At 39.9% G+C, this 576,716-nt stretch overlaps 1 protein-coding gene, 1 non-coding gene and 1 pseudogene across 11 annotated transcripts; all 3 read left to right on the top strand.

The window, feature by feature from the left end:
* Positions 1–79,039: 79,039 nt before the first annotated feature.
* BBX (BBX high mobility group box domain containing) lies at positions 79,040–361,502 on the top strand. 10 transcript variants are annotated; one of them, XM_089910519.1, is made up of 21 exons: positions 79,040–79,224; positions 79,628–79,759; positions 82,477–82,548; positions 163,191–163,333; positions 196,406–196,479; positions 218,715–218,832; positions 259,700–259,870; positions 265,379–265,621; positions 276,185–276,380; positions 280,456–280,523; positions 295,898–295,978; positions 299,248–299,322; positions 308,713–308,793; positions 324,261–325,269; positions 326,288–326,426; positions 330,167–330,315; positions 339,395–339,484; positions 340,848–340,907; positions 348,435–348,632; positions 350,647–350,833; positions 355,645–361,502. In XM_089910519.1, exons 7-21 carry the CDS (start codon positions 259,709–259,711, stop codon positions 355,730–355,732), a joined length of 2,826 nt encoding a protein of 941 aa, XP_089766645.1. In that variant the 5' UTR covers positions 79,040–79,224; positions 79,628–79,759; positions 82,477–82,548; positions 163,191–163,333; positions 196,406–196,479; positions 218,715–218,832; positions 259,700–259,708; the 3' UTR covers positions 355,733–361,502. The 10 variants fall into 10 exon arrangements, with proteins under 10 accessions (XP_089766645.1, XP_089766646.1, XP_022451453.1 ...); XM_089910518.1 differs by lacking the exon at positions 218,715–218,832 and adding an exon at positions 118,564–118,637 and having other exon boundaries at positions 79,041–79,224; XM_089910516.1 differs by lacking the exon at positions 218,715–218,832 and having other exon boundaries at positions 79,041–79,224.
* A 74,410-nt stretch (positions 361,503–435,912) lies between these two features.
* TRNAK-CUU (transfer RNA lysine (anticodon CUU)) lies at positions 435,913–435,985 on the top strand. The gene has a single exon. It is a non-coding gene; the product is annotated as a tRNA-Lys (tRNA).
* Positions 435,986–462,311: 26,326 nt separating this feature from the next.
* LOC111175316 (chromodomain Y-like protein pseudogene) lies at positions 462,312–464,629 on the top strand (annotated as a pseudogene).
* The last annotated feature ends 112,087 nt before the right edge of the window (positions 464,630–576,716 follow it).

The following is a 576,716-nucleotide window of genomic DNA, read 5'->3' on the forward strand; positions in this document are numbered from 1 at the left end:
TTAGGTATATTAGTAATGTTCATATTTTCACCTCAGGTAACTGATGAAGAAGAAAACCTGTGACATAGTAGGTACAGTTGAATGTATTTTTTTAATATCACTAAAATATACCTTGTACATCACTAAGGATGAGAATCTAGAACTTTAGATTCTTTAGTCCTGAGGAAAATAATGTGAAATGTAGCAAGATATGAAGAATTAATGAAGTCTCTATATCCGAGGAGTGATTATATTCTCTAACAAAAATCATTCTGGGAACTCTTGGCTCAAGAGTTTTTAGATCTCTTAGATTACAGATTTGAGAAGTAGGGGTGAGTGTCGGTACCCCCAACAAGGGGCATTTTTAGAAATGTAATTTTTGTTTTTTTTCCTCAGTAACACTCAGGTCATGTCTCAATTTGCAAGGCAACCAAAAACATCCAGTCAGTTATCTGAGTAATTTAGGCCCCCAGATAAACTATCTTTGTTTCAATTACCTCATCAGTATCACCATTGTAATCATATTAGTTTAAAGTAGGAGAAGCAACACAATTTATTGGACATATTTGGAGCCAAATGATTTGTATTCAAATCCTGATTCCCCCGTTTATCAGCTCTGTGACCTCGGCCTTGCTTAGCTTCTTTCCTCTTTTTGTTAACCCTTTTGTGAAACAGGTATAGCTCACTTGCCCTGTCTACCATTAGGGAGGTATTGTGAGAATCAAATAAGGTACTGGATATGAAAACTAAACTTTGAACTGCAGAACAATTCAAATATATGTTTCTGATGTGGGTCTTACAATTTTTAATTAAGAGAAATATTCCTTGACATGAATTAAGGAAATGTCCAGATTGATTCTTGAAATTACTCATAGAATAGAATTCTCTGAATTAGGTACCAAGAAACTACTTTCTCAAATATTTGTCCATTTTTTTGGTTTCATTTTGTATTTGATCAGTAAAACAAGTCCTGATACTACTGAATCTGCCAACCAATTTCTACTCTAAATCAATGAAGAAGCATCAATGCAGTGACGAAAAGTATCACTGATCCCTCTTGTCATTTTACATAATTTATTTTACTATGAGTTCATTGTGTTCATTATTAGCATCTATGCCAATAGCCTTAAACAAAATATTTATAAATTCTGTAGCCATTGATCAAGATATTTGTGAGTTTATATTCAAGGCAACTGAGAAAACTGAAGGACAAAAAAGTTGTTTTCTATTGTAGATCCTCACGTTTGATTATGAAACCATTTTTTTTCCTAAGCAAAATGATGCTATGAATTCATAATTCTAAACTAGTGCTGTTCAAACTGGAAGTGAGAGGAAAATGCACTAATAAAAATAGCTGTATAAGAAGCAACAAGGGGCATCATAACTCAAAACAACACCCATTTCTTCCAGTCAGGTTTTCTTAAATAAGACTTGTCTGCTTCACTTCCCTCCTCTATCTTCCCTAGAAGTTGGTGATTAGTGATCAAAATGTATATCCTTTTCATAATAATTGCATTAACATGCCCCCAGTTTCATCTTATCTCCCAACTACTAGAAAAAATAAAAAAAGAAGAAAAATTATTGCAAAATGAAAATACAAAACAAGCCTAACTCAAAACATTTTTTATTTTGGAGAAGGAAAGGGAAAATTTGAGCACCACTGCCTTTCATAGATTACATAAAAATTGTATGTAGAACTAAGTTCCTTACATCTGTCAAATCCTATAAGGTTATAACCATCCTGAGTGACTTACTGAATCGAGCTCCTTTCTAACAGGTAGAGAAGCCAGGTTTGAGATGATTCTGTATGTTTCTGCAGTGGGGAAGGCAGTGATTGGCAACTCCCATCTCTATGCAAATGAGAACTGATGTTCTCTGGAGGTTTCCCTGGAAAGGCCAAGTAGTGAGTAATGTTCATATTCAGGGTTACACAGTTGTCCAGGGGGTTATGCTATGAAAACGCCTACGAGAATTATTAAATACTCTTCAGTTTTATGATTGTATTTTCCTGATTAACTTGGTAAATGAAACTGTTCTTAAGCAGACAGAATAAAAGATAGGTCCATGTCTACATAACAGCATCATAGATGACAAAAGAAGGGGTTTCATGATACACTGTGCCAATAAGTGGATGTTATGAGGACAATTAGTCTAAGTATCCTGAGAAAAGAAAAGGATGAGTTGGAAAACCCTCACAGCATCTCCGTGGCTCCAATTCATTCTTAACTTTCTTCTGTTTTCCAGTCTTCCTTGAAGAACAGAGGGCCTGATTTCTTGCTTTTCCCTAGTTCAGTTTTCAGCATTATTTGAGAGAGCTGGGTTTGCCAGCAAGAGTTCCCTAGCCACTGTGTGATACTGAATCAGCAGTGTGACCAGAGACTGGTGTAGACGGACTTGACTGCGTGAGTGGCTTGGGACACTGAGTCCCTTGCCTCAGTGCTTTGGACTTCTCTCTGACTCTAGGTGTGTAAGTCTGCATGATGTATCTTTTAGTATATAAACTTCCAAAGAATATACAAAAATTTATATTTTACTACCTCTATATAAAAGTTGTAGAACAGGGCTGTGAAAAACAAGCTACTCCGTTTTTGGAGACTTTCCCTATAGCATATTAATTAATAGTGAGTAAAATTTAATAGTAGTAAAACTTTTTGAGGAATTAAAAAATTAGTAATATTCAACATTATTTTCTTTTTTCCAACATTATTTTCTCGTTATGAATTCATGTAACAATTAATTCCCGAGTACCCACTATGTACCAGGCACTCTTCTAGGCCCTGAAGTTGCATCAAGTGTTAATGACAGAATTCTGTCTCCGCAGAATTCACATGTTGAAGCCCTAACCCTAATGTGATAGTAGTTGGAGGTGGGGCCTTTGGAAAATAATTAGGGTTAGATAAGGTCATGAGGGGGACCCTCCGATGGGATCAGTGTCCTTATAAGAGAAGACACCAGAGAGCTTGTTCTCCTGCCCACCCACCTCCCCCCCACCTCGCCTTGGGCACCTGCACAAAGAACTCATGTGAGCACACAGAAAGATGTGGCCTCCTGCAAGTCAAGAGAAGAGGCTTCAGAATGAAAATTATTTGCCAACACCTTGATCTCAGACTTCCAGGCTCTGGAACAGTACGAAATAAACTTGTGTTGCTTAAACCATTCAGGCTATAGTATTTTGTTATGGCAGACCAAGTAGACTAAGACACAAGGAACAAAACTGACAAATAACATAGAAGTAAAATCTACAATGGGGCATGTGGTTATAAGTGCTATGGACAAAAATAAAGTAGGATAGGGCAATGGGTAAGGGGTTATAATTTGTTAAAAGAAGACTTCACTGAGAGAGTGACCTTTAATTAATGACCTGAAGGAGGTAAAAAGCCAGCTGTGTACAGCATGGGGAAAGAACAGGCCAGGCAGGAGGAGACAGCAAGTGCCAAGGCTCTGATGCAAGAATGTGCCTGGTGGGGAAGAGCAGGCAGGCGAGTGTGCCTGGCGTGGGTGGAGGATGGGGAGAGGAGTAGGAGATGGGGTCAGAAGTAATAAGTGGGTGGTGTGGAGCAGACACATAGGACCTTGAGGCCATTATAAGGGTTTGGCCTTTATATAAGTGAGGTGGGAGGATTCTGACATGAGCTGTCTTATGTTTTATAAGGAGCACTCTGTCTGCTGAGTTAACAATAACTAGAAATGGCATTGGTGGAAACAGAGAGACAGGAGCTACTGCAGCGGTCAAGGTGAGAGATAATGGTGGAAAGTATCAGCTGTGGAGGTAGTGAAAAGTGGGATATCTATTTGAAGGTGGAGCTGACAGCATTTGCCGATAGCTTACCTGGGGGGTGTGAAAGAGAGGAGTTAAACAAACAAACCAGGACTTGGGGCCAGAGTAACTGAAAGGATAAAGTTGCCATTACCTGAATTGGGGAAGACTGTATGAGCAGGTTTGGAGGAAAAAATCGGGATATTTTAAGTTCGAAATACCCCTTATGTATTCAAGTTGTGATATTGACTAGATGACTGGATATACAAGTCTTGGGGTTCAGGGGAAATGTTTCAGTCTGAGCTGGAGGTACAAATTTATGAGTTCATTTAAAGCCCTGTAAATGAGTGCAAGGATGATATTCAGAATATTTAAGAACTAGATGGTAATCATGCTAACCAATCAGAAGGTGCTGGAGCACAGTTCTGAAGGGTCAGGTGTTAACATTTTAGAAACTAGATCATGGGTAGGAGTGAGGCTCCCAGAGTGAGGCCAGAGTGGTGGGGCAGGAAAGTTTGAGAGCAGCTCTTTACTAATTTGAATGGAAATATTTCAACATTTTATCAAGCATTATAGTATACCAGTGTGCAGCAGTTGGAAAATAGCCCCGAAGGAGTGTAGAGAAGAAAGAGAAGGAAAAGAACAAGAGAAGAAGAACAAGAAAAGGTCCAAGGATTCTCTGGGCGGTCCAATATTTAGAGGTTGGAGAGAAGAGGAGGACAGCAAAGGAGACTGAGGAGGGAGAACCAGGCAGGTGTGGTGTCCTAGAAGAAAAGTGACTCTGTGGTCCAGTTTGTCTGAGATGGTCCCAGTTGGCATCTGTATCAATGTAATCAATAGTATGCCCAACTTTCCCTCTCAAAAATGTCCTTATTCTGATAGAAAACTGTGTGGTCTCCCTACAAAGAAGCCAAGTGGAGAAAATAGTTTAAGTGGAAGGAATGATCAACTCTTTAAGATGCTGCTTCCAAGTGAAGTGACAGGATGGCTGAGAACTGGCTACTGGATTTAGTCTCATGAAGGCCACTGGGACCTTGTCAGGAAAGCAGTTTCAGTGGTACAGTGGGCGTGAAAACTAGAAGTCAAAGGAGAATGGGAGGAGAGTGACAGATGACAGTAAATTCAGGCAAATCTCTTAAGAAGTTTTGCTGTTAAAAAAGAGGCAGAGAGTTGATGGAGAGGGAGGGGTTGGAAGGGAAGGTGAGTCAAGACAGGGTTTAGATAATGCTATGGACTGAATATTTGTGTCCCTCCAGATTCATATGTGAAAGCCTAATCCCCAGGGTGATGGTAGTAGGGGGTGGGGCCTTTTGTGAGGGTGGAGCCCTCATGAATGGGATTAGTGCCCTTATAAAGAGACCCCAGAGATCAAGACCTGCATTGTATGAGAATGAATATATTAACACTATACATTAAAACATTTTTGACCTAAAAGTTCATACTTTTCTTCTGATTTTAAAGGAAATTAAACATTTTCATGGGTGCCTAAAAGCAAGGTGGGCCCTACACACTGTGCCTACTGTACCTGTAGATCCGTGGCCCTGGATGTTGTTAAGTAGGTGAGAAAGGGATGGGGTTAGTGCACAATAGAGGGCTGACCTGAGATGAAAGCCCTGGTTTTTCATCCACTGGAACAGGAAAGAAGGCAGACAACAGGGGCTAGGTACAGTACTGGGAGTTTGTGCAGGGTAGGTATTTGGCATTTTTTTCCCTGATTGTTTTTTTCTCAATGAAATAGTAAGCATGGTCATGTTAAGAGTGAGGATGGTGGAGGCGGTATGAAGGTTTGAAGAGAGAAGAAACAAGGAGTGTGGGAGTGTGAATGGATCAGGGAAAATGTAGTAGGATTCCAGGGCAGCACTAAAAGCTCCCTTGAGGTTAGGTGAGGAATGGAAAATGAGACCAGGCAGCATGAGTTGTGTGGTTTTTCTCCAACCACATTCAGCTGCCAAGCTATAGGGGCAGGGTAGGCGAGCTGGATTCAAGCACGGATGGAGTTTACCTAGTAAGTATAACAAAGTGAGAGGTAGCAGGGCAGTAAAGGTGTATGCAAATGAGTGATTATAATAATGGACCATGAAATTTAAGCTGGGTAAGGATGGTAGTGGGGATATGAAGGAACTGAGGACACTGAATGATAGGAGGCTTGATTATAGATGCTGGTGGGTCAAAGATAGATAGAGACTCTAGAAGAAGTGAATTGGAAAAGTAGCCAATGATGGTGTGAGAATGGGATGCTTGAATAGAGATTATGGAGGCATGAGCAGTTATTATTAATAAGGAGGCCTACATGTAACACATGAATATCTGTTACACAAAATTTGAATAATACCCCACAACCCCATACACTCTCCAAAAGTAACCAGTGTTATGGATCTGATATGTAGCAAATGTATAGCACATATACATATATACATGCAACACACCCATTGCTTCAGTGGTTTATTTGTTGTTTTTTTTACATGAATGGAATCATGCTATATTATCCCATTCTTTATTTTTTCATTTAACCATATAGTCTGGAATCTTCATGATTGCTTACATAGATCTTTCTCATTTTTTTCAATGGCTTCATTTTTTTCTTTTCAGTTAAGTGAACTTCCAGAAGAACTATCTATTGGACCAGACTAGATATATTTCATGTTTACAATGGTTGATAATATATGAAACTAATAAAACCCAGGCTTCTGGATTCCTCACTCTCACAGACCCTTTCTAGGACCTGGGCAGGGGTTAGCAACATGTTCACATGGCCATAGGTTTTTTTGTTTGTTTGTTTTAATTTTGTCTTTTATTTTGGCTGCGTTGGGTCTTCGTTGCTGTGCGTACGCTTTCTCTAGTTGCGGGACTACTCTTCATTGTGTGGGCTTCTCATTGTGGTGGCTTCTCTTCCAGAGCACGGGCTCTAGGCATGTGGGCTGCAGTAGTTGTGGCACACAGACTCAGTAGTTGTGGCTCTCAGGCTCTAGAGCGCAGGCTTACTGTTGTGGCGCACGGGCTTAGTTGCTCCACGGCACGTGGGATCTTCCCAGACCAGGGCTGGAACCCGTGTCCCCTGCATTGGCAGGCGGATTCTTAACCACTGCGCCACCAGGGAAGCCCCGGCCATAGGTTTTTATAAAATTTGCAAGAGTAAGATATTTCAAACATGATTGGTTAAGACTTCAGTCTCTATCCATATTTCCTCCATGGTACTTTCCCTGTTTTGGATGGTATTGAAGAGGCTATGAGCATTCAAATAAATATTCACTTCCAAATGAATTCACTTCTGAATAAACATGCATTTTCCTACTTAATTCTGAATTCTTTCTCTTAAGGGGGGCCTTTAAGATTGAAGAAGCTGTAGGCTCTACAAAGCCTGGATCTGCTCCTACAGGTTTAGCAATTCTCCCTTAACAGTCTATTTCCTCAGTGATGTCTAGATTCCTGGTGACTTCCTGCTGCCCCAAACATGTGTTGCTGAACTGCAAAGCAAAATTTCTCTCCCCCTCCCTCTCCTTCTCCTTTTCCCTCTCCCTCTTCCATCTCCCTCTCAGAAAGTCAATACTGAGGTGGCCAGAGGTCTTTCGCTTTTCTGGATCAAATTATTGACCCTCAAACAGATTTTAGGAAATTATGAAAATATGCAAATAACTCAGATTGTCTCAAATGCTCTAATTTGGGGTATTTCTTTCTATCGTTGCTTTAAGCTCTGCATCAAAGCAGATAATCATTAACTGTGAATTTTAGATATACAAGATAATTTAGAGATCATCTAATCCTGTCCTCTCATTTTATAGCTTTGAGAGCTGAGGCACAGAATAGAAGGAATTATGACTGTTTATAATTCTACAATTATAAAAGACTAAACATTTCTTAAGTCAGGCCCTGGTCCTGTGTTAAGTGTGAGGTGAGAAGATCAAGTGAGTCAGGTCCCAGCTCGGAGACAGAAAACTGCTAACCACATACCCTTGTAAAATTCAAGCACAGTCTCCCTTGCTAACAGACACTAATGACTATAATAAATTAAGGAGGGTTTAGTTAGGCAATAAACAATTACTGTTGACAACAGGGTGTAAACTTGATATCTTAATTAATGTATTGACCAATAGCTCTTTCTAGGTTAAGAGCCCTGGTCCTAATTAAACCATAACGCCTATGTCTGTTCTTCTTTTTATGTACTAGAATTAAACCATATTCAAAATTCAAATAATAGTTGCACAGAGCAAAGTATTAGAAAAATACAGGGACTCAAAATAAACCCAAGTTTGGTCACACTTGCCTCTAAGAGGGATGATGCTTTGACTTACCTCCCAGTGTTATGAAGATTAAGGAGATTATGCCTATAAGTGTTCTAAGCTCTTTGGATTTAAAAACTGCAGTTGGCTGGCAGCAACCTTTTCTTTATGTCTAGTCTGTGTGGTTCATTTGGTAATGGGATACGACTTTAAAGTAGAGAGACTAATCTTGGACAAGCATACCCCATCAAGACTCATGCATCCAACCCTGCTCTGTCTTGCCATGTGGTCACCATAGGAAACTTGGTACTTATTTTGTTGAGGCTGCCATTGCTTAAAACATTTTCTGAAATGCTCTTTAGAAACTGCTTTGGAGCCGGCTTAGGAGACATAGGAGAAAAGCAGCCTCCTTATGGTTTAGGGAAATTGTGGGAATACAGAAAGATCTTTAAAAACAACAGGAACAATTCATTTAGCAGACAACTAGCATCTTGCAGAGACAAAGTTCTATATGTCTAGCAAAGAAGCAATTGCATAAGAAGATAAATGTCAGGTTAAAATTCCCATGGAGTTGTTATAAGGCTCATTAAAAGCATTTTTAAGTACATCTATGCATGTGACATTCTCCTGGAAGATAGGAAGAGGAGCTTTTTAATATGAAAAGTAAGACATCTAGCATTTGGTGATTTGACAGGCCATATGCTGGCCAGTGATTTTAGTAAGAGTGAACATCTGAGTAGTACATTATAATTATTTAAGCATTTTTATGTACACTGGTTCGTTTTATCTTCACAACAAACCTAAGATACTCAAAGATTAATAGTATTATCATCTTCATTTTACTTATGTAAAAATTCAAGCTCAAAAAGTTCAGAGAGGACTTCCCTGGTGGCGCAGTGGTTGAGAGTCTGCCTGCCGATGCAGGGGACACGGGTTCACGCCCCGGTCCGGGAGGATCCCACATGCCGCGGAGCGGCTGGGCCCGTGAGCCATGGCCGCTGTCCGGAGCCTGTGCTCCGCAACGGGAGAGGCCACAACAGTGAGAGGCCCACGTACCGAAAAAAAAAAAAAAAGTTCAGAGATAAGCCCAAGTTATCTCAATAACCAAGTTACTGGTTAATAAGACACAATTAACCAATGAGGTGGAGCTCAGACCCACCTCTTGTAACTTCTTACCCTGAATTCTTTCAACATTATAACTAATGTTTTCTAGAGTATGTTATGAAGAATTATGAACCCCCAAAATAGTCCTTCTAGTGATTTAAAAATATGCCCACACATTCTTTGACATTGCTCCCTTCAAAGATTGAAGCTAAAAAAAGGGTGGAACTTAATTCACCTTCTCTTGAATGTGGGGTGAATTTAGTGACTCATTGGTAGATATGATGGTGTGTGACTTCTGAGAGTAGGTCATAAAAGACATTATAGCTTTATCCTTGCTCTCTTTTAAATGTTCACTCTGGGGGAAGCCAGCTGCAGGGCATGAGGGTGTTCATGCAGCCCTATGAAGAGGTCTACATGGTGAGGAACTCAAGCCTCCTGCCAACAGCCATGTGGCTGAGCCACCTTAAAGCAGACCATTCAGGCCCAGTCAAGCCTTACCATGACTGGAGCCCCAGCCAACATCTTAACTACAACCTGAGCAGAGACTCTGACCCAGAACCACATAGCAAAGCCACTTCCTGATTCCTGATTCTCAGAAACTGTTTATGATAATAAATGCTTGTTGCTTTAAGTCTATAAGTTTGGGGTAATCTGTTACTCAGCAATGGATTACTAATACAGTCCTCAAACAAAGTGTTCTATGATCAATTAAGTTTGGGAAACTCTCTTAAAGATTCATAATGTCTATCAGTATATAAAGTTTCTAGAAACGTCCAGCAAAGAAACCTGTTTTTACTTTTTTTTTTTTATAATGCAGTTCCAAGTCCCCCTTAACAAAATGTCTTTTCACACCCCACAGAACTGGTTTGGGATACTTTGATCTGCAATAGCATAGGTTGCTAGCCATTTCAGTTCGTTTTAATTTCCAAATGAGCATTTACAGCAAATATCAAAAACTGCTACAAATCTAGTATATGTTTTGGTCTATTGGACATTCTACAAAGCAATGGCTTGGATTCATTAAAAATGTCAAGGCATAAAAGACAAAATAGTTTGGTGAACTATTCTAGATTAAAGGATACTAAAAAGACATGTCAACTAAACGTAACCTTTGATTCTTCATTAGATTTTGGATCAGAAAAAAAGAAAATAGTCATAAAAGACATTACTGAGACAATCTGAAGAATTTACATTATGGATTGTATATTAGATAATAGTATTGAACTAATGTTAAATTGTCCAATTATAGGAATTATACTAAGAAATATATCCTTTTTCTTAGCTGATACATGCTGAAATTTGTAGGGCTAAAGTGTCAAAATATCTGTAACTCTCAAATGATTCAGGAAAAAAAAAGTGGTGTGGCAGTTCTCTGAAAAGAAACTGTCTACTTCATGAAGTGTTAAGTATAGTTCTTATCACTTAAAAAGAGAGAGAGAATACAGAAAAGTGGTGTTTGTAGTTTGTATTTGTGTGTGTGTGTGTGTGTGTGTGTGTGTGTGTGTGTGTGTGTGTGTGTAGGGGCAGAGTGAGGAGGAGTATAGGGAAATGTGAGGAGAAAAATATCAAGATCTCTATCTGGAAGCACAACTAAATATTAAAATGTGGGTTAGGATATGGAGGCCCTCATCTTTTTTTTTTTGCAGTACGTGGGCCTCTCACCGTTGTGGCCTCTCCCGTTGCGGAGCACAGGCTCCGGACAGCGGCCATGGCTCATGGGCCCAGCCACTCCGCGGCATGTGGGATCCTCCCGGACTGGGGCGTGAACCCATGTCCCCTGCATCGGCAGGCGGACTCTCAACCACTGCGCCACCAGGGAAGCCCTGAAGGCCCTCATCTTGATGGCCGAGTTTCGGGGTCTCTGCTCAGAGGCAGCCCTAAAAAACTGATGAAGAAAGTGAAACACTCTTGAACCTCCTCAACTTTCCAGTTACAGCATAAATGTTTGTCCCTGACCTTACTATCTGAAAAGCTTCTTCTTGGTTATTTTCTATCACAAAGCACTTAGTAAATCTCATAATACTTCTTAGTTTTTAAATTTAAAATGTACTTATTCTATATGTCTCTATTGCTCATCTTGTCCTCCTAGACTGTATGTTCCCTGACGACATGAATAATGTCCTTCCATTTACCACTCTCCTTCCAGGGCCTTACCCAAAGCCTGGCCCATAATATGTACTCACAATATTTTTTAGAGTAACTTAACGTCCTTTTCTTTCTTTTCTACTGCATGGTAATCTCAGGTGACCTCTTACATTCAATAGGTACCAAGTGCCCTTTTACTTGGAAACAATGGAAACAAACACACACACACACACACACACACAGTGTCAGTGTCCCATATCATATAATTACTTGTCTCCACAACCAGATTTGCTCTAGAGGTTAGATGAGTGTCTAGACTTAATAGATAGTGTGCTGGTTGAATAGTGTCCCCCAGAAATTCATATCCACCCAGACCTCAAAATGCAACCTTATTTGAAAATAGGGTATTTGCAGATATAATTAGTTAAGTTAAAATGAAGTCCTACTGGGGTTTCCCGGGTGGCACAATGGTTAAGAATCTGCCTGCCAATGCAGGGGACATGGGTTCGAGCCCTGGTCTGGGAAGATCCCACATGCCATGGAGCAACTAAGCCCATGTGCCACAACTACTGAGCCTGCGTTCTAGAGCCCGCAAGCCACAACTACTGAGCTGGTGTGCCACACTACTGAGGCTGCGTGCCACAACTACTGAAACCCGCACGCCTAGAGCCCGTGTTCCACAACAAGAGAAGCCACCACAATGAGAAGCCTGCGCACCACAATGAAGAGTAGCCTCTGCTCGCCACAACAAGAGAAAGTCCATGCACAGCAACAAAGACCCAATGCAGCCAAAATTTAAAAACAATGTTTTAAAATGAAGTCATACTGGATTAGGGTGTGCCCTAATCCAATGACCAGTGTCCTTGTAAGAAGAGAAAACAGAGGCACACACACACATAGACACAGAGGGAAGAACGCCATGTGAAGATGAGGGTAGAGATTGGAGTGCTACATCTGCAAGGCAAGGAACACCAAGGATTCCTGACCACCGCCAGTGGCTAAGAAAGAGGCAAGGAAGGATTCTCCCCTAGAGTTTTCAGTGGCTGCATAGCCCTGGTTTCAGACTTCCAACCTCCAGAACTGTGAGACAGTAAATTTCTGTTATTCTAAGCCACCTGGTTTGTAGTATATAATTTGCTATGGCAGCCTAGGACATGAAAACAGATGGTTTGTATAGATGGTTGTAAAACTGAACTAATGTGCTCAGATATTCCCTTCCCAGGTAAGCCTCCACTCTAGGCCTGTAAACCAACCACAGTAACTGGCCCTGTGAGTCAACTGCACAGAGACTGACCACAGTGGGAAGAGTTTTGATAACAAATCTCCAGCCCACCAACTTGTTAAATAGGGGTTGACAATTTATTTGTCATCCCTCTCAGGGTATTTGCATTTTGCTAGGATACCTAGTCATTCACTATTACATATTGAACAAATGGATCCATTTACTCAAGAGGGTTTATGGAGTGCACACGATGTCAGGCACTGCTACGGGTCAGCCAGAGAACTATTTTAGGACACAGGAGCAGCTTTCCCTGAATGTTCCATATCACATCCTAGAGATCTCCACCTACCCATTCAATGAGCTCAAAGAACTTACTTGATACCCCACCTGGAGAAAACAACAACATGTATATCTTCTACTGAAGAAGAATCTATCTGGAAAAGTTATTCTCTCTGAGCACAGCTTGGGGAGATATAAACAAAGAGTGAAGAGGAGGAAAAGTCAGCAGTCATATAACCAGTCAAGCAGGGTCAGACTAATCAACGCTGGAGAATCTCACAACACGTTCTCTCCTGGCTTTGCTCCTAGGTCCCTGGCCTCTTATTTTCCACCTTCTTCAAATGCCCATCTTCCTCTGCCTATTCTGCAAGTGTTTATGTACTTGACCATTTCATCCTGGGCCCTCTTCTCTTCTCATTCTGCATACCCTCCCTGGATTTTTGCCTCCAGTTCCACTGGTCTCAATTACCACGCAATTACCATGCTGATGTCTCCCCAGTCTTTAACTCTAAACCAGACCTTCCTCCCAAGCCACACACCATCCAGTTCAGCAGCTTACTAGATAGCTTCCCTTGGATATTCTGCACATATCTCAGATTAAACATTAAAACCCAACCAATTGCTTTCACCACCAAATCTCCTCTTCTATCACTATCCACCAAGTTGCTTAAGTAGAGAAACCTCAGTGCGATGAGCTCAATAATGTTTAGCATTGTACTTCCTTTATTTGTCCTAAGTTTAGTTCTTTTGACCTTAAAGGGCAACCTAAATTCTAGTTCTCTATGATTCTGTGAATATATTTTTATTTACCCCTTCATTGATCCATCATTTCTCCATTCAGACAATAATCTTATTTTCCAAAGCCCACCTCCATTTTTTTATTGGAGGGCTTTAATGAGCACCTTGGTCTTCTCCAACTCTTCTGTAAAAGACTAACAAGCACCTAAATTTCTAACAATAGAGTCTGGGTACCTAAATTATGACACATCTATATGATGTATTAAAACGTATGCTCTAGATGAATATTTAATAATCTAAGAAGGGTTTGTGATTTAATATTATCAAAAGCAGGTTTTAAAACCACGCAGAGCGCGGTGATAATTTTTGTTCCCCAAAAATGTATGACTACAATAGCCAGGTAAATATTGCAGAATGAACAACATTTACCTTTACTCCTTCCTGAAACCACACTAAAATGACAGTTCCATGTAGGAAATAAAGAGAATAATAAAAGAATAACTGCAGGTGGCAACCTAAGAGATGAGGTCAGGGAAGACCTCTCCAAGATAGCAACATGAGATCTGTTATCAAAAGGATGAGAATGAGCTGTATGTGTGAAGAACTGGAGAGAAGCATGTCAGGACTAGGAAACAAGTACAAAGGCCCAGAGTTGGGAAAGGGCTTTTTGCTTTTGAAAAATAAAAAGTTGGGGAAGACTTTGATGGATTTTAAGTTAGGGAGTGACATGATCTGATTTCTGTTTTTATATCTTGCTGTGGCACGGAAGTCTATTGGGGTATGGCAAGAATGGCAACAGGTGAATGTAAGGAAGTCATTCATGTTGTCCAAGATGATATAGTTTGAACTAAGGGGTGACTATTGAGATGGAGAAATTTGTGATATATTTGGGTGGTATATTTTGATGATATATTACAATATTTGATGCTGTCTTTAGATATATTTTGGTGGTGGGGAGTTCCCTGGCAGTTCAGTGGTTAGGACTCAGTGCTTTCACTGCCGTGGACCCAGGTTCAACCCCTGCTCGGGGAACTAAGATCCCACAAGCCATGTGGTGTGCCCCCGCCACCCCCCCCCAAAAAAAGCTATATTTTGGTGATATATCCTATTTGGTCAACAGGAATTGGATTTGGATGTTTATGTAAGAAAATCAAGCATTCTTTAGCTTAAACCAGGCGGTAAAAACTGTACCATTTACTGGGATGATATTTGTATATTCAGGATATCTATTATGATTGAGCATAAATAGGGTGCCCCTTGGTGGGGACAAAGAAGTACTTAAAAATTACGTCACTCACTCTTATGTTTAGATGTACAGACTACAAATTACCTGCAAAAAATCTCAGAGAAGACTTATTCGAAAGGAAATTCTTAGTTATTTAAATAACTAAGTATCCATGGTTTCAAAAGGAGGGTGTAATAATATCCTTTTTTTATATATATATATAAAAAATTTTATTTATTTATTTATTTTTGGCTGCGTTGGGTCTCTGTTGCTGTGCGCGGGTTTTTCTCTAGTTGTGGCGAGCGGGGGCTACTCTTTTTTTTTCTTTTTTTTTTTTGCGGTACACGGGCCTCTCACTGTTGTGGCCTCTCCCGTTGCGGAGCACAGGCTCCGGACTCACAGGCTCAGCGGCCATGGCTCACGGGCCCAGCTGCTCCGCAGCATGTGGGATCTTCCTGGACTGGGGCACGAACCTGTGTCCCCTGCGTCGGCAGGCGGACTCTCAACCATTGTGCCACCAGGGAAGCCCTAGGGGGCTACTCTTTGTTGCGTTGCGTGGGCGTCTCATTGTGGTGGCTTCTCTTGTTGCGGAGCACAGGCTCTAGACACGCGGGCTTCAGTAGTTGTGGCACACAGGCTCAGTAGTTGTGGTACATGGGCTTAGTTGCTTCGTGGCATGTGGGATCTTCCCAGGCCAGGGATCGAACCCATGTACCCTGCATTGGCAGGCAGGTTCTTAACCACTGTGCCACCAGGGAAGTTCCTGTAATAATATCTTTTAAAAAGTGTTTTTTTTTTTAACACAATCTACCTCGTAACTTCATAAAGAGAACTTGTCCTTGGAAGGTGATGGATCATTTTGCAAAAGGAGCCCAGGCCTTCTGTGGCAAAGGGCCCAAATCACTGACCTCTTCTCCTTGAGACTCAAAGTAAAATAGACTTGGAAGGGTGAACAGGGTGGTCCTGCCCAAGGCTTAGGAGCTGGAACTGTTAAGGATGCACCTGAAATAACCTTGAGGGAAGGGCAAGTCTAGGGTGGTATCCCCAGTCTACACTTGTGGAGTGGTCTCCATGCTGTGTGACTAAGGCTACCCATAATGACATAGTGACACATGGAAGGTTTTGTTATGATGAATAATGGCAGGATACCTGAGTATGCACTAAGAGAGCTATAAGTTCAAAGCCCAAGTTCATAGGTCCACTGTGAGGCTAGCAGGAATCCAAACCAGCAAGGGCATCACACAGAGTAGATAGGCATCTGTTGGATTTTGGGCACAGACCTCACAGTGACAGTAGGAACCAGCCAGAAGCAATGACAATCCTGAGCTGATCAGTCATTCCAGAACTCTTTATACCCAGCCCTGGGAGCAGGAATGGCCTTGCCCACCAAACCATCTTCTGCACTGACTAGCTTTATCCCTGGATTTCTTGGGAAATTGGCCAGAAGAAAGTAGAAGGATGTTGGTCAGGTAGGTGGAGAAGGCTTCAAAAGGCTTAAATTCACTCTCAATGACAATAGGTTGTCTAGATATACTCATGTCAAACTGGTTCCAACCCTACCTAGACCATAGACGAGACTCTTTTCACTTGGGTAAGAGTCAGCATTTCTAGAAGAATCATTGGAAATCATCATAATACCAATGCTCATGTTCCACCAAAATAGAGGTCTTTGGTTTCTAGGATCTTAGTTGTATCTTAGTGACAAGCTTACTTTTAAAATGTTAATAACCTGGGCTCCCCTGGTGGCGCAGTGGTTGGGAGTCTGCCTGCCGATGCAGGGGACGTGGGTCCGCGCCCCTGTCCGGGAGGATCCCACATGCCGCGGAGAGGCTGGGCCCGTGAGCCATGGCCGCTGGGCCTGCGTGTCCGGAGCCTGTGCTCCGCAATGGGAGAGGCCACGGCAGTGAGAGGCCCGCGTACTGCAAAAAAAAAAAAAAAAAAAAAAAAAAATGTTAATAACCATTTATTATTATTAGCAAAATCTCTTTCTTAAAAGTTTCTAAATGTTTAACCTTTTTCATGAGAAAAACATGACTTTTTTTTCCAGGGGAGAGGGAAAAATTTACTTTGCCGTAATACATGGCATGAGTCATGAAAAGGGCTTGAATAATTTGTAGACACACGTTGCTATTGAGTCATCATGAACGAAACAAGACCACTTGAATACTGATGAAGTTAACCTCTTTACAACCTGTAAGAAACAAAAACACTATTACTTCTTTTCTTTTTTCCACAAAGCTCAATTTCAGTTTTACCCTAGAAGATACACTGGGGCTAGACAGCAACAATTCCCATTCACAGATGAGGCCACGTGTTCCCTAAGAAGCCAAGCAAGATCTTCAGCAAAGTGAAAGAATCAAAGGTATAACATCGGGTTTAATACAAGCATTAACTCTCCTTGTCCAAGAGATTCCTTTCCTTTACAACAATAGGTAAAATAATGTATTAAAAAGCAAACTGTTCCATTTGTGACTAGAACACTCAAGGATCTTGTGATTCTAAAGGTTTTAAGCAATGTGACAGACGAGGCTTGATGGGTACATTGGAATGCTGGTGATTTATTATATAATTTAAGGGTCCATCTGTGCAGCTGGGCAAAGACATAGCTGATGAAAATATCAGCTGTCCAGCTGTTTTCTCGGCTCAAGAGAGGTCATGCAGATTGCTTCTCTGGCTGCCATCACCACTCCAACAACCTCGTTTCTGTCAGAAGGACCCTTCTTTTCCATGCTCTCCTGAAAAAGCAAGGGCTGCAACAGTGGTCCTTCATCCTGAAGAAGATCCCATTTATTTTCTAGGCTAGTTGTAACTTACTGAGGCTTGACATTGATTAAAGAAGTCATTCTCTCAAGCTTTGTGTCATTTTGCCTCTCCTTCCAGCTAACTAGCCTGGGACATGGAGGGGCAATGATCTGGCCTAGTCTCCTGGGTTGAATCTCTGGCTCTTTACATTTACCTTTCAACCCCTAAAAGAAGATTAATTATGTAAAAACAGGCTATACAGCATCACCTCCCACCTTTCAGTGCTGCTTGGCAACTTTATCCATTCTCCATGGCTCTGGGACCATTGACAAGTTTGGTAACTAAGGAGTAGAGCAGCAAACTTAGAGATAGGCCCTAAGCAGACCTCCAATGTGTCCTGCTCTGTTTTAACATGATTCACTTGAACCATATGGGTTTTAGCAAACCTACTTACCCTCTTTTCCACTGAGATTGTTACTCACTAAGTGACAGGAATATTGTAGTAGGTACTCAGTATATAGGTATGAATAAGAGAGAAAGGTGAAGAAGATGGTGAGTTGTTGTTGACTAGTAGGTAGGACCAGAAGAAAGGATCAGATCTATTTACTATATTATAGACCCAGTGTGTATGCAAACTTCTCACTACATTTACTGCCTTTAACAATGACGAGCTATGATCAGGCAGGCATTGATTTCAAAGCTGTTGACCCTTTTACATGCCTTTAAGAGCCATAAGTAGCAATTTTGACCCAAGTGCGAAGAGTACCACAGTACCCTTAAGTCAGTAGTGTGGGGAAGAAAAGAGATAAGGGGGAGGGATCCTCCCCAGTCTTGATCTTTGGCTTCCTACTCCATCAACTTAGCTGGTGCCAAGGGAGCTGGCCCAGGGCCCAAGGCTAATTTGCCACCTTGACTAGAGATTCAGGGGATGCCAAGTAGGGAGTAGCTTAAAAATTTGTACAACCTTTAAAAAGCATTATTTAAAAATATAGGAGCCCTTTCAATGTCAGGGACTTGGGAAAAGGCCTTGTTACCCCACTCTAGTTTTGGGTTCTGCTTTTTTTTGTAGTAACAACAGATAACACGAGATCTACCTTTTTACCTAATTTGTTAAGTGTACGATAAAGTATTGCTAACTATAATCACAGTGCTGTACTGTAGATCTCTAGAACTGATGCATCATACATGACTGAAATTTTATACTCATTGAACAGCGACTCCACATTTCCCCCTCCCTTCAGCCCCTGGCAAACATCATTCTGCTCTCTGTTTCTTTGAGTTTGACTAAAGATACCTCATCTAAGTGGAATCACAAAGTATTTGTCCTTCTCTAACTGGCTTATTTCACTTAGCGCAATGTCTGGGCTTTGTCCATGTTGTCATACATGGTTGGTGGATTCTACAGGGGAGATTTTAGTAAAGAAAAGCAACGGAAGACAGTTAGCTTTTATCTGGAGCAGTTTACTCCCAGTTTCTCTGAGCTGCTGTTAACTATTTATTTGGTGGGGAATGATACCATTTTAGGGGCTTCTCTCTAAATTTCTTCCTGGCCCATCACAATATATTGAGTAATATTTGAATGGTGTTTCACAACTTGCAAAGGATTTTAATGTTCAGAAATAAAGCAGAGATAAAGCAGCTAACATCCCATTTCATAGATGAGACAAAGGCTCAGAAAAGTAGTGATTTACCCAAGGTCAACCTACAAATCCCAGCCTTTTTCAACAATACCTTAAAGCCTTCTATGTTCTTTAATTTTAACTTCAGTTATGTCTATTGCTTGAAAAGTAAACTCTTATGTGGGCAATTATGAATCAAGACTTTATAATATCAACAAAATTAATTCAGAGTCTTATGCATAGAATTGTCATTCAGTACAAAATTATTAGCATGATCATAAAACACAGATGTAGCTGTAACTAGGTATCTCTCTGCTTGTTTGTTTTCAGTATGCTAAGATTTATATACATCCTGACATATAGTGTGTGCCATTAATGTAGCAAGATAGCTGTTGTGGGCTGAATTATGTCCCACCAAATTTCACATGTTGTAGTCCTAACTCCCCAGCACCTCGGAATGTGACTATTTGGACATAGGGTCTTTAAAGAGGTAATTAAGATAAAGTCATTCGGGTGAGTCATAATCCAATATGACTGATGTCCTTATAAGAGGAGGAAATGTGGACACTGACACCTTCAGAAGGAAGACCATGTGAAGACAGAGAGAAGACAGCCATCTACCAGCCAAAGAGAGAGGCCTCAGAAGAAAGCAAACCTAAGGACGCCTTGATCTCAGACTTCCAGCCTCCAGAACTGTGAGAAAATAAATTCCTGTTGATAAGCCACCTAGTCTATTGTATTAGTTTGTTATGGCAGCCCTAACAAACTAACACAATAGCTAAGACTTAGTTGCTTGCACAGGTTAGTAACATAACTGACTATTAATACAACATATAGGTATTGAAATGCGATTGCCCTAAAGTTTTAAAAAATTCAGGTACGTATGTTAATCATGTAACATGTTATTATGTTTGAACAGAAACTACTCATCAGGCAATCATAATCGCCTGCAAGTTAAAGTGACGCCACAGTGATAATGTTGTAGACTGGATGGGCATTCAGATTTTCCAAGATCAATTCTAGCCGAGATGTAAGAGAAATTTTCACTAAAGTAGTATGATTTATGCTGAGTATTAAGAATGGATAAGGTCTTTTTAAAAATTATTTTAGAGAATGTGTTTTTTTTTAATAAATTTATTTATTTTTGGCTGTGTTGGGTCTTTGTTGCTGCACGGGGCTTTCTTTAGTTGTGGCGAATGGGTGCTACTCTTCATTGCAGTGCGTGGGCTTCTCATTGCGGTGGCTTCTTTTGTTACAGAGCACTGGGCTCTAGGTGCGAGGGCTTCAGTAGTTGTGGCATGCGGGCTCAGTAGTTGTGGTTTGCGGGCTCTAGAGCACAGGCTCAGCAGTTGTGGCGCACCGGCTTACTTGCTCCGCGGCATGTGGGATCTTCCTGGACCAGGGCTCGAACCCATGTCCCCTGCATTGGCAGGCAGATTCTTAACCACTGCGCCACCAGGGAAGTGCCCGGATAAGGTTTTGATGTAAGTAGCTAAGGAATGGGGTAACAAAGAAGCTGTGAATGTGAAAAATCATAAAGAACACCAGATAGGCCAATTTGGCTAGAGCAGAAGTGAGGAAACTAAGTCAATTTGGTTTCTGGAAAGAGAGAACTGATGGTGAGGGAGGGTGTGAGGATGAGCTGAGCATATCCACAGCAGGATTCAGAAACTGTTCTATTACCCTGTCTACAGAACAACCTGTTGTTGACCTAATGCTCCATCCTGTGGCTGCCTTATGCATTTATTGAATCCTTTTCCAGAAATACCCAGGGAAACAGATGTTTCTATCTATGCCAATGACTCCCAAAATCACGTGGGGGGCTTTATTCATTGTCCCCATCCTAGATACATATAGCCAAACAGAACCTCTAGGGCAGAACCTCAACCTTGGCTGCATACAATAATCACCCGGAGAGCTTTACAAAAAATTCTGATGCCAAGGCTGTAGTCCAGACCATTAAATCAGACATACGGATGGTGGGAGCCAGTCATCAGTAATTTTTTAAGCTCCCTGGGTGATTCCAATGTGTACTGAAGTTGGAGACCCAGTGCTGTAGGCAGTAGGGCCTGAGTATCTGTGCTTTCAGTAGGTGAGCCAAGTGATTCTTCCCAGCCAACCCATGAAACACATTTGATCCTCAGCACTAAGGCATCTATTTTCTATTCCTCAGTCAGTTCTCTAATCTCCTAAGAAAAAACAAACACATCACCTCTTTCCTTTCCTCTCTTTTTTTTACCAAGAATCTCGTCCTTATTTAGCTAACTTTACTTGCCAATTTGCAAAATAAAAAGGAGGTATTACACATAGAACATACAACACAGGGACGGGGTTCCACATCTGACTTGACATTAAGGCCCTTTAGTAGCTATATTGTGAAGCAGTGAGTTTAAGAAATAGAGTTTTGAAAAATAAGATAGATTTGGACCAGATTGAAGAGGGACCATTTTTTCAGCTACTAAGCCAATGGCCTTGAAAAAAATAATTCATCAGGAGATTGACAAGATCAATACTAGATTTTAAGGAAATTATAAAGGAGAGAGTAATGAAACAGAAAAATATGAAAAATTGTGTAAAGGAGAAACAATTGAACTTGACTGATAGATTAGGTGTGTGAGAAGTTGGGAATTGAAGCTATAATTCTGAGTTTGTAAGCCTGTAACAGAAAGAAATTACAGCGATGGGGAAATGAAGAGAAGAGGCTAAATTTTCTTGGGGGAAAAGTAGAGAAGGGAAGAGGATTGAATTGGGTTTTAGACTTCTCTGAGATAATGTGATGTTTAGAAAGTAAGGCCAGTCTAGAGACAGATTTGGAATCTTCTGCCAAGAAACCTTAGTTGCAGCCAAAAGAGAATATTGGGAAAGATGAGATGAGAACAAAAGACAGAAACTTGGAAAACACTGTTGTGGAGATAATAAAACTGTAAGGGTAGCATCTATTAGATAGGCAGGAGGAGAACCTGAATAGGGCCATGAAAGAAGAAGAAAGGGGAATTAAGAAGTCATCACTGGTATTAAATGGCCAAAGAGGAGGCCTGAGATAATAGATATGATACCTGCTCATTTGATGGTGGTGCCTAAAAGCCGTCATTGGCTTTCCATTGTCTATAGAATAATATTGGCCTGACCAAAAAAAACCCCTTTATAAATTGGCTGTAATATATGACCCATCCTGAACTAACCTACATACTATTCTCCATGAAAATACGCTCTTTTAAGCTTCTTTATGTTTACACATGCTACTTTCTTTGCCTGACAAAATTCTACTCAAAATTCCAGCTCATTATGTCAGTTCTTCTGTGAATCCTTGTATATCCCTAGTTCCTAGGCAAATACTACACAGTCAATGCTTCCTCAATGCACCACTCGTTTGCACACCTCAATGACAGTATTTACCACATGCATCGCAATTTTTTTTTTTTACCCATCTGTTTCAGTTATCTATTGCTATGCAATCATCTACTCCAAAACATAGTGGTTTAAACAAAAACGAATTTATTATCTCTATAAATTCTATGGATTGCTTAGGGTCAGCTGTGTGATTCTTTCGCTCCATGTGATAACAGCTGGGGTTACAGTCAACTGCAGGGCTCAACTAAGCTGAAACTTCCAAGATGGTTCACTTATCTATCTGGTGCCTTGGATGAGATAGCTGGAAGACTGGGCTCAAGCTGGCATGCTGGGAAAACTGGGCTTCTTTCTCTCCATGAGTTCTTTCCACATGGTCTTTCCACCAAGGTAGTCCAACTTCTTACATAGCAGTTCAGAGCTCCCAAAGAAGAGCATTCCAAAAGGAAGAATCAAAAGCTGCAGGTCCTCTTAAATGCTACTCCCACATTGTGTCACTCCCCCTGCTATTAACACAAGTCATGGGGCTCAGGGCTTGAGACTACTCAAAGGCATGAATACCAGCAGGCATGGTTCCCTGGGGACTATCTTTGGGGCTATCTTTCTCATTAGTCTGCCATTTACCTGAGGGGCAAAGATTATCTTTTTCATCTTTGTGATCCCAGTATCTAGCATGGAACTTAACACTTAGTGGACATTCATTAAGTGATGGTTGAATGAGAGAGCAGAAGTGGAACTGAAGGATTAAGAAACAGGCCAGGTTAAGAAAAGTGAGAGCCAGTGGAAAATTGGGGGTGGGAGTGAAGTGCCTCAGAGTTAACTCCTGATGTGATGTCAAAAGGAGGCCACACGCGCTGCCATCAATTTTGTATCTGAGTTAAAAGTGTTAACCTCTTAAGTGTAAACCTTTAAAATATATCATAATTTGTGCAATCCTGTTTAGTATTTCTGTATTTTTTTAGTATGGAAGTGGACTGAGCCTTTCTTGACATTTGAGAGTTCCCAAGAATAACCATTGTTAAGTGTAGGTGTTAGGAAGTAGCTTTTAAATTGTTTTGCTAAGAGATGCCCTAAGAGTTCAGCCTCCCTCTCTTAGGGCATCTCCCTAGATGCCCTAAGGCTCCCTCAGGGACCACTTTAGAAGGGATGGGAGAGAAGGGCCGAGCTGAGCCTATGGGCCTGTGGGCCCATAACCCCATTCCTGCTCCAATCAGAGAAGCTTTGATTGGTTTCATTTACTGGCACAAGTAAGGCTTTATTTGGAAAAATAAATAAAGGCAGAGTTTTTTTTCTTTTCCCCACTAAATAAATTGTGAAACTTACATACTAAGAAAAAAGAGAAAATGAGTAACAAGATTAACCACGAAGACTTAGCTGAACCCAGACAACCTGAATTGGCGGCAGGCCAGATAAGCATGGTCCTATTGGCAGAGCAAGTAGAAGAGGAGATTAAGGGGAGCACGGAGTCTGGAGAGAGTGTTTGGAGGAGGGAGAGTGATATGCTTTGAGTGTGGAGTCCAGATTTTTCTATCTTTGTCACTCACTGGCCCTATAGCTTGGGTAGGACACAACCTCTTTGGGCCTCAGTTCTCTTATTTGCAAAATAAGGTCACTGGTCTAAATGACTTTGGAAGTCTGGGGTTCCTGCTCTAGGACTCTGTGATTCCAGGGAGTTAATGAAGCACCATGGGTGACTGACAATGATTTCCAGACTACACATTCTATTCATAATGACCAGAGAAAGCTCATTATTTGCAGGGTATGGAGACCAGAAGGGGGAGGTGAAAGGTTTCGGAGTTTGATAGTGGAGTCTAGAGTACTTAGCTCGAATAATACTTGTTAAATTAAATAAAGAGGCTATTAGACTGAGGTAGCTGTAATGCAGTGGCGCCCACATAAGCAAACCGAGCTCTAGGCCTGTAAATGCCTCAGGGTCACAAAATTAAAACCTAAGGACAACCAATCATAGTCAACTAGGCTTTAAACTATAGCCAATCAATAATTTCCTTACTTTGTTTGTGTCTTTTCTCTATAAAAGTCTCTCCCTGAGCTCTTGTTACAGGAGTGCTCCTAAACACTTCTGGTTTAGTGCAGCTGGCTGGAATCAATTTTTGCTCAAATTCTTAAAATGTTTAACATGTCTCAGTTTCTCTTTTAACAAAAGCTAATATTGTCAGTGCATTAAGTACTGGTATTATACTAAGGACTTAACCCATAATACAGCATTTCATTCTCACATCTCTATCAGGTAGGTACAATTGTTTACCCTCATTTTAAAGATGAAGAAATTGAAGTTTAAGAGATTGTCCTTTGCCTAAAGTCACACAACTGGTAAGGGATATATCAGGGATTCAACTGGAGGCATTTAAGTGCATATCTTTATTTTTCCCTATTCATATAACGTCTGTCTGTATTACATTATAAAGCCCTAAAGAACTGGAATTTTTACCAGATTAACTCACTTTGTATAACCACATGCCTTCAGGCAGACGGGCACCTAGTGAGTGTCCTTTATAATGATGATGCTAGTGGTACTGACAATGTTAGTGCTGTTTAAAGAGCATTTATCTTTGAAATGCTAGTTAACAAACCAAACCTAGTATTTCAATATCAGTTCTACCACACTGTTCTTATATAACTCTATTGGAAGCTCTACAGTTAAAAAGAAACGATGAAAGAATCGTAGCATTTTCAGAGAAGCTCAAAAACTTCAAATTCTGCTCTATCAATTAAGTTGATATGTAGGTGGCAGAAATGTCCAAAATATTTCACATTTTCTCTTGATGACAACTTGTAAAATAGGTAAGTATCAAAAGTATAATAATAATACTATCTTTATAAAACATTTAACAGACTACAGAGTGCCTTCCTTCATAGATATTATATCAGTTATTTCTCACTACCCCATTTTAGAGATCTCAATACTGAGGTTTATAAAAGTTAAACTTTTTGCCCAGGGTGATATAACCAGCAAGTGGAACCAAATTTTAATCTTCAGACTCCAAGTCCAGTGCACTTTCCATTATACTACAATCTACTTTATTAAAATACATATTTTATATCATATAAAATATAATAGGTATTACCTGTTAAATAGAGTAGGGTTGGCTAGTTCTGCCCCCTAGAGGAAGAAATTATATCCTTTCCAAAGATCTGTTTGCTAGAGGCAATGACTTGCAATTACAATATTAATATTGTGATAGATATTGATTAAAATATGTAGCTATCACTTTAAAAGAAGCAAATAAAAATAAACCCAAATGTAAGATCTTTTTAAACTTAGGACTGTGAGTACAGTTAGATGCATTCCCTAGTGTACATAGGATTGGGTCATCTATTGATATTTTAATGTTTTGGGGATCATAAACTTACTCATAAATCAGCCCAAGAGAATCAATCGTTATATGTAAGCTGCTGGTAGTTAAGATATTTAAAGAGCTTAATTTTCTCGGCGTTTGGGATTAGCAGATATAAACTAGTATTTATAAAATAGATAAACAACAAGGTCCTCCTGTATAGCACAGGGAACAATATTCAATATCCTGTAATAAAACATAATGGAAAAGAATATGTATGTATATGTATAACTGAATCACTTTGCTGTACACCGGAAACTAACACAACATTGTAAAGCAACTATACTTCAGTTAAAAAAATAAAATAGGAGCTTAATTTTCTTGATCTCAGGGAGAGAGCCTACATACAGCACGTCCTTTAAACCCATACAAATCTGGGACTTCCTCTAGTTCTGCTAACTGCCTGTGTGACCTTGAGGAAATGCATTAACCTGTAAGTTTCTTCAATTATAAATGGGGTAATTATCCCTATATCGTTGAATTGGCTTGAAAATTAAATGTGAAAATGTAAACAAAGCATACAGCAAAGGATCTGGTACTCAAAAAATACTAGTTCTCTTCCTCAAGAGACTTGCAATCGTCGGTGTATTGGGCTTCACATGTCAAAAAACCCCAAAACCTCTTTATCTCCACTTATATCTGACCTTAAAGGGAGCACTATTTAGTAATCTCTCCTATACCTTGTACACAATTAGGAACTTGGTAGGTCCCCAATAAATGTTAGGAGGAGTACATTGAAATCAAATTACCACTCTTCCTGGGTCTCAAGAGTTTAATTAGAAGCCCACCATAGCCTGAATCTCAAGGGCCAGTATCTGGCCGATATATAAAAGGACGTTGTCCTTAAAGCACCCCTCCCCCATCTCCAGGCCCTGCTTTTTGTCATGGTTCATTCCAGCTGAACTAAAATTTCCCCAAACATGACTGGAGCGATGGGCCGAATCTAACAAGATTAAGTTTAATAGGGATAAATGTAAAGACTTATACTTCAGTCCAAAAAGAATCCTGTACAAGTACTAGATGGGGAATATGGGGATTAGCAGCAACATGTGTGAAAAAGACTTAGGGGTTTTACTTGATATTAAGCTCAATTAGTCAACAGTTTGCTTTTGCTAACAAGAAAGTCAGTGTGAACTGAGCCTGCATTAACTCCTGCCCAAGCCTGGTGATTACCCTACTGCTCTAGTTCTTTAGCTTTAGCGGAATCTCTGGGAAGTCTTGTTAAAACACCCACCCCCAAAGTTTCTGATTCAGTCAGTCTAGGATGGGGCTTGAGAATTTACACTTCTAACAAGTTTCCAGGTTGGTGTTAAAGTTGCTCTCCCTACATCATACTTTGGGAACCACTGCCTTCCTCTATTCTACCTGGTCAGGTAACACTGAGATTACTAGTAACTGAGATAGTGAAGAGACTGAAAACATAAGAGGGATGAGGAAAGAATGGGAATGAATAGTTGTTTGGTAATGTAGTAATTTTAATAAAATTACTAATAATAGCTAACATCTGTTGAGGGTTTATGGCAGGCTAGAAGTTCCACCAAACATGTCATATAGAATTAATAATAGTAATGACAACAATAGAAATAATAATAACCACCACCCAAATAGCACTTAATGTATGTCAAGTTTTGTTCTATGTGCTTTACATATATAACCCTTATGACAATCCTACATATTACTATGCTTGTTTTTCAGACGAGGTAACTACAACCCTGAAAAGAAACCCATGCAGGTCACGTTCACCCAGCTCACTAGAGACATGGCTGGGATTTGGATCTAGATGTGCTGACAGCAAAACTCCTGTAGTACTATGAGGCCTCTGCAGAGGCATGACTGAAGCAGAGCTTAGCCTAAAGAAGAGATTAAAGAAAGGAAGATAAAACATTTAATGGTAAATTAATAAATAGAATATGGTATATCTGTACAATAGAATACTTCTCAGCAATAAAAATGAACTGAACTATTGAAAACAACAGGCAACAACATGAATAACTTCAAGATAATTATGGTGACTAAAACAAGTCAAAGAAATAATAATAAAAAAAAATTAGAAGATGCTAACTAATCTATAGTAACAGCAGATCAGTGGTTGCCTAGGGATGCTGGAAAGGGGAACTTGAGAAGACTTGGGAGGGAAGGATTACAAATGGGCACAAGGGAACTGACATATTCACTATCTTGATAGTGGTGGTGCTTTCAAGGGTATCTAAATCGTTAAAATTTATCAAACTGTACACTTTAAATATGCTCAGTTTCTTGTATGTTGATTATAGTGCAATAAAGCTCTTAAAAACCCATTTGTGGGAATTCCCTGGCAGTCCAGTGGTTAGGACTCTGTGCTTCCACTGCAGGGGCCACTGGTACAATCCCTTGTCAGGGAACTAAGATTCCACATGCCTCGTGGCAAGGCCACAAAAAACCAAAAAAACCAAAACAACCAAAAAACAACTAAACAAAAAAACCACCACATTTGTGTTTAAATATATTAAGTAAAATCCACAAATCCTGTGAAGTAGCCAGTATCATTAGCCTACTAGTAACTGATTGAAAATTGTGTTTAGTATAGATTCAGACCTATAGAACAGGTAATTTTGATAAACCAGCCCTTTCAGCATGTCTAATCTATACTCAATATGTCTTACCAATTTCCAAGTAGAAATATCAATTAAACAATAACTTAGGTTCTATGAAAATCTAACTCAACAGAAAATTCTAGTTCATTAAAAAACAATGAGGTAGGGACTTCCCTGGTGGTCCAGTGGTTAAGACTCAGTGCTCCCAGTGCAGGGGGCCTGGGTTCCCTGGTCAGGGAACTGGATCCCGAATGCCGCAACTAAAGATCCTGCATGCTGCAACTAAGACCCGGCGCAGACAAATAAATAAAGAAACAAACAAATACATAAATAAATATTTATAAAATAATAATAAAAAACAATGAGGTATATGTGGAACCTAAAAAAAAATGATACAAATGAACTTATTTATAAAACAAATAGACCCACAGACATAGAAAAAAAACTTACGGTTACCAAAAAGGAAAGGTGAGGGGGATGAATTAGGAGCTTGGTATTAAAATATATGCCCTACCATTTATTAAAAAATAACCAACAAGGACCTACTGTATAGCACAGGGAACTACATTTAATATATTGTAATAACCTAAAATGGAAAAGAATATGAAAAAGAATATATATACATATATATAAAACCGAATCACTTTGCTGTACACCTGAAACAAACACAGCATTGTAAATCAACTGTATTTCAATAAAAATTTAAAAATAAGCAAAAACAATGGGGCCTTAAGAGGTCATGAATTCTAAAAACTAAAATAATATTTAAATAGAATTACAATAGTTATAATAATATTAGTTGAAGTAATACCATTTTCTTATTAAATTCCCCATTTTAAAAAAATTTTAAAATTCTCATTTTCCTTTTAAAATAAGTAAGAGGATACATAGGATTATTCCCATTTAATAGATAATAAAATTTAAGTTTACCCCAAAATGCCATTTTCATAACTTCTTCCTTATGTGCTTTTGATAACAAGGATCATAATATGTTTGGAAGTTTGCTTTGCTCAGAGTCAAAAATTGGTTTAAAATTCAGTTGAATGTTCTGGTTTGTCATAGGAGTTCACCAATAAGCATAATAGCCAATGCTTCTTAAAGACATTAATTAGAACAATTACAGTAAAGTTAATTCATACAGCACATGTGTTTTTAGGACTTGGAAGAAATATGATGTCAGTGAGCAAAGAATTCTAATCAAATTTGGAGACACTCCTGTAGAACTATTATTGGAATTTTTCAGGATTACTAATACATGTTGTTCTCAAATTATTTGTGGCTTAGTAGATACATGAAGCCCACTGGTTTAGGAATGCAAAACTGAATATACTAGAGTTGGGTCACGCACACACTACATCTTTATTCTAATTTCAAAAGAAAACATAAGTTCTATTCTATTACTCTGTTCCCAGGGAGAACAAAGGAATACAAGTCAAGGATAAACTCAAGGATACAAGTGGCCTCCAAGATAAGGAGAGGAGTGGAGTTTGGGGCTGGAGGAGTGAAGAATATCAAGTTCCCCAACTCACTGCCTAGAGAATGAGATAGGAAAGGGAGGGAAGGCCTAGAGGAGACTGCTCAGACCTGCCTGGTGGGTGGTCCTGAAATAAAGGGGTGCAAGGACTCAGTTACAGCAAGGGAGATCTGGGGGGGATTTTTTGGAAAGGCCTTAGTGAAATAATAACATGGGTGCATTTGCCGTTTCTCCCTTATTCCCAAACACTGTGGAGGTAGATGGTTGCATAAAATCTCAGGATTCCAAGATTGAGGTCTTGGCTTTTAACAGCTGACAATCCAATGAGAAGGAATGAGAGAATATCCTTCCAGGATTAATTCTTAAAGTTCTATTAAGAGCCAGCCCTACCCAACAAATCTCTGATGTTTCCCACTGTGGTGTGCATAGGTATTCTAGTATATTAAGAAATTACAGAACGATGTTTACATAGCCCTTATCTAGGCTCAATCATGCTTTAGATTTCTAAGTGTGCCCAGGGACACTTCATTTGGTCAAGAACCTTTAAGAACGAGGCCTTGTAGAATCTCAGTAAATGGAGGGGGACCAGGACCAGTTTCATGGGCATGGCACCTGTGCAGTCACACAGGCCCTCCTCCCCCAACTTGGTTTAAAGTTCTGCAGTCGGGCTTCCCTGGTGGCGCAGTGGTTGAGAGTCCGCCTGCCAATGCAGCGCACCCGGGTTCGTGCCCCAGTCCGGGAAGATCCCACATGCCGTGGAGCGGCTGGGTCCATGAGCCATGGTCGCTGAGCCTGCGCGTCCGGAGCCTGTGCTCCGCAACGGGAGAGGCCACAACAGTGAGAGGCCCGCGTACCGCAAAAAAAAAAAAAAAAAAAAAAAAAAGTTCTGTAGTCGCTGTCTTGAAATTTTTAATAAATTTTGAACAAAGTGTTCTGCATTTTCAGTTTGCATCAGGCTTCAGATTTTGTAGGCCATCTTGAGTGTAACAATGTAGTATGTGGATTACAGTTCCCTCCCTGGTGGCACATCTCTTCCGCCTGGGCACCCTACTCCTGCTTGCGATGTTTTTCAAAAGAGATGGTCATTCAAAGCAACTGCTACACCCTGACAAACTATGTGTTCTATTGTTCCTTAACAAGAATTTTCAAACCTTGCAGAGTGCAAATTTATTTAATCCAAAATTTATTTTACATTAAAAAAAGAATGCCAGGACAGTGATCTTATGAGTAGTTTCACGAAGAATGTTTTTCCTTTATATACATCTGCATTGTATCTGCATTCCTTTTCACGGAGTAACTGCTTCTGAACCACAGCTACATCCACAAGCCTTCGACCCACATCCATAAGAACGATCTATTCAAAAGTGTTTGACTTTTATCTCCATATGTAAAATCATGCAGATTTGTAGATAGTCCAAGGAAGTGAAATGCGTGCTGACTGATGCCTAATTTGCCCCTTCTTCGCTGCAAACGCCACTGGCAGAGAAATGTCTAACGCTATTTCCTAAGGGATGATGCCCAAGTGAAATCACGACCTACTCAGACTTGCTGATGATTAAAATAAAGCTGAAATGCCAAACACAGAGTCACTTTATAAGAAAGATACGACTGGGTCCAGGCCATACAACACTGAATATCCCCCTATAGTTTTGTGTTATTTTATTTTCTTTAACTAAGCTAACTTTTAAAGGGCTATGTCTATGTCAGCCTAGGGAACACACTCTGTTGTGTCTGTTATGGTGAATTAGATTTTCTGGCTGCAGGAAAAGTTACAAGATCTGTGTACTGACTTTTTGGAGTGAAGAGAGAGAGCTAAATGTGAATAAATGCTGCATTAGAGGTGAGGGCAAAAAGAGAAACTGATGGGTGAAGCCTACAGAATTAGGATCTTCAGACTATTTATTTATATCACACATTCTACCTGCAAGATTCTGATTTCAGTAATTGTCCAAGTAATTTCATGTACAGTAAGACCCCATTAATTTGGATGCTTTCAACTTAAAATTTGTTTAAGTAATATGATAGAACTCTGTTGGTTCCCCTTTTTATATAGTAGGCATAAACATAACTAGTATAAATGAAGCTGCACAACTCAGATGGGACTTGAACCCACGAGCTGGGACTCGAACCCAGCCAGAACCCAGGTGGGGACTTGAACCCACTGCCTTTTCATTGAGATCACAAACCTGGTCTCAGGACTTAATGAAGCTCAGGTTCTTGATGTCGCATCGCAGAAAGAATTCAGTGAGAGACAAAGTGATAGGTAAGAAGTGGATTTATTTAGAGAGATACACATTCCATAGACAGAATGTCTCAAAAGGCAAGAGCAGCCCCAGGGCATGGGATTGTCTAGGTAAGTGAGAGCAGCCATGGGAGAAACACACTCCACAGACAGAGTGAGAGGTGAGAGGCCCAGAAATATGGGGTGGTTAGTTTTCATGGGCTGAGTAATTTCCTAGGCTGATGAGTGGGAGGATAATTCCAACTATTTCGGGGTAGGGGTGGATATTTCCAGGAATTTGGCCACGGCCCACTTTTTGGTCTTTTATGGCTGCCCTCAGAACTGTCATGGTGCCTGTGGGTGTGTCATTTAGCATATACTAATGTATTACAATGATTGTATAATGTGGCTCAAGGTCTATTGGAAGTCGAATCTTCTGCCATCTTGGACCTAGTTGGTTCTAACCCAGTTTATGTCATATCCTCAAGGGTTATGTCATTCTTTTACAGGTCGTGCCCTGCCCCCTTCCCTCCTGTTTCATAAAGATGATTATTAAAAAGTAAACTATGTTAAACAATAAAGCATTTTAAAGCACCCTTAGGTGCTTTATAGCCTTATTTTAAAATATTTTTGGAGTTGAGTACGTACTGAAGACGTCAAGAGGGTACAGCTGGTACTGTAAAGAAGCATAAACCAAAGGCCTGTCTCAGCATAACTCTGGCCTGAGCTTAGAGGCCAGAGGGTGAAACAGGACAGATAAAAGGAAATATAATTCTCAATACCAGGTAAATTGAACAGTATGGAGTGAGGGCTACAAATAATTTGTTCTGTATGTTAGGACAAATCTCCGAAAGCATGAAGTGGTCATTGCTCTGGTATAAAGTTACTGTTAATTACTTGAAATTTTAATATTTTCTTTCTTTAAAGTTCTGTAATGCAGATTTAATGCTTTCACTCAACCTTTAGTTGTTTAGTGCCTACTTCATGGAAGAGATGGTGCCAGGTGTTAAAAGGAACACAGGAAGGAAACGCTATTCCTGACCTCAGGGATTGGGATGGATTTCCGAATGAATATTTCACAAGGTAAGTGAAGTTATAATAGGAGCAGCCTAAGCAGCCTGCTAGGAGATCATAGACACAGAGTATTACATTGGGTTCCACCAAAAGCCAGCCCTGAGACTAGAATGTACATGCAAATGGTTTATCTGGGAGGTCACAGAAAGTACCAGCAGGGCAGCAGGGAAGTCAGGCAAGGAAGCAAGGTAGCCAGTAATAAAAGGTGCATTACAGAGCAGATTCCTACTGTGAGCAACTGGGATTCAATCCTGATGGGGAACTCTGGTAAACGATACAGAAGATCCTTCAGTTATCCTAACTGAGGGGCAAAGATACCTGGGTTTTTATCCTCCAGCTTGCTTCAATTCATTGGTTGAGAACTACTCTTGGGAAATGAAAACTCCTGGCTCTTGCAGCCTGCCCTGGTTTCAGGTGCAAAAAGAAGGTCCTCAGGCAGCTGCTCACAGCTGGAAGCCCATTTGGTTGGAGTGTATGGGAGTGATGTTCCTGGGGGGAAAGGGCAGGGTACTTATAGTAGCTGCTCCACAAGGGGAAAATATGATTCCAGATATGGTTATGGAAGAAGACTGTTGGAAGTAATGGTATTTTAGTAAGGCTGCACAAGAGGAAAGTGGGGATGGAGGAAAAACCACAGCAGAGGCACGCAGTAGTCACTGAAGACAAGCAGCCCTGGGTAAACAGAGTTTAGGACTCACAAGGAAGTAGGGATGGAGGGAAATACGGCTAAAAGGAAAATAGTAATCAGAATGAGAAGGCCTCTTTATTTTATTTATTTTTTTTGGCCACGCCATGCAGCTTGTGGGATCTTTTTTGTTCTGTTTTTGTTTTATTTTACCTTATTTTATTTTTGGCTGCGTTGGGTCTTCATTGCTGCACGTGGGCTTTTCTCTGGTTGTGGCAAGCAGGGGCTACTCTTCGTTGTGGAGTGCAGGCTTCTCATTGTGGTGGCTTCTCTTGTTGGGAGCACAGGCTCTAGGCACGTGGGCTTCAGTAGTTGTGGCACACGGGCTCAGTAGTTGTGGCGCACGGGCTTAGTTGCTCCGCAGCATGTGGGATCTTCCCAGACCAGGGCTCCAACCCGTGTCTCCTGCATTGGCAGGCGAATTCTTAACCACTGCACCACCAGGGAAGCCCCAGCTTGTGGGATCTTAGTTCCTCGACCAGGGGTCAAACCCTGACCCAGGCAGTGAAAGTGCTGAGTCCTAACCACTGGACCACCAGGGAATTCACGAGAAGGCCTCTTACATGTCCCATCTAGCAACTTTAAACTCTCTCCTATAGGTCTTGAGGACACTGAATATGTTTGATTACTGGAGTGACATGATTCCCAGGGCTGGGTACCAGAGAGGAAGATGGAGGAGCAGATGAGCCTCCCACAGAATGAAGCCTGGTAACTCATGGGGCTGATTTTTTTTTTTTTGCAGTACGCGGGCCTCTCACTGTTATGGCCTCTCCCGTTGCAGAGCACAGGCTCTGGACGCTCAGGCTCAGCGGCCATGGCTCACAGGCCCAGCCACTCCGTGGCATGTGGGATCTTCCCGGACCGGGGCACGAACCCGTGTCCCCTGCATCAGCAGGCCGTCTTTCAACCACTGCGCCACCAGGGAAGCCCGGGACTGATGTTTTCAACTGAGGTAACAAATCGTAGCAGGAAGAGGAGGTTTTGTGGTTGGAATTTGGATCTGTTAAATTCAAGGTAGGCTGTTGATCTAGAGAGGTCCAGCAAGCAGTTAGAAGGATGTGTGTCCAGAGCCTCAAGAGAGAGTTGGAGCCAGAGGTATATATTTAAGATTCGTCCAAAAGCAGTTACCAAGGAAGAGGATAAAGTGAGACAATTCCAGGTTGGTCTCTATCCAAATACTCAGAATTAGTGATATTTTCCTATATATATAATTTGGAACAATCATTTCAGGATACTCACTAATTAGAATATATAATTTCCTTTTCTAATTTGTCTTTTAACTATGAGAGTAAAAGGCTTATGAGCTATAAAATATAAAACATTTCCTTCTCTTACTGAATACGGTTTATTCCTATGAATTAGAATACAGGAATTATAAGTGTAAATCGAGGATAAACTACAAATGCATTATTCAGATCTTTGGGTAATGGCTAAAAGTACCTGAACCACTATATCCTGACAGCAGTGATTGACTGATTCCAGAAATACTCCAACTGTGTTCCAGGAGGGGAGCTACTAATTTTAAAGTATAAAATAAAGCAGTCACTCAATTCACATTTGCTAAGCTCCTCTAGTATTCTAAACTGGCCACTTGATTTCCTTTTCCAAAGCCTGTGTACCTGGTAATCTGCACCTCCAAAGGCTCTGAAAAATATTTCTTGAGCAACTTTAGGCCACCTCTCTGTTCTTTTCCTTACTAAAGCTCATCCGACAGTTAGTGATGAAGACATGGGTTGAAGTTTGTGAAGGTCCAATAAATAACATATCATTTTCCTCATTTGAGTTTTGAACCAAAAGACATCAGGTCAATGAAGAACAACATATCACCTTTATTATTATCACGATCATCATCATCACAACCACCACCACCATAATCATTATCACTGTGGAGACTAGGTTAGGAGCTGTGGCCTACATGAGGAACAGCAATGGACACCCTAATGCTGAACCCCTGAATTAGACAGATTTATCCACCAAGTCATATGCAAAAGTGGAGAACCACAGCCCTCCCTATGTGGGAACCTACCTTGTAAAACAAACTTCAGGCATGGAAAAGCCAACAAAAAATGATGCTCCCAGCATCAAAAGTAAAAGAGAAGAAAAGGGGAGAGTCATGCATGCCCAGTTCCTTATCCCATATCACCAACAAGTGAAGTCATTTATTTTTCAGTCAGTTATTTACTTGGATGGCCCATATCCTGAAAACGTGAAGCCATCTGAAAAAGACTCTTCTCTTCTTTGTTCCTTATCTTCCTTCTTCACCACTCACAAACTCATAGTCTAAGGACTTAATAAGAGTTGGAAAACAGAATCTAGCGTTAGAAAAATCCTCTGAGATCACTTAGCCTGACCTGTCAGTGCAGGGAAGTGAAGTGACTTGCCCAAAGTCACACAGTTCATTAGTGGAAAATCTTAGGCTAGTACCCCTTAAGTTTAAAGAAGATATCTGAAAAAACACACTGTTACTTTATTGAACAATTTTTATACCACTCAAAGGTGCCTTTGAGCAGAAACATCAGCCAGATGGTGATAACTTTTTCAAAGAATCTCTAACCCAGAGCGGGAACTTAATGAAGCAGCAGACTTTCACATGGCCCTTATTTATCTTGATCTGAGCAATATTTTCTGAGGATATAGACTGTGTTCCTTCTACTCTGGAAAGACTCGGTCTTTTCTACCCAGGAAATGACAAAAGACTTATTCTGTCCATTTGTTTCTGTGGAATCACTTCTCAACTAGCAAAGAGCACAGCAGATAGTAAGCACTCGATAAATGGGAAATGATGAAAGAATGAATAAAGTTTCCCTCTCATTCAAAAAGAGTACAAGAGGAAAAAAAAATTGATGCTGTTCCAGTTAGGGCAATAAAAAACTCAATTTTTATTGAGAAATGCATCAATTTACTTTCCAGAGTTTTATGTGAAACATTAACAATTATTAACAATTATCATTCAAATTGACTTAAGTGGAGAGAGTGGAAAGGAAAACCAAGAGTAAAGAAACAGCAGCAGAAACATCCAACTGAGAAAAAGAGTAGTTAGGAGAGCCTCAATATTTATGAGGCATAGCCCTGACAACCCCAGTGATTCCCCAGATTGACAAGAAAACAGTAAGTACTAAGCCAACTTTATTCCTGAGCAAAATGCTTCCCTTCTGAATACCAGCCCTAGAGCATTTGAAGTTTATGTGTATGCCAGGAACTTTACATATGCTATTCTATTTCAGCCTTTACTACCACTCTGTGAGGTAGACATTATAAACTCTGTCATAAACCACACATATCATGGCCCTTCACAAATGTTAAATTGAAATATTAAGCTTATGCTGTATAAATCTATCTTTAACCTTACATCTTTCTCTCTCCTTTGGCTAAAAATTTTCCTCTTGCTCATTTACATGTCAATCTATTAATTTAAAAAGTATTTATTAAGCAATAGGTGGGATAATACATTTGTACATATGGGAAATTAAAAACTTAGTAACGAAATTAAGGATACAATTCTATTCAAAATAGCATCACAAGGAAAAAATACTTAGGAATAAATTTAACAAAAGAAATGTAAGACTTTTACACCAAAAATTTTAAAACTTTGCTAAAGAAAATCAAAATAAATGGAGAGATAGTCCATGCTCATGGAAAGAAAGACTCAAGACTGCTAAGATGATTATTCTCCTCAAATTGATCTATAGATTCAATGCAATTCTTATGAAAGTTCCAGCAGGCTTTTTTTTTTTTTTTTGCAGAAATTGACAAGCAGATCCAGAAATTTATATGGAAAATACAAAACATCTAGAATAACCAAAACAATTTTGAAAAAGAATAATCTGTAGGATTTTCACTTCCCAATTTAAAAACTTACCATAGGCTACAGTTATCAAGACAGTGTGGTACTGGCATAAAGATAGACATAGATCAGTGGAACAGAATTGAGAGTCCAGAAATAAATCCTTATATTTACAGTCAATTGAGTTTTGGCAAAAGCACCAAGGCAATTCATTGGGGAAAGGATTCTGTTCAACAAGTGGTGCTGGGACAACTGAATATCTACATGCAAAAAATTAACTTAGATCCTCACAACACACCATATACAAAAAGTGATTCAAAATGGGTCATAGATTTAAATGTGAGAGTGAAAACAATAATGCTTTTAGAAGAAAGTACAGGAGAAAATCTTCAAGATTTGGGGTTAGGCAAAGATTTTTTGGATATGACACCAAAAGCATAGTGCATACAAGAAAAAATAAATAAATTAGACCTCATCAAAATTCAAAACTTTTGTACTTCAAAGTACATCATTAAGAAAATGAAAAAACAAGCAACAGACTAGGAGAAAATATTTGCAAACCGCATATCAGATTAAGGACTTGACATATATAGAGAGCTCTTACATCTCAATAAGAAGACAAAAAACTCAATCAATAAATGAGCAAAGATGTGAACAGACAGTTCACCAAAGAATATATTGGGTTGGCCAAAAAGTTCCTTCGGTTTTTAAGTAAAAATAAAAGACACATTTTTCGGGCTTCCCTGGTGGTGCAGTGGTTGAGAGTCCGCCTGTCCCAATGCAGGGGACACGGGTTCATGCCCTGGTCCGGGAAGATCCCACATGCCACGAAACGGCTGGGCCAGTGAGCCATGGCCGCGGAGCCTGTGCGTCTGGAGCCTGTGCTCCGCAACGGGAGAGGCCACAACAGTGAGAGGTCCGTGTAAAAAAAAAAAAAAAAAAAAAAAAAAGACACATTTTTCATTTTCACCAAGAACTTTATTGAATAACATATTCACTCTTTTGTTCCACTACCTTCTGCCATTTTTCAGGCAACTTCATCTTCCCAAAACTCACCTTTTTGAGCAAAGAACTGTTCCAGGTGCCTTTTACAGTCTTCCAGGGAATTGAAATGTTTTCCATTAAGAGAGTTCTGTAAAGACAAAAATAAATGGAAATCCAAAGGTGCAATGTCTGGCGAATACTGTGGATGAATCAGAACTTCCCAGCCAAGCTGTAACAGTTTTTGCCTGGTCATCAAAGAAACATGCGGTCTTGCGTTATCCTGATGGAAGATTATGCATTTCCTGTTGACTAATTCCGGACGCTTTTCATTGAATGCTGCTTTCAGTTGGTCTAATCAGGCGCAGTACTTGTTGTAATTAATCGTTTGGTTTTCCGGAAGGAGCTCATAATAGAGGACTCCCTTCCAATCCCACCATATACACATCATCACCTTCTTTGGATGAAGACCAGCCTTTGGTGTGGTTGGTGGTGGTTCATTTTGCTTGCCCCACTATCTCTTCTGTTCCACATTATTGTGCGGTATCCACTTTTCATCGCCTGTTACAATTTGTTTTAAAAACGGAACGTTTTCATTACGTTTAAGTAGGGAATCGCATGCGGAAATACAGTCAAGAAGGCTTTTTTCTGCTTAACTTATGTGGAACCCAAACATCGAAGCGATTAACAAAATCAAGCTGGTGCAAATGATTTTCAATGCTTGATTTGGATATTTTGAGTATGTCAGCTCTCTCCCGCGTGGTATAACGTTGATAGTTCTCAATTAATGTCTCGATTTGATAGCTATCAACTTCAACTGGTCTACCTGACTGTGGAGCATCGTCCAGCGAGAAATCTCCAACACGAAACTTCGCAGACCACTTTTGACACGTTTGATCAGTCACAGCATTTTCTCCATACACTGCACAAATCTTTTTCAGTTTCAGCTGCATTTTTACCTTTCTTGAATTATATGCCGAAAATGTTGCTTTTTTCTTCCATCTTCAGTATTAAAATGGCAACTTTTGTGTTCACCAATTCACCAATTTTGATAAGTTTTTTTTTAATGCATGCTGATATGACAGCTGTCACAATACAATCTAACAAAGTTGTTTTGAATGAAGTTAAACACAACTAAATGTTATTAAAGCCATCTTACAGAAAAAACCAAATGAACTTTTTGGCCGACCCAATATACGAACAGCTAATAGGTACATGAAAAGATGCTCAACATCTTTATTCACCAGGGAAATGCAAATTAAAACCACAATGAGTACCATTTTACACCCACTGGAATGGCTAAAAGACAGACAATGAAAAATGTTGGCCAGAAGGTGGAGAAATGGGAACCCTCATCCAGTGTTGATAAGAATGTAAATGGTACAGCCACTTTGGAAAACAATTTGTTAGTTTCTTAAAAAGTTAAACATAAAATTCCCACACAACCCAACAATTCTACTCCTAGGTATCTACTCAAGAGAAATGAATACATGTTCCCATAAAGACTTGCACCAGAATGTGCATATCAACACATACTGGAAACAACCCAAATGTCCATCAACTGGTGAATGGATACACAAAACGTGGTCTATCCATACAATGGAATGCTATCCAGCAATAAAAAGGAAACGTGATTGATGAACTTCAAAAACATTATGTGAGGTGAAATAAGCCAGACACAGAGACCACATATTTTGAAATTCCATTGTTATAAAATTTCCAAAAAAGGGCAAATTTATAGAGAACGAAAGTAGAATAGGTGTTGCCTGTTGCTAGAGGTACTAGCTAGGATTAACTGTAAATGAGTATGAGGGATCTTATTGGGGGGGTGGAAATGTTCTAAAATTGATTTATGGTGATGGTTGCACCACTTGGTGAAGTTACTAAAAATTGCTGAACTGTATATTTGAAATAGGTAAATTTTATACGTAAATTATACTTCAATGAAGTTGTTAAGTAAAAAAAAAATTAAAAAATAAATTAGTAAAAGCCAATGTAACACTTGATTCTTGATGGAATATACATCATTTACTCAGACTCAAATCTTAAAAGTCATTTTTGAAACATTCCTCTTCTTCGTGGTTACACAGATCAGGTATCAAGGCCTTGCTTGTTCTTCTCGTGAACTTTACTGCATGAAGAATTTCTTTCTTTTTCTTTCTGAAGCCATTTTACTAATCCAGATCTTTCTTACTTCCTTACTTAATGTTGTTATATTTGTAGGTGTTTTCCCTAACTCTATTTACTCCCTGTAGGCTAAACTGCGCTAATTACTAGATTAATTCTGCAGTAACATTGGTTTTATCAGGTTGCGCTTTCTATCCCGGACCTGTAATTATTCTCATTGCAGTCAGTATACTATGCAAACAATGGCTTTCCTGTTTGGACCCACCCTATATTTCCAATTTTATTTTCCACTCTTATTACAATTCCTTTACTCCATCAGATTGGTTTCCTCATTGTCCCCTGTATTAGTTTCTTAGGGCTGCCGTGACAAATTGCTACAAACTAGGTGGCTGAAAACAACAGAAATTTGTTCTCTCGCAATTCTGGAGGCCAGAAGTCTCAAATCGAGGTTTCAGCAGGGCTGTGTTTCCTACTAAGAGTTTACTGGAGAATCCTTCATTGCTTCTTCCAGCTTTCGGCGTTGCCAGCAATCCCTCATGTTCCTTGCCTTATATACACATCCATTTCCAACTTCTGCCTCTGTCTTTACATGGCCTTCTCTGGGTGCTCTTCTCTTCTAAGGACACTTATCACTAGGCCCACCCTAATCCAGGATGATCTCATCTCGAGATCCTAAACTCAGTTACATCTGCAAAGATCCTTTATGCAAATAAGGTCACGTTCAAAGATTCCAGGTGAATATATCTTTTGGGACACCACACCCTATGTCCTTTTTATACCTTTGGCCATGTTATTTCCACATGTGAAATTTCTCTTCCATTCCTTTTTCCAGATCCTGCTCAGATTCTAAGTCTAGCTCACAAAGCTATTCCTAATCAGAACAACCTGTATTAGTTTCTCCTTTTCCTATAGCACTCATTGGTCCCTTCATTTCTGCATTGTTTATGTTCATGTTAGTAGCTCCTGTTTGCCAACCAGATTTTAATCTCCTGTAAGGAGATCTCAAACTCTAAAGCAGTGGGTCTCAGCTTTGGCTGCCTATTGGAATTATCTGGGGATTTTTAAAGACACTCTTATTTGTGTCCCACCCCAGGAGGTTCTAATTTAACTGGTCTGGGGGTGTGTCCTAGGCATAGGTATTTTTTTAAAAGCTTCCTTACTTTATTCTAACGTGCAGCCAAGATTGAGAAACCACAATTCTATAGCTCGTGTTCTCAACAGGGAGGGCTAAAATTGGTGCTTGGGGTGGGATTGGGGTAGAAAAATCTTAGATATTACAATGGCCTGTCATCCTTCAAAAGGCCCAAGTATATAAGCAGATATATAGTACACATATCTATAGTACTAAAATTTCATGGGGAGGGAGCAATTAGGGCAAAAGTGTCTAAAATGGTTACTTAGAGGGGCAATAATGAAAAATATGCTGAGAAACTCTGCTCTAAAGTATATCAAAATCACCTACGGAACTTGGTAAACTACATGTGGCCACGCCCCCAGAGATTCTGATTCAGAAGTTTGGGCCATGGCCCAAAATTCTGTGTATTGTATAAACCAACATTTGCATGGTTACTATATATGAAGTATTCTCCTGAGTGCACCCATTCATTATCTTCACTTGACAGATGAAGAAACAGAGGCACACAGAACAATTTGCCCAAAGTCACAGCTAGTAAAAGACGGAAAAGATTTGAACCCAGGCATTCGTACTCACATACTTAACCCCTAATTATATAGCCTCAAGTACCAGAGTTTGTGCTGGAGGGTAAGAAACATGCCTCCATTAGTTCTCTTCTATTCCTTCCACAAGGAGCAGAATGCTTCATACAGAACCGGCCAAAAAGTATTTGTTGAATTAATGACCATGGACAAAGAAAGAACCAAAGAACAGCCAGCCAGACAACAGTAGGACTACGGGCACCTTGTATCAAGATGTTCAGTCAGGACCACAAGGGGTTAGATTCTATTTTCTGACTGGGTTAGTTATGAAGCGGGTTAAATGGTCAAGGATAAGACTTCGTGCTTAGTCTGAGAGATGTAGGAGTACTTGGGTAATCTCCAGTGTATTACAACTATTAACACAAGGTTAAGCCAACAAAGATCTCAAAATGTTCGTTTTCATTGTTCCAAAGCCGTTTGATGGTTTGGGGTTCCTTGAGATCAGGGGTTCTTAAGTTCCACGGGCTCCTTTGGCAATCATATGTGAAATCACATAGCATGTATTTAGAAAATTACTCTGAGAAAGGTTGAAGCCTATAGACCACTTCTCAGAACAATGTTTCTAATGTGTAAAACAAAGGTATGAAATGACAAAGGCAGGCAACTATATTGAATTACATTTATCAAAATATTTTTTAATGTGTGATAGGGTAATATCTGTGTTTCCTTATTAACATCTTTAAAAAGATCTAGTGACAAGTCTAAAAACAACTGTAATTTGATGTTTAGATGAGTGTAAATAATATTTCAAGCTATCCATAACAACTAAAATGTGATACAGGAATATCTGTGATTTCTAACAGCGACAAGGAGTCACAGGTACTGCAAACACTAATGTGGTTTGTTGCCAAATTCATAGTAGAAAGAAATGCTCATTTTCAGTTAAAGTTAGTGAAAATAAAGATGTGAATGTTTTCTCATCCATGGACCCCTTGGGGGGACCTGTGGATCTGGGGTTAAAACCCCTTCTATTTAACTCCAATAGTCTGACCCTATCTGCTTCATCCTGCCCAGCTTGGCCTGTCTTGATTTAGAGACACTCCACAGACAAGTTCCATCACTGTCAAAATTTTTGGCCAGGAAAGTTTCTCTAGAAGGACAGGATACAGCCTCTTAACACAGCAGCAGCTTTGGACACAGTGACCCTTATAATGACAAGAATTGAGAAGTGCTGTGGGGAAGGATTAGTTAGAAAAGCATTTCTGCGGAGTTCCCTGGCGGCCCAGCGTGGTTAAGACTGCGCTTTCACTCCCGAGGGCCAGGGATTCAATCCCTGGTCGGGGAACTAAGATCCCACAAGCCGCGCCGCCGCCGCTGCTGCATGGCCAAAAAAAAAAAGGAAAAAAGAAAAGCATTTCTGAAGCCTTTATCTTCAGTTTGCTTAACAATCAACTGGGGAATCTAGAAAAAATGCATACTCTTGGAAACTCCCACAAGCCCCCCAACCCCAAACACACCTTTCTCTCTACACAAACACACACCTCAGAGTTTCTAATTCAGTGAGTCTGGGGTGGGGCCCAGGAATCTGCATTTAAACAATCCTACCAGGTAATTAAGCGGCTGCTGACCAGATGCATTAGCCTAGAGTCTAACTTAGCAGAGACCTCTTTTGAGAGCAATTTGTGTTTCCAAATGGAAGAGAAAGAAGCAAGCATCAAAGCCTTTCAGAGCATTTCCCAACAGCTGCCTGGCCAGCCCCTCAGGTGACTGGTTTCGGGCAGACAGCAGTCTAACTCTAAAGGTTCACCATCAGGGCAGAGCGGTTTACAGTTTCCATCAGAAATGAAATCTGTGACTAAATTTTCCTCTTTTGCGAAATGGAAATATTCTCCCTCTTTTTCTCTCTCATCTCCCCGGTTTTCCCCTCAGGATTCTGCAGAGACTAAAAGGAATACATGATTCACTGAGAGGCTTGAACTCTTAACAAAGGTGCCAAATAAATACACTGATGTTTTAAGAACCCCATAATTTCGGAGCACAAAGGGTAAGGATTTCTTAGATTCTGGAGGCTTGTTGTTCCACAGTGCCTGGGATAACTCCTTTATCTTATCTGCAATAACTTTATCTGTAATCTGGAAGATAACTTCAGTCTGTGTTAAGAGAACAATGATATAAGCCTCTCTCTGTCATTCGACCCTTGACCTTTATCTGCAAGAAACACGGGAGGGAGGCTTGTGGGCTTCCTGATCCTTTTATATCTTTAGTCTCACCAGTCAGGACTTTATTAGAAACTTAACTAAAGCCACCGAGACTCTGTCTAGCACAAAGGTGGTAAGATTCTTTATTCTGGACAGAATGAATCTAAATTGACAGGTTGGAATTGTAGTTTTTTATTTTAACAAGGAAGCAAAAAACATATTTTACTAACATATTAAACACATCTTTTATATATAATAAGATGCTAAATTGTATTTATTAGCAATTAGAGTGTGATTTATTTTTTTCTCCTCTTGTCATAGGGCTATTTACAGCTCCTGGCAGTTAAGTTAACTTATCAGTGTTTTAAATTTTTAAAAGCTTCCTATTTAATAGGACATTGGTCAGTGAAATGTATAGAGTTTATGAACTTCTCTCCCGTGTTCCATCCACCTCCCATAAATAATGATACTACTTATTACTACCTTCCCCCCCTTAAATCCATCCCTCCAGTGGTGAAGAAGCCGTGGCAATCTTGAGTCTATCATTATATAATTTCGTAAAAGAAAAAAAAAAAAAAGATTGTCAGTGATCCTGCTAAGGAAATGCAGCTTTGAGTCAGCACTGAGGGAGGTGTGTGTGTGCCCTACACTGTCCAGGGTTTGGGAAGCCCTTTCATTCTGGTACAAGAGTTGGGGGTATAACTTTTATACCTGAATCTACCTACCAAGTTTACATTTCTCGGTTCCTTTTTTTAAGGTGCTATTTCTGTATTTAAATAACTTCTTTTCCAATGTAAAGCTGCTTTCTGCTTTATCTTATTACACTGCTAGTTTTGTGTAGGTATTAATTTTATTGCTGCTTACTGCTTTTTTTGTATTACTTAGCTCTGCTCTTTCTTCTAATGGCTATATTAAAGTCTGACACAGACAATATTTGTTGAATAAATCCTGAGCCAGACACTTTATTTACTACTTTATTATAGTTAATCTCATTTGATCTGATTAATTAAATATTCTTCATTAAATTCTATGAGGCCAGTTAGAATTATTATCACAACCTCATTTTATAAACTAAAAAACATGAGTCTGAAAAACACTGAATGAATTTATAGACTTTAGAGAATCGCTGGAAAAACTAACACTAAATCTTGAAATTGGTTAGGCCCAGGGGTTTATAATTGTTTAGTCCAGGGGTCAGCAAATTATGGCCAGAGGTCAAATCTGGCCCACTGCCTGTTTTATTAAAGCACAACTCACTGATTTATGACTCTGAAAGATGATCTGACATAAGGAATATTACAAACTCCAAACCCTTATTTCCTAAACCTCAATAAAGAATAAACAGGCTGAAAATATTTCCCAATCTTGTTATGTTGACAGTATTTTAATAGATAAATTGTGTGTATACTTGTCAGATTAATCAGATTTTAAAACATTGAAGCATATGGACATTTACTAACCTATTTTTTAACTCTATGTCCTGATGTTCAAGGACCATTTGATTATAAGAAACAGGCACACTGGAGAAAGTTTAAGTGAAGACCGAATCCAAGGTAACTGCAGAATCCAAGGACAGGAGAAATCACTGAGTTTCATAGCTGGAATGGACTAAGAACTCGGAAGCTCTCAGAGCCCACGGCGGCTTATTTCTCCAGCTCTCCCCCTTTCCAAAACCACATGATCTCTCTCTCAGTGCCCCCTGCCTGTTTATCAAACACACATGGCCTACAATGAATGCCCCTAAGTGGTGGCATCAGTGGCTATATGACCTTATACATCTAGCTCCTGTAGCCATTAACAGTCTCTGGGTCAATTTCCTTGTCCAAGCATCGAATGCACAATTGCTGGGGGAATATGTGATATAAAGGTCTGTCCCTTCCCATGTTATGGAGGGTCAAATCTCCAAGAAGCCTGTATGGAGGAGAATAAATGACTGTCATCACTAACATGCCCTATGAAAATGATTCTCAGTGTGATGGGGGTGGTGTCTATTCCTCAGATTGCGCTATAACACTGTTATGAACCACTATTTCTCATAGGAGTATATCATGGCCTTTAATTTTGCTTGTCTGGATAAAAGGTAAACCATGCTCTAGTGTGATTTATAATAATGTGCTATGTTAAGGAGAAAAGGCTTTGTTATTTGCAGAAATATTATATCTGAAACTAATGCAAACACACGATAAATGCAGTTCTTTAAAATATTTAACTAGGTATATGTTCTTAAACAACTGATAATTAAATGGAGTCATTGAGATGATGATTTCATTTCTTTGATGTGCTGTAAATGTCACTTTTCTTTTGGCTTCTTAATCTAACCTACATATTTGCTTCCCTACTGTGTATTTCTTATAATATTTATGCTTAGCAAAATGGGAATACCAATAAGCACTACAATTTTATAGGCCTATCAAACAGCAGAATGTCTAGTCTATTGGTAGACTTTAATGATATTACCATGTCTCTGTCCCAGTACACCTTGTAGCAATTTTCCAACACATTCATAGGATTACATTTATAATGCTGTATTAATCCATTTGCAAACTCACATCTGAGGTCATAACGTTGACCTGCAAAATTAACAGTATACTCGTGTTGTTCATTCAGCAGCTAAGTATAACCTCCAATTACTTTATAATTGTTTTGATGAGTGTAGTTTCTTTTGTACATGAAAATGATAATACTTTCCCAGCTGAACTTACACTTGGATTTTTCTCCCTTGTGAAAAAAAGACTCACATTTGTAAATTAGTTGATCCAGACTGGTAGTGTTTTCCCAGACCAAAGTACAGTGTCTTCCTCTATAAAATTCTAGTTTGTTCTATGAGTGAGACTGTGATTTTGGACTATGGAATTATATGTGTCTGTGCATCATGTAACATTTCCTGAGTGCCTACAATACTCAAAGCATTGCTAGAAATTTGTAGAACAAAAACGAATAAGATAATCACTGTCCTCAAAGAGGTTCTATTTGTTAGGGAAAAGCCACTAAACCATCTAAACCTGACTAATTGTGACACATGTTATAATAGACTAGAGGGATGGACAAATGCCATGGGAGAACAGAAAAAGACTCTGTAAATTATTCTGGGAGTGAGACAAGAAAAAATGCATATGACATGACCTTTGACTTTGGCCTTGAAGGAAGAAAGAAAAATTCAGGTAAAAGAGAACAACATGTGTATGGTGGCCTGAGGCAAAATAATTAAATTAGTAAAAGGAATGTATCTAGGATGGATGCAACATATTGGAGAAAGAGGTAAGAAGTAGGCTGAATAAATAAGATGTGACCGTGGTATAAAAAGGCTTGCCTGCCACTCTATGGCATTCAGACGGATCATAAAGAAAATGGAAAACCACTGAAGTTTTTAATTTAGGAATTTACAAAAGCATATTTGTGTTTTAGAAAAATAATACATGTGGCAATATGGAGGACTGATCACATTGGAGTGAATTCCATGAACATTCATCTAGTATCAATCTAGTTTTCCTCATTCTATAATAAAGATATTTATCCATTTATTAATTTAACAACTACCATGGGCCAAAAATCCTATACTGAGTTATCATGACCAAGTATATATTACCACCATTGATTAACTAATGTTTAATTCCTTTCAACTTCAAGAAACCCCAATATTCTTAGATTTCCTTGGTACTAAAACTACAAGAGTGACTTTCAATAGTAGCTAAGCCTCATTACATCAAGTTTGCTTCTTGGCATTTATAATTATGCAATATGAAGGTGTATATCATTGTTCAAATTATTTTAAAAGTCTCAGAAAGAGAAAAAACACAAATTACCAATATCAAAAATGAAAGAGGAGGACTTCCCTGGTGGCGCAGTGGTTAAGAATCTGCATACCAGTGCAGGGGACATGGGTTTGGGCCTTGGTCCGGGAAGATCCCACATGCCGTAGAGCAACTAAGCCCATGCGCCACAACTTCTGAGCCCACGTGCCGCAACTACTGATGCCTATGAGCCCATGCTCTGCAACAAGAGAAGCCATTGCAATGAGAAGCCCACGCACCGCAATGAAGAGTAGCCCCTGCTCGCTGCAATGAAGACCCAACACGGCCAAAAATAAATAAATAAATAAATTGATTTTTTTTTTTTTAAAAAGTGAAAGAGGAAATATCACTACAGATCAATTAAGATATAAGGAAAAATGATCAACAACATTATGCTAACAATTCCAATAACTTATATAAAATGAACAAATTCCTTGAGAGGTACAAATGACCAAAACTAACAAAAGAAGAAACAGATAATCTGAATCATACTATGTCCATACAACTATTGTAGAATTCCATAATTTAAAAGTATCCTCACAGGGACTTCTCTGGTGGTCCAGTGGTTAAGTAAGACTCTATGCTTCCACTGCAGGGGGCACGGGTTTGATCCCTGGTCGGAGAACTAAGATTCCCACATGCCATGCACAGCGCAGCCAAAAAAAAAAAAACAAAAGTATTCTCACAAAGAAAACTCCAGGTCCAGATGGCTTCACTGATGAAATCTACTGAATATTTTAAAAAATAATGGCAAATTTACACAAACTCTTTAAGAAAATAAAGGAAGAGGAGGGGATACGTACCAACTCATTTTACGAGAATAGTATTTACTATGATACCAAAACCAGGCAGAAGCATTACAAGAAAACTACAAATCAATTTCCCTACAGATTCAAAACTTCTCAGCAAACTATTAGCAAGTTGAATCCAGCCATGAACAAAAAGGATATTACATCATGACAAAGTGGGACTTACCCAGAAACGTGAGTCTGGTTTAATATTAAAATTATTTTAAAAGTTTAAAACCTGAGACTTAGAACTAACATAAGCTTCAATAAGCATACATGGGGTAAATAATTGATAGAGGAATGTTAATCCTCAAAACTGTTGTCTTATTTTTTTAGCTTAATGGACTGGGACACGATCAGATGCATAGAGAGCACTGTGCAACTCAAGCCTAAGAGAGTCTGCGCATGACATCCCCCTGACACTGCCCCCCCCCACACCCGTCACAATGATTGCTTTATGTGTGGGTCCTGTCACAGTAAAGTTGAGCAAAGAGAATTTTTCTCTTAATCTGGAGTCTGACTCATACATACGTTATCTCTAGAACTGTTGCAACTGTTTTGTTATAAGAGTGAAGCTGACATACTAAAAAGGCCAGTGAGAGAATCATAAAAAGAAAATATAGAGATGAAGCCCATATCAAACCTTCACAAAGCCCTTTATACATCTGAACTTTTTCATAGAAGTCAATTAATTCTGATCTTGGATAGATTACTTTTTATTAACTAAGTAATAAATAACCATGGAAGAAAAATCTGAAAATACAGATAAGCCCACTCTATTTCCATTGCTTTTGCATTTACCATAGAAATTTGTCCATAATATTTAACTTAAAAAACATAAAATTAATCAATATTTGTATCATCCTCCTGAACAACACAAGGTCTCTAGGACACTTTAACTCTGATTATCCCTTATAATTTATAGCTGTATATTTTAGGTATATCTTTTTTTAAGCTCCTCAAAATTATTTTTTTACAATGTTTACTTAGATTTACCTATATTTTACGTTTTGTTTTATCACCTATTCTTGAATCACAGACCACTGATTTGGGGTCACTTTCTTCCATATGAAGCACATATTTTAGTGTTTCCTTAGGTTAGGGATTGTTAATTGCAAACTCTCAGTTTTTGTTTGTCTGAAATGTCTTCATTTTGCCCTCGTTTTGAAATATGTTTTTGACAGTCATATAATTCCAGGGTGAGAGTTATGTTCTTTTAGCACATTAAGATTATGCTACTTTCTTTTGCCTTCCATGGTAGTTCTCAGTCTAATTATCTTTTCATGGTAATTTACTTTTTTCTTTTAAGTTTCCTTGTCACTGGTGTTCTACATTTATCTACAGCGTGGCTGGGGGTATTTTTTTCTCTTACTTTATGCTGTTTGAGAATTGATATGCATTTTGAATATCTGGATATAGGTTTTTCATTTGTTCTGGAAAGTTCTCTATCACTAACTCTTCTAATGTTCTGCCTGCACCATTCTGTCTCTCATCTCTTTCTAGAATTCCAATTTGATGTATGTGAAATCTTCTCACTCTATCATTTGTGTCTCAATGTCTCTTCATATTTTCTGCCTCTTTATATCTCTGTACTACATTCTAATTTTCAGTACTATCTTCCAGTTCACTAATTCTGACTTCAGCAGTGTCTAATCTGCTTCTAAAGCAACGTATTGAATTTTTTTCAAGTACTACATTTTTCATCTCCAGAGGTTGTATGTGATTTATTTTCAAATTAGCTCGATCATCTTTTAGTCTACTATTTCTTTAAACATATTAAACATACCAATTGTGTTAATAATTCAAACAGTTAAGCTTTTGTGGGTTATTGATTCTGCTGGTTCTTTCTCATTGTGGCTATTCTTCCTTGGTTATTTTGTGATTTTTGATGGTGACCTAGTCATTCTTGGAATTTATCTGTAGGACTTTTTTGATGCCTGGATTGAAGGCACTATCCTTCTGAGAGGATTTGTGTTTACTTTTTCCAAACCCTAGGCACTACTAATTTGGCATCACTTCAAACTTAATATTTACCTTGAAGTTTTTCAGACCATGTGGGTAGTGTAAATCCAGGCTGTAATCCCTAGGGGTTGACTTGTATTTATGAATTATGAGGAAAGAATTGTCCTCCTTCAACCACTGCCAAAGTTTAAATACTACAATTTTCCTTGAAGTTCCCTTACAAAATGGGGAGTAGGGTGGGTTTCACCATCATACTGATTAAGTGTACAGATTCACCATCAGTTTTTTGTTTACTTTCACATTGAGGATTCTGCATCCTAGTGAAATGTAAGAGTCTCAAAATTAGACTCCCCAATTTGAGAGGAACTTGGAAATAATCTTTATCCCTTGTACTCCTCAAGACCTGAAAAGTAAAGTTCAAATTCAAAAGATTTGGCAATTGCCCCCAAAGTGAAAGACATTTTCAGTGTGTTCAAGTTCATGTCTTCTCTTAGTTTTGACATCTATGTATTCCATACTTTCTTGCCATCTCACCGATGTATTTAAACACAAATATCTTATTTTTTAAATCCAGGATATTAGGGGATTTTTTGGCTTGTTTTATAGTGAGAGCATCAGTCTGGGTATCTAGTCTATCATGCTGTCAGATATGGAAGTCCTCTTTACATGTCTTCTCTCATGTTATTCCATTAGCTGGAAAACTCTCCACACCATGCCAGTTACAAATTTATCACCTCAGTTCCCAACACACTTTTCATTGTCTGCTGTGCAAAAATGCAACTGTGCCTTTAAAATAGTTTTTATTTGCCAGCTGACATAATGTTAAACTTTGTCAATAGAGGGTGGTGGAGAGGCATTGCAGGATGAAGGGATTTTCCTTCCAGGTCCCAGTCTGCTCCTTTGGCAGGCATGTGAAGCTTCTCCAGTACCAGGCTCCAGCAGTGCTCACAATTTCCCAAGTGTCTGGCTCCTATAGTGCCCATGGCTTCCCAGTCACCCACCTCCTGCAGCATTGGTGACTTCAGCTTTGCCAATACCAGGGTCCTGCCGCTCAGGCAGCCTCTTCAGTGCAGGGCCGTCAGCAGCAGGGAGCAGCCAGCAGCTTTCCCCAGCACCCTCTTGGGCTGTTTCCTAGCAGAGTGCCTTCAGTGAAATACCTCCTTGGGAACAACTTCTCCTACACCCCAGAGACTTCTGTTGCAGCAACTTCTCTGCCATTTCTGGCTTTCAGACCTGGAATAGAAAGGAGGAGCTCTTCCTTGGGTATATTGCTAAGGTTGAGTAGTGGTTGGTCCTTTAGAGTTCTCTTTACTTCTATCTAGCCAACCCCACCTTAATAATATCCCCTGCTTCTTTTTAAAAATTAATTAATTAATTAATTTAATTTGGGTGCACTGGTTCTTTGTTGTGGCAGGCTTCTCTAGTCGCAGTGCGCAGGCCTAGAGCATGTGGGCTCAGTAGTTGCAGCACAAGGGCTTAGTTGCGGTATGTGGGATCTCTGCCAGCACTTATCCCACTAATTGAAAATATCATTTTTTTAATATAATGTCACCTACTATGAGAACACACACTCTTGGGAACAATTTTTAATCTTTTATTCTTAATGCCTAAATGCCTAATCCAATTCACAGTAATTACTATATGCTCAAAAAAAAAACAAAACTGCTGTTGAATTAACTGAATACTTGCAAATCATTTAGTCTCTCTAATCTTCAATTTCTTCCTCTCCTAACTGGTATCATTAACAACTGTTCTTAAGATGGACTAAATGAATATTTGTTTCTAGTTCTTTAACACAACTAAAGGCAGATCATGCTACTAAATGTGTTATTTCATGTGGGAAAATAACGAAGAATTACTCTTTTAGTAAGATTTTACTTTTCAAATAGTATGATTAATTATAGAAAGAATACAAAAATTATAAAGAAAATAAAAATTACTCAAAATGTTACTAACCAGAGATAAAACTGTTAACATTTTCATGCAGTCATTCCTAATACTTTTCCCATGAATATTTTAAAAACCAAAATTAAGAAAAACTATATGTATAGCTTTTTTACCCTGCTTTTTTCCATTCAATGTGAGAATATTGCTATGTCATTAAACACTCTTTTAAAAACATGTGTTTTTTGGGGGCTATTATTCCATCATATGAATAAACCATCAAACATTTATCAAGTTATTTGGACACATGATGTTTTAATTTTTTTGCAATTAAAATAGTATTAAGATAAACATTCTTAAAATACTTACACACATCTCTCATTGTTTCCTTAAAAGAAATTAGTGGTTGGATATACTGGATCAAAGCATACAAATATTTCTATGGTTTTTTGGAAACTATTGCCAAATTTCCTTCTAAAAACTATGCATTAATTTGCACTCCAGCATGAGAATAGCATTTCAGTGCATATTCAGCAAACAAAATGGTTTGAAAAAAATTGCCAATTTAGTTGTCGAAAATACTATTTACTTTCACTTGTATTTCTTTTATTTTTAGTAATGTGCATGTTTTCAAGTTTATTCCTTTTGATGTTAAGTATCTATTTATATGCACCCTGTTTTTAAAAATTGTGATCAGCATATTTTTACTTTTAATTTTTAAAAGTTCTTTATATATTATGGCTATTAACCAATTTTTCATATATTTTGAAATTTTTTTTTTTTTTGCTGTTCGCGGGCCTCTCGCTATTGTGGCCTCTCCCGTTGCGGAGCACAGGCTCCGGACGCGCAGGCTCAGCGGCCATGGCTCACGGTCCCAGCCGCTCCGCGGCATGTGGGATCTTCCCGGACCGGGGCATGAACCCGTGCCCCCTGCATCGGCAGTCAGACTCTCAACCACTGCACCAAGGAAGCCCTATATTTTGAAAACTTTTTTCATATAATTTTCATTTTAGTTATGATAGGTCTGTGAAATTAAAAATTTTTATAGTCAGTATCTTGATTATGTATTGAATATGTACTCAATCTCTTTCCTAGTGTTTCCTGCGTTGATTTATGCTAAAAGCATTCTTCCCTATCCTGACACCAGAGAGTCACCTCTATTCTACCCTTTCCTATCCAGTACTAGCTATTTTATTATTTCAGTTTTTAGTATCACATGAGGTAGAGTATGACACTTTTTTCTAAAAATATAACAATATAGTCATTACTTGATAATCTGAAAGTTAACCCTAATATATTTGCAAAATCTGTAGACAATACCAGGCATTTGGGGTGGGAGTGGCTGGGATTCGGAGGACTTGAGCTGCTATGTGCTTTAAAAAAACCTAATAATAAATATGGGTTTGCTTTATTTGTTTTAGGATTGCCTGATAAAGTGTACAGTGTCCATAATGGCCTAGCCTTTTATCATTTACAGGTCTTTTATTACTTATTATTTTCATTAAAGAGATCATGTTCTCGGGCTTCCCTGTGGTGCAGTGGTTGAGAGTCCGCCTGCTGATGCAGGGGACGTGGGTTCGTGCCCGGTCCGGGAGGATCCCACATGCTGCAGAGCGGCTGGGCCCATGGGCCATGGCCGCTGGGCCTGCGCGTCTGGAGCCTGTGCTCTGCGGCGGGAGAGGCCACAGCAGTGGCCGCAAAAAAACCCCACAAAAAACAGTGTTTATAATCTTAATGTAAAATAATGTAATGTAAGTCTTTTGAGAAATATTTTTTCATTCACCTTATCTTCGTTATTGCTGTCAATACAGTCTACTCAGAATAAATAAACTCCATTTCTCTTAAAATGTATATGATATAGACTTTATCTAAACCCGTCTTGCATACTCCCCAATGTGTTTTCAGACTTAACAAATAGTGGATTTACAAATGCCACTGGCGTATTTGGTTATCTCCTTCCTTCTCTTACACTTACTCACTGGCACTGAAGTGGGATTCCTTACTCCTCACTCCTCTTTTGCCCCCCGTGAACAACCTCTTTATGAACAACTGCTAACCTGACCTAAGTTGATGATACTATAGAAAGGCGTAGAAATATGTATAAGAATCCCATGCCCCCAAATCCTGTTTCTTCCCCTTTTCCCTCGGGTCAGTGATAGCCCCGTGTAATTGCTCTGTGCTCTTCCCACCTCTACCCCACCCCCCTTCCTCTTCCATCACCTCAGATGATGGTAATTCACCACCAAAGACATCTGCTTACACTTAGAAGTCCTTTAAAAATGTTCTTCTTTCCTTGGCTTCCCAAACTTTTGACAATTTCCTCAGGAAAATGCCTGTCTGTTTGCTCAATGAAATAAGAGTCTTGAATGCAATTTGTAAATTATAAAGCAATAAACGAAGGCAGTTTATTGTTATCATTTATAATCTCCCCAAATAACCCAAGTCAGGCCTGATGAGTAGTGCCCATGATATGTGTTTCAGAAAAAAAAAAAGATAATTCCAAAGTTTCATAAATAAAGTTTCCTTTCTCATTCCAAAAGTATACATACTAATTGAGGAATATAATAATCTATAAAAATGGAAAATAAAATATGTGCCCTAAATCTGACCACCCAAAATTAGCCCATTTTTTTGCTCCTGTCTTTTTTCTATGCATATTTTCCTTTAGGTATGGTCATATCTATGATTTTGTAGCCTGCCCTTTCAGTTAACATCATAGTATAAAAACTTTTTTTTTTTGCGGTACGTGGGCCTCTCACTGCTGTGGCCTGTCCCATTGCGGAGCACAGGCTACGGACACGCAGTCTCAGCGGCCATGGCTCACAGGCCCAGCCGCTCCGCGGCATGTGGGATCTTCCCGGACCGGGGCACGAACCCATGTCCCCTGCATTGGCAGTTGGACTCTCAACCACTGCGCCACCAGGGAAGCCCATAGTATAAAAACTTTTAATGTTATTATGTACCCCATTACATCCTATAGAAGTAATATTTTATTGAAATTTTACACAATAAAAATGCCAGCACAATTAACCTCTTAAATATTTTAAGGTATTCAGAAGTTCCCTTTAAAAACACCCATAAAATTTTCCAGCTATCCCTCTAATTAAATATGCCTTCATTCAAACTCACTATTAAAAATAAAGACATGCACATTAAATAGGTTAACTGTATGGTATATAATTATATCTCAATAAAGCAGTTACTAAAAAAATTACAATAAAAACAAATACAAATCCATTTCCCTGTAAATGTGATTACATTTTATCTACTTGATAGTGTGACAGGATCACTTATTGAAATATTAATTTGTGTTTTGGCCTGTGCATTTTTCTTTGCCCTCAATCCCAGATGTTAGTCTCAAGATTTTGAATTTCCTTTCTTCAGAGGTATTTATATGAGCAAGTTGAAGCCGCATGAACCATATCCTCCTTCCAACTTGGATAAAATTCTAAACTCACTGAAGAGCTTATGCAAGGTTTCCTAGAGATGGACAGGAGAGGGAGGGTCTTTTTAAAGTAACAAGAGGGAAAAAAGAGGGCTGTTCTCAACCCTGGGAGAAGTCAAGGGTAGAGGGGGAACAGGACTCTAGGGCAAGTGGCCCTTGGATTGGGGTACCTGGCAGGGCTGGGTCCCAGGCCCAGACATAACTTGTCTCATCCAAACTTGCCTTGCCTCGGCAGTGTCATCAAATTATCCATCCAAACCCCTGAGACAAAAGGTCCTCATGGGCTGGCACAGGTTCCAGTGGAAACCAGAGTTGACTGTAGGATCAACAGAATAGCTTCCCAGGAACTTTGTGATATCAAGAGAACCCGGCAATTTTGCATGAACCCTTGCAGGCATGGGGAGTCCCAGTAAGCACATACTACAGCTATCACCAGCCTGGAGGCCAATGAGGCAGGCGCAGGTTTAAACTGGTTTATCGGACAAAAAGAAATTCAATCTTTTTTATTAAGAATATTCATGTTGGGCTTCCCTGGTGGCGCAGTGGTTGAGAGTCTGCCTGCCGATGCAGGGGACACGGGTTCGTGCCCCGGTCCGGGAAGATCCCACATGCCTCAGAGCGGCTAGGCCCGTGAGCCATGGCCGCTGAGCCTGCGCGTCCGGAGCCTGTGCTCTGCAACGGGAGACGCCACAACAGTGAGAGGCCAGCGTACCTCAAAAAAAAAAAAAAAAAGAATATTCATGTTCACTACACTAGTACTGCAACCATATAGATTGCAATTATTTTCTAAGTGTCACCTCATATACAATATTACTAATCAATTTTTTAAGGAAGTCTGTTATCTCCCACAATGGAGTAGTATTGCTCTATTTTAAACCTGGAAGGGACCTTGTAGATCTAGCCTATCCCCATCATTTTACAGATTAAAAACTTGAACCTGCAGAAGGTGAGGTGAATCCCTCAGAGTCACAGGTTTGAACTTGAGCTAGAATCAAGTATCCTCACTCTTAGGCAGTGCTCCTGTACTTTCTCAGAGTAGGATTTGCAGTCACTACATTAAAGTGCTCATAGATTGATGAGTTATCAAGTCCTGCCAGGCAGCCTTGTAGTTGTCTACTCTATCCACAGAGATGTTGAGCTGGATAATCATCACAGGTTTACTTGTGATAAAGCTAGGCTTTAGTGCAACTCACTTGAGAACAGTGGGTTTTCAAGTTTGTACAGATCACCAAAAAAGTCATTGCAACCCAAGTCACACACTTACCATGGCCCTTCTCCCAAGAACAGCCGTGAGCAACTGTCATCATTATTGGATATTGTATAAGAAAAGCACATTCTTCCCTCATTTGTTTCTTTTAGTGTTCCTACAGTGATTTTTGAAAGACACACTTTGACCTACATTTCTACTACTTCTATAGCATAATGATGATGTAATTCAGAAGTGAAGGACCAGCAGAGATAACAACAAAAGATGCAAAATCAGAAATATTGTGAAATAAAATAAATGATATATTGTGCAAGGTTACTGGTACATAAGGATATGTAATAATGTGAAAGATTATAATGAAGTAGATGTTTTTGCTAGCCGTACATGGGTTAGAAATATCAGTATGGAGTGATGTAAGTGTGCATGTTTTATCTCGACACGTGCAGAACTGTGCTGCTTTTCATTGTCATCCTTTGCATGCTGGTTAAACATTTGTTACGCATTTTATCACCATTGAAGCACTTTTCGTACTCACTAACTTAAAAGCAATTTAAGCAATTTTAAATTCCCACTCTGGGAAAATAAAACTGCCATTAGAGGAAAACACGTTTATGTTGATTTATTCCTATCAATATATTTTAATTCAAAATATATTTTTCTGATTACACCTTTGTTCAATAATTGCAACTACACAGTATGGTTTTGTTGAAGGAATCAAATGTAATGTTTACCTTGTAACCTCAGTAGATTTTGTATCTGTTGTGAGAGTGTTTTTTCTCATTATAAAAATGTAAATATGTTAACAGTTCCCTCTGACAAACAGATTATTTTGTGATATTGCCAGGTCACAAATGTTGAAGTTAAAGTTCAGAAATAGGGATGTCAGGGACAAATTAGAGGTATGGTATTAACAGATGTAAAAATACTGAGGGAGATGCAAGAGGAAGGGGATATAGGGATATATGCATACATATAGCTGATTCACTTTGTTATACAGCAGAAACTAACACACCATTGTAAAGCAATTATACTCCAACAAAGATGTTAAAAAAAAATACTATATGTAAAATAGGTAAGCAACAAGGATTTACTGTATAGCACAAGGAACTACACCCATTATCTTATAATAGCTTATATGGAATATAATCTGCAAAAATATTGAATCACTATGCTGTACACCTGAAACTAACACAATATTGTAAATCAACTATACTTCAATTAAAATAATAAAATAAATGACTTTTTACCTTAAAAAAAGGAATAGAGGCCAGTGGCCAACCAGCAACCCTGGCAAGACCTCATAGGGTCGAAGACCTCTGAGGAGTTTTCTCAGCTCAGTATCAGGTCCTGAGTGTTGTGGGACCAGAAACTTGATATTGTCAATGTACCCAGACTTGATCAATTCAAGTAATCCATATTTCATAAATGATCAAGGGACTGATCTATAGACCCAGATGCAGATTTACTCCTTTATAACGGTAGGAAGCACTTGGGATAGGAAGTCAGCAGAACTGCATTCTGACCCAGGCTCACCACTACTACCTGTGAGGGTAAGTTACTGAATTTCTCTGAGACTCAGTGCATGCATCTGTAAAATGCAACTGTCATGAGGAACAGAAGAAATGTATAAAGTACCTAACACAATGCCCAGTACTCAGTGAATGGTGGTTATTATGAGGAGCACGATAGTGGTGATGACAAAAAGGAGGAAGAGGAGGAGAGGAGGCTGCAGGAACCACAAGGATTAGAAGACTTGTGCTGGTTGATCAAAGACAGTCAAGAGAGAATTAGAAGGCACTTGCTTAGTAGAGAATCAGAGCAGGGCTTCCCTGGTGACGCAGTGGTTGAGCAAGGGACACAGGTTCGTGCCCCGGTCCGGGAAGATCCCACATGCCGCAGAGCGGCTGGGCCCGTGAGCCATGGCCACTGAGCCTGCACGTCCGGAGCCTGTGCTCCGGGAGAGGCTACAACAGTGAGAGGCCCACATACTGCAAAAAAAAAAAAAAAGAGAGAGAATCAGAGCAAAGAGTATTGAGTTGAACATTATAAAAGCTTGGGCCTTCAAGCCATGAGGATCTGGTAGACCCACCTCGACTCTAGGGATACGCCTGTCTGTCAGGCAGTATAAGTTGTTTCTATTCCAGAACCTAGAACAGTGCCTAGCAAATGGTACTTAATAAATAGTTAATGGATAAACAGGTGGAGTGCCCCAACCCGGGAGACAGTGATAATTTCTTTTATCTTTGGTTCACCTATTTCTGGACTCAGTAGAGGTATTACTGCCTCCCATTTCTTCCCAATCCCCACACTATATGACCACAGAATTTCTTCAGTAATATAGTCAAGTGATTCACAGATTTCTCTGATTATATCATTACATTTAGACATTGATTAAACTCAAATCACTTTGTCATTCACTGCAATCATATTTCAAAATTCGGTGAGTTTTTCTTTATAACCTAACGAGTGCTTATGGTAGAGACTGGCTAAATGCCCCTAAAACTCATGTCTTCTTTTTCCTGGGCACACAGCTAGATTACATTCTCATGACCACGACTGAGCTCTAACCATTGGAACATGTGACAAGTAATGTACATTTCTTCCTTGCATGGACAATAGAATCTTCCTGTTTGCAATTCAGCTCTCTATCTTACTTTGTCCAGATGCTGTAGAGAACCCAGTAGCCCTAGGAGATGGCAGAATCAATGAAAGGAAAAGCCTGAGTCTCTAAATAATCACATGGGCCAGAGTCTGCCTCTCTTTCATTGGATTGAGATCTAAATGAGAAACATATCTTTACTGTGTCAAGTCACTGAGATGTGGGGGTTATTTTTATAGCAGTTAGCTTGTCCTGACTAATTTAGAACAGTAATCATGTCACTTAACTGATTTTTATTTTAAATATATATATTTCTTGAGAATATTAAAAAAGATATATATTGGTCTTATGGAAAAACCCAAACTAACATTTTGGCCAACCCAATATATATCTTGAGAACTTGGAACAATTCATTTTTTCCCTATATTTCATATTTACATGGTTACCCAAGCATGGCCTCTTAGTCCTTCCTTTCATGTCCTCTTAGTCACCCATATCACACCAAATCAATCAATCAGCAATCAATTCTGCCACTAAACATCCATTTCTCTTCATTCCCACTATCTATACCTTGCTTATTAGATCCCTGATTTTCCCACCTGGATCGCTGAAATAGCCTCCTATATTTTCTAATTGCCCTCAGTCTCTCATTCCTTTGATGTATCAGCCAGCCTTTGCCAGAGAGGTCTTTCTGACATGAAAATCTGATTTTGTCATTTCTTTGCTCAAAATTCAGTAACTCTGCATCACCTCCCGACTAATATCAAAAGAAATTAGCCATCTTTTAGAGCCTCTTTGCTGTCTTCCTTATCACACACCTTAAACTATTAAAGCTCAATGATTCCCAAGTGTGAGTCTAAAATACCTGGTTTCCTAGGCATTACTGAAAAGAGTTCTGGAATTCAGAAGAGGTCCAGGCATTATTTGCTGACTAAACAAATGATATAGCTTAAATATATATGCGTTACTACTGAGTTAACATATATAATGCATGCAACTTATGTGAGTTACTTTTATCACCATCATTTTCCAAATGTATTTATTTGCTATTGTGATTAATAAAATAAAATTCCTTTTGAATGAAACTATTTGTAATATATCTCTAAGTTGCAGGATATTAAATAAAACTACTGTCACATGCATCGGGGGCTCAATGTCTTGATGTTAAAAAGGGATCCACTCTTGACTATTTGGGAACTACTGCTGTAGCCAATCCAAACTATTTGCATTTCCTTGAATGGACAGTGACATTGATTCTGTACATGTGGTGGATTCTGTGGTTTGGCTTGATCAACCCCCATCCCACCGTACTTCTATGGTGCCTTCCTGTGCTGCAGAGACTAGAAAGCTAATGGCTTTCTTTCTCAAATTCTTTTGCAGCAAAAGTTCTGAATGCACAAAATAGATGCACTCCTGTGAGATTTAGAAATTAAAAAAACAGAGCTGAGGCCATCTTCCTGCTCTCCTGGCTTTTCTACTGGCAAGCAATTTTGCAGAGATCCTTTTCTCTAGCAGAGTCCAGTGGCACCAGGATCAGGGCTGCCTTCCTGATTCCTCATTAGAGGATGGTAACATGTGTTTTGTTTTGTTTTGTTTTTTGCGGTACGCGGGCCTCTCACTGCTGTGGCCTCTCCCGTTGCGGAGCACAGGCTCCGGACGCGCAGGCTCAGTGGCCATGGCTCACGGGCCCAGCCGCTCCGCGGCATGTGGGATCTTCCCGGACCAGGGCGCGAACCCGTGTCCCCTGCATCGGCAGGCAGACTCCCAACCACTGCGCCACCAGGGAAGCCCGGTAACATGTTTTTGGTCTGAATAATTCCAGTGATGGCCTCAGCGGGACAGTACTATAGTCTTTCAGGAATCATTCCTGGTAGGCCAGCCTACAGCCCATTCTTCTGGCCCTTCCATGATTTTATCCTAATCACCCATGGATTTTCACCTTCTTAAAATGACTATATTGGTTTCTGTTTCCTGCACTGAACTCTGACTAACACAAGTCTTGGAAAATATTGCTCTGTCTAACATGGAATGCATGTCCCCTCTCAGCTCCTCATCCTCTTGTTCTCAGTTCAAGTGTCTTCTTTTCTAGGAAGCATTCACCAACCCCTGCAGCTGAGTCAAATACCTTCTTTTCTGTCCCAGTCATAACCCTAGGATGGCACTTCTCACTATTGTATAATAATGGTCTATATTTGTTCATTACTTGTCTATAAAAATTGACCAACAGGACTTCCCTGGTGGCGCGGTGGTTAAGAATCCGCCTGCCAATGAAGGGGACACGGGTTCGATCCCTGGTCCGAGAAGATCCCACATGCCGCAGAGCAACTAAGCCCGTGCACCACAACTGCTGAGAGGCCGTGAGCCACAACTACTGAGCCCATGTGCCACAACTACTGAAGCCCACTCACCTAGAGCCTGTGCTCCACAACAAGAGAAGCCACCACAATGAGAAGCCCACGCACCGCAACGAGGAGTAGCCCCCGCTCGCCTCAACTAGAGAAAGCCTGCATGCAGCAATGAAGACGCATAGCAGCCAAAAATAAATAATATAAAAAAAAAATTGACCAGTAAAGCTACTTTTTATTAGTCGCTTATTCCCAGGTAGGTGCACTGTAAGGGCTCATGAAGTGAATGAATGAAGAAATAGGAATTTCCATGAATAACAATTAACAACCCATAAAGAAGGAAATGCAGTAGCATGGGAGAAGATGTGTAGTTTTTCTTGCAAAATGGTACCATGTGCAATTATATATAAAATCAGGCAGGCCTGAAATGCCATAAGTCTATGTATGTTCTCCTTAGACCCCTAACAAAGACAGCCATATGGGCTAGACCAGGGATTGGCCATTTTTCTCTGTAAAGGGTCAGACAATAAATATTTTAGGCTTTGTGGGCTATGTGTTCTTTGTCACAACTACTCAACTCTGCCATTTTCAAGAGAAAACAGCCTTGCTACTGGCTCGAAAACTGACCCCCGACACTGAGGGCACAGAGAGACTGAAGAAAGAAGTGAGCCACTCCAGACTGGTAGGTGGCAGGTTTAATAAGCAACGGAACTTACACACGTCTCCACACCCGCCCGCCAGAATCTTAAAAGTTTATACAGAGGCCTTACCGGGTTCAGTCACGTGTTCAGTGGCGATGGTCTAAACAACACCTTGCTCTCTCAAGGCTGCGTCCCTGGAACAGCTCCCACGGAGGGAACGGTGGGCAGAGGTGCCTTCCAAGACAGGGGAGCATGTGAGGCGTCTCTGAGTGCGCAGTTATGCCCTCTTGATGACCTCGTCCAACACACACACACACACACACACACACACACACACACGTATATATAAAACAGATAATATATAAATAATGGGAATGGTTGTGGTCCAGTAAATCTTTACTTATGAACACTGAAATGTGAATTTCATATAATTTTCATGTCACAAAATATTATTCTTCTGATTTTTTTCAACCATTAAAAAAATATACAAACCATACAAAAATAGGTCGGGAGGTGGCGAGTAGTAAGGGGAAGCATATTTGGCCTGTGGGGAGTAGTTTGCCAGTCCCTGGTTTAGGAGATTAAGGAAAGGTCTGGCTTTACAGTTTGGAGTGACTTCGGTTTTTTTTAGTGGACGTTTGTACGCATTTCAATTTATTCCCATGTAAAATGAAGATTATATCACTTATGTAATAACATATTACTAATATAATTAACTGTGATATTAAAATAATAATTGCTAAAATGTTTTGAGACCTTGAGGACAGGACTTTGTCACTCGTAGGTCTTCTTAAGTTCCTAAGTACTGGATTAATTTAAGTGTTTGATAGATAACATCGAATAGGAAGGCCTTGATGTTCTATATATTTGGCAAAACTGCTGGTGAGCAGTATGTGGTAAGAATATTCTCCCCTTCATTTATCGCATGAAAGGTAAAGAGGCACAAATAATATGTGGAAGATTACCACCCTGCTTTTGTTCCCATCCAGAAATGGACAAATCACCTTAATTACAGTTTTCAATAAAGCAGATGTCAAGAGTTTTTAAGCCCACACATTATACCTGCTTTAGTTTCTAGGAGAAAATTTTTCTTGGAGTTTTTCAAAGACTCATGTAACTAGAGAGGTGGGAAGGGACACCTCCCTCTACCCACAACTCACAGGTGAGGCTGTCTTGGACGTAGACTTTTAAATGGTAGCTGGTGGCAGGACTGGGGCAGACACTGGTCTCTGATTCCCACTGCAGTGCTCTTTCTACTTTACCAGGCTTTAGAAAAAAATTATCTGCTTTGTTCTAATAAAAATTGTCTAAGGTTAAGTCCAATCATGGGTTTATAACTAAATCACGTGTTTCCCTGAGTTGCAAAGGATTTCTTTTATATCAAACACAGAGATAGAGTATAAGAAGCCCTAATTTCTTATTTCTTATTGATGTCACTAACCATTCCGCAAGGTCCTGAGATGTGAAACCAAGGAGAGGGAGGGATGAAGATTCAATGGCCTTAGTAGAGACTAGAGGTGAGTGAGATCAGAAAGAGATAAGCAGAAAAACAGTTCTTGCCACCTAATGGACAAGCATCACTAAGCTGTCTTCTGCTGCTTTCCTGTTGCATTTGAGAAATTAAGGAATAACATCCTACTTCTTTTAGGCATTCCAGCCTCTCATTTTTGCCTAAAATTGCCCAAGTATAGTGAGCTCTGCACAACTTCACAAAAAAAGCCACCCCAAAACAACAACAAAAACCACGCAGTTCCCACACCCTCTGTGTTTAAACAACTCAGGGAGACCTATCTTGATCATCTTATTTAAGACTGGAACACCTCTACCTCTACACCCAGTCTCCATTCCCCTGATCTCTCTTTTTCCATAACACTCATCTCACTTAGTATACAACATAATTAACTCATTTATTATGTTTATCGGCTATTATATTTCTCCCCGCAACTAGAATGTAAGCTCCCTGATGGCAAGGATTTCTGTTTAGTTCTCTGATTGTTTACCTCGAATAGTACCTTGCACATAACAGGCGCTCAGGAAATATTTGTTGAATTAAAAAACGAAAATGAGAAAATGAAGAATAGGGAATTAAGGCACGTCTTGACATATTACACGGTTATATTTGAAAAAGACTTGGACAAGATGCAAAGAAAAGATGGGGACAATAGAATCATATGAAGACAAAGGAAAAGAACACTTATTGAACACTACGACATGCCAGGGACAACACAGAGCTTTATGTCCATTACCTTATTATAATAGCTATTATTCTGTTCCTTCAGTTGATGAAACTGAGGCTAGATAACTTGTTCAGGTTCATACGACTGGTAAGGGGTGGAGCCAGGGCTCAATACCCACACCTGACTGCAAAGCCCATGTGTGTCCCCACTGCTTTGTAGCAGACTATGTAATGTCACCCCTGTGAACCAGAGTGCTGGTGGAGCCAGCTCAGCATACAGGCCTGATTTTATTAAACTGGCTAAATGGACAGGTTTCTTTTGTGGGACACTAGCAGATTCATGCTGAACAGGTTTTGCTTTCCAAATTTACCACATAACAAATTTCCTAAAAACATTCTTAATCAAAAGTAAATTGGGGGGAAAAAAAAGTAAATTGGGATTGTTCATTCATGAATCAATCCCCCAAACCATGGAACTCAAATATCGGAACTTGTCATGTTGCCTGGGCAGTAGAAAATGGCTTAGTGAGTTAAGTACTCACAGATTCAACATATTGGGGCAGCCAGCATCAGACCCACTTCCATGGCTTACCTGCTTCTTTGCCTGCAATCACTTAGGCTATATAAAGGTAGAGATTTCTTCCCTGACTTCATAGGCATCTTTCCTTTTCTACTCTTCACCCCACAACTCGAGTTGATATTTTCACACATATATATTTCTCCTGTTTACAAATTGGGACACGGAAATATAAGTTTTACTGCCTTCATGGCTAACGAATTTCTAGAAGCAGAAGCAGACAGTAATCACAGGTATCTGGCTGATGTGATCAACATGGATCTGAAGTAGTGATCAAGATGGAAGGGTCAGGGTATACAGGTTGGGGATGTCATGGGGATATATGCCAGGGATATCTGAGACTTTAAGGACAGAGGAAAGTGGGGAGAGAAAGGCCAGCTTTAACCAGTTCAACCATGGAGAGGTTTGCATAAACCGGCGGGGGGGGGGGTGTCTCTCTGGATCCTAATCACACATTTATTCACATTTGCTCCATCCCCAGCCCTTCTCTCCAGAAACAGGGATAAGGTAACAGTTTAGCTGTAACCACAACAAGCAGGGAAAGACAATTGTTTCTGAAGACTAGAAGAGAAAATAAATAATCAAGTGATTTTGAATGGTTGTTAAGGCATAAAGAACAAATAGTTTCATGTCCTGTGAGGGTTTTAGGGTGTGCCCCATAAATGTTTCATACAAGCTACCATTTAAATAATAGGCACAACCAGATGGAGCTTGGGGAGTAGAGCTGATTTGTGAAGCATCATTACTTATGTGGTCTAGTCATTCTTCAGCTTAGGTGTTGATAAAAATAAGCTGGGTTGGGATATTTATTTAAAATTCAGAGACTTCTTCACACACCAGGGCCAGGAATCTGAATTTGTAACAAGTCACCCAAGTGATTCTGATGAACCACAGTTTGAAAGATGCTATCATAAGACTGCAGAGTACTACGGATGCAATGGTGATTTGGAGCTAAAAATGAGTTCATGTTTGACTACAGGACTACAGACATATTAAGAAAACTAAACGAGGGAATTCCCTGGTGGTCCAGTGGTTAGGACTTGGCACTTTCATGGCCAGGGCCCGGGTTCGATTCCTGGTCGGGGAACTAAGATCTCTCCAGCTGCGAGGAAAGCTAAACAAGTCAAATCAGAAGAGCATAAATACTCTTAAATTCTCCAGTGTTACCAAATAACTGTGAAGATCACTATATTTTATAAAGAAAGCAGAAGGAAATATTTAATTCATTCCATCCATTGTAATCTCTGTGCCACCATATTAAATTTTAGCAGTCTTCCAAGAATGGCCTTCCCAAATCTCTCAAGCATTTTAACTATCAACCTCAGAAGATAAAATTTCTATTTATCTTCCAGGCCTCCATATCACTGGACACAAAACATTACTCTACATGACAAGTCACACTTAAAATAAGAGCTACTATTTATTGAGTGTCAGAGACTGTTTTTATATGCAGCATCTTGTTTAATTCTCACAATAAGCCTGACAGGTAGGGACCATTATAATCTTCATCTTAGAGTTTATGAAACTGAGGACTAAGCCTTAGCAGGTTTAAGATGTTTGTCCAATGGATGGAAACCAAATTGTGGTGGTGAGCATGCTGTAGTGTATACAGAAGTATAAATATAATGTTGTACACATGAAATTTATGTAACGTTATGAACAAACGTCACCTTAAAAAAGAAAAAAGAGGGCTTCCCTGGTGGCGCAGTGGTTGAGAACCTGCCTGCTAATGCAGGGGACACGGGTTTGAGCCCTGGCCTGGGAGGATCCCACATGCCACGGAGCAAATAGGCCCGTGAGCCACAACTACTGAGCCTGCGCGTCTGGAGCCTGTGCTCCGCAACAAGAGAGGCCGCGATAGTGAGAGGCCCGTGCACCACAATGAAGAGTGGCCCCCACTTGCCACAACTAGAGAAAGCCCTCACACAGAAACGAAGACCCATACAGCAAAAATTAATTAATTAATTAATAAACTCCTACCCCCAACATCTTCTTTAAAAAAAAAAAAAGAAGCTTATCCAAAGTCACATGACTAGTAAATAGCAGAGCCAATGTTTGAATTCAGATCTTTCTGACTCCAGAAACACCAGCTCCTAAAGCTGTAAGCAATTCTGTCTCCACTGGAGTCTTCGTTCACACACACCCTATGGACATGCACAGATAAAGCAAATGTCAATACTAATTGCATAGCTTACCAAAGATACACAACCCCAGCAGAGTAACAGGTCTATTTCATAAAAAATGACATAAGATCAAAATGTAATTATGCCTCTCCAAAATATAAATAAAAGTCGACATCACTATCCAGGGCTTGCCATTCTTGCTAGACATGCTTTAACTATGGAAATGGTAATTCTTGTTGCTAGCAGGTAAACTTTTTTTGTTCAGTGTAGCTTCCACCTGGAACCTCCAATGCGTCATATTTTCTGACATATCTTCTTTTTTTTTTAATTTTTAAAAAAAATTTATTTTATTTATTTATTTTTGGCGGCATTGGGTCTTTGTTGCTGTGCACGGGCTTTCTCTAGTTGTGGCAAGCAGGGGCTACTCTTTGTTGCGGTGCTTCTCATTGCGGTGGCTTCTCTTGTTGCAGAGCATGGGCTCTAGAGCGCAGGCTCAGTAGTTGTGGCGCACAGGCTTAGTTGCTCCGCGGCATGTGGGATCTTCCCAGACCAGGGCTCAAACCCGTGTCCCCTGCATTGGCAGGTGGATTCTTAACCACTGAGCCACCAGGGAAGCCCTGACATATCTTCTTATAACCACCAATACTTAAAATTTTTTGTTGCTGTTGAATACTCCTAATACATTTAGCCTCCTACTGAAATTTCTGAAGCAAACAAAATAATCTCTCCCAGCCACTCACTAGTACACACAAACCCTAGAATTCTAAAAGAATACTGACCACAAAAATCATAAAAAGGACATGTCCCAAAATAGTATTTTCTTTTATGTAGAATACAAAGCCAATCTAAGAATCTAAAGATCTCATAATCCAGCCTTTTTCCTTAGCGAAGGAAAACCTCTTTACCCTTTAAAACAGCTAAAGTTTTAGCACCCTCAGATCCTGCATTTGCTCCTTTACTTTTAGGTTCCTTCAGCATTGTAAACTGGTTTGCTCTGCCTCCATCCATGATTCCAAGGAACATTTTGTATTATGTTGTGTATTATATCCATCTCTGCTGCTAGACCATAGGCTCCATTAGCACGGGACCACATCTATTTGGTATCTCTTACAATAACCATAGTATCTGACGCAAAGAAGGCACTTAATAAATGCTGTTGAATGAATTAAGGGATGCGTGACCCATGAAACTTAGTGGCTCCTAGAGCTTGGTTCTTTCTTCCAACCTCACCAGGAGAATAGTTTGAACTTTAGTGGATGCCTCTTTCTACTTTACTTCACTTAGGATTGAAAAGCCACTGGTTTTGCAGACCATCACCAAGAATTTGGACCAGCTCCTCTCTACTCATCACTTTGCAATACCTGTCAGATCACTGGCTCTTCCCCTTTTGGAGTGTTAGAGACAACTCCAGTAGGTGAAGGCAGATACAGCCTCCAAACTGGGAAGGGAAGACTGGATACAGTGGTGGGGGATGAAAAAGTGAGAGCTTTCTGCTGCCTGCTTTTCTCTTGTGAACAGAACAAGTAAGAATTGAGAGAAGCAATGGGACTCTACTGAGCAGCTAAGGTATAGCAGGAAGGTACCAATCATCTAAGGCAGGATGGCCAAAGGGGGCCTCGTCTGGCTGCAGCCATTGCAGACTTTGTTATGTCTGGAGCAGTTGGGGACTTAGAGGGCAGAGAGACCCTTATCCCCCTGTCTGATGCTGGGGACCCAGATGTTGCTGAAAAGCCTTTCTTCTTCTAATTCAGAATTATCTACTTAGGGAAAGGTTTCTTTTATATTTATTTCTTCCCCCTCTTCGGCTCCTACTCAGGTCACATCTAAATGTAAAGTCAGAGCCAAGGGTGGGTGAATTCTGAAATCATCCCAGCATAACTTCTCTTAGAATATACCTTTCTTCCTTCCCTTCCTATTTCTTTCATTCTTTCCTTTCTTCCCTTCCTCTCTCCTTCTATATTGTGACAAGCAAAATTACTCATTTCATTTTTTATTCTCTCAAATAGCACTGGCCAAAGGTCAGCACTTTAACAGACTTGTAACAGTCGATCTGATATTTGGAAAGAGGACTTTAGCAATCCAACAGACTAGAAATCTTGGTTTTTGAATGAAGAAGATGGTATTGTAAGAAAAATTGTCAAATGATGGAAAAGGAAAACATCTCTTTGCAAATAGCTAAATCGTCCTAAGACCTGGAGTCGATTCTTCCACTGTAAAGAGACTTCAGTCTGATTTCAGGTAACATTTAATGCTTCCTTTTTAAGCACTGTCACACTGTTCTTTTAAAGCTGTCCTTTCTTGTCAGCCATCCTCAATAGATTTTTTTTGTCAATAACTCCATATGGTGAGGGTGAGCCTAGAAGTGAATTCGTATAAAAACCATTATTTAACACAACGTTTCCCCCTTAGTTTTAGCTCCATTACATCAAAACATCACTGTTTTAGTTAACTTCTCAATTGTATGCCTCTCCTGTCTGTCCCATCCCACTCCAGGTTAAAGGAACCTTTCTCATGAGTTGTACTTCCCGCACTGCAAGTGCAGCTTCAGAAAATGTCCCTGGCCTATTGCCTATCTCTGAGCCCTGATAATCTCACTTCGTTTGGGGTTTAAATTATAGCTTTCTGTTGGTTGTTCCTTGCCGTAACTTTACCTGTGTGGTGATTCTAATAAATCCCCCTTTTATTTAGCTAGTTTGAGAAGATTGCTGTAGAATGTAATAGGAAGTAAAAATAAGTTTAAAAAAATTTAAGAGACCACCTAGGCACTCTAAATGTGTTCAGATTTCCGAGCTCTATTGAATAATACCCGAGAGTCTTGAGAAAATATGCAGTTAAGTTTGCACTGTTGAACACCAATGGAAATCCTTTCTGGAATGAGTCAAGGGATATAACAAATAAATAAACAAACATACAAGGAAATAATTTATTTCTAAATATATGTGAGTATAAAATCAGGCCATAAACACTCTAGTTATATTTCTTGGGATTAGGGGAAGAAAGGTGGATTCTGCAAATTATACGGTTGTAAATGAGATACCGAACCTAGATAATATTCTAGAAAGTGCTATGTAGTGGAATGCCCATTATATCCTCCCATCCCTGTCCTCACTTTAGAGGACAATTTCTGCCTACAAACCCCAAAAGAGCAGCCCTCCATTATAGGGGAGTCCTTGCCCCTCACCTGGTGGCATTGCCAGCGAAGGAGGCCATGTGCTTTTTGTTTCCATACCTGATTGTCCTTACTGCACTTGAGTTCTGTGAAAGACCCCAATATTTGTCCAGTTAAGTTCCCTTTTCTCTTCAGCTTATCTGAGTGGCTTTATGGTCCTTGGAACGAAATGAAATCTGACTAAGATAAGCAAGTGAAGGAAAGATCTGCGTGTACTCAAAAAAAGGACCAAGTAATCGCTAGAAGCCAGCATGGAGTTCCTAAGACTAGCCTAAATCTATTTTTCTTTTGTAACAAAGTTAATAAACTGATAGCTCAGTTGCACTGTGGCCTTTGGATGTGTTACAGATCTCTTGATTTTACCTGCCAAGTATCTATTTGCCTTCTTCCCTTAGTAGTACTCCAGTGTTACTTTGGAAAGCTAACAGCCTTTGTATGCAATCCTTTTTTCTATTGCTTTCTTAAATTATTTTCAAAATATATTTGATACATACAAAAGAATAATGTAGCATCTATGTAAGTTATAAAATGAGCACCTGTGAGTCCACCAAGAAGCAAAATGTTAGCAACACATTGCCTCCACCTAAATAATTCTGTACTAACTCATCTCCCTCCTGCCTCCAGTAATGCCCCCTTCTCCCCACAGCATGTAACCATGCAATCTTGGTGGGAGGGTCAAGCAAAGTGTCCTCTTCTACTTTGGCCGAAGAGTAAGCATAAAACTTGGATAAGGGCAAGTGGACTCTTCCATTCCACTCTTTTTAGTGGCACAAAGAAGGGAAGGAAAAGAGTTTGAGCAAATTCATCATAATGAAGATATTCTCACTAAAAGTGATCTCAATCCCTGGAGTTGACAATGCCCCTGCAGATCTGGCTCTGCAGCTTTTCTTTTATTTCTAAGAGCCTTCTCATATCATTCCATAATTTCCTCTTTTTGTTTTAATTAACCAGAATTAGTATAACCCACCCATCAAAGAACTCCTCTTTGGTAACATTAGTGAATGAAAATTTCATAAAGCCTTTTGACAAAGCCACATCAGATGTCTTCATGAGCAGGCTACAAAAAATATGGATAGGATGAGAGTGAAATTACAAAATAATGGTCACCTCTGGGGAGAACTGGAGAGGAACTGGGCCAGCGAATGGGGCCTCAATTGTATATTCAATGTTTTATTTCTTATAAAGAAATCTGAGGCAATATAATAATATGTTAAATTATAATAAAGCTCCTACATGATTGCTATTTTATATTATTCTTTATAAATTTCTTTAGGTTTAAATTTTTTTTTTTTTTTCTTTATGGGCCTCAAGGGATCTCAGTTCCCCAGCCAGGGATTGAACTCCGGGCCATGGCAGTGAAAGTGCCAAATCCTAACCACTAGACCACCAGGGAATTTCCAGCTCTAAATTTTTAAAATTTAGGTGAAATTAGGTGGCTCTATCACAGGTTCAATAACTGTGGTCATGGGAGTGCTGATTAATGATCAATGTCTACCTGTTGGGGGTAGGTGCTCTAGGTTCTGCCTTAGACAATGCTTTTAAAAATGACTTGGAAAAATGTAAAGAAGGCATCGAATTTGTGAATGAACCAAGGATAGTGAGATCAATAGCAAATATGTTGGATGAAATAATCAGCATACAAAAAGATGCTGGCAAAATGGAATTCTGGGCTGAGTTTCATCAGCTAAAGGAAAAAGAAAACTCTACCATCTATTGAATACTTATTATATGAAAGCACTGTTTTAATTATTTTATATACATTATTTTTATCAAATTCTTTCAATAACCTTATGAGTTACATATTACCCTCCCCTTTACACATGAAGAACTGAAGCAAAGACAGGTTGTAAAATTTGTCCACACAAATTAGTAACAAATTTGTCCACACAAATTAGTAACTGCTGCATCCAAGCTCTGAACTCATGTTGTTTTAACTCCAAAGCCTTGAATCTTAACCACTATACAACCACAGGGTTATAAAAGCTTATGCCTCAGTTTCCCCAAAATACATCGTACAATAGAATGGAGGAGACATGGCTTAACAGTCCACATTTCAAACAAAAAGTTTTTTGGAGAATAAGCACAATAACGGTCAGCAGAGTGATGTGACTGCCAAAAAAGCGAGTTCCATCTTAGATTGCAGTAATAGAAATTTTGTATCAGAGAGAAGGGAGTCATGGTCATGCTGTACTGCAAACTGCCTCCGCCCCCACCTGCTCTAGATATCCCATGTGAAGGACAATAGGCAGGGTTTGCGAGAAGACCAAGAATCAGGAATAGGAAGAATGATTTAAGGAACCGGGACTGTTCACCTGGAAAAGGTACAGCTCAAAGCAGGAGGCCGTCATGAGAGCTGTCTTCACATAATTCAAGTGGCACATGGAAAAGGGATTAGATTGTTCTATGTGGTAACCAGGGAATAGAAAAAGGAGCACTGAATAACACTTAGGAGGAGAGAAGGTATATTTTAGGAGGAGAGAAGGTATGTTAAAGATTTGGAAGAACTCTGTAGTGGTCAAAACCATCAGAAGATGAAATAGATTGTCTTGGGAAGAAAGGAGTTCCCAAGAGCTGGATGTATCACAGTATACCTTCCCTGTTCGGGATGTTGTTGAAGCTTCTAATGAGACGGCGGCTAGAAGGGCTGTCTAATGCTAATGCTAGTGCTAACTGACTTTATTATCAAAACCATTAGTGTAAAATCATCATCCACTTAGAGAACTATTTTTATGGTATGATCCTTAAGTGACGCCTTGGCAACTCCCCCTTCCCCTGCCTACTACCTAAGGCAGAAAGCTTGCAGAACTAGACGTCTAGAACCTTACTACTACCCCAGCACTGCTACTGGCTGTATAATATTGAGAGAATCATTTAACATTTCCCTGCTTCAATTTTTTTTAAATAAATTTATTTATTTTATTTATTTATTATTTTTGGCTGCGTTGGGTCTTTGTTACTGCACACGGGCTTTCTCTAGTTGCGGCGAGCGGGGGCTACTCTTCTGTGCGGTGCACAGGCTTCTCATTGTTTTGGCTTCTCTTGTTGCGGAGCACAGGCCCTAGGCGCGCGGGCTTCAGTAGTTGCAGCACGCGAGCTCAGCAGTTGTGGCTCAAGGGCTCTAGAGCACAGGCTTAGTACTTGTGGTGCACGGGCTTAGTTGCTCCACGGCATGTGGGATCTTCCCGGACCAGGGATCGAACCCTTGTCCCCTGCACTGGCAGGTGGATTCTTAACCACTGTGCCACCAGGGAAATCGCCCTGCTTCAGTTTTTCATCTTTAAAGAGAAGTTCCCTCTATCTGTCTCACCTACCTCACGTGGATTTTAGTGAATATGACAGGCTATCTCAAATGTAAAGGTGCTTTAGAAAATTTAAACAATATGTGGGTATAACCTATGATGACTATAATGTAAGTTCTGTTCGCCATATACCTGGGACGCCCAACGTTCTCTGGCACCTGTCTCATCCCTAGATTCTCTCTGATTCTTTTTAAAATTTATAGTCTTTTTATTTGTTTGTTTTTGCTTGTTTTGTTCATTTGTTTTACAAATCTTTGTTGAGTTACTGTTACGTGTTAGGCAATGTACAGGCTATTGTGCTAGCAACTGCTGGAAAACAAAACGACGGATGAAACATCATCATTTTCTTCAAGGTGTTTGCCATCAAATAGAGATCTCTATCAACATACAAATAATGTAATACAAGGTAAGGCATTTGAATGCCTTAAGGGTAATATAGATAAAATGCTACAGAAGATCACAGGGGAGAGGGAATTCCAAGATGATTTGGCTAGCACTGCTCTAGGAAAGCAGGGTGTTTTCCTCTTTCTTTCTACCCCCAACTCTGTTGGGATCCAGTAGAAGCTGGTTCTCTTCAAGATTATGAATTTTTGCATTGGTGCTGAGAAGTGGTCCAGCTGTCCAAGTTCTAATTTCTAGTCCCTTTGCGTTGGCCTTGGGGAAAGAGGTGTGATTTTCTCTATTTTTCTCTTATATGAGAAAAGAAAGTGAAGCTCAGCAAGGTCAAGTACAAGTCAAAAATTGTTATGTAAGGCAGACCCTCCTCTCTGCAACTATCTAGAGTTTCAATGCACAAAGCAAGGCTTGTTTCAAGAAATGATTTATTACAAGTTTGCCTTTTCAGGTGCTTAATAATGGCCACCCAATAGGATGTTTGCTTTATGCTGGGATCAGGCTGACATCCCTTTTATGTGCAGAGATGCTGGAGTTAGTAGAATGCAGGCTAAAAGGAAATTGCAAACACTGGGCAAGTAAGTTGCAACAAGTTCTATAAGCTCCATTTGATGTGAAGGTTAAGTCTTAGAAGACATCCTGTAAAGCAGTTGTATTGGCTTGTATGTGTGAAAGGTAAAAATAATATGTTTTGAATGTTCAGTATGTTCCAGGTTTAAGCATTTTATATGGATTGTTTCATTTTTGGTTTCTCTTGTTATCCTACAAACTAGGAAACTGAGTCTTGGCGCGATCAAGGAATTTGTCCAAGGTTACACAGTTAGGAAGTGGTGAAATCAGGATTTGAAATAGGACTGAATAAAGAAATAATGTAAAATAAGGAAGTAAAAAGTTGTTTATAGATATATACACATGTACACATAAACACTTGTATGTGCACATTTACACATATATTTAAATTTATGCTTCCCAAATTATTTTGAAATTATTTTATTCAAAATGAAATTAAGAAAATGGACAGTGAAGGCCATGAAAAAGAGGAATATGCTAACCATGAGTTCAACCTGTGATTGACCATCAAATGTGAAAACAAGAAAGGAAAAACCCTTTCTTGGAGACCCTTTTGAATGCCATTTTACTCAGGAAACCAACAGTTATTTTTCTTTTCATAACCCTACATTATAAAAATTAAATAAACTCCCTGAAAGCTATGATTTTTCATATTTTTAATTTTGGGGCACTACTGGCATTTAAAATTTCTTGATATTTATTTTTAAATAAGGTAATTAAAATTCTAAAAAATATTTCCTAAGTGATAAATGGTAAAGTGCTACATTACATTTAGTTCTAAGCCTCTTCTCCTTACTTCCTGGCAAGGCTTTACCTATCACACAAGAGACTGGAATTGTATTCCATCACTTCTAGGAGCAGGCAATTTTCCTTTTCCAAAATTCTGGTATGCACAGTGCCTACCTAGCACATAGATCCTTCTCAATAAATGATCTGCAAAAGAGTGCTGAATGATGGCTTATACTGCCACATAATGCCCAAAACACCACCAATATATAATTTGTGTTAAAAAAAATGTGCCGTTATCCGAATCTAAAGGCTCTGTGGACCCACCAGTTTTCCAGTAGCAGTAATGACTTGCAACTAATCATTTCTATGCACTTCTTCATGCTCCCTTGCATCAGTCCTGGTCAGTTAGTACCTTGTACTGTCAGAGGTATCCAAACTTGAATACAAAAACCCTGGGGCACGTGATAAGACTATATCATAGGAGCGTGGGGAGAAAATATTAAAACCCTTATTTAACTTCTATTTTATTATATTTTTGGCTGCACCGCGTGGCTTGCCGATCTTAGTTCCCCAACCAGGGATCAAACGTGGCCCGGTGAGCCCTAACCACTAGACCGCTGGGGATTTCCCTTAACTTTTATTTTTATTTCACGCTTTTTCATTTAGTTTCTGTGATTGCACACTTTGTAATAATAAATAATATATCCATGTAGTGGTACATTTAAAAAACATATACAGAAATATACATCTATTGAGGATACTCACTCAAACGTTTTACTGATAGCAATGGGTGATCTAAAAGTTTGAAAATGTAACTCTAAATAATCCTGCTAAGCTAAGTATACTTCAACCAAAAAAAAAAAAAATCTTTGAGACCATAAAGAAATAAAGAATGTTTTCCTATGGCTGGGGTTGGGGGTAGGAGGTGGGGAATGGGCAGGTCTTTCATATTTTTCATAACACGAATATACTAGCAAATAATTCACAGCACTTCACTCAGCAATTAAATATAGCAACTTGTGCTGATTTTTTTTTTTCCTCTTCAAAAAAGAGAACAGTGAAATCCTGAGAAAGTTTTTCTGGCTTTTCCTCTATCTGCCTCTTGTCCCTGAAGTTTGTCATTTGGAAGGAAGGACTGTCAAGTTATTTAAAACCTATGTTGGGTATTAAAGAGTCCTGGGTTTAAGTTCCTTCTTCACTGGTATTCTGTGTAATCTTGAGCAGTCCCATTTCTCTGATGGATAAAATAGAGATAACAATACTTAGCACCAATCTCAAAGCAGTGTGTAATGTGGATAAAGAACACTTTGTTCCTTCCGTCAACTAAATGCAGAGCATCATTAATATAATCTTTAATATTATCAGTTTAAAATGCTGTGGTTTTATATACTTTTCCCTTTTAAAATTTATTTTCCTTTAAAAAATAAACAAAACATCACATTTCTAAATACCACTGTTTGTTGTCTAAACTTCATAAACTTAAATTTTCTCTGTATCTGTTTCTGGTTCCCAGTCTTTCACACACATGCACATACACACTCATTCGATAACTTTATGGATGTGAGAGAAAAATCTCAAGATAACATCAAGGAAATAAAGCGGGATTTGAAATAAGTTCTCTTATCCAGCTTCCCTTTAAGTTTTAAAGCTACGCATCTAGGCCATAAAATCATGATGTTTATTTAATCTTCAAAATGTTTGTGTTTAAGAATAATTCACAGACTCTTAAATCAGAAAGAACCATAAGAAAACATCTAGGGCCTATGATAATGCCTGGTACACAGTAGATGCTGAATAAACATTTAGTGAAGTAAAACTGGGAGAAGCTTCTTATTTTAACCTTAAAACAAAAAATGAAAACAAAACCCCAAACCAAATCTGGGCATTAAAGAGGCTGAAGTAGTTGCTCAAGATTGTTTAGCAAGTTTAAGAGTTGGGTCTAGAATTTATTCCTCTTAGTTTCCAGCGATGTTTTTTTCCCAGCAACCTGTTGACTTGTTTATATAGGACTGTCAAATATAATCTGTCAAAGACGCATCACAGAAAAAAAATTAGAAAGAAGAGCCCTTGGGTTCTCCATCTCCCAAAGTCAACCAACATGTGATGTTCACATATGATGGGAAATATGGAAAGTAAATATATATATAAAATGCAAAATATATATCTTGCATATATTGATTCAAAAGGCCTATTTTTAAGGAAAAGGGGCAATAGCCGATCTTCCATGACTTATTCTACTTTACAGCACTGTTTGTATGCCAACACAGGTGATCTGCAGTCCTCTGACCAGCTAAAAGTAGAGTGGCTATTTCAGCAAAATGTTTATCTTTGTTTCTGTGTATTGTTGTGTTGATTTTTCTCAATTTACCTACGAATGAAGCACTAACAACCTCAGTGCTTACAGTCCTAATAAACTTATCTTGCACTGTTTTGGCCTATGTGATAGTTAACCCATTGACAAAAGAAATCCAAGCTGATAAAAGCCTTTCCTGGCCACTTGTTAGCCAGGTCAGGCTGTAAGATCATAACACAATGCACGCCTCTTCCATGGGGCACCACAAGGCAACGATTAAAAAAAAAAAAAGAAAAAAAAAACCCCTCACTTCCATATCCAGTGGAGTTGTAGTTTATTACTATAACCCTCCCAAGTCAAAAGGACACCAGTTTCAAGCCTTGCAACTTGGTGCAGACAGGGTTTTTCGCTCGCAACCCACTCTGCTGGGCCTCTCTACCTGTCCTCTCCTACTGTCTACAGGTCCCGAACATTAGAAAATAGAAAATGTGATGATCTTTGTGTGTCTCTGTAAAATGTGTGTATGTGTGCGTGTGTTTGGGTGTAACGGGCCTTCTGTTTGGCCGCGCGGCCTGTCCATCACGGAGCGGGCCAATGGCAGGCTGCCTTATATAAAATGAGTGTTTTCAGTCTCTCCTGGCTGCATGTACTGTATGTGGAGCAGTGTACAGTGAAGCGGAGGCAGAGCGGCTCCGCGAGCTCCTCTCTCTCCACTTTCCCATAGAGAACCCCTGACTGGCCGCTGAGGGCGAGCCACACACACGCCCTCGCGCCCGGCGAGCCCGCGAGGTAAGCGCCCCCCCATCCCCAGCCCTTCCCGGGCGCTCTCCCCGCACTTTCTGTTTTCCTACTCACTTGAGAGCCGCCGGGCTGCAGCCCCAAGGACTCCGCGGCAGGAGCAGCGGCGGCGGCGGCGGCTGTGGCGGCAGCCGGTAGGCTGGACTTGAGGAAGACGGAGGGAACCCCGCGCGTCCGGAGCCGCCGCCAGCCGGCCCGCTCCCCGGGCACTTTACCCCTCCGCCAAAACTTTGGGTCGTGAGAGGTCGGGGGCGAGGGTCGCCGCGGCCGCGCCGGCGGCGAGCGGGGGGCGCGAAGGCAGTGCCCTGCGGGCGGGAGGCTGGGGGCCGGGCTGGGGAGTAGTAGGCCAGCCGGTGCCAGGCTGCGTTTGCAACCAGCACCTCTCGGCACACAGGCAGCGCCGCCCGAGAGGGGCACGGGAGCCGCGGCGCGGGCAGGAGCAGCCTGAGGAAAACAACAACAGAGCCCTCACGCCGGCGGGCGCCTCTTGGCCGCCTGGGGAGCCCCAAACTTCATCTCGGCGAAAGTACGTGGAGCCCAGCCTGGGCTCGGCTGCCGGGGAGGTGGGGCCTGGGGAGTCGGGGCAGGGGAGGAAGGTACAAGGAGCCAGCCCTCAGTGGATTTATCGAACGTTTCGTCTGCGTCGGTGACCGGGAACAGCAGCCCAGTTGCTCGTTCATCTGGAGAGTTGGGATTTGGGTGTTCCGGCCCCGGAGATTGGTGCCCTCTCACCCCCCCACCCCTAACCAAATGCGCGGCGAGTAGAGAAAGTGCTGTTTTAGTGCCAGAGTGGCTAGGAGGAAGAATAGGGGGAGAGGGGGAAGAGGGCGAGGGAGAAGGGGAGAGAGAAGAGGGAGGGAAAGCCGGCGGGGGCGGGGGGTGAGGGCAAGAGAGAGAGCGAGAGAAAACCGGAGAGGACGAGAGGGAGAGCGAACGAGAGAACGGGAGGGAAGAGAGGAGGGGGAAGAGGAGGAGGGAGGCTGTGTCAGGATTTTGCTTGAATGTGGGATTATGTTGTGTCAATAAGTTTAAGGTGGAGAGAGCGAAGCTGGCGGGGGGGGGGGGCGGTGGTGGAGGGGAGGAGGAAGGCCTTGGCTGTTTAAAGTCTTATTTCTGAAGGTAAGTGATGGCATTGCATGGTCGCGATGACAGAAAACTTGCAGATCCTTTATCCGGGGATGGGGTCGATGCCTCTAGAAAGAGCTCCCCAGCCCTCTTAAGCCACACTCGTGTTACCCTGTTATTTGCTGCGATCCGGGTCGCTAGTAAATTACAGAAATCAGACTCGAGGTTTCTTTTCCTCCTCCACCTCGTCTCGCTCGCTCACCCTCAGCAATTTATTATTATTATTTTTTTAATTTTTTGGTATTGTATGAAACTTAACGTAACTGAGACCAAACCCGAGTCCTGTAATTTACAAGGACCCTGAATCCAGGAATCTGGAACACGTTTATGTGTGAAATAATCCGCGATCATTTCAGCTAAATGAGGAAGGTAAAACGAAACGATGCAAAAAGCTAAGACACAACATGTACGACAGGGGTGGGGGGGAGAGGGAGAGACGGAGAGAGAAGCTATTTTTTGCTTTCCTTTCGGTAGAAAGGAAAATAAAGCGTGCATTCCCCTTCCCTCCTGGTGTGTAGGGTCCAGTCAATATTTTAACTGTTTGAGGACAAATTAGTCCAGGTGGATCTCGCCGAAAAGTTTCGCGAGGTGGGGTGGAGGTGGGGGGGTACGAAGGGGAAGGTGGGTGGAGGTGATGGGGGATGGGGACGGAGCGAGCTCTGCCTCTGCTGATGGTCATTGGCCTGGGGCTTTGAAACCATTGCCTGTCCTGCTAATGACACGTCCAGTTCTCCTCTCCCGGCCGCGGACGCCGGGCTGCCGGGACCGGGGTACTTTCCCCGCGCGGGGAGGGGCGTTCTTCGCCATCTCCTGGGGTTGCCCACTCGCGACGTGGGGCCCCCACGCGCGCCTCTTCTGCGCGCCGCCGCCACCTCGGCTCGCGCGACTTTTGTAGCTAGCCCGCGGCGAGGGGGCGCAGGGGGTCCCCGGCGCGGACGTCTCCGCGCGGCCACCCCTCTCCCGGCCCCACGCGCGCCGCGCGGTCCAAGCCCGGAATGGCAGCGCCGGGCGGAGCGGCTGTGCCCCCCCGGGGGGCAGCGGAGGCAGCGGCGGTGGCGGCGGGATCTTCGCCGGGGCCCGCGGGAGGAGGAGGAGAGGGAGGAGAGGGAGGGAGGAGGAGGAGGAGGAGGAGGAGGGGAAGGAGGAGGAAGAGGAGGAGAGGGAGGAGGTGTTTTCTGTCCAGACCGCCGCCAGTTCGATCGGGCACGGGGACGGGGACACCCCACTCGTTGCTCCTCCGTTATGGAACGGTGTTTAGCAGACTTTTACGCCCGGAGTGTGGGCTTTGCACTTCATTTTTTTTTCTCCCCCCTCTTCCCCAAAGCAAGATGGACTCTATTCCCTTTCTCTTTCTCCCTCTGCCTCTGTCTTGTCAGCCTTAAAGATCGACATTTTGTACTAAGATGCAAACTTGATGGTGACCAGCAACAAAGCCGGGGTGGGATCCCTCGCTCCCTTCCTCCCTCTCCGTTTTCCAGCTTCCCCCACCCCGACCTCGAAGACCTGGTGGCCCTGCACTTGACGCCGGGGGCTCTGGTGAATGTGTTTCCCCTCTCGGCTCCGATCTCCAATCTCGGGATTGTGACCGGGGCCCGGCGTTGGGGCGACGTTTGTGGCCGCCCAGGTCTGCAGGGCTGAGGGCTGCGCTACCTGGATCTGCTGGATTTGCTGCCGTCGCCCTGCTACCTCCTGCCGGCTCCTGGGCACGGGGAGGCTCGGACTGCCTATCGATTGCCATGATTTGGTTCCTGGTGCATTTGTCCTGGGGGCGGCGATCACTTGTGCAAGTTGATGAATGATCACGATGTGGGTTTTGGGTTTGCAGGATGGATCAGCTGCCTTGTACATACCGGGAGTGGGGGGCAAGTGTGCTGGAGACACCCTAGAATGCCAGCTGGGCTACCCTCCGCTCAGCCTCTGCCCTTTGAATACAGGGAGCTTCTTTGCCTTTATTGCCCCACAGTTCGAGCGTAGAGGTGGGGATGGTGAGAAGGAGGGGTTGGTGGGGAGCTGGACTCCTGGGTTTCGGGGTCCTTCCTTCACAGATGTTGCAGGAGTTGGGACTCAGTTGTAAAGCTCTACCACACTGATGATGTACCTTTATTTGATGCTTTATAGGTCACTATCATATGACAAAGGCTTTGCTGCAGTTCATCTTCCTCCCTGTGTACTTTCCATTTGCCTTCCTGGGTAAGTATGCAATAAGTATGCAAACTCTTCATACAGGGAAGCTGGATGGTATTAGTAATGACATAAGGGTTCTTACTGTACACATAAGAAGATGCCTTATTGGGTTTGCAGCATCCCAGAAACTTGAGTTTCCCATAGCAGAAGTCAATTTATGATTTCTAGTATTTACAATTCAGCTATGGTTATTATTATTTTAAGATAGTTGAAATGTGCATTTCGCATTTTCCTGCAAGTAAGTGTCATTTGAAAACTTACCTTTTTTAATTGATAATAAAATTTTACGTAGAGTTGAAGGCCTAGGAAATTTAATGCTAGATAATATTGTAGAAAGATTGTAGCTTGTGAGTAGAGAGAATTATTAAAAACCCAAGGAATCATTGCTCAGAAGACCTCTCTAAATTACAGTGACTGACATTTGCTTACTCTTTCCTGGGTTCTCTTTTCTTAGGGAACTTGTGCTGTTTGTGACAGTTACCTTTTTAGTGGGGGGAGGGTGGACTGGGCAATATAGTAAATCTAGCATTTAGTGTACCAGCTTGATTCAAAAGGCAAATAACTGTCCTAATTGATAGTAATTTTTGTCAAAATTTATATATTTGGAGAAATTGAGTGCATTTTAACAGTCTATATATATAATAAATAGCAACTTTGAAATCTGACACTAAGTGCCTTTTTCAGATATATGCCTCCCAAATGGAAAAGTTGGTGAAATAACATGTGGGACAGTAAGTGCCTTAAAAGTGTGGTTGTGAGAAGTAACCCTCTGGGTGAAAACTGAGGGTTTAACATTTGAAAGCCGCATGGTGAGCCCAAACTTGCAGAAAACCAATGTGTAATTTTGCCCCTCCATTGTCAGAAACACCTCAGGTACTCTAAGTTGCTGATACGTTAAGAAAACTGGTTGTACGAAATTGTGTAAATCAGCTTTAGTGCTTTGTAATATTACCATAATGAAGACAGACTGTATTTTGTGAATGAAAATGGACTTGAATTCAGTTTTCCATAAAAGAAAAAGAAAAGGGACCTTATTTTGTTTCCTGGCTTGCTGGCATATTGTGTATGTTACTAAAAGATTGTCTTAGTATTGAGAGGAATTGAGTTTTGAAGACCAGGCCTTTCTGGTAGTTTCTGTATGGTAGCAAAATGTACTTTGACATTGTTGAGAACCTTAGATGATATATAATAGAAGTTCTGTGTCCAGCATTTTTTAATGGAATGTAAAATATCGTGTTATTTCAGATAGAAGAGCCTCCTAATATGTCACATGCATAACAGGCCAATTGGAGTGGTCAGAATGAGATGGGTCTGTAAGATGAATTTAATACACACCAAAATATGTGGATTTCAGGGTCTTTTTTTTTTTTTAAAAAGCTTCTTTGCAAGAGAAGTTTTTCATTTTTGAACATATGGCAAGAGTATTCAAAATGCATTCCTGATTACTGAAGAACACCACATTTATACATGTGAGGCACGTTATTTTGTTCACTGGAGCAAACTTTTAATGCTAGTTCTTTTGCCGTCGAAATATATTTGACCAATTCAAAATTTAAAATGGGAATAGGTAATTTCCAGAATAAAAGCGATCTGATGAGCTCTTGCATTTCTTTGAGATATCAAATAACTGCTTCATTAAAACAACGTTTTCAAGAAAAGCCTTGGTCTTTGAAATCAGAGTAGTTTTTATAGTATAAAATTTGAAGTAGTGATTTTAAAAGTCACGCCGACAATGAATTACAAGTTATTTGCATCTGAGGCTTAATTTTAAAATAAGATTTTAGATAAAGGTTTTGCTTCTACATTGCCAGGAGTTTTCAAACTTCTCATTTTATTATTCTGCATATCTCTATTAAGTTCTGAAGCTGAAGTCTTAATTTGCATTTCACATTTAAAGCTAGCTATTGAAAAGGGGGTTCATCTATGTTGTTTCTTGGTGGTACGTCTTTGGAGGTACTGTGGCGGTTTTAGGTAGAATCTTCCCCTAGGGACTAAGATACTAACAAATTTTTAAATTTTGACACCTTTTTTTAATATCCACCTTGATCTTTATATCCAAATTTTTAAAAAAAAGTTCCGGGTTTAGGAGTTTGTTAGGTAGCTCTGCTTTTAACGTATATATAGCTCTGCTATACAACTTGAAAAGTGTATACTATCTTTGACCTTACAGACCTGATCTTTATACTTCATCCATTGGAACAGATTTGTTTAGACATTGAATTTATAACATAGCTTTGAGTGAAAGCTAGGATGAACGTATAATTATAGTTTGCTTGTGCTGTAAGTAACTATGTAATTGATAATGTTTTTTGTATATAGTTAAAGAAGGAACAACAGCCTTAAAATGTGGCACAACTCATGAAAATCTAATTCATCAGCTAAAGTATTTATACAGCCATATTTTTCAGTAAAATTACAAACATAATTTTTAATTATTAATCATCAGCCAGTATACTTAATGTTTACGTTTTCCTACATTTCATAAAGAGCATGGGTAAAGCAAGGGCCATAGTTTTAATGGGATCTTACCATGAATATCAATTACTTTAATATTAGAAATCTTTAATAGAAGTAATAAAGACTTCACAGTTCCACCCTATTAAAAGAACTTTTTGAAAATAGCCTCATTATAGATGTGCCTGTTTTTGCTGTACTAACAGAAATCCCTGAAATTATTAGTCTTTTGCAAGAGTGCAGAAATGTTTAAATTGTGTTTTTAAATGTTCTGAATTACTAAATATAGGCAGTTGATTTGGCATATTGCATCACCACCAGTGTGGCATACCTATATTTTAAAATTTAAACTTAAGCAAGTATTTATCTTAAGAAGAAGACACTTTTCTTGAACTCGTAGTTTGAAATCCACCTTGTTTTTCAACATTTCACCACCAAGGGCACCTTTTAAAATAGGTCTGAGTGGTATCTCTCCTGTATTTTTAGTCAGCTTCCTTCCTCTCACTATGAAATGAAAACAAACCCAAATTATAAAAACATTGTAATTTCACTGCCTCACTTTTTAAAAAATTAATTATTTTATTTATTTTTGGCTGTGGTGGGTCTTCGCATGCGGGCTTTCTCTAGTTGCGGCGAGTGGGGGCTGCTCTTTGTTGCGATGCACGGGCTTCTCATTGCCATGTCTTCTCTTGTTGCGGAGCGGGGGCTGTAGGTGTGTGGGCTTCAGTAGTTGTGGCTCTCGAGCTCTAGAGCACAGGCTCAAGTAGTTGTGGTGTGCGGGCTTAGTTGCTCTGCAGCATGTGGGATCTTCCCGGACCAGGGCTCGAACCCATGTCCCCTGCATTGGCAGGCGGATTCTTAACCACTGCACCACCAGGGAAGTCCCACTGCTTCATTTTTATCATGTGCCCCAAGTAAATTGGATGCAGGAGGTCCTCAGCTACCCTTTGAGAGACACTGCTCCAAAGGTGGTAAGGACTAAGGCTAATGACTGAATGGACATTCTTCCAGCTTGAAGATTCTGTGACTGTAATTCCATCAGTGGGTTTGTACTACCTCAGGGGCATTCATCACATACTGTGTCAAATTGTAGAGATTTCTGTATTTTAAGTCATACCTGAGGAAAGCACTTTTTGAGTTCAGCTTCACTCAACATTCATATGTGTTCATATTATCCCTTAGAAGGCAATTATAGTTTCTTAAAATGCCAGGACATCATTTTATAACTGTAAAGATATACCCAGAAAATCCTCATGTCTTAATGGGGATTGTTTTCTTTCCTTTTTTTTTTCTTTCAAAGAAAAAGATAAAGTGAAAATTGAAATAAGTACCAGTTACACAACGGAAATTCAAAAGAAGACAAGCCAGTAAAGAATTCTATCTAATAGTATATATAAATAGAAAATGAAAGACTAAGGGAATGAAAGACTTAAAGGATTAAATATAGACCATGAAGCATTGACACACCTTCCAAACTATAAACTTAGTAAGTTAATATATGTGAGTCAGATCCAGGATCTAGATAGTAAAATAACTTCAGATAGTGAGGAGGTTGTGTAAAATACAAAATAAAAATGATTAAGAATGAATTGGATTTTATGAAACCTTAGAAAAGTGAAAAATATTGTAAAATATTGATTAAATAATTAAACCAATAGTTAAATATAGCCCTTGGGTGAAAAGATCAGGGAATAAAACAGAAAATCCTGGATTGGAATAACTGAGATCCTGAAAAGGACATAGAAGTTTGGATATTTTGTAAAGGGAATAATTTTAAAAAAGGTTGATAACTTATTTCAAAGGACAAATAAGAATGAGGATAAAAGTTGTTTAAAGCAGCTGTATTTCTCAAATGTTTTTGAGATCTATGGTAAGAAATACCTTTTATATTCCAATCCACATAAAAAAACCTGGAACGAAAGTTTCCTGAAACAGTACTAAGAGCAGTGCTCTAATGTTTTCTGTTCCTATCTAATCTTTATAAATCTAATCTGTTCCAAACAATTTTATTAAAAAAAAATACAGGGTGTCATTCACTAAATTTGTTTTATGACTTACAATTTAAAAAACACCAGTTTTGCTTGCAAAATATGGAATTTCCCAGGCCCCATCCTCATATTCTGATTCAGTGTGTCTGGGATAGGGCCCAGGAATATGCATTTTAACAGTACTGCAGTGATTGTGAAGCAGGTGTGAGTCCTCTGACATATTTTGAGGAACTCTGGTATTAGGGACTGATGGCTAAAGATTGAAAAAGATTGAATGGAGTCACATACTTGAATGTGGGCTTAGAGTTCATTTACTGCTGAGGTCCCTTCCAGAGCCTCAAGATTCTATGGCTGTATTTCAGTCAGCATGTTTACAATACTCAGAGGGCCCTCATCGCACTCTGTAGATGTCCCATAGTAGCAGGTATAGTACAGAGAGCAGAGGCTTTGCAGCCAAAGAGCCCTGGGTTTCACTCTTGCTGCCTCTCTAGCTTATAAGCTGAGGGACTTTGGGCATGTCACTTCAGAATGAACTTCCATTATCATATGTGCAAAAGGGCATCTTAATATTTACCATGCAGCAGAATGAGAATTACATAAGACAATAATGTCTGTAATGACCCTTATCCACAGTCAGCGCTCAATAATACATGATTTATAGTTATTCAGTACATCTCATCTCACCCCAACTCCCACTAAGTTTGAAATTTCACAAGGCTGTGCCTTTTAATTTTTGTTTCCTCCAAAGTAATTTTCAACTCTGATATCATGAAACACTGGTGCATTTTTAACTGGATGTGAGGTGCTGGACAAACAAGTTGTTACTGAAGGAAATAATAAGAATAACCAGGAGGAAAAAAAGAAAAAAACAACTGAGGCATGCCACATTTAAGTACAGTGCTCCTTCAAGTTGGGGCAATGATTCTCCCACCTCTTTAAAAAGACATAGCACAGGACAGTACACAGTTCAGAGGGGTTAGTTGACAGCACTGGACATTCCCTCTGGTGACTTTGATACATCTTGGAATGTCTTAGAGCATCAATTCTCTTTTCTACCAAGACACATGCGACTAATGTTTATGCATGGGACACTATGATTTCCCTGGTTATAGACATAGGTAAATTATGCAGTTTTTTTTTTTTAAGATTTATTATTTATTTATTTATTTAATTTTATTTTTGGCTGCCTCGGGTCTTAGTTGTGGTAGTCGGGATCTTCGCTGAGGCATGAGGGATCTTTTGTTGAGGTGCGCGGGCTTCTCTCTAGTTGTGGCTTGGAGGTTTTCTCTTCTCTAGTTGTGGCTTGCAGGCTCCAGGGCGTGTGGGCTCTGTAATTTGCGGCATGCAGGCTCCCTAGTTGAGGCGCGGTAGTTCAGTAGTTGCGGCACTTGGGCTTAATTGCTCTGCGTCATGTGGGATCTTAGTTCCCTGACCAGGGATTGAACCTGCATCCCCTGCCTTGGAAGGCGCATTCTTTACCACTGGACCACCAGGGAAGTCCCATGCAGTCGGTTTTATAGGTAGTTCACAGTGTGATAAAGCCACTTCTTTCCCTATCAAGAAAGTATATCAGTACAAGCAAGAGTGATGTTATTATGATGAAAACCTTAAATACACCCATATATACACATGTAAAATCCTTTATAAACTGTGGTACCTTAACTTTTCATAACTAAATACTTGGGGGCACTCCTCACAACCAATTAAAACTTACCTTTGTGTCAAGGCATGAAGATTGAGAAGCGTTATATCCCAAGTGCATAACAAATTACATCGTGCAAAATGGCACTTAAATAAAAAAGTGGGACATACTAAGGAGAAGATGAATGGGAAATACTCCAAATCCCTGAAATCTTGAACAATGTGAAAATCAAAAGCCAGGGGAAATGCAACCTGTGGTTAAGTGCAAAGGAAGTGCAAAAGACTGCAGATACCAGGGTTCTCAAACTTGAATACTCATTGCTTCTAACATAGACATTTTTAAGTAGTCTCAATGTTCATTTACTTTATTTGAATAAATTAAAATTAAATAACTTTGTTTTTTATAACTTTCTTTAAAAAATTAATTAAGTAGTTAATTAATTTTTTTGGCCACACTGTGCGGTTTGCAGGATCTTAGTTCCTCAGCCAGGGATTGAACCCAGGCCCTTGGCAATGAGAGCATGGAGTCCTAACCACTGGACCACCAGGGAATTCCCTGTATTTACTAACTTGTAAGGATAGATTTGCCAGGAACATCTTCCTACTTGGCTAAATTTTAATTTGCCATACTTTTTCATCTCAAATAAATAAATAAACAGTCTTTGTATCTTGATCTGTAGTGGTATTGGATATACATTCACAATCCTCTATCTAAAAAAATCTCTGAAAAACTAAAAAGTTTTTGTTCCTCCAAAAGTTTGACATCAAAACTCACTTGGTGGCAAAACCTGACCCAGAGTGTCATGGACCTGTTTAAAATAGTTTTTAAAGCCCACTTAGAATATTCACATATTTTGCTGTAGAAGTAGTAAGTAGTATGGTTGATTATGAGGCCCTATCCTAGATTGGACTAGCAATGTTACATAAAATATACTATATGCTCCATCTGACCTTTTTAAAGCCTACAAAAATCTGAAGCATTGGACCTAAGGGTTTCCTATAAGGGATTGTGATCCTATTGTATTAACTTCCTTAGTCCACAGCGTGAAATTATCTGGTATTCCTACCCATTTAACTCAATGAAAATCCTTTTGCTAATTTTGATAAGGAGAGCTTAAACACACATACACACACTAGTTGAACCTCGTCTATCCATTTTGACATTGTGATTCTTTTTTGGTTGTTGTAATTTTTAGTTTTCTTAAGCAAACACAAACACACTGATAGCAGTAACGTTTGAAATTTCTACCATGTTGAACATTTCTCATAAAGGTGAACAAAATTTAGGTTACTTTCATTATGTTTTACTCTTAGGAGAAGTTTCATGAAGGGGTTATATTTCCTTTATTACTTTGCTACTTGCATGTTCCTTTATTACTTTGCTACTTGCATGTTTCTTTCCTTCTATCAGAAAAGTAAAAATAGAAAATGTTTTCTGCAAATTTGGTCTCCTCTCAGGTGAGAATGTTTCTGGGTTTTATTGTTTTGTAGAGGTTCTAGGTATCTTTATTTTCAATAAATAACTGAAATGCTGAGTCAAGATCTTTCATCTGTACTTCTAATTTCCTATAAAAAACCACTATAAAAATTGAAAAGTATGATGTGAGGAAGAGTCTATATGACACCCTAGGAATAAAGTAATAGCTGTATCTGATCTATTGTTATGGTAAGACTTAAATCAGTCTTCATTTGGTAGATTAAAACTGTTAATGGCTAAAGAAAGTTTTCTGTCTTTTATTGTTTGTTGATTTGACTACATCCTTTGGTGTAAGAAAGCTACAGATTGAGTAATTCAGAGGGAGTCTTATTAGCAGTGCTGATTCTTTTAATAATAAAGAATGCTGACTTGTTTTCCAGCTTTTGGTGCACCTCTCAAAACTCACCCAAGGGTAGAGTTCTCATTGACTGCAAAGGGAATGTGGTGGAGCATGTAACAAAATGAGAAAATAATTCTCTACACCCAGCTGTCAAACTCTGATTATATTTTGAGTTACTGAAGTTACCATTTTCTTCATTCTCTCCCATTCTTCCTTCCCTCTCCTCCCTCCCCTCCCCCTTTATCTCTCTGTCCTGTTTCTCTCAGCTGATTATTATATTCACTAATGTGCATCTGGGATACTGCCTAGAAATGTCTGAGAATGGGATGTGGGGTTGAACTTTTTTTTAATTTACCATTATTTGATTTTAAAGATTTGTTTGTAGTTTTTGAGTCCTTTTAGTATTCATCCCTACGTATTATCATCAAGTTGTTGATATATGAATTGGAGACTTACACAGTCTCTATGTATGTGTCAGTTAGGAAGGGATCATGTGGAGCCTTTCGCAGGGCTCTGTGAAGTAAAGGCACCTGTTGTTTTTATGAAGTAAGTTCCTTATCCAATCATTTTTGTTTTTTAAGGTGATAGTGTGATTACATGGTTTCAATTATATTTAAGGGAAAACTGAAAGCAGTTTTTAGAAGAGTTGCCCAAATAGTATTTCTCTTTGGGAGGAAGGGAGAAAGATAATTTGCAGTCAGATGCTCTGCCACTGAGCTGTACCCCTCGGGAGAAAGATATTTGGACTGAGGGCTGCCTTGTGAAGTATCAATACAAGTTTTATTTTTACTACTTTGTTTATTTTTCACAACAACTTTCTGATGAGAGGTGACCCTGTTTTAACGAGGAGGAAACTAAGTCTTAGGTTAAGTAGTTTGTCTGAGGTCACACAGCTAGCAAGTGGCTGTGCCAGGCTTAGAATGCCTGTCTGCAGTGCCACTGTCTCCTGGGCTTATTTTGTATTTACCTGCCTTGAGGACCACATTCCAAAAGGTTAGAAATGAAAGTTTTGAGGCAACTTTTAGCCAAGAATTCCCTCCAATTTTTCTTTGTCCCAAAAGAGAAATCATCTTCATTTTGAAGTGATAGGGCTTGGAACACTGTTCTCTATCAGTCTTAAGAGAGGTAGATGAGAAAGTCTCTGAGCTGGGGCCAGCTGTCAGTTTTCATCTGTGAGGTCACAGTCAAAGACAAAACCGACTTCAAACTTAGTTTATAAATTGATATTTAGTGAACTTTCTTTCTGTTTGGTATATCTAGTACAGAAGTGTCTCATAACAGTCACTGGTTTCACTACTTATTAATTCCTCTGGTATGTCAGTAGCAATCATCATTCATCATGAGGAGTTTTTCTCACTGAATATTCTATACGTTTTTACTCTGGTACTTTTAAGTACTTAATCTGAATATATTTTACAAAAGGAATTTAACAGTTTAACATGGATAGTGTTATAAAATAGTTTTCTGGCATTTGCTTTGAAAAGAAATTCAGTATTTGTGGAAAAAATTAATAAGCAGGTTCATAGACTTCATTTCAGAGTGTCTTAATGAGCAAACATGGATTAGAGGGTTACTCAGAAGTTACCAGTTTTCAAAATGGTCTATGGGTACTTTTGATTTATTTTACCTAAGAAACTTATTTCTGCTATGATACGTAGAAAAGATTTTATAAATTACACTTTTCTATACAAGTAGCAAATCATTTAAAAAAATACAGAGTAACCCATTGCTTTTTTTTGTACTGAGCCCTATTCATGTGAAATTAAGTTCTCTTTTCTTTGCAAATTCAGCAAAGTCAGAGCCTAATTCAGATATAGAAGATAAAAAGTTTGTTCTTTTTAAATGGCTTTTCTTTTTCCCTGATCCATGGAACATAGAAATAGGGTATTTTTCTATTTTGGCAAAGTAGCTTTTGTGCATGATAATCTTACGAAGAGTGCTCTTGCATGGTTCTAGCTGCATGATGCTTTGCCCGGGGTGTGTCAGGCTCTCCATTTCTTGTCTTTCATCCCCCCACAATAAACCACTTCCATACTGTTCTCATTCAGGTAGGCTGGTAAACTGAGTACATTTTATGACATCTGACACTTTTCTTTTGACTTGCTTTCTTGGGTCATGTTCAAAGACCATTTTGCATGTTAAATAATTTGGTCAAGTGTAGGTGAGATTCAGGTAGCAAAAACTACTACTCATTTAATTCACTGGTCATGGGTTAGGTACTTACGGTGTATTGATGCTGATTTAAACTTTGAGGATATAAAAGATGAGTATAGAACAACCCTTATCCTCAAAGTAAGTGTCTTCTACTGGCTGGAATAGTCCAGTAGATGTAAATATACATAATATAAATTATTCTGTGCTAATTGTTCTAACAGATATGGCCTAAAATAATACTGAGTAAAAACCACTGAAACACTGGCTAATTCCAACGTAGGAGCTGACATTGAAATACAGCAGGGGTTTCTTCCTGTGGCACTGTATTTGTCCTGATTTTCATTAGGGTTGTAAACTAGTTTGGCCCAAGCACTGGAGTGGATTTTAAAAATTAGACTTTTAACCCTGATTTGGCTTTTATTTACTTATTAGTACATTCTTTTTGCTTTTAGTCTATTTCAAAAGCCAGTGAATTTTTTTTTTTTTGGATGAAGTTTTCAATTTATGTTGTTATGTTTCATTCAAGAGTTTTGGACTTTGTTTTTATTTATTTTTACTTTTTTGTTTATTGCTATTAATGTCACAATCTGTAATGACAACACTTTTGAAGTAAAGGGTAGGGTTTGAGGATTCCACGTACAGTATACCAAGTCATGTTAAAAGTATAGTAAACAGAATAAGTTTGAACTGTGTTCACATTCCAATAAAAATATTATAAACTACTATAGCTAACACTTATTCTTACTTAGATAAATTATGCTAGTTAGAAATATATATATTAATAAGATCTCAAGCCCAGTTATTAAACACACGTGAGATTCTAAAGAGGTAAAAATGTACTTTTCTATCCATGAGAGATTATAGATTAAAAATTATGCCCAATGCTTCCATCAAGCAATTTTCAGGTTTTCCAAGATGTTTTCAACCTGTATTTACAGCTGTGGTTTCTCTCATGGCTTAGTAAGCCATGACCTGGAGGGCACACATGAGTTTGGTCTTCTTTCTCTTTTATGTTTAGTAATCTGGGTTCTGGTCTTTGGATTTCCCTTTGACTTGATCAGACCTTCAGTATCGCGTTTTAAAATCATGACTTTTATGTTTATTACACCTCAGAATGTATGCATTTTCACCCAGTTTTATTTATGGCTCCCTTTTGACTGGTCATTTCTGGACATCAACACAGTTTAGATTAAAACTTTGTTTCTAAACTGCTCAGTGTTCCAGATGCCAACCCTGGGTGCTTTAATAACAAGCAAATACATTCGTAAGTGAAATCATAAGGAAGAAACTGATCTGGGAAAATATTTCTTCATAAGCTCACAACATTGATAATGACCCTAATATTTACATTAAAGAAGCAAAGAGGAACGGAGACACACAGAAGAGTGGTTTGTTAGTCTTTCTTCCGTTCTCTGTCATGGGGCTGTTTGGCATCATGGAAGTACAGTTATTCGGATCTTATTTACTAGTCCTCATGGTAATAATGAATTTTTAAAATAAATTTTGTATATGGATATGCATTCTTATCTCATTTGGTGCTATACATTCTTTGTTGTCCCAGACAACATGTTCAGATTTGTTGTAAGGCCCAGGGTTTTAAAAAGTTTTAATGATTTTCTACATACAGCCTCTGCATAAATTTAAATCCATACAAAAGCCTTCTGTAGCTTGAACGGTCTTGGGAGTGGGTCTTGAGGAATGGGCGTAGAGTTATACATCTGAGGATCTGGTCTCACACACATAGTGGTGAGTTTACTACATAAGGAACTGTGATCATGAATCAGTGGTGGATTTCATTTCTTTAATATTTTTTAAGATAACCATATATATCATTCCTGACATATATTTCAAATACAGCTAGATGATCATGAAGTCTAATATATAGGTCTTAAGTATTAGGGTGATTGGTACTTTTCATCGTTAAAGATGTTTTCCTGAAAAGTTTTGACTTATTTAGTTTTTCAAAATTAACTATGTATTCTTATTGACAAACTATAATTTCAGAACATTTCATATGTATTTATAATTGATCTTCAATTAGCAGTGGTTACTTGAAGCTTTACCATTGCCAGGTCCTAATAGTAATCAGTGATCTGTAAAGTTACACAGAGGAGAGTTGCTTAAAGGGATACAGTACTGATCATCATAAAGGAGAGCAATCTTTGGTAAAGCAAATGACTGGCCTCTATCATATCTGTTTGGTAATTCTGGGTTCCATATATTCAGTTGCCTTTATTTTATATAGCATGTGTTTATTGACTACCCATTATGTGTAAAGCTGGATTAGGAATTCTGGGGCTTGCAGAATAAAATGGTAATAGCTTTGGCTTCAGGTTGTTTCTAGTATCGTAATGACATACACATACCAAATGTGGAATAGAAAATAAAGATGCTATAATATCCATGGGACACAGGGATGATGAGGATATTGTTGTTAGGAGATAATTAGGGAGGGAAATTGGGATGGACGTGAACTTTGGTTGTTTAGCTTAATGTTTAGGCATCCTTGCCAGAATGCTTACTTGGGTCTATCAGAGAAAAATGAACCAGGCTATTGGAAAGCCCAGGCTAACCCCGTCTTGGCCAAACAGTTCCCTGCAGTTGTGTCATCATCCAAGCCAATGGTCTCCAGACTTTTTAAGTGCTATTCCCTTCAGTAAAAGAATTGGAGCATATATCTTCAATATCTGTACATTTATTTATAACTTACGTATACTGGGCTATTAAGATATTATTTAATGTAATAAAATATAAATGCTTAGAAATAAAAAATAAATTGAATGTAAAGAAAAATTATATTATTTCCTTCTTACCTACTCCAGTGGGCTAAGTCTTATTCATGTTTTGGGGCTCAGGAACCCCATTTTGGAGACCATAGGTCAAAATTGGGCAGTGTCACACCAAATTTCCATAAATTCCATGAGCTCAAAGACTTTGTTTTGCTTACTGCCGTATCCTCAGCACCTAGATCGTGGTAGGAGTGCAGTGGATACTGTTGAATGAATAGGCAGAATTAGGCTAATTTGTAGGGATGAGGACAGAGTCTAGCTCAGCATGAGGGATCTGATAAGAATAGAGATAATTTTTGTTTGTTGCTGTATCTCCCATACCTATAAAAGTGTAGGGACTCAAAAAATATTAGTTGACTGAGTTAAGGGGGTAGACAGTGTGTAGCTCAGCATGAGGTATCTGCTAGAGGCCGTAGATGGGCATGAAAAGGTAAATTCCAGGAGGTCCCCTAGAGCAGGACAGTATATGGAGATAGACTGGCTATCAGTAGGCAGAAAAATACAGCCAATGCGGGGAGGGGGTCACAGTGTTAGTAAGAACATCTCAGAGGAATGGCTTTGGTAGCCTCAGATCTTAAAAACTGTGACCCTCTTAAGCAGTAAGATCTGGATTTTACTTATCTTTGTACCCACAGTTCGTAGAACAGTACAGTAGGTGTCTGATTCATTTATGTTGAATTGCTCTGTTTTATACTATGTACTAGATATAGGAGATTCTGCAAGGTACAGGAATGGATTAGTGTAAAGATCAGAGGCCTGTAAATGAATCCTGCCCTGATTGAAGCAAAGCCACCGATTCTGGGATTACCTCATACACAGACATGGTTTTAAGCCTTGGCAGTATTGCCTGCACAGAGGTGCTCTGGTGACCACAACTGCCAAATCATATTTAGCTGTTTATTTAAATGTCATTATTAACATACTTCTATCGACACATTATCAATGAAGAAAATGGGGTTTGTGATAGAATTATTTTTTATAAGCTATCATCCTATACCTTCTTCCCTCATCACTAATGCTGGCATATGTCATGGATCACCCTCATGTATACTATTTCAATTAGGACTGAATTTATTTACAAATAAATAAAACAAGGTAGTTTGTATTTTTCCTCCTATTTTTGGAATTTTCTTATTCAGACTTCCTCTTTAAAAGGTGCTAAAAATTCTAGTTTTGTGATCATAAAATAAACCTGTCATGCATTTTATTGAGTGTTGTCAGAGTTGGGGGGAACAAACATTTCCCCTGAGAAGCAGCTATGGCATTAGCTCTCTCCTTTAGAAGCTGGCCAGACGAAGGCATCCTTCTTTGGTTCTGACACACCAGTCAAGACAGGTACCCCCTTACCCCCTCTGCAGTTCAATCTCATTTAGGGCATGTTTATTTAAAGCAGTTTCACATCTGCACAATTAATAAATTACTGTGCTCTAATTTGCATTTCTGATGTCTTGTAGTAAGCACAGCGAGTTCCCCTTTGCCCTTACAAAAACAGTTTAGTCTGCCCAAGCTTCCTAGAGCTGAATAAAAATTTTCTCTGAGAGCCCTCCAGCATCTTTAGCATAGTCTCCAAATAAAGACTTAAACTGTTAAAACTTCTTTGCTCTCATCCTTTTGGTCATTAGTCATCAAGTCTTTCTTTATTGTAAGTTTGTCACCCTTAAAGGCACAAGAGTAATATATGTTAACACTTGTTATTGCAATCTAGAGTTTACACTGTGACTTCACTGACATCTTATTTGCTCTTTATGCTGTGAAGTAGATAGGAGGGTATCATTAGTCCCATTTTTGCAGATGAGGAAACAGGTTCAATGTTGTCAAGTGGCTGGACCCGAGTTACTGAGTTTGCAGTAGCTCCCCTGAGACAGAAAACCCTGTATTCTGACCATTCCTCTAGAGAACTGCCCACGGTGAAGAGCAGAATTTATCTTATTTAAACTATGATTTTTTTTTCTTTTTTTACTTTCAACCTGATAACTTATTGTAAATACCTGGAACGGCAGTGGCATAGACAATATGGTTGTTTAATTGTCAATGTCCTGTGGGCTATAAGATATCAGTGGAATGGGCCGTAAATTTCTGGTGTATTTAAATCTATTTGTATATTTAAATAAGTGTTCTCAGATCATGTGGAACGATTGTCCATTTGACTTAACTTTTTTACAGCTTGTGGTGGAAAATTAAATGCATAGCAACCACACACGGACAAAGAATGTGCTTTGAAGTGTATATTAGGATTCTTAAGTGAGATTTGGATTATGTGTTGGGGCCATTTTTTTTTCCTGTGAGACATATTTCTGAAACCGTAATGAAAATTAATTGGAAAATATGAATTGATATCTGAATATCTAAGCTACACCCATTTCTAGGACATATATTATAATGTGATATCAACTGGTGTTTTCAAAGAAGTGATGGGAAGTGCTAAAGTTTTTTTCTTTTTAAATTTAAAAGGCATTTTAACTTGGCACTCTGTAGAAAAGGAACGTTTCACAGGCCAGTTAGAGAATTCAATATGGCACTGCTGCCAACTTTACAAGAGAAGATATTTCTATCCAAAAATAACGAGAGGATCAATTATTCAACTCATATTTTACATAGTAGAAAAGTTTTATTTGTTAGGATCTTATCTCAAAGTTCCCTAAGAGTAAAGAGGCCTACTTAATTATTGTACTGTGGGAGAATGATAAAAGGTTGATTGCATTAGATCTCCCAAACCTTTTTTTTTATTTAATAGATTTAAGGTCTGACACAGAAGAAATTTATTTAAAATATTTATTTCTACAGATTCCTTTTGTTTCAATTTAATTTTCATAATTTGATTTTGCATATTTATACCAACTCTGGGACACGGTGTAGTATTAATGGATAAAGAAGTTTGTTGAAGAATCACAGTTTGAAGAAAAGCCAGAGCCTGTGTTTATTGAAGAAAGCGTATAAAGATGGAAGGGGTTAGAAACTGTGAACGTTACTTTGGCGTTTCATTTGAAATGAGGTATGAAAATAAAAATCATGAGGATAATTAGGTAGAGTTCCTCCCCACCCTCAGTTTTTAAGCAGTTGAATCCAGTGGTTCCTCTCTTTCCACCTTGAAACAGCCTGTGAGGGAGGAATTATCATCTCCATGTTAGATGAGGGAATTGAGTCTCAGAGGCTCGGCAACTTGCCCAAGGTCATTCTTCCGGTAAGTGGTGGAGCTGGCATTCCATTCCAGCTCACTCTAAGGAGGCCACGCTCCTACTCACTCTCTCCCTTACACTGCCTCTTGTGCTGCCAGCATGGCCTTTGTACCACTGCGTAGTGCCCTGTACCCGTCTTGGCTCCTGTTGAATCGTAATGTTGAGGTTCCGGCCCAGGATAAAAGTACCTCTTCTTTGTCGAACACGTTGCCATATTCACATTTGCTTGTTAATTATTTCTTAAATCATCCCAAGCATATGGTAAACTTCTAAAGTTAAAAAAGGTAGTATTATATAGTATTCTAAGAGGTGAAATATCTGTGTTTTTGTTTTGTTTTTTTTTAAAATAAGATTGTGCTGCAAATATAAAAAAGAAAACAGTTTTGGAATTCAGATAATTTTTTTTTTTTAATGTTATAATCTTTTTTTCTTGGCCTCACTGCACGGCATGTGGGATCTTAGTTCCTCTACCAGGGATTGAACCGTGCCCCCTGCAGTGGGAGTGTGGATTCTTATACCACTGGACTGCCAGGGAAGTCCTAGGATTCAGATAATTTACATTCAAAGAGAATAGTAGAATTTGAGCTCTAGAAGGGACATTGCAGATGATCTTGGAGGCCTGTAATCCATCATTTTAAATTTGAAGAAAGAAAGGCCCAGATTAAGGAACTGGGACCCAGGCCATGTGAGTGGCAGTGCTGGAACCAAGACGTAAGACTTCTGATTTGGTGTTTTGCTAGAGAAATCTGCTTAGCTCCAAAATGATGTAGAAAATATTTTTAGTCCATTGATGGCGCCATTTTCACAGCAGGAATATGTGACTTTTTTTGGTGTGTTGTTCATAATGGTTAAAAACATTAAAGAACGAAAATAATGTATTGTTAGAGTAGAGCTGTATGTAATACAGCATACGTATTAACTTTGAAAGTATTTTATTATTGTGCTACTTGACTTCTAAGTTATTTAGTAGTGTAACATAATTTTGGTATCTAACAGATACATGGCTTTGGTGTTGTTCCCTGTGTCCTGTGAAAACAGGAAGAATTTGCAAAACAATAACACATTGTTAAATGGCATGCCAGTTTATCAAATGCCATGAGTTTATTACAGTCTGGTATTAGGAAAAAACATCTCAGCCTTATAGCAGCTCGTCCTAATCTTAAGCGAAAGAGCCATTGAAGTTATTCTAGGGCTGTTAGATTTTGTTCTCTCCAAGAAAGTATAAAGCTGTTGATCAGGAGAAAGAAGTTTTTAAACCCTAACAGATTTAGTTGTGAAAGATTTGTGTACTGCGACGCCTCATGGTGGCCTTATTAAGAAACTACTGTAGTGAAACATAGTGACCACATACCTTGTATCTCTGACTGAATCCCCTGAAATGCATGTGCACGAACATTGGTGAGTTAAGACCCTCGATAATATTTTCAAGGTTTGTATTTCTGTGTTTCATTTGGGAGAAATTAACCTCTTTTCTGCAGTCCAGGGAGGAAGCCTGTAATGCCTTATCAAAGCATTGCTTCTCGGAGTTCACCTGCCATCCTCCAGCCCGGAATTTCCAGAGAATAAGAGCTATGTAGTCCCAGCAGTTGCAGGCATCTTCTGCTTCTTTGTGTGATTCAGAAAAAAAACACCCTTTTCTTGAGATACTCTAGTTTCAAATGTTGGAAAATTGTCATAATAGATTGATTTTGTTAGAACAAGACACTTTACTGCCTTTTGGCAGGAAATTGTCATAATAAATATATAGATCTATGCCCTCTGCTGTGAATGGCGCCCCCTAGGGTTGTGCACAGCACAGCTTGCACAGCTGTACATGGAGACCCTGCAGACAGTTGAATCTGAGGAGATTGTCTTTAGACATCAGATATTAAAACGTCACATCTAGAAAATTATAAGTATAGTTCTTGAATATAAAATGCTAGTTATTTATGAAATCATTTTTTTCTTAGTTATAAACATAATAGAAATTGTTTCTGTTGGAATGGAGTGGAGACATTTCTTTACCTCTGCAGTGTACTGACAAAATCCTCTATATTCTATTACACATCTCTTGGCCCAACCAATTTAATATATTTTCAAAGTTAGTCTGTCTTTTAGAGTTCTGATTAAAGAAGAAAAGTTTTGACCTTTATGAAGGAGCTTTCCTTTATCAGATGGGTACAGTAATAGAATGCAGAATGACTTTAAGCATCCATCTCTGTTATCCATCATTAAAAGTTAATTGTCACATCATATAAGTGCAACTTGATGGGATTTATAATGTTCCAAAAATTGGCAACTTGTGATGAGGAAAGTATGCTCTGTGAGGACTTGAGTTAAGGGAAAGAAAGGAAAAAACAAACTTTTTATAAATCTTAAGTGGCAGCTAAATGGAAATAAAAGCTTTTAATTTTTGTGGGAGGAGGGTGATAGCAGATCAGTACCTTATGTTTAGTTGGAAGCAGAAGGTTTCAGAATGCAACTTGTCTAACGTGAGGGTGGTCGTTTGGGCGACTCGGGAGTGTAGAGGTTTAATCCCCTACACATTTGGAAAAGACAGTAATGCGTTCACTATGTTTGTGCTGGTCCGTGGAATTATTTTCTTAACAGGAGCAATAATTACCTTTCTCAGTCTTATTTCAGGAGTGGCAGTTGGTGGGATATTCAGCAGGAAGTCCATTACCCTGTTTGTAGTCTGTGGTGCTTCCCTGGTTGAGTTTGAGTCTTGCCCAGTAGGTAGTGATGATGCATTAAGTAGCTAAAACCACAGTTGTGCTGGGTCTTTCATTCAGTTTGGTGACATGATCGTAAATTACTAGGCTCCAAACAAAGATTTTGAAATGTGCTCTTCTGCCAATCCTTTTCAGAGTTTGGGAGAAAGGGCAGTAAAGTGTTGCTGGTGTGTAAAAAGGAGAGTGCTTTTTTGCAGTAGCTCCAACATGCTAATTGTTTCTAGTAGGAATATTATTATACATGAAATCTCCAGGTAATCCTTAACCTTTTACTTTTACGTAGGTACCTCTGGCCAGTAACCAGTTTTTCCATACTGTAGTACCTAACCTGTCCAGAGCTTTCCTGCCGGCTTCCTAGCTTACAGTAGACTGATTCGATAATGTGAAGTTTATTTGAATTATCACCTTTTTCTCTGCCCTCTGAAGATCGACTCTAAGACCTGGGATCCACAGACCATCCGTATTTTGATTCCCCAACTCTTTAGACTTTGCTGAGATAACATTCGTTCTCTAGTCATTCCTGGCCATAAATTACTGGTTTTTAAATTTTGTATTTCCTGTTGCCATAATTTTAGGAAATGTTAGCGTGAGTAACTTAAGGACCATGGTTTTTAAAGCCCTTTTTCAGAACACTGGTTATTTGCTTATTGGTTATTGACTAAATAAAACCCAGATTTTTTTTTAGATATCATGATACACAGGGCTACATGATTAAATAAATCATTATCAAGTGGTTTTAGTGACAAATCATTTTAGGAAATGTGATAAGCTCATTTTATCTCACATGAGACAGATAATTTTTGCAAGAAACTCGTATCGGGCTTCCCTGGTGGCGCAGTGGTTGAGAGTCCGCCTGCCGATGCAGGAGACACGGGTTCGTGCCCCGGTCCGGGAAGATCCCACATGCCGCGGAGCGGCTAGGCCCGTGAGCCATGGCCGCTGAGCCTGCGCATCCCGAGCCTGTGCTCTGCAACGGGAGAGGCCACAACAGTGAGAGGCCCGCGCACCGCAAAAAAAAAAAAAAACTGGTATCCTCTTTACTTTCTTTTTAGGTTATGATTATGAGAAGGATTTGGACTTCTGAGTTAAATAACAAAAAAAAAATTTACCTTCATAAAAATTGTAGTAATAATAATAATGCAAGAAATTTTTTCGTTAAATATGTCTTATTAATTTAAAATGTATGAATTAGATAATTGATCATATTTGGAAAACTGGTTGTCTTGCTGGGCATTTCATTAAGCATACCTGTAAAATTATTTTATTTCACTACAAATGTGATATAGTTATTGTACCTGAAAATAATGTATGGTTCCTTAATCCCCCCAACCCCTGCTGTATATTCAGAAGGAAAAGTGATTATATTGATTTCTTGAGTAACTTTAGCCATCCAGTATCTGTTATGGTCTATTAACATAACTGCTCTGCTAGTTTATTTGTTCTGACTTGTGAGTAATGAGTATTTGAGGTAAACTTCATAATGTTCAAGATAGTTTGAAAGATTAATCAGTACTTATTTCCTTGCTTTAAAACGTGTAAGTGCTATTCAAGTAACAATTGCCTAAACAAGCTGTTTTATATTATAGAGAGATAGTGCTAGAAAAGTATTTGCTCTGACAACATGAAAATAAAACTCAAACATTCTCAAAAATTTTAAAGAGTTATACTGTAAATAAATATGCTATAAATAAGTAATACATAAATTTTATTAGCTAAACTCAGGATAATGGCATGAATTATAGTTTTCCTCAGAAACTTAAGAAAAGTTTGAAAGAATTTACGACGGTTCTAAAACTTAGTATATTAATGGTATTGGTGACCATTCACTAAATAGCTATTCAGTAAATGAAATTATTGAACTTCGTCTTATTTGTTGGTGATGCTTTTGCCTCTCATGACCCAACAGTACCTACTTCATTACTTATCAAGTAAAGAGGCATTTGGGAGTTAACTTAGTAGGTGAATGAAATGTAAGGCTGAATTCAGAGTTTTGTGGGCCCGTCTGACATGTCATGCTCATGAAACCTATCCCAGTTGGTTTTTCTTTTTGTTTTATATTTGTCCTGCCCTTCAAGAAATCAGTAAAATCTGACATTAAATATAACATATTTACTACCTATTGTATATCAGGCACTCTAATATGCACTTTCACGTATCTCATATAACAGGTTTTTGCTGGTAGGTATAATTTATCCAGCTACCCCCTTCTCTCCTCCCCTCCCCTTCCCTTCCCTTCTCTCACAAATTTTGAAGCTGAGGCTCCAAGAGGATGAGTAACTTGCTAGGATCACACGGGAGGGGCCAGCATCTAAGTGCAAAGTTCCTTTTCCAGTGTCCTGACTTATCCAGGGACTCTTAAGCCTGTACTCTCTAATTTCTGATTCTTGGAATGGTTGCTTTTTTCCCCCCTGCATTTGCCTGGCTTCTTTTTCATGATTTAAAATGATATTCTGGATCCAGCCACACTCAGAAACCTAATTAAGTTGGTCTTTTAATATCTACCCGGGAGGCAGCATGGTTTTAAAAGTATCATTGTGTGTCACACAAGCCCTGTTTGAGTGTCATCTCTGCTACCTCTTATTTGTCTGAGTTTGAGCTAGGCACTTAGTTCCATGGTATTTTGTTTTTCTCATCCATAAAAAAGAAAAATAATGGTTACTTTTTAAAGTTATTTTGAAAATTAAAAGATATAACCTATGTAAAGCAGTCAAGTGCTTTGCCTATATCAATAGATTAACTTAGCAGCTATAATTATACTCCTTTGTAAAAAAGACACTCCTGCCTCTGTTAGATGTATTCAGTACATCTGTGTTTATGTGTGGGTTCATTTGTCTATTCATACACGTAACATATGATCTTATATTTACAGTCATTTCTGTATGAAAACAAAAACCAGAAGACAAGTGGCTTTCTTGGGGATGAGGGAGGTATCCTATAATGGGTAGTATTATACAGTTAAAGATAAATAATAAAAGAATTGTAGCATTCATTCAGCAGACGTTTATTGAGCTGCTACTATGGGCTAGGCTCTGTTCTAGTCTCTGGGACTATGGTAATAATAAGATGGTTAAAAAATGCTTCCTGGATGGAAGGTATCTTCTCATGAGGGAAAACAAACAATAAAATAAACCAAGTAAGCTGTATGATATGTTAGATGGTAGTATGTTACAGGAAAAATAAAGCACAGGAAGGAGAAGGAATGTGGGGTTGCAGTTTTATCTGGGAGGTTTGTGATTAGAGAGGGGTCAGGAACTGTGCAAGTCCAGGAGGGGTTCTTACAGAGATGGAGAGCACAGCGTGGTGCTGACCTCAGGAATGCCCTGTCTTCTTCCAGGAGCTGAGTGTCTTTTTCTGCACCGTTTTTAGAGTGCCTCTGGCACTCTTGGAGACATTCCTGCTCAGCATGAAAGGTGGTACAGAAGTTTGTACCTGGTGGCAGGCTTTGGGGAATATACTATTATGCTTGGAAGAGGATGCCTGGTACTCTGGATGGCTTTCTCTGTAGTTGGCAGAATTAGAGGCAAACCATGTGCATTCCTTGCAGTTAAAGTGCTCTCTCATACTTCTCAAGACTTTTCTTTGAAATTCCCTGATAGCAGTCAGGTGAGCTAGTAAGGAGACCTTTCAGACTGAGAAGAGTGTCTTAAACAAGCGTGCTCTTTTTTTTTTTTTTAAATTTATTTATTTAATTTATTTTTTAGTTTTGGCTGCATTGGGTCTTTGTTGCTGCACGCGGGCTTTTCTCTAGTTGTGGCGAGCGGGGGCTACTCTTCCTTGCGGTGCGCGGGCTTCTCATTGCCGTGGCTTCTCTTGTTGCGGAGCGTGGGCTCTAGGCGTGTGGGCTTCAGTAGCTGCAGCACGTGGGCTCAGTAGTTGTGGCTCACGGCTCTAGAGCGCAGGCTCAGTAGTTGTGGCCCACGGGCTTAGTTGCTCCGCGGCATGTGGGATCTTCCTGGACCAGGGCTCAAACCGGGTCCCCTGCATTGGCAGGCGGATTCTTAACCACTGCGCCACCAGGGAAGCCCCAAGTGTGCTATTCTTAATTGCCTTTTTTTTTTTTTTTGCAGCACTGAATGAGAGGAGGGTACATTTAAATTTTAAAATAATCTATGAAGAATCGAGACAGGGAGAAGAGGAATAGTGTTGAGTTAATACTCCCCCCACCACATTCATTTATAGGTCTGTTAATTCTTTCAGCATTTATTTATTGAGCAACTGCTATGTTCTGTGAATGGTACCAAGAAGATAAGGGTGGGTAAGGTGATATCCTTGCTCACAAGGAGTGAGTACAATAGGAAGGGAGAGGAAGTACAGAAATAACCTCCTTATAAGATATTAATGTGATAACACAAGGGGAATTGAGTATAGTGGATGCTCAACACCTGTGTGTTGACCCTTGGATAAAGTGATTAATAACTGGAGAGGTAAAGACAATAGTATGCTGAGAATTCCCTGGCAGTTCAGTGGTTAGGACTCCACGGTTTCATGGCCATGGGCCCAGGTTCGATCCCTCGTTGGGGAACTAAGATCGCACAAGCCGCATGGCGTGGCCAAAAAAAAAAAAAAAAATGCTAAAAGGAGGTTAGATGAGGGAGCAGTAACATCTGACTCCATTATTAAGGACGTCTTCATGGGAACTGGAAATGGGCCTTGGAGATTGGGATTTGGGCATAGCCCCTGAGTGTGGGGAGATTACTTTATTTGGTTTTGTATTTTTAGTAGGTGATAGAGAATAGGTGGTCAATAAATATTTGTTGTTTGAATAAATAAGGGGAAAGGACAGTCCTGGTGAAGGGAAAACCTAGAGCAAGGGCATGGTAGAGATTGGGAAGCCCAAGGACCTTTAGGAAAGGGAAATATGCTTCAAGGTAATAATGGGTCAGATCCTAGGAACTCAAAATTGCCAGACCAGGCAGTGGAGGATAATTGAAGCAGGCCCCATAGAATGCACCCTGCACCGGCAACACTGGAGGAGGGGATGGGTGGCAGGAGCATCAGGTGAGGAAACTATTACAGCATCAGAGGCTGGAAGTAACTGGGAACTCATCTAGGGTGGCCACAGGGATTGAAGAGGCATGAATGGAGCCAGGTAATATATATACTTTTTAAAGACCGATTTATTATTTTATTTATTTTTGGCTGCATTGGGTCTTAGTTGCGGCACGCAGTATCTTTTGTTGCTATGCACGGGCTTCTCTCTCGTGGCGTGCAGGTCTGATATTTTAAAGGCTGAATTGACAGCACACTAAAGTACTTCAACTGGAGCTCAGTGGAGTGATTTTGAATGCCTCCTTTTGATATAGGAGCTCTTTTTGAGAAAATGAAAGCATCAAATCAAATTCACTGGAACAACTTTTCTAAGAGTTTAGCACTATCTGAAGTCATGCTCTCAGGAACCCTTATAAACACTATGAAAGCAAAAAAATGTTAAGTAAAGTTATTATATCAACGTTTAGGTAATTTACAGCAGAGCTCAGTTTTTATATACTATAAATATAGCTTTATAGCTCTTTTGAGTCCTTTGTATATTCTATTCTAAATACACACACACACCAGGAAAGAAGAGCGGAAATACAGAAATAACCACATATCAGTTACTTATTTGATGCTGCATCTTGAATCAGTAACGTAGCCCAATGATAACACTTTTTTTTTAATGTAAAAATTCCTTATGATCATCAGTTTTATAAAATGGTTTCCGAGAAAGCATTTCAGGAGGTTTTATGTTTTGTTTTGTTTTCCATTTAAAGAAATTTGTTTTTGAATAATAATGCTATTTAGGTTTTATTTAGTACAATACATTTTTGTTAGAAAAGCACTTTCAGAAAAATCAGCGTTTGCCTTCACATCTAGCATAAGTGTATAAGATTGTAAGGAGAGACAATATAAAAATGTAGGGGCTTCCCTCATGGTGCAGTGGTTAAGAATCCGCCTGCCAACACAGGGGACACACGTTCAATCCCTGGTCCAGGAAGATCCCACATGCTGCAGAGGAACTAAGCCCGTGCACCACAACTACTGAGCCCTAGTGCCACAACTACTGAAGCCCGCACACCTAGAGCCTGTGCTCCACATTAGGAGAAACCACCGCAATGAGAAGAAGCATGCCCACCGCAACAAATAGTAGCTCCAGCTCGCCGCAACTAGAGAAAGCCCATGTGCAGCAACAAAGACCCAACGCAGCCAAAAATAAATAAATAAATTTTAAAAAATGTAATATGTATGATCCTTTCCCTCCAGTGTTACAGACCTCATCAGTATATTCGTGTGTTAGGGTGTAAGTCCTGAAAATTGAGAAACCCAGATTCCAGCCCTGGGTTTTGTGGCACTAAGTGTGTAACCTGTACCAGACCCTTTATTTCAACAGGCCTCAGTTTTCTCTTTCATTAACTAAGTGTTTGGCCTGGCTTGGAATGATCGGGAAGGTCCTTCCCATGGTAACTCCTTGTGACTCTATGACCCATTACAGCCACAAGGGGAAGAATGTCCCAGAAACATTGACGAATTGTAATATTCAAAATTCAAATTATTTAGTATTCTTCCCAAGTTCCTGACTAGTACCTTTTTTTATGTAGGAGGCTGAAAGGCCCATGTTTACGTTGCAGAACATTGCCCTTTTCTGAGCAGAGTGCAAGGCACATGGAAGATACCCCCAATAAACAATTGCTGGGTTTGTTTCAGCTGCGAGAGACATTAGTGTGTTAAGGGATTACTCTTGGCCTTGGTCTGATCCTCTGCTGATGTCAGAAAAGCAGTTGAAACAACTCTCGCCATATCAGAAGTAAACTCTTGAATGGATGATCACAGAAACCATTATATACACTCAGGGAACATTTATTGAGGTCCTGACATTTGCTTGGCAGGCATGGTATTAAGCCCCGAGAATATAAAGTAAGTAAAAATAGGTATCCCCAATGCCAGCTTCCACAGTAGTAGAGAAGATGGGCATTACGACTTAGTACAGACAGGTATTACTCCAGTATTACATATCAAGTGACTGTCCTTTAAATCATTGTTAAAAGTAAAATTGTGTTTTTAAAAAATGTCCAAATCAGTAAAAGCACCTACAAAAAACGGAAAGATAATAGGACTTACCCCAACTTCCCCTCCCCCAACTTAAGGTTCTTTCTTTTGAAGTAAGATGACAAATTCTCATCTGGTTTCTTCATGTTTCCCTTGTTCAGGTCCAAAGAACAGGGACATTTCAGCTAGTCTCAACAACCATGACAGGAGGGAGGGACATAGGCAATCTCTAAGGACCCTGCAGCTCCAAGTATTTAGGAATTTATAGATCAAAGTCATTTTTAGTCAGTTTTGCTGAGGTAGCAAAGACCTCGTTTCACCCACCCTTAAAATGCTGTACTTGGCTTCATAAGGAGAACACTCCATTTCAAAGGTTTTATTTTGGAGTACAGTGTGACCTCAGGTTGGTAAGGATCTGCTCAATCTGAGTTTGAACAGATGGTTAGTAGTGAAAAATCTGACTTACTTGGTATTTAGACATCCCATTAAAAGGAATGATAACAATTCTCACTGCATTCAACTGATGGATTTTAACCATTGTTATAAATTCTTCTCCATAATAATAATTGCTACTGTTTATTAGAGTGTAATGTTCCAGACAATGCCATAGGTATTTAAAATCATCTTATTTAATCTTTACAGTAATACTATGAGAGAGAGATTATTATTCCCCATTTTACTTGTGAAGAACCTAAGACTGCAGGTGGCTAAATATCTTATCCATATATGCTGTCTATGCTTCAGGATTTGAATTCTGGTCATTCTGACTCTAGAGTCTAAGTCCAATTCACCACTTTTCCCCCTGCTCTCACATACTTATAGCTAACATCATGCCCGTGCTTTTTAATGCATGGGCTACAGGACAGGTTGGGTAGATGAGGGTTGTGCCTGTGAGGGCACGTGAAGGAGGAGAGACTTTGGAGCTTAAACAGCAGAACCCAAGATAGTCACTGAAAGATACCACATCAGACCCTATAAAGTGAAAGTGCAGATGAAGAGGTAAATAAATCAGGCCTTGAGATGTCACTACTACTACTGCCCCAACTACTGCCTCCCTGGTCTCCTCCTGAACAAATCAGAATCTTCAGAGTAGGATCTAAGGATTTGTATTTTTCACAAGCCCTGTGCAGATGATTCTCATATGCCCAAATGCTAGTTGGATACCAAAAGGTATGTGGAGAGAGTAAAGTGGATGAAATGGGATTTGGAATCTAAACCCAGGAGTGCTGAGTATGTTGAGGGCTGTTCCTTTTCTGAAGAACAGAGCTGAACATCAGTGAACAAAACAGACAGTGGTGAGGGTCTAGTGATTACAGATTTGGAGTGTTATTCATTCTTAATTTTTAAACCCTTTTCTGGCTATTTGTGGAAAATAAATTGACCTTTTTCTCTCACATTTTATGTGTATGAAGTGGGCCTAGCTTAAATGACCTGGTACACAAAGAGGTTGTGTTGTAAGTAGACTGGTATGATTTCACTTACTTTTTGACCACAGTATTAATTTTAAGCAAAAAGACATGGTTACTCACTCAGCTTAACTTCTAAGTATCTCATTAATTAATTCTTTTAATTATTCTATCTAGTTTCATTAAATCTTTAATTCCACAACACTTATTTTCTAGGTTTCTAACAGTGGTGGAATGTGATATTTTGGGAAGATGGTAGTATTTTAGGTTTGTTTTGTGTGTGTGTGCATGTGTTTAATGCTCCAGATAAGCAGTTACTGTGAGTGACTCTGGAGATGTGGTTATATCTTATGGTTTGTAAATATTTTAAACTTGCTAGCGGTAATTTTTTTCTAAAACCTTGAGTGATAAGAAGATGATATGGAAGTGAATCAGTGGGAAGACAATCCAGAAGTTAATACTGAGTCTGGTGATGGGGCTCTCCTGAGGTCTTTTTATCTACAGCAATTATTATGACATCATTTTTTGCCTTTTCCGTATTGTCTAACCTCTCTACTACCTAAGAAATATTTTTGGCAGGACATAAATCCATGCAAATGACTGAGAATGGCTTTACCTTAACATGGCAATTCATCCTTTAAAAAAAAAAACATCTCTGATTCTACTTCTTTTCCAGAGTATTTGTTTCTGCTCTACCAAAGCCTCCTGTTTGAGGTTTAGTTGCTCAATTTCCCACCCTATCTTACCCTCTCTATTTGCATGTAGACTAACAGTTTTGAGTAGGAGGGGGTGAGAACAGGATGATTTGACCAAACAAAATAGCACAGTTGGGGTAACTTTTCAGGTGCTTGCCTCTTGGTTTAAGGTTTTAGATATACCCAGCCTACAAAGGAATTTGTAGATTTCAAAGGGCAGTTTAGAAAGGAAAAGTGATGTGCAAGTATCAGATAATTCACACAAGTTGGTTTCTTCATTAAAGACCCCGGAAAGGGCTTCCCTGGTGGCGCAGTGGTTGAGAGTCCATCTGCCGATGCAGGGGACACGGGTTCGTGCCCCGGTCCCGAAAGATCCCACATGCCGCGGAGCGGCTGGGCCCGTGAACCATGGCCGCTGAGCCTGCGCGTCCACAGCAGTGAGAGGGCTGCGTACCGCAAAAAAAAAGACCCTGGAAAAAACTTGAGTGCTTGTTAACTTTTCCAAGAAGACATTGACTAAGATCACATCACCACTATGATCATGGAAGTCCAACAAAAAAAAAGTATTCGTCAAAAAGCAGAAACAGAACCAGAAATACCATCCCACTCATGTTTAAGAACACAGTGCTCATCTTCCACAAATACATTATGCACCTCTAGGTTAGAAAGATGTGAGTTAAGGAGGCCCCAATGGAAGGGCATCTGAAACACTGCTGGGATGGAGTGCTATCATCGAAGGAGGCTCTCTTTTTGAATGCTGAAGAATCTCTAGTTTAAATCTGTGGAATCATGGATGAAGCCAGCAAAGGATTATTCACCCACATTCTTGTGAATTTGAATGAGTGGTAATGCCTTAGAGTCCTAAAAATTTCTGGACGAATATCACCCTCCCCTCACCCCTCCGTCCCACCCCTCATTATAGCAATTGGGAGGTTTTGGAGTTTATCCATAATCTTGTGAGGTTGATGTCAGGGGTGGAAGCCATATCCTTCCACAGCAAGCCCTTGTCTCTACTGTCAAATCGAGTATGGGCCCAGGTGGCCCGGCCTGCTCAGCTCTGTTGTTCAGTGCTCTGATATTATATCACTCTTTGTTGCTATCCTGCCAAGTTCTTCCAAGATGTAGGACTTTGCTTTCCATTTTAGAAAATTATTGGTTAATAGAATCCACTGCCTGTTCAACTCCGTGAATTAACAGATGTTTATTGAACAGGTTTATATAATTATTATTACATACAAAAGAGCTCACGTTAGATTCATGATTTTTAAGAGTGTTGTGTGTGTGTGTGTATATATATATATATATTTTTTTTTTTTTTGGATTAGATGCTGTTTTTGATGCTGGCCTTGAGCCAAATCATTTTGCTGAGCAAACTTTCAGAGCCCTTTTCTCTGTAGGGGAGTATTAATGTAAGTTCTCTGTGTTAAACAGCTTTACAGGTATCTGGTAACTTTCTGTAGTTATTCCTTTAATGAACAGAAGCAGTGGGGCTGCCCCACTGGGGCTACTGTGGTTGCGGTGATTTTTCTGGTATTTCTTTTGAAGAGGTTGTTTTAGGAAATGTGTTTTAAGGCACAGACCAGTCTTAGGTGGTAATCCTACCAGGTCACCCATTTAAATTTCCAGAAAAGGCTCAAATTATATAAAATAACCAATGAAAAACCAATAATTGGTTTCTTGGTGTTCTGCTTCTCAAATTTTCTACTGAAGTACCTGAATAGCAGAAGAAGGTAAAATCATTTTCTTGTGAAGTCATGGGTCATAGGCCAAATTGTGCTTCCAGAAAGCTCAGTTTTGTTGAAGTTTCCAGAATGCTTGATCTTAAAAATCGATTTGAATATTATATTCTATTCCATAATATATGCCTCTTTTTTTAAAAAAATTGAGGTAAAAATGACATACAGTATAATGTATAGATCTTAAGTATAGAGTTTGGTGAGTATTGACACGAGCATACAGTGGTGTAATTTACACACGTATCAAGAATATACCTACATGTTTTAACATAGAAGTAGTGTTTGAAGTTATTTTCCATCAAGAAAATTCATGACCCCCCCCCAAAAAAAAAGAAAAAGAAAATTCATTCCCTAAGACTATCTGCCTTTTTAATTTTGTGTCTTCTACTTGTTATACCACTCTGTATTCTCTTGGGATGATGGCAGTGGACATAGCATGATTATTCTGTTTTGAGAAGTGTGGGCCTCATCAAGATAACTCTGCAAAATGGCTAGGCATCTTAATGGATTTTCTTTAAAGTCTAGCTAGAGAAGTTGGTTGATGTCCATTGTTTACCTAAACACCAAAAAATTCTGACTGCTCTAATTGCAAATGGTTTACCAAGTCAAGCAATAGATCTATGATCAGGAAATTAAAGATTTGTTCACTTTCATTGTTTTTTCTGGTAATCTATTTTATAATAGGGCCTTATTCACGTGTATATGTGATCTGCCATTTAGTTCCTTTAACATTCTTTCCAGATAACATTTGACACTCTTTCCCTTGCAGTAGTCACCTTGTAGGAATCCCACTGATGATCCACTCCCAGCTTTTTATTCTCATTTCTTGAATTCTTTCTTGAACATTGCCTGCAACTATAACTGAGTGCTTGTACTTTGTTTTCCTCCAGAATTCTTTCAGAGAGCAGGTATTATATCTCTCTTTCAGTAGAGACCAAGGTGCAATTATTTTAGCTAATGCAATGAACAATACATTAAGCCCACTAGATTGATTTCAATTGTAGGTATTGGTCATAGGTAATATAAGAGATATAAAGTTGGATAAGGGTTAGACCCTATGCTCAAGTAATGTTTAGTAATATTAGGGGAGCTGATCATGGTAACTAATTCTTATTAAAAGTTTTTTATGTGCTATGTACTGTTCTGAGCATAGCACATATATTTCCTGATTTTATCTCCACAATTATCATTTAGTCTAATTAATAATGTACATGTTTTATACATTAAGTTGTGTGTCTTAGGTCAAGTTTCTTAGAAGCAGAGCCTGAGATGCAGAGTCTTGCGAAGGTGATTTATTGAGGGAGGGCTCAGCAGGAACCTGAGCAGGGGAGCAAAGCAGGATGGGGAGGGCAGTGGTCTCATTGATACCTGAAAATGCATATTCTCAGGTCTCACTCAGGAACCCTGACTCAGGAACTCAGGGGAGTCGGGCAGCATCCTGCAGTTCAACTAGTCTTTCAGGTGGTTCTGATTGACACTAAAATTTGAGAGCCACTTGGATAGAGAAAAAAACAGGTAAAGATTTGGATTTTGCTAAAAATGTAGCCTCAGTGGGATCCTTTGAGGAGTTTTGGAGCGGGAATGGCAACATAGAGGGCCAGTCAGACATTCGCTGTGGGGGACTGCCTTGGGGGACAGACAGTGAGGGGAGGGGTATAATCTCCCAGAATCTCTGGAAAAGGTAGGTCTTGTGCAGCTCTGAGCCCTTAGCATTCCACACTTCCAGCAGCTGGGCAGTGGGTTTGCTGGCCTGAAGGGGGTCTAGGTGGGGCATCCCGGTGTCCACTACACTAAGGTACAGGGGAGTTAAGTAACTAGCTCAGAGTCCCACAGCTAGTAATGGGATTTGAACTCAGGCAGTCTGGATCTAGAGTCCATCTTCCTAGCCGTTAGCTGTAGTGTCTCCTGTGGTCAGAACAATATAGAAATAACAACATGGACATAAATGAACAAGAGACAGTTTAGAGGAGGGAGTTGCTTTTGACTGAGGAAAACAGAAGCCCTCATGAAAGGGGTGTTATTTGATTTTGCCTTGACATAGGAGAGATCTGGACATGTATGTACAAATTTCTGTGAGAGGCTTTCTAGTTAGAAGGAATAGCCTGAGAAAAGGCATAGTGGCATGCAAATGTGGGTTGGTGTCTAGAAACCAGTTATTCTGCTGGGCTGCAATTTGGCTTATTAAAGAGTTCTGGGAGAAAGGTCGTTTCATATTGGTTTGAGGCCAGGTCTTAGATATCCTTCGATGCCAGGCAATTGGCATCGAAGATTTTTAATCTGGGAAGAGCATAGTCAGAACGATATTATAGAAAGATCAACAACCTAATAAAAATGGGTGAAAGATTGAATAGACATTTCGTCAAAGAAGATAGGTGATGGCTACTAAGCACATGGAAAATATTCAGCACTGTTAGTCATTAGGGAAATGCACATTAGAACCACAACGAGATATCATTACACACCTATTAAAGTGGCTAAAATTAAAAAGACTGATCATATCCAGTGTAGAGAAACTAGACCTCTCGTAGACTACAGGTGAGAAAGTAAAATGGTAGAACCACTTTGGAAGATAGTTTGGCAGTTTCTTAAAAAGTTAAACCTACACTTACCACTGATCTAGTCATTTTCCTCTTACAGTATTTATCCAAGTCAGAGAAAGCGTATGTCCGTACAGAGATGCGTACATGAATGTTCATTGTAGATTTATTTGTAATATCCAAAATATCCATCAGCAAATGAATGGATAAATGATGGTCTATGCATACAATGAACTATTATTCAGCAATAAAAAGGAAAGAACTATTGATCCACCCATCAACATCGGTGAATCTCAAAATAATTATGCTGATTGAAAAGCCCAGACAAAAAAGAGTACATTCTGTATGATTCCATTTACATGAAATTCTAAAAAATACAAACTAATCTGTAGTCATAAGAAGCAGATAAGTGGTTGCTTCACAGTGGAGAGAGGAGTAGAGGGAGGGATTTCAGAGGCACAAGAAAAAATTGGGGGGGATGATGGATCTGTTCATTGTCTTGAATGTGACTGTTTCATAGGATTATCAAACTTATCAAATTGTACACTTCAAATATATTCAGTTGATTGTGTGTCAATTGTACACTTCAAATATATTCAGTTGATTGTGTGTCAATTGTACACTTCAAATATATTCAGTTGATTGTGTGTCAATCATGCCTCAATAAAAAAAGAACATACAGGGGACTTCCCGGGTGGTCTAGTGACTAAGGCTCGCAATGCAGGGGGCCGGGGTTCAAGCCCTGGTCAGGGAATTAGATTCCACGTGCCGCAACTAAGTGTTTGCTCCAACTAAAAGATCCCACATGCCGCAACTAAAGACCCTGCATGCAGCAACGAAGACCTGGCGCAGCCAAATAAATAAATAAAAACTGCAAATATTTAAAATATTTAAAAAAAAAGAACAAACAAAAAAAAGAAGAAGAAAGATTAATATGACCACATATGTGTAGGGTGAATTTCAGGAGGAGAAACTGGGAATAAGCAGAAGCGAGACAAGTCTGGAAGCAGTGAATGTACATGGTAAACCAGGACCTGCTCTTGGCTGTGGGTGTGGAAAAGAAGAAATGGATAGAAAAGTTGCTATAGAGGAAGCAGTACAGGAGTTAGGGGAATAAAGGAGAAGAAGCTGGCCAAGAGGATGCTGGGGTTTTTCAAAAATGGATGGAGCTTCTGTGATGGAGGGTGTTTGAGAGTGAGCAGAGAAACTGCAGTTCAGGTTCAGGAGCATGGAATGTGGTAAGGGGCAACGATTGTGGAGATGTCAAGCAAGTAGTCGGAAATGCTGAACTAAAACTCAGGAATGGTTGTGTAGATTGAGAAGACTTCATTGTAGAGGCCATTATTGAGAGCCACAAGGTCTGATAATAAAATTGCCAAGGATGACAATAATAAGAGAGGGTCAGTGTCAGTTAGGATTAAAATTCTTTGTCTCAACTTCTTGTTCATTTTTTTTTTAATCCATTGACTCACATGGCCTCCAAATGAATAATGAAGTTACATTTTGCATATTAAATTGAGAGAAAGTTAAACCCTTTATTACTTTCTAACTTAGGGTAGGGTAGGGAAAAAAGAGGAAAGAAAAAACCCCTCTCAGAGAGGCAAAAGCAAACATATGTCTTTTCAGCTCTTCCTAGGTAGTATTTTGACCTTTTATCACCTGTCTTCTTTTTTTCCAAAAGAGGTAATTAAATAGTTTAGCTTAAAAATCTTTCTTTCTTGCTCTTGCTATGGCATAGATATGTAAATAAAAGAAAAGGCAAGAATGTCAGCCAAGATACTAACTAAGTAAAGTCGACTAGGAAGTGAGAGTAAGATTTCATTCTCGTAAACCATGAGACTCAGATTTAGTTGTATTTCCAGTTGTTTCAGTTTAGATATGTGTAGTCAGTTACTTCAGAAAGAAGTGTTGTAAAAAGTCTGATTAATGGGGCTATAGAATGGCTTTATGTGCTGTAGCTTGTTCTCCTTATTCTGAGTTCAACTGTTTGTGATGTCAGAAAGCACTTCCACTTAAGGTCACTGCTTATTATTATCTAAAGAAAGATTTCATAGGCCAAAAGTTTCTGGAATTTATACTTGGCCAAGGAGTGAATTTGAGTTTATATCAGAACAAGCCAGTTGGACATTGTATTTTTCAAAAGGTAAAGCTGGGGAGAGTGAGACATCCCTGACCTCCAGCCACTAGATGCTAGTAGTACCATTCCCCTAGTCATGACCATCAAAATGTCTCCTAGGGGCACAGTCACCTCTGGTGGAGAACTACTGTGCTAACCTAAGCAGATCAAGCAAAAATGTGAAAGTCTGCACATTTGTATCTTAGGTGTTGTAAGGTATGGAATAAATGGAACTTTGCCATTTAAGAAACCAATTTCTTGAACACTATGCTTGGGAAAGATTGTCCTGATTATATAGAATCCATTCCAAATCAGTGTACACTTTGATACAACCACTTAGGGGAACAGTTGGTCAGTATCTAGCAGAACTTGAGAAATATAGCAATTCTGCATCTAGTTATACCCTAGAGAAAGTCTCAAACATCTGCACAAAGATGTGTACAAGGATATTTATGGCAGAATTGTTTTGTAATAGAGAAAACTGGAAATAGCATCGTTGGATCAATCTCAAAAACAAAGTTGATAGAAAACAAAACATAGGAGAATTTTTACTTTATATCTTCTGTATATGTTTTAGAAAAAAGCAAAACAATGCTATATACATTGCTTAGCTCAAATTCATGACAGTATTCACTTCTGAGGAGGAAGGGATGAAGCTGAATGGGACCAGGAAGAGAAAAATGGAGGATGTCAATTTTATTTACATCTTTTTGTTTATTTTTTTAAAAAGGGCTGAAGTTATACTACAGAATGGTAAATTTCAGTGGGTAGGTTCTTGCGTATTTATTATTTATCATCTTTGCATTTTTCTTTATTTTTTTCAAATGAAACAGAAAAGAGACACTTTAATACTTCACAGTGTAAATTGATATCTTGAGTTCATTATGGGATGCATTGAATTGTAGCTTTTCTGAAATATCTTTTTGCTGTAGATTTAATTTTCAGTGACATGTTTGAAGAAAGTGATTGTGCTGTGTGCTATTTCCTAGTCACATTTCCATGCACTAAGCCATGGTTTCATGATTCGTCCGTGCACAAACATGTGTAGATCTCGATTCTCACACATTGAAATAAACGCAGCTGTGTTTATTTCAATGAGATTACATTCAAATAAACACACATATGATCCCTTATGAGTGTGAACCCGTAAAACACTTGTTGATTTGGTTCTGAAATTGTGTGTTCAAATAAACACACTTGTTCTAAGGAAAGTTTCGCTTTACTCAAACGTTCATGCTTTGAACATGTGTTTTATAGAAGGCAGATGTGGACCTGAGTGTCTAAAAAGGATAATAGTTCTTTAGAGTCTGTCATTGCTTTAGACAAATGCAGGGTTTATTTAATGGGCAATTTTTTAGTATGTTGGTAGTTGTCTTAGGTAAGTAATTAATTAAAAATAATGTTTGAATATCACATTTTATGTAATTCATTTATTTTATTTTTATTTATTTATTTATTTGGATGCACCACTCAGCTTGTGGAATCTTAGTTCCCTGACCAGGGATTGAACCTGGGAAATTTAATATCCTCGGCAGTGAAAAGTGCCGAGTCCTAACCACTGGACCACCAGGGAACTCCCGGAATTCATTTACTATTGACAGATTGACTGAATGTAATAGAATTTTAAATAAATTATATAATATGCTAAATATATTTGTGAGTGTATTTTTAAGAAATATTAATGATAAATTAAAAAGTGAAGGAGCTTTTTATATTTTGGAAACTGCTTCTTGTTTAATTAGACTTGTAAATCTGTGTTTTTACATTTTAAATTTTAGAATGAAAATAGAGAAAAAGCTTCAAAGCGAGAAGAGTACTATGCACATTTCTATTTCTGCTGAAATGACTATAGGTAACCTGCAAAGAAATGAGTTAACATGCTTCAGCCTTCTATAAAATATTTTAATGAAATGGAATGTAACTTATAAAGTACCAGTATTTGAGGTTTTTTCCTTAACAAATGAACCATAAGATTATAGCAGCCTGAGGTCTTTTTTTTCCCTCCAAAATGGGGGGGGGGCGTGGTGGATTTTTATATGTGCTATTGGGCAGATATTTAGGAAGTAGACAGACTGACATCTGTTTTTGACCTGAAAGCCTGTTATTTTACTGTCCATGTAAGGTTTTTGGTTTAGAAGTTTTGTCAGCCCCACAGCTTTGGGCTCTACAGCTTCTCCTCCTTGGTGTATAGCAAGAGTGTGTGTGTGTGTGTGTGTGTGTGAGTGAGAGAGAGAGAGAGAGAGACAGAGAGAGAGACAGAGAGAGAGACAGAGAAAGAAAGTGGCAGGTTGTTGATGGAGTGATGGAGTGTCTGGACATCTTTGGTCCGTCTCCTTTGCCCAGTTAGAGCCTTAGTGTTTGTGACCTAAAGGGCCCTTCCATGCGTCCTTCTCAAGAGCCATGGAACTTGCTCACCACATCTGTGAAGCTCAGTGTGGCTTTCAGCTCCATCTCTCAGGACCAGACACAAGGTGCTATCCTCTACTTGGTGCCACAATGGATATATAAGTATCTCTCCACAAAGCCTGTAATTCTTTCATTAAACCCCCATTTTCTGGTCAGTCATTGCTGGATTTGGCCTTTTAAGAATTTCTATCCAGGTATTTCAGAAGGTTAAATATCTTTATGTGCATAAATTCCTTCAATTCCTTAAATATAAACTATTATAGAGAAAATAAAATTTTATAAAGTTTCAAAGGTTAATGTTTCCATTTCAGAGGTAATGCATGAATACATTTTTTCTTTGCCAAAACCCGATACATTTGAGAATAACTATAATCCTGTTTTATTTTTCCCACTATTTACTAATTTCTGAAGTTATTTTAATTTAAAATAAAAAGTGTTTTAGTTGCTTGCTGGCTTACTGGCTTACATGTTCAGCGCCTTGCTTCTCTCTCTTGAAAGGAAGCTTCATGAGAACAGGGCCCTTTGTTTTGCTTGCTCCATATACCTAGTGCTTATAACAGGGTCTGGCACATATTAAACACTCAATAAATGTTTGTGAATGAATGCTGAATGAATAAAAGATAAGAAGAAATTTCCTTTTGACTTTCACTCCTAGTCTTAATGTTTGCTGTCAGCCCCACCAATTCCCCAAGCTAGCTACTTTATCAGTTAGGTGTGTTTTCTTTTAACTTTATTTATAATGCCATTTCCCAGGGGACACTGACAGTTTTTATGTAGTCAACTTTGTCAATCTTTTCCTTCTTGCTTTTCTTTTTGTACTTTAAGAAGGTCTTTCCTACCCCAGTGTCATTGATATACTCCCTTGTATATTCTTTTATACATGTATGTGTTTGATTCTCATGTTTAAGCCTTTTAAAAAGTCTGTCTGAAATTTATTGTTAATATTGTGAGGTGGAGATCAATCTTTTTACCCCTCTTCTCCCATCACCCCCACGCCCAAACACACACACACACACACACACAACTGGTTGTCCTAGCTCCATCTGTAGAATAGTGTGTGCTTTCTCTAACTAATTTGAAATGCTTTAATCATGTACAAATATTTTGGAACTTAAATACTGTGTTCTATTGATGTATTTTTCTGTTTTTGTGGAAATGATAGATTGAATTATATAGTTTTAAAATACCTCTCTTACTGGTTTTATTAGTTTGTCAGTTTATTCTCTTGGAGATTTTCTTACATAAAGTCAAATCATTAAGTCACTAATGAATGATAGTTGTGTTGCCTTGTCCAGTGTTTTCCTTTTTCCGTTTTTCTTTTTATTTTTGCTTTTGGTTAATGCATTGACTAGTACCTCTGGTACAATGCTGATTACTCCTGGTGAATAGTGTACATCCTTTCTTGTATATATATTTAGATATTTTATTTATTTATTTTTTTATTGGCCACGCCACATGGCATGTGGAATCTTAGTTCCCAGACCAGAGCTCAAACTCGTGCCCCCTACTCTATTAGAAGTGCGAAATCTTAACCACTGGACCACCAGGGAAGTCTCTATATTTACATATTTTAATGCATCTAATATTTGACTACTATGAATGGTGTTTTTATGTCCTTCTCTTAGATCTTTTTTTATCAGATTAAGGAAATTCTCTCCTATTCTTAGCTAAGACATTTTATCATGAATGTGTAGTAAAATAGTTTGTTGACCTGATCATGTCATTTTTTTCTTTTACCTCTTAATATAGTGAATTGCATTGATACATTTTCTGATGGCAATCATCCTTACATTTCTGGGCTAAACTCTATTTGATGTTATTCTTCTCATACCCTGTTTTATTCCATTTTTAAATTTTACTTAAGACTTTTATATCTACTTTGAAGTGTGATGGAACAATAATTTTTCTTTTCTTTGCTATTCTTACCTGGTTCTTGAATGGGGTTAAGTGAGCCTCACTTATGGAACGGTTTGTTTCAGGTGAAAGTTGTTTATTCTGAATGCTTGTGTATTAGAGCTCCTATAAAACTCCCTCAGGCTAGTGCCTTATTTGAGGATGTAGACCTTCGGCCAGTTGCTTTAATTTTTTTACCTCGGTTAGTGTGGTGTTGGTTTTTCTGCTTGTTCTTTGGTAAGTTTTGATAAGTTATAGTTTGTTAGGAAGCCATCCATTTCATACAGACTTTAAAATTTTTGGTGTGAGGTTGTTCTTAGTGTTTTCTTATAATGCTTAATTTTTCTCTGTCTCTAGTATTTCTCATTTATTCTTATTCTTTCTTTTTTGTTCTTGTTTTCTAGTGCTTGTTTTGAAATAATTCATTTATTTTCAAACTTTAATTCTCTAAAATGTCATTTGTCTCACTATTTTCAATGAGTACCATGTTGGTGACATCTCACAGTTTTCTTACGTAGTGCGGTCATTGTCAGTTTGAAATATAAAAAAATTGCACTTTGATTTGCTCTTTAACCAATACGCCCCCCCCCCTTTTTTTTTTTTTTTTGTGGTACGCGGGCCTCTCACTGTTGTGGCCTCTCCCGTTGCGGAGCACAGGCTCCGGCCCCGCAGGCTCAGCGGCCATGGCTCACGGGCCCAGCCGCTCCGCGGCATGTGGGATCTTCCTGGACCGGGGCACGAACCCGTGTCCCCTGCATCAGCAGGCGGACTCTCAACCACTGCGCCACCAGAGAAGCCCCAATACGCTACTTTTAGAAATAAAGTTCCCAGTTAAATTTTTTTGGCTGTCATTTTATTATTGATTTCTTTTCTTTTGCATATTCTTTTTTTAACCTTTTAAAAATTGAACTATAGTTAATTTACAGTGTATTAGTTTCAGATGTGTAGCAAAGTGATTCAGTTATACACACACGCATATACACACACACATATACACACATATTGTTTTTCTGATTCTTTTCCATTATAGGTTATTATAAGATATTGAATATAGTTCCCTGTGGTATACATTAGGTCCTTGTTTATTTTTTATATAGTAGTGTGATATGTTAATCTCAAACTCCTAATTTATCTATTTTGTTTGTTAATTGATTTCATACCTTATTGTATTTAGGTTAATGAATGTGGCCTGCAGGATAACAATATTTAGGAATTTTTTTTTTAAGTGAATGTTTTTTTTAAAAAAAATTTTATTTATTTATTTATTTATGGCTGCATTGGGTCTTTGTTGCTGCACGTGGGCTTTTCTCTAGTTGCGGTGAGCAGGGGCTACTCTTCATCGCGGTGCACGGGTGCCTCTTGTTGCAGGGCACGGCCTCTAGGCACACGGGCTGAGTAGTTGTGGCTTGTGGGCTCTGGAGTGCAGGCTCAGTAGTTGTGGCACATGGGCTTAGTTGCATTGCAGCATGTGGGATCTTCCCAGACCAGGGCTTGAACCTGTGTCCCCTGCATTGGCAGGTGGACTCTTAACCACTGCACCACCAGGAAAGCCCCAGGAATTGTTAATTTAGCCTTTGCTGTCCACTATATGATCAGTCTCTGAGTGTTTCATGTCTTCAAAAAGAATGTGATTTCTTTTCATGTGGAGTCCAGAGTGTTACATATGAAATGTCTGTTAGGTTAATATTATATCTGTTAGGATAAGTTGAATATGTTATTCCTATCCTTCATAACATTATTTTTCTTTTACTTTATCTGTTATTTTCTGAGAGGGGTATTTTAAAGTCTGTCAGTGTGATTTGATTGTGATTTGTTAATTTCTGCTATTTGAAAATGTTTTCTTTTTGTATTTCAAAAACTGTGTTGTTACATGTATAAGAATCAGTGACTCTTATTCACTCTTGGAAGATTATTCTTTTTGGCAATGTAAATATTTCTTTTTCCGTTTTGATGATTTTTCTCCTTGATTTCTTTTTTGTCTGGTGTCACTGTTGCTATATGTACTTTCTCTTTCCATTTGCCTGCTGTATAGTTTCATATCCCTGAATTTTAAAACTTTATGTGTCATCTTGTTTTAAGATGTCTTTTATGGATGTGGACATAGATTTTTATTTTTTAATTTAGTCTGAGCATGTCTCTGACAGTGTGTTAATATTTACTGTGACTTACACCTGCTAATATTTTTATATTACCCTCTCTTTGTTTCCATTTTCCATACTATCATTGGAATGATCACATTTCTTTGTTTTATTCTTTTTTTGCTCTGCTGGTTTGAATAGCATACCTTTCTTTCCTACTTCATTATCACTTTTGTTTGTTTGCTTGTTTGTTTATTTGTTTTCTTTCAGTTTTATTTAGATGTAGTTGACATACGTCTCTGTGCAAATTTAAGGTATAGAGAATTAATGATTTGACTTACATATATTATGAACTGTTTACTACAGTAAGTTTAGTTGACTTAATATCCATCATCTCATATAGATTCCCTCCACAAAAAAAGAAAAAAAACGTTCTTTAACTTTTAGGATTTACTGTCTTAGCATCTTTCAAATATACCATACAACAGTGTTAACTAGTTATCATGCTGTACATTACATCCCCAGTACTTATTTATATTATAACTGGAAGTTTGTATCTTTTGACCCCCTTCCTCCAATTCCCCCACCTTCACTATATATATATATATATATATATATATATATATTTTAAATAAATTTATTTATTTATTTTTGGCTGTGTTGGGTCTTCATTGCTGCACACGGGCTTTCTCTAGTTGTGGCGAGATGGGGCTACTCTTTGTTGCGGTGTGTGGGCTTCTCATTGCTTTGGCTTTTCTTGTTGTGGAGCACAGGCTCTAGGCGCATGCAGCCTCAGTAGTTGTGGCTCGCAGGCTCAGTAGTTGTGGCTCGTGGGCTGTAGAGCACAGGCTCAGTAGTTGTGGCTTGGGGGCTGTAGAGCGCAGGCTCAGTAGTTGTAGTGCATGGGCTTAGTTGCTCTGCAGCATGTGGGATCTTCCCAGACCAGGGCTCGAACCCATGTCCCTTGCATTCTTAACCACTGAGCCACCAGGGAAGCCCCACAATATATTTTTAACATGTGTATTTAAACATGTTTTTCTTATAATGTCTGGAGTTGTAGGTATCTAGCTTTTCTCTGAATAAGAGAAGAACTTAAGCATGCTCTTATTTTCCCCTGTTCTCTGTTTTCAGCCTTTTAGGTTGATAAAGACAAGTTTCCCCCTGAATTATTATTAAAAGTGGAAGTGTGGTATCTCTTCTGTGGATAAGTCTTTTTTCTTTTTTATGATAATTTTAAAGATTTTTGCTTTATCCTTGTTACTCAGAATTTCTGTTTGATGTGTGTGTTTCTGTTTTTAATTTATCCCAGTTGGTACTCAGTGAGTGACTTCTTTCAATGTGAAGCTTTATTCCTTTGGAATTATGTTCTTCAATTATGCCAAATTCTCAAATACTCTATTTTCAGATATTGCCTCTCCGTCACTGTCTATTCTCACCTCTTGGAATTGCAAATAGATCTGTCCTCTGGGTCTCTGAAAACTTTTCTTTTTTTTTACCTTTTATTTCTTTATCCTTTTCTTTTGCATTCTGAAGAAATCTTTGGCCCACTAACTCCTTCTTCAGTGGTATTCTTTTAGTGGTATCCTACTATTCATATTCAGTCTTTTAGTTCAGTAAATACATTTTTCATTTCCAAGAGGTCCAGAGTTTCATTTCCAGGATTCAAGTTTCTTTTTATATATATACAGATGATTTTGAAACACCTGTCAAGTATATGTCTGATACAACCATATAGCTTTCAACAATCATACAGACCTGTGTTCACATCTTGTTTGACCACCAGTTAACTGTGTTATGGCTGGTTACTTGATGCCTCTATTTAAGCTTCAATTTTCTGGCAAAATTGTGATAAAATATCACTGTGCTATCTTGGTGTGGGGATGAAATTCTGTAATTGTAATACTATTAGCTAACTTACTAGATACTACATGTCAGAAACTGTACTAGGTTATTTTACTCACAACTGTTACCTCATTTAAGTTAGCAATTCCTTTTCAACAAACCTAAGAAAATATCCTAAATATGATAGTTTCTTGTATCTTATTCCCCTGAAAGCAGCTGATCATGTTGTTCTAGTTGTTGAAATTCATTGCCTTAAGCAAATCTTTGATCACTGGTTCTACTGGCTTCTCAAACTTACTAAGTAAACAGTATTTTTAAGAGAGGTATGTTTGGCCTACCTTTGACTGTGTTTCTTATTTAGAGTAATTTCTTTGTTCTTCTTTCCCCCCCTGCTCAGTGTTTGGTCCCTGTGTGTGTGCGTGCATCATTTAATCCACTTCTTGGGATATGTTAGTTGAGCTACTCACCACTGGTGCAGCTTCTCTCCTGTTTGCCATTTATTGTGCAGGACATTTGCTCTTTCTGAAAGGATAATGTACTTATTTTGTGAAGAAGTCATTTAGCAACATAATATGAAAGGGTAAATAAAGGTTATGGGACATTATATCATGCTAGACTAAGAGACTGAAAATATTACCCAGAAAGTACACTTGGATGGTACAGTTATTTCTGAACAGAACCACTGTGTGCTGGTGACTACTTCTGAAATTCTGTGTTGCCTGAACCTTCTGGAATTGCAGTATTCAGCTGGTCCTTTTGTTACTTCTCAGCAATTCCTAGTGAACGGGTTTGTGACAGTCATTTATTTTTTTTTAAATAAGAGCAAATAATTAAAAACTCATTTAATACATTGTCTTGAGACAGTTGGTACCCATCAAAGGGCTAGTTTACTGAGATGGTTACTCTTCAGAGAAGCCAAAAATGCCTGAAATGGACTGGAGATCTTCATGTGTTAAAAGTAATTGTATGTTAGTCTTTAAATGCTTTATGATTCAGTAAACTCTTAACATGTTACCTCCTTTCTTTGTAGTCTTCTGATTGTTAGTATGTTTACAAATTCTTCTTAAAAAAAGGTTAAAATTACTATCAATATGGAATAATCATTTCAGTGTTTAATATACAAATATATGAAGAGGCTGATTTTTTTAAAGTAACATTTAAATTATCAACCATTGAAATAAACGATTATATTTATTGAAGTATAACTGTGAAAGCTAATCTTTTTTGGGAAATATTATATTGATTTACTTCTGTTATAGTAAGAGGCCCATTTTACAGAATATAAAACAACAAAAATTCATTAATTGATGTTATTAAATGTCACACTATTTGTTAATTGTGAATTCAAAAGAAGTCAGTGCCTTTAATTTACTACCAGTATACCAATTCATGTATTTTTGGCTTATTTAAAAATTCTGAGCAAATATGCAACTCATATACTAATTTTTAATGTTATCCCAATTTAGTTATTAAAAGATTAACCAAGTAGAAACAATGAAACGATTCTGTTCAGTCTTACACCCTTATTATAGGAATAAGATCATATTCACAATAATCAACCTACATTATTGCAACTGTTTTTCAATGTTTCACAATTTTGTTCCTTTAATAATGTACATAGATTAAATCTAAATAACAGCAAAAAGAATCAAATATGTCTTATGGAGATTAAGAAGTATTCTCCTTGAAGATTTCTTAGTCAGATCATCTGGTATCCTTGTATAAGCTGAGAATTTCTTGAGATACAAATAATAAATATATTTGTGAAAATGTTATGTAGGCTTTAAAAATGAAACTGTAGATTAAACATAGGTACAGTTTTTTTTTTTTTTTTTTTTTTTTTTTACAGTACGCGGGCCTCTCACTATTGTGGCCTCTCCCGTTGCGGAGCACAGGCTCCGGACCTGTAGGCTCAGCGACCATGGCTCACGGGCCCAGCCGCTCCGCGGCTTGTGGGATCTTCCGGGACTGGGGCACGAACCCGTGTCCCTTGCATCAGCAGGCGGACTCTCAACCACTGCGCCACCAGGGAAGCCCATAGGGACAGTTTTATTGACTATTTTCAGTAGATTTAAGAGGAAATGCGCAGTTTTGGTTTTTTGGGACAGTCCTAATTTAAAATCTCCTCTCTCATTGTCTTCATAAATACACTAACATTTTTTCAGCTTATGTGTCTCCATTTTGGGTTTGGAAAATACATGTGGGTAATAAAAATAATTTAGGAGCTATCATTTATTGAACAGTCATTATGATAAGGCAATATGGGTTCAAGGATATATCACTTATTCTTGCCAAAAACTGGAGGTAAGAATTACAAACATCCCCATTTTATAAATGAGAAAATTGAGATCCAGAAAGTGAAGTAACTATCCATGATCACACAGCTAATAGAGGACTCTAGATTCAAACCCACCATTCTTTTACTCCAAGATAACATTATAGTAAGTTATAATTGGGTATAGGTTGTTTTACTCTTCTTTGCAATATAGCAGCTTTACATTGATCTTTCAAGAAATGTCATTTCAAATACATACATATCTTTAATTATTAGCTATTAAATCTTAGGCTGCTCTTTGGAAATTATGAAGAATAAAGGATCACATCACAGATATTTTGGTACTTGTAACACTTAGCACAGTGTCATGCATAATAATAAGCCCTCAGTAATTGTTTGTTGAAATGAAATAAGGAAAATTCCTCATTGGGAGCGTGATGAATAAAAATGGGTAAAAACATATGTGACAAATATTTAAAAATTCAGCTTTCAAGTCACCGTTATTAATGTGATTTAGAGATGAAAACTGAATGCTTAAGAATATCTCTTGACCCCTTGTTCTGTGTTGTCCTTCCACATTACAAAAAGACAGATTTATTTTTCAGAAGGAATGACTCAAGGCTGTAGAGGGCAGTGTAAACCAGCTCGAGTGGACTTCGTGGGTTAGAGAGGTGCTATAATAGTCGCTGTGGTCCAGATATCCACATAGGGTTAACACCCCAGGTATCTGACCACTGGTTATTAGAATGGTCTCACACTTAAAAACAGAGAAGGATGAATGAAAGGTGTATTGGAACCAAAGAATTACATAAACCCACGAAAAGGCTGGCAGTTAGACATTCACCATTTGTATCCTTATAAACTCTAGTGGAAGAACCAGGATCATTACCTGGATAATCTAGGCCTAAAAACATTTTTGTCTCAGTGAACTTGATAAAGTTTCTTGTAAAGAATTTTCTTTCCTCATTAGTTGTGTAAGTAAACAACTTGAATTAAAAATAGTAACACCCTCAGTTGTATTCCCCTTTTCCTTTCCCCACCTCACCACTTGATGAACACATACACTATTTAGTTGTGTATCAAATTATGCACCATAGTAAATTTTAAAAACATTTAATGATAACAATTCAGGTTTATTTGGTATTGTCTCATTTTGTTGCCAGTATTCAGGGACAGTTTGATTATCCAAGGCTTGCTTGATTTTATCACTGTCCTGGTGAATAAGATGTTTTTGGACTATATTTTGTAGTGAGTGGCCTAGGTTTTCATTTAGGAAAAGAAAAACCCCAAACCTATCAGCTCACAAATATTTCAGTTTTTGGCAGAATTGCCACCAGTGTTGCCTACACTGACCACCTGATGGGGATAGATATCTGTAGTCTGAACAAATACCGCATGGGATTATGTTAGTTATAATACTAATTTTTATTGAAATGCTGTATCATCTGTCCATTTCTCTTAGCTTTTTGGTTTTGGCTCTAGATGAATACAATTTCCATAGCTGAAAATTTCATAAGTAACAATCATATCTTGAATAACTGCAGACGCAGTACTGGTCATTGTACTAATTTCCCTGGGTAATTATGTGTAATTTAAATAATTTTAATAGGCATGTAGTTCTTGAATAGCGTACTATCTCGAAAGTTAATAAAAATGGTAAAGCAGGTTTTCTAAATGTAGATAAGTGAAGCATGTGTGTCAGAAATTAGAGAAGTGCTGACTTCAAATCTTTCTGTTGTATGTTTGACAATTTAAAATGTGATGAGAACCAAGGAATATATAGTTCAGAAAAACTAACTTTATATTTTTAGATCCCATCCATATTCTCATTTGATTCTCAGAACAACCTAGAGTGAAGTCAGTGTTGCCATTATTATCTTTGTAGATGCGGGGAAACTGAGGTTCAGGCCATCTGAGGAATGTGCTGAAGTTGAGGTGGCTTGTAAATCATAATGCTACAACTGGAACCCAATCCTGCCTATGGTGTTTGCTTAGAATTAAATGGCTGTTTTATGATTTTGTTGGCATATGCATAAGTGATTTCTTCAATACAATTTTTTAAAATAAATTAATTTTATCTATTTATTTATTTTTGGCTGAATTGGATCTTCGTTGCTGTATGTTGGCTTTCTCTAGTTGCCGTGAGCGGGGGCTACTCTTCGTTGCGGTGCACGGGCTTCTCACTGCAGTGGCTTCTCTTGTTGCGGAGCACGGGCTCTAGGCGTGTGGGCTTCAGTAGTTGTGGCGCGTGGGCTCTAGAGTGCAGGCTGAGTAGTTGTGGTACACGGGCTTAATTGCTCTGCAGCATGTGGGATCTTCCCGGAACAGGGATCAGAACCCGTGTCCCCTGCATTGGCAAGCGGATTCTTAACCACGGCGCCACCAGGGAAGCCCTTCAATACATTTAAGAATCAAAACGCTACCTACATTTTGCTGAATAAATAACTGACTTTTTTAAAGCCCAAGAATATGTTAACTAGAAATTCTCAATAACTTGTTTACAATTTCAACTTAATGGTCTCACCAATTCACTAACTTTGGGGTAGTTTCTAGTTTTCAGTTTTGCTTTAGGTACAAGTCAACATAATGAGGCTTGATCCATCGATCGATCTGTCTGTCTGTCTATCTATCTGGTTAGTTATTTTTACCCTGTGAATTTTGTTTTATTATTAGGGTCTTGGGTCTTTGGCTACAAGGGACTGAGCAAAACTTTTCTTATGACTTTTTATTCTCCCATCGCTGTTTATAAACATTAAATCACAAGAATAAATTTATTTTTTTTTTACTGCATCTCTGAAAGGCACATAAAATTTGTTGCCATAAATCCCATTAATTAAAACACTAAAAAAGATCTCTAATACACCTGTTCCTCTCTAAAGGGAGGGGGTGGACCATTGTGTGGTACTGTTGCTGTGTGAAGCACAATGTGATTCACCGAGCAAGGAAGTGAATGAACATTTAAAAATTTAAAAATTTATCAAAACAATTTTTCCCAACAAAAATTAGTAGGAACAGAAGGAAATGTTGGAAGATGAAGTTGTCCTACTTCTGTCTTCCCAGGAGAGGACTTTGAGGCTTACTTTAAGCGTGTATGACTTTTGGCAAGTTACTTAAACTCTGTAAATCTCAGTTTCCTCATCTTTAAAGTGGGATAATAGTAGTACCTGCCTCACTGACTTTTGAGAGAAATAGTGAGATTAAAACATGTAAATGGCTTCTTGGCATATGGTATTCTCTAAGTAATTGATGATAATAGCAGTAGCTCTTGTTGCTGCAATACTCTGCAATGAAAATCCATTCAGAGCTAACGTCCAGTGATAGCAAAAGGAGTGGAAAGGAAAGAGCAAATGAGTGAAGAATAGGTAACTAGACTCCATGAGGGCTTAGCAACTGGTGTGATCTGGGTGTTGAAGTTTAGGGAGTGCCAAGGTGACTGTGATCATTTCAGCATAGGGGGCTGTTTAAGAGATGGTGTCCTCCCTTACCCCAAGAACACAGGATTTCAAAGAAATATTGAGGCAAAATAGTAGGTTAAAAAACTCAGGATAACTTCTGTTTTTATTTGACACACTTGTTTTAATAAATTTATATTTAACATTCACCATTTTTAAATGCTTCTAAGTAAAGTGCCTTTTGTTGTTGTTCTAAGTAATTCAAGTGTTCGGTACTAATTTGTTTGGCTAGTGAATGGCAAAATTTCTGCCATTGCTCTATTTAAAAGCTCAGCTCTTCTTTAAGACAAACAGTATCTGGAAGCATGGCCAGGTACATTTACTGCACTGTTAAGAGGAGTGGGGGGAGTAGTCAGGAAGCATGTAGGTGGGAAGGGTTTCCTGTTTCCAGGCAACAGCGAGGAGCTACCGAGGGAAAGCAACTTGAATATAAATTCATTCAGGGTAGGACATTTTACCACACTGCCTTCTAGCCGGTGGGGACACAGACTCGATTCTGGAAGAGAGGGTGGAGTTTAAACTTCATTTGTCAATGGGTAAAGTTTCTGGAAACCCATTTCTCTTCAGGTTTTGTGTGTACAAAAAATATAACGTACTAGCGGCCAGGTTAGAATTTTACAGTGTTTTGAAAACAGTAGCACCTGCGTGTTCGCCTCCTTTCCCCTTTTCCAGAAGCACGGGGCGTTCTGTGGCTTCACTGCCCTGCCTGTCTGCTGTGAGAGCAGAGGGGCTCTTGGCCTTGGAACAGGCGCCTTCCTCGCCCGCCTCCATCTGCAGGAAGGAGGGAGAAGCACAGCGCCCTCGCCCACCGGGAGGTGCTTCCTCCTCCGGTGAAGCCAGCGCCAGGTTCACCGAGTGCAGAGGGGAAAGAGTCCCTCCCGCGCCCCGGGCCATGCGGAGTGCGGGCCGGTCACCTGCCTGTGGCTTTTTCCCCGTGCTGTCCAATGCAGGGAGAGTGGTGGATTTGCAAGAGAGGAAGACGCCGTCTGCAGAAGGCAGCTACCTGATTGGGGTGGGGGGAGTTGATTTTGAGCCTTTCGAGGTATTAAAAAGGGTGGATGTGTACATACTGGTCCCTCGCAGCTCTTGTAACTGATAACAGTAACTGTCTGGGCTCCGAAGGACCCTCCGGTTTTATACTTCCGCCCTGGAGTGCGTGGGTGGGCGTCGAGTTTAGAACCGGTGAGAAAAACCCCAGGAGGGTCGCACACCTGGAAAAGAGTCGCCAGTGTAGAATGCCATCTTTCCTCACTTTCACGTTGGGTCCCCTCTAGAGTGTCGAGGCGAGCTACTTTTCTTTTAATATCTGGTTTTCATTGTTTCATTAGACTACTCAGGTTTAAGAGTTTTCTTCAAAATCTCAGGCAGACAGCAGGTCTTGTGAAAGGGTGAGTGCGTAAGCACCCTGCAGATCTTGCTCTGGGAACTGCCCTCCGCTCAGGCAAGAGGAGAAGAGCAGGCGCTGTTGGTTGGGGGTCGGCCTGGAAGAGCCCTGCGTTTTACTGCTCGGTCTGGAGCCTCCCCGAGTGCTTCCAGGGACTGTAGGTGCTTTACACCCGCTAGTTAGTTTCGGGGCTACAGAAAGAGCTGCCCAGACGCTTAAGCAAACTTGCAGGATCCAAGCTGTATATTGGATCCCGTCTCACCATGTGTCCGAGGATGAATCACCCCTTGAAAGGTCTAATCTGTCTCCTTATTGTCCTGTCTAGAAGGGTCACATTATTCAAGTGTAACTCCTGAGAGCCTGGCAGGTCTTTTCAAACAAATGTTGATGGATGCCTTGCCGTCCCTCCCATCCCAACAGACTTCTTTATGCTTCTTTTTACATAGACACTTAACCTATGTTGAGGGTGCCTCTTTTACGACCAGAGAGAAGAAATTAAAGGAGTTTAATCCTCACGGTGTATAGTTTGTTCTTCCCCAGTTTGCACAGCGGCTTTTAGTCAGATGTCAAGCCGTATCCCTCTTTTCTGTACTTGTGTTCTCAGTATCCTGTGGGGACATTCAGAAAGGACCTATAGTAGAGTATCTTTTAGTTTTACTATCATTTTCTGTAGAATTAATTTTTCAATCTCGTTTTAAGAACATGATTTGGCAAGTTCTGGGGTATTTTTGTTATTTATGTAATATAATTGTATATATCTAGCAGTGGATTTTGTAACCCCAAGTAACTGGGTTGTACTCATTTTAAATCAGTGCTGCAGATTTTAAAAAGCCAATAATCTTTTATGTAAAATTTGAATTACTTATGGCATTATATAGGCACTTAATCGGGTCTAGTTCATTTTAACCACTTGACATTAGTTATAGAGTTTAATTTCAGTTAGAGGAAATTATAAACGATTAATGTTAAAAAAAATAGATTCTAGGGCTTCCCTGGTGACGCAGTGGTTGAGAGTCCGCCTGCCTATGCAGGGGACACGGGTTTGTGCCCCGGTCTGGGAAGATCCCACATGCCACGGAGCCTGCGCTCCGCAATGGGAAAGGCCACAACAGTGAGAGGCCTGCGTGTCGGAAAAAAAAAAAAAAAAAAAAAAGATTCTATATATCATAGTTTTCTAAAAGTGAAAAAATAGTTTTAGTTTACCAGGAGTTTATGTTGGCTGTTAATCTGATTTTTAAAGACGTTGCTTCTGTTGTGCTAGCATTGTGGATGGAAGATAAGTCTTAAATCCAAGGTTTTTTGTTGTTAATTTTTTCCTTATTATTATTCTCACTATCTCCTTCATCATTGTCATCCTTGCTCTTTCTTTAAATATTCAATATTGTTATTTTATACCAGCACGTTCATATGATAATATATATTAACAATCTGTTTTATTTTACTGAAGAGTCAAAAGTAAGATTTCCATGTGGGATTCAATTAGTAAAGGAACATTATCTTTTGATGTCAGTCACTCTGAACTTCAGTTGAATTTTTTTTCTTTTTTTGCAGTACACGGGCCTCTCCCGTTGCGGAGCACAGGCTCCGGACGCGCAGGCTCAGCGGCCATGGTTCACGGGCCCAGCCGCTCCGCGGCATGTGGGATCCTCCCGGACCGGGGCACGACCCCGTGTCCCCTGCATCGGCAGGCGGACTCTCAACCACTGCGTCACCAAGGAAGCCCCTAGTTGGTTTTTTAATAGTGAAGTATTTACCCAAAATCTGACTAATATATAGGTATGCTATCAGGAAAAAAAAATATCCTGTGGGTTAGAAATATTAAACATTCAATATTTTTATTTATTTAAAATTTTTTTTAATTTTTAATTTTTTAATTGGGGTAGAGTTGCTTTACAATGTTGTGTTAGTTTCTGCTGTACAATGAAGTGAATCAGCTATATGTGTACATATATCCCCTCTGTCTTGGACCTCCCCGCCATCCCACCCATCCAGGTCACCACAGGGCGCTGAACTGAGTTCCCTGTGCTATACAGCAGGTTCCCACTAGCTATCTGTTTTACACATGGTAGTGTATATATGTCAGTCCCAATCTCCCAATTCATCCCCCTCCACTCCCCCCACCCTCGTGTCCACACGTCTGTTCTCTACGTCTCTGTCTCTGTTCCTGCCCTGCAAATTGGTTCATCTGTACCATTCTTCTAGATTCCACATATATGCGTTAACATACGATATTTGTTTTTCTCTTTCTGACTTACTTCACTCTGTATGACAGACTCTAGGTTCAGCCATGTCTCTACAAATGACCCAATTTCATTCCTTTTTATGGCTGAGTAATATTCTTTATCCATTCCTCTGTTGATGGACATTTAGGTTGCTTCCATGTCCTGGCTATTGTAAATAGTGCTGCGATGAACATTGGGGTGCATATGTCTTTTTGAATTATGGATTTCTTAGGGTATATGCACACTAGTGGGATTGCTAGGTCATATGGTAATTCTATATTTAATTTTTTAAGGAACCTCCATACTGTTCTCCATAGTGGCTGTATATCAGTTTACATTCCCACCAACAGTGCATGAGGGTTCCCTTTTCTCCACATGCTCTCCAGCATTTATTGTTTGTAGATTTTTTGATGATGGCCATTCTGAACAGTGTGAGGTGATACCACATTGTAGTTTTGATCTGCATTTCTCTAGTAGTTAGTGATGTTGAGCATCTTTTCATGTGCCTCTTGGCTGTCTGTGTGTCTTCTTTGGAGAAATGTCTATTTAGGTCTTCTGTCCATTTTTTGATTAGGTTGTTTGTTTTTTGATATTGAGCTGCATAAGCTGCTTGTATATTTTGGAGATTAATCCTTTGTCAGTGGTTTCGTGTGCAAATATTTTCTCCCATTCTGAGGGTTGTCTTTCCGTCTGGTTTATGGTATTTGCTGTGCAAAAGCTTTTAAGTTTAATTAGGTCCCATTTGTTTATTTTTGTTTTTATTTTCATTACTCTAGGAGGTGGGTCAAAAAAGATCTTGCTGTGATTTATGTCAAAGTGTGTTCTGTGTTTTCCTCTAAGAGTTTCATAGTGTCTAGTCTTACCTTTAGGTCTTTAATCCATTTGGAGTTTATTTTTGTGTATGGTGTTAGGTATTGTTCTAATTTCATTCTTTTACATATAGCTGTCCAGTTTTCCCAGCACCACTTATTGAAGAGACTATCTTTTCTCCATTGTATATTCTTGTTTCCTTTGTCATAGATAGGTAACCATAGGTGTGTGGGTTTATCTCTGGAATTTTTTTCCTGTTCCATTGATCTATATTTCTGTTTTTGTGCCAGTACCATACTGTCTTGATTACTGTAGGTTTGTAGTATAGTCTGAATTCAGGGAGCCTGATTCCTCCAGCTCCATTCTTCTTTCTCAAGATTGCTTTTGTGTTTCCATATAAATTGTAAAATTTTTTGTTCTAATTCTGTGAAAAATGCCATTGGTAATTTGATAGGGATTGCATTCAATGTGTAGATTGCTTTGGGTAGTGTAATCATTTTCACATTATTGATTTTTCCAATCCAAGAACATGGTGTATCCCTCCATCTGTTTGTGTCATTTTTGATTTCTTTCATCAGTGTCTTATAGTTTTCTGAATACAGGTCTTTTATTTTCTTGGGTAGGTTTATTCCTAGGTATTTTATTCTTTTTGTTGCAGTGATAAATGGGATTGTTTCCTTAATTTCTCTTTCTGATTTTTCGTTGTTAATGCATAGGAATGCAGGAGATTTCTATGCATTAATTTTTTTTTTTTTAAAAGAAGATGTCGGGGGTAGAAGTTTATTAATTAATTTATTTATTTTTGTTGTGTTGGGTCATCGTTTCTGTGCGAGGGCTTTCTCTAGTTGTGGTAAGCAGGGGCCACTCTTCATCGCGGTGCGTGGACCTCTCAGTATTGCGGCCTCTCTTGTTGTGGAGCACAGGCTCCAGACATGCAGGCTCAGTAGTTGTGGCTCACGGGCCTAGTTGCTCCACGGCATGTGGGATCCTCCCAGACCAGGGCTCGAACCCATGTCCCCTGCCTTAGCAGGCAGATTTTCAACCACTGCGCCACCAGGGAAGCCCTGTGCATTAATTTTGTATCCTGTGACTTTACCAAATTCATTGATTTGCTCTAGTAGTTTTCTCGTGGCATCTTTAGGATTTTCTATGTATAGTATCATGTCATCTGCAAACGGTAACAGTTTTACTTCTTCTTTTCCAATTTGTATTTCTTTTATTTCTTTTTCTCCTCTGATTGACATGGCTAGGACTTCAAAAACTATGTTAAATAATAGTAGTGAGAGGGGACATCCTTGTCTTGTTCCTGATCTTAGAGGAAATGCTTTCAGTTTTTCGCCTTTGAGAATGATGTTTGCTGTGGGTTTGTCATATATGGCCTTTACTCTGTTGAGGTAGGTTCCCTCTATGCCCATTTTCTGGAGAGTTTTTAACATGAATGGGTGTTGAATTTTGTGCAAAGCTTTTTCTGCATCTATTGAGATGATTATATGGTTTTTGTTCTTTAATTTGTTAATACGGTGTATCATATTGATTGATTTGCGCATGAAGAATCCTTGCATCCCTGTGATAAATCCCACTTGATCATGGCGTATAATCCTTTTAATGTGTTGTTGGATATTGTTTGCTAGTATTTTGTTGAGGATTTTTGCATCTATGTTCATCCGTGTTACTGGTTTGTAATTTTTTTTGTGTGTGTGATATCTTTGTCTGGTTTTGGTATCCGGCTGATGGTGGCTTCATAGAATGGACTTGGGAGTGTTCCTTCCTCTGTAATTTTTTTGAAGAGTTTGAGAAGCATGGGTGTTAGCTCTTCTCATAGAGTTCACCTCTGAAGACTTCTGATCCTGGACTTTTGTTTTTTGGAAGTTTTTTTTTTTTTTTTTGCAGTACGCAGGCCTCTCACTGTTGTGGCCTCTCCTGTTGCAGAGCACAGGCTCCGGACGCACAGGCTCAGCAGCCATGGCTCACGGGCCCAGCCGCTCCGCGGCATGTGGGACCTTCCCAGACCGGGGCACGAACCCGTGTGCCCTGCATCGGCAGGAGGGCTCTCTACCACTGCGCCACCAGGGAAGCCCTAGTCAGTATTTTTATTGAGACACAAAATTTCATGATTTTAGTCTTCTGTAATTATGCGAATAAATGTTTAAATTTGGAGGACCTTAAGTCTACCTGATACCTAGTCTGTTGCTAACCTTTTAAATTGTTATTCGTAAGTGAATCCTTGAATGTTTTGCTTAAAGAACAATCTGTACTTAACAAGGAGCAAATTTAAACCAAGCTTCTGATTTTTTATAGAAGCTGCTAGTTTTGCCTTAAAATCCCTTTAATCATATTTTCACTTACTGAGCTTTTCAAGAGTAATCACACTTAAGTTCTGAAGTGTTGAATGGATAAAAGAGAAACTTAATACCTTTACCCCACATTTAGGAAAGGAATAGTTGTTTCCCTGTTTATGCTGAATCTTTTTTGGTGTTACAGGCCAGTGTCAGGATTCCTAGACTTGGGAATTATTCTTCTGTGATCCTGTATTTGTGCCCTGCTCCTACCAAGTCTGAATATTTTTTTCATTCTTCTGTCTTGCACGGGTGCTTTGTACATACTAGACAGGTAATAATTGTGGAATTAAGCAGAGTTTTTAAAAGGTAGATTTGAGAATGGAATGATACTCCAAATTATAATTAGTGTTTTGCTGGTTAGTCTCCTCTGCTGTGGGCATGAACTGACGTTGTTCAGGTTTTTGTACATCGCATACATCCTCCATACTTAACATCCTTGAGTTAGCTGTTTCTTTTACTTTGGAATCAGGAATTTAAGATAAGAAAGCTTACAAGTTTTATGTAAAGAGTACAATCTATCAACCACAGGGCAGAATTTATAGAATTTATTAAATCTAATTCTTAATCAAGAACTATGTCCTCTAACGAGTAGTCTGATATTTTTAGAAAAGAATAATGCTTTATAATTACTATCATTAAAATGTTTTTTAAATAAAATTTAGATTCTATTAATTTGTATACAGTATTACTACATCTGTAGCTGCATATTTATAAAGCATGTTTTATAATGTACATTTAAGTATAATACACACATATGTAAGCCAAAATATTCATTTATAAAAAAAGAATCTTTAACTTAAAAATTCTTTATTTCAAAGATTTCAGCAGAAGCAGTAGTTTCTTTTTAGCTTGTTAGGGCATTAGGTATTTTGGCAAACTTTCTGTTTAATAAAATATTCACATTAACTTGGTAGAAGTATTTTTTAAAGTACTTTCCATAGGTAGTAAACAGTTAGCAAGATTGTATACTTTTGGAAACATGTGGCAAAAATTTCTTCAGTATTTACCTTAAGTTTCAGCACACATATTAAATATGTGGAAAGTTTTTTTTTCATGACATTTTTCCGTTTTTTCCTGTAAGTTTGTGCCAGGTGACCACCTTCACCCATCTGCTTTGTTTTTAGGTCACATTGTATTTAGTTTTATCCAAGTATCCAGACAATGTTTATAAAACTAGGATATTTTAAAAAGGTATCGATTTTTTTACAAAAGCATTGAAATTATTTCTTTTTTTGTTGAAAGATTGTCTTAGTATGCCAGTTAAGTAGCCATCTTTGAAAACCCGGAGTCACCCAAATGCCAAACAATTAGAGCTTCCAGACATAAATTTCAACAAAGGAGAGTCTTCTCCCTGTTTCTTGTTTTCTGTGTTTGTTTTAAATCATGAGTGGAAAGCAGTTCTTTACTTACTTTAAAGAACTTTTTCTACCTTAAAGCTGTTGGCATATAAATAAGATAATACCTCCTGTGTTAATGTTTTGTCTCTGGGACTATAATTACCAGTTAAAGTGTAGTGCTTGGTAGTTTAAGTTCTAGGACCCGTTGTTTTTAACAGTTTTTAACTTTTAAAGAAAATGTAAGTTTAAATTTTAAACATTTCAATGATGATATATTTTCCTGCCTTGCTAAATAGAATATAACAAACATAATTTTACTGTTTTTGATAATTCAAAATTATCATTATTGCTGTTAGTATTAATAGAATGGTGTAGTATAAGCTATGGAGGTATCTTGTGCTCTTTGCTTCACTAAATCCTCTCTGCGTTGCTGGTCTTTAGAGAATGAACTGTGCTTTAATATTTTTTCTTGTTCCATTTTTCCTATCTCATTACATTTTTGACTCTTCTCAAGGCTGTTAGCAGCCTAGTTACATGATTTGTTTAGTAGTTAATGAAGCATATTGCAACAGGGATCAAAATAAAAATCAAGGTGTTGTGAAGTTTAAAGGCCTGCCTTCAATATATGTGACTTGTTGTGTATGAATAAAAACAAATCTTGACTACTCAGAGGGCTTTTAATGTTTTTTTTAGGCTTTAATCCTTTGTATTTCGAATAGTTAAAAGAGACTCAGAAGCAGACTTTCAGATTAACTGGGATGTTGCTGTGTTAGGTTTCTTGGTATAACTCTTAACTTTCAAAAAGGTTGGAAGGGAACTTGCAGATCAGCTACTCAACTACTTAATTATGAATGAGTAGACTGAGCGTGAATGATTTACACCTTATTATGAACAGCACAGTATACTAGATATTTGTAGTAATTAATGCTTCCTTTATCATGTTAAGAAGCAAACTGAGTCATTGAGAGTAGTTTTAAAATGTTAATTCAGGTTTAAGCAATATTTATTCCAGGGACTTCCCTGGTGGTCCAGTGGTTAAGACTCCGCGCTTCTACTGCAGGGGGCGTGGGTTCGATCCCTGGGCAGGGAACTAAGATCCCACATGTGTCTTGGCCAGGCCAAAAAAACCCCACAAAAGACAAAACCCAGAAATATTTATTCCAGTATGTTTATGGTTTTCTTCATGTATAGCCTGATTTCTACTGAGCCTGAGAGGATTAATGATTCTGCAAAACAGTCTTCAGTTTTGATTTCTGGAACTATTTTTTTATAGGGCTGTTGTTGTTTTAAGTGCCAGTCATTTCAATATTCAGGATAAATTGTACTTTAAATTATACATAGTATCTCTAATATTACTTGTCTGAAATTCAACTGATTTCACAGTTGGCTCGTTTATAACACCTGAATCAGATTATTGAAATGATGCTATTTTTTTTCTTTAGTTTACTATTTAGAATCAAAGTTAATAGTTTTTAATTTAGTTTGTGAAACTCATTCCTCCCTCTGTCCGTTTCTCCCTTCCTTCCTTCAAATGTTCATGTGTAGAATGCTGTGTGCTGGGCACTAGAGATCACAGTCCCTACCCTTACATTTCAGTGAAGGCTGTTGGTATCAAATAATTACTTATACAATTATTTTAATTCGAATAATCATAAGTGCTCAAGAATAAAAGAATGGGGTAGTAAGAAAATTACAGTTGGGTAGCTGACCAAAGCTGCAGAAGCAGGGCAGGCTTCTTTGAGGAAGTGTTTTCAGTTGAAATCTTAAGAATTGTTAGGCCTCTGGGAGACAGAAATGCAGGGGAATGTATAGGAATAAGGCCTTGAAGAGGGCAGATGGATGACATGAACCAGTTTGGGGCTGAGGCCTGGTCAGGGAGCCAGAGGGAAACCAGGAGAATGTCAAGTCAGTAACTCAAGCAGAAGAAACAGTAAGGTGAGGATGTAAATCCACCCCTGCATTTAGCATGTTCAGGCCACTGGTGATCTCATGGAGAGTCAGTTTTGAGAGCTGGAGTGGGGTGAGAGCCATATAGCAGTGGGTTGAGGAGCAAGTAGGAAGGGAGAAAAGGTGATGGTTGCTGTTGACAAGTGTTTTGATAAGTGTTATTTTGAAAGGAGGAAGAGAGAAAGAATAGTACCTGGAGATGGAATTGGGAGCTTGGAATTGGAATTATTTATGCTAAGATAAAAAGGAAATATCTTTATTTCCAAGTAGGAAAAAATAGCTTCTTGAAAGGCCCATACTATATATATGAAAGCAAGTACAATTCAAGTCTTTAAATTATTAAGTTTTTATAATTATGATGTTTATAAGAAGTGTTTCTTTTCCAATTTTGTGGCTTTTAGCTAACTCAGTACCACAAAAATACAATCTTATTTATTTTTCTATGGTTCGTTAGTTTCTTTGGAAAATATTTTATCAAAATTTATAATTTTTAGTGATGCTAAATTGGCATGAGGCACTTGAAATAATAAGAGAAATATTTCCTGAATAGGAAACCTGTGTTTTATATAATTAAGACTCTCTGGATAACTAAAAAGTGGACTTACTTTAATTGTTATTAAAACACAGTATGGAGATGCAAGAAGATAAGATATTTGGTTGTATTATGTTTATTTCACAAAAGAGTTCAGTAACCCCTAAACTAAGAGGTTCCAGACTCTTCAGATTTCAATCTGCATTAACTCTTGTTGGTTAGGGTTACACTTTATTATAATTTTTGGGCATTTTGTTAGTGAACAATAAAAGATCAACTTTCAGATATTTTTTCAGATGCTCTTTCATATAACTTTAATATTAAACAAATGTTCTCACTTTAAGAAATCCCAATGCAAAATCGGAAGTTAATATCAAATAAATAGAAGATAATTATTTGGCCAAGAGAATTCATCCACATGGTTCTCTTAAGTAACAGTAATCAGTAAGCTGCTGTTTTAAAGAGTTTATTTATGTACATTAACTATTTGTTCATCAGAGAACTGTGGCTGATGGGCAGAGGAATGTAAAGTTTTAATGTTTTAAGAATCACTAGCATTTGAATATTAATCAGGAATGAACTCTGATTAAAGTATTCAGTTTGTTGTACATATATGTGCCCCATATCACAAATAAACATGAATTCATTTTTGGAGAGATACCCTTAATTGTATTTTTTAGATCTGGGTTTCTTAAACTTAAGTCAAGTGATGGGCACATCCTCAGGGGTTAGCTAGCTCTTAATGAGAAAAAAAAAATTTTTTTTAATGTTTCACTTAATGATTATTACAAAAGAAATAATGTATTTTCTGGGTGCCCTGGTTAGTTAACTTATTTATAACTGAGCATTACTGTTGGATTTTTGTCACAAAGTTTGCATTTATGTTTATATTATTGTTGACAATTAAATGTGCACCTAAAGTGAATGTTGAACTATTAAGACTGTGTTCATTAGACTGGGGTCTACAGAGTTGTCTGTGGATTTATTTTTGTTGTCAAGGCTAAGTAAACAGTGTCCTTGTTTGTGGTCTGTGATTATTGTGTCCAGTGATGTAAGCAAGTAATTCCACACTGTTGAGAGCTTGGCCATTTTATCCTGCTTTAATTTAAAACTATATTCCACCACTTCTTCGGAATGTTTTGCACACTTAAATTAGCATTTTAAAGAAAAATGAAATTAGTTTTGGTAAGCTTTTGAGAATTTAGCCACATATTAGGATGATTCAGAACTTCTTGTAGTTCTAGATAATCTGAGCTAGAAATTGCTATTCTCACAATTCCTAAAGAATTAGTTAAGATTATGTTATGGAGTTTTTCAATTTTCTATTCACTATTAGTTATGAAAATTTGGGACCTTGTCCTAAAGGTAAACCTGCATGGGGGCAGATGCTTGCAGGAACCAGGCAGGGAGCGTGACTATGGGAAATGGGCATTGGGTAAGAGGATAAGAAATAGTGGGGATCACGCCTTAACTGGAGGTGCCTGCCCTATGTTGATTCATTTTCACCTTCACTGGGCAGGCCAGACCAGTACAGATTTTCAGACTCTAGGCTCTTGACCCTCAAGTCTAGTTGGGGGAACAATTTAGTTGGGGAAAGCAAAACTTAGAGACGGAATGGTTTAGTCACAGTTTGAGGCAGTTGCTCGTTCATCCATTCATCCCTCCGTCCATCCGTCATTCCATCCAGTCATCCATTCTCTTCATTTGTACACGTATTAAGTCACTGATCACTGAGGTACCTATTGTATGCCAGGCTTTAGACAAAAGGTTGAATCCTTGCCTTCAATGATTTACAGTTTTACAGCAAGTTGGCAGAAAGCCAAGCAGAAATAGTACAGAAATCACCTTGTTTTCATAATATTTTATCACTGAAAAATTATTTTTTAACTTGTTTATCTTCTGTTCTTCCTTTGAGAGTAGAAGCCTTGTCTGTTTCATTCCCCTTTCTATCCTAGTATTCAGAGCTGTGCCTGATACACAGTGGGTGTTAAATAAGTAATTATTGAATGATTTGAATGAATGAATGAAGGTTTTAATTGTAAGACCTTATGGAGGGGAGGGGACATGAACCAGGTATTAAAAGGTGGTCAGGCTTTGAGGAGGTGGAAAAGGAGGAAGTGACTGACAGAGGGAACCATATGAACAACATAGTCACAAAGTAAGAAAAGTGGCCTGGAGCACAGGGATGGGGGACGGAAAGGTAGACAGCAGGAGGATCAGTAAAGAAGCCAGCCTGGATTGAGTAGCCCTTTCTCATGTTGGAGAGAAGCCAGAAGCTAATGCAGTTGAATGAGATGTAGGTTGGACAAGGGGAGGGGTGTGGCAAACATACATTGCATAAACAGAAGAAGCAGTTTGGTTACTAGCATGGGTTGTGGAATCACGCATTATAGGTTCAAATCCCAGTTTGCTACCTGTAAATCTGGTAACTTTGTTCAAGATGCTTAACTTCTCTGTTCCTGAGTTTCCCAATTCCAGTTAAAAAAAAAAAGTTCAGCCGTTAAGATTATGTTCATTTATATTTTTAATAACATTGGGAAATACTTATGTTATTTTTCCTAAAACTAACATAAGTGAGTAAAAAAGAATGGGGTAAAAATTTTTTTTGCATATCATTCATTTACTAGAACAGTTAATTTTGGTATATTCATTCAACATTTGGCCATATAATCGAAAGAGGTAAACACAAGCACCCAGATGAATATCAGACATATAATCCTGAGAGAAGGGAGCAAGTTACAGAAGAATATTCTACTTATCTAGAGTTCAGAAGCTGGCACATTTAAACTGTGTATTGTTTAGGAATACATGCATAAAGGCAAGCATATAAAGAAAAGCAAGTTTATAATTATTATAGCTCGTCATTTTAAAAAATACTCCTCAGGAAGGATTTATAGTAAAACTTTCCTTTCCCTATCTTCCCATCTGCTACCCTGATACGTTTAATCATCAAGTCTAGTTGATTCTACTTCCTTTGCATCTCTGGAATTGATCCATGGCTCCTCCTTTTTACTGGCCCCATCCTAATACAGACCACCACATTACTTGCCTGTGTAATTTAAGCAAGTTCTTTTTTTTTGTTTTCCTTCAATTTTTTCAATTTATTTGTTTATTTAATTTATTTGGCTGTGCCGGGTCTTAGTTGTGGCACTCGGGATCTTCGTTGCAGGATCTTTTACTTGCAGTGTGTGGGATCTAAGTTTCCTCACCAGGGATTGAGCCTGGGTGCCCTGCATTGGGAGCACAGAGAGTCTTAACCACTGGACCACCAGAGAAGTCTCTAAGCAAGTTCTTAAAAAGTGTCCCTGCCTCTAGTTTTGCCCCTTTTCTGTCCACCCTCCTCCCCTTGCCAGGGGGGGGGACCTTCCAAAATGGAGATCTAATCTTATTACTCCTATACTGAATTCTCATCATTCTTAGGATAAATACACGCTCCTCACCATGACTAAGAAAGTCCTGAATGATTTGGCTGTTTATCTTTTTGTTCTTATTTCTTAATACCCACTTACCTTTTCCTCTCAACTCTTGCCTTTCTTATGTCCTATTCTCTGATTGAAATGTGCAAGAATGGGGTAAAAATTGAACACATAGCATGATGTAAAGGCATGGCAGGCTTCGGGGTTACAAAGAAAAAAGGCAGGGAGTCAAAAATCACTATGGAGTGATGTGATTGTGGGCAATATTTATTTCAGTTTAAAATCATATACTGTATATAGTCTACTAGTGAGCATTCATGAATATAAGAAATTAAATCTCCTAAATTAGTTTAAAAAAACATAAATCGTGTTTACAAAGAACATCTGTGTTGTAAGAATTAGGGCTGTCGTGTTACACACATTTATTTCCATTTCTGCATTTACTGTACTCTGCCCCATGAAACTTCCCTTTAGCTTTTTTGATGCATTGCATTTGAATCTTTAGAAATCATTTTATGCAATTTCTCCTATTTTTAATGCATACTTGATTTTAGTGGGGGAAAAGTAAGGAAACATTTTATTATTTGAGCTTATTAATTACACTCAATGAGTAAATGTCTTTTGAACATCTGCTATTTGACCATTATCTTGTTGTGTTTAGGAAGGTAGAAGTGTACTTGGTTCCTTACTCTCCAAAATCTTATAAGAGGACTGAGAAAACAAAGCTATAGAAAAAAATAGAGAACAGTTGAAGTCAAAGGAGTTTAATCCTAATTCAGAACTATTCTCTAGGTTTTCTGCCTCCTAATTTTGTTTCCAGTGTGCCTTTTTGATCAAGTTACTTGGTTCTCCAGATAATTATTTGAAAACAAAAATGTAACAGAGAAATGACCACTGATTCATATACTCCAGCTGCTTCTAACTCATCAGCACTGGTTTACGTGATCAAATGATTCTTGGCACTGTTTCAAGAAGTTCCACCAGAGGAAGCATGAAAGCCTAAGTGTTGGCTTAGTTTTTGAGCAGTGCCACATAGCAGTTCTTTTTCAAAGTTTCGGAAGTAGAATCGTGATCTTCATTTTCTCTGGGAAGATATCAAAGGACAGTTAACCTGTTGTTCAAGTACAGAAATATCTCAGAATTGAGAATTTTGGCCTTCTTAATCACAAAAAAGGCACATAGATGTATTTAAAGAAAGGACAAGATCTAGCAAAACAAAATTTGTTTCAAAAGTGTGATTTTCACAGTTGGCTAGAAATTTTGCCTTGTGCTCCATGAATTTTGATTAGTTCCTTTATGCCTTTGTTCTAGTGCTTTCCAACATTTTGGGGTGTAATTTGGTCCCTTCCTCCTTTCTACAGATCTTAATCCTTTCATTTTTTCCCAGGAATATATTACTGCACAAGTACAATATGAGTTTTACAGTTTCAAATAGGAAGTATTTCTTGTAAACACTTCTGAAAATATTTTAATAAATAACCATTCCATGGGACCAGTAAGGGTGTATCAGCTTTAAGCATGAAGATTTTATGACTGAAATAATTAGATATATGTTTTATATTATAAACAAAATTATTTATCTATGTTCATATACATGTATCTATTGTATTTCAGTTTTCTAAATCTTCATCTCTCTTATTTTACCACTCCCTCTCTTATTTCTTTAAATCATTATAGAGTTTAACCTTTATCCAGAGCACTTCCTACCTACATAGATGAATCCCTCTTGTAGTGACCATGTTGGGCAGTGTTTCACATCTGAGAGCTTATTTACCTATTACTTAGTCTATCATAAAAAGCCATGCCAGTGGGCCTACAACCAGCACTTGGGGTTTGGGACAGATAGTAGGAATTAAGCTGTTCGGGAGTGCGAGGTCAGGGGTTCCACTCACCAATAAAAGCACAGGCTGTGTATGGTTCCAACAGAAGTCACAACTTTGCGTGCCCTGGTATTGCCGGAAACTTAGTTACTGACCTTTTGTGACCTTGCCTCCTTAACACAACCCATAATACCTCCAGCTTCCACGCATTATCCACTCTTGGGAAGTGGCCAATTTCCTAAAGGTTAATGCCATTCTGGATGGGTTTTTTTCCCTATAATCTTAAGGACAGAACCATAGATTAAGTGTAGAATCACATCATTAGCTTTCAAGGTATATTTCCCTTCTCTTTGGTGCTTGTAAGTTCTAGAAGAAGCCTTTTTTCTTTTTAAAACTATAATGCCTATCTAAAAACAAAAAACAAAAACCAAACATAGATAACATTCTTCATTTTTCATAGGACAGTGAAGAAAGTTATAAAAATAATGAAAGAGATCAAAACAATAGCTAGAGAATTCGGGGAGCAGTGCAAGTCCAATATGATGCAGAAACAGCTGCTTTAAAGGGGAGGAGAAGCAGGAGGCATTTGAGAAGCATGTGGAATTCCCTGCTCCCCCAAATTTTTTTCTTCATTGAAGAACAAATGTATTTTTAAACTTTCCAGTATATGCTAAAAGCACCTGATTTCAAGAAAGAAAACCTAACTCAAATCTTTCCTTTTAAAGCTTATTTAGTATGTGAGTTGCTTGGCCTCTATGGAGCTTAGTGTCTTTCTCTGTAAAATGGAAATGTTTACCTCAGTGGTTTTTCTCTTAAGTGAAAATATATTGTAAAATATGCTTGCTAAATTTCCATCAGTAAAACCTTGTGTATTGTAGACCCATCTTAGATATCTCTGTATCAAGGGACTTGCTAAAACATTGACAAATTATGACTTTCAAACCTGAGACCTCATAGAGCTAGAGAGATGTTAGAGGATAATAGAAAAACAGCTTTTCTCTGGAAAAGTTATCAGGTTAAAAAACATGCAAATAAATAATATATGTAATCTGATTTGAGAAAATATATTTCTACTAAATATGATTTACTTGTTTTATAAGGAACTATAAAAATTAATGAATGTTCACCAAAATATACAAACAGCTCATACAGCTCAACAACAAGAAACAAACAACCCAATCAAAAAATGGGCAAAAGACCTTATAGACATTTCTCCAAAGACATACAGATGGCCAGTAGACACATGAAAAGATGTTCAACATCACTAACTATTAGAGAAATACAAATCAAAACTTCAGTGAGGTACCATCTCACACCAGTCAGCATGGCCATCATTAAAAAGTCTACAAATAACAAATGCTGGAGAGGGTGTGGAGAAAAGGGAACCCTCCTACACTGTTGGTAGGAATGTAAGTTGGTGCAGCCACTGTGGAAAACAGTGTGGCCGTTCCTCAGAAAACTAAAAATAGAATTACCATATGCTCCAGCAATCCCACTCCTGGGTATATACCCAGACAAAACCATAATTCAAAAAGATACATGCACCCCTATGTTCATGGCAACACTATTCAAAATAGCCAAAACATGGAAACAACCTAAATGTCCATCAAGAGATGAATGGATAAAGATGTGGTACATATATACAATGGAATACTACTCAGCCATAAAATGAATGAAATAATGCCATTTGAAGCAACATGGATGCAACTAGAGATTATCATACTAAGTGAAGTAAGTCAGAAGGAGAAAGACAAATACCATATGGTATCACTTATATGTGTAATCTAAAATATGGCACAAAGGAACCTATCTACAAAACAGAAACAGACTCACAGACATAGAGAACAGACTTGTGGTTGCCAAGGTGGAGCAGGATAGGGGAGGGAAAAACTGGGAGTTTGGGATTAGCAGATGTAAACTATTATATATAGGATGGATAAACAGCAAGGTGCTACTGTATAGCACAGGGAACTATATTCAGTATCCTGTGATAAACCATAATGGAAAAGAATATAAAAAAAGAATGTCTATATGTGTATAACGGAGTCACTTTGCTGTACAGCAGAGATGAGCACAACACTGTAAATCAACTATACTTCAATAAAAAAAATAAAATTTAAAAAAGAAAAAAAAATCAATGAACGTTACACCTGTTAGTAATAGCATGCAGTTAAAAGAAGAACACAAATCCCATACCTAGTAACATTCTATTTTCAAGGTTCTTAATACTAATAGAAATATTTCCTTGAGCAGAATACTTTAGGTAATTTAAATGTTATTAAGATTTCATGAAGATAATAAAAGAATATTTGAATGTATGTGGTGAGGAGAGTCTGTAACTTACTGGTGAATATATACCATTTAGCCTTTATAATCATTATGACACAAAAAAATGTTACTTTGAATTTTTTTGGCATTGTGTATATAACTTAACTTTGATTATATGGTAGCTATGACTGTGGCTTTTATATTAAAGAGATTAATTCCATCACAAAGTTAATAATCTCTCAGTATAGTATGAGTTTGACATTTGGGAAAACTTATAAGCCTATGGGCCTGTAAAATGTAATCTACTTATTATACTATATATATATATTTTTTTCTTAATGTCTTGGGTTAAAAAAAGGTTTGTTAAGATCACCAGGTGTTCTCTGAGAGATTGCTGATTTTTAAAAATATCTTAAGATGATTTTTAGTATAATAGCTGCCTTAGCATTGAACAGAATGCTCAGCCTTAATGTCTCTTGAAGGCTAATAATGCAAGGAAATCTTAGGGGAACTTGAAACATTTGAAGATAGATCTTTGCATACAACCTAAAGTTTTACTTTAAAGTTTATTTTGCTATATTTACCAGTATGCACAAGCGCAGGCTTTATTAACAAAAGGGGCACGTGCAACTTTCAGAACTCCCACCCCTCTGGGCCCCCTGTAACTTTTTCAAATAGGTATGTTTAGATTTATCAAAATAGAATCAGATTTGGGGAATTGCAGGAGTATTACTTTATCACTGATCCCGAGTCGCCTTCCTATACACATACCTTAAAGCACCAACAGTTTCTGTTAATTTGTGCCATATAGTTTATGAGAGAGTGTTTTTTTCCAGATTAAGGTTAGGAAGTTCTCTTAGCACTATACTTTTCAAAGACCTCCATATGGAAAAGATAGAAGTATGATATTTGGGGGAATTTTTATTGTCTGACTATATTTAATCATAGTTTCACATTTCTAAAAAGCTAATTATCTGAAATTAGAGACTAACTGGTGTTTTGCTAAATCTTTTAACACCCTTGTTGGTAGTTCAGGGATCTTCTGCATTTGGCCTATGGCAGTTCCAATAGCAGCAGTCAGTTAACCAATATAAAAAGTGTTTATCTGACATTGACCTTGTGCTAGGCACTTTGCTGGATATTATGGGGTAAACAAAGCCCCTTGAGCTAGTCAAAAAATTTTAAGTGATCATGACCCTAAGGCATATCTTTTGTCTGAAAACAGAATCTGGGCATATTCAGGAAAGTGGGTACTGAAACATCAACCCAGGATTGTTTCCTTTTTATTTCCCCAGCCAGTTGCCAGAGAAGTAATCACTAATCCTCTAAATCCTAATCACTTTTGGTGATCCAAGATTATCACTATCTAAAGAGACAGTGGCAAAGGAAACCTTGAAGGAGACAAAAAACAGGTTTGAAAACTTGCAGCTGATCTTTCAACATTTATTGAGTGCAACACAGTGTACTAGATGCTGGGGTTGTGAAGATGAGCAAAACGTGGATTCTTTTCTGTGGGATCTCACAGGGTAATGAGATCTTTAGTCACAAATGAGAGTCATCCATGCTGTAATAGTGGCACATGCAGAGCTTTTGGGAACACATGGAATGCAGCCTAACTCTGCCTGAGGGAAACAGGTAAACTGAGATATCCAGCAGTCCCTTTAAGTGATAAAAACCAGGTTTTAGATTTAGACAGAAGGCACAGAGGAAAATAATGTAGATTAAAAGCCCCAAACACAGTTATCCACAGGAACTCAGCAATAACATGGCATTAGCATGAGATTGAAGATTTGCCAGTGGAATAGATTGCAGTTCAGTAGTTGAAAGGGACATTTTGCTGGGCCCTGATACTTTCAGAGGTAAATGCTTTTCATTGAGGAAATTGAGCCTTAGAAAAGTTAAATAACTCGCCCAAGTCACATGGTCTGGATTCAAACTCTGATCTGTGCTATTCCAAAATGCCTGCTTTTTGGACTAAAACCATGATGCCCCATGGGAAACACAGAAAAGAGCAGGAATGCTGCCATAGCTTCTCACTGCAGTTTTTGTTGATTATACCAGCAGTTTCAGTGGGGCAAGTACATGTACCAGCAAACTTTGCTGGACCATCCATCTGCAGGATTGAGTTCTAGTTCTGGCTTTCATTTGTGATGTTGAGCAAATCACTTCAATACTTTTGAGGTTCAGTTTCACAATCAGTAGCCTGTAAATAATATTAAAATTGCTTCAGGGGTCAAGTGAGACTGTAATAATAGTAACCACATAATAATTCATGGAATAGAGTAAGCTTACCATGTGAACATTTTAAATAGAACAGGTAGTATCAGTTAACTCTTTAAAACCTTATCTCCCCTTCGATGTCATTTGAATTTTATTTGCTACTTTTGAAAGTGAAAGGTTTATTTTGTGCTTCTGGGAATGAACCTAAGGTTCTAGGGCACTTGATGGACCAGTAGCTTGGGAACTGAAGTTTTGGACTACCAAACACCATAATAATAAAAAACTTTTAGTGAGCAGATAATTAATAAAAGCAACATGTATTTGTATATTGGTGGTTGGGAGGGTGATAGGCTTGGTACTAAGGTGAATGAGCATCACATCTTAAAAATGTTAGGCCTCTCTTTTCCATGAATCTTTTGTTATATCAGCAGATTGAGGTTTTGGATGGGACATATATAGAGTTACATCTTTCTATATGTTACTCAGCCATCCATCAGTATCAGTGATCCAGAACTCATATGACCTCTGGAAATAAATGTCACTAAGTTGATGTATGTATTTTATAGAAGACACCCATCCCTTACTTAAACCATTTTTATCAGAATTAAACAGATTTAGTTAGCTTTTTGGCTGATTTCCACAATTAGAATGGAGAGAGGAGCTTCATGCAGGCACTCAGTAGTGAGAACCTAAGTTTTCTCTGTGTGGAGTTTTAAAGTAAAGCATGTTCACTTCTGTGAACTCGTCTCAGTTTTGTGAGATAGTTTAAGAAAATGAGATGAACTTATTTTTATAGGGAAGAAAGGTGTAGCTCAGGGTGTTTCAGCACCTTGGCTTAGGGGCTGGCAGCTCGTGATTGGTGGGCCGGGAATTGAACCCACATCCCCTGCTTGCTGGCAGAAATGCAAAATGCCAAACACGAGGATCAGCAAAAGCCTTGGGGGCATCATATGAATACTTTGCAGGATTGGTGTTAGTAATAATTGTCTGGGAAACACTAATAAGCGGTTAAATCACGTTGGTGTGGTCTCAGAAGTTTCCCATTTTGAGAAGATTTTCATTTATGATAGCTTAAAATTAGGAGACAAAACTGTTGTGGTACTCAAAGAATATAACCACAGGTAACTGGAAAACTTAGTTGCTCCATGTGGCTCATTTCTTGAGGTTCTAGATTGCTGTCCTTTTTTAAAAAAAATTATTTATTTACTTATTTATTTTAAACTCTTAGTAACAGTTGAAAGGTGCTCTGGACTGGAAGAAGGGTTCACCAGTCTTTAAACATTTTTGCTGCAGTAAAAGAATTTTGAAAACTATTGGATTCTGTCATATATTTCTTCAATGACATTTAAAAATTTTGTCATAGGTTTAATCATTTGCTAATGATATAATCGTCATTGATTGTAAATGTTGACATTTCTTAATAAAATTGGTATAGCCTTTTAAAATGTATTTACTTGAATCAAATACCATAGCTGTTTAATATTTACCTACCACTATCCATTTACAAACTATTCTTTAACAGTTAGATTTTAGTGTGAATTTTTCTCCTTGAAGTCTTTATTATTATACTTTTCCCACTAAATTTTATTCTTATGTATTATTACATTTAAAAAATCTATTTTTGATCACCCTATGGTACTTCTGGTGACAAAATTTAATTTATTGTGATCATGAGACTTTAAATGATATTTATCACAGTGATTATTAGTACACAGTTGATCAAAATAACATGTGAATTACAAATTTTGATAAATAATATTAGAGAAAAATATTATTTTACTGGAAATTTATCTCAGTGCATTATTGGTACTTTTCTTCTAGTTAGTTCATATATCAGTACATGAATATTATTCACTGCAGAAAGAGTTCAGCATACTTTTCATTCATTTTAATATATACACTGAAATTTTGTTTACATAAATATGTTGAAGAGGATGAGAGTATTATTACAGCAGTGTCACTCAGTTCTTTGAACTCCTCCTCAGTTATATTCAAAACCACAGTGCTCTATCATTTAAAATTGTCTTTAATGATTTATCAGCTGACAACCAAATTAGGTCCTCCTCCAATTTTATTCCAAGCAAAAAATTGGCAAAACCACCTGAGTTGCAAGAGTTAGGGCCACACACTTTTTCGCTACCAGTATTTCTTTCTTTTTTTTTCTTTAAAGAAGATGTTGGGGGTAGGAGTTTATTAATTTATTTATTTATTTTTGGCTGTGTTGGGTCTTCGTTTCTGTGCGAGGGCTTTCTCCAGTTGTGGCATGTGGGGGCCACTCTTCATCGCAGTGCGCAGGCCTCTCACTATCCTGGCCTCTCCTGTTGCAGAGCACAGGCTCCAGATGCGCAGGCTCACATGGCCCAGTTGCTCCGCGGCATGTGGGATCCTCCCAAACCAGGGCTCAAACCCGTGTCCCCCGAATTAGCAGGCAGATTCTCAACCACTGCACCACCAGGGAAGCCCCTCGCTACCGCTACCAGTATTTCTAATTGTACCCTTATGTCCTGCTCAGAGGTTTTTTCCTACCATAAGCAATGCCCCAGAGTGACATTTGTGATGAATGACTATGTGCCTTGATTTTGTAAAGTGGGAGAGGGGGGATAGGAAAAGAGGGGATGGGACAGGTGAACCTGCTCTCTAGGGGCATTCTCAGGCAGATAAGTGTACTCACAAAGGTTGATATGGAAATTGATTTACCATCTATGTGCCTGCATACCCTTCATACCCCTTACAAAGTCTCATGTACTTCTATGAGTTTGCCTAACCTAATTTGAAGACTGTTATCCTAGTAACCAGTGGGCTCTTAATTAAAAAAAAATTCTCTCCCGATGTGTGTGTGTGTGTGTGTGTGTGTGTGTGCGCGCGTGCACACACACACACACTCGTCCTGTAAACTTAGAACAGTGCTGGCCAAGGTAAATAGTTTATGTTGTCTAGGTTAATGTTAAAGGTCTTAATTGCTTCTAAACATCTGTTAATAAATCATCTTTTCCTGAGAATGAATCTTCACAATCCTAATTCTCTATAAATTCTCCAGGTCAGGATTAACACTCAAATTGCCTGTAACTTTTTTTCCTACACATCTTTTGCTAGTCCTACTCACATTTACTAGCACCTTGGCAAAGCATATTTTAAATAGCTCAGTGTAAGGAGTTGTGTGCAATTTTGAGTAAACAACAAACAATTGGCAACAGTCAGATTACTTTTTTCCCGATTTGTCTCTTTTGCATATCAGTTCATAAAATTACCACAAGAGACCTCAGATGTAATTTACGTTAACTCTTTCCCTTTACAGAAAATGAAACCAGAGAGATTAAGCCAATTGTTCAAGGTCATCGAGGTGGTATTAGAATAGGAGAACCGGTGTCTCCTAACTCCCATTATTATACCCATTGCTGCATCACACTTCCTGCTGCCTTTTGCTAAATTGCATTCTTTACCACCATCCTATTTAATATTATTTCTCCTGGAGACTGGGGACTAGCTTTTGTCAACTCAGCATTATTGTTTAAATAGAGAGGTATTTACTTTTTTCATTGAAGACTTTTCTCAAAACAAAAATGCTCCTTATCCCCTGGCAAATACTTTCTGCTGCACAGTAGGACACAGCCAGGCGAGCCTGGGGCCCGGGGCGCCCCATGGCAGTGGCACTGGGGGAGGGAGGGGATGTTAACAGGTCAGAGTAGAGGTGGATTGGCAGAGCAGGGGCTGGTGGGAGGTGGGAAGCTTACATCATTTCCCTGCAACTTGGCTCTGGCGAGGCTGTAAGGCCTCACTATCCCGTGTAATAGTTTACCAGATTGACAGAGATTTGTAAAAGAAAGAAAAGGTACGGCAGGACCGATGCTCACCCTGTTCATAAATCTGTGCTATAAGCTGAAACTGTCGATAAGTAACTAGAAGCAGCCAGGACGGTCTGTGCTCGCTCCCCCCCAGCTCAGTTCCTTTCTGCTCCGCCCCATCCCTGCTCTCTGCTGCTCAGATCAGCTTCCTGCTTCTCATGAAAGCTGTTCTTCTATAAAGCTGGTCTGCTTTCACTGAAAGCATTATATTCATAAGTCTGAGTCAGGTTTTGTGGAAGTATCATTGGTTTGGTTTTCTTTGCGGGATGAAGGGGGAGGGAAGAATTTAAAAAAAAAGGGGCAGGCTAAAAAAGCAAAATCATCATGAATTTTGTTGTCACATCGTGCCGGTGTTATAACCAGCTCTGTAGACTGCTGCACTGAAAACATTTCTGTGAGAGGTATGTGCTTCAAAAATGGAAAGGTGACTGTTGGCTGTGGAGCAGACTGTCCACCCAGCAGCTGCTCAGATGGTTGTAAGGTCGTAATTCTTTCTAGTGTTTTGATATGGAGAGGGCAGTCATTACTTGGAACGTGGTACAGTTAGCCAGCTATTGGTAAAATGTTAACTGTATGCTTGGTCCCCACATCAGGACTCCTGAAAAGCTCCTTCACCCTGAATCCATCTAGTCAAATCCACGGCGTTATTCCAGGCTCTTTTGGTGGTGGTTGTCTGTAAACAAGATGATCCTGTTTAATATCTCTCTCATTATATCTCTCTCGTTATTTAGAACCACATGACAAAGATTAATGAGAGAGACTTTGAGTAGCCTAGAAGAAGCTTCAGATCATTTGGAGCTTTTTGCATTGACAGATGGCGAAAGTAAAAGGAAATGGTTGATGACTTACCGTAACCTAAAGTGAAAGTTTTAAAGTTTAGAGGGTGTGTTATATGTGAGTGGAAAAATCTGGAGGGGGTCACTAAAATTTAGACTCATAACCCCACCCACTACAGTGGTTGCCTGACCTATATTAAGACCAGAAGGCTCTGGATGTATCTTTTTCAAAGGAGATTAGGAAATGTGTATAAATGCCTCTATTCAGTGGTTAGAAGAGTAGGATTAAGAATAAGAATATAACCAACACTGGAGGAAATACAGAGGACTGTATATTGGTCCAGGCTATTATGTTATAAAACATTTTAGAAAATATTTAAAGTAGGAAAATATAACATTTTATTATGTACATCTGATAAGCTACTGGTGGCAGAGACCATTCAAACTACAAGGGAGCTTCTGCTTGATTTTAAGAATATTTTATCATGAAATTAACTTGAGAACTCTTGAATGTTAGCATATTTTAAATTTATTTTACAAACTTTGGAATTAAATTGTTTAAATTTATCAACATATAAACATGCCGATACTGTTGTCCTTTTCCTCAAAGATGGTAATGCTTAAATCACTGAAAGCAGTTATTCACGAATAGAATAGGCTAGCTATTATAACTCAACCTAAATTCTTCTCTTTAAGAGACTGTGCCATTTAAACTTGATTTCTTCTCAAATATTTGCAAAGAGAGCTAATCTTCATGATCATAGAGGATAATATTAACAAGTTAAATCGAATGCAGGCTTCTGAGAAGGAATCCCCTCTACACTATACCACACACAGACAGGTAGCCATCCTGACTGTATTGACCTTGGTCATTCCTAAGTGTAGCTGCATGCTAGAAACCCTGGAAAGCTTTTAATACCTACCATTGCCCAGGCCCAATCCCAGGGATTCTGATTTAATTGGTCAGGGGTGGGGCCTGGGCATTGATAGATTTAAAACTGTTCCCAGGTGTTTTCTATTGTGTAGCCAGAGTTGACAACAATTGCATTACCTGAATGTCCCCAATGCTGAAGCAGCCCATTCTGTTTTGGGTACTGTTTGTATGACACCAAATCTGCTTTGCTATGTGTCTTATTAGGTCTGAACTTTGTCACCAGCAGCTCATCAGATATTCAGTATCTCTCCCCCAAGACTTAGCTTTTCCAGGAGAAATAGTCTTAGTTTTTTCAGTCTCGAGGGCTTGTTTTCTAGGTCCTTTCCCATTCTGGTCACTTCCTGTCATGGAATTGTGCTTGTTTTGTCAGTATCACTCCTAAGTAGGGTGTCCTGGGGATGGAGACTATCATTCTAGAAGTGTGGTGTCCAGCACAGCATGCAGAGAATATAGTAAAGCTGCAACTCTCTTGTTCTGGACACTATACTTCTGTTGTTGGTGGCTAAGCTTACGTTAACTTTTTTGGCAGTCATATCACACTGTTGACTCATGTTGAGCTCGAAGTCAGCTCAAGCTTTGTTCTTTTTCACATGAACTGTACTTAAGTCAGGCCTCTTCTACTCCATGCTTGGTGGATTTTTTTTCACTGTAGTACCAGGGTTTACATTTATACTTGGGAAACATAAGAAGAAAACCCAATGAATCAGTTATTCCACACAAGGGAGAGTGATGTATCCAAACTGAAAGCCAGAAGTTTATTATATGCATATAGTTGCGATTTTAAAGAGTGATCTAGGCCATTCATTTGAATCTACAGTTAAATTTAATCTTGTTAATTCAGTCCATCTTTCCAGCATTTCTTCTGATTCATTACTCAGAGCTTGCTGTTCCAAGTTAGGAACCCATTTGACTGTGCAGTCTGTCTTAATGTTTGTATTCAATACTTGGTCAAATGCCTTTCCAAAATCAAAATACATCCAGGGCATTCTCCTGAACTATTTGTGTAATATCTTTATTTTAAAAGGAAATACACTAAATTTGTCATGGCTTTCTTGTTTAATGACACAAATAGAAGAAAATATTTTGCAGATGAGCAGGTGACTTGTCTAAGGTCACACTGTTTGCTACTGTCAAGGCTAGAACCCAAATCCAGCCCTGCTCATGTTCACTCCAGTGCTCTGTGGGTCAAACTGCAAGTGCTGATACCATTTGTCTTTTAGGATAAGACTTCAAAGAAAACTGAAAGGAAATAAGGCCTCCACGGATACTTCACTGTCTCTTTTGGGATATTTAATATTTAATCCCATAACACATAGCCCAATCAGCTCTTTATTTGTTCTTAGTTTACTGTTCTGCCCAAAGCAATAAAAGAGGGATAAAATGACTAGCCAGCATTCCTAAATTAATTGTAGAGAATAGTATTCTTAGGAGTTCAGGCATCCTAGCTCCCTTGGAAAGTTATTTCACCACCCCCTGAACCCCATACATACACGCAGTGGGTCATAGTAGAGTACTATCACTTTGTTCGTAATGAATCACAGCATGGGAAGTTTTTATATATTAAACGAGAGGCATATATAGCTTGACTTTTAATTTTGCAGGTGAAGAAACTGAGGCCCAGGCACAAAAGGCTTCCTGTAGCCATAGTGCTTAGCAGAGTACTTAGTACCTAAGCATACTTAGTACACAGTAAATACTTAGTAAATACCTGGATATTGTGCAGCTTTCTTCAATATTGTTTTCTTCTCTATATAGGAATTGGATTTTACCTTTCTTTTCCCCCAGCTTTGCCCTTGGGCATTTATTTCCTTAAAAGTGTTGAAATGGAACAGATTTTTCAAGAGTACCTATTACTTTAGAAAAGCTCCAGTGATATAGTAAAATCTCAGATAACCAGGTTTATTTTTCCTGGTTTTTGATTTACAAGAAAATAAGCTCCTTTCCTCCCCTTTGAAATATTGATTTTAAACAATTCAGTTTTTTTTTTTTTTTTTAAAAAGACGTGCTCCCAAATAATGAATAGCCTAGGGCCAGTCTGTATACATTTAGCCTAAATGTGCACATCTTCATTAGGGTCCAATGAATACTGATGCTCACAAGGCTGACCCTAATGTATAAGACTTACAGTCAGTCACTGGTGATTTAATTATATTCACTATAGGGTACTTACTAAAGCAAGAAAGTATTCCTTAATGCATTTTAGAAAGTTTTTCAATAGCAGTAGTTGAAACAAAAAGGCCTTATAAGTAAATTTAGTCAGTCAAACGAAGTTACTCCTCCAGCTTTTTGGTTAATACAGGTTTGAGTGTATGTCCTCCTTCACAGTTTGGAAACAGCCCAGTTTTATTAACCTGAGGCTGGCAAAATATGAACACTAATACCCCGTGAAGCTGCACTTTTAGAGTATTCCTTGCTTCTTTTGCAAAACCCAGTAGTCACAAGTTCTATTTCCTATTTTGTAAGCATATTTTACATCAATTAATAGTGGTTGGAGCTTCCCTGGTGGCGCAGTGGTTGAGAGTCCGCCTGCCGATGCAGGGGACGCAGGTTCGTGCCCCGGTCCGGGAGGATCCCACATGCCGCGGAGCGGCTGGGCCCATGGGCCATGGCCACTGGGCCTGCGGGTCCGGAGCCTGTGCTCCGCAACAGGAGAGGCCACAGCAGTGAGAGGCCCGCGTACAGAAGAAAAAAAAAAATAGTGGTTGTATTTTTACATGGCTACTCTTATCTTATATTCTGAAATCCATTCTCATGACCCATTCATTATTTTTATGCTTCATAATGATACCTTTAACTAGATGTATTTAACAGGAAATGAACATATAAATGTATACAGAACTATGAACCATGTGTACCTGACCTATACAGAAGCACAGTTGCAAACTGTAATATGACAAATAGATGAAGGTATGATTCCTAGTGGAATTAGTTAATTCTAGAGTAGTACTCAGTACCATATGTAATTTTAAGTCAACATGGGGTATTGGAAAATAAACATGAAATTGGGAAATACAGATTCAGTACTTGTAGAATTTTAAAATGTAAAGATCTAAAGCCCTAACTTCTTTAAGGTACTATTCAGAAAGTGCATATAGACATATTTTCTAAAGCTTCAAACAAATTTCTTTTTACATGGCACATCCCAACAGTCATTTTCCTATGTTTTTTTCTGGTGTTGTTGTTTTTATCATTAAGAAACTAAGTTGAACTTATCAAACTTTAGAAAGAATACTTTAGAAAGAAACCTAAACTTTAAGTTCAATTTTTAGTATTTATTTACAAAGCACGTGTTGCTTTTTACACAGTAAACTTAACAACTGTAACAAAGTGTGTGTGTGTGTGTGTGTGTGTGTGTATGTATGTATGAAGTTGCTCTTAAAGCCCATAAAGTGGCAAAGAAAAATTGCCAGAAAATAGTGCACTGGTTGCTAAATTATTCATAATGAGTAAGTCTGTCTTAGTCTGTTCAGGTTGCTATAACACACTACCACAGACTGGGTGGCTTATAAACAAAAAAACATTTATTTCTCATAGTCCTGGAGGTTGGAAGCCTGAGATCAGGGTGTCAGCCTGGCCAGGTGAAGGCCCTCTTCTGGATCCCAGACTTCTTGTATCCTCACATGACAGAATGGCCAGTTAAAGGGCAGTAATCCCGTTCATGTAGACTCCATCCTCATGACCTAAGCACCTTATAAACGCTCCATCTCCTAATACTATCACGTTGGGTATTAGGATTTCAGCACATGTATTTGCGGGAGCGGGACACAAGCATTTAGACCAGAGCATCCTGCTGCTTGCCCCGCAGAATTCATGAACTTGTTACGTGCAGAAGGCACTCACACCATCCCAGTAGTCCCAGCATCTTAACTGGTTCCACGATTGACTCAAAAGTCTCATCTAAATATCATCTGTGGGACTTCCCTGGTGGCGCAGTGGTTGAGAGTCCACCTGCCGATGCAGGGGACACGGGTTCGTGCCCCGGTCCGGGAGGATCCCGCATGCTGCGGAGCGGCTGGGCCCGTGAGCCATGGCCGCTGGGCCTGCGCGTCCGGAGCCTGTGCTCCACAACGGGAGAGGCCACAACAGTGAGAGGCCCGCGTACTGCAAAAAATAAATTAAACAAACAAACAAATAAATAAATAAATAAATATGATCTGTATCAGGTATGGGTAAGACTCAAGGGATGGTTCATCCTGAGACAAATTCCCCTTTAGCTGTGAACCTGTGAAATCAAACAAATTATGTGCTTCCAGATTGTAATGGTAGTACAGGCATAGCATTAAACACTCCCATTCTAAGAAGGAGAAGTAGGAAACAAGGGGGTGATAGTTCCTAAGCAAGTCAGAACCCAACAGGGCAAACAGCATCAAATCTTAAGGCTCAAGAATAATCTTCTTTAATTTGATGCTCTGCCTGCCAGGCCCACTGAGGCAGGAGCCCCACTTTCTGGACACACTAGAGCGTCCCTGCCCCCAGGGCTTTGCTGGGAGCAGTCCCACAGGCTCTCTCCAGGGTGGGAATGGTACGCCCGTGGCTCTGCTGGTTTGGAGTTGTAGGGACCTGCAGCCCCACCCTCACAGCTCTGCTGGGCACTGCCCTGGTGAGGTCTCTGTGGTGGCCTTGCCCTTGCCGTGGTGCCTTCTGCTTGGGTCTTGTGCCTCTAGCTCCAAGTGGCTCCTTCCCTTTAAATCTAGATGAAGATAGCCACTTCCCCACAGCTCTGCCGGGGAGGGGTCTGTCTCACATGGCTTTGGGTGGGAGTCTTCTGGCCTGTTGAAACCCAGGTTATGCCCTCCCCACTTTTGAAACTGAGCCGGAAGCCCTGATGATCTCTGAATTACCTTGTGCTGAATATCACACATTTGAAGCAGAATAGCTCTATGGTTCCCTTCTATGAATTTCAAGAAGTATGACAGCCAACCTTCATTTGTTCCTGTCTCCTTTCCCTCGAGTTCAAATTGCAGTTTTCTTGCTGGGGTGGCTGATTAAACCCCTGGTTCATATGCATACTCATCTTCTCATCAAAAGGCCTTTTGGCCACACCCTTAGTGGTCTCTCCCAAACATGCTTGCTTATTTTTTGTAATATGGATAAGCTGAGAGTTTCCCAAATTTTAAATTTCTGCTTCCCTTTTGATTGCAAATTCTGTCTTTAAGTCATCTCTTTCTTCTTCACGTTTTACTATAACATTCGAGGGAAGCCAGATGGTACCTTCAACACTTTGCTTAGAAAAAGGTTCAGCCAAATAGCCAGTTTTGTTGGATATTTCTATCTTGCACAAGATAGAACCACAAGCTCTGTTTTCCACAAAACACTAGGACGTGAGGGCAGTTTAGCCTCATTCTTTGCTGCTTTTTAACAAGGATTGCCTTTCCTTCAGTTTCCAATAACATGTTCCTCATTTCCATCGGAGACCTCATCAGAATGGCCTTCACTGCCCATCTTTCCACCAACATTCTGTTCAAGGCCACTTAGGTGTTCTTTAGGCAAGACTGAGGCTTTCTCTGCAGCTCTTCTTCTTTTGAGCCCTCACTAGAATAGCTTTTAATGGTCTGTTCACTGTAAAGTAGGCTTTTTCTAGCATGCACTTCAAAACTCTTCCAGCCTCTACCCATTACTCTCAGTTCCAAAGCCACTTCACATTTTTAGGTATTTGTTATAGCAGCACCACACTTTTGAGTACCAATTTTCTGTCTTAGTCAATTCAAGGTGCTATGACAAAGTATCACAGACTGGGTGGCTTGTAAACAACAAACATTTATTTCTCACAGTTCTGCAGGCTAGAAATCTGAGATCACGGTCACAGATTTGACTATGAATGACAAAGGTTCTTACTAGGAGAATTGTTATTATTGTATTTCATATTTAGAAGGTTCCAAAGAAAATGGATGTTAAGTGTCTTTATCAAGTAGGTCTAAATTAACCTAAATAAATCACCAAAGCAAATATGTATGACTTGTGAATTAAAATATATTATTTATACCTTAGATATTATCTTTGTATGAATCTTAGAATTATTTGATTCTTTTTATTAAAACACTTTAATTAGATTTATTTGAAGTTGTACAGTACTGTATGGGTATCTCTTTCATTATTCAGTAAGGGACCTATCCTTATCTGAGGGTTCAGGAAAACCTGTTTTGGAGGAAGTGATAGATAAGATCCGATGAGTAGAAAATTAGGTAGATTGGGCTGGGAGTGGTGAGAGGGAATGCAGAGGCCCTGAGGTGAGAAAAAGCAGGATGTCTAGGAGAAACTAGAAGAATAGTATGACTGGATTTTAGAAAAGAGCGAAAAGGGTGGAATCATTGTGGTGGAAACCAGAATATGTGGTACCTTGTGTGCTTTGATGAGATTACTGCAAGCACAGTGGATAACATTGAAAGATTTTCAGCTAGAGAGTGAGGGGTTTGTATTTATGTTTTGTAAAGATCAGTTTGGTTGCTACAGGAGGGATGCTTTTGAGGGAGGCACAAAATGGGGATGAAGAAGTCAGTCAAGAGATTGTTATAGTCTTAGCTTAGACCAGGAGGTGGCAGTGAAGATGAGAAGAAATGAACTGATTTACCATGTATTTAGAAACTTGAATTAATGGTTTTTATGATTGACTAGATGTGTGAGAGTGAGACAGAGGAAACCACACATTAACAGTAACATCTGATGCATTGATGATATAATGACAACTACCGAAACAGGGACAGCCCCAAGAGAAGCAGATCTGTTGGCTGGACTTCTGAAGAGAAGAATGGCGTAAGGTAATTGAAACCTCCAGAATGAATGATGTTAGCTAAGGAGGAATGTAGAGTGAGAGTAAATTTGACTTGGTAATCCTAGTCCAAGGCCTTGCAAGGAGACTCTTACCCCAAGGAATGAGAACATGAAGAAGTACACACTTCTCACCTGCTTTTTGTTTGCTGTTGTTGTTGTATCAGTATTGCTTTATAGTTTTTTAACTAAACTTTTAATTTCAAGATAATTGTCAATTCATGTGCAGTTATCAAAAATTATACGGAGAGATCCCATGTACCTTTTATTCATGTTCCCCCCAGTGATAACTTTTTGCAAAACTATGGTAAAATATCACAGCCAGAGTATCAGCATATATACAGACAATATGTAGAACGTTTCCATCACCTCGAGGATACCTCATGTTGCCTTTCTTATTGTCACATCCACTTCCCTCTTGCCCTCTCCCCCTTTATAATTGCTTGCAACCGCTAATCTGTTTCCCATTTTTGTAATTTTGTCACTTTAGGAATGTTATAGAAATAAGGTTGTATGGTACATAGTCTTTTGAGATTGACTTATTTTCATTCAGCATAATTCTCTGGAGATTCATGCAAGTGTGTGTATCAATACAGTTGACTCTTAATGTGGGTTTGAACTGTGCAGGTCCACCGAAACATTGATTTTTTTTCAGTAAATATGTTAACACAGTACTACACAATCTATGGTTGGTTGAAACCACGGAGGGTCGACAGTCACACACAATTTTTGATTGTGTGGTGGGGAGAGGGGGTTGGCACCCCTAACCCCTGTGTTGTTTAAGGGTCAACTATATACTCTGTGGTAAAATGTCTTTTCATTAATTTTGTTCATTTTCTAATTGGATTGTTTTTTTTTTTACTGTTGTGTTTTGAGAGTTCTTTATGTATTCTAGATAATAGTTGTCAGATACGTGGTTGGCATGTATTTTTTCCCAATCTATATCTTACCTTTTTGTCTTCTTTATAGGGTTTTTGGCAGAGCAAAAGTTTTGAATTTTGTTGGAGTTCAGTTTATCACTTTTTCCTTTTATGGATTGTGTTTTTGGTGTCAAGTCCAAGTCCAAGAACTCTTTACCTAGCCCTACATTCTGAAGACTTTTTTTTTTCCTCTTTTTCTCTTTATAGTTTTGTGTTTGACATTTAAGTTCATGATTCATTGTGAGTTAATGTTTGTATAAGATGTGTTTCTTAGCTTGAGGTCCTTTGGATGGACCTATGGATGTCCAGTTGCTCCAGCACCATTGGTTTGAAAGCTAACCTTCCTCTATTGAGTTGCTTTTGTGCCTTGGTCAAAAATAAGGTAGGCATATTTATATGGATCTATTTCTGGTTCTCTATTCAGTTTCATTGATCTATTGTGTCTGCTCCTCCAGCAATATCATGCATTCTTAATTATTACTGTAGCTATATATTAGGTCTTGAAATCAGATAGACTGATTTCATTCTTCTTTTTCAAAATTGTTTTAGCTATTCTAGTTGCTTGCCTTTCTGTATAGAGTCTAGACTAATCTTGTCTCTATCTACTGCATCTTCAAAAATCTTGCTGGGAAATTTTTTTTAAAGGAATTGTGTTAAATCTGTATATAAGTTTGGGGAGAATTTACATTTTTATTATGTTTAGTCTTCCATTTCTTGAACACAGTGTATCTCTTCATTTATTTAGATCTTTGATTTTTTTTCATCAGCATTTTGTACTTTTCAGCATCCATGTGTTGGGCATGTTTTTATTAGATTTACAATTAATTACTTCATTTTAAAAACTACTGTACATGGTATTACATTTTTATTTTTATTTAGTTTTTTGGCTGTGCCGTGCGGCATGTGGGGTCTTAGTTCCCCGGCCAGGGATAGAACCCGTGCCCCCTACATTAGAAGCACAGAGTCTTAACCACTGGACCGCCAGGGAAGTCCAGTGGTATTTATTGTATTTTTAATTTTGGTGTCTACATGTTTACTTCTAGTATATAAAAACATTAATTTTGATGGCCATATGTTCATTGCCCATAAATAAAAATATAATTGATTTTTGTATGTTTAACTTATGACCTTATAAGTTCACATACTCATTTTAGAAATTGTTTTTATAGATTCCTTGGAATTTTCCATATAGACAATCATGTCACCTGCAAACAGGGATGGTTTTATTTCTTCTTTTCAGGATTATATGCCTTTTATTCCTTTCCTTGATTAACTGTACTGGCAGAACTACCAGCACTACATAATAAGAGTAATGAGAGTGGATATTTTTGCGTTGTTCCTGATCTTAGGAAAAAGGCATTCAATATTTTAGTGTTAGAATGTTAGCGACACGTTATTTTTAGATGCTCTTCATCACATTGAAGAAATTTTCCTCAATTCCTCTTACTGAAAATTTTTATCATGAATGGATGTTGAATTTTGTTGAGTACTTTTTCTGAATCAATTGATATGATCATATGATATTTCTCTTTTTACCAGTTAATGTGGTGGATTATATTAATTGATTTTTGAATATTGAACTATCCTTGCATTCCTGAAATAAATCTCTGGTTATGCTATATAATTCTTTTTATATATTGTTGAAGTCTATTTGCTAATATTTTGTTAAGGATTCTTGCATCAGTGCTAATGAGGGATATTGTTGTATAGTTTTCCTTTTTGGTACTATCTTTGTCTGGTTTTGGTATCAAGATAATACCAAAATCATTTTTCTATTTTTAATTTCATTCATTTCTTCTCTTTATTATTTCCTTAATTTCTACTTGTTTGAGTTTATTTGGATCTTTTTCAAGGTTCTTGAGGTGGGAGTTTAAATTACTGATTTGGAAGATTTTCTTTTCGAAGAGAAAGCATTGAGTGCTACAGCCTCCCCTCTCAGCACTGCTTTTGCTAGTTTCCACAAATTTTGTTAGGCTGTATTTTCATTTTCCTTCAGTTCAATGTGTTTTTAAAAAAATTTCCCTTGAGACTTTTGATTCATGGATTATGTATAAGTATATTGTTAGTTTTCAAGCATTAAGGAGTTTTCCTGTTATCTTTCTGTTAATGACTTATAATTTGATTCTATTGTGATCAGAGAACACACTCCTAAGATTTTAATTTCTTTAAATTTGTTGATGAACTTGTTTTATAGGCTAGCATATAGTCTTTCTTGGTATGTATTCCTTGGGCACTTGAAAAAGAATGTGTATTCTGCTGTTGTTGGGTCAAGTGTTCTATAAGTGTTGATTAGATCCTGTAGTTTGATGATGTTGTTGAGATCTTGTATATTCTGATTTTCTCTCTAGTCATTCAGTCAATTCCTGAGAGAGGTTTGTTGACGTCTCACACTCTCATATCAGTTCGATAGGTTTTTATTTTACATATTTTATAGATCTGTTATTAGTACATACATATTATAGGATTGCTGTATCTTCTTGGTGGTATGACCCTTTTATCATGAGGCCCTTAATGTCCCTCTCCCTGTGTCTGGTGATTTTCTTTGGAGTCTACTTTTCTGATTAATATAGCATTCTTGCTTTATTTTGATTAATGTTTGCAGGATATGCCATTTACATTCTTTTACTTTGACCTACCTATGTCACTATATTTTAAGTGATTTTTTTGGTAGCATATAGTTAGATCATGTTTTTTAACCCACTGCCAATCTGGCTTTTTAGTTAGTACATTTACTTCCTCTTTCTTTATGTCCCTTTACTTCCTGCATTTATAATAAGTGTCTTAAATACTTTACATACATTTAGAACTGTATTAGACACTGTTATAATTTGTTAAAACCATCAAAAATAATTTAGAAAAGTCAAGAGAAGAAGGAAAGCATATTGTATTTACCCATATTTTTGCTTATGTTCTTTTTTCTTCTTTATATTCTGAGGTTCCTTCTTTTGTTTTTTCCTTTTTGTTTATTACATTTCTTTAGCTGCTCTTTTTGCTTAGGTCTGTTGGTGAAAATTCTCTTGAGTTTTCCTTCATCCAATAATGTCTTTATTTTCATTTCCTTCCTGAGGGGTATTTTCACTGGGTATAGGATTCTCGGTTGACAGTTCTGTTCTTTAAGCACTTGAAAAATTGCCACTGCCTTCTCATCTCCATGGTTTCTAGTTTGATTATGATGTATCTTGGTATATGTTGCTTGCCAGATTTGGAAAGTTTTCAACCGTTATTTGCTTGAGCACTTTCTCAGCCTTACTAACTTTTTTGTCCTTCCTTCCTGGATTGCAATAACATGGATTTTAAACTGTTGTTATTGTTTCATAGATCCCTGAGGCTCTGTTTAGAATTTTTAGAAATTTCTCTTTCTTTTGTTCCAGTTGCATAATATCTATTGTTTTCTTTTCTAATTCACTGATCCTTTCCTCTGTCACCTCCACTCTGCCTTTGTGCCCATTCTTTAAGTTTTAAATTTTGGTTATTGTGATTCTCAGTTCCAAAATTTCCATTTAGTTCTTTTTTATATCTTCTATTTATTTGCTGAGACATATTATGTTTTCATTTGTTTCATGTATGTTTGCAGCTGCTCACTGAAACATTTTTTTAATAATGGCTGCTTCAAAATCTTTGTCAGATAATTTTAACATCTCATCTTTAATTTATCATCTGTTAATTGTTTTTCTTTTTTGTTTTTTTTTTTTCATTCAAGTTGAGACAGTCTTGCTTTTGGTATGTGAAGTGACTTTCAATTGAAACGTGGATATTTTGGGCATTATCTTGTGAATCTTTGGATCTTACATAAACCTCCTGTTTTAGCTGACTTCCTCTGACACTGCTGTAGCAGGGGGAAGGAATGGCACCATCTTATTACTGCCAGGTTGGAAGAGAAATCTAGTTTTCCCCACTTGGCCTCCGTTGACATCCAAGGTAGAGAGGGACTCCTTGGTACTTCTGGGCAGAGGTGGGAGGTCCCATTCGTCACTAGGCCTCTGAGGATACCACTGCAGCTGGAAGGGTCAGGAGTGTCTCATTACTGCTTTATGCATGGCCTCCACTGACACCAAGGGTCAGGGTCAGTGGTGGCCTCTTTACTGCTGGGCAGTGGTCAAAATCCTGATGTGTCTTCACTAGGCCTCTTCTGATACCACCCAAGTGGGGAAAGAGAGGGAAATATTACTGCTAGGTGGGAGATGAAAGTTTATGTCTGCACATGATCTCCATTGACTCTCTATATGGAGGGGGCGAGGGAGGACTTGGACTTGTTACTGTCTGATAGGATGAAAATCCCACCTCCCTACTCGTCCTTCTAACACACTCCTCCATTGTGGGTGTTGGGGACCATAGTTTTTTCTGTCATGTTTGTCTCAGGTAGTACAGTTATTGTCTAAAAATTTTCTGTCTTGCTAGGCTTTCCTGGTCCTTTGGCTGGAGAGAGCGGACCTTTGTTGGGACTTTTTGCTCTGCGCCTCATTGGCATTTCTGGGTTGCTGGCTTCTTCAGTTCCAAGTCTAGGACATACAGGGTGAAAAGAAGAACCAGGGATCTCAAAACTGTGTTGCTCCTTGGGTCGTGAAGTCCCTAGCTAGCTTGCCTTTTTTTCCTCCTTTCAGAATCTTCTTATGATTGTTTGATATGTAGTGTCTAGTGTTTTTAGTTGTATTTAGTGAGAGCATTAGGGATAAGTATGTTTGTATCACCTTTCTGGAAGTAAAATTTCCTCACCTTTTTCTTAATGTGGTAGAGAAGATGAAAACACTGCAAAGATGGTATTATGGAGAACATAGCTTGGAATTTCCAGGTGGAATTATTAACATTGGAATGGGTCTTCCGAAGACAGAGAGATTCTTACCTCAGGTAATTTGGATATCCTTCAGTTTGAAGGCCTGAGTTGATGCCTGGTAACTGACAGTGACACAGTGTTTTTGATTTTCGTTCCATGTGCTATTTTGGTCTTGGTTTTGTGTATACAATGGAACAGGAAGCATATTGGGTAAGATTACACCTTTCTAAGTCATTTTCAGTTCTGATGCTGTTTAGTTGATTCCACTGGGTTTTAGTGCAATGGGCCAAATGTCCTTTCAATCAGTAAATTGATACTACTCATCTATTACAAATGCTTTTATTCATAAATACTCCAGCAATTTATTATTTTTTTTAAACTTTGGGCTTAAAACTTTTTGTTTATTAAACTTTTTAGATTAACTGGCAATAAAATTGGCTTTTGGTGTATATAACTCTATTTATTTAAAACATGAATAGATTTTATGTACAGTTCAATGTTCACATTTATAAAGTTCCAGTCCTCCCCCTCCAACTTTTCTTATGTTACTTGTAGTCATACCCTTCTCCCAACCCCAACTCCTGCCAACACTGTTTTTTTCTTCATTATAATAGTTTTGTCTTTTGGAGCATGTGATACAAATTGACTCTTTTGAGACTGGCTTTTTTCACTTACTGTAGTACCTGAGGTTCACCCAAGTTGTTGCATCAATAGCCCATTCTTTTCTTCTGCTGAGTGGTATTCCATTATATATGTATTAGAGTTCATCTATTCATCCATCAGGTTATTTCCAATTTATGGCAATCATGAATAAAGCCACCATAAGCATTCATGTAGAGATTTTTGTGTGAACATATGCATTGATTTCTCCTGGGTTAATACCTAGGAGTAAGTAGGATTGCACGTTTATATCATAAACACATATTTATATGAGGAATATCCAAACTTTTCCAGAGCACTGTACCACCTTTAAGTCCTTTTTTTTTTTTTTTTTTTTTTTGTCATCTTCAAGAGTGTTTGCCTTCACTTGTTGGAGGATTTTAAAAATCTTTGTCAAGGGGGCTTCCCTGGTGGCGCAGTGATTGAGAGTCTGCCTGCCGATGCAGGGGACACGGGTTCGTGTCCCGGTCCGGGAGGATCCCACATGACGCAGAGCGGCTGGGCCTGTGAGCCATGGCCGCTGAGCCTGCGCATACGGAGCCTGTGCTCCGCAGCGGGAGAGGCCGCAAAGGTGAGAGGCCCGCGTACCGCAAAAAAAAAAAAAAAAATCTTTGTCAAATAATTTTGACATCTGCATTGTTTCAGAATTGAGGTCTGTTGATTATCTTTTCCTTTGCAAGTTGAGATTTTTCTTATTTCTTCATACGCTGACTGACTTTGGGTTTTATCCTGGACATTTTGATTGTTATGAGACTCCGGGTTTTTTTATAAAGTCTATGGAAAATTGTGATATTTTAGTTTTAGTAGGAAATTGATTCAGTTAAGTTCAGGATTCAAGTTCAAGCTGGATATCTGTGAATTGTTTTCTAGGTCAGTTCTGTTTTGAAAGCCTTTTCAGTGTTATTTGGATTTGTCTTCTTATTTGCCACCCAGTGGCCAATCTGAGAATTGAGCCGTGCTCTATCCAGTAGTTCAGTTCTCAATGTCCTGTGTACTGCTTAGGGTCAGATCCATGCGTGTGTAGCTTGAGATGAGACCAAGAGTTAATAAAGAACTCCTCTTTACCATCTCCCACTTTCATTTTTTTTTTTAAAGTCTTTATTGGATTTGTTACAATATTGCTTCTGTTTTATGTTTTGGTTTTTTGGCCCTGAGGCATGTGGGGTCTTAGTTCCCTGACCAGGGATTGAACCCACACCCCTGGCATTGGAAGGTGAAGTCTTAACCACTGGACTGCCAGGGAAGTTCCCCACTTTTCATTTTGATTCTCTGGTTGGAAAGCTGGGGCTTTAGTTACCATGGTCTTACTGTGCACGTCCCATGATTGTACCCGTGTCTGGGAGTAAGTGGTGGGAGGATAAAGAGGTGGGTTTGCCCCACCCTCTTGGAACCAATCAGAGATGAAGGTTCCCCTTTTTCAGAATTTTTGTTCCTTTTGGTTCCTGTTTTTGCTGCCTCTCTCTGCTACCACAGAAATGCTAAAAGTCCAGCACGTGAGAGAATGGAGAAGATGGTACTTCAGAATTTGTTGTTCTTCCATTATTTTCCTGCTACTTAGATAGCTGTGGCATATATTCTGTCCAGGTTTTATAGCTACATTTAGTGGGACAGACAAGGTGGAGTATATTTACTCCCTCTTACCCAGACTGGAACCCATTTGGCTTGCTTTAGTGTTGAGATAATTAATGGAAAGAGCAGAGGTAGGTCCAGGTTTTGTTGGTGTCTGAGGGTCATACAATTTGGAGGCCCTCTTTTAAGAAAAGGAAGACGAGTTATGAATATGCAATTAGGCACATTGTTCTTGGGTTGGGCTGCGAAAGTGAAGGACTCTGAAGCTTAAGCTTCACTGGCATTAATAAAAAATCTGCCTTTGGGGAAAAGATAAAACACGAATAGATATTGATTATGGGTCAGCATTATACAGGGTGTTTTTTATTCATGTTTTTATTTAATAGTCATAAAAATAAAAATGCAACCCATTTATCCCCATTATGCACATGAGAAAAATGGATTTAGAATGTTTAAATCATACAGATATAAAGGGCTTAATAACTCTAATTCCAAAGCACATGGTCTTTCTCCTACCCATAGTACTTTGTGAAATAAATAGAGATTAGGAGAACCAGTATAGGCTCATGGTTAAGAGCATAGGATCAGAAGCCAGACTGCTGCTGGGGTTCAGTCGTGGCTCTGCCGTTGATTATGTGTGTTTTTGAGAAAGTTCCTTAACCTTTCCTTACCTCTATATGTCTGTAAAATGGGGGTAATAGTACCTACCTCCTAGGTTGATGTGAGGATTAAATGGTTAATATTTAATAGGATTTAGAATAGCTTCTGGCATATAATAAGTGCTTTTTATCCACCATTTACAACTGTGCATTTAGATAAATTAAGTCAAATTGTATGTGCTGTGTTAGCAGCCTTAGTTCTTGAGCTACAGAGGCAAATTATAAGAAAAGGGGATTTTTACTTATACATAAGCCATATTACATATTTGGAATACAAGCTGAGACATAATCATTAGTAAAATAGGCTACATATTATATAATCAATACTTTTATTTTCTGTGAAGAATTAAAAAAATTTTTTTTAAGTTTAGGGATGCTAATCTATTTAACAAGCAAAGCTAGAAGAAGTGTTCTATATGGGTGATTTGAAAATCCAGACTATTACAAGTTAAATGTTTTGGGGAAATGGCCAAATAATAACACAGAGGTAGAAAAGCTCTACAGAAAGAAAAATATCCCTTTTCCTAGATATATTTAAAGTTTTAAACACTCCCAGGCTCTTCTGTAAAATGGAGACAGTAGAAGCATCAGTCTGTATTAGTTACCTATGGAAGTATAACAGATTGACATGAAACTTAAAACATTTATTATCTCACAGCTTCTGTGGGTCGGGAATTTGGGAGTGGCTTAGCTGGGTGACTCTGGGCAGGGTTCCTGTGAAGCCTTGCCTGGAGTGGTGGATTACTTTTAAGATGGTTCACTCACAGGCCTGGCTAGATTGTGCCTGGTTGGCAGGAGGGTTCATGAGCTTCCCAGTCACATGGACCTTTTCTTAGGACTTACAGAGTGTCCTCATGATTTTGCATCCCCCAGAGCAAGGAGTTGAAGAGCCATTAAGGCAGAAGTCACAGTGTCTTCTGTGTGACCCAGCCTCAGAATTCTCTTTGATTTCTGCAGTACCCTGTTGGTTGCACAGGTGTTCCCTATTCAGTGTGGACGGGGACTTCTAGGAGGGGGTGGGGTGGGGGGTGGGGCATCTCGGAGACTGGCCGAGACTTTATCTTATAGGGTTATTTTAACTATTAAATGAGATTATCCCAGTGAAGCTTCTGGAAGCTAGTAGGTACCCTATGCAATACCTGTTTGATTAGTGTGTTTTTCATTGCCGGTCTTGATCAATAGAAATCAGTTTCTAGATGTTTCCCAAATGCACAGGAAGCTTTATGCGTCTTTATGGAAGAGAGAATTCTGATGAGGAAAGTCTTCAAACTGTTCCTGTAATTGTTAATTTGTTTAGAAGCTAGGGTGATTAGAGTTTGAGGCAAGAATATTGATAAATACTATAAGCAAGAATTTTGACTCACAGTGAACTCACTTAATTTTATTACCACCTAGCATGTGATCATGGAGGAAAAACAGTATATTTTAAATCTGATGCATGCATTTTTGTATGTGATTGAATATTACTTAAGTTCTACTTTCTCCAAGGTTAAACAGGTTCAAAATATTTTTTTCTTTTCTACGCGCACTGTGTCTTACCGTTGATGATGATATAAGTATGGCTTATTTTGAGGAGGACATTTACTAAATTATTTAGAAAATGATAAATAACAAGAATGTACAATGGTTATTTCTGTTTGTTGTGAAAAAGAAAGCATGACGAGAACTCTCTTATTTAATGGTTTTCTAAATGGTGACATAAATATTTGGCCACTGGAGGGCTCCATATTTTAAAAAATTATATTAAAAGACAAAAATGCTCACTGCAACAATTTTAAACAGTACAGAAGGATTTAAAGGGCTCCTTATTTTTTAGTAAAGATATTGAATTAAATACTTGCTGGTTATAAATGAAAATTGTGTGCGTGTGCAAGTAAAGTGTATTTAATAGGTGTTTGCTTCCTCCTTTTTCTTACATGGGAATGAAAATAAAACATAGAATTTCTTCGTAAATAAAATATCTCCCAACTCTGATATCAAAATATAAAACTAGTCACTTGAAAGCCCCTCTGTAAACAAAGAGGTTGAGATAGATTAAATAATTTTTTTTCATCTTTCTCTCCTATATGTACTATTTTTATGTGAGGAAACATCTTATTTTAGGGTTCATTGAGATTATTTCCATTTAGTTTAATGAACTTTCAGTATGTCAGTGAATGCTGTGACATAGTTAATAAAATTCACAGAACATTAGGAGACATTTTGAAAACTGAACCAAAAACAAAAGTAGATGTGGCATCAAATAATTGGCAATCACCGATTTTTAGAGTCTTTATATTTGATATTAGCATTTCTTTGATCCAGATGTGTAGTTTACATTGTTATGCACTGAAACCTGAGCTTCAGGGTTTATTTTCCAGTATTAAAGTAAAATGAGAACTTAAAAAATTGAGAAATTAGAAACTCTTATAACAGGTGTCAGTACCTGAAGGTAGACTCTTTTTGTCTAGAAAAATTCTAGATAGGAAACTACCATGTTCCTCAACAGCATTTTTACTTCCTTGATCTCTCCAACTTGAAAGAAGTGTTTTGATTTATCTATAATTGTGAAATGTTTCCTTTTTAAATGTTTGATCTGAACTTGGGGAAGCCTGCAATTTCTATGGTAGTTCTCCTGATAAGATGTGGGTCTCTTTGTGCTGAGCTTGCAGAGCTGAGGCTGTCTGTTTTAGGTGATGTGAGTAGCTAAGCTCCCCAGTTATTCAGTAGCTTTGTCCCTTAGCACTTCCTCTTCATAAAGGAAGCTGTAATGCTAATTAATTCCTAATGAGGGGGAAACAAACCAAAACCAAAATTAAACAAAGTAAAAAACAAACAACTTCTAAACCTGTTCATTTGAAAACTATCCAGGGTCTATGAATATATAAATCCCCCAAAATATGAATACCAAAATATAAATACAAAAAATCATGCAAGGTAGTAGTCCCTAAGTTAGTACTAATTATGCACATGTTTTTGAGGCACTGTATGGAATGATTTTTTTTTTTTAAAGCCACCAGAGGCATCCTCACTGATTATTCTCATTTAAGTGGTTTTATTCTCATTTTAGTGGTTTCAGGATAGGAAGTGCCTGGGCCTCTGCATTTTTAAAAGTGTCTCCTGTGATTGTGTTTTGTTGTCTGGGTTGAGAGTGACTCAAAAGGAAGCTGCATTGTGGAAACTTTTTGAGGCCCCTTCAAGTTCTGATTAAACAAATGTCTCAGAGTAAATACAGCTACTCTTTATATTTGAATATGTTCTCTCCTCACCCTCAACTTACCCCCGAAGAAAAAAACCAAACTTGGGGTTATTTTGGTTACTGACATTGCCTCCATTAATTTGAATTGAACCACTTAAATTTCTGGGGTAAGGAGTGGGGAAAGTGATTCTAGATTTTCAGATAGGGTTTGCCTCATCCTGATGAGTTTGTCATTTCTGTTACCCACTAAAGCAGTTAGTTTATCTTCTCACTTTTAAACCAGTTCTAACAGAAAATAGGATATGGTCTGGTAATTCTGTGAGTAAAATATGCTTTGGCATGTAGAGATCTTTTTTGCAATGCTTAGGGATTGTAAACATAAGGAGAAGTCATGGAAGAGCAATTTATGCTACCGGCAGGCTATAGGGTGCTGTAGGGAAAGGGGACTTCAGGATCAGCAGGCCCCCCGGACAACAGGTCACACCAACTTTTCAAAATACTCAACAGTGTCAGTCATGGGTAATGAGCCCTCATGCTTCTTTCCTGACTTCTCAAAATGATGAGGGAAATGTCCAAAGGCAGGCTGTGAAGGTTCCCTGAGATTTCAGTCCTGGGGCCGCTGTCCTCCCCATTCTTCAGAGGTGAGGACCCTGGATGACACTTCTCAACCATAGGTTTAGCCTGTGCGTGTTGGGATGACTCACAAATCCTGCTGTCTCCTCCACTTTTTTCTGGTTCACTCCATGTAACAAAGAGGTCACAACTGGGTCTCTGCCGACTAGAGCAAACCGTTCTGCCATCTTCTCTGCCCTAACCATGAGGACGCCCTGCTTTTCCACCACAGTAGGGCAATATCACCTTGTCCCTCTGCCCAGGCCTCCAAGCCCTTGGGCTCATTTTGGGCTCTTCCCCCATTTCACTCAGCACATCTGACTGTTGCCTAATCACATCTACCTCATAAAGTGCCCCGGGCAGGCAGTCATGATAGTAAACTACTTGCATGAAAATAGTGAAGATATTTAGGTTAAAAGGAAGAAGAAGAAAATTACCATAGAATATCTGTATGGTGGGAGAAGGTTAAGTGTTAGGAAAAAGATAAAAATTTCAAGTAAGTCTTCTGGTTTAGGGTATCTAGAAGATTTGAATTAAGCATTGTGTTTGGTATGTAGTGTAAGTTTTATTCTTGCATGTTTGGACTGGAACCATTCTTTTTGCTTAGAATTAGCTTAAAAAAAGAAAAAGGAAAAGCTGATACTTTAACACAAGCTTGGGGGTTCTGGTTTGTTTCTAAAGACATTTTAGTAGGAGGTCTCGCATATAAATATTACCAGTGCATGCATTCTTCTTGCTATTTGTGGATTATCCATAGCAACCTAGTGACATTTCAATCAAATCAGTTTTCCTTAGCTACCAAAGACTCCTTAACTTCTCTCCAGTTGCTATCTTTCTGACCTGTATTTAAGAAATGTAAAATTGATTTTACTTTTAGCTACAAGAAAAAGCTATAGTTGTTATTTAAAATTTTATATATTTGAAAACTTTTCAAATTATTTTTGCATATATTTTATCACTTTAAGAAAATTCATTTATGGGAAGACAAGAGTATTCCAACGTGAATTGAAAATGGTTTTCAGAATACTTAATCTAGTTAATCTAGTCTTCCATAAGCATTGGCAATCAAGAGCTGGCTAGTGGGAATTACAGATCCTAGTGGGAATCTTCTGTGGCATCTTAGAAATGCTTGTTTCTACTTGTTTGTTAGTGCTTTTCAGTTTTTGGAAGTGTCTACGTGTATCTACTTGTAATTTAAAGTTCATTTTTATTGAGGAAATATGATTTCTAAAGTTAAGGTTGTGGGAGTTTGTTTTTTGCTTTTATGTCAGGTGTTTGGGATAACCTTCAGAGAAGGGTTCACACAATAAAAATGTACAATTGCAGAAAGAACTCACTGGGTGGATATCAAAGTAGTTATCTGTACAGTGGAATTTTAACTGAAAGGGAATGTCCTCTGGCAGGGGAACAATGGAACAATCCCTTAGGAAGTCAATTATAAGGTATGTTAATCCTACCAAAATATTAACCTCATGATCTTCAATGCCAGGGTGTATTCTCCACCCTGCAAGTTCAGCTAAAAATATGCCAAAAGACAAATTTCATAAGATAATGAAATAAAAATGTGGACCTAAGTCTGTAAGATACAAATTAAAAAATAAAATCCCTAGCCAAATGTGAGTGTCTGACAAATCCTTTGCTCTCTTACAATTAGTAGCCTAGTCTTTTGGGATGTTCAAAAAATAATGATTTAAAAAATACACATTGAGAAGGCATGTGCTTAAATGATTTACCCATCTGGTAATTTTTACTCTGAAAATTTTTTTCATATTTGTGAAGTTGATGAGTATAACTGTACTATTGGTGGCTGTGTCTTCTTAATGTATAAAATAAAAAAAACTTATATCAATTACTGTAATAACTTTTTTATAGATTTGAATGTCTAAAAAGTTTTGGATTTCAAAGAGCAGTTTTATGAAAATAATAGTACTTCATATTTATTTTTAATTTCTTATATTAAACCAGTTTGGATTCAGTGTAACAATATGAACATAAGCTTAGGAGGTGATTGAATTGTATTAATATTAAATCTTTTGATTTTATGAAACGGTCTGTGTAGACTTTTAATAGAAACTAGCATCAGATCAATTTCCAGTTCCTTAAACAGTTTGACTAATAACTAACATTCGTTATGATTTAAAGTACATATAGCCTAAACTTTCCTTTGGTATGTTACTGCACTAGCACATTTGGCATTTGGATCAAGGGTATAGAGCTGTGGTTGCTGGGCACCATGACTGCTGGGCATGATGGATTCCAAGCCTCATGGCTTCCAGCTTTTATTTGCTTTGATTTCAGAAAACTAGAGAATCTTGAAATGTTTGGATCTTAGACTCTAAGGCTTAGCGACCAGCCCTCAGCGCCCATACAGTAACTCCTAAAGTTTCTGTTCGAACATCTCCATTGATGGATAAATATCCAAGAGAGACTCACTTCACTTTCGGACAGATCTGATGGTTAGAGAGTGTTTCCTCATACTGAATACCTCAAACTGCCTCCTAGAAACATCTGTTAATTGATTCCCATTTTAAACTCTGAAACGACTATATAAAATTATTTCTTTGATGCCTCTTCTTTATAAGACCCCAAAAGGATATAAAACAGCACTTCTTTTCCAGAGTAATATTTTCATTGCCTTCAACCATTTTGCCCCTAACAGGGCTGCTTAGCTCCTGTCCATAATCTCTCAATGATCGGGTCTAGAGGCACTTTAGTTCTTTCTGTCTTCACTTGATAAGACAGACAGCACCATGTAGAGTGGGCTCTCATTCCTTCTTGCTGGACAGTGTAGTTCTACTAAATTCGATTTCCTTTTGAGTACTTTACACTGCTGACTCATATTGCAATAAGTCATTTTACATGCTTTTCAGTTAAGGTAAGGATCCCCTGTTCGCTACTTTCAGACTTTTCTTATCCCATTGATGCTACTCAGTTTAGACTAACTGTTACATTTCGGTGGTATAAAAGCAGATAGGGACTTCCCTCGTGGTGCAGTGGTTAAGAATCCGCCTGCCAATGCAGGGGACATGGGTTTGGGCCCTGGTCCGGGAAGGTCCCACATGTCGCGGAGCAACTAAGCCCGTGCGCCACAACTACTAAGCCTGTGCTCTAGAGCTCACGAGCCACAACTACTGAAGCCCGCGCACGTAGAGCCTGTGCTCCGCAACAAGAGAAGCCAACACAGTGAGAAGCCCGTGCACCGCAACGAAGACTACCCCCACTCACCGCAACTAGAGAAAGCCTGTGCGCAGCAACAAAGACCCAACACAACCAAAAATAAATAATAATAAATAAATAAAAAGCAGACAAAGAGGAGATGATGATGGTTACTTATAAATTTGTGGATGTGCTTTCATTGCTACCTACTCTTATTACTCCACAGTTAGAGATTTTTTACTTGGACATAATGCTTGTTACCATGCATATTTTACTACTTGGTAAACATTCTCCATCTTTGATGTAAAAGCAGGTTTTGATGTGGAGGATGATGGAGTGAAACCTGCTGGTACCTGTGGTGACGTGAGGAATATTTGGGGGAGGGGAGAAGATTTGCGAAGAAAGTTTGAGGACATCAAACCTCAGCTTTAATTTTTTAAAAAATTTTATTTATTTATTTTTGCTGCGCTGGGTCTTCGTTGCACCACGTGGGCTTCTCTAGTTGCGGCGAGTGGACTCTCTAATTGTGGCACGTGGGCTCTCTAGTTGCGGTGCCTGGGCTCTAGAGAGGGCAGGCTCAGTAGTTGTGGCACGCGGGCTTAGTTGTGGTATATGGGATCTTAGTTCCATGGACCAGGGATCGAACCCAGACCCCCTGCATTGGAAGCATTAAGTCTCAACCACTGGACCACCAGGGAAGTCCCCTCAGCTTTAATTTTGCTTCAGACCATTTCTATAGTACATTTCTTCTTCTAATTTTAAATCTTTATGTCACAACATAAGCAAACAATTCTGTGTGTTTGTTGAGACTCTGCTGTGTTGAGTGTTCAACACTCAACACTGAGTGTTCATGGGACAGAAACTATGTTGGATTTTTTGAACCTTATACATTGAAATTTAGATGGCTTGCAGCTGCTTTGTAGTCTCTTTTTTAAAAAATTATTTTATTTTATTATTTACTTTTGGCTGCATTGGGTCTTCGTTGATGCGCGTGGGCTTTCTCTAGTTGCGGTGAGCGGGGGCTACCCTTTGTTGCAGTGTGCGGGCTTCTCACTGCGGTGGCTTCTCTTGTTGCGGAGCACAGGTTCTAGGTGCACGGGCTTCGGTAGTTGTGGCACGTGGGCTCAGTAGTTGTGGCTTGCGGGCTCTAGAGCGCAGGCTCAGTAGTTGGGGTGCACGGGCTTTGTTGCTCCGCAGCGTGTAGGATCTTCCCGGACCAGGGCTCGAAGCCATGTCCCCTGCATTGGCAGGCGGGTTCTTAACCACTGTGCCACCAGGGAAGCCCCCGCTTTGTAGTCTCTGAATGATATTTCATATGGTATGTTGGGTATTGTCAGGTTTACATTAGCCTTAGCAACTCCTTCTCTCTCCCTGACCCAATTCCTACCATCCTCTTTACCAAGCGTTGGGTGACCCAAGTTTAAGGTGGTGTTGAGGGTGAGGTGGTCAGAGAGTTGAATCTTCAACTATGTTTTGCTCTGAGAGGGGGTGGAAAACATAGCTCAGGAAATAAATAGAAGAAAAGTATTATTTGAGTTCTCATATTCGAAATTCAAAAGAGATTTTCCTCTTAACAGCATCTGTCCTCTCCTCTACCTCTGTTTATCTGATGTACCATTCTCAGTTCTGTGTAAAATTAGCACATATTCAGAATACTCAGTAAGCGCATTAAAATTATTGCTTTGGAGGAGTGGCCAAGATGACAGAGTAGGAAGACTATGAGCTTACCTCCTCCCATGGGCGCACTAAAATTACAGTTATACAGAGCCACTGCTGATGAGAAAGATTGGAAGACTAGCAGAAAAGATCTTCTACCACTAGAGATATAAAGAAGGAACCACAGGGCTTCCCTGGTGGCGCAGTGGTTGACAGTCCGCCTGCCGATGCAGGGAACACGGGTTCGTGCCTTGGTCCGGGAAGATCCCACGTGCTGCGGGGCGGCTGGACCCGTGAGCCATGGCCGCTGAGCATGCGCGTCCGGAGTCTGTGCTCCGCAACGGGAGAGGCCGCAGCGGTGAGAGGCCCGCGTACCGCAAAAAAACAACACAAAAAGAAGGAACCACAATGAGACAGGTAGGATGGGCTGAGGTGTGATATAGTCAAGACCCATACCCCCTGGGGAGGGGAGGGGGGCCTGCAAATGGGAGGATTACAGTTACAATTGCAGAGCTTCTCCCCAAGGAGCCAGAGGTCCAAGCCCCACATCAGGATCCCCAACCGGGGGATCCTACCTCGGGAAGACAAGCGCCCAGAACACTGGCTTTGGAGGCCAAGTGGGGCTTACCTTCTGCAGACCGACAGCTGTGGGAAATAGAGACTCCGTTCTTAAAGGGCGAGCACAAAATCTCACACACTCCAAGACCCAGGGCAGACGTGGTAATTTGAAAAGAGTCTGAGTCAGACCCACTTGCTGATCATGGAGGGCACCCCAGAGAGGCAAGGGGCAACTGGGACTTACCCTGGGGAGACGACACTGGTAGCAGCCATTTTGGGGAGCTTGTTGTACTGCAAGGAAACTGGAGCTGGGAAGCACCATTTTGGAATTCTCCTTCTGGCTTATTAGTACTGGGACTAGCGCCACCCACCAGCCTGTCAGTGGTTCCAGCACTGGGACGCCTCAGGCCAGGGAACTAGCAGGAGGGTTGGGGGGAGATGATGGGAAGGGACATACATAGCCCCACCCACCAGCAGCACAGCTGCCATAAGATCCCCTGAGCCCACAGCTGCCCCAGGACCAAACCCTGTCCGCCACTGGGCAGGCACTAACCCCAGGACCCTCTGGGCCTCAGCCCCATCTACCAGTGGGCCAACGCCAGCTCCGGGACCCCCAGGGCCTTGCAGCCCGAGACCCTACCTCTGCCCACCAGTGGGCCAGCACTAGCTCCAGGAGCCAGCCTCACCCACCAGTGGATGGGCACCAGCCGCGGGACTACCACAGCCCCCCAGCCTGCCTTGTCAAGACCCAGCCCATCCACCAGCAGGCCAGCACCAGCCCTGGACCCACTCCCCAGCCCCGGCCCTGTACACGAGCAAGCGGATACCAGCTCTGAGATACCGTGGACCCCTCAGCCAGCCGTCCTGGGATTTAGCCTCAGTCACCAGTGGGCGGACACCAGCTTTGGGATATCCTGGACCCTATAGCCAGCAGTGTCAGGAAGCAGCCCTGCCCACCAGCCAGCCAACACTAGATCTGGGGCTCCTGATGCCACAGCCACCCACCCTGCAACCTGGCCCTGCCCACCAGTGGCTGGCATCCTCCAAATAAGGCAGAGCCCGGCAGCCAACCGAACTGGGGGCCAGCCACACCTACCATACTGCCCACGGTAGTCACCCAGCCACAAGAGAAGGACCCATGCAGCCCACAATGGGGGCACCCCTAAGACATATAGCTCTGGTGACCAGAAGGGAGTGTGTTTGCTGGGACACATAGGATGTCTCCTACAAAAGGCCACTTCTCCAAGGTCAGGAACCATAAACCAGCTTAACCAAATACATAGAAATAAAAACAGTGTATTACGCCCAAATGAGGTGACAGATGAATATGTTCAAAACAAAGGAACAAGCTAAAGGCCCAGAAGGACTAAGTGAAGTAGAGATAGGCAGTCTGCTCGAGAAAGAGTTCAGGGTAGTGATCGTAAAGATGATGATGAAAGAACTAGGGAGAAGAATGGATGCACAGAGCGAGAAGTTAGACGTTTTTAACAAAAGAATATATAAAGAGCAACCAAGCAGAGATGAAGAATACAATAACTGAAATGAAAAATAAACTTGAAGGAATCAACAGTAAACTAAATGATACAGAGAAACGGATCAGCAAGCTGGAAAACTCGCTGATCTGAGTGGAAATCACTGAAGCTGAACAGAAAAAGAGTGAAAAGAAATGAGGACAGTTTGAAAGAGACCACTGGGATAATGAGCCTACTAACATTCACATGGTAGGGGTCCCTGAAGGAGAAGAGAAAGAGAAAGGGGCAGAGAGCCATATTTGTAGACATAATAGCTGAAAACCTCCCTAACCTGGAAAAGGAAACAGATATCCAGGTCCAGGAAGCACAAAGCCCCAAACAGTATCAACCCAAAGAGGACTATGCCAAGACACGTAATTAAAATGGCAAAAATTAAAGATAAAGAGTAAATATTAAAAGCTGCAAGGGAAAAGCAACAAGTTGCATACGAGGGAACTCCCATAAGAGTGTCAGCTGACTTTTCAGCAGAAACTCTACAGGCCATAAGGGAGTGAAACAATGTAATGAAAGGGAAAAACCTACAACCAAGAATACCTGGCAAGGCTTTTATTTAGATTTGATGGAGAGATCAAAAGTTTTACAGACAAGCAAAAGCCAACAGTGTTCAGCACCACCAAACCAGCTTTACAAGACTGTTAAAGGGACTTCTCTTATCGAAAAAGAAAAGGCCACAACTAGAAACATGAAAATTACAAAAGGGAAAAAAGCTCATTGGTAAAGGCAAATATATGGTAAAGGTCATAAATCAACCACATACAAAGCTAGTAAGAAGGTTAAATGACAAAAGGCGTAAAATCATCTATATCTACAATAATTAGTTAAGGCAAACAAAAACAAAAAATGTGAAATATGTAAAAAACAGTTTATTTTTATTGGAGTAAAGTTGCTTTACAATGGTTTGTTAGTTTCTGCTGTACAACAAAGTGCATCAGCTATATGTGTACATATATCCCCTCCCTCTTGGACCTCCCTCCCACCACTATTCCATCCCACTCATTAAAAAAAAAAAACAAACCCAGTAAGCATGGGTGGGGGGGAGAGTAAAAATGCAGTAAAAATGTGTATGAGCTTAAGAAATCAGCAACTTAAAGTAATCATGTATATATAGATTGCTATATATAAATCTCATGGTAACCACAAACCAAAAATCTATACTAGATATACCTACAAAAAAAGAGAAAAGAATCCAAACATAACACTAAAGTTAGCCATATCACAAGGGGAGAGAACAAAAGAAGGAACAAAAAAGAACTACAAAAACAACCCCGAAGCAATGAACAAAATGACAAAAAGTACATACTTATTAATAATTACGTTAAACACAAATGGACTTTATGCTCCCATCTAAAGATGTAGAGTGGCTGAATGGAATATTGACCATAAAAAAGAATGAAATCTTGACATTTGCAATAACATGGATGGACCTAGAGGGTATTATGCCAAGTAAAATATGTCAGACAGAGAAAGACAAATACTGTATGATTTCACTTATATGTGGAATCTATAAAACAAAATGAATGAACATAACAAAACAGAAACAGAGTTACAGGTACAGAGGTACAGAGAACAAGGAGGTGGTTGCCAGAGGAGAGGGTGTTGGGGAGAGGAATGAAATAGGTGAGGGAGATGAAGAGGTACAAACTTGCAGTTGCAAAGTAAATGTCAAGGGTATGAAATGTACAGAATGGGGAATATAGTTAGTAACTATATATATATATATATATATATATAATATCCTTGTATGGGGACATATAGTACTTTGACTTAGCATGGTGATCGTTTTGAAATGTATAGAAATAATCACTATATTGAAATGTATAGAAATAATGAATCACTAGGGATATAGTGTACAACATTCTAAATATAATTAACACTGCTCTATGTTATATATGAAAGTTGTTAAGAGAATAAATGCTAAGAGTTCTCATCACAAGGAAAAATATTTTTTCTCCTATTTCTTTAATTTTATATCTGTATGAGATGATGGATATTCCTTAAACTTATTGTGATAATCATTTCACAATGTATGTAAGGCAAACCATTATGCTGTACACCTTAAACTTATAGAGTGCTATATCTCAATTATATCTCAATAAAACTGGAAGGACAAGAGTCAATAAAATGGAGGGAGGGAGGGGAATGGGAGTGGAGTATGGGATAAAGGGAAGCTAATTAGTTAATTAAGACTGTCTTGTTAGGTACAGTGTTGAACTGTGTTGCAGATTTTATTATAAATAAATAGGCTTCTATTCAAGTGTGTATCTTAGACTATATCTGGAGGATTCCCAAAAATTCATTATATGAAACTCTTGACGCTGACTAGATTCATTAAGACAATGAATCATATTCCAGAATCAGAATCTGAGATATATTCCTATTCTTCCTCCTACTGTTCACCCCAAGTAGAGTAATTGAAGTAACTGTGTTGTCAAAGCAGGGATTGACATTTACAGAACACTGTATAAGCCTCCTTAGTATAGCTAATGTTTGGAAATATATTCTAGGTCTGATTTTACATTTAAATGATATTTCTCTCTTTGTATCCATCTTACATCCAAAGTAAGAAACAAGTGCTTGTGTTGTTGCTTTTAAATTATAGCAAGTACTCTCTGGAATCAGAGTAAGGATAGAATTCAACACTTTGGAGTTGAGGTTGTATGTGTTCATTCATATGTGAACACATCACATATATTATTGTCAACTTTTATGAAAGGCCTGGGTCAAGTAAACTTATATGAGAGATTTATGAAGAAAATAATTTCCAATATATTGTATGATACCCAACTCTTTGGTTCTTTGTAACTGTTCCTATCTATAAAAGTAACTTAGGGTGCAAGGAAGATTCCCTTTAAAATTTATATTCAGGCTGTTACCAAAAAGAAATAATAAGTGTTGTAGAGAATGTGGAGAAAAGGGAACCCTTATATGCTGTTGGTAGGAATATAAATTGGTGCAACCACTATGGAAAACAGTGTATAGAGATTCCTCAAAAAATTAAGAACAGTACTACCATATGATCCAGTTATTCTACTTCTGGATATTTATCTGGATACAAAAACACTAATTCAAAGAGATATATGCACCCCTGCGTTCATTGCAGCATTGTTTACAATAGCCAAGGTGTGGAAACAACTTGTGTCTACCAGTGGATGAATGGATAAAGAAGATCTCACACACACACACACACACACACACACACACACACATACATACATGCAGACACTGAAATACTATGCAGCCATAAAAAATAACGTGAAATTCATTAATTAAATTTGCCATTCATTGCAACATGGATACCTATAGGGTATTATCCTAAGTGAAATAAGTCAAACAAATACTGTATGATTTCTCTTATATGTGGAATCTAAAAAATAAAATAAACAATAAGCAAAACAAAAACAAAATCATAGACACAGAGAATAGATTGGTGGATACCAGAGGGACAAGTGCTTGGGGGTACAGTGAAATGGGTAGAGGGGATCAACTGTATGGGGATGGATGGTAACTAGACTTACTGTGATGACCACTTTGTAGTGTGTACAAATATTGATTTATAATTTTATACACCTGAAGTTTATATAATATTATATACCAGTTTTACCTCAATTAAAAAATGATATTCAGAATAGCTTTCATGTCATTATATTTTACTTTAGTTCTTTAAAAATTGGTTATTTTTCCAGAAATTTGTATGGTAACTCTCACTAAAGCAAAGCACTGTATTCCCAACTATTCCATGTTTTTTTTTTTCCTCCTCCGAAATATAAGAAAAATAATAATAATTTGAGGCATGGAGAATGAATTGTGTGCTACTACCCACGTAAGTGTAATAGCATACATAACAAACAAGGCATTGGAAATGCCCTTAGAATTGGTTTTAGAAGGCACATTAACATTATCCAGGTTTTCAGTGTTTTTGTTGAAACTTGAAACTTCTCTTTATAGGAAATATAAATTGAAAGAAAATTGGTGCTACAGGAGTACAGATTGAAAATTTAAACATCTTGACTTACTGAATGTCATGATGTGCCAAAATTTTTGAATAAATTTATTGAAATTAGGATTTGAAATAAAGTAAAATAAATCAGTGCTCTCTTTCATTTCTTTTCAGGGGCTTTATGTGTGGTCCACTACTTTTGTTTTTTTTTCTCTTATTACAACAACATTGCAAAGCATTCTACTTTCTTTTCTCCTCTCACTTCAGACACTAGTAATAATGTAGCTTAACACACCTGTTATATATTTTGTGTGCTGTGCCGCAATCCAGGTTTCACACCCATTTCTCATTCCAGAAGATGGAATAAGCTGATGGGCCAAGCCTGGGTTATATTTCTATCTCTGAAGCTTGAGTAGAATTAGTTCAGTCCCACTCAGGGCACATGGACCTTGAGAAGGTGGAGTATTTTCTCAAAACTCAAAGTGCTTTAACCAGAAAATGGGAGATATACATATACCTTGCAGGCAAAAACATACATGTCTATAATTTCGGCTTAAGAAAAGCCAGTATCAAAAAACATACTTTTGTGGCTGATTATTCTCCCACTTAAATAAGGCATCTACAGTGAGTTTCCATTTTAACTTGAAAGGTGACAAAACCTGATTTTCTTAACTATAAAAAAAGTTAAAATTTCAAAATACTTATTGGCAGTATCGAGAACCATGGCTGTTACAGATGTTTGCAGGGCATACATCTTTCACCATTCACCTTGTAATTGGTGGCCCCTGGTGGGTGTATAACACTGAGCTCTAAGGGTCAGTATGCTGGAATTAACCACAAAGGATAAACCCTTTGTCTATCAATGGGAATACTTGGAGAATATGTCCTTTGATTTTTTTTTTTTGGTTGGTTTAATTTGAGCCAGATATTGTATATTACTTTAAATGACTGCCATAGGAGCAGAGGCATTTACTGAAGATTAGTGATCAGTGGAGCATGTATACTGTTCAGACATTGTTGTTGTAGGGCATGGGCTTAGTTTTAAAGGAGGACATAAATTTAATTGTTACTAGGTGTTTCTGGTGGGAGTGAGCATTTAAGGGAGAATTACTGTTTATAAATTCTCAACTGGTATTGGCCTGTCGTTTGCTAGTGAGTATATAATTTTCATATTGTTAGAATGAAGTAAGTTAATAATAGCTTTTTAAAAAATTAATAAACTTTACTTTTTAGAGCAGTTTTAGGTTCACAGCAAAATTGGATAGAAAGCACAGAGTTTCCATATACTCACTACCCCCTCCCCCCACGTAAACGAACATTAACTTTTTATTCAAGGTATTTATAAAAGTATTTAGAAACGCAAAGGAGTATTTTGTGTGCTTTTACTTCTGCAACTAGAAGTTGTCTTTCTCTGTCTTCAGACTAGAAAGGGGAAAGTGTTCTAGAGCCAAGAAGCATTCTCTGACAACCCCGAGAGTGAAGTTAGGCCCTGTTTTATGATCCTTTTCCAGCTGAATGTTGCTATTTACAATGGAAGACCAGAGAAAGAGTAGGGATCTAAGGTAATCTGGTCTGGAGCCCCCTGCTGTCAGATCAAACTGATTGATGATAGTCCAGAAGAGCAGTGTGCAGTAGGGGCAATGCACTGACCCATAGTGGGAGCCCTGGGTTCTGGCCTAGCTCTGCCTGTAGCTTGCCGTGTGGTCGAAGGGGCTGAATTGAATGACCTCCGACTGCCTGCAGCATTCTGTGATTCCACGACTGATTGGAATGTCCAGTAGGGGCTAATAACATCAAATCCTGCAGGGGCAGCAGTGTGGAGCCACGGGGTGTAAACCAGCTGAAGGCCTTTTGTCCAGTCTCTTAACCTTTTTGGGTCTGTCTTGGTTTCAGCTATGGAAATGTTGGGATTGGACATCTCTGTTTCCCTATAAGGAAAGTTTTTTGGATCTTTCTGGTTTAAAGTAGCTAATTACTGTATAGGATTATTTAATTACAGCTAATTACTGTATAGGATAAATTATTTGCTATTTATCCTATTTATTATTTACAGGATTATTTATAGGATTATTTATCTGGTTTAAAGTAGCTAATTACTGTATAGGATTATTTTTATTTATTATTATTATTTATAACTGCTTTGTGAATAAATAACTTCAAAAAGGGAGCATATTAACACTTTATTGTGGATCATTTTTGAGCAGACTCCTTTATGTCTTCATATCAGGAATGTTCTTGCAATTAACATATCTGGAACCAGTCTTTCTGTTGCAAAGCTATTTGCTGGATATCCATTAGGCGCACCTGAAAGGGACAAGGGCTCTTTCTGGATAGTATAGTTTTTTTGGTTTTTAATAACACAATGTAAATTTTAATAGAGATGTGCTTTTTATATCACAAAATTTTAAATTACGCTTATATGTCTTTAAATTGTCTTTGTGAAATTTAAGTGATGAAGGAAAAAACGGAAAGACTAGTGTCCTTTACTTCTCAGAACAGAATATTTTCCATTTAAAATTATGTAAATTGCTAACAGCTGACTTCCTTTTTAATCAAATGACTTTGGACTAAATTAAGAGTGTGATTTTCTGTATATTGTGAATTATTGTTGATTAAAGGAATCCTTTCTTACCTCAAAGGACAAGGCGGTCCTGAGATTCCTCCAGTGGGTTTCATTCACAGAACCCCTCTCTAAAAATATAGGCTAATTCGGGCTTCCCTGGTAGCGCAGTGGTTGAGAGTCCGCCTGCCGATGCAGGGGACACGGGTTCGTGCCCCGGTACGGGAAGATCCCACGTGCCGCGGAGTGGCTGGGCCCGTGAGCCATGGCCGCTGAGCCTGCGCGTCCGGAGCCTGTGCTCCGCAACGGTCGAGACCACAGCAGTGAGAGGCCTGTGTACTGCAAAAAAAAAAAAAAAAAAAAAAAAAAAAAAAAAATATAGGCTAATTCCTCAAGTGTGTAGGCCAAGGTTTACTTGGGCTAAACCAGAGTAATGCATAGGCGCGATGTCCCCACAGGGCTGGGATTATCTTAACCTTATATTTTCCAGCTCAGTGGCTTGACAGAGCTAAGGAATCTTCCCAAAGTACCTGAGGGGTTCCCTGTCAGTGTTCCTCACGTAGCTCCTGGCAAGCATGTTTTTATACTCTTCCTGGAAGTGAAACTCTTTCTGCCTTAAATGTGCAGTTTCCCCTGCCTGAGAAGGCCAAAGGCACATTTATATAGTTCACAAGAGTATAAAAGAGGCTTTCAGGGCCTCCCTGCCAAGCCATCTGACTGGACTAATGCCTACTCATTTTCCACCTCTACTTACGGTAACTGCAGAAATTCATAGTTCCACCATGGTCCCTGAAACAACAGTCTTATGGCATATGAGCATTATAATAAAATATCATATTATCAAATCAGGTAACATAGCTCGAAATTGGTAGGAGTAAAAAGTGGTTGTTCAGACTGTCAATTAAACGTATGTTAAAACTACCTAAATTAAAACAAAATCTACCTTTTGAAAAGCTAGCAATTTACTTAGTATCCAAATGTTGAGAGTATTCAAAGCAAACTTTGGCATGTTCACAATATTACTTTATTAAATGCTTTTCTACCACATAGTTTAACTCTAGTGACCTTACTCACATTTACTGAGCACTTACTGTATGCCAAGACCTTTGTATTTATAATATCTTCTAATAATTTAAGGCAACCTTTAGGGGTGTAGGAATTGTTACCCTGATTTTGCAGATGAGGAATGGAGTCTCAGAGAGTCTCAGGAATTGGCCTACAGTTGCAGGGGAGTAAGCAAATGAGGGGTACAAGTTTGGCCCTAAAGTCAGTATGCTTTGCAGAACACCATGCTGCTAACTGTGCTCTGCTGTTTATGAGGCTATGGAGAGAAAAAAGCAAGTTGCATTACTTTCTCATTTGCCCGCATTTCATGTTCCACTTTCTGATGTGAGCCTTGCACTTCGACCAGATCTGCCTCCTGTCCCTTTCAGCATGCTTCTTCCCAGTATGTAACTTAGGCCCAGTCTCTGCCTGTGCCTGTGACACCCTTCTCCATCCCCTTTCTCCATATCCCAGTTTGCAGCTGGTGCCTTAGGTTGCAGCTTTTATTTGTTTCCTGCCTAAAGATTCCCTTGTGTAGTCTAACTTTTGGGGAATTCTTTGCTTACCGTTTTGACGTTATACATTTCTCTCTCTTCTTGTGTAACTGTTGTGTGTGTGTGTGTATGCAATTACCCAACTAGATCATCAGCTTCTAGAAAACAACAACTCTTATAATACCTTTTGCAGTGTTAATGCATGGTAGGTCATATTAATTTCTCAAACTGTAAAAGGTTATACCATTTGCATCTCTGTGCTCTTGGCATGTAGATAGGTGGAAGGTAGTTTTTAAAGCACAGTTTTATAATTGGTCAATATTGAGTACTGAAGGAGAGAGGATTTCCAAATCTTTCATCTTAGACCTATGTCAAACAGTGAATGCTAGAGTTTCTGTCTCTGCCTGCTGGTGTTTTCCAGCACCTTTCTGGAAATTCCAAACAGATGGACAGATCTGTAATGACTTGTAGTTACTTTGCTTTGCTGTTAGTATCTAGTGAACTCTTAGGACTTGTTTTGCCTTTATTGCTATGTTTAAGGTTTCTTAACTGAAAGGCTCTGGGTCATGAGGAAATGCAGGGGTGGGGGTGGGAAGGTGATAAAAAGATACTTCAGATTTGCATTTTCTTTTAAGAAATTACCATTCTCAGTATAGCTGACACTTGTAATTTCTGTTAAAGATTGGTGTCTGGCGAGAAATGCCTGTGAAATAGCTTTGGTTTAAGCTTCAACTATAAAGACAGGCAGGGTGGGTGATTTTAACAAGTGTTGTCTTTATTCATACTTTATATTGTCACTGTCATAAAATAAAGACAGTGACAATATGAAGTATGAAATAAAGGCAACTCTTGTTAAAAGCACACATATTATATATTTACCTGCATTTATCTTTGTCTACATGAAGATAATTTATTTCAGCAAATGATTTACCCGGAGCTTATCATTTCTAGAAAAAAAAATCCTTTGTCCTCTGGTGTACCACAGTGACCTGAGGTATGGAATTCATTGGCCAAAATTGCGTAACAGCCGGTATGCAATTTCAGTACTATATTATTTTGTAATGTGCCTGGTGCTACTACTGAGGAGATGAAAAGAATATTAATTACAGTGGGGTGAGTGGGAGACCTTATGCATATACATAAGGAGGCTTTAGTTAATGAGTTTTTTTGGACTAAAAATACGGTATATTTACGTAGAAGTAAGAGCTGGGTGTTTGTATTTAAGTTTATTTATAAACAACCTTTACGTTTCATTTGTAAACATGCAGTGTGTAAAAGAGTGAATTGAGGAAAATATAAGAATTGTATTTATTTAAAGAAGTAATTTTAAGACAGGAAAAATCTTTTAAGAACACCTACTTTGTAAAGTGGAAATCGGAATACACATTGTTGGGAAAATGGAGGAAGCCAGTGGAAGATTTAGTGAAAGAGTGGATGTTAAGACTGTTATTTGTGACCTGGATTTATTTTGGCTTTCAGAGGTCATGCTTACTCTTAGATTAGAAATGCAGCCTCTTTCAAAGCATAAACATAATTGGAAAAACAATTTTGAAATTTGCTTTCTTGGGTTCTCCATTTTGTTTTCTTCAGGTGTAAAAGCATGAGTATTCTATTTTCAGGAAGATGAGGAAAAAAATCTATTTCCGTTTCTAGCAGTTTGGCTATTTTTGTTGTTGTTTCTGGCTCCATAAATGGAGAGGCATCTGTACCGTGCATTGTATCATGCCCAGCAATTTTTTTTCATTTGATTGTAATTGTTCCTTAGCAAATAATTGCAGTCCAGAATGACTTTTATTGAGCTTGATTGAATTAGGGTTATGTATGAAAATGAGTTAGTTAAAGCTTAATCTATTACCCAGAGAAATGATGAAAACATCAGAAAAGCAGTCATTCATGGGGATTAAATATTCTTCCATGTAAATGGGCAACATGGTTGCCTGGAGTCCCTTCTGCACTGACTAGGTTGTAGTGACATTAGGGTGCAAAACATACAGTGTTGGCATAGAAGGGGATCTTGTCATGATGTGCCTTTGAATGTTATACTGGACATTAACACTAATGAGGGAGACTGCCTCGTTATAAGAAGTGGCACCTCACCTTTTTTAGTATAATAAGCTTTCAAAACATAGGACCCCAAAGGGGGGCAATGTGTAAACTGCCAGAAAGCCAGCTGCTTTGGGATATTTCAGTGGTTGCTGAGGCCAGATCTTTAAGATGGGTTTTTCAGATGCCAAGTCAGATACCCTATTTGTGGTTAAGAGGTAAAGAGGAGATAATTCAACGTTAGCTCTCCCATCTGCCATGATGATCTCAGAGGGCATCCTGAGCTGTGCCAGGTCCATCCTGGCTAGTTTGTGCATCCTGTGGGAAGTAGTGTTGTGGTGGGAAGCGGGCCTTGCAAAGGGAAAAGGAGCCCGTTAACGGAGCAAGGTTTTAATGAGGCAGTGGGAGCTAAGTGTGGGCAGTCAGGAATCCAAGGCCCTGTGTGGATGGGAAGTGAGGGTTAGGAGGAAGCTGTAGTGTGATCCAGAGAACACAGACAGGCCTGTTGTGGCTCAGTGGAAGATCTCTCCTGGCTATGGTCTAAGGGCATGTTCAAGTCACCATTCTGCAGGGTTGTATTCACCCTTTAGACATTTCCCGTTCTTGCCCACCTACCCTTCTGACACCTCACACAGCCACCCATTTCCATCAAATCAAAACACTTTTGAAGTACTGGTAACTTAAATGCAGAACAGCTTATGCTGAAACTGCTTTTCTGAAGCTACTCATGTGAGCATTTGTAGTAGCCAGATAAAATCTGGAGTTTGGCTGTCAGAGAACTCAAAGGGAGTCTGTCTCAGGCAGGATCTTCAGCCTTGAAGTTGACCTCTGCTCTGTGGCTGATTCCCTGGCTCCTCTCCTAGTCAGTGAAGTCCAACATGATTTCTTTGTTATCCTGAGTTTTAAAACCCATATTGGCCACAGCATAGTCAGCCTCCTCCCTCTCCCTCCCTACTTTATCCATAGATAGTTGCATCCCAGGTGATAAATTATTGAACAGTAATCAAAATAAAGTATAGATATGGTCCATTTGGGGGGTATATATTTGATTATAGAAACAAACAAATGTGTAAGGGTACCTTAAGATTAGTGAGAGTTTATTTTTGAGCTCCTAAAAGAACTTTTGTATATAGGATATACTAGCATATTTTATTTCTCAGATAGCGTGCACTCAACTTCTTAAACTAAAATGTAGGGGCTTCCCTGGTGGCGCAGTGGTTAAGAATTCGCCTGCCAATGCAGGCGACACGGGTTCAATCCCTGACCTGGGAAGATCCCGCATGCCACGGAGCAACTAAGCCTGTGCACCGCAGCTGCTGAGCCTGGGCTCTGGAGCCCGTGAGCCACAACTACTGAAGCCTGCACGCCTAGAGCCCGTGCTCCACAACAAGAGAAGCCACCTCAATGAGAATCCTGCGCACCACAACAAAGAGCAGCCCCCGCTCGCCACAACTAGAGAAAGCCCACGCGCAGCAACGAAGGCCTAACGCAGCCAAAAATAAAATAAATAAAATAAAATAAATAAATTTAAAAAAACACACTAAAATGTAAGCAAATCTCTAAACCAAAATAAGAATTAAACCCACACTATCAGAATTAATGTTGGACCCTCCTCTCCCAGTTTTGGCAGTATTAATTATATACTGTTTGTTTTTTTAGTTTATACCAATTTATTTACTTGACAGTTATTTATAGATATTCATGATTTTTGCCTATTTATTAACTTTTTATTTTAATAGTTCTTCTCTATACTGGCTTTCATGGATTTATATGAAGAAAAAGTATGGAAATAAATATATGAGATAGTACATGTGATTTTCTTAAAACAGCAGTTTTTAAACAAAATTTATTTGTTTTTGGCTGTGTTGGGTCTTCATTGCTGCACGTGAGCTTCCTGTAGTTATGGCGAGCTGGGACAACTCTTTGTTGTGGTGCGTAGGCTTCTCATCGCAGGGGCTTCTCTTGTTGCAGAGCACGGGATCTAGGTGCGTGGACTTCAGTAGTTGTGGCTCGCGAGCTCTAGAGCGCAGGCTCAGTAGTTGTGGCCCACGGGCTTAGTTCCTCTGCGGCATGTGGAATCTTTCCAGACCAGGGTTCGAACCTGTGTCCCCTGCATTGACAGGTGGATTCTTAACCACTGAGCCACCAGGGAAGCCCAAAACAGCAGTTTTAATGTTAGTTGCCTAGTTTATGATAACTAAGGATAGACTTTTATATCATTTATTTAATCAGTTTTTGGAATTGTACACTTCCTTGTTAAAAACATAGGCATTTAATTTGAAAGTATTCATGTGTCCTTTGTAGTTTTCGTCAAAGATCTGGATTTATTCTTTCATCCATACCCTTGTTTTAAAAAATGTGGATGAATAAGTAGTATCTTGTGTGAAGCCACGTGAGGCCGTTTAATATTTTATTTATTCTTTCAAGTTGTTGTTTTCTTCCATAGCACTGGGTGACAACTGAACCATCTAAGTCTAGTTAGGATTACTCAGATGAATCATTACACATTTTTGATATTTAATGTGTAAGAGCCAGTTCTTCCATATTGTAGTGGCTGATTAGGGGAAAAAACTTTAGCCAAGCCATAAAATGACTAACAGTATTGATCAAGCTGTAAGCCAGTAAGTGATATCTGATTTCTAGAGTGTGTTATAGCCTACTGATTGTAAGGAAATATATTGTCATAATCTGCAGGAGGGTAGGAAATTGTCTCTCTCAGTTGAGTGTGAATTTAGTATTACCATGAAGCACTTGAGAAACTAAATGAATGTCTCAGAAACTGAAATAATTTTAAAAAAAGATACAGTTTAAGTGTATGTCTATATTTGCAGTATTAATGTAAAATGTTCATTTAATTTGTATACTCTTGTTGATTTTGATCCTCTTATATTTATTTCATCATATGTAGCTAGAAAGTAATTTTTTAGCTACAGCTTTTCTCTATTTGTATGTGTTCCCCCCCACTCCCCACCTTAAAAAAAAACTATCTTTTTTTTTTTTTTTTTTTTTTTTTTTTTTTTTTTTGCGGTACGCGGGCCTCTCACTGTTGTGGCCTCTCCCGTTGTGGAGCACAGGCTCCGGACGCGCAGGCTCAGCTGCCATGGCCCACGGACCAAGCCGATCCGTGGCATGTGGGATCTTCCCGGACCGGGGCACGAACCTGTGTCCCCTGCATCGGCAGGCGGACTCTCAACCACTGCGCCACCAGGGAAGCCCAAAAAAAACTATCTTGATTTCACTTGTTATCTTTAAAACATTTAAAAGATAAACTGTAAGATATTAACATCTGAACCACAGCTTAACTGTATGGGTTGGGCCAGTCATTTCAAATAACTTGAATTTAGTCAGGATGTCAATATAATTTCATGTTTTTCCAGAGAATTCACCTGTAACTCTACACGTGAATTTAGTCAGAAAGCTAAGAAGTGATTGTCTGTAATTCTTTGTCTCTCTAACTTTAGTCTCAGAATTCCCATTGAGTAATTTTAGTGACTATCTTTTTGTTACATTAAAGTTGACAATAAACACTGTAGGTCTTTTTTTCCTAAATAGTGTTAGTAGAGGGATGTTTAATAATTTTCCTGATTTTGATTGCTTGGCTGTTAATTCATCTTATTTAGGGATTATTTTGCTAAAGGAGAATAAGTGTCAGCTTTGTTTGAAAGGGCTTCCTGGCTCACCATTTTAATCACTTTGCTATGGGTCCTTCACAGAATTCTGCTGCATCACAGAAGCTGGAAGTTCTGATGTTCCATTGAAATCACAATGGAAAGTCTTGACTTGACCGGTAAGAGCAGCCCTGCAGGTGCATCTTACTTACTTACCTGGAAGCAGTGAAGCTGTCAGGAGCTAAGTGGTAACAGAGCTGGTCTCAACTTTTTCCCGTCTGATGGATTCACCTTCCGTATTGATCAAGGAAGTGTGATAATTGTGTATTTTTTTGGTCAATTTTATTACTATTTTTAAAGGGACACTTTAATCTCTATCATCAAGTAAGTTAAATCTTCCTTTAAAATCATGAATTTTAAAAAATTAACTATTTCACAATCTCTGGTTTGTTTCTCCACAGTAATGGGCTGTTAGTGAAAAGTCCATTTATTGAAGTCCTAATTATCTAGAGAATACATACCTAAATAAATATTACGTTGGTCTGTTCCCCCAAAGCCTTTTTTTGTATTGCCTGAAAAAGTTGAGATTTTAAAATATATACATGTGGCAAATTATATCAAAGTTTGAAACTCACAGATACTATAATCCTGTCCTCTTGTATGTAAGTTATATTCAAAACTGCTTCTTTAGGAATATTTTAAGATTAATTTTGGTCATGATTACTTAAATGCATAGAGTTTTCTCAGTCTGGGAATGAAAATGTGTGATTGCTTTACTGATGTTTCAATACTTTATGGTGAACTGATGATTTATAAGACCAAGGAATTTAATATAAGTTAAAATTAACAGAAGTAGTAAATATTGTTTAGTTGCAATTTTTAGGACATGAACTTACTTTTCAATTTTTTTATTCATCGAAATCTTAAATCTTTTCTGTTCTTAAGTATTTTTGATAGCTTATTAGGTCCGTCTAGAATATCTGTGTCTACCTTTTTTGTTTTAGTAAGTATGTGACTGAATGTTGCTTCTATGATATGAGTATAAATATAAGGCCTCTGAACCATTCTTCTGAATGTTGCAGTCTAGGATTGTACACATTGTAAAAATAAATGCCATTTAGCTTGTGTGTTTACTAGGATATTGAAACAACACCAAAATCTTACTGCCAGTGAGAAGATTGGGATTTAGTTAGTTTTCCTCCTTTCTGTGCTATCCTTTAAGGCACAGTGAAGTTAGAAATATAAATTCTGGATTTACAAATGCCAGTTAGGATACAGTTGATTATGGTTTTTCTGGGTCAGCAGAATAGACTACAGAATATTTGAATATCTATACTGAAATGTCAAATATGTTCTCGATTACTAATCCTAAAGGCAGTTGAGTATAGTGAGATACAAAGAAAATTAAATTTGTGGCAGTATTCTTAGTTTTCTGAATATGAATACATATATAGAAAGTAAAGCAGGACCTTTTATATTACCTATTCAGAAAACTAAATCATTAATCAGTAGTTGTTGGCAGCCTTGACTTAAGTAGCCATCTCATCTATGATCTCTAAATGTTAATCAGATTATTTTAATACAATATTTTTATTGACTGTAAGCAGAAATTGACAAAAAATGCTGATAAAATTTAAGAAGACTGAGACTTTATACTTCTAGCATAACTATATATTCATCTTAAATACAGTATTAACTAACAGAAAATTGCCACACAAAATCAGGAGTAATTTAGGAAACAAATTTTGGAAAATGTTACCGAGCAGAATGATGCCAGGGTTCAGTAAATCTGGGAAACATGCTATTTTAGTTAGCTTAGGCAAAGTTTTGTTTAATTATCCAGAGAATCCCCAAGTCTTAGTGGTTTATAGCAGTAAAAGTTTCTTTCTCGCTCATGTTCATGTTCTTGATGAATTTGTTGCCACTCTGCTCCATATCCTCTTCATTCCTGGACCAAAGCTGAAGGACAACCTCTCTGGGATCCTTAAGTCTTGTGGCAAAAGGAGAAAGGAATGATGGTGGAATCTGGGCTCTTTAAACTGCTGCTGAGAGGTGGTATATGTCACTACCTCTTATATTTCATTGGCTAAAGCATGTCACATGGCCAACTCATGTCATTGGATAAGGAGTGGCCTTTTAAGAGGGGTGGGGTAGGGGAAGGCTGATAGGGAGGCATAATGCATATTTTAAGTATAATATCTGCATAATCCTGTCTAGGGTTCTTCTAGGCAGACAGAATGCACCTTGTATGTTAAGCTTCCAGGAAGTCCTGTAGTAAATGAATCTGTTTAACATGGAAAGTTATTTGACTATGAATCCTCTTGTAGTTACATGGAACACATTGAGCTTTGAAACCCTGTGACAAGTTTTAAGGAATGAGGAGTTGATACAATTCAAGAGTTTCATTAAGTTTTGAACATTATCACTTTTCCACTATGCAATAAGTGGAAATACAGTCTATACTAAACTTACTTACCTTATTGTTTTATAAGTTGTTTTAAAATGAATGAAAATTACTGCAGACTGGACCCTCTGTGGTTTGCATACAGCGTTAGAGAAGGGATATAATGATTCTCATAATAACTTCTTACCTATGTTTACTAAGTTAAGAACTTTTGACAGATATTATCTAATTGGATATAGAGGAAGAGCATGAGAAAATGGGTACTTTGCTTTTTCCAGTAGTAATACAATAGTTTTACCATGTAATGGTAACCAAATGCTTCTACTTAAGATCAATTTAAGGAATCATTCTAGAGAGAAAAAATGCAGAATACTACAGGGTGGTTAACAATTGAATCCCATGGGTTTTCTGATGTACTTCACTCGAGGTCGTATTCACTATACAGTGATTGCATTATTCTCTCCTAAGTTTTCTAGAAAATTGCTAGGCATTATGAACTCAACTAATGTTGATTTGATTAATCCCACAGGTTTTATAAAACATTGCTACCAGACCTGTGTGGACTAAGATGATTTAAATATCAAGGAGTATATAAACAGTGCTTTGTTTGATAGTTCATAGTTCTTTAAGACTGGGGAGAAGGAAAATTCTTAGACATCTGTGGATTCAGAGAAACCTAGGCATAAACCGTAGTTCTGGAACTTTTAAATTGAAAGAATTTGGGTGTTTATGTAACCTCTCTGAAATTTTGTTTTCTCATCTTAATATCGGATAACGATCTCTACCTTGTGGAATTCTGATAATTAAATAAGGGAATTATGTTGAGTGTTGATACGCTGCCTGGCACATGGGATGCAGTCAAGAAATGGTAGTTAAGAAAAATGTGATCATAGTTCAATAATCTTGAATGCACTATAATATACCTTTATTACAGTGTATGTATGTCTAAACTGTGCTTGCATATTTATATTTACACACACATACTTTGAGTTTTAACAAATTGTCCTGAATGCATAAGAGCCTATATATTCTACACTTACCACTGAAAGGGTGAATCCTGTAGAAATACTAGTCACCCTACGATCTAATAAACCACTTCTTGCCACTGAGAACGTAGAAATCCTAAGGACAGAGTGATTGCCAAAGGTGGATATATGGCCTTGACTCTGGATATTAATGAGGTCAGCATCAAAGAAATCGAATTTTATATAATCTCGATGCACAAGGTACAAGAACAGGAGACAGTGCCACAGAAATTTTCTGCACCATGTAGAGCAAATGTTGTTTGGTTTCAAAAGAATCAGCATTTCTCTTTCAAGATTTTTATGCTGCTGTTTTCCAGGGAGGGTGAGATTATTTAGATTCCTTCGAGGACTTCTCTGTTGGCATTGTCCCCTTGCACTCAGAATCAGGACAACAGAGCATATCTCTTAGGGGTTCAAAGCTTTATGCTATTTCTAAATGACAATTTAATGTAGAACAACACACACATATATAAATAATTTTGGAGTGAATTATTCTTCAGATTGCTCCAGGCACTTCTCTTCATAAACGAATCATTGTTGCAACAACTATCAGTGACATATTCAGCTGGATTTTTTGTGTGTTTGTTTATTTGGCTGCGCCGGGTCTTAGTTGCAGCACGTGGAATCTTCGTTGGCGCATACAGTGTCTTTTAGTTGCGGCATGCGGACTCTTGGTTGCGGCACGAGAACTCGTAGTTGCGGCATGCATGTGGGATCTAGTTCCCTGACCAGGGGTCAAACCCGGGCCCTCTACACTGGGAGCACAGAGTCTTAACCACTGGACCACCAGGGATGTCCCCTCAGCTGGATTATTGATAGAGTAAAACTATTTCAAAAATAGAATCTTTTAATTTTTAGAGATTATAGTCTGCTTGGGCTGCCATAACAAAATACCACAGACTGGGTGGCTTAAACAGCAGATATTTTTTAACAGTTCTGGAGGCTAAAAGTCCATGATAAAGATGCTGACAAATTCTGTCTCTGGTGTGGTTGCTCTTCCTGGCTTATGGACAGTTGCCTTCTTGCTGTGTTCTCACATGACCTTTTGTGTGTGTGTGTGTGTCTGTCTGTGTGTGTGTGTGTGTAGAAAGTGTGCTCTAGTTTCTTCCCCTTCTTAAAAGGACACCAGTTCTATCAGATAATGGCCCCACCCTAATGACCTTACTTAACTTTTACCTACTTCTAGGGTCTATCTCCAAATATAATCATATTGGGCTTTGAGGTTTCATCATATGAATTTGAGGGCAACCAGTTCAGTTCATCCCAGAGGTAATTGTTTTTCTGTGCCAAAGAGTGAAGTGAAAGTTAAAAAAAACAAAAACAAAAAACTTTCTATGTTATTTAATCTATAAACAAGAAAACCTGGGTCATATAAGACTAAAAATATCTTTGGATCTTTGAGATGGGAGACATTTGAAATTACTGAATTCATATTTCTTCCACTTTGAAGTCACTGTGCATGAAAAAGTGTCTTTCAAGTGAAGGAATCAAATCTAAGAACTTGAAAATTAGAGTGTTTTGTATGATGGAGGAATTACATCATTGTAAAAATCAATTTCCATGTGTATTCATTGTTATCTAGGAATGGAATGTATTTGAAAATTAGGTTGAGGAATAAGACGATTACTCTTTTGAGTTGTATCTGTTTCTGCTTACTATAATCAAGCCAATTCACATTTTTTCAAGGCTGTATTCTTTTACTTTGTGAATCAGTTGTGAATTCAACAGGGAAATGGCATACTCTTAAAGATTCTGGAAAACAGAAAGAAGAGATTGTTTATTTGAAATAAAGCCAGCAGAAGCCATGGAGTCCTAAATCTGCTCTTCTACCTGTTTATTTTCCTGCCTCCCTCTCTCTCTTTTTTTAATCCACTTTTTTCTTCTTCCTCCTTTCCCTTCTTTCCTCTGATATCAGCTCTTGAGCTAGGTAATCATCGTATTTCTCAAGTATGATAATCTAAGTGCAATTCTTTGAACATTTTTATAGTACTTCTTTCTACTACACAATAGGAACTTTTTCTATTAGGTAAGTCAGTTGATGGGTGTTTTGGATTACTGATGGGTAATAGCATTGATGTAGGCTCAGCTTAACTCTTCGTTTTATCTTTAAACTTTTTCTAATATGTGTGTTCTGTGTCACTAGAATAATTTCAGCTTCTGGTGATTTGATGCCTTTATAAAAACAAAATATACTCCAAAGGAAACAAACCTTTGAGACATGTACCTTTGTATAAAAATAACTTTAAATTGATTTGTAATTTTTTTTCTCATCTTGTGTGTTTATAGACTAAAGGATAAGCTCTTGAGCACTGATCTAATTTTGTGGATGACAGTTTAATTGGTTGAAAATTATTTTAACTCATTTATCTACCTTTGTTTTTTTTTGAATTTTATTTTACTTTTTTATACAGCATGTTATTAGTTATCTATTTTATACATATTAGTGTATATATGTCAAGCCCAATCTTCCAGTTCATCCCCCCACCCCCCACTTTCCCCCTTTGGTGTCCATCCTTTTGTTCTCTACATCTGTGTCTCTATTTCTGCCTTGCAAACCGGTTCATCTATACCGTTTTTCTAGATTCCACATATATGTGTTAATATACGATATTTGTTTTTCTCTTTCTGGCTTACTTCACTCTATATGACAGTCTCTAGGTCCATCCACGTCTCTGCAAATGACCCAATGTTGTTCCTTTTTATGGCTGAGTAATATTCCATTGTATATATGTATCACATCTTCTTTATCAATCCATCTGTCGATGGGCATTTAGGTTGCTTCCATGACCTGGCTATTGTAAATAGTGTTGCAGTGAACATTGGGGTGCATGTGTCTTTTTGAATTATGGTTTTCTCTGGGTATATGCCCAGTAGTGGGATTGCTGGATCATATGATAATTCTATTTTTAGTTTTCTAAGGAACCTCCATACTGTTCTCCATAGTGGCTGTATCAGTTTACATTCCCACCAACAGTGCAAGAGGAATCCCTTTTCTCCACACCCTCTGCAGCATTTGTTGTTTGTGATTTTCTGATGATGCAGATTCTAACCAGTGTGATATGATACCTCATTGTAGTTTTGATTTGCATTCCTCTAATAATTAGGGATGTTGAGCAGCTTTTCATGTGCTTCTTGGCCATCTGTATGTCTTCTTTGGAGAAATGTCTGTTTAGGTCTTCTGCCCATTTTTGGATTGGGTTGTTTGTTTTTTTAATATTGAGCTGCATGAGCTGTTTATACATTTTGGAGATTAATCCTTTGTTGATTCATTTGCTAATATTTTCTCCCATTCTGAGGATTGTCTTTTCATCTTGTTTACAGTTTCCTTTGCTGTGCAAAAGCTTTGAAGTTTCATTAGGTCCCATTTGTTTATTTTTGTTTTTATTTCCATTACTCTAGGAGGTGGGCCAAAAAAGATCTTGCTGTGGTTTATGTCAAAGAGTGTTCTTCCTATGTTTTCCTCTAAGAATTTTATAGTGTCTGGTTTTACATTTAGGTCTTTAATTCATTTTGAATTTATTTTTGTGGATGGTGTTAGGGAGTGTTCTAATTTCATTCTTTTACATGTGGCTGCCCGGTTTTCCCCATACCACTTTTGAAGAGACTGTTTATTCTCCATTGTATATCCTTGCCTCCTTTGTCATAGATTAGTTGACCATAGGTGCATGGGTTTATCTCTGGGCTTTCCATCCTGTTCCATTGATCTATATTTCTACTTTTGTGTGAGTACCATATTGTCTTGATTACTGTAGCTTTGTAGTATACTCTGAAGTCAGGGAGTCTGATTCCTCCAGCTCCGTTTTTTTCCCTCAAGACTGCTTTGGCTATCCAGGGTCTTTTGTGTCTCCATACAAATTTTGAAATTTTTTTGTTCTAGTTCTGTAAAAAATGCCATTGGTAATTTGATAGGGATTGCATTGAATCTGTAGATGGCTTTGGGTAGTGTAGTCATTTTCACAATATTGATTCTTCCAATCCAAGAACATGGTATATCTCTCCATCTGTTTGTGTCATCTTTGATTTTTTTCATCAGTGTCTTATAGTTTTCTGAGTACAGGTCTTTTACCTCCTTAGGTAGGATTATTGCTAGGTATTTTATTCTTTTTGTTGCAATGGTGAATGGGATTTTTTCTTTAATTTCTCTCTCTGATCTTTTGTTGTTAGTGTATAGGAATGCAAGAGAGTTCTGTGTATTAATTTTGTATCTTGCAACTTTACCAAATTCATTGATTAGCTCTGGTAGTTTTCTGGTGGCATCCTTAGGATTATCTATATATAGTATCATGTTATCTGCAAACAGTGACAGTTTTACTTCTTCTTTTCCAATTTGTATTCCTTTTATTTCTTTTTCTTCTCTGATTGCTGGGGCTAGGACTCCCAAAACTATGTTGAATAATAGTGGTGAGAATGGACATCCTTGTCTTGTTCCTGATCTTAGAGGAAATGCTTTCAGTTTTTCACCATTGAGAATGACGTTTGCTGTGGGTTTGTCATATATGACCTTTATTATGCTGAGGTAGGTTCCCTTTATGCCCATTTTCTGGAGAGTTTTTATCATGAATGGGTGTTGAATTTTGTCAAAAGCTTTTTCTGCATCTATTGAGATGATCATATGGTTTTTCTTCTTCAATTTGTTAATATGGTGTATCACATTGATTGATTTGCATATATTGAAGAATCCTTGTAACCCTGTGGTAAATCCCACTTGATCATGGTGTATGATCCTTTTAATGTGTTGTTGGATATTGTTTGCTAGTATTTTGTTGAGGATTTTTGCATCTATATTCTTCAGTGATATTGGTGTGTAATTTTCTTTTATCGTAGTATCTTTGGTTTTGATATCAGGGTGACAGTGGCCTTGTAGAATGAGTTGGGGAGTGTTCCTTCCTCTGCAACTTTTTGGAAGAGTTTGAGAGGTTGGATGTTAGTTCTTCTCTAAATGTTTGATAGAGTTCACCTGTGAAGCCTTCGGGTCCTGGACTTTTGTTTGTTGGAAGATTTTTAATCAGAATTTCAATTTCATTACTTGTGATTGGTCTGTTCATATTTTCTGTTTCTTCCTGGTTCAGTCTTGGAAGGTTATACTTTCTAAAACTTTGCCCATTTCTTCCAGGCTGTCCATTTTATTGGCAAAGAGTTGCTTGTAGTAGTCTCTTATGATGCTTTGTGTTTCTGCCGTGTCCATTGTAACTTCTCCTTTTTCATTTCTAATTTTGTTGATTTGAGTCCTCTCCCTCCTTTCTTGATGAGTCTGGCTAAAGGTTTATCAATTTTGTCTTCTCAGAGAACTGGGTTTTAGTTTTATTGATCTTTGCTATTGTTTTCTTTGTTTCTATTTCATTTATTTCTGCTCTGATCTTTATGATTTCTTTCCTTCTACTAACTTTGGGTTTTGTTTGTTCTTCTTTTTCTAGTTCCTTTATGTGTAAGGTTAGATTGTTTGAGATTTTTCTTGTTTCTTGAGGTAGTAGTGTATTGCTATAAACTTCCTTCTTAGAACTGTTTTTGCTGTATCCCATAGGTTTTGGATCATCATGCTTTCGTTGTCATTCGTCTCTAGGTATTTTTTGATTTCCTCTTTGATTTCTTCAGTGATCTCTTGGTTATTTAGTAACATATTGTTTAGCCTCCATGTGTTTGTGTTTTTTATGTGTTTTTCCCTGTAATTTATTTCTAATCTCATATATTGTGGTCGGAAAAGATGCTTGATATGATTTCAATTTTCTTAAATTTACTGAGGCTTGAGTTGTGATCCAAGATATGATCTATCCTGGAGAATGTTCCATGTGTAATTGAGAAGAAAGTGTAATCTGCTGTTTTTGGATGGAATGTCCTATAAATATCAATTAATTCTATCTGGTCTGTTGTGTCAAAAGCTTCTATTTCCTTATTAATTTTCTGTCTGGATGATCTGTCCATTGATGTAAGTGAGGTGTTAAAGTCCCCCACTATTATTGTGTTACTGTGGATTTCCTCTTTTATAGCTGTTAGCATTTGTCTTATGTTTTTAGGTGCTCCTATGTTGGGTACATATATATTTATAACTGTTACATCTTCTTCTTGGATTGGTCCCTTAATCATTATGTAGTGTCCTTCCTTGTCTCTTGTAACATTCTTTATTTTAAAGTCTATTTCATCTGATATGAGTATTGCTACTCCAGCATCCTTTTGATTTCCATTTGCATGGAATATCTTTTTGCATCCCCTTACTTTCAGTCTGTGTGTTTCCCTAGGTCTGAAGTTGGTCTCTTGTAGACAACATATATATGGGTCTTGTTTTTGTATCCACTCAGCCAGTCTGTGTCTTTTGGATGGAGCATTTAATCCATTTACATTTAAAGTAATTATCCATATGTGTGTTCCTATTACCATTTTCTTAAGTGTTTTGAGTTTGCTTTTGTAGTTCCTTTCCTTCTCTTGTGTTTCCCACTTAGAGAAGTCCCTTTAGCATTTATTGTAGAGCTGGTTTGGTGGTGCTGAATTCACTTAGCTTTTGCTTGTCTGTAAAGCTTGATTCCTCTGTCGAATCTGAATGAGATCCTTGCTAGGTAGAGTAATCTTGGCTTTAGGTTCTTCCCTTTCATCACTTTAAATATATTGTGCCAGTCCCTTCTGGCTTGTAGAGATTCTGCTGAGAAATCAGCTGTTAACCTTATGAGAGTTCCCTTGCATGTTATTTGTCATTTTTCCCTTGTTGCTTTTAATAATTTTTCCCTGTCTTTAATTTTTGTTAGTTTGATTACTATGTTTCTCGGTGTGTTTCTCCTTGGGTTTAGCCTGCCTGGGACTTGGCACTTCCTGGATTTGGGTGGCTATTTCCTTTCCCATGTTAGGGAAGTTTTCAACTATAATCTCCTCAAATATTTTCTCGGGTCCTTTCTCTCTTCTCCTTCTAGGACCCCTCTAATGTGAATGTGTTTGCGTTTAATATTGTCCCAGAGGTCTCTTAATATTGTTCCATAGCAGTAAATTCCACCATTCTGTCCTCCAGGTCAGTTATCCATTCTTCTGCCTCAGTTATTCTGCTATTGAATCCTTCTAGTGTATTTTTCATTTTAGTTATTGTATTGTTCATCTCTGTTTATTTGTTCTTTAATTCTTCTGGGTGTTTGTTAAACATTTCTTGCGATCTTTGCCTCCATTTTCTTTCTGAAGTCCTGGATCATCTTCACTATCATTATTCTGAATTCTTTTTCTGGAAGGTTGCCTACCTCCACTTCATTTAATTGTTTTTCTGGGTTTTATCTTGCTCCTTCATCTGGTACATAGCTGTCTGCCTTTTCATTTTATCTGTCTTTCTGTGAATGTGGTTTTTGTTCCACAGGCTGCAGGACTGTAGTTCTTCTTGGTTCTACTGTCTGCCCTCTGGTGGATGAGGCTATTTAAGAGCCTTGTGCAAGCTTTCTGAAGGGAGGGACTGATGGTGGGTAGAGTTGGGTGTTGCTCTGGTGGGCTGAGCTCAGTAAAACTTCAGTCTGCTTGTCTGCTGATGGGTGGGGCTGAGTTCCCTCCCTGTTGGTTGTTTGGCCTGAGGCAACCCAGCACAGGATGCTGCAGGCTTTTTGGTGGGGCTAATGGCAGACTCTGGGAGGGCTCATGCCAAGGAGTATTTCCTGGAACTTCTGCTGCCAGTGTCCTTGTCCCCGTGGTGTGCCACAGCCATCCCCTGCCTCTGCAGGAGACCCTCCAACACTAGCAGGTAGGTCTGGTTCAGTCTCCTATGGGATCACTGCTCCTTCTGCTGGGTCCCGATGTGCACACTACTTGTGTGTGCCCTCCAAGAGTGGAGTCTCTGTTTCCCCTAGTCCTGTCGAAGTCCTGCAGTCAAATCCCACTAGCCTTCAAAGTCTGATTCTCTAGGAATTCCTTCTCCCATTCCCGGACCCACATTTGGGAAGCCTGACGTGGGACTGAGAACTGTCACTCCAGTGGGTGGACTTCTATGGTATAGTTGTTCTCCAGTTTTGAGTCATCCACACAGCCGTTATGGGATTTGATTTTATTGTGATTGTGCCCTTTCTACCGTCTCATTGTGGCTTGTCCTTTGTCTTTGGATGTGGGGTATCTTTTTTGGTGAGTTCCAGTGTCTTCCTGTTGATGACTGTTCAGCAGTTAGTTGTGATTCCGGTGCTCTCGCAAGATGGAATGAGTACACGTCCTTCTAGTCTGCCGTCCTGAACCGATCTCCTTCTCTGCTTTTGATTTCGGTTTCCCTCTAAAGCTATTTACAGAATGACTGAAACTCAAGCCTTGTATATGATAAGCTTTAGCAATGTATTTGTTCTGTAGACAGTAGGATCAGTCTACTGATATTGAATTTACTAGTTAAGGACAGTACAAATAAAGTCAGGCATACTACTTCATCCATTATTACTACTATGAAAGGTGATGGATAAATTATTTTTATACTGAAGTCCATATTCCCTCTGATCTCTATTACAGAGAATTGTGTTTCTCCAGGAAAAGAAATGGATCAAATGGTGTAAAATTTCTCATAACATTGCAGTCAGAATTTCCATACATTTTAATGTAAAATATGTACTGCATTTACTGGATATTCTGTACATACACAGAGAAGTGTAAATGTATACAAGTATATACATGTAATTTTTTTCAGATAACCTCTTGAAGAAGCCAGGAGGCTTAAGTTTACATTAGAGAGTCTAGTTTGTTGATGGCTGTGTACTCCAAACGTAGAAACAGTGTCTGGCATGTAGAACTTGTTTAGTGAACATTTGGTGAATTGGTAATACAGGAGTTCACATTTATTAATCATGTATTCCATTGACTTTTATGTTAATAAACATTCCCAGGTCTACCTGGAGATAGTTGTTCTTCCCAGTCTGAGTTCAGGGAGGGGAGTGTTCCTTAAAAATACATCTTTCTGTGCCTTTAAGTTGCAGTTAGTCCTATAATCAATAAATGTTAGTAAGCTTAAGAACTTAAAATGAAGGACTTCCCTGGTGGCGCAGTGGTTAAGAATCTGCCTGCCAGTGCAGGGGACATGGGTTTGAGCCCTGGTCTGGGAAGATCCCACATGCTGCAGAGCAGCTAAGCCCGTGCGCCACAACTACTGAGCCTGCACTCTAGAGCCTGTGCACCACAACTACTGAGCCCACACGACACAACTACTGAAGCCCGTGTGCCTAGAGCCTGTGCTCTGCAGCAAGAGATGCCAGCGCAATGAGAAGCCGGCGCACCGCAACAGAGTAGCTCCTGTTCACCGCAACTAGAGTAAGCCCGCGTGCAGCAAAGAAGGTCCAATGCAGCCAAAAATAAATAAATAAATAAATTTATTTTAAAAATTAAAAAAGAACTTAAAATGAGCAGCAAAAAATTTCTGGGTAGCTGTTAGCTCATTTATAGTGTACATTGAGTCAGCAGGGATTTATTAAGAGTTGTAAGCCTTCTGCCAAGTACTTCCCTAACACTCCATCAGTGGCCCTGTGAGTGGAGTGCCTGTTAAGGTTCTGAGATTTAAGGAAGGCAGATTGGTTCAGGCTGGGCCTAAAGAGATGCTATATGGTACCTGGATTCAGTTAATATGTAACCGAAATGTTGACTAGAGTCCACATTTAGATGTTTTATTCTTAGGGGTACTATTTTTAGGATATTTCCATATTCAAATTGATCTATAAAGATGTTAGAAAAGAGCATTGTGTTTTGGTTTTATAGACTTTTATAATTTGCTTAATTTGCAGTTGTTCTGCCTCTGCCATGGTTATATTACTGTTCTTAAAAAGTAGATGAGTTATCTAATTATTTCAGTGTTTACTTAACTTTTATTGTAAAGTCATTTATTACCAAGCATCTCTTTGAGGCAGAAGTATTCCTCTTCAGGAATGTAGTGTTTTAAGGTGTTGAGTTATCATAGGCACATACAGTGGACAGGTTTCTTGGAAGAGCCAGCTAGATGGGGAGGAACTGGCTTCTGAATAAGGCTTAAATAATAAGAAGATACCATTTATGTGGTGAACAGTGTCCCAAGCATTCTTAGTTTTGCCACGCTAATTAGAAGATTAGAGAGAGTGAAACCTACAGAATGTGAGATGTATCCATGCAGAGGAGTATATGTCCATCTATCTATCCAGGCAGCACCCGGATGGACACGAATTGAAATTGAACCATGCCCTTAATATTGTTTTTGAATATCTGCATGTTTCCAGCTTTGTTAGAGTTGCCATATCATCAAATGGGTGTATTATATAAAGAGAAAATAGAGAAAAGTTTGAAATCAGCAGCCACTGTCAATCCCCTGTTTAAGTACCAAACCTCTTCCTATAGCAGTCATTTTGTCCTGCCATTTGATGATGCATACAACTCATCTTTCAGTTCATTTGGTGAAATGAATACTTAAAGGAATGATAGTTTTCAAGTTCGAAAGTTTAGTTTTTCCTGTTAACATAACGGGTGCTGCTTTTCCTTATTATTCACTGAGAGTTTCACTTTTTAGAGAACATAAGATAAATCTATCTTGTTGATGGCAAAGGTGTCCCAGTTATGTCTCTTTTTTATGAATTTTTACCTAATCATCAAAGACATAGAATTTTTTACCGATTACTTCTATTATTATAAACTATTCCATACATTAGAGTTCATAATGTGCCTGTGAAAAATATTTTAGAACTTTTACTTCCTAATGCTTATAAACATTCTTATTCTTGCCTCTAGATTGTCAACTGCATAATGATCACTATTGCTTCCTGGAGATTCCTATGGATAGGTAGAAACTTAAAGATTTCCTTATAGAAGACAAATTTAAATGGATCACTTTTTTCAGCTGTAATTTGATCTCAGAAGCATAGGCTGTGGAGTCAGATGGACTCTACACAAGACTACATCTAACTCAGTTGTTTACTGATTGGGCTGTGGGAAAGTTACTTAACTTCATCTGTGAAATGGGGTGAATACTGACCATGTAAGGTTCTTAAGAGGATTAAAAGTGCTGCAGGGTACACTGCCAACTCAGCACATTGGCAGGGTTGCTAAGAAAATGTTTGTTCTCACAATGACAGTGGGTCAAAAGTGGCGTTTGACTTTTTTTTTCCACTGCTTTAACTGTTCCTTGAAATGGAATTTCAAGCATGTTATTGTCTCTACTCACAACAAGGGAAATGTCATTATACTGCACATCTTATATTAAAAGTCTATAGAATACAGGATTGGCTTGCTTTAAGCCATTAGGAAAGAATAACATTTATTCTTTATATTGTTAGATATCTTAAAATATTTTCTATACAATCATAATAATAGATGTTTGAGTTTAATTATACTTTGTCCAATTTAACTTTGCAATTTTATTAAAGCATAATCAAAGCTCAAATATATGAAAGTATTAGGACATAAGTCATCTATCATTCAGTGGATTATAGTTATTTCAGGAATATTATCACCTCATACTGTTGGTATTAACAAAATTATCACCTCAAACGACAAGTAAATTATTTAAGCATAATAGTACATTTTTATAATTACACAATTTTCTTCAAAGACTGTAATTATTTTAACAAAACAAGGAGCTATATTATAAATTCTTAATGAATTTTAAAGTATGAGAGCTATTTTTGTAAATTGATTATCTCAACCTGATAACTATAAAAAATTAAAAAAATTTTAAACAGCTGTGAACTCATGACCTTACTCTGTTTTTCCATAACTAGACAAGCAAAATTTCCCTTCATTTTAGGTCATTGGCTTAGCATTTCACAATTAATTGATCCAAGAGAAGAAAGTATTTTTATTTCTCATAATTTTCATGCACGTGAGCATGAAGCAGTACACCTTTGTCCTTTGTCCCTAGTAACTTTTATTTATTAATTTTGAATATCTCTAGTGTATCTAAACTGGTTTTGAAGATGATTTAGGACCATCTATGAAAATACTTTGGTTCCTTCAGAAAGCTTTTCTGTAAGTTAGCATGTATGTATTAGGTGTTTGTGATCTTTTTATAGCAATTTTGCCTTTTCCTAGTCGAATATGTGAACTTTCTAACCATAACAACTATGGATTTTATAGACTTTAGTTATATATTTTTTCAATTATTAGTGTACTGTATATTGAAATTCTAAACCTTTATGGCTCACCTATAAGAGTGAGGAGTGGGCTTCCCTGGTGGTGCAGTGGTTGAGCGTCCGCCTGCCGATGCAGGGGACACGGGTTCATGCCCCGGTCCAGGAAGATCCCACATGCCGCGGAGCGGCTGGGCCCGTGAGCCATGGCCGCTGAGCCTGCGTGTCTGGAGCAACGGGAGAGGCCACAACAGTGAGAGGCCCGTGTACCGCAAAAAAAAAAAAAAAAAGTGAGGAGTGTTTGCACTCTTTCTCCAGCTCTTGTGTTCCTTTTTAGAACCTGAACTCCCTATAGTAACCTCATTGGAAAAATGTTTTATTTAAAGATAGAGTAATATACTTTCTGCTCCTCGGTTTGTTTATCTGATAAATGTTTACTATGTGCAAAGTGTTAGACACTGTCAAGGTCACGATGTGGTAATAGAAGGCAAACTAATTAGGTAGAATAAAGGTAGATAAATAAACCTCATTAAGAGTTCTGAGGAGGATCTAAAATCCCAGGTAGGAATATCAGGGAAGACTACGCAGAGGAGTAAATACAGAAGTCTGGAGAAGGCGAATACAGGCGTACCTCATTTTATTGTGCTTTGCAGGTATTGCATATTTTACAGATTGAAGGCGAGACAACCCTATGTCGAGTAAGTTTATCAGCATCATTTTTTTCCAACAGCAGTTGCTCACTTTGTTGTCTCCTTGTCACATTTTTGTAATTCTTGCAATATTTCAAACTTTTCCATTATTATTGTATTCATCATAATGATCTGTGGTCAGTGATCTTTGATGTTATTATTACAAAAAGTTTATGACTTGTTGAAGGCTCAGATGATGGTTAGCATTTTTTAGCAATAAAAAATATTAAGGCATGTACATTTTTTTAGGCGTAATGCTGTTGCACACTTAATAGACTACAGTATAGTGTAAACATACTTTTATATTCACTGGGAAACCAAAAAATTTGTGCAACTTGCTTTATTATGTTGGTATTTGCTGTATTCAGGTGGACTGGATCCAAATCCACAATATCTTCAAGGAATGCCTATAGACTCCTTTTGTCATTTGGATGGGATGTCTGTGAGGGTAAAATGGGAAATTTTGGTTGCAAGCTAGATGTAAGAGGGTCTTGAAAGTCACAGTGAGTTTACTTTTTTTTTTCTTAAAGGCAGATAAACCACTGAACATTTTTGAGTAGACAATATAAATGGGATGGATTGGAAGGGAAAAGAGGTAGGCATTGGAAAGTTTGGTTTGGGGGGCTTTAGCATACATATCCTAGGTAAGAAGAAATTTGTTTTTCTAATAGGATTTGAGAGTTGTAAATAGGACCATCGTGGGAGACATTATGAAAGTTATACCATGTCTGGATGTATCTTAAAATATTTTGGATTGAGGTATCCAACTCACAAAATCAAATAAATCTTCTCCCAGTTTGCAAGGCAAAAATTAATGGATACTCCCTTTTAAGGATTCCTTCAATGATTTTCTCAAATGTCTGATGCCTACTACTATTTAGCCTGTGTGTGTCTGTTTCTGTGTGTTTTTAGTGATTGTAAATTTAGCTTTCACTCTGTTTCTCAAAGAATACAAATCCTGTCTTATCGCTTGAACCAAACTACTAATGTGTAGAATTTAGCACCAGATTGAACTTGTGTTGGGGATGTAGAAGGAATCATAAGAGGGAAAGAAGCGGTGTGGGGGGGTGTTGAAAAGGAAGTCAGAGGTAGGTTTTTAATTTAAGTGTAGATGTTTAGATAATCCTACTACCAAATGTAGAGAGATAGTAGTAGAAACTGATTTATGGGAGGGGAAGGTGAAGTTTGGGATGGATTGGATTTGAAATGCAGAGAGTATCCATGTGATTATGTATAGGATGCATTTATGAATTTGGTATGAGTTTGGAAGAGATTCCAGTTGAAGATGGGTATAGCTTAAGAGACGGGTGGAGCTGAAACTTTGAAAATTGGTGAAAGTAGAAAATATGGCTAAGACAGAACCTCTGAAAACACCTACCTACTTGTTAAGAGGTGTCTAAAGGAAAGAAGAACAATCAGGTCTTTGGTGGGAAGAGCAATATAGTGCTAAGGAAGATGGGAAAGAGTTTTCAAGAAAAATAGAGACATTTAATGCTTAAAAAAGGTGTTTGGGGAGACTTCCCTGGCTGTCCAGTGGTTAAGACTTTGCTTTCCAGTGCAGGGGGTGCAGGTTCGATCCCTGGTTGGGGAGCTAAGATCCCATATGCCATGTGGCCAAAAAACCAAAACATAAAACAGAAGCAGTATTGTAACAAATTCAATAAAGACTTTTAAAAAAATGGTCCACATCCAAAAAAAAAATCTTTTTTTTTAAAAAAAGGGTGTTTGGGTTAGGTGATCCATGGGTCCTTTGGAGAAAGCAGTTTTAAAAATAATTAATTCATTTTATTGATGTATAGTTGATTTACAACATTATATTGTACAACATAGTGATTCAGTATTTTATACATTATACTCCATTCGAATTTATCTTAAAATATTAGCTATATTCCCTGTGCTGTACAATATATTCTTGTAGCTTGTTTATTTTATACATAACATTTGTGCCTCTTAATCCCCTACCCTTACCTTGCCCCTCCTCCCCCTTTCCCTCTCACCAGTGGTAACCACTAGTTTGTTCTCTGTATTTATAATTATGTTTCTGTTTTGTCATATTCATTTATACTCATTTGTTTTATTTTTTAGATTCCACATAGAAGTGATAATATACAATATTTATCTTTCTCTGTCTGACTTATTTCACTAAACATAATACTCTCTAGGTCCATCCATGTTGTTACAAATGGCAGAATTTCATTCTTTTTAATGGCTGAATAGTATTCCATTGTGTGTGTGTGTGTACACATATATATATATATATACACACATATATACCACATCTTCTTTATTCATTCATCTGCTGATGGGCACTTAGGTTGCTTTCATATCTTGGCTATTATAAATAATGCTGCTATGAATATTGGGGTGCAGATATCTTTTCAAATTAGTGTTTTTATTTTCTTGGGATGTATACTCAGGAGTGGAATTGCTGGGTCATATGGTAGTTGTATTTTTAGTCTTTTGAGGAACCTTCATACTGTTTTCTGTAGTGGCTGCACCAATTTACACTCCCACTAACAGTGTACTGGGGTTCCTTTTGTTCATATCCTCGCCAACATTTGTTATTTGTAGACTTTTTGGTGATAGCCATTCTGATATTGTGGTTTTGATTTACATTTGGAGAAGCAGTTTTTGTAGAGTAGTCAAGGAAGAAGCCAAGTTGTATATATGTTTTCAATATTCCCCCTTTCATTTCCACTTTCTTGATTCTATTTTTAGCTGAAACTATGTTGAGCCACTGTCTTCGTGGAGTAATCTATGATGACTCAAAGCCACTCCCTGGGAGCATAGAACTCATCTTCTATAAATATAGTTTTAATATTCTTTTCTTTAAATGTGTTACCTAAGACTGTTTCAAATCAGATCTTATCCAGATGCTAATATTATTTCCTCAGATACACTAAGTGTGACTTTCTTTAAAATATCATCAGCAAACATACTTCCTAAATGCCTCACCCCTAGGACTTACATTTATTATAATTGGCGTTACAGAGGGATAAGTGAATTCCCTGTCATTGCCAGTTCTTCTTTTACTCTAAGTACACTGGTACTTTTAGAAAGGCCTACTGTTTTAATAAAGATCCTGTAGAAAGCTCTTTGGATTAGTAGGGCCACCTGCACGTGAAATTTCTAGGTTAGAATCAGATACATAGCCACTTTTGTTTCCATCTGCAGAGAATAGTTGTAAGGGTATAAAAGACTCACCCTAAGTAGTAATAATGATTATAATTTTAAAGAACTGCAGTAGTTATTATTTGCATTTCATGTGCTAATTTCTGTATGTGTGTATTTTTTTCTTATCTTCACAATGACTCTTAGATGTAGGTTTCATTACTCTCATATTATATATATGAGAGAACTGAGGCTCAGAACATTTAAATAAATTGTCTGAGCTTCTTGAGTAATTGAAGACAGAGCCAGGATTCAAATCAGCTCTTTCTGACTTTCAAAGACCATGTCCTCTACATGGCCCATGCAAGTTAATGATGTAAATATTTGAAATTTGAGCTTTAACAACCTTGATGGCAACTACTTGGTCCAGTAGAGCCCAATTGGAGCCCAATGCCTTATTACTTTCTTACCTTTTCCTTCCAACTAGGGATGAATAGTTTCATTTGCTTAAACATATCGCCATTCTCTACTGTTGATTGTCAGGCTCTCTTCTGTATATTTAATTCCCTTGTTTATTTAATCTTCACATCAACTATTTGAAAGGTAGATGTATTTCCCCCTCAACGTTTTATTTTGAAACTTAAAACATATAGCATATGTTTATACTCACCACCTAGATTTAACCATTAACATTTTACTCTACTTATTTTATTACATACCTATAATCTGTGCATCCATCATCAGTTCAATTTCTTTTTGATGCATTTAAAAGACATCACTGCAAATCCCCTAATTACTTCAGCATGTATATTATTGATTGTAGCTCAATATTTATGTACAAGTCTTTTCTTTTGATGTAAAATTTACATTCAGTGAAATACACAAATCTTAAACATATATTTTCTGGATTTTGATAATCTCATATATGTACCTGTATAATCCAAATACTTATGAAGATATAAAACATTACTATTGGTAGGTGTCTCTCTTTACTCCCATTTTGTACCTGAGGAAACTGAAACACAGAGGAATTAAGTAATCTTCCCTAGGTCATACTGCTAATAGGGGCAGAGCTGGAATTCAGGCAGTCTGGCTGCAGGGTTTGTGCTCTTAACCACACCACCATACTGCCTGTGGGTTATCCTCACATGTTCAGGTATCCTTTTACATTCATGTGTACAAATGTAATTTTGTTTTTAACATAAGTGTGTAGACACAGAAGTAGTATGCTTAGGATTAGTGAGTGTAGAAATGCTGTTCTAGAGATGCATTGGTTTCTTACAAGAGGTTTATGGCAAGAGAAACTAAGAGGGAAAGAAGTACCCTTCGTCAAAATACTATGGTGAATCTCTGTGTAATAATTGTGTCTTAACTGCCATCCTTGATTAATGTTTCCACATATAAAGTAACAATTTTTTAAAGACAACACTGAGGTTCAGAAAAATCCTAAAGTGCCACTTGAAACAGTTAAAAGTAAATAATGTTCAGGATAGTTTTGTATTAAGCATATTTTGGCTCTGTTATAATTATTAGAAAATTGTTCATCTATGTGTGATATATGTAGTACCACTTGCCTTGATACCTCAGACTCCAAAATAATATAATTAAACCAATTTGGGATTTATAGTTGTGACATTTGTAAAGTTTTTAGCAAAGAAACTGAATGTAATTCTTTGGCCTTTCCAAATAAATTGCATAAAAATATGAATAAAGATTGGAATAAATGATATAAACTTTTTTTGTTTGTAATACTTAGGTGTACCATCCTTATGAGAAGAAATTGTGTTATCTTTCCTGCATTGTGTTCATACCACAAGCCATATCTTAAATTTGACCAGTTCCCTTTGTTCACTATTCAGTTATAAAAAAGCACTGTCATATGTATTTAAAAAAAAACAAAACCCTAAGTATTGCTCAAAAAGCAATTAAAAAAACACATGTAGTTAACAGAACCTAGCCAGTCACTAGAGGGCAGAACAGTACTATACTTTAGGCCTGATTTGACAATTTAAAAAATTGCTGAACATGGGAAAAATATTGATACACAATTGAATAGAAATTTCTTTGTGATCTTATTGTCTTGCTGTGAAATCCACTCACATGCTTATTACACTTGTATCAAAGGAGCTTTTCTGACAATTACAGAAAATTGATTACAATTAAATCATTGCTACTATACGCAGTACCCTGAAATAGAATTGCAGTATAGACTTTAGGTACGCGACATTATGAGAGAACATGTTTGAGACAGGTTTACTAGTACTTAGATGTAAGAACTCATTGAAATGTGGAGCTTTTGATCTTTCAGCTGAAATTTGTTGAATCACCAAAACTTTGAAATTACAGTTGTAAAAGCAGTGAACTAACTCTAGCTCCTTTTTTTAAAATGTTAAAATTTTGTCAAGTGCCTGTTCACGTAATTTCCTTTGTGTTTGAAACTTTCTGTCATTCTGATATAGTTTTATTCTGCTTTATTTTTTTCTGATAGATTTTTTTTTAAATAAATGAAGCTCTGAAGTAAAGTATCCTAGTGAGTAACCTCAGCAGTTCATTGTCTGAACAGATAGAAAGTTTTATCTTGAATGTGTAGTTTGAACTTTATTTTATAAAAACAATTTGGATTTATATATGATTCATTTCTAATAGAGAACATAGGACATCAGAAAAAGCACTGGAGTTTGGAATCAGAAGATTTGGGGCGCCAATGATCATATTCTTGCTTGTGACCTTGGGCAAGTCACATTACCTCTCTGAAGTAACCAGTTTCTAAACTGAAGAATTAGAAAAATATTTCCTTATTTACAGCTGGGTTAATATGAGAATCATGTTTGTATCTGTGTGTAGGTCTCCAAAGATGCTACCACATAAAGATGAATTTTAATAGATAAAGTTACAAGCTCAGAAAAACCTTAGAAATAACTTTGAAGTGGTCAGTTATATCATAAATTTAGTAACATGAATGCACCTATTATAGGAGTCAATAATACCAAAAATGTGGTTTCCAACCTAAAACCCAAGTTTGGATTGCTGACCTCTTCCCTGTCTCTGAGTGTCTCTCGTAACTCCTGACTCTTTGACTCCTCTCACTCTGTTCTGTCCTCTGTTTATTTCCATGTTCCCTCTCTCTGTGTTTCTCCTGACTGTCTTTGGTCTCTCTCTGTGTTTTTCTTGTCCCAGGCACCCTCAGGAAGACCCCAAGCCTCTAACGGTACCTGGTATCATCTCCAGCATGTTTGTAGATGTGGAGGAGTCACTGGGACATTGAGAAATACCAGAGGCGAATTGTTCTGCTGTAGTAAGTCAATCAGCATTTATTAAGTGACTACTGTTTACGGAGCACAGTTGATGGTGCTTTGGGCAAAGAAGAATGAGTTAGGGCATAGCTCAGAAGCAATAAACTTGTAAACACTTTTCAGTGGCTCTTGCAGGCTGGACACACATGCAAATGAAAACAACACCGAAGTACAAAGCTGACAAATAATTATATAAGTGAGTGTGTTGTATGTGTGCCAAAGAGGCCCAGAGTTAATGGAGTAGAGAAAAGCAGGTGGTATTAATCAGGTTTCCTGCGTGAGTTTAAAATTAGGTTTTGAAGTATTATTGGAAGAAAGATGAGGAAAAAGAGGGTGGAAGTGAGTAATTTCTCACTTGGCAAGCCTGTTTGCTTGCTTGCGAGTGAGTCCCTGATGGGAGGGCAGTGAAATGAGAATGCTGTGTTTCAGCCTACCAGCAGCTAACTTTCCTTAAACTTCCAGTCTTAGAGGAAGTCAAGTTATGAAAAGAAGTACAGCCAAATTGAGAATTTCCATAAACATACTTGGTATCTGTTGCCAGTTTTAGAATTTATAGAGTTTAACAGTAAATTGTGATTATGAAGTAATAATGAGGTACTGTGACATAAAGTTAATACAGACTGTCAATATTAGAATATGATCTAGGGTTGCATTATAAATGCTAAGATGAATTAAAATAGTAAACTTCAGTATAACAAGTCAGTTTTGTGTTTATGTTGGAAATTTATCTGTGCTGTTGTATTTTAGATAGTCCTACCTACGGGCGCACCATGGTTTTCAGAGTTGGATATGGTTTGAATTCTACTGCTGCTAACTATGTAATGTTGGGCAATCTACGTAACAGACATCTCAGTTTCCTCCTATGTAAACTAAATGAAAATGTTTACCTCAGAGAGTTGCTCTGTGAATTAAAAGAGATAATTTTATAAAGTCCTGAGTGTGTGCTAGGTACTTGTTACTTGAAGATACTTAAAATGTACCTTTAAAATAGTTTGTTAAATATAGTGTTATTTCTGAGAGCTTTTTAAAAATAGAAGTAAACCCCATAGTATTTAGAAAATGCTATATATACAAGGAGTATTTATAACATGTGAATAAGATACAAAGAATAACATTAACATGAATAACTGAGTACCTACCACTAACTTAGGAAATAGAGCTATGGCTGGCCCAGATTCCATCACCTCTCTTTAATTACCACCACAATCCTGAATGTTGAGTTTATTAATTCCATGTTTTCCTTTATAGTTTTTTCCCACGTTTTATGTATCCCCTACATTAAGTTTTGCTTGTTTTTGAATTTTATATAAATAATAATACTATATGTTTTCTTTTGCAACACCTATTTTGCCACTCAGCATGTTTGAGAGATTCATCCTTGCTTATACATGTAATTCATTTATGATCACAGTTGTATTTCATTGTATGAAAATACCACAATTTATTTATCCACTTTCTTTGGATGGCTATTTAGATTGTCTCCAGTTTTTGTTATGGGAGATAAAACTGCAAAGGAAAAAGTCTTGAGTCCTATTCATGCCTCTTTATGCACTCTAGGATATATGTTCATGGGTAGAAATGCTACGTCAACCCAACCTCAAACTCTGTAGGATCGTGGCAAATGGATTTACATAGAACTTGTTACATCTTAATCCTCCCTCTAGCTGAGTATAAGTGTTCTCATTCTATATCTCTTATATAGCTCTTTAAAATGACTAGATACTTTTAACAGTAATTTTGTAAGTTGCCTGTAACACCATCTTAGCAATAATCCCGATGGCCTTTTAAAAATTAGTTTTGTCCTTTGCAGCAGCTGCTTGTGTTTCTTAGTTTTCCAGTTGTCACTCACACCTTTTCTCAAACCCAGCTAAGTCCAGGCATCCTGAAATAGCTGGGTATGTTTGCTAGCTAAGTGTTTTCTCCCAGGAAAACTACATCATAATAATGTAATGTTCTCATGTTAAATGAAAGTTGTCAGCTATTCCTGCCTTCTAAAGATAGTTTGGGCAGAGAAATGTACACATCTTTTACTGATTTCTTTTTTCCTTAATTTGAATTGAGATAGAGAAAGAGTGACCCACAGAGGACTGTTTGCAACCTGTGTTTTGTTCTGTGTTGCAAAAGTCCCAAAAGCTCGAGTAAATGACAACTTCTATTTGCCACTCTTTCCCCTTTTCTGTCCTTCACCTACTTCTGTTTTTCTCAGCCATTAGTTCTTTTGGTATCTGATTATACTTGCACAATCCATTCCAGTTTTCATATCACAGTTCCTCCTAACTTGGTACTTTGTACTTGATGGTCTGTGATTTTAGTTGACTGACTTCAGTGTTTTGCCTGTTGTCAAACTTGGTACCACTATCTACCACATTCATTTTCTGAGGTTTTCCAGGGGAGTCTTCCAGGTTCTGGTCTAGTGCCTAGTACTTATTAATCAATTGACGTTTATTGAATGAAGAAAGGAAAGACGTAAATGTAGTAAGGACGGAAATGCCTTTTCCCAGCTCAGCAATAATAATTACCCTAAAAGCAGTGGGCAAAAATCATGCATACTGTAAACAGTTCTGCCTGTGGGTAGCTTTGTAAACCATAAGTAGTCATTTCTTCTTGAGCTTCACTCTGGGTTTTTGCAAAATGAGAGTGGTAGAACAGTGATCTGTAAGAACCCTTTTGACTCCAACCTTTTTGTATTTTATCTTCATTGGAAATAAAATACAGTTTCTCATGGGATGTCTGGGCACCACTTCCAAAGCCTGAATCCATCTACCTTACCGGGCTATGTCACAGCAACCTGCCAGTTATTGTCTCTCATAACCGTAGCAAGTGGGGCATACATCGAACTTCCCTTCATGTTATTTAGCTTTGATTTGTTCTGGAGAAAGAATAGATTTATCTTTCTTTGAGAGAGGATAATGAATTCCTTTGGCTTCCCAGTTTCTTTCACCAGGCAGCCCAGACATTGTTCAGCGCAAAACCTTGAGTCCTGGCCTCTTCCTCCTCCCCCCCACCCCCAGCCCCTCAGCTGTGAGTGGGGCAGTGCATCCTCCCTTTGCTACTTGCTGTACCACCTAGCTCCACGTCTCCTTTCACATGCCAGCTATCATCTTTGAGTCAGTGTTGGTTTTAACTTTTGGTTTTAACTGTTGTGGATCCTTGAAGTCTATGGGTCTGTCTTTATCTGGTGCTAGAGGCAAGTTGCCCCTTCCTTTCTCCTGTGGTTTCTCTGCTAGGAACTCCTCAACCCAAGGTAAATGGCGAGTGAGACCTGAACTCCTTCGCTTGCTGCCTTCCCCTAGCTGTTGCAGGGACTCTCACTCTAAGCTAGATTTGTGCTATAATCCCTTTCAAGGAGTTATCTGACTCTTCGGATTTGCACATGACTAGTGTTTCCTGAACCTGTTACTTGTCCAGAATTCATTTTGTGAGTACCGCAGAACTCTGGATCAGAGGCAAAAGAAGCCAGAGAGCAGACTACACGGGGCAAGGGACACAAACTGTCTTAACTTTCTGTAAATTGTAAACACTGCCCAATCACTCCTGAGGGTCCTGGCCAGAGAGCTGTCTATGTGAGCATTAACCAAGATTAAGGAGGCTCTTTCTTTCATTAAGGGACACAGAATAATCTAATCTTGTCAAGATATTATGGATCTGCTTTGTGAAAAATCCCATGTAAGTCAGGCAAATTTTAGGCTAAGAAGAGAGTAAGGCAAGCGAAAAGTTTTGTAACTAAAAAAAAAAATGAAAAAGGGAGAAAACTTTTAAAATGAGGATCTATTTTTAATAACATTAACTTAATTCTAAATGGGATTTTAAAAATCTTTTTAGGTTTTTTTTTGTTTTTAATGTTAAAATACTCAGTGAAAGACCAGTCGTTAACCTCCAAACTCACCTCCAGCCTCAGTACACACGAAACACTGGAGATTTACTGTGCAATCCTGCCATGAGGACCCAGAATCCAGGCTACCTGTGATAATTCACTCCTCCTAACCGCTTTCTTCACAGAACTCAACAAAACCATATTACACCAAATGTTCTGTTCTGAAAGAAGCAGTTAATACCATCCTATCTCTAGAACAGATTACTGTTTGTTCCTCAGGAACAGAAGGAGAGAAACATCCTTTTATGCTCACTCTAACTGCCTTTATATTGTGACTTTGGTTAATGTAAAAGGCTTGACCTATTAAGTGTTCACATTAATATTTTAACTTATCAGTTATAAGTTTCTTTTGTAATACTAATTCACTTAGTATTTTAATTTAGACAGACTTGAAAGTGTGTCTGAAAACCTAGTCATTTAGTATTTTAGTTTAATGTCTTTTGAAAAAGAACCATATATTCTCTAATGACTAAGTTACAGCAAATATTAAAAATGCACCATTGTGTTAATAAGTTGGATCATGTTTAAATACAGTAGAAAATTTATAAATGTATATAAACAAGTGATACAAAATTTTCCTTGGTAGAAACTAGGAAATGCATTTATTACAGATTTTCCACTGAATGGTCTTAACTTGGAAGAGGAATTTTTAAATGCTAAATTAATAAATTTTGAACTGCACATTTAATTTTTACTCTTGGTTTATATTTTTTATACGGCAAAGTTAGTAATACATACAACAGTAAGGTCAAAGTTGAGCTTTATGTAATTACTCATGTAATTATACAAAATACAGATTTATCTGTATTACTAAAAAGCATCTTTTTAAAAATAGTTCTGAATAACTTCATTCAAATTTAGGTGTTGCTAGAATAGCAATATTCATTTTGTGTGGGAGTTTGTATCTGGAGAAGAAAACAGTGAAATGTTCAAATGGGTCTGTAATTTTGAGGAAAAAGAAGTGAGGAATGAGTCTGTTTTCCTGAAGTTAATTTCCATTCATTATCTTACTTGCAAAATCTACATTTCTGAAAGGCTGACTAGGTTGTATTAAATCTGAATACTAAATCACTGATTCTTTTCTTTCTTTTTTTTTTTTTTTGCGGTACACGGGCCTCTCACTGCTGTAGCCTCTCCCGTTGCGGAGCACAGGCTCCAGACGCACAGGCCCAGCGGCCATGGCTCACAGGCCCAGCTGCTTCACGGCATGTGGGACCTTCCCGGATCGGGGCACGAACCCGTGTCCCCTGCATCGGCAGGCGGACTCTCAACCACTGCGCCACCAGGGAAGCCCCTCTTTTCTTTTTTTTAAAATAAAAGCAATAGAACAGAAAGCAGAGCAGCAGCACTTTAATATTGATAATTGTTTTGAGGGATTGGGACTCCTAGGAAGCTCACCCGGGCGCCGTAATGTTAAAGATCACTAAATATGGTATTCTTCTGTGTCTGTGCCAGACTGTTTCCCCCACAAAATCTTCCTCAGATTCTGTACATTTCTTTTGTGCTTTGCTGGCGGATATTTCACTCCCTTTCCCTGTGCTAGCCACACACGGTGTCTTGTTTGAATGATGGCATCATTGCTCTTTGGTTAAGGTCTGTTTTGAGCTTAGGAGAATCTTGGCTGCTGTTTTCATCCATTTATAATAATTTCTGTTACTTAGCCCTTACACTGGGTAGATGGCAGTGTTACTTTCTGTGAGTTTCAAGCTGCCCTGTAAACACAGGATTTGTGTTCGTCAATTAGTACCCTGTCAACTGTGAAGGACCTCTCTGGACCTAGGGAAGTCTGTGCCCTGGAACTCTGGAGTCAGAGAACGTCTAGATCTCAGTGCCAGGGCAAGAGTGAGTGAGTCTGATTTTTCACTGAATGGAATCATCCAGTCAGCTGTTCTCTCGAGATTAAAGCTCATCAAGACAGCCTTTCTTCTGCTCTTACTGGAGCTTACTCAAGGATTGTTTCTTTTTCCTTCAAACTTTAAAAAATGTGCCAGAGATTTTTTTGGTGGGTCTGCATAAAATTATTTGCATTTAAATAATTTCAAAGACAGTTTTCGTTGAGAGGTTCTGGCTCTTTTACTCTTTGTACCTAGTAAGGATGGTGAAATCGCGGTGGGGTTGCGTTCTCCTGTTTCTCCCTTTACATTTTTCTGGGGACTTCAAAGACCCGTAGGGATACCCACCCTTCCTCATCCCCCTCCTCCATTTAGAGTTTACAGTTATGAGTAGGATGAACCTGGACAAGTTTATCTTACAGGATTTAAGCCTATCATTTTCAATGGGGGACTCTGTATAAGACTCACTGTCTGTGGTTAAGAGGCTACCGATGATGGTGCTGTGGATGTGTCTGTAGTGGAGGTAAAACGATAAGAGGCTAAGAGTAACATGTAAAATAATCATTCAAGCCAATAACAGAAGAGGGTCACAAGGAAGTTTATGGCTCATGCTGTAGGGAACTAAGAAATTTGGAGGAAGGGGCTGTTATTTCCACCTGCATGGAGAGGAAGAGAGAAAGGGGCATTTTAAATAAGGGATCCCTGGGCAAATAAAAAGAGGCAAGGAAGTACTCAAACGCAGGAAGCTGGGCCTTGAATACACCTTCTGGGGTGTTGGATATAGAGAAAGGCAATGGAAGTTTGGGGCCAGATTTTGGTGAGAGTTGGGGTGAGGCAGGGAGGGCACAAAAAAAAGATGTGGAATGCCTATCTGAGGAATTAAATTCTGGGACTAGACTGTGAAGTCCCACAGAGTTTGGATTCAGAGAATGAAAGGCTTAAAGCATGACTCTGAATAAATCTACTGATACAGATTAGTTTGGAAATGGAGATGATCACTTAGAAGTTACGTAAGCATCTCTTGGGGTGAGGGGTGCCAAAGGGCTTGAAAAAAAAAAGAAAATACATCCTGTCATGCTTTTTTTTTACAAGTAAATATTTAAGGCAGCATATGTGAGGCATTCTAAAAGGGATTTTCTGTACTATCTGTTTCCATTCTTACCATCCTGTGAAGTAGCTACTAGCCTACTTTTATAGATGAGTGAACAGAGAGGCCCTTAAATTAGACAACTGGTAGTGGTAAAAATTCATAGCCAGGCCTATCTGGCTGCCAAGTCCAAGCCTTTCCTACTCCCTTGCTCTGACTCATGAACCATGAAATGGAGAACAGATGAACTTTTTATTCCTTATTTGATTTGTCATAGACTCCTTTCTTAGGAATTATTAAATGGATCCAAATTAGGATGATATTCATATACACATAATTGTATGTATGTCAGTACACCTGAATTTGATTTTCATAAAGGTGTTATATGTTAGACTTAGCTATTTCTCAATCACAGCATTTGAGAAAAATGCTCTTTTCTGATAATTTAGAGAAAAATGTCAATTGACAAAATTTGGGTCAGTGATATAGTTTATATCAATTTAGAATAAATAGGAAGAGATATTTCCTACCAAGTAGTAATTTTGGTGTATAGTGAATGAAATCAGCGTCCCAGTTTCCTAGAATAAAATTTATAGGATAAACTGGAACAGTTGTTTAGAAAAGAATGTTTTGGTTAATTTTTCTTACTCATTGAAAGTTAACTAGAGAAGTTTTAATATTTGTAAATAAAATCATTGTAGAAGCGTTAGTACACAACTGAATTTCTTATTAATAGCAAGTGAAGCTTATTTTTTAATGGGAAGATGAGCTTGGTGTCATCACTCTAATGATTAACACTTACTTCACAGTTTTAAATATTTATAGTATGTAGAAGAGGTGGGAGGTTTGAAGAAGTATGTGGTACAGACATCTAGTGAATTGCCCACTACCAACACCAACAACCTCTCCACCTCCTGCCTAAGACATTCTGGAAGGTTGTTTTTTTGTTTGTTTGTTTTTAAAGCTGATGTTAGCTTGTTTATATAATTCCTGACTTTTTCTAAAAGTCCTGGCCCATGTGGTCAATCAAGGAATATCGGTTAGTTGCTTTCTAGTTAAATGAGATTTACATATATATTTCATTTGCTGTTTCATCCTCCAGCTGTGCTAAGTGGAGGCTTTTTTTTTGGGTGGGGGAATCCTAATTTTTCTCTCTGTATAACCTGCATTTCATTCAGCAGAAATAGTTCTAGGTTCACAGACAAGAAGCGGCTGTCTGAAATATGTTCATTGACTCCGCTGAGTGTCTGCAGTTGCCCAACAAAAAGTTCTTTGATTTGGGTAGTATAAAGAAATAAAAATAAGCATTCAGATTAGGTTTTGGCTGCTGTAATAAGAACTTCTGTCTGTAACTTGAAGTCTTGAAATTCATATGTAGTGTAATCTCATGTTAAAATTTGGACAAATTTGAGCCTAAACACCAATGAGACTGTTAATAAGAAGTCTTAAGTGATAATATGCTTACTATTTTTCTCTTGAATTACTTCTTTGATCCTCAAAGGAAAACACTGAATCTTCATCTCAAGGTTGACATGACAAGGGATATATCTCAATACTGTTCACAAGATGGAAGAAAATTGTAATTTTGTGTGTGTGCTGTTTGGTAAAAAAGCGATGAATGCTTTAGTTCACCAGAGAAAATCGATCCAAAGAATGAAATGGACAAAACCGGAAACAATGTATATTGAGAATGATATCCCCAAAGACTTTTAGGAACTGTAAAATTGAGTGCAGTGGTATAAAACTATTCACACATCTTATTAGATCCATCTAGGACTGCAAACTGATTGTCTACTTGAGAGACTTGCTGTAAATACTTAGGGAGAAAGAATGTTGATAAGTCTCTGGCATAACTAAATATTCACAATGGAAGAGTGTATTAAAAGAATAAATTGTATTTCAGTTAGAAATCCAGGTTACTTTTATGATTCTGTTTTCTGAGATCCTTTTCTTGAAAATCATATATCTTCAAAGTTTTCACTTGTGACTGTTCATCCCTGATAGGCACAGAAAAATTAATACGGTTGGGAAAAGCCCTAAACACCAAATTATGACCATTGACAAAACTCATTATTAAAACGTGGCAAATTGGAAATGCTGCCTCCTGCCTGATGACTTTTAGATGAAATGTAATCTTATGTCTGGAATGTTGAATTGAGACGTAGAGCAGATGTCTTAGAGTTATTTATGTGAAACCTTAAGGATCTCTTCAGCTTAGCTCCTCAAGTGTAAAATAAGTGCATTAATTATTTTATGTATTCTTACATAATTCTTAGTTCAGGTTATATAAGAAAGATTGTTCTTATTCTGAAATTACAATTTGAAAAGTAAGCATTGGGAAGATTTGACCTATTAGTAGAAAGATCCTAGCTACTTTATAGAGACATATGATGCAAAATGGTACTTTAAGTTAAAGAAGATCTAGGATAATATGATTGCAGTTTTCAAGCATAGTTGAATGTGGCATTTCATGGAAAAAACCTAGGTTGAAAATGTTGTGTAGTCCAGGTAGAAACTTCATGGAACATTTACAGCGTTTTTGAATTTGTGATGTGCTGTACTGTCACTAGTTCCTTGAGATAGGATACACCCTCAGTGTAAGGTGTGAATCATTTAGAGGTTGAAGTAGGGGGTGGTGTAAAAGGCAGCTACACAGTGGAAGAATAGAGACAATGGTTTTTTTTTTTTTTTTTTTACTAAGTTCTGTCGTCTGTTGGAGTATGGTATGGTGAGTTAATCAAACTTCTCCATGATGATATGATCTTATGAATTTTCTCATACGTCTGAATTCCTTTTTAGTTCTCATATATTGTTTTGCCTTTTTTTCAAGATGGTTGGCAAGGCAGTGGATGCATTTGTTTTGAATGTTGAATGGCTGTTGATCATTTTAATGAAACAAATTTAACGACGTGAATTTTTTTAAAAATTTATTTATTTTTATTTTTGGCTGTGTTGCGTCTTTGTTGCTCTGCGTGGGCTTTCTCTAGTTGCAGCGAGTAGGGGCTACTCTTCGTTGCTATGCGCAGGCTTCTCATTGCGGTGGCTTCTCTTGTTGTGGAGCATGGGTTCCAGGTGCACGGGTTTCAGTAGTTGTGGCACGCGGGCTCAGTAGTTGTGGCTCGTGGGCTCTAGAGCGTAGGCTCAGTAGTTGTGGCGCACTGGCTTAGTTGCTCTGCAGCATGTGGGATCTTCCCGGACCAGGGCTCAAACCCATGTACCCTGCATTGGCAGGTGGGTTCTTAACCACTGCACCACCAGGAAAGCACAATGACATGAAATTTAATGAAAAGAAATTTTTATACTTTGTGGAAAGTGTCAATGATTTGCTTTTTTGTTTTAAAAAATATAAAATGAATAAACTTTTAGTTATTATTATATGTTGCCTTTTCAACTTCCTCAGTGATGAATGAAAATGAAAAATTAATCCCAGGGATGACTTTGTTACTAGTCCCAGCTCTTTCACCTTGAGCAAGTTCTGGGACCTTGAGCAAATTTCTTCATTTGGACCTGAATTTCCTCCTCTTTCACGGTTGAACGGGTAATCTTTAAAGTTTGTTCTAACTCTAGAAATCTGTGATTTTGAATGAAGAACAAAGTAGGAATTCGAAATAAGTATGAGTATTCCTAAATCAAGTTATTGAGGTTAATAAGAGAAGGAGTTCCACATTCATTATGTTTTTAGCAGAATTTTGATGAGGAAGAAAAGAGAGCAAGTTGGTAGAGAAAATATTCCTTACAGAAGTGATGCAAGGAGTTACATAGTAACACAACCTTGTGTGGGATTCAGTAACAGTGAGATTTGTTTGATTCAAGAAAAGGTTTTTCTTGCAGTAAGATAGTGAGTTTTTATATCCTGTCAAAAAGTTCAATTTCTGATAAAATGGCCATTTAAAATCTGTTTATAATAAACTTTTATTCTACATTTCTTTCAAACCCCCAGCATTTTTGCTTCATTACCCACCCACTCCCCACCTCTCCAAACCATAAGAATTGTTTTATTCATTTCCTCTTTAACTGAGTTGTGTGGTTTCTTCCCCAAATTAAGAGTATAGCCAAAAGTTTAAAAATTGTCAGGCTGTTGGAGAAAGAAGATTAAGATTAAGATCAAAGTGTGTCTCCTTTATAATAAGATTTTCCTTTTTACAAATTGTTCTTTGATAAGAGAACAGATTATTAGTAAGACCTATTTCAAAATTTTTTCTTAGAAATATCTTTTACTCAGGATGTTTGTCTACTGTATATTTTTCCAAAAATTAGTGTAACATATTACATGCAGAATTACTTTCAAAATTAGGAAGCCTATTTGATAGAAATGCATTTCTTAATATCTAAACATGTAGACCTTTTTTCATTTGATAGTTTATTTTCATCTAGAACAGTGAAAAGTCTCATAGAACAGTGTCTGTAGAAGAGGAGCTGTCTTCAGTGACAGCCTTCAAGTATTTCATTTATGTTGGAGGGTAGAAATGAACTACTTTTTACAGACGGGTGTGACCACAAAAGTAAAGTTAATTCTTCTCCCTTTCGAAAAAATAAAGTGCATTCAAGCTTACATATGATGTATTTTGACCGAAACCATTAATAATACTTACGGAGATACATTTTTCAAGGGAAAAGAGCCTGTAAGTAAATCATCTATAATTGCCTTAAAAGTTGGAAACAAATGCTACAGGAGCCTGAAAATGAGGCATTCAGATGTAAATATCTTTGAGAATTCTCAGACTGTGTAAGTAGCATTAAAAATGGTTCCTGTTGATTCTATTTGATTCTTTTAATACGTGCCAGTAATACCTTTGATCCAGAAAAGGTGTATGTGAATGTTCTTCCAAACACATACATCGTGTAATTCCTGAGTCATGGTCTCACTACCCTTTTAATTTTTCACAAATTAGTCTAAGTTTGTAGTAACATAAAAAGATCTCCTTTGTAATGATTTAAGTTATATCATTTTGGAAGTTTCAGACTGGAACCCTTTGCACCAGTAATGACTTTGGGACTCTTGACATTTAGCTGGATGACTGATCCCAGTGTATAGTTGCCAAGTAAAGGGAAGACCTTGAGGCCTGCGATGTGTAGAATTGCTTTGACTCACTCTGGTCCTTTGGCAGCCGTTGCAGCCTGGCGGCAGCAACACCAAATCTATGCACTTGCACGTTTGAAAGCTGCTTTTCTTAGGCTCCCACAGCAGTTTGTATAGAGGAGGAGCCAAAGTAAGATGTCGACAGAGGCTTTCTCAAAAGCAATTCACTTATAAGCTACAAAGAACCCCTTTTAGATTTGGTCCTATCACTATACTCCTCAGACTTCTGTTTAAAGCCTTTGCTGAAGACGTAATGTTAGAGACAGGCCAGATAGGTTTTGTTGTGTTGAAGTCTATTGTAGAGTGTTCTCAAGAAATAGAGCCTTAAAATAATTTAGAGCTAGATGGGCCTCTCCAGAGCCAGATAGAGCAACCAGAGATTCAGAGGTTAGGTCATTTAGCCAAGGCATGCCCCTGCTTAGAGTCAGTATTTGAATCCACGTGTTTTTTTTGTTTTTTGTTATTTTCCCCAGACTTTCACTTAGTGTGTATTTACTGTGTCAGGAATATGGCCCTATGAGTACTAAGGAATAAACATTAAAGTAGTAACAAAAAGGACACTTTTAACTGTAGATTAGAAGTTAAAGAGAAGTGTTACTTTCTCCAAATCTGACAGGAAGACCACAGATAAAAGTTTCAGACCCTGGAAACTGCAACTGATTCAGAGCTGAAAGAATGTGTGGTGTGTATATACTTACTTTTTGAGGTATGAGAGGTAAAAAATAGCAGTTTTGAGGGAAATTAGAGCTTTTCTTAAGTAATATAAGTTAGCCTGTGCACTTCTGTTTACCCTGCGAACTTCTGTTTCTCAACTATCACTTTTTGAGCACCTGTTGAGGAAATGGTATCTCCCCAGCTGTTGAAAGTTTAAGGACCATGCCAGTGGGGAGCAGAGGCAGAGAGGCAGCTCCTTCTACCCTCTCAGTAAACAATAACGGTTCCCACTTTAATAACTGCTGGGTCTGCTCCCTGGTCTCTTGGTCCCCTCTTCAAAATCACTGATGTAAATTTCTCCACAGAAGCTGCTTTGCACCCATCCCGCTATATTTTCTTTGATGATCATGAAGAAACTCACAGCTCTAACACTCCTATTTGCCCTTCATGCACATCTGGGCAGCATTTACCATGTGGACCTTTTATTTTAGCTTTTAAATTTTATTATTTATTTATTTATTTTTAAGATTTAATTTTTATTTATTTTTGGCTGCGTTGGGTCTTTGTTGCTGTGCGCGGGCTTTCTCTAGTTGTGGCGAGTGGGGGCTAGTCTTGGTTGTAGTACGCAGGCTTCTCATTGCCGTGGCTTCTCCTGTTGCGGAGCACGGGCTCTAGGCGCCCGGGCTTCAGTAGTTGTGGCTCGTAGGCTCTAGAGCGCAGGCTCAGTAGTTGTGGTGCACGGGCTTAGTTGCTCCGCGGCATGTGGGATCTTCCCAGACCAGGGATCGAACCCATGTCCCTTGCATTGGCAGGTTGATTCTTAACCACTGCGCCACCAGGGAGGTCCCCATGTGGACCTTTTAGATTAAAAGTGAAACTGTAGTACTTTAAGAAGAATTTAATGGAAACATTCCATTTCTGTTTGAGGAAGAATAAAAAGGCAGTGTGAGATAGTGGAAAGGGTTCTAATTTTGTGATTAAGAGACCTGGATTTTCACTCTGCCACTAAGTTATTTGGTGAACTTGATCTAACCTTTGACCCCTGTGGATCTTGTTTTTTCCTCATCTGTAAATTGGAGGACACAGTGACCTCCAAGGATTGGATTTTGGATTTGCAGTCCCTGTCAGTTCTATAAAAGGAAGCATCTCATTTTTAGAAGAGTAGCTCCTTAAACAGAAATTATACTATAAATTAAATATGACACCCAGAAACAGTAGTAAAACATGCAAAATTTTCCTAAAGATGTCAGATACAACTTGTGAACAACTCTTTTCTGAGTCAAAACTTTTCATCAGTGAGTATGATGCTCTCCAAATAAGTTAGTCATTTCTGTTTTACAATGTGGGAATCTGAAAATATCTAGATAATTAGAAGCTTTTAAAAATATTTATAGAGACTGCTTCCAAAGGCAAAATATTGCATCTATAACTAGGAAAATTTAGATAGATATGGAATTCATCTGTTTAAGTCTACCCCTAAACTGTTATCTGAATTATCACATACTAAAACTATGAACACTTAGGTACCTCAGCCTTCTACTTTACCTCAATTATGTGTTTATATCACTTTATTCTTTTCATTAATTTCATTTTAATTGGTTATAACTTGTGTTTCTGCCACCTCTAATGGTAAACCAGGGCCTTTGCAGCTTGTACAAAGGCTTTGCTGGAAACCCTGCTGATTTCTAAATACCAGATATAGTGTATTTAGACCAAGTGAATTTGTTTTCATATAGTGTAGAGCAGATGTAATAGTAATTACTGTCCTCATATAATGATGCTAATATTTTATTGTTATCAGCTGAAGTGAATGATAAAAGGATGTTAAATTGGATCTCCTTTCTAGCTTATGTATGCTGTCGTTACAGGTCCTGGAACACTTAGAAGATAACTGGGCCCTTTTTTATTCTCTGTGATGGTGGCAGAGGTTCAACTTGAGATATAAAATCAATATTATTAGTCAGAGGTGTGTTTTTTTAAAAAGATTATATGTTATCCACCAGCTCAGATTACTAATTGGTGAGGAAACGCTGTAAGGGATGGCTGTTTCCTCATATAGAGTAGCTGTCTATTTTTATTGAGATATAGTATTATATTAGTTTCAGGTGTACAACATGATTCAATATATAAGTGTGTGTATGTATATGTAGTAAAATGCTTATTATCACAATAAGTCTAGTTAACATTCATCGCCACACATAGTTAGAAATTTTTTTTTCTTGTGATGAGAACTTTTAAGACCTTCTCTCTTAGAAACTTTCAAATATGGAATTTAGTATTATTAACTATAGTTACCATGCTGTACATTATATCCCCAGGACTTATTTATTTTATAACTGGAAGTTTGTACCTTTTGACCACCCAAAGTAGCTTTTCTAAAGATTACTTCATAACACTGAAGTGTAAGCAGAGAAACTTTATAAAAATATCCACTAGGTGGCACTTTATATTTGTGTTTAGAATTAGCCCTGCAGCATTCCTGACTAAAGGGTATCATTGAAACAGAAAATGTCTTTCTTTGAAGGTTGGGTGTTCGTGAGTATCTGGACTTATATGAACTTTAAAATAATCCTAAAGTGAAAAGTTTTTATCAGTGATTTTGTCGTATCGCCCACTCATTGTAAGGAAAGTTTCTACAACATCCCTGACATGTTCTCAAACACATGATGTTGGTAACCTGTATTAATAACATGGGGAAGCCTGCTTTCCTAACCATTTTTTTCTTAATTTTATAAAAAAAACCAGCAAGCATAGAAAAAAATTGGTCCTCTATTAGAATAGCCATCAATTAGAAAATAATGTATGTTTTCTGCCACATACAAGACATTGTGCTTAAAACAGATATAAATTTTATATTTGGTGTGGTTCCAAAGTTCCTTTTAAGATAAGGTTGTAAGAAGCACTGGCCTGATTCTATGGAAGATTTTTGCTATTTGAGTTAAGCTTTCAAATAGATTAATATGCTAATAATCTTATTCTGCATAGTGCATACAAATTTATGAATGATTTGGCTAATCTCTGTTTAGCCAATTAGTATTTTTAAAAGCTTATTCTTTTTGAAAGCTTACAGTATACCCCAGTGTTTTCTTACTTTCGGTTTTTGAATTTTTTTTATTTATTAAAAACTTAACAAAAATTAGAAAAACTCAATCCCGTTATATAGAGATAATAGTGTGAACAATTCAGTGTTCATTCTCCTAGGCTTCTTTTTTTTGTCTATGCATATATAAGCATATTTATTATGTCGTATTTTTATAAAAGAGAAATTTTAATCTTCTTATGTCTCATGAACCTGTTCCTTATTTTTTTCATTTAACAGTTTATCTCAAATATCTCTTCATGCCAAGAAAAGGATTTTCATGTTGTTCCTTTTAAACTAATCTCCCACTGTTTATATTTTGGTTTTCCCCCAGTTTTTTCTACCCATAGAATTTTGAAATGCAGAAGTATTCCTTTACTTGTAATGTTTACTGATAAGAGCACTAGATTAAAGCAGCGTGGGTCAGCTTAGCATAGCATCTGTTTATAAGTTGTGGCATCTGTTTATAAGTTCTCAGTGTTGAATGAATTTGTTACTTTTTTGACTGTATGAGGTTAATGATTAGTAGTTGTTAATTGTAGTTTATTTCAAGTTGATTTGAAGGCTTATATTCCGTGACTAATCATAACGATGATAATAATAGCAAACTCTCATATACACTTACTCTATGCAAGGTTCATACATATACACTTACTGTAAGCAAGGCAGTACTCTAAGCAGTTTATATATATATATATATATATATATATATATATATATATATAAAGAAATTGGTTTAACCCTCACAGTGTGGTAGGACTGTTGTTCCCCTTTGTATAGATGAGGATGCTAAGGCACAAAGAGGTTAGGTTACTTGCTCCAGGTAACACAGTTAATTATTTGTTGATCGAGGTTTATGAATCCAGGAAAAAACAAGAGTCCACACTGTTAACCTTTCTGCCAAACCACATGAAGCACTAGATGTAGCCAAAGTGGAATTAGGCAGGATGGTCTGGGATTTCTTTCAAAATTGTATTTAAGGGCTTCGTTAAAAAAAAAAAAAAAGACTAGAAATCTAAGTGGCTTCTTTAAAATTGATATCAGTATCATCAAATTTTCTTACTGAATGCGATACTGGACATTGTAAAGTTCTCAATATAGATTAGAGTTATGCTACCTAGCAAATATTTTGTGAAGATGATACAAATATACATAATTTTTAACTTGTTTGGAATTTATAGACCATGGTAATAATTTAATGTATATTACCCTAAATTTAGGCTCATGGAATTTTCTGGGCTTTGATTCAGGGCAGGCATTTAAAGCAGAAAGTCTGGTAGCAATGAATAGCACCAGTAAGAAAGTCCGATCTGAGTCCCAGGGATCAAGGAAGGCTGGGAGGAACAAGTGTAAAGCAGAGCGTAATTTAAGATTTCAAATGCTTCCTGCTGAGCCCATAAGTGTTACTGTGCCCAGAATGCCATCACTGACAAGCGAGTCCTATTTTTGGATGATAGAGGGGTGAAGAAGCCAGACTTGCTCATTGGCCACATGGGACTGTTTGGTTCTGAGGAAAGTGTAGAAAAGTTGTTTGCAGAGCAGAGTTGAAGGGTGGCATAAATGAACACATCTGGCTTCCCTGTTTTAACTAGAGCTAACCCTGAGCAGACTCATTTACCTCATTTATCTCAAGGAGTGTCTGTTCCCAAGGCAAAAGATTATGAAATCCAAATAGGATCCCAGAAGCCAAGGAGTACAAGTGGTGGTAGACATGCAAAAAGCAAGGGGGAAGTGGTTTCCAAGTAAAATGAGAATGTTGATTGGCCTGACTCTGGCGACAGAGCCAAATTACGAAAACATGAGGACTTGCTGCACCTGAAGGAGGCTGGGTTTGCAGTCAGAAACCACTAAAACCACTATTTATCTCATGTTTATAGGAGACCATTTGTGATTCTATTGAAGTACCAGGTCTTACTATACCAGTTTTTAAAAGGCCTCTAAGCTGTTGACGGGTCCTATAGGAGCTGCTGCACATGTAAATAAGGCAGGCACTCATGTTTCAACTTCTATGTAAGTGATTATTCAGTTCTGACAATGAAAAAAAAGTAGAGATTTACAATTCCGAAACGAATTAATTTCATTAATTGAACAAGTTGGGTCTTTGTCACTCTTCAAATAACTGACTAGAGGAAGCATGATTGTAGCGCGAATAAATAATGCTTTAGAAACCTGTTTTGACAAGGTTAAATCAATTTAGATATCTCATATGTAATCAACACAGATAGACGTGGAAATATTAACTGACATAGAAGTTTTATGACATAAGGGTTAATGGTCAGAGGTTCATAGAAAATATTCAAGCTGACCAAGGACGCCTTAAGAATATAGTGTAGGTGAGCCTTGCATATTCCTGAAAATGGAAGGGGTGAGGTTGGGGTGATGGAGGTGTTAGTGAATGCAGTCATTCATGGGCTCTTCATGTGGGGAGAGCCCTATGAAGCTTGAGTTTTAGGGAGTTTAAATTATCTTTGTGAATTTTTATATATAGGGTTTATTTAGAGCAGTGATTCTCAACTGGCGGGGGTGGGGGGACGGGGGGGCGGGGCGGTATGGATCATAGTACTCCCTCCAGCCCCTCACCTCGGGAGTGTTTGGAAAGTTGTGGGACATTGTTTTTCTCAGCGATTGGGGAATGTTACTACCTGAGATTGAGGATGGGGATGAAAGGATGGGAAAGGAGCGAAGATGTATGTTGACTCAGCAGGGAGTGAAAACAGCCTTGCCTAGTAAAGACCTGTCCCACACAAAATGCCAAAAGTATCCTCACTAAGAAATGCTGATTTAGAGTAAAGGATATTCCTGTAAGTTGAGCAGAACCATATAAGTAATTGGAAGTTTCTCCTCTTCCGACTCAGAGGATGCATGCCACATACATAAAGAATAAGGTGGATGGTACTATAATCCTGTAGAAATTCTGGAGGTTTCTACACTTACTATTTTATTAAGTTAAATTATCTTGTGGATACTTTTACTCAGCTGCTTAACTGAGGGTAAACTTTTATCTCCCAGTCTTCAGAGTAAAACTAACAGCGGGGATGCTGTAGATATAAATTCCCCAAATCTAACACCTGTTGGCTATAAAAGTCAATCTAGATCATAGAGGAGGCTGCACCTATAGCTGCACCTAAAGCACGTTCTCAGCAGCTACTGATCACGTAATCAAATGTAAAATAAAATGACACATGTTCAGCATTCTTCATAACAGCACAGTGTAATGAAATCCAAAAGATAATTTGTAGTTAGTGAGGAGAAAAATCAAGCTTTATAATCGTACTACAGAAAAAACCTAGTTTTGTCCCTCTCTTTTTAAAAGCAGATGTTGAATAAATTCTTGAAGGTGTTAGGAACATGGATGGGGGGTGAGCAGGGGGTTGAAGGAAGGAAAGAAGCCTTAAGTTGCTAGGAACCTCTCATAAGGAAGGAACATTTACTAGCTTTCTTTCAGTGTTTTATGTTACTGAGATTACAGATGATTCACTATGATTTCTTGAGCCATTTCTGACATTTGTCTGCAAGTTTAGTTATTTCTAGGACAGTTTGTTCTTTTGTCTGTCATTTACTGGATGCATTCTTTGTAGTCAGTATGCTTCAGTCAAGTGTGGAAGACGTGAAAATTTCTATCCAAGGTGATAAAGTCGCAGTAGCTGTGTGAATAAAATACGGCGGGGCCCAGGGAACACATTCTAGCAAACCAACTCTGGCGTTTGATCACAGTATGGAAATCACTTCCATTACCTGGAAATGAGACAGAACAACGTCTCTACTCTCCCACTAGACCCACAGCGGTGGTTAATAAGCTAGGAGGCCTCTGGGATAAATAGACAATGGAATTTTTAAATTCACTCTTAATTAGCATATGGTATGTTGAGAGCCTGCTATATTTCTCTGTATGTAGTCAAATGCATGCTTCACGTCTTAATATTCTAACTATAAAACCTTCTACAGTAATTGAATTACAGACAAAAAGGCCCATTTGCTGTGGTTGCAGTCATTATGTAGTGAAGCAGTTAATTTTGAGCAAGTGTGAAAAGATGTCACATGGTCGCAGACAGAATCAGAAAGAGAAAATGACTTTCCACTGCAGCTTATTGATTTGGTACCTCAGAAGCCTGCTAGTTTGTTCTCTATTAAATTACATTTAAAATATCTGATTTTAAAACACCTCATTGGCTTTCTTTTTTGTTTATAATACATGTCGAAAACACTGAAAAGCATGAAGACAAAAATGGAAATCACCCTCAATGCATATACTACTCCATATCCACTGTGAACACAACATTTTGATGTTTATCCTTCCAGTGTCTTTTCTATGTATAGATACACTTCTACAGATTGTTTTCTTCTAAATTAGAATCATGGGGTCTAAATGTTGCTATAAATGCATTTAAGGAAAGGTGGGTTTTTTTGTTTGTTTGTTTGTTTGCTTAATTTCTTGATTACCTAATTTCTATGCCCTTTCTTGTTGAGAGTTTTCTTCCTATTTAGTGTTTTATTTGTATTTCACAAAGATGGTGGGATTCAGGGTTTGATGCGCTCTGGAGCTGTACATTTTAGAAATGTATGCTTTTTTATGTGTGTTCCCTATATATCTGTAAAATCACTGCCATTGCGTAAGGATGGGAGGCAAAGTTTTCTTTTTCAGGGAAAAGAAAATGGCTATTTTGCTAGGGTATTGTAAGGATTTATTAATGACAACATTTGCCTGATGCTGATAGAGTGACATGATTATCGTTCCTTAATTCTGCTACCTAGCATGTTACTTGCAGATACTGTGAGTCACTGTGTGTTCACATGCTTAGGTGGTTAATGCTACTTTCAAAGAGTCTCAAAAGTTAGATTTGGCTTTTGGGGTCATGTTCAATCAAAATCATATTTTATGAAAGCATGGAATACTTTACTATCCAAGTTCAGATAGCAGTTCTCTGGTATCTATCAATATATCAGCTCTGCACTTTGGGAGTGTATGTATATGTGTATGTGTGTATGCGTGTGTGCGTGTGTGTGTGTGCGCGCGCATGCGTGAACTTTAAAAGCATAGCTCTTTTCCATGGAAGGTGTTCTTTTTCTCATTGCCTGAAAAAATCCTATTGTTGTAATGGGGGATTTTAACCTAGGATTACAAATCTTTCTTAGCATTCAGTTAGATACTACTGTTTCTCTCTACTAATTGAGCTTTAAGCGTTATTAATTACCAAAGATAAGAGCTTAACTCCGTAATTTTACCATGTTAATGTCTCTTGTTTCCTCCTTATATTAAGAGATCCACAACCAATAGCTGTTGAAGTTGAGAAAATATTTTTGAATAAATGGTACAATGCTATGGTATTTATCTCCCCTGATTGTTTAAAATGGACCATAGAGACACTAGGAATATTTTTATTGTTTTAAAATAGACTTGCTTCATTATTGAAGCCACATATTGCCATTAGACTTTTGCTGAAATAGAAAATGAAGGTTGAGAATGGATTTCATTTTAAAACCTTAAACAGGGTTTAGGTTTAAGGTCCTCAAACTTTTTTCTCATAGTTGTAATTGTGTTTTACTGAGATAATGGTCCCTGTCCAAGGAGATGCTGAATGACTCTCCAGGACAGTCCGACATCACACAGGTGGTCAGGTGGATGCCGTTACTATGACAAGTCCTCATATCGTCAGAGCAGGCAGAACTCTCCCAGGCAGCAGCAGTGGCAGAGCATAAGCAGCTACTTCTAGGCTGACGGCTAAAAGCTAATAACTCACATGATTGAATTTCAGGGAACATTTTTCCCATATTTGGGAGCAGGGGTGCCTAACTGAACTATCAGTGTCAGCTGTGAACAGTGAGAAAAATGCTCTTCCAAGATCAAAGGCAGATATTGTACTTGGAATTTGTTCAAGAAGAGTAACTTTGCAATTACAGATATACTTTTAACTGCAGTATCTTGTTATCTGTCTTCAAAGGAAAACTGCTTGTTGATAGTTAGGCTACTTCCTGCCTTTAATCTTTTTTTCTGACTATGGACAAAGGGCAGGGCAGGGGGGGGCGGCGGCAGGGGGAAGCGGTACCACAGTAGTGGTGATCCTTTTTTATGAGTCGTTTTAAAACACCCGCAACTGATTTAGGCATTTTAGAAATTAAAATTGGCTCTGGTAGAAATGCAGTTCTAATTCTGTGGTAGGGTCACTGCAAATGGCTTCCAGATAACTTCCTGCCAGATCAGGTCAACGGTGTAATCTTCAGAGAAAAGGAGAATGGAAAATAAGAATTTACGTGCTTTAGGAGCCAGGCCCTTGTATAGATTGATAGGAGGCTACCAAAGTGGAGAAGCAAGTTTTAAGAAATAGGAAACCGTCCTGACAGGAGACAGTATCCGACAGGGTAAAGATACTGATTTGTCAGCTTGACAGGTTCTTGTTCCTGGAACTGGCGTAAAGCTACCTCGACCCGCTTAACCAGAGGGTATTTAATCAGGTGCTTGCTACAAGGAATGTTGAAGGTGGTAATTTGGGTCCACATTAGGCTAGTTGCAAAGTCACACTTGAACAACCTAACCAAGATGATTTTTCTAAAAGAAATTGAAGGAAGGACAGGGAGGAAAACTCATCCAGGATTGAAACTCATCAAAGTTTGCTGAAAATTACGTGTAAAAGAAACACCATTTCCTTTCTTTCTCAGCCTTCATTTTTCTTCATCCACTCTCGCCAGTGATGCATCTGTAAGAGGATAATGCAGGTTGTCCTGCCATGAGTAATGGATCCTGATTTCCACTTTTCTGATTGCTTGCTATCTGCTGTAAGTAATGCCTTACAGAAATACTCCCTGTGTCCTAGAGCATTTTGACTAATACTGTGTTTTGGGCAAAAGTCCCCCAAACCATGGAATCCTTCATTCAACTTTCCTGATTTTTGTCTTTATTGATTGATTTTCAGTTAACTCTCAGTGCAGGTTTTTGCTCTCCTACATTTTGCGGCCACTAGGTTTTTTTGTTGGTGTGTACTTTTTCTTTGAGATATTTTATTCTTTCAAATAGCAAGGAACCTGGAGAATTGTAAGTTGCTCAAACAGATCATTTCTTGGCTGTTTCATTCTGCAGTGATTTCTTTCATTAGGATAATAGAATAAAATCGCCCTTTAGAAGCTTTTCCTATATTGATCCAGTTCATTTCATAGGCTGAAAGTGGAGGAAGAGAAAGAAAGAGTTCTTTCTATTATTTGATTGTAAATAAACCTGGCAATTCTGAATTTTTTAAATGGTGGTTTTCTCATTTGTCTTACTAATAATACAACTTTAAAGCAATCTCAGGTTTGTAATTCAGTAAACAACAAACCAAAATACCCTAATAATAATGATAATAATTTGCTCAAAAGGGACCAAACTTTATACCAACTCAGAGAATAAGAAGATTTAATTTTAAACCCAACTTTTTGTGAACTTACATTTACAGATCTTTAAATTGATGGGGTTGGTCTGTGATTTCTAAGGTCCCTTTCAGTTCTAATGTGCAGTTTTATTAGCCAACCCAAATTTATACCTCGTAGAATCCAGCGTCTAGAAACAACCATGAGAAATCTTCTGGTTTACCTCTCTCCATTTTAGCAGTAGTAGAGTCCAATTTTTATATAAGAATAACCATTCTTCCCCCCACCCCTGTTCCCTTTTTTTTTTTGTGGTACGCGGGCCTCTCACTGTTGTGGCCTCTCCCGTTGCGGAGCACAGGCTCCGGACACGCAGGCCCAGCGGCCATGGCTCACGGGCCCAGCCGCTCCGCAGCACGTGGGATCTTCCCGGACTGGGGCACGAACCCGTGTCCCCTGCATCGGCAGGCGGACTTCCAACCTCTGCACCACCAGGGAAGCCCTGTTCTGTTTTTAATGTGTTTAAAAGAATTTCATCTTTTTTGATGATAGGTACCTGGCCAGTAATTTCTGACTGCAGTATGTTTAGGGAGCATTCCAGACAGGACTTGAGAATTATAGTTACAGAATTTCCAAAGTTCGGTAGTGGTTGTGGTCCAGATACTGTCACATTTATGAATGAAGTAGTTATAGCTCTTGCACCTGTTGCACCTCTCACATACTTTGCTTTATCCTACCCAGGGTGTGAGGTTTGTAGTAGCAGAGGAGAAATTAGGATTTAGGGATCCATATAACCGTTTGGTAGCAGAGATACCTCTTAGATGAATCTCAGAATTTTGGAAAGTTGTTATAACATATGGACTCCAGGATTTTTGGGGAATACTAAGTAAAGCAAGTTTTAGTTATGAAATACTTAACTAATCAGCCAAAGAGTTGGCAGGAGGGGAAAGTCACTCAACAAAATATTTATCTGGATTCTGTCTGTTAATATTTACTTCTTATATAAAAATCATTCAGTGAACTGAAGGATATTTAATAATACAACTCTTATAAACTACCGAGGTAAGGCAATGATTTAATTGTGGTGCAGGCTCATAATGCTAATTACAGGGAAGTTAAACTGTACTCAGTCACTTTAGCAGTGCATGGGTGCATGTCACTTGAAAAAGAAAATCACAGGTTAAAGCTGACAAAGGTAATCATCACGTGTTTTACTTCTGAGGCCCTCTTGATCTTCAGAGGACTCAATAGGAACCTTTTTAGTTTAATCCCATTTTAAGAAATGCATGGCGACAACTGCAGAGTTTATCATTTTCCCAGATGCTTCTAGAGCCATCCATATACGGACAAGAAGTATTGAACAGCAGTGTAGTATGGCAGCTGGACCGAGTCTGAATCCCGGTGTCCATTGTACCAGTTTCCTGGCTGTTAGCCTGGGCAAGTTTCCGTCTGGGTCTCAGCTGCTTTATCTGTAAAATGTGGATAATTAGGCTTCCTACTTCATAGAGTTGTTTGGAGCATTAAATGAACTAATGATTGTAGTTAGAATAGTGTCCTGATGCATGATTAAGTCCAGAAAGAAAATGATAAAAGACGTACTTTGTGCACATGAAAATTCTATTTTCAGTTTTAAATTACAAGTCTTTCCTTATTTACAATAAAAATGTAGTTAACTAAATTGAAAGTAAATGTCTGAAATGGAAGTGTTTATTATTGTTTCTATTACACAGCATTCTTTTTGACTTTGCAAATCCTAAATATTAGGTATAACATATTTAAATGGATATATGATGACTAGATTTCTATTACTATAAACCTGTGGTAATTTTTAGGTAGAAAAGTAAACATTTTAAACTGTCTGGAAGTTAGGTGTTGAAAGAATAGTGACAGTGGTTGCCTGGGCTTGTCACAGTTAATAATTTAGCACTTTCAGTGGTGAAGGACAGCCCCCTTTGTCTACTGTTCATGTATTAGGTACCTATAATTCCCCATTAATCTTTCCATCACCAGGGAGCTCTTCAGTGTTCCAGCTCGTTCCCCTCTTGGCACATGAATGGTTTGGATTGATGTGAAGAGACCCAGGATTTAAAGTCTCAGATTTAGCCACATTTATTACCTGTCTGAGCTGCATATTGTGGTGTTCAAATTTTCCAGTGTCATAGGCAGAGTTTTGCTCCAGATTCTCCAGGCTTATGTGATTCTTAATAAATGCAAAAGTAGGGCAGAGGTGATTTAATCCTAACTAACCTGTTAGCAATCTGAATCTCCTGGTCTTTGAGAGTTTAACATCTCCATAAAAAAGCATAAACTCAATTATTAATAAAGTAAAAAAATGTTACTAGGGGCCTCCATGGCCTTGATTTGAAGCTATTAGAAACTGACTTTTTCTTTTAAGGGAAAAAAATGCTTCCTATACACTCTCTAAAAAGATGTTGGGAAGTCTTATTTAAAAGTTGGAAGAGTTATTTTTCCTTAATATGGAATTCTAAGAAGCACATGGAAAATGTTTAAAATGTGAGTAATTAAAAACAACTTAATGAAGATATACAAAATTCAAAATTGTATTCAATTTTCAAATTACAGAATCCAGTGTTAATTAATGGTAGAAGGGATTGGCATAGACTGTGAGAAAAGCAATGTGGGAAGAAATATACAAAACAGCTATTGTATTTTTTAAAGACCTACCCATATAGGTGAATTGTCACCAGTGTAAATGCTGTGTGAGGGGCTGTGAAAGCTGATTTATTGTGTCTTTTATCTTCCCGGTAGGAGATGAGAGAGGGGAAGGAAGGCCTATATACAGGAGAGGGGGGACTCTGCAGTGTGGCCTGGTCTCAGCTGGAGACATCGAGGCAAAAATCATAGCAGAGAATGGTAATAATGGGTCTTCAAGGTCATCTAGACCAAGGTTCTCATGCTTGAAGACCTTCCACAGTTTTCCTACTTAATCAATTACTAATTTTGTCCTTGATTAGGGTCTGGTTTTGAATCTTTCTCTTTTTGTGAGGTGAAAACCAGGACTAGATGCTGGGCCTCCTTACTCTGAATCTGCTACTATTACTGGTTCCATAGTTCCCATCTTCTCTCGATGCAAAAACTCTACAAGCAAGAGAAAAATGAATATGAGAAGCATGAAAATATTACTACACTTTACACCTGTCTCAGATCATCATTGACCAGTTTCTGTGTGAATGCCAACAAAATTCCAGTTCTGTGTTCCCTTAAGCATCACTTTTTCCCATAAGGTGCCAGCCAATTCTTCTTAAGTCAAGCCTGAGGTTTCAGGAATAGCCAGCCACCTGACTTCCTTCCAGCTACCTCATCCTTTGGAAAGTTGCAGACCCTAACCCAGTCTTAAATAACAAGACAACGAGGATCTGAATAGTTGTTTGCAGGATCTTTTCAAAGGGCTATTTTTGCTGGTGTCCAGAGTAAGAGAAGCCAGGTGAGAGCTGGCAAAGTTTGCAGTGACAGGGAAATCCCAGAACCTGTAGTTCACCCCTGGCAGTGCCCTCAGTGATGTGGGTAAGTTTAGCCTTTAGTTAAAGGGTTAACACTGGGACGAATTGAGATCATCAAAGTGAATACAGAGAATTGTCTGAATTCTCCAATGTCTGTTATAATTGCCAAGTATCTGGGTGCCGAGAATGTCTTATTATTGCGTACTAAATATTCCCTAATCGTTTGGACCATGTCTGTTGCACTCTATTGTGTGCTATCTAGTTCCTAAATTGTTTCATTATTATATAGATCTTATCTCAACAACAAGTCCTTTATTGGTCCAACTCATCTTTTATAATCAGTGTCATCTATCTTGATCCTAGTGCATTAGTAGGTCCTTGAAAGGTTGATTTGGGATCAGGAGATCTCCCTAGAGGAGCAACATAAGAGCTGAGAAGGAATTTGCTTACCTCTCAGGAACAGATTTGGTAGTCACTGAATCCAGACAGCTGGGATAGCGCTGCAAGCAGAATTCTGTGACTCCTCAATGAGGCTTACCTTCCAGTTTGAGAAATGCTTTAATAGGATATAAATAATGTGCCTGATATTTTCTGTTAGCTTGTGACTTTGGGTACACATCAGACAATGACAGGTTTTATTTATTTTTTTCCCTAAAATCGGGGTGAGCAAGCATATTTTATTTACTCCAGTTGGTTCTTTTTCAAATTCTTGCCCAAACTTACTTTTATTCTAAAACTGTATATATTATTACATATTTTAAAATCCAGTAAATACTTGGACATATGTAAAAAAACTCTTTTTGTAATAAATATGTTCTGAATTTTTGTTTATACTTAAAAATATTTGCAATAACCACAGGAAGTCTTATGCTTCTCTAGGATTATATGGCAGATTTGTAGTGCCCTTCCCTTACATGTTGTGTTGCTCGTGGAAATGACAAGCTTTCATGGTATGTGTTAAACTGTAACCTGCCTATTGTGTTCAACGTAGAATGCTGAGTTGAGTTGAGAAATCATGTTGTTTGTTCCACCCTGCCTCTCAGAATAATTAGATGGAGATGCACGTGCTCTCCATCAGTAAAGCATATTTGTTTTGAAAGACACAGCACTCATGGGCTATCAGTCATAACTACTTATGAGAGCACTTTAGGAGCTGCAACATCAATATTTACGAAATGCAAAGTGAAGCAAAGTACACTGAGTCACAGATACATAAGCTTTCTTGTTCCCTGATTCCCTCCCTTCCCCAATGTATGTAGTATGTCTAAATCCATACAAAGGACTATTTTGAAATATGACTGGAAATTTGGGAATTCTCTAGCTAAGTAAATGCTAAGGCACTAAAAAAATGCTTTAAAAGGCTTATGAAATGGATTACTTTTCCTCTCAAAATAAATGTATTGACTGAAAGCTAAAATCAGTGATGCAATTAAGTGGAAGAAAGTAGTCATGCTTTGGGATTAAAGTCAGAGCCTTTAGGCTGTGTCCCTGTTTTGCCCCTTGATGACATTGGAAAAGTTATGTAAATCTGAGGCTCCTCTTACTCAACTGTAAAGTGGGCTTAATTATACCCACTTAACAAGATTGTATAATAGTAAATAAATTAATATATGCAATACATGCTTTGCAAGTTACAACGTGGTTCATGATTGGGAAGTAGCAATTAAAGTAGCCAGGAGGTTTTTAGAGCAACACTGATTTTTCTTATTAGAAAATATATTTAGAACCTATTAGTGAAATGTACCCAAATTTCATATTATAAAGAGCTTTATTATAATAATCAAAACAGAATTTCTTACATATGTCCGCAAAGTAACTTCCATCTTTGAAAAAAGAAGGTGAAAGAAAAAGTACTGTGGGCATATGGGTAGCACTGTGTAACCCCTGTTGTTGACTGTATATTCTGCCATTAACTCTTGCTGCTGTGACAAATCACTATGTGTATGAGTGAGGCAAACTCCCTCCTGCTTGCCCACTCTACATAATGCCGTTCATGTAAATATGGAAGGTCTGGTTAAGATACTCGTTGCAAAGTACTATGGAGATTCCAGGTTAAAAGGAACTGAATTAATGAGAAATGGTCTTAGTAGAGTTAAGAATCTTGTTTAGGGGCAAAATGACACTAAATTTGAAAATTCAATGCTTGAAAGACTGCTTCTCCCTAAAATCAGCTAATGCCATGCCTTAATGATGTAGAAGAGCTTCTTAAGTGATTTTCCAGGTTTATTTGGTTTATAATTTTTTATAGAGGAGCTTTTGTTTTCTTTTTTTTTTTTTTTTTTTTTCTGTATGCGGGCCTCTCACTGTTGTGACCTCTCCCGTTGCAGAGCACAGGCTCCGGACGCGCAGACTCAGCGGCCATGGCTCACGGGCCCAGCCGCTCCGGGGCATGTGGGACCTTCCCAGACCGGGGCACGAACCCGTGTCCCCTGCATCGGCAGGCGGACTCCCAACCACTGTGCCACCAAGGAAGCCCTTGTTTTCTTTATAGTATAACGCATTGCCTTTTTATTTAAATAGGATGCTAGAGGATAAAAATTCGGCCAGCAGGGGGAGCAGACTTATGTAAATTAGGTTGTAAGAAAAATATTACAGGATGCTTCAGTAAACATGTATTTTGTGGGCAATGTCCATCCTCATACTGTGCATTGAGAGAAAAATGGAAGGAAAGAAGACTGGATTTAGGGTCATCCTAAAACATGTAGCCATTTATATTCTCACTTTGGTAGTTTTCAAAAGGGAAAAAACGCAAGCAAATGGTATGCAAATAGGAACTTGTTTTGTTAATTCTATGAAGTGAAGAACTTTTTAAAACAAATATGAATTTAATACATTTGGTAAATTAACAAAAGCTTTCAGTACTTGGCACTGAAGTTAGAGCACATTCAGACCAAACATTTTAAAGGACTATAACACCTGAAAGGAATATAAATGGAATGTATAATGCTCTGAACAGGGCACTGTTATGACTCTGAATCAGCAAATAAGCACTTTTGTATCTTGTGTATTAAGTCAGAAAATTGGAATATATTTAAGGAAAAAATTTCACCAGGTGTGAAGCAAGTATAAAACAAGTGGTTTTCTGCGTAACTCTAAATGGAAACTATAAATGTATCATAGCTCCCTATGTATTCTAATTAATTTCCTTGGCATATGTGCAGTCTGATATAACATCATTAAGTTAATGCATTTTCAAGCACTTTTCATTAAATACATAATATATTCAAGACAGTAGTCCAAGCATTTGGGAATATATAGATAAGGAACGTCCTACCTTCTTAAAATGTGTGATCTGGTCCATGACAAGTTAACTCAATTCCAGTGTGCCACAGTGTAAAGCAGGTGGGCATTGCAGAAGCTGGGATAAGCTGTTTCAGTAAACACTGTAACTAGTAAAATAAGAAATACCAATTCTTTTTTACATTGTGGAAAAATAGTTTTGCTTTGTAACCATTAAGACTGAGAAGTTTTGCTTTATTAAGTAAACTAAATTTAACTGTAACTTAAGATTATTTGCCTTCTTTTTAGAGTAAAGAACAGTAGCTTAGGAAAAAGAAATTTCCATGTAGAGGTATCATAGATTGTTGATTCTTACCTAGAAGCATTGTTTCTGGGTTTTTTTTAAGTTATAATTAGAGATCAGGATGGTAAAAGACATCCAGACCTTTTTATTAGTTTAGAAAATGTTTTAAGTTAATATAAATGAAAAAATAATTTTTTAAACTTTGATTATTTTAGATGGAGTTTAATATATTTGCTTTTAAAAATATGCATGCTCATTCTTACAATTTAAAGGGCTGTATGTAAACTGGTGCACAGGAGATTAAATAGTGTTCAGTGATGGGTACAGGAGAAAAGGGAATAGATAATTATTTCTCTTTATGAGGTCAAAATTATTCATTGAGTCATTTTGACATTTGTTGCCTAGAAACTAGAATTTCCAAACAAGTAAAATTGCCAGGTGTTCTGGTTTGGTAGTTTGAGAATGCTGTTTGAAGTTGGTGCAAGCAACTTCTGAGATGGAGGGTCACAGGGCAGGAAGAAAGAGCAAGGCATGGTGAGGAAGGAGCAGAAAAGAAGCAGTGGCAAGTGAGAAGCAATGAAGGTGACAGGAAGAGACCGCAGGGAGCAGACCCGAACAAGTGTTTTCCCACAGTGGGCCCAGCTCTGTGTCAGGCCCTGCAGATACTGTGGTGAACATTATACAGCCCTCGTTCCCTGTCAGAGCCAAGTGGGATATACAGAGGGAAACACACCGTTTCTTTGGGGGATGGATATTGAGTACAGGGTACTGTGGAGACACCTAAGAAGCACCTCTTTCTCAGACTAGTAAGGGCCAGTGGGGGCTTATGTGAGATCCGAGCTCCACTGGGAGGAGACAGTAGTACAGATGCTAAGAGGTGAGAGTCCCTGGTGAGTTCCAGGTGATGGCATGTAACACAGTGTAGGTAGAGCTTTAAGAGTGAGAATTGAGCAAAGAAACGTAAGCCATAAAACTAAGTAGGGACGAAGAGTCTTGTGTGCTCTGTGAAGAAAGAGGTTCGGACGTCTTCCTGAGTATATTGAGGGACTGACTCTTAAAGAGATTCATGCAGGACAAGGGCATGAGCAGATATGTGTAGTGTGGAGAATTGAAGTCAGCATGGCTATAGATAAGAAGACCAGACCGCTGAGCCAGTATGGGGGATGGACGGGAGCAGACCATACATGTAACAGGTGGAGGGGACAGAACGTGGTGAGAGGTTAGGTGTCAGGGCTAGGAGCTGTTTGCAATGATTTGAACTTACAGTGAGAAAGTAGCAAAGATAGTATATGTTTTCCAGATGTTTCTGTGAAAGGAAGGAATGTCTAGTTCCTAGGCATCATGCGGGCTGTGGCATATTTCCCACGGATATGGTGGAGACACAGGGCTGGCCCAGGCAAGGTGTTTTCTCTGAGAGGCTAGAAATCAAAGATGTAAGCGTGAATTATTGAGGTAGAGAAGCCAAAGCCTGTGACACAGTTGGAATGAGCTGTGAATGCTTTCTAGGAAATTAATCCTGGGCTTTAGAACCAAGAAGATTAGGAAGGAAGTCAATACGGGAAGTGCAAGGTGGAGCCTGTGAACAGTCTTAGTACCAGACAGGCCAGTTCTTCCTGGCTGCTGGTTTCATGGCTTGGGGTTAGGCAGTCTCCTGGCCTGATGGCTGGAGGCCAATTTGTACCAAAAAAGAGGACTAGCTAAAGGAGGAGGAGGATTCAGGGAGGGCCTTAGACTTGAGATTGTATACAGAGCGAAAGAGAAGTTCAACTACTGTGGATAGTTCATCAAAGAAACTGAAAGACTAATGGCCCAGGGTAGCAGGAAAGATGAGAAGCACAGACTGGGAGTGAGAGGAGAAGCTGACCTTGAAACTCTGCCTTTGAGATAGGGTAGAAGAAACAAGTTTTGAAATTGGTAGGCAAGGTGGGACTTTGGGAGGGTCCACATATGGAGACCTTTCTGTTAGCCAGGAGGCAAAGACATTTTCTTAGAATGACTAGGATTACGGTGGGAAGGACAGTATGGAGAACCTTGGGCTCTGGGGACAGAAGACCTAGGTTTGAATCCTGGCTCTGTCACATGCTGGCAGAATGGCCTTGGGCATATGCTGTTTAAGCTTTGTCATTCCCAGCTGCTTCCTGTATAATATATGACCATTATAGTTCCTTTCTCCAAGAGGTATATGGAGGATTAAAGAAATTAATTCATATACAGTGTTCAGCAGGTAGCAAAGGTTTAATCAGGTTAGTTATTAATAGGAGGCAATATTGTATAATGGTCCAGAACCAGACTCCGAAGCCAGACTGGAGCCAGATACTGGCTCCACCAATTATGTGCTAGCAGTGTGACCTTGGACATTCTGTAATGTACAAACATAATGCATAGTTAATCAGGTGATCAGTAAATATGTATTGAACTTCATTGACAATAAGTGACTCCGTGAGCTTGTCTTCTTGTGCTTCAGCTTCTTTCCAATGTGATAATTGTGTCCCACCATTTTGATACATATATTATAAAAACCTTTTTAACTTAACAAACTAAACAAGGCAAACTATATGTTATCTGTGCCTCAGTTTTTTTCATCCATAAAAAGGAGATTATAATAGTACCTACCTCTTAGGCTTGTGGTGTGTGAAGAGAATTAATAAGTAGAATGCTCTTAGCTTCTGGCGCATAGGAAGCAATATATACATAAGCATTATATATATAGAAGCATTTTATACATATATAACTATTATTACTATCCTTACTCATCATCATCAGTAGGGGTTGAGGAGAAACCAATAAGTTATAATGGGCACTGTGGGATTGGGTGGGACTAAGACACGTCAAGACTATGAATGAGCACTGAAGACCAACCTGAGATTGGAAAAGTTTGTAGTAGTGTGAGACCATGGGAGCGGCTGGCAGCTTGGGGATAGACTGGGAAAGAAAAATGGTTAGATGAGTTCAGAGTTGAGGTGAATTAGCAGACCAGTTATGATAGGAAAAGAGAGCTAGTGAGCTGAAGGTGCTATGCTATTCTATTTTGAGAGAATAATGAGAGTCAGTAACAAATAACCAGAGAGGGGAATAAAGCTATGAAAACATGTTCTTAGACTGGTACTGACAGCTGCTTGGAAGTGACTTAGATTTCATTATATTTATTACATCTCCTTGTCAATTTGCCCGTTTCTCCTCTCCCCTCCTGAGCAACCCTTCTGGGTTCTTATTTTTCCTTCTCTGCATATTTTCTTTTCAAGCCTTATATCTCTTCTGCCTTCTAGCAAAACAACATCAAGAAACAGCATACTAAGAAAGCAGAGAGGTATTGTTTCTGTGTTCACTTCCTCATGTACTCCCTGTCTAACACTGGATGTTTGCTCTGACAGATCCAGAAAATATAGCATCTGGCATGTTCTTTACCCTCAAGGGTCTCTGTGGGAGGAGTTCATATGGAATCATTATACATATATTGTACGGGAAAATGATGATTGTTATACAATCAAGTGTCAAAAAATACGGCACAGCCATTAAATGTGGGTGGCCAAAACCGGTGCTCAGGAAGGAAAGAGACGGGAGCTGGGTCAAATGAAGATAGCTCCTCAGAAGTGGGAGTTCAGGGGGACTTGCACAGAAAGTGAGAATGGGTGTGTGGGGTACAGTGTGCAGGCCTGGGAGAGCTGAGGAAGCACAGGGCAGGTGCTGCCAGACAGGACGACACCAGCCCGGCAGGGGAGCAGAGGCGGCAGGGGTGATGGTTAAATGAGAGGTAAGGCTGTACACTTAACTGCCACAGTGCATAGCTCAACATGTGATCAATAAATACGCGTTCAGCTGCATTGAGAATAAATGAGGAAGAGACTGCCGTGAGTTTGTCTTGTTGTGCATCAGATTCTTGTCGGTGGGATAAGTATGTCCTACCCATCTAATAAATGGATTAAAAAAAAAAGCACCTTTGTTAATTTAGAAACTAAAAGAGGCAAATATATTATGCTAAGCCTGTTGAAGAATAGGAATTTGGTGACTTTGTGATGAAGAATGTAAACGCCACCATAAAATTATAAGAAAACAGAGAGTTGGGCTTTTGGGGGAGCGTGGTGTGATGGGGAACATGTTCCACCCTGTTACTGAATTCCTTGTGTAAGTAGTTTTTCTTCCCTAAGTCACTTCTTTTGGTGCCTTATCTCTTTCAAGGTAGCTGTTGTTTCTATCTGTAGCCTAGAGTAGCATGCATTTTGAGAACCATGTTAAGCTCTCCTAAGGCTAAATGTCATGGAGTTGTAAGTATCAGAGATCTTAGAATACATATTCCTTCATGAGAGAAGGACACAGGAACCAGAACTGCCAGTATAGCTAAGCCGTTCTTTAAATAGTGTGTGTCTTATTAATATTCATGAAGAGCATGTAGATAACATCTTGACAGAGTTAAAGTTTCAACTTGAAGAGCTACTGCTTTTCAATAAGGAGTGCATTTAAAGACACTCTGCATGAATAGAGTGACTGAATTGCTTCTAAAATGAGAGTATTACTTTATAGAAAGATATTTTTCATTTAATCTGTCTACAGTTTAAAATTGTCATTAGAATTACAATAAATAATAATGATTAGCACTTGTAGGGCTTTAATCTTCAAAGAGTTTTAAAGTTAATCTAATTTAATTGTCGCTTGGAGTCATCAGAGATGTACACTTACTTTTCTGCTGTGAACCATTGAAAGTGTTCACTTTCCAACCCTTCAGTGCTCCCTTTAGGTAGTTCCATAGCTCATAAGCTATTTGTTCCATGGGAAATGCCCAGAGCATCAACAGATGGAAGGCTTTATATTAGAGCTTCTTGTCCTAGGTGTGCATTTGGGCTCTTGAGTTGGGCTTCCTGCTTCTAGTGCCAGCTTCTCTGCTAACTGTGTGACCTTAGGCAAGTGGCTTAACCCTCAGCTTCTTCAACTGGGATGCATAGTATAGTACCTGCCTCAAGGGTTCTTATAAGGATTAAATGAGATAGTGAATATTAAGTATGAAGTGATTAGTATTTAATAAATATTAGCTGTGTATTAGTATTGTTTTTAAAATTATCCTGAGGAACAGTTCATTCTGGGAAGTTGTGATATGTGGTTAAGTGTTAGGTGAGGAAATTATAAGCCATAAATACCCTTTACAGAGACTGCTGTGTACCAGGCTCAGTTTGAAGTCCTGGGACAGAAAAGTAAGAAACCATGACACCTTCCCTCTAGAAGTTCACAACCTATTTTGTGGAGGATAGTGAGGACGTAGATAAAACTAACTGAAACACCATGGTAAGTGCTTGACCAGCAAGCTCAAGTGTGATCAAAGAGCGATGGCATTTGACTTAAGATTTTCACAGAAAGCTTTAGAAGGGAAGTGATATATTACCTGGGCTTTGGAGGAGGATGTCCGTTTTGGCAGAAAGCGGGAGAATTTTAGGGAGTGCGCAAGGCAGTGGAAGCAGGGGGTGTCGAGAGCAGCGGCACTCTCAGAAGGTTTTAAGCAGGTTGGTCCAATTTGTGGGAAGCTCTAGAGCTACCGATTTACCACCATTTCTTTGCGCTGATTTTTCATCTTCTCTGTAGATCCGAGACAGCTCTAAAGCTTTACAGTCTTAGTTGGACCCAGGAGAGGCCTTATTACTTGAGGTTAGAATGCATGGCTGTCTGACAATGAAATTTCCTGGGCCTCCCTTACCTTCCCCTGTCTCATTTGGTCTGAATTTCCATTAATATGATTTGAATGGGATTTTATTGGACATTTAGGAAACAGTTTAAACTCTAAAATACCCCTGTGACACAGTTAAATTTACACAGTGTTTTAAAAGCTAAAGTGTACTGATTGCCTAAGTTGTGAGACAAGAGGAAAGACTAGAGGATCTTATAGAATTTATGACTATGCCAAGGCTCTGTTTCTGACTATATCACTCAGACAAAAGGAAAGAAATTTTCCTTCTTTCTTTTTCAGTTGCTGAGGCTGGAGGTTATATCATCTGGGAAGCATGTGGACCACTGTTAAATGGGAGTCCTCTGTGCTCTCTCTTGAACTGCATCTTAGGCTGAGTTAAGCGAGAATGTGCTGCCTGTTAAACCCATACTCCCTCTAAGAAGCTTGTGGGTAAAGGGAGGATTTACTAACATGGAGTGAGAACCTTCTAGATGCCAGGCTCTGTGCTGGGTGTTATATAAAAAGTGTTCTCACAGTAGAGCTATTACTCAGTTTTAATGTGTGGAAAGATCAGCAAGATGAATAACTTTACAACAAGCAGTTAGTGGTAGGAGGCCGGATTCTAAAGGAGGCCTGTTAGGCTCCAGTGTCCATTTTTTTCTTTTGTTAAACGTGGTATTTACTTTGTCCTGTTTCTTCTATGATATTTCTTCTTTAAATTTCTCATGAAGTTTGACCTCAGTAAAGGTCTTCATGAATGGACTTGCTGCACTTGAAGAATATAGGTAAATGAAGTTTTTCCTAATTTATCGCCAAGTTGATTTACATTTACATCAGTATTATGAGTACTAATTAGGGTAACTCATCTGGCAAAGAAAAGGGAACACATGGGTTGGTTTGTTTTTATAAGCTAAGTAAATATTCAATACAGCTGACCCTTGAATGCAGGGGTTATATAGCTTTACAGTCACCTGCCTGTACCCATGGCTCCCCCATCTGTAGATTCAACCAACCGTGGATCATGTAGTAACATAGTCTGTTTTTATTGAAAAAAATTTGATGTATAAGTGGATGCTCACAGTTCAAACCCGTGTTGTTCAAGGGTCAACTGTATTTTGGATAGGGACCTTCAGCCTCCATCGTTTGATAATCTCAGCAACATAATTTTATGATATTGAGTCTTTCAAGTACAGGGTCCACTGGTAGTTGAATAACCTGATTTGTTATTCTACAGTTGCCATGCAGAAAGGAAGAAGGACCCTTTTTGAATAAAGTCCCTCAATTGCTTCATTCATTACATATAGATTGCTAGCTTAATTTGCTCATGTTCCAGAACAAGAAGCCGAACTTTATAATGTGTGGGGGGTTTTTAGTGGCAAAATAATTACAAAGGTAGCCCTCTGTTACTGTCAAAAATCAACAGAAATTAACAATTTTTCCTCCTCATTGTTGAAATAAGAAAAGCAATATGCTTGAGTCTCAAAATTCTGCCTTCTTTTTCCCTTTTCTTTCTCAGAAGATGTTTTTCTTCATCTTTTCTTGGATTCTCCTCTCTTTCTTTGTCATTACTTCTGAATGATAATCAGGAGCATCATCCCCTCCCCCCCTCCCCCCACACACACATTCTTCTGCCTTCTTTCAACAGTTTGAAAACAGATCCATGGTGAATTAAAAAGTAATCAGATAACTATAAGTTATTAAAATCTCTAGTTTATAGTTTGGGGTATTTCATGGTCATTAGGTCAGTTACACTTTTCTTGACTATTTTGTCACAGGTTTACTATCTTCAATTCAGCTTTCATTCATGCCAAAAATACTTACTTCCCCCCTACTTTGTTCTAGACTGTGCTAGAGGTTATCAATCTTACTTTTCATACAGCCCAGGGGTTCGGTGGTTCTCACACAGAACATGCCACCCTGGCCCGCATTCAGTGTTATACATAGTTTTCAGACCTCCTTTTTTCCCACTCAGGAAGAAATAGCTGAATTCACAGGAATGAGAGAGATGGGGGTTAATTTTGAAGCCATTCTACTGTATAAAAATAGTGAATTATCACCATAATTTAGCATGGAGTTTCATATGGTTGTTTATAACAATTCTCACAACTGACTGATCTTGATGTTCTGATAAGCCAGATGCTTCTATATAAAGATAACTAGTCTTGGATCATCAAGAAAAAGGCCTAGTGATGGAGGTAGGATGTACCCAAATAATTGTAATTCAAGGGAAAATGTGGTAAGTGTTGTTAGCAATATAAAATCTTTCTATTGTATTTATGGGGATGGAGAGATTAATTTTGGGAGTACCAGAGAAGATATACATTATCGTAGTGCCGTAGCAGCTATGTGGAAAGAATCAGAACGTTGAGGTGGGACGAGGTGAATGTGGTTATTTTGAACCCCAAAGCCACATATACCATCCGTTCATTTGATTCTTGATATTCTATTTTCTGTTTGAATATTGAAATTACACATAAGTATATGCAAAGGCACATACACTTAAACATAATTCACACATAATCAAATAGCATAATCAGAATCCTTGAGGCTAAATGATGTATTTTTCTCTAGGCACCGGCAGTCACTTTGACCTCTCCCGCTGATAACAGCTTGCCTGACGTATAGTTTCCCATTAATTTCTTTTATTGTTTAAAAAATGTGTTATAAAATATCCGGTATTAAAACCCAGTATGGGTTTAATTACCACTCAAGCATCTCATCCTGAAGTGATTAATAAGCCACAAAAATAGCTGTTTCCTCTTCTCTCTATATAGCATTGGTATTTTTAGAAATTGGGTTTTCCATGCCAAGTTTTATTTGTAGATAGACTGGGAATCGTTAAATGGTCTATCAATTCAAAGAAATCGTTGTTCCTTTATTATTTATTAAGAGCATACCAGATAACTAATTCCATTTAGAGTTTTCAATAACTTCTACTCTTGAGGCAGCCACATGAATCATGTAATTGCTTCAGATACTCAGCAGAAGTTTCTTGCTAAGAAAACCACGGGAACGTGTTTTTCTCACCTCCCCACCCTTTTTTTTTTTTTTTTTGGCTAGGCACAGCTTTTAATAATGAGGATTTTATCAAAATGAAGATTAAAAGATTATTAAAATGAAGATTTTATTGTAGTACAAGAAATAATCTGAACGTCTATCAATCATGGAATAATTGAGAAAATTATGATATGTTCCTATTTTGGAATATTATATAGTTATTACAAAATGAGGATGATCAAGGTGTATTGACTTAGAAGAGCATGATATTTTCAACTTAAAAGTTTTAAATGGCTGTGTTTACTGATATATTTGTGTATAGAAAAAGGTGCAGAATGATATTGTCCTAAGGATATTAAAGTTGGTCAAAGGATAGGAAAACAGAGGGGATGATTATTAACAGAAGAGAATCCAGAAGTAGACTTATACACATGTGGTAATGTAGTATAGGATAAAAGTAGCATTTCAAAGGAATGGGGAAAAGCTGGATGATTTAATAAATGGTTTGGAACAGTTGGTTAGCTATTTGGGGAAAAAAAAAAAGCTAGATCCCTCCCTCACTCCTTTGTCAGAATGAATTCCAGATTGATCAGTTATTTACATGGTTTCTTTAAAATAATGAAGTCACGTAAGTTCTCAAAGGAAACATTAGTGAATATTTTTCGATTTTGAAGTGAAGAAGACTTAAATATGACCCCAAACTCAGAAACAAGGAAGGAAGATTAAAAAATTGCTTATGTCGTATTGTTTTGAAGGCTTGAGAACTAGATGAATATTGAAACTATATGTTCATGGATCCTAGTGTCAGCAACATGGCATTAAAAGTTTATTGATAGGGCTTCCCTGGTGGCTCAGTGGTTGAGAGTCCGCCTGCCGATGCAGGGGACACGGGTTCGTGCCCCGATCTGGGAAGATTCCACATGCCGCGGAGCGGCTGGGCCCGTGAGCCATGGCCACTGGGCCTGCGCGTCCGGAGCCTGTGCTCCACAACGGGAGAGGCCACAGCAGTGAGAGGCCCGCGTATCACAAAAAAAAAAAAGTTTATTGAAAAAAAAAAGTACTTTGCAAGTGTTTGGACCAATACAGATTTAAACTGACCAAAACGACCACCACCCTGTGATTTTGGCAATGGCATTTACGTTTGTAATTGTCAGCATGAACCATTTAAGTTGTTGGCATTTAACTGTATTGTTTCAATTTTCACATGACTATGTATAAAGAGTAATTTGTATATTAATATTACTTCAAATGAATGAATGAAAAATATTAAATAATTATGAGAAAGCATGTAAGAAACTGTGTATAATTTACCTTTGGGCTGTGGGACTGGGCATGATGGAGAAGGTAAACCTCATTTTTTCTTATTTTCACCTTTATAATATAAATATGTAGTTTCTTTCATTGAGAAAAACTTTTTAAAATATTCGCTGAAAAATAATTTAGAATTTTCGGTTTCTGAAAGATATTGTCAGATTCATAGCCTGACTATAGCCTAGCTATTTCAGCCAATCGTCTTTTAGGGGAAAAAAGCCTAGAGAGCAAAACTTTGTTGCTCTCTAGGGCATATGTAATAGGGAGATGCAAAGATCTTTGTGATTTGTTGTATCTCTAGGGCATATGTAATAGGGAGATGCAAAGATCTTTGTGATTTGTTGTATCACAGGCCGGTGCAGAAGGGTGCTCATCCCACTAAGTGATTCATGCATAGACGGGATCCTTGGAGGCTGCGCAGTTAGTTTTTGAAAAATGTGTGTCATCTTATGAAATAGTTTTATTTTAAATCTAAAACACTTGATTCTTATAAAGCATTCATTTTACTTAATAATACTTCAGACTCATATTTATCATAGTATAGAATGTGAAATTCATGTAAACTATGATAAAATAGGAGCCATTGGAGAATGTAGGGAGGCCCACCTCTGTGAGCACCTTTGCTCCCCTGGGAGGCATCTTTCACATTCCTCTGGTGGAAAACTTTGAGAAACACTATTTTGAGTAAATACGAACAGGTGACAGTAACTTGTAATCATCCTAACACTTTATTTGGGTTTTGAGTTCTGAAGTTATGAAGTGGAAGGAAGCAGATTTCATAAAAGGCAAATTTTATTAGCAATTTAACCCACTAAAATGAATGTTTGATTATGTACTTAGTTCTTACTGAATCCAGTAAATGTCTAAGCTGGTAGATACTTTAATCATTAAAACTATAATCCAGTTAAAGTTAAGGAAGCTAAATAAACTAATTTTAATCAAATTTACTTTCATTTCTCTGTTTCTCCTTTTTTTCATTACTACAGGTCACAGTAATGAAAGGCAGTAATAGAAATAAAGATCATTCTGCAGAAGGAGAAGGGGCTGGAAAACGACCAAAACGAAAGTGTCTTCAGTGGCATCCATTGCTAGCAAAGAAACTTCTTGACTTTTCAGAAGAAGAAGAAGAGGAAGACGAAGAGGAGGATATTGATAAGGTAATTTCCTTCTTTTATTGTAGAAGTTTTAAGTTTATTTGACCATTCATTCTGGAAACTGCAGTGAACCTGTGTGGTGCAAAGGAGGCGTTACTAGGAGTCTGTATAACTTGAATCCTAGTTAACTACTTAATCTACATTTTTATTCCAAATGTTTATGACTCTTAAAGTATCTGTAGTAGTAGTTTAAACTGAAACAGATCCTTTTTTTTTTTTTTTTTTTTTTTTTGCGGTACGCGGGCCTCTCACTGTTGTGGCCTCTCCCGTTGCGGAGCCCAGGCTCCGGACACGCAGGCTCAGCGTCCATGGCTCACAGGCCCAGCCGCTCTGCGGCATGTGGGATCTTCCCGGACCGGGGCACAAACCCGTGTCCCCTGCATTGGCAGGTGGACTCTCAACCACTGCGCCACCAGGGAAGCCCCAGATCCTTCTTAAATAGTATTTCTCTCAATTAACTAATAATTTGCAGACAATATTCAAACGCAGTGAGTTCATAAAATTTGATGTGCTTACCTGCACCCACCTGTTGCTCCTGGCCTCTCTTTCTTCCCTCCCAGCCTAGCCTTGCCACCATAGGTAGGTTCAGAGCTGTTCAGGTCCTCATTTCTGAGGCCTCCAGAGCATCTGGCTGCTGTCACCCCTCCGTGCCTCTGTGCTCAGTCATTCCTCCTAGTCCCCTCCTCTGGTCTCACACTTGAGCAGCCGGCTCTTGCGAGAAAGCCACACAGCCATGCAGCTGACTTTAGAAAGCCACACGTCCCTTCAGATCTTGGCGTGACTGGTTCCTCCTCTTCATCATTCAGTTCTCAGCACAAGGACTACCTCCCCATCATCTCAGGTGTCCCTCCCACCCAGTGTGCATTCCATGTCTGAGGATTTCCTCCCTCACACTTCTTCTTATATGCCTTGTGTTTAGCTGTGCACTTGTTTATGTCTGCCTTCCTAGACTAGGCTATAAGCTTGGTAAGAGCAAGGGTCTTGCCCTTCCTGTCCTCTTCTCCTTCCTCAAAGCCTAGAATGGTGGCTGGCACAGAGTAGATTTTGAATAGTTATATGCTCAGTAGAAGAATAGATGAGTACTGGACTTCCCTGGTGGTGCAGTGGTTAAGAATCCGCCTGCCAATGCAGGGGACACGGGTTCGAGCCCTGGTCTGGGAAGATCCCACATGCTGTGGAGCAGCTAAGCCCGTGCACCACAGCTACTGAGCCTGTGCTCTAGAGCCCCCATGCCACAACTACTGAAATCCGCGTGCCTAAAGCCCGTGCTCCTCAACAAGAGAAGCCACTGCAGTGAGAAGCCCGCGCACCGCAACGAAGAGTAGCCCCCACTCGCCGCAACTAGAGAAAGCCCGCGCGCAGCAATGAAGACCCAACGCAGCCATCAATCAGTCAATCAATCAATCAATAAAAAAATAGATGAGTACTTATTTTGTGTCACTACAAATTTCATAAACATGCTTTTACTATTCTTCAGGCCTTCGATATCCATTCAGTCTTTTGTCCTAGGCTTGGGTCAGCTCCCTCTTCCACTCATCTCAGCAGGAATAATAAACATTTTTCCTGTTTCACAGACCTCTTCTCTGGGTACTGTTTATGGTCTCCTCACGGCTGAACTTTTCTTCTCTTTCACAGAGGCCACCAGAAATGACTCCTTCAGCTTTCTCTACTTACTCATCTTACTCTTATCTCACTCCTTATGCATCTTTTCCTTTCTGTTTTCAGAGAAATGGTGTTATTCTTCCTGTATGAGGAAATTGCCAAGTTTATGCTTATGCTTAATTTGATTTCTCTGACACATTTGCACCTGTTGATCACTTGGTCCTTGAAGCTGTCTGCTGTTTCCATGACAGCAATCACTCATTTCTATTCCTAACTTCCCAACTATACCATTCTGGTTCCTTCCAGTTGATGTCCCTCCATTATTCTACCTTCAAATGTTGATGTTCTCTGGGCTTCTTATCTTAATTCCTGTCTCCACCCTGGACCTTTCTTCGAAACTCTGGACTTGTATTTCTGACTGTTTACTTGACATATCCACTTAGATATCAAATCAGAATCTCAGTTTGAATGTGTTCAAAATGAAGCTGTCACTTTTCTCCTGCAAACCCCATCCTCCTACATCTTTCCTTTCTCAGTGAATGGCAGCTCCAGCTGTCAAGTTGGTCAGACCTGAAACCTTGTCTGTTTTCTTTTGCTCAAGTCTCATATCTGTCCATCCATCAGTAAATTCTCAACCATACCTTCAAAATAGTTCTCAAGTTGACCCCTTGTTAGCAATGTCACTACTGCTACCTTGATCCAAGCCACCACCAATGCTAGTGCAGATTATTGTATTATGCCTCTCTCTCTGCCTCTGCTCTTGCCGTTCTACAGTCTGTTCTCAACAGAGTAGCCAGAGAGATCCTTCCAGAGTGGCAGGCCAGTTGTGCTACTCTTCACCTTCATGAGGATGGGGAGTCTATACGCTCACTGTTCTGTCTGCATCACCTAGAACAGTGCCTGCTCCATATCAGGTGCCCAGTAAATAGTTATTAAGTGAAAGAATGAAGTCATCGAGTCCTGTTCTCTTTTTGGTCCACATTCAGAGATCTCACCCGCACCCTTGGTCTTACTTCTTTATATTGGTACATCAGTTCATTATCCCAACTGGGACTTCTCTGCTAAGAGCCACTTCACATTCTGCCACCAGATCTGATTTCTCTCATTTGAGAAAAAGTGTTCTCTGTTGTGTATGAAGGAATCTTGTTGCCAAAGTTGGAAACACTCTTCTTCCTTTTTCAACCTTTACATCCAGTTAGACACCAATCACTCTTGGTCCTACCTCATTAGTGAATATTGTTTCTGTTTTCAGTTCTCCATTCTCATGATTACTGCCTTGATTCACCCCTGTCTCCATTCTCGCATGGACAGCTGAAATAAACTTTTAACTTGTTCCTCTAGTTTTGTTTGACTCTAGTTTTGCTACTGTAATTCATGCTCAACACTGATGACAGGAGTTCTCTCAAAATACAGATCTAACAATGTCTTTCCCCTGCTTAAAACCACTCATGGCTCTTCATTGCATCCAGCTGTGGTTTCCATATCCTGGTCCAGTGCTAGTGTTGATTTGTTGCAGAGTGGTACTTGGCCTCTGGTGAGAGAAAAATAGGTCCAGATACCTTTTCATTTTAATTTAATTTATATATCATACATTTATTGATTTGTTTACTTACTTTTTGATTAGTTAATGTAATGAAACAGTTATAATATTAGATAGTAGTTAAAATTTTTTTTTAATGTTCGTACTTGGCAAAACAAAAAGTTGGTAATCTGTGTTGGTCCCCTCCCAAGGGTTTTTATTGAACCATGCAGTCTGAAGCCACTCATTTACAGGGTTAAATGCACATTTTTTTAATCTTTTTTTTTTTTAACACGACAGAGCACATTCTTCATGAAGTGGCCCATACCTTCTTCTGTAACCTTAGATTCCTGTTCTGATCTTTTATATACTGGTACTATTGAGCTGCATATAAGTGTCTGAACTATTGAGCTTTAATCTCTGTTAGTTCCCCATGACTCCCCATTGACTACCCTACACGCTCTGATTCATCTTTCAAAATTTAGCCCAGACCACACCTTTTCTAGGGAGACTTCCCTGTTCTCCTACCCATCTGCTAGTGCTTCATTACTGCACTGGTTCATTGTTGCAGTCATCATCCTGCTTTTTAATTTATTTGCTTATATATCTTTCTCCTCTCCCCAAACAGTGAGCTCCTTGGGCCAGGATTTGTCTTATTTATCTCAGCTCTTGGCTTGAGTTTTATAATTTAGTAACTGAATCAAAAGTTATTCTTTTCTGAAGGGAAACTGTAATTACTTCCTCAACCTACATAATACATTTTTTTATGCCTGATCTTTTTCTGTAGCTTCTTAGTTTCAGAATGCTAAATAAATATTCCTTGAAAACTCAAATCATTTTTAGTGATTGTACACATAATGAGGAAGATAAATCTGTATCCTTCACCTCCAGTAATAATCCCTAATGTATTTCCAAATCAAGTAGCTATGACTTCATTATTGTTCTGTACTACTTGTGTTTGAAGATAATTGATGGTTAATTAAATGCATGTGCAATACTTAATTTAAACTTAAAAGACTTTTAAAAAACATCTAATTGGATGAAGCTAGTGATTTGTCCTAGAGCGTCTGTAACAGTTGCCCAATAAACACGATATAAGAGAACATGGTTGCCTTCTAGTAGTGGTTCTCGAAGTGTGATCCCCAGGCTAGCAGCATCAGCATAACCTGGCAACTTGTTAGAAATACACATTCTCAAGGCCCACTCCAGACCTACAGAATCAGAAGCTCTGGGAGTGGGACTTAACAATCTGTGTTTTAACAAGACCTCCAGGGATTCCAGTGCCCACTCATGTTTAAGAACTACTGCCCTACTGTGTAATGCAGTCTAACAACTACCTCGATCCTTCTTGATTTTAACTGTGACGCAGCAAGAAATGGTTTTAGTAAGCATACTGGACTTCTGTTCTTGGTCGCACTGTCATATTTTAGCCTTAGAAGATACTTAACAATCCTGTTATATTCTGAGATTCTGTGATCAGAAATGTGCTTTAAGAAATTTAACCTGCAGCCATGCGCAGGAAGTATTGTAAGAGATTGAAAGCAGGAAGACAAGGCCATAGGCAAGAGTGGTACTAGGGCAGTGGCAATGAGAATTACACAGATGGAGAGAATCAGAGCTTTGCAGAAGTCCTTGAAGACCTTCAATGAAATGCTTAGGAAAAGGGAGGATTCAAAACAGATTTTGAAAGTTTAAGCCCTATCACCATTGAATTTCAGTGGACAAGAAAGTGTGATATCTACAAGCTTGAAAATTTACTATGTAGTTCTTCCTTCAAATAATGTTAGAGGTCTGTTTTGATTTTTACACTAGGAGGCTCCACTTGTGATATGCACAAAAACATTAAGTAGTCTGTATTAGATTTTTATCTTCTTTCATGTTAAACATTTTCATATTATTAGTTGTACAACAGCACATTCCAAAGAGTAGAAAGACAGAACTAATGCTCATGTGTCTTATGTGGATATTGTTGTTAATCTTGAGACCCATATATCACAGAATGGGTTGCATCCTTCATTCAATAGTTAAATACTAATGTTAGACCAGACATTAAGCTATGCACTGTGTATGAGGAAAATAAGAGAGCTTTTGTCTTCAAAGAGCTCACTGTTAGTGAGAAAAAAATGTAAGCAATTATAACAACAATGTGATATATGCTGTAATACAGACATGCACAGGTTGCTGTAGAAACTCAGCAAAAGAAAACATCTTAAGTTGGTTACCAACCACAAACAGTGGTTGATGACTTTTAAAAAATCGTTTTTTTCCCCCAATTTGTAAGTTGTTTAAGTGGAGCTAAGGAAAAATACAATTTGAAAACCAAGACTAATTGCTAAAGCAAAGTTATCCAGGATGTGTTAAACATTTGGCTTTTGTTTTATTGCTAATAGGTTCAACTTCTTGGGGCCGATGGTCTAGAGCAAGATGTCGGTGAAACTGAAGATGATGAATCACCAGAACAGCGAGCCCGGAGACCAATGAATGCATTTCTCTTATTTTGCAAACGTCATCGCTCTCTTGTACGTCAGGAGCACCCCAGGCTTGATAACCGAGGTGCTACCAAGATACTAGCTGATTGGTGGGCTGTTCTCGATCCAAAGGAAAAGCAGAAATACACAGACATGGCCAAGGAGGTAGGTTACAGTGACGAGGTTTTATGGTGACCGTGAGCAACCAATCCTGTAACCCCCAGTCAGTAAATTTGGAGTCCGTGCTAAAGGTCTAGCAGCACGAAGGTGAATCCTTGAATCAAGTGTTATGTGAAGACATACAAGCTTTGTTCCTATTCCTGAGTTCCAAGTCCACCTTGCAAATACTGGTGAGGTGCCAAAAGCAACCTATTACCAAGAAGTTTTTTCTCATTGTATATATTCCACTGATTGATGTGGGGGATTGATTTTTATGAAGGTGATTTTATTTATTATGAATGGTTTTTGTTTTTCTAGGAACCCGCTTCTGCTGTCAGAGAATGCCCATAGTAAAGATGACAATATTAATCTAGTTCTGATGCTGAATAGCTTTGTAACCATATCTAAGTCAATCTCTGGGTCTCAGCTTTTCTTTTCTTTTCTTTTTTTAAAATATGTTTTAGAATGAGAAAGTTAGAGCAAAATTTGTATCCCTTCCAGCGCTAATACTTTTTGATTTTGCAATAAACGCAATTATCAAGAGATTTGCCTTGACTTGTTTCTGTAGGTTGTGCAGCATGAATATTTAAAACCAGTAAATGAATGAATGGCAGTGGAACAGGATGTACTGTGATGTGTGCATGCATGTAAACACTGTGTAGGCAATAGTTAGGGAGAAGTATTTCTATGCAGGAAGGCTATTCAGAGAGGTGGGGCATTAATTCCAAAATGTGAGTAAATTTCTTGAAAAATTATATTCTAGTCTGTTCCTAAAATAATCTTAAATGAATGTGAGTTCATTATGCATTTAAAATGTATTGTCTAGTGGATTTAGCAAGTAAGGGGAAAGCAAAGCAATATCATTGTGGTTAAACTTGAAAGGAGTAATTCTAACTGTTTCTTGAGCGTTGCAACTTGCAAATAATCTTGATTCCTAGCCATGCAAACATTTGGTTAAGTTCTATGGAAAGATGAACTAGCAGGGGACAAACACAGAGTTTCAAGTGAGACATTTTATTAGATATCTCAGTATGTAGAAAAATAGTTCTTTCAACTGCTGTGGTTTTATTGAGTTTTTTAACAAGCTAAGATGGAACATAAAAATTTCTTATGCAATGTTCAGGGAAATTTGAATCCAGAGTAAATGATTAGCATAGTTGCTATGTAATTAACGATTACATAAGGCTTCAGGAATTAACTGTATTGTTAAAGACAGGATTTTGACTATGTAGAGCATCTAGAAAATTTAAAATCAATTCCAGTAACCTACATGATTTTAATTGTTGCAGGACATTTTCACGAGCATAACAGTAATTAACAGTAAAATTTTCCTATTAGATAGCTTTAGATCCTTTCATAGTCATGCTTATATGATAAAACAAACAATTATCTGAAACCTCATAGGGAACTGCACAGACTTCCTATAATTAAACTCTTGAGTTTGTTTTTGGATTACTGTTTTTGGATAACATGCAACCTGTCTCACTATACTGTTTGCTTTTTCTTAAATACTGCTACTTTACAAACCAAATAGGTGGCCATTTTTAAGAGGAGGAAGCATTATTTTCATACAGGAATTCCTTTACTAATTACTTAATTAGCTTCACAGTATTTGCCATTGTGGTGAGTAATGAAATCTAAATCTGATAAGGTGCCCCCCACTGCAGACTGCGTCAAGTAGAGACCATAACTGGATCTTCCATCTCACAACTTGCCTTGTTGCTCTTATGAAATATTGTCTCACTTCTAGTACCAAGTGTGGAAGGTTCAGTTGCTTTGAAAATCCTTTATACAATTGGTTTCTAGGCATAAGTGATACTTGTTTCAACTTATTGACCAAATGGTTTCGAAATTACGTTAAAGTGCAGGTAATTGTGCTGGTGCTTTTTGTGTTAATATTGCAGCCTTAATTGAAATGTCAGTTTAATCAACAAAAACTTATTGGGTGGCTTCAATGTACCGGGTCTTAACGATTGTTCGTGATAAATATGGTCTCAGTTCCTCAAGGTCCCCTCTCTCCAGGCAGTCATTTTTAAAACAATTTTTATATGTGTAACCTTTTAATTTTAAACCCCCAATTTAAAATGTGTTCTCTATTAGGAACAAGACATAGTCTTGCAGCATAGTTTGCATGTGAGTGTAAATAGTTATGTGATGTTCGCCAATATCTATTCTGTCATTACCAATTGAACGAGAAGTACTTAATTTTTTCCATTCTCTTCTTGTTTTTAAAATATATTCTTAAAGTAATAATTAATACAACTTTGAAGAGATCGTTTTTTTTTAACCTGTTAAAACTTTCTCTGACTCTTCCCTTGCTTTTTGATTATTTTCTATTTGTGCATCTGGTAAGAGGACATACCTGTTTTGGGATTTGTTTTCGGTTTCTTGAATTTTCTCAGTACTGATTGGCATTGTTGAAAAAATGGTTGAATGAGGGTTTCATATTCTCTGATGAATCTCATTAGAGCAATAATTAGTTATAAGTAATTTAAAAAATACTGTCCTAAGGATATAACCTGGGTTCTTTTCTTTTTTTTTTTTTTTTTTTTTTTTGCGGTACGTGGGCTTCTCACTGTTGTGGCCTCTCCCGTTGCAGAGCACAGGCTCTGGACGTGCGGGCTCAGCGGCCATGGCTCACGGGCCCAGCCGCTCCGCGGCATGTGGGATCTTCCCAGACCAGGGCAAGAACCGGTGTCCCCTGCATCGGCAGGCGGACTCTCAACCACTGCGCCACCAGGGAAGCCCTGGGTTCTTTTCTTAAATTCGGCAGTGTGCATGATGGTGCAGTGTTGTGGACATTCACAGGCTCTAGCTTCTTCAACTGCCTGTTAGGAGACCCAGAAACAATATTATTTTTCCTTTTATCATTTTCCCTTACAAATATATGAATATAAGCCTGCATTTTTGACTAAGATATTGCTGGAAACTTCCACATGTCACTTAAACTAATAGTCATAGTTAATTAATGGACAGTCAATGTAGAGGATCACATATGTTGTCCTTCAGGTAGAGCATAGTCAGTGCAAAGAAGAGGGGAGGACCTGGAAAGTTAAGGCAATTTTGAGTGACCTTTATAATACCCTCTTCTTTGGTTTTTGTAGGATCTGAGGCATGAGGCAGAATGCATGCATTTATTAATTGGTTCATTCCAGACTGGATGTTTTACCTAAGCACAAACATGTAAAGTCAGCTATCCCATTCTTCAGAGCAGGGATCTAAGGCTCTTTGGAGTTAGTATCTTGACCACCTCTACATTGGTGGAGCCTGGGATACTCTTGCCTGTTTGACTCTAGCATCCTTTTAGTATATACTACTCACTTTAGACAGCTGAGAGACTAGAGATTTGAGTAAGTCAGTCAAAAATGGTAACAATAACATGTCGTGGGTCTTACGGGAAGAGTCTGCCTGTGCAGAGGTTGGGGTCAGGTTGGGGGTATTTCAGAAAAGGCTTTATGAAGTTGATAGAATTTGGCGTGGGCTTTGGTACAGGATTTAGAAGAAAGGCAAGGATAAGAGCAGATATGGAAAAGTGAGAACAATTTCAAGAACAAGAAAGTTTTACCCCAAGCCTGGTATTTGTATCAGAGTAACAGGAAATGATGATATAAAGGCAAGAAATCTTGGGAGACTGGCCTGAAAAGTTGGAAGTTCAGTTGTATGTCAATAAAAGAGCTGTGGAATTAAATGCAATAAAATACAGCTTGAAGGGAAACCGTAATAGCCTTTCGTAAATGTTGGTATCTGATGTCGTCAGTAGTCTAGGAGAGATTATCACCACAAATCTCCATGGGGTCTTTAGTGATCATTTCTTCCTCCATGTTTCTTCAAGATAAAATTAACATATTCATCCCCTTGCTTTGATTTCATCAGAAATGTAGTCTTCTCCAAAGAAGATTTACTGTCATTTTCTCATGTATTACTCTGAACAGTTTTTGTTAATTATCACATCATGCTTAACAGAATTTGTATTTTTACAAGAATGTTGTGGCATCTTTCATACTACTAAGCTAGAGCAGCACCTCATTTATCTCCACATTCTGGAGAAACAAGTGTTACACAAAAGTGATTTCTAGGTAGATGAAACTTTGCTGTTTCTTTAAACACTCTTATTTTATATACTTATCCCAGAAATTTTATGTAATATTTTATTTAAATACTTCCTTACTTAAAAATTTCAGAATGCCTGTTAAATTTTTTCAAAATTTCAACCCATTGTTTCTCTACAAGAATAATTTTATAATCTGTAACTTGGTGAGACTTTTGTGAACAATTGAGTTACAGTCATATTTTTATCTGTATATTAAATGATTCTTAGCCCTTTTGTTCTTTTGAATTTCCTCTTTGCTTTTCCATGAGCCTTTCTTTTCGGTCCACCCTCAGCTGTCAATTGACATTTCTTTCTTCTGTCAGCCGCTTTGGACTGCCTCTAATGAAATGACTTTACTCTGTGTGGGGTTTTCTGAGTATCACTTAATTAGGGGCCCCGCCACTTTGCGGGGAGGTGGGTAGTGAAGCCAAAGATTTGAGCTTCATGTTTCCCAGTACTTTTTGTTTCTGAGACCTTTCCCATTCCTGTGTTCCAGATGTCAGGACTTTCTTACTATAAAAAATATTCAAGTGTTTATTTTTGAAATAATAATATCAAGTTTTGAGTATTGCTTTATTCTGCCCAGGATTCCATTATAAACATTTGACTCATTTAATCCTAAGAATAATCCCATGAGTTAGATGTTATTTTCCGAAAGCTAAGGATGAGGACACTGTGGCCCAGAGGACTTAAGTGACTTATCCAGGGCAGCAAATTAGTAGTAGTAGAGCTTGGGTTCTCATACTTGGCCTTCTCCATTCTCAGACCTTTCTGAGTTTCCACATCTATAAATGGCAATAAAGATGCCTGCCCTCACAGGGTCGAGATAAGATGCAAATAAGGCATTGTGTGCACAGGCATGGTCTGAAGTTTAAAATGCTATACAAACGTTAGTTGTTCCTGATAAGCAAACTTATGTTTGTATTTGTTACTTCTTTACCTAGTAATCTTTTACTGTTTTTATTAGGGCCTGTTAACACGCTGAAGTGCTACTGAAATACAAAATTAGTCTTTGAAACACAAGAATCAACAAAACTAAAATGCATCATTTGCCCAACTTGGCAGATACTGTCCAATGTGATTAATAATCCCTAACAAAATAGATGTTCCATTAAGTGAGCTAACTACTTGATTTCAGAAACATCAATCCATTTGCTAATTGTTAGTAAACACTACCATTTAAATATTCAAATCAAATAAAATTATAGGGACTTTATAAAGACCCCATAGCTAGTGATAAAAAAAATAGACCTCATAGTGAGTGACACTGAGAATTTAAACTGAGTCTCTTAAAACTAATTTTTGGTATTGGTTTCAGATGTTAATATTTGGATTGATTCAGGGACCTAATACTCCAATATCCTACAGTAAATCTTGATTACTTTGGAATTTGTGGTCATTCAAAGGGATGTAGGTAAAAATTAACTTTTGTACCGTTTGAAATATTGCAAATTCATGCCATAAACTATTTTTTAAAGAAAAGGTTTAAAGTGTTTAAGGAAATTACTAAAGCTAAGCGAACATATTTTTTAAAGAAAACATTTTACAATTCAAATTAGTTAACATGAATTATCTATTCATACATTTTCAGAAATGTAGATAGTTTTCTTACCCAGATCCCTATCTACCTTTTAAAATGTACCAAAATTACATTTTAAAAGAAATTCTGAAATTTTTGGTACTTTTTAAATAGTGCTAACTGATTAAACTGACTTTCTCCTCCTTACCCAAATTAGGGAGTAAAATTGTCCTTTAAAAAACTTTGTATGTTGAAATGAACTGCCGTTGCCACAGTAATCCTTATAGGCAATTTAGGCAACTGTATCTGTAGCCAGCTCAGTTTTTCCTTTATGACTTTTCTACAAGAGAACAAAACAATTCCCTGGTTACTTATTCAAGTCACTTTTTGAAGTGTATAGTTTTTACTGGAGTGGCTTTAACATGAAAGTTTTATAGGTTAATGTATAATTTGAAATATTTTTGTTCTGTTGGAACTATAAACTTAATTCGATGTTCTGTCATATAAAAGTCTAATTAATTTTCTTCCTATTAAAATATCTAGTAAGAATAATTCAGATCTAAATGAGAAGTTTTAAAGTTTTGTGAGGGAAAATTCCTAAAACTAAGGAAGTACAAATTAATGCCACTTCTCAAATATCTTCCTCTCCTCTTCCACCCTGTATAATGTGATTTCTGCCTGCCAATGTGAAAAGGTACAGCTGTCTCAAAATTCATTAGCTGTCTCAAAATTTATTATGCTAGGGATTCACTTAGTCCCCTGCAGAGTTCTAAGATTTAAAAGTGTGTTATAGCTCTTTAAAAATCAGATAATTCCTGTGTAATCTCTCCTTCATAATTCTGGTAGATTTTTTTTTTATCATGGTGATATTTCACATATTTGCACCAGAATCAGCTCTCTTTATTTGTATAGATATTCCCAGGGTCCCTTATTACTGGACCTCACCAGGGTTATCATTCTCTTTCACTCTGTTGAGAAGATCTAGACTGTAATAATAGCTAGAAATACTCCTGGACTTTTTGATACATCCCCTCCCCTCCAATTAGAGACAAACAATTGGAAGACAGTTAATAAGTACATCTCTCCTTAAGGTGCTTTTTAAGATCAGATTTCCCATTCTTATAAATGATCTGCAAAAGTATGTAATGTTGAGACCCAGTTTTTTAAAGATTAACATAATAGAGTGTTGTCTTTTGGTATATAGTAATGCCATTGTCATATATGAAGTAGACAGAATACTGTGGCAAAGGGTATGTATTTAATACCATTATTGAATAACAGTGATATGTTATCATTGCTAATGAAATGTGGTAGTAGTTGAGGGTGGACAGAAGGGAGCCAGCATTTACTGAGCATCTTGTGTAAGTCAGGATCTGTGCCTATAAGGTAAATTCACTTAGGTTATCTAATCAGTTGGAAATTTGCAAAAATAAAACAGGAATTTTTATATTAATGGGCGATTTTAAAAAATCAGTGTTTTAGCAGGAGGTTAGTTACCTAGGAGATAGGACCAGTAGCCTGTGATTGATGTTCTTGGAGGATAACTGAGCTTCCCCTCCCACCCCCAGCATGAAAGCCCTGCCTTGGGGATCTGGATGGGTGGGCCTGTCTCTTTGGTCCTTTCAGTCCTGTGCTGATGGATTTTTGCCCACATGGTTGACCAGCTTGCTAATACTTTCACTCAGCTATTTGCTTCAGACTATACATAGTCTTTTTTCATTTCTCCCTTACTCAGCTTTCTCTGTAATCCCTTTCCTAATAACCTCATCACAACAAATGATTAAGCCTTTCTGTTGTCTCTTATAGCTGAATCAGAGCAAGTGATTGATGATGAGCCCAGTTCCAAGGACAGACATCCTCACACGCTGAGGGTTCTTCCTGCCTCCGCCCTCACTTGGTGTTCATACACTGCTTGTGTTGACCTGTATGTCTTTTCATGAATTTATGGCATCTCCATCTAAGGACAAGGGCTGTGTGTTATTCTTTTCTGTGTCTCCTACATTCTTAACCCTTTTGCTCAAATATATACTTGATTGAGCTAATGAATGTTGTTTTACATCGAGTTTAAGAATCTGCAAGGTTAAAATTGTAATACATTTATAGAGCATTGACTCTCTTAGTGAATTCTCAGTCACCATTTTCCATAAAACCTCACATACTCCAGGCGTTTCTCTTGCCTTTTGTTCTTCAACACATAGGTAGCTTCCCCTTTTACGGACCCTCTGCAAAACCATTTTTCATGCCTGAGCCAGGGGAAAGTCTGTGGACCATGTATAAGAAGAAGTAACATTTTGATTACTGATTGTGGATTGTAAACAGTTTGAAGGCAGAGACTCTAATTTATGCTCTTTTAGTCCCCAGTGTCTAACCAGTGTCTGTCACCTAGTCGATCCTCACAAAGTATTGAGATGGATGTGGATGGGTGGGTAGAATAAGTGCAAGAGAAAGAGATGTTTATGGTCAGTGATTGTCTCTGCTTTATGTTATCTTCAGCACAGCTCCACATCATAAGTTAGTTTAAGCTAGCCTTTATTAATACCATCAGTGCTTTTAAAAATAGTTGATGCTGGTAATAATTCATTCATAAGAATGACAGCATTATCATTTTCATTACACATGTTGATTTTCATCGAAGCAAATTGCTAAGTGATTCTTAGAAAAGGATGTAATATTTACTGGGAAAGAACTTACCTAGCAGATCGACAACATTGGAGGGGAGGAAGGGGACACCTAAGAAACAGAAGAAATCTGAAGGCTAGTGACATCCATCTGTGTAGTCCCATCTGTGAACTGGGACTTTTTTTTTTTTTTTTTTTTTTTTTGCCGTACGCGGGCCTCTCACTGTTGCGGCCTCTCCCGTTGTGGAGCACAGGCTCCGGACGCGCAGGCTTAGCGGCCATGGCTCACGGACCCAGCCGCTCCGCACCATGTGGGATCTTCCCCGACCGGGACACGAACCCGTGTCCCCTGCATCGGCAGGCAGACTCTCAACCACTGCACCACCAGGGAAGCCTGGGACTTTTCTCTTCAGAAACCACCAAAAGTACCCAAAACTTTAAAAATTTCTTATGACAAATACGCTAATTTGTTTGATAGTCTTTTGTTACGTTATAGAGTGGTGACCTTTGTCCAAATGACTTTTCATCTGACAGACCAGCTCGTGTGCATTTTGCTGGGACGAAATAATGATGCATGTGCCTGCTGCTTTCATCTCACCCTATCATTTGTCACTTTCCATCACCAGACAGCAGGCGAGCCTATTTGTCTGCCTCAGCTGAACATGTAAATCCCCCTATGCATGTGAATGTGCTGGGATAGAGTACCTCTTACATTACATTGATACCTCCAAATTTATTCTGTTATGTGATGGTAAATTCTAGTTTGCATCTGGCCTTGTATCCCATTTTAATTATTTTTGTAGGAAAAGTAGAACTGTATCTTACTGTTTTTTACGCTTACCTTCCTTCCTCCTGTACCTATGTATCAATATGCAGATATACAGCTTTTAGTTTAAAAAAATTGATTATTCAGAAAATTTGAATTAAGGGTGATTCTTTGGGATGATTCTAAACCATTGACTACTAACATTGCATTATATTATTTACGGTACATTTTTCATTTATATGATTTAAAGTGAAGTGGTGGAAAAAGTTTGTTAGTTGGATTACGTATACTTTTCTTACACTAAGGGTAAAGGAACCTTTTTTTTCTTTAATGAGTTAGATAAACTCATTAAATAAACCTTTTTTTCTTTAATGAGTTAGATAAACTCATAAACTTTTGAGCTTACACTAAATTAATTTTACACACCGAGTGACCATTTTAAAAAGCAAGTTTAGGGGATTGAAAGAATTGTATTAATTAAATAAGGTATCTAGCAGTAATATAACAAAATCATTGAAGAATACATGAAAAATACATTTTATCAGATAACATAACCATTGGTAATATAACATGAATAGCAAGAAATATATTTTTGTTTAATTATCGCCAGGAAAGGGAAAGAAATGGCCGAGTTGGGGAAAAGGGAGAAAACCACAGAAAAGTGAAGGAGAAAGGAAGATATTAACAGTGGAGTTTGAAACCTCCAAATAAAGACATACAGTTTGTGATGGATTAATCTGCAACATCACACATCACAGCTCTCAGCATGTTCACTTTTGAGATCACATGTGCTCATTACAAAACCCTGGGATGTTACCAGGTGCAGCTACACTTTTTAGATGGAAGAATTGAGGCTGAGAAAGGTTGTATAATTTGCTTTATGTCCACAGCTGGCTAATAGCAGAGGTGGGTTTTGAACCCAGGTCATCAGACTCTGCATCCAGTACTCTTTCTTCTACATGGCCCTGCATCTTCAAAGAACTAAAACGTTCTGCATCAGTTTGCCCTACTTTGTTCCCCTTCTCCCATTCGTGATCTTGGTGCTTTTATCCCACAACTGATTACTTTGCTCTGTTAGGTGTCCCTGCATTTGCCTGTACAGTAAAGCACAGATTTAATTTTTAACATACTTAGTAAATTTAGCAGTGAGCAGAATCTAGTTACTGGCCCTGGGACTGACTCACATTTTGTAAGGTACTTGATACCTACTTTGAAATAGTTGCTGCTTTACACACCACATTATGAATAACTCCCTTTCTTTACCAGGGTCAGGTAAGTTTTTGGATCCTAAAAAAAAAAGAAGAGGATTAAAAGATACAAAATGTGTTGCCTCTGAACTCTCATCCCACAAGTGAACTTTCTAGCAGATAAATTCATGTCCTAGCTGTAAAGCCCTGTACTGAGATTGTCATTCTTCTACAAGGAAAGAACTTACTGAAAGTGTTTTTTTATTCATTATCTGGAAAGAACTTACTGAAAGTGTTTTTTTATTCATTATCTAAATAGGGGAGTAAGGTGAAGGTACTTTTTCAATCTATGTGTTAATTAAAATATGTTATCTATTCTTTATTTATAGTATAAAGATGCATTTATGAAAGCAAATCCTGGCTACAAATGGTGTCCTACCACAAACAAGCCTGTGAAATCCCCAACATCCACTGTCAATCCACGGAAGAAACTGTGGGCCTTCCCATCTGACTCTTCAAGAGACTTGTCAAGCCCCAAGAAAGCAAAGACTGAAGAAATGCCTCAGCTTAACTTTGGGATGGCTGGTGAGTTTAGACACTAATTTCACCAATTCATTTAGGCAGTATTTTTAACAGATAATAGAAAGAGAGAGAAAAGCAAAATTTAACCAATAGGAAGCAATGGCAAATATGCAGCATAGCTTAAAGCTTTGGAGTATAACATACATAGAATGTGTATATATAATATAGTTAAAGAAAGGAGGTATGGACCAAGTGGTTGAGTCATTACAAATATGTGTGGATTCCTGACATTGATATTATGGAAAAGCAGACAGCAATGTGGAGATTGTCTGGAGCTCAGGGAATTTTATAGTGTAACAAAATAGCTTACAAACTCATTCACAGTATTAAGGTGTCCCAGTAAGCACCTTAGTTATCTTGGATACCAAAAAAAACACAATTATATAGATCATCTGAGGATATTAAACATCGAAACCAAGAGTATGAACAACTCTATCACAAATCTGTGATGGATCTGACAGCTGTTTCTTAGAGGGAATTTCCATCCTACCCTCTCTCTGGCCCCCATTCCTGTTACGGGCCAGGCAAATTTAACATTCCAGATGGTCCCATTTTTTATGAGACCTTAATACTCTTTGGGTGGTAAGGAATGCTACAGCATTTATTACCATGAAATAAAGCATTTATATTCACCCTGCAAATGATTCTATCTTCCATGGCTATTATAATACCGTAATCAAGAGAGGAGTTTTCTGGGATGAAATAGGGAGATTGGGCAGGATGGAAGCATTGAAGGTGGTGTTGAGCTATAGGGTTCCTGTTTCATTATTACAAGCAAATTTTCTTTAAGATGAGAGCTCTGAACAGTTTGCAAAATGGAAAGCTCGGGAATGGAAGTTAAGCAGTATTGTGAGGACACTTCATTTTTTTAATAGCCAGTAGGCCTAATGAGATTTAACAGTGCAGTGTGTGATTCATGGTATAACAAAGTGTGTGGTGATGTCATATATAAATCTAAGAAATGCAGTCTGATGCAATGGCAGCATTCTGGGGGAACAAAGTCTTCAGGTGATTGTTATGTAAGTGTCTGTAGTATAATTCTAGGTGAGCTTCCAAAATGATGCTTTTGCATATCCCAGAGGAATCAGAATAGAAATCTGTCCTTGTTTTAGCTGTTACTTTGTATAATTTTAGCTTCAACCCACTTGCTAGTAGTCTTGGTGAGCTCTCTAGACTCCCCAGATTGTGTCAGTTAAGAGTCTCTTATAAAACATTTTATCATCAGGACCAAATAAGCGGATATTATTACTGGCTTCTAAATAAATTCCTTTGATTAGCATTTATCTTCCATTGCTTTTTCTCCCAGTTCTAAATCTAGATTGGTCTATGTAGGTTTTTTTTTTGCACACAGTGGCTCTTCAAAAACCAAAAGTAACTGTAGATAAACTACAGAAAGCAGTGAAAGATGTCTTCCTGTAGCACCGTTTCTGACAGTTTATTAATCTACCTGTTATACCTACAAATTTAAAGTGGGACCTAGACTTCAACCAGGATATTTACAAGTCAGCTTTTATTTTTTATTTTTTAAAATTTATTTATTTAATTATTTATTTTTGGCTGTGTTGGGTCTTCATTGCTGCACGTGGGCTTTCTTCTAGTTGTGGCAAGCAGGGTCTACTCTTTGTTGCGGTGCGCGGGCTCCTCATTGTGGTGGCTTCTCTTGTTGCAGAGCACTGGCTCTAGGCACGTGGGCTTCAGTAGTTGCGGCTCGTGGGCTCGGTAGTTGTGGCTCACGGGGCTCTAGAGTGCAGGCTCAGTAGTTGTGGCGCACGGGCTTAGTTGCTCTGCAGCATGTGGGATCTTCCCGGACCAGGGATCGAACCCATGTCCCCTGCATTGGCAGGCAGATTCTTAACCACTGTGTCACCAGGGAAGCCCCTACAAGTCAGCTTTTAAAAACAGCATTCTTTAAGCAAAATACAGGAAAGAAGGAAAACAACTTTCTCACATTTATCTCATTATATATAAGGGCCCGTGACGGATGTTGGAAATCCGTGATCAGAGCCCTTGTTAAGCTAGTGTATAGCGGATAACGTTGGTGTGATGTTCCTTTTTAACACAATGAAAGCAAATTAATTTGCCTTTAATTGAAACATGGTGCTTAGCTGTTTAAATCTAGGGGATACTTTAGGGCTTTTAGAGGCCAGTTTATGCTTTTCCTCAGCATGGAATCTCATTTTGCTTTGTTTTCCCAATAGTCCTTGTCACATGACATTTTGCATTTTGAATAACCCCAAAGCAGTCAAGTGTATAATTTCCAAGGAGGGAAAGCTATGTAGAATTTAATTTAGTAGAAGCCCTCTCGGTGAAGGGAAAGCAGCTATTTATATAAATATATTTTGATATATCCAAATAACATTATATAAATTAATATAAAAGATGATGATTTCTTGTCTGTGTTTTAGTGTCTATACAGCAAAGTCATATTGGTATATAAGTTAAATAAATTATCATGGAAGTATGTTCCTATTTTACTTTATAATTTCAACTAACACATTTTTATCTTTATTAGAATGCAATTATGCAAGACTCCTGATCTCTAGAATGGCAGCTGCAAAAGTATTTAGCTGCCCAAAGAACCAAAGTACACCTTTACTTTCTGCTAAATTCATTTCTCTCTCCTGATTTTTATTTGCCAGTGGATTTACGTGTCTCTTTTAGCAGCCAAAATAGTTCATAAACTTAACATTTAATTAAGGATGGGCTCTTAAAACAACAACAGAGAGCCTTATTTCAGCAAACCAGCTCATGTTCCTCTGTGTATTCCTACGTGGCTACCTTCCAATATGGAGCTGTTTTGTGACCACCTGATTGTTTGGTGACATATTTTCCCCTCTACTAAGCCGTTCCTTCCTTCCTTCCTTCCTTTCTTCCTTCCTTCCTTCCTTCCTTCCTTCCTTCCTCCCTCCCTTCCTTCCTTCCTTCCTCCCTCCCTTCCTTCCTTCCTTCCCCTCAGATTCTTTTTTCAAAAAAATATATATTTTTTAATTTGACTATGTGTAAGATGTGGTCAGAGTTGCTTCATGAGTTCCTGAGACAGATTGTATTCAAAGATGTACTTAAGGGCCTATCTTTAAACAAAAAAATCAAAAAAGAAAGAGAAGAGAGACACCTTAATGTCTTCAGGCAACACTATGCCCGGTCCTCATTTTGAATTGTAGAGAGATTACATTTAAATAAAAAGTGCATTTATTGAGGACCAATATGCACTGGGATAAGCACTGACTTAGGCAGTTTCAGATATGTTAGTTCATTGAAGTTCTGAAATTTAATTCATTTAAGACAAAATTAAAGTCTGTAGGTTTCTTATTGTCTGTACGTCCCCTGTTTAGATATAATCCTGGGTCATAGATCTACCAGTTTGCTTTCATTTTCTCCTTCTTTTTCTGTTGATTATAGAAGGAATGAAAACAAAGACCTTTGGTAGTATAAAACGGGTTCATTTTCAATGTTAAAGGTATTTCGAGGCCTTTCAAGGAAGGGCCTAACTGTACCCCTAAGATTTAAGATGTCATAAATATATCATTGTTTAATTTAAATTTGTTTTTGAAAGTTTTAAAGAAAGAATATTTGAACAAAGCCCACTAGATTTTTGGAGTCCCCTTTGTAAAATACCTCTCTGTTCTCTAGTTCCTCTGACGGCCTTGTTCTTTTTATCAGCCTGATATCATGTGGCAGAAATAACAATTTGAGAATAACAATCTCAAGTTTCTTAGAAGACAAGTATAAGCACTCTTTCGTTTTAAAAAAAAAATCCATCCAAACTCCCCATGCAGTAAGGAAAGAAGCATCACATTAGGAAATAATTCATGTTATAAACAGCTGTGATATTGAAGAAAGTATTTTGTTGGAATGGTGGACAACAGTGGTATTTAAAAAGCTCACGAAAGTATGAGTACTAAGCACATGTACCCCAGGTTTTTCCTTCATAAAGAGTTTCAGAAGTTTTCTGTAATAAGTTACATGTGGTTCTGTTGGATTTCTGATTGCTAGTCTTTGTGAGTATTCTTTTTCGACTCTGGATTATATGTACTTCATGGTTATGAATTGATGATTTACTTGTTTTTGACTTATTTAGATCCTACTCAAATGGGAGGCCTGAGCATGCTGCTTTTAGCTGGAGAACATGCTCTTGGTACACCAGAGGTAAGTGGTCCCTCATCCCTCTCCACTCTGCACCTGCTGGGGGTTGAGAACACAGACATTTGTGTTCTGTTCACACTGTTATTTCTACAGTTTCACTTTTTACAGCTCATGAATAAACTCTGCTTTTAATTGTTTTCATTAAGATCTCTATGTGCATTATATTGTGCCTTGAGGGTAACAGAGTGGGGTACATAAACCCAAAAGGACACAAACACAAGTCAGGTGCAGATTTTGAGGTTCCCTGAGCATAGGAATAAGACTTGCAATGTACAGATAATTAGCATTTGCCATGACTGTGTCATGGGGTCCATAGGGTGGATCCTATGATTCATTCATTCTATTCATAACATTCTCTGCTTTTGTGATGTTCTCATTAGACTTGCTAGTGAAAAGATGAGAGTTAAAAAAAGCATGAAACTGTCAGTCTCTCTGGTACCTAAATAAATACAAACTCCTGTTTTTGAAAATCAGGAAACATGGCATTCCAAGATTGCTTATTTTTTAAAATGGAAAATGAAAAAGGACCCAGGCCCTTATGACCTTGGTTTCATTTTTTATTCCCTTGTATTGTTATTGGGCTGTTTTTGCTAAATATTTTTAAGTATGGTTTTGATAGGCAGGTAGTATCCGGTAGCCACGCATAGTTTGCATTTGTGGAATTCCTCTATTTTCCAGACCCATTTAACAGAGGCCAGATGCAGTGACCTGCAGATCATATTATTTTACCAAACTCAGGTCCTTGAGCTGGAAGTTTTTCAATCCCCAACCAGAGTTGCTATTTAGGACAAAATAGCAATTTTATTGCATATATATATTTTTTTCTTTCTTTCTTTCTTTCGTTTTTTAAGTCGTGTGCGTGCTATATGGATTACAGTTGAAGTCTATTCAGATAATCGTTTTAGAGGATACCACATAAGACATTTACATCACAAAAGGTTTTTATTATTTACAGTTTATATTTGGGATCCATAGTAGTTGACCATATGTTCAATTTGATTTAACTTTTTATTTCTGTTCAATTCAGTGCAGCAATAAATGTGTAAATTTGGTGGACTGGTAGTTATTTACATTGTACTAATCTTTAGCTAGAAAAAGTAAGCATGGCACTTTGTACCTTTGCATACTCATTATTCAGCATGTTTGTACTTCCTCACACAATAGCCTTCTCTGGCATCATTTTACTTTCTAACACATGGATGCTCCCTAATAGCAATCAGACTAACTCTCACTTGGGTGTAGAGTATCCCAAGCATGTTCCCACAGGTGAATGTTGGAGCAATAATGCACATTTGACCTTTCAACACAGTCTGGCTCATGATTTCCAAGAATACACTATATTGTGAGAGTTAGTATCATCTTTTCTAACAGATTAGATAATAATGGAGTTTTCTTCCCAATATCTATTAGCATTCCTTTTAACTTGCAGGAAAAAATGTAAACAAATAAACATCTAAGAACTTACGGATAGATGCTATCTATCTGTAAATGCTAGTCAAAGAAAGGAATACATTTTTTTCTTTGATTAAAGTTTCTCTCTTGGGCTCTTTTTAGTGAATAGCTCTTCTCACAGCTTTTAAGGACAGCAGAGTTTGACACAAGCAGTTTAAACCATGCATTGGTCAGCCTTCCATTTCTGATGAAGGGGAACTGTTTTTTGTTTGTTTGTTTGTTTTACATCTTTATTGGAGTATAATTGCTTTACAATGGTGTGTTAGGTTCTGCTTTATAACAAAGTGAATCAGTTATACATATACATATGTTCCCATATCTCTTCCCTCTTACATCTCCCTCCCTCACACCCTCCCTATCCCACCCCTCCAGGCGGTCACAAAGCACCGAGCTGATCTGCCTGTGCTATGCGGCTGCTTCCCACTAGCTATCTACCTTACGTTTGGTAGTGTATATGTGTCTGTGCCTCTCTCTCGCTTTGTCACACCTTACCCTTCCCCCTCCCCGTATCCTCAAGTCCATTCTCTAGTAGGCCTGAGTCTTTATTCCTGTCTTACCCCTAGGCTCTTTATGACATTTTTTTCCCCTTAAATTCCATATATAACTGTTTTGAAAACCCTCAAGCTAAAGAAATAAAGTTAAATGGCTTAAAGAAGTAAACCGTACAGGAGAAGGGAATTTATGCTAAGGAAGAAGTTGCCAGCACTTAGGTCTTTAAGAACCACTTCTAAGAATACAACTCTTTCTTCATAATCTCTACTTTTCATCTCAGATATATTTAGGTCATTATTGAAAATAATCTTGAGATACTGAAATAATAAAGCAGCAAAATTTGTACAAAATAATGCTGTCTCTAAATATAATTAGTTTGAGAGTTTATGTCATAGGTATCAGTAAATTTCATTTAGCACCTAATTTCTATGCAATGTCTTATTCCAAATATGTAGACATGGTCATAGAACTTTAGGGGCTTATGTACATTGGCAGATGACAAATACAGTGAATACATACTTATATTTTTAAAAGAAAATTATAAATATAATGAGATAAGGAGAGAAGTACAGAAATTTCATGCTTCTGAGATTTGGAACAATTACTATGAAGTCTGTTTATACTATTAGGTAGGACCAGTCAAATAAAGTGACATTTTACAAAACTTCTGCCACAGAGGAGGTCTAATCGTAATGGCTTTTTAAAATGCCACGAGAAAATTCTTATTCTGAAATATTTAAAGGGAGATTTACCTTTGTTCAATAGTCTAAAACCTAATCACATAGAAAAAGTCCTCAAAAGTCTATTTTTTTAATATAGAAAATTTAATATAGGTAATAGCTGTATTTTTAAAAACAATTCTAGAAGGTAGAGAGGCTTGCTGTTACAGGAACAGTAAAATTCCAGGTTAAAAGCTTCTTTGGCCTGTACAATTTCCCAGATCTACATGTGATGTGCTCTTAGGGTTTTCAGAGAGAAATTATATGTTCTTGAGATAGCAGTGAGCAAATAATAACAAGCAAAATGTTTGAGTTTTCTCCTTTTTTTCTCAGTCTTCTGATTAACTCTGAATCTGCCACAATAGATTTTTGGCGTTATCAGGTCAACATTTTTATATGCTACTGTTATTAAGCCAAGCTTGGTTCTGTAATTTGTGTCTCTGATGAATAAAAGGGATAAAAATTGCATTTATAGTTTGTTTGTTTCTTTTTCACATAAATGATCAGTCCTGTATTTTCTTTATACCCAGAGTACATTGAAATGCATTACATATTTGGGATAAATTTTAAAAAGCAGTGTTTGTTATTAAAGAGTTTATGGATTAAAGAAGCAAAATAAATGTATAGGCATACCTCATTTTATTGCAAATATTGCATTTTTTACAAATTGAAGGTTTATGGCAACCCTGTGTCCAGCAGGTCTGTTGGCAACATTTTTTCAACTGTATTACTCGCTTCATATCTCTGTGTCACATTTTGTTAATTCTTGCAGTATTTCAGACTTTTCCTTATTATTATATTTGTTATGGCGGTCTGTGATCAGCGATCTTTAATGTTACTATTGTAATTTGGGGAGGGGGTGCTGCAAATCACACCCATATGAGACAGCGAACTTAACTGATAAAGGTTGTGTGTGTTCTGACTGCTCCACCAACCAGCAGTCCCCCCTCCCCCTCATCTCTCTCCCTCTCCTCAGGCCTCTCTATTCCCTGAGACACAACAATGTTGAAATTAAATCAGTTAATCACTCGACACTGGTCTCTTAAGTGTTCAAGTGAAAGGAAGAGTCACATGTCTCTCATTTTAAATCGAAAGCTAGAAATGATCAAGCTTAGTGAGGAAGGCACGTTGAAAGCTGGGGAAGGCTGAAAGTGAGCCCTCTTGCGCCAAACAGCCAAGGTGTGAATGCAAAGGAAAAGTTCTTGAAGGAAATTAAAAGTACTGTTCCATTTAACACACAAATGATAAGAATGTGAAACAGTCTTATTGCTGATATGGAGAAGTTTTTGTGGTCTGGTTAGAAGATCAAACCAGACACAACATTCCCTTAAGCCAAAGCCTAATCCAGAGCAAGGTCGTAACTGTTCAATTCTGTGAAGGCTGAGAGAGGTGAGGAAGCTGCAGAAGAGAAGTTTGAAGCCAGCAGAGGCTGGTTCATGAGCTTTAAGAAAAGGTGCCATCTCCATAACATCAAAGGGCAAGGTGAAGCAGCAAGTGGTGATGTAGAAGCTAGAGCAAGTTATCCCAAAGATCTAGCTAAGATACTTCATGAAGGTGGCTACACTGAACAACAGATTTTCAGTGTAGATGAAACAGCCTTCTATTGGAAGAAGATGCCATCTAGGGCTTTCATATCTAGGGAGGAGAAGTCAATGTCTGACTTCCAGGCTTCAAAAGACAAACCCACTCTCTTGTTAGGGACTAATGCAGCTGGTGACTTAAATTGAAATCAGTGCTCATTTACCATTTGGAAAATCCTAGGGCCCTCAAGAGTTAGGCTAAACCAACTCTGCCTGTGCTGTATAAGTGGAACAGCAAAACCTGGATGGCAGCATATCTGTTGATAACAGTTTACTGAATATTTTAAACCCACTGTTGTGACCTACTGCTTAGAAAAGAAGATTCCTTTTAAAATATTACTGCTCATTGGCAATGCACTTGGTCATCCAAGAGCTCTGATGTAGATGCACAACGAGACTAATGTTTTCATGCCTACTAACACATCCATTCTGCCACCCATGGAACAAGGAGTCTCTTCAACTTTCAAGTCTTATTACTTAAGAAATACATTTTGTAAGGCTGTAGCTGCCATATATATATAGTGATTCCTCTGCTGGATCTGGGCAAAGTCAGTTAGTTGAAAACCTCCTGGAAAGGATTCACCATCCTAGATGCCATTAAGAATGTTTGCGTTTCATGGGAAGAGATCTAAATATCAACATTAAGGGAATTCCCTGGCGGTCCAGTGGTTAGGACTTGGCACTCTCACTGCCAAGGCCTGGGTTCGATCCCTGGTCAGGGAACTAAGATCCCAAAAGCTGTGCAGTGCGCCAAAAAAATAAAAAACAAACAAAAAAATAAACATTAACAGGAGTTGAGAAAAAGTTGATTCCAACCATCATGGATGACATTGAGGGGTTCAAGACTTGCATGGAGGGGCTTCCCTGGTGGCGCAGTGGTTGAGAGTCCACCTGCCGATGCAGGGGACACGGGTTCGTGCCCCGGTCCGGGAAGATCCCATATGCCGCGGAGTGGCTGGGCCCATGAGCCATGGCCGCTGAGCCTGCGCGTCCGAAGCCTGTGCTCTGCAATGGGAGAGGCCACGACAGTGAGAGGCCCGCATACCACAAAAAAAAAAAAAAAAGACTTGCATGGAGGAAGTAACTACAGATGTGGTGGAAATAGCAAGAGAACTAGAATTAGGAGCTGAAGATGTGACTGAATTGCTTCAATCTCATGATAAAACTTTAACAGATGGGGAGTTGCTTCTAATGGAGCAAAGAAAGTGGTTTCTTGAGCTGGAATCTACTCCTGGTGAAGATGCTATGAAGATTGTTGAAATGATGAGAAAGGATTTACAGTGTGACATAAATTTAGTTGATAAGCAGTGGCAGGGTTTGAGAGGATTGACTCCAATTTTGAAAGAAGTTCTGCTGTGGGTAAAATGGTATCAAACAACATTGCATGCTGTAGAGAAATCGTTCATGAAAGGAAGAGTCAATTAATGTGACAAACTTCATTGTTGTCTTATTTTAAGAAATTGTCACAGCCTCTCTAACTTTCGTCTACCACCAACCACCCTGACCAGTCAGCAGCCATCAATGTCGAGGCAAGACCCTCCATCAGAAAAAGGATGACTCACTGAAGGCTCAGATGATAGCATTTTTTAGCAATAAGGCATTGTAAAATTAAAGCATGTCCTTTTTTTTTTTAGGTATAATGTTATTGTACACTTAATAGACTACATTATAGTGTAAACATAACTTATATGCTCTGGAAAACCAAAAACTTTGTGAGACTAGCTTTATTGCAATATTCACTTTTGATTGTGGTGGTCTGGAACCGGACCCGCCGTATCTCCGAGGTTTGCCTGTATTGAGCAACGCAGCCATCAGGGAGTGACACCCTACACCCCCCCACACACACTCAAAATAGCAGCCTAAGCTTGTCTCTACTGACACCCAGTGAAATGTAAGCATAGAAGTCTTATTAGGAAATAACCCCATAATAGTGAAGGAAATGGAAACGAGTGTTTCCAATGAATATGAGATTTTAGCAAACAGAAGCTGAAAAACAAATGAAGCTTTTTAATCAAGAAAATATGGTATAAGCTTAAAATATGCTAACCAGGGGGCTGTAGAGAGCCAGTCCATTCTACAGTGTCTAGCAGCTTAAGTGAACACTTTTCCTTTTTACTTTAAAAGAACAAGAAAGAAAAAATAGAAGAAATGAAAGTAATAATGTTCACATCAAACTCTGGGAAGAGCTAAAGAGAAGGCAGTTAGTTACATTGAGTTAAGCCTTCATGATTCATATCGGTGAGTTACTATCTGAAGATGAAAATGTAATAAATAAAGTATAAGTATTTGATCTAGAATTTCTAGAAGTAATCTTCAGGACTGAAAATTTCTATAGTGTTATATTTTTAACTTATTTTAATAAAAATGTAAAGCTAAATTAAATTTAAAAAATAAAGGCAGGGAGTGATACATTTCAGAAATGGAAGGGGAGATTATTCAACACATAATAATATAGAACAGCTTGGAATAATATTGGAAAGGTCGACATTTCAGTATTGGACCTAAGTGAGCACCAGAAAGTCATCTTGGCTAGAACAGAAAAGATGGTTTGGGGAATAAAAGAAAATAAGAAACGTTAGGCAGAGTAATCTTGGCTGATGAAAAGGTTTGATGGTGTCAATATCTATTTAGTTGAATGAATGAACTGAAGGCAAACTTTCAGATGTTTGGGAAGTAACATTAGACCTGGGTCTGTGATTTCAGAATGCCTAGTTCTTTTGTTGGAATGAAGAGATACGACAGTAGAGTTACGATCAAGCCACGTTTTTCTTTGCCTTCCATCCTGTAAAATGGAACTATTAATACCCACTTGTTTTTCTTTTTCTGACTTGCTTCACTCTGTATGACAGACTCTAGGTCCATCCCACCTCACTACAAACAACTCAATTTCGTTTCTTTTTATATACACTATCAAATGTAAAACCGATAGCTAGTGGGAAGCAGCCGCATAGCACAGGGAGCGTAGCACAGGGAGATCAGCTCGGTGCTTTGTGACCACCTAGAGGGGTGGGATAAGGAGAGTGGGAGGGAGGGAGATGCAAGAGGGAGGAGATATGGGAACATATGTATATGTGTAACTGATTCACTTTGTTATAAAGCAGAAACTAACACACCATTGTAAAGCAATTATACTCCAATAAAGATGTTAAAAAAATAATAATAATACCCACTTGCTTCTAACTCCCAAGACATCTATGAAGATTAATTAAATAAAACCTGTAAGGCATTTTCACCTCTCCTGAAAAACATTCTTGTAGGTACCTAGTATTATTACCATAATTTATTCTTGGTATTTCATACTTAACTTGAAAGCTTATATTATGTCAGGCTATTACTCCTACAGGCTATGGTATGTTTTACTAGCAGCGTATTCACATTGAGCAAATAATCTGTTCAAGATTGTGTAGCCATGAAGTGACAGAATTAGGATTTGAACCCGGGGGACTAGCTTCAGTCTTCATATAGCCTACAGGGACCTTTGTGATTCAGTCCCCACCCACCTGACCTCAACTTGGGCCACTTATGCAGTGGTGTCTGCACCCTTACGCAGCCATTTCATGAGTGCTTTCTGGGGACCAAGTACTGCACTAAGCACTTACACTGATTATCTCATTTCATCCTTCCATGAGCCTTAAGAGGTTGGTTTATTATTCCGCATTTCGTAAATGAGGAGACTGGGCTAGAGAGGTTAAATAGCCTGCCTAAGGTCATAGAGCAAGAAAGTCATTATACTAGGATTTAAACCCGTATATTTTCCATTAAGTAATGAGGTGGGTGAAATCTAAGATAGAGAAAAGGTGATAATACCAATACTTGTTAATGAATATGTCTATATTTAAAACACTGTGAGTTTTAAATTTAAAACAAATACAGATTTTTGATAAAATTGAAAGTTTTCCCCTTTCTTATAATATCTGATATCAGTGAAGTGGGGAAAATTATTTTACTGCCTGTTGGTACATTTGAGCTAGTTTGACATGTGCCTCTCTTAGGCTACTATATTTGACTACTCCAGGATGCCTAAATCTACTGAATTCCAACCCTATCCCCAACTCTTGCCCCCTTCTCACTGAAGCTGTTAATTTCCCTTCTCACAGTTTTATAGCTTTTTAACATATTTTGTGAGGAAATACTATACTTAAATTTTACATTAAATAGGCTCTTTGAGCTTTCTCAACTCCGGTTAGAAACCTCTCCTTTTCATGTCACTGCTCACTGCCCGCTTTGGCTGGAACTGCCCATCCAGCCCAGCCTTTTCCGTCTCTCTGCAGTGGGGCTCAAAGCCCAGAGAATCAAGTCCTTCTACCCAACCAGATTGACAAGCATCTGTCCTGGTTGAGTTCCTAGGCCACGTTGCTCAAGACAGTGGTGAACTCACATGAGCTCTTCGGTCTTCCAGAGATGGTGGGAAGGGGTAGTGGGGAAGGTGGCAACAAGTGAGCGGGAAGAGAAAGAGAAGAATAGAGAACAAGAAGGTAAACGAGAAGGGTGGTACTGTTGCTGCTACGTTGTCGTTGAGAGCATGTTTGTATACACGACTGCATTCTGTTCTCACAGTGTCCTGTGAAGACGTCAGTAGCGTTGTTACCTGTTTCATCAAATGAGGAAACTGAGGCAGGAAGATGCTATGGTTTGTCTCAACTACTATAGCAGTTTGTAGAGGTGACCTGGAGTCTGTCCTGGACTTCCATCCTAGTGCTCTGCCACAGGGCTTAGAATGACAGGAAACTTGACTCTGGTAGCCCTGGTGCCCTGAGAAAAACCAGGGACTTATCCTTCCTCTCAGCCAAATGACTTGACTTACATTCTAATTTTGAGGCGCTCACAACTCTATGTGGTGCTGTTGGGTTGCGCTCCTCAGGGTGGCCCCGCTGTCTCTCAACTGCAGCCCAGTCCTAGTGTCTGCCAGTCAGGTGCGCTGCTTTAGTCCTCAGGTGCTCCTTTACCTCATTTAGGTTTAATTAAGAGTGGCTTCATTTTAGTCCTTAAGTAGGTTTTGAAGGACTAACTTGTATGTAATATACTTACATTGAATTCACCTGTGTTTAAAAGCTCAAGTCCATTTCAGAGCTTCATTTAACATCTCATATTAAATGCAAATTAAGTGATCACTCAGGTCCTCCGTTATAGAAGGATACCTGGCAGAAGCTGCCAATTGTAGGAAAGCCTGGGCCAGGCTGAATGAGGGTGAGAATCAGATCACTGGGCCTTGGAGTCACACGGGATCTTGAACTCTGAAATGGAATCCTCTACCCCCAACCCCTCTCCTCCAGAAGAAGACAACCCCGCCTTCCACCACTGCCTAAACAGTCTTCCTTCTCTCGTATTCACTCTTTCGGTGAAAGGGTTTAACTTACCTTAGGAACACTGGCACTGACTGACCCCTCTCCCCTCCACCCTGACACCTTTCCAGGCAATTACTGAGCTCTGGCAAATGCCATCTCTGATTTAATTGGGGCCCCGCATCTCAGCTGGTTTATTTCCTTAACCTTCTATTTGGTCTCTCGCCTCCAGTCACTCCCCAGCCAAGGTCATCCTGCACTCCACTGACAGAATTATTTAACTACACATCTCTCATCATGCCGCTCCTCTGACTGAAAACCTTGGCTGACTCCCCATTGCCTCCAACCTAATTTTCAGACTTCTTAACCTAGCATTCAGTTCCCTCTCAGCCTGATTCATCTCCCACTGCACTCCCGGGCATCTCAGGCTTCAGTCACACAGGGAAAGTCACTGCTTCTCACACACACAGGGCACTTCCTCCATGCTTTTCCTCCTGCTGTGACCACATCATTTCCACAATTCTGGTGTTCCTTCTAGGGAGATCTCAGATGCTACTTACCTTACTTCTTCCATCTGTCCCCAGAAAGAATGAAGGCTGCTTCTCTGTCCTCCCACAGACCTTGTAATATTCCACCAAGAGGCATGTCCGTTCTTAATGTGTAGCTGTCTCCTGCATTGAAATGCAAGCAACTTAACGGCCAGATACATCCCCTTAGTCTCATTTTATTCCCCAGCATATAATGCACAAAAATGGGATGTAAGCGTCTTGAAAGGGAACAGCAGTCTTTGTGGCTGGTATGTAATGGGTGTTTATTGAATGTTTGTTGAAGGAGTGAGTAATCAGTAAATGTTTAAATTAGCAAGAGCAGGGATGTGGAGTTTAGATACAACCAGTGTACTTCATCCCTTTTGTTGACTCTGTGTCCATCACGATCCAGCTCTGTGTCTGTGGTCTTGTGCCTTGCGAAGTAGGAATGGGCTCTTAATAAAACCTAGCTTTCCAAACAGTGCATCTGAGTGGCTTGATCTTGTTTTATATCAAGGGGCTGGATCATGTTTCTATGTCTCTCATTATCATGATGTGCATTTTGCCTGTGGGGAAAAAGTATTACCTCGTCATAATTCTTAATTATACTAATCATTCCCCTTCCTTGGTTATTGAGAATTATAGCTAATTTAAAGGGAAGATTGGATTTAAGGGAAGTTGAAAACGTATGTTGTTAACAAAACTGCTTTTAAAATCCCTTTAGCAGTTTTCTTTATTGGGCATGTAGCAACACCTAGTGGCTTTATGGATTATTTCAGAGACTATTTCTAAAAAGAGCTTCTTGGGTTTTTTCCTCCCTTTATTGAATCTCTACTTATTTGGTATTTTTTCTTTCCTCTTAATTGATGAACAGATATCTTCGATCTCTATATTTTGTTATGTTTAGAAAGTAAGCTGGCTTTAGCTGAAGAATGGTTGTTGAAGAATGATGTTTCTCCATAAAAAGCATACCCCACCTAATAAGTAATTTATGATACTGTGAATACAAACAGCAAGGTGATATTGCAAGGTGACAAGGTCTAGGATCCTCTAATAACATTAAACAGGAGTCTTTTGTGGGAAATAACCTTTTCCTTCCATGTGGATGTAATGCCAGATTTCTTTGCCAAACATTTACATGTATGCACAAATATATACACTTGCACTGGATGCCTCATTTATCAAACACTCAAGAATGAATTCTACTTCAGTACATTTTCCACGTCATCCAACCATTTTTACATTTTGAGATTTTAGATGGAAATATGTCTAGCATGTATCACATGCATTTCTGCCTTTTAATAAGGGATATATTTTATAATTATTCTCATCTTGACAACTTAGAATCACAGTTAGAAATATTAATTATTACATTTAGGAAAAATTTTAGGACTACTTGCTCTATTTTATTATTTTTTTTAATTTGTTTTTTAGCTTTTGTGATAATCCACTTTACTAAATAACCGAGATTTTTAAAAATTTTAATACAATTTTGGAAGGTTACTTTCCATTTATAGTTTTTACAAAATATTGGCTATATTCCCCATGTTGTACAGTACATCCTTAAGCCTATCTTACACCCAATAGTTTGGTTATTTGTTGTTTTTTGGTTTTTGTTTTTTTGCGTTACGCGGGCCTCTCACTGTTGTGGCCTCTCCCACTGCGGAGCACAGGCTCCGGACGCGCAGGCTCAGCGGCCATGGCTCACGGGCCCAGCCGCTCCGCGGCATGTGAGATCTTCCCAGACCGGGGCACGAACCCGTGTCCCCTGCATCGGCAGGCAGACTCTCAACCACTGCGCCACCAGGGAAGCCCTAGTTATTTGTTTTAAATAGACTACAATGCTTTATAGAACATTTGTGTTGTAAATCAACTATGCTTCAATAAAAATTTTTTTTAAATTTGTGCCTACAGTCTTTTCACTCTGTGTCTTCTTGCTGGTGGCATTGTTTCTTTTTCAATGCTCTTCCTTTTTTAAAAAAATTTATTTATTTTATTTATTTTTGGCTGTGTTGGGTCTTTGTTGCTGCACGCGGGCTTTCTCTAGTGGTGGTCATCGGGGGCTACTCTTCGTTGCGGTGTGCGGACTTTTCACTGCGGTGTCTTCTCTTGTTGCAGCCGCAGAGCATGGGCTCTAGGCGCGCAGGCTTCAGTAGTTTTGGCACGTGGGCTCATGGGCCTAGTTGCTCTGTGGCATGTGGGATCCTCCCAGACCAGAGCTCGAACCCGCATCCCCTGCAGTGGCAGGTGGATTCCCAACCACTGTGCCACCAGGGAAGCCCCTCTTCCTTTTTCTTATCCCCACTCTTGGCCCCTTCTGATTTGCTGCTTCTGTTCATTCTGTGGCCTAGAAAGTCAGGTAACCACACAGCTTAGTAGTAAGCCAACTCTTCTGGCTCCTAATTTTGTGCTGTTTCCATTATACTACACTGAAAATAAAGGCTAAACGCACAGTGCTTTAAAGTAAGAGTAACTAGATTTTAAAAGGAGACGTTATCCACTACAGTAAAATGCATAGCCTCAGTGACTGTAATTGCCGTTTTAACCATTGGACAGCCTTTGTTGTGTGATTCCTGGCCAGGTCATTGAGATTCCTCATATTCATAAACACAGAGAATCAAGTCAGTCAGCCAGTATTCATCGTGCATCTATTGTGCATCAGGTGTGTGGGGAGCACAAACACACACGCATAGACTTCTCTGATTGCACAGTACAATTGACATAACGTGTAGGATTATAGATGTCTTGATAAGTACTTACATTTGAATTCTCCATACAAATAGAAAGTTTTATTTAAGACCGTCCATCATAATGATTGCAGAGGGTCTCATTTAACTTTAAACCTTTATGACTAGATGCATAGTCATGACCATATTATCTATAATGGCAGTTAAAAGAAAGTTGACTTTTCTTCTTACAGTTAATATGAACTCTAATTGAGCCATAGGTTAACTAATCTCATAAATGATAACTCTCATGCATCTGCATCATGGGATTAGAAATAAAAATATGTGTTATATATTACATAGGCTTTATATAGGGTAGTTACCCTATATGATAATATACTTAATTCTAAATATCTCCATAGCTTTCTGTCATGTGTACAACCTACATTATTAAAGTTTTATAAAGTCACTTTATAATTTTTATTTAGTCCTAGGCTCTATTTTATTTTATTTTAATTTTTGGCCACGCAATTTGTGGGATCTTAGTTCCCCGACCAGGGATTGAACCTGGGCCACAGCAGTGAAAGCACCAAATCCTTAACCACTGGACCGCCAGGGAATTCCCTAGGCTCAATTTTAAGCAAAATTTTGATTATTTACCAAGATATCTAGGGGTTAAGCACACAGGATTTCTTTGTAAGCCAGGACAGTATTGATTTTTTTTCATTGTTTAGAAATTATAAAGATACAGTTCATTCAAGTATTCCTTCCAATGAAGGAATTTTTGGTGGCTAGTAATTTCAGGATTTGCTGGCCTTTTTTAGTACATTTTGTGTCTCCTTGGCTTCAAAGTTTTAGAAAGCAAATAAAAACTTCTGGACTTTTTGGCACACTAGCTTTCAAATAGTCGAGTGACAGGGAGGGAATCAAGCTTTGGCAGCCAAACCACAGGTGGCAAATTAACTAAAGCTTCTGCACCTTTTCTATGGAGCTTATCACTGGAAGAAGTTGGCCATTACCCTTTCAAATCCAAAGGTGACAATTAAAATTTTAAATGCTTATTCCTGCCCAGTGGCCTATGACGTTGTTAGAGAAACACATCTTCCATGTCTACTGAAGAAGTTCAGTGAGAAACTCTAGTTTTAGGAACATAACCTGGGTGACTGCCAGCTTTTTCCATAGATTCAACCATCTAATTTAATCACATGCAGCTATTAAAATTACATTGGAAAAGGTTTAATAACAGGAAAATCAATGTATTGTTAAAAACGAACATTTTGTAACTGTAATACATCGTCCCATTTCTGTTGAAAACATTATCTATACACACAACTGGAAGAATATACATGGAATATTACCAGTGCTTATCTTTGGGAGATGATTCTTCTTCTGCTTTTTTTTTTTTTTTTCAGATTTTCAATAGTGATCTTGGATTATTTTGTTGTCAGAAACATGTTATTAAAAAGTATTTTTAACTTTTATTTTTCCTCTAAAGTGAAAGATAACTTGTTCCCTAAGACTCTCTAACCTTGTCATTCAGGAAAGGAGAGAGAGGGGACACACTGTTTTGGTGTTTAGAAGACATGTTGTCAATTTTGATTTAGTTAATTCAACAAATACTTGAGTATCTACATTGTGCCCAGGCAATGTTGAGGATTCTGCATTATACAAAATCCCTGGGAGAAGATGGACCATAAACAGATATTTATGCTTGTGGTGGTCAGTGCTAAGTGCTATAATAATAAAGAATAAGGGGATTATTGAATGTTGGGGAGTAGAGATGTCATTTACCTGTCTGGTCCTACGTTCCTTTATCTGTAAAAAGGGTTAGATCAGAGGGATGCTGAAATCCTTCCTCTCTAACATTCTATGACTCCTGTGACTTTTGAATTATAGGCTACCACCTAAGTTATTATTTCACCCAGATGCAGAAATGGGTCAATTTTTAACATTGAGATAAAGAGGAATTATGTATCCTGAGAATAGTACTTGATAAACAGCAAGAATTTTAAAAAAAATTAGTGCTGTTTCTGTAACTGTTGTTAATAATGAAAATCACAGGTAAAGATGGTAGAGCATTAAATGTTTACCCAGTGTCGTAAATAATATACAAGAATATATTATAAAGGAAATTTCTCTTAGGAAAATAGTACTAACTTTTCTAAGATTGGGGCTTGTATATAAATACATGAAAGCCCTGGAAAACAAAAATTGGACCTTAGTTTTGTTTTCCCAAAAGGTTTATAATCGAAACTCATTTGCATTTTCATGTGGTCAGGTTATATGAAATAGTGGGGAAACACAGAACATGGAAGAAGTAGATATTCTTTGGATTTGGTTGCAGAAAGCCAAGAGATCAAATAGGCATCATTTTGTAGACATTTCTCTTTGGTTAATAGTAATTTTTCTGAAATGCATTGTCCTGTCTATCTCCTACAATTTATGGCATTATTTAGAAGTTGAACGAACATATAAAACTTGATAAAACCTTGTGTAAGACTTTGCAGAATATAACTACCTTTTTGTCACAGTACTGCCTCAAATTTGGGGAGTCAAAACCATTCCTTCCTCAAATAGGAATGTTTTACGTGACATTTGTCTTCTGTTGTCTTCCAGAAGCTATTCTTATGATGCCTCATACCACCTTTCTTTGTTTCAGATATCCTCTGGCACCTGCAGGCCTGATGTTTCAGAATCCTCTGAATTGCGTCAGAAGTCACCATTATTTCAGTTTGCCGAGGTAATATATTACAATTTATACTTAATGAAATTGTAAAGTGAGCTTAAATTTGGGCTGATGAAAGTAACTTAAAGCAAAGAAGAACCCTGCGTTCTTAGCTCAAGTAATCATAAAACGGAAAATAGTACCAAATTCTGGAACTTTAGAGTCTCTTAATTAAGGAATAAATATGTTTATAGAAGCTTGTTATTAACTCATACTAAATATTATTGCACTGAAACCTCATCACTAATTTTTATTCATGGATAGGGAAGTTAAGAATATAATTGAACTATTTTTAGAACTTAGTCATTTATCAGATATTGATTTGTCAGGTATTAAATCAGAAGACAGAATTGACTCATGGTTATTGGCTGTGCATTCCTTTGTATTTATTTTAAGTAAACTTCTCTTAATTGAAACTTTAGCATGCAGTTGGCAGTTTTCAAAATCTTATGTCTTGTGTCAAACCTGTTTGGCTCAGTATGTCTCTGACATATTCAGAGATGATGTAGAAAAGCACATTATCCTTGACATCAAGTCTAAAGGTTAAGACTGCTTCCCAAAATATCTGCGTTTACCCTAGAACTCAATATGGAGCCATCATTGATTACTTTTTTCTAAACTTTAAACCACATGGTCTTCCCTTGATCATTCTAATTGTCTTTCACTAGACCTTCTTTCACACTGTCATCCTTCCTAATGTTTGCCCCTTGTGGTACAGTTTTGTACAAAGGAGAGCATATTTTTAGTTTCAGAATTTTTTCTCCTCTAGTGTCCTTTCCTGGTGGTTCTCAACATTTCATTGGCAGAATTACTTTTCACACTGGCATATTAGGTCATTCCTTTTATGACATTGTTTATTATATGCCTAAATGTCCTGCTGATATCACCAGAATGTTTTAATATATATTTGCTCACATAATACTCCTTATCTATCACTTTCCTTTCTGCTCTCTGTGAGATGTGCCATGAATTCCAATTGTTTTTTATATTGTTTCCTCAAGAATTTAATGTAATAGCAGATTCAATCTGCACTCCCTTTTAAACAGTAGTTTTAGACATATTAAATAATGTTAGTCTCAACTTTGAAAGCAGAGATACTTAACCAGTGATCCCTGGTGAAAGATGTAGTGAAATCTTTCAAATTTCACATGAAATTTTGGGTGTGTTGACACATGTGCATGTTTTTGGTTACTGCAGCAAACCAGATTCCAAAGAGATCCCTGACCCTAACCTAATATTTCTTCAGGAGCTCCCTATTCATGTCAACATCTCCTTTATCCCAATATTAATTTGGAGAAACATCCTTTTGTTTAAAGACTTGTGAAATGCTTTTCAAAAATCTAGATGGTTTATACTACTGGTTCTGTTTTGTTCACTATCTAATTTAATCCTTGAAGAAATATATTGTATGGGCTTCCCTGGTGGTGCAGTGGTTGAGAGTCTGCCTGACGATGCAGGGGACATGGGTTCATGCCCCGGTCCGGGAAGATCCCACATGCTGCGGAGCGGCTGGGCCCGTGAGCCGTGGCCGCTGAGCCTGTGCGTCCGGAGCCTGTGCTCTGCAACGGGAGAGGCCACAACAGTGAGAGGCCTGCGTACCGCAAAAAAAAAAAAAGAAAAGAAAAGAGATATCTTGTAGGTCGGGCATTTCCCCTTACACAAACTATTTATTTTCTTTAACTTTTATAGAGGGTTTGTAGGAGTGAAAAGTCATGTCGGAAGTAAGACCTACAGTTTATAATTCCCAGGATTTCAGGAACATCCTTGTGGATTCATATCTGCAGTCTGTCACAGCTTGCACATGGAGGTCTTTTGAAATGATAGGTTTCATGGTTTGACCAAGAAGAGTTCTACATCTTTACCCTGAAATATTTTCAAAGTACTTGGTTAGATCTTAGCCATTTACAACAATTTGTATATGTCTAGTTTGTTAAATAGGATCTGGGAGATCTTTTTTCTTTTTACTGATATTTGTTCTAAAAATCCTTATTTGTCTGATGCAAAAGATATGGTGGAATTAAAATTTTCCTAATGCCTTCAGCAGTGAATAGAGTCAATAATTCCATCAGGCTGTCTTCTAATTTTTTCTTATCCCTAAAATTGACTTTGATATTGTATCACCAACTGGCTCCATTGTTTTTCTAAACAACTTAATTTAATTAATATGAAAAAATGATTGCTGGGATTGAGGAGTCATGATCAAGCTGCATGTATTGCTTAGTAAGTTCCCTTTGATGGAGTCGGTGAGCACAGTTAATTGAAGAAAAAGACTTTTGTGGAACTGGAAATGGGCTGAATTTACAATGCTCACGCTTTCTGCTCTTGTGACTCATTTTCACCCTAGTTTGTAGTTGTATAGAAACTTTGTTCACTTTGAAACCAAAATTAATAACTGACCTTGCTCTCAAAACATCCTAAAAACTATTTCCATGTGGCCCTCAGAGCAAACTTTTAATGAGGCTACCATAATCACCAAATAGAAACAAAAGTTCTCCTAGCTGAAGCAAGGATGGTGTGGCAGAATCCTCTATCCACTGTCAGACACCTGAGGGGCGTGTGTGTGTGTGTGTGTGTGTGTGCGTGCGTGTGTGTTGGATGGGAGGATGCATGGTGTTATAAAATAAAGAAATGCTGTTCATATTCAATAAACAATTTATTGAGTTTTGGTGCCATGCCAGGCAGTGTATTCTATGGCTTATTTTCTCCTTACCATAATCCTGTAAAATGAGGATTATCATCACCAGCATCAGTTTACAGTTGGGAAAAATAAATCTCAAGAGAGATTAGCTGAGCTGCCCAAGGTCATGTAGCTAGTGAGTAGTAGAACTAAGATTCAGTCCCAGATACTCTGACCCGCATGGTCTGCTTCTCCAACCCTGTTTCACAGCTGTCTCAAAGCAGAGAACAGCTTGAGGGGAGTGCTGTAGGGAGGAGAGAGATTTACTTGCAGTTTTCAACTTTTAATAATATTTTAGAAAATTCACTGAAATAAGGAAATTTATCTCTACAGTTGTCCTCAACTGCTATTTGATACATATCTTACACCCTTTCAAGAGACAAGGCAAATGAGCCAAACTCAGTCTTTTTTGTTCTTTCCACATGTGTTTTTAGAAACATGGCCTTTGTCTTCATTTATCATTGATACTGTTTTTCTAAAAGGGATTGAGGGTGATGACTCATGTCTTAATCTTTATCTGTGTGTACAGTGGAAATATTTGGCAGAATCTATGAGTCTGTTATAGTAAAATGTCCTTGTGCTTTAAAAATTATTTGTTTCCTTTCAGATATCTTCAGGTACCTCCCACCCTGATGTTCCTTCAAAACAATGTCAAGCATCAGCCTTGTTTCAGTTTGCAGAGGTATGGCCTTCTTTTTTGTTGTTGTTTTGCCTTTTTTTTTGAATTTTATTTTATTTATTTTTTATACAGCAGGTTCTTATTAGTCATCAGTTTCATCCACATCAGTGTATACATGTCAATCCCAATCTCCCAATTCATCACACCACCACCCACGCTGCCCCGCCGCTTTCCCCCCTTGGTGTCCATACGTTTGTTTTCTACATCTGTGTCTCAACTTCTGCCCCGCAAACTGGTTCATCTGTACCATTTTCCTAGGTTCCACATATATGCATTAATATATGATATTTGTTTTTCTCTTTCTGACTTACTTCACTCTGTATGACAGTCTCTAGATCCATCCACATCTCAACAAATGACCCAATTTCGTTCCTTTTTATGGCTGAGTAATATTCCATTGTATATATGTACCACATCTTCTTTATCCATTCGTCTGTCGATGGGCATTTAGGTTGCTTCCATGACCTGGCTATTGTAGATAGTGCTGCAATGAACATTGGGGTGCATGTGTCTTTTTGAATTATGGTTTTCTCTGGGTATATGCCCAGTAGTGGGATTGCTGGATCATATGGTAATTCTATTTTTAGTTTTTTAAGGAACCTCCACACTGTTCTCCATAGTGGCTGTATCAATTTACATTCCCACCAACAGTGCAAGAGGGTTCCCTTTTCTCCACACCCTCTCCAGCATTTGTTGTTTGTAGATTTTCTGACGATGCCCATTCTAACTGGTGTGGGGTGATACCTCATTGTAGTTTTGATTTGCATTTCGCTAATAATTAATGATGTTGAGCAGCTTTTCATGTGCTTCTTGGCCATCTGTATGTCTTCTATGGAGAAATGTCTATTTAGGTATTACACCCATTTTTGACTGGGTTGTTTGTTTTTTTGATATTGAGCTTCATGAGCTGTTTGTATATTTTGGAGATTAATCCCTTGTCAGTTTTTTCATTTGCAAATATTTTCTCCCATTCTGAGGGTTGTCTTTTGGTCTTGTTTATGGTTTCCTTTGCTGTGCAAAAGCTTTTAAGTTTCATTATGTCCCATTTGTTTATTTTTCTTTTTATTTTCATTACTCTTGGAGGTGGGTCCAAAAAGATCTTGCTGTGATTTATGTCAAAGAGTGCTCTTCCTATGTTTTCCTCTAAGAGTTTTATAGTGCCCAGTCCTACATTTAGGTCTTTAATCCATTTTGAGTTTATTTTTGTGTATGGTGTTAGGGAGTGTTCTAATTTCATTCTTTTACATGTAGCTGTCCAGTTTTCCCAGCACCACTTATTGAAGAGGCTGTCTTTTCTCCATTGTATATCCTTGCCTCCTTTGTCATAGATTAGTTGACCGTAGTGCGTGGGTGTATTTCTGGGCTTTCTCTCCTGTTCCATTGATCTATATTTCTATTTTTGTGCCAGTACCATGTTGTCTTGATTACTGTAGCTTTGTAGTATAGTCTGAAGTCAGGGAGTCTGATTCCTCCAGCTCCTTTTTTCCCCTCAAGACTGCTTTGGCTGTCTGGGGTCTTTTGTGTCTCCATACAAATTTTGAGATTTTTTTGTTCTAGTTCTGTGAAAAATGCCATTGGTAATTTGATAGGGATTGCATTGAATCTGTAGATGGCTTTGGGTAGTATAGTCATTTTCACAATATTGATTCTTCCAATCCAAGAACATGGTATATCTCTCCATCTGTTTGTGTCATCTTTGATTTTTTTCATCAGTGTCTTATAGTTTCAGTTTGCAGAGGTATGGCCTTCTTTTAAAATATATATATATATATATTTATATACACATTGGGTTCAGAAAACTTATTGAGCTCAGGAAGTATTGGAATGGAATTTTATGACATATAGAGAACTTTAGGCATGCCTCTTGCCATTACTAACATAATACACATGGGAGGCTGCTTATTGCTTTTTGCTGCCTTTGCTCTAATCACAGATCAGCTCCAGAATTTATACCCATTTTACAAGCATTCATTAAAGAGTTCATGCAGAATACACACTTTCCAGTAATTCATTTATTTCAATTTGCCTTGTTTTTAACTTATTTTAAAAGCTTAGGAAAATTATCAACGTGAAGGCCATAGCATTCCAATTTATTAAATTTTTCCAATAGTGAAATTAGATGCTGTAGTAGATGAATAACTCTCACAGTGAATGCAGGGGTGAATAGGACCTGTTAGATCATCAGTGCTTAGCTTTGGGTGTGATGTAGCTTCAGCCAGTATTTTTATTAGCGTTTAACCCTGGGCTCAGGTCAGGTCAGCTCATGCAGGATCTTAGATTTCTTCGGATTGTCAGCCAGAGAGAGAGAGTACACACTACAGAGTATTTTCTTGGTTGGTATGATGAGAGGCAAATCTGATAATGCTTGATTTTGCCACAGAAGCCCTGGCCTCAACCATATGCTCATTTCTAATGAGCACTATATGACAAATAATAAAATATATCCCTTTTGTAAAAATAAGATGCCATCTGCTTTAGGTCTTTCCCCATTTTCCTTTTTATTAATTTCAACCAAAAATGCATGTAATAGGGCTTCCCTTGGGCGCAGTGGTTGAGAGTCTGCCTGCTGATGCAGGGGACATGGGTTCGTGCCCCAGTCCGGGAAGATCCCACATGCCACGGAGCAGCTAGGCCCGTGAGCCATGGCCGCTGAGCCTGTGCGTCCGGAGCCTGTGCTCTGCAACGGGAGAGGCCACAACAGTGAGAGGCCCGCGTACCACAAAAATGCATATAATAAACTAAGCAATTTTTTATAGGGTTGAGAGAAAATGACAAGCAAGACTGTTCTGTTTAATATTGATGTATTGAATCACTTTGATTCATTTGCATAAAGAGTGCTGCATAAATGAAATGTAAAATGATATCCTTTTGGCAAGAGAAAACCCAGCATCTTACTTCGAAAATGAGAAAAAATTACTTTCAGCGCTTATATTAAAAAAAAAAAATGCTGCTTCCTCTTTGGACACTTGTGTCAACCACCATGACTTGATCCAACCCTCTGGCCTGTTTATCTGTTAGGCTTCTCTGCCACAGTATTTGCTTTACTCGTTGAGGGCTATTCTATAAAACTGGTAACAAAAATAACATATAATGGTATCATTTCACGAAGAACAATTTGCTTGATGAATCTGAATAAATTAAGATTTTATCATAATTTTTCATTATGATAAACAGGCTTTTCTTTTCATTGCCTGGGGAATAGTTTTGTTTAATATTTCCTTGCTCTCCTCTAGTCATTGACATCCTTTTACTTGATACTAATAATTTTTTCAAAGGTAAAAAAGAATTTTGACGTGATGACTGTAAATTTATTTTTAATGTTGGTACCTGAGCAGTCCCATCCAACCTTTTAGAAACAGCTCCTTCAAAACAGAATTTATTTGCCATATATTCCTTTTAATTAAATTCTACACTCTGTAGCATGAATATCAGAACGTAGTGGCTCGTCTTTGACACATCTGATATTTACATATGCACTATTTACCGAGAGTTTTCAATTTAATTAAAAATGTTTGTATGACATACCTCAGCTGATGCATTTCTAACAGGTATTGCCACTTAGAGTGTGGTTCTTGTTTAAGTGAGATCACCATCAGATTTATTAGGTGCCTTAAAGCCCTGGGCAGCTCTGAGGAACCAGTTTGATAGTGTAACAGCCACTGTCCTGTGATTCTGGAGAGTAAGATCCCATACCTCTCTTAAATGAATTTGTTCTTACTGCTCAGTACACTCACTCCTCCAAAAGAAAGTTTTTTTCTGGGGAAGAACCTCTTCTTACTTAGGAGTTGTGTAGGGAGACATTTCCAGATGTTACTCCTCTCCTCAATGGCACTTGTCTTCTGAGGGTTTTTGACTGTGCACTTATAAGATTTGAGGAAGCTTTAAAAAAATTAATTTGAAAACTTACTATGAGTTGTTTCTGGCATCATTAACAGAGGAAGACATGCATGATGGAGAAACCAAAATAAAATGTTCTGCCCTAGAATCAAATACAGTTCCCCTTCTCAACTCCGTATATTATTTTTCCTAGTTATATTTTGCATAGGTTGACAATTAAGAGCCCTTACAATTCCTAAGCAAATTAAATTATTACATACTTAGTTGTTTATTTGTAAATGTTATATGTGATTATACAAGAAAAGTATAGTATATGGTTCTTTAAGGATATTTGTGCTCTCCAGTCACTTTCCTCAGCTGACTCAAGAGAAGTTTCAGTCTCTTTCATGTTATGATCTGACCATATTGTCAGCCCAGTACTGGGCTGGTTTATTCAAATCTAAACAATAGCTAACTAGATGAACTAGTAAAATTATCTACTACAATCTGCTATGAGCATATCTATTGCAGTAGAAATAGAATAGCCTATAATTACTGTGATTGTATCCCTAAAACTCTTATAATTATTTCATAAAACACCCATCACCTTTGAGAAAACACAAAGACTCTTGAAATTCTTGTTCTAATTAGTCTATAGCAGAGATTCTCAAACTTTAAAATACACCAGAGTCACCTCAAAGGCTTCTTCAAACACAGATTGCTGAACCCCACCCCCAAAGTTTCTTATTAAGTCTGCAGTGGGGCCTGAGAATTTGCACTTTCAACAAGTTTCCTATTAGGGAACCGCAGTTTGAGATCACTGCTCTGTGGTTTGCAATTTTTACCACAGGTTATTAAATCAGCATTGGTAAGGCACTTTCTGGTATCTCTTGGAACTTACAGGGAAAGGGTTCAGTGAGGAAGGAATGGGCAGATAATAGAAATTTACCCAATGGGCCACTTTATACCCCTCATCCCTTTTCAGAGGGATTCTCAGTCCTATTATGTGCACTTAGAGAAAAGTAGGTGTTTGTATAATTTAGGAAACAATTTACTCTTTAAAAATGTTTAGCTTTGTAATATCACTTTAAGATCAGGCTTGCAAAATTCTTAGAGACCATTCGCGTTAATTTCATTTACAAGTGTTCATAACTCTAGGAAGACATTAGCTATTGGTCATTTATCGTGTAATACAATTATCCTAGAAACGCACTTTTTAAAAAAACAGTTAGCCCTGGGCATTTCTTTAAGATGAAAATATTTTTTCTTTTATGTCTTGGGTCTCCGTGTCGCAAGCTGAGAAGGATATCTTTCCTTCTTAACCAAATCTGATAGTTTTAAAACCCATTGAAGTAACCTGCATGGAACCATGAAATTGAATAAAGAACATTTTGTTTGTAGGTTCCTCATAAATGTTTATGTTTAAAGGGAGAAAGATACATCTGCTTTACAAGATCTAGAAAGAAATATAGAGTGCAGAGCCTGTTTTCCTCGCATTTCAGCCTGTCTCCCATTCTGTACTGATGCTCATAATTCATCTAGATTCAACTTGGCCCTTCTGAAGAGCCATCAGTCTGTTTCCAGGCTCTGATCCATTAAGTTGGTCAAAGTGAGTTTCCTGTCTGCATTTTTTGTTGTTTACAGGTAGAGTGACACACCTGTCACTGTTTAGATCTCGTTTACTGAAGACTAATGACCAAATGTAATGCCAGAAGGGAGCTGTTGTCTTCCGTTATTTAACAAGTCTGGAAGCCTTGCCTGGTCCACATATCCTCTTCTCTGCTGTGTGGCTGACTCTTACACCTAGAGTACATCTTTGCGTTGAAAAATTGCATATTTACTTTGAAGACAGGGAGCTAATCTGGACAATTTAGACAAATAGATTTGAACATTAAAACTTTCCTTAGAAGGCTTTTACTTTGCCAATATAAATACAACCGTAATCTCACCAAGGTATCGTCACAATTGGATATAAGCAATAGGTGCACATTTAAAGCATTCATTTTCATGATGGAATGCCCAATATGTTACGGAATATTACACTCAACACAGACTCCATATACTCACACTGCAGCTCATCAGTGTGAAAGTCTTACATGGTTTATTGGAAGTGTTAATATTTCTCTTAAGGTAAGGAAGACCAATCATCTCATATTGTTCATTTGTTCTCTGATTCATTTATTCACTCAACAATTGTTAGTCATTTCCTCCCAGGCTACAGTGTTTATGATACCCCTCATAATTGCAAAAGCCTCCCAGCTAATTTGCTTTTGATCTTTACCACCTCTTTCCTTGGTGTGCGCCCCTACCTCAGTCAGCTATAAAATTAACAGTTTTAACACCCAGGGTGATAATTTTTCTTGGCGCTTTTGCTGAACATCACATACTTTTAACACCCACCCTGTTTATCAGAACATTCCATAATAGGCAGAGGAGAGACTACAGTGGAGTTAACAGATTAGCAAGCACCATCCAACTTGAGGAAAGTAAAAAGCATAGCCATGAACATACTGTACAGTATGGCCTACTACTGCCCCCTACCCAGGAGGGTAGCATAGCACACACTTTCCACCACTAGCTGACCTGTCATTGAAAAACATGTATTAGCTACATTATTCTTACTTGAAAGGATGTGTATGTCTCTTAAATAGAAAAAAAAAACAGGGAAATGAACAATGATATGACAAATTGGCATTACACAAGCTATGCTTATATTAGAAGCCATCAGAGATTACTGAGAGATTACATGAGATTACTGAGAGAAAATGTGTAAAGAAAAAGAGTGGGGGCCCTAAGACAAAACCCTGAGGGAAAACATTTAAGTGCTCTCTATAGAAAGGAGAGCCAACAAAGAACAGCAAGGAGTGGCCTGAGAGGTAGGAGGAAAACAAGGACTCTGCAGTATTGGAAATCCAGAGGAAACTCTCAATAGACAGGTCAGCTATGCCCAGTGCTGCAGACATTAACATGTATTCAACCCCCTGCCCCCAATTAAGAAGCCAAAAGACATTTTTAGAAACTATATCTTAATGCTAAGTTGTTCTATGAAAATTTTATTGTTAGGTGATTCTAGAAACGTTGGACTGCTAAAATATGTTGACTCTCCCCCAACATCCTTTGAAAATAAGGCTTCCAGCAACCTTGAGCATTTAAAATACTGCCCTGTACCTACAAATAGGTAAAAATCCTCCCATAAGTGATGAGGAAAATAGTTCTTACTAAACATTAGGTGATGGTTTCTTTTGCAAGGCAAGGAACCATTCTCAAGCCTCGACTCTAACAGCTGTGCATTAACTCAGCTGGCAGGTAATACATCCGAGCGGTCAGAAGTTCGACGCTGAGCCTCTGGGTTTGCCGTGCAGGCATTTGACAGGCTTCGTGGCGCGCGCGCGCACACACACACACACACACACACACAGCGTCGGGAACATAAACCTACAGCAGCAAAAGCGACAGCAGAGGGAGCCAGTGGAAGAGCTAGAAAACTGTCAGGCTGTGTAGGGGAGCATCACCCAGCTTGTTGTTCTCTTGAGGGTATCGTATGATTATGTGACAAATTTAGTATTTTATAGATTATTAAATTTAATAATTCTCCTCTGACATTGCAATTTTTAATTCTGTTCTAATTTTAGTCTGTAACTAATTTTTGGAAGTGTCCTAAAAGAGTTTATTTATTAGTGTTAACAATGATAAATCCTTATTACTAATAATTGTACTGTTTATTGAGAGCATAATGTGGGCTGAGCACTGTGCCGAACTCTTCACTCACATAACACCTAATCTTCACAGAAGTAATTAATATGGGGCAGGTATTGTTTCTATTTTGAAGGTGAAGATGAGGTCTTAATTATTTGCTTAAGTCCACACAGCAAGAAGTAATGAAGGCATGTTTGTCTGACACAAAAGCCATGTCCTTTCTATTATACAACCTTGGTTCATGGGACTGGCATTGATGTTCAGTACTTCTTTCCCCCAAGTCACTAGAGTCAGTGATTATATTAAATGTGTTTGTTTCTCTTAGTCTAGTGGTAAGGTTAGTAATTGAATTCACCTTGTCTAAGAAAAAGAGAAATGGCATATATCTGAGGAAATTCAGCTAGAGGAAAATCTTCAAAAAGATTCAGCCCCTAAGTTGCTCTTCTAAAGAAAAAGTAAGTGATTGGGATAAATAGGAAAGGACTCTTTGAAAAATGATAGTACCCAGGAAGAAAAATTCCTTAAAACTTTCTTAAACTAGTCCCTTCTGAGTGGCCCAGGTAGCTTATTAAATATTGGCTCTTATTCAGCAGGTGTTCTAGGGAGAATTTTCTCTAGCAGTAAGTCCCCAGTCTCTTCTGGGGCTGACAGCTCCATAGAATTCCCTGGGGGTCTTGGGGTCACCTGTAAGGGTATAGACACAAGGTAGGTTTGTCTCCTAAACTGAACTGGGAAATACCTCTGTCTTAAACTGAGAAAGAATTCAGAATCACGAAGAATATTAAAAGCTTAGTCCATAGCTAGCTGCTCTAATGATGATAGAACTTCTCTAGGAGAAGAATACTTTGTAAAGATCTTTAAGAATGTATGCCCTGGGCTTCCCTGGTGGCGCAGTGGTTGAGAGTCCGCCTGCTGATGCAGGGGACGCGGGTTCGTGCCCCGGTCCGGGAAGATCCCACATGCCGCGGAGCAGCTGGGCCCGTGAGCCATGGCCGCTGAGCCTGCGCGTCCGGAGCCTGTGCTCCATAACGAGAGAGGCCACAACAGTGAGAGGCCCGCGTACTGCCAAAAAAAAAAAAAAAGAATATATGCCCTTCTCCATTCTTTATGGAGTTAAGCTAGAAATTGAAAATTAAGTTTTCATATAAAAACGAGAAAGGACAGTGCTGTTCATTGTTATTAGTGCCTGGCTGCTGTTGCACCAAATTTGCAGAAGAGGATGCAGTCACAATGTCATGTTGTGTGTATGTCGACGTGCTACAACTTAGGTCTTAACTGTATGGCTTCTTGAGATTTGTGGTCTTGACTGTCAATCTTTGTGTACTTTAGAGCATACTCTCAGAGCCAGTGCCAGTGTTTTATGTAAAACTTTTAGCTTCAGCAGCTCTTGTCATATTGCCTAGCACATTTATATTGGATTCTCAAAACAAAATTTGTTGACTGTCTTGTTGGCTGTCTTTTCACAGTGATTCCAAATATATTTCAACAAAAAATTAACTAATTGCTTTTTAGGAAATATAAAATGACATTAAATCTCTTTTCTATGTGGCAAGTTGCTGAGTTGGTATTTATATGGAAATGGAAATGCATAATTTGTTTTAAGGTTGTAGAGTTAAATTTAGGGCCTGGAATTCTCAAGATAATAATACTCTTGTCATCCAACAGCCACCCAAGCCACTCCTGTTTTTTTGTTTTTTGAGGCTATTTACTAAAATTGGTTTCAAAATTATAATCCCAAGCATAACACATTTAAAGTTATTTGGTACTTGGGAGCAATGACGTTCTCATTAAACTAAGGGAAGTTCCTGAATGTGTGTGAATGGGGAGTGAAAATTCTGATATCACAATTAATATTCCTTATGTGAATTGTTTTCAATATAGATTTCTTCGAACACTTCACAGTTGGGCGGTGCTGAACCTGTAAAACGCTGTGGGAAGTCTGCACTCTTTCAACTGGCAGAGGCAAGTTCTAAGAATATGTTGTGATAAGATCTGCAGTGGTCGAAGTCACAAAAAAGTTAATCATAACTGTGTTCCCTAAACTGTACCATCTCACCTGTGACCATAAAGTGTGTTGTATCTAATTTTCAACAGTGAGAGGGTTAACCTTTAATTTAAGGAAGTGGACTTTTGCTACGAAAAGTCATTAAGCATTGAAAAAGGTTACCCGAGGAAATTGCAAAATCTTTTTCACAGGTAGTATTTTAAAATAAGGTCAGGTTTTGTCTCTCTCAGATTGGTTAAGTAAGTACATCCTAAACCGAGAAGAATGGCCTACGTCATTTTCCTCTTCTCTGATTCTCTTGTGATATCTATAAATCCCTAGAAAGCACTACCCTTAAACTAGGTGGTTGGTGTTTTAATTTGGGGGTTGTTTTCAGTGAAGAACTCAAAGGATGTGTTCTAAGTCTGGTTTTATAGCATCTATCAGTTGTACATTTGATGTGATGTGAGTATAAAATGCTACTACTCCTTTGGCAAAGTAGAAAAGATGCTTTTGTAAAGCCTAAGAAGAACAGAGCCCTCACTTGGCGTGGGACGGTGGTGGGGAGAAGATGCTGGGAGTGGTCATTGCTGGGATGGGTGGCAACAAGGCTTCCTCTGCCAAGCTGGACCGATCTGCCCTATGGGGACTTGTGCAAGAAATGGCTTTAGCGCCTGGACACTGTTGTAGCAGTTTTCTCTTTTGGTGAGACAAATTAGGAGGTACAAAATGAATGACCCAAAATCTCTATATTAAACTTCCTTTTCTCTTTTTTCTGTCTTCCTTCCAATGAGTTCCTTCTGAGTTTTTTTTGTGATACGGTTCTTTTATAAATTCCTTGAGTTTATTGAACTTAATGAAACAACCTGTCATTTTCTAAATTTTATGGTAGCTTGTATCATAAAAATTTAGCAGTTTTAAATATCTTTATTTTTTTTTTAAGTTTTATTTTATTTTTTTGGCCGCACCTCGTGGCTTGCGAGATCTTAGTTCCTCAACCAGGGATCGAACCCGGTCCCCAGCAGTGAAAGTGCTGAGTCCTAACCACTGGACCGTCAGGGAATTCCCCCTAAATATCTTTAAATTAAGCTTTTAAAGTCCAGCCAGATACAAATTAGGAATATAAAAATAAAAAGGCCTGAAACAGTAAAGTATGTAAATAGTGGGACAAATTAATCCATTTTTGTCTGACATGAAGCTGACATGCTTCTTGTATAAGAGAAATTCAGACTCAAGTAGAGGGCTACGAATGACTAGAAAAATTAGGAATGCCCCAGGGAATAGTTTTTAAAAGAACTGGGTAAGTCAGTGGCAAAGTACTATTTCTGATAGAACTAAAATAATAAAGATCTGGCAATGAGTCTGCCTTTAGAGTTGTAAAAGTGTCTTAGTAAACAGGGAGACTATGAGGCCATAAATTTGTCCAGTATCTTTAAGACTATATAGATTGTCAAGATAATTTATTTGAAAGAAGTGATTATTTTTCTTAAATAAGATGAATATGGCCCTTTCTGCCTTTCCAGGGGGGTGGGGTATGTACATATATACAGACATATCCATATGGTCTTTTAAATATTAAACAACACTGATTTATAAAACACACTAGCTTTCAGTGTGAATATTTGTTTATTAAATAGTTTTGTATTAGAAATGTATGGACCTTAGAGGTGCTTTGCCGTGGGCGGGGTGCTAGAGCAATGAATCTGTCTTCTCGTTTTCTTTCTTTGGCATAACAGTCACAAAAAAATGGATTCCCCATTAAATCAGAGCTCATTAAAAAGAACACTCTTCAAATTTGTAAGGATGCATCCCAAATATAAAACAGATGCTATGGTTTAACAGATGTTTCAATGTTGGTATCATAATTTAAAGGGGTAAAATGACTGCAATAAGCCTATTCCAATTATAGCAAATCAGCTTATACTCAGACTTAGTTTCTTATAACATCCAAGTAAAAATAATATGCTTTTGATGGAACAGGGTTGGTAAAAAATAATTTACCAAGAAAATCTTCTCACATTATTATTTGCACCACATGAATATGATGCCATAATGCTAATAGAGTGTGTTTTAGAATAACATCCTAAAGCCTTCCCAGTTTATAATTAAACATAAATATGTGCACAATGGATTAATCAGCATCTCTAAATAATCACCGGTAGAAATATGCTTCCTCAGTTATTTTTTATTCGTTGTGTATTTGATGTTCATTTTTTCTTGAACAGAGTATAATATTTAATTATTTGGGGTACCTCTTTAAATAAGTATGATAGGATATTGAGGAGGATTTCTCCTGTGGCCCAGAATTGATGCCATTGTCTGATATCCTAAGGGACAGCTTTAAATTTACACATTCTAAAGGGAAAGCCGTCAACAAGCTACCTTCAGTTTGGGCTAGATTCTCCTCTTGGGATTTATAAAGAGACAGCCTTATCCAGCTGTCATCCCTTTACCACTCCAAGGGTTTCCCCACCCTAACCCCATGGGTGGGGCTATCATGGGATTGACAGTCATCTGGAATATTGTGGCTTTTCTCCTTGTCCTGTGGAGGAAAGCAGGCAGTGCTTTCCCTTCTTCACCCCTGGCCTCTGCCAAGCAGAGTGAAGACAGCTCTGAGAGAACCCCTGTTAAAGACTAGGGGTCATACTGCCAGAAGTGTCTTCTCATGTTTTGGCGAGAAGCCAGCAATGTTTTAGACGTTGAGTTACTGTGGTGCCCTTCACCTCTCTGACCAGGCCAAAAGAGAACTGGAGGAAGTCAGCAGCAGGGAGAGACTTAGAATAGCCTGACACACTGTCTTGGCATTGCAAAGATGCATGAGTTTTCCAGGGGCCAAGTGAACAAGTAGAAAGTAGTTCGGCTTGATCAGGCAAGAGGCCACGGAATGGTCGTGGGGAGAGGGCAGGCCTGGGACCATCCCATCTCTCACTTGAGGACACTCTGAGGAACTCCCACAAACAGGAGTGATGTTCAGCTTGTTTGCACCAGGACAGCTGTCCCGGTACTAAAATACAGAATACTTCCTATTGTTGGTAAAAAGACTGGGACCCTACCCCTTGAGTACCTTTGCAGTAACTCTGCCAGCATCCCAGGTCTCCCCTATCCTTCTAGCGACTGGACAGCACAGCAAGGGGCCTGCAGCACCCTGTTCTACCCCTGAGACCACATCCCTTCTGATTGCTTAGCACCCCTGCCTGTTAAATATTTTGTAAGTTGTCTCTGTCCTTGGTATCTCTGTCAAGGTCATTCGGTCTTATGGGAGTTAGCAGGAACAGACAAAGACATAACCATGCACAGTTGGTTTTACCTGCACCATTCCTTCCTCTGTCCTCTCAACCAGAGGCTATATGTCTTGTGAAGGAAGGTCCAGGAACCAGCCCCAGAACTAACCATTCACCCTTCCCAGCTCCATTCTGGTGGGTGGACATGGGAGAAGGAGTGAATGAGGAGCCTTCCCAAAGACAGGGTTTGTTGCTTGCAAGAAAACTCTTCTCTTGGAGAGAAGCAAGAAATATTGTAGGCATATATTTATTGCTGTGCCCTACACCCACTTCAGCAGGCAAAAAGAAAACTGGAGGAGGCTGGCGGCAGAAAGAAGGAGACTTAGATTGGCCTGTGCTCTCAGTTTGGGCATTGCAAGGAGCGCTCCCCATTTCCCAGCACCCCAAGCCAGGAGATGCTCTGGTGGAAGGGTCTGCTTCAGGCATTTGATTGACATTTTAAATTGGGTGGATTTTTAATAGTTGAAAGTGACCTGAAAATTCTGGAATCCATTCCAGGTATTTTTCAGGAACCTACTCCAGCTAGGAAGGGAGATTTGACATTGTGCTGCTGAGGTCAGGGAATTGTAAAAAATACAGTCCTTTATGTTTTAACCTCCATGAGATTCATACTGTTCAGTTAATCAGTTAATTGGCACAGGTACTATATAATGTATTGTGTTTCCTTTCCTTTTGAAATTAATTAGGTCAGGTCACATAAAGAATAGCAAAGCATCCTCCTGGAGATCATTGTGTATTATAATTGCTGTAGTTGGAGAGCACACAGAAACATCTTTATCTGTACATTTTAGTAAAGAAAATTCTACACTTAAAGATACCTGTTACTAATATTGCCTAGTACAGCAAGTGGAGCAGTTTATTCATTTATTCTAACAAACAGTAGTTTCTGAGGGCCTACTCCGTGCTATTAACAGCGAGGTTGTTCAAGCTACCTGCATATGGGTGTACATTGCGATAACCTGTGAGCCTTCTTCTGAGATCAGTGGTATAGGAAGACCTTACCTCGAGATCCAGTTTTGGTGTTTGGTGTGCCATGAAAGGCTGGAGCATAAGCCTAAAAATATTACTATTTGTTTTACTTCTAATTTTTTTATCTGCAAGTAAGTTTTATTATCTAACGTAAGATAATAATGACCGACATTTATTATCTACTGTGTGCTAGGCACTTTTCTAGGTACTTTATATGTACTCATTGAATTCTCACATCTGTCCTTTGAGGTAAGTACTATTATCATTCCTCTTTTCCACAGTAAGAAACAAAAGGACAGAGAGGTTTTTTGACTTGCCTGAGGTCATGTGAACAGGAAATATTAGAGCCTCTGTAGAAACCCAGTCAGTCTCTCCACAGCCTGGGCTCTTCAGCACTGTGCTATTCTGTCACCTTGTTTTAGATGAATGTAAAAGACTGTGCAAGTTACTTGTTATAGGAGTTTGCATGTTATAGAAGTCTCTGTGGAAGATAGCCTACTCCTACACACATGTGTATGGCTGAATAAAATGACAGATTGTTCAAGACTGCTGTCAAAGAAATGGAGCTGATATTTCCTTTTTTAAAAGTGATTCTACTTTTGAAACTGCCAAGATACATCCTACACCCTTAAATAAGTGAGTGCCTGTTTGTGAATATACTTTGGAAGATACGGTGAGGACTGTAGGAAATTACAGTGTATGCCTCCTGTTCTCCAGGAACTTATTCTCCAGTTGCAAAGAGATAAAATATAAAAAGTTAAGGGATAAGAAATAAATTAATGGTGCAAGTGGTTTCACCGGAAAGCATGCAATGAAATGAGGAAGTTCAACTTGAGTGATACCAAAGTGAACGTGTAAAACCAGGAAACGGAGAAATTAATATCAACTGGAGTGCTCTGGGGACCCAGCACAGGGGAGAGAGCGTGAAGAAAGATGGTTCTTGATGAAGGAGTTGTTGAGGAACAGAGGTTGAAACTAGCATCCTTTGGGCCACATCCAATTTTGTTAAGAGATGCTTTCTTTGGCCCACAATTTGTTGACCTGCATTATATCTTACATTTGAATTAGTGGCTAATATTTTAAAATTATAGATTTCAAATAAATGCGTACTCTGACCTCTCTTGAGAATGTAGAGGATCTGGAGACACTGGACCAGCCTTTCTGCATGAGAACAATTGGTCAGAGCTGATAAATGGCTGCCCCCTTAGAGGTGTTTGCTGTACAAATGTCACCGTCCTCTCCTTTCCCTACTGAGCCCCGACTCTGAGTCCAACAGTCATTGCCAACATCCATTTACACTTGTCCCCACCCCTTTATACCTAACCATCCAAACACAGTAGAGACTGTGATTTATGCATAATTAAATGGAGAGATGGGGGAGATAGAGCAAAGAGATAAAGGCAGGCAAACATGAAATAGGTAGATGACAAGTAAATCAGCTGGGCAGAGGGGAGGGCTGTGCTAGGAGGTATATGGAAGGTGAAGGTAGAGTGTAGCTGCAAGTCAGAATTGGGAGGGTGTTTAGTGTAAAGCAGAGAAATTTGTACTTGAAAATAATGAAGGGCAGTTGAAAATTTGGAGCAGGGGTGTACAGGGGTGAGAGCAGCGCTTGGAGAGACTCACTTGGCAGCTGTGTAGAACAGAGCGGAAAGCCTCTGTGGACGTCTGGGTGTGGGAAGACAAGAACCAGCATCGGGGGAGCTGGCAGTGGGCATGGGAGGCTGCAGGGGATTCAGGTGGATTTGGTGATCGAGTCAATGTGAGAGGTAAAGCAAAGGGGATTCCGAGACAACTCCAGCTCTGAACCCGAGTGTGGGGAAAGAACGGCTTTCAGTTTACCCTGATCTTGGAGCCCAACTTCAGGAAACCTGGATGTTTGTGAACCGAGAGGGGGCCCCACAAGTAGAAAAGCAGAGATGAAAGATGCTGAAGGGGAAGGGATAACTGAAGAAATCCAGTACTGAAAGAGTCAACACGAGGGGATTGCCAGCTAGGTAAACAGTTGAGTGTGGAAAGCAGAAACCCATGTTCCTCTGAGCACAGAAGAAAGAAAGGTAAAAAACGGTCACCCCAAGATTGCTGGATTTGTCTATGTTGTACTTTTCTTCTTTATCTCAATTCGTAAAACTGATAATCCGTTACGGTGAAGTTGAAGAAAGAGAATGCTGGATCTCTCTAGACATACTCTTCACATGTATAAAAAGCAAGATTGTAGATATGGTGGGTCCAAGGGAATTGGAAAGGTTGTCATTAACCCTATTTATTAAAAAAAGGATGAAGACATTTTCAGAGACCTCAACACCCTAGTTTTTCCTTGCGTTCTAATTTGCAAAAAACCCTTATAATTATAGTCAAATGGGTAGGTAAAGATGAATTTATTCTAGTACCTATAAAAATTAAATCTTATGGAAAATTATGGCTCACTTTAAGAAAAGATGAGTTATGTTAAAATTACAGAAATTCTATACTATATTGAAAAAAGTAGGAAATCCCACCCCCCCACTACCAATTATAGGTGGTATTTGATTGAGGTATGACTCCATTCAGGTGTTCTGTTGTGTCCTCATATCATTGATGTGCATTATCCTTTCACCCTACGGTAACCCCCTGAAGCCTAGAACCTCAACATGTAGCTCCCAAGTTCTCAGCTTCACCTGCACTCTTATCGTAAAATTGAATTCTAACACTTAACGATATATTAGAGGGGGCCTTTTGTTTGAAAGTGGTATGTTTCTTTCCTTTTTGTGCTGAGTTGCAAGTCATTTTTAGAAAACTCCTATTCTAAAACTTTTCATTTTATTTCCAATTGCACCAACTTCCTTTTGTAGGAACTGAAATATAGGAATGCACCTAATGACTTCCTTCAACACCTTTCGGGGAGACTTCAGTAAATGGCCTTTTGGAGCAAAGGCTATCCCCACCCCATCTAGTGTCTTCAGAAATGGTATAGTTTCTGAAGAAATAGTGAATAAACATTTAAACCACCATTTCACCTGGCCTAATTGTTTCAGCAAACCAAACAGTAAGCTACTTAATATGCACAGATTTTGGTACTGAGAGACACTTAGACCACTGTTCTGTGACCAGTTATCTTTTATAATAAAGAAAATTGAATTATCTTAGCAGTGATGCTATTCTTTATTCTCTGAAACCATTAACCAGTATATTTTTATGGCAAAAACATTCTGGTTCTATTTAATTATGGGAGACATGCACATCTTGGAAAAACACCGCGAAATGCCATCCTAGGGTTATGTCTACACTGTTATGGCAGATAATAAGCCAGTACAAAATGATTGTAAATATACCTTGGCTGCAAAACATTTGTTTTGTCTAAAAAGCAGAAATTTAGAAATGGAAACTTCTTGATTAGTGTCAGTGGGTCTGTTTCCATACTGCCTTGTTTTTAATCTAGCTGGCTCCTTTATAACAGACAATGAAAGACAAAATATAATTAAGAGTGAAATAATATGGTACATTTGGAACTACTTACCCATTTCTTTGTACCAGTTAAGAGCATCTTCTTCTGTGGTATTACTTCTCATCTAGTGCACGATTGATTATTTTTCACTGGCCATTTCACTCAGTCTTTTAAAGCAGGACACATTAAAGAAATGAATCAGTATCTTAACATTTGTAGAAAGGAATACATTTTTAAATGTCTTTAAGGAGGTAAAAGCTTGGTGCCGCACAGATTTATTGTGTGTTTAAAGCCACTACCCAATAACAAACCCTGAACCTAAGGTGTGTTCATACCTGAACTGATAATGACAGCCTCCCTGAACTCAGGGACACAAAAAATAATCCCTCCATTTTATCTCATCCCTTCAGTATCTTTATTGATTTTTTTTTCCTTTGCAACCAATTTGAAGAGAATAGTTTTTTATATGTCTGTCCCATGTGTACATCCAAAGGATCTGGGTTTCAACATAATGATTTTTGTTTTTCTTTTGGGAATGAGTTACATTTCTTCTAGCACATCACTATCAGGCCACTCTGACTACGCGAAACAGTAAGAAACTTCTGTGTGGTTTCGGTTGTCAGAGGTAAAGTTAAAATATTGGTGATTAATTTTCACTGGTGCTCCTGGGAACCGTAACTAAGGACAGTGTGATCACTGGTCTAGGCCAAACAGCAGCATGGTCATAATTAGCATTGTTTTTTATAGACTCGTTAACTCTTTCCTGGTATTAATCAGAATGCATTTTAGATTCATCATTTACCTCGGAATTAATGAACCGTTCAATTCAACACAATTATCTGTTGAATGTCTTCATTTTTTTACTAGGATATTCTTGGAGGAGAATACAAAGGTGAACAGGATACATTTTGTGCCCCTGCCCCCGGAAGTTACAGTTATTAAAAATAGGGGCTTCCCTGGTGACGCAGTGGTTGAGAGTCGGCCTGCCGATGCAGGGGACACGGGTTCGTGCCCCGGTCCGGGAGGATCCCACATGCCGCGGAGCGGCTGGGCCCGTGGGCCATGGCCGCTGAGCCTGCGCGTCCGGAGCCTGTGCTCCGCAACGGGAGAGGCCACAGCAGTGCGAGGCCCGCGTACCGCAGAAAAAAAAAAAAAATAGAGTAGCTCCTGAGGAAATAGACGATATATATCAAATATTTATGCCCAGCATTTGATTGAAAACATTAACATTTTAACTTCTTTGAATACAGCCATGGGAATTCCATCCAGAAGGTGTCCTGCACATGATTTTCCATTCTCACTTTTTTTTTTTTTTGTGGTACACGGGCCTCTCACTGTTGTGGCCTCTCCCGTTGCGGAGCACAGGCTCCGGACGCACAGTCTCAGCGGCCATGGCTCACGGGCCCAGCCGCTCCACGGCATGTGGGATCTTCCCGGACCGGGGCACGAACCCGTGTCCCCTGAATCGGCAGGCGGACTCTCAACCACTGCGCCACCAGGGAAGCCCCCATTCTCACTTTTAAAGAAGATTATTGTTCAATTTAAAATAATAACAGAAGAATAAATTGTCATTTACTAAAGCATGTTCTGTTTCAAGGCCTGATTAACAACCAACCCTCTCTCTACAAAGGGCAAGTTGGCTAATTAATAACAGACATTAATTCTGTGCTTCCCACAGTGCAGTTTTATTCACTTGAGTTCACATTGATTTATGTTCTTTTGTGTCCACTGTGTGCTTCTCTGTGTGCCCTCCATGCATATGTACATAATGTAGTTTGTGTGTGCTTTCCTAGGTCCCACTAAAGTGTTGATATATGGACCCAAAAGTAGATGTGAGTAGATAATGCTTGTACCCAAAAGTAGAACTGAGCTTGATTATATCTTTAATAAGAGTTGCTTCTTGAAAGATAATTGATTTAAGATCTTTCTGAATCTAATTTTGTTGTATATGGTTTTCCCCGTGGATATAGAATCATTCAACCCTAGAATGAAAAACTGGAGCAAAGCAGTTAGTCTACCAGGGCTATGATGTGCTGTTAATGAGACAGTACGAATATTACTACTAATAATAATAGCCAGCATTTATCCTACATGACATTAAGCCCCAAAGGGATGGCTGTCACAATACATTATTCTTGCTCTGTGCTAGACACTATTTTAAGTACTATACATGTGCAATTCATTGAACCTCACAGTATTCCTAAGGCAAGTACTATGTTAACATCCACATTCTGTAGATTGAGAAACAGGCACAGAACGGTTTAGAGAAAAGGAACTTAATTGGTGGCAGAGTCAGTCTGTTGTCATAGACAATCTCTCTATAATCCCTGCCTTTTGAAACTGCCTCTCAATATAAAATTTGTTCACATCTCAGAGTGATGGCATCTTCTAAGAGTTACTACATCCATAGCTGTTCCTGGGCTCTGTTTATGTCATGTGAAAAATACAGACTATTAATTCCTAGACACTTTTTTTTTTTTTTTGCGGTATGCGGGCCTCTCACTGTTGTGGCCTCTCCCGTTGCGGAGCACAGGCTCCGGACGCACAGGCTCAGCGGCCGTGGCTCACGGGCCCAGCCGCTCCGCGGCATGTGGGATCTTCCCGGACTGGAGCACAAACCCGTGGTCCCCTGCATCGGCAGGCGGACTCTCAACCACTGCGCCACCAGGGAAGCCCTCCTAGAAACTTTTTTTTTTTTTAATGTATTTATTTATTTTTGGCTGTGTTGGGTCTTTGTTTCTGTGCGAGGGCTTTCTCCAGTTGTGGCGAGTGGAGGCCACTCTTCATCACGGTGCGCGGGCCTCTCACTGTCACGGCCTCTCCCGTTATGGAGCACAGGCTCCAGACGCGCAGGCTCAGTAGTTGTGGCTCACGGGCTTAGTTGCTCCACGGCATGTGGGATCTTCCCAGACCAGGGCTCGAACCCATGTCCCCTGCATTGGCAGGCAGATTCCTAACCACTGCGCCACCAGGGAAGCCCCCTCCTAGAAACTTTTGAAAATTATTTTTAATCATGTTTGAACTCATAGAAAAGAAGATGAAAACTGGGAATTATTGAAGTCTCCCCCCACCCCCCAAAGTTATTGTCTAATGTGCTTCCCCAGAATCTCTGTACCCTGTATGCTGGCTTATATCCCAGGTGGCTGCAGACTGCCTTTCCTGGGTTCCTGTGTCCCCTGATTTCTAGCTGGGTTCAGCCAGTGGGAGACACTGGCAGAAGATTAGGGGATGGGAGGAAGAGAGAGGCTGGGATGTGTAAGGAAGGGGTGGGAGTAAGCAAAGGCATCATCTCGTCCATGTATCCAGCTCCCTCCAGATTGGCCCACCACAGGTCTATCTTCCACCAGGGACCTAGCCCCTGGGCTTCGTAACGCTCCTTCCACCATTTGTCCCTACTGTGCCTTCCTGCTGTTGCTAATCCCTGGGTTACCTCACGACCTCCTGTTCTGGTATCCCAGTTCTTCATGACCTGTGTAATTAATTTATTCCCTGCATTAAATTCCCTTGGCTAGATATGCTTTAAGTTGTTTCTGTTTACGCAGTTACACCCTGACTGGTGCACAAGCCATCCTCATCCTTTATTTTGTATGCTTATAAAATAGGCTAAGAGAATGCTAATGGCATACTGTACCCAGATTTCAGCAAAACTTCTGACAGACATCTTATGATGTCCTTGTAAACAAAATGGGGGGAGTTTAGACTGGATTATTAAACATTCTTAGATTGCTGGAGCTTATTAATGTTCAAATCAACCTGATGAAAGGGCTCTAGAGGTTTGCCAGAACGCTCTGTCCTTGACCATGACCTACTCAACTTTATTACCAAAGATTTAGACAAAGATGTAAAAAGCAACTTTATCAAATGTGTCTATAACACAAAGCTGGAAGGTAATTTAACTCAAATTTTGAAAAGATATACTTTGTAAGGAAAAATGGAAACTCTTGCATCTAGTTACAAAAAATATAAAGATACAGAATGGGAGAGACCAAGCTTCCCAGCATAGTATGTGGGTAATCCAGGATTTTAATTGACCACAAGCCCAATGCAAGCCGGAAGTTTTGACCTGTTTTTTTTAAAAACAGGAGGGATATCATATATTAACGCATATATGTGGAATCTAGAAAAATGATATAGATGGTCTTATTTGCAAAGCAGAAATAGAGACACAGACATAGAGAACAAATGTATGGATACCAAGGAGGAGGGGAGGTGGGATGAATTGGGAGACTGGGATTGACATATACACTACTATGTATAAAATAGGTAACTAATGAGAACCTACTGTATAGCATGGGGAACTCTACCCAATGCTCTGGGGTGACTTAAATGGGAAGGAATCCAAAAAAGAGGGGATATATGTATATGTATAGCTGATTCACTTTGCTGTACAGCAGAAACTAACCCAACATTGTAAAGCAACTATACTCCAGTAAAAATGAATTAAAAATAAAAACAGTGGGGCAAGTTCATCTTTGGTTCTCATTAGAAGATTAGTGTCCTTATCAACTGACAAATAGCTCCACTTTTCATCTAGAGTATTACAGGAAGGCTAGGAACTTAATCTAAAATACTGCTAAATCGAAACATCATTGTTTTCCAGCGCTTACAAGCTTTATGTCATTTATGAGTTTTATTTGCACACATTTGTTTACTTTTGCCTGGCAACAACTCAGCGGAGGATGACGTACTGTTACGATTTCTCAGCCTTTATATCCTCATATGGGTTCAGGTATAAGCTACCTGCCTAGCTCACTGTGTGGCCTTAGGCAAGCAAGTATGGTGCTTGCACAGAAACCCAGCTTATTTCAATAAAGTCCATTCTCACTTCAGGACAACCATACTGCATCTGGATAAGAGGGACCCAACTTTTGAAAGGTTGGGAAGCCTTTACATATAATGAGCAGTTATTCCAGGGGAAGAGACTCGCGGGAACATAAAGTCTATCTTCTAGGATTTAAAAGTCTGTCACATGAGAGAAGGAGTAGATTAAGTGGCTTCAGGGAACAACCAGGACTGATAGGATTTATAGATTTTTGCTCAATATTTTAAAATTTTCAAACAGCATTGCCCTCTAATATGGTCACTGTCTTTGTGCAAAAAGTTGTATAACTCTCAGGAATTTTATAATAAAATGAATTGCTACATTAGGAAGAATGTTAAATTAGATAACATTAGATAAGATAATTAGGTAAGTCTAGAGTGACACCCAACTCTGAGAGTTTGATTTGTGTTTATTTGGTTTATTGTGTTATTTATTTTTATTTTTTATTTTATTATTTTATTTTTATTTGGTTATTTATTGTGTTTATTGGGGTTTGGTTAGTGAGAATTGTGATTTGTAGTTATTAGTTTTATTTTTATAGTTTAACTTCCAGCCATGTAATTGTTTTTCTTATAATTTAGAATTAACATGCTCTATTTATGAAAAAACTTTAAGAGCCTGAAACAAGGAAGTAAAGCATGACTAGTGTTCGGGGTAATTACCTTCCCAAGAAATATTATGCTGTTTCCCAGAATATGTCCCCAGAGAGAATGTCTGCATTTGTTCCATTTCATTCCTAGCTGTAGAATCCTATCAGGGGTGATGAGGAGAATTGTTTTGAAATACATTGAAGCTGAAAATAGAGTTTGCAAAGTGTTATTGGGTTTGCTAAGATGAACCTGTGCAAATGCAAACCGTTGGCAAAATCAGTGCTTGTGTGGCAAAGGTCCCTAAAGTGACTTATTAAAGGCCACCAGAGTGATAGTGATTGAAAACTATAAAATTCACCTTGAGGATGCCTTTCTAGCCTTCTTCTAGCATAGTCTTTCTCCCCACATGGGATAGTTAGATTCATGAAGGACTAGGATAATTGAGAAAGGAAAATAAAAATTATTCCAAAATTGATACAAAAACAGCAAATCTCCCCTGAGAATAAAGCATGCAGGGAAGATGATATGTATCCCAGTGTTTCAGAATTAATTTAACGTTTTGCTTTGATCTTTTTTCTGGTTAGGTTTAATAAAGGGAAGTTCTCAGTCTTCATAACTACTTGCTGAGGTCTAAAAGTTAACTTACATGATTTCCTGACAAAGGCAGCTCTGTTGTGAATTCATGATATTACACATCTTCCCTGTGAGTGATCCTGAAGGGCTGGGTACTCTTGTCATGTTCATTTTTTAAAAAAAACCTTGCACTGTCTGCCTCCTCCTGCCCCTTCTCCAGCTTCTTGCGAGACTTACTAATCATAACATAATTCTCACGGAAGGATTTGAGATATACTGAAAGTACTAAGGGAAAAAATGAGGTAAAATAGTATCTGATGTTTAATTCAATGTATTATCCATTTAAAAATGAATTTTATAGCTGTTAACAATCTCTGACAACTTGCCATTCCATAAAATGGTGATTTTTCTTTTAAAACAGATCAGTTTCCTACTCATGTACTTGATTTGGGGGGTTCAGCAAGCCCTAATAGTCTTTTTTCCTCTAAATTGACAGTGCAGAGTAGATAAAATGAGTAATGGTTAAGAATTCCTCTGCTGCCGTTGGCTTCATCAGCCTTGTAGTGACTCGTGATGAATCCCTCCGAGGGGCTGGGGGGCTGGGGTGGAAGCTGTCAGGAATCATGGGACAGACCTTATTGATCTTTGCACCTTTAGTGTCCCCCACTGAGCCTAGCACCGGGGAGCCTTACGGGGAGTGTTTATGAATGAAAAGCCAGGTACTGAAAATGAATTTTACAATGAGCTGTAATTTCCTCTTTTAGAAAATAGCTTTTAGATTGCAGTTTCAAGGTACATAGTTGCTGGAGAGGAAGATGGCGAGTTTCTCCTTTAATGTCCTATATGTGAAATTTGGGGAGTTTAAAAATTTAACTGAATTGCTCACAGATGTGTTTTGGGGCTCAAATTTTTCAGATTTTAGGGAAAATGATGCAGTGTGTGTATCTTACAGTATGCCATTAATTCCCCTAATATATATTCAAATTCATGGAGATTTAATAGCAAAAACATGAATAGTCACATTAAGTCAGATAATAGTTCTGGTCAGAATTTGCAGCCAGGTAAGTTTGGATCAGATCAAGTTTGCCATCAAATGGGTTTTAAAAAAAAACAACCACCTCCCACTTATTTTTCAGAGCTTTTGTGATCTTTCAGGTTATCTTTTAGCATTTGTGGACCTATAATGTTTTGTTCATTAACCAAAACCTTCTGTAGTTCTTTAGTGAATCATCTTATCATTTCTAATTTTAAGCAGGTAGATAGAAATTGTTGCTATTTCTCTCATTTCCCCAAGAAAAAAGAAAAGGTAAATATCTGAATAGAGTTTAGGGATGATTTACCAAGTACTGCCATATGTGCATCATCTCACTTAGACCTCACAGGATCCTCTGAGACAACTATTATCAGTTTTATTTTACAAAGACAACAGAGGAATGAGGACTGAAATGACTCATCCTAGGTGCAGAGTTAGCAAGTAGCAAAATTAAGACTCAAACTCAGGTCTTTCAATTCTAGATCCCATCCTTCTTTTCCCAAATCTTGTTTTCAGAGGAAACCTTCATGAGAAGCTGGAAAGTGAGAATTTGAGTATATACTCCTCTAGAGTTGAATGAATATATTACAAAGCCTTTTATTAATTTGAATAATTTAAGTTACTTTGGCAGAAGTGGACTTGTAAAGTTTGAAGTTTGTTTTGATTATTTTTTAAGAGGATGTAATTTAAAAGTTTAAGCTAGTTTCAAGTATAGAATAATGTATTTTGTTTGTTCTCTCATGTTTAACTGTTTAGATGTGCCTGGCATCAGAGGGGGTAAAAATGGAAGAATCAAAGCTAATAAAAGCAAAAGAATCAGATGGCGGAAGAATTAAAGAATTGGAGAAGGGCAAGGAAGAAAGAGAAATAAAAATGGAGAAAATAGATGAAGCCAGGTTACAGAAAGAAGCAGAATTTGAAAAATCAGCTAAGGAAAATGTAGGAGATTCTAAGGAATTAAGAAATTTTGAGGAGCTGCGAATGGATGATATAATGGGTATAAAAATGGAAGCTCCCAAAGAAATTAAAAAGGAAGAATTAGAGGAAGATCAAAAGTGTAGTCACTTCCCTGATTTTTCTTACTCTGCCAGTAGCAAGATCATAATAAGCGATGTTCCCAGTAGAAAGGATCACATGTGCCATCCTCATGGAATTATGATCATTGAGGATCCCACAGCATTAAGCAAACCAGAAAAGCTAAAAAAGAAAAAGAAGAAAAACAAAATGGATCGACATGGAAATGATAAATCCACACCCAAGAAGACTTGCAAAAAGAGGCAGTCCTCGGAATCTGATATCGAGAGTGTCATGTACACCATTGAAGCTGTTGCAAAGGGAGACTGGGGCATCGAGAAGCTTGGAGAAACCCCTCGCAAGAAGGTCCGCACGTCCTCAAGTGGCAAGGGAAGCATTTTGGATGCCAAGCCACCAAAGAAGAAAGTGAAATCAAGAGAGAAGAAAATGTCAAAGGAGAAATCCTCAGACACCACCAAAGAGTCAAGACCTCAAGATTTTATCAGTATTTCTGCCAGCAAGAACATTTCTGGTGAGGTGCCAGAGGGTATAAAAGCAGAACCATTGACCCCTACGGAGGATGCATTACCACCCAGCCTATCGGGACAGGCCAAGCCTGAGGACAGTGACTGTCACAGAAAAATAGAGACTTGTGGCTCCCGGAAATCCGAGAGGTCTTGCAAAGGTGCTCTTTATAAAACCCTGGTGTCTGAGGGTATGCTCACCTCTCTGCGAGCTAATGTTGACAGAGGTAAGTGACTTCTCTAAATCTGAAAAGAACATGGAAACCTAGCAGAATTTCTCCTTTAAACGTATTGAAAAGAACCACAGTAAAGAACAGTATAGTATCAAAATAATATTTTACATTTGTACAATTCTTTACAGTTTATATACATTTGTCATTTTACCTATATGTTTTTAGCAGCATTAAGGGGAGTTTCTATTCACTTTGTACATGGTTCTCAGAATATAAGTGTTCAAAGTTACTCCAACCTTTTTTTTACTGGTGTTGGCTGGCTTTTTGTTTTAAAGGATCAGTATTGCATGTGTAGAGCTCTTAAGTCTGGTTTTTAAAATTGATGGAAATAATTTTCTGAAACAAGCAGATATGTTTGGCAGAATCTTGACCTGTAGACTCTAGAAGCAAATAACTTATCTGGCCCTCCCCACTAGGTAATCAAAACTGTAGTTGAAGTGAAGAGCTCTTTAAAACATAACAGTATCCAGAAACCAGTTAATATATATACCTTTATTCCATAGAGTGTTTCATATAAATTCATCTATTTTAAAATATAGTATCTGGCTAGGGGACTACCTGTTGCCAAGCTAAATTCCAACTATAGAGATGTGTGAAAATAGGTCTAACAAGTCCTGAATGAAGATCCTTGAGAATACATAGTTCTCCAGGGATGTCATTCCAGTAAGTCTTGGGGAAATTAGAATTAATAGTGCATACCAGAAAAGGGCTCCCACACCTCAGGTTGATTATCTAATGGAAAAATTAGTAGTATTGATAGTTAGTCTGTCTCATGAGTCATGTAGCACCTGTTATGATGAGATTGTGGATCTCAGAGTCTGTAAGTTACTTCTTTGCATGTTCTGTTATTAAAGGTCGTCCATCAGGAATCACTCTGAAGAATCTGAAATAGTTACAAATGGCATCATGCAAATGATACCTAAGGGGTCAAGAGATCACTTGTGAAGCAACTAAGATGATTTCCCTTCCATCCCAATATACCAAGCACACTCTTTCTTTTGAATTTCCTTAGGGAAACGAAGCTCAGGAAAAGGAAACTCCTCTGATCACGAAGGGTGTTGGAATGAAGAAAGCTGGACATTTAACCAGAGTGGGACCAGTGGAAGCAAGAAGTTCAAGAAGACAAAGCCAAAGGAAGACTCTCTCCTTGGGTAAGTGTCTGTGAGCACAGTCAGACACACAGCACAGACCCCAAATGTGGTGGTATTTTCAAGGTAAACAGATCACTAACTGCTTGTTCTTTGAGTATCCAGTCAGCACCTCCTGCCATCTTAGTAAGCACATGAAGGAATACAAATCAAGTGTATCGCATGATTCCTGCTGTTAGCATGGTTGTGTGAGTGATAGTGTCATTCATGTTTTAAGTATAGTACAAAATGTGTAGATTTTAGACTTGGGCCTGAGTTTGAATGGAGGTCCATCTTGTATTAGTGACGTTACATTATATATGTTTTTACATTTACAATACATCTCCAGGATGCATTTCTCATCTGAAATTTATGATGGATATTATATAAGTATGTTTATACTTTGCTAATTTTACATACTGTATGTACTTCATTTAATATTTCTGAAGGTTATGCACATGTTTATAAAATAATGACAGCTGAAAATGTAGATAAAATTATGTTTCTACCTCTGACTTTGTTTTGTGTAAACCATGTTCTAATGCTCTGAGATTAAAATATTAGATTAAGTATTCTCTTGATACAGAGAATATTCAGCAATTAATTATGTATTAAAATGCAGTATCAAGAAAGAGCATACATCAAGATAAAATCATTAAGAATTATTTCATTTTTTATGGGCTCCCCTGGTGGCACAGTGGTTGAGAGTCCACCTGCCAATGCAGGGGACATGGGTTCGTGCCCTGGTTTGGGAAGATTCCCACATGCCGCGGAGTGGCTGGGCCCGTGAGCCATGGCCACTGAGCCTGCACGTCCAGAGCCTGTGCTCCGCAACGGGAGAGGCCACAACAGTGAGAGGCCCGCGTACCACACAAAAAATAAATAAATAAAATAAAATTTTAAAAAAGGGCTTCCCTGGTGGTGCAGTGGTTGAGAATCTCCCTGCTAATGCAGGGGACATGGGTTCAAGCCCTGGTCTGGGATGATCCCACATGCCGCGGAGCAGCTAGGCCCGTGAGCCACAACTACTGAGCCTGCACTTCTGGAGCCTGTGCTCTGCAACAAGAGAAGCCACGATAGTGAGAGGCCTGCGCACCGCGATGAAGAGTGGCCCCCGCTTACCACAATAAGAGATCGCCCTTGCACAGAAACGAAGACCCAACACAGCAAAAATAAATTAATTAATTAATAAAACTCTAAAAAAAAAAAGAATTATTTCATTTTTTATTATATAAAACAGACTTCTAATACCAATCTTAACAGAAAGCATTTTGTTAGGAGATTCAGTACTTTATATTGGCGAAGAAATCATCTGTATATTCAGTTGTACTGCTTTAAAATTCCTTTGAGATTTCTCATTAGCCCACTTTGAAAAGAATACATTGACTAGAAATAAGTACATTTTAATATATTTTCCATATTTTTTCATGAGTATGTTAGAGGCATGCAAATTTTATGCATTTGGGAGTATTATACTTGGTTTATCCATAAATATTTGCATTTCTTTTTGTGGGATAGTGTACTTTTTCAACTGGACGTTACAGTGCTTTAAGGTCTGGTTAATCTTAAGGCCCTCATCATACAGTGGGAGGGTGGAAATTATTTCTTGTGATGATGATTCCTCAATCTTATATATATTGAGATGATATATTTATAATTTTATATATTTTGTTTCTAATGTTTTTAAAAGTCCAAAGTAGTTCAAATTAGTTTTGCTGACATTATGCTTAAAGAATGACATGAAAATACTCACATTTGTCATTGTCAAATACAAAAGTATTTGCATGATTTTCTTAAAAAGTGACAATTGAGCATCAGGACCAGTGCTCTATATCTCCTGGAACTACCAGTGCCCTGTGGGTCTGCCAACTGAGAAGGAAGCAGGTCTTGTTGCAAACAATATGAAGGCCAGGGGAGTTAAGCAGGCATGAAGGCTCCCCAGCAGAAAGTTCTCTGGTGCTTCCATTCAAAACTGCTGAAGCTATGAGAGAGAGATTTTTACCAGTCTTCTTTGAGGAAGAAGAAAAGTGAAACAATCTTTTGAAAATTTGTTCCTGAAAAGAGATTGGGATGTGGGGTGGTTTTTTTTTTGTTTTAATCATTTCTAAGGAAGCCACATGTATTTAACTGGGAGTGTGGTTTTCTGCAGGCTAAATCGGTGATAAAACTCTGATCTTTCCTCTTCTGCCTTCTATACAAATTGGCCTATCAGAATCAGGCTATCTGGGTTTGCTTTGTTTGGAACATGCCAACATAGTTCATGAGCAGTGAAAAATGCCAGATCCTGTCAGTCTTCTCTGAGATTTCTAAATGAGCATTTTAAACCTTTTTATTGCAGAAAGTGTGCTCCCTGTTTAGTTAACTATAGCCAAGGAAAATTCACTCAGTATTGGCAGTTCTACTTTTATAGACTTCTCCACGAAAAACATAGGTAATTATTCTAGTTGAAAAAAGAAGGGACCTAAGGAGTTACAGCTTGCATTTTCGTATTTTTCTTTTGGTTATCCAGAGTATCTGAAAAATTTACGACTTATAGATAGCTTTCTGACAGCATCTGAATAGTATCAGATAGTATCTGATTTTCCATTAGTATAAATATTTATTAACTGAAATGAGAAAAGACAGTTTTATTAAGGGAGGAACATCACTCCCACCCACCACCCTTCACTGCTTTGTTAGAACTTAGTAGTAGCCTTTTTCAGTTGGCCATTCTGATGGTCATCTGACTGTCTTATCTCTGCTCCCAATTCCTGTACATTTCTCCAAAACTGAGAATAGTCTTAAGTGGACACACCTCAAGGACATCCCTCAGGTAGCAGCCTAACACGTTAGCTTCTTGTAAGTTGGTACTCAAAGCTGCTCTCTTCTCAGTACGCTTTCCATTTTCCATCTACCAAGCACAGCAGTTCTGCAGCATCTCCCATCTGTTTGGGTTGCATCTTAGCTAATAAGTCTCACTATAAATGAAAGCCAGCAGCTAGCCTAGGATCCAGCAGGCATACTGCCATTGCTGTGAGGGGGACTTAGAGACAGTCAAAAGCAACCCAAGGATTTCCCAACTTTGCTGGTGGCTTGCTGGTGGCATTTATGAAGTCATTTGTGGTTTGCGTTAAGGCAATGTTGCCTCTCTGCCAGTTGTGTTCTTTGAAAATTGGCTTTACTTTTTTCATTGAGTGTCTTGTCCTCATCCTGGTCAACTGCCCAGAAATTTTTTCTAATATTCAGAATATTTGTTTGCATTTTCTTTGTGTGTGTATATTTTAATCACGTACTAGTCAATAATTTTTTTAAATTAAGCTTACAAAATTACCAATATACCATACTGTCAGTAAGCTTGCATACACACACACACACACGCACACGCACACACACACACACACACACACACACACACGAGAATCTTTAGAATGAGAAACTTGTCTGGATGGAATATGCTTTGTATTGAACTTAATGAAAAATTCCCACGCCAATGGAAAGAACAGCAAATTCTCCACTTTAAAAAGTATTCTGCTATTTTTATATAATGTTTCTACTTTTCTAAGGTAATAACCTGTTGTATGAGTTTATGAAGAAAATTGTGTTGATAAATCTCAAGCATTTCTGAAAAGATGTTTTTTGTCCTTGCACAGAATTTATTAATAATGCTCTAATTCTTAGGGACCCCATTTTCAAATGGAATATCTTTAAATATACCTTAGATCATTTTCTGTTTAAATATTTACATCATGTGCTGATTGATTCTATCCCCTCCCCTCTTTTATTAGCTCAGCAAAGCTGGATGAAGAATTTGAAAAGAAATTCAACAGCCTCCCTCAGTATAGTCCTGTTACATTTGACCGGAAATGTGTACCTGTCCCAAGAAAAAAGAAGAAGACTGGAAATATGTCCTCAGAACCGACTAAAACCAGCAAAGGTTAGATGTGTGCTGTACTTTCCTGCAGTGTGGTCAGAATCTAACTGAAGCCTCTTCTCAGCGTCTGCAGCTCCCTTTAGATAATGTAACTGGGTTTACAGTTGAAGCAGCGAGTTGGAATTTCAGGTTGCTTTCCAAGATTATCTTGGTTCCTGCCTTGCTTCTCTCTCTCTTCTTTCCTTCCTAAGTCTCTTCAGCCTTTGTCCTTTGGCATCTCAGCCTATACATTTGCCCGTAAGTGTGTAGCTCTTTTGAAAGTGTTATACATGGTCTTCGACCTCCTGCTCTCCAGAATTCAGATTGGGAATGTTGAGCTTCTCTTGAGCAGAAACTGCTGGCTGAGCCTAATTCTTCTGTTCCCTGTCTGTCTGCAACAGGTTGGACTCTGGGGTAGTGAAATCCTTCCATTCACCTAATAGGGAGTCTCTATTCTTCACTGGCAGTGTGAATCAAATGAAAATAAAACTCCCTGTAATACTCCGGCAATATAATTTTTATTGGTTTTGTTAAATTTAGAAAAATGCTGTGTTTTCAAGAATATCAGATTCTCCTCTGTGTATATCAAGGAAGCTTTTTAAATTATCAGTGTGACTTGGGTGGATCTCAGCACTCATTAGGGTCAACACTGTAGTTCCTAGAGGGGTTTTATTTATTTATTTATTTTTGTGGTACGTGGGCCTCTCACTGTTGTGGCCTCTCCCGTTGCGGAGCAGAGGCTCCGGACGCGCAGGCTCAGAGGCCATGGCTCACGGGCCCAGCTGCTCCGCGGCATGTGGGATCTTCCCGGACCAGGGCACGAACCCGTGTCCCCTGCATCGGCAGGTGGACTCTCAACCACTGCGCCACCAGGGAAGCCGCTTAGAGGGGTTTTAAAGAGTGGGGGGGGGGGGTGCCTTTTCAGTGGTCTCAACACCTGGGACCACCATTACATTTGTGGTGCAGGGGCTGGGGTTCTAAACATCCAAACCCACCCAGGACATTCAAGTACAATGAAGAATTGTCCTACCCTAAATGACAGTATTGCTCCAGTGAGAAACTCGTCTTCTGATTTTACTTTAGGTCTAAAGGTTGATGGGCAAATATACCTCTAGTTTTCCATACAGATGTGAAAGACTTCTTTTGGTATCTCTCCTATAAGGGTAGTGAATGGAGAGATGAAGAACTAGTGTGGCCAAGGTTTTGTTATTTCCAGGATCGAATTCTGAGCAGGATTTGGTAGATTTCTCATAATTACCCTGTAAAAGAGGCTACCTGTTGCTTGCTTTATGGCAAATCAGATTAATTCTTTTGTGTGTGTGTTTTTTAGTTGGATAGATGGACAGATGATGACATATATTTTTACATAAATCTTGCCCAAATCTAGCAATCATGGATAATGATCAAAGGTAATGTTAATGAGGATATATAATTTCATGGATTTGGGGAAGTATATAAGGTATATATATCTAGGGAAAAATTATGTCTGAAGAAACCTAAACCTTTTTCCCTCAAGACCTAAAACCCCCATTGTACACTGGAATTGAAACAACTGAGGAGACCTGTATCTCAGGATGAATCTGAAAGGTTGAAAAATATTCTCCCTTCATGATTAAAGGCAGGGAAGAATGTAAAAGTGATTTTAGAATTAGCTTGGCTTTCCGCTGTGGTTAATAAAAACAAGTCTAGTGAATAAAGAACTAAAAAGGAAACGTTGCATCACCAAGCCTGCTCATCTGGGAAAATAAAATAGGGTTGTTCTGAGGTCTCCCAAGATACATAGGAAAGAAATAAAGCAGCTTGTTGACAGGTAGGTAGCTGAGCACTGTAATAGATTGCCAAATGAAATGACAGTCCTTGTGCCCTGGAGATATTTAGGAATAGGTAAAGTAGTCCATGAGCCCAAAGATGCCAGGTATCATCAGCCCCATAATTCTTGGATTTAAAGTTGCTGATAAATACCTGACAAGCTAATAAAATGGAACTTAACTGATTGCTGTACAGGATGTATTCTCTTCCTCCACTCCTTGCAGTTGGAGACATTCATTTTAGAGCTCTGAAGTTGGCCAAATTATCCTTCAGGGACAGTAACAGTAGATTTATCTTTGTAAAGCTGTAAAACCCTGAAGTTAGAATGTATTTTCACGAGACCTGCTCTTGGGTCTTGATTGTCTGTTATATGTTTTTCCTCTCCCGGCTGAGATTAACAGTATTTCTTTTGCTATGAAATAGCTTTTGGGAGTTTTGGATTATACTTTATACAATATCACCTTAACTCTTCCATTATGCCTCTCAAGCCACAAAGTCCCTGGTTCTTATACAGTATATCAATAATTACATAGGTAGGAGGTCTGTCAAGGCTTTAGATTTTGCTCTGCATTCCGACTTGTGGAGCAAAATGTGATTAAAATAAAGCAGAAATTAAATAATATATTCTCTATTTAGCAAACTAAAGAAATAGTATTTGTGGCTGATTGTAATTTGGCATTAGCAGCGCCAGTGTACTATCCTACAAGTTATTAATGAAATTATCATACCAGCTGTGCTGTAATTGCCTGATCTTTAGAGGATAGAGGAGATTGTTTTCTTGGAGTCTAGACCCTTTGCATCTTTACATAATGGATCGTTCAAAGCAAACATTGTGAGTGAGATCATTAGTTCTTTAGTAAAGGAGCGAGTATTCATAGGAAACCCCATTTTTTCTCCCACAGTTTGCCATTTGTCTGTATTTTATTTTCTCCTATATTTGTTATTCAACACTTATTACAATTTTTCCCTGCCTTATACTAGGTACTTTTTTAGCTCCTCCAGGTTATATGTATAGAATTTTTATGAAATGTAATTTCTAGAGGAAAATGATTTATATAGTTACATATCTCAAAATCATAGCACCTGCTTGGGCTTAACAATTCTGTTTTTCCAGTGGTCTTCTTATTTATGTCTGTATTTCTAAGTAGTCTTCCCCTTTTCCATCGTCCCCTCCACTATCTCTGCCCTGTCCCTTATGTCTATGTAATAGGTCTTGTCAGAAACTTTACAATAAAAAGGGATGAAAATAATTGTCACCTTCTTCCAACGAGACTCAGACTACGTTATAGTAGGCTTAGTGTATAGATGATTTAGGAATAGAATTTCCCTTTGCTTCTAAGAACAAATTATCCAGGAAATTACAATCCATCTAACTCACAATGCAGGTCAGCTGAAGCAGCCCATTCCTATAGTGTTTTCTGGTTTCTCTCCCACAGTTACTTATATATATTCAAATGAAAGCTTTGAATTATAAATCTAAATTTAATTGCAACTTCTTAAGAGGTTTGTTTTGACACATTATTTTAAGTGTGTATTTACTCTTAATGTATGAAGCACTTTTTACAAAAGTTTCAGAAGTCGGAGTGCTCTGTAAAATAGTAATTTTCAAGCGAAGTAGGGTCATGGAGAAAAAGTTAATTGAGTTCAATTTAGAGTGTTTAAATTATGCCTGAGCTTGACCCTTGTCTTAATTTCTCCTCCCTTATTTCTTTATCTTTTCACATTGTTTTTTGCCCATTAACAAACATACTGTTGGTCTTTCTCATTTTTTTTTCCAATTCACACTTACACTGCAAGATTGAAATTTCAGATGGTTAAGGATTTGAGATTTTTAAAAATCACGGTGGAATAAAAGAAGCATGTTTACAAAATAAAAGACTGAGGACAGAAACCCCAGTTTGGGTTTGAGCCAACCTGAGGATACTTTCTGTGCTCAAGAGCTTAAATGTGATGAAAGCCAGGCCATCCTTTCCTATCAGGAAGTGATAGCTTCCAGGTTGGGCAGAACTCTGTTTTTCGGCATGTAACTGAGAGTCTTCACTGCCACCAGACATTTTCTTGAACATGGTGACAGCACATTTGCATGTATAAAAGCTATACCTAGTATAATCCTGAGTTTTTTTTTTAAACAAGGCATGTATGTCTAGCGCACTAAGGTGACCCCTTCCCCTCAGTGAATCCTAACTTGATTGTGGCTGGTTTACTTGAACTTACTCCAGTCCACAGATTCATATGCCAAGCAGCTGGGAGCACTTCGGTATAAATTATTTTTTTAATAAATTTATTTATTTTTGACTGTGTTGGGTCTTTGTTGCTGCGCATGGGCTTTCTCTAGTTGCAGTGAACAGGAGCTACTCTTCATTGCAGTGCACGGGCTTCTCATTGCGGTGGCTTCTCTTGCTGCAGAGCACGGGCTCTAGAGCACAGGCTCAGTAGTTGTGGCGCACGGGCTTAGTTGCTCCCCGGCATGTGGAATCTTCCCGAATCAGAGCTTGAACCCATGTCCTCTGCATTGGCAGGCAGATTCTTAACCACTAGGCCACCAGGGAAGCTCTGCTATAAATTATTGCAAAGGAATTTGTTGTTTCACTGGTCATTCATCACTTATGTGTTCATTACAGAAATGACAGCCTAGTCTTAGAATAAACCTCCTTCCCTTTTTATAGCTTAAAAACATGAAACTATAGAAACTGGACATTAAGCCACCACCATTCTAGTTATGCCGAACACTTGTTTCCTATAATAGTTCTCCAGAGCAAGGTTCACTTAATTCACCTTACTTGCTGACCTTGAAAAGTTTTCATACCATGCTAATACTGAAATGGCTCCTATGTCACTACACTTCTCAGCCAAAACATGTCCATTTTTCAGCAAACCATGAACAACATTAATGTTTTGGAAAAGTTATTGTTAATGTCTCTATGGCACCCTTCTTACCCTCTCAGATTGTGGTTTGTCTCTGCTATTTTCTACCCAGCTGTGAAGTTGGGGTGCCAAAGAGTTTGATACCTTCAAAACACAGGTCATCCAGCCCCAAAATGTAAGTGGAGTCCTAAGCTAGTTTATATGCCAGCAACAGGTGATTTTGTCATAAGGAAGTGGAAGCTGATACAGTCTTTAAAGAAATTTGGTAGGAAGATGAGATGAGATGGCATGGAAACATGAGATGGTGTTTTAGTGAAAGACAGTTGCCAGTTCTTTGCTTTCTAAATGATTCCTTCTAAAACTCTTTTCTCTGCTTTTGACTTCCTACCTTTTCCCTCCATGGACATTTCTATGTTAATAGAATAATTAACTATGGAAAAGTTCCTGGTGGGCAGGAATCAAATTGTTCACTTCTTGACTCTAGAACTACTGCTTTTCAGTGAATACCATCATATCTTATCTATTACTCCTTCAAGTTTGTCACTTTCTTTTTTATCTGAACTTGTCATTTGCTTAGATTTGTTTTATAGTTATAGTTTGGGGATGGCTAGCAGCAAGGAGGTTTAAAAATATAAGTTTACAGGAGCTCTTCTATGTACTAAACCACCCTGGATGTTCTTTTTTTATGTTAAAATTGGCAAGCTCTATATTTAGTTTTGTCCTTAAATTATACTTTTTAGATTTGTCTGAGTATGGTTTGGTCTGAAAATATATATTCTATTCTTCTTTCTTAACCCATTCCATACATCAAATCAGTTTGCTTCTGTGAACCACTTCCTTATCCCATTGTCCTCATACACAGTGATGAGCACAGAAATCATTCTCCCTGTGAGGCAATAGCTTATTATTATTAAATTATTTTCCTATGGGTAAATCACTAGGATCCTTATGGCCCTGAGAAGTCTCAGAATTGTTTTTCTGCTTTCTTCTTCTTCTGTGTTCTGTGATTACCCGTGTATCTGTCATTCATGTGCCCTGGCCTGCAGTTTCCTAGATTGTATAAAATACATATGAGTGATTGCAAATGGACTATAGAGAATACCTATAATATTAGTATAGATTGTATACATGATATATTTTCTTTGTATTTCTTAAATTTATTTTCTTTCCCTTTTTGCTCACTCCCCCCCCACCTCCCCCAAAAAACAAATAAGAAGTGTTTTCTGTTTCCATTTCAGATCACCACCACCCAATTCAGAAGTATTTGCTATTGGTTATTTAGGATGACTTGGTGTAGTCATCAAAAAACACTTGTACACCTTTATGTTATCAGTAATAATAGCAAAAACTGTCATCTCTTGAGCTCTTTATTGATGCCATCAGTGTTTTAAGAGCTTTATTTATTTGTGCATGCAACAGCATTGTTGAGAATCAGTCATGTGTTAAGCACCACTCTAGGCATGTAGAATATATCTGTGAATGAAAACAAAGAACCCTGCTGCCAAGGAGGTTACATTTTAGTGGGACTACCAGGAATAAACAAGCCTAAACAATAAGAAAAGTATATAATGTATCAGAAGGTAAGCAATGATATGGAAAAAAGAATAGTTTTGATAGAACAAGAAGGCCGAATATCAACAAAGAAGGAGAAGACTTGAACACTATACAACAGCTAGACCTAACAGATATATATAGAATGCTCCACCCAACAATAGCATCATATACATTTTTCTCAGGTGGACATGGAACAGTCTCCAGTATACACAGTATGCTGGGACATTTAACAAACCAGTAAATTTAAAAGGATTGAAATAATTCAAATTATGTTTTCTGACCACAGTGGAATGAAATTAAAAATGAACAGCAGGAAAAAATTTAGAAAACTCAAAAATATGTGGAAATGAAGCAACACACTCTAAATAACCAATAAGTCAAAGAAGAAATCAATAGGGAAATATGAAAATACTTTGAGATGAATAAAATGAAAACACAGCATACTAAAATTTGTAGGATACAGCCAGAGCATTGCTTAGAGGGGAATTTATAGGTGTAAATGCATATATTAAGGAAGAAGAAAGATCTCAAATCAATAACATAACCTGTCTTGAGACACTGTTAGAAGAACAAACTAAACCTAAAGGAAGTAGAAGAAAAGAAATGATAGAGATTAGAGAGGAGATTAATGAAATGAAATTAATTAAAGAATAGGAAAACAATAGAGAAAATCATTAAAACCAAAAGCTAATTCTTTGAAAAGAACAACAAATTTGATAAATGTTTAGCTAGACTGACCAAGGAAAAAAGAAGACTCAAATCATTAGAATCAGAAATGAAATAGGGGCCATTACTACTGACCTTACAAAACTGGAAAGGATTATAAAGGAATACTATGAACAGTTATATGCCGGTAAATTAGATAACCTACATGAAACAGACAATTACTAGAAAGACACAAACTACCTAAACTGACTTAAGAAGAAGTAGACAATCTGAATAGACCTTATAGCTAGTGTAAAGATTGAATTTAGTAATCGAAAAAGTACCAGACCCAGATGGCTTCACCACTGAATTCTTCCAAACACTTAATTAATACCAGTTTTTCATAAGCTTGTCCATAACAATGGAAGAGGAGGGAACACTTCCCAAATCATTCTATGAGGCCAGTATTATACTAATGTCAAAACTAGACAAACACATCACAAAAAAGAAAAATTGTAGACCACTATCTCTAACAGATATGGACACAGAAATCCTTAACAAAATACTAACAAAGTGAATTGATATAAGAAGAATTATATACCGTGACCAATTGGTATTTTACCCCAGGAATACAGGGTTGGTTTAACATCCAAAAATCAGTTGATGTAATTTACCATATCAGTAAAACAACAACAAAGAAAAATCCACAGGATCATCTCAATAGACGTAGAAAATGTAGAAAAAGCATTTGACAAAATTCAACACCTTTTCATGATTCACATCCAACAAACTCAGAAATAAAAGGGAACTTACTAAACCTGATAAAAGACACCAAAAAAAAAAGAAACCTCACAACTAGCATTATGCTTAATGGTGAAAGATTTGTTGCTTTCCCCCTAAGATAGGGAATAAAGACAAGGATGTTCACTCTCACCATTTCTATCCAACATTATAGTGGAGGTTCTAGCCAGGGCAGTCTGGGATAGGGAGAATACAGATGTCGGGAGGGGTGATAGTTAAAGAATATGGAATTTATTTTTGAGGTGGTAAAAATGTTCTAAAATTGATGGTGGCTGCAAATATTTGTGAATATAAAAACCATTTTATTGTATACTTTAGATAGGAGCACAGATAGTTTACCTCTGGCAGGAAGGCAGGGCGTGTGGATGCAGACACTGGCAGCAGGAGCAGCTTATAGAGCTTCTAATTTTTATTTTATTTATTTATTTTTTTTTGTGGTACAAGTGCCTCTCACTGTTGTGGCCTCTCCCGTTGCGGAGCACAGGCTACGGACGCGCAGGCTCAGCGGCCATGGCTCACGGGCCCAGCCGCTCCGCGGCATGTGGGATCCTCCCGGACTGGGGCACGAACCCGTGTCCCCTGCGTCGGCAGGCGGACTCTCAACCACTGCGCCACCAGGGAAGTCCTAGAGCTTCTAATTTTTTAATTCTCCCTTCAGCCCTGTGACTTGGGCACTATTATTATCCCCATTTACACACGAGGAAACAGAAGTTATGGAAAATGTCAGTTTCACATAGGAATATCAGTCAAGTGTAGGAAGCAACCTGCTTTTTGGAGGTCAGTGCTGTTGCTGGCCTTTCTGATGGGTGACTGAAAAATCCCAATTCTCTTTTCTTTATGTGAAAAAACTAAGATACAGTCTGAGACTTCTCCCCACTCCCCTACCCCCGCCACCCTCCAAAAAAAAGTTTGGGCAAATATTTTTCTATTTTTAAATCACTTTTTTTCCTCCTAGAATATCCTCAGAATAGGCTAGAAAGCTGTCAGGCCAACCCAAAAGTTGTCCTCAAACTGCTGTCCTTGTGAAAATCAGTTTCTTAGGAGAGATGAAATGCCAGTGCCATCCTTTCCTTCATGGTATTTAGGAATCTAAAGTAAAACCTTTTCTTTATTACAGACTACATCTACTCTGCTGTTACTGGTTGTGGTCTGTCTCTAGTCACTAAATCTGCAGTTTCTGCTGAGGGAGTCCCAGCCCTAATGGAGGCTTCTGTCCAATATATTTCTAAGGAAAATCTCACTGGTTTTTCAGTAAGTCTAGGGAAGGACGCTAAGCACAAGTTAGATGAGAAAAGATGCAAGATGACATTTTTTGTGAATCAGTTTGCTTATTCCACAAGCTGGGGGAGGGTGTAATTGTTTAGAAACACAGTATTTTTTTATGAAACATTGTGAATTTTAAATATATTTATATTAATATTGTCTGTAGGTCCTTTCCAGTCTCAGAAAAAGAACTTATTCCACAAAATTGTCAGCAAATATAAGCACAAAAAGGAGAAGCCTAATGTTCCGGAAAAAGGTATTGGTGCCTTCCATCCTCCATTAAGATTTCTTGGCCACGTCCATTGTGAATTCATCTTTGAATGATGCTTCACTGCACCGCCTTTGCCTCTACCTCCCCTTTGCTTGCTTCAATGTCATCCGCTCCTGACGCAGGCACATTCATTGTTTCTAGATTCTGCAGCTAATTGCAAAGAGAGATCTTCTTCACTTGGATTCCTACTGAAATCCCATGTTTGTCTCTATTTTCAGAGTTCCATATGAATCCTGAAATTGCTTCTTTTTATTTGTATTTGGTGCATTTTCTAATTTAGTCTTCTTGAGCTCTTCTCCACTTATTTTCTTTGACTATTCTTGTTTTTTTCATGTTTGGCAGCCTTCATAGCAGGACCACATTTTCCTGCCTCCTGAAATCTTACCAGTTTCGTATGCCTATGAAAGTCCCACAGTTGCTATGCTTTCTCTGACACTTGAGGATTCTTGTCCAGGAGGATTCCACTCCTACATCGTAACCTATCTGTCTTCTTTTTTTCTATTTATATACTTTGTCAGACTCTTCCCACCTCCTTCAGTCACATAACTGTTATTTCCAGAGGGCACTAGAAATATATGCACTCAACCCTCCCTTTACTCTGAGCATCTGTCTCGTTTTTATGATCTGGATAGGCCCTTGAACCTCTTCAGGGCTCATCTGAAGATTTGTCTCTTCTCACAGGTCAGGCTCCTATTGTTCTTTCACACAGAAGATAAATCCCATCTGGTTCAGTGTAGCCACGTGTCCTGGAAGTCAGGCTTTTTCTCTAGCATCTCCTGCATGTTAGTGTCGTGACTGCCATGAGCCTGATGCCCATTTGCATCCTACTTGCATGGCCAGATGTGGAGCCTTTCGTGTTTCTGGAATGAGGCTTTAAATGCAGCTGTCTTCCATGTGTAGACATACGTGCCTCTGTGTTCCTGTGTGTAACCTTTTGCTTAATTTGGGTTTTATTTTCACCTCCACTTTAACCTCTTAGTTTTGTTTTGTATGTTAATATTTATTCTCTGCTTCCAGTGGAGAGAGATCACTCTTTAGGTAAAATGTCAGCTTTTATGCTTACCTTTTAACCAATCTTCAGGTTATCTTGATTAAAGTCATAGAAATTATCCAACAACATATTTTTAAAAAGGCAAATTTGTTTACTTTTAATGCATTTCCTATATGGCCTAATTATTTTAGTTGGCAAATGCAGTTTTGAGACTTAAGTAGTTGAAGTAAAATTCTGCTTCATTTGTGTGATAATGCTTTTTATTGAAGTGGTTTTGTGTATTGTCTTATTTTTATAGTGTATGTGTCTATACTAGGGGTAGAGTTTCACTTTCCTTTTCTGTTGTTGTTTTTTTAGGAAGTGGGGATAAATGGTCAAACAAGCAACTCTTCTTGGATGCCATTCACCCTACAGAAGGTAAAAGAAGCAACATTCATTGTATCATTTCAGGTAGTCTGTGCTGGAAATGGCATAAGTTTTGTAGGTTTAAACTGGCATAATTTATATAGGTTTAACCAACGGCATTAGACCTGAGTGTTCATAATTGGGTTATTTTTAATTTTCAAATCAAAACTGATAGATTTTTGATCCTACTAAGAGTCAGGCTGTGTGTCCTGTGGAGTTTAATTTGTGAAAGGGGGATTTGTAAGCTTTGAACCACAATAACCAGAAATTAGAGGTTTTCATAACTGAAAAATATTCAGTATTGCGGCTCACGTTGCAGGCGGGTGCTCATGGGGAGTCAGGGCAGCATGGGGCTCTCCTGGTTTGCTGGACGTGGGTGCCCTGCAGACATGGTTCCTGACCTGAACTTCCTTCGTAGCCCACCTCCCACTTCCTCTAACTGTGATCAAATGGAATGTCCCCGAGGCTTATTGTAGCCAAAGAAAAGTCCCATATTGACTGGTATGATGTTATAGGTACAGATTTTATTTCAAAATTTCCCACAGTCATATTTATTTGTGACTTTAATTCTTCTTAAATATTGAACCCTTAGGTGAATTTTGATTTCGTGGTGGTAAGGAGCCATCCTTCCATTCTTCCCACTGATGCTCTCTTTTCCGTTTAGATATTTTAGAAGAGCTGAACATTTTTGTAGTGCTTAATGAGGAGTCACTTCATTTGAAAACTAGAAGGGACCGTAGTGATCATCGTTTGATTTATTACCCCTTTGATTTACTTATGGGGAACTTGATGAACAAGTCCATTCTCTTGATTTCCAAATGTACCCTCATTTCTTTGTTAAAAGGAGGAAAAAAATTAAAATGCACATGTGGCCTAAGTCATTTATAAAAAAATACTCATGTTTGAAAGACATTTGTGAAAAATATTCAAATTTGAGTTCATTATAAACCTGAACTTCTGTTGTTTGGTAGGCACAGTTCACATGAACTGCATGTCTGCTTTTGTGTCGTTTTGCTTTTATAGAAAATGCCAGCAGTACATCTCTTTTCTGGCTTGTTACTTCACATTTACAACCTCTGTGGAGTATCATTTCTGCACTTTGCTGGCAAAACAAAATATGAATTGTTGTGCTGCTCTCAGCATTAAATCCTAACATCCCCAAATTGACATACATTCACACTTGTGTATTTTAAAAATAAACGTAAGGCACTGATGAACTATCAGAGGAATCTAAAAGAGGCATTTAAGACAATGTTACTCTTTTCTTAAAATGATACTTTTCTAAATATTTTGGTTTTAAACAATGAAAACCCTACTTCATATAAAAGCAGGTATCATAGCATGTGCCAGGGTGGTATAAAGAGCGAAGTAAGTAGGAATTAGGGGACCTGGGTGCTAGTCTCAGATCTGCCACTAATTAGCAGTTTTCAATAGGACAGACCATTTAACCTTACTAGGATTCACTGTCCACATTTGTACTCTGTTGTAAGATATGTGTGTTTAGGGGTGGAGTGAATGAGAAGGCATAGTAATACATGATCTATACATTTCATTTTCCTTCTAACACCTGATGATTTTATTACTGTGATATCTTGAGTGGGTGGTGTGATACTAAAAATACCATATTCTGAAGCCCTAATTTTCTGCACTTTGGAGGTCAGAAAAGCAAATCAATTTTGAGTCTTCTAGGCAGTCCAAAGGGTTTAGTTGGAAATATTTATTATTGTTGATGTTTAATTATATTTACTATTAATGTATATGGAACAAAACTGTGGAGAACATGCACTGAAAATTGCATGTCCTTTAGTGTAGATGCAAATTCATTTTACATGGCCAGAAAAAAAGGAATCAATTTGAGGGTTGGAAGTTAACCAGTAACTTAAAGTGACTTTTTTTGTTATTTATTTTTATAACATGCCCTACATTCACTTGTTCAGGTGGTGACTACGTGCTTTGTAAATTATCTAGGCCCTTTACTCCATCCTCTTTCTCACCTATGTCCGTATCATTGCTTATTAAAAGTTTACCTTGGATATTATAAATATATAAGGACAGAAAAATGAAACCATAATCAGGACAGTTAGCATGTGTAGGCTATCCTGGGCAAAGGTTAGACAGGAGTTGTTTGTAGCTGATGTCTATAAATGAAATATTGACTCAACTGAGGCTTCACAGCTGTTAGCCGCTCCTGGCTTCTGTTAAAGTGGATGACTTAAAGTTCACTATCCTTTCTTTACACCACCCTGAGTATAATTGGCTTTGAATTTTTTTTCCCCAAGATATTAGAAATTTTCAGGTGTTTAGTAATCACATCTGAGGTTTAAATGCTATGCTTATAATCTATTTTAAGAATTCTCCCCATGCTTTTAAAATTCAAAATCGCTAAACCACTTCTTGAAATTTTTGCAGATCAAAAAAAACAGATTGCCTGTAGGCTAGAGTTAAAGTTTTCAGATAAACCAAGATGACCTCCCTCTGCCACTGTGTTTATCTTTCCACCAACTTATGGTGTCATATGTTCATGCTTAAGATAGAGGTTTCTAATTGTAGTAATAATGATGGTGATGATTACTATACTGCTTTATGTTTCCAGAGGGCTTTCACGTATACTTTTTGTGAAAACTAATCGTAACAGTATCTCCAGTCAATTTAAGGAGACCTTATCAACCCCAAATACATGATAAGGAATTGAAGCCTGACCAATGTAAGCAGGAAGGGAAGAAACCAGCACTAAAGTACACTGGCCACTGCAGTTTTGATTTTTCAGGTGTTTGTGGATAGCCCTCATTTGTTGAAATTATAAATGCTGTCTTACAAGAAAAAAAAAAAAACCTAAACCTCAAACTAGGTATCTCTAAAAGATTAGTTTCTTTGCAATACATAAATCTAATTACAGGGGAGAAAAATCTGGTTTTCTAGTTAGATTTTGAAATATGATCCACACACTCAGGCTAACTTGATCTCTTTTCCTAAGTTCAAAATAGTTGCCTTATAATTTCAGCAAGGTCCCCAGGATCTGAGGTAAGGCTCATTCATTTGATTCCTGTTTTCCATTCAGCAGTTAACTGCATTTTCAGCTCATGGGAGCCTAACCCATGGCAGTGAGATTCCAGACTTGGCTATAATAATTTCAGTGCAGGTTTGCCTCCTGTAGTTGGCATGTGAATTCATGACTCTGGAGCACTTTAGTGGCCTCCTGGAGTATAGTACAAGCACAGTGCTGCTTTCCAAAAAAACTTACTCTACATTTTGGGAGCAGAGTTTGGAAAACAAGATAGTCTCTGATTGCCATATTCCTAATGTTGCTCCAGGAATCAGCTCACATTATCACCCTCACATGACATGCTCCAAGTATGTTATGATTATTGTGGAGTGTAAAAATCAGCCCTGTGGACTCGTTTGGTGGTGCTTGGGTAGGTTTGTGTGTTCAATTACAAGCCCAAAGAGAAATGACTAATTTGTTTTTAGAGGACAAAACCTTTCTTTTCTCACATTTCCATTAGTTTGGCAGGGAGGGCAAAAAAGGAGCTGCCTTGCTGTCTTGGTATACAACTTTGGGCTCTTTCCCTCTCTGAGTTTTTTTCATTTCCTGTCCCTCACCACTGTTGACCTGAAACTAATAGACTGCCAGTTATTTCTCCAGCAAAGATGGGTTTATTTTGGATCAGCAGAGAATATAAATTTGAGGTGTACAACCATGGCATGCAAGTCCTCACACGTCAAGGGAAGGAGAATTTTGTAGGCGGGAAAGAAGTAGGTAAGGCTATGGTAAATCAAGTCCGTGGCTTTTCATTGGCTGAGTCCTTGCCAGGAAAGAAGAGAGGAGTCTTTGTTTTTCTGTTGGGCTCTGCTGTCATCACAGGGCATGAGAGCTCCTCCTTCTGGTCTCCTGACTCTGTTTAATTGAGGTTTCTGTTTATTAATTTTTTGCACCACTAAGCCTTTGCTTTGGATCTTGCAGGTTGCTGGGGAGGACAGTGTATGCAAATCTGAATAAATTGTGTCCCAATAGACCACAATTTCTACATATGGTTAGGGTCCCTATCTGAGATCCTTTTGACCAGCTAGTCTGGAGAGGATGATAAAAGAAGTTTCTCTTTGCTAATGTTGCTGGACTCAGGTCTACTGTTCTGTCCCAGACAATTGTGGTTGACCCTTGAACAAAGTGAGGGTTAAGGGTACACCCTCCCCCTTCACCCCCTTGGTCAAAAATTCATGTCTAACTTTACAGCTGGCCCTCCAGGACCTTCATATCAGCAGGTCTGCATCTGCAGATTTAACCAACTGTGGATTGTGTAGTACTATTGTATGTATTTCTTTAAACAGATCCACTTATAAGTGGAGCCGCACAGTTCAAACTTGTGTTGTTCAAGGGTCAACTGTACTTCTTTGACTTAGCCTTCCCCAATTCTTCTCTCCTAGGAGAGGGTTCTCCCTGAGCACCGACCCTGAAGACTGTCATCGGTCTAGGCCGCCAGAAAGACAGGCTGTTCTAGGGGTCACCCATGGGTCAGAGCATGGCGTAGACTCACTCTAACCTTCTCTTCCTAACTCCAGCAAGATCACATTACATGCAATCACATTACATACACATTACATGTTTCTCAAATGTGGATGATCTATAGGCCCTGTGATTACTTCTTGATCTGACAGTAGGTTTCGAGAAGACAACATATAGAAGGGTTGCATTGCCTCCTTTCCAGTGACTTATGAGAACTACCAATGCATTCTCCTTTTTTGCCTCTTTCACTTGGTCTGCAGCCTGATTCACTCAGTATCTCCCAGCCTCCAGACCTCTGGGACTCGATGATCACTTGTATCTATTGGCCGCCCTGCCTTTGACCCCCTGGCTCCTGTCTGCTGGTTTCTGAGCTTCCCCTGGTCTCAGTCTGCCTTAAGGCCTGATTCACCTTCCATTTGCAGTCCCTTTGCATCCATCCCCTTGGCTTCGTATTGTGTTTTTATCAATTCATCTGGAACACATAGGAAAATGAGTAACCCCTGAAAAGAAATTAAAACATCTGACGGCTCACCAAAAACAAAAATCTAACAGTCCTAGTGAAGGGAGTACTCTTCCACAGCCTTGAGACTCTGAAGCTGGCTATAGAAAACACTGGCTAGGACACTGATTCTAGGCTGTGTGGCAAAATGAAAAGAATTTTAGGGCTGGATGGCTCCTTTAGAGCTAATCTAGTCCAGCTTCCTTCTTTACATGAAGAAACTGAGGCCCCTGGTCCCACAGTTAGTAAATTAAAAAGTCAAACGTAGAACCTAGGTCTCTCTCTGACTATGTTGTTTCCATTATCCCTGGTCTTGTAGAAACCTGGTCATCTTTCCCAGACCTCTTAGCCCTTTTCTGGTGTCCATGCCTTTTCTTTGACCTCCTTGGTTTTTCTTTCCATAAGCAGTAATTTGAATGTAATACATTTGGAATCCTGCCGTACCCTTATCTCCACAAGTTCTGGATTTTTCTGGGAAGAGGTTCATGCTTTTTCTGGAAGATTCATCTATGATTCAGTGATCATACTGGAGAGATCACAAGTTTCCCCCTGTAATCAGAAGGGACAACTGATAGGCCTGGATAAGAAACTAGAATTTTGAAGCTTGTGAATATCCAGTAGAGGATGCTGTAAACTCAGACTTTGGCCTCTTTGTATAGGAGGCTTTGAACTTCAGGGCTAATGCAGAGTCATGAAACTCCTTTGGAGTGTTTCTAACCAAATTATCTTTTCATTTTGCTGGTAGATTTTATTGAAGTTTAAGTGTAAAAAAAATTTTTTTTAATGCATATGTACTACCACTGGCTTATGTTAACTGTCAAAGTATAAATAACTAAGATTGTTTGACCTGGGTATAGACCTACAACTTGAAAGGAGCCTTTTTCCTAGTTTTTGATTACTTGCTTGAAAAAAGGTGTTTGGGAGCATTGCCAAATAGTTCTGGGTTTTTTTTTAAGTAACTATTATCTTAAGCCTGTCCACACACAGCCATCTATTACGCAATAATATGGTAAGGCCAAGCCACAAATCATGGTATGATTTCTGCTTTACATCCTCTCTCTTGATGTAATTGAAATTATTTCCCACTTGTTTTGGAATAGGAAGCCTGGAATCAAATGCTGGAGGGCAAAGATGTTACTACTTTATAGCCTCCTTTCTCAAGGATGTACCTCAACCCATTAGGGAGCTATATTAAAATTTTTAAATGAAACCTATGTAAGTGTTTATACCAATGAGTGCATTTTTTCACACCCTGAATTGTTCTTGCTCTGTTCCTTTTATTTTAGCTTTTTTTGTCTTCCTACGTTTCATATATTGTCTTATTTCCAGTATCTACCTTCGTATCCACCTTCTTATGAGCACCACCTGGTATCCTCCAGGTTAAGTTTGCACAGAGTTTGTCATGTCAAAGAAACATGACAGTGTGATTTCCTGAACCACACTCCCCCTTTTCTTTGTTAAAAACAATTTCTATGCCTGTCTTAAAGAGATTGGATAGTTAAAAAATGGAAAGATGCCTCTTTCTCCTGCCCCAAAGCCCTTAGGTCACTGGAATAAAAACAGCCCCAATGAGGAAACGACTACAAATATATACTCCTAAATGCTTGTTGTACTCACATCTGCATATTCTTGTCTTAATTTAAATTAAGGGGGGAGGGGGAGAGACGAACTCCTAAGGAAATGAGTAAGAAGAGACACAGCATTCCCAACCCGTTTGAACTGGAAGCAAAGTCTTTGGTGGCAAGTGTGTTCCTTACTCTTGACACAGTGACTAATAGGGTACAAGTGTGTGCTGTTAAATGATTTGCTGGTGTTAACAGTTAAAATTAGGGTACCTAAAACTAACCTTTCGGGGTGTCCTGCTGACATGTGGTACTTTATTAAATTATCTCCCTAAAGCACATTCACCTGGTCCTAGAATTCAGCCGATGGGAGAGAGTTTCCATAGGTGCTGGCTTCATCAGTGTTTGCTAGGTCCTTACTGAGTACTCAGTGTGCATAAAAGAAAGTTTCTTTTCTCATCAGTCCAACCTGGAGGTTGAAAGCAGGTGTCCCAATGATAAGTGTAAATTTAAGAAGCACATACTTAATCTCAGTATCCTCAGAAGAAGAGAAACTTCTTTTATCACACTTTCCAGACTAGCTGGTCAAAAGGATCTCAGATAGGGACCCTGACCACATGTAGAAATTGTGGTCTATTGGGACACAGTTTATTCAGATTTGCATACACTGTCCTCCCCACCAACCTGCAAGATCCAAACACTTAGAAAATGTTACTCCAATGGCCTCTTAGTTAAGTATTCTCTTAAAAGATAGAGAGGGCATCCTATCCCTCTGTACTTAATTTATCAAAGCACATATTTAAAGAAATATTTGTTTAAAATCATAGTCAGTATTTCTTTTTTCTATCAATACTCTGAAAACTCTAAATGTAAGTTCTTGTTCAGATAAGTCAGGCATTTAGAAATACTTCCTTCCCAGAGCAACGTTGGTGCCTTGTGTTTTTGTGTGTAACGTTATATGGTTTGTCCTTTTTCAGCCATATTTTCAGAAGACAAAAACACCACAGAGCCTGCTTATAAGGTTAAAAATGCCCCATCCATTCCCAGCACTCCAGAGCCAACAACAACGCAAGAACCCTTGGTGGGCAGTCAAAAGAGAAAAGCAAGGAAAACCAAGATCACACACCTTGTCAGGACGGCAGATGGCCGGGTATCACCAGCAGGAGGTACTCTGGGTAAGACAAGGAAGCTTTAGACAGAGATGACCAGAGCAAGCAGGTGACCATCAGGGCCACAGTGGCCAGAAAATGACTATAATCCAACTGTGTGGGTCCTCACTGAAAAATGGGTCTGTCTGTCAGTCTGGTCACAGTAACATTTTCTCTCTCTGGATCTCCTTGAGAACTGGTTTCCTACAGCATTCTAAACATACATGTTTTAGTCCATGTTTTAAAATCATAGCTCTTTTCCCAAGAGCATATCCGGAATTCCTAGGAAGGAAAGGTAGCTTTTAGGACTGTCAGCTACCTTCTCCTTCTCAGCATGCACACAAACAGTCTTAAGTAAATTCCCAAAGATCCGAGACTTTTAAAAATACTGGATGAGTCTTTGTCCCTGGCTCACGTTTTAAGTCATTACAAACCAGATCATCAGGTGTTCAAACCAATGAATTAAGAAAGCTGAGAAAGAAAGCATCCAGCATTTCCTATACCGCTGATTCAGACCACTAAGGGAGCCTGAGAATGCTTCTGGATTTCTTGATTCTCTGGGCTAATCCTGAACCAAATATTAACTTACGGTGAATTTCTCCATTTCAGTCTTGGCCTGTGGTCTCTTTACTGTTCCTGGTGGCCTCTGTGGAATTGCCTGAGGGGCCCGGCTTAAGCGAGTGACACTGAGCATCCCCCCTCTTATCTAGGGGTGGTACACCAACCAAACATTAGTGGGCTTAGCTGCTGCCTTTCTTCCTTTCAGCGCCTCTAGCGTCTCATTCTATCAGCCCTGAAGGAGGTGTTCCCCACCCCCCTTACCCTAACCCAGTTTCCAGACAAAGGTCAAGGGTCCATAATGACTTCTGTAAATAGCAAAAAAAAAAATGTTTAAATGAATGCTTTTTGAGAATATTTATAAATAACTGATTTAGGTTAATCTAGTTGGTAGACTTATTGTATGCTGAGATCGAAGTCATTTAGTGAATTTTGTGCACTTGTGTTTTGCATATGTAGATTGTTAAACCTTAAAGTATATTAAAGACCCCCAATTTTACTGTCATATACGAAGTGAAACTCAAAGAGGTGGAATTTTGTTTCATAACACATCGAACCACTAAGTAGGGTGAGGATTAGAATCTAGTTTTCATGATATTTAGCCCAGCGGGCTCCTCTCTCCTTCCCTTTCCACTCTGGATTCTGCTCTGTGATTTTCACGTTGTATAAATTGTTATAGCCTCATTTTTGCTCTAGGAAGAGTGAAAGATCTTAGAAAAGATTCCCTTTTATGTAGAAAAGCATATAGCACTTCATGTTCTAATGTATGACATTTACAGCCTTTATCAATTACTTTCTGTAGTTAAAATGTTTTATTATAAAAACCATGGTAAAGATTACTCCTCTTCCTCTCTAATGGCTGTATAAAGTGTACTTACTTCCAACAAATGTATTGGCATAGCATTTCAGCCACCTCTTCATAAATACCAGAGGGCCCTTTGCTTCCTTTCAGTAGGTCTTCAGAACAAAAATAACAGTTTAGGATCTCATTGGAACTGACTAATCTCACTGGGATTAGTTTAGGCTATCCTAAGTGTCGGTAACACAGCATACTGAATGCCCACGGTGCATAGTAGGGCATGCTGTGGCCTCATCAGGAATGTTTGGTCAGTTGAGTTTTTAAGGGCCATTTTACAGCATCCACTGGCCCCTCTGCACAAGTCCCTAGGGTTTTATTTTGGCCATGGTCCATTTTTCCCTCTTTCTCTAAGATTGACCTATTCTTTGTTCTTGGATAAAACACAGCTCCTCCACTCAGCTTCAGGGCATGGTGCTGCCCGTGGTTGCAGTTGAGCTTAATAAAAGAGTCTTATTCCCATGGAAGAAGAGATTCTGTAAAAGCCTTAATATTCGGTGGATGACAGAAGTGAACAGTAAAGCATATTAGCTCATTTCACATTGTCTGACACTGAGTTTTCTCTGTGTCCCTTCTCTGGAGAGGACAGAGCGATCCCTCTCGTGATGAATTTCCCTTTCGTTACAGACGACAAACCAAAGGAACAACTGCAGAGGAGTCTTGCTAAGGTGACCGAGACAGGCTGCAATGACGAATGCTCACACAACCGGGAGGCCACGGAGACGCGGAGCAGCACCCCGGAGATGCCAGCCGTGTCTGCGTTCTTCAGCCTCGCTGCGCTGGCCGAAGTGGCCGCCATGGAAAATGTGCATAGGTCAGCAGTGGGAAACCTCGCTGCCCTGGGTTCTGGGGATCCTGTTCAATTTCACCCCCTTTCACGGAACATGGGTGGAGACAGTGATATGGAAGCCCAAATCGTCCTTTCTGATGTGGTTTGTGATATTTTTCACAATGATTGGGGTTCGGGAGACTTTTGTTTACGAGGTGTTAACCAAAGTATATATACTGTTCAGCAGTGTGGGAAAATATAAGGGAGTTTTGCCCACCAGGTATTTTACTTTGAATATAGTATTATTCTGTGATTAAGCTTCATTTCTGAAAAAGCCTGAGAGAGCAGAGAAGCAATATTATCTAATCATTAAAGCTTTAGAGTCAGGTCTCAGACCTGAGTTTGAGTCCTACCTCTGTCACCTGAAAACTGTAAGGCCTTGAGCAAGGCCTTGAGCAAGACCATTCACTTCTCTATCCTCTGTTTTTCCTTTTATACTATGGCTGTAAGTGGTTCGCATTTCATAGAGATGTTATATAGAATAAATCTAGTGTCCCAGTACTGGCACATGGTAACACCCCCATTGAGGATGGCGTTGGTGGTACTAGCGGAAGAAAACAGTGTGGTTCAGGAAAAAGAGCATCTCAGCATCTGACTCATGGAAGGCAGAAGGCCTGGATTTTTCTTCAGCTCTCCGTGTTTGTTAGAAAGTCATTTATTTCTCTGGGCCTCAGTTTTCTCATCTTCTGTTTAGTATAACAATATCCCCAAAGAATCACAAAGTTGTAAGGCTCAGATGAGACCAGATACGAAAGCCTTTTGAACTCAGTGAAGTCCCACAGAAAGTATATTAAGTTCTAAGTATATAATTGGGTGTTCTGCTACTTAATGGATCCTTTGGGAAGATAAAAAAGCCTTTTGTAAATTCAGGTATTTCTTGTTTTTATTCAAAGTGGATTACCCACAGATGAGTTCTTTCTTAGGTTTTCAGTCTTCAGCCCAACAGAGCTTGAAATCTACCCCAACGTGTCTACCCATCTGTCAGGCTCCATTCTTCACATCCAGGTTTAGGAGACCCCAATGGAAGCTTTGTTTGCCTCTTGCTGTTTACCTGTCATATTACAGTTCTAGTGCTTCCTCACAAATAGCCTCTAGATTTTTCCAAGAAGTCAAATTCCTTTTTTTTTTTGCGGTACGCGGGCCTCTCACTGTTGTGGCCTCTCCCGTTGTGGAGCACAGGCTCCGGACGCGCAGGCTCAGAGGCCATGGCTCACAGGCCCAGCCGCTCCGCGGCATGTGGGATCTTCCCGGACCGGGGCATGAACCCGTGTCCCCTGCATCGGCAGGCGGACTCTTAACCACTGCGCCACCAGGGAAGCCCTCAAATTCCTTTTCATGTGTACACTGCAAGTGCCTAATAGCAAGTGAATGGTGACAGACATTGTTAAAATCTGCTCAGGTCTCTGAGGGAGATAATGCACAGACACTTCTCCACTCGTGAAGTTTTACAGTCGAGCACAGAGGACAAACTCATAGCGCATGCAAAAAGAATTAAAAATATGCCTGAGTGTTATTAAGTGCCCCCATAAATTGTGGGAATAAGAGGTCATGTAAGAATTCAGAGGGGGGTCATAATCCAGGGCTCAGGAAGGGCCACCACACAGTCAACCTTTGCTGCTGCCAGCGTCCCCTTCTGAGCACGACTGGTGACACCTCTGCTCTGTTAACCAGCCGCCTCCACCCCAGTGACTTTCAGCTGCAGCAGCAGAAAGCGGCAGCAAGCCTTTCCACTGTCACCACCACCTTCCTCTCTGTCCTGCGGTCACGTGGAATCGCTTACTCCCGTCCAGATAAGCCCGCTTCTTGCCTTTGTGCGTCCTCCTCTCGGGTGAACGGCCTGTCTATCTTTTGTCCTCTTCTCTCAGTCTTCCGAAGTCCTGCACACTCGCTGTGCACACCTCTCTTAGACCAGCTGCCACACTGGGTTGTAGTTATTTGTTGATGCATCTGTCTCCTTCCAGTACGCTTTGAAAGCAAAGCACTGGTGTTATTCTTCATGTACACAGCTTCCTTAGTTCCTGTTACGCAATGGACGAATTAACAAATGAATGGCTGAATGAATAAATGAGGTGTTCTTGAGAATGACTGCCTAAGTTAGCTAGCAGGCATAGAAAAATGGTGTTCTTTTTTTTTTTTTACACCTCCCATTAGCAAGAAAAAATACTGCCTATTAGAATTTTACTATCAGGCTTCCCTGGTGGCACAGTGGTTGAGAGTCCGCCTGCCGATGCAGGGGACACGGGTTCATGCCCCGGTCCGGGAAGATCCCACATGCCGCAGGGCGGCTGGGCCCGTGAGCCATGGCCACTGAGCCTGCGCGTCCGGAGCCTGTGCTCCGCAACAGGAGAGGCCACAGCGGTGAGAGCCCCGCGTACCATAAAAAAAAAGAATTTTACTATCAACCTAACAAATGGCTAGTGTTCTTACTATCTAGGCAGACAGACAGCCTTGGAGAATCTTAGTTGTAACTTCAGCGGTTAACCTGTTAAAGCAGAGATCCCAGCCATCCCTCCCCCTGCAGGCTTAATGTAATTGTAACTGGGTTGCACATCAATTAATTATTGCTTAGGCATCACCTAGTTCATAATTTAGAGAGTGGTCGACAGAGTTAGGGGTAAACATATATTACCTGCATTCTTGCCACAAGCAATCTTAATATTGGGTTCAGAAACCCAACCTAGAAAAGCAGTTTTACAGAATGCAGGAAGTAGGAAATTGGAATTAACCTTTGTTGAGAGCCTGTTTATTTACTAGGAGTTTTATAAGGATGAAGCTCATTACATTTATTCTTAAAATCAGCTCTGCCAGGTGCGTCTTTTTAGTTCCATTTTAATGATGGTACAGGTGGTTAATTAACTTGCTAAGAGCACACAGCTAAACTTGAGTTAAGATCTGAATCCAAGTCTTTGAACTTCATTGTCTTTGCCTTTGCTCCAGTGTGCCACTTAAGCAAGCATCTGTCATGTCATAGAGATTCATGGGGAATCTCACCTGACCTTCCCCTGGGAGCGGGAACCATCACTTCGTGGCAGCCACCTCATGCTCCTACCTCCTTTTCTTTTTCCACTGAGTAAGCTGGGCTTTCACCCCAATTTCTCTCTCTCCCCCTTGCTTGCTCTTTTTTTTTTTTGCGTTGTATTTTTCATCTTTCACTTATTTTTCTTTGTATGTTTCCTTTTCCAATACTTGTTAAAATTCTTTTTCGCTTTTGTAATATTGTTACCCATTCAATCCTAAAAGTAAAAAATAGCATTTTAATTTCATCTTTCTTGAACAAAGAGTTGAACATATTGAATAGCTGGTTCTTACAGCATCCCCACATAAATAAACAGATTAATCCAGAGGCTTGATTATAACACGTTTTGTTTTTCTAAATTCCTAATATCTTAAGCTAAGTGATCATTGGATTCTGAAATCCCCAAATGTAATCTATCTGTATTAATTTTCTTTTTTGTTCATCAAGAAAAAGAAAATTAGATATAGTTATGGAGAGATACAATTTGAATTTTAAAATAGCTCCTTTTACTTCACATAATCTGAAGAACATACTGTATTGAAACGGTCAAACCAGTGAAAACACTGCTGCTCTATCCCATATTTTCAGCACAGTGCTGTGCACTACAGACCATCGTAGGCCAGAGCAGTGAGTATGCATTGTTGAGGCTTGGGAAACCTATTAGGAAATGTGAAGGAGGTGCCCAATCCTATCTTTTTAGAACGAGAAGCTCTATAGAAAGTACCAAGAAATTTTCTTATAACCATGAAGTAAATCGTATTTTTCTTCCTACTCATTAAACAACAAGCTGAATGAAAAATAACTGTTTGATCTACATCTGTTTGATGTAGATCCAATCCAAATGATATGAATTTTTTAAAGTCTTGTCTAGAGTTCTTTCCCCATATGTGTTGATTTTGGCCCAAGTTGATTGGATTTTCTCACACACTAAAATTCAGAGTTGGTACTTGCCTTCTTCCCTGTGCATTCTCCCTCCATATGCCTTTGAGACTTCTCTTTCTTTAGGCGGGTTTCAGTGTTTTCTTTTCATTCATTTTCTAAGTCACAGTTCACCTCTCTCTTCAGAGGCCATCCCTTTTATTGGCCTTAAGTTTTGAAATCGGGCTTATTATTATATATCTCAAGAAATGAGACTGAAGGTCATCAGTTAGTATAGGAGAGTCTTCTTCCCCTTGGGCAAGTCAGGGAAAGGAATGTGTCTTTTTACGCGGGCCTCTCACCGTTGTGGCCCCTCCCGTTGAGGAGCACAGGCTCCGGACACACAGACTCAGTGGCCATGGCTCACGGGCCCAGCCGCTCCGCGGCATGCGGGACCTTCCCGGACCGGGGCACGAACCCGTGTCCCCTGCATCGGCAGGCGGACTCTCAACCACTGTGCCACCAGGGAAGCCCTGTCATTTTTTAATATAAGTAGATCCAGAGGAAAATTGTCATCCTAGAACCATAGCCCTTGACTGAAAGGTTTCCACTTCCTGGGAATTTCCCCAAATCTGTTGGTGCTTCAGGTTTTGTCTCTACATAATGGAGGTGGTTGTTTGGGGGCACAGTATGTTGTTGAGTTGTATGAGAGGAACTGAGATAAGAAATCCTTAAAAAAGAAAAATAAAGAAGCTTTAAGAATAAAAACAGTTTTAATTAAACGGTGTAAGTAGTAAGTCAGTGGTAGCTATTAAACAAGATATGTTGGAAAGCTTTTGTTGGTCATTCATCATCGTCTGCTGTTTCTGATAATGTACTCTCAAAAAGTGATTTCTCTCTTTTTCTTCCTCTTATTTTACAGAGGTCAGAGATCAACTCCGCTCACCCATGATGGACAGCCAAAAGAAATGCCACAGGCTCCTGTACTTATTTCTTGCGCTGACCAGTGAAGCGCCCTTTAATTGTAAAACATTGTGCTTTACCTACTACCCTAGCCTTGTCTTTACTGAGAGATGCTAGTGAGTCCATGTGGTGGAAAATATAGACTGCAAACAAGTGCTTGTTGCCCTACACGGCCCAGATTCACTTGAAGCAGAAGTTGGCACCCTGGGCCAGTTTGTTCTTTCAGAACCCAGAGTCTTTGAGGGTGATGTTATCTGTCTGATAATGAGCAGAAATGGGATGATCCTAGAGCTTTGCTTTCTATTGAAGGCTTTTGATGGTAATAGGTGGTAACTTGGTAAAAGGCTGCCTTTACTGTAGCTCATCCAGCATCTCTTTTACCAACCAGAGAGTGTGAAACTAGTTTCGTATATTACCTAGTTATTCTTTCAAAACAAAAACAAAAAACAAAAAAACAAAAACTGACACACTGCACTAGTTATTATTAGATATTCTTAGTCTTTTTTGTACATGGAGATTTATGTTCTAAGATGGTTTATATAATAGGTTATACCTACATTTATATTGTAGAATAATATTAAAAAGCCTGTTCCAGAGACTCCCAAACAGCACGGGCAGGCAGATGTACCATTGTTCGCGGTGTATGCTCGGCCTTGTGGTCCATATATTCTGCACTTTTATATTTGCCACCAGAGTGGTAGTTTGCTGGCAAAAAGAGAAAGAGAGAGAAGAAGAAAAATTACAGTTCTTACAAGCAGAATTTTTTTCTTAGCCTTGAGTGACCAAGAAGAATTTGCTTGGGTCAAATTGTGGCGAATATTTTCCCAGACAGGGGAAGAGTCCAGCAGATTACAGATTACTGATGTTTTCATGCCTTGAGGATTCTTTTATTTTTACACAAGGGTCTGAGTGACCAATGGATCGTTCATACAGACAAAAAAAGAAAAATATTATTCAGAAGTGACCTTAGTATTACTTCACTATTCAGAACACATTGAAGACACACTCACTTCGTGTGGACTTTGAGCTACAGACCTTTTACATCCATCCCAGACAGACTGGACGGGTAGCAATTGCTATGCACAGCCTAATTGGCACTGCAGGTTTTTAGAGCCATTTTGAGTTTTTGTGATTAGGGAGGTATTGATGAGGGAGGTGTGCCTGACCAGAGTGGGACTCGCAGTTATAGATCCAACCTGCAAGTTTCCTGTTTCCTTTTCATGTTTTGTTGCTTTTGAACATAAAACCAACCATACATATGCCGGTGCAAGTGGATTAACTGGCTTAGAACATACAACATATTGACTCCACCACCTGACGTTCACAGTATCTTGTTTCTTAGCAACAGATGCAAAGTGATAAATCAAAATTAGTCAGCGGCTACAGATTTTACAGGGTATTTGTTCCATAGCACAAAGTATTTCCCCACTCTTGCATCACAGCACAAACTACCAAATTTTAATTATTGGATTCCAGCAATAATTTTTACTGGTTTTCAAACTGGCGGAATTTTGATAGTGTTAGTTCAAGTTTGAAACTTTTGAATTAGATCTCTAAATGGTGACAGTTTACAAGGTTTTATCTAGCTTTCTTATTTATACTTGACTGAATTGTAATGATGATTTTTTTTCTAATCGTAATTTGACCTAATAGCCATACAAAAAAATGACTCTATTAGTACTGACTAGGTTTAGCTTTTCACGGTTGTAGATATTACTTCAGTTTCGGTGCTGGAAAATATGTACAACATACTAACAGAATTGAAAAAGAACAGAGAGATTTGGGCGTTTTTTTTTCAAAGCAGGTAAAGAGGGCATCAGGGCATTGGAATGGTGTCCTCAAAAATGCATATTCCTTGTGGGCATGGAGGAAGAAGGAATTAGTAAGCAAGGTTAATCAGAGGCAGAAGCTTAGCCCCATTCACACAGAAATAAATCAGGTGAGCAACCCCAGGTTTTAGCATGAGATTTTTACTATGATGCTGTTGTATTAATATTTTCTAAATTTCGAAACACAAATTGAATGTTTGAAAATTGCTGGGTCCCAGTGTTGGTGGCTGTTGGAGTTTCTGGACCACTTGCTAGCAGTGATTTAAAAATTATAATTAGCTAAAATCCAAAAAAAAAAAAAAAAAGAATCAACAACAAAAATTGTTTGGTGCAGAACATGCACCTTGACAATGGTACTAACTTGTTATTCTCTAGAACATGTTAGAATAGGTCTATTTTTGCCAGTGCCCTCTCCTCCAGTCCTCTGATTACATTTCACTAGAGTTCCTTAAGAGAGTGCTGTATATTCATGGGACCTTTTTTAAAAAGAAGCAAAACAAAAGATTACTTTTTTCTATGTGATTAATATATCTTACTTGATCTGCTTTTCCTAAACCTCAGTGGCTTTTCCCTTAGGCAAGGGTCGGGGTGGAGGGCAACCTACTGGATACGACTGTTTTCAGATACTTTAGAAAAAAAACAAAAAAAAAACCCCACCTTTTTGTAGACATGCTTAATTTTTAAGCGGTTAGGCACTGAGAGTAGCAGAAATCCTGCAAAGCTTTATAGTCTTTTAGACACTCGCCTTGTCATTTCTCTGAGTAAAGTCTTGATTTCAAAAATAGTGCTTTTCTCATGCCCTGAATCCACTGGAGAGGGGTGTTGGTATTTTCAGGTAACAACATTTGTTAGCACAAATATTGCAGACCAACATGTAGTACCCTCCCCCATTTATCATCTTCATTTCACTTCTCTCATTCTTTTTTATTTTGGAAAATCATATTGCTATGGTGTGTACCTTAATCTGCCAGCAAACACCATCTACACTAACATTTGTCCCACACACATCCTCAAGCGAAAAAGTTGTTGCACCTTATGTATATCTCAAGCAAACCAAAATATGATGCTCTTCTGCTTTTGTTTTATTCTAAATTGTTGTATCATATCTTTCTGAAACCATTCTGAATCTAGTTGAAATTATCAATATTTATGCTTTTAACCTTAATTTCTGGATTCAAACCTGTATATAAATCTTTTGAAAAAAATTGTCCTAGCCCTTCTCTGTGTTGCTGGAAGTGGATGATTTAGTCTCAGATGGAGACACAGTACTGTTCCAGTTTTCTTTAGCCTTTTATTTATTTAGTTATTCTGGGTATTTTCCTATGTAATTTTGAAGTGTGTAGAGTATATTATAGTTACTGAAGCTGCAGCTCTAAGAAGCTGAGTGAAAGAGAGAAAATACTGTAAGACACCCTTCTTAAGTGTTTATTTGTTTGGATAACTGTAATGAGTCCAGAAAAAGGAAAAAGGTCCCACAGCCACTTTGAAGACACAGGTTCTTATCCCCAAACTAGGATAGTTCCCAGATTTTAGATGAACATGGTGAATTCTTTAAATTCCTCTTTTTTAAAGGATATATCATACCATTGTAATTCTGACAGTCTTTTCCCCCCCGAAAATATATTTATTTAATTCCGTCAGATGAGCTTTCTACCAGTGCCCCCTCGAAGCCATGCTGAACTCATTCCCACGTTATTATAGTTCCTGCCATTAAAACTGCTGCAGAGGAAAAAAGTGATGGAACACTATGAACAAAAAGGAGCATCTGAACTGGTCTGGTTATTTAGAATCCAACTTGTGTGATCTCTGTCACTCTCTTATCAAGTCAGATGCTACCCTGCCTGAGTCATAGAAAATTTTGTTTGCACTCTGTAGTCCTTGGCTCATCCTCTGGAAATGTTTGCACCTATGTAAAATCTCAAGCAAATTATAAATCGATACAGCACTAGGAGTAAGCTGAAAACTGAATGACATGTTTTGTTTATACAGTTCCGGGGGAGGGATGGGGAATATCAAGTAACTCTGTTCCAAGTTTGGCATTTGGCATTAATGTGAAGCAGTGGGACCATGCTGCCTGCTAAACTACTGTATGAATCCTAAGTGTTCTGGAGACCAGCAGCTGGAGGCTGGAGGCCAGCATCCATACAGCAAAGGGGAAGCATCGCCGCTTCATGGGGGAAAAGGAAGGAAGTCGTGCAAGGCCTGGAGTCATCACTTGTAAAGGGAAAGTCGGGGTGTACGTGATGCTGTGAGAAGTTTCACCTTTGATTGCACTGCTCCACAGAGCCCTCAGATAAGGCCAATCCTAATGGGCTACCTCGGCTTTAACGGTTAATTTCAGTAAGTCCTGTTTCAAAGGTTTGTCTTTTTTTTGCTTCTGCCTTCAGTGCCACTATTTTCCGCTGCAATGTTTTGACCTCCCAAACCACCTTCTCCAGAGAGAACAATGTATTGCTGAAAATGGGCAGTAGAAGCAAATGCTCTTATTACATTTGACCTATGAAGTATTCAGAGTGACTGCTAGGTGGGAATTAAAATTTAGCTTTCCCCACATAGGATCTTGTTTTGCACCTTATAAAGAGTGTACTAATTGTTAATTAGGTGTTGCTTTTATTTATACAAGCATTCCCAAAGAATTAGATTTGGATTTTGTGTTTATTTGAGTTTGGGGATTTTTTTTTTTTTTTACAGTTATCTTGTTTAGATTGAGTAACATCATACTTAACAATAAAAAAAAGAAACAGTTGTTCAGTTCATCTTACCAGATATGTCTGGTGAAGTATTCAGGGTTTGATGGACTGCTTTGCTTTTATATAGTTTGGAAGTGATGGTGAAGTTTATTATACCCCATATTAAATGACCTTGTCCTTTTCACAGGGGACATTAGCTTACATTTTAGAAAAAGAAGCAGCAAAAGAGTGAACAACAAGACAAGTACATTTGATTCCCCTCATACACCTCCATCTGTTTGTGCTACGCTTTCCTTAAAAATATAAATATACATTTTCTTCACACATACAAAAAAGTTTCCTCTCCTGGCCAAATTTTGTTTGTGGTGGTATGATTTATACTAATAATTGAAAAGAGGAAACCTTGTGCTTAGAAGTTCGGTGGCCTCTGTTTTCTTGTTGCAGTCAGTGGTCAAAATTGATCCTGCCCTTAAGTTGATCTTTATGCACAGAATTAGTTATTGTGAACATTACTACTCTTTCCAAAGATTTTCTAATAACTTGCGCCAGAACTGGTTACCGAGGAGCAAGGACCTAATTCCATGCCTCCACACCCTCCCACTGCACCGCACCACACATCTTACCTCACAAGCTCTAACCTAAATCACAGAGGCACGCGTTTCGTGGACTAACCATGACCTCCCCTTGCGGCCCCAGGGGGGTGCTCCCGTCCCCTGACACCTCACTTTAGTGCCTCAGCTCGTAGCGGCAGAACTGGGGTGGGGGAGGTTTGTGATCTGGAGCTCAGCACATGCTTGGCAACATGTTTCTCATTTCCTTAGCACTCATGTCTTGCTCTCAGGAATCTGTCAAAAAGGAATAAAAACCACCTGAGAGTCCACATACCAGATTATGAACTTTTCCCATAGGTTTGAATTGCTTACTTACCTGTCATAAATTAACCACAGCTTCATTTGACCACCAGGTCTTAAGTCTGTTGACAGTTTTCAGCATGACCGAATCGCTCATTTTTTTTGCTTTCAGAAATTGGCTTGGTTCTCTTTAGAGTTGGTGTAAACATGCCATGTAATAAATGATTTCCACTTAATGGTACAACAGAATTATTGCTTTCTTAGATGTACGTGTAGTAAAAGTCAATATACACATTTATATAATTTCTTTCTTCAAAATCTTATACTTAATTTGATATTTCTAAAAATTGCACATGTAAGTCATGTGTATAACATGCTAAAGTACTTTAACTGTGATCTTAAAACTGAATAAAAAATATTTAATAAAAATTTGAAATATTTTAAAGATATTATTCAATTTTTTTTTTTTTTTTTTTTTTGGTTCACACTACTGGCCATAGTGTATGTGCCTTCAATATACCATATTTTCTAAAAACAGTAGGGAAAACACTTTAATACAAATAAGACGTTTCAACTATTTTAGAATACCAAATGATGGTCTCCCCTAAACTTTACCTGAGATTCACCATTGTATGAGCAGCCTTGGTTGCTTTTGCCTAACGTGTGGAGCAGAAATCAGCCCTACAGAAGAAGGAAAACATGCTTCAGTCTGCTGCGCAGGAGGAGAGACTCCTTGGGAAAGGGTGACCTGCCTGAGCATACCATCTTGCCCCGAACTATAATAAAAGGATGGAAATAGTATCGTTAAGACTGTAGTATAAACTCAGGCCTCAAGTTTGGTGAATATGATGTTCCTGAACCATAGAACCTTGGATATGCTTTTTTTTTTTTTTAATCCTTTGGATTGGCACACAATTGTGCGCATGCGCGCACAGTGTATAAATACATATATAGTATAATTATGTCACAGCCGTTGCATTCAGACAGACTTGGCTCCAAAGTGTGGCTCCACCCATTTACTGCTGGTTTTTTTAACCTCCCTGAATCACACTTCACTAACCTCAATGATGGTGGTTAATAATAACTTCTTAACACCACTACTGGGATGAAAAGGAAATACATATGAAAATGTTGACATGGGGCCTGTAACGAAAATGCTCATTAAGAGGTAATTGTTGACTGTATTATATTTTTTCCATCTGGAAGGTTGATATGTTAGTGTATTCAAAAGAGAGGCTAAGTATAACTTCGTCTTCAGAATGAAGTAGGGTCCTGATGCCTTAGGGATAAGCTGTTTGGATTTGATGTTGTGGAAAACTCACGGTAGGTCAAGTTCACATAGCTAACTCATACTTGTATATGTAGCACTATAAGACTTTCCTGTAAAATCTGTCTGCCTAATGAATTACATTTTCTAATACTCCAGCACACTTCCTTTGAATTATTGAGAATAAAATGTATTGGGGGAATATAAATTCTGTTAGGGAAAAGGGTGATAATATGCATATGTGTGTGGTTTTATGATCCTACATATACAATCACATCTGTCCTTTTGGGTAAAACATGAAATCTCTTGCAAGGAACAATAAAATGGTTCTTATCAATAAGTGAGCTAAAACTAATACTACTGACTTTATTCCATGCATATTGAACAAAGGTAAAGTTGCTGACCATAATGTATCGGAAACCTTGTCACCTTTTTGAAATATGGAAATTTCCAAATATATACAAAGATAGAGCGGCTAGTATACTGAATTCCACGTACCCATCACCCAACCTCAGGCACCTGCATTTCCTCAATTGCTTCGTCTGTATTTCACCCATTTTCCTCCATTTCATCCCCCAACCCCAGATATGTATATCCCAGAAGTGTGATTTCATGTATAAATACTTCAGATAGTCTTTAAAAACAAATATTTTGATATGCACATTCATTTTAAGTATCACCTCCTCACGATTCCAAAAGTATGTTTCTTGTCCAAAGCAAAAGGAATTCATGAGCCACAGCACTGCTGGAGTGAAGATCATTTGGAATTAGAAAACGCTGTTCAAATTGGGTATCTCAGTATTTGACATTTTTAATTTACAGTTTCTAAACAGATTTTAAGAAAGACGGACGCTTCTTAGCATGTTATTTATTTATTTAATTTATTTAGGTCTTGCTTTCTATGATTTTGTTGTAGTTAATGTCTAAAAAGGCCCAAGGGCTAAAACTTACAACTACCTAAAACTTTTATAAACTTGCTGTGTCCTTTACACTTTTCCCTCCAACCCTGTCCCTGCTGCATTTTCTGTCTCAGACTTTTAAGAGTGAAATCTGTTCTTGTAGGGGAGAGGTAGAGACAAAATTTTAGATGAACTCTGGAAGGCAGGTTGCCAAAGACTTTAAAAATCTGCAATCCTGGGTCAACAGGCCAGAAATTAAAGCATAAAGTGAAATCCCTTGCTGGAAGAGATAAAATGATAATTCCTACTTTAAGGCTCATCTACTCGGTGATCCCTTACCCTAGAGAATTTCACAAAAGGTCATTTTGTCTCAGGATTGTGTATTGCAAAGTCAGAAGAGAAAATGTGGGGATTGAAAGTTTCTTGAGAATGATGGAGGATGAAAGGGGGAAAGGGAAATTTCATACAAACACGTCTTTAGAGTTCAGTGTCTAAAAGTCAAAGTGGTTTTGAAGCCAAAGTCAAATGGTTTTAAAGCCAGCATGGAAATATTTCCAAGAAATATGCTTGAGTATAATTTCTTGATTTTTTTCTACTATTGGGCATCATATCTGTGGTGCTTATGAAAGACATTAAACAGATAACAATTCATATCTTCCAGAAATAAACATGAAAGCACTGAAAAAATACATTAAAAGCAATTAAAATATACTCAGTAGATACAAAAATAGGTAATAATTTGCCATCTAATATGAAGCATCTATTTGAAGTATATTTAATAGAAAAGCAAAATTGATATAATTACATTTTTTTTTCCTTGGGGATATAATCTTTGGGATAAATACTGGAGAAGTTTAGATGGAGTTTTACAAAATAACTTTGAAGTTTCACTTCTCCCATACTGCATCTTGGCTTAGGTATTTATAGCAATATATTAAAAATAAAAGTGATACTCTGACAAGTTCTCAGAAATCTAAACCCCTCTTGTAAATGGAATATGAAGTACTTAACACACCAATCAGCCTCACCTGTATTAAACCTGTATTGTGTATCAGTCAAAATAAAAACTGTGTTGTTAGAATAAAACGCCTTAAAAACAGTGCTTCATCCACTTCTCTGTTTTCAGAGCCCATGAAAATTAGTTCACCTCACTTGCTTTGGCTCCAGAAGAGTTCTTTACCCATATGGCACGTCCATTAAATTGCTGTCATGCTCTTACAACAATCCAGTCGTTCCGCAAATCTGCGGTGGATGCCTGCTATTGGACCGCTAAGCATCAACAAGACAGTCTTCTAAGGATGTATAATCTAGTGGGGGTTAGAAATGGTCCACTGAAATACAATAGAGATGAGGTTGGGCATGGAAATCAAAGACTGTCAGAAAGAAGTTACATGTAAGTGCATGTGAAACTTGATAATCTGCATATTAAAGACTAAAAAAATGGGTGTGTTACTGTTCTACTTTAAAAGAATAAAATTCTTTTAATTTCTCAGATCTCTGAGAATGACAAAAATGTGATAAAAGCCTTTGGGGACGATCCATGGTGCAGCATATGTTTCTTTTATGTGTGTCCCAGGGTATGGAACCTCCCAGCTCTGCTAATTCCAGGACTGATGTGCAGTTAGATAGCACATCGGCTACAACCTTGCCATGATGGCTGGAGAATATCCCCAAATCGCAAGGTCAAGCAGCACAGTTTAAGCATTTAGCCTTAGGGTTAGAGAGGTAGTCCCGGAGCCAGATAATATGACTCCCCGACTTTCTTTTCCTTCTCCGTGGGCTATGCATCTTTTCCCTACCTTAGTCCCAGCTCTTGCATCTTGCTGAGACAGCACACCTTCCCAATTCCACATCCTCCCTACTCAAAAGCTGTTTTCTGTTTTCCCTTTCTTTTTTTCTTCTCCACTGAGAATATCTGTAAGGTTTTTATGGCTGGGTGAATGACTCAAGAAATGCTTTGCTCCAAGGAACTATTGGGAAAGATTCTTGTTTTTTGATGTGTGCTGACACCATTTCAATTTGGGTCTCAATCGGGCACATAGGTCCTTTGCTAATCCTCAGCCTTTAGAAAGGAAGAACCTAATCTTACCCAGAACTCTTCAGCATTACTTCCCGTGTATTGAAGGCCATGAATCTAATTTTTAAGCTAAATATTTACCTCAGTACGGCCAAATCAAAATCCCCATTTTAGGGATTGATAGTTAAAGGAATTCTTTAACTCCAAAGTCATCTGCTTTAGGAATTAAGATTATCTCTTATGTATGGAAACTGCCTTGTAATTTATGTCTGAATTCAGAAAAGTTCTAGAACTTTAAAGAGTTTAATTCAAAGTTCATCAGGCCTCTGTCTGTGGCCCTCGAAGGCTCAAGTCAGTGGGATCTGTGTTGCCCAAAAGTCTTCACTGGTCTTCCTCTCCCCACATCCCAAAGGTCTGACTTCAAATGAGTGTGTCACATATGGAATAACATTTCCTGAGTGGCTAGCGTGTGCCGAGGACCGTGGCTGAAGCAACAGCGAAGACGAGGGTCTTCAAACGCTGGCACCAGCCCACCTGGTGTGACACCTGAAATTCGAAGGGGAATGCAGAGGGGTTGTCTGTCTTACACATGCCACAGTCCTCCCTAGGGACACCATTCAAACTGGAATCAGACCAAGATCTTTTTCTTCTGTGTATGGGCATTTATCCATGTGGATTACTATTTTGGCTTTCCTCTTTCACTCCTACACATACATCCAATATTCCATATGCCTTCTTTGAAAAAACAACTGGTTGTCTGGTCTGGGTGTGCACTCTTCTCTTCCGAGTCGCCTTTGTGTGACATTCTTGCCTGCTCCCCCCCACGACCTGCTCCTCAGCCAAAGATCTATTTTAGACGGAATCTGTCCCAGCTTTTGAGCCTACCGCAGACAGCAGCATCGGAAATTGGTGGTGGCGGGATGAACTGAGTCATAAATTAGCTGGTGAATAATATTTCCTGGGGAAGAGCAGCCCTTCACCTGCAGCCAATGACAAGGCAGAGCCAACCAAGTGGCAAGATTGCACAGCGGGCGGGGCCCTGGGAGATGCCCGAGTCACGGAGCAGGGAACCGATTTTCCTCAGCGGCTCACCTCTCCCTGCTGAAGAGCGCTGACTGCCGTCACAAGCCTCCAACTCTTGGAACAGAGCCAAGTTTTCTGAGATTGATCTGCTACAGATGAGCAACGCAGTTTACACTTCTTGGTCCCTTTTCTTTGCTTCCTAGTCAATTATATATTAAGGTTAAAACTTTTTAACTTGAATGTCAACCTCATATGAGCTTAAACCATTTACAGGTATACCTCAGAGGTATTGTAGATTCGATTCCAGACCACTGCAATAAAGAGTGTCCACAAGAGTTTTCTGGTTTCTCAGTGCCTATACAAGTTATGTTTACACTATACTGTAGTCTATTAAATGTGCAAAGGCATTATGTCAAAAAAAAAAGGGACATACCTTAATTTAAAAATACTTTATTGCTAAAAAATGCTAGCCATCAACTGAGCCTTCAGTGAGTCGTAGCAACCTCAAAGATCACTGATCACAGATCACCATTACAAATATAATAATGAAAAAGTTTGAACTATTTTGAGAATTTCCAAAACGTGACACAGGGACACGAAATGAGCAAATGCTCTTGGAAAAAAACGGTGCCAATAGACTTGTTCGACGTAAGGTTGCCACAAACCTACAATTTGTTAAAAATGCATAATCTGTGAACTGCAATAAAATGAGGTATGCCTGTACCTTCAAAACTTACCATATACAAACACTGTTCTCAGCTTGAAAATCAGGCAGAAGCGTGATCCATTTTCATGTAAATTTTTACCTCTGTTTTTTAAAAATAAAGCTAGTGTATTATAGCACTTATATTACAGTTATTACCCAATATGTTCGAATAGAATTATATGTGCTTCAAATTCATTCCACAGCCTAATCCACCTGTTTTTTTAGCTTTAAAAGAATATGATTTTTTCCCAACTGCCCCATGAGCTATCAGTTTAACTGAGCAATCTCTGCTACAATGTTGTATAAACCTAATCATGTTCATTTCCACAGAGCCCTCTTTTTCTTTGTCATCCATACCAGGGAAGTGTGACTCAGTTTATAAATCATTTGCGGTGTCTACTCTAGATCCTTGCACTTCTTATATCCAAGTTGGGGGCCTATTTCTCAGGCAACGTCAGAGTTCTGAATGTCGGGCTCCGTCTCAGATCAACAGGCTCACCATCACCCTGCTGCAGGGCCTCCAGGGAACCAGAGAGCGAAAGGAGCTACCAGACAGCCTGAGTTCATTTGTACTTTCCACTTGGCTATGATGATCAGCCAGAGAATATTCTCCTGAGAGATGGCTGAAACTGAGTCTCTTTCAAATGACTTCTAAAGGACAACGCTGTCATCGCATACTTGAGGGAATTGCCTGCTGTACAGAGGAAGAGAAGCCACTTTCTGAAATGTGATAGCAAAGCATAACTGTAAAATGAAAAGCAATTTAAATGTATTACTGGACAAAAACCATTAGCCCAATGAACATAAATAACCTTACCGAGGAAGGGCACTGTTTCCAGATAACTGCCCCCTTAGTTTGGAGGAAATTTCTCTCTTACTGGAAGGCCTCTGAGTGTCATTAAAGGGGTTGCAACTGAAACATGTTAACAAAGAGTCAGATTTTTTCCACTTGTGTAAACAACCTCATTGGAATTACTGTGACATTTTTGCAGGCAGGGAAGCCAATAACAACTGGTATAACCAGAACCAGGCAATTTTGCTTTCTGAAAGAAGGGTTGTCAGGTCATGATTATTTCTCTCAGATGCTGCCAAATTCCTATTGACATCACCTACACCATTAACCACTCCATTAAATTCTTTGTAGTGCTAATGTTGTTTTGTTTAATCTGATTCAGCCAAGAACAAGAAGAAAGGGAACTTTAAATCTCTAGGCTCAGGAAAGACGTGAAACTGGAGACCCTGACACTGCCTTAGGCTGGACCCGAGCATCCAGGTGGGCAGAAGTTGACATGTGGGTCCCTGTGCATGGGTGATGTCATTGGGATTATCTATAGTGCAGAGTCATGGTTCCTTTACTACTAGTGATACACTGAGAGAGTTTATGCAGCTTCCTAATGTGCCATGAGTCTCAAAGTGTGGTACCCACCTCCAGAGAGGCTGAGACTAGAGTGAAAAGGAGATCAGCAACCCCTAGTAGATGTGCTTACTCACAAATAAGCCAAAATGCAGTATGTCAGCTCACAAAAATAGAGAGGTTTCACTTTTTCATTTTGGTATTGTTTGTCATGGGTTGTTTTTTGCCAAAGGAGGAGAGGGAGTTTCTAGGACAATCACCCTGGACTCTAAAAAAAAAAAAAAAAAATTTTTGAAATCTCTTGTCTGAATGTAGCTGCACTCCAGTGAGATCTGGACCACAGGCACCCCAAGATGGGGGCTGAGAGCTGGTGGAGTCACCCCATGGAGGGCAGGAAAAGTTTTCCCTCCTTCCCTCTAGGCTCTTTGGATGACCTAAAACTTAACTTGACATAGAACAGATTAACAGGAGAAAACCAAATTTAATTTGGTATATAGGAGAATTCATTAAAAAATATGAAACTCAAAGAAGTGACCAAAGCAGGCAGCTTTTATACCTTTTAGACAAATAATAAATTTGTGAAGAATTGGCAAGGTAAAGAAGTTTAGGCTTGGGGTAGTAAATTAGTGAAGACAAGGTTTGCCTTGTCTTATTAGTGTAACAAGGTTTGTTTACACAGCCTTCTCAGCCCTGAAGTCCCTATCTATAGTGGTAAGGATGTCTCTTCCTCCCAGTATAGAGAGGGTACTTTTCACTTGGGAGATATATTTCCTGCTTTCTGGGGAACAAAGGAGGGTCAGATTGTCCTTCTTGTACTGGCTATCTTGACTTTAATTCAAAACAATCAATATGCCAAAGTGGCATGTTTGGGGTGGCCTGCCCTGAACTCCATCATCCACTGAGGGATGTGGGATAGGGAATGCTAGATGTGGGATCTCTGAAAACCAGGATACTCTTTAATATAAATCTTTAGCTCTGCAGGCAGAAAACAGACATCTCCAGGAATCAGACAGCCCAGTGGGAAGGAGAGGGAGTTATTTTGTACAGCCCTGTAACACCTAGCAAGTACGGTTGCCAATACACCACAGGCAGCCCCCAAATCCCATTGATCAGGGCAAAGCTTTCCCCGCTCTGTACACTGAACCCCTACATAACCAGAATCAAATCCCCTCATCTCTTTGTTTCCTCTCTAATGTGGGCATTATAACATCTGCTTCCAGGGATCATTTTTTGTGGATGCAATGAGATACAACATTTGAACAAGTTTTGTAAATTCTAAAATTCTATAATGCTTAAAAAATTAGAAAACTTTAAGAGAATAAAAAGACTAGCCATAGAATGTGAAAAAATATTTACAAACACATATCTGATAAAGGACTTGTATTCAAACTCTGCAAAGAACTCTTAAAACTCAACAATAAGCAAACAACCCAATTAAGAAGTGGGCAATAGATTTGAACAGACACCACACAAGAGATGATAGAGAATATACAGATGGCAAATAAGCATATGAAAAGATGCTCAACATCTTATGTCATTAGGGACTTGCAAATTAACACAAGATACCACTATATTCCTATCAGAATAACCAAAATCCAAAAGACTGGCAACACCAAATGCTAACAAGTGTGTGGAGTAACTAGAACTCTTGCTGGTGGGAATGCAGAACGGTACAGCCACTTTGGGACAGTGTGACAGTTTCTTACAAAGCTAAACATAGGCTTACCACATGATGCAACAATTGTCCCCTTAGGTGTTTACCCAAATGAGTTGAAAACTTATATTCATGCAAAAACCTGCACGTGAATGTTTACAGAAACTAAACAAACAAACAAATTATTGTCAAAAACTGGAAGCAACCAAGTTGTCCTTCGATTGGAAATGGATAAACAAATTGTAGTACATCCATACAGTGGAATATTATTCAAGGATAAGAAATGAGTTATCAAGGCACAAAAAGATATGGAGGAACTTAAGTGCATATTGCTAAGTGAAAGAAGCCAATCTGAAGAGGCTACATACTGTATAATTCCAACTATGTGACATTATAGAAAAGGCAAAACTATGGAGACAGTAAAAAGATCAGTGGTTGGGGAAGATGAATAGGTAAAACACAGGGAATATTTAGGTAGTGAAACTCTTCTACATGATACTGTAATGATGGATTCATGATGTTATGAATTTGTTAAGATCCATTGAATCTGCATGAGAAAAGTGAACTCTTATGTAAATGATGAATTTTAGTGAATATGTCAATATTGGTTCACCAATCGTAACAAAGTCACCACACTAATGCAAGATATTAATGATGGGGAAACTGGGGGAGGGGAGTGCAGAGCGGCTGGAAGAGTGAGGGGATTTATTGGTATTTTCTGTACTTTCTGCTCAATTTTTCTGTAAACCTAAAACCAGTACAAATAATAAAGTCTACTAATTAAATAAAAATTAGAATAGCTCCTCTGCCTGTCTACTTCTCAGATATCACCAAAAAGGAAGAGTTAGGTGGCTAAAAGCCCTTGTTAATTTTTTCATCAGCATTTTTCTGTTTGCTAAAGTAATTAAATGGGAAAAACCCCACTTTTCCTCCTTCTGGGGCTCAACAAGGCGAATTTTTTTTTTTTTTTTTTTTTTTTTTTTGCGGTACGTGGGCCTCTCACTGTTGTGGCCTCTCCCGTTGCGGAGCACAGGCTCCAGACGTGCAGGCTCAGCGGCCATGGCTCACGGGCCCAGCCGCTCCGTGGCATGTGGGATCTTCCTGGACCGGGGCATGAACCCGTGTCCCCTGCATCGGCAGGTGGACTCTCAACCACTGCACCACCAGGGAAGCCCAAGGCTAATTTTTTTTTTTCCTATTTTGAATGGGAAAAAACAAGTCATTGGTAAATTTTTCCTTTTCCTGAATGGGTTTATATACAAAAAAGATTGGTAAAAACTGCATGAAATGAAAATAAGAAAGCTCTCCTCTGAAAGGGATACATACCTCATTTTATGCAAGTGCTCCTGCTTGCTTCCAAATATAAAAGAGTGTTTTAAAAACTACAGTCATCAGAAAGTCCTGATGCCCCTCAAAGGAGAAGTAGTTGTGCCTTGTCCTGTTTGACTAAACCACTTCAGTATTTTAGATTTGGAAAAAAATGACTTCCAAACTTCACTACTATTTTGCATCAGGTTTGGCAACGTGACATTTATTAGGACCTGGAAAAAAAAAAATCTGTGGACTTCCCTGGTGGTGCAGTGGTTAAGAATCCGCCTGCCAATGCAGGGGCATGGGTTCAAGCCCTGGCCTGGGAAGATCCCACATGCCGCAGAGCAACTAAGCACATGCGCCACAACTACTGAGCCTGCGTTCTAGAGCCAGTGAGCCACAACTACTGAGCCCACGTGCCACAACTACTGAAGCCCATGCGCCTAGAACCCGTGCTCTCCAACAAGAGAAGCCACCGCAATAAGAAGCCCGTGCGCAGCAAGGAAGAACCAAAACAGCCAAAAATAAATAAGTAAATTAATTAATTTTTAAAAATCTGAGAATGAATCTATCTCGAGAGGCGATAGACCTTCACTCTCTCACCAATTCACTTATCCATCCTCTCAGCAAATAACTGAGGATGGGGCTTGAGGTGTATGTGAGAGATACTGTAACAGGAGGAAAGGTCTCATTTCTGCCATCAGCAAAATCACAATCTGCAGGGAGGCTGGGAAGACAGAAATTTGAGAACTATGATATAAAATGCGAATCCTTTTAATGCCAGAGGAGCACAGTGGAAGGAGCCAGGAAGGCTTCCCAGAGGAGAGGACTAAATTAAGCCTGGAATCAGGATGAGTCATCTGAACTCTATTCCCCGACCCAGGAAATCAAAAGGTATATTGCAGACTGGCACATCCTTCACCGTGCAACGGGAGCTAGCTTCTGTTTCATTTCTGCAGGAAGCAGACCGTGGCATAAGGAGAGAGAGAAGGCAGGGATGGATTTCCCAGTGAGCACAAATGTTACAAAATTTGATAATTTACTCCTATTTTCCTTACAGTGTTTTAAGGCTCTTTACAGTGTTTCAGCTGACAATGCTAAAATCCAAATCACATCTATTTAAGTAGATTTTTGTAATAAAATCATTTATGACCTTCCGCAAGACTAAATTAGAAATCGTAATCACTCTCTGAATTTTTGTAAGAAAAGTACTGATTTCTTTTGCCTTTGAATATCTCGTTCTGTTCTTCAACATTATTTGCCCGTGGCCGTGTGCACTTTAGTGCATTGGCCCTGGTGTAATGGTTTAGGGGTAGACCCAATACAGGGGCAACCTGTTTGCATTACAAACTGACCCTTACTTGAGGCACTGGATTACCCAAGAAAAAAACTCAGGATATTCTTAGGGCATTACCAAGGCTGGGGCACCAAAGGAAACATTTTTGAAATAATTTGACATTTGATACTATATTAGTTAAGTCCCAGCAGGAAATAAATGGCACAATTGAATTGGGCAAATTTGAGTTTAATAAGAGAATTATTTAACAAGGAATAGGGGAACCACAAAAGATGGTGCAGGGTCCTTGGGCTAGTAACAGTGGGCCTGGTGACCCCTGTCTACCCCAGGCCTGAAGGGTCTTGGTCCTGAAACGGTGACCTACACCTGGAGACACACAGAACTAGGGGGAAAGAGCAAGTAATAGGACCACCGTCAGCCCACGGTGACAAGGCTTCACTCTCCTCCTACTCGTCTCATCTCCTGCTCTGTTTCCCATTGGCCAGACCCTACTGGAAGCCAAGAGCAAGAGAACCTGTTGGAACAATCAGTCCATTTAGCCTCCCCGGACACAGAGCAGGTCAGAGAGCAGTGGAGAGTGGAAGAGGGCAGCAAAGGGAAGATACCCAGCATAGGATGTTTATGTGGTCATTGATGGTACCCCAAATGTCTTGATTTCTTTTTTTTTTTTTTGCGGTATGCGGGCCTCTCACCGTCGTGGCCTCTCCCGTTGCGGAGCACGGGCTCCGGACGCGCAGGCTCAGCGGCCATGGCTCACGGGCCCAGCCGCTCCGTGGCATGTGGGATCTTCCCAGACCGGGGCACGAAACCGCATCCCCTGCCTCGGCAGGCGGACTCTCAACCACTGCGCCACCAGGGAAGCCCTGATTTCTTTTATATCTTAGTATATTATTTTGAAATATATGGTAAAGGAGCAATCACAATTTTATTTCAAGCTCTAGGCCTCTAAAAGTCTCAGTTGGCCCTCCCCTTTTGGATCATCTGACTTGAAAAGTAAGGGTGTTATATCTTGGTAGATTTCAGTGAGCTCCAGCCAAGAATATCAAAGGCTCCCAAGGAGGGACCATATGTTTTGCTCAGCTGAGTTCACGAGGTTCTGACCTTGAGAAGAGCTGGGCTGTTAGCCTGAAGGGTAGGAAGTGCCATACCTTGCTCATCAGGCCAGCCACACATGTGCCCTGCCACCTGCCCCTGTGTCAGTCTGGTCGGCACACTTCAGGCCCGGTAGGAGTAGAGAGACACATAATTCAGGAGGCAAGTTGCCCCACACAGCCAATTTAGAAAAACTTCAGGGTCAGTACATGACACCCCAGTGGATTTTTCCAGGGAATTGTTTGTGGTTATTTAATAACATTGATGTCTCTCAGTAGATCTCAGCAGTTAAACGCAGCAGAGCATTTTCATCTGTTCTTGGTACCAAAACAGAGCATTTGTATTTACATATTTGAGTTAAACATATCTTGTGTTCGTAGAGCATTAATGAGGCTCACATTGTCCCACAGCTGCACTCTTTAGGGAGCTGGAATCTGGCTTCAATATTAGTCAACAAACCTTAGAAAACATTTGAATGGGAATCAGGACTGTGTCAGCTCCTCAGAGGGGCCCTTGAGTTGGAGAACAGGGAATTTGAACTCCGGTGGTGGCAATGGCGCACGGAAGGCATGGATCTCAGGGATATCCTGGCTGCTATTCTTACTCCTGCTAATTTCACCATCGAGGGCCCACACTGTCCCTGGACAGAGGCTGCAACTCCATCTAGTCAAGTCTCCCTTGAATTCCTAGAAAACGCGTCTCTGGCCTGTTGACACTGGCCTCACACACTTGACTCCACTTTCCTCTCTTAACCTGGCCTCTAAATTCAGAAACGACATCCTAATGTCTTGAAAGGGAGGGCAATTCACCAAAACAGGAGCTGAGCCACTGAGCATGTGCCAGAGGTGCCCGAGTTGGTACCATCCTCTGTATTTGTAGTGTCCCCACTTCCTCCCCCTTGTTTAAACCACAGGGACACTGCGTGCCAGCTGAGGTGCGAGATGCTCCAGTCCCCAGAACCAGGGAAGGGGCTGGACCAACACCCCACCATCTTTCCTATGCTGACCACGCAGCGCTCTGAGCCGTTTCTGGTTTAAGAGCCTGGGTGTCAAGAGTGCTTAATCTAATGGGCCTCATGCAGGTTAAGAGGAAATTAGAGTGCCAACCTACCGAGACCATACATTTTCATTAGTGTTGTGGGCCTGGCCTGGGGCAGCTGGCTTGAAGGAAGGGACTGGGAAGATGTGATGTGTGTTATCCAGAGGCTTGGCAGTGACACAGCACGACGGAAAGGAGGGTAGTGAGGGTCTGGTGGGGGCAGACGGAGCCAGAGATGAGATTACAAATACTAAACATCGCCCTCTGCCTGTTCCTGCCTTCCTCAAGCTTCTCTCCTCCCCCCTTCTTTCCCCCTCCCCTGCCCAGGCCTCTTCCAGTACTATTCTGTGCAAGGGAGGGGAGAGGAGAGGGGATTTCTGTCATTGCAGTTTGAGACCTGGGCCCAGCAAGAATGTCAGAGCGTCACTTCAAGACTACGTGCGTGGCGGCAGCAGCCCTCGTGTCCCACCCAAATGGGGAGGGGAAATGCCATTGTGATGCTAGGCCTTGGGGGGTGATTGGGGAGATGCTATATCGCTGTCACTTTCTAGGGCCCAGAGACATGATCTGGGCCAACATCGTCCAACTCTCCTCCCCAAAGAGGAAGACGCATACTGGAGAAACAGCCCTGCGCCCTAGCCCCTGACCTCGCTCTTCCAGCCTTGGAAGCCCCCAGGGACCAAGTAGCCAATCCTCACCGCCCCTCCACAAACACTGCTGCTGTTCCCAAAGCCGTTAATAACCTGATCCCCCAAATCTGGAGGTATGACCTCGCAGCTCATCACCCTTGACCCTCAGCAGCACCCCATCGGCTGAGTCCTCTGCCGTCACCGCCTTCTCTCCTTTGACATTTGTGACCTCCAGCTGCCCACTCCTCCTACCGGCCTGGCTGAGCCTGCTCCGTCGCCGTCACTGGTTCCTCTAGGTTATTCAGACCTTATGGCCGCGACCCGCCTACCACCAAATCAGTGCCCGAGGCTGCTGCGTAACAATCTCCTTCCTTGATTAGAGCAACTTAATTATGCTCTAGAAATTTGCTTAAACAGATTAATCATTCTTGAGGACAAATTTAGAAGCTGTGCTTGCTGGGGGATCTGCTCTGAATATCCCCTGGGAAATTCTGATTATACCTGCCTGTGCGGCCCTCGCCAGAGCCTTGGGTGCAGCTGGGACTTGGACCCTGGCTGAGAGCTATACGCCACCCCTGCGTGCTTCTTTTCCCTCCTCTGGGCCAGCAAAGTGGGCTCTAAAAGTGGAGTTAACCCCTGGAGATTGAGAACAGGGGTCTCGGTGGCCTCTCTCCCTTCTGGAATACTGTCAGCATTGTGAGGAGTGAATCTGGCCTCCTCTTCAATGAAATTAAAGTCTCAGTCCATTTACTTGTGGCAACCTGGACCCACATTGGTTGTCATTAGAATCCCTAGACTTTACGAACATTGGTGCCTCATCCCGGAGCAACTTAGAATCTCTGGGATGGTGCATCAGTAGTCTGAAAGGGCCCATGCGGTGGTTCCAATGGACAGCCGGGTGAGAACCACAGCGACATCTGAGAATCAGCAGATGCCTTACTTCTGTGCACATACACGAGGGGAGTCAGCCCCAGAATCCTGCGGACCTGAGGACAGATCTGGTACTCGTGGAAGACAAAGTTTGAGCCCATCTACCCAAAGTGGGTGTTCACAAACCCTTGAAGCTGGGAAGGTAGTTTCATGATGGTTACAAGCCAGAGCTTTGTATCGGACTACACGGATTTAAGTGTAGTTCTATCATTTCCTAGCCCTGTGACCCTGGGTAAGCTACCTCACCTCTCTGAGCCTCAGTCTTCTCACAAAGCCTGGACCAACTTCATAGAACTGTAGAGGGATGTGGATAAAATTATACAAGTGCTTAGAATAGTGGTATATAGAGGCATAGAGTAAGCTCTCGGTAAAAGTTAGCTAACATTATTTTCCTCATGATTCTCCTCGACATCACCATTTGGCTCAAGGATAGAACAGAAAGTTCATAAGAAACCAGGTCAGTAGAGTTTTTCTGCTGTATTTTCGGAATTCTCCAGGAAACCAGAACCAAAGTAAAATATTATATATATATATATATATATATATATATATATGTGTGTGTGTGTGTGTGTGTGTGTGTGTGTGTGTGTATTTTAAACATCTTTATTGGAGTATAATTGCTTTACAATGGTGTGTTAGTTTCTGCTTTATAACAAAGTGAATCAACTATACATACACATATATCCCCATATCTCCTCCCTCTTGCCTCTCCCTCCCACCCTCCCTATCCCACCCCTCTAGGTGGTCAAAAAGCACCGACCTGATCTCCCTGTGCTATGCGGCTGCTTCCCACTAGCTATCTATCTTACGTTTGGTAGTGTATATAAGTCCATGCCATCCTCTCACTTCATCTCAGCTCACCCTTCCCCCTCCCCGTGTCCTCAAGTCCATTCTCTACATCTCTGCCTTTGTTCCTGTCCTGTCCCTACGTTCTTCAGAACCATATTTTGTTTTTAGATTCCATATACATGCGTTAGCATACAGTATTTGTTTTTCTCTTTCTGACTTACTTCACTCTGTATGACAGACTCCAGGTCACTACAAATAACTCAATTTCGTTTCCTTTTATGGCTGAGTAATATTCCATTGTATATATGTACCACATCTTCTTTATCCATTCATCTGTCAATGGGCATCTAGGTTGCTTCCATGTCCTGGCTATTGTAAATAGTGCTGCAATGAACATTGGGGTACATGACTCTTTTTGAATTATGGTTTTCTCAGGGTAGATGCCCAGTAGTGGGATTGCTGGGTCACACGGTTACCTCTATTTTTAGTTTTTTAACGAACTTCCATACTGTTCTCCATAATGGCTTCATCAATTCACATTCCCACCAGGAGTGCAAGAGGGTACCCTTTTCTCCACACCCTCTCCAGAATTTATTGTTTCTAGATTTTTTGCTGATGGCCATTCTGACTGGTGTGAGGTGATACCTCATTATAGTTTTCATTTGCATTTCTCTAATGATTAGTGATGCTGAGCATCCTTTCATGTGTTTGTTGGCAATCTGTATATCTTCTTTGGAGAAATGTCTGTTTAGATATTCTACCCATTTTAGGATTGGATTGTTTGTTTTTTTGATATTGAGCTGCATGAGCTGCTTGTAAATTTTGGAGATTAATCCTTTGTCAGTTGCTTCATTTGCAAATATTTTCTCCCATTCTGAGGGTTGTCTTTTGGTCTTGTTTATGGTTTCCTTTGCTGTGCAAAAGCTTTGAAGTTTCATTAGGTCCCATTTGTTTATTTTTGTTTTTATTTCTCTAGGATGTGGGTTAAAAAGGATCTTGCTGTGATTTATGTCAAAGAATGTTCTTCCTATGTTCTCCTCTAAGAGTTTTACAGTGTCTGGCCTTACATTTAAGTCTTTAATCCATTTTGAGTTTATTTTTCTGTATCCTGCTAGGAAGTGTTCTAATTTCATTCTTTTACATGTAGCTGTCCAGTTTTCCCAGCATCACTATTGAAGAGATTGTCTTTTCTCCATTGTATATTCTTGTTTCTTTTATCAAAGACAAAGTGACCATATGTGAGTGGGTTTATCTCTGTGATTTCTATCCTGTTCCATTAATCTATATTTCTGTTTTTGTGCCAGTACCATACTGTCTTGATTACTGTAGCTTTGTAGTATAGTCTGAATTCAGGGAACATGATTCCTCCAACTCCATTTTTCTTTCTCAAGGTTGCTTTGGCTATTTGGGGTCTTTTGTGTTTCCATACAAATTGTGAAATTTTTTGTTCTAGTTCTGTGAGAAATGCCACTGGTAGTTTGACAGGGATTGTGCTGAATCTGTAGATTGCTTTGGGTAGTATAGTTATTTTCACAATGTTGACTCTTCCAATTCAAGAACATGGTGTATCTCTCCATCTGTTTGTATCATCTTTAATTTCTTTCATTAGGGTCTTATAGTTTTCTGCATACAGGTCTTTTGTCTTCTTAGGTACGTTTATTCCTAGGTATTTTATTCTTTTTGTTGCAGTGGTAAATGGGAGTGTTTCCTTAATTTCTCTTTCAGATATTTCATCTTTAGTGTATGGGAATGCAAAAGATTTCTGTGCATTAATTTTGTACCTTGTGACTTTACCAAATTCATTGATTAGCTCTAGTAGTTTTCTGCTACCATCTTTAGGATTCCTATGTATAGTATCATGCCATCTGCAAACAGTGACAGCTTTACTTCCTCTTTTCCAATTTGGATTCATGTTATTTCTTTTCCTTCTCTGATTGCTGTGGCTAAAACTTCCAAAACTATGTTGAATAATAGTGGTGAGAGTAGGTATCCTTGCCTTGTTCCTGATTTTAGAGGAAATGGTTTCAGTTTTTCACCATTGAGAATGATGCTGGCTGTGGGTTTGTCATATATGGCCTTTACTATGTTGAGGTAGGCTCCCTCTATGCCCATTTTCTGGAGAGTTTTTTATCATGAATGGGTGTTTAATTCCTCAAAAGCTTTTTCTGCATCTATTGAGATGATCATATGGTTTTTGTTCTTTAATTTGTTAATACAGTGTATCACATTGATTGATTTGCCTATATGAAGAATCCTTGCATCCCTGGGATAAATCCCACTTGATCATGGTGTATGATCCTTTTAATGTGTTGTTGGATATTGTTTGCTAGTATTTTGTTGAGGATTTTTGCGTCTATGTTCATCCATGATATATGTTTGTAATTTTCTTTTCTTGTGATATATTTGTCTGGTTTTGGTACCTAGGTGATGGTGGCTTCATAGAATGAGCTTGGGAGTGAGTGTTCCTTCCTGTGCAATTTTTTTGAAGAGTTTGAGAAGGATGGGTGTTTTCTCTTCTCTGGATGTTTGATAGAGTTCGCCTGTGAAGCCTTCTGATCCTGGACTTTTGTTTGTTGGAAGATTTTTAATCGCAGTTTCAATATCAGTGCTTGTGATTGGTCTGTTTATATTTTCTGTTTCTTCCAGGTTCAGTCTCAGAAGGTTGTGCTTTTCTAAGAATTTTTCCATTTCTTCCAGGTTGTCCATTTTATTGGTGTATAGTTGCTTGTAGTAATCTCTCATGATTCTTTGTACTTCTGCAGGGTCAGTCGTTACTTCTCCTTTTTCAATTCTAATTCTGTTGATTTCAGTCTTCTCCCATGTTTTCTTGATGAGTCTGGCTAGTGGTTTGTCAATTTTGTTTGTCTTCTCAAAGAACCAGCTTTTAGTTTTATTGATCTTTGCTATTGTTTCCTTCATTTCTTTTTCATTTATTTCTGATCTGATCTTTATGATTTCTTTCCTTCTGCTAACTTTGGGGTTTTTTTGTTCTTCTTTCTCTAATTGCTTTAAGTGTAAGGTTAGGTTGTTTATTTGAGATGTTTCTTCTTTCTTGAGGTAGGATTGTATTGCTATAAATTTCCCTCTTAGAACTGCTTTTGCTGCATCCCATAGGTTTTGGGACGTCGTGTTTTCATTGTCATTTGTTTCTAGGTATTTTTTGATTTCCTCATTGATTTCTTCAATGAGAAAATGATCTCTTGGTTATTTAGTAGCATATTGTTTAGTCTCCATGTGTTTGTATTTTTTACAGTTTTTTTCCTGTAATTGATATCTAGTCTCATGGCATTGTGGTTGAAAAAGATACTTGATACGAGTTCAATTTTCTTAAATTTACCAAGGCTTGATTTGTGACTCAAGATATGATCTATCCTGGAGAATGTTCCACGAGCACTTGAGAAGAAAGTGTATTCTGTTGTTTTTGGATAGAATGTCCTATAAATATCAATTAAGTTCATCTTGTTTAACGTATTATTTAAAGCTTGTGTTTCCTTATTTATTTTCAATTTGGATGATCTGTCCATTGGTGAAAGTGGGGTGTTAAAGTCCCCTACTATTATTGTGTTGCTGTCCATTTCCCCTTTTATGGCTGTTAGCATTTGCCTTACGTATTCAGGTGCTCCTATGTTGGGTGTATAAATATTTACAATTGTTACAACTTCTTCTTGGATTGATCCTTTGATCATTGTGTAGTGTCCTTCTTTGTGTTTAAAGTCTATTTTGTCTGATATGACAATTGCTACCCCAGCTTTCTTTTGGTTTCCATTTGCATGGAATATCTTTTTCCATCCCCTCACTTTCAGTCTGTATGTGTCCCTAGGTCTGAAGTGAGTCTGTTGTAGACAGCATATGTACAGCTCTTGCTTTTGTATCCATTCAGCTAGTCTATGTCTTTTGGTTGGAGTGTTTAATCCATTTACATTTAAGGTAGTTATCGATATGTATGTTCCTATTACCATTTTCTTAATTGTTTTGGTAGGTCTTTTCCTTCTCTTGTGTGTCCTACCTAGAGAACTTCCTTTAGCCTTTGTTGTAAAGCTGGTTTGGTGGTGCTGATTTCTCTTAGCTTTTGCTTGTCAGTAAAGGTTTTAATTTCTCTGTCAAATCTGAATGAGATCCTTGCTGGGTATAATAATCTTGGTTGTAGGTTTTTCCCTTTCATCACTTTTAATATGTCCTGCCACTCCCTTCTGGCTTGCAGAGTTTCTGCTGAAAGATCAGCAGATTCCCTTGTATGTTATTTGTTGATTTTCCATTGCTGCTTTTAATACTTTTTCCTTGTACTTAATTTTTGATAGTTTGATTAATAAGTGTCTTGGCATGTTTCTCCTTGGATTTATCCTGTATGGGCCTCTCTGCTTTTCCTGGACTTGATTGACTATTTCCTTTCCCATGTCAGGGAAGTTCTCAACTATAACCTCTTCAAATATTTTCTCAGGCATTTTCCTTTTCTCTTCTTCTCCTGGAACCCCTATAATTCAAATGTTGTTGCTTTTAAGGTTGTCCTTGAGGTCTCTGAGATGGTCCTCAATTCTTTTCATTCTTTTTTTTTTAATTCTGCTCTGCAGTAGTTTTTTTTTTTTTTTTTTTTTAAATTCTGCTCTGCAGTTTTCACTATTTTATCTTCTAGGCCACTTATCCGTTCTTCTGCCTCAGTTATTCTGCTATTGATTCCTTCTAGAGAATTTTTAATTCATTTATTGTGTTGTTCTTCATTGTTTGCTCTTTAGTTCTTCTAGGTCCTTGTTAAACATTTCTTTTATTTTCTCCATTCTGTTTCCAAGATTTTGCATCATCTTTACTATCATTACTCTGAATTCTTTTTCAGGTAGACTGCCTATTTCCTCTTCATTTGTTTGGTCTGGTGGGTTTTTACCTTGCTCCTTCATCTGCTGCATATTTCTCTGCCTTCCCATTTTGCTTAACTTACTGTGTTTGGGGTGTCATTTTTGCAGGTTGCAGGTTCATAGCTCCTGTTGTTCTTGGTGTCTGCCCCTGGTGGGTAAGGTTTGTTCAGTGGCTTGTGTAGGCTTCCTGGCGGAAGGGACTGGTGCCTGTGTTTTGGTGGGTGGGTCTGGATCTTGTCCTTGTGGTGGGCAGGGCTGCATCTGGTGGTGTGTTTTGGGGTGTCTATGAACTTAGTATGACTTTAGGCAGCCTCTCTGCTAATGAGTGCAGTTGTGTTGCTGTCTTGCTAGTTGTTTGGCATGGGGCATCCAGCACTGGAGCTTGCTGGCCATTGTGTGGAGCTGGGTCTTAGCGTTGATACGGAGATCTCTGGGAGAGCTCTCGTCTACTGATATTATGTGAGGCCGGGAGGTCTCTGGTGGTCCAGTGTCCTGAACTTGGCTCTCCCACCTCAGACGCTCTGGCTTGACACCAGGCCAGAGCACCAAGACCCTGTCAGCCACACGGCTCAGAAGAAAAGGGAGAAAAAAAGAAAGAAAAAAAAAATTTTAAGTAGAGTAAAATAGGAGAAATAATTATTAAAATAAAAAAATTAAAAAGTAATAAAAAAAGAAAGAAGAGAGCAACCAAACCAATAAACAAATCCACCAATGATAACAAGCGCTAAAAACTCTGCTAAGATAAACATAAAAACCAAAAACAAGTCTGTTGCAGACAGCAAACCCCAAGTCTACCATTGCTCCCGAAGTCTACCGTCTCAATTTTGGGATGATTTGTTGTCTATTCAGGTATTCCACAGATGCAGGGTACCTCAAGTTGCTTGTGGGGATTTAATCTGCTGCTCCCGCGGCTGCATGGAGAAATTTCCCTTTCTCTTCTTTGTTTGCACAGCTCCTGGGGTTCAGCTTTGGATTGGCCCCGCCTCTGCATGTAGGTCGCCCTCAGGCTTCTGTTCCCACCCAGGCAGGAAGGTGTTAAAGCAGCGGCTGACTGGGGGGCTCTGGCTCACTCAGGCCGGGGGGGGGGGGGGGGGGGAGGGAGGGAGGGGTATGGAGGGCGGGGCGAGCCTGCGGCAGCAGAGGCTGGTGTGACGTTACAACAGCCTGAGGCACGCCATGCGTTCTCCCGGGGAAGTTGTCCCTGGATCACAGGACCCTGGCAGTGGCGGGCTGCACAGGGTCTCGGGAGGGGAGGTGTGGATAGTGACCTGTGCTTGCACACAGGCTTCTTTGTTGTCTCAGCAGCAGCCTTAGCATTTAATGCCCACCTCTGGGGTCCGCACTGATAGCCATGGCTCGCACCCGTCTCTGGAGCTTGCTTAGGTGGTGCTCTGAATCTCCTCTCCTCATGTGCCCTGAAACAATGCTCTCTTGCCTCTCAGGCAGGTCTAGACTTTTTCCCGGACTCCCTCCCGGCTAGCTGTGGTGCACTAGCCCCTTTCAGGCTGTGTTCACGCAGCCAACACCAGTCCTCTCCCTGGGATGGGACCTCCGAAGCCAGAGCCTCAGCTCCCAGCCCCCGCCCGCCCCAGCGGGTGAGCAGACAAGCCTCTCGGGCTGGTGAGTGCTGGTCGACACCGATCCTCTGTGCGGGAATCTCCCCGCTTTGCCCTCCGCACCCCTGTTGCTGGGCTCTCCTCCATGGCTCCGAAGCTTCCCCCCTGCCCACCCCCCATCTCTGCCAGTGAAGGGGCTTCCTTGTGTGTGGAAACTTTCCCTCCTTCACAGCTCCCTCCCTGAGGTGCAGGTCCCGTCCCTATCCTTTTGTCTCTGTTTATTCTTTTTTCTTTTGCCCTACCCAGGTACCTGGGGATTTTCTTGCCTTTTGGGAGGTCTGAGTCTTCTGCCAGCGTTCAGTAGGTGTTCTGTAGGGGTTGTTCCACATGTAGATGTATTTCTGGTGCATTTGTGGGGAGGAAGGTGATCTCCACGTCTTACTCCTCCACCATCTTGAAGGTCCCCCTATATATATATTTACATTACAGAAACTGGCTTATGTGATTATGGAGACTGAGAGGTCCCACGATCTGCCATCTGCAAGCTGGAGACCCAGGAAAGCTGGAGGTGTAATTCAGTCTGAGTCTGAAGGCCTGAGAACCAGAGTACTGATGTCTCAGGGCAGGAGAAGATGGATGTCCCAGCTCAAGGGAAGACAGCAAGTTTTCTCTTCTTTCACCTTTTTGTTCTATTCAGGCCCTCAAGGCATTCCTGACGGTGATCTACTTTCCTCAATCTACTGAGTCAAATGCTAATCTCTTCCAGAATCACGCTCCCAGACACGTGGAGAAATAATGCTTTACTAGCTGTCTGGGCATCCCTTAGCCCAGTCAAGTTGACACATAAAATTAACCATCAAACCCGCCAGCAAGGCTCAGCCTGAAACAAATCAGTGGCAGTTCCTTTGCCAGCATTCTCCATGTGAGGGAATAACCAGGAATTGAAATATATTCTTTTCCGTGTTGATAGTCATATTAAGAACCAGATTAATCTATTGTTTGCCGGTTGTCTTTTGGAAATTTTTTTTAGTAGTTTGGAAGAGAACAAAAAGTAAACAAACTGCCCATATTCCACAGATTTACAGGATAGCAGAGGAAATACAGAAAGTGCAGGGCAGGAGAAGTTGGTGTGGGCCTGGAGAAGGGCGCGCAGTTCTGTGTGGCTGGGTGCTCACGATCTCTGCGAGGGGAGCAGAGTGAGATAAATGAGCAGGACCGTTCAGCCCTGAACCATGCCAAGGAGTATGCAATTGGTTCTGGGGGTCAGGAGACTCATTTTATTATGGAGGAAGAGTAGTATGGAAGGAATTTATAGACAGATCTGGAGGAAAGAAGGATTGGAAGCAGAGAAATGTGCTTAAGTTCAGTAACATGTTTAATCAAAGAAGTGGAAAAATGAAAAATATTTAGGCATTTGTTAGTGTTATACTTAAGCATTCATATCTTTAGGGAAAAAAAATATACCAAATTTTTAGCTAAGACATACCTTTGGCACCAGTAACTATATGTAATATAAGACAGCACTAAAAAAAAACAAAAACAAAAACGGATTTACATTTCTAGGTTGGGATAATTTTCTTTTTCCTTATGTTGCTTCTACAGAAAGTAAATTGTCAAAATAAAGATTTGACTTTTCATCGCACATGAATAAATAATTTTTGCACATGTCAATGTAGGTGATACTATGGGAAATATTAGACTAAATTAAAGACATGGTCTCTGACATTAAAAAAAAAAATCATATTCTAACAGGGGAGGCTTGGGAAGCCAAGTAAACATATAGAGAGTGCTGGTGTGGGAAGATAATAAACTGGGTTAAATTGGAAATTCAAAAAGATTGTAAAAGAGTAGAGTGTGGCATTACGGAGAGCTGGAAAGAGGACAGAAATTCACATGAGATGATCTGGGCTCGAGCCTCAGTCCCACCAGTGACCAGCACTGTGAGCCTCAAGCTCATTCATGGTTTTCAGCCTCAACTTCCTCTTCTGTACATTGGGCTAAAATACGTGGGCCGTTGACTCAGCTGTTCCAATCTTGTATTTATGCAGCTTATTTCTTAGGTTCCCATAGAAACTTTACTTTTATCTCAGTAAAAATTTTCTCGGTAGCAATTTTCCAATATGTGAAGGGTTAGTATATTTGTGGAGGGATTAGATAGGGTCTGTACGACCAGGGGCCAGAAGCAGGACAGATGTGGGCAAGAGAAAGACAGATAAAGGGTCAGCATGGAAAAGTCATTTTCTAGCCTTCAAAACAAAAATAGGATGCTTCCTCTGCATCAGGAGGGGTTAAGTTTCATGTCACTAGAGGTGTTTGGAGAGGGACATAGTAGAGATGATTCAGGCATTAGATGATATCTTTTCCAGACACAAAGTGGAATTTAAAATGGCCCTAAGTAAAATCTCATCAACATGCAAAGAGCGTTCGAGGGAGGAGGCCTCCTGGTTGAAGGCTAATGAGAAGGTTTCAATTTAGGAGGCTTTTACTGCAGTGAGCTGACTTTGAATCTAGTACCTTTTTTTCTTATCACTCTTAAGAAACTTGTGAAAGAATGATTGAAAATGATTTATTGTATTCAACCTGAATGCTTGATCAAGTGGAAGCATTTATTGGTTTGTCGTAATTATGTATTTATCTGAATGTTCTTTGACACAATCACTTGGAATATTTATTTCAATGAAACTTGCTAGGTACAAGTTCAAATAAAATATTATGTACTCGAAATCCCAAATTCAACCATCTGGTCTGAAATACTCTATCCAGGCGGGGCGGTAATATATCTGACCCTGCAGGTGAGTCCGCTGGCCAGTCATTCTTATCGCCATCTCTGCATCCTGACCAGAAGGAGTTAGTCTGGGTGGCGGTGCTGTGGGTAATGTCCCATCCAGGGACATGGCCCGTCTACTCCAGTCACTGAGTGTGACCAACTGCTTTTCTCCACAGAACCACATTTGGGGTGTAGGAGACAGCTCCCCAAAAACAGAAGCTTGATGTGTTTTTCTGTTCCAGCAATTTCTTCCCATTTTTATGCCTCTGAAGTCTTACATCACTGCTATCCTGGTGATTCTCAGCCCTGGGTGCATTTTCTAATCTCTGGAAGCTTTTTTAAAAATGCAAATCTTGGTACATAAAGCAGTGGTTTTTGAACTTTAGCATCAGGGACACCTGGGGAGCTTGTTAGGCACAGATGGCTGGGCCCCAGGGCTACCCTCAGCCCCAGAGTAATGATTCAGTAGGTCTGAAGTGGCCCTGAAAATTTGCATTCCTCACAAGTTCTCAGGTGATGCTGAAATTCCTGTCTGGGGACCACACTTTGAGAACCAAGACCTAGAGATCTGGAATTAATTGGTCTTAGATGGGGCCTGGGCATATATAATTGCAACAGCTCCCCAGATGATTCTAATGTGCAATTAGGGTTAAGAATTATTAAATCTGACGGACTTCTTTCTTAGAAACTTGTACTTTAAAATTTTTATATCAAGTTAAGTGTGATGTGAAAATGTTATGTAAAATACAAAGGTAGCATAACACTGCCTGCGGAGAGTTGAGTGTGACCTAATTTAAGTGTGCTTATTGACTTAACTATTACACCAACAATAGCTCTAGCTGTTGGCACATATAGTACTTGTAAGGCTATGGATATCGTCTTAAGATAATTCTTACTGCATATTTTAAAACAACAACAACAGACTCACTAAATTGCATTCCCAAACATTTTTCACTCCCAAACATTTTTCAATGTGTTCTACTTAGACCTCACTAAGGCACTGTAAGGAGTTAACAGAGTGTTGAACAAACATGGGGATCTAAACAAACAAATGTGTTATTGACTATAACATGGGAGCAATAGAAAACATTTTGGATGAAACAGGCTCATTTCAATTAATGCCACCACTACAGAGCCTATAAAACCTTGACTTAGAATTAAATCTTATGCTGTTACCATGTATCACACTGGATCAATAAAGATGGATAAGCAAAAGTGATTTGGGAAAAATTTTTTATTTTTTATTGATAAATCATTGAAACAGAGGATTGAGTAGATATCTTAAAAGGCCTGTGGGTGTGTTTCTTTACATACATGTCCTGGGAACCCTACATCAGAGCTTGCTTTGGGTATAACAAAGATTCCAGTGGAAATTATCCTAGGGAGGTTTTTACCGGAAGGCTGAAACGTTCTATTTGGCCTATAGCCTGCCTATCTGGGCTCATAAGGACTCCAGGGTGACTAATTTGTAATTTCATACAATAGGCAGGTACGCTGAATGGAATTCCTTAAGATCAAGACGGTTAAAAATATGGATAAGGGGAACTTTCAAATATTAAATGGTGTTTGAAATTTGAGGAATGTTTTTAGAAAACTAAACCAAAAACCTAAAGTGAGTAGATATGCCTCTTGTGAAGGCTTTATTTCTACTTGCCATTACAGAAGGGTTCCTTCGGATGAAATGTAATAGCTAATGTTTGTATCTCACTTTACACTTTCAAAGCACTTCTGCATGTGTTACTCATAGGATCCGGGCTTAATAAAAAAATGTTACTTTTTGGAAAAACTATCCCAAGAAGGAGAAGTAGAAAATAATTTGCCTACTCTTGTTCAATGATATTTATCCATGAACTATGTATATTTGGTACCAGCTGAATGGGAGGTGGAGGGGAAAGCCTCAAGCTTGGCAGGAACACATGGCAGGGAGGGAGCATTCGGGGTAAGAGATGGCCCTGTTTGAAGACAAGGTACAGGTGGGATTCTCCTGTCCTGGGTGAGGCTGTCCAAGGATGCTCAGCTCCAGACCTGGGTGGGTCTGGAGACTGCAAAAGACCCGGTCCAAGTGTCATCCACAAGAAAAGAGTCGAAAGCCAGACAGATGAAAGTGGACACTTGAGAGAGTTTCAAGATCAAGGACAATATAGCCAGAAATGGGTCAAGACAAAGAAAACAAAACCAAAACGAAGCAAAATAAAACAGGAGGATTGAGAGACAGGGAGAACGTAGAGTAAGTGGGGGCAGGTGGGCCCAGGGAACTCTCAGGCACCGGTGGCCAGACCAGGTGGAGCTGCTTCCTCTGCTTGGCACTCCCTCTTCCGCCGCGATCCTGACAGCGTGCCCACCACCTTCCTCAGCTTGGAGGGGTCAACGTCACAGTTCCAAGCTTGCACTTTTCCACAGGGCTTTGTCTCGATTTTAGGAGTGAAACCATGCCCTGGATAAGTTCCTTTTCGGCAGGAATCAATTGCAGGCTTTAATATATTTTACTGAAATAATAGGCCACCATCTCAGATTATCTGAATATGCTAAAATCATATCAACTCAAAAAATTAAGACATCTTTTTGTTCACAGTTTTTATGTGGATGGGAAGATGGAACCAGGTTAATCTATATGCTTTCCTATTGCTATAGAATATAAAAAAGAGCCCACACAGTTCTGAAAGCACATTTTTAATCCTCTTTATTACTAAACTAGAAAGGGTATCAGTTCCCTTCTTCCTCCAGGTACAATAGTGAGTCCCAGGCAGGAGCCCTTATCATCCTCCTTCCTATGCGCTAAAGAAGCTTACCCAGCCCGATCCTCTCCACGTGACTCAGCTCCAAGTTCCACACTGGGGGAAACAAGGATGCTGCTGCTTCCTACTTGTAAGGCCTATTCCTTTCACTTTCTGACTCACATTTGTTATCTCTCTTGTCACAGAAGATGATTCAACAAACATATTCAGTTATACCTTCCCCTTCATCTCACCAGTAGCAGGAGCAGAGATGGGATGAACATGGCATTGAAACCTGGGTGCTAAAATGCCTTTGCATGCGGTTTAAAGAGCCCAGTGAGTATTCCTTCACCAGCATCTTCGCGACAGTGCTTCCCGTTTGGACAGGCTGGCTAGTTCCTTGCTGCCATATTCTGAATGTGGGTGATCCTCTGAGCTCTCTCCTTAAGTGCTGCTGGGAGGAATATGCCCAGAGGTTCTGAAACCAAAGCCAAATATTATCATCACTGGTGCCCATGGACCTAATCCTGCTGCGGGTTGCCAGACAGAGAAGCAGCACAGGAGAACGGAGTGGGGAGCGGAAGTGACAGGAGCCTGGGGGAGCGAGGAAGGATAATCTGAAATAACCTGGAGACGGACCAGCTTCTACAGCAAAGCACGGGCTGGGGGGCGGGCCTGGTGGCCAGGTGAGGTTCTCGGAGGCTGGGATGGGGGCTGGAGGGCGGCGGGGTGCAGGGTCTGGGCTCGAGGGGCCTGGCAAGCCCCAGCCATAGAGAGGCCAACAGGCCTCAGGCTGCAGTAGAAGCAGACGGGCATCCTGATGGCTGAGCTGAGCCCACCAACAGGAACGGGCTGGCTCCCCACGAGGCGTGGAGATGCAGCGGCTGGCGACCTGTGCACGTGCGCGGGGCCCCGAGCTTGGTTTAATTCTCCGCTCTCACGGGTTTGAAACGCTTACTACTTTTTAACAAGGGGCTGGCATTTTCATGTTTCACTGGGCCAGTCCTGCGCTGTGGTTTGGGGCCCTGGCAAGAGAGGGGAGGGCGATGTTTCTTGTCGGGTGACAGGGCCCCAGGAAGCAATTTAGGGCTTGGGGCCAAACTGCATTCCACTCCGCAGCCTACATCACTCTTACCTCCTTACCCTGCCTGATGTTTCTTCAGAGCAGTCTTCATCTCCTGAGTTCGAGTATTTATTATTGTTTGTTGGTTGCCCATCTCCCTTTTGCCCCTAAGAGGCAAAGGCTTAGTCCATCTTGCTCCTGGCACCATCCCCAGGTCCTCTCGCATGCTAATCCGTGCTGCAGGCATGGTGAGCCCCGGGCCTCGGGAATGGTAAGGGTCCCAGGGTCCCAGAGGAATCCCTGGACTCCTCAGGGGTCCAGGCGGAGCTCAGTCTTATGCACGAGGCTTAGAAGTCTGGCTCAGAAGATGAGCAGCTCTGTGGCAGGGAAGGAGGATGCTGGTGTCGAGGGAGAGATTTGTGGTGAGGCAGGATCAGTGTTTATGCTGTTCACCTTCATCTATTACCTGCCTCCATCTGTCTGACCGGGAGACTGGATGGAACATGTCGGTGGGAGAATCACTTGTGAACCCGAGGCAGGCGAAAGCAGCCCCAGCAAGACTGGTGGTTGCCGACTCTCAAATATCTTTGACTTCCTAAGAGCAATGTCCAAATTGGCAAGTGATGTGCCCGTTTATATCGGCTTGTGTTCTGAAGATGAAACGGAAGTGGAAACTAGTTGTTCTCAATTGTTCTCACCCCAGCAGATTGGTAGCAGCTTCCAAAGTATCAAAAAAAGCAACTACTGATTGGAATTGCATATGGGGCTTGATTTAAGACCCTACTGATGATGTCATCTTGTCACGTTTTAGAATTGGCCTAAAACTAGCTCTTGTCAACGCACTTCTCATTATCAGTAAATGCTCTGTGCTCAGGAGGCCCTGTACCTACGGCCATAGATACTTGTAGGGACTGCCTGACCCTGGAGTGTGCCTTGGACCCATGGTGACAGCTCTGTTTTTTTGGAACTAGTGCAAAATGTTCCATAACGAACAGCCTTCCCCTTCCTATCTGAGTGCCTCCGAAATCCTTCCTCTCTCTGGATATTCCTCCACTCCACCTTCCCCTGACTTGCACAAGGACAAATGAAGGTGCCGTAGCTAAAATCACAATAAATGATGAGCTTGTGTCCCTGTGAGCAAACCATGATAAATGTGGAGGCACGGGGCACAAAATAATGATGTTGATTTCCGACTAGCCTGAATGACATGCTTGGGAAACTGGTTAAACCAGGAAAGGCCTTCAGTACTGGCAAACTTTCTGCTGTGCCCAGTACCCCTCCTGGGCTCCGGTTAGACAGATAAAACTTTCTCCTTGCTGGTCATACCCCCAACCAGAGGAGGTGAAGATCCCTCTAAGGGCACATAGCCTTAGCTGAAATATTAACTCCTGTCTTATTGGTGAGGATTAAATGAATTGGTTATCTGAATCCATTTGGGCCGCTATAACAAAATACCATAGACTGGGTGGCTTGAACACCATTTCTTTCTCACGGTTCTGAACACTGGGGAATGCAAGGTCACGGCGCTGGCAGATTCGGCTTAGGGTAAGAACCTGCTTCCTGCTTCACAGACATCCATCTTCTGTAACCTCACAGGTTGGAAGGAGCTCTCTGGGGCCTCTTTTATAAGGGCACTCATCCCAGCCACCTCCCAAAGTCCCCACCTCCTGATACCATCACATTGGGGATAAGGTTTCAACATATGAATTTTGCGGGGGCCGCACAAGCATTGAGTCCATAGCAATGATACATATGAAATGTTTGGTGTGCCTTCAGAATTCAGTGCGTGTCGACTATTATTCCCTTTTGTTATCCTTAGCACCACCTTTGTCAGCTCAGCTTTTCTGATGGGGAAATCAATTCCTATCTTCACTTATTCCCTCCCTGTTTGGACTTACTGCTCCTGAGGTGAGGGTGTGGGCTGAGTTGTATGGCACTTCTCAATGATTAATCCATTATTTAATCCACCAGTAAAGATCTCACAGTTCACACAAAGGCGGAGCGTGAACGTTTTTCATGCAGGGAATGGACTGGGTCGGCTGACCTCTGGAGGCTGAGTGTCCTGCCTGTAGGGCACGAGCTGTCCCACGTGGTGACCAAATAAACCATGTGACAAGCAAAGAGAGGTGGAGTATGTTTATGGTATTCATTTGGGATTCCCTAGAGTCACATCAAGTCTCAGGCTCCCTAAAAAGAATGGGAACCAAATCAAACCTGTTATCAGAGTGGAACATCTCTTTCCAAGGCACCTTGTAACCAGGCATCACTCCAAGTCATGAAATCTGCAAAACAGAGATAATTACACCTGCCTGCTCTGTGTTGCACAGAGACAGGGCAAGGATTAATTAAATAATGACTGCCAAGAACACCAAGTACCTCGGAGGTAAAGTTCTACAAATGCCATCTTAGATTATTATTCAGAACTCCGTCCTGTAAATATCAGGACAGACCTTCAACTTATGAGACCAGACCACATCTGCGCGGCTGGAATTCCCCCAGAGGATGGAAAGCCTGTCCACCGAGCTAACACGTTATTAGAGAAACTTTGCTTCGTATGGTCACGCACAACTCAACGATGCTTTCTTAACTATTATCAGAGTCTCACACCAGGCACTTACATTCGGAGTTACAGCTTCAGTGGTAAGGTTGCTGCCTTCCAGAAGAAAATCTCTCCAATGGTTAGGACCTTGTTCAGCTGATCCCACTCCATATGACTTTATCCCCATCACGGGAGAGTGACCAAACATCCTGCTTTGCCCAGAATGCAGGGCTTTTAATGCTAAAACCGAGAGAGTCCCGGGAAAGCTGGGCGGGTGATCACCTTAACATGCTACTGATAATAATGATACTAAGTTGCTTTGTGACCTTAGGGATTTATTTCCGAATCCTGGTAACCTGTTCTATAAAATATTAGGCTGGAAATAATAATAAGAATGAATTTTGTCCAAGGCATAGTTTTGAATACTTCATGCTTAATACTCACTGTAACTCCTGAAGGAAGGCAGTATCATTATATCCATGTAACAGATGAGGCACGTGGAGATAAAGGAGTTTCCTTCAGGTCACACAGCTAGCAAGTAGGCAAGGCTGGGCTTCCAACCCTGGTGACATGGTGCCAGGCCCGTGCTCTGAAGTACCATGCAGTACTGCCTCTCTAAGAGACCTTCCAGAGTCCAGAGTTGATGATTTTCCTTAAAAAAAGCCATTTTTTCTTTATTTCTATTTATTATTATAGCAGCTCAATAAACTAAGGGTACAAATACAGAGAGATGTATATATAGATATAGATAGATAGATAGAGATACACACACACACACACACACACACACTCACACACACACACACACACACATAATCTTTATTTCTCCAATTAAAAATACAAACCAGCTTAGGACTCCCTATGCCAGATGGTCAACAAATCTGTTATCTCCCTGTGGAGTGTTGCTCTTTCACTGAACTGTCTCAGGCTGCAGGCTATGCAGGACACATGAGAAGTCAGCTACATCAAATTGTGGAGAGCTCTGAAGTCTTCTGCCACCGTTCCTGCTACTGTTTTCTGTTACTGCCCATTGGCTGTCCTGAAAACTGGTCTCATAGGCTGAGCCAGCACTGGCCTGGCGCATGCTTTCTGGGATGGCCCAGACACTCTCTCTGTGCCAGAGATGCTCAGAGATGACACTCCTTGCTTACTTGCTGGAGTTGCAGCTCTCTATGTCAGAATTGTATCAGAATCATGCCAGGCATCTGCCCCTGGTGGATGCAGACATTTCTTTCCTCTCCTCCCTGAAGATTCATGTATCTTGGGGTCAGGTTGCTTTTCTTTTTTCAAACCTCAATCAGAAAGTGCTGATTACTTCTTTTCACTGCAGTTGAGTTATTACCTCACAGTTCTAAGGACAGCAGTCTTAGTCAGCTCTGCTGCCAATACAAAATACCATAGGCTGGGTGGCTTAAATAACAGATTTATTTTCTCATCGTTCTGGAGGTCTGAGATCAGGGCTGGGCTGTGGTGAGGACCCTCTTCCTGGTTTGCAGAAAGCCACCTTCTTGCTGTGTCCTCACATAGTGGAGAGAGAGCTCTAGTATCTTTTCTTCTTATAAGGGTACTGATCTCACCACATGGGCCCCACCCTCATGACCTCACCTAAACCTAATTACTTCCCAAAGTCCATACCTCCAAATACTATCACATTGGGGATTAGAGCTCCAGTACATGATTTTGGGGTGGGAGGGACACAGTTCAGTCCATAGCAACAGCTAACTGATTATCTTCTAGGGATTCTAAACCCCATCTGGGGCATCTCACTCTACATGTGAAAAATAGCATCAAAATGATGACTTAACTCACCTAGTTTAGAGCTCAGTGACTTAAGGATTGGGTTGTAGTTCCAAGTGCCTTTGGCATATACCCTCATTCCTATTCCTGATTTTGAATTTAGAATTAATTTTTTTTTCTTTTGGCAGTACGCAGGCCTCTCACTGTTGTGGCCTCTCCCGTTGCGGAGCACAGGCTCTGGACGCGCAGGCTCAGCGGCCATGGCTCACGGGCCCAGCCACTCCGCGGCATGTGGGATCTTCCCGGACCGGGACACAAACCCGCGTCCCCTGCATCGGCAGGCGGACTCCCAACCACTACGCCACCAGGGAAGCCCCTAGACTTAATATTAATGTGGCTCGATCAAAAGAAAATTATTATTTTTTTCCATTCTATAATTGGCCATCACCATGAGCTAGATACCAGTTCCTGTCCACACCTTGTTTAGTGCTTCAGCATATGCAGAAGTGCTCACATGGGTTGCGGAGCTGAAAGCTGATAGTCTGTGAAATGGAGATTTGGTTGCTTGAGCTATAGGAAGGTCAGGCCTTCTGGACATGTGGTCTCTGATTATTGAAAACTGACTGATTAGAGGGGTTCACGACATCAAAAAGTTCCACTAATTCTTATAGCACCCACTTCTTTGTTGTTTGTTTCATCACCAGGCCCTCTCCACCCCACTGTTCAAGCTTTGGTTTCATAAAAAGCAATTTTGGATTTCAGGCCCATTAAAACTTTAGAAAAGAAATTGGGATTGATATAGGGCTGCTTACTTTTTATTTTTCTAAGCTAAGTCATGGGAAAATTAATTTCCAGCTACCAGCAACAATATGGTGTTACAAACAAAGGGAGTTCTATGACAGATATAATCTATAATTAAAATGGAGCAAATGTAACTTATGGAAAAACATGATATATCATTCATTTTTCTCATTTTGCTGAGAAATGGTGTTCTCATGGTGGCCTGGCAGGCGACAGGGACCAGCATTTAGAAAGCACTAGTCCAGCCCAAACTTTTGCCTCCATCAACCACCTGAGCCAAGTGATTGTTGCTCCTAATTTTAGGAATGAAGATTTCACAGTCCTCCTGGCATCTTGTTCTAAAATTTAATCATGCTTAAGTTATATCTGAGCCACCAGAGGATTGAATCAAACCAGTGAAGAAAAACACCCTGACCTAACTTTTGGGCAGGCTGTACCTTCTGGGGCATTTAAATCTGTAATCAAATCTCCTCATGGTCATTCACATTTGAAGTTGAGCCCTACACAGAGCAAGCAATCCTCAAATTAAAAAAATACGTGAGCAAAAAAAAAAAAAAGTGAGCACCATGTGATGCTCACCGAAGGCTTTTTTCCTCCACTCCCTCTTCTCTCTAGGGACATATAAATATTCTGGAAGCATTGGAATCAAAATAATACATCCCTCTTTTAAGTCATGTGATCTTCACTCAGAGCAAATACGAAATGAAAGCCACTCACTTCTTTGGCCTGGTGACCCAAGCAGCCATTGGAGTCACTGGCTATGTTCTACTTTTCATCCAAATTTCTGAGCCTCATCAAAAGCCTTTTCATAGTTATAGTAGGTCTAAGAAAAATGCAATCAGAATCTCTCTACCTAACATTTGTAATAATTAATGGAAGCATTGGAAGTCTGTTGCTATTCAGAAAATGTTCAGTAATCTTGACCGGGGGGTCTCTGTTCTGTTTGGGGTAGGGTCAAGTAAGGTAAGAAGATTGATTTTATTTGTTAAGAAGAGTAATTCATGCTACAAATAAGCTCCACAATGGAATTGGCTTTCCTTTCAAAATAAAATCACAGTACTGAAAATCTACCTTTTTTTTTTTCTTTTAAGTTGGGTTTACACACAACAGCTAGGTGTCAATATGCTTCATTATTTGCATGCCTTTGGGGTCTACATATAGCTGCAGAATGGTTGGAAGTTTAAGCAGAACACAAATTTAATTTGAAATAAATTTAGGAGACAATCAAAATGTTTATTTGCTTCAAAACTCTTCCAAGTAGAACAAACAAATATTTTGAAATGAAGGTTGGGATTAAGCTTTCTTACAGTCTGTATATTTTTATCATGTTTTACAATTATCCTGTCTTCAGTTCTTACCTAAGGTGACATCTTTTCCATACCTTCAAATCAGGACAATTTATTTAACAACATAACAGGATATTTGGAATTTTGATTATCCTTGAAAACTTCAGATGTGAGGCCACCATATCTGAATGTGAGCAGAAAACAACATAGTAAAATATCAAACTGTAGTCGTGATTATCAGAATACTAATTTTTATATTTCCATTTTTAAAAAAACTCACCTTAAGATGAATCAGAAGAGTTTTTACACAGACTCATACACATTCATGCCATGAACTAAAGAATTGCCAAAAACATACTTCCTTTGTTAATAAACGTTACCAGTGCACTAAACATTCTTCTACTTCTGAATCAATATAGAAAGATTTATGTTAGAAAAAAAGTGCTCCCAAGAATCAGGTAGACAGCTGAAAACAGGAAATATGTCACCTTTATTCAGTACACATCATTTTATTTATTTATTTTCTTGCGGTACGCGGGCCTCTCACTGTTGTGGCCTCTCCCGTTGCGGAGCACAGGCTTCGGACGCGTAGGCTCAGCGGCCATGGCTCACGGGCCCAGCCGCTCCGCGGCATGTGGGATCTTCCCGGACCGGGGCATGAACCCGTGTCCCCTGCATCGGCAGGCGGACTCTCAACCACTGTGCCACCAGGGAAGCCCAAGAACACATCATTTTAAATGAACGTATCATTCCTCAGAGAAGAGTATGCTTCGGGGAAGGTGGAAACACATTGTTCCACAGGGGAATTCTCTTTACCCAAGTGACCCTTTTACAAAAATTCTGAAAACTGAAATTGCGCAGTAAATGCAGATTACCTCTGTGACACGTGGGTATTTTGAATAAAGGTCCAGTTGTACCCTTTGCCCTCCGCCCTCAACCAAACCAAACCAAACCAAACCAAACCAAACCAAACCAAAACCCCACAGCAGTGAAGGCTTCAATGCTACAAGAATTCACTCAGTAAACCTTTGGCCAAGAAGAAGATATACCGCTGTTAAAACAGAGATAGAATTGTCTCTAGTGGCTTTTACAATCCAGTGGCCCTGCTTTTAGGAAATGCAAGAAATCAGGACATTACTAGGTCCATACACTATCAAGGGATTATCTTTTGAATACAAAACACAGCCCAGACTCTGTGAAGGACATCCGAGAAGGCCACAGAAACACTGAGCGGGGAGCAGGGTAGTAATGTTTAAATGAAACCTTTAACGGAGCGATTAGAAAGAGAGGCCACGTGGGGATAACACTTTCTGTGAAATATATAAATTATAATCCTCAAAGGTCCGACTTTCCATGTGCGTGTGGACCACGTCTCCATAATGCTGCCAGTCTTTGCTGATGTATTACAGCATTAGTGCTATTTATAATCAACAGAATTACTAACTCCGTAATCATGTAAGTTTGGTGATAGTAATTATGACAGAATAAATAGCAGTCAGAATGCCTTGCTGCAGTTATTGATGTTGATGGCAAACACAGCCAAGGAAGCCTTTCTTTCTCTCTTTTTTTTTTTTTCTTTTTCTTTTTAGGGAAACTGTTCAAGAGGGCAGAACCTGCAAGTGTTTGCCGAGAGAAAGATTTTATATACCATTTTAAAATACACTTCGTGAGGAGCTGAGATTTCGCAGTGCAGATGGAGAAAAAAGGTGGGGAGTATACATTAGAATCTGGTATGCTGTGTACTACTTGCCTTCAAAAGTCAAATACAACCTTTCTCTGTCCCCCAAAATAAAAATAAAATGAAATAAACATCCTGAAAGATGGCAGAAAGGTACCTTGCCTCTTTAAATGATTTATGAATAGTTCACTTATTTTAAAAAATAATCCCATATGTGTTTATATAAATTATATATGCAAACATATGCTCACCAGTTCCCCTCGTGGAAAGGCTGTGGCTTATCCAATTTGGCTTTGACACTGTCTTTCCATGGTCCTCTCTCGAGTGAGAGGATTCTGCTATCCCCCCAAAGTGCCTGCATATAGAGTTCCTTCTGGACAATGCCAAGCAGTTATTTATACATTTCTTACCACTGATGCTGGGTAAAAAATAAAATCCAGAGACTTTACCATCTATAATTAAGAGTTTTGCTGCCACTATGATATAAAGGTTGAGTTGAGAAACAGATATTTTATCTTCTGGTTGGTTTTATCTCCTTGTGGCTTAAATTACGAGCAAATGTTTTTCTTATTTCTTACTTTCCCCTTAAGCAGTCTTTTCAGCAGTGAAATTACTACTCATTCTTAATAACTACCAAGCAATAAAGTGAGATGTCTATTTGGGAGACAGTGGGTGTGCATTCCAATTATTCCATTCATCATGATTTTAGGGTAGCATAAGGCAGGGAGTTTCAGAGCCTCTGGGGAGGGTGGCTTAAAAGACTACAGGAAGTTAGTGTCAATGCTTCACTTCTTGATGGAAGAGTCAGCTTCATGAGAGCTCTGGGATTGAATAGACACAGGCAAATAAAATAAAATCAATCCCCGTACAGTTAGGAACTCTGTTAAACAGAGCACTAGTTTGAGACTGGTTTTAAAAGTTCTTGCCATTTGATTCAGCAATGTACGTTTCTAGGAATTTATCCTAAGGATAAATCAATGGCCGAGATGTACATTTAAGGACATCTTATGCATCATTGTTTATCATAGTCTATTTTGGTTCAGCGCCTGAGAGCAGAACTTGCTGGATACAGGTAGTTTATTTCCAAGATGATCCTGAGAAGCAGGAGGGAGAGAGTAGGAAAGAAGGAAAAACAAATATAATGAGGTGGATGCTTTGGGGTCCTGGGGCTGAACTCCACTGCACCCACATGGCTATCACTCAAAAATCCTCTGAAGTTTTCCTCTTGAAGGACAGATGGCTGGAGCATTTATTCACTAGCTCTATTCCCCATTCACTGAAGGTTGCCTGGGGGCAGGGGGGACAACACTGTCTCCTCTGCTTCCTGGCTCCTTCGGCACTGGAAAACCCGTGCAGCCTTGGGCTGGGTTGTCAGCACCAGGTGAGTCTGAGCCCTCGTGACACTTCATCATTGCAGTCGTGGCTGCAACCAGAGGTAGGTACACCAAGGAACGTGACTCTGGGAACCAGAGACATCACTACAGCCCAAAGTGCAAACACCCCAAACGGCCACTAATTAGAGACTGTTTAAATAAATTGTTATAGATTCATACAACAGAATTTTTTTATGACACCTGTGCTTATTTATGGATGTAAAGAGGCATCTGCCAACAAAAAAGTGAGTTACAAAGTGGTATATACACTATGAGTTTATTTATTTATTTTTTTAAGAAATTATAAGTATACAGATGTTCCCCAGGTTGTGGGACACAGAATGGACACAAAATTGCTCCATAAAGGATGTAATTTAATTTCAGAGACTGGACATTCTCACCCCAGTGTACAACACAAAGTAGCCCCTTGCGCAGGCAAACCGTGGGGAGTTCAAGTCAGCCCATGGCAGCCTCCCCACCTGGCCCGGTGACCCCACCTGCTGCCTGTGGAATCTCAGGTGTCGGCCGCTCCTCCCCTGTTGTTTGTGACATTTTCCTTTACCGCATTCTAACTGCAACTGCACAGTGGTGATAAGGCAGAGACTAGCAGTCTATTTGAAGACATAAAAGGAAAAATACAGCGTCCTTAGTACAAAAGTTTGCAGCTAGTCACAGGTGGTTCAATAGTTTTAAAGATCTTGTCTTTTTCTTTTTAAAAAAATCATTTAATAAAGGAATGGTACCACTGCTAGTGCTGATACGAAAGCAGTGGAAGCAAATCTAAACCATTTCAATGTTTATGACCTCGAGACCTTTGAAAACTACATGATTGCATAAACTGGGAGAGGTCTATATTCCCTAGGAAAAGTGGTTTTCTCTGCATGGTGGAGTTTCAAATTATATTCCTTTGTTGGCTTTTTTTCTAATATTATCTCCCAAAACTGTGTTAGTTGATAGCAAAGCATGATGATGAAGGGGACAGGGAAGAAACACAGAGTACCTTCTTAATCACTTGTGGTTTCGGTGGGAAATGGCCATTAAGAAACACACAGAAGGCAGTTCCAGAACATCTTTATAGGCATCTGTTGGGAAGAGCAGGCTGAAGCTGTGTCAGAGCACTCCAGATAAGATAGAGACGATATCAATTCCAACTATCTATGTGTCAAAAATGAGGAGAGCGATTACAGAGATGACGGTCAAAGTTTCCCCTCCCGCGCTCCCCCCAATCCTTGAAGTCACGTCTGGCCACCTGAAAAGGTGTTCCTCCTAGAGTCTGGGCTGGGATCTCACCTATTTCCATGAAAACACAAAACCAGCTTTCTGTCTTCACAGGAGAGCATAACCAGATAGCCTGGAACGTGGCTGGAGGCAAAGTTTCTGGAGAGACTTTCTCTGCTTCCTCTGACCGTCGATCAGTTGAACTGGTCCAGCTAGTGAGTCCCCAGATGCGAACAATTCTGGTTTGTCTACGTGGAATGATGCCAGCTGTATCCAGCTGGTCCAACCAATGCAAACCTGTCGACTGTGGACCCTCAGGCAAGAGCTAAGCTAAGAAGTATTTTGTATCTTTAAAATAAAAACACAATTATTTCCTAAGTATTTATAAATGATGTTATTTTTAAAGTGCCATATAGTTTTAAAATGCTTGCGTGTGCCCTGGCTGAATGCAGCTATAATAAAGTCTGTGAATTGAAGTTAATAAATATTTAGACTTTTCAGTGCGTAAAAAAGCGAAGGTTGATGGACACCCAGAAGAACAAGGGCATTACTTAAATGTCATGCATTTTAATGGAAAAAATGGCTCAGTTGTCCTTCAAAGCAATGATTTTCAGGCTTGTATTTTTAACACCCCGGGGGATCACCAATTATCCCAAGGGAGGCCACAGAATTGCCATTGCCTGTGTTCAGCTCATCGCATTCACTGATTTAATGGGTCCACCTGGACATTTTCCAAGAACAGTAATTGAAAATGCAGCCTGACAGGTTAGCAGGAGTGCCGGGGCTGGAGAGGGTCTGGGAGGCAGGGGTGGAGCAGAGGAGGGCGAGGTTTGCTCATCAGCCCCTCCAGCGGGAGGACACAGACCCCTGGCTACAGACTGGCCTTAGACGTAGGAGAGCGGCAGGAGAGTCACGTGACAAAACGATGCTGCTCTCTGTGAAACTCAGTTCAAAAGCAACCATGTTACAGAGACCATGTGTTATTTTCTCCTTTCCTCATTATCTGAAATCTTTTTTTTTTTCTTTTTTGGCTAGGTGGACTGTCTCAAACTCAACTAACCTGGTTCTATTTATGCACACCCATTATTACTGTTTGTAGCAGTAGTGGGATATTAACTTTCATAAAGTATTGTAAGTTTTATAAAATGTTAACTGAACTTTCTTCCATCTCTGATTCAGTATTTTCCACTACCGTCTCCATCCCCTCATGTCACTAGGCAATTCTGAGCTCATTTTCTCAAGGGAGGATGTCAGAGAAGGGAGTACAGGCAAGATAAACCCAAGGCCTCAGGGAATGATGGAGCCTTTGGGGAAAAACCAAATCTATGGGAAGGAGAGCGTCAGAAGGGATTATAAGGGAAGAAGTCTCCTCTGGGGCATGGGAGGCATTTCCCCAGAACCAGTAAAGAGACCAGAAAGTGTAGACAGATGTTTCCTTCCTGTTAGTAACTAGGAGCCTGAGAGACAATCTTAGAACTGGGTGACAGGTGGAAGCTGATGGCTCGCAGGGGCAGGAAGACCCCAGAGAGGGACTTTGATAAATAGAGGAAGAGGGTCCTTACATAGCCTCATAGACCCATTCCCACAACTCCAAAGATGTGGAGACACACAAGGATATGTGGGGAGAGGCATGGGGTCTAAGGTGCCAGCTGGACAGAAAGAAAGGATATGTCACTGGCAACCTGTGGGTCAACAGTTGAAGACGCATGGAGGCCCCAGCAGGCATGTGTGCGGAGACTCAAAGCCAGGCACCCGTACCCCTACTGTACTCATGCCTTGTGCTCCGAGGACCCCCAGAACTTATGCTCCACTCAGTGTGAGAGTGACTGAGAGTGTGTTTCTAGACTTGAGACAGACATTAAGTTTAGTGGTAGAAAATCAACTATGTTTTTGTACATCTGAATTATGAACAAGGTTCATGTCATATAGTGTTATTTATCCTACCCTCCTTTGTAGATGTTAGAATGATTAAACTTACAGTTGTAGATTTTACCATTTCAAAGCATGAACTTGTTAAAAATGGGGTCTTTCCAGAAGAGTGGGAGGTAGGCAGGAAAGGTATTATGCTCAAGTTGCAGATGAGGTTGCTGGGAAACAGGGTAAGAGAGACTAAAGAATGAGTCCAACATCTCACAGCTGACACCCATATCCTGTTTCACTGGACCAGTGCTTATCAATCCTTTCTTTTTTTAAAAAAATTAATTAATTAATTTATTTTTGGCTGTGTTGGGTCTTCGTTTCTGTGCGAGGGCTTTCTCTAGTTGCGGTGAGCGGGGGCCACTCTTCATCGCGGTGCGCGGGCCTCTCACTGTCGCGGCCTCTCGTTGCGGAGCACGCGCTCCAGACGCACAGACTCAGTAGTTGTGGCTCACGGGCCTAGTTGCTCCGCGGCATGTGGGATCTTCCCAGACCAGGGCTCGAACCCGTGTCCCCTGCATTGGCAGGCGGATTCTCAACCACTGCGCCACCAGGGAAGCCCCAGTCCTTTCAACCCATCCCACCACCATCTTCTCCCACCACCTACCACTTCTTGTATCCATTCCCTATGATAACCACAGAAAGTTTCATGACTTCTTTAGCATGATTTTTAAAAATAACCTTTTACAGCAAATTAATTTGTGTATTTAAAAGAAAATCAAAGCAATGGGACAGAGAATTGCTTTGCTTTCAAGGTCTGTCCCCCTTGTCCCATTGTTCTGAAATACTATTGAACTGGTAAGCCTTCTGAGGGTGAAAACCACCTCTTATTCATTCTTTACTATGTTTTGCATGGAGTCATATCAGGGAGTATCCCATGATTGTTTCATCCATTATGGAGTTGACCACATCAGCTGAAAGTACCCAGAAGGATAGGGCCAGTAAGACTTTGGAGACCACCTGCTCAACCCCCCTGCATGTGCAGTGAGAAATATAGTGATGGTCCAGGGTCACACAGGCAGATAGGGGCACATTGAGTAGCCTGGTCTAGAGTAAATAAAGCCTGGTCTCCTTATTCTCCATATACTCTTTTGCCAGCTAGCTTGAGCAAAAGTAAGTACAAACTTTGATGAATTTAGCAATGTCTCCCAAACTCCATTTACAAAAAACTTCCCTCAAACAAACAAAAAAAAAGGTTTTTATTATATGGTGCTCTCCTTACTTGAGATGCTTAAAAAATTTCTTCTACAGAGAAAAGGGAGTCACAATATATTTCTCATATTGAAAATGTCAAGTTCCTGTTTGTTAAATGATGTCAGTGACTACAAAATATGAATTTCTGGTTAAGCATATAAACTCTAAAAGACTTGGCTTCCAATATCTGTAGAGATACAAGTGATAACTAGAAAGTTGCTTTGCCTGAGTTGTTTTGAAATGGTTGTTATGACCGTCATCGTTACCAGTAAGGCTGTATATGTTCACATCTGAAAGAGAGATTGCAATTGCTGATTTTTGTACTCATATTTGTCACTGTCACCAAACTCCATGCGGATATTGCCAAAGGGTCTCATTCTTATGCAAGAGATTGTGACTGACAGCACAAGGGATCAGGCGCCGATATTTGTTGAGCAGCTAATAGGTCTAGCGGCCATGCTAGGAGGGAACTGGCTGGCCTGCAGTGGTTTGAACACACGTGACTAACTCACACGTCATTCACTGATACATCCATTCAACAAATAGTCTGTAATTATGCACTGGACTCCTGGCTATTGTTCCAGGTACTGGGAATACAGCAGTGAACAAACCAGATAAATTCCTTGTGCTTCTGGAGCTTACATTCCAGAGGGGAAAGAAAAAACAATAAAAACTAAGCAAATAAATGAACAAGCTAACGAGTCTCTTTCTACACTGTGCTAAGCGCTTAGTTACGCCATACCATTTAATTATCAGAACAACCCATGTGGGTACTACTATTCATTTAATGTTACAGATGAGTAAAATGAAGGACAGAGAGGGCAAATCACTGTGCCCCAAATCTCAAAGCCCATGAGCGGCAGAGATGAAATACAAACTCAGGAAATTTTATTCTAGGGCTCATTACACTATAAAACTTTGTGAAAACCACCTGTTAAATGTAGGACTGATCTCCCAGTTGGTGGGGGAGACAGAAAATGAGGATACAGTACGACGGCTGGCATACTTAGATAAGCAGAATTTCAGTAGGTACACGTAGAAAGGGCAACACATCCAGAATAAGGGTGTCTGGAAAGGCTTCTTGGAGAAGTTGAGGCCAGATCTGGGTCTTGAAAAATAAATGGGAATTAACTGGGAAAGGGCGTGGAAGAGCATTGCAAGCCAATAGGGCACCTTGTACTTTATGCATGGCTGGAGGGGTTTGGGAGCCATGAGACAAGAGGCCTGAAAGAAATCAAGGGCCTTGGGTGCTACGACTAGAACTAGTATGGACTTTTCATCTAAAGGTAATGGGAGCCATTGACTGATTTTAAGACAAAGAGTGATACCATTTGCATTTTATTTTTTACTTTTTTTTAACAAGGAAGAAATTAGATATTTCTTTTTCTTTTAAAAAATTTAATTGAAATTTGGTTGATTTACAATGTTGTGTTAGTTTCAGCTGTACAGCAAGATGATTCAGTTATACATATATGTAAATATGTATATTCTTTATTCACATTCTCCTTCCATTATAGGTTATTATAAGATATTGAGTATATTTCCCTGTGCTATCTGTTAGGTTCTTGTTGGTTATCTATTTTATATGTAGTAGTGTGTATATTTTATTCCCAAACTCCTAATTTATCCCTCCTCCCACTCTCCTTCTGTAACCATAAGTTTGTTTTCTATGCCTGTGAGTCTATTTCTGTTTTGTAAATAAGTTCATTTGTATCATGTTTTTTAGGTTCCACTTATAAGCGATATCATATGATATTTGCATTTCTCTGTCTGGCTTACTTCACTTAGTATGATAATCTCTGGGTCCATCCATGTTGCCGCAACCATTTGCATTTTAAATAATTCCCTTTGGGTTCCTTGCCCACTGGGAGTTTAGTAAGAGTTGAATTCCCTTTCTCTCCTACTCTCTAACCCCAGCTCCCAGGAGCAGCGTGGGCCAGGTCTGTAATACTCACCCCAGACATCCTACTTCCAGTAAAACATGCTTCTTTTGATATAGAAAGACAGATCTTGAGTTGGAGTGCAAGCTGGTTAGAAGGTATTATGGTCAGGAAATATTCTGGATCATGGATCTTTTCTTTTTCTTCTCCTGTCTTCACCATACCTGATGCAAACCTTGAAACCAGCAAGTGAAAAGTTTCACTAATTTTGTGTGATCCTCTCAGCACTTCTCAGCTCATCATCAATCCTACTAGAGCCTTGAAGACTTCGCATAGCTGGGACAGGGAGACTGGCTGGGTAGGAATATGGACCGAGATCCAGGGTGTCTTTTTCAGCTTCTCTGTAGTTAAGAAAGCAGTTTTGCAATGTACAGAAACCTTGAGTTTTGACGTCTCCTAGAATTGGATTAAAATTTCTCCTATGAAGGCACAAATTATATGGTAGCCTACTAACTTTTTTTTTTTTAATGAACAAGGGGGATAAGACTATATGTTCACTTTAAATTTTTTATGCATCAATGAACTCTGTAAGGATTCACAGAAACCAACAACAAGCCGTGTGGAGGTTGGGAGAATGAGAACTGAGTCGGTGGGAGATGAGAGAAGCAAAATTGTTCATCTTCATTACACATATTTCAAAATCTTTGAATCCAGGCACCACATTTCTCATTCAAAAGATAGCTCATCTCTACAAGGAATATAAACATGACTACTGGTTAAATTGTGGTGAGAACTGAGATAAAGCACCTGAAATGATAAGGCCCTGAAACACCAGGAGGAAAGATATCACCCTTGCCCCTTTGAAGGGCCGTGTTGCCTGGTGTGTTTGGGGTTTAATGGCGATGGTAAACCTGGGAAGGTACTTCTTCTTGGTTACAGCACAGAAGGCACAAGGTGGTACCAGGAGAAGGTTATTGATTTGACCAGGAGACTGCCGTGAAATACAACACAGAAAAATGGCAGTTTTCTCTTCCAGAATGATCAGGCCGCAGGCACCCACTTTACTTTGTTCACAAATCCACAAATGGATCTGTGAACTGGAAAGTATCTCACTGTTTTCAAATGGGAAATATTTGGACATTTTCATTGAAAAAAAAACCCAAAAACCTGTTGGTGAACTGGCCTAGAAGTACACTCTATGCTTTCCTTCTAAGCCCAGACTTTTGAGTTTGGGTAAAAATCTATTTGAGAAATACGTGGTTGAATAGCAAGGGCAAAAATCAGAAAAATGGTATCTCAATGATTTAAGGCAATAGCTGAGAAATTATTCAAATTCTTCCTAAAAGATGATTACTAGCCACAGTGATTCATGGGTTTGAGCTTGACTTAACATTTGTTTCTAGTTTCATTTTAGCAAATATTTATGGAGGGCCCTCTATGTACTAAACACTGTTTTAGATGCTGAATGGGCTTCTAAAGAAATGCTGCATATAATTCAGTCCCCGTCCTCCACAATCCTTTTTTCCTTTTGGCAAAAATATACCAAGCAGCATGTAAAGGAGTCTTCACTTATATGTAATAAAACACCAGGGCAGGAAGAAAGCCGTGTTGGATGGGGTTGTCATGGAGAAGAGGAACCGTAGAAGGATCAGGCAACCAGGCTGTGAGAAGACACCAAAATGAATTATTTCCAGTAAAAACAGTAATCGCTATTTCTTCACGGTTAGGCAGACTCAAATGTTAATTGTGCTTTGCACCAGAAAATTTAAACTGAATATAAAACTCTGCAAACATGAGGACAACTAAATCTTCCTGCTTAACCATTTGTTCCTTAAGTTAGCTTTTTATAATGAATTGTTATGAGAAAACTGGGGGCAGGAGCTGGCTTGTGAAAATAAACTCTGGCAGGGAAAATAAACCCTCTGAGGTGTGAAAATAAAATCTCCTTCTACTTGTAGCCCCAGAATTGTGGTGGACCAGACACAATAGGAGCTCTCTCCTGGGTGTGAGCACTCTCAAAAGACCTTGAAAAATTAGTTAAAAAGTGTTTGGGGGAGTGAATAGTTTGAATGTTCACCATTAGGTAGATTATAAGTTTGGTAAAGGTCTTAAACACTCGTGACCTGTTCTGAGAGTAATGTCTTTTTTTTTTTTTTGCGGTATGCGGGCCTCTCACTGCTGTGGCCTCTCCCGTTGCGGAGCACAGGCTCCGGACGCGCAGGCTCAGCGGCCATGGCTCACGGTCCCAGCCGCTCCGCGGCGCGTGGGATCTTCCCGGACCGGGGCACGAACCCGTATCCCCTGCATCGGCAGGCGGACTCTCAACCACAACGCCACTAGGGAAGCCCCCAGTAATGTCTTTTAATTATATATATATATATATATATATATATATATATACACACACACACACACACACAGACACATATGTATAATATATAATTATATATACATAATAAATTTATTCAAATTATAATTTTTAAATGTGTACGTATAAGTTAAAAGCAATAACTCATTGATGAAGCTGTCACCCAATACCCAGAAGCCACAAAGCACAGCACAGTGGAACCTGGGTCCCCTCCCGCTCCTGTGGGCACGCCCCACCCCTTGCCAACTGTTCCCAGGCCCCTTGCAGGGCCTCAGCAGGCCTGAGACTGAAGGAAATGAGAAATGCAAAGCAGAGATAGCAGTGCTGGGCAGCGGAGTTATGTTTTTTTTTGTCAAGAGCATCACCTCCCTCTACACTACAAGGGCTTATCTTTAAGCCTAGAAGCCAAGGGCAATTCCTTCGAATTAGGCCAGTGGTCACCATCGTGGCTCCAATAAAATTAACGAAATGACTAATTAGATGCAGAGTATCATGCTGTCATTATAGTCCACTAAGGAGCAAAAACGTGAAAGTCTCGGCTTAGGAAACGTATGGCCTAAAGGAAATACAAACAGACCTCAATTTCCTTTTTTCTCTCTTGAGTGAATATATCTTCCACCATTCTGTCAAATCAGAAGGGCTCTGTCAGGAAGAATAAGCTCCTTTTAATGTGTATGCAGAAAAACCTGAAGAGTTGGGGTGGTGAACACCACAGACTCACCTTTTCCAAAGGCTTGGCAAGGGCCCGTTACCAGAAAGAGCTTCAGAATAGAGATTGCTCAGTCCTCTCATCCCTGGTTTTGGACCCAAAGCATGTGCCATCCACCTAAAACACTGAGGACAGTCATCTTCGAGAGAGAAAATGAGCAGTTGTAAGCCCCCTAAAGAGATGTTTTATTTTACTTAGCCAAATTACTATTATTTTCATTGGGAAATCATGGTACGTCACATCTGCTAACTTAATGCTGTAATGCTCATGTCCCTCAAGGGAGAGGCTCCAGGTACCTAAAGAACTGTATCTAAAGGATAGAAATATAAACTGTAATGCTTTTCCCAGAGGGCATCCCTCTAATTTCAATAAGAATTGAGCCACATGGTGCTTTTATGTGAATAACCCAGAGCGAAGGTGTACCGATTGTGAATGAAAGAACTAAAACATTTCTGAGAATAAACACTGACAAGGGTGGTTTGCCCCGAGTTGTTTTTGAGTGAAAATTTGGAGGTATTTGTTTTAATAATTCTGTTCAGTTGTTTTCTGTGGGTTTCGGCCTTTCTTTCCCTGCCATCTAGGGAAAACTCCTGTGTTTTCCTTTACTCTCACACTTCTGCCACCGGATGTGAAGGGTTTTTCCTACCTTGACCAATTCTGTGACACCAGCAGGATGTCCTACAATTCAGTTCATTTCTGACATTGTCTGCTTGGAGTTAGCATGGATCTCACAGGTTAAGGGCTCAAACTCACAAGACTGCCCCCACTTCAAACAACAGCTGCAAATCCCAGGCTGTCACCTGTACTTCTGACCAATTGGCTATAAACTGGGGTTCCTGTGACCCCTTTCTTGGATTTGATTATTTGCTAGAAGGGCTAATGTATCTCAAGGAAACACTTGCTTACATTTACTCGTTTATTATAAAGGATATAATAAAGAATACAGATGAACAGCCAGATACCTAAGAGATACCTAAGGCTAGGTCTGGAAGAGTCTCAAGTACAGGAGTTCTGTCCCTGAGGAGTTAGGGTACAGCTCCCTCCCAGCATGTGGATGTGTTCAGCAATATATCCTGTACTTTAGGTACTTCAGGGATTTTTATGGAGGCTGCATCATGTAGGCATGATGGATTATTACCTCAATCTCCAGCCCCTCTCTTCTTTCTGGAGGATGGGGGATGGAGCTGAAAGTTCCAAGCTTCTAGTCATGGCTTGATTTTTCTGGTGACTAGCCCCCATCCAGGAGCTGACCCAGAGTCACCTCATTTGAACAAAAGACACTCCTATCATCCAGGAAATTCCAAGGGGTTTATGAGTTCTATGTCAGGAACTGGGGTTAAAGACTAAATATTAGCAGGAACCAGGAGTAAAGACCAGTATACATTTCTTATTATTTCACACCTACCATGTCAGTTTCCTGAAGTTAAATGCCAACAGGATACAGCCCATCTAGGGATCTGTGCTAAATTTGTGTGCAAGAAAGAAAGGTTATATTAGGGTAAGGCAAATCCTCACATAACCTCCTTTCAGGATTCCTTAAGATTATGTAAGACCAGGTGAACATCTGGGTGTCACACGGAAAACCTTCCAGAAAGCAAAGGCCCTTTCAGACCAACAGACCTTCAGAATCAACTTCCAGACCTCGCATTGTTTTCTAGGCTTCTTTGAGCCTGTTCCCGGTCACCTGGGGCATGATTTGGAGTTGTCTTATTTGGTCCTTGGATTTCAGCTTCTGCTTTGATCCCTGATCCACCTTCCTCCATCCCTATGCATCTTTTTCTTTTCCCAAAGCCCCTTGATTGGATGAGGTCAGCTCCTATTATCTACCTTTGTGTTTCAGCTACACACTTTGCGCCTCAATTTTGTACTCTGAAAGCCTTCAATTTTGTAACTCTGAAAGACTTCAATTTTGTAACTCTGGAGAAAAAAATGTGGCATCTATGAGATGGAAAGCCACTTGTAGCCTCCTTAGCACCTCCCAGACACCTGCTACAGGTGAGGGACATGTTGGGGCTGCTGCCTTTGGGCCCGAGGAAGCAGTATTTTTCATGGAACTGAGTACTCCAGTTGGTGTTACATTTCTGGGTCCCAAAATAGAAAGAAATCAGAAAACAGAATAAAATGTACACTGGGAAAAGTACTTTGAAAAATGTGTGAAAACATCCGAGTTCTGTATTGAGATGTGTAATACAAATTGCTTAATTATTGTAAAGGGTGAATGTGACAAAAAATATTTTGTGGCACCAACATCTAGCTGTTCACATTACGGAATTAATGAGATTCAAATTTCCCTTTGATAAAAAAAGAGAAATCTCCCCCAGTGTCTTGTCATTGCGTCTGAAAATTCACATTTTCATGTCCAGAAGGCCTCTGTTCAAATGCGACCTTTTTTTTTTCTGGGAGATACACATACAAATTAGTTATCATCAGTGTACTAGATGCAGTGATACTGTGTCCTAGCTGAACAGGCTTTGGAAAATCAAACATGGGAAAATATTTTAAACACGAAGTGAGTTGAGAATGTTTTAGAGCTGTGTTGTCCAATGCAAGGGACACTAGCCATGTGTGACTTCTTAAACAAATTCAAATTTAAATTAATTAAAATGAAATAAATAATTCAGTCATTTAGTCACACTGGTTATATTTCAAGTGCTAAGTAGCCACAGGTAGCTAGAGGCTACAATAATGGACAATGCAGGTATAGAACATTTCTATTATTGCTAAAAGTTTTATTGGACAGCTCTGTTCTAGATTAGAGGGGACTTAATGGAGAGAGTATTTCTAAATGGACGGTTTCTATGTTGTGCTTGGAATCCAAAGAACAACAAAGGAAGTACTGGAAAGGGGTGGGGCAGGGCATGGGCTCCCATCGAGAAATGAGATCACAAAATATGGGGGTGGCAGGGAGACGAAAGGCAAGCATTGCCTGCTTCAACATTTTGCCTGGAGCCTCCTGATTATGTATTCTACTAGGAAAAGGCAGAATTTTCCAGGAAGTCATCCCTGGGTTCAAATTCTGGCTCTACCAATACTAGCTAGGCACTAATGAGCAGCAAATGTGTCTTCACTTTCGAATCTGCCAAATAAAACATTTGAAACTTTCAAATGAGAAGTCTTTAAACTTGGCTCCAAGGAGTACAGAACCACTCAGGGTCTGGGAGGACAGAGAGGAGGGTAGGATGTGTGAGTAGGCATGGGTCTGAACACCCTCTTCTCAGCCCCAACATTGCCCTCCTAACCTTGACTAAGCCAGCACAGCCTACATTTTATACGCTTAGTTTGTTTTATTTTTAAAAACTTTTATTTATTTATTGGCTGCGTTGGGTCTCAGTTGCAATCTTTCCTTGCGGCACGTGGGCTCCAGGGCGTGTGGGATCTTTCATTGTGACGCATGGGCTTAGTTGCTCCGCGGCACGTGGGATCTTAGTTCCCGGACCAGGGATTGAACCTGTGTCCCCTGCATTGGAAGGCGGATTCTTAACCGCTGGACCACCAGGGAAATCCCATACTTAGTTTGCTTTAATTGGATTTGAAAAAAGGCTCCAACAACTTAAAACTACTTATTTTTTGAATTACCAAATTAGATAATTCTAAATTTTCTGTTCACTTAAGTCCTGTAGTTCTCCACTTTCGTGCCAGATTCCACCCCTACATATTCTGATTCAATGAATTTGCTGGGTACATTAACATTTAAAAAATTTTCCACAGAGGATTTTAACTTGCAGCCAGGTCAGAGAACTAATTTTTAGTCCAACTGCATTGATCTCTTTTTAAGCAGAAATGAGTAGGGGCTATGTCTCATTTTTTTTCTGCCAGAGATAGAGTTTTGCCCAGGAGAATTAATGTTCATGGAGATTGTTTTATTCTTTCTTCCCATATTCTTTCATAAATCAACATTCCCACCTTGACACCCACCAAGAATAACTGCTGACTCTCAAACCATTTCACTTCACTGTTTTAACTCCACTGATTTGTGTCTGTTGTCAAGAAGAGATGTGTTTCATTCAATTAAGAGGGTCTGTTTTGAGAAACCTGTAAGTGCTCAGGTATAAATGTTAGTGTTGACATCGATAAAACAATGTTAGAGTGTATTTTGTCTTACGTGGTTTTTTAAATGCTAAAATTGAACCAATTATTGTACCTTGCACACAGTAGGTTCACACTGAATGAGTAATTTCACTGCAAGAACCAAGGCATTATTCTACTTGCCTTCTAACACATGTGTAAACATTCAGCTGCTCCTCTCTACCGTGTGTTCTGAGCTGGGTATTTGCCATCACAGTAGGACCAAGATCAGGTTAACAAGGGCAGCATTCTAAGACCTTTTGCTTAACACTTTCCTGCTCCAGTTAAGTGGCTACAAATTTGGTGAGTAGGCATCAGGGTGAATAAGGGAAACTGGTACAGTCTACTGTTCTGAACAGCTAGATATAGCATTGGTGTGGGTGACTTTGTTAGAGGAACAAAATCGTCTTTCCTTCCTTTCTTCCCTCCCTCCTTCCATTCTTTCCTGTCTCCCTTCCTTCTTCCTTCTTGATATGTAATATCATAAACATATACACCTACCACCTAGTCTTGTCAAGTCTTAACATTTTGGTGTATTGGATCCAGAGCTTATTTTAAGAAACAGAAATCCACAAATAGAGTTGAAGTTACCTGTATAACTACCCTGCCCTTAACTCATATTTACCTTAGTGGTTCCCAAACTTTGCTACACATTAGAATCCACCAAACATTTAAAACTCCCATTGCCCAGGTCTTATTTCATACCGGTTACATTGGAATGTCTTAATATTTTTTTAAGATTCCAAGGTAATTATTACAATGTGGAAAGTTTGGGAAATACTGCCCTATTCCCCACTCCAAAGGTTACTATTATCCTACATTTGATGTTTATGTTTTTACTACACATGTGTATTCATAAACAATATACAGTTTTAAATGTTTTAAAAATATATAAATTTTATAACAGTGTGTGTTTTCTAAGACTTGATTTTATGCTCCATATTAACTTTTTGAGGTTATTCACATTGATGCATGTAGCTAGAGTCTATTCCTTTGAACTGCTATATAGTATTCAGCTTTTAAATAAAGCGCATGTTATTTGTCCATTGCCCTATTAGTGGCTATTTACAATATGGACTTTTACTGATGAATTTTATTCATCTCTCCAGTCTTTCTTTTTATGTCTTGATAAAAATCTTGCACATCTATGTTAGCTTTATTCCTAGGTACCTCGAGTTTTTGTATTATTGTAAATGGTATCCTTAAATCATGTTTTGTTTGTTGCTGGTCCATCAGAAGAAAATCAATTTTAGTGTGTTGATTTTCTGTTCAACAACCCTGCCAAATTTTCTTATTAGCTCTAAGAGATTTTGTGAGGATTCTTTTAGATTTAATTTTGATATTACTTGTAAATAGTGACAGTATTTTCTTCTTTCTGATTTTTATAAATTTTGTACCTTTTTTTAAAAAAATCTTACTGCATTGTTTAGGACCTCCAAATATAATGTTTAATAAAATCTAGGGTAATAGAAATCCTTGGCTTTTAAAGGGAATGCTTCTAATGTTTTAAGAATTATGTCAACTATAGATTTTTTGTGAGTTCCTGTCAGATACCCTCTATCAGGCTTAGAAAGTTTTCTTCTTTGCTAAATTTTTATAATAAAAATATACTAAAATTTATCATGTGCTTTTATTTGCATCTGCTGACAGATTATATGGTTTTCTTTTTTAATATGCAAAGAGGATAAGTTATATGAATATACTTTATTTTTAATATTATTGTATGAAAATTAATTATTGTATGATTCTTAGTTTTAAGTTTGTTCTTGCATGTTGTCTACTCTTTCCATTAGAGCCCTTAATTACTAGCCATAGTTATTTTAAATTTCCTGTTTTATAATTCCAACATTGTTGTCATATTTAAGTCTGGCTCTGATGATTACTTTGTCTCTTCCAATTGTGTTTTTCTGCCTTTTGGTATTCCTTATAATCTTTCGTCGAAAGCTGGACATGTTATATTGGATGATAGAAATTAAGGTAAATAAGTCTATATGAGGATTTATGTTAATCTGGCTAGGAGCTGTGTTGTGTTTAATCTTTTTTGTAGCTACAGGTACTAGAGGCTCCGAATTCCTTGTTTTTGTCTCCTCTCTTGACTTCTTAGTATTCCTCCTCAGAGAAGGTAGATGTTTTGCAGATCTTTCAGCAGTATCCACTGTTAGACTGGAGCCCCCTGGTGTGGTGCTAAGGTATCAGCGAGAGAAAGCATTCTATATATAATCTTCCAATTAAATCTCAGTCTGTTAGTGAGCCTGTGTCTTGAGGCTTTCACCTTCAGAAATATTTCTCCAGTGGTACAGCTTTTCTTGCATCCGGTAACCCTCTCCCTGGCTGCTGTGTTCCCAATCTATGTCCTTAAAGCCTTGACTACACTGTCCTCCCAATTATGTGAGACAGGAAGAGGGGAATGCACTCTCCCAAGCCGGGATAAGGCTCTGGCAAAGTCTTTTGCCCTGGAGAGGAGGTCTCTGGATATATTTCACAATGATTACTCTTTCTTTCCCCCTGCCAGAGTAATAAGGGGATCTCTCTTGGATTTTCACCATTAGAATCTGGTAGAGTTCCTGGAGGTAAAGACCATCCCTCCCAAGAAATGTGTCTTCCAGGAGTTTCTTATTCTCATGTTATTTCACACTCAGCCTCCAGCAACTCATCAAAATTACCACATAAGTGTTCCTACCGGGTTTTGGCTCCAGAAGCTTCTGTTCCGCCAGATCTCAACTGTAACTCATATAGATGCACCTCCCTTTCCAGATTTCAAGGTGCTGGTTTACCTTGCAAACTCGGGTCTATGAGGCGTCCAAGAAAAGTCATTGATGTTCAGTTTATCCAGCTTTATCTTATTATAAAAACAGGAGTGACAACCTTCAAGCTCTTTACATGTCTGAGCAGAAATGCAAAGTTTTGACTCTAGACATTTTATAGAATCCTTTTCAAATAGCACTTTCAAGGATCCTGGATTCATGTGTTGATACAGTTCTAACCACCCCCATGTATTATGTAGGCCCCAGATCTTATTCCTGTTCCTATCTAGGGTTAATACCTAAGGGAGAGCAGACTATGCCACCCCCAAAATCTGCCACGTTGGCAGATTGATTATTTTGAGCCGCAGGCTCTTGAAAACTAGCAAACGCAGGGAGACGTTTTCTTTGAACTTATCTGCTTAAAGGCTAACCCTCCAAAAGGAACATGGTTGTCATAGATCCCTTTCTCAGGAGTTCAGTTAACCAGAAAAGATGGACTGTTATCACAGAAGAGGAGACTAAAAGTTGATACCACACCCAGACAAACTTCGTCACAAACTATCATACCTCCCATCTGTTCTTCTAAGGGTTCATTCATTTTCCCTAAAAATCATTTACTCTCCCCTAAGAGGCCTACATTCCTTCTGCCCTTTCCCTATTAAGATGGTATTTAAGCCTGAATTCTAACCCACCTCTTCGAGTTACTCATTTTCCTGAGCTCTCTCTCTCTCCCATGTATACACGATGTGTGCCTGTTAATAAACTTTTCTTTGTTTTTTCTCTTGTTAATCTGTATTTCATAACAGGGATCTCAGCTAAGAACTCAGAAGAATAGAGGAAAAAATATTTTTCTTCTGCATACTGTACCCAATCCCCCAGGCAGTGGAAACAGGTACTATTCCATCTCCACAGCTGCCACAGTATCAACCCATACACTTACTACTCTGTTTTATGGTTTCCTCTTTGTTTTTAGGCCACTGGGAATTTCCTTTACTTTCTAGTATTCTCAGATGAAAATTTATAAGGACACTTATTTATGCTTATCCAGCATCCCTAGGTTTTATTTATTTATTTATTTTTTGCGGTACACGGGCCTCTCACCGCTGTGGCTTCTCTCATTGTGGAGCACAGGCTCTGGACGCGCAGGCTCAGCGGCCATGGCTCACGGGCCCAGCCGCTCCGCGGCATGTGGGATCTTCCCGGACCGGGGCACGAACCCACGTCTCCTGCATCGGCAGGCAGACTCCCAACCACTGCGCCACCATGGAAGCGCCATCCCTGAGTATTTTTCAGGTTATTCAGTCTATAATATTGCTGAAACTAGCATCTAAGTAGTTTTTCTATTCAAATATTTGGTGGGCTGGTGGGACCCTATGACTCCTGAGGCCTCACTGGCCCTAGTCAGGGAGTAAGGACTCCCAGACACTGCTTGCTACTCTCTGCCCTTGACCACGTCGTGATGAACCTGAGAGGCCCCTCAGCACCAGTCGAGGTACGGGCCCAGGGGGGAAGACAATGATGGTATAATATTTCCCATGAATTTGCCTGAGTTCCATGGATACTGTGTACCCCAGCTTCTGCTGTTTGGGTCTGATATACTTTTGTTCTTGAGCACCATGACTCTTCACTTCTGGACTTCTTTAAGCTCGTCTCTATTGCACCTGTCCTATAGTCACCCCATCCTAAGCACTGCTGGACTAAATTTTGGCTCCTGACTCAGACTTGCTTTCTTCATCTCTCATTCTTCTCTCTGCCTTATCCCAAGATTCCATCTTATGACCTTTCTTTGAGAGAAAGGATTTTGCAAATGTTGTCTCCTTCTTGGCAATAAAGTTTGTTCCTTTTAATATATGGCTCCAACCCTGGAACATATTGCTGTTAAATCTGCACAACTACTTTGGAGAACTATGGAATACCCAGGTGATCAAAGTGACCAATCCCTGAGACTTCATTTGCCTCAGTGCCCCCAGGTCTTATGGGGGGGGTGCATGTGAAGAAAAATTAAAGGATTTTGTCAAATATTTGAGTTTCTTTAGTTTAGTCACTGAAAGAAGGAGCTGAGGGCCATGAATCTGCAACTTGCAAAAAGGAAGCATTATGCTGGAGTGTAGAAGCCTAGTATCTGAGTATTTTAAAACAGCACTTTATTGTTAAGTATTTCCTTTTCTTGAGATAAGAATGTGAAAACCTTAATTTCTGGGTTTCTGGTTAAACTCCCTTAACAAGCACAGTGGGCGGGGGTGGTTCCTGTCCCCTGAAAGCTGCACATCAGATGGTCTTCTAAACCGGAACCAGCAGGTAGAGGCTCTGGAGAACAATCTAGGGCCACCCATACAAGAGATTGGTTAATTCAAAGATAAATCAAAAAGCAAAGAGAGAAATTTGCTGCAAGTGCCTGAGACGCCTTTAATGAGGAATGCCTTTCCCTTTAGAAGGGCCTAAGCTAGTTGGTTTTAAAGAAATCCTCCAAAGCTCAAGTCCTTAGGTACATATTTCCATGTAAATGTGGTGGAATGGTTAGTGATAAGAAGACAGGCAATCTTTTAGTCGTGCTAAAAGAACATTTTCCACAGAACATTTTCCAACTTACTGATCTAGTAGGCATTTATTCAGTGATTCACACATGGGGCAGCATCCAACCTAGCAGATAAAGAGGAGCTTGGAAGAACTAGACAAGGTCACAGGATTTTTGTAGACCAAAGTGATCAGGAATGAGGAAATCATACTGGGCATTTGCTGATCGACTGAAGCAGGGTTACTTTCCTTGCATGAAGCAAACAAATGTGTTGTGTATTGATTTGATATGATTTCAAATCCAGGTATTTTTTTTTTTGATCTAAGAAGGAAGTTTTGTTCTAAGGGTGAAGTTGTTTACATTGAGGAAGTTGCATCAGGATGTCATCATCGACATCTGAGGTTGTCGATCAGCACTCAGTAGCTCAGCTATTGATGAGCACTGCTGGAGGCTTATCAATATGAACATGCGGAAGAGACTATGGCTAGGGGATGTGTAAGCTTTAAATACCAAGAGGTTTGACCTGCAACTCGGAGTGTTGGGTCTGGGCAGGGCTACCCTTTGCTGATGTAAATAGCTCTCTCGAAGACCTTGGCACATTAGCTCCTGATTGGGCAAAGCAACTTTGTCACCAGTGATGAAAACTGTGCAGTGGCCACGAGAAGGAGATGATCTTACCCTTCAACACCAGCATCTTCATTCCCTAGCAACGAGCTCTAGCAACAAGGGACTTTTGTGTTGGCAGCTGGACTTCAGCTCTTGGTTGACTAAACAGATTTTCGTCAGAACCAACTTGTAGAATTGTACACTTCAACTAAATTAGAACTTTATTCCTTTCATCTTCCCTTTGCCTGGAACAATTGTATGATTAATCCATTATTGGTTTGGAGTACGTTATTTCTTTATTGGCTAAGAGACATTATCCTGTATGCTATTGGCTTGTGAAATTATTATAATTCCTGCAGTGAATCTGTGTTAAATAAAATATTGGAGAAGACAATCTCAGTCTGAGTATAATTTGCAGCCCCAATCAAAACTGAACAAGAAATCTTGGAGTTGGGTCAGGTAACTTGTGTCGAGAGGCATGTGCTGACTTGTTGACCTCGGCTTTCCTTTTCTGGGAGAGCTGAGCACAGACACGTAGTTAAGTTCTGGTTTGCTGATGGGGGCGCTTAAGCATGGGTGACTCCACCTTGGGCCTATTGGTTACTTTAACAGTAGGGAAAAGAGAAGAACTTTTAAATATGGTGTCATATCCCATATGCACTTGAAGTGTTGCAGAATGTGCCACTCCAAAATATGTCTCTTTTGGCTTAAGGATTATTTTGAGAAACATCAGACACAGAGAAGCTCTGAAAATAGAGAAGTTACCCTTTTGTAAAGGAAATTTACACCTATTAAGGAAATCTCCATTTGTAAAGGTGTCTCCTTCTCTGTACCAGGAAAAGAAGGATGACTCTAAATCACAAGAAACTGTTATCAATGGAGTAGACACAGACTTAAATCCACATAATAAACCGTATCCTTGTTTATCATGCTTTTCCTGGTAATTTTCCAAAACTGGCTGCTCCCTTTCCTCCCCTGTTTTTCTTTTTTCTTTAGCTGAAGATGGTATTTGAGGTGATAGCTTGCACCATCTTGGAAAGTAACTCATTTTTCCTGGGTATCTCTCACATATACATGAAGTATACATATTAATAAACTTTTTTTTTTCCTGTTGTGAACTTGTCTTTCATTACAAGGGGTCTCAATCAAGAACTCAGAAGGGGAGAGGGAAAATTATTTTTCCTCCTGTTCAGAAGATCCTTTCAAGTATTTTTGTGTGTATAGCTCTAGTTAGTTTATTTTCCTAGCTTGATATTATTCCTTTGTGTAAGTATACAATAATTTATTTATTTGGTTCACTCTTGGGCATTTAAGTCTCCAGTTTGAGGCTATTACAAATAGAGCTGCTATGAACATTCTCATACGTGTGTTTTGGTGCATGTGTATTTGCATTTCTAAGAGAAAAATTGATGGATCATACGTTCAGCTTTCTTGGTGTTGACATGAAACAAATAGACCGCCAGATATTCCTCCAGCAAAGATGTGTTTATTTGGTATCAGCAGAGAATTTGCAAACGGGTGTCTGTAACCATGGTGAGCCACATGCAAGTCCCCCCCACACAAGGGGAAGAGAAGACTTTTATAGAAGGAAGAGGAAGTTGGGAGGGTTGTAGTAAACCGAGAGTCCATGGCTTTTCATTGGCCGCGTCCTTGTCTGGAAAGAAGAGAGATTTTTCTTCTTCCTGTTGGGCTCTGCTATCATCACGGGGCATGAGAGCTTCCCCTTCTGGTCCCCTGACTCTATTTAACTGAGGTTTCTATTATTAATTTTTTTACAGTAAAAATCACCAAACTGTTTTCCAAAGTGGATGTACCAATTTTCATTCCCAGTAGCAGTGAATGAGAGTTCAACAAATGTGTTTTGAATAAATTAATACATGAGTAAAGGAGCTAAGAACGTTGTCTCCCTAAATTTGGCTCCTAGAAAGGACACAGTCTCTCTACCTGCCCTGAAAAAAAAAAGTCTTCTGTTCTTTCCTTTTTAATTTTCTTCTTAAATATTTAATAAGTCTTAAACTAGGACTAAATGAGGATGTATATAAATGTTACCTGTGAGAAAATTCCTAAGTAAATGAAACAAAGCTATAATGTGGGTGTTTCCATTTCTTTGTATTATAACTGCTGATTACCATTCTGGGAACGATTAGCATTGTTGATTGTGAATAATGCTGAGCATGTATATTTAATTTTTCAGACGTGTGTGAATAATATGTACCTTCCTTGGTGGAATTGCGTAGAGTCTTCTCTTGCTGTAAGCATATCCTAATCAAAAGTACTTGTCGAGTTAGACAATGGAGACCAATTAAAGTGCAGCTACTGTTGGTTGTATGAGTTCATCTGTGGACTCTGCCCTCTGTGATGAGATTCTGCTCTTCGATCGAGGTGGCCACGTTACATTATCTGCTCTGGGCATCCCTGGCTCGCAGTGGGTGAGAAAAAGGGAGTTAAGAGGGAAAAACTAAGTGTTGCTAAGAGGTGAGATAATTTATTCAGGGACCAGCACTGTTATCAGAGAATTGCTAAACAGGCTTCCCTGACTGCAAGTCCGGGTAACTTGTTGGAGGGCAGCTTACATTCTAGCGTAGAATCAGCAGAGGACAGGCTTACCAGTTCAGCAAATTTTCACTTATTCCTTCGGTCTCCTCTGTGATGTATAATCAGGGGAACTCATGGAACATCCCATGCAGGCTCTGTGTTGGGACTTATCAAGCAGTGGTTGTTGCTACAGCCCTACTAATAGTTAGACACTTAGAGGTGAGGAGAAATAGTTACATTAGGAGGAGGAGAATGTGGGTTAGGTTACCACACGTCTGCAGCTCAGATCCACAGCCTTGTGTGAAAACCTAGTAAGAGTGAGACAGACAAATGCTCAGTGGCTTAGTTTCAAAGATTAAAGAAAATTCAGCGACCATATGTAAAGAGTTTAAATACTTTGGCTTTCTGCCAAGCCTCCAATGTAAGCCTGAAAAGGGATGAGGGAGGGGCAAATGACATGCTTTTGCCCACTGACATCAGGGTGGTAAAATAGTCCATTTTGGAACCATGGTCTCTAGTACAAACAGTTCCCATAAATGATAAGATGTAGATTGAATCAAGCAGGCTGGAGAGTTTCACTGTCTTTAAATTGGATCTTTGTGGATTAACGGAATACTAGGGGAGCAAAACTTGCCACCCCAAGACGTGTGTCTCTTTGGCATGGGGATTATTTCGAGCTAAAAACAAACAAGGCTCAAAAGACTCAGAAAGAACCTTTGTCCTTGCCCCCAGCTGCCTAAAAGGATTTAGATAGATGACTGTTCCAGGAAGGGATCTATCATCACAGATAACTACACTGTAATGTGAACTAGAACATGAATTGGATCTGGTAGACGGCGAGGAACCTGGCAAAGCCTGTTTGTTAAAATTCCTCTCTGTATCCCATGGTTTCTATACGGCCCAGCAAACACTTGTTTACCAAACATTTGCTTGTTTTTCATCTTTTTTTGTGAATGGCCTTCCTTCCCTTGGAAGCCCCAAACCTCTATCCCCTTCTGCTTCTCTCAGATGACATATAAACCTAATTGCCTAACTTCTTGGGCCTCATATTCTTATGGACCCCCCTATATATACGTAAAATTAAATTTTATTTTCTCCTATTAATCTCTCATGTCAGTTTTTTTTTTTTTTTTTTGACACACACTTATTATCTCACAGTTCTGTACAAACACAAATCTCACAAATCTCACTAAAATCAAGGTTGTTTCAGGGCCGTGTTCCCTTCTGGAGGCTGTTCCAAGAAATGTTCCAAGAAATGTGTCCTTGCCTTTCCAGCTTCTGGAGGCTCCTGCATTCCTTGACTCGTGGCCCCTTCCTCCCTCTTCAAAGTCAGTAGGGACATCAGGCTGAGTCCTTCTCATGCTGCCAGCTCTCCGGTTCTCTCTCTCTGCTTCCCTCTTCTATTTTTAAGGATGTTTGGGATTGCCTTGGGTTCCCCACCCCGATAATCCAGGGTAATCTCCCCATCTCAAGGCCAGCTGATGAGCACCTTAATTCCTTCTGGAAGCTTCATTTCCCTTTGGTGTGTGAGGTAACACACTCACAGATTCTGGGGTTTGGGACGTGGCATCCTTGGGGCTCCTGATTCTGCTACCACACCCTCATCTCCATGCTCGCTGTTAACTCACCTGAGTTAACATACCATCACCCTCCCCCACCTCCACCCCGCAGGGCATCATCACAGCTACTCAGTGAGTGGCATCTGTTGGAAAAATCCTCCTAGGGTCCAACCTTCCATTCTAAAGAAGGAGAGGAATGAGATGCAGGAAGAACTCATGTCGTCCTTTAGAATTTAGCCATTTCCAGGTGATGTGAGGCCACACAGCTGAAGGACAGAACACTGACCCTGCAGGTTTGTGTGTTTTACAGAATTTCAAATCATCCCTCTTTTGCCTCATTTTCCACATGAGAACACAGATGAATAAGATTTTGTCAGTTTGCACAGAGACTAAATAGAAGCGTGTCCCAAACTGCATGCCTTCATAGGTTAACCTCACCAAATAAAAAATAAAAATAAAAACAAATCCTGTTACCTTCTGGAAGAGCTGGTGTTCTAGGTACTGGCTCAGATGATCTGAAAGGTCTCCAGAAGGATTCTTCAAGATAATGTTATTTTTCTTTGTAAAATGATTCTTCCAGACAGCCTTCTGCTTTAGCTCTTTGGATACAGCATTCATTCAAATCAGTTTTCTTCCCTCAAAGGCTTCTTGTCTTTTATCTTCCCCTGCCTACTCTATATTATTCTAGAAGCCATGGTAATCGTGATATCCTGGACTAGAGTTAAGTTAATCAGCCTCCCATGTCGATTTAATTCTTAGACCAGCCAGAAGAACCTAGTAGGGTAGATGTATGGTCAGGCCATTCAAGGTGGCCGTTCTCTTGCTCTCTATGCATCCCCTGCTTGACCAGTCCCTGCTTCACCTATATGCCATTCACATGTCTAATCTTGCCTCTTAATCATTGAGTCTAATCAATAGATGCTTACATCCTTGTCCTCAAACTCCAGCTAGTGATTGTTCTAATCTAAAGATTAGAACGCCTCCACCATGATAGCTTATCAAAGGGGCAGTGAAGGGTGTGTTCCCCTGCTGGTTTCTCTGGTGACCAATGAGCCAACCTGATGTCAATTCCCCCTATAACTGGTAACATGCCCTGCCCCCCACCATGTCCTGCCTGCTGTCTGCCGGACATGGTGGGGTGTCACCCCAGGACCTTGCTTCAGACATGTAAGATCCCATATCCATTAAGCCATTGATGTCTCTGTTGCTGACTCCAGGCTCTTTCTTGGGTCTTGAGGCTGGCAGGCTTGTGGGGTGCAACACAACAGTAAAGTTTTTTTCCTCCCCAACAGAATTCAATTCAACAATACTTATTGAAAAGACATTATGGAAGAGACAAAAACAAAATTTATGCCTCCATTAAACTTTTAGTCTCATACTATATTGACATGAAAGATGTACCCATGATCCCTATTGAGTTTGTACCTGTCTTCCCTGGGAATTAGGGCTTCTCTACCCCATGGGAGGACTAGTCAAGAGGGCTTTGGGAAGCATAGTCATGAGTTCACGGATTAAGACTTCCAGAGTGATGGGATTTAGGACACACTACCCCAAAATATACCACCTTGGGATATTGAATATCTTAAGTTGAAGAAGTTTGAGAAAACAGCAGAAGCAGAAAGATCGCTCTGACTCCCACCCACTCTTCTTCACTGAAAGCAGGAGATGAAGCTCTTATGTGAAAGGTACCCTGCCTGTACCGGAAGGAAGGAAGACGTTTCTATCACCAGAGACAGGACATTTGGAGACAATAAATCTGTACAAATAAGCCTTGTTAAACTAATCCTTATCTTTCTAGACACTTCTTCACCACTTACCTCAGCCCAAACGCCACTCTATTGTCAATTCTTTGTTTTTGTTTATTTTTATTGTTTCTCTGTCTAAAAGGTATAAAAGCTTCCTGCTCTGGCCACTTGTTTAGGTCTTTATTCCCTTGTGAAATCTCCCATGCATATGTGAAAATTCAATAAAATATGTATGATTTTCTCCCATGAATCTGTCTTATCTCAATTTAATTCTTAGACCCAAAGAGGGTAGAAGAGAATCTTTCCTTTCCTACAGTTCACTTAGAAAACCCCACTGAATTCTAACTCCCTCTGTGACCAAAACCAATGCAACAGTAAGTATAGTAACAAGAAAAAGAGAATTAAGCAATAATGTACCTAAATAGGTATATTTAGTATATTTTGTACTGTTTTCACATTGATAGGTTTTTAATTTCTATATTCATAGAGACATGGGATTTTTGGGGCCAAGACAGATTATTATCACCGACGCACAGTAATAATCTCATTGGTTCCTCTTTGTCTCAATCCTCCTTGGAGCGTTGTGATGAGAGCGGAACACCATCCTACACATACCAGGGTCTGCACAGTAGGGAGGAACCCCCAAAAGACATGAATCTCCGAGTTTGTATAAAATTTTCCCTCCTGAGGGTGGGAAATAAACTTAATCTCCCTAATGAAAACAAAGTCCCCTTGGGAAGAGAAGGAGAAGGATCCTGATTTGCTACCTTTTGAAATACAAATAAATGTCTCCAGGCGGGAGAGAAGACAATCATCTCTGAGTTACAGTCTCTGGGAAGTCTCCAAGGCTTGGGTCTCATTCTCTAACCCCCTTTGAAATGTAAACACATGCCTCCAGGGAGATACATCTCTTACTATCTATCCAGTTATCAATTAACTTCTATGTCCTATCTTGTAACCAGTTCCCAGTAAATTTGCCAAGAAGACCCTAGCCACACAGACACATAAGTATTCACTTCCTGACACACATCTTAAAACAACTCAACTAGTTGTTTTTAAAAAAATGTTTATGGTGTATTCTTCTCCTTGAATTGCCATTTTCATTTTGAAAAGCATTTGAGTGTTTAGATCGGAGTCAGAGATCCTGAAATAATTCCATACTATATTTTGGTGGAAGTTTATCAATTTTTAAATCATCTTAATGTCCTCATCTATTCATTTGCAATACCTATACCTTTCACTCCCCAACTCACAGGGCTGTGAAGAAGAGCAGGAAAATAAGGGCCACATATTTAGCATTCCTGAAAATAGGCATTTGGTGATATGTAATAAAAGAGCCTCGGTCCTCTAATAACTACAAATAACATTACCTTTTGTGGTAGATTGTATTTTCCAAAACTGTCTGCAATAATATTTCCAGTGTGCACCTCCAGAACCTTGCCACATCTTCATCAAGAGCCAGAGTCTATGTCCCTCCTCTTGAACCTGGGGTGGAGGGGTCTTTGACTAATAGAGTATGATGGAATGATGCTGGGGGACTGCTGGCTCTGTCTCACTTGGAACATGAGCCTTTGGACCCAGAGCCACCCTGTGAGTTGTTCAGCTACCCCGATGCAGCTCTGCTGGAGAGACCATGTGGAGAGACAGGCAGAGATGAAGAAACATGCCTAGAGGCCTCTAGAGGTTCCAACCTCCAGCTGTCTGAGTTTTCCCAGCCTACACACCAGACACGTGAGGAGCAAGCATTCAGAACATCCCAGCACCACACATTGTCTGGCTGTAACTGCAGGTCACACCCTGAGGGAAACCACCTAACTGAGTCCAGTCAACACCCCAAACCAGGAGAGTTAATAATAAGATGAATACCATTGTTTTACACTGCTAATCCTTGGGTTGGTTTGTTGCAGAGCAATAGATAACCAAAGCTTTAATTGTTCTTTAATTGTTAATCCAGCAAAAGCAATCCATAAAAGGATGAGATTAACTACTTGCTGAGGAAATATTAGATACTAGCTCTCATTGTGGGGCAGAGGCGACTTGGGAACACCAAATCCAGTAAAGGCAACATCTCAGGGGGAAGGAACAAGTGTGACTGTAACCAAGAAAGCTACTTCTGTCAAGGCCAATGTACCAGATCCAAAGAAAGACTGAGGAGAGGGCGCATGGCGTCTACAGAAAAGAGAGCTGCCAACAAGATTTTACGGATGCTTATCCCACACTGTTCAACAAACAAAGACATTGATTCTGGTGAATTATGAAAACAGGAATGATTGCCAGGGCTCTTCCTATGACCTGGATCATATGTTGTTTTGGACTAACTTCTCTTCCTTGTGTTGATCCCCTGCCCACGCAGGAAGCTGATATGTATCAGGCTTCCTTGAGATCTGCCCACAGGAGACATTGTTATGATGGGACAGGAGTGCAGGACTGTGCTGACCCATGTGGCAGCTTTAATTCTGTTGGTAAGGGCTGTCGCCTTCATACTTCAATGGCTTATGAGATTAATGTAAATTGTCTCCTATAACCTTGTGATCTCATAGTGAACTGAAAAGTTGAGTTCCTAGATGTGCAATGGAAAAGGACCCTAATAACTCTGCAAAGGCCTTGTCACTCTGGCTTCCCTCAGAGCTGGCATTGCAACATAACACTTTAAGTATCCAATTCGTATCTGATCAACGACATTGTTATTTGTAATGGTCATTGTGTATAGGTTTTTGGATGGTGTATGTCTTTATATCTTTTGAGTAAATATCTAGGATTGGGATTACTGGGTAATATGACAGAGAGTTTTAAATACAGTATGCCATTTAATTCTCACCAGCAGCCATTTGTGAAAAGTATTATTGTCAATTCCTCTCTAGAGATGAAAGCTAAGACTTACAGAGATTACGGAATTGCCTAAAAGTACGTGGTCAGTGGGGAGAAACCCAGATTTGACTGCAGAGACCGAGGTCTCAACTGTTACTTCTTCTGTAACCGCTACTCACTTATTCCCAGCTATATCTAATCAGTTTGGAAGTTAAAGTAAAAAGTGTGGCCTCATCACCCCTGCGATTAAGTGTGTTCAAGACTTGATTTCAGATGGAGAAACAAAAGGATTAGAGCATGTTACATGGAAAGCCTTCATAGAATCGATTTGGGGAAAATAGGAGTGGATCACAAAGTGGCAAATATATGAAGATGATAATGAGAGTCAATTCAAAACTCAATTTAAAGATGAGTCATGACCTTTACCTTTTTATCCAGTTCAAATAGTATACGATTGTGTCAACCTCCAGCGCTGAAACAGAGCTCTGATCAATGTTTTCTCATCAGGTTCCTCTGCTGTTAACGCCTACTAGATATCAGGTTAGCACGAAAGCAAGCGCAAACGGTATATCCCTTCAAACACATACTCACATTTGTGAATTTCTAACGTTCTTTTTGCACAATAATGAGAGTAATAACTTTAGCATATGAATAATTAATGTCTTTTATCAACTGCATTTTATATTCAAATATATATTGCTTAGATTTCAAAATGATAATCATAATATGAACAAAAGAGAAACTGTAGTGAAGATTAACCTCTAAAAATGTAGTGTGAAGGTTTTGGAGCTCTTCTGTAGAATTGGAACTAATGGAAAATTGACAGTGAAATCTAAAAGTAGATTATGAATAGTGAATACCCAATTTTTCTACGATGAAGGCATTAAAATAACAACTAAGTAGTCACCACAGTGAAAATTTAAGGTGAATTTGTCATCCCCCAGTTCCTAGCACAAGGTCTTGCATTTATTATGCGCTGAATAAACATCTGCCAAGTTGAATTTAATCTTTCCAAGATGAATGTTTATAGGAATGGTGAGATAATAGTGACAAGTACTCGGTATACAGTCTATGGGTTTAGCATTAATACAGGCAATATAGTCTTGTCTTACTAACAAAAACAAAAATGGAATACAAATGTATTATTAGTATGGTAACCAGCTTCCCCAAAGAAGTCCAAACTGAACGGGATTATTGATAATTATGACTGACACTGGCTCACCTAAGACATTTGAGCACTAGGGTATTCTTTTCTCATAGGCTTTAGGTAGTAAGGAAATCTCTTATAAAGTCCTTCTGAGGATTACACACAGGAGATTCTAGCAGAACGAAAGTAAATGCAAGGAATCCAGCATCTGGAATCTTCCACCTTGTGAGGCAGAGCTCACCTCCCATTCTAGAAGCTGAAATTGAAAGAAGCTCTCCACCTACCGTTCCCTTGCAGTCAGGGCTCAGGATGTGGGCTCTGCTAATCAGATGCTCTGGCCCCATTTTGAATGGGAACCCAGTGAGCTGGAGAAAGAACTCTACAGAATTCACTCCGGCAAGTCTGTGGGCAGAAGCAACAGGACATCCAGCTTCCAGAAGCTGCAGTGGTCAGAGTTCCAATTGTAGCTTCTGACTTGTGTGCCTGCATTATTAACAGTTTATACTCTATAATTTATGCTCATTGTTGGGAGCAGCAGTGCCCTCATGGGACTAATTCTGTGGTGTGATCTTGGGTAGTGTTCAAGGATGCTTACCCTTTTAATCTGGAACAAAAAACTTAACTGATATGTCACCATTTTATAAAAACAAGCTGCGAATAGCTAAAACACAAAGAATTCTTGAGGAATAAAGTGAAGTTGGGGCATACTGTTTACTCCAGAGGAAAATAGGATAACTATGACGATCTGGGGCTCAAAGCCTGTGATACAAAAACAGAGAGAGTTTGTTAGTAGTGCAAGAGTGTCATTCCCCCAGTAACAGTAAAATAAGGGCTCTGCATAAGACCTGCATAACACCTGCACAGGTGTTCATAGCAGTAAGTATTTGTGCTGCCAACCTGGATAGTGGTCCCACATTAGGTCAACTGCAATGGATCTGTGGACTACAGCAAGAGTCAATTTCAAAGTTTTACTGTTCTGGGTAATATGAATTCTTTCATCTTCTTAAATTAAAATTTATTTATTAAATTAAATTAATTTATTAATTAATTTAGTAAATTAAATAAACATTAAAGTAAGCATCTCAGGGAAATGTAGTTGTTGCTTGCCCAGCATTCATTCTCTCTGTCTCCTTTCTAATGGGATCCAGAGCTTCCCAGCTTTGCAGATTGGTTGGAATTGATCTCACAGGAGCTCTAGGGATGGGCCATAGTCACGGTGGTCGGGTAGGATGATGATTCAAGCTGTGTCAAAGGGACAGAAAGGAGATGCTTGATGGAGGAGCATCTGGAGAAGAAAATTATTCTCTCTCTCATGACTGTTACCAAAAGATGCTCCCTTCTTCCACTGGTTGTGAATGGGAAGCAGTTATAGCTCCAGCTGGTACTTGTGGCATGGTGCTGTCATGAAGAGTGACAGCTTTAGGGCAATTCTGCCACTTGGGAAGGCAGAGTAGAGAGAAATAAAGTGAGCCCTGTGGTGTCATTAAACAACCAGGCCAAGCTTTTCCCAAGAGGCCATTCAAGCCCTTTGGTAAGCAGCATGGAGTTGCCAGTGACCAAGAGTTATTGGGGGTAATGCCGGTGAGAGACAAAGGTGGAGGAAGCATATTGGACAGTGACGCCTGTGAAAGCAAAGGGAGAGAACTCAGGATTGGGCAGGGGGAGCCCAGACTGTGATGCAGATTTTATAAAGTATTGGCCAACCTAACAGGGAGATTTAGAGCAAAACTTGCTTATTGGAGGAGTCTCACATTGGGCAGAAACGCCCAGGCCCTGCTAATCCTACTACGCTTACTGACCAGAGCTGTCCACAAAGAGTGTGGTTCCAGCTCAAGACTGTAGGGAACCCCAGTGCTCAGCAGCTGGTGGCTGTCAGTTTCCTGCACTCCTGACAGGTGACAGTTCATTCTGTTTGGAAGGAAGATCCACGTGGTGTAATTCCTCTAGCTCTGGACTTCTTAAGTTACTTGAACAACTAAATCCCTTTCTTCTTATTGTTGTTATTGCTGTTATTATTATTATTAAAACAATTTGACTTCAGTTCTTTTCTGTTAATTGTAACTAAAGGAATTCCAACTACCATGTGAAGTAATAGTTTTAGATTTGAAAAGATCGTCAGTTCACTTCAACACACATTTAAGGAGCAATGTACTTTATAGTCTCTCTTACCTTCAAAAACAAACAAATAAATGAATAAACCCAGTATATATCACACAACTGATATGTAGTTGGTAGATAATAATTAGTAGCTACTATGATTGATATCCATTACAGTTATATAGCTCGTCAGTGTTTAATAACAGTAATTGAGTTTTTAGTGCCCAAAGCTGCTTTTTTTGGCATAGAAGATCATATTTATAGTTCCTTATGTTTGTGCTAATATTCAATTTATAAAAGGTAAAAATTTTATAACTTAGTTTTTATAAGCCTTTACTTTTTTTTTTTTTTTTTGCGGTACGTGGGCCTCTCACCGTTGTGGCCTCTCCCGTTGCGGAGCACAGGCTCCTGACGCGCAGGCTCAGCGGCCATGACTCACAGGCCCAGCCGCTCCGCGGCATGTGGGATCCTCCCGGATCGGGGCACGAACCCATGTCCCCTGCATCGGCAGGTGGACTCTCAACCACTGCACCACCAGGAAAGCCCTATAATCCTTTACTTCTAACTCACAAATCTTTTTACTATGTTTACAAATGATATTGTGTTATGATTTTAAACACTTAACTTTATTTATTATTTAATTATTGCTCAATTAGCTTATAAATTTGATGGATTAAATCCTTTAAATGGTAACACTATTTAGAAACTTTAGTAACTAAATTTTTTTAGACATTTCACACTATCATTGCCAATTTGATAAACTGATTCTCTCAAATATTTCAAACACCTGATAAGGCAAACTTACAAATTTAACATGCAAGATATTTGTAATCTTTACAAAACTCTTGTAAATTTAGTAAATCAGATATACAAGTTTAATAAATCAGGTTCTCTTATCCATTTCAAACATCTTAAAACAGATAAAGTGGGGCTTCCCTGGTGGTGCAGTGGTTGGGAGTCCGCCTGCCAATGCAGGGGACACGGGTTTGAGCCCTGGTCCTGGAGGATCCCACATGCTGTGGAGCAATTGAGCCCGTGCGCCACAGCTGCTGAGCCTTTGCTCTAGAGCCCGCATGCCTGGGGCCTGTGCTCTGCAGCAACAGAGGCCACCACAATGAGAAGCCCGTGCACAGCAGTGAGGGGTAGCCCCCGCTCGCCACAACTGGAGGGGGTCCGCGCGCAGCAGCGAAGACCCAACGCAGCCAAAAATAATAAATAAATAAATTTATATTAAAAAAAACAGATAAAGCATATACAAAGCAGCATAATAACAGTAGACAGCTTACACAAAAAGATGAACTCTATTTGAATTTATACTTTCCTGGAGTTGGGCACTCAGTCACCCAACCAAAGGGATCACCATCAAGAGCCTGCTGTGTGTGACAGAGAAAGACGAATACTGTATGATCTCACGTAAATGTGGGATCTTACAAAATAAAAAAAGCCAAATTTACAGAAACAGAATAGAAGGGTGGTTGCCAGGGGTTGGGGGGTGGGAGAAATGGGGGAAGATGCTGACCAATGGGTAGAAGCCTTCAGTTATAATATGAATAAGTTCTGGGATCTAATGTACAGTATGATGACTATGATTAATGTGCTGTATTGTATACTCAAAGTTGGCTAAAAGAATAGATCTTAGGCGTATACACACACACACACACACACAAAGGTCACTGTGTGAGGTTATGGATGTGTTAGTTAATCTGACTGTGGTAATCTTTCCACAAAGTTTATGCATACCAAATCATCACATTGTATACTCTAAATATATATTTATATTTTATATTTTTATAAATATAAATATTTATATTTTATTTGTCAATTGTAAAGCTGGAAAAAAAGAGAGAGACTATTGTGCTTGCTGGTTAAAGTGTTAGGACCACAAGAAGGGTACTAGTCCAGGTCCAGGTAAGGAATGTGGCCTGGAACCAGCACCCAGGATGGTGCTACCTGAGCCACATCTTCTGAGTCCCTTCTTACAATCTGGTTTGAGCGGCTTTACCCCTGGCAGACTCCAAGCTTGCAATTTTCAACAGGGATAAAATTTAGTTTCATAGTCCAATGTATCGTGTATGTCTTCCGTGTGCCTTTTGAGTTTCATCCTGACCCCAATTTTCAAATTTTTGTTATTTGATTTCCATAGGCAGAATTCTGAATCCCTTAGCTAAATTGCAAATTACCTCTTTGTTGTCTGATTAGACATAAATTCAGCACCCTCTTTATATTTTACATTTTTTGCCTCACCTATCTTTCTTTCAAAGTAATTTATTGACAAACAAAAGATCTCTGTTCTAAAGGGTTACCTTTCTGTTACAGACAGCTAAGACATCTACATAAATCACCCATAAAAAAGGCAAAAATAAGACTGCTCTAAAGCATTATAAGCAAATGTTTATGAGATCTCTGTGGCTTACAGAATTCTCAAACGGCCCCCGTGAACGTTGCCCTCAGTGCTACTCATGTTATTATGTTACATTACATGACAAAAAAAGATTTTCCAGATGTAATTAAGGTTACCAATCATTTGACCACAGATAGGGAGGCTATCCAGATGGACCAACCTCATCATAGGACCCCTTTAAAAACAACGAGTTTTCTCTGGCTGGTGGCAGAAAGGGAGTCGGGGAGATTGGAAGCCTGAGAAGGGATGAATGTGAAGGAAGCTGCTGTTGGGATGGAGGAAGCATCAGAGCAAGGACCTGAGAATGGCCTCTAGGAGCTGAGCATGGTCCCTAAGTGACAGCCACCAAGGAAGTGGGGACCTCAGCCCTACAACCACAAGGAACTAAATTCTGCCAACAATCTGAATGAAGACAGGCTCCATATAAGAGATCAGTTGGACTGACACCTGGATTTCAGCCCTGTGAGAACCTAAGCAGAGCACTCAATTGAGCCTGCCCAGACTCTGACCCACAGAACTGGAAGCTAATAAGTGGATGATGCTTTACGTCCCTCTCTTCCTGGTAATTTGTTTTGCTGTCATAAAAACTAATACAATGACAGAGGTAAAAGTTCTACTCAAGGCCAAAGACTTAATTTTTTAAACTTTTAATATATATATGTGTATATGGAGGCATCTTTAATGTAAGGAGGTCTTAGGATATAAGATTGAGTATTTTGAGGGCTTTTCTGGTGGAAGTAGGCAGTGAGACCGGAAGGCTCTATTTTGTTGACTTAGGGAGGGTTTGGGAATGTGGTGAAATGGTTCATTTGGAGAAAGTTCAAAGGCCCACAGAGTTTTCATCTATTGGCCTTGCCAGAAATGTCTATGCCGTTTTCTTTTTGGCATAAAGCATTAAAATGAAATGTCTTCTACGCTGGATAACACACTTTGCCATTTATCAGTGAGAAACATTTTAGCTTATATTGTTTATCCAGTTGGCAAGGCCTCGCAAGTCTCTGGAGAATGGAGCTCAGGGCAGAAAACTACTGGTCCAGGTGGGGTCCACAGAGAGAGGCCCTGAACCACGCGGAGGGAGGGGGCACACAGCGCGGGGAAGGAAAGTGATGGAGGGGGTTGAGCACGGGTGACTGCGCCGGTATTTTGTCCAGAGCTTCTCTGTGCGGGAAGAAACATGATGGCAAATCCTGTCTGTCTTTTATTCCCCTCACGTACAAAGAAATGGAAAGAAAGTTCTAAAACAACCACTTTTATGTTGTGTGTACTTTCTTCCCCTTATCCTTTCTGAGAACTAGTAATGTCCTGGTCCTACAATGTCTTTAATTCATAGCGCACTTTAACTTTTTCAAAGCACAGCCTGTACAAAGATCTTTCATTTCCTGACTGGACATAAGGATGAAGTTTATAGTCTTTTTATTGCTACATTTTGACATTTTTATATACTTTTCCCCTCATAGCATAGAACACGTCTCCCCTCATAATTGCTTTTATATACTACTTGACTTAAAGATTGTTTCAAACCTTCTTGCTCCTAAATCATTTTTATTTTTAGGCAGTCAGAACAAGGAATAGGTGTTTTTTTATAAAGTACCAGAGTGTTCAAGCTGAAGGTATTATTTTTTACTCTTGTCTTGTGTTCGTCCACCTAAAATGATACCAACGGTTTCTAAAGAAATGAGATAAAAGATATTTTGAGTTTTTATCTTTTTTAAGCTCAATCGTTATTATATGTATAAATACATTTAAATAAATAAATATATATTTAAATATATATTAAGCCTTCTAGATTAGCTTAGCAGATAATATAATTTTGAGGTACTTTCCTGACATCTTTTTGCATTAGTTGATTTTTTTAAAACTAGGATTTAGACTGGACAGTATGTCTAATGACCTCATCACTGGTATTTTTATAAGTGATAATAGCAATTAACATCTGTGAAATGTACTTAGTGCACCAAGAGTTTTATAGAATCTATAACATGGCAAATTTCTACTCACACTTTTATTCAAGAACATATTATTCTATATTCTATCTTTTTTTTTTTTTTTTTCGGTACGTGGGCCTCTCACTGTTGTGGCCTCTCCCGTTGCGGAGCACAGGCTCCGGACGCGCAGGCTCAGTGGCCATGGCCCACGGGCCCAGCCGCTCTGCGGCATGTGGGATCCTCCCGGACCGGGGCACGAACCTGTGTCCCCTGCATCGGCAGGCCGACTCTCAACCACTGCACCACCAGGGAAGCCCTATATCCTATCATTTTTAATGGTGAGAAGATAACTCAATTTTGAAAAATATCTTATTCCCAACTTTTTACCTTATTCATCCACTAAGGTTTTATTTCATAATTTTAAAAATTAAAGGTTCCATCAATTTTTATTTTAACACAGTTTTTGTTATAAAAAGCCTATATCAGAGTAATGATTATAAACTTAAGCTTTTCATAACAGGAATTAAGTCCCTCAACAAGCACTAGATATTCAAAGTGTTGGTACCTCCTTATAGAGACATAATTTCTCAGGTCCATATCTCCTGGCCTCAAGGGCTCAACTTGTGAAAAGATGAAAGGTATGTAAAAAATAATATTTTGACCATGTATTTATTATGTTGTCAGTGATTATGTATACACTTTTTTTTACAAATGGCTGTATTGAAAGACAATATATAAAGAGTTTCATGAATGGAACAAACAAGTTCTCTTAGAATGTAGGAGAAAGAGGATTTGGATGAAGAGGAAAGAGCAGAGTTATTGCCATAAGACAAGTCGTGGTGCTTATCCTGACTCTGATCCTTATTAAAGAGACCTTGGGCATATTATTACTTAACATTTCTAGACTTCAGTTTCCTCATCTGTAATAATAATGGTAATAATAATAGTAACTATTATTACTCATGGGGAAGTTAAGATTTAAAGCTCCTGATATATTTTATTTTTTCTTAATTTGTTGTCTGTAATGTCTCCAAAATAAAAATTAATACGTGGGAATTCCCTGGTTGTCCAGTGGTTAGGACTCTGCACTCTTACTGCCGAGGGCCTGGGTTCAATCCCTGGTCGGGGAACTAACATCCCACAAGCAGCGTGGTGTGGCCAAAAAAAAAAAAGTTATACTAAGTTTTCTAATAAAAAGATTCTTGGGCCAAAACATGTGTAGTGCTCTGCTTGGGTTGCCATAACTTAATACCATAGACTGGATGGATAAGCAAAAATTTATTTCTTGTAGTTCTGGAGGCTGGAAGTCTGAGATCAGGGTGCCAGAATGGTTGGTATCTGGTGAGGGCTCTCTTCCTGGCTTATAAAAGGCTGCCTCCTCTCTGTGTCCTTACACTGTGGAGAATAAAACCAAGTTCCCTGGTGTCTCTTCTTATAAGGGCACTAATCCCATGGGACCAAGGTTCCACACTCACAACCTCATCTAACCCTGATTACCCCCCTAAGGCCCCCATCTTCAAATACTATCACATTGGGAGTTAAGGATTAAGCATATAAATTTGGGAGGGGGGACACAAACATCCAGTCCCTAACAACAGGTTTTTATCCACATATCAAGTAAGGTGACAACATGACTAGAGACAGAGTAGCACATGAGGGGGCTTTCCCAAAGGAAACTTTGATGAGACTTATTGATTAGCCATGGGTACATTGATATCTTATGAGCCAAGAATTAAAACACATATATTTCAGTTAAGAATGACTTGGGCTACAAACAACAGATAGCCCATCTGATGATATTTTAATCAGTGAAGACATCTGATTATTTTCCATATCAGTGAGTTTGAGGTAGGCAGTTCTAGGTTTGATCTGCTGACTTAGTGACACCACCGGACACTCAGGTTCTTTCCATCCTTTCCCATAACCATCCTCTGCAGAATCACTTTTATCCTCAAGATCACAGAATTGCCACCACATTCTGGGCATAATGTTCTAACAGCAGCATTTGAAGCAAGAAGGAATGGGCAGAAAGCAAAAACCTTTTGCATATTTCATACTGCTGGCAATAAAAGCTTTTCCAGAAACCCATTTTTGGCTCATTAGCTAGATCTGGATCACATGCTTACTCACCCTTAGCTGAAAGAGAATCTGGGAAAGCAAATAATCTCACTTCTTCAGCCTTTATCATGGAAGATGTGTGAGGGAAAATGGGGCTGAGAATAACTGTTGCATTAATGAAATAATAATGTTACCTACTAAGAGGTTCTGGTCACCAAATGTATAGAGGATTTCCCCCCCACTAAGCAGTTCTCTGTGACACTAGCTGGGTGTCCTACAATTCAACTCAATTCTCACACTATCTCCCTAGAGATAGCATCAGATCCCACAGGTTAAGGATTCAGTCCTACAAGACTATCCCCACCCCACTTCAGAGCCAATTGCATGTAGTAGGTCCCCTGTAAGACTTCTGTCCTACTTTGGCTACAAAGGACGGTCCCACCACCCTTTCCTTGGGTTTGATTAATTTGCTAGAATAGCTCACAGAACTCAGGGAAACATTTACTTATGCTTACCAGTTTATTAAATGATGCAATAAAAGATACAGATGAACAGCCAGATGGGAAGATACACAGGGCGAGGTATATGGGAAGGGGCACAGAGCTTCCGTGCCCTCTCTGGGAGCACCACTCTCCAGGAAGTTCCACCTGTTCACCAACCTGGAAGCTCTCTGAAGCCCCTTACTTTTGGAATTTTATGGAGGCTTCATCACGCAGGCATGACCAATCATAAACTCTATTTTCAGTCCTTCTCCTTTCTCAAGAGAATGAGGGGCAGGGCTGAAGATTCCAAGCTTCTAATCATGGCTTGGTATTTCCAGTGACCAGTCCACATCCACTAGCTCACTCAGAGTCATCTCATTAGAGTAAAAGCACCCCTATCACCCAGGTAATCACAAGGGTTTCAGGAGCTCTGTGCCAGGAAATGAGGGCAGAGACCAACATATACATTTTCTATGATCTCAGGCGCACTACATGAGAACAGGACAGAAATTGAGATGATTTTGGAAACTATTGGACATATGACCTACCACTTCAGACATGGGGGCTAAAGTAGAGGATTTTTTGATGCCTAAAGTTTTGGACATTTTGGTAGCAGCACTTATGGAAATCATAATGTTGCTGGGAGAGTTGAACCCAAACTTTACATACTGTTTTGTCTTGCAGGCCTGTTCTAAGGATAGTGAGACAGTGATATCTTTCATGTGGTCGAGAACCAGGGCTGGAGAGCTTATTCTAGTCTGCAGTCCTCTCCCACTTCCTCACCTTTACAGACCTGCTCAACAGATATCCCTGTATGTTCATAATTACTCCCTACAAGAAATTCTGGAATCTTCTCGTGGAAAATTAACCCAGTGAGGAACAAGATGACAGTTATGTATTAAATTATATGACATTTCAAAAGACCTCAGAACAGCATTTTTATTCATTTTCTGACTACCTCTGCATAAGAAACATGATTGTAGAAATCTCTTTCACTAAACATTAGGAGAAAAAAAATCTCACTCTCGGAGCTATAATACTGAGTGGTTATGATTAAAGAAACTACGGGTCAGCTTCCTGGGACTAATGACACCTGTGGAATAGAGAAAGCCTGTCAAGGAGAACAATGAGATATTTGATTCTTGTGTTTGATTCTTGTGTGCCCTGACCCTGTTGTTTCCTCTTGCTGATAATCATACTCCATATGCAGTTATTTAACTTTTTACATTGGTAAGTCCAGAATCACTGTACTAACATTAGCTTAATAGCTATGAGAGCCTTGAATTGAGAGGCTATTTTATTTAAGTAGAAGTTATGGGTCCTCCTCCTTTTTAATTCTGAAGGAGGCTCATGTTTTCTAAGTGAAGTTTGAGTGACAGGAAAGAAGGATGCCATAATACCTCGGTCCTCTGCCCAGCCCTGCCCTGAATCTAGTGTGATTCTGTGATGCTTGGCAGTAGTGGTTCGTTGCTGGACAAAATTTTTCTCTATGTGGGCATTTGTGTACTTTCACAGCCCTAACACATTTACCAAATACCATCACATGCGGCATCGTCTGCTTTTCTAGGAAAGCATTACTCCAATATCAAATGGGAAAAACTAGACTCAGCTATAACGCAAATCGAGACAGTGTAAGATTAGCTGATGCAGGCCTCACAAACACCACAGCAGGGATCAGTGGGGTGGGGGAGGTATCCTAGGGTTTTCACTGTGGCTCCTGAGACAAGTTAGGGAAGACAAGAAGCCGGAAATTCTCACCTGAAAAAGTGCAGAAACAGAACTACTTTATTACATTTGGATGGAACCCAGTAGACTCTCCTCTACCATGTGTATGATTCTATGAATAGCCACAGAATGAGATCATGGCTCATCCCTTTGAGGTACTGGTTCTCAAACTTTCACGAACCCCAGATCACTGGAAGGCGTGTTAACACACAGATTGTTGGGTCCCCTTCCTGGAGTTTTGCTTCGGGAGGTCTGGATGGGGCCTGAGAATTTTCCTTTCTAACCAGTTCCAGGTCATGCCTATGCTGCTATTCCAGGGACCACACTTGAGACATTTCCTAAAGAAAGGATATGACATCCTGGTTCTACCCATACCACACTTCTTCGGTTGGGTCTCATTTACTAAAGTTAAGCACAGCCTGGATTGCTTTTTCAGACAACAGTGGGTCTAAGTTATTCAAACACTTTAACTGTGAGTCAGCCCTGAGAAAATAGCACCAGCAATGGCATTGGCCATTCTAAAATGTGCCCTTTAAGGAACCCGGCTGAGCAGAGGCATGATGGCTTGATTCCAGAGAGGCTGCAGGTGTGAAGCACGTGCATGTACCTGGTTAGGAGATGGCAGGACTGTCTCACAAATGCCCTACCTGGCTCTGGAGGAGAAAACATTTCCCCCATGCCCGCCCCCTCCCCTGAGCGGCAGGGTTTTCCATACATCTTTGTCTGGGGTTTGTAGGAGACGTGGCAGGCTCCTAGGGAGGTGTTGCTCTCTTCCAGCTCTCAGTGGTACAGCAAATTATATTTTCCCACAGGTTAGATTGACTCGACTCGAGGGGGGCTGCATTTGCCCGAGAAGCGCTGTGTCTTCCTGTGGCATGGAAACTGCTCTGCACACCTACCACTGTTCTTTCTTGATAGGGGATTGATTTCCCTCCGAGTGTGTGTGCATGCATGTGTGTTTAAGTAAGACCTCCAACACCTTAATTGCAGGTTTATTAATAGCACTGTATGAAAACACTCATAGCTTACAAGCATTTATATAATCTGGGTCCTTAGAGTATCTCTTACACAGCTTTTTGATCTTTGAGGTTCTTTTTTTCTTTCTCTCATTTACCATGCTTAACTTAGATGAAATTCATTTTCCATCTGTGCCACAAGTTTCCTGTTCAAATGTCTAAAAATTTCTGGCTGGGAAAAGCATGATGACTGTAGGTTTGGGACTCTGCTGATGTTCTGTACTGGGCAGCATTTCCTTTTCATGTCTGCAGCACTGTGGAGAGGGCACACTCAGGCTCTGAAAATGAAGAGAACTTCCCTGGATGCTGCAGAGATAAAAACCATAGGTTTGTCACGTGGAAGTCAGTGAGTGATCAACTCAGAAACCTTAACTACGAGGGCTTAATTAATCCTCTCCTTGGTCCGTACTTCACCAGCTCACTTCCTCTCCCCCAGGGTCACTCTGGTGCAGTTTGAAGGAGGGCTTGGATGTCTGCCTTTCCCTTAGACTCAGGGAGCTACAGGTGCCTCCTACCAATATAAGTCAATTTCTTTAATAACCAAGTAGGATCCTACCGTCATCAGGCACGTTGAGTAACACAGAATAGGTGCTTTTAAATGACTTATGAATGAATGAGTAAATGAATATCATTTGTAAGTGTAGCTAAGCCCTTGAACCTGGGAATACACCCAAGCTATTACAACTCATGGGTTAATGAGTTCCATGAATTTACTTTCGGCCTTGATAAACATTATTTCCTTTTTGTTTTTTTTGCCTTAAAGTTACCTTTTCCTGAGGATTGCAGAGAGGAAGGAGAGCTTATTCCTAATATTCTGGGAGTTGTTCAAAACAAAGAGAGTCAATGCATGTATTAGTTAACTTTGGCTGTCTAATAAATTACCCTGAAGTTTAGCAGTTTAAAACAACAAACGTTCATTATTGCACAAGGTTTCTGAGGTGTGGTTTTGGCTCAGGGTCTCTCATGTTGCAGTCAAGATGTTCTAGGGCTGCAGTCATCTGAGGGCTTGACTGTGGCTAGAAGATCTGCTTCCAAGATGGCTCCTCACTTGGCTGGTGGCAGGATTCCGGGGTTCCACACCATATGGGCTTCTCTGCAGGGAACCTGAATGTCCTCACATGGCTGCTGGCCTCCCCCAGAGCAAGCAGTCCAAGAGAGTGCAAGCAAATGAGGAGAAAGCTGCAGTGCCTTTTGTGATCTAAAATTCTAGACTCCGACGTCTCACACCATCACCTCCACTTGATTTTATTTCTTAGAAGGGGGTATAAAAGTCCAGCCCACGTTCAAGGAGAGGGGAATTAGGCTCCAACTCTTGAAAAGTGTAGCAAAAAATTTGTGTACATATTGTTAAACCACTGCGGTGAACAATAGAATTAGAAGATAGAAGTATTTTTAGCACATTTGGTGCCTGGTAAAATTAAGTAGCAGACTTATAGGACCTCAACTTTTTCTGCAGACACTGAAGGTGTCCTACTGGCGGGGTGGGGTGTTGACATGACATTCTGAAGTTGGAAGGGGCTTGCTGGCACACACAAGTTGTTTATGTGTGTTAAAACATATCTAGACTACACACCTAGTCAATATTTAAATTCCTTCTGCCAGCCTCTGCTTGGACATAGGGAAAGGGAACTTTAAAATATTCATCCGTTTTGTTTATTCAGTCATTCAGTCTTCACAAAGCACCTACAATATGTCAAACAATCCTAAGCCTTTTGTATACAAAATGAATAAGACATGATTTCTATTTCAGAGAGAGTAAAATCTAATGGGGGAGAAAGTAATGTAAAAAAATCACTAACCAACTAGCATGAGAGGGTTGTAGTACATATTTCATATAGAAGGAGCTATGGCGTTACAGCAGGGGGAGGTGATAACTCTTCCCTGGGTGGTAGCTGGAGTGGGAGAGGGTGGAAGAAGGATTGGAGGAAGTTTGATGGAAAAAGTAACCTTTGAATTAAGCCTTGAAAGATGAGGAAGAGTGCATTAGGGAAAGGAGATGTAAAGAGATTCTAGAAAGAACCAAGGAATGTACAAATGTACAGAGGCAGGAAGCCATGTGGATTCATTCAAGAAACACCAAGTACCATGTTCTGGGTAGAGCAAGCATGGAGGAATAAAACATGGGGCTGAAAAGGCATTTTGTGACCAGTTGTTAAAGGTCTTGTGCATTATCCTATGGAGTTTAATCTTTATTATCAGTCTACAAGTGGGATACGTCTACCCTAGTGAGTGATCTACTGCACTGAGGAAAGAAAAATGTTATGAACTGAATGTTTGTGTTCCCCCCAGATTCATATGTTGAAACCCTACCCCCAGTATGATGGTATTAGGAGGTGGGGTCTTTGGGAGGTAATTAGGATTAGAAGAGGTCATGAGAGTAGAACCCTCATGAATGAGATTAGTGCCCTTATAAGAGTCATGAGAAAGCTTGCTTCTGCTCTCTTTCTGTCATGTGAGGATACAATGAGAAATTGGCAACTAGCAAACCAGAAGAGGGCCCACCAAGAACCTCACCATGCTGACACCCAATCTCAGACTTCCAGCCTCCAGAGCTGTAAGAAATAAATGTTTGTTATTTAAGCCACCCAGTGTATGGTATTTTGTCATAGCAGCCTGGACAGACTAAAACAAAAATGTTAGAATTTCTATTGATGCTTATTTATTTTAACAAATAAGAAAGCCTTGCTAACATACACTGTACAAATTGAGAGATAGTACATTAGGCGAAAACACTTCTCATACAGTACATTTACTCCTAAGATAAAATGGACAGAATTTAATGCATGAGTAGTTATAGAGATGATAAGCCTGAAATTCTAAGTTTGAGTGACAAGAAAATAGTAGGTTATGGGGTTCAGGGCAGGCCGTCCCCAAATATACCACTTTGGCATATCAATTATTTTGAATTAAAGTTACTTAGAAAACAGCCTGTACAAGGACACTCTGACCCTTCTTTGTCCCCCTGAAAGCAGGAAATAAATCTCCCATGTGAAAGGTAGCCTCCCTACACCAGAAGGTAGAGAGACATCCTTATCACCAGAGATAGGGATTAGGGCTGAGAAGGTTGTGTAAAGAAACCTTGTTACTTCTTCACTAATTTACTACCCTAAGCCCAATCTTCTTTGTCAATTCCTCACAAATTTATTGTTTCTTGTCTAAAAGGTATAAAAGCTGCCTGCTTTGATTACTCCTTTGAGCCCTATATTTATGACCCCCATATATACAAAATCAAAAATTATTTTCCCTCCTGTTACTCTACTTTGTGTCAACTTAATTATTAGACCAGCCGAAAGAACCAGGAGGGGTAGGGGGAAATTTTCCCCTCCCCGACATAGAACTACCTACTTCAAACTGTTGGGCAGTCTGTACTTTCCACAAAGACATTCAGCAGAGCGGGTGTAAGGGCTAAAGTCTTCCCTGAGTGCCACAGTCCAGTCTGGTGTAGGGCTGAGCTAGCCTAGGGAAGGATCCTTTTTGTAATTCACCCAAGACCCAGTGTGTGTCAGTAAGGTCTCTGGCAGTGGGACCGAGAGTGACGAAGAGTGGGTTAGGGGTGCAGGGAGAACTCTGAGTTTGATTTTAGGCATGTTGTCTTTGTATTTGTGAGGGACATTCAACTGGGATGTCCAACAGACAACTGAAAATATGGATCTAGAGTTCAGGGGAGAGATGATGGGGAGAGAGGAGGATTTTGGAAAAAAACTAGAGAATAGGTTGTAATTGAAGTCTGGGAGTGGTTAAGATCATGGGTGGGCATGTAGCTTGAGAAGAGGCAAAGATAACCTAACTGAAGGCACAAGTAGAGAGAGAGGAGCCAGTGGAGCGACAAGAAATAATCAGAGAGGCAGAAAGAAAACCTGGGAGCAGGCATCACAGGAGCTGTGGGAGGGGAGAATTTCAATAAAGGAATGGCCAGGGGAGAAAGATCAGGTAAATGAGAAGAAGAAATTCTCTGTTAAATTTGGAACTAGGAAATTTTTAATTCCGTCAGAAGGAGTTGTTCATCTGGAGCAATGAGTGCAGACACTTGATTAAATGATTGAAGACTAAAATGGAGGTGAGAAAATCAAAATTAGAAACGTAAAGTATGTACATTATTAAGAAGTTTGAACCAGAAGGGAAGCGTGGGGATTAAGTCCATATGGACTGTTTCAGTACCTCTTGGAATTTCATTGAATGAGTATCCAGTTCCTCTTAGCCTAATGTTCAAGATGTGTGTCTCTCCTTACGTGTGAATCAGGCCTTCTGCCCACACCGTGCCCAGTGGATTTTCCCTATTCAATTGCTTCACTGCATTTCTTTCTTTCTTTCTTTTTTTTTTTTTTTGCGTTATGCGGGCCTCTCACTGTTGTGGCCTGTCCCATTGCAGAGCACAGGCTCCGGACGCGCAGGCTCAGCGACCATGGCTCACGGTCCCAGCCGCTCTGCGGCATGTGGGATCGTCTCAGACCAGGGCACGAACCCGTGTCCCCTGCATCAGCAGGCAGACTCTCAACCACTGCGCCACCAGGGAAGCCCCTTCACTGCATTTCTTGATGTCCAATATTGAAGCAATTTTCCAGATGCACACACAACGGGACTTGAGCAAAGGTTGAAGAATATTTTTCATTTTGTTTCTAATTCTCATTCTAATGACAACTAGAGCTTATTTTCCAGCCACACATTTGTGCCACATCTTTGGGATCCTTTATAATGCAAATTCCTTCCTCTCCAGAATTTGCATAAATGTACTTTGCACGTAAAAGACACTGAATATTCATTATTTGGACAGATCATGTCAGAGTTCATAATTTTATAAGTAATTTTTGTTTTCTTTTTTCTTAAAGATATTTCCTCTTGATTTACGCATCCTGAAGCGCAAATGCCACATTGTATCCCATACAGAGTCAATCGTTTCAGTTAGTATACCATTAAACTACCTAAAAACATTTAAAGTCTTTATGTCCCTGAAATTATTTGCTTTTGTATTCCCATTTCCTGAGCATTTACAAAATAAGTTAAATGGCACTTTGGCCTGTAGACTTTGCTACTTATGCTTCTTTATCCAGAGAAGCCCTTGTTTGCCTCTAAACTTTGATTTCTGTCTCAAAATCTGTATGTCTTAACAAAACGTCCCCACCCCAGTACAGGGTGTGCTGTTTTAAATTATCTTTGAAATAAAACCTGTTGAAGATTTTTAAAATATGGAGATAAAGCAGTTCCCTAACATCTCATATTTTCATGCCCAATACCTCAAAACAGTCTGGCAACCCTATCAGGAACAATTTCCTCTGATAGAAACTGTATTGTTTTATTTGTGATACATGCTGAAATGTTTAGTGATTCTACAGTTTACGGTACTATAATTTTGCTCGGTTTTCCGAGGTCTGTCTGCCAAGGTCCTTATCAACAATGGCAGGATGCCCATTTTGATCAATATGTATACACTCCAGCTATAAATTCCCTCAAAATGCTTGGGTGGGCGCCCATGATTTATTTATTTCTATTTGCCAATTAGGTCTAGAGAGTCATGCTAATAGACCCACTGGAGAAAGACAGAAAGAAACCTGTAAGGAACGGCACCAAAAACGGAGGAGAGCTTAAACAAGCTTTATTTGGGTACGCTCCCGGGCGGGGTTCACTGGTCCGAGAGAAAGGGGCCAGAAAAGTCGCGCCCGGTTGTGGGCGTGAACAAAATTTATAGGGGAAGAAGGGAAAGGGGTGTGGTGAATCCGGGAGGGCGCAGAGTATTCCTTATTTGGCAGTCTTTTCAGGTATCATGGCAACATCTGGTGCCGGTCGCATCAGTCTTGGGACCGTTAGTCCCGCCCCTCGAAAGGCGGGAAGGCTGGGCCGAGTGGAAAGTCCCCAGGTCGGTCCCTGGAACTGTGTGGTCCGGAAAGTCTCCAGGTCAGTTTCAACCTGTGAGTCTGATTGCGTTCCCCTGCCTCGGGCCAGTTGGCCTTACAAAACCTTGAAAGAAAAGAGCTGAACCACAAAAGAGAAACCTTTCTGCTCTCTAAATTTAGAATAAATCCATCACTATTTTTGTTTTTTCCTCAATTAACTTTATCCTTCTGAATTCATGTCGTCTCCAAAGAAATTTTATAGCCTGGAGAATTCCTCCGTTAGTCTGGACTTTAAAAGTTCTTGTGAAATGTATATATGTGATCTGGAATCTGAGTGTTCATTATGGTGATGGCGCTCATGGGCGTCAGGAACGATAAAGTCCGTATTTAAGGGTATTTGTGGCTTGCCCCTAACTTGCAATTACCTGCAAAGTGTGGTGGCTGGATTGAAATGTGATTGCAGCAGCACGTTTGGAGAGGTATCCTATTGGCTTCTTGATGATAATTTAACCTAAAGCATGTGTGTGCGTGTGTGTGTGTGTGTGTGCTATGCACTGCCATTTCTTCATTTCTCCTGAACAGTAAGAGGAAAATTCCGGGGAAAATGAACAATTCAAACAATAAATTTCTTCAATATTGGCCTTGCTCAGCCAGCTGAATATTTTCAATAAAACAGCAATTGGCTGTCCTGGACCCACCCCTCACGCAAGAGACGCCCAGTACGTGGAGAACCTGCTGAGTCTGCAGGTGACCATGACAACAGAAGGCCGTGACCAAGGTGGCCGGTCTCAGGAGAGCCTTGTCATCCACGGGGCTTAGCGTCTGTCAGGAGTTGCTGATGCGTCAACCATTTTGTACTCATTTGTCTCTGGTGAGCGAGGCAGGAGCTGTTACCTTTTCATACTCTTAAAAGAAAACAAACAAAAGCGTCGCAGCTTGGACAGCTAAGCGAGTTTACCCGCACCACTGACAGCTGAAATCCTGATGTTGCACCTACACAGAGCTGGCTGTGAACAAAGCAGTACACGACACAGGACGGGAGGTGCCCACGGCTGTGCAAAGGGCAAGGTGAAGATAACCGCAGTGAAAACTCACGCAAAGATATAAACCTCACTCCTAAGAGGCTTTATCTTCTTGAATGGAGCAGTAGAAAGCTTATGGCCATGGTTCTCTGTTTGATATATCACTTGAACAGTTTTCATTATTTTAGTTCCCTTTAGAATAGAAATTAAGTAAAATGTCTGTCAGTAACAGTTTGCACGTTACAAAGAAATTTTCTCTTAGGTTTTATACGTTTTTCATGTTGTAAAACCAATATTTAATCACTGTAGAAAAACTAGAAAGCAGGAATAAGCCAAGTAAAACAATATAAATATCTAACAGTTTTATTGCCCTTATGGCCTGCTAGGCACTGTTTTAGATGATTTCATATGTTAGGTCATTTAATTCTCAAAGCAACCTTCTGGAAGGTAGGTTTTTACCTAGCTCCATTCTAGAGTTAAGGAAATTGAGGCACAGAGAGGTTAAACAACGTTCCCCGAGTCCCGAAACAGCCTGGCTCCAATGTCTATGCTCATTGCCACCTGCTGTGCCTCTCTCTGTGACTACTCACAATGCCCCCACCCACAGATCACTTACTGTTAACCTTAGAGTACAGCATTCCAGACTTTTTTCTATTAATATAAAAAAGTATATGTGATTCACTAGTATATCATATATAAATATATTTTCTATGTATATCATACTTATGTTCTACTAGGACTCAAAATAGGCATTTTAATTTTTTTCCAATCTTACGAATGAAGAAACAAGCTTGGAGGGGCTGAGTAATTTGCCCCAAATCTCACAACTTTGGTGGAAGGCAAACCTTTGCCCAGGTATGCTACCTCCATCAAAGGGATTCTTTTTTTTTTTTTTTTTTTTGCGGTACGCGGGCCTCTCACTGCTGTGGCCTCTCCCGTTGTGGAGCATAGGCTACGGACATGCAGGCTCCGCGGCCATGGCTCACGGGCCCAGCCGCTCCGCGGCATGTGGGATCTTCCCGGACCGGGGCACGAATCCGTGTCCCCTGCATCGGCAGGCGGACTCTCAACCACTGCGCCACCAGGGAAACCCAAAGGGATTCTTTTTTCTGCTCTAAGCTGCCTCACTGCCTTTCAGTTTTGATTTTGATGAGAGCACACTATTTGTTGCTGTCTGACATGTCTCTGGGTGGAAGGTGTTTAGGTGGTGTCGTGCGTGGTCTCAATGCCCCACCCAGATCCACTCTGCCAGCTGGACACCTATCCCCTAAGTGCTGCAGTGCTGGCTGATGACCACGGCTAGCTGTCCTCTTCTCTAGAGAATTGCCTTCGGTTACATCACTCATCTCAGGATCTGCATCTAGGAAACATGACTCAGGACAGGGAGGAAACCTCTGGTGTTGACCACATATTTGACCACGTAAACACCCTCCCCAGAACAAAAATCAGCACCCCCCCTGAGGCAAAAGCTGCCTTTTGGAGCTCTGCAAACATTTTTATAATTTTTAGCCATAAAATTGGCCTTGAATCAGTAGGGACATTTTCTTCCAAAAAGTCCAGTGACTATTTTTTCAGTTTTTTATTAAAATGTTAAGGTGTTGTTAAGGTGGCTTATATGGACCAAAGAAAGCCCTAAAAACCATTTGAAACACATTTAATTCAGGGTCATTTCTCATGTTTCCATATTTTCAGGATTTAATACTTTTCCATTTCAAATCAATTACTTTCTATTCATTCTTTAAGCACACATATTTCGGAGGTGTAACAGAAGAATAGCTATGAATAACCACCCTGCCTCCTTCTTTAATTTCACATCTGCCTTCCATCTTTTTTGCTGAAAATTTCCTTTTTCCCATCACCATAATTTCACAGTTAGCTTTCTCTTACCAACTTGTATATCCAACTGGTAAGGCACTCCCTGTTGCAGCTGTCACACTGGGTCCTCTCTTCTGATACAACGCTTTCACTTCTGCCCAACTTTCCCCCTTTGAAGCCATAAATAGGTACAAAATTCAAAATTTTAAATTTGATTCTTGAATGTAGTTACTATCATCATTTCATGACCTGGGAATGTTTGAGCAATACTGTAGTTTTTCAGAAGTGGAGATTCCATCAGCATGCAATGTAATGGTGTTTGAATTTTCTTGTATTTCTTTTTCCATCTCCATTCTGGCTGACACATCACTTTTTTTTTTTTGAATTTTATTTTATTTATTTTTTTATACAGCAGGTTCTCATTAGTTATCCATTTTATACATATTGGTGTATATATGTCACATCTCTTTTTGTTTATATTATTGCAGGAGCCTCCGAGCTGAGCTGCCTGCCTCCCTTCCCACTCCCAACAATCCATCCTCTTTAGGCTGTTAATCTTCCTAAGCCTCATTCTCATCATGGCACGACCATGGTCAAGAACTCTCCCTTGGCTCCCATTGCTTATGGAAGACCACCTGAGTAGTCTTTAGACCAATCCAGCAACGCCCTAACATTTGTAGTGCTGGAATAAGAAAACAAATAAGATCTCTGGTTTACCTGCCTTCTCTTCTCAACTTATCCCACCACAAGGGGCCAAGGAGGCATGTGGGTGAACACCCAGGCTACAACCAAATTTATCTATAACCCTCCAGCCTCCACTTGCAAATGGTCACTTCTTGGCCACTCTTGGATCTAGGGGTGTCCATTAAAGGTTATTGATTAAATTAAAATTATAGAATACACACAATTTGTTGAATGTCTTTCAAGTCTCTTTTCACCTACAATTTCTTCCTCTATCTCCTTTTTATTCCTTGCAATTCTTTTTTGGAAAGGCAACTGGAGTTTTTGTCTCATAGGATTTCTCAGTTTGGCCTTAGCTGAGTAATTTCCCATGACGTCATTTAACATGTGGCTCTGTCCCTTGTATGTCCTGTCATTCGTGAGGATGAAAACTTGCTCAGAGTCAAGTTTAATGTTTTTGGCAAAACTACTCCACTAGCAAACTCCCCACATTTCAGTGGCTTACTAGGGCTGATACTATTTCTTGCTCACAGGGTTTGCAGGTCAGCTCTTCTCTCCTCCAGGCTGTGGGTTGTGTTCAGGTCTTCTCTCCATGTCTTCTCACTCTGACACTCAGGGTGAGGAAGCAGCCACCACCTGGTGCTTGCCATTTCCACGAAGCTCAAGGTAAGAAGGGCCAAACCACGCAGATGCATTTGCTTCTGTTTGGAGGTGGTGTATGTCAGGTTTGCTCACATTCCATTATTCAAAGGCAGTCTCATGACCAAATTCAAAGTCACTGGGGCATGCCAGGAGATCAGGACAATTTTGGAGAGGAGATGAATGATTATGAACAAATAGATGTTAAATAGTTTGTTTGTTTATTGGTGATGTTAGAGTCCTTAAATATAAAGCCTACAAAATGGTGCTATTCTAATCCTACTGTTTTCTTCTATCTGGAGTTAGAATTTAATATAAAAAGAAAAACTTCTCCTCATTAGCTATTTATCTTAAGGTACCATTTGTAAAGGAAAGGCAAAGTGAATACTTGAGGTTTTCTCTTTAATTTGCTTATTTCCACAATACAGTTTGTTTCCTACTGTCTTTCAAAGTGACTTGTGGGTACTTTGAAGTTGGAGGGGTAACACTGTGAACTCATGGATTGACACATATTTGACACATTTCAATCTATTGAAGTCCTTATTAAATGATCGCATCGTTGACCCACAGGAGCCTATTCCAGTTCCTGAGTCCTTTGGATGTGACCCTGGGGTTTGTGCACACTTTCTCTGCTTTCTGGTATAAGAGATTGCTCATTTTCTGCCCCAGACTTGGAATCTAACATTTCTCCAAGAAACTCTAGTTTTTCTTAGTGGAAAATGGTATTTAGAGCCTATAATCTTGGCACTAGAAGTGTTCTTTGCTACTGGGTTAGTCATTGTTTCTAGTCCTTTTCAGTGTACAGAGTTTTAAAAAATGTGTTTTGGTTTTAGATAAAAATACATTGTGAGTTCATATCAATACTTCCAATTTAAATTCAGGGTTCTTGCAATCTCTCACATACCCAGATTTGATCCTGATTCAAACAGTTAAAATATGACAACCATGAAAAAGTAAACACTGAAAGCAATTTGATGATATTAAGGAATTATTACTATTTTTTAGGTGTGTTAATGTTATTGTAATTATGCTTCTAAAAGAATGCTTATGTCTTCTAGAGAGACATACATACTGAAATATTTATATATGAAATTCCATGTTACAGGGAATTTGCTTCAGGAAAATCCAAGAGGGGTGGGAGAAGTGGACAGTGTATGGATGAAAGAAAACTGGTCATGAGTTGTTAATTGTTATATCAGGGTGATGAGTACATGGAGGTTCAGTATTCTGGACTCTCTCTTTTTTTCGGTACGCGGGCCTCTCACTGTTGTGGCCTCTCCCGTTGCGGAGCACAGGCTCCGGATGCGCAGGCTCAGCGGCCATGGCTCACGGGCCCAGCCACTCCACGGCATGTGGGATCTTCCCGGACCGGGGCACGAACCCATGTCCCTTGCATCGGCAGGCGGACTCTCAACCACTGTGCCACCAGGGAAGCCCTGGACTCTATATTTTTATATGTTAAAAAAAATTTTTTTTTTTGCTTGGTAAATGGGTATCCATGGGTGCCAGTAAATATATTAGGTTTGTTTTGTTTGTTGGTTGGTTTAGATTTCCAATATCTAACATAAATAAATTTGCTTTTGTGCCTTTTTTTTGTAAAAAATAAATATAAAATATATGTTTAAAATTTTTAATAATACACTTTTTAAAAGATGCATTAGAAGAATATTTAATGACATGAGACAATGTTCACATTATATAATTAAGTGAAAAGGTAAGTATGCTACTTTTATAAAATAAACCTGTGTTTGTAGAAGGAAAAAAAAGTGTGTGTATATATATATATATATATATATATGAACTACAAGGACTGACCCTAAGTGATGGATGGTCCTCTCTCTGTTACAGATTATTTTCATTTTCGACTTTGTGTTTTTCTGTCTATTCTAATTTTCAATACAAACATATACTATTTTCATAATCAGACAATAAGATAAATGTTATTGACTAAGTGACTTTAAAACAATGAATACTTCTCTACTTCCTTGTTTGTATGCTTTTATGATAATGGCATCTCCCATTTTCAAGCTATTACCAAATGCTGTGAGACTGTAGCTGCCTAAAAGCCTGTGCACTCTCCTCTCCTCCTGTCATCTTCCCCCAAGCTGCATCTCACCTGCCTCTGGTGGTCTTCATCTTTATTCCACTGCTGGATGTCCAGAGCCATAAAAATCAGGACCTTAACTCACAGTGGGAAAGAAGGCAACTTTACTTCTCCCTGCTCATTGTTTGTTTTCTGTTCCTTGTCTGGCTAAATTTTTTAGACTTTATCTTTTAGAGTAATTTTAGAGCAGCAAAATTGAGAGGGAGGTACAGAGATTTCCCATATACCTCCTGCCCCATACATACATAACCTCCCCATTATCAACATCCGCCATCGGAGTGGTGCATTTGTTACAACTGATGAACCTACGATGACACGTCATTATCATCCAAAGTCCATGGTTTATCTTAAGGTTCATTTTTGGTATTGTACCTTCTATGGGCTTGGATAAAGGTATAGTTACATGTATCCATCATTATGGTATCATGCCAAGTATTTTCACTGCCTTAAAAATCCTTTATGCTTTTCCTATTCTTCCCCCCATGCCCTATCCCAAACCCTTAGCAACCACTGATCTTTTTACTGTCTCCATAGTTTTGCCTTTTGCAGAATGTCATGTAGTTGGAATCATACAGAATATAGCCTTTTCACTTATTTCACTTAGTAACTTCGCGTTTAACTTTCCTCTGTGTCTTTTCATGGCTTGATAAACACATTTCTTTTTAGCACTGAATAATATTCCATTGTCTGTCTTGATTTTTTTCAACTCTAGTTTTCTTATGTATATCTTATAAGTTTATTAATAATTTAATAAGAGTACATGGCATATATAGAGCTTTTCCTAAGTGCCAGGCATTTTGCTAGTTGGTTGACATACATTAACTTATTTAGTCCTCAAAACAGCCTTAGGATTTATGAATTACTTCTAATCCTTACAACTCTGCAACATAGCAATTTCTATCCGTGCTGAATGGGCACAGCGCAGAGAGAGCTTATGAAACTTGTCCAGCCACACTTCACAGAGGCAGAGTTGGTTCAAATTCATGTCTGTCTGGGTCCAAAGTCCATGTTTTCTCCACTATTACCTGCTGCCTTCTTTTAAAAAGAAGGAAAGAAACTTCTCAAATTACCCTAAAGCAGAGACCTGCAAAGACTTAGAGAGGATTGTATTGTATTTGTTTAATTATTCTGTGTTCTATATGTATTTCATATTAGCCCTATAAACTTGCTCTTTTGTCATTGGCTTCATTCTAAAAAAAGGTAGAATTCAAAATGCACAATAATAAAATCTCATGTTAAACAGTCTTATTTAGGAAGGACATAGAGAACCAACAGTCTAGGGGTGCTCTGTGCAGAAGGGAGAAGAGCCCCAGGGCCAGAGGGGCATCAACAGGGAGGAAAGAATCACACCCCAGCAAGAAAGGAAACCCAGGGAGACCTGGCAGTGCCTGTCTCAGGGCTTCTAAAAGTAAGCAAAGGAACTGAAGTACATGCTTTTCAAGGCAATGTCTGTACATCAACTTTGACAACCTGAGCAATGTCATCTTTGGTACAGTGTTGCTTAATGAAAACATGTTCTTCCATGGTGTAAAAAATTAGAAAGTCCCTAAAACATAGAGTATGCCTTTAGAAATTAAAACCGAAACCAAACAGTATTTCTCACGGAGGGCTGTCTGCCAATAAATTGAGAGTATCATCACTGTTTCCCAAGTCACCCTTTGGGGATGATTTATCCCCTGCCCCCATCTGATGGCCCATTACTGCCAGGGCCCCAGCATTGTAGTTACACCCAAGGCCAGCCCCTCTGCAGCCCTCACGCCTGGATGGGTGGAGCCTGCTGGGGAGAAGGACTTAACTACTTATCATATCATCCCTCTCCCTCCTTTACAGACTAATTCGGTGCTCTTGGGACTCTGCTGCCAAACTGTGTCAAGAGGGAATCTGACAAACCATGGGACTGTTGCCTTTCCTAGGAAGACACTTGCATTTTTATAGGAGTCTTAGGGAGAAAATGTCTTAAACTGGAGGAAGGGGTTTAATCATGGAGATTTCAGACTTTGGGAGAAGCTAAAACAGGTGATGTTTGGGGGTAGATAGAGCCTCATGCCCCCAGGAAATCACACTGTATATGAAACACAGATGGACATGAACTCTTCAAACAGTAACAGTTTGGGGCAGTGCCGTCTGTGGACATTTTTATTACACTGAAAGAGCACTTCCGATTGAAGAAATCCCACCACCATGGGCCAGCTTGGAGACAAAGGCAGTCCAGAGTTTCATAACTCCTTTTGTGCAACTCGTATTCCAAATATCAATTTGTCAACTGTGGAAAATAGAACCATATCCTGGTGTTCTAGGCCTAAAACATAGAAATATAAAGTTTGTTTCTCCTCCTCCCTGAAAGTCTCCTTCCCTGATGGACACAGACATCTTTACCCCCAGCCCAACTCCTCCTGTGAGTGGTCACGGAATTCCCTTCCTTTTCCCATTTCCTTTGTTCATTTGCATGGAGCTTGACTATTACTATTCCTCCTGGAAATGCAAAATCTCTTTGTTCTTTTTATTGTCTCTTCCTGAGACATCTTCCCGTCTCTACTCTGCTCAAGATGATTCATTGCTTGAACATATTCCTGTACATTTCTCCTCTAGCCTAGAGCCACTAGCCTTCCAGGAAGCTAAATTCTTAAGCAATATTGAAAACAGGCTGAAGAAGAGGGACCTAGCATCTCTGTCAAATATTTGGGAGGCAAGGATTTTTCTAACAGGAAACATCAGAGGCACATCAAGGATATAATCCTATAATCCAAGGAATGTCGAGGATTGCTGACAAACGCCAGAAGCTAGAAGAGGTGAGGAAGGATTCTCCTGTACAGGTTACAGAGGGAGCAGGACCCTGCCAACACCTTGATTTGGGGTTTGTAGTCTCCAGAACTGTATGACAGTAAACGTCTGCTGTTGGAAGCCACTCAGTTTGTGGTACTCTGTTATGGCGGCCCTAGCAAACGGACATGCTCTCCCCACCCATCCCCTCCCCCAATCTCAAGGTGCAGGCAGTCACCTCTTCTACTCCTGCCTGATGCCAGCCCTGCTGGTGACTCAGCACTGTAGCTCATCTTTATTGCCACCTCATTCCCTGGTCTGGCCTCTTGTGGAGCGTGGAGTCCATGACCTCGGGTTGCCTCCTGATCTTTCAGAGAAAGATAAACACAAAGTGGACCTATCTGGCCACCTTCAGGATTAAACCAAGGGCCCATCAGCTGTGAAGAGAATCAGAAGAGAAACCAAATAAAGTTCTGACTTTGATCTTAAATTGTTTCTCTGGAGCTAGAGAAAATGGACTATTTGACTAGAGGCAGGGCCCAGCCAGGGTGTCACATGGGTGCAGATTCCCTGTGCTCTGAATCTTCGTTATGCTGGAGTCTGCATTTCCTCCACGGATGCCTGGAATTTGTCATAGAGGTCCCTGACTTTCTGTGCAGGCAGAGGGAGAAATGAAAAGGGAGTGGTACAAAGATTACATCAGGGCTCTCCTTAACCTTTTCCATGTCCAAGCAAACTAAACAATGTCAGAGAGGAGAGATGATCACGCAGTGATTATTCCAGAATGCCTGTGGTCTGTCGCATCTCACTTCACTCTCTGATACCCTTACTCTTGGTGTACGTAGCTGTACAGTGTCCTGGAAATAATAAGTCATGAAAACTATCATTTGTCAAGTGCCATACACCATACGTCTATTATATCATATCCTTATAGTAACTATACAAGGCACACACAATCCCTGTTTTACAGATTAGGCTCAGAGAGACTACAGAATTAGCTCAAGACACAGAACCGAGGGTGGCTGAACCAGCAACCAAGGCCAGACAGGATGTCTTCCCACTAGACGGCACCACCTGTCCGCAAAGACAAACATAACTTCGGCCAACCTTGGGCAGTAGAATTCTCTGGCAGTCACTTTGTTCTTGAGTTAGGAGAGCTACCTGGCCGCTTAGCCCTTTCTTTATATCTCTCACGACCATTCTCAGTAGTCTCTGCCTTTTTTTTTTTTTTTTTTTAAAGAAATGTGTACATAGAAGGAAATAAAGTAAATAAAATAAAACTCTACCAAGCAGGTAGAGCAAAAAGTTCCCTGATCGCTTCATGGTTTTGCAATAGTTGCACTTCGTTAAAACCCAATTTGCATTTTATTTTGAAAGCCTTTGTTACACCTGTGTTACCGTGTGTTCCACCTCTCCACACCCACTACCCAAAGCCTTTCTGTAGATCAATAAATACAATGCCCTGAATTTAGAAAAGCAAAAAAGTGGAAAAGATCCAAGTCCCACAATGTATCCAGGTGCTCTTCACTTCTTTAAATGCCTGACATCCTCCAGTTAAGGAGAAAGTTTGTCTCACTCCTAAATTTCTGAAAGGTATTTGATCAACATTTTAGGCTTCTGCATATGTATTCCTAACCTGTGAGCTTATTTAGCAATTAAGCATAATTGTGAATTTTGGTTTTAGATAAAATAGAGAAGGTCAAAGCAAGGGGATTAGATAAACATGGTTATTTAATTTTACAAGTGGGTACTTAAGACTTCTCATATGAAGGTTACTTGGAGAGATGGCACTGATAGGTGGTTCTCTGTCCCCCTGGAGGCTGTAACTCACAAAAATGACCCTTTATTGTTGCGTAAGATTTAAGCTAGTCATGAAATAGAGCAGTGGTCAGGAAACTTTTTCTGTAAAGGGCCAGAGAAATATTTCTTTAGGCTTTGTAACTACTCAGCTCTGCCATCTGAGCGTGAGAGTAGGCATAAACAATGCACAAAGAATGAGTGGCTGTGCGCCAATAAAACTTTATTTACAAAAGCAGTCACTGGCTTGGGTTTGGCCTGTGGGCTATAGTTTTATGACCACTGATACACAGCAACCAGAGGAAAAAGTTATTTCAACATTGGAATGGTTGACTGAGGTGCTCCATTGCAGGTTTTTAAAAACAGAACTGTCAGTCACTTGTTTATGTTGACCTACATACATTAATTCCTCCACTTGGTACCGCTGTTGAAACTTTGCTTTAGAGGGTGCTCTGTATCACATACACTATATAGTTCCTAATGGACACGCAGAATCTTATACTCAATGTTGTCACAGGGTTACAATTACTGTAACCTCTTCCCTATGAACCTATTCAAGCACCATTCAAGCATGTAGAGAAATGTTTCTCTACATGTCTTGCCCTGTGTCCTCTAAACAAAAGATGGCATCTGTGGGGAGTGGGGGACACGTGTAAGGGATCCAGCAGCGACAGAGTGTGGAAAGATCTGAGTCTTGCAAGCACCTGGGTAGGAGAAAAGGCAAATTAATTAACACATCAAATCTTTTCTCCTAGATATATCTTGTCATTCCAGAAGAGAAATGCTTGAAAAAACACAACGATGGGGACATATCAGATGGACACAGGAGCTAACCGAAACACTACCGATAAAACAATTTGAGCAACAAAATGAATAATATAGTATTGGAATATAATCCAAAGTTGAAAATGTATGCTAATGAGTTTATACTGATATAAACAAATGCTTGAATGAGTAAATAAATGGGGCCAATAGGCAAATCTCCCATACAGAAGTATTCCAAGTAATTTATTCAGATATTTTACCTCAGGAAAGTGGAATATTACTCCCCAACCCTTAAGTGTGGGCTATGCATGGTGACTTTCTTCCACAAAATATATTATGGGAGGTAGAAAAAAAAAAACTGTACAATGGAGAGCCTGACAATCATAACCTTGGCCATGTGATCAAGGTTAACATCAACAGTTATCAGTTGTGTTGGTAGCATGTGCCCTTGATATGACTGAGGTGATAAGAGTGACACTTTCCCTCTGTGATCTTTTCCCAAAAAACTCACAACCCCAGTCTAACCATGTGAAAGATACCAGATAAACTCTAGTTAAGGGACATTCTATGAAACAGCTAACCAATATTCTACCAAACTGTCAAGATCATCAAAATCAAGGAAAGCCTGAGAAATGAACAGTCTAGAGGAGCCTAAGGAAACTATGTTTAATGTAGTATAACTATGTTTAATGTAGTATCCTAGGTAGGATAACTATGTTTAATGTAGTATCCTAGGTAGGATCCTGTGGGGATAAAGGACCTTAGGTGAAAAGAAAGGAAATCAGAATATAATATGAACTTTAGTTAATAATACTATATCAATATTGGGTTATTAGTGGTAACAAATAAATCGTTCTAAAGTAAGATGTTAGCAGTAGAGGAAACTGGGTGTGTGGTATGTGGGAACTCTTTTGTTCTATGCAACTTCTCTGTAAATCAAAAAACTATTATAAAAAAGTTTATTTTTAAAAAATGGGCAACAGATTTGAACAGATACTTCACCAAAGAAGACACACAAATGGCTAATAAGCACATGAAAAGATGCTCGACATCACTAGTCATCAGGAAATGCAAATTAAACCACAGTGGGATACCACTATGCAGCTGCTAGAAAGGCTGAAATTATAAAGACTGACAAAAAGAAGTGTTGGCAATGATATGGAGGAACTGGAATTTTTATACACTTCCAATAAGAATGAAAAAAATGGTACAACTACGTTGGAAAACAGTTTGGCAGTTTTATAAATTGATATGTACACTATCATATGACCAAATCATTCCACTCCTAGGTATTTACCCAAGAGAGATGAGCACATATATCCACATAAAGACTTGTACATAAATGTTTATAGCAGCTTTATTTGTAATAACCCCAAACTGGAAACAATACAAATATCTATTAACAAGTGAAAGGATAAGCCTATTTTGATATATCCACATAATGGAATGTTACAAATGAAAAGAAACAAACTACAGCAATACCATGGATGAATCTCAGAAACATTGTGCTTAGCCAGACACAAGAAAGTACATGCTGTGTATAGCACTTACATGAAATTATAGCAAATCTCAAGGGATAGAAAGCAGATCATCAGTTGCCTAAGACAGGGGAGCAGGAATTGACTTTGAAGGGCAAGAGAGGACCTTTTGGACAGATGAAATGTTCTGTATTTTGACTGTGGTGATTACATGGGTGTTTGCCTTTGTTAATACTCACCTAACTGTATATTTACAATGGAGAAGTTTATCTTACATAAATATACTTAAAACATTTTTTTTAATTGAGAAAGTCCTGGCCAGGATTCTCAGGATGGCTCTCTGAGATCCTTCAGGGATGACAAATTGTCTTCCTGACTCCATGGCCTTTCTACCCCATCCCATCCCATTCCCAGGTAGCAAGGTAGCTATTTGACATGTGCCCCTTAAAGATGGAAGGGTCCTGCTCAGGAAATCAGGTGATTTCAGAAGGCAGAATGATCGATGGGATAATCAATACTAGTAGGACTCAAAGAGATCTTGGGGTGTGCCTGGAAGAGAGAGGAGAAAAGAGACACACCTTTTCCAGTTGTCAATGACTCGCCTCAGAGGGCACAGAAGAAGATCTCAAGGTCTAACCTGAGCGCAGAGACTAGCAGACAGGTAGGAGGTGTAGAGCTTCCTGAGTGTGCCAAAACGATACACAGCTGCCCCTACATGGTGAGGGGGTGCTCTGTGAGGGGGCTAGTGCGGAACAAAATATGGTCTCAGGAAACCATGCATCTGGCTTTCACCGAGACTCCATAGCAGTAGATGCCATGGAAATAAGGTGGCCCCAGGTCAAGACCAGGTCTTCCTCCCACTACTGATGCTCTTGGGCAGGCACAAGAAGAGGATTTCTCTCCCCTGCTCTGTTTAGAGTTGGTGAAGGTAGAGTAGACAGTGTTAGTTCAGAGAGAGAAAGGTTGGAACTATGAATAGTGACAGCTAATAATATTGAATTTTGACAGAATTGTCAACAAAGAGAGCCTAAGACTCTAATAACTAGATTGGATTATAAATATCAGGGGACTAGACTAAGATTTAAACAAGAATAGGCCAAAAATATGCATGTTCTGTGTAGATTGGAAAATCAAAGTTTTGAGAATATAGCAACAAGCTTCATTTAAAAAAATATTTGCATTTGTACACCTCAGTCTGTTATGTTTATATATGAATAGTATTTTTATAATATACTGTTTTGTAACTTGCTATTTTCACTGGGCTACATATCAGGAACATTTTTCCATGACAGTATATAGTCTTCCACGACATAATTTTAAATGTCTATGCAGCTTTCCATCATTTAAACATACATATTTTACTTAACTAGTAACTTATTGTTGGACATTAAGGCTCTTCCAGTTTTTCAATGTTATAAATAAATTTGATAAAGCATCTTAGATGTATATCTTTTCACACAACTCTAATTCTTTCCATAAGATAAATTCACAGTTAAGGGATGGCTGAGACATAGGGTAATTCAAATTTTAAGGTTTTTAACACTCTTTAGAATGTTTGTAGTAGTCTTTGGTGGGACTAATGGTGGACTCTGGGAGGGCTCATGCCAAGGAGTACTTCCCAGAACTTCTGCTGGCAGTGTCCTTGTCCCTGCGGTGAGACACAGCTACACCCCCTCTGCAGGAGACCATCCAACACTAGCAGCCGTGTGGCTGACAGTGTCTTGGTGCACTGGATGGGTGTCAGTCCTGAGCCTCTGAGGTGGGAGAGCCAAGTTCAGGACATTGGTCCACCAGAGACCACCCAGCCCCACGTAATATCAATCAGCCAGAGACCTCCCAGAGATCCCCATCTCAATGCTAAGACCCAGCTCCACTCAATGACCAGCAAGCTCCAGTGCTGGACACCCCAAGCCAAACAACTAGCAAGACAGGAACACAACCCCACCCATTAGCAGAGAGGCTGCCTAAAATCATAATAAGTTCATAGACACCCCAAAACACACCACTGGACATGGTCCTGCCCACCAGAAAGACAAGATCCAGCCTCATTCACCAGAACACAGGCACCAGTCCCCTCCACCAGGAAGCCTACACAACCCACTGAACCAACCTTACCCACGGGAGGCAGACACCAAAAACAACGGGAACTACGAACCTGCAGCCTGCGAAAAGGAGACCCAAAAACAGTAAGTTAAGCAAAATGAGAAGACAGGCAAACACAGGGCAGATGAAGGAGCAAGGTAAAAACCCACCAGACCAAACAAATGGACAGGAAATAGGCGGTCTATCTGAAAAAGAATTCAGAGTAATGATAGTAAAGATGATCCAAAATCTTGGAAACAGAATGGAGAAAATACAAGAAACATTTAACATGGACCTAGAAGAACTAAAGAGCAAACAATGATGAACAACACAATAAATGAAATTAAAATTCCCTACAAGGAATCAAGAGCAGAATAACTGAGGCAGCACAGATAAGTGACCTGGAAGGTAAAATAGTGGCAATAACTATTGCAGAGCAGAATAAAGAAAAAAGAATGGAACGAATTGAGGACAGTCTCAGAGATCTCTGGGACAACATTAAATGCACCAACATTCGAATTATAGGGGTCCCAGAAGAAGAGAAAAAGAAATGGACTGAGAAAATATTTGAAGAGCTTATAGTTGAAAACTTCCCTAATATGGGAAAGGAAATAGTCAAGTCCAGGAAGCACAGAGAGTCCCATACAGGATAAATCCAAGGAAAAACACGCCAAGACACATATTAACCAAACTATCAAAAATTAAATACAAGGAAAAAGTATTAAAAGCAGCAAGGGAAAAGCAACAAATAACATACAAGGGAATCCTTAAAAGGTTAACAGCTGATCTTTCAGCAGAAACTCTGCAAGCCAGAAGGGAATGGCAGGACATATTTAAAGTGATGAAAGGGAAAAACTTACAACCAAGATTACTCTACCTGGCAAGGACCTCATTCAGATTCAACAGATAAATTAAAACCTTTACAGACAAGCAAAAGCTAGGAGAATTCAGACCACCAAACCAGCTTTACAACAAATGCTAAAGGAACTTCTCTAGGCAGGAAACACAAGAGAAGGAAAAGACCTACAATAACAAACCCAAAATAATAAGAAAGAGGAAGATTTTTGCACTACACTGGAGAGGGGGAGCCGCGGAGCCAACACGCCACCCTGCACCGCTGCCGCGCCCACCCCAGCCCGGCCAAGCCCCGCCCCGCCCCGCCCCGCCCCACGGCTACGCAATGAGCCTGAGCCTGAGTCGGCCTGCCGGGGAGTGAGCGCGGCGCGGAGGGCACGTTGCGTAGCTGCTCCTGCGCACAACCCGGCCGGCGGCCCGCACCGGCAGGAGTGAGCGCCGGTCCGCACCCGACCGGTGCCGGAGCCGAGCGGAGCCGGAAGCGCAGGCCGTGCAGGGACCCAACTGAAACAAAGTGTCGGCCACCGGCTGCACGGCACCTCATCGGCCTTGCCCCACGCCCCCAGCTCCACTGCCCACCATGGCCTCCGAGGAGCTGTACGAGGTTGAAAGAATCATTGACAAAAGGAAGAACAAAAAAGGGAAGACGGAATATTTGGTCCAGTGGAAGGGTTACGACAGCGAGGACGACACCTGGGAACCAGAGCAGAACCTGGTAAACTGCGAGGAGTACATCCACGACTTCAACAGGCGCCACACCGAGAAGCAGAGGGAGGGCCCCTTCACCAGGGCCAACCGGGCCTCCCCGAACAACGCTAGGAAGCAGATTTCCAGGTCCACCAACAGCAGCTTTTCCAAGGCCTCTCCTGAATCGCTAGTGGTTGGCAAAGAGCACGAGCCCAAGGCCAGCCCGCTGTTTGCTGCCAGCCAGAAGTTCAGGAAGGACCCAGCCCCGTCCCTCTTGAACCGGAAGAACATGGACCTGGCCAAGTCAGGTATAAAGATCCTCGTGCCCAAGAGCCCCATCAAGAGCAGGAGCGCGGTGGACGGCTTTCAGAGCAAGAGCACCGAGAAACTGGACCCCGTCGAGCAGGGGCAGGAGGACACGGTGGTGCCGGAGGTGGCGGCCAAAAAGCCCGTAGGAGCTCTGTTGGGCCCCGTTGCCGAGCGTGCGCAGATGGGGAGCTGGCCCCTGATACACCCGCTGGTGCCGCAGGAGTCCGGCCCTGTGACCGCGGCTATGGCCACAGGGCTAGCCGTGAACGGGAAAGGTTCCTCCCCATTCATGGACGTGCTGAACGGGAAAGTTTCCTCCCCATTCATGGACGTGCTGACGGCCAACGGGATGACCAACCTGCAGACGTCAGTCACGGGCGTGACGGCCGAGAAGAGGAAATTCATCGATGACAGACAAAACCAGCCCTTCGACAAGCGGCTGCGTTTCAGCGTGAGGCAGACGGAAAGCGCCTACAGGTACAGGGACATTGTCGTCCGGAAGCAGGACGGCTTCACCCACATCCTGCTGTCCACGAAGTCATCTGAGAACAACTCTCTGAACCCAGAGGTGATGAAGGAAGTGCAGAGCGCCCTGAGCACGGCCGCTGCTGACGACAACAAGCTGGTGCTGTTCAGCGCCGTGGGCAGCGTCTTCTGCTGCGGCCTTGACTTCATCTACTCCATCCGGCGCCTGACCAACGACCGGAAGAGAGAGAGCACGAAGATGACCGAGGCCATCAGAAACTTTGTGAATACTTTCATTCAGTTTAAGAAGCTTATTATTGTAGCCGTAAATGGCCCAGCCATTGGACTAGGAGCATCCATCCTGCCTCTCTGTGACGTAGTTTGGGCCAATGAGAAGGCTTGGTTCCAAACACCCTACACTGCCTTTGGACAGAGTCCAGATGGCTGTTCCACCGTGATGTTTCCCAAGATTATGGGAGGAGCATCTGCGAATGAAATGCTGCTCAGTGGACGGAAGCTGACGGCGCAGGAGGCGTGCGGCAGGGGCCTGGTCTCCCAGGTGTTCTGCTCTGGGACCTTCACCCAGGAAGTCATGGTCCGCATTAAGGAGCTCGCCTCCTGTAACCTGGTCGTGCTCGAGGAATCCAAGGCCCTGGTGCGCTGCAACATGAAGCTGGAGCTGGAGCAGGCCAACGAGCGGGAGTGCGAGGTGCTGAAGAAGATCTGGGGCTCAGCCCAGGGCATGGACTCCATGTTCAAGTACCTGCAGAGGAAGATCGACGAGTTCTGACGGCCGGGCTGCCCCAGACAACCCTGTAGTCGCATCGCGCAGGCCGGCTGGGGCTCCCTGGGGTGCGGACCCACCCTCACAGCCTGAAACAGGTTCACGTGGAGCTCACTCTTGGAAGCAGGACTTGAAACAGCCAAGCTATTTATTACCAAGGAGTTTTTAAGTACTGTAACTTTAAAATAAATACTACAAAGCTTGTCCAAACGTCATTATTTTATACTTAATACACACACAGGTATAAAAGTATAATTGTGAGCTCTGGGCTGCTCTTTGAGGCTCTACTTTTTGTTATCTTTGGCTAGTACTGCATAAAAAAGAAGTGTGTTTTCCTGGTTTGGGTGTCAGAAAAGTCTGGAATAATGTTTGTTTTCCTTGTTTTTTCCTTCTAGAAAACAGAATCTAAAGAGGTGTTAGCCCCCCCCCCCCAAATAGAAATACGGAAAGATCTGAGGCATGCCCTTGTCTCCAGGAAGGTACAAAACGTCAGCGATGGAAACTTCTCAATCGAAAGGAACACTTATTCTTTTAGGATAAGTATTTCTGATTAAACACCCACTGCTGAATATACCCCCAGACTAAAACACACTTAGGATTCATGCTGAGAAATCAGTTGATTCTGCCTTCTTTCTTAAATATGTCCGATTCTTACCCAGTTAACAGGAAGAAACCACTCTCTCTCTAGGGGAAAGCTTGTTTTGCAGTGTTAGCAAATCACTGAATAGCTAAGTATGATCTCTAAGTTATAGGGGGTTTATAATTAGTTTTTCTGACCCATTTGAAAAAATAACTATATAAGTGCTTCTTGTTACTGGGTGAGAACTACTTTATATACAGTTTTGGTTTTCTATTTGCAGATATGATTGATATATTACACCAAAAATAAAGTATTTTTATGTTTATAAAGTGTAATTTTTCAGTTCACTTAGAATATATTTTATTTAATAAGTTAAAATTCTTTTGGCACACTATTAAATGCAGAAACTCCTTTTTAAGATAAAAAAATACCTTATATTGACGTTTAATGTTCTTGGTCTCTGCTTTCATGTCTACACAATATACCAAGTACAGGATTCTGTCTGAGAGTGCCCTGTGTAAATAGACGTCCGCATTCCTGGCAGGAGTGGGGACTGATTCCTGATTCCAAACACCTATCATTCGGTAGGCTTCTGAGCTTGCAATCATATTGAATGTATGAAGAATGAAATAAAATCAAAGCCTTATTTTTGTACAGTTTTGAAGTTTATACTTAGAACCGACCACCTCCTGGCCTTGTGGAGAGCTGTACAGAGTGTAAATCTGCCTTTACCATGCATTGGCTGGTGCAGTATTTTTGCATCTGTGGGACCTACTTTTTTGGTTCAGTAGTTTGAACTATATATAAACTGTACAATCTGTAAAGTTTTTATAGAATAAATATTCAGCTGTGAAAACTGGTTAAATAAAACTAATATTTCTTAACACACACACACACAAATAATAAGAAAATGGTAACAGGAACATGCATATCGATAATTACCTTAAATGTAAATAGATTAACTGCTCCAAACAAAAGACATAGACTGGCTGAATGGATACAAAAAGAAGACCTGTATATGTGATGTCTACAAGAGACTAACTTCAGACCTAGGGACACATACAGACTGAAAGTGAGGGGATGGAAAAAGATATTCCATGCAAATGGAAACCAAAAGAAAGCTGGAGTAGCAATTCTCATATGAGACAAAATAGACTTTAAAATAAAGACTATTACAAGACACAAAGAAGGACACTACATAATGATCAAGGGATCAATCCAGGAAGAAGATTTAACAATTGTAAATATTTAAGCACCCAACATAGGAGCACCTCAATACGTAAGGCAAATGCTAACAACCAAAAAAGGGGAAATGGACAGTAACACAATAATAGTAGGGGACTTTAGCACCCCACTTTCACGAATCAGAAAGGTGATTTGGGAAGGGTGATTTGTGTTTCCTTGTGATAAGGAAACACAAGCTTTAAATGACACATTAAGCAAGATGGACTTAATTGATATTTACAGGACATTCCATCCAAAAACAACAGAATACACTTTCTTCTCAAGGACGCATGGAACATTCTACAGGATAGATCATATCTTGGGTCACAAATCAAGCCTCGGTAAATTTAAGAAAATTGAAATTATATCAAGTATATTTTCCAAACACAATGCTATAAGACTAGATATCAATTACAGGAAAAAAGAACTGTAAAAAATACAAACACATGGAGGCTAAACAATACACTACTAAATAACCAAGAGATCACTGAAGAAATCAAAGAGGAAATAAAAAATACCTAGAAACAAATCACAATGAAAACACGATGACCCAAAACCTATGGGATGCAGCAAAAGCAGTTGTAAGAGGCAAGTTTATAGCAATACTATCCTACCTCAAGAAAAAAGAAAAATCTCAAATAAACAACCTAACCTTACACTTAAAGCAATTAGAGAAAGAAGAACAAAAAAACCCCAGAGTTAGCAGAAGGAAAGAAATCATAAAGATCAGATCAGAAATAAATGAAAAAGAAATGAAGGAAACAATAGCAAAGATCAATAAAACTAAAATCTGGTCCTTTGAGAAGATAAACAAAATTGATAAACCATTAACCAGACTCATCAAGAAAAAAAGGGAGAAGACTCAAATCAATAGAATTAGAATTGCAAAAGGAGAAGTAACAACTGACAATGCAGAAATACAAAGGATCATGAGAGGTTACTACAAGCAACTATATGCCAATAAAATGGACAATCTGGAAAAAATGGACAAATTCTTAGAAGAGCACAACCTTCCGAGACTGAACCTGGAAGAAATAGAAAATATAAACAGACCAATCACAAGCACTGAAATTGAAACTGTGATTAAAAATCTTCCAACAAAAAAAATCCCAGGACCAAATGGCTTCACAGGCGAATTCTAACATTTAGACAAGAGCTAACACCTATCCTTCTCAAACTCTTCCAAAATATAACAGAGGGAGGAAAACTCCCAAACTCATTCTACGAGGTCACCATCACCCTGATACCAAAACCAGACAAAGATGTCACAAAAAAAGAAAACTACAGACCAATATCACTGATGAACATACATGCAAAAATCCTCAACAAAATCCTGGCAAACAGAATCCAACAGCACATTAAAAGGATCATACACCATGATCAGGTGGGGTTTATTCCAGGAGTGCAAGGATTCTTCAATATACGCAAATCGGCGTCTGGGAAGATGGCGCAAGAGTAAGACGCGGAGATCACCTTCCTCCCCACAGATACACCAGAAATACATCTACACGTGGAACAACTCCTACAGAACACCTACTGAGGGCTGGCAGAAGGCCTCAGACCTGCCAAAAGGCAAGAAACTCCTCACGTACCTGGGTAGGGCAAAAGAAAAAACAGAGACAAAAGAATAGGGACGGCACCTGCACCAGTGGGAGGGAGCTGTGAAGGAGGAAAAGTTTCCACACACTAGGAAGCCCCTTCGCGGGCGGAGACTTTGGGAGGCGGAGGGGGGAGTTTCGGGTCCGCGGAGGAGTGCACAGCAACAGGGGTGCGGAGGGCAAAGCGGGGAGATTCCCGCACAGAGGATCAGTGCCGACCGGCACTCACCAGCCCAAGAGGCTTGTCTGCTCACCCGCCGGGGCGGGCGGGGCTGCGCGCTGAGGCTCGGGTTTCGGTTTCGGACGGAGTGCAGGGAGAGGAATGGGGTTGGCGGCTTGAACATAGCCTGAAGGGGTTAGTGCACCACGGCTAGCCGGGAGGGAGTCCGGGGAAAAGTCTGCACCTGCCGAAGAGGCAAGAGACTTTTTCTTCCCTCTTTGTTTCCTGGTGCGCGAGGAGAGGGGTTTAAGAGCGCTGCTTAAAGGAACTCCAGAGACGGGCGCGAGCCGCGGCTAAAAGCACGGACCCCAGGGACGGGCGGGAGACGCTAAGGCTGCTGCTGCCGCCACCAAGGGGCCTGTGTGCGAGCACAGGTCACTATCCACACCCCTCTTCCGCAGAGCCTGTGCAGCCCGCCACTGCCAGGTTCCCGGGATCCAGGGACAACTTCCCCGGGAGAACGCACGGCGGGCCTCAGGCTGGTGCAACGTCACGCCGGCCTCTGCCGCAATGTCACGCCGCCTCTGACGCCGCAGGCCCGCCCCGCACGCAGTGCCCCTCCCTCCCCCCGGCCTGAGTGAGCCGGAGCCCCCGAATCAGCGGCTCCTTTAACCCCGTCCTGTCTGAGCAAAAAACAGACGCCCCCAACGACCTACACGCAGAGGCAGGGCCAAATCCAAAGCTGAGCCCCTGTGAGCTGTGAGAACAAAGAAGAGAAAGGGAAATCTCTCCCAGCAGCCTCAGAAACAGCGGATTAAAGCTCCACAATCAACTTGATGTACCCTGCATCTGTGGAATACATGAATAGACAACGAGTCATCCCAAATTGAGGAGGTGGGCTTCGAGAGCAAGATCTATGATTTTTTCCCCTTTTCCTCTTTTTGTGAATGTGTATGCTTCTGTGTGAGATCTTGTCTGTATAGTTTTGCTTCCACCATTTGTCCTAGGGCTCTATCCGTCCATGTTTCTTTTTTTAATTTTTTTCTTAATAATTAATTTTAATAACTTTATTATACTTTACCTTCGTTCTTTCTTTCTTTCTTTCCTTCCTTCCTTCCCTCCTTTAGACAACGAATCATCCCAAATTGAGGAGGTGGTCTCTGAGAGCAAGATTTTTGATTTTTTCCCCTTTACCTCTTTTTGTGAGGGTGTATGTGTATGCTTCTGTGTAAGATTTTGTCTGTATAGCTTTGCTTCCAACATTTGTCCTAAGGTTCTATCCGTCCCCTTTTTTTTTTTCTAAATAATCATTTTTTAATTCAATAACTTTATTATACTTTATTTTATTTAACTGTATCTTCTTTCTTTCTGTCTTTTTTCCTTCCTTCCCTCCTTCCTTCCTTCCTCCCTCCCTCCCTCCTTTCTTTCCTTCTTTCCTTCTTTGCTTCTTTCTTTCCTTCTTCCTTCCTTCCTTCCCTCCTTTCTTTCTTTCTTTCTTCAGACTTCTACTAATTCTCTCTACTTTTTCTCCCTTTTATTCTGAGCCGTGTGGATGAAAGGCTCTTGGTGCTCCAGCCAGGTGTCAGGGCTCTGCCTCTGAGGTAGGAGAGCCAACTTCAGGACACTGGTCAACAAGAGATCTCCCAGCTCCACATAATATCAAACGGCGAAAATCTCCCAGAGACCTCCATCTTAACACCAGCACCCAGCTTCACTCAACGACCAGCAAGCTACAGTGCTGGACAACCTATGCCAAACAACTAGCAAAACAGGAACACAACCCCAACCATTAGCAGAGAAGCTGCCTAAAATCATAATATGTCCACAGACACCCCAAAACACACCACCAGACGTGAACCTGCCCACTAGAGAGACAAGATCCAGCCTCATCCACCACAACACAGGCACTAGTCCCCTCCACCAGGAACCCTACACAACCCACTGAACCAACCTTAGCCACTGGAGACAGACATCAAAAACAGCGGGAACTACGAACCTGCAGCCTGCAAAAAGGAGACCCCAAACACAGTAAGATAAGCAAAATGAGAAGACAGAAAAACACACAGCAGATAAAGGAGCCAGATAAAAATACACCAGACCTAACAAATGAAGAGGAAATAAGCAGTCTACCTGAAAAAGAATTCAGAATAATGATAGTAAGGATGATCCGAAATCTTGGAAATAGAATTGACAAAATGCAAGAAACAGTTAACAAGGACCTAGAAGAAATAAAGATGAAACAAGCAACGATGAACAACACAATAAATGAAATTAAGAGTACTCTAGATGGGATCAATAGCAGAATAACTGAGACAGAAGAACGGATAAGTGACCTGGAAGATAAAATAGTAGAAATAACTACTGCAGAGCAGAATAAAGAAAAAAGAATGAAAAGAACTGAGGACAGTCTCAGAGACCTCTGGGACAACATTAAATGCAACAACATTCGAATTACAGGGGTTCCAGAAGAAGAAGAGGCAAAGAAAGGGACTGAGAAAATATTTGAAGAGATTATAGTTGAAAACTTCCCTAATATGGGAAAGGAAATAGTTAATCAAGTCCAGGAAGCACAGAGAGTCCCATACAGGATAAATCCAAGGAGAAATATGCCAAGACACATATTAATCAAATTGTCAACAGTTAAATACAAAGGAAACATATTAAAAGCAGCAAGGGAAAAACAACAAATAACACACAAGGGAATCCCCATTAGGTTAACAGCTGATCTCTCAGCAGAAACCCTACAAGCCAGAAGGGAGTGGCAGGACATACTGAAAGTGATGAAGGAGAAAAACCTGCAACCAAGACTACTCTACCCAGCAAGGATCTCATTCAGATTTGATGGAGAAATTAAAACCTTTACAGACAAGCAAAAGCTGAGAGGGTTCAGCACCACCAAACCAGCTTTACAACAAATGCTAAAGGAACTTCTCTAGACAAGAAACACAAGAGAAGGAAAAGACCTATAATAACGAACCCAAAACAATTTAGAAAATGGGAATAGGAACATACATATCGATAATTACCTTAAATGTAAATGGACTAAATGCTCCCACCAAAAGACACAGATTGGCTGAATGGATACAAAAACAAGACCCTTATATATGCTGTCTACAAGAGACCCACTTCAGACCTAGAGACACATACAGACTGAAAGTAAGGGTATGGAAAAAGATATTCCATGCAAATGGAAACCAAAAGAAAGCTGGAGTAGCAATTCTCATATCAGACAAAATAGACTTTAAAATAAGGACTATTACAAGAGACAAAGAAGGACACTACATAATGATCAAGGGATCGATCCAAGAAGAAGATATAACAATTGTAAATATTTATGCACCCAACATAGGAGCACCTCAGTACATAAGGCAAATAATAACAGTCATAAAAGGGGAAATCGACAGTAACACAATCATAGTAGGGGACTTTAACACCCCACTTTCACCCATGGACAGATCATCCAAAATGAAAATAAATAAGGAAACACAAGCTTTAAATGATACATTAAACAAGATGGACTTAATTGATGTTTATAGGACACTCCATCCAAAAACAACAGAATACACATTTTTCTCAAGTGCTCATGGAACATTCTCCAGGATAGATCATATCTTGAGTCACAAATCAAGCCTTGGTAAATTTAAGAAAATCGAAATTGTATTAAGTATCTTCTCCGACCACAACGCCATGAGACTACGTATCAATTACAGGAAAAGATCTGTAAAAAATACAAACACATGGAAGTTAAACAATACACTACTAAATAACCAAGAGATCACTGAAGAAATCAAAGAGGAAATAAAAAAATACCTAGAAACAAATGACAATGGAGACACGACGACCCAAAACCTATGGGATGCAGCAAAAGCCGTTCTAAGGGGGAAGTTTATAGCAATAGAAGCCCACCTTAAGAAGCAGGAAACATCTCGAATAAACAACCTAACCTTGCACCTAAAGGAATTAGAGAAAGTAGAACAAAAAAACCCCAAAGCTAGCAGAAGGAAAGAAATCATAAAAATCAGATCAGAAATAAATGAAAAAGAAATGAAGGAAACAATAGCAAAGATCAATAAAACTAAAAGCTGGTTCTTTGAGAAGATAAACAAAATAGATAAACCACTAGCCAGACTCATCAAGAAAAAAAGGGAGAAGACTCAAATCAATAGAATTAGAAATGAAAAAGGAGAAGTAACAACTGACACTGCAGAAATAAAAAAGATCATGAGAGATTACTACAAGCAACTCTATGCCAATAAAATGGACAATCTGGAAGAAATGGACAAATTCTTAGAAATGCACAACCTGCCAAGACTGCATCAGGAAGAAATAGAAAATATGAACAGACCAATCACAAGCACTGAAATTGAAACTGTGATTAAAAATCTTCCAACAAACAAAAGCCCAGGACCAGATGACTTCACAGGCGAATTCTATCAAACATTTAGAGAAGAGCTAACACCTATCCTTCTCAAACTCTTCCAAAATATAGCAGAGGGAGGAACACTCCCAAATTCCTTCTACGAGGCCACCATCACCTTGATACCAAAACCAGACAAGGATGTCACAAAGAAAGAAAACTACAGGCCAATATCACTGATGAACATAGATGCAAAAATCCTCAACAAAATACTAGCAAACAGAATCCAACAGCACATTAAAAGGATCATACACCATGATCAAGTGGGGGTTATTCCTGGAATGCAAGGATTCTTCAATATACACAAATCAATCAATGTGATAAACCATATTAATAAATTGAAGGAGAAAAACCGTATGATCATCTCAATAGATGCAGAGAAAACTTTCAACAAAATTCAACACCCATTTATGATAAAAACCCTGCAGAAAGTAGGCATAGAGGGAACTTTCCTCACCATAATAAAGGCCATATATGACAAGCCCACAGCCAACATCATCCTCAATGGTGAAAAACTGAAAGCATTTCCACTAAGATCAGGAACAAGACAAGGTTGCCCACTCTCACCACTCTTATTCAACATAGTTTTGGAAGTTTTAGCCACAGCAATCAGAGAAGAAAAAGAAATAAAAGGAATCCAAATTGGAAAACAAGAATTAAAGCTGTCACTGTTTGCAGAGGACATGATACTATACATAGAGAATCCTAAAGATGCTACCAGAAAACTACTAGAGCTAATCAATGAATTTGGTAAAGTAGCAGGATACAAAATTAATGCACAGAAATCTCTGGCATTCCTATATACTAATGATGAAAAATCTGAAAGTGAAATCAAGAAAACACTCCCATTTACCATTGCAACAAAAAGAATAAAATATCTAGGAATAAACCTACCTAAGGAGACAAAAGACCTATATGCAGAAAATTATAAGACACTGATGAAAGAAATTAAAGATGATACAAATAGATGGAGAGATATACCATGTTCTTGGATTGGAAGAATCAACATTGTGAAAATGACTCTACTCCCCAAAGCAATCTACAGATTCAATGCAATCCCTATCAAACTACCACTGGCATTTTTCACAGAACTAGAACAAAAAATTTCACAATTTGTATGGAAACACAAAAGACCCCGAATAGGCAAAGCAATCTTGAGAACAAAAAACAGAGCTGGAGGAATCAGGCTCCCTGACTTCAGACTATACTACAAAGCTACAGTAATCAAGACAGTATGGTACTGGCACAAAAACAGAAAGATAGATCAATGGAACAGGATAGAAAGCCCAGAGATAAACCCACGCACATATGGACACCTTATCTTTGATAAAGGTGGCAGGAATATACAGTGGAGAAAGGACAGCCTCATCAATAAGTGGTGCTGGGAAAACTGGACAGATACCTGTAACAGTATGAGATTAGATCACTCCCTAACACCATACACAAAAATAAGTTCAAAATGGATTAAAGAGCTAAATGTAAGGCCAGAAACTATCAAACTCTTAGAGGAAAACATAGGCAGAACACTCTATGACATAAATCAGAGCAAGATCCTTTCTGACCCACCTCCTAGAGTAATGGAAATAAAAACAAAAATAAACAAATGGGACCTAATGAAACTTCAAAGCTTTTGCACAGCAAAGGAAACCATAAACAAGACCAAAAGACAACCCTCAGAATGGGAGAAAATATTTGCAAATGAAGCAAATGACAAAGGATTCATCTCCAAAATTTACAAGCAGCTCATGCAGCTCAATAACAAAAAAACAAGCAACCCAATCCAAAAATGGGCAGAAGACCTAAATAGACATTTCTCCAAAGAAGATATACAGATTGCCAACAAACACATGAAAGAATGCTCAACATCATTAATCATTAGAGAAATGCAAATCAAAACTACAATGAGATATCATCTCAAACCAGTCAGAATGGCCATCATCAAAAAATCTAGAAACAATAAATGCTGGAGAGGGTGTGGAGAAAAGGGAACACTCTTGCACTGCTGGTGGGAATGTGAATTGGTTCAGCCACTACGGAGAACAGTATGGAGGTTCCTTAAAAAACTACAAATAGAACTACCATATGACCCAGAAATCCCACTACTGGGTATATACCCTGAGAAAACCAAAATTCAAAAAGAGTCATGCACCAAAATGTTCATTGCAGCTCTATTTACAATAGCCCGGAGATGGAAACAACCTACGTGCCCATCATCGGATGAATGGATAAAGAAGATGTGGCACATATATACAATGGAATATTACTCAGCCATAAAAAGAAACGAAATTGAGCTATTTGTAATGAGGTGGATAGACCTAGAGTCTGTCATACAGAGTGAAGTAAGTCAGAAAGAAAAAGACAAATACCGTATGCTAACACATATATATGGAATTTAAGAAGAAAAAAAAATGTCATGAAGAACCTAGGGGTAAGACAGGAATAAAGACACAGACCTACTGGAGAACGGACTTGAGGATATGGGGAGGGGGAAGGATGAGCTGTGACAGGGCAAGAGAGAATCATGGACATATACACACTAACAAACGTAAGGTAGATAGCTGGTGGGAAGCAGCCGCATGGCACAGGGATATTGGCTTGGTGCTTTGTGACCGCCTGGAGGGATGGGATGGGGAGGTTGGGAGGGAGGGAGACGCAAGAGGGAAGAGATATGGGAACGTGTGTATGTGTGTGACTGATTCACTTTGTTATAAAGCAGAAACTAACACACCATTGTAAAGCAATTATACCCCAATAAAGATGTTAAAAAATATATATACGCAAATCAATCACTGTGATACACCATATTAACAAATTGGAAGATAAAATCCATATGGTCATCTCAATAGATGCAGAAAAAGCTTTCAACAAAATTCAACACCCATTTATGATAAAAATCCTCCAGAAAATAGGCATAGAGGGAACTTATCTCAACATAATAAAGGCCATATGTGACAAACCCACAGCCAACCTCATTCTCAATGGTGAAAAACTGAAACCATTTCCTCTAAGATCAGGAACAAGACAAGGTAGTCCACTCTCACCACTATTATTTAACACAGTTTTGGAAGTTTTAGCCACAGCAATCAGAGAAGAAAAAGAAATAAAAGGAATCCATATCGGAAAACAAGAATTAAAGCTGTCATTATTTGCAGAGGACATGATACTATACATAGAGAATCCTAAAGATGCTACTAGAAAACTACTAGAGCTAATCAATGAATTTCATAAAGTAGCAGGATACAAAATTAATGCACAGAAATCTTTTGCATTCCTATATACTAAGGATGAGAAATCTGAAAGAGAAATTAAGGAAACACTCCCATTTACCATTGCAACAAAAAGAATAAAATACCTAGGAATAAACCTACCTAAGGAGACAAAAGACCTATATGCAGAAAACTATAGGACACTGATGAAAGAAATTAAAGATGATACAAACAGATGGAGAGATATACCATGTTCTTGGATTGGAAGAATCAACATTGTGAAAATGACCATACTACCCAAAGCAATCTACAGATTCAGTGCAATCCCTATCAAACTACCAATTGCATTTTTCACAGAATTAGAACCAAAAAATTACAATTTGTATGGAAACACAAAAGACCCCAAATAGCCAAAGCAACCTTGAGAACGAAAAACAGAGCTGGAGGAATCAGGCTCCCTGACTTCAGACTATACTACAAAGCTACAGTAATCAAGCCCGTCTGGTACTGGCACGAAAACAGAAATATAGATCAATGGAACAGGATAGAAAGCCCAGAGATAAACCCAAGCACAGGTGATCACCTTATCTGTGATAAAGGTGGCAAGAATATACAATGGAGAAAAGACAGCCTCTTCAATAAGTGGTGCTGGGAAAACTGGACAGCTATATGTAAAAATATGAAATTAGAACAGTCACTAACACCATACACAATAATAAACTCAAAATGAATTGAAGACCTAAATGTAAGGCCAGACACTTTCAAACTCTTAGAGGAAAACATAGGCAGGACACTCTCTGACGTAAATCACAGCAAGATCCTTTTTGACCCACCTCCTAGAGAAATAGAAATAAAAACAAAAATAAACAAATGGGACCTAATGAAACTTGAAAGCTTTTGCATAGCAAAGGAAACCATAAACAAGACAAAAAGACAACCCTCAGAATGGAAGAAAACATTTGCAAATGAAGCAACTGACAAAGGATTAATCTCCAAAATTTATAAACGGCTCATGCAGCTCAATATCAAAAAAACAAACAGCCCAATCCAAAATTGGGCAGAAGATCTAAATAGACATTTCTCCAAAGAAGATATACAGATTGCCAACAAACACAGGAAAGGATGCTCAACATCACTAATCATTAGAGAATTCAAATCAAAACTACAATGAGGTATCACCTCCCACTAGTCAGAATGGCCATCATCAAAATGTCTACAAACAATAAATGCTGAAGCGGGTGCACTTGACTCATGCACTGCTGGTGGGAATGTAAATTGATACGGCCACCATGGAGAACAGAATGGAGGTTCCTTAAAAAGCTAAAAATAGAACTACCATATGACCCAGCAATCCCACTACTGGGCATATACCCTGAGAAAACCAGAATTCAAAAAGTGTCATGTACCACAGTGTTCATTGCAGCACTATTTATAATAGCCAGGACATGGAAGCAACCTAAGTGTCCATTGACAGATGAATGGATAAAGAAGATGTGGCACATATATACAGTGGGATATTATTCAGCCATAAAAAGAAATGAAATTTAGTCATTTGTAGTGAGGTGGGTGGACCTAGAGTCTGCCATACAGAGTGAAGTAAGTCAGAAAGAGAAAAACAAATACCGTATGCTAACACATATATATGGAATCTAAAAATAATAAAATAAAAGTGTTTCTGAAGAACCTAGGGGCAGGCCAGGAATAAAGACACAGACGTAGAGAATGGACTTGAGGACATGGAGAGGGGGAAGTGTAAGCTGGGACGAAGCGAGAGAGTGGCATGGACTTATATATACTACCAAATGTAATATGGATAGCTAGTGGGAAGCAGCCGCATAGCACAGGGAAATCAACTCAGTACTTTGTGACCACCTAGAGGGGTGGGATGGGGGGGGAGGGAGACGCAAGAGGGAGGGTATATGGGGATATATGTATACGTATAGTTGATTCACTTTGTTATACAGCAGAAACTAACACACCAGTGTAGAGCAATTATACTTCAATAAAGATGTTAAAAAAAAATGTTTGTACCAATTTATGGTTCCACTAGAAATGAACAATTTTTAAAGGTTAATTTTCTTTTTTTTTCAAGATGTCATTTGTTTACCACAATTTATTTATTTTTAAAAATTTACTTATTCTATTTTTGGCTGCTTTGGGTCTTTGTTGCTGTGTGCAGGCTTTCTCTAGTTGCAGTGAGCAGGGGCCACTCTTTGTTGCAGTGCGCGGGCTTATTGCGGCTTCTTCTCTTGTTTCAGAGCATGGGCTCTAGGCACGCAGGTTTCAGTAGTTGTGGCATGTGGGCTCAGTAGTTGTGGCGCACGGGCTTAGTTGCTCCGCAGCATGTGGGATCTTCCCGGACCAGGGCTTGAACCCGTGTCCCCTGAATTGGCAGGCGGACTCCCAACCATTGCGCCACCAGGGAAGCCCAAGGTTAATTTTCTATTTAAGCATACCTGTACTGTATTCTGGCTCACCAATAATTTGAACTGGCTACAAGGATGGCCATAAACCCACCTCCCTTTCAGTATTATGTCATAGTTAGGGTGAGTTTAGTGCTCATAAAGTTAACAATACTAGCAGTGTTGGAGTTTATCCTCAGTTTAACTTCAATGCCTGTGCTCATGTCATGAGAATAATAGTGATGGATTTAACTTTTACTGAGAGATTATTATATGACAGGCAGAATTTACACTGCTTCACAGGTATTAACAGTCCTATTGGGTATGTACTATGATTGACTTTGTTGTAAAGAAGAGGAAACCACGTCATGAAAAGATAAGAGCCTGAATCAATGTAGTTTCTTGGTATGAATATTTAGCATCATAACCTGGATTGTTTCAGTATTTCTTCACATTGTATTTCTTTTCACTTGCATCAGATCAGAGTTAATTTTCCCTCTTACAGATTGATACTCACGGAGAAACCTCTACTCTGAATAGGAGGTATTGTGCTTGGTGGGTCTTGGGGCCTCTGTGGCAAAATCCTGTAGACTCTGTCCCTCACTTCATCTTAAGAATGGGAATATATTACTGCTCTAATTACTAAGCACCGTGTTGTGACATACTGTCCAGTCAGTTGTGCAGTTTGCCACAGGCAATTTATTGTAAGTAATAAAGTTCTGAAGTTTGCAAATGGGGTACTTTTCATGAAAGTTGCAGTGGTTGTAAGATTATCCTTGCACCAAGTTTGCTCTCCTTCCCACACGTTCTCACATGCTTTCAGAGCGGGGACAGAGCAGGCGAGGAAGCGGAAGGCAACCAACCTGCATCCCATCTTATTTCTACACCTGGGGAGGGGGTGGCACAGGCCTATGTAGATTTCTGAAGGAAAAGCACTGGGAACCACAGCTCCAAACTGAAGGAATAAAAGGTGGGGGGGGGGATAGTTAAAAACACTGAAGAGTGGGAAAATGTGTTTTTGCCTGAACACAAGAGCAAAGAATTTTAAGACGTTTTTATTCCCAGTCTTCTTTCCTCAGTTAGCATCAAGAAGTCAAATGCACTTCCCTATGAAAAGAAAAGAAAAGAAAAGAATAAAACAGGGTAAGATATGTGTGCAGAGCAAGCAGGGATGGTTAAAACACCATGTTTGTGCTTGAGCATGTCAAAGGCTATCAAACGGCCATGAAAAGAATGGGACCTCCCCAAAACTTTGTCGTTAAAAAAATTTCTCATCAATGAACAGCTACCCTAAGTGAGATAAGCAGCATGAAAAGCAGAGAAAAAGTGCTTCGATTTGTTTATTCAGATACTTGTTCTTAATAATTCATTTGCCTATAACGTCCAGAAGGAGACTGCAATCCCTCACCCATCGACTGGTTGGGAAAAGTCTGCTCCCACAGAGCAGTGGGTCCTTTTCCATCATTAATCTGTACAGTTTAGGTCATCAATGCTTTTGCTTGCTTGTAAGCAGTTAGTGTCTCTGTCTGCTAATGAGGTCGAGGGCGTGGACTCTAAACCTAATTAGGACAGTTAACTTGTATTGCACAGTTACAAACTGAGTGCCTGATCCCAGGAAGACATCAGGGCCAGCACAAGCCCAGACCCCACTGGAGAAAGAATTCAAAGCAGCATCATTTCAGTGTACATCTTGTATGAATCACAGACCACTGTAATTATTCTCTGGTATAAAAGAATAAACGTTTTCCTATTTAAGGACAGCCTAAACAACAGAATTTTCAACTCTCAAGCTCTTCCTATTGCTTATACGGGCTCTCTGCTTTGACAGGCATTTTTCCTCCAAATGACTTTTGTTGGGGATTAATATCAAAGTAGCATCCTCTTGTTATGCAGCAATCTTCTGATTTTGAGGTGTCTTTTTTTTTAACATGGGATAAATTTTCTTTAATGTTTTTGCTTTTTCTGTTAGTAAAAGTCACATATATGCATTGTAGAAATAATAAAATGCAGAAAAATATACATTGAAAAATTAAGCCTTCTTTAGTCAATGTGAGAAGAATTTTTTTAAAGAAACTAAGACGAAATGATGAAGCAGCCTTTAGCATTTAAGTGATTTGATTAAATTCTTCTGATAAAATTCTATGCTATAGGAATCATTAGTAACTATCTCCTCATGCCATTGTTTTTACCTAGTTGTTTATTTAAAACAGCATTATGGCTGTTTTCTGTTGCATAAATGTCCATCTCTGCTGAGAAATGCCATCAGTTGCTTTCCTATAAGTCATACTTTTGAATATACCCTTCTTTAGAAAACTACTGCCATTAAATATTACTGTCCTTATAATAGCATAGGCTGATATTCCTGGAGATTAAATATTTCAGAAGAAACTTGTGTAAATAAGGACAATAATATTTACCACTTGAAATCATTATGCTGTGCACCTTAAACTTATACAGGGTTGTATATCAATTATATCTCAATAAAACTGGAAAAAAGAAGATTTACATACACAACTATTTACCACTGGAAGAGATGAAAAGAAATTAGTGTATTTGAGCAGATAGGACTGTTTATACCTAACACCTAAGATTCACAGTCATTAAATACCACCACGAATCATAGTTGTGAAAACCTTTATTTCAAAATGATGTGTTAGATAAATGGATTTAAACCACTTTCACTTTTCTCGCTTTACCTTGATAGCAGCAAAATTTGATCATATATTTCTACTCTTAACATGTCAAATTGGTCGGACAATTGGTTGCATCTCAGGTTTGTACGTACCTGAGGAAAAAGAGATGTTTCCATGACTCTAAAGCAGCATAGGAAAGCATAGGATAATTATTTTCAGTTCCAGTCCAATGCTAAAATTTCCAAAGGAAAAAAGGCAGGGGAATAGAATGTGAAGGAAGGAGGGAAGCGGCTAGTGTTTACTTCATCAACTGAGAAGAGCTCCATGGGCAAAGGGTCTGGTGCATAGCAGGTCATCAACTCTTCTTTTATAATTGGGAGCCTCCCACAAAGGCAAGAGTGTATCCTACAGTCCCTGAGGGAGGGAAATAATCCATCCCTCCCTTCTGACTCAAGAAAAAATGATCTCTTGCCAGGAGCTGGGTATCTCGGGCAGCGCTGCCTGGGCAAGTGCCCAGAAATGCTAAGGAAAGTTGGGGTTCTTGTCCTGAAGAATTGCAGAATGGTGGGCAGACTCCAGAGACTTGCGTTTCTCATGGAGTTTGGATGAAAGTGTATTACCAGTATCACAGCAGTTCAGCAATGTCCCTGATGAAGCAGAAGACTTGTGTGCCCAAGAGAGAAAGCCTTGATTGACCCCTGAGAGGCAGAGTGGCATGGGAAAGAACCGGAAGACCTGTTTTTTTCCTTTCCCTGTTCACTTACAGATTTGCTGAAATATCTTGGACAAATCACTTCATCTCTGTAGGTATTTAGTTTCCTAGTGGGTGTAATGCCATCCTTTCCAACTCTGACATTGGTGATTCTGCTTCTACGTGGGGCTGTAAAACACAGTGCTGCTGCCCGGGCTTGTGATCCTTTACAAGTCGAGAATTGCTGCTGGTTGGCCTCTTCAGGTTCCTTTGGAGCTCACAGACTCCAAGTTTCATAATAAAATCATATACATATACCACCACATCACTGCTTCCTTATAGCATCTTACAACAGTATTAATGCTTACCTTTCAACCATGGAGGCAACAAAAACAAGGTCATTTCCATAAAGAAATGACAAGTCACTCAAAACTTCCCCTTGAAGTCTCCTTTCTGTCTGCTGGTCAGCAGCCTTTGCTCTTCAAATAAGAATGGCCCAAACCAACTGTTGCACCAGCTTGCTCCTCTTTTCATGTCCACTGGATTTATAAATATAAATGATAATGATTTATAAATATAAATTTATAAATATAAATGATGCCTCATTCAATCTTGTGCCTCAAGCCAGAAACTGAGAGAGATCCATGACCCTTCTCTCTCCCTCAACTTTCCATCACCAACCCCCAACTAGTTCATCCACTTCCCTCCTCCTCCAACATGCCAAGCCTTGTCCAAGCTCCCGTCATCTCTCACCTGAGCTGTTGCACTGACTTCTTAATGGTCTACCCACGGCCACTCCCTATCCCATCTCCCACCCATTCTCCCCATCACAAAGTAATCGTTTCAAAATATAAATTAAATCACTTCACTCTCATGCTTAAAACTCTTCAAGGTGTCTTCCCATTGCACTTAAGGTGATGTTCGAAATCCTCACTCTAGTTTACAAGACCTATGTGAGCTCTCCAGTCTCCTCTCACATCTCTCCCCCCCTTGATTGCTCCATTCTCAACACCATTTCCTCCTCAAAGCCTTCCCATGTCTGTCCACGATACACTCATTCCTGTCATTCACTTGGCTAATTCCTACTCATGTTGTAGCTGGAATGCCGTTTCCTCAGACAGGCCAGCCTGGGCTCCCCAAATAACTCATGCTCTTTTTACAGTCATCCTCAATTATAATTATGTGTTTCGTTATTCATCTATTTATAACCCCCTCCCTCATGAGGTTCCAGGAAAGGATGGACCATGTCTGTTGTCTTCCTCATATTATCCCAGTGCTCACTGCAATGGCCAGTTCACTGTGAGCAAATATTTGTTGAATGATTGGCCAAGTGAGGACCCTTTTTTGAACATTTCCTTCTTCTGGTGACTCTATGTCCATCTTACAAGCTATTGTCAGGGGCAAAGCACAGATGATAACTTCTTTGTACATTTTTCACTTTTTCAGGAGCTCTCCCTGTGAAGAACCTTTTGGTTTGGGCCTTGGCAGGCCTTGTCTGAGAGTTGCCACCCTCTCTTCACATGTACCCTCCTTCGCTTAGGGATGAAGAAAGTTTACGAGTTTGCCCAGGGTAGGCAGGTTTTCAAGACATATAACATGGTGATCAAGAGCATGAGCTCAGGGTCACTCACCACTGAGCCTTGAACCTTGGCTCTGCCCCTTTCTAGCTAACCTGACTTTGGGCAAGTAACTTAGCCTCAATTTCTTCAACCCTAAAATGGGGATAAGGATAGAACTTAACAGATAGGTTGTCTTGTGGGTTTAAGGAGGCAGCCAATGTAAAATGGTTGGTACGGTGCCAGGCACATAGCAAGTGACTGATAAACATTAGCTTCTATTAATATGTTTCACTCAACCCCAGAAGGAAAGTCCAAATACTGAGCTCCAGGGCTGGGGAATTTCTGAGGGGGATTTTTTTCTTTGTCTTCTGTCTCCCTTCCCATCACATTATACTCTACACTATAATTTGTGGTACCAAAAGGTGGCAACGAAAACGTGATAGACTGTAATTACCGATCCTGTTCGTCTGAAGCCATAAGCAGATCTGAAATTTACAAGCTAGCAGTATAAAATTGCTGATGACCATTATTTAAACTGTGGCAAGGTGAATCATGCTTAAGAATAACTAATAATATTTTAAGTCAAGTCACTCTTTCGTAGAGAGTGTTGGTGCACTGGCATCTGGCGACAGCTCCATAGAGAACCCTTGCAGGCAGAGAGCAGGTGATACTAACCTTCTAAACAGACCACAGAGTGCCGGGATACCAACAAGAATTTAACATTCCGCTCCCCCCTCCCTCCCCCACTTCCCGGCTTCAGCAACGTGATTTTTAAATGAGAAGCACATCCTGATCGCTCTGTGTAGGTGGTGGAGTGGGAGAAGGTGAAATGCAAGCTTTATTTTCCTGACTGCCTGTCAATTCCTCGCTTTCCTCTGACTTTCATGAGTGATGAGGTCATCCCGGCGCAGGAAAATGAAACTCCTATTTTTCAAACCCAATAAAGGCCGGCATTGTATGCCTGCGTAAACAGAGGCCAGACGGGTACGGTGGCAGGAACACTAGCGGCCCGCCCTCTGGCGGTCGCTTGAGACAGCTGAGCCCTGCGCTCCGCCAAATAGCGACAGGGAGGCGGAGAGGCTGCATGCTAAAATGTAAGTTAAAATTAGATCAACAGTCAGCTTGGCTCTCTCAATCAATGCTTCGCAGGGAGAGCGTACAACTATCTATTTATAAGCTAAACCCGGCATTATCTTCCTCTTTTAGGAGGCAAAGATCCATTACAGCCGCGGCAGGGGAGAGGATGTTCCAAGGGGCTGATGCGCGCCACGGTGCAGCCTCGCTGGCTTGTCCCGGCTTCATTCGACCTCCCATCCGCGCGGGGTGGGCAGTGGGAGGATACACTTCTGCAGTCGGTGGCCCAACTGCTCTCTACGGGACTCTTTCCCCTGGAGGACCCCCCAAGAACTCACTCCCGCCCATTCCTTACCTCTCTGGAATCCTTAGTCTTTAAACAGACAGGACCAAAAAGGCATAACAATCATCAGGGGCCCTCCTGTAGATGCGGGGTCCGCAGTGGCCCCTTCTAACCCTTCAGGGCTTGACTGCCTGTGGACAAAGATTTCTAACCTAGCTTCCCCAAGGGACTGCGTTACACGGGCCTCGCTCAGCCAGTTGTTGTAAACAGCTGCAGTCTCCCCCCTCCCCAGTCAAAGCAGGGGTGGGAATGGACTTAACAGCAATCTGTCCGATTGCATTATATTTAAGGCCTTGGTGAGATGCCCGCGTGCTCCATCCAGCCCCTGACATACTGGGACACTAGGCATTCCCATTTTCCCCAACGGGTGGAAGTCACCTCCGCTATATAAAGAAATGCTCACACCTAGCATTTGTGTTAAAGTTGTCAAACTGTTTTCAGCTTTTGAAAGATGCTATAGACAAAGAGGCAAAATCTGATACAGCACCACCTCCTCAGAAACACAAGATCGAATCATAGCTCTGGGGGAAAAAATTAAGCATTCTCATCTTAGATATGTATGTATCATATTTCATATTTTATATGATATATTTGTATATTTTTCTTAAGTTTTACTCTGCTCTCTTTTACAACTTTCTTGAATAACCCTATTTACCATAGGAAAACTTTAAAGAGCCAAAGTATTTTAATATTAGCTTAAATATGCATTAGACATATTTACTGTTTGACATTAAAGGATTTTGAAGTAAAGATAGAAACTGAAGTGTTCTTCATTTGGAAACAACCTTTTTCCTCCTCCTCAAATTCTTGTTGGCTCACCTCCAAAATATATCCTGCATCTGTCCCTTTCTCTCCATCTAGACCGCTTCTAGCTTAGCTACAAGTCACCATTCATCCTCCTTCACCTGGATTTACAAAAATAGCATCTTGTCTGGGCTTCCTTCATTCACTTTCTCCCTGCTGCAGTCAACCTGCTCCACGTAGCAACCAGAGTGCTCTTTTAAAATGTAAATCAGATCATACCTCTGCTCTTTCTAAACCCTTCCCCGGCTTCCCATTGTACCTTGATTAGACCACAAATTCTTCAACACAGCCAAAATGTGGTGTGTGAGCTGACCCCATGCACCCTTGCTCGCGTCTTCTCATCTCACTGAACTTTCTCACTTTGTCACAGCCGCGAACCCACAAGCTCCTAGCACTTGCTATTCTCTCTGTGGAGAACTCTCTTTCAGAAGATCTTCTCAAAGCTGCCCTGTTGGCACCACTCCAGTCTCAGCTCAGATATCAGAGACCTTAGCTGACCACCTGTTGCTCCTGCAGAACTCAGGATCACATCACCCTGTTTTCTTTGCAACACAGCAGTTAGCTGAAATTGGACCATTTATCCCTTTTCATGTATGAGAAGTAAGCCCCATGAAAACAAGCTCTCTATCTTTCTTGTTCACTCCTGTCTCTTTGGGTTCTAGAACAGTGCCTAGTCCATAGTTGGTATTCAGTATATAGTTATTGTATAAATTATTCGGTGTGACTTCCTGGTATCTATAGCATTATGCATATTCTGCCTTGAATTTTATAGTTATTTTTATACCCATATGTTTCCTCCTCTCAAGTGTGAACTCCCTGAGGCAGGATCATGTTTAGTTCATTTTATTCTCCATGGCCTTATGGAGTCTGGCACATAACAGGTATTTAATATACTTATTGGAATGAATTGCAATAAATGAATAGGTAATAAGCTGATATAATATGACTTTACCCCAGATTTAGCTTTCATCAGGGAAAATGCAAAAACATTATGCTATCCAAAGGCATAGATTGTTGCTTTGATCCTTGTAACACCCTACGCCCCCATCCCAACACTTGTTTTCAATATTTTTCAAAGAACATTCATATTCATTATTTTATTTGATCTTAATACCAGCTCTGTGAGATGGGGCCTTATGATCCACATTTTACAATGTAGGAACTGAAGCTCAGGGGCACTAATTGACTTGCTGAAGCTTGCACAGCGAATATGAAGCAGAGACAGGGTTAGAGCCTGCTCATTTCAAACACCCACAAATACGTACACATAAAAGCATACACAGACGTGTCTACATTTGCCAACATCTTCCCTTCTCAACCACATTTATGATTTGGGTCAAATGGGATCATAAATGCAAAGTATCTTGAATGGAGTCTGGCCTATGTCAGGCTCTCAATAAATGACCATTCCTTCCTCTTACCTATACTATAGTTGCCATAATTCCTCCATCACAGCAAAGAAGAATGCATCTATCTTCACTTGTTCTTTTTATTGCTAGACTGATTTCCAAGATCCTCCTTACTGTGAAATATTAATGCATCATATTAATTGGATACTTTCACAGATCTGAGCAGTAGCCAATGGATTTTTGCTAACTGGCAACTTACTGCCCTTCCATCTTCTACTCTGCATACAAACCAATGAGAACCATTTGTGAATACCTACCAGAACACAGCTTAGCTTAAGATATACAGTTCAGTGTCAGTGAGGAAATGGCACATAAAATGCCAAAGCTTATCAATCATGAACAAACACTAAACATAGCACAGTCAGAATGGTCTAGTTATGTGCAGAATTAGCTTTACAATAGACAAAGTAAATCAAGAGCCTATTCTGATCATTCATTCATTCATTATTTATTGAGTATATTTTATGTGCCAAGCTCTGTACTCAGTGTTGGAAATATAAAGGCAAGCAAAAATTGATGAGGTCTCTAGTGATATGAGTCTAGTAGAAAAGATAGACTTAAACCGGAGAATCACACAACAGAGATCAATGTTGTGAGAGGGCAAAACAGGAGGAAATGACATGGGGAATTCAGGGGAGAATTCCTTGAGGAAGTGATGGATAAGCTGAGCTATGCCTTGATTTCAGGTATGGCTCAGTGCCTTCAATAGTTACTAAGGAAGGAAGAGGAGGAAGAAATGATCAAATAAGTAAATAATAATAATAATGGTGACTAACTTTTAAATTCTCTCATTTAATAAATATTTCTTGAATGCCTACTATGTATCAAGGTGCTGGGGGTTACAGCAGTGGTCAAAGGCCAAAATCCCTGCCCTTGTGGGATTACGTTGTAATGCGGGAAGGCATATGACCAACTAATAAAGAACTATAATAGAAAAGAATGTAAAACGGTGATTTCTGCAAAGGAGAGAAATAAACCAAGGAAGTAAGATAGGGAAGTGGTGTGGAGTGGGCGGTAAGGTATGATTTTACATAGTGTAGCCCCATCTGCCTCTACTGACTAATACATTTGAACAAGACCCAACAGTGGTAATGGCAAGTGGTGTGGCTCTGAGAAGTTGGTGGGTGACTGCAGAAGGAAGAACTCTCCAGGAGGAAGACTCTCCTAGTACAAGGAACCTGAAACAACTGCATAACTGACTTGCCTGAGAAAGTATAAGGAGGCTGTTGTGTCTGAAATAAACAGAGTAAGCAAGGGGTTAGTTAGTAGATGAGTTCAGAGGGGTAATGGATCTTAAGGGACCTCTTGGTGATTGTAAAGATTTTGGCTTTTATTCTAAGTGCAATGGGAAGACATTGGAAGCTTTTGAGCAAATGACTGACATTATCTGAGTTACGTTTTTTTTTTTTTTAAGCTGTTGGGGGTAGGAGTTTATTAATCAATTAATTTATTTTTGCTGTGTTGGGCCTTTGTTTCTGTGCGAGGGCTTTCTCTAGTTGTGGCAAGCGGGGGCCCCTCTTCATCGTGGTGTGTGGGCCTCTCACTGTCATGGCCTCTCTTGTTGCGGAGCACAGGCTCCAGACACGCAGGCTCAGTAGTTGTGGCTCACGGGCCTAGTTGCTCCGCGGCATGTGGGATCCTCCCAGACCAGGGCTTGAATCCGTGTCCCCTGCATTAGCAGGCAGATTCTCAACCACTGCGTCACCAGGGAAGCCCCTGAGTTACATTTTAATAGTCACTCTGGCTGCTGGGTAGAGAGCACTTAGGTTCTAGGCAATGTGATATGTGTCTTAACAGGTGACTTCATTTTATCATCACAGTTCTGAGAGATACCCATTTTACAGGTGAGGAAACGACAGTGTAGGGAGTTTAGGTTTAAGTCCTTGAGGTCACATGGTTAATAACCTATAGAGCAGGAATTAAAAGCAAAGTACTGTATTTCCAGCATGCAAGCCTTTAACCACAATATTAGAGACTGGGATGGTGGGTGGTGGTGATGAGAAAACAATAATACTGATCATTCATTGAGGTTCTTGTGTCCTAGCTTTTATCATTAATTTTATTTCATTCTCACACAAATCCTAGCAGATAAGTAATATTGCCCCTATTTTTTTAAAACATCTTTATTGGAGTATAATTGCTTTACAATGGTGTGTTAGTTTCTGCTTTATAACAAAGTGAATCAGCTATACATATACATATATCCCCATATCTCCTCCCTCTTGCCTCTCCCTCCCACTCTCCCTATCCCACCCCTCTAGGTGGTCACAAAGCACTGAGCTGATCTCCCTGTGCTATGTGGCTGCTTCCCACTAGCTATCTATTTTACATTTGGCAGTGTATATATGTCCATGCCACTCTCTCACTTCGTCCCAGCTTACCCTTCCCCCTCCCTGTGTCCTCAAGTCCATTCTCTACGTCTGCGTCTTTACTCCTGTCCTGCCCCTAGGTTCTTCAGAACCATTTTTTAAATGCTGGAGAGGGTGTGGAGGAAAGGGAACCCTCTTGTACTGTTGGTGGGAATGTAAATTGATACACCCACTATGGAGAACAGTATGGAAGTTCCTTAACTAAAAATAGCACTACCATACAACCCAGCAATCCCACTACTGGGCATATACCCTGAGAAAACCTTAATTCAAAAAGTCATGTACCACAGTGTTCATTGCAGTGCTATTTACAATAGCCAAGACATGGAAGCAACCTAAGTGTCCATTGACTGATGAATGGATAAAGAAGATGTGGCACATATATACAATGGAATATTACTCAGCCATAAAAAGAAATGAAATTGAGTTATTTGTAGCGAGGTGGATGGACCTAGAGTCTGTCATACAGAGTGAAGTAAGTCAGAAAGAGAAAAACAAATACCATATGCTAACACATATATATGCCCTTTTATTATAGATAAGGAAAGCGAGATTCAGTGAAGTTATGTAACTAACCTATGTTCAAACAGTTTATAATTAAAAGTTAGGATTCAAACCCAGGGCACTTCATTTCCCAGGCCCATGCTTTGCTGACTGCCAGGTAAGTGTTTCAAGGTTTAAACTATTTTTATTATAAAAAGCCTATAATTGAATCACGTATTTAAAAAATTCATTCTTTTTTTTGATTGGAGTGTTTATTCCATTTATTTATATAATTACTGAAATAGTTGGTTTAATTCTTTCTACTTGCTATTTTTTTCTATTTATCCCTTCTATTCTGTTCCTTTATTCTTCCTTTCCTACCTGCTTTTGAATCAAGTATGAATATTCCATTTTCTCATTCATTAGCTTTTTATTATACATTCTTGGTTTTCTCTTAGCTTTCCACCTAGAGGATCAGTATATATCCTCAGTATATATCCAGTATATATTCTCAGTATATATCCTAACTTAGTATTTTTGTCACTTCACAAGTAATTCAAGAACCTCATAACAGTTCAACCTCATTTAGACCCTCAAGTTCTCTGTGATATTATTTATAATTTTACTTCTACATTGTTATTTTGTCACAACTATTTCCTTATTTTTGTTTTATAAAGTCAATATTTTCAAATATTTACACATATATTTATCTACTGTAGTGTTCTTTATTCCTTCCCTTAATTTAATATTTCAATCTGGGATTATTTTCCTTTTGCTTGAAAATTTTCCTTTAGTAAATTTTATAGTGCCATTCTCTGGAGACAAAGTCTGTCAAGGTTTGTTTATTGGAAAGTATCTTATTTTGGCTTAACTTTTGAGGTATCTTTTCACTTGGTATATTTTTCTTTCAGCTCTTTAAAGATGTTAAAGCATTATCTTCTGGCTTCCATAGATTCTGTTGAAAAGTCAGCTCTCTGTCTTGATGTTGTCACTTTGAAAGCAGTGTATTTTGTTTTGTTTTCCCCCCTTTGACTCTTTTTTCTGTGTCTTTAACTTTCAGCACTTTGAATATAATGCCCCTAGATGTGGTTTTCATTGTATTTATTCTTCTTAGTGTTCCCTGTTCTTGGATCTGTGGGTTGATATCTTTGCTCAATCTTGGGAAATTCTCAGTTTTATCTCTACACCAATTGCTTTTTTTCTAGTCCCTTTCTCTTCTCCCTCTGGGACTTCACTTATACATGCATTAGATCTTTTGACTATGTACCACATGTCTTTTATGTTTTATTCTGTTCTTCTCACTCTTTTTCCCTTACTTTTGTGTTTCAGTTTGGGTTTTCTTTCCTTTATTTTTAAATTAATCTTGTCTTTGAATTAAATATACTGTGTTCCACATGCTATTAAACTCATACAGTGAATTCTACAGTTTAGATATTATTGTATTTTTCAATTTTAGAATGCCCATTTGCTTTCTTTTTAGCAATGCCAATTCTCTGCTGAAATTTTTAATCTTTTAATCAGTTTCTCCTCTATTTTCTTTAATATAATAATCTTAATTATTTAAAAATCATTTTATGCTAATTACCATATTTGAGTTATCTGTGGATATGCTTCTATTGTTTTATTTTTTGCTCTGATTATCAATCACATCTTCCATTCTTTTCTCATGTTAGGAATTTTGACTTGTAGTGTAGACATTGGGTATTAAAAACAACACAACACAAAACAAAAGACCCCAGAGAATGCTCGGCTGAAATTTTCTACCAACAAGTGTTCCTCCTTTTCTCTGATAGGCAGATAGGTAAAAATTGAGCTGGGTGTGAGGTTGGGTTGCAGTTTTTGGTAAGTGTCAGTTCACCTCTGGTTTGTCCCTGTTCTTTGTAGAGAGTTCTCTTGGGCTTTTGATGGGGAGCCTAACAGCTCCCCGTCTCTTCAGCTCTAAAAGTTATGCTCTTCAGAAATCTTGAGCTTACAACTTAGACTTCCACTTCACATAGGTTCAAAGCCTGGCAAATGGTTTAAGGAGAAGAACTGCTGTGCATTCATTGCAAACCCAAATTTCTAGTTGGACTGTGTCTCCTAGGCACTGCAGACTGTAAGAGATTTTACTTTCTATTTCTGGTTCAGCACACATAAGTCTTCCCTATCACCCCAGAACATAAGGGAATGAGTCTTGCATTTCTCTGTTTTCTAATCCATTATTTCAGTCTCACACATTCACCAAAAGTTCTGCTGTATTCTCTTTTTCCCAGTACAGTCCTCTGCTTGGCCTAAATCCAGTCTTCAGCTTGTACCCACAATGGGCAAATGTGCCTTGGGAAGCAAACAGCTGGTGATTGTAAGCTCACTTAGAAATTTTAGTTTATCTAGTTCTCTTTGCATCCAAAGCTCTTCAATGTCTTTAATGATATTTGAAATGTATCTGTTTTTCTTTTCTTTTCTTTTTGCTACAGTGTGATTGTTAGCCTGCTGTGACCTTCTACATTCTATCCAGGAGTGAAAGTCCCTCTCAAATGCATAAGTGGTTAGAAATTTGGGAGCTGGAAAGGACTTTGGCATTTACCAAATACAGATACCTCATTGGACCTATAGAAAAATAGATACTCAGGATGGTAAAGTGATTTATTCTAGACTCCAAACTAATCATGTTAGAAATTAGACCTGAGGTAAGCCCTGAGATGGGTCTCTTGATCCCAAGTTCAGTATTCAGGAGGACAAGAAGGAGAAAAAGAGACAGACACAAAAAGAATATACCATGGAAAATACTCCACCTGAAATGGAAAGCAATTTTGGAGTCTTTGCAGTAGTTGTCCAAGTGATCAGCCCTCAGAATTTTTGAGATTCATGTTGGAATACCTAGCTAAGGTCTTTTGAGTCAATTGTAAAACCTAACATTTGCCTATTTCTTTTCTTCCTACCTTGTTTGAAAACAGGATTTAAAATGGAGTGCCAATGATAAGAGCTCCTCCAGGGAAGGTTACAGATGGGGCAAATAGGATGGACGTGTGAAGAGTAGGAAAGGCTGTTATCAGAAGGCTGAGAATATTACCCTTGGCTGGGGGATATTGGTAGCTGACGAAATTTCAGCATGTTGTAGGTGTTGGCAGCTCATGAGTTACTCTGCTCAACAGAGTAACTGAGGCAAAGATTGGATTCGTGTCCTCAAAAACATAATAAGTGAATGTCTCTATCTTTTTCTGTAGGGAGAGTTTATCACTGTCACCTTTCTCCCCTCTATCGTTGTTGAGCTAGTCAAGGTTTGAAAGGAAGGAAAGAGAGAGCAGGATTAATTTCTGGAACAGGGAGCACAGACACTCATTCCTTCCCAAGAAGCACACATACACACCCCAGCTCCAAGACTCATGGGGAGACAGATTCCCTTTGACCCAATTCTGACTAAAGAGCTTCTGGGAAGACTTCTTGGGCAGAGCATCAGATGCCAGGGACACAAAAGCTCCATGATAAGGATGGCAGACCTGGCAGACAAGTTTAGCTGCCATTCCAGCACTGTACTGGCCTCCCCAGGCTTCTTAACTTGTCATATGAGACAACTAAATCCCTTACTTGCTTTAAAAAAAGGAGCGAAACCCATCCCTGCCCACGATGCCCCTCCACTTCCACCAATACACCAAGCCCTCACCTCACACATGGCATAGGAAGAACCATTTGAATTTACAGAAAGTCAAAATCACGGGAAGATACTTTAAAATAAATGTGATTTTTATGTTTAGTCTTTAATATGGTAGTTGTATATTTATTTAACATTTGTGGTATTTTGTCCTATTCTTGATTGAAATTTTATATCTCTACTCAAGCCTAGAACAGGTGTTGCTAAGCAATTTAACAATGTAAATAAATAACACAGTGGGGTTCAGAATCAGTGGGAAGTAGTATGTTCAGACTTTTTAGAGAAACACACTGTATTTAAGGATATTATCTCATTATTGTTTACATGCAAATGTGTGCTGTTTGTAAATGATTCACATTTCTTCATTAAGGAAGGACCTCTTCTTTATCATTCTTGTAGCAATTTCTGTGACAAAGAAATCCCCATTTCTTTAAAATTATCCACTATTGATGATAGCTAACGTTTCTTGAGTACTTGCTATGCACCAGGCATTTTCCTAAGCAAGGAACACTTTCTACAAGCTATTGCATTTCATCTTTACTGTAGTTCTACGAGGTAGGTACCACTATCATTCTCCTCTTAAACTAAGGAATCTGAGACTTAGCAAGGTTAAGTAACTTGCCCAAGGACATTTAGTAAAGGGGAGAGTCCAGTTCGGTCTGACCCAAAAGCCCATGTGCTAATAATTTTGTACTTATCAGAATGATCTTTCAATAGTTCCAAACTAGTAGGCGCAAATCTTTCCTTATGAGTGATGGTCAGTCATGGTTGGTTCCTAAACAACAACTCCATTCCTTCTTCTTGCTCTCAGCGGGTCATGTTTTTGGGACCAGTCTTCTCTGTCAGATAGTGGTGGTCAAGCTGAGTTGCCTGAAGCATGAAAAAGAGAAATGAGCAATTTTGAGAAGAAAGACTGACCTGGTATCTTGTGTGTAGCAGCCCCCTTGCTGGGCTCCAGCACATCCCTTATTAATTGCATAATCTGAGGGCATTATCTTTGGTATTCCTTATCTGTAAAACTGGAACATTACCAATGTTGCAAGGTTGGGAGGGGGCAGGAATGAAGTATTACAAGTGCCTAGGTCAATGCAGACACATGAAAGTATTTGTCAAATAGGAGTTCCCTTTCCCTTCCTGGCCTTATCATTAATGCATCCTTGTGGAATATCTCTCTTCAAAGTTAACACCTTGTCTAGAAGATTTTTGGAGCACATTGTTGATATCAACTTTGAAAATAACTGGGGGAAGATTGTGAGATGAATAATGTGAGGTCATCTTTAGGCAAACAATTCTTTACTTCTTATTTTATTTGTACTCATAATTCTAATACAGTTGACTATTGAACAATGTAGGGGTTAGGGGCACCGACCCTCATGCAGTGGAAAACCCATGTATAACTTTTGACTCTCCCCAAACTTGACTACTAATAGCCTACTGTTGACCAAAAACCTTACTGATAACGTAGTTGATTAACCTATATTTTGTATGTTATATGTATATCTCTATATTTTATTTATCCAGATCATACCTAACTTTTTCTTAAGCTTTTCCGAAATTTCTAGGCTATGTGGTTTGTCTGTGAGTTTGTTCAACTTGCTGCAAATCTCCAAAAATTTTTCCAACATATTTATTGAAAAAAAATTGTGTACAAGCAGACCTGCACAGTTCAAACCTGTGCTTTTCAAGGGTCAATTGGACTTGCTTTGGGAGTAGTCCTCCACTTTAGATGTTACCCAAATTTCCCCATTTGGCATAAAGATTTCCTGCTCTCCCTCCCCTTTCATCCCAACAGAGAAATTCCCTGATAACATACCCAGGAAGTAGAATTCAGGACTCCTTTTCTTCATCTGGAGTCATCTGAAGTCGAACAGCCCTCCTTGAATGGCGGGCATTTTTCTCCTGTGATAAATTTGTCTTCTTGACAAACTCAAGCCATTGGCCTCCAGGTGGAGCTGCATGAAAGACAGAAAGAAGGGAAAAGAAAAAACCAGGTTGGCACTCCAGAGATGCAGATGACCTGAGAAAGACACAATGAAACACAACAATGGTGCGTGGTCCTTAGGGGGTTTGTGGGGAAGAGAGTGACATGTGAACTGGTTCAGCAGTTTACTCCCGCAAGATTTTGAAGAGACTGCCAATGTGCTCAGCCAGCCAGGACGGGATGCAAGAGGAGTGAAACACTGTCCCCATGGAGCTGGAAGCTGGGAGTGCAACACATAGACTTGGAGGAAGAACAGCAAAGTACCCATCACATTCAGTGGTAAACTGTGGTGCAGCTTAGGACATGGTTTCATAGGTGACAGAAAGGCTAGTATCAATTCTTTTGCCTGCTGTTCTATTCTAGGCACTAAATTATATGAGTTAAATCAATTGTATCATTTAATTTAATCCTAAAAATAAACCTTTGACATGAGTGTATTTTGATGGTGAGGAAACTGAAGCACAAAGAGATTAAACAACCTGTCCAGGATCCAACAGCAAGCAAACTATAGGATTTCAACTTAGACCTGTCTGAATATAACACCCAAGCCCTCAGAAAGCATAGAGCCTCTTGCCAGCTACATGACTAAGCCCTCCTAACTTTTCTGTGCCTCAGTTTTCTTTTCTGATGAGTGGAGATAATAGTGCCATACTAGGATTATTTGGGGGTAAGGCTTTGCTTGTACCCTTCTGTCTGGCAGTCTGCCTCTCACCTTAGACCCTGATAATTGGGCATCGTTGCCCTCTAAGCACATGATCCTGCTTCCAAAAGAAGTCTGCCCAGACCAGGTGGGCACTTGACTCAAGGGGTGGAAGTAGAGAGCGACAGGTCCCAGAACCACCTTAATTTCATGTGTCCTGAGGCCTGATTGTTCACTTTTTCCTAGATTCCGGTGAGACTGTGCTACAACTTTACAATAATCCCCCCAGCCTCCATTCCTTCCTGTTTTCTTGGGCTGAATTGAGCTTTTGTTACCAATAGATACCTGACTAGAACAAATGTTTTCCTCATAGAGTTATTGTGAAGTATCCATGAGATAAGGTAAATTATAAAGGGCAAGATTGATGAGGCCGTAGCTATTTATCTTAGTGAGTAAAGTAGCAATTTGGCTTTTATAATTGAGTCCTGAGATGTTCAGTTTATGGAATGCTTCATTATGTCGAAAGGAGGATTTACACAAATTTCACTGCTGCTTTTCCTGCCAGGAGGAATCAAAGTGCCTGATAGTCATGTCAGACTAAAGATGTGCAGCCCCCGGGTTCTCTGTATTGGGGACAGGATGGCTCCAGGCTGGTCATCTGGGAACCACTTTAAATTAGGTTTCCATTGGAGCCAGACTGTACCCTGTGGAATCTTCTAGAGGGATTCATAGATTGCCTGAGTGAATGGGCTGACAGGCTGGCTGACCACGCGCTATCTCTACCTGTGTGAAGGTTCTGAGAGACGTGTGCACCTCAACTCCAACGAGTAGTTTCACCAAAGAGACTTCTTATTTGAACTGGTTCATTTGCATCAACTGGTCAGGTCACTCGCCACGGCCAAAGCAACTATATAGACATGAACGGGACCTGAGAATACAAACCTGCTTCTTTTAAAAATAAAATAAACTCTACACTGGACATTTTAAGTCTGGTTTATTTAGTATCATAAGTGTTTTGCCTTTGGGCTATAGATTCAGTAGGTTTGAAGAGCTAGTCAGAAACAGCACACTTTGTGCTACCGTCTTATTCTTCACAGGATAGCACATTGCTTTATTCATCACGGACCTCGGGGTGCCAAGTCTTCTTTTGTTTCTTGATAATTTCAATACCTCTCCGATTAAGGCGAAGCCATTTTCACCTGATTTTCCTCCCCCCACCCTCTCAACCTGCACCCCACATTCTCCTACTTTCTCTGGGGAATCACATTCCTTCGTTCACCACCCCCCAGTCAGGCAGCAGAGGAAGCAATATTTTTTTCATTGAGTTTCCCCGTGGTTTGCTTTATTATTTAACTCAGACCGGTGTAAATCACCGGTCGGAGGGTGACCTTTGGGTGAACCTCATTCTGAATGTCAGTTGACTGATGCAAAGACACTCAGTATATTTTCCTGCTATTTTTACGAATCTCACTTTTCTCAGCTTTTGCGCATTAGCATCAGTTATGACCCTTTAAAATAAAGTGCCTTTTGTTGATATTATGAAGGGCTCCATTCTCACTCCAGTAAAGTAGCAGGTCAGTGCTTACTCTCTTTGGGAGAATTTTGGAAGAAGTTTATGGAAGAGGATCCGTGACAGCTTTTTTTTGTGTGTGTGTGCTGTACGCGGGCCTCTCACCGTTGTGGCCTCTCCCGCTGCGGAGCACAGGCTCCGGACGCGCAGGCTCAGTGGCCATGGCTCACGGGCCCAGCCGCTCCGCGGCACGTGGGATCTTCCCGGACCGGGGCACAAACCCGTGTCCCCTGCATCGGCAGGCGGACTCTCAACCACTGCGCCACCAGGGAAGCCCCGTGACAGCTTTTAATCAGATGATTCCTCAGAAGAGAATGCTGAAAGCTGCTTTGTGGTTGGTGCCCTTTAATTGCCAACATCATCAGAAAAAGAAACCACACCAGAATCCCCCATCAGTGGATTACATTGTGGACATCAGACAGAAATCCTCCTTTTAGAACATCCCTCTCCATGGTGGGGAGCAGGGGACAGTGGTACTTGCCCGGTTGCCTTCTCTGTGTACTAGGATCTTGGTGGTAGGGTCAACCTAGGCCAGATATCTATCTATAACTATACCAAATGGGTCAACCTGGGACTTTATGAATTCAACAGTAAATGTTTACTATGCCTGTGAATGATAAATATAAACAAATATAAAATAAAAATGAACATTGATTACTTACTATATGCCAGGCATGAATCCTACCTCATCCTCTAAGCAACAGTATGAGATAAAAATAACAGCTAAGGGGCTTCCCTGGTGGCACAGTGGTTGAGAGTCCGCCTGCCGATGCAGGGGACGTGGGTTCGTGCCCCGGTCCGGGGAGATCCCACACACCGCAGAGCGGCGAGGCCCGTGAGCCATGGCCACTGAGCCTGCGCGTCCGGAGCCTGTGCTCCGCAACGGGAGAGGCCACAACAGTGAGAGGCCCGCGTACAGCAAAAAAAAAAAAAAAAAAAAAAGCTAAGATTTATTGAGCTCTCACTATGTGCCAGGAATTATTCCAAGTGTCATCTATGTACTAACTTACTTATTTAATCCTCCTAATAGCCTCATGATGTGGGTACAGTTTTTGGACCCACTTTATAAATGAGGATGCTGAGGTCCACAGAGAGGTTAAATAACTTGTCCAAGGTCATACAGCTGGCAAGTGGTGAAGTTGGAATTCAAACCCAGCGGTGTGATTTCAAATCCCGTGCGATAAATTGCAACCATACCTGCAAAAGGTACCTGATGGACCAGTGAAAATTTTCCGTCCCTCCTGTGACTGAGGGAATAGTGGTGCTTACATGTGGTCAGGACTTCTCTGCTCTCACCTTCTGCTGATCCTTGCTGTAGCCCCTGCACTGTTTTCGTCACAGGCAGCCTGTGTGGGAATGGTACTGGCTCCTTGTGGGGTCCTGCTACTACCTGGAGATCTTTCTCCATCTCTGCTAATGTAATTTCTCATCTTTCCCTTTAAATACAGTCTTTGTCTGTTGATTTCTATGGAGATTGGCTCCCTCGATACTTTCTGCAATATATCTGCCTCTAATTGCCAAGAAATACCTCTCTCTGGGTTTGTTTACATGGCACTGTGGCTCTGTCTGCTCCAACCATGCCCTCCACGCCCTGTGTTCCTCTCCTCTATTAGCATTCTCTGCCACATTGAGGCTGTGAAAAGAGCCATATTTCTCTGCCTTTGCTAGGAAGAAACATTTTGATATTGGGATTTTCAGCTAAAAAGTGAATGTCCCATTGAGCACCTCTAGGATACAATTAAATCTCACCCAGTCTTATAATAGCTCAGGAGTGTTCTGATGGGTTTTAAGCATTTTTATATCCAATGTCAAGTAGGTTACCAAAAAAGTACGAGTCCTGCCTTCTACGTTGAGACAGAGTAAAGAGGAATGGACATGGACTTTTGGAGTTGAGCAAACCTGGGTTTGCATCCCAGTTCTAGCACACACTATCTGTGTGGCCTTTGACCACTTACTGAACCTCTCTGAGCTTTCTTCTTCTGTGAAACAGACAAAACAATACCTCATAGAACTTTTTGAGGATCAAAAATGATAGTAGATGTGATGTTCCTGGTATAGACTAGGTATGCAATTGTTTTTCTTTTCTTCCATCAGGTTTCCTGTTCTGCCAATATTTGGCTGTTGACCTTTACCTCTTTGGAACTCATTTTCCTTATTATTATTATTTTTATAAATTATTTATTTATTTTTGTTTGCGTTGCATCTTCGTTGCTGCGTGCAGGCTGTCTCTAGTTGTGGAGAGCGGGGGCTACTCTTTGTTGCAGTGCGCGGGCTTCTCACTGCAGTGGCTTCTCTTGTTGCAGAGCACAGGCTCTAGGAGCATGGGCTTCAGTAGTTGTGGCATGCAGCCTCAGTAGTTGTGGCTCGCAGGCTCTAGAGCGCAGACTCAGTAGTTGTGGTGCACGGCTTAGTTGCTCCACGGCATGTGGGATCTTCCTGGACCAGGGCTCGAACCCGTGTCACTTGCATTGGCAGGTGGATTCTTAACCAGTGTGCCACCAGGGAAGCCCTCCTTATTTTTATTTTTTTTGCGGTACGTGGGCCTCTCACTGTTGTGGCCTCTCCCGTTGAGGAGCACAGGCTCCGACGCGCAGGCTCAGCGGCCATGGCTCATGGGCCCAGCCGCTCCGCGGCATGTGGGATCTTCCCGGACCGGGGCACAAACCCGTGTCCCCTGCATCAGCAGGCGGACTCTCAACCACTGCGCCACCAGGGAAGCCTGCCCTCCTTATTTTTAAAATGAGGTGTTAGGATAAGTTGACTGCCAAGATCTCTTCCAGCTTTAAGTGTCTCCTATATCAGTCTCTGTAGAGGTGCTAAGTGCTTTCCTTATGTTATCTCATGTGATCCTCTTCACAACCCTTTGAGTCAGGTCCCATTATATTTCACATTTTACCGATGAGAAAACTGAGACTCAGGAAGAACAAGTAACTGGTCAGCGTTACTTAACTAGTGGTTGGCTAGGAAATGAGGATTTGAACCCCGAACCTACACATTAAATCAGTGCCCTGAACTGCAGGGCTCAGAGCCACATGCAATAGATCCTTATACAATGGCTGCTCAGCAGTTACTCCCAATGCCCTTGATCATGCACCACCCATGCTATGACGAGCGGGCTGTGTCCTGCCCAGTGGGTTTACTAACAGGGCACAAATCCAGAAAGCTAGGAATTTCCCTGGAATGATAGGACAGTGCCTCACACAGGACGCGAGTGGATGACAAAGAATTGCTGACTGGGTAGATGGCTCTCCAGCCACCTGACTAACCCGGGTAGATAGTGTATACAGGTGAGCATTGTACAGCCAAAAATGACTGCTGGATGAAATACCTGGCAAGCATGTCTCGGTCACTATTTGGTGATATCAGGGCATCCTTCTTAGCAGCCCTACTCCCTTATCTAATTTCTTGCCTCTGATATGCCATGGCTTCAGAAACCAGCTAACCAAACGTGTTAGAACTGTGCTTCGAATAAGAGTAAGTATACTCTGGGGAAGTCGCTGAGCCACACTTGAAGAAATGTTAGTGCTTGAAGACGGTGACATTTCAGTGTCATCGGAGAGAAGGAAAAGCCGTTGAAAATAATTTGAAGCCTATCAAATGTTTATACTAATTTGCATACATAAATACGTAGATGTTTATATCTGCTATACCCACATTTGGCTCTACTTAAATGTTCTGTTCCTTGCTGAGCTCAAATGCAGACTCAAATAGTAGCCATGCTCAACTTTCCCACAGAAATTGCCTGAAACACCAGGTACTGACTCCTGGTCATTTTATTCGTGTTTCTTTCAGGAACCCACATTGGCATTACAATTATCTGTTGGTAGGAAGCTGACACCTACTTTCCTGGGCTTTGTTACCTTTCTTTTTTTTTTTTTTTTTTCTTCTGGAGATATATTGGGTTATAGTTTAGCAATGTTACAGAGAAACTCACGTGCTTAGGTGATTGTAATGTGCAATTTTCTTTAACTTATTAAATAAAAACTCACCCATCAGCAGTGTTTCAAATCCAATTGAATTTTTATTTCACTTTAAAACCTTAACAACCAGCAGGAAAATTGTGCTGTAAGACGCTGAGTGGCAGCCAACATCTTTCATCAAAGAAACTCAAAATACTTCCCAAACATTAATTAAACCCCATTACATTGTAGCCTAGTTGTATGCTGCATTTTTTCTTTTCTCTTTTTTTTTAAATGAATGCAAGCAAGTAAGAAACAGATGTACATAGCAGAGGAAAATGAAAACTTCTTGAGGAAACAAATTTGAGTTTTCAAGTACCAAGGGCATTTACTCCCTCTTAATAAAATGATATTCTAGGTCCCTGATCACATCCGGCTGTTCAGCTTCTTACATATAGAGCTGTTGATCCAATTTTCCTTTCTACAAGCATCGTTCTCTTGGCACAGGCAGAAACATTTGCTTCTTAGTTTTATTGCCATCAGACGTGGTAAGGCTGTGGCCCACGGGGAGAGTTGAACAGTTTCTAAAGCAACAAGGAAGTTGTACACTTTCCTAGTGTCACACCCTGTGTACCTTGTCCACTGGGAACAGAAGGATTCTAAGCCAGGTCGCAGGACCTATAAAATGAGAGTTAGAGCCTAGCCCTGGCTTAGAGCTTTGAATTGCACCTTGAGGTCATGCAAGGAACCTAGAGGGGCTGTGCACAGGGAGGGCTGGAATGCAGACAAGCCTGTACCATGCTCGCTCTCCACTCCCATCACCGCTCACCCCTCCAAGCCCCACAAGAGAACGCTGAATTGCTAAGCTTGAAACCACAGAGTCCTTTTCCCAGAAATCCTCTGACTCACTCAAGCAGCAGTACCACCCTTAAAGCAGGAGTTAGCTGCCAGTTTGCTAGAATTTTTGGCTGGCCTTGAGTCTGGCTTAATTGCTCCAGCCCTCATCTCCCTTGACTCATCAGATCACGCCTCCTTGAGTCTTGCAGTTTCCATGCCTAGTGGATTCAACATCTGGGATATGTATTCTTCACCAGTTATGATTATTTTTGCAGCTAATCCAATATTATCACCATGAGTATTAGCTGTTGCTGTTGTTCTTATTATTATTATAATCCTCTGTGTTCTTGAAACTCTAGTAGTTTAATCAACAATTTTAAAGAACTAGGTACCATATACGACAGTAATAAAACTACTTTTCGTTTTAAAAATGTTTTCACAACCAGGATCTTACGTCTTGGATTCATCTCTTTATTTGCTCATTTACTCACTCATTCAACCAAGAGACTCCTATGGTCTCATTGGGGATAAAACGATAATTAAAATATGGTTCCTGGTTTCAAGGAGCTGACAGTGCAGAGCGGAGACGTGTACACAGAACTGAGAAGACAAGTGCCGTGCTTGAGCTGATCCTCAGATCGTCGTATTTACCAATGAGAAAAAAGAGCCGTGGAGAGCACAGAGAGCTTCTCAAAGTCACACGGCCAGTTATTTGAGGAATAAAAGCTAACATCCAGACCTTCTGGTTATTAAGCCACTGAATTTTTGCCAATTCTGCCACTCGGTTTCCTTTAGAGCTGTGGTTCTCAAAACTGTGGTCCAAAGACCAGCAGTATCAGCACCATCTGAGAACATGTTAGGAAAGCAAATTCTCAGCCCCCGCCCCAGACCCACTGAGTCTGAAATTCTGGAAGCTGGGCCCAGAAATCTGTATTTTAATAAGCCCTCCAGGTGATTCTGATGCACACTGAAGTTGGAAAACTGTTGCTTTAGATCAATGCTTCTCAAACATCAGTGAGCATAGGAATCACCTGAGAATCTTGTTAAAGATGTAGATTTTGATTCAGTAGGTCTGGGAGGGGTTTTGGTTCTTCATTTTGAATAAGGTCCCTGTCTACGCCTATGCTGCTGGTCTTTGCTTAAGTAGCAAGAATATATAGAATAGTAACATCAACAGGAGCAATGGTTAATCCCAGCTGACGAGTGGTGCTGGGGTGTCAAGTGAATTCAATAAAATGATTTCCTGTCATCTAAGAGCTTAAACACTAGCACAGACAACGTTCAGATGCATGGACTTCCAGGGCACAAAAACTGTCAAATAACTACTGAATGTGTGCACGCGTGTGCATGTGTGTGCATGCACGAGTGCGCATGCAGGGATGCACATGCATGCATGCATACACACAACGAGAACAGGTAAATATTTAAAGAGTCAATCTTACATAGCCGCACCTCTCTTATCGAGGGAGCGTTTGAATATACTGGTATTATAACCAAACATAATCAAGAACCAAGAGGCCAGAAACATTTCTCTGAGTAGTCAAAATAAACATCACAAAGTCCATCATTTTTACTGATAGATTAGTCCTGAAAATCCTTATTTAGAGTTATCTATTTTTATTTTAGATCAAATTCTTACATAGTCACATTAAAAACAGATTTAAGAGTAAATTGGATAAGCGAGGTCAAAATGCTATAGACAGGCATTCTGACAGTAAAGTAGTGCCAACTGACAAGAGGAGAAAAATGTGTGTGTGTGTGTGTGTGTATACAGATACACATATAAAACTCAGCAGATTGGAACCACTTAATATAGGGGAAACACATGGGTAAACATCAGTAAAGAGCATTGTATAGAAAGCACAATGTAGTAATCACAGAACATGCAGAAAATAATAAAATTACAAAATGTTCAAGATATTTGGAAAACATATAAAACATTTGAGACAGTTCCCCCCCCCACCCCAAAAGGGTAGAGCTGTTAGATTTAGCAAATAAAAATATTTTATCTGGAAATCCTAAAAATAGTTAAAAATAAGAGGGCTTGATAATCTCTGGGAGTTTCATTGATGTGGATTGCCATTTTCTCTGAAACGCCTGTCAAGCATTACTGTAGGGGAGGTTGCAGAGTGCTGACTGAAATAGGAAATGTTGGAGTTGTCTGCTTGGACAGGGAAAGTCCCAGGCAAATTTACTCTAGGCCTCTCAGTGGGTTAAGAAGGGTGTGTCTGTTGGGACTGTTTCTGGCTGCAAGTAATGAAACCCAACAAAAGATAGCTTAGACAGGAAAAGAGTTTGCTGTTCTCATGCCGTGGAAGATCAGAGTTAGGCAGTCCAAGATTAGCGTGAATCAGCAATGTCATCAAGAGTCCAGATTCCTTTAATCCTACGGTTTCATCATCCTTAACATTGTAAAATGGCTGTTGTACTTCCAGACAGTAAGTGTAGGTGACAGGCAAGAAGGGGGGAAAAGGCAAGATAAAGTTTAAAGGGCCCAAGAGCACGCCAGCTGAAATTGTCTCTAAGAAAAGTTCCTGTGTGTCGCACCCAGTGAAGTCCTTTTTCATGTCCTTGGTCAGAACTTGGTCATCTAGGGTTTCCTGATTGCTGGGAATCTGGAAAATTGGACACATACACCTTGGATAAATTCAAGGTTCAGTTGTTAAGGAAAAAAGGTAAGAATGAATGAATATTGGGTGGGCAATAAGTAGTGTGTGTCTTAAGGTGTTTATTGAAAAGGTGGTATTTCAATAGTGGGTGAAAGAAAAAGAGAAAGTCTGGGTGAATGATGGAGGAATCCCAAAGAGATTTGGAAACATGAGTGAAGAGGTTGTATTAGGTTGGCTGTTCAGGCAAACTAATATATGACCTCAAGTGGCGTCAAATCATCCAATTCAAAGTAAACCTCCATTTTTAAGATCTGGAATATGTCATTTTGCCTGATCCTCTGTACCCTAGACTCTTTTGGAAAACAAGCTTAGTGCTGAGTGACAAGTGTTACATATTTATTTGACACTTACTTATTAGTAGACAATGTTCTCAGTCCAGTTTAATTTGAGAGGCAAGGTCTCTGAGCCATTGATAATCTATTCCAGGGTGAACCTTACGATATTACTTTAACCATCATTATAAGCAAAATGGGAACATCTTTGCAGTTTTCATAGCGTCGTCTGACTGAACTAGTGGAGTCTATAATACTGTGTAAAACAAATGACTATGTTACATCAGGAAAATAGTGAGAAGTTGGTGAAAGCTTTACAAAATAATGTTTGAACCAGACCTTAAAGGATGAGTAAGATTTCACTAACTGACGCAGACACAGAGACGCTTCAAGACCCTGCATTGTTGGAGAACTGTTAAATTACCTTGAAAAGACATCTTGCTATGTCATAAAGATCAACTCACCTATTTTATAAAGAAAAAATTGTAAGAAAGAGTAGGTGAAGAAAGTTTTCTTGAATGTTGCATTGACTTTCTGTTTAATTCTGATTCAATTATCCAGAAGCCATCATTCCCCCCAAGTCCTTTGAAATAATCGACATTTTACCTGAATCCTAAAGCATCCTTCTTTTCATAGTGTGTTTTGTGAACATTTCCTTCCTTTCTCTCCTGCAGATATTGTAAGTAACCCAATTTTGTTAATTTCTTGACAGGTGAAAAGGTGGCAGTCTCTTATTTCACCTCCGTTTAAGCAATAATGTCGGAAATTGTTCCTTCTGGCTTGATATTTGTATGTTGGAGGTGGGGGAACAAAAGGCATGAAGAACAAAATTGGGAAACGAGGGTAAGAACACGTCGCTGCAAACCCTGGGAGCAGTCAAATCAGGCTGCCAGCTGCAACAAGAATCTCTCTAATAAGGAAATTAGAGCATGATCATTTCTGGCTATGTGACTCTGATTCTAAATAGGTTTTACAAATAGATTGTGATTGAACTTGGAAACATAAACAAATTGGCTTTGTGGAATAAAGGCTGCACTACATTTTAGTTAGAGAATGAAAATGCTTTTATGGGAGGCTCTCTGGGAGAAGGGACATCTATTTTAACGAGAGCATATGCATTTGTGAAACACACCGGCTTTGTTGCTTTCTCTTTGGAGAGTCAGGTCCCATACACTCAAAAGAAAGTTTCCCAACAGGGTCCCTAAGAGGACAAGTGATAAAGGCAGGGAATGGGCAGTGTGTGTTTGAAACTCCCCATTCAGTTGCTGGGAGGAGAAGTGCCATTTAAAAATAATAGATTTTAAAATATCAATAGCTTAAAAAATTCTAGTCAGCGATCTCCCTTGGACATTTCTTTTGTCTCTTGGAGGTTTGGGGATAGAGGTTCTCTAAGCTCTATTAATATATTTTCACTTATAAATATTCAAGCAGTGTTCCTGACGCCTCCCCAACTGACTCAGTGCAGGCTCCCTACCCTGGCAAGAGCGTGGTGCCCAAGGAGATGCTAAATTTCTAACAAGGCCCCGAGTCAGCCTCAGACAACCCAGAGCCATTTGAAAACACCAAAGACTTTTCAGTCACGATAAAGGGTTTATCAATGTCCGTGTGTCCAAGCTTATATTCCACATGAGAGGATTAGTTTCCACTCTCTGCAAACTCTCCCAATTGTTATAAGTAGTCATGGTTTTGCGTGTTTTGTGTGAAGCGCAAAACACGCAAAGGTGAGGAAACACATCTGCCTGATCGGAAGATGCTCTTTTTTATTTCCCTTTTTCTAAATCGACAGATTACTCGCTAAGGCCTAATACACCATGGAGTACAAGTCAGCAAAATCTCTCTGATAGTGGTCAGTTCATATATTTAGAAACAAAGTGTGAGGCCTGGTGGGGACCATAAGGTCATTGGCTTGCTGGGTAGGAGTTTAGATCCAGCTCCCACAGAGTACATTCCACTGCATCAAAATGCTTACACTGTGGACATTCTTCCTATGATCTAATGATCTAAGCCTAGATCCTTTTGTGTCAGCTGTTCTCCCCACATCTGGGTATGTTCCTAGGAAGTGGATGAAGTCTGGAGCTGCATTTACTCATTCTCCCTTATTGCGATATGGGGTCGCTCACATCCCTGGGGCCTGAGTGGGTAATTTCTCCCACTAAATGCTGTCTAGGCCCAAGTGAATCAACATACAAGGGCTTACATCTACACTTCATCTATGGCTCCATTGACACACACACATCCTGTAGGGAAATAAAATATTTTGCTAAAAGCAGCTTATATTGTCTCACGTTTTCATCTCAGAGATACTTTATTTTAATTTATGATTCACTTTTAAATGGATGTTTAATATTTCAGTCCCCTGCTGCTGCTTTTTCTGTCAAGCATATAGAAATTTATAAATGAATCACCAGGTGGGCTTCTTATTTAAATGGAACTCAAATTAATTCATTGTAGAAATAAAATTTCTGCTCTCTTTAACTCACCCACTCAACATAAACAGTTTATTTTCGTTACAGGGTATTTTCCCTAACTAGCAGAGCACAGCAGAAAACACATCAAACTGGGTGTCTTGTGACCTAGACTCTAGCCATAGTTCTTCCACAAATGAATGAATCTGGACAAGTGATACATAAAAGGTGGAGTTAGGCCAGGTGTATTGGAGGATGAGCCTCTCAAACTTTACTGTGTTTATTAGTCTGGGTTTTCCAGAGGAACACACCAGTAAGAGGAAGATATATATAAAATATGTAAATATAACACACACACACACACACACATATATATATATATATATGTATATATTTTTTAAGGAATTGGTTCATGTGATTATGGAGGCTTGGCAGGTCCAAAAATCTGAAGAGTAGGCCATCAGATTGGAGACCAAGGGAAGAGTTTCAGTTTGAGTCCAAAGATGGTCTGTTGTTAGAATTCTCTCTTCCCAGGGGATGGTCAGTCTATTTTCTAGAAAGGTCTTCAACTGATTGGGTGAGGCTCACCCACAGTGTGGTGGGTAACCTGCTTTATTCAAAGTTCACTGATTTAAATGTTAATCTCATTTAAAAAAGTTTCTCTGAAGAAACGTCTAGAATATTGTGTGAACAAATATCTGGATACCATGGCCTAGCCAAGTTGACCCATAAAATTAACATTCATGCCATATGTATGAATCACCTGAGGAGCTTGTTAAACATAGATTCCTGGGCTCTGTCCTCAGATTCTGAATCTAATTTGCTATCCTTTTGCCAGGGGATGCTAATGCAGCTCTTGTAGGGAGTACTTTTTGAGTAGTATTGTTCTAGGTATGCTATTGTATGATCATGGTCCAGACTCTTCTACAGATGAGGAAACTGAAGCCTAGAGTTATGAATGGACTTGTCCCAAGGAGCTCATTTAGTTAGATATTCTAACCCAAATCTTAGTCCAGGATTCTTTTCACATAACATACTGCTGACGTGTAGTACAAATGAACTTTCTTAGGATAAAATCTAGCCTTGTAATTGACTCTTTCTCAAAACCGAAGTGAACTAGTGGGATTTTTCATAGAACTTGACAACCTGATCCTAAAATTCATGTGGAAGAGCAAAAGGCCAGGAAGAGACAGGAAATTTTGAAGAAGAATAAGGAGGGAAGACCCATACTAATGTATCTGCAGGTGTTTTATAAAACTATAGTAATTAAAGCAGCATAGCATTGACAAATAGACCATTGGAACAAATCAAGAACCCATTGTCAGACCATAAATATTTGAGATATGTATGATAGAGGTAACATTATGAGAAAAAGATTAGCTATCCATAAATACTGCTACAAATTGGTTATCAATGTGAGAAACAATAGACTTCCTACCCATACCACACTTAAAAAACAAATTCCAGATGGATCAATGTAGAAGCAACATTTAAAAACTTTTAATGGAAAATTTAAGATAATATTTTTTTATATCAGGGCAGATAAATATTTATTAAATGAGACACAAAATCACAAACCATAAAAGTAAAATAACAATAAGCCAATATTTATTGAGCTATTCTATGTGCACACAGTATTCTGAGTAAATTATATATGCTAACTTATATAATCCTCATGAAAACCCTAGGAGGCCATCATTACTATGATCGTCATAAAAGACTGAGGCCTGGAGAGACTGTTCACTTCCCTAACCTGTGTGGTAAGTGGCAGAGGTATGAGTTGATCCCAGGTAATGTGGATCCACTCTAGAGCCACTGCTGTATACACTACCGCTCAAGAGAGGAAAATGGACCACATTCAAGTGAAAAGAATATATAATATTACATAAATTAAAGTACAAACCAATACTAGGAGGAAATATTTTTAATGCATATAACCATTAAAGGGTTACACACACACACACATACACACAGATCACACTTAAAACTCAATATGATGGACTTCCATGATGGTGCAGTGGTTAAGAATCCTCCTGCCAATGCAGGGGAAATGGGTTTGAGCCCTGGTCCTGGAAGATCTCACATGCCGAAGAGCGGCTAAGCCCGTGAGCCACAACTACCAAGCTTGTGCTCTAGAGCCCATGAGCCCCAACTACTGAGCCTGCGTGCTGCAACTACTGAAGCCTGCGTGCTCTAGAGCCTGTGCTCTGCAACAAAAGAAGCCACCGTAATGAGAAGTCTGTGCACTGAAGTGAAGAGTAGCCCTGGCTTGCTGCAACAAGCAAAAGACCCAATGCAGCCAAAAAATAAAAATAATAAATAAATTTTAAAAAAGAAAAAAAAAAGAAACAGTTCAACAAATTGCAGAATAATTACATTTTGGAATACAAAGTAAGGTAGGTCTAGATATATCTACACAGATAAAGTTAAAAAACCTAATGTGAGTGAACAAAAGATGTTGAAAAACGTATAGCATACGATATCATTTGAGTCAAGTCTACAAATCTCACAAAATAATGATATATAGTGTTTTGGGTATATAACATTGCCATAAGGATATGGATCAGCTTCAGGATAATGATTACTTTTGTCGGGTGGGAGGTAGAGAAAGGGAGAGAGTGCAGGATGAGAAGAGAAATTTAGCTATATCTTATTTCTTTTTCAATCTCAAGGAGACACAGATAAATATTAAGATATGTTAAATATTAAGCTGGGTACCCGAGAGTTTTGTTATTTTCTATATATTTGAAATTGCCTATAATTACATATTTTTAAAGAAATAAAAATGCTACCCCACAGTCATTAAGTCATTATTTTTAGTATACAATTATATTCTTTTTTTCTGAGGACTAAAATACATAAACTTTCTCCTTTCTGCATATTATTTTTTCCTTAGGTATCCTTTTCTACTTACTATAAAATCTTAGAGCTGGAAGAAAATTTAGAGCGTGTTTGTTCAAATCTACCTGTGGATTCAAATTATTGTTCCAAGTAAAAACACTTGGTATAATTTTCTTTTATGCTTAATAATCTGGAAAATATGGTTTTGGATAACTGGATATTTTGTTTTAACTGAGTCAAGTTCCATGGATAATGACTTTAAAAAGTAAAGCATAATAAATTACACTTAACATTAATAATATACTAAGCACATAATTTTATCTGTAATGATACAGAAGGCTGTGAAGAGTCTTAGGATCATCATTATAACCATGAATTACCATTATTTTGGTAACATGTAGAAGTGCCGATCAAAAGAGATCTGGTTGGCAAAATGTCAGATAATATGGAATAAAAGGAATACATGGAGAAAAGGGAATTACCGTTTATTGACATGTTGTGGGAGATGCTTTAGATACATAATTTTATTTAAATCCTGCAGCAACCCCATAAGGTAGATATTGTTGTTCCCACTTTTCAAATAAAGGCATTGAGGTTCAGAGAGATTTGAGGTAATTTGCCCTAAATCCTGTTAAGAAAAATTATCCCAAACATGAAAATAAGGCAAAAAGAACCCTATGTGGAGCTTTATCTAATAAGAGACCACAGATTAATTCTCCAACAGAATGTACCTTTGTTTGACTTACTATTTAGTATTGATTAGTACTAAACTCTGTGAAATTATAGGTTAATTTGTAGATTTTTATTTTATTTATTTATTTGGCTGCACCTGGTTTTAGTTGCGGCATGAGAGCTCTTTTAGTTGTGGCATGCGGGATCTAGTTCTGACAAGGGATGGAACCTGAGCCCCCTGGATTGGGAGCCTGGAGTCTTAACCACTGGACCACCAGGGAAGTCCCAACTTGTAGATTTTTGTCTAGTAGAAAATATAATTCTAGAGAGATCTTTCTTTCTTTCTTTCTTTCTTTCTTTCTTTCTTTCTTTCTTTCTCTCTCTCTCCCTCCTTCCCTCCCTCCTTCCCTCCCTCCCTCCCTCCCTCCCTTCCTTCTTTCCTTCCTTCCTTCCTTCCTTCCTTCCTTCCTTCCTTCCTTCCTTCCTTCCTTCCTTCCTTCCTTCCTCCCTTCCTTTCTTTCTCTCTCTCTTTCTATCTATAGATATATATTCAGTCTCTCCAATTCTTGAACCAGTATTATAATCCTAATGCTTCCCTCATTCATAGATTAAATGAATTTTGACATGTGTTCTTTTTATGTTTGCATGAGAGTCAAGTTTTTACCTTATTAAAAACCATACTTTGAGAGTCCCACAGCTACAGCCAGGGCTTTGGCTCTGGAGCATGCGTTCTTGCTCTCACATGCCCTTTTTGGGTGTAGGTAGTGTACTTCAGTACTGAAAACTTGTGCTTAATTAAGGAACTAGTCTCAGTTTTCCTTTATCTGAGAAGTGGAAACAACATGGAGGAACCCCATCTCTGGATGTGTGTCTCCTAATATTATACATAGAGGCCTCGTCACTTGGGACCCATAGAGTTGCTACTTTCTCCTGCCCAATAAATAGAGGGATAGGATGTCTTATCCACAATTTTGTACTATATACTTTGTACATATGTATGTTATATGTATACATACATATGTATGTATATGTATATTTTTACTATGTTTTTTTTTTTTTTTTTCCGGTACGCGGGCCTCTCACTGTTGTGGCCTCTCCCGTTGCGGAGCACAGGCTCCGGACGCGCAGGCTCAGCGGCCATGGCTCACGGGCCCAGCCGCTCCGTGGCATGTGGGATCTTCCTGGACCGGGGCACGAACCCGTGTCCCCTGCATCGGCAGGCGGACCCTCAACCACTGTGCCACCAGGGAAGCCCTGTACTATGTATTTTGAACTTCATAGTCTGGGTGATATAGAATGTGTATAGTAATGAGTGGAGTCCACGGCCCTATTTGTAATTTCTATCCCCATCTCTACTCAACCAACTTTTAGCTCTATACTGAATCCCTATAACACAAGGCATTTTACAAAGATAGTTCTATTCTATAAACTTCAAGAACGTACATTCACAAACATGTAACATGAAACCCACTCATTCAGTGTAATAAGGGAAGGTGGGACTGAATTAGTGAAAATACGGAATTAGGGACTATTTCTAAAAAACTGAAGTAGCATTATTTTCAAGTACATATATACTCTTATTTCAGTTATGAAACTATACCCTGTAATTGTCCTTGGGGACTTAATTAACGGGGAGATAAAAGTGGTATGTAATCAGCTTATCAACAGAAGGAAGAAATGGGCATTTCTTAAGTGATTGCAAGGTTTGTTCTCTTAAGCAGGTAAAACAACTCTTAGTTTCTTTATAACCCTTTCCAGATTATCAGTCAACATAGAATAACCTTTCTTGATAAGAAAAAGCAATAGAATTCTTTCAAATCTAAAGCAGGATATGTGAGCTAAGGAAGTTTCAGTGCTTCTATTGATACATTTTTTCCCCTGTAGGTTAATTCACTAATTGGGCTTAGTCCACATCCCTGGTAACACCATCTTGAAGCAAAATGTTGGAAAAGGTCTCCTGGCAAATGGCAACTAGTGGCCGCTGCCCTTTTGCCTGGAAAAAGGGGGCTGCTGTTGTATCTGGCGGAGCCCAGTGGACAACAGGCAGGCAGTCTGACAGGGATGCCTGCTGATGCTAATTACCCTAGTCCGGCGCTTCCTTTCTGGGGAAGCAGGAGGAGAGAAATTATGCCAAGTTCTTGCACAAGGTCAAATGTTTCTGGAGGAAGGGAGCCGGGGTTAAATTAGCAGTCAATGAGGTAGGAAGCTGGGTGGAGAAACGCAGGCTGGGAGAAGGGGGAGAAGTCTGGAAATTCAAATGGAGACAGCAGTAAAAAGTAATTACTAACACATTTTCCAACTTGGAAAGCCAGCCACATCCCACACCAGGGCCAGACTCAGAGCTCTTCTGTTCCAAGGAGGCTGGAACAGGCTCAAGGGACAGGAAGGGACTGTGCAAGCCAGGTGCCTGTCGCTGGCTTTGGAGCTGTGCTCCCCGAAAATGGAAATTCATCTTGAAAGAGAAAGCAAAGGACATTTCTGCTTAAATTCTCCATTCAGAATAACTTTCTCCATACATTCAATGTATCCATCCTTTTAGGACCTTTTAGGATTATTTAGCAAAAAATTATCAAACATCAAAACAAAGTAAAGGGAAACCTTTTAGGCAAATGTAAGCCTTTGTGAACCTGGAGTATCTCCCTTCTCTGCTGTTCAGCATCGCGGGAGGAAAGAACCTGTGGGAGGGACATATCTCAGGAGAGGAGGCGGAGGCAAAGGAGGGGAAATGGAAAGGAGAAACAATGGTCTCTGGTGTCAGGGAGAAATTCATGATTGGATTGACTGTTTTGACAGTTGATGTTTATTATTTTTTTCCCTCCAACTTCAGAACCATGACAGACGATTGCTGAACATCAAATTGATGAGTGAATGCTTCATCAGATCTGGTTGCCTTAACAACTAAAATAGCCAAAATGTTAAGGCAGTCAAATAAGATTGATTATTTTTGATACAATCTGTGGGTGGTTGACGCAGGAAGTCTCGGCCTAATCACGCATATAAACACCGAGGCTATGTCAACAGATGCAAAAGCAGCCAGAGGACAAGTGAGAAATCCGTCAATCACCTGGATGCCTCATGTCTACCATGCACTGAACAGTGCAGAGGAACACCAGAGTCTCTGGATTGCTTCTGGTTGCTGGATGTCACAGGAGGTAGCCAACCTTAAAAGCTGGGAATTTTGATCCTTTCATTTTCTAGCAAAAAGGCAGAGTCTGGCTTGGAATGGAGAAGCAGATTTCCTCCAAATTGTTGTCTAGAGGTGCTGAATCATGCATGAATGTCAGCAGATGACGCCAACGATGGCATCATTTCACGGGGGCTTTATCTGGTATGAACTAAGCGCATCCTACTTTCTGCATTTTCTTTAATCATCCACAGATAATTGTTATGTTGTGTCATAGGCCAAAAAGGAAATTAAACCTCTCTCATTATTGGATTTGGTATTTTCAGGCTTTCCTGAAGACAAGGAAAAGGAAATTCATTTTAGATTTTAGAAAATCCTTAAATTAGAAAATTGCAATCACCATATCAGGAGTCTATCTGAATTCAACTCACCGTGTGCAGAGGGATGGATGCCTTAGCATAATGGTTCAGGCACAAAGGTTCCTGAAGCTTTACGCTTGTTTATTTGTTTGGTTAGGCTTTTCTTTCCATTCTGAGTTCTTAAAAAATTATTAGTTGATAGTTCGATGGCAATGCAGTCTGTGTTGAGAAAAAGGGAATTGATTAAGAAGTGAGAGACTGTGAGAGACTGAAAATGAGTGAAAAAGAAAAGCCTATGAAACATTTACTGTGTAATTTTCCAATACAGATTTGAGTAGGTACCACATGCAGTTAGAAACAGATGCATTTTCAAGCCTTTATTATTGAACAAAGTATACTTTCTGAGTTTCCCCCTTTTTAAAGAGAATCCAAAAAATATAATGCTAAAATCTGTATCTTAATCAGCAAGGCATTCATTTGAACATCTAATTTCTTGAAACTTGAGAGTCAGGCTCAACTCTTGGAGGTCCTAATGTAGCTAGCATGTAGCTGGATGTCAAGGAAGAACAGTAGCAATAATCGTTCATGGAAACAAAACATTGATCTGCATATATCAATTTGATGGATTACTTAGCAAGGATGTTAACTTGATACATTGATACTTAAAAAGTGAATCTGTGGATCCATTTGAATGTATGTTTAAAAACATAATATCACATCTTCTTAGATAACTTTATATTTTACAGTACCTTTTACTTTTCTTATTTTAATTGATCCACAATTCTTTGCAGGTTGGCATCTACATTGGACTCTGCTGATGAATGTACAGCCATGCCAATCATGGTTGCCTTTTCCTTCCAGCTTGAATTGCTAAGAGCTGAGTTTCTTTATACAAGTTGTTGGTAAGTAAACAAGAAAATGATGTTACCCAAACACAGGCAATCCACTTTGACACCAGCAAATTAGTCCTTTCCTGGGAATTTGAACTAGGAAATTCCTAAAGATTAAGACAGTGGTGAGAGCTGATGTAGAGAGAAGCCTTGATGTAGAGAGAAGCTGGAGAGGCCATGATGCTAACTTGGGGTCTAAGAGAGCAAAAACGATGGGTCAGCAGAAGTGAGAAGGAAAGAAAGGACACAGAGATAGCAGAAGGTGAGAAAGGAATAGAAGGGAGAAACTGAAAGGTAGAGAATAGCCAAATGAGATAAATGCAAGAGCAGTAGGGTGGGACTCCAAGACCTCCTGCCGCTAAGGTCACGAGGATTCACCTCCAGCTCCTGGGGCAGCTGCTGTTCCTGCTCTTGGTTTGGTTTCTCCCTGCAACCTTTAGTAGCATGAGTGAGTCTTTGTTCCTTGCATCCAAAGGAGTTTGACTACAAAGCATTGTTATCTTCCATGTTGCTATTGAGCAGCAAAAGGAGAAAGCAAAAGTCCTTTCCTGAGAGGATGGATCGTATTATATTTCATAGGCACGTAAGTAGAAAGTGGTGGAGTCAACACATGTGCACAGACTTTTCTAAAATTGGTGCTGATGTCAGTTTATCACACTATGGCATTTTAAAAACATGCCCCCAAATCCTTTGACACTCTTTCCATTAAGAGGTGGTGTCTATGTCCCCTGCTCTTGAATATGAGTGGGAACTTTTGACAGCTCCAACCAAAGAAGAGTAGCAGAAGTAATGCTGCATGATTCTTGAGACTGGTTTAGAAAAGATTATGCAACTTCTATTTGGTTTTTTGAGAATGCTTTTGGACCCCAGGCACCATGCTGTGAGGAAGCCCAACCTGGTCCATATGGAGAGACTCTCTGGAAAGATCCTGAGACAAGGTGGGGGGGCAGTGGGGGGGAAATGTATTGCCAGCTCTCAGCTGTTCCAGCTTTCTTCTTTCTCACTGGTCTCCACTCCTTCCCCCACCCCCCATTATTCTAACTTCAAACACTGTTTGCAATACCTGAGAGATCCAAGTCAGAGCCACCCAGCTGAGAACTTTCTAGATTCCTGCCCCACAAAACAATGAATAAAATAATTATTGTTTATATGAATAAATAATTTATAAATAATTAAGTTTTGAACACAGTAATAAACATTTGGTTAGAGTATTATTACCAAATGTGTAAGAGGCTACACCCAAAATCTGAGAGGCCTACCAGCCATTGTACTTCCTCCGTAGGGGTAGAAGGGGCTGTTTATGATCCTTTGTTCTTTACCCTGAAGGGGATGTACCTGGAAGATTTCATTACTATGGTAGGTCCCTGACTCTTCTTTAGAGGTATCTTCTGCCTTCTGGAGTTCATGTGTCTTACCAAGGCCTCCAAAATACTTGGCACTTCTTGCTTATCTGATCTGATTAACATGATGTCATCAGTAAAGTGAAGAAATGTATGGTTTTTTGGAATGCCCAGTCAGGTCACTATATTATGAGAGGGAGAGAGTTAACATGGCCCTGGGGCAAGATAATAAGTCTGTACCGTTGTTTATCCCACATGCAGATCAATGATTGCATACAGTGTATTAGATACCAGGCTAATCTGCTCTAGCAAAGAAACCGTTTTTGGTACAACAGCTACAACTGGGGCTACTACGTGATTGAGCTTGTGGTAGTCCACTGTCATATCACAGGGTCCATCTGGCTTCTGTAGGTGCCAGACTGGTGAATTAAATGTGGATGGGGCAGTAATTGCCAACTCTGCATCCTTTAGGTCTTCAGACCTGACACTAATCTATTCCCAAAGGATGCAATGTTGGTTTTGATTTAATATCTTGTCCATGGTGGGAGGGACAGTATCAGAGGCTTCCACTTGGCCTTTCGCATTATGAGAATTCGTAACTCACAGGTCAAGGCACCAATATAGAGATTCTGTCAACCTTATATTCTAATTATACACTCAGAGACTGGAGAAATAGCTACTGGTTAGGTCCATACACTTAGCTGACCTACTGTGAGCCAGGAACCAATGTCAACACACAGTTCTTGAATGTTTGAGTATTGCCCTTTCCTCAGTACATGGTTCCCTAAGTAGATGGCTGTAGATCCCTCTGGAGAAGGACTGGGAGAATCATTATGATAGCATTTGATCTTGCAGTGTCCTTCACTCATGAAACCCAGCCTTGCTTTCAGTCAGAGGTCTTTGGGTTGAAAACTGAATCAGGTCCAGAAACTTAGTAAGGGATTGTGACATTTTATAGTAGCAGTAGCCCTTAGCCTTTGTTTCTTTTTGTTACACAGATTGAGAAATAACCTTGTTGCCTGCTCAGTCTTGACCCTGGAGGTGCCGTGTTCCATTAACTATCTCCACAGCACTCCCTGAGTCATGCCACTCCCCGCTCCCCAACCTTGCCACTCTTTACAATAATTGAGCTCGCTTCGCTTTTGATGGCTAAGTGCTACCACCTGGCCTCTATTTTTTCAGAAGTCTACAAGCACTGTGCTATTTGAGAGCCAATTTTGCAACAGCAACCTCCAAAATCAGTCCTATTCTACAGAGGTTAACCACCACCGAGATTCTTAACAATGCCAGTGTCCCCTGCACATCCCATGCTCTTTGGTAAATGGAATGTCCTCTGAACTCTCTCACAGAACATAAGCTAACAGGTTTTCTGACAATGCATAATGTAGCCAGTGCAATATGCCCACTTTCCTAGCCCTTCAATTCCTTCCTCCTTCATTTGCCCCCAAAATGTTGGCATGTTTCCCAAAGTTCTTGCCATGATCTTAAATCCTGCATCAAGGGTTAGTGCTCCAAGATCTATAAACGATCCTTTATCCAACTTTATATTCCATCCCCTTTAATCCAGCGCCTCCAAGAGTCCAGTCCATTTGTATTCTGCTGGCTCTTGACAGTAAAATTTGGTTACATCTTTCAGCTCCTTAGGTGTATAATCCCTTTTCTTGCTTTGCAACTCCTGCACTCCCTCAGCTGGCTTATGCTGTGACTTGACCCTAAGTTATTCTTCTGGGAGGTGTGGTAGATTATGGGGGTGGGTGCACATTGCTTTGCAAGGTAGAAGCTTCTGTCTCATCTTCAAGTAAGGAGGAAGAACTAGGCTTTAACAAGAAGGAATGGGCCTTTTTTCTTGGCCCAGAGAGTCTAGCAGAATATGAAGATTTAGATTCCTCATCATAACTCTTAGGGTCCCACTCCTTCCCAAACAGGGCCACAATCTTAGTGTAGGTGAACTGTCAAGGTCAAATATCAACCTTCATGGAGATCTGCTACTTTTATACTTAAATCCTCACCTTGATCCTCAGATTTTTCTGCCTGCCTGCTGCAGGAGATGAGAATCCCTTTAAATACTGCCAAGGAGGCCCCCTTCTGGCTTTCATACCTTGTTTATATTGAGGGTTAGTGGCCTTCACTGACATTCTTTTTTTTTTTTTTTTTTTTTGTGGTACACAGGCCTCTCACTGTTGTGGCCTCTCCCATTGTGGAGCACAGGCTCCGGACATGCAGGCCCAGCGGCCATGGCTCACGGGCCCAGCCGCTCTGCGGCATGTGGGATCTTCCTGGACCGGGGCACGAACCCGTGTCCCCTGCATTGGCAGGCGGACTCCCAACCACTGCGCTACCAGGGAAGTTCCATTGACATTCTTTAATGCATGGATGGCTTTAGCAATAGTCATTCGGTTTCACAGTCCTTACAATTACCATTTACCACAAAACTCTCCAATGCTGTTTGTTAGAACAATTTCCTTCCACTGGTATGCCATCCTAGTTTGCCACTGGTAAAAGTTTTAATAATCATACTGCAAGTACATGCCAAGGGCTATTAATGCTTCATCTCCCACCAGCGATGGAGTCATCATTGCCAGCTGGCTGAAGTCTCTTTTTTTGGGCCCCTTCTGGTACTATATGGCAGGTCAGGTTCTCTAGGAAACAGACTCTGAAATTCTTAGAACTGGGTGCAGGAGGTTTATTGAGAGAGTGTTCTTAGGAGGTGACGGGAGAAAAAGGTTGGACCTAGGGAGAAACTGAACTGTCATGGAATTACAACAAAGGCCTCAATCAATCTTAAGAAGAGTTCTGGACCATCATTTTGTCCTCCAGAGTTGTCATGCCCTGAGGCAGGGGTGTTGGACCTTCATAAGCCACACCCATTCTCCCCGAGTCAAACATCCTGCCACAGGGTAGGAAGGGTGACCTTGGTGGGTGCAGCTGTCTTTGGATGTTGCCAATTCTTGGAGCGGAGCTCAGCTGAGAGTTCCCAGAATCTGGGGGAATGAGAGTGTTGGTCCTGAAAAAAGGATCTGATTGGTATACCACAACATCCATTATATCCCACACAATGATGTTAAAAACAAGACAACAGGCCCAGAATGGAGTCACTTATGCTAAGCTCCATGTCACCAAACCAAGACTTAATTTAATTACAGCTTCAGCTCTCCCAGAAATGGAATCTTTAACCAGTCAGTCAGGAATTGCCTGATCAGCACTGGTTAGGTCACCTGCCTGGTAGGCCCTTGCCATCCCCTAAAGGAAAGCAACCTTGCAATAACCAACCTGCTTTTTTGCCTAGTGTAACTTGCTTGTATCTTCTCCCTTCTGCCTATAAAAGTCTTTCTTTTTGTACAGCTCCATGGAGTTCTTTTCTACCTGCTAGATTGGATGCTGCTTCATTTATGACTCATTGAATAAAGTCAATAAAATCTTTAAAATTTACTTAGTTGAATTTTGTTTCTTAACAATGATAATGATTTTCCATCTATGCATTAGGACCTACCAAGTATTCCTGACAGATTGACTGCGTACCCAACTCTAGACATAGCGGAGCAACAGCATGGGTGGAATTAGAGTCTGAACCTGAGCGATAAATGCTGTTCCAGTAAGAATTCCTGGTCCTGACTTCCCAGCTTTCCTTAGGTAATTCTCTGCATTTGGCCTTACAATCCCTTAGCACAGAGAAGTGATCTTGGAAAGGACATTCTGTTCCAGGCTTTCCACAGGTTCTCACATCAGATTAGATGTGTTGCACAAGTCCAAATAGTCTGTGAAGTAAAGGAAAGGGTACCTGTGAGATTGTAATTTATTAATATAGTAAGAAATATGTATTTGGTTTCCACCCACTGTTCCTGGCAAAGAGCACCTAGAACCCTTGGAACTTCCTAAGTAATGAAAGCAATAAAGTGTTTTTTGTTACATTAATGAGATGACTTTTGGAAAGTCCCTAGTAACCAAAGGATGGTAGTGATTAGAGGCTTGGAACTTTCAGTCCCAACCCCCAGGCCAGGGAAGGGAGAGGGCTGGAGATTGAGTTCAGTCACCAACGAACAATGATTTAATCAACCATGTGTATGTAATAAAGCCTCCATGAAAACCCAGAAAGACAGGATTTGGGGAGCTACCAGGTTGGTGAACACGTGGAGATTCAGGGAGAATGGCACCCTTGGAGACGGCATGGAAGCTGCTTGCCTCTTCCCCATACCTTGCCCTATGCATATCTTCCATTGGACTGTTTCTGAGTTATATCCTTTTATAATAAACCAGCAATTTTGTAAGTAAAATATTTCTCTGAGTTCTGTGAGCTGCTCTAGCAAATTAGTTGAACCCAAGGAGGGGGATTATTGGAACCTCTGAACAATAGGACGGGTGACAACCTGGACTTTTGAGCGGCCTCTGAAGTGGGAGGAGGGGCAGTCTTGTAGGACAACCCTTAACTTGTGGGATCTGATGCTACCTCTAGGTAGATCTTGTCAGAACTGAGTTGTTTGGTGGTGTGGACAAAAACATATCAGAGTACCAAAGCAACAAGGTTTGGACTTTTAACATCATTTGGGCCATAGTCAAAAGATAGCAGCAAGGGAAAATCTACTGCTCTTGGAACCAGAAAATATAATGAAATTTAGACTCTAGTTCCAGCTTTGCCATTCATTAGCTAAATTATTTTGGGAAAAATCACTTAACCTCTCTACATTTCAATTTTTTCAACTGTAAAATGAGTATAATATGACCAAATTGTGTTATGCTCATTTTATAGGTGGTTTTAAGAGCCAGAGGGGCAATGTTTGTAAATATAAAGTGATGTTATTGTTTTGGTTAAAGGGGAATTTCTTTAAGGATCGTAACAAGGGTTCTAAATTAACTTTATTTTTCTACTTCACTAGCTTTACATCACTAACGGGCAAATTTTTCCAAATTATACTTACTATTTTACCTGAAAATTGTTGTTTTTACCTCTCTATAGGATTCTAGAGATAAACTCAAAAGAAACCTTGCCAGGTGTGAGCCATTGGCCATCACTCTAGGATGCTTTGGTTTGGAAACCTCCCCTTGATGGTAGAGGAAGGACCAGTTTCAAACAAACCACTTAATAAATTGTTAATAAAATGAAAAAGCCCCTTTCCACAATAGCAACCAGAAGCAAAACCACGAACACTGTTCACTGAGTTTCCCAGGACAGCAGTGCTTGGAAAGAGAGAGAGAAAAGGAAGACGGGGAGAATGATAGTAATACTTTATGTTCATACAGATTTTTCCCTCCATTGGTTTCCAAGCATTTGGCAAACTTTAATTGGCTAATCCTCAAATATCCATTTAAGGTTAAGTAGGCAGCAGGTATTATCCCTGATTTTCAAATGGAGGAATAAATGTACAAAGAGATTAAGTGCCTCCGGATTCCCAATCCACAGCCCAAACTCCAAGATTTCACTGTGCAGAATCGTTTGGGTCTTTTGTTGATCTCTCTGAAGCACGATCTTTCACAATTCATTTTCCCAAAGACAAAAGGTATGGTATCTTTGTTCCTCTATAGCATTTGCTTTGGGTCAAAGGCAAAGATACATATTTTCAGGCGTGACAAACATTTTTACAGTTAAGCAAACTCAGTGTGGGCAGAAAAGTCTTTGGTGTGTGTGTGTGTGTGTGTGTGTGTGTGTGTGTGTGTGTGTGTGTGTGTTTAATTTCCAAAAGGACATTGATGTTCTTTTCTGGGGCTGAACACTCTTTGAGTCCAACAGTGAGGCAGAGCTTGCGAACAAAACCCTTCCTATTCACTTCAAACTGTAGTATCTTTGCTAAACGTTCTTCAGAAAATTCCCAGCTTTGTTTAACAGATTACCAAGGCTTCTCTTCAAACTACCCAGCTGACCCCCATTCATCTAGTATCCTCGAGGTTGCCAGGAGAAACAGACTGTCCTCACCAGATTAAAGCTTGCTGTGGGATATACGACAATTTTGCATAAAAAGAAAATACTCTGATGAGCAGTGGAAAAAGCCTTTAGGTATATAAGCAGGCAGAAAATCTGTGAGTCAGGATGAACAGAATTATTTCATCTTATCAGGACTCACAAAACATTGACCATTTAGGGCCTAGGCATTATGTGGAGAAAATGAAATTTTCATCCAGATTCCATTCAGCTCTGAGATGCATTCAGGGCCTCATGCCAGGGGCTTCACCAGAGTCCTGATGGGCCCTTCAGTTCAAGGCCCACGGCACCTATGACGCTAGTACGCACCCTCGAGGAATAAAAACCTGAGTTTCTTCCAGTGGAAGTGCAGAGGAAGAAAGAAAGTGGGGATTTCTTGGGGAGGGAGCAGAGGAGAAAAGGCAAACTGTTAACAAACAATTTGTACCACAGCAAATTGATAATAATCCCCAAGTCTTGTATTGAAGTCAAACCATGTCCAGTTTCTGGCGTGAGTATGAATGCGTTCTGTTAAAAGATAAACTGAGGCATATTAAACATTTTAAGAGCTTATTTGAGCATTTATCCATTCCAGTGGATATGGGGCAGTGCCAAACCTGATGAGGTCAAGGGAAAGACTTATATAGGGAAAGTGGGGAAGCAAAGAAAGGAAATGGCTTGATTTAAAGCCTACTTGGCTGTTTGTGGCCGGTTGTCCTTAGCCTTTTGATTTGGTAACCCTGAGACATTTCCAGGCTTAGAGCTGGGTTTGCTTATGTGCGTGAAGGCATCAGAGCCCCTCAGTCTAATGGCCTCCTTGTCAACAGCAGGGAGTTAAGAGCTCCCTGGACTTGGCCCCAGAAGTCCTGAGTTGGGGTCAAGCTCTGCTATTCACTATGTCTTTGACCTTGGGCAAGGCTTTGGCTATTTATGGACTTCAGTTTCCTCATGTCAAACAAGGTAACTAGGGGATTGTTAGGTTTATTTCTAATGGTCTCTGAATGACTAGTAGCCAAACAAACGACCACCCCTCCCCATCTCTGTCACTTCTTCCCTCGTGATCAGCTCTCTGGGCCTGAGATAAGACCAGGATTCTTTCTAGTCGGGTTGCATTTTAGGGCCTCCTCTTCTTTCCCGAGTTGCTGCCCACAGCTGTCAAGGTCTGTGCCTGAGGAAAGCGGAGGAAGCACCCTTGCGGGAGAGGTAGGACCATCTTGGCTGGTGGCTCACTCTCTCCAGCAGGCCCTTCACACACAAACCTCATTCGCTCTTCAACCCTGAGAGGAATATATCATTCAGGTCACTTTACAGATTGGGAAACCGAATGGCAGAAGAGATAAAAGGACTTGTTGAGATCATGCAGTCGTAAATATAGAGTGAGGCCTGGCTGTGCAATCTGTGGGGCTGAGTGCAAAATGAAAAACCGGGGCCCCTCGTTCAAAAATTATTAAGAATTTCAAGACGGTGACGGCATTGACACAAGTGTGGGCCCCGTCTAAGCTCAGGCCCTCTGACTGCACAGGCCATAAGCCGGGTAGAGTTGGAGGACAGACTTCTCTCTGTGGACTGTCTGCATTGTCTCCATTTGCCCCTCCAGACCTGTTCCAGACACTTCTCCACGTGCTCCGTGCCCAGGAGGCTGACCTCTAGGATGTGGCTGCTGCCTCCTGGTTGGTGTGGCCAATGGGGGGCACGGACAGGAGGCTGGAGGCCTGGACAGTGTGAGCTCCCTCCCCGCCAGGCAGCAGCTTGGCCGTTGCTGTGTTCTCCCCTCTCTCTCCAGCCTGGTGACCGATCTCATGGTCACAGCTCCTGTAGATTTAGCTAACAGTTCCCTCCCTGCCCCTTCAGGACTAGGTTTCCCCTGTGGCTCATCCCCGTGTTCTCCTCCATCCCTCGCCCACTGTCCACATCTTTGGAAACAGCCCTCTTTTAAAAAAGAGTGTCATCGGTTTCCTATGGGTTATCTGTTGGTTGACTTGCCCAACTCTCCCTTTTGGGAGCTGCAACCTGCTTTATCTTGGAAGAATGGTCCTGCCGCCCAGGTACCCAGGGCTCATATGAAGCAAGCCTGGTCAATCAGAATCCCCCGACCTCTCTTGCCACAGTGACTGCCTCAGGAATGTGCGTGTCTCTTGGGGCCATTTCTGCTGGAATTGGTGGAGCGGGTGAGGAACTCTTTCCCTTCAGGAGTCAGAACATTTTTTTGTGTGAAGGGCCAGATAGTAAATATTTTAGGCTTTGCAGCCCACATAGGGTCCTGTCTCATAGTCTTCTTTTTTGCTGTCTTACAACTCTTTAAAAATTTAAAACCATTCCTAGCTTGCCATGTGTGGAATTGGGGGTGTGCAAAAATAGGCCACCAGGCCAATGATTTGCTGACCCCTTAGGGTCATAAAAGGGAAAAACAAGTCAAAGAGCTCCTTGCAACCATCATCTCTAGTGGCAAAGAGGATGCCAGCCTGAGTGTATGTACACACACACACACACACACACACACCAAGGAGAGAAATTCCTGGAAGCATTACATCATCTCCTATTAGAGTTCCCAACACCCTGGTTTTCAACTCTCTCTTCTATCTGTGAGCCACTCAGCACTCTTCCCAGTTACTAAGCTAACCTGAGCTGGTGTGAGTTGGGTTTCTATTACCTGCAAACGACCAACCCCCGGCTGACATATCTTCAGAACCCACAGCCAGCCCCTTCCTTGATTCCACTGGTCTCAGACCAATTCCCATGCAGCCCATGAATTGCACAGCTCTTGGCCAAGAGTATGGGATGAAGGCCACTCCTGCTGAAAGTTTCACACAGTGGACATAAACATCTTTTTAGGATAGAAAATGGGAAGAATAGGAAATTTTAACCAAACACGAGTGAGATCTCTGTTTGCACACTCCTTCAGAGTCACAGCTCACGGTCCAGGCAACATTGCTGATTCTAAACAGGGTCTCCATGGTGTCACAGATGGTCGGCAGAGGCCTTGGACAGGGAACTTGGGTTTTAGGAGTGGCAGCTGCCTCTGCCTCTAATTCAGTGTGTCCTGACGGAGAGTTGCTGCAAGGATGCATTGTGGGTCACATTGAAAAATTGCCGTTGCAAATGGCTCAGTGTCCTGCATGTGCAGATGTAAGAAAGGGGCACTTAATAGGCAGAATCTGTGACATTCACTGAAAGGGAGGCCAGGTGGCCACACGGACCAGCTCCATCTGTGCAGCGACTGACCTCCAGAAGCCAGGTGGGAAGGGAACAGATTCCCAGGGTGTGTCTGGTAGGGACTCTTTTTTTTTTTTCCTTAAAAAAAACGTTTTGGCAGAGAAGTGTATAAAAAGCTACCATGCAGCCTCTTCCATGACTCAGCTGGGGAGGTGGACTGTTTTGAAATAATTCTCCACCCTTTTCAAAAAAAAGAAAGCAAAATGGTTATGAAATGGGAGTTAAATATGGTGATGGTCAATCTCAGCATCAAATATCCTGTCCCACTGACCCCATTAAGTCAGTTCATATTTGATTTGACCATGTGTCCAGATGTGGGTTGTAGGAAGACTGTTCACCACAAGGAGAACACTCGGAGAGATTGTCCTTCTGAATAAAGCAGAGTGGGTGTGTCGGCCCTTTCAGGGAGGCAGGAAGCTTGACCACTAGACCTCAGGGCCTCTCAGACTGTTCACGTGGGAACCTCCTGGGATCTTGAGAAAACACAGATTCTGTTTGTTTGGTTTTTTTTTTGGTACACGGGCCTCTCACTGTTGTGGCCTCTCCCGTTGCAGAGCACAGGCTCCGGACACGCAGGCTCAGCGGCCATGGCTCACAGGCCCAGCCGCTCCGCGGCATGTGGGATATTCCCGGACCGGGGCACGGACCCGTGTCCCCTGCATCGGCAGGCGGGCTCTCAACCACTGCGCCCCCAGGGAAGCCCAAAACACAGATTCTGATTCCATCATTCTAGAGTGGGGCCTGAGAGTCTGCATTTCTAATAAGCTCCCAGGTGATGAAGATGCACCAATCTAGGGATGCACTGTGAGTAGCAAGGGACAAGAGGACAACAGTGCCTTAGTGCTGGTGACATTTGGCCTCTAATACTTGTTCATAATAATAGCTAACAATGCACTGAATGCTAACGACGAGAAAGAAGTCACAACAATAGTAAGGAACGTTGCTAGAAACTGTCTATAAACCCCATGCTCTTTCCACTGCTCCAGCCTGGCTCACTGCATGGTAGAGGCGAATGGGGGACCTCCAGCCCTCACAGCCCAACACGAGGTCCTGACCCCTAGCAGCCCAGGTGCACGACCGGGCTTAATTGCCAAGCAGAACCTTCTGGATGGAGGCTTGGCCTCTTTCAGTGAAAAGCAGTCCAGGATTTAAAAGAAATACATGTGGCATTTCCGGACCCTGGGATGAACAGGTTACTCTTTCTGTTCAGCCAATCTGCCTGATTGGGCAGAAATGGACTACCTGGATGAATGAAAGTACGAGAACATCTATCTGATTGAAAAACTGTTGTTGCTATACAAAATACAGTAGCCAGATGAACTGCTCCTCCAGGGCAGATGTGGGATGTTTCCCCATAGCTCACAGCACTCCCTGGTGTCTCCTGAAATCCCCAGAAGACAGATCCTCAGGATGTGGTGCTGACTCCTGCCTTTGCTTCCCCAACTGACAGTTAGTAAAACATGGGCCTGCGATGAACAAAACCTCCAGAGAGGAACCGTATATTTCAAGCATTTTTTGTCTCTGAAAGGAAGCCTGGAGTCCAGAAACTTCTGTGACGTATGTCTATCATCTCAGTCTTTGTGCTGATTGGACCTGGGTGACCGTGGACCTGCATGATTGGGAAGAAACACAATCAGCTTTTCAGACATGTCTACACCTGGAAAGCTTCACAAAAGAGTTTTTTCTCTTTGGCTTCCTTTCTGAACCGTTTTTGTTGTAGAGCTCCAGGCAGAAGCAGCTCTGAGCGAAACTGGGCACAAGGGAAATTTCTCTCTGACATTTTCCCACCTTTTCCATCTGGATCGTCTCTTCCTGCCCTCCACTCCCTCCAGCCTCCTCCACTTCCAATACTGAATTCCAACCACAGGCACAGGGTGAGTATAATATTTGCAGAGGAGGGAGGAAGTGGGAACAACCACTTGGATATTGTAGTGATCCGTATTTATTTTCTACATTGATGAAAAATTAGTCATTTTTTAAGTTGTCACAAAACAAATAGAATCATGACTTATGTTTTATAATTTATGTAACTGATTTTATGTACTTTTAATTTTTTATCAGATTTCTGACAGTTAAAAATCATTTCCCCTTCCAGAAAGATGAAGGATCACGTTGCCCCCTTCTGCCCAGCTGCAGCCATCTGGGAGCATAGCGTTGCACATTGTTCTTCCTGTGCAGTGTTGAAATAAGTTTCTTGACCCAAGATGGAGCTGCTTCTGCCCAGGGTGCCATGTCAGCAAAGCAAAACTTAGACAACTTTTGTGTCCCTGGAACTGTTCCACTTGATCAGAAAGGTGGTTCCCCAAACACGAAGCCAACTCTGGGGTCTCTACTTACGTCCTTGTTCCTTCTTTAGCCTACAAAAGCTTCCTGCGTTCCACCCCATTTTGACGTTCTCCAAAAGGAGACTGTTCACTTCATGAAGTGTCAAATAAAGTTTGTTTGTATCACCTAAGTTGTCTTCTTTGGTCATTTTTAACAGTAGTAATCAGTTACTTGTAACTGTTAACTGGTGAAAACTCAGGTTGTGTACAACAAGGACCTACTGTATAGCACAGGGAACTCTGCTCAATGTTATGTGGCAGCCTGTATGGGAAGGGAGTCGGGGGAGAATGGATATATGTATATGCATAGCTGAGTTGCTTTGCTGTGCACCTGAAACTATCACACATTGTTAATCGGCTATACTCCAATATAAAATAAAAAGTTAAAGAAAAAAAGCTATTGCAAAAAGAAAGAAAGAACACTCAGGTGGTATGGATCCCAAAGACTATAAGGCCTGTGGGGATGGAGGACTACCTGGTAAGAGGCCTTGAAAAAGAGTCAAGTGAGAAACAAGATGGCCCCAGGACACTTGCATGGGCCAATGTAGGAGATCACTGAGGAAGTCTGGAGACCAAAAGCCTTGATATTTTGGAGAGTAGTTGAGACTGCCTTCTCTTAAGGGAGAGAGATTTATCTATGATGAATGTAATTACTCAACAGCAAACTCTTATTGCAATAGCAAATAACTGGAAATAATTATCAATAGTGGGAGGAGCTTGTAAAAAAATTTATGGAACTAGTAAATAAAACATGGAACTACCATACAATGAAGCCATTAAAATAATGAGTTAGAACTACATGTGCTATTAGACAAAGGTCTCTAAGCATATTGTAAATGGGGAAAAATAAGAAATGCATAATTTACTCCTGTTTGTTTTTGAAAAATAAATATATCACTAGATATACACATAAAATTTTTGGAGTAATACATAAAGTATTAATAAATGTTCTTATTGGTAAGAGAAACTGGTGTCTTCAATATATACTCTTTTATAATATTTTTGCTATTATTAATATTAGTTAACATTTATTGAGTACTTGCCCTATGCCAAGCCATGTTCTAAGTGCTAGGTATGTATCATCTCATTTAATCATCCAAATACCTGTAGGACAGATTTTATTATCTTTAGTTTACCTTTGTATAAAATGAGGCACAGAGATGTCAAGTAACTTTCCCAAAGTCACACAGCTAGTAGGTGGCAGAGCTGGAACTTGAGATCAACCTCTTTATCACTTGCATTTCATCACTATACAATAGTGCCGCTATTATTACCTTCACTTTCCAGATGTGGAAATAGAGAGCCAGGGAAGTTAAGCAGTGAATCATGGATTCAAACTCAGGTAACCCTATCCATTATACTACATGGTCTTCTTGCTTATATTGTTTGAATTTTTACCAAGCAGATGTATCAATTTTCAGATTTAAAACATCTTGACAACAAGTGGAAGATATTCTATAGTTTTACAAATTCTCTGAGGAACTACAGTAAATTAGTTCTATGCTAGGAATACAGAAACTGGCCTCCCTGTCTTGCCCTTCAGGGCTCACAGGGGAATGGGAGATACCTACAAATGAAGAGACAATATAAACACAGTAGTAGAGAGAGAAATGTGAGATGCTTTGGAGCCCAGGGAGCTCCAGAATTATGGAATCCCAGAATTATAAAATCTGAGCTGAGTCCTAGAAGGATAAGTAGGAAGGAGCTGGCAAATTAAGAAGCTGGTGCACGGGGCTGGTGGGATGGGCAGGGACAGGCAAAGACAGAGGTATAAGATAACAGGCACCTCCAAGAACTGCAAAGTTCAAGATGGTTCCAGCACAAAGTTAAAAAGTTTGAGTAGCTAGAAATCAGACTGGAGAAGTGGTCAGGAGCCAACCAGTGTATTTCAACTCAAGAGCTCTTGGTCTTTGGACGGGACAGTTCTTTGGACAGAACTGCATCTCCCATTCAGGATATTTGGCATCCCTGGTTCTTGCCCACTAAGTGTTAGTAACATACTGGACACGGAGAAACCCCAAATAACCCTAAATGAAATGATACCGCTAGATCCCATCTTCCCTTGAGAACCATGTGATACAAAGTCTTATGGGCCATAAGGGGTGAAGACTTTATCATAAAGGCAACAGGAGATGTGCAGAATAACAACAGATTTGCACTTCAGAACTATTTCTCTGAAGGATTCCATGTGATTTGGAGGTGTGAGAAAATCGGAGGCTGGGGAAACAATTGGGAGGTTGTTACCGGAATACAAGTAAGAAATTCTGAAGGCTTAGAAGAGGGCAGTGGGGAAGTAGGAAATAGACTGACTGCTAAGGAGACATTATTAATACATGTGTCTATTGAGTGGAGGTGAAGATTAAGGAAAGAGCAGCCAAGAAGTCTGGGTAGACCTTGGTGACTTTGGGTAGACATTGGAGTCATGTGCCATAAGGAATACAGAATGAGTAGGTCTGAGAAAAGGAAGGAAGGGTGATTTTAACTGGGACATATCAGCAAATTTGTGGTGCATCTGTGACATCCAAATGGGGATGTCCAATGGGTCAGGAGAGAAGCAGGAGCTGGAGATACATGCTTGAGTCCTCTGTGTATGTGCTTTGCTGAAATCATGGAAATCGAATGAGTGTAGCTGACTTGGGGAATTGATGTGCCCTACATCGCCTTTTGAGGCGGGAAGAACCATTAGGTGAATCATATGAAATTGCCAATACTTAACTGTTTTCTGACTGTCAAGAAAAGAATTTCATATGGTTCAAACGAAGATTAGCCCCATCTTTATACCTCATGAGATTATTTTTACCTCTGCAATATTGTAGTACATATAAGAAATACGTATTTGGTCATTTAGATGACCAAAATGTATTTCTCATATGTATTTGGTCTCTGTCCACAGCTCCTGGCTCATGGATCCCCAAACCCTTTTGGTCTCTTGTCCTCAGTTCCTGAAATTGCTTCACAGCCATAAAGGTGAAATAGGTTTCTTGTTATTCATAATAAACTCCTTTCCACTACAACTGGGTTTATATTAATGAGGTGACTAAGGATGGGATCTTGTTGCTAGGGGAACCGACCATGAATAGAGGAACTTTCAGTTCATCCCCTGATTTCCAGGGAGGGGAGAGGGGCTGAAGATTGAGTTCAATCACCAATGGCCAATGATTCAATCAGTTATGCCTAGGAAATGAAGCCTCCCTAAAAACCCAAAAGGAGAGGGCTTTGAGAGCTTCCAGGTTGGGGAACCGGAATGCTTCCACGGGTTCCAACTCCGTGAGGACAGAAGCTCCTCTGTTCTGGACCTCGCCCTATGTATCTCTTCATCTGGCTCATATCTTTTAGTATTCATATCTTTTAGTATTCTTTGTAATAAACTGGTAACCTAGTGAGTAAATGGGTTTCCTGAGTTTTGTGAGCTGTTCCAGTAAATTAATGAAACCCAGTAGGGGGCTATGGGGACCTCAGATTTATAGCCAGTGGGTCAGAAGCAGAGGTAACAACTTGGGCTCGCAACTGGTGTTTTGTGGTCTGATACTATCTCACGGCGGATCATGTTAGAATTGTGTTGACTTGTAGGACACCTGGCTGGTGTCCTGAGTATTGCTTGGTGGTGGTGGTGGGAATCCCGTGACCACACACATTGGAAATTGGGTTCAGAAGCCAAAACGCCCTCATCACCTACAATAGCGATTTAGATACTCAACCTCTTGTGCAGATAGAGGAAATAACAGAAGAGTTGGGTGAGCTACTGGGCAGAGACTGGAAAACTCGGGCTCCAGCCTGACTGGCCTTGCCAGTGTCAGGCAGGAGAAGGTCAGCCACACTGAGGCAGGAGTGTGCTGATGACCTGCTCGACTGCACTGCCAAGAAGGGGTTTATTCTCGGGGAAGAGTTCCTACACACCCTCAGGAGAAACAAGCCCTCCGTCTTCCTTTTAGTGAAGCCCAGGGAGACAGTCGTTAGCAAAAGAGCCATCTGCAGGTAAGTCAAAAGTGTTTAGGTCTGAAGAGGGTGGGTGGAGATTTTCAGGCTGGGCTTCCTCTGATTGGGGATGGTCCAGCCTCTCTCTAGGCCAAGGAGAAGAATTCAGCAAGCCAGCTCGCCTTGGAGCAAATGAGAGCATCCTTGTACTCCAAGTGTAGGTCTCCGCTGTTCCACGAGTCCCATTCTTCCAGCATCCCTTGAGAAAGAAGGAGTTTATCTCATATCTTCCGTTGAGTCGTCCACCGGGCAGATGTTCTTTCACATTACACGTTATTGCCATTCCTCTGACCGCCGTTCATGTTATTGATGGCCACAGGATGGAACACCTGAACTCCAGTGTTCCTTAATAGAATGTTGCGTCCCACATGTGGTCAATACAGAGGAAGAAACATGGAAGTCACTCACACTTTCTTTCCCTTACTTCTATTTTCCAAAATGCTACTATATAAGGTGGTATAATTATATAAAATGTTCTTGAAAGGCTGTGTATAACTAAAGGGACTTTTACTGAGGGAGGAGCTTTTTTATTTTACCTCCATGTTTCTGTTGAGAGGCAATTCTCCATGAACATTGCACATTTCTGAACTATCTGGGTTCTCTAAGCAAAGACATTTACAGCCAAATTAAGAATTTTTGATCCAGCAATTCCATTCCTGGGTATTTATCTGAAGAAAATGAAACCACTAATTTGAAAAGATGTATGTTCCCCCATTGTAAGCAGCTCTTTTCAGGAGGCCCTTTGCCGTATTACTTTAGCAATAGTTATATATACACACACACACACATAATGTTTTTTTATTATGGTAAAAGTCACATAATATAAAACTATTTTAACCATATTTAACTGTACAGCTCAGTAGCACTAAGTACATTCACATTGTTGTACCACTCTCACCATCATCCATCTTTTGAATTTTTCACCTTCCTAAACTGAAACTCTGTCCCCATTAAACACTAACTCCCCATTCCTCCTTCCCCCACGCCCCCGGCCCCTGGCATCTACCAATGTACTTTTTGACTCAATGAATTTGACTATTCTAGGTACCTCGTATAAATGGAATCAAACAGTATTTAACAAAGCTATATTTTAACTTAACCTTTACACCAGGTGCCCTCATGCTTCACTAACCTCTGGACCAAGCACACCCTTCAAATCTTTTGATCACACAATGCCTTGCTTAACGTGTTGATTCTTTTCTTAAATTAAAGAAGTAGAAATGATGAATAAGTAATTAACGGTGGACTAGATCTTCTCCCCAGATTCCCCTCCAGTAATCTTGTGAGCAAACTGCATGAACAAGATAGCATCTAAAGAAAGATCACAAGTATTCAGCAAGTCTGCACACAGTGAAAGATGACAAAGATTGTGGCCCCCTCCCTGAATGATTAATAGTGACTAGCTTCCCCTTCCTCCCTTTAAAAACTTTCATGGTTGGGCAGAATCTTCGGAGTTGGTTCTCGGACACAAGCCCACTTCTCCCCAGGTTGCCAGCCTCCTGAATAAAGCAACCTTTCCTTTTTTAACCAACATTCGTCTTTGTATTGGCTTTTGAGCAGCGAGCAGCCGAACCTGAGTTTGGTAATACCATGTTCATTGACAGATTATTTTCAATAGCCAGGATGTGGAAGCAGCCTAAATGTCCATCAATGGACAAATGGATAATGAAGGTGTGGTATATATATAGAATGGTATACTATTCAGCCACAAAAAAGAATGAAATCGGGCTTCCCTGGTGGCGCAGTGGTTGAGAGTCCGCCTGCCATTGCAGGGGACACGGGTTCGTGCCCCCGGTCTGGGAAGATCCCACATGCCGCAGAGCGGCTGGACCCATGAGCCATGACCGTTGAGCCTACGCGTCCGGAGCCTGTGCTCCGCAACAGGAGAGGCCACAACAGTGAGAGGCCGGCGTACTGAAAAAAAAAACAACAACCCATATGATCTTACTTATATGTAGAATTTAAAACAACAACAACAACAGCAACAAAAACCCAAGCTCATAGATACAGAGAATGGATGGGTGGCTGTCAGAGGCACGAGGTGGAGGGGCTGGGAGAAATGGGTGTAGGGGGTCAAAAGTTACAGACTTCTAGTTTCAAAATAAATAAGTCCCAGGGATGTGGTGACTATAGGTAATAATACTGTATTGCATATTTGAAATTTGCTTGAGAGAGAAAATCTTAAAAGTTGTCATCACAAGGAAAAAGATTTCGTTGTAACTATGCATACTGACAGGTATTAACTAGACTTACTGTGGTGAACATTTTGCCATATATACAAATATCAAAACTATTATATTGTATACCTGAAACTAATATAATGTTATATGTCAATTATACCTCAATTAAAAAAAAACACTTAAAATAATAATAAAGAGAATATTTGTATAAGGAGACATTCTGGGATACTGAAACTTGTCAACATCTCCCTCCCTAGAGGTACCTCAAGGTGGAAAAGATAAAGACCTCCTCTTCCTGTACCCAAAGAAGAGTAGCTTCAATTCCAGATTACAGTTAGGTTTTTTCTCTTTCCTGAGGAGATGATATGCAGGCCACCAGTAGCCCTCTGATGCAAAATCAGAGTTTCCTAACTGTGGGAATCCTCTCTAATAATGCTCCCCATTGTATGCATAGCCCTCATTTAGCCCTCACTGCATGGCCCTGAGGGCAATATTGTCCAAACATCACTCTGCTTTTGCTGAGAGCAATCAATGGTCTTTGTCTCTGACACAGAAGTCTCATTTTTTTTCTGTGTATATGTATATATATACAAATAGTCACATATATGTATATAGGTCTATTAGATTGATATATATTTATATAAAAATATATATCATGGTACACATAAATAAAAGTGTGGCAGGCTAACTTGTTAGTTTGTAGGTAAAATAAAAGTCTCAGACCCTTCATAAATTCTGACTTAGTTTTATATGTAGATTCCTCTAAGGAAATCCTTTCCCATTTAGAAGGATTATCCTGGCCTGGGATCCATCCCATCTTTCCCTCAGAAAATAGTGGGAATGGGGACGTTTAGGATCGTTCAGGGCGGATTTGGCATCCACGTCTAAAAAGGTTATTAGCGCTGCTCCTATAGGTATGGATTGCCTCCTCACTACTCAAGGTCATCCCATAGGTAACCATTGGATCGAGTACATTACACTTTCACAGGTAATAAGGCCTTAGGACCATCATTACTATCGACAACAGAAAGTCCCAGAACTTACTGAGGAGGAGACCCTGTTTCCTGATGGCACCACTAACCCTGCACAGCTCACACCCCGCTAGGAGTCTGAACACTTACCTCTACCTCGAACACCTTTGGAAATTCTTTGTTCCTCTTCCAGTTTCCAGACCAGGCCTCAGGGCCTGCAGATGTCAAAGGAAGGACAGTTCCTTAGGCTCTACCACTTAATAGCCACCTCTTAGCTACAACAAGACCTGGCAGCTTTGTGAGTGTGACGACACAGAAAAGCTTCAGTGGCTTTAAAATGAGTGTGTGCTTATCCAGAAATACTTTCTAATTACTACCTGGCTTCCCCTCCCCACCTAGAACATTCTAACAGCCTCCAGCAACTCTCAGCGCTTACAGGAGGCCCAAGCAAGTGAGGGTAATTAAGCTCTACACACTTTACAGAAAAATCTACATCTGTTTATGTCTTCCCTGTCCTGACACTACTTCATGGAAGTTCCCCCAATTTTCAATATTTAAAAGGAAACAAACCAAAAGTAGGTAATGCTTTGCAGTAGGGCTTCATGTTTCTGATCAAGGATCCACTTTCCACTCGCCCACGTTATTCCGGCCTCAAGCCTCCCCACCACGTAGTTGCTCATCTCCATCCAGCGAAGCCATTCTGGACCATGTACTGAGATGGTGGCCAGTATGGCAGATTCCAGACTTGCCTTTATGGAGACAGCAAAACTGTTCTAATAATCACCTCCATACTTTCCTCCAGGATGAAATTACATGATCCTCCCAGTTGTCTGCCCTGTCATTCATTAATACGAAAGATTTCGTGCTAATTCTCCTTCTTCCGTCCAGGAAGGAAAAAAAGAGCTCATCCAAGCCCTGTTGTGCAGTACCACCTGCCTATTTGTCCACAGCCAAGTAATGATGGATTTGGAGCTGGGGGGATGAATGGGAATTGTGTTTATTTTATGAGCTGCAGAAAGTTGGCTGGGGAACCCAGCGGGAGGCTTAGCCGGAAAAAAATGATTTTATCTTATGCTGTGTGTCTTCTCTTTAGAAAAATACATGGCATTATCCTTTCCTGAGGTTGGGAAAGAAAACAAGGAAGGCGTGTTCTCCAAATACTGGGTTCAAGGTCTGAGCAGCTTAGGGTGTTAGGCTTTTCTCTGTTTTCAGGGATGCAACACTCCAGCCAAAGGCTGCCTGCTCAGACTAGGCAGTGGCAAAAGGGAGAATGGGCCACACGGGGCCTGGAGGGGCCCTGACAGAGGGTCCCTGGGCCAGTGCTCAGTGGCCTGGAGAGGATTCCACACTTTGGGTAATTTTTAGATGGCAGGAAGGAGCAGCTGTCCTCGAAAGCTGAGGCTTTTCCTCACGGCAATATTCTGGCATGTGTTCTCATGGAAGTCACCACAGTTATCTTAATGAGAATTTCACTAAACAATTTAACACAGAACAGCTTTGGAGGATGTTATGAGGAAAAACACCACGTTGGAGTCTTCACTTTAAGTGTTGATTGATTGGCAGGAGACAGTTTCTGGGTTGCTTTCTTGCTAAAGCAGCTTCCGTAGGTTTCAGTTTGTACAAAGTCCAGGCTGACTTAGGTTTGGGAAGAGGGCTTTGGTGTGGGCATTTGAAGAAACATCTCACTGGCCATTCCTGGCTGAAAAGCTATTGGGGAGGAGAGAGAAGCAGAAGAAAAACGATATTAGTGAGGAAAGTTTCTTACTAGTGAAAAGAAATAGTGCCAGCGGAGTCAGAGTCATATAGGATTTTTTTTTTTTTTTTTTTTTTTTTTTTGCAGTACGCGGGCCTCTCACTGTTGTGGCCCCTCCCGTTGCGGAGCACAGGCTCCGGACACGCAGGCTCAGCGGCCATGGCTCACGGGCCTAGCCCCTCCGCGGCACGTGGGATCTTCCCCCGGACAGGGGCACAAACCCTTGTCCCCTGCATCGGCAGGCGGACTTTCAACCACTGTGCCACCAGGGAAGCCCCCCAAATAGGATTTTGTTCTTAGTGTAGCCATACCTATATGTCTCATTTCTCACTCTCTTTTTAGGTATTAATTAACTTATTAAGTAATTAGTAAATTTTTTTTGACATATGATTGACATGTAACATTATATTGGTTTTAGGTGTGCCACATAATGATTTGATATATGTATACAGTTGTCCCTCAGTATTTGTTGGAGATTGGTTCCAGGACCCCCCTTGGATACCCAAATCCATGGGTGCTCAAGTCCCTTATATAAAACGGTATAGTATTTGCATATAATCTAAGCACATCCTCCTATACACTTTTAATCATCTCTAGATTACTTACAGTACCTAATACAATGTAAATGCTCTGTAACTAGTTGTAATACAACGTAAATGCTATGTAAATAGTTGTATGGCCTATTCAAGTTTTGCTTTTTGGAACTTCCTGGAAATTTTTTTTTAATTAAAAGATTTTTCACCCACAGTTGGTTGAATCCAGAGGTACGGAACCCATGGGTAAGGAGGGTGGGCTGTATGTTGCAAAATGTTCAACACGATAAGTTTAAGTAACATGCATCAACACACATAGTCACTACTCTTACTTTCTTGTGATGACAACTTTAGAGATTTACTCTCTTAGAAGCTTTCAAACGTACAGTACAGTATGGTTAACTATAGTCGCCACGCTGCATGTTATTACATCCCAGGACTTGTTTATCTTATAACTGGAAGTTTGTACCTTTTGACCCCCTTTTCATATTTCACTCACACCCTCAACAGCCTGCCTCTGGCAACACCCAGTCTGTTCTCTGTAACTACGAGCACATTTATTTCTCCCTTTTTTTATGCCACATGAGAAGAGGCTGAGCATGATAAGGCAGGAGAATACAGAGGGAAGTTGTTTGGGAGCGCTAGAAAGGCAAAGTAAAGCTGTCCCTTTATATTGCTCTAACAGCCCAGGCAGTGGGTCCCTGTCCACGCTGGGTGAGCCAAGGACCCCTGCCTGCTAACCCAGGCAGCGCCTTTGTTCAAATTAGAGAATGGCAGTGAGGCTCGATGAGCAGAGCAAGGTCTGAACTTCAGCCTCTCTGCACCCCCTTGGGATAGTACACTGAACACTCATAGCACTGGAGAGAAGCCCCTGTGGCTGAGGAAAGACCCATGAACTTGAGTGTCTTCCCTGAGGTCAGTCTTCCTGGGAGTCCCAGCCCTCCAGCCTGGAACACAGAGCCAGGACTTCAGGGCGACCCAATTAGATGATGGCAAATGTCACAGCCACATAGTGCCTTTTTCCCCCCTTCCTCTGTAAGAAGCCCTTTCCCCTCAGAGGCCACTGTAATTAACCCGAGAGAGAACAAGCCATCCTTCTAGTCAAACAAGAAGCTCCTATCACAGTTGACATCTTCAAATGGAAATCCCGTTTTACAGGGATTTCATGTATATGTCCTTCCGTGCGAAAATCCTTATAGGTGATGTTAAAAAAAAAAAAAAGAAAGAAAAGCCATATTAATATTCCAGTGTGCCTCTACCCCATCCTCCTGTATCCACACTAGATCTAACAGTTCAGAAATCTATACGAAGGAGCTGCTCTCCTCATTAAGGAATCAGACAATGACAATCCCATTGTCTGAGCCAGAGTGGGTGCAGAGCTGTGAGCTGCTTTGTCTAAATGCCACAAATTGTTATAGTTTTGCCCTGCACTTCAGTATTGGCGTCATCACCCTTTAATGGGCCAGAAGCCTCTGCTGTAACATTCAAAAGGAGTAACAACATTCTTGGTCCCTGTCCAGTTTTCAGTATAATTATTTGTCAGGATCATATTAACCTGATATATGACATACCCATAAAATGGATTCATTTAGGTATCCAGGAGTCCTCCCTCATTAACTCTGATATTTATAGCTATGGCTTTGATGCTACAGTCCCTCCTCCTGTGAAACACAGAGCAGGGATGTTAGATTTCCCTGAAGCTGTTGGGGGGGAGTCATTTGTTATCTAGTATTGCAAAGAGGGGCAGAAGAAATCTGGCCTCGAGTCCAGGCCCCCATGAACCTTGATTGGCTCCTCTGACAATTCCTCTCTTTTTAGGGCAGGGGAAAAAAACTAAAACTAAACACTTGTACACAAATCCTAAAGGTTTAATAACTTTCCCAAGGTAATGAGGAAGGACCAATGACTCTGAAGTATTCAGAGAGCTGGTTCTGTAATCAGACTTCCTGGAATCAGATCCTGGCTTTACCACTTACCATACTAGCTTGGGCAAGATGCTGAATTTCCTTAGACCTCAGTTTCCTCATCTGTAAAATGGGGATTGTTGAGGGGATCCAAAGAATTAACACATAGAAAGTGCTTAGGGCAATTTTTGGCCCATAACAAGTGCAAAATAAATGTTACTTAAATTATGATTACAATTGCTATTACTACCTTGGGCCACAGCGAAACTGAATTTTTGCTCTACAGGTCTACAGTGTAGCACAGTCGCTTTCACACCACATTCTAGGGAGCACTGGGCTTGAGCAGAGGTGACCCAGGGACCCCAGAGGTGGAGGTGGGGTAGCTGTGGAAACTGCAGGGGCAAAGGCCCATCAGAAACATTCCCCATATTCTTTAGTCAGAACCTTGATGCTTCCACCCATTTCAAGTATTGGAATCCTAGATGAGTTTTCATTTAAACAGTGGGTTCTGGGACTGAAATAAAACAGATTGAAAACTGCAGCTCCAGATACCTGTGACCTGTTCAAGTCCCCCAGCTAATCTAAGGGGCCCTATGAGCACTTGTCTCTGCTGCTCACCCCAAATTCATAAAACTGTGATCACGAGGCCGCTAGAAGTTTTCTTTTAATTTTTTGGGAGTGACATGGCTGGGACTTTGAATTCCTGGTATTGCCGGAGGCTAAGGGTGTTTCTGAGGGCTTGTAAATGGCAGTGTTGGAAATGTTGTCCATGATGGCAACCAGAGCCGTGAGCTTCTATTGCATCGGGACGATCAGAGATGAGCTGTTAATAGTGATGGGGTCTGAGTTCACCGTGGTGTTTCTCCTGTTGCCGTCTTCATGGCCGAGCTTGTTCCAGGAATCCAAGGTCCACTGTGTTCTCAGATTGTCCACCCATCTCCTGGAGACCAAGCATCAGGCTTTTGCAGTCAGCTCACATTCTTGGAGAGGGCCCTGTTTGACTCCCACAAATCCCTTTAGGATTGATTCATTAATTCTGAACAATAATGAGAATGCAATGAAGCCTTTTCTACTCATTCCAGAAGATCCTAGTGAACACCAATTTCATCCCATCACCTGCTTCCTCAGGACTTTAGTTTCTCCCCTGTAAGTCTGCTGGATAAAGTTCAAATTCTTCAGCCTGACTTCTAGGCTGACCTAACCCAGCTAACCCTAACTTTCTGATAGAGCAGGCAAGTTTTATCACCACCCTCCATGTCATCTGTTCCCCACTCTCTCCACCTTTCCGAAGCTGATTCATTGTTAAAGAACCATCCCTGACCCCTCTTTTCTTCTGAGCCTTCTCTTGACTACTCAAAACACAATTTCTCCCTTCTTTGATCTACAACTGTGTGTTCTGTCTGCCTTGCTCACTTAGGCCATTATTCCATGATGGCAGTTCTAGGAGTAAAGAGATGATGCATTAGACACACCATCAAGGAAGGTCAGTTGCAGTTACCAAGACAGGATCCCAAAGAGTGGCATCTGGACTGGGGAGACGGAGTACCGCTAACCTGACTCTCCAGCACTCATGTGTAAGTCAGAACGCTCATTGTAAAGAGACGCAGGTCATTCACCTGAGCAGAATGCATGGGTCCCCTATCCTGGGCTCTTTTCTCCCTCCTCCAGTATGTCAGGGAAGCTTAACTGGTCATCAGGAGGTTGACTAGACATTTCAGCAAAGAAGGGAAATCGCTTTGTGAACTATTTAATATGGATTACAGTGAGAACTGGCTACACCCCTCTGCCCCCTAACAGGAAAGGGGGCCCTACTGACCAAATGCTCTGGCCCCCAAATTCAGTGTCTCTCCATTGGATATTGTCATCAACAATGGAAATATCTGCTTCTCTTTCCCCCCATTTTTCTAAGCTCGTGAGACTTATTTTTTCCCATCTACGACTCATTAATTTTATCCTTTTATTCAAGAAATATTTGTTGAACATCATTTGCTATGTACCAAATGCTAGGAATATAAAAGTGAGCAATACCCTGGATACTTCCACACCACTGGCTTTACTACAGTCAAATTTTGATAAAGATCTAAAAGCCATTCTCTCTTTTTAAGATGACTTTGGTATATTTAATCTGATCCATTTAGGCCTTGATACCAGAGTTTTGTGTAACACCATTACCTGACTTTCCTGAATGAATAGCTTATTGCCTCAATAGTATTTTAAGCTCCTAGAAGGCAGAGAACAACTCAGTATTTCACATGTATCCCTTATAGTAGGTAAGGTATGTTGTGCACATAGTAAGAATTAAATATTTGTCTCTTTACAAGAGACACCATGTTTCTTACCAGCCATAAGGCAAGAGTGGGGGCAGCTTTACCTAGTTTTATTTCAGAAATTCCCCAACCAATGGCCCACATTAAATCCAGCCAGCAGACATATTTTATTTGGTCTACAGACAGTTATGGTTTTGTTTTTTCTTTTAAATTGAGCCAACATTTAAAAAGGTGAGGTCTCTCTCTCTCTCTCTCTCTCTCGCTCTCTCGCTCTCTCTCTCTCTGTCTCACACACATACACACACACACACACACCTAGAATTCCAAGCTCCTTTGGATTTTCAGCTTCCTTTGAAAAACTGGAAGACCTACAACTCTTGGTCTCATACCCACTGAGCAAAAGTGCTGGCACGAAAGTATGCAGGACCACTTCAGAGAGCAAATGTTCCCGGTAGGCTGCAGTCTCTGTCACTCTGTGTTTCATCACACTTGGCCTGCCTCACTTACATAACAGCTGAATCTTGAGTCATTTGAGTCTGTGGCCTCTGTTTTACACGAAGCCAGTATATTGGGAAAGGGGAGAGGAAATAGCCCCCCTTTACCCACAGAAAGAGAATCACTCTGAGCCAGCCCTGGGTTTCCTGGCGCTCTGGACATGAGGACAATCTGGCCGCTGGGCCTGCACCTTGGACCTGGGCCTTCCTTACGGTTAGTGTTCTCTGGAATGTGGATGCTCCCTGTTGAGGAGACTACTGGGGCTCCAAATGGCCTGTCTCATTGAATCCAAGTTCTCTGCCTCTCCAGCCCAGCCTGGACCCCGTCTAAGCAGTGTTCTGGCTCGTTGCCTGCTGACTACCCTCAAGTGCTGCCAAGGCAATATGCTGGCCTCGCTGTCCCCTCCCCCATACCTGTCTTTCTCATTCTTTCTTCAGGCAACATGGAGTGGAAGAGTGCTCACCAGGAGGAAAGTAAAAGAGGGAGGAAGGAAGAAGAAGGGAGAGGGAAGACTTTTAGAGAGGGAGTTTTATATATTTCATCCTATTTGATCTCAGGTCTCTGTCCAGAAAGATTTTAGTCATGTTTGTGGGTGCGTTTGTGTTCAAGTGTGTTGTATATATGGGATGTGTGTGTGTGTGTGTGCAAATAGACCTGCAACTCTTATTCAAGATAGAAAAGGAAAAGCAATAAGAATATTGAGCTTATCAGGATGTCCCTGGTGGCACAGTGGTTAAGAATTCGTCTGCCAATGCAGGGGACATGGGTTTGAGCCCTGGTCTGGGAAGATCCCACATGCCATGGAACAACTAAGCCCGTGCACCACAACTACTGACCCTGAGCTCTAGAGCCTGCGTGCCACAACTACTGAGCCTGCACGCCAGAGCCCGCGAGCCACAACTACTGAAGACTGTGCACCTAGAGCCCATGCTTCACAACAAGAGAAGCCACCACAGTGAGAAGCCCGTGCACTGCAACGAAGAGTAACCCCTGCTCGCCGCAACTAGAGAAAGCCCGCGCGCAACAAGGAAGACCCAGCGCAGCCAAAATATAAATAAATAAATAAATTTAAGAATTAAAAAAAAAGAATATTGAGTTTGTAACATAAGTGACAACCATTGTGCAAGAGCAAGCTGCTTTCCTATCAAATTACCAAGTGCATGTGTGCCCACACGTGTGCACACTAGGAATATACATGCACGTGTGCCCGCACACATATGCATTTCTTTTTTTTTAAATTATAACTTAATGACTTGCTTATGTAGAAACTTGGAACATAAAATCTAAAAAAGGGAAAGAAGAAGGAATAAAACTCAAACATAATCTTAACACTCAGAGATAATTTTTCATCTATTTCCTATTTCTATGCATAATGCATATATTATATAGCTGGAGTTTATACTGCATATTAAAGTTTACTAGCGTGTTTTTTCCCTCTTAAAATTATGTCATAGACATAGCCCAGTGACATAAAAAACACTTTATAACAATCACTTTAGTATTTCCATTACATCCATAGTGTGGATCTTCACAATTTACTTAACCAATTTCTAATTTTTGAGCATTTAAACTGATAGAAGTTTTTGCGGTACACGGGCCTCTCACTGTTGTGGCCTCTCCCGCTGCGGAGCACAGGCTCTGGACGCGCAGGCTCAGCGGCCATGGCTCACGGGCCCAGCCGCTCCGCGGCATGTGGAATCTTCCCGGACCGGGGCACGAACCCGTGTCCCCTGCATCGGCAGGCGGACTCTCAACCACTGCGCCACCAGGCAAACCCTAGGCTGATAGAAGTTTTTTGACTTTTGTAAGTAACAAGATAATAAACATCTTCACCCAAGGATCTTTGCATTAATTATTATTTCCAAAAATGGAGTAACTGGACAAAGAGTAAAAGTACCTTTAAAATTCATGAGCTGTATATTGTTAAATTGCTTTCCTAAAGGTGATACTACGTTATCTTCCCAACACCCTGATTTGAAAGTGTGCACTAGAAAGCTCACAGAAACGTTCATTTAGATACACCTAGCTAAAATGTCTAACAATACACAAAGGACTTATTTTATTGTATAATTTATGAGTGTCAACAGAATATATCATTTGAGAATATCAAAGCCACTGGCTGAAAGTGTGTTTGCCCAGGCGACACAATTCAGTCTTTCTAAGAGAAATAAAAGAGTAAACCTCTTGTTTGTCCCCAGATACAGCTCTGGGAAATTCATCCCTCTCTAACCACCCCCTTTCATTCTAGGGTAGACCTGCAGCATGTCACACAAGTGACAGTGACATGTTCACTACTGCCCACTATACTACTGGCCAGCGGAAGAAGTCCCTCAGCTCACTGCTGCAGAGCCCGCGGGGCCCCATTTTCCTCTACTGCCCGTTTCCTTACAAATTCTCTCTGGATCCCCAATGTGTTACCATTGCCTTTTCTCCTTCCCAGTCCAAACTTCTCTTTTGAAGTGAAAGGGGAGAAATAGCCCTCCAAAGGATACTTTCAGGTTTCACAACTGTACTGTCTTGGGCTGTATGAATTTTCATGTGTGTGTTTCCTTCTTATTATTGTTTTTATCATTTGCTCTTTGTCTTACAACCCTCATTCCCTGTAACTTACAGAACTGGTCTAGCCAGGGCTGGCGTGGCACCAGCCATAGGGAGCTCTAAGGGCAACTCTCCCACCTCTGCTTAGAGAGAACTTTGCCCCACCCCGAAAACTGCCCAGGCCAGAGGAGAGGAGGGTGTCGAAAGGTACCCTTTGTTTTCCTCTGGCTTAGGGATTTTAAGATCCAGCATTCAGACGTCATCCTCAAAATGTCCAGTCATTTTCCATGAAGCTCCATGGTCCCCCATGTCAACAACTGCTTGAAGTTTGCCCACAGGCCCACTAGGCATCCTGGAAGTTTCAGCTTGTATAGAACCTAAACCCTTACTGGGGACCTAGTTATGGACCATTCAACATAAAAGACACAGTGAGGTTCTGACGTTAAAATCCAGTCCTTCCTCCTAAGAAGCTGTAAAGTATCTCTGTCCCCGTTCTTTCTTAGGGATTGTCACCCTGATTATTTTCTGCCAGTCCGCTTACATTTTTCACTCGGATAGCAGTCTGTTTCAAAATGGTCATTTCCTTAATCCTGGGAATTTTTATATTAATTACAAAACATTCTCTCTGTCTCGGTGCTTCAACTCTCTCTGAATTTCCCAATATGTGAAAGGTTTGGATACTTCCTCCTTCAATGGCCAGCAGGGAGCAACTGACAAGCCTGAACACAACCTGAAAAAAATTTCCCTACTGTTCAAAAATTATAGATCTATGATAAATTCTGAGTCATAACATCAATCATGTTCCTGGGCTGCGGCTCTCTGAAGATTTTACTGTTTAACTGAACTAATTCTCAGGGAGACGCGCTCTACATCCCAGTCTTTGAAAGTCTGGGTTCCGATTGATAACTGTCCTTCTTTCTGTGGAAAGAAAAGCGTTCAGCACTGAAGGTAATCCATATGAGTCTCTTGCTTGCTAAATTAAAAAGCCTGCCTAATAGACTTGAGAACTAAATTCAATGTATCTATTTTTAATTTTTTTCTCAGTTTATAAATGTAATTCAGGTTTATTACAGAAAATTTAGAAAAATGAGTTAGCCAAAAAAATCAATAAATAAATAAAGTCAAAAAAACTACCTGTAATTCACCACAGATACTTAATTTTTTGCATATAGCCTTCCAGATATTTAAAAGAAATCTGTTTAAATGAAAATACGATTATACTATTTGGTAATCCTTTTTCTTTTGTAGAATGATTAATGTCTGCCTTGGATTTGAACATCAGAATGGAAAGTGAAAATTCTTAAATTTTCTCCACAGTAAATAGATTTTTTCCTAAAGTCAAGTGAGAACAAACCAAGAATAAATGCAGTAGCTTATAGCCTAAGTTGTGTGCTTTTCACACTACTTCTTTTCCTTGTTTTTCTAGTTTGGGTAAACAAAAGGAAAGATGAAGGGACGGAAAAGAAAGGAACCTATGTCTGATCAGGTCGTTGTGCTGTCTCCCTCTACATTGGGGCTTGAGCTATTTATTTTTAATAAGGAAGGAGCCTCCTCTAGGTAACATGACAGGTCTTATGTAGCTACAGGTTCTTGGGCAGGCAACAGTTAATGGTGACATAATTCTGCCATGAGAAGTGGCCCGTAAGTTTGCCTCCCATTGGAGTGCCCTATTTTGACTTGCAAACACTCAAGTGGGTGTGGCCATGGCGTGGGAAATGATGACCAGAAGCCCCAACCAGGGTGGGGGGGGTCCCTCCATCTTGATCCACTGATAATGGCTACTTCTTTTCTGTATGTATGTTCATGCTGTCTTTTCTCTATGTTGGAATCAAAGACAGACAGACATTTTTAAGTAAGCATTTGAGTTATTTTAGTTAATGTTCTTCTCTGCTATCATCTTGAAACCAAGCAGTACCCTATGGGACTCCTGGGCATGGAAGGCTTTCTGTGTCCCTCGTTTCTTATTTATAGGAAATAGGCTTCAGCCTCCATCACCTTCCCTGAGTTCCAAAGGGCAGGTTCAAACAATTGTTAATCAGGGAAGGGAGGGGACGCAGAGACAAGGGAGGAGCAGTGAAGAAACAATAATGCAGCCTTGGGACAGGATCCTGATTCTGCCTCAAAGGATACACATAAAAATATCTTTGAGCTCTTCTGCAGAGCTAAAACCCCCAACAAATGGAAAATATTAACTACTTGATGAAGCAGTCTTCATTCCAGAGAGGTCACAGTTTGATAACCTCAAGAACCACAGAAGAGGATTTTGAGAAGATGGCGGAAGAGTAAGACGCGGAGATCACCTTCCTCCCCACAGATACATCAGAAATACATCTACGAGGAACAACCCCTACAGAACACCCACTGAACGCTGGCAGAAGACCTCAGACCTCCCAAAAGGCGAGAAACTCTCCACGTACCTGGGTAGGGCAAAAGAAAAAATAGAGACAAAAGGATAGGGATGGTACCTGCACCAGTGGGAGGGAGCTGTGAAGGAGGAAAGGTTTCCACACACTAGGAAGCCCATTTGCGGGCGGAGACTGCGGGTGGCGGAGGGGGGAGCTTCGGAGCCACGGAGGAGAGCACAGCAACAGGGGTGCGGAGGGCAAAGCGGGGAGCTTTCCGAACAGAGGACCGGTTCTGACCAGCACTCACCAGGCTTGTCTGCTCACCCGCTGGGGCGGGCGGGGGCTGGGAGCTGAGGCTCGGATCGCAGGGAGAGAACTGGCTGCGTGAACACAGCCTGAAGGGGTTAGTGCACCATGGCTAGCCGGGAGGGAGTCTGGGAAAAAGTCTGGAGCTGCCGAAGAGGCAAGAGACTTTCTCTTCCCTCTTTGTTTCCTGGTGCGCGAGGAGAGGGGATTAAGAGCGCTGCTTAAAGGAGCTCCAGAGACGGGAGCGAGCCGGAGCTAAAAGCGCGGACCCCAGAGACGGGCATGAGACGCTAAGGCCGCTGCTGCCGCCACCAAGAAACCTGTGTGCGAGCACAGGTCACTATCCACACCCCACTTCCGGGGAGCCTGTGCAGCCCGCCACTGCCAGGGTCCTGTGATCCAGGGACAACTCCCCGGGGAGAACGCACGGCGGGCCTCAGGCTGGTGCAACGTCACGCCGTCCTCTGCCGCTGCAGGCCCGCCCCGCACGCAGTGCCCCTCCCTCCCCCTGGCCTGAGCGAGCCAGAGCCCCCGAATCAGCGGCTCCTTTAACCCCGTCCTGTCTGAACAAAAAACAGACGCCCTTCAGCTACCTACACGCAGAGGCGGGGCCAAATCCAAAGCTGACCTCCGGGAGCTGTGAGAACAAAGAAGAAAAAGGGAAATTTCTCCCAGCAGCCTCAGGATTACTGGATTAAATCTCCACAATCAACTTGATGTACCCTGCATCTGTGGAATACCTGAATAGACAATGAATCATCCCAAATTGAGGAGGTGGACTTTGGGAGCAAGATATATTATTTTGTCCCCTTTTCCTCTTTTTGTGAGTGTGTATGTGTATGCTTCTATGTGAGGTTTTGTCTGTATAGCTTTGCTTTCACCATTTGTCCTAGGGTTCTGTCCACCTGTTTTTTTTTCTTTACATAAAAATTTTTTTCTTAATAATTACTTTTTATTTTAATAACTTTATTTTATTTTATCCTCTTTTCTTCTTTCTATTTTTTCTCCCTTTTATTCTGAGCCATGTGGATGAAAGGCTCTTGGTACTCCAGCCAGGAGTCAGAGCTGTGCCACTGAGGTGGGAGAGCCAACTTCAGGACACTGGTCCACAAGAGACCTCCCAGCTCCAAGTAATATAAAACGGCGAAAATATCCCAGAGATCTCCATCTCAACACCAGCACCCAGCTTCACTCAACGACCAGCAAACTACAGTGCTGGACACCCTATCAGATTTGATGGAGAAATTAAAACCTTTACATACAAGCAAAAGCTGAGAGAGTTCAGCATCACCAAACCAGCTTTACAACAAATGATAAAGGAACTTCTCTAGACAGGAAACACAAGAGAAGGAAAAGACCTACAATACCAAACCCAAAACAATTAAGAGAATGGGAACATACATATCAATAATTACCTTAAATGTAAATGGATTAAATGCTCCCACCAAAAGACACAGATTGGCTGAATGGATACAAAACCAAATCCATATATATGCTGTCTACAAGAGACCCACTTCAGACCTAGGGACACATACAAACTGAAAGTGAAAGTGAGGGGGTGGAAAAAGATATTCCATGCAAATGGAAATTAGAAGAAAGCTGGAGTACCAATTCTCATATCAGACAAAATAGACTTTAAAATAAAGACTATTAGAAGAGACAAAGAAGGACACTACATAATGATCAAGGGATCGATCCAAGAAGAAGATATAACAATTGTAAATATTTATGCACCCAACATAGGAGCACCTCAGTACAAAAGGCAAGTACTAACAGCCATAAAAGGGGAAATTGACAGTAACACATTCATAGTAGGGGACTTTAACACCCCACTTTCACTAATGGACAGATCATCCAAAATGAAAATAAATAAGGAAACACAAGCTTTAAATGATACATTAAACAAGATGGACTTAATTGATATTTATAGGACATTCCATCCAAAAACAACAGAATACACATTTTTCTCAAGTGCTTATGCAACATTCTCCAGGAGAGATCATATCTTGGGTCACAAGTCAAGCCTTGGTAAATTTAAGAAAATTGAAATTGTATCAAGTATCTTTTCCGACCACAGTGCTATGAGACTAGATATCAATTACAGGAAGGGATCTGTAAAAAGTACAAACACATGGAGGCTAAACAATACACTACTTAATAACGAAGTGATCACTGAATAAAGCAAAGAGGAAATCAAAAAATACCTAGAAACAAATGACAGTGGAGACACGATGACCCAAAATCTAGGGGTTGCAGCAAAAGCAGTTCTAAGAGGGAAGTCTATAGCAATAAAATCCTACCTTAAGAAACAGGAAACATCTCAAATAAACAACCCAACCTTACACCTAAAGCAATGAGAGAAAGAAGAACAAAAAATCCCCATAGTTAGCAGAAGGAAAGAAATCATAAAAATCAGATCAGAAATAAATGAAAAAGAAATGAAGGAAACGATAGCAAAGATCAATAAAACTAAAAGCTGGTTCTTTGAGAAGATAAACAAAATTGATAAACCATTAGGCAGACGCATCAAGAAAAAAAAGGGAGAAGACTCAAACCAATAGAATTAGAAATGAAAAAGGAGAAGTAACAACTGACACTGCAGAAATACAAAGGATCATGAGAGATTACTACAAGCAACTATATGCCAATAAAATGGACAACCTGGAAGAAATGGACAAATTCTTAGAAATGCACAACCTGCTGAGACTAAACCAGGAAGAAATAGAAAATATGAACGGACCAATCACAAGCACTGAAATTGAAACTGTGATTAAAAATCTTCCAACAAACAAAAGCCCAAGATCAGATGGCTTCACAGGCGAATTCTATCAAACATTTAGAGAAGAGCTAACACTTATCCTTCTCAAACTCTTCCAAAATATAGCAGAGGGAGGAACACTCCCAAACTCATTCTACGAGGCCACCATCACCCTGATACCCAAACCACACAAAGATGTCACAAAGAAAGAAAACTACAGGCCAATGTCACTGATGAACATAGATGCAAAAATCCTCAACAAAATACTAGCAAACAGAATCCAACAACACATTAAAAGGATCATACACCATGATCAAGTGGGGTTTATTCCAGGAATACAAGGATTCTTCAATATATGCAAATCAATCAATGTGATACACCATATTAAAATATTGAAGGAGAAAAACCATATGATCATCTCAATAGATGCAGAGAATGTTTTCAACAAAATTCAACACCCATTTATGATAAAAACCCTGCAGAAAGTAGGTATAGAGGGAACTTTCCTCAACATAATAAAGGCCATATATGACAAACCCACAGCCAACATCGTCCTCAATTGTGAAAAACTGAAAGCATTTCCTCTAAGATCAGGAACAAGACAAGGTTGCCCACTCTCACCACTCTTATTCAACATAGTTTTGGAAGTTTTAGCCACAGCAATCAGAGAAGAAAAAGAAATAAAAGGAATCCAAATCGGAAAACAAGAATTAAAGCTGTCACTGTTTGCAGAGGACATGATACTATACATAGAGAATCCTAAAGATGCTACCAGAAAACTACTAGAGCTAATCAATGAATTTGGTAAAGTAGCAGGATACAAAATTAATGCACAGAAATCTCTGGCATTCCTATATACTAATGATGAAAAATCTGAAAGTGAAATCAAGAAAACACTCCCATTTACCACTGCAACAAAAAGAATAAAATATCTAGGAATAAACATACCTAAGGAGACAAAAGACCTATATGCAGAAAATTATAAGACACTGATGAAAGAAATTAATGATGATACAAATAGATGGTGCAATATACCATGTTCTTGGATTGGAAGAATCAACATTGTGAAAATGACTCTACTACCCAAAGCAATCTACAGATTCAATGCAATCCCTATCAAACTACCACTGGCATTTTTCGCAGAACTAGAACAAAAAAATTCACAATTTGTATGGAAACACAAAAGACCCCGAATAGCCAAAGCAATCTTGAGAACGAAAAATGAAGCTGGAGGAATCAGGCTCCCTGACTTCAGACTATACTACAAAGCTACAGTAATCAAGACAGTATGGTACTGGCACAAAAACAGAAAGATAGATCAATGGAACAAGATAGAAAGTCCAGAGATAAACCCACACACATATGGTCACCTTATCTTTGATAAAGGAGGCAAGAATATACAGTGGAGAAAAGACAGCCTCTTCAATAAGTGGTGCTGGGAGAAGTGGACAGGTACATGTAAAAGTATGAAATTAGAACACTCCCTAACACCACACACAAAAATAAACTCAAACTGTATTAAAGACCTAAATGGAAGGCCAGAAACTATCAAACTCTTAGAGGAAAACACAGGCAGAACACTCCATGACATAAATCAGAGCAAGATCCTTTTTGACCCACCTCCTAGAGAAATGGAAATAAAAGCAAAAATTAGCAAATGGGAACTAATGAAACTTAAAAGCTTTTGCACAGCAAAGGAAACCATAAACAAGACGAAAAGACAACCCTCAGAATAGAGGAAAATTTTTGCAAATGAAGCAACTGACAAAGGATTAATCTCCAAAACTTACAAGCAGCTATTGCAGCTCAATAACAAAAAAACAATCAACCCAATCCAAAAATGGGCAGAAGCCCTAAACAGACATTTCTCCAAAGAAGATATACAGATTGCCAACAAACGCATGGAAGTATGCTCAACATCATTAATCATTAGAGAAATGCAAATCAAAACTACAATGAGATATCATCTCACACTGGTCAGAATGGCCATCATCAAAAAAATCTAGAAACAATAAATTCTGGAGAGGGTGTGGAGAGAAGAGAACACCCTTGCACTGTTGGTGGGAATGTAGATTGATACAGCCACTATGGAGAACAGTATGGAGGTTCCTTAAAAAACTATAAATAGAAGTGCCATGCAACCCAGCAATACCACTACTGGACATATACCCAGAGAAAACCATAATTCAGAGGCAGTCATGTACCAGAATGTTCATTGCAGCTCTATTTGCAATAGCTAGGACATGGAAGCAACCTAGGTGTCCATCAACAGATGAGTGGATAAAGAAGATGTGGCACATATATACAATGAAATATTACTCAGCCATAAAAAGGAACGAAAGTGTTTTTTGTAGTGAGGTGGATGGACCTGGAGTCTGCCATACAAAGTGTAGTAAGTCAGAAAGAGAAAAGCAAATACCTTATGCTAAGACATATATATAGAATCTAAGAAAAAAAAAGAAAAGGTCATGAAGAACCTAGGGGTAAGACGGGAATAAAGACACAGACCTAGTAGAGAATGGACTTGAGGATATGGGGAGGGTGAAGGGTAAGCTGTGACAAAGTGAGAGAGTGGCATGGACATATATACACTACCAAACGTAAAATAGATAGCTAGTGGGAAGCAGCCGCATAGCCCAGGGAGATCAGCTCGGTGCTTTGTGACCACCTAGAGGGGTGGGATAGGGAGGGTGGGAGGGAGGGAGACACAAGAGGGAAGAGATATGGGAACATATGTAGATGTATAGCTGATTCACTTTGTTAAAAAGCAGAAACTAACATACCATTGTAAAGCAATTATACTCCAATAAAGATGTTATAAAAAAACCCAAAACCTTTTTATTCCAATTAAAAAAAAAACGGGTAGAAACCTTTTGATCTCAGGGTTTTAGCCTTTTGAAGGTCCCTGCTTTTGGTATGGATCTCCACTATCCTTGTGGTCCTAAAATTTCGCCCCTAGTAACGGCCACCCTGGCCATACCTGGGGCCATCCCAGCTGAGGGTAGGCTGCCAAGCATCTTCCAAGGTCTGAGTGGGAGGGGCCGGGTCTCCAGCAACTTCTGTAGGGCATGCTGACCTTTCATTGCCTAAGAAATCACCGCTTCATTGAAGACTCACATAATCTGTGCTTCATTGGTATAATTCTTAATCCCGAATGAGTGCCCAGGGGTGCCCTGCATTCACTTACAATGGTCCCAGTCTGACTTATTTTTCTTCTACTGGGTGGCCTTGGGCCAGCCCTGTGGGGTGCTGAGGAAGAGGAGGCACAGGCCAGGGAGACCCTCTGACCTAGGACCCCAACTGGGTACAGCTCAGCCCACGGACCCTACAGAGATTTCAGTGGAAGCTGCTCTCTGTCAGATGTTATTCTCATCTCTCACTCTGGCTCTCGCTCTCTCTGGGACCCGGACAGAAGTCAGTGGAGCCCTGGTCTGGGGAAGAATCTTGGCATAAGCGGTACCCGCTGATTCTGGAACTTCCCCTCCCCTTCTATTACTGAGGACTGTTTGTCATTGGTCTGATGACTCTTACTTTCTTTTCCCTTGGGGAAAGATCTCTTCTGGGAAGCGCCTCAGTCCCACAAATAAAAAGACTCCTGGCCCCCCACCCCGCTCGGTGCCTCCCTGCGACGCAGGCCTGGGCTCAGATTGACTGCAGCTTGGGCATGCCTAGCTCAGTCCCCAGATACACCCCAGGGATTGCCTGCAGCTGAGAAAGGCTGTCAGCCCATCTGTCCACTGAGGCTGTATCTTCATCACTCCAGGAAAATGAAGAAATTAGATGGAGAAGACCTAATAATGCCAGCTCCATTCTTCCAGCTGCTCATGACCGAAACCTTGACGTTACCCCTGCCTCCTCGTCCCTTATTCCATCAGCCTGCAAATCCTGAAGGTTCCACCTTCAAAACACATCCAGAGTCTGACCATTTCTTGCCATCCCTACTGCTTCCACCCTGCTCCAAGACACCATCGTCTCTTTCAAAGCTCCTGACACCTCGCTTCTTCCACCTTTGCTGCTCTGTGGTCTGATCAGCACAGCAAAGTGATGCTGCCAAAGTGAAATCAGGTTGTGTCACTCCTTTGCTTAGGACTTTCCCTCCAACAGCTTTCCACTGTTACCGAGCAAAGGGCTCGCTCTCTGCTGGATGTGACGTGCGTAGAAGCCAATGCTATGGCGCCGGCTTTTGAGAAAAGAAAAAGCTTCAAAGCAAGGTCGATGAGCAAGGAGACAGGAGGCAGGACTCAAATCAGTCCCCCTGCTCAGGGGTTCAGTCACATCTTTATGAGTTAGGGGAGGAGGGCTGGGGTGCTGAAGCGCCGGTGGGGCAGGTGTATGTTGGAGGGCTTTGGAACCTGGCCATTGGAGGTGAGGATGGTAAAGGGGCATCAGCACCGGATCTTCCTGGACAACAGACCCTTCACTTTTGAAAGGGTTCCCGTGTTCAGGTTCCAGTCATGTCCCAGTCCTTTTGTTCCGTGGAGGGTAGAGACTTTGGTTCTGGGTGTGGAGGTCAAAATTTTCTCCTCTGTGCGTGTTTCACACGCATGACTTGTGGTTTTGATCAGTTGTCCCTGAAAAACAACTCAGTGTCTTGTTAGAAACAGGATAAGGCCAGTTTGTGGCTGGTTCTGTGGCTACACAACCTTCCCTGGAGGAAAGCCAGTCTTTACAGTGGCTGCAAGGCCCTATGAGATCTGGTGTGTGACCTGGGATTTCTCTGAACAACTCGTCTGCTCCTCTCCTGTGACTCATTCCACTCCAGACACAGGGCCTTTGTGCTTGTTACTTCCTTTGCCTGGAACACTCTTCTCCCAAATACAGGCCTGGCTCACTGCCTTTGGGCTTTACTCAAATAGTTAATTGTTCAATTGCTTTGCATTGCATTGAATTCTAAATCCAGGTAATTGACTTTAGGCCTTTGTTTCTCATTAATCAGTTAAACCTATATGTAAAAGGGGGAAATTGGACCAAATCTGCACAGGCAACTCCCCCCACCCCGCCCCACCTTTTTTTTAAGAAAAAGAAGCTATCTGTTCATTGAGATATGACACAGTAATACACACACACACACACACACACACACAATTTTGTATTTGGCCATATGTGGGCTATATATTATGGCCTATGGAAGAAATCTGTCCACTCACTAATAAGTCTATCCCAAGGGAATATCTAGATGAACCCTGGGCAAGTTCTGACAGCCATTTATGACCACTGAGACCCAACCGAAGTGTGAATTTACTTTGAAAAATGACTGTTAGTAATGAAAATGTCAAGCGAACTCTGACTTTCTGTAACCAGAATAGATGGATTCACCTTTTCACAAAGCTTCAGCATGTAAAACAAGGTTCTGATCTTTCACCAGGATAAAAACTTATTCAAGGCTATGTCTGGAAGCCCCTGGTAGCAGTAGCTCAGAGAGGAATTTAATGGTTTTTAAATTATGGTTTTGGATGCTTCTAAATTAGTCTCAGAACCTGGGTAGGGCTAGCCTGACTGCTCAAATATATTCATTTCAAGTGGGAATGTTTTGCAGGTTGGCTGCTATATGGAGATAAAAAAATTCATACACATATGTAAAGTATGCATTTCTGTGTCATCTCAATTTGCGGCTGTCTATATAATACATGGTACATCTATGACTAAACAAGGAGAAATTTAGAAAACACTGACTCAGTGCCAGCTTGAATTATAGGCTCCAAGTTAAGTCAGAGTTTAAAACTCAAAACAAAGTGTCTTGGACCAAACCCACTTTTTACTTAGTAGTTGAGTGTTTGTATATGTTTCTTTAACTACTTATATCCCCTCAAAATCTGTACTCTGACAAGTCTTCAGAATTTGGTGCCAAAATTTGAATTTATGATGGTTTACTTTTATGTATCAGGTGAAACGAAAAAACTCAACCGTTCTATATTAGTATAGCCTAAAGCAGTGAATAAACACTTGATTTAGCTTTTCTTCACATAGTGGTACCCTGTAGTTATTCAGGTATTTAATCAGTCTTACAAAGCTGCACATTAAAAAGAAAGAAAATTTAAAAGGCTTCTGCATTTGTTTTATACACTTCCTACTATATATCCGAGGTCCTTTGATATAGCTGCCAACAGAGATTTCTTTGAGAAGGAACACATACTGTCCTCTTGAGGATAAACTATGTTAATTGAAAGGACCACCTGCTTGCCTATGGCTGAGCTGAAGAGAGAGGATGTTTACATAGTAGTTATTTTTCTAACCTCATCTAACTCTGTCTCAACTTTTTGTTGCTGTTGTTCTATATTTTTGGCTTTTCCCTATCTCTTCCAAAGAGGGGTGAAAATGGGGGAGGCTCGAAGTAAGCTGGGAAGTCAAAGGTACTGAAAATCTATGAAAGAAAAGGATATCCGGCATGTAAATATTACCTTTCAGGTTATTTCTAAATCATCTCTATGTCCTTCTGCTTAGTTTTCTTTCAAATTCAATTAGCATCATCATTTCTGTCACCTACCATGTCCCAGGTCTATATTAATCACTGTAGATGTTTGAAAAAATGAGACAGGACCCCTCCCCCAGGGGACTCATCATTATGTGAGAGTGTACAGGTAAGCAGTCATTACAACATAGTAAGTCACTGAAGACGCGCAACATTAAAACTCAGCTGGGCTTCCCTGGTGGCACAGTGGCTGGGAGCCCGCCTGCCGATGCGGGGGACGCGGGTTCGTGCCCCGGTCCGGGAGGATCCCGCATGCCGCGCAGCGGCTGGGCCCGTGAGCCGTGGCCGCTGAGCCTGCGCGTCCGGAGCCTGTGCTCCGCAGCGGGAGGGGCCCCAGCGGTGAGAGGCCCGCGTACCGCAAAAAAACCCAAACAAAAACACCTCAGCTGTATTCCCATAGCTTTGAAAATATTCTATAGTCAGAGGTAAAATGACTATTTCAACCCACTACTAAGAATTAAAAATTCTCAGTGATTCCACACTTTTTCCTGTGTATATGTAAGTAAAGCTACGTATTCATGAGTTGGGGGAACACCAAGACCGCACCCAACTTCTATGATTTGTTAGGAGAGCTCACAGGACTCAGCAGATAGTCGTACTCATGGCTAAGACTTATTACAGTGAAAAGGTATAGAGCAAGATCAACAAAGGCAGAAGGTTCATGGTACAAAGTTGGAGAGAAGCCAGGCACAAGCTTCTTGGGGCCCTCTCCTGGGGCAGTCACAAAGGCCCTGTTTAATTCCCCAGAAACGATTTGTGAAATGTTGTCCACCAGGGGAGCTCTTTAGAGACGCGTCGTCCAGGGTTTTTAACGGGGGCTGGTCACATAGGCAGGCTTTAACTAGTACATCCTAAAATTTCAGACTCCCAGAAGGAAAGCAACTGCTTAGAGCACAAACCACTTTGTTTGAGCAAAGAGTTAAGGCATAGTGACCCCTCTTATCTGTTGGGAATAGTGTGAGCTCTCCTGAAGTCTAAGTTCCTCTATGTCCACAGACAGCCAACCTTGTAAGCAGGACTTTCAAAGGATTACAGTTGGGCCTGCTAAGATAACTTTCCTACACAATTCACATATACATTTTGTACAAAATGCTCTGTTTCTATATATTCTGCTGCTGTCTGTATGCAACTTTTCTTTTAAAGGTAATACTATCGTGAACATCTTTCCATGGCGATTCATGTAGGTCTACTTACTTCTTTGTCATAGTTACATGGTCTTCCATTTATAGACAAACAACTTCTTTAACCATTCCTGTATAGATTGATACTTGGTTTGTTTTCAGTTTTTGGTATTACAAATTATGATGCAATGAACATCATTGTACATATATTCTTCATGTATTCATGCCTATTGTTTTTGTTACATAGGCTTCCAGTTTCTGCGATGTAAGCATCTAGAAATGGTATTCCTGATGTCATTCAATTTGGAAAGGAAGATCATTGTGTTGGAATTCTACTGGAAGTATTAGAATGTAGAGAGTTTTCTTGGAAAAGAGGACAGTTAGAAGACTATTAAAATACCCAGGTGATAGTTGATTAGCGTCCCAACTAAACTGTGTCAGGGAGCTTGGAGAGGAGTGGAAACGGTGCAGATTTAGTTAGAAGGCAATACAACAGCCCCTGATTGTGGATGGCTAGTGGAGAGTGAGAAAGGGAGAGTTAAAAGTGACTCCCAGTTACATCATCTGGTGGATGGCAATGAGGTGGAATGCAAGAAGAGAGAGCGATTAGTAAGCAATTATAACAATTCCGGGAAGAAGTGATGGGGGTTCAGGTTTTCAAATGTTCATTCATTCACACTTGCTGAGAATCTTGCTATGTATCAGCCACTCATTAGCTGTTAGCATTGGTGCAATTTTTTTTTTTTTGCCAAAAATGTTGAGATAGACATCTGATGCAATATAGATTTCAATTAATTTGGCCATTAATTAACTTCATTGCTATTCTTTTGTGAATGGTACAATGCTTAAAGCTATAGAGTGATGGTGAATCAGGTCCTAGATGCTTGAAAAATCTGCACACTCTTTAGAGTAAAAATATGAGGAGGGAGGGGAAAAGGAATTATGAAAGCAAATAAGATCTCTCTTGTGTCTAGGTTTGAAGACAGACTGCCTCCCACACACTTGTTTCAAATACCCTTAGCAAGTGTGAGCAGGAAATCTTCCTCCCTCTGCCTGCAGAGAACTTTCTCTCCTGCACAGCTCTGAGTATCACTTGTGTGGGCCTCAAGTGTGGTGTGAAAGAGAGAAGCCAGGAAGCAGTTCTTTTTATTCTTTTCACTGAGTTGCTGTTCCCTTCAAATTTGTCCCTCCTCCCTACCCCATGAACCTAAAATGCAGCTTCCCATCTCCTGAAGCCCAGACACATATAAATCGTAATTTGAATGACAAGGGGAGTTTTACTTTTTTATGCATCCTTCAATAGAAATTGACATGCTTTAATGCATTTTATTTCACAACTTGTTTGAATTTATACTGGAATCTGCTTTCTGATTAATTTTATTTGGCTAGGCAGAAAAGTCTCATTCTGCATTCATTTGCACCCAATACACTTAAGGAATGTGATCTGACACATTTTTTTTTGAATTTTATTTTATTTATTTTTTTATACAGTAGGTTCTTATTAGTTATCCATTTTATACATATTAGTGTATAAATGTCAATCCCAATCTCCCAATTCATCATACCACCACCATTTTCCCCCCTTGGTGTCCATATGTTTGTTCTCTACATCTGTGTCTCTATTTCTGCCCTGCAAAGCAGTTCATCTGTACCATTTTTCTAGATTCCACTTATATGCGTTAATATATGATACTTGTTTTTCTCTTTCTGACTTACTTCACTCTGTATGACAGTCTCTAGATCCATCTACGTCTCTACAAATGACCCAATTTTGTTCCTTTTTATGGCTGAGTAATATTCCATTGTATATATTATATACATATATATTATATTATATATTATATATTATATATTACCACATATTCTTTATCTATTCATCTGTTGATGGGCATTTAGGCTGTTGTAAATAGTGCTGCAATGAACATTGGGGTGCATGTGTCTTTTTGAATTATGGTATTCTCTGGGTATATGCCCAGTAGTGGGATTGCTGGGTCATATGGTAATTCTATTTTTAGTTTTTTAAGGGACCTCCAAACTGTTCTCCATAGTGGCTGTATCAATTTACATTCCCACCAAAAAAAATTTTTTCATAGTCTCTGAAGCTCATATGAGGGGTGGGGTAGGGGTCACATCTTTTTTCTTCCTACAGACTTAAATCTCTTTATCCTTTTTAAAATTCCTGTAAAAAATCAAGTTCCATTCTCCAAAGAAGATACACAAATGTCTAATAAGCACACGAACAGATGTTCATCACTAATCATTAGGGAAATGAAAATCAAAATGAGATGCCACTTCACACCCAATAGGATGGCTATTATTGAAAAAAAAGTAAATAACAGGTATTAAAGAGGATGTAGAAAAACTGGAAACTTTGTGCATTGCTGGTGGGAATGTAAAATGATATAGGCACTGTGGAAAACAATATGGTGGTTCTTCAAAAAATTAAATCTAGAATCACTATGTCATCCGACAATTCTACTTCTAGGTAGAATTTTTCTACCCAAAAGAGTTGAAAGCAGGGGTTGAACAGATATTTGTACACCAATGTTCATAGCAGCATTATTTGCAATAGCCACAAGGTAGCAGCAACCCAAGTGTCCATTGACAGAGAAATAAACAAAATGTGGTACGTATTTACATACAATGGAATATTAGTCAGCCTTAAAAAGGAACAGCATTCTGACACACGTGCTACAACATGGATGAACCTTGAAGACACTATGATAAGTGGCATAAGCCAGACACAAAAGAACAAATATTGTGTGATTCCACTTACCTAAGGTACCTAGAGGAGACAAATTCATAGACACAGAAGGTAAAATGATGGTAGCTAGGGGCTGGGGTAGGGGGAATGGAGAGTTATTGTGAAACGATATGGAGTTTCAGTTTAGAAAGATGTAGAAGTTCTGGAGGTGGATGGTGGTGGTGGCTGTATAACAACGTGAATGTGCTTGGTGCCACTCAACTGTGCACTCGAAAATAATTAAAATGGTAAATTCCGTGTTATGTATATTTTACCACAACTCTAAAAATGAAAAAAAAAATAAAGCTATAAGTTGCTGTCTGGGCAAACCTGTATTTTTCTCCACTGATACTTTTTCCTCACTTTGAGGGATTCTCTCTCATTTCCGCATCTTTCATCCCGGCTTCCTCTCTCTGCCCTACTGCATTTTGCACTCTTCCCCATTTACAAAACTTTCTCTAAAGACAGACTCTGATATAATCAATGATACCCTGTAAGTGTTTGAGCCAATATTATAGCTTTCCCGGGTATATTTTCATTTTAAGGATTATTATCTCTAATGGAAAACACAAGGTTGTATTTCCTGGTGAAGATGGTCTCTGGGCCCCCGAAAATCTCTATACCTTGGCCCCTGTGCCTCTGTAGAGGACTGATGTACTGGTTACGGATTCAGTCAGGAAAAGGAAAGTGACTGTAGGTATTTCAAACAGAGAGAGATTTAATACAGGGTGTGACGTTTCCAAGTTGTCGGCAGGGAAGGAGCAAAACCGGGTGTGGGAAAGTGGTGCTAGCCAGAGATTCCGCACTGCAGTCAGTCCCTGTAGCCCTGTAGGAACCTACTTGCCTCTGAGCCCGCGGGACTCACAGCCCTGCGGCCCTTCTCAAGCCAGCAGCAACCAGCCGCTGCTCTGCAGGAGGTATTAGACCGACAGCTGCCTCCTAGGCTGGAGCCAGAAAAAGAATCTCTCTCTCTACCTCCTGCTCTCATGCAAAAGCCTCCCAAGGGCAGCATCTAAATTGGAACTCTGCTGGCAGGGGGGTCTAAGAAATATAGTTTACAGGCTTCTAGCCCTTGTGGTTTGGGGAGCACAGAGAGGTAGGTGCTGAGCATAGCAGGCAGCATGTCACACAGACCGGTATTGTGGGGGGAGTTGAAACGAGCACCTCCACACGGACAGGCTGATCTCTGCAGGATGAGACATCCTCGGGCTCGCATGTCAGACAGGCTTGTCTTGCAGCTCTGGGATCATGAACAATAATAGCAAGAACCATTTACCAGGCCGTTCAGGAAGCAGAGGGCTCTGTGAAGGGCTTTAAACCTCCCACCAACAAGCCCGTAGGTAGGTGTCATATGTTCTGTTTTACAGATAAAAAAATTAGAGTCAGGGGGACAGGTCACATGGTCACTGAATGGGGGAGCTGGGTTTCAAACCCAGGTCTGAGTTACTTTTCTCTCGGGCTGAACTCCGAGCTTCCATTTCCAACTCACAGTCCTGCTGGGGATTTGATGAGATCCTGGAAATACGCCTCTGGTTTTATGTTTCATCCCTCATCCCCAGAAGGGTGGCACTCACCTCTGGCCACTGGCCCCTGTTCTCAGCCAACACCCCCGTGGTGAGCGTGCTGTGTGGTCGCCCTCCCTCTGAAACTCTGCACGGTGGTCGGCACAGAGTGGGTGTTGGTCAATTCCACGGCTGTTTTGGTTTGTTTTTAATTTTTTTTAACATCTTTACTGGAGTATAATTGCTTTCCAGTGGTGTGTTAGTTTCTGCTGTATAGCAAAGTGGATCAGCTATAAGTATACATATATCTTCATATCTCTTCCCTCTTGCATCTCCCTCCCACCCTCCCTATCCCACCCCTCTAGGTGGTCACAAAGCACCGAGCTGATCTCCCTGTGCTATGCGGCTGCTTCCCACTAGCTATCTATTTTACGTTTGGTAGTGTATATATGTCCATGCCACTCTCTCACTTCGTCCCAGCTTCCCCTTCCCCCTCCCCGTGTCCTCAAGTCCATTCTCTAGTAGGTCTGCATCTATTCCCGTCCTGCCCCTAGCTTCTTCATGAACATTTTTTTTTTTTTTTAGATTCCATATATATGTGTTAGCATATGGTTCCACGGCTGTTTTGTTCTGGCAAATGGACCCAGTCTTGGACTTTCCCTGAAGAGGGAAGTCAGCAGACTAGGAGGTATTTCTGCTGCTGGGTAATTTTTCCCATTACAGCCTGCATTAGTTTCCAATAGTTGCTGTAATAAATTACCGCAAACTTGGTGACTTGAAACAATGGAAGTGTATTCTCTCACAGGTCTGGAGGCCAGCAGTCTGAAATCGAGGCATCAGCAGGGCTGAGCTCCCTCCAGAGGCCCTGGGGGTGAATCCATCCTCTCCTCCTGCAGGTATTGGTGACTCCAGACCTTCCTTCTCATAAGGCCACGTGACTCTAACCTCTACCTCTATCTTCACACTGGCCTCTCTTCTGTGCATCCATTTACTGTCCCTCTTCCTTATTCTCTTAAGGAGACTTGTGATGGCATTTAGGGCCCACCCGGATAATCCAGGATGATCTCCTCATCTCAAGGCCCTTAACTTAACCTTCTCCACAAGGACCATTTCCTGCATAAGGTGATACTGACAGGTTCCATGGATTAGGATGTGGTCATATCTTTGGGGGCACCATTCAGCCCACTTCACCTCCCTCCCAGGGGAGGAGGGACATTGCAAAGAGGAGCTTTCTGCTTCCACCTCACAGGAGCACATCCTGGGATCCGGGCCTTGTCTCCTTCATTCTGCAGTAACTTCCTCTTGTACCTTTCTGGCAGTGCTATAGAAAAAAGTCAGAAACCTTGAGGCACATATCAAACAGGTGGATACTCACAAATACAGCTTTGTGGTCACCTTTAGTTGAGCACCGTTAATAGACAGGCCGGGTAACACTCCCAGGAGCTCCCTGGTCTCCTCCTTTACGGTCCTCACCTCAAAGAAACTGCCCAAATTAGCCTTTCTCATTTCTGGCTTTCTGCTCTCAACAAAAAAAGAGCAAGAGAAGGTTTTCCAACTAACTTATTGCCCTCTGGTTTCTTCTTTCTGGATCTTATTTCACAAAAATGCCTCTTCAGTACCCCCGCCTCGATTTCTCAATCGGGTCATGTGAATCCTTTGCGTGAGAATGGCATCCAAACTTCCTGTTTCCTTCCTCCCAAATCTCCACCCATCCTCCTCCCACGCCCCCAATTCACCACATTTTCACTTCTCACTGTCTTCCCAGGCTGCCATGAATGATGACAGCTCAATGACATGCTCCTGGCCCAGGAAGAAAGGGGGTAATTACCCTTGATTCCCACGCAGATTTGGGAGAAGGGGTTTCCACTGTCTGAAACCTCAGTGGGAAGGTGAGGGGCTCTCTGCACCTGGGGTAAATGCCCGGGTCAGCAGACTCACCTCCACTGCTGGCGTTGATTCGGGGCAGAGCAGGACTTGCAGGTCGTCATCCAAGTTGACTCCACATCTGAGGCGGGTGTTCCTCACAGCTCTGTTCACCATTGGTGGATGTTCTCATTCCCTTTATCCTGGGGGCCTGGCCTTCCAAGCCTCATCCATCCTGTAAATGCCATCTGAAGATCTTCCATTCGTACAAAACGTCCAGTTATGTAGAACTTCCCGCAGAGTCTTATTTGATCCTGAAAACAAACCAGTGACGCAGCTGGCTGCCTGGCCCTGACCTCATTGCACAGATGAAGAGTCTGTGGTGATAGGACTTGTCCCAAGTCACCAGGCTGCATGTGGCAAAGCTGGGAGCCCAGCGCAGGAACTTGGCTGTGAAGGCTGTTTGCTTTCTGCTTCTGGCCTTTTCCTCTTATCCTTTTTTCCCTATCTTTTTTCTTCTTTCTCTTTTCATCTTCTCTATGTCCCTGACTCAGTTCCTTACTCTTTATCTTCCTCTCTATTCTAATTATTTCGGTCACTGTCCTAGACCTGAATTTCTATACTAGCTTCACTACTACAAACTGTGTGACTTTGGGCACATTTCTTACTCAGAGGTTCAGTCTCCTCAGCTGAGCACAGCGATAATACTGACTTCCTTCCACACAGGGCTATGGTGGAGGTTTAGTAAGATTATTTATACATAGAGAGAGAGAGGGAGAGAAAGAGATGAGAGAGAGAGAAATAGAGAGAGGAAGGAAGGAAGGAAGGAAGGAAGGAAGGAAGAAAGAAAGAAGGGAAGAATGGAAGAAGGGAAGAAAGAAAGAAAGTCTTTGGCACTTGGTTGGCAGTAAGAAGACATTCCCTTCCTCCACTTTTTAAATTTTGTGGACACATGGCTAAGACTGTACACTTTTGTCCCCCATTCACCTGTGTCATCCTTATCATAGAACTGTTGGATTTGATTTATCAGGAGACCCTGGCTGTGCCTCTGTGACTATGAGCCGTGGCCAAATGGGAAGAGCCTGATGGATGTGGCCAGCTTGATTGATAACAGCCTGTCTCCAGAGCTCTGAGAATGGCAAGTGACGCATTGCCCCGATTCCACTTCTAATTCTCTGTTGTCACACATGGTGGTTTGGCCAAGCAGAGGCCCTGTGTCCACAGCACAGTGTCTGGCTGCAAGTCCTGGATCTCCTGGGTCACCAAAACTACTTCTCTGAGTGGAAAAGAAAAGCTTCCAGGGCAGTGGTACATATCCAGAGCAGGGGGCGTGTGCGTGGCTGCACTTCTCTCTCTGACGGGACGTTTTGAGCCAGACAGGTGCAGCAAAGACCCACCTGTGCAGGTATCACCCCCCTTCCTGCAATGCTGTTATCTGGTGCTTTCCCAGGGAGAAATTCATCAGCAGGACAATACGCCTAAGAATGGAAGTGCCCAGAAGAAAGATGTGTCTCACTTTCAGACGTTCTGCTGACCTTCATCCATCCTCTGCAAATATGAAGTCATTGTTTTGGAAGCCACGCACTTACCTCCTATTCCGCAGCTCTCCAACTGCCCTAGCATGAGGAGCTTTAAACAGAAAGAAGCTTGCGTTGTATCACTGTTACCTACTAAAGTGAGGATTTTCTCTCCCCACCTTCATGTCTTGAACATTGCTGTCAGGGGTTGGAAATTAATCTTGAGGCAGAGCATTCACTGATTCCATTCAAGGGGAAAGCAACAGTGAATATGGGTTATTCTTGCCAAGCCAGTTATCTATTTCTTAAGCAATTCTTCTGGGACTGACATCTGTCAGGAATGGGGAAGCTGGGGTCCCGGGCTGTTCCTGATCTCAGCCTAGCCCTGGAGTTGGAGAAAACCCCGCAGTTCCTATTCGAAATTATACACTTGGACGGTGTTTCTCTTGGCTTCAACTATAAAGGCTGGTGCCCAGAGCCAATCTTTGGCAAAACAGAGAAGTTTGAAGTTTTTTTTCCCCCCACGAACATTCCCAGTATTCCTCTCAAACACCTTTCTCGTTAGTCCTCTTTGAGTTCCCCAAGATTTCTTTCTTCCTGTACAGCAGCCACATGTGAGGTCTGGAAGGATCTGAGACATATTTTCCATGTGTGTAAGTGGTTGTTAGCGTCTAGAACAGTGCTTCACAGCTTTCAAGTGTTATGCATCTCCAGCAGTGCTAAGGTGCAGGTTCTGGTTCAGCAGCCTCGGAGTAAGGGCTGAGACTCGGCATTCCTAATAAGCTCCCAGGTGATGCTGGTGTGGCTGGTCTGTGGACCGCATTTTGCACCGTGGGTTGAAAATACCTCCAGCCCTCCCCCTGTATTTCTCCTTTACCCTCACACTACTACCACACTCACAACACTTCTGACACCAGATGTGTGGGTTTTCCCCACACCAAGCAATTCTGCCACACCAGCTAGGTGTCCTACAATTTAACTCAATTCTGACACTGTCTACCTGGAGATAGCATCAGATCCCCCTGGCTAAGAGCCCGCTTCCATAAGACTACTCTCCAGCCCCAACATCAGAGTCAGATCACAAGTAGTAGGTCTCCAGGTTACCCACAACTTCTGTCCAACTTGGCTACACATTGAAGGTTCCCATGACCTCCTCTCCCTTGGATTCAATATTTTCACAAATAGCTCACAGAACTCAGGGAAACACTTACTATGCTTATCAGTTTACTAAAAGATATGGATGCAGTCAGATGAAGAGATACATAGGACAAGATATGTGGGAGGTGCAGAGCATAGAACCCTCTGTCTCCATGGAGTTGGGTGCATCACCCTCCTGGTATGTGGATGTGTTCACCAGCCTAGAAGCTCCCTGAACCCCATATTTTGGGGCTTTTTATGGAGGCTTCATCACGTCGGCATAATCAGTTATTAACCCCATTTCCAGCTCCTCTCCCCTCTCTGGAGATTACGGGGTGGGGCTGAAGATTCCAAGCTTCTGAGCACGGCTGCGTCTTTCTGGTGACCAGTGTCCAGCTGGGAGCCCACCCAGTCTCCTCACTAGAACAAAAGATGCTCCTAATGCTCTTATACTTCAGCATTTATAAGCGTTTCAGGAGCTCTGTGTCAGGAACTGGGGTGGGGGACAGGGGAGACCAATATATATATTTCTTATTATTTCACAAGTTGCAAAGCCTTAAAGCAATCCTAAAGTGAGCAAATGGGAATAAGAAAGGTCCCTCCTTTTCTCTCTTGTTTAGGGAAGCGTGTGTGTGTGTGTGTGTGTGTGTGTGTGTGTGTGTGTGGTTTCTCCCCACATTTCCTAGTGACTAGCTTTATCCTTGTGCTGTCTTCAGATCCTGCATAATTATTCGTTTGCTTGATCAAAATTTTAAATGTTCTCATTGATGCATAACCATGAATACAACTTTCAAATTTTTACCTGTAGAAATTCGTCTTCTCTCAAAATACCCTGATCTCTCATTTCGGTAAAAATCAATCAGTTTAAATTGAGTTACTTACAACTTTTTATCTACTGTGTGTTTAAAGGCAAGGGTGACTAGAGAGGAGTCCAGACATGGGGCCAGAGGAGACGGCCCTGCTTATGTCTAAGCCTTAACCACCGCTGGGAGTCTACACACCCAGTGGACTGCCGGAAGAAATGATTTGATTGAGAAATTAAAGAGCCTGCAGACGGGAACTCATCATTGAGGGCAGAACGCAGCCAATTCACCAGACCTATGACCAAAGCTTTAGTTCTCAGTAACACAGATGGGTCTTCATCCCAGCCTTCTACTGACTCAATATTCAGGACCTGGAGTAAGAAGTCTGTGAGCAAACATGAGAAGGCTATTTTCATGAATGATTCTCTAAGAAATGAGCTTGCATTGGTACCCTTTTAGCAGAAGGGATGCATAAAGGAGGCCGGTCAACCTCAGGGTCTCCCCACGTCCACTGCACTAGCTGAGTGGTGCCTGCGGAGGGTGGCCGTAGTGCCCAGCAAAGGCAGCAGCAGTGGCTGTGGGATTTAGGAGCATCCTGCCTGGAGCCCAGGAGGGCAGCAAGGGCAGGGAGAGAGGGGAACAGAGTGGAGACAGCACAGCAGACCCATGTGGGGAGCTGAATGATTCCATTCATGAGCAACTCAGAGAAACTCTCTGGAACCTTCCAAGAATATTCAGGGAAGAGTTGCCTGTGAAGGAAGAGTTTGCTGGGGGCTGAGGCTCTGTGTCACAGATAAGAATAAAAGCCTGGGGCTACAAGCCTAATTTATTCAAAATGCCGTGTGTTTAGACACCCATTCTGTGATCTATAAAACCATGGTACAAGACATGATGAGTGGTTGGGGTCTATACACCTGTTTCAGTCTGAGCAGCTCTGTTCCTTCTGTTCTTTCTCGTGGGGCATCCATGTATGATTTCATTTGAGGAAAGGATTCCTAGGCTAAAACCCCTGAGCACAGTGCTCTCCAAGGGCCCAGCCAGCACTAGGACCCACAGCTCTTCCTCTATGAATTGGGAAGCAATGGTGGACACTGTGGTGAGGTTTAAGAACACGGCTTCTTGGATCTTCAAGGTAGTGGTCCAGGAGGGGTTTCCTAGAGACTGAGCGCTTCATACCTAAATAGCTCTGACTGCTGACGAAATCCAATTCCGTGTAGATACCAAAGCCATCAGGACAGCTGTGGCAGTGTTTCGGGCAGGGAGAGGATCCTTGGGACAAGGGCTGAAATCTCTGGAGAAAATGGAGGTGGGCACAGACCTTGCAGGCTATTTTGAGCCAGGAATTAAGAAGCTCTTGCCTACATTCCCAATGAGCAGTGTTCACATTCAGATCCCATCACTAGCTGGCCTTAGCAGCTCTCAGTGTCCCCAGGGAAGGAGGCCATTGCTAAACTAACCAGGACCCAAATAAGAGACCTCATTCTACCGTGATTGAAATGTTCCTAGTAATGGGATTTTGAATAAATTAGTTATTCATCATGGAAGAGGTATTAGAGAAAAATACCATATCTCATTGCTATTCTGAGCTGTCTACCAGTCATCTACTTTAAGGAGAAAAATAGAAGAATTAATGTGGCTCTGAACAGGGATCTGCTTAATGATTTCAAGGTTTTTATCTGGAGAGGATTTCAATAAACTACTTTAAGAGAAGTGGAATGCAAAAAAAAAAAAAAAAAGAAATGCCAAGGGCCTGTATGACTGCTGAAAGGTGAGTTCTCTAAGGCTAGAAATCAATGAAAAGGGTGAATGTTATGGAAAGATTTTTAAGTACTTATTCAGGGGAAACTAAATAGAAAATCAATCAGGGAAATAAAAAATTCATAAATCCAGTTGCTTCTAATTGGCTCAGAACATAGTACAGAATTCAAAGTGTTTGCCTATGAGCAGCTCTGTCTCTTGAAATTATGACTCTTATCATAGGAAAGAGCATTTGGGTTACTTTTTTTTTTTTTCTATCAAAGAAAATTCATCAGGCCAAAGCAATCCTGCAAATGGCTCAAGCTGAAGAACTCTTCATTATGGACAATTATGGAGAAATTCCTGCTAAAGATTTACTCAAGCTAGAAGGAACATATTTTCCTTTCAAGTCTTTAAAAATGTATTAAGCCCCTACTATGTACACAGCATTTAACTGGACCCTGTGGGAGATATACAGATTAATGAGCTGTGATGCCTGAGTATTCCCAACTTAGAAGGGGAAACAGGTGAATGCCTAACTAACTTTAGGATAAGTACAAATGCAATAAGGGCTTAATAGTAGAGATATCACTACACGGTATGGGAAAAACAAGGGGCATAGATGATTTCTGACTAAGGAGATCTGCAAAGGTTTCCTGGAGAAGGTGAAATCTATATCAAGGGGTTAGAAGATATTCCACCCAGAGAGAAGACTTGGAGCTAATGTCCAGTGGAAATGTGAGCTAGGCTTGGGGAGTGCAGAATATTTTATAATAACTTAGAAGAGTTGGCACAAGGTAAAATCCTGAAGAACATGACAGTTATATTTAGCACCATAACATCTGCCTCTGTGTCTCAAACTTTGGTGGGAGCCCATAATTTATGTGCTGCCCTCATTTCTCTTGTTAGGATGAAAGTTTCCTGATAAACATATACACTCTTAAGTGTTACTGACTTAATAGGTTACCTCTCCCAAGGAGTATTTGCTTTTTAAAAATTTTTTATTATATATTTGTTTAAGGTATAAAAGAACTCAAGATATGGAATTATTCATGATTTAAATAGTAAGGACAAAACTTTAAGGAGTGTCTGGTCCCCTTTTCTTTATCATGAGCATTTTTCAACATTCCAAAGTTTGCTCAGTGTTTGTTTGTGAAAGAGGGCTACGAGGAAAGAACCACACCTTGTTCTAAAGTATTAACCTCTTCCTGGTGGAGGAATTTCAGGTATCAGTGTGAAGACTGTATTTTTTGGGGGGTGGGAGGGGGGGAAGATTGATCAAAAAGGCCTCTGGGAGTTACCTTACTGTTGTGGGATGGGCACATATTTTAGAGACACCAAGTCCTGGTCTTAACTCCAGCTCGGCCTCTTGGAGCATTGAGTCTGGGACAAGCTTCTCCACTTCTTGGAGACAAGATCTCCACGTGTGCAAGCTGGAGGTGATCACTGATCCTTTCCAAGCCAGAGAGGAGCATATCATCCCCTCACATCATACCAGGAGGTGGCCTCTGATTTCACCTGAAAGCAAAATCTTTCCCAGTACAGACACATAAGGGTGAGGGGCTGTGAATGTTCCCGGAGCAGCTACAGTTTAGGCCGTGGGGGACCTCATGCTCCCTAGCTCAGCAGGGCCTCATGGCCCTCTCCCACCACCCTACTGAACCCCATATCCCTCTCTTCCTAGTTGTTTCTCCTGGCTGGTCATCTTTCAGATCTCAGAGGACAATTATTTCTTCCAGGAGGCTTTCTCTTGGCTTCCAGACCAGGTTGGATCCAATATATTCTCACTGTCACAGCCACTTCTAGTTTACTAACATTCAATGTCTACATTCCTTGCTAGACTGTAAGATTCACGAGGGTAAGTATCAGATCAATATGGTTTACAGCCTGGCCCTTAGTCGATGGGCTTACATATTCTAGAATGAATTAATAAAGGAAAGGGGAAAGGAAGGAAGGGAGGGGAAAAGGGAGGAGGGAAGGAAGGAAGGAAGGGAGGGAGGGAGGGAGGGAGGACCCTGTTAAAATTCACTCCATATAGACCATCTAGAGGACTGAGGGATGGTATGTTCAGACTGATGGGGCAACAGCTGAGGAAGAATTAGGAGTAGCTCTGATTAATATGTTATGATCTTTCTGGAAGAATAAAAAGGCAGCACTGGGGCCCACTCATTCTCACAGATGTCAACTTTGCTCTCAGTGCTATTCTTGCGAACGTTTGAATGCCAACATCACGACCCTGGGGCCTCGTGAACCGCACATAATAAATTCCCATGAACTGACACTCTTCTGCTCAACACAGAAATTCATAACATCTTTCACTTGCTTTGCAAACTGGACTTCTTTTACTAAGTATAGTGGATGCATATTTTTAGAGCCTTTCAGGAAAATAGAATATTCCATCAGAAAACATTCTGCTTCTGTTGGCAATTCAAAATATTTTATGGGATCTAAGGATGGAGAAGCTGGATTATTCCTTTCATTCTTATCTTGACTTCAGATAGTTCTGACAAGGGAGGGAATGAGATTACAGAGAGGTGAGGACACAGTGATAGGAGCCTATTGGGACAGCATTCAATTCAATGCAAGGAACAGCTATGAAGTACTTATTGAGTTGAGTGGTTCAAAGGAATACCAGGTGTTAGACACTGTGTTAATAACTGAAATGTTTTATGCAAGTATGGTGCTGGGTGATGAATTATCTGATTTAATACTATTGAATCTAAAGTTAATATGGTACCACTATTATCCTAACTTTACAGATGAGGAACCAGGCACGGAGATGAATTTTTAAAAAAGAAAAGAGAGACTTCCCTGCTGGTCCAGTGGTTAAGATTCCATGCTCCCAATGCAGGGGGTATGGGTTCAATCCCTGGTTGGGAAACTATTCCACATGTCACATGGAGCAGCCTAAAAAAATAAAGAAAAGAAAGAAAAAAAAGAAAAGAAAAACAAAACAAAACAAACAAAACCATGCCCAGGGACACATAAACATCGAGTGGTGAGGCCAGGTGTCCAACACTGGGATCTAATTCTTCAGTCTTTGTGCTTAGCCGCCACTGGGAATGGAAGGGCAGAGATAGAACAAGGAGATACAGTCTCTATCACTGAGAAGCTCGGGGTCCATATAGATGCCTCAGAGCAAGAACCCAGATTCCATCATATTTCGTATACTTCTTTGTGGTTCTGGAGGCTTCCTTTTGGAATTGGAGAGAAGTTTATTTTGTCTTGTACCTGCCATCCCTATAACCCTTGCCGTTGTGCCCACAGCTGATTGGACCACAAATGCCAAAGGAAAGCACTTTCTAGGCAGAGAAAACAGCCTCTGAGAAGTCCCTGAGGTAACTTTTTCCAGGAACTGAGAAAAGGGTGGTATGGAGAGAAAGAGAGAGAGTACCAGCTGACAGAAAGAGGAAAAAGGGGTGTGCACAGCTGGGCTGAATCATGTCCAGTCTTGCAGTCCAATAACTTGGCACCCTTTAAAGCTTTTTTCTTTAAATATTTACTCGACATTTGCTTACATGAGGGGCTGAGCGCTGCCTGGGAAAAGGGCAGAAGAGGAAGCTGTGCTCATTTATTTCACCATCCTAATTTAGCTCTGACCTCAGCCATCACAGACAACTCAGCCAAGCAGAGGTTCTATGGTAGCTAGGATCTTCCTACTTCGTATTGTGCCTCTCAACCGACCTCAGATCTCACTCTAGCCATCAGCTCTTTTTCCTCCAGCGTACCCTTTGGGGGTCTCATCCTCTCCCCATCAACCATTCTTGAGGGTCATGATTCCCCTGCCCCCAATCCCAAAGGTCTGAAGCTTCCCCCAAACATGCAGTAATCCCTAAGCAGAGATACTTCTCTGGTAATACTTTGGTGCCTGATTATATTTTGGTGTCTCTCACAGAGGTTGCTCCAATGGAACTGCTCCAAGCTTGTCCTTAACTTGTCTCTGAGACAAGGACAGGTGAATTGGAGAGTGTCAAGTTCATGATGGCAGGTGGCATTGACCTAAGGACGTTGGGAGCCACTGGAGGGTTTTAAATGGAGTGGTGTGGCTTATGTTCTAAGCAGACTACCCTGGAGGCAGTGGACGGAATCCTAAGCGAGCCATGATTGGTGGGTCTGGAGAACTGAGAGGGGGTAGAGGCGACGATACTAGTACCCCTCAATTTCAAGTCTGCCGAAGTCCCCGGCTCTGTTTCTTTTTCTTTTTTTTTTTTAAATAGTAATCATTGTTGTCATTGTAATCACCTTCATTATCATGATTTGCAGGGCCCAGTACAAAATAAAAGTGTGAAGTCCCTCTTTTTTTTTTTTAAGTTATCAAGAAGTTTAAGATGATGATAGCCCGTGAGGGATTTTCTGAGCATGGGGCTGAGAGACTGCACAGGTCACAACACCCCCTCCCCCACCCGCCCCCGAAGCCTGCCCAGCCAGAAGCCACACCCTCTCTATCCTAATATGTTCTACCAGGCGACTCAGCTACTCCCTGTTTCAATGTCTCCTTTGACTTTTTACTGACTCTACTCTGCTTTTTCGGATTTATACTTTCTGCTTACTGTATGGCATTTGGCCTCTGCCTTGCTGCTGACTGATGATTTTCTCTGAATATCTCATTTTCAGACCGTACACAAGACAGAGTCTGATAGGTTGAAATGGATACTACACAGATCTCTAGCAGAGATCATTTTTTGTTGGGAAGAGCCCCATCAATAATTAATCTCAAGGTCATAGGCTGACCTTGACTCAGGTGTCCACTCCTGGCCAGGCTGGCAGGTGCACATGGACAGAAGGGGGTCCTTCTGTTGTGGCCTCTGTGTACCCATGCCTAATCGCATCTCAGAGACAGAGTTTGGGGTGAAGTAGAAAAGAACAGTCTTACTGCTTTGCCAGGCAAAGGGGGACATAGCAGGCTCATGCCCTCAAAACTGTGTGTCCCCAGCCCAGGGGGATTTGGTGAGGAGTTTTACAGCAATGGTTCAAATGCAGGGTTGCCAATGAGGATCAGGGTGTGTGCAAGACCTGCGTTCCTTTAATCTGGCCTCAGGCAGTCTCCTGATGAGCTTCTGTGGTTTTCGAGGTTATCAAACCATGACCTTCTCTCTGGAATGAAGAACGCTTCATCAAGCAATTAACATCATCCATTTGTTGGGGGTTTTAGTTCTGCAGAAGGGCTCAAAGATATTGTTATGTATATATACCCATTGAGGCAGAACCAGGATCCTGTCCCAAGGCTACATTATCGTTTCTTCACTGCTCCTCCCTTGTCTCTGCATCCCCTCCCTTCCCTGATTAACAATTGTTTGAACCTGACCTTTAGAACTCAGGGGAGGCCATGGAGGCTGAAGCCTGTTCCCCATGAACCTTAAATGGGGGTGGGGGCACAGAAAGGCGTTTGTGTCCAGGAGCCCCACAGGGTCCTGCTCCGTTTCACTTCGTAGGGAAGGCACAAGTGTATTATAGATTTCTCTCCAGTCAATAATGTAGGGTTAAGTCCTTGTCCAGGCTCTAGAACTATAACAAATTATAAAAAACTTGATAGAGTCTTTCTTCTTGTGCTCACAGGGCTTATAAATTTACTGGGGAGAAACGAGACAAAAACCTAAGTCATGCTAAGAGGCACCTTTTGGGACTGTGATAAGAAATGCACTGCACAGGTTATCTGTGCCCCTGCCCCTGTCCTCCCAGGGGTCACTGGGGAGTGGGATTGCCCATGTGGCAGTCCTGGTCCCACCACTCAATTGTCATATGTCTTTGGACATGTTCTTTTATTTCTCTGTGCCTCAATGTTCTCAGTTGTAAAATTAGGACAATAAGAGTACAGTCCAGATCTCAGAGGGTTTTGCGAGATTATACGAGATCATTTATTCCTTCCTCAGTAAATGATTTGGCCTAATAGTTTCTATTATATATCTTTCTCTTCCTTTTTTCGTAAATTTCCCCTCCTCCCTTTCTTGGACAGGCAAATCATATCCCTCTCTATCTAGAAGGTCTATGCTCCTTCCTGCTCCTGTGATTTTGCTTAGAGTGTTTCCCCCACGTAAGTGTGTCTTCCCTTCTCTCCCCCCTTCACCCTCCTTTTTAAGCCTGATCTATCTTCACAACCCAGATTCAGTCCAAGGCCTTCATGCAACTTTTCTTGATTATTTAAACCCACATAGGGAAAGGGCTTAGACCTCAGAGTGCAGCTCCTCTTTACAGCCCAGGAAATTGAGGCTGACAGAGCCTGGCCTCTTTTTCTGTCCTAATCTCCTATTTACATCACTCATCTGTACCATACATCATAGCGCTTAACCATCCACTGCCTCTGTCCCTCCTGCTTCTTGTCTTAACAGGTACTCATTTTAGCCTTTAGATCTTAGTTCAAAGGATTCTTCCTCAGCCTTCCTCTCTCCAGAATAGATAAATCCTACAGGCTGTCCCTTCTGATAGCAATCTGTTCTTTCCCTTGGAAGACTTCATCAAAAAGCAATTCAGGATTTACTGCTGTAGTTAGCTGTTTAACACCCACCTCTCTCACTTACTGGAATGAAAGTGTTTTTAGAAATCAATTACTTATTGGGTGCCTGTTGTCAAACTCAAGTTCCAGTGCCCAACACACAGAAGCCAAACAAACCAGAACATAGGAGTTTGGAGAGAGAAAGGTTTATTGTGAAGGCCAAGCAAGGAGAATGGGTGGCTTGTGCCCCAAGGACCCATATTCCCTCATAATCTTCAAGGAAGAGTTTTTTGTTTTTTTTTTTTTTTTGCAGTACATGGGCCTCTCACTGCTGTGGCCTCTCCCGTCGTGGAATACAGGCTCCGGATGCCCAGGCTCAGCGGCCATGGCTCACGGGCCCAGCCGTTCCGCGGCATGCGGGATCCTCCTAGACTGGGGCACGAACCCGTGTCCCCTGCATCGGCAGGTGGACTCTCAACCACTGCGCCACCAGGGAAGCCCCCAAGGAAGAGTTTTTAAAGGCAAAATTTGGGGGAGGGCTGTAGAGTGTGTGACTTTCTTCTGATTTGTTAGTGATGAGTTAACAGGGTGGAATTCCAGGAATCTCAACCATCAGCCTTCTGGTTCCAACCAGTCTGGGGTCTATGTGATTGTGCTCAGCCTGAAGTTACCATCCTCCACCTGGGCAGGGGCCTTAGTTCCTGTAGAACTCAGAGATATGTATCTGATTGCTATGCTTATCCCTTGAGGGGGAACCAGGAGTTTTTCTTGCCGTCCTATTGTTTCTTGACTGCTTTTCCTTTGTTTCAACATTCCCTCACTTCCCTAATTAGTAACTGTTTAATTCAGGGGAGGTCTGGGAGACTTAAGCCTTTTCCCTACAAAGAAGAAATGGGAGACACAGAAAGACTTTTGCACCCGGGAGGGTCCCACAGGGTCCTGCTCAGTTTCATGCCTACTATGTGCATGGTAGTGTGTTGGTTATTGGGGATTCAGTGGTGAATCAGGCAGATTTGATCACTGCCTTCATGGGTTTTACATAAAGTTACCAAACTGAGATGTCAGAACGAGTTCTTAGAACTTTTGGGAGCTCTCATGGATGGGAAATAGCTAAAAAAAATCAGCAATACTGGAAATTTTAGCCCCACTAAACTGAAGCAAAATTCTGAAGTTATTTTTACAATCAAACATACGATAAGAGAAATATCTCAAGTACTCCAGGTAGCACAACGAAGAAAACTATTTTGAAAATGAGATACCACCTTCTTTGGGCTAGACTCTTCTCTTAAAGGCCAAGAGTCAACATTGACTCTGGTCTTAGATGTCCAAACGCTCTAATGCTTTGTGTTTTTCTGACTGTTTGTTTCACAAGAACAGTCTAGTTCCTTTTTATCCAAGAGGCAGAACCCTGAGCACCTGAGCAGTTATCTTCCTTTGTAAACTAATCTGAGTGCAAACAAAGCACTTCATTTGAAGGTCAAGAGTTTCTTTTGCCCTTTATTTAAAGAAACCACATTCTTGTGAAATGGCACAAAATTATAAGCACCCAATCCATTTAGGAGACTAGTAATTTTCCAGGCTTCAAATTGTCCATTTATGGAAAACACCTTCTGTTAGTCTGTTTGAAAATACTCTCTTTAGAGATTACAACGTTCA

Source organism: Delphinapterus leucas, chromosome 4, assembly GCF_059928025.1.
Source record: "Delphinapterus leucas isolate spDelLeu-1000000601 "Yukka" chromosome 4, BTC_Dleu_Yukka2, whole genome shotgun sequence".
Classification (NCBI taxonomy): domain Eukaryota; kingdom Metazoa; phylum Chordata; class Mammalia; order Artiodactyla; family Monodontidae; genus Delphinapterus; species Delphinapterus leucas.

What these genes read in the sequence shown, in the direction of transcription:
- BBX (XM_089910519.1), top strand. Translation starts at nt 259,709, where the DNA reads ATGAAAGGCAGTAATAGAAATAAAGATCATTCTGCAGAAGGAGAAGGG. An exon ending in ACACAGACATGGCCAAGGAG is followed by an intron (nt 265,622 to 276,184) that starts GTAGGTTACAGT and finishes CTTTATTTATAG; the next exon opens with TATAAAGATGCATTTATGAA. An exon ending in ACCAGCAGGAGGTACTCTGG is followed by an intron (nt 348,633 to 350,646) that starts GTAAGACAAGGA and finishes CTTTCGTTACAG; the next exon opens with ACGACAAACCAAAGGAACAA.